The sequence below is a fragment of the Ambystoma mexicanum genome, chromosome 4p, assembly GCF_040938575.1.
Source record: "Ambystoma mexicanum isolate Mex_15411 chromosome 4p, UKY_AmexF1_1, whole genome shotgun sequence".
NCBI classification, from domain to species: domain Eukaryota; kingdom Metazoa; phylum Chordata; class Amphibia; order Caudata; family Ambystomatidae; genus Ambystoma; species Ambystoma mexicanum.
The window spans coordinates 347,927,374-348,504,089 of record NC_090927.1 but is presented as its reverse complement, the minus strand read 5'-3'; the positions used below and the strand labels follow the sequence as shown (position 1 = coordinate 348,504,089).

Below are 576,716 nucleotides of genomic sequence, written 5' to 3'. Positions count from 1 at the left end.
TTGTACCAAAGGTGAAATTGTATTACCACTTGTAGTCTTAATTGTGTGCAGTGGTCCCTAAGGGCACTGCATATGATTCTTCCTAACACACTGGTGACGAAGGTAGAGGGCTAGATAGGGGGTTAAGCCTTCCACCGTGTTAGTGGTTGTGAATTGTGTTGTTTCACAACCAGGGCAGATAGGGGGGTTAAGCCCTGCTCACTGGGAGACTGGGATATATAAGGGGGTTAAGCCTTCCACTGTGTTAGTGGTTGTGAATTGTGTTGGTTGAAAACCAATGTAGATAGGGGGTTAACTCTTCAGCACTGTGTGAGTGGGGTAGACAGGGGGATTAAGCCTTCCGCTGTGTGAGTGGTTGTGAATTGTGTTGTTTCACAACCAAGGTAGATAGGGGTGCGTAACTACACCCCTCCAAATGTGCATGGCTGTGGTGTGGTGTGTCCCTTCCAGAGTAGAAAGGGGGATCACCCTCCGCCATGTATGTGTGGCTGTTGTTTGACTTCAGCTTGAGCTGGAAGGGGGGGTGCCTTCCCATCGACGTGACTGAGAGGTGTAGAGTATGGGTAGAAAGGGGGGACACCCTCCGTAAGAATGAGTGGCTGTGTTGGTGGCAGCCAGTATGTTGTGGGAGACAGCCTCTGCCTTTTTCTTCTGAGTTGCATCTCTCACAAAAAAGATGCCCAGTATAGGTGGTTCCTCTATGTTTCCTTTTGTGGATCTTTGTGTGTGAAGAAGGGAGATGTGTTGTATCGTGCTCGGTGTGAATGCAGGTGATTGGGAATGCATGAGAGAATGTTGGTGTGCCTGGGAGAATGTTTGATTGTGTATGTAGGGATGCCTGTTCTGAATGTTCCAGAGTTGTCAGTTGGAGGGGCCCAGCCTGGGTGATGGGACTCAGTGGTTCATGCTTACCATCATAATGGGACTATGTCTAATATGCAATAAAGCCTACACAATGTGTCTAAAGATCTTTTGTTTATTACACAGTAGATAGGGATTATCCCTTTGAATGATGAATGTATGAGAACACGGCACAAGGTTTTGTTATGACACAAAGCTAAGCAAAGATTTAAGAGCACTACTGCCCTCCCAAGAGTGGTCATCACATATGAATTCCACCAAGGTATACAACCAAAGCAAATAAAACCCTGAAAATTAGATTCAAAAGTGATCCTCCAGTCACATCATTACTGGGCACCTGGCATTTGAAAGAGATAAGGGAGAAACTGTGTCTGAAATGTCTTGTGATTTGGGGTAGGAGGAGCAGCGATGAGTGCCACTGAGTATGGTATTATGAGAAGGCCTATTGTCTTATCAAAGCAGAGTTGGCCTTGCCAGCTTACTTTGGGCATATCTGGAAAGGAGGAGTGCACATCACATGGCAGTTTCAACTTATCAATATGCCATTATATTTGAGTAACCAATCCCATACCTGGATCCGACAGTGATGATGTGGAGGGACCACGTGTTAAGGGAGTGGGTTTAGATAGTGTGTGGTCAATCAGTAAAGGGACTTTAGGTAGGCATTAGCATGTTCTATAGGTTGTAGCTAATGTGGGAGGTAGGATAACATTGTAACCTATATAAACAAATTTGGTATTTTTCCACTATATAACCTGTCACTCCATGGGATGTGACGAGCTCCATGTCAGTTTGGTTCTACAGGACCATCCAAGACCTTTTTGCATGCAATAAATCTTGTTTTCACTTGTGAAGAGGTACAGTGCTTATTTGGCCTTTCTGTATTATTTTTACGGGCTGATGTTGGGTTGCTTTACTTTCAATTGCAACAAAACATCCCACCCATCATCCAAGTAGAGCTCAGCTTGTTGTACCACATTCTAGCATCTGTCTCTTTTCCAATGCAAGGTGATGTTGTAGCAACTCAGAAATCTTGGATTTCTAATGACCTTCTAGTCAAATTTCAGAGGTGTAATTTCTATTATGGAGGTGCTACCAGGGAAATTGAATGGGAACAATTTTCATTGTACCATTAATGACCATTTCCTTCTTATCCTGCAAAGATTTGGTGATGTACATCGCTGTGATGATCGTAACGGGCGAGGACGAGAGTAGGTAGTGAGATGAGCCGAAGGTGTCACCAGTCCATGGATAGTTTTGAAGATGATGAGAAGAATTTTATATTCAGGCCTTTGTTTCATAGATAGCTATCCAATCTGGCGATGGGTAGGGGAGGTAGAGGCAAAGCGAGAAAGGTTGAAAAGTGTGCTGACTTCGAAGTTGATGACTTTGTCCAGAGGTGAGAACACATAGGGGGTCATTACGACCCAGGCGGTAAGTACGCCAACTTTACCACCATGGTGTAAACTACGTTTACACCATGGTGGATGGCAGATTTACCGCCCCATTCCAAGGTGAGTGGGGCGGTAAATCCCCATTTCCCATTTTACCCTTCCCCATTCCCATTTTTGCCCCATAGGGCAAAATGGGAGTGGGGAAGGCGCTAATTACGCCACCGTAAATTACGGTGGCGTAATTAGCACCAAGGCGGTTTAGCGCCATGGATTTTAACGGCTGCTAAAAGCAGCCATTAAAATCGGAATCAGGCGTTAAGGGTTAACGACGGCGTTAACCCTTAATGCCTGAGTTGTAATGAGGCCCATAGTTGGGAAGGTCATAGGGGAAACTGGCACAGTAGTCAGATCTAGAAAGAACTAAGGAGGAAATTAGCTGTTTAGCAGTACTGAAAGGAACAAGATGGCAGATTTTTCTGATATTGAGGAGGTTGAGTACGGCTGCAGTGGCAGAGTGAGGTAATCAAGAGCAAACATTATTTCTTGCTTTCCCCTTCTTGATTAACCCTCTTATCACATGTTCATTTCTTTCGCATGTCCCTGTGTTCATGCCTTCTCAGCAAATAACTTCTATCGGCCATGAACTGTGAGAACGGCTGCATGCCTGCTGATGCAGGGGCCTGAATCACTGTCCTGGTCACCAAACTCCTCCTCCGCTTAGCAACCTGTTCTTTTGCAGGATTTCATGTAGGAGAATTACATGACTCAGAAAGAAGAGCAAAACAAAAGCCATGATGGCTGGAAAATTTAGACTTAATCTTAACCTCTGGCATGGCTCTGGGCAACCCTGCAGACCATAGTTCTTCACCTGCCAAGCAATTAAAAAAGAGGAAATACCATATGCAAATCAGGATTTGTCCCATCCCAAAAGGGGTACTCCAGTCCGAACTGCTAGGTCACATCCCTTCTGCACGAGACCACAAGCATTCCCAGACATTTTTCAGCCTTGTTGGGCGTCATCAGTGAAGAGTAGCTTGGGTCTCTAGGCACAGCAGGCACGGGACCCACGTCTGGGCATACCCATCCCACTCGGGGTGACAATAGCAAAACAAAAGAGGTGATGGCTGGAAGGTTTACAATAAATCTTAACCTGTGTCGTTGCTCTTCGTCTTCCAAGCCATTACAAAAGGGGAAAGACCATATGCAAATCAGGATTGGTTCCACCCCCAAATGTTTTGGATATTTCTCCTCTGTGAAAGATAGTGAGCTAAAGAATCTGGGTAAGGCTCTCGCAACCAGGACTAATTTCTGGCAGAGAGACTCCCAGGACCCCCACTTGTTAATTTGGAAAAAAAAGATATAGATTAATGCACTTGCTTGCAGGGAAATAGAGGCATGACCCAAACATGTTAACTGACATATCATGCCATGGAGAGAAACTTTCATTCACATTTGCAAATGATGACTCGACAGATTTGAATGGTTAGAATTGTCATTTACAGGAGTGTCCTTTGAAGTAGAAGAGGAGACTGCACACAACATGTTCACCAATACACCGTCACCAAGCGCTAGTAAGATGCAATGCACACAATAAAGCGCTCCTCAATCTAAAAGTCATTATTCCAAGCTAAGAAATGTCAACTGCACTGGGGGAGTGACAATGATCAGAGAAGGAGGCCAATCATTCTCGAAAGTGAATTTCTAAGTAAAAAATGTGTATGGGGAAGTTTAGAGCGTTGAAAGGAATGCAGTGAAACTTGAGAAAGAGGTATTAATATTGTGTGCATGCTGGAAGATGAACTTCGGAGGGTTAGAAGATCGAGAGCAGGCATCATCCTGCCCATCCCCACTGATCCACAAATTGGCTAGGAAGGTCTCAGTGAGTGCTGTGCCCAAGGCTGAAACAGCCCCTCATTATGAATCGCTAAACTAGGATCCATCCTAGGCCCAAAAAGGGTATTCAGAGGAGGCCGCAAGAATGGAAACAACATGGGGGGAATGGAAACAAAATGGGTGACTGCAGGATCCTGAAAATGAGCTGTGAAGAGCAATGATTGTATTGAAGACTAAAGACATTGGCCTTCATTACGAGTTTGGCGGTAACCATAACGCTATTGGCGGCATGGCTGCCGCTGAAATCGCGTCAGGGTCCGGGTCCTCGGAATGAGGAATTACCGGGCCATTCCGAGTTCGGAAGGCCCGGTAATTCCTCCCTCCGAGGACCCGGACACGGTCTTTCCCCATTCCCATTTCAGCCCCCATAGGGCTGAATGGGAGAGGGACCCGGTAAGCACGCCTGGTTTTCCCAGGCGTGCTTACCGTGTCCCGCGAGAGGAACTCGTAATGCAGCGGTACGGAGTGAATGGCGCCGGCACCTTTTACAGTGCCGTTCACTCCGTACCGCCAGGGTCGTAATGAGGCCCACATAGTTACTGTCTATGTGCCGCAATCCCTAGATATACGTTTTTCTTTGTTTTATGCTTATGCTTGTGCTAGAGATGAGAATGCCTAAGGATCTGAAATTCCTGAAAAGAATTTCAATGCAGGAGTGGTCAGCAAAAATGTATTGTATTCTACAGTGGGAGGTGGTGAGTGGCCACTTTCAGCCGGTGCAGTTGAATAAAGAGCTGCAAAGGAACACTCCAGTTTTAAAAATAGCTGTGAACAAAAATAACAGCAAATTCTACGGGCTTGCACAAAGCTCCAACTTTCTTGTAGCTGATTGGTCTACCCAAGCTACAGTAAATGCAGCAACTAGAGGCCCAGTGGGTGGAGCTGTAAATGAAAGTACCTAGTGATTACTTTGCTGAATTTTCACTGCACATATTTTTCAGTACAGAATATTCACTCTAATAATGCAATTCACTGGCCGACATTAATTTAAAAAAAGATATGAAATAAATGGAAGTCTGAAACTAACAAAAACAGGAGGGATGAGTCTGGAGGAAGACCTTAATCCACCTGACCAGACTTGCCTCTTTTACAGAGAAACTCTGAATCTTCCTCGCTCACCTGGGAGATACTATGAAAATAAGGAAGGCTACATTCCATGAAGTGTACTGCAATTCCATCGTGTACCTAGTACATGGTGGATAAATAAATATAAATATTTGCTGCTGAGGAGGGGCGGACAGAACACTGCCCTCCAGGACTTACATCCATCCAGGAACGTGCCAGTCTTACTCAGGACCAGGAGGTATTGTTCCTGGGTTATCGAGCAGGCCGGGCGGTGCAGGAGCATCAGTGCGGGTTGATAGTTGTAGGAGGTTGGGGCCCAAGTGGTGGTCTGGGCCCAGAAGGTGCATTGTCTGGGCAGACAGTGTTGGTGTAGCTGTTGCAGCTGTTTGGGCCTGCATGCCAAGTGGTGAAGCAGAAAAAGAAGTTGCCGTAGTCCTTACAGTCCTTACAGCCCATTGCTGTTTGTCATGGCAACAGTTTGTTGGAGGACCCTGGGTGCCCTGCGTTCTGAGCGGTGCAGGTGAGGTCCTGTCAGCAGGAGTGGAGGAGGGCCAGGGCAGACGTGGTGTCTGCATCATGGCGAGAAGGCAGATGAGCTGTCTGCGTGCGTTGGCCGGAGACACCCGAAAGTAGTGTTGGCTGCTGCTGACGGGTTGCAGAGGACTTTTTATTGGTCTGTGAAGCATGGAGGAGTCCGGGCTGTCATCCGCTAATATGGCAGAAGTGTCAGTACCAGCTTTGGCAGTGACAAGTGGTGTGGAGCAACAGAGAAGGACTAGAGGTCCGAACATATCAGAGGTATGAGGGCGACTGGTGATGTCACGTGAGGTCGTTGCCCGCACGTCATCACATGACCAGGAACAGTGCAGGGTATTGTATCTTGCAAAAGGGCAATTTTTGGACATGTGGCTGCAGGGAGTTGGTGGCGATTGCTCAATATTCTTTTCCCCCAGAATGTTCTCATTCTGTTTGGTATTTTTCGCATTATTGTGTTGTCTTTTGTGTTTTCAGTGGGTTGTGTGAGTTGGCTGTAGGTTACAGTCATTTGGATTGATTTCACTGTTGGTTACAGTGCTTTGTATGGCCTGACTGTAGGTTCACGTTTGTGACTGGGATTACAGAATGGTCAGGTGTATTCTGTATATTTGGGTTGTGTGATGTTAGCGTGTGTACAGAATGCTGGGTGGGTACTGTAATTTGGTGTCGGCTGTTGGTTACAGTCACTTGGGTTGGGTTTCACTGTTGGTTACAGTGTCACGGTTGGTTACAGTGTTTTTGGTTGGCCTACCTGTAGGTTCACGGTTGTGGCTGGGGTTACAGAATGGTCGGGTGGGTTCTGTATATGTGGGATTGGCTGTTGGTTAGAGTTTTTAGTTGGTTTCACTGTTGGTTACAGGTTTTTTTTGACCTACCTGTATGGTTATGGTCGGTGCTTTGGGTCCATGTGAGGTGCGGGGTACCTGAAATATTTTGGTTGTGTTCGTTTTGTTATGAGGCGTGAGTGGAGTCCATGTTTCATTTTCACTGTAGCATGTAGCATGTTCAGGTGCAGCATGTCTACTGTAGCTAAGCATGAGTGCGTCTGAAGCATCTAGTGTTGGGGTGAAGCATGCCCTTTTTTGCATGCATGTCATTTCCACATGTCATGTATGGATGTTTTGATTGCATCTTTAATACTTACGAAAGTGTATCCGACTTATATCTCCGGCTGGGTATTTTTCAGTATCTAATTCATTACCATTTGTGGTACCGTTCCATGGTCTCTTTTCCAAGTTGTGGTTTGGTATGAGGTTCTTGTATAGTGATGTCTGGGTGTTTGTTGGTGCTTTTGGAAGAGTTTGTAGCTTAGATGGCTCGAGTACCCATTAGAAGGAAAGTTGTGTGGGACGTTTCTTATTTGGTCTTTGTGGTGGTAACAAGTGGATTGTGTGAGAAGTTTCATTGTTGCCCTGGAGTTTTTACCTTTTGGTTGGTAACGGGGTGGGGGTGTGGTTGTAGCTTAGGTTCTGGGTGTATTTAGTCATGCATGAGAAGGTGAACAGAATGTTGTGATGTGGTATTGAAGTGTTGGTGTGTGACTAGGGCAGTGTGTTCCAAGTATGGCAGTTGGGACTGAAGGCTGGTTGGATTGGATGTGCCAGTGTCCTGTACAATACAACATAGGTGGAATACACTTACTTACCATCTTACCTGTGATATCTGGCGTGGTATATTACTGGAAGAACCCCATTACTTCACATCCCTTTGTAAACAATATTTACTTGCTAAAATACCATAATACATATCAGAAACAGCAATTACTTCACCCAAGAGGCTGGTGTGTATGACTCGGATTAGCCTTCCAGGCAGAAGTCTACCTGCTCTTCTGTTAGCAAGAGGCTTTAATGTTTTATACTCATCTGTTATTACTTTCGACAGTAGCCAAACTTCCTGGATCAATATTTACAGAGTGTTGTATTAGACTATGGCCTAGATCTAGATGACTACAAAGGTGGACATGGCCCCTCACATTACATGATATAACTGCGAAATCCCTACTTTTTGTCCACAAACCCACAATCCACCCTGAATCTTACAATTCGGTGGTTCTCGGATGAGCGAATATTATGGAACCTGCTGCAGTCTTCTTTCCCCCCATCCCCATCCTCTCTGTTTCATAGGCCTATGGCTGATCGTGTTATTTGAAGAGTGTATTCTCAGTTAGGGATATTTGCCACTCTCATTCTCTACAGCTGGGAATCGCTGATGCATAGACCTGCAACAGCCGGGACAATCTTTTGGTAACTGTAATGTGTCAAACCATAGCCCATCTGTTTTAGCACTAACCGTTCGGCAACTAACAGATCATATACTATTTGCGAGAGCATTGCAACAACCACAATGTCTGTCCGATGATCATCCAAAAAGTCCACCAGGGCTATATCTCTTGAAGACAAAAGTCACAACTTTTGAATCTCATGCACAAGGGTTAATATGTACGAACAATTTAACACAATGTCATTTTCCCGGGCCCAAGACAAATTCCAATAATAACTGTTTTGTATCAGATTGGGATACTGGTGGAACTATCGAGATCTCTGCCAAGTTAAATGATCTGCAGAATTTTTTCTTACCGCGCAAGTGCCAGATTCAGAGTCTACAAGCATTTGACCCATTTCTTAAAAGGGGCTTAAAATCCCAATGGCTGATTCTTCTTGGTTTGCGAGGGTTTGCCATTGCCACTCGCACTGGATACTAAAGTTGATGCCCAGTTACTGCCATTGGCAACTACTGGAGATTCCATATAGTTTGAGGCCCCTTTCTGGGTTGTTCCAAGCATAACCCTGACCACTGAAAGCTAATTTACACAGTTTGCTCAGGATCACACTGAGTGCTTATATGGTGTGTTGGATGATCTATGGATTTAAAACGTCCTATGTGTGATTCCTTCACAATTCCCTTGGAGAATGTTGGAGGCAGAGTCAGGTGGCAACTTCTCGTTATTGTGGGAGGCTGTGTGCTCTGGCCTCATACCATCTGACTTTGCTCCAGCTGCCATACCCTTTGTTATATTCAACACCCTAATAAACCTTCTCGAGTTTCTACGATGTGTTGCTTGTCTCTGCTGATTTTTGGTTTTCTTATGTAGAGGCGATTTTGGCGATTTGTCTTGTTGTCTCCAGGTTTACTGTTTAGTATCTATGGCTGTCCCGCTTCCTCAAGGGGGTGCAGGTACTGAGATATCACTCCTCGTTTTTGCTCCATTCACCTTCAAAAAAGCGTATGCCAAACGGGGGATTGGGGAGAGGGTTTGTACCCCTTCATCTATTTGCAAACAGCGCACCCTCAGTACAACACCTACCTGACCAGCATTGTTGTTTTTTTTGGTCACTCCCCCTCCGTGACTAATTCCTCCAGGCCCCTGCTGCTGTTCGTGAGTTGAGGCTGGGCTAATGTCACCAGAGTAGACTGGGAGACGTTTGCGTTATCCGGAGTCAGACACTGATGCACTCCGCAAATTATATGCTCAGGTCTCCATAGTTACCACGTTAGGTTATTGATGGAAGGAAACTTATCTTAGATTTATTCAACAAAGTACACAATGCACCACCCTATGGCAAACACAATCCTAACCTCGGCTTTATACTGTCTCCAGGCTGCTGCCAAGCTACCGCCGAACTGTACTCAGCTTGGTACACGGCCCTATATTATAACTCAGATCTGCAGTGAGGACCAGTGTATTACATTCACATGCCTGCAGGCTGTTACGGCCTTGGCCTACGGAAATACAGACGCACACCAAGGGGAGGATATACGTCCTTCTTTATTCATACACAAAACGATACTAAACTCCACTCCTCCCTTGAGCCTCCTCCCTCATCTCACATCATGACCGACGTGACCCTGTCCACGTGAGCCTGTCCCTGTCTTAAAGAGACATAGGCATTCTAACACAGTCTATAACCTACCACCAACCCTTGTTAGTAGGCAACGTGGGACTTCCTCAAACCCCTTTCAGTGGGTGCTTGGAGGGTCACAGGACAGCCAGCAGCCAATGCGAGCACACAGGACACCCAAGGCACGAGTAAAACAAACAAACAACACCTGTCTTTTCTGTGACCCCCATTACTACAGCGCTGCCTGGGCCGACTCCACTTGCAGACCTAAGGGGAAAAAGCAAAGAACCTCACAACATTCCAACGTTCCGGATGTGAAAGCACCAAGCCCCTTGTTGCTTCCGACAAGTTGTGCATTAAAAACTTGTTTTTTTTCGACTGCATGAATATAGCTGCCGCTATTAAGATTCATACATTGACGATTCCCCTTTAATGAGGATAAAAAACAAGGGGAAATTTACGAGAGCATGCAGCATGCCATAAAGAAACGATTCTTCATAGATTCAATGAAGAAAATGAGAAAAGCAACTGTGTGTGAGCGATTAGCAAAGAAATCTGAACAATAAAAGGAAACTCTAATGAGGATAGTGGAGGGGCAGGCCATTTAATTGGTGCAGGCACTGATGATGTCATTGTCCCAGAGCTTGATTGTGCTTTTGTTAATCCTGCCTGGCAAGGTAAATGTGGGTCCTTGTTTCACGTAGTTCACTGTAATCCATGTTCCTGGCAGCTGTCCTAGTCCTCAGAAGGTAAGGTAACAGTTTGTTTTTCTACACTAATACAATACATGCTTAACGTCAGCACTCCGCGCTGCCGGCTTCTGATGCTTTGCAGGTCACATTCATGGCACTCGTTTCTGTTGCCCTTTAATATCAACAAACCAAACGCCTTTCACTGAAACACAATTAGTTTATGGTTTGCATAAAAGGCAACCATTTCATAGATGCTGTGGGGGCTGATTGGAAAAGATTTGCACTGGAGCAAATGAGGAGAGGCCTATGAGCCTCTTTTATTTGCACCTGTTACCTTGTACCCAATTCACAGATCCTATCACTGGTGCTCATCTTGTGATGCCTAGAGCATCACTAAGATGCAGGTGTGCAAATGGGATTCACAAAGACTTGCTCAAGTGCATCTCAAATGCTTGGTCAAGTGATTAGGTAACTCTTGGTAGTGAGTGGTTCCTTTTGTATGCTGGATTATTTTACAACTGATTTTATTTTATGTACTGATCTGGCGTCCCCTGTTAGGCGGAAACCTGTGCAGTTCCCTCTGGGACCACTGCAAAAGATTTAGGACTACAGGTGTTTGGCAGTAAACCCACTTGGTAGCAGTCTGTACAACACAGATTCACTTGGTAGCTGTGGCTGAGCAGTCAGACTTCCCTCAAGAAGAGTTAGGCAGTATGTGGAGTATACACGATAGGGCAATCTACACAGTAGAACAAGCAAACACGGAACAAGGCTTCGGTGTGAAGATATAAAGGTATTTATTTAAAACAACACATCTATCGAAAACACTCTGGCACTAATACGGAAAACGATTTCAATCACAATTACTATACGAAGAAAATATCAATCCCCCTAACAATAGTTCGACAAGTCTAGGTTCAACGGCATCACTTATTTGCAGACAGAGGTGTATGCTTTAACCTAGATGGCACTCTAGTATTCATTAGGACGGGAGAGAAAAATAAGGCAGGATATGAAGTCAACTCGGTACCAATACTTTACGGACAAATGCAAGGCAAGTAAGGCAGGATCTACTGCAGATCACAAAATTCAGAGGCCAGGCCCACTCGGAGAGAGGCAAGGCGATATGTCCCAAAAAGTGTCTCAGTGGAAATGCGCTTCGAGTCTTTATCGCAAAATTGTTATGGAAAGATTGGACCAGTTCAGAACAAGAAGTTAAAGAAAGCTTGGAGGCGACCAATGGAGAGGCGAGGATTAAGACACCTCACTCTATCCGGCAGAAAGGGAAGCCAGGCGGACATGGTACCTTGTTTGTGGAGAGACAGCTCCGGCGGGGGCAGTTGTTCCTGGTGGTGGATGCACGTCGGGTCTTTGCCAAGAGTAGAGATGATCTCGTCGTCGAAGAAAAGTGAAGTCAGGTGCACCACCAGGGAAGAGACCAGTCGCAGAGTGCTCCGTCACAAGGCACCACCTTTTGGTCGCGGTACAGGGGTAGTGGCTATCCAGTTGCCGAGGTGCTCTGCACGGGCAATTCGACCACTGCGTCCTGGAGCAAAGAAAAAGCAAAGGGGACTGGTTGTTCCCACCAGTCAGGGGAAGAGACTCTCCGGCAGAGAGATCTCCTCTGTCGTCGGGAAGTGGTGAGTCACTTCCGCAAGGCTCCACCGGAGGTGTCATCGTTGCAGGTCGGCTCAGCTTTACCCTCGTCGGATTCTTAGGTCCTGTGGCGACTTCTGAAGATCCAGTCCCAAAAGCCCTGCTTTTATGCAGAAAACCCCCATTCATTCAGCCTAGCTGTCAATCAAAACCACTTGGGCCAATCACACTAGAGTGCGACCGGAGTTGGCAAGGCAACTCGGTCCAGGGTGCCTAAACCCCCTCCCACACCCCTGTGGTAACCCAGACAGAATGGCACCACTTTGGAGGGTCTCTGTACAGAAGCCCGCCAAAAGTGGAACAAAGGGCTCAACCTTTGGTTTAGGAGTCACAGAGACGAACACAGACACCATTTTAAAAACCGAGTTCTGGCAGAAAATACCATCCGATAGACTTATTTAAGATAAGTAAACCGGTGGTATGTTAGAGATTAACGAGGAAAAGTATCAATCTCCAACCATGGGAAGAATCCCATAAAGTTATATTCGGGGTTGAATATAACAAGTAGTTTCCACTGCCACCAGCCAAAACTCACCGAGGGGGGACGGGACAGAGCCCCTTCGAATAACAGACCCAGGAGTAATCGAATTACCCCTACCAGTACGTCCACAATAGGATGGTTTGTACTAGTTCTGTTAGTAAATTTAGGTCTAGTAAAGCCAATGGTGACTTTACATGCCCGGGGAGACAGTAGTCAGTCCCCGGGTATGGAGCCTATGATGGAGGTCCGCTAGGACGCCCCAGTGCTACGGCACGGAGGGTGCGTTGTAACACACATAGAAAAACATAGGAGACCCTATGGAGTAAAAGACCCCATAGCCCATAGAACACATTGACATTCAAAGGAATTACACACATTCATGACCAAGAGTGGGAGAAAAAGAGTCTCACTCTTGGCAGGATGGAAAAAAAAACTCCAGAAATCCAGCAAAGCTGCTGGGGGACTCACTAGGTTAGGAGATTCAGCCTAAACAGAGAATTCTCCCTAACACTCGCCCCCCCAGACTAAGGGACAGGAGGATTTAATCCACTCCTGGATGAATCTCATACCTCTAGTCGATGACATACATCCTAGAGAGACCATCAGCATTTTGGTGGTGACACCCTGACCTGTGCTTAATGGTGAAATCAAACCCTTGCAGGCAGATCGACCATCTCAATAGTTTCAGGTTTTCCCCTTTCATTTGCATTAACCATCTCAAGGGTTGGTGGTCAGTCTGAATGACAAAAGTAGACCCATGCAAGTACGGCCTAAACTTCTTCAGAGCCCACACGATAGCAAAGCACTCTCTTTCGATTGTTGCCCACCTTGTTTCAGGATCCCTCAGCTTGCGGCTGATGAAGCAAACGGGGTGCTCCCTACCTTTCCCATCCAGTTGACTGAGTACGGCACCTATTCCTACATTTGAAGCATCTGTCTGCACAATGATGTGTTGGCGGTAATCAGGAGCTCTGAGTATTGGGGCTTGGCAAAGAGCCTTTTTCAGGTTTTCAAAAGCCTGATTGCACTCCTCCTTCCATCTAACCTTTTTAGGAAATTTGGGCGAGGAGATGACATTCAGTGGAGAAGCTATGGTCCCATAGTTCTCGATGAAATTCCTGTAATACACAGTGAGGCCTAGGAAGGCTCTCACTTGGGTTTGAGTAGTAGGTGTTTTCCAATTTTGCACAGCTTCAATCTTACTGAGCAAAGGCCTTATTTCTCCACCTCCTACCTCATGTCCAAGATAGTATACCTTACTCTGTCCAATTTGGCATTTACCCGCCTTTATGGTCAGATTGGCTCGTCCAAGAGCCTGCAAAACATCTCTCAGGTGGGTTACGTGTTCTTCCCAGGAATTGCTGAACACTGCTATGTCATCTAAGTATGCCATGCAGAAGTCCTCTATCCCGTTCAGAACCTGATTTACCATCCGTTGAAACGTAGCAGGTGCATTCTTCAATCCGAAAGGCATCACCTTAAACTGGTATAAGGCAACGGGGGTAGAAAATGCAGTTTTCTCCTTGGCATGGTCTGTCAGGGCTATTTGCCAATAGCCTGACGTCAAGTCAAACGTGCTGAGGAACTTGGCGGCGCCAAGTTTATCCACCAACTCTTCTGTTCTTGGCAAAGGGTGGGCATCAGTCTTGGTGACTGCATTAAGAGCTCTATAACCCAAGCAGAATCTAAGCTCTTTAGATCCGGCCTTTGGTACAAACACAACTGGGCTAGACCATGGACTAGTAGAGGGCTCTATTACCCCGAGATCAAGCATCTTGCTGACCTCACCTTTGATGTGTGTTTGTACGTTTTCTGACATTCGGTATCCTCTGCTTTTGACTGGCAGACAGTCAACAGTGAGTATGTCATGCTGGCCCCAAGGGGTCAAGCCTGTTGAAAGCGAGAACAGAGAGGCAAACTGATTCAACATGGATTTGCACTCTTCTTGTTGCTCGGGTGTCAGATTGGAAGAGAGATTTACTCCTTCAATTTTTTCGTCCAAAGGTAAGCCTCAGAGGAGATCCGGAAGAGCTTCACTCTCTTCTTCTTCCTCGGATGATGCTAGAAGCAACTCTCCTACATCAGGTCGGGAGACATACGCTTTGAGTCGGTTGGTGTGGAAGACTGTCAGAGCCTCCTTGGGATTGCCCAAGTCCACCAGATAGTTGACCTCTCCGAGTTTACCCACAACTCTGAAGGGTCCCATCCATTTGTCTTGCAAGGCCCTCTGCCTTGTTGGGATCATAACGAGAACGAGCTGGTCTTGAGCGAACTCAACCATGTTAGCCTTTTGATCGTGCCAGTGCTTGACCAATGCTTATCCAGCTTTCAAGTTATCGCTTGCTTCTGTCTTCATGTGCGACATTCTCCTCCAGAGACCTATCACTTAGTCAGTCACTCTGACTGGCTTGGGGGAAGGAGCACTCTCCAAACCCCTCCTTAATCAGGGCCAATGGACCTCTGACGGGATGACCTTAGAGAAGTTCGAAGGGAGAATAACCTACTCCCTCCTGAGGGACTTCTCTATAAGCAAAGAGAAGGCATGGCAGTAGAAGGTCCCACTTACGCTTAAGGGGTTCCTCTAAAGCACCTATCATGCTCTTCATGGTTCGGTTGAACCGTTCTACCAACCCATTGGTTTGTGGGTGGTAAGATGTTGCGAACTTGTAAGTAACTCCACAGGTTTTCCACATGGCCTTCATGTAGTGGGACATAAAGTTTGACCCCCTGTCAGAGATTACTTCCTTAGGAAACCTGACCCTGGTAAAAATACCAAGGAGGGCCTTAGCCACAGCCGGAGCTGTAACAGTCCTCATAGGAATTGCCTCAGGATACCTAGTAGCATGGTCTACTACAACAAGTATAAATCTGCTGCCTGAGGAGTTTGGAGGATCAAGGGGACCAACAATGTCAATCCCTACTCTCTCAAACGGGACTCCCACAACTGGGAGAGGCACTAAAGGTGCCACATTCTTGGAGCCAACCTTACCAGAGGTCTGGCAGGTGTGGCAGCTCCTGCAGTGTTTTTCTACTTCGGCCCCCATTTTTGGCCAATAGAAGTAGAGAGATAGCCTTTCCTTAGTCTTCTTGAAACTCAAGTGACCAGCCAAAGGAATCTTGTGGGCTAACTGCAAGAACTGTGGTCTGTTCTCTTGTAGTACTACAAGCCGCTTGTAGTCTCCAGGTGCAGACTCGGTCGGTTCACTGTAGAAGAGGCCATCTTCCCAGTGCAACCTATATTTCCCAGGCTCTTGCCCTTCAGCCTGAGCTTCGGCCTGGTGGCGAAGACCTTCCAGAGTTGGACATTCTCTCTGTACCTTACTGAAGTCTGCCCTGCTGGGTCCACCTTCTGCCAGTAAAGACTGCAGCTCAGGATGGTCAACAGGATCCAGATCTCCAATGAGTTCCTGGCCTTCCATTAGCTCTTCGTCAGAGTCTAATTCTACCACACAGGGTTGTACCTCCCTCTCAGCCTCAGCTGGAGGTGGAGTTACAGGTGTATTTTTGGACAACCGTGGGGAAGTCCTGGTTGGCTGCACGGAAATGCTGGCTGCTGGTTTCGGGGTAGAAGCCTTAGGTTTCCCTTTCGCTTCTGATTTCTTTGAGACAGCGGCCGACAATTCCAGTGGAGCAGGAGTGATTTCTTTCTTCATCATCTCCTGGAGAGTACCGCGCATGGTCCTCTCTCTTGCAGGTCTGGTTAGCTCCTGTAACCGTTTACTAGGAGGTCTGGGAGTATGCGATACAACTCCGAGAGTTTTCAAATCGTTACCCAACAGTACGCGTCCTGGTACCTCACTCTGTATGCTGACAGGTATCTTCACAGTCATGTCGTTACACTGGATGAGAACTGGTAATTGGGGAAGCATCTGCACAGGCCCTCCAGCTAACTTGGTGAGGCGTTTGGGTGACTTAGCAACATCCTCAGCCTGAAAAAAACGATTTATCCACCACAGTTATGCTGGCCCCAGTGTCCCTAATGGCAGGAGTCTCCTGACTATTCACCTGGACACTGTCCTTATAATACTCTTTAGCATTATCGGGGATAGAATTATAGACGTCTAAATTCTGTTGTTCCCACAACCCCAGAGATACTAAAGAAACGCTGGCTGAGACTCCAATGGGTTCATCAGCTAGCAGTAGAAAGTTTCCACTTGCCATTTGGACTTCCTCCTCTGGAGGGAAGGCTAAGGAGACAAGCTGGCCTCCTTCCGGTTTGGCACCAGAAGACACACTATTCTGCTGCGGTTTTCCTTGTGGCTTACCCTTCTGGTTTTGTTTGGGGCCATCTTTGGAATTTGAGTTATTTGAATTCTCTTTTGAGTCTTTTTTAGGCTGCTTTCCCTCATCCTTTTTCTGAGTTGCCCCAGAATCCTTATTAGTAGCCCTGTTGGCAACCCATAAGTCAGCAGCCTTAGCTAGGCTCTGGGAATCCAATTCCTTCGAATCAGCCAAGTGCTGTCTGAGCTCGGGAGAACAGGCATCAAAAATCGACTGCAACATAAAAAGATTCTTCATACCCTCATAAGTGTTCACTTTGTAACCCTTAATCCATCCCTCTATGTTTTTCAACCCTTCACTCACCCAGGTAGCCCAAGGGGTACCGTCATGCTTTTTGAGGGTTCTAAACCTCTTAAGATACTGGGAAGGGGTCTTCCCGAATCTAGCTATCAAAGCTAGTTTCACACTTTCGTAATCCATCTTATCCGCCTCCCCCAACTCCATTACCACATCAGTCGCAACAGGGGGAGCCTAGAGAACAACCAGGGAAGTAAATCATTCCCGGTGATGTCCTGGAGCCCATGATTGTAATCAAACAGTTTTAACCAATCCAATACATCCAATCTCGGTTCATACATACCCACTAATTCCTTCGGCATCCAGGGTCTTTTGGGACTGGAGCTTCTAGAGGAACCAGAGACAGAAGCAGTTTCGACAGACAACTTTTTCATTTCTAACTCATGCTTGAGCTCCATTTCTCGGAGCCTAAGAATTTGTTGCATTTCTTGGTGCTTCTGTTCAGTTTGAGCAGTAATTCTTCTGAATTTCAAGTCTATTTTCATTTTTTCTAGTTCAAGGACTTGAGGACGTAATGTGGGACCTGTTATAGGCCCAGTAGGTACAGCTGGTAAGGCAGGTAGAGGAGCAGGGGAGACAGTTTCGTTAGCCTCTCCTTCCTCTTCAGCCTCCTCATCACTATCGTCAGAATCACGATTTAGATCAACACCATCACCGTTATCTACATCTGCTGGAGAAGTTGGTTCCTTTGAACCAGTACCCAGACTTTGGTTTTCCAGCAATCTCGCTATCAGTTCTAACTTCTTGCCTTACAGAAAGATTTTCTTGCCTACAGAGAGCTCGTAAACTCTCAGAATTTTCACTTGACAAGGATTCTTGATTGTAAGCTTCCATCGTAGACATGTTTTTGAAAGTTGCTTTTTAGTGCTAAGCTTTGTGGTTAGTTATCCTAAAGTGTCGAAAAGCACTCTAAACTGTATACTCGATACAAATCCCACCGCTGCCACCAGTGTTAGGCGGAAACCTGTGCAGTTACCTCTGGGACCACTGCAAAAGATTTAGGACTACAGGTGTTTGGCAGTAAACCCACTTTGTAGCAGTCTGTACAACACAGATTCACTTGGTAGCTGTGGCTGAGCAGTCAGACTTCCCTCAAGAAGAATTAGGCAGTATGTGGAGTATACACGATAGGGCAATCTACACAGTAGAACAAGCAAACACGGAACAAGGCTTCGGTGTAAAGATATAAAGGTATTTATTTCTAACAACACATCTATCGAAAACACTCTGGCACTAATACGGCAAATGATTTTAATCACAATTACTATACGAAGAAAATATCAATCCCCCTAACAATAGGTCGACAAGTCTAGGTTCAACGGCATGACTTATTTGCAGACAGAGGTGTATGCTTTAACCTAGAAGGCACTCTAGTATTCGTTAGGACGGGAGAGAAAAATAAGGCAGGTTATGAAGTCAACTCGGTACCAATACTTTACGGACAAATGCAAGGCAAGTAAGGCAGGATCTACTGCAGATCACAAAGTTCAGAGGCCAGGCCCACTCGGAGAGAGGCAAGGCGATATGTTCCAAAAAGTGTCTCAATGGAAATGCACTTCGAGTCTTTATCGCAAAATTGTTATAGAAAGATTGGACCAGTTCAGAACAACAAGTTAAAGAAAGCTTGTAGGCAACCCAATGGAAAGGCGAGGATTAAGACACCTCACTCTATCCGGCAGAAAGGGAAGCCAGGCGGACACGGTACCTTGTTTGTGGAGAGACAGCTCTGGCGGGGGCAGTTGTTCCTGGTGGTGGATGCACGTCGGGTCTTTGCCAAGAGTAGAGATGATCTCGTCGTCGAAGAAAAGTGAAGTCCGGTGCACCACCAGGGAAGAGACCAGCCGCGGAGTGCTCCGTCACAAGGCACCACCTTTTGGACGCGGTACAGGGGTAGTGGCTATCCGGTTGCCAAGGTGCTCTGCACGGGCAATTCGACCACTGCGTCCTGGAGCGAAGAAAAAGCAAAGGGGACTGGTTGTTCCCACCAGTCAGGGGAAGAGACTCTCCGGCAGGGAGATCTCCTCTGTCGTCGGGAAGTGGTGAGTCGGTTCCGCAGGGCTCCACCGGAGGTGTCGTCGTTGCAGGTCGGCTCAGCTTTACCCTCGTCGGATTCTTAGGTCCTGTGGCAACTTCTGAAGATCCAGTCCCAAAAGCCCTGCTTTTATGCAGAAAACACCCATTCATTCAGCCTAGCTGTCAATCAAAACACGCTAAGTGGTGAGCGGGGTGGCTCACCACTTGGACCAATCACACTAGAGTGCGACCGGAGTTGGCAAGGCAACTCGGTCCAGGGTGCCTAAACCCCCTCCCACACCCCTGTGGTAACCCAGACAGAATGGCACCACTTTGGAGGGTCTCTGTACAGAAGCCCGCCAAAAGTGGAACAAAGGGCTCAACCTTTGGTTTAGGAGTCACAGAGACGAACACAGACGCCATTTTAAAAACCGAGTTCTGGCAGAAAATACCATCCGATAGACTTATTTAAGATAAGTAAACCGGTGGTATGTTAGAGATTAACGAGGAAAAGTATCAATCTCCAACAATGGGAAGAATCCCATAGAGTTATATTCAGGGTCGAATATAACAAGTAGTTTCCACTGCCACCAGCCAAAACTCGCCAAGGGGGGACGGGACAGAGCCCCTTCGAATAACAGACCCAGGAGTAATCGAATTACCCCTACTAGTACATCCACAATAGGATGGTTTGTACTAGTTCTGTTAGTAAATTTAGGTCTAGTAAAGCCAATGGTGACTTTACATGCCCGGGAGACAGTAGTCAGTCCCCGGGTATGGAGTCTATGATGGATGTCCGCTAGGACGCCCCAGTGCTACGGCACGGAGGGTGCATTGTAACACACATAGAAAAACATAGGAGACCCTATGGAGTAAAAGACCCCATAGCCCATAGAACACATTGACATTCAAAGGAATTACACACATTCATGTCCAAGAGTGGGAGAAAAAGAGTCTCACTCTTGGCAGGATGGAAAAAAAAACAAACTCCAGAAATCCAGCAAAGCTGCTGGGGGACTCACTAGGTTAGGAAATTCAGCCTAAACAGAGAATTCTCCCTAACATCCCCTGCTTTTGAATTTAGCCACACTAGAATTCTACTGGGTTAGCTAACTCTGCTTTTGAATTATGCCATGCTAGAACTGTACTGATCTGGCGTCCCCTGCTTTTGAATTTAGCCACATTACAATTGTACTGATTTAGTTGTTTAGATTTAGTTTAGACGCAGCCTTCTACAAACCATACACCTGGACCAAAGCAAACACGGGACAATTAGAATGAAGAACCGACAATAGAACAACTCAACACCCAGAGATCACCTGAAACCAACTAATCACCCCCCCTTCTCTTTTGCATGCCCTCACACTTCCCACATACCCCAAATGCCCAAAGGGCCAGTGAAGCAACCCATCAAGAGCAGACAAACCGCACGCCCCTCTCTAATCATACTGCAACCCCAATACCGGACAGCAAACAACTCAGACACTGAACATCCTTGCGGACACAACAAACCCATTGCGCATAACAAAGCACACATAGAAAACCCACATGCACAGAAACCAGTTTCTACTGGTTCTGCATGCATCGACAGATGAGCACAACCTCTGTCCTATCCTTCTCTCTCTCACTAAACAACTCTACCTATTTTTCTTACAGAGCCACATGAGTGCCTGGAGACCATGCAATTGGCAGCGGTGCACAATAGAAATCAACATAACATAATATAGCATAACATAACCAAGAAAATATGTTCAATTGCAAAAAAAGACAACATACAATTGCCAAGAAATTATTGAAGATGATGTTGGAAATGTAAAAAATTGCTGGAGTGATGAAGAATTTCGAGGATGATTGGTCAATTTGAGGATAAAATGCAGGAATGTATAAACTCAGTGACGTCTCCAAAAGCACTCTCCTAAACCAACATTTGTCAAGTTCACACTCAGGGCACGCCTAAAAAACATACCTTGTTCTGTACTACACACAACCTCGAAATTTCTGAAATATAGGAACATCTGCAGATTCCATTTTACAGAAAAATCAACTTCCTGCATCAACCACAAATATAGTTGAACACATGAAAATCGAGGATTTTTCAGAGGATTCTGTCTGGACCCACTCAAGTTCTAATCTAAATGTTAAGTACCCCTATATCATCACCGGAGGGAACATGGATTATGCACTCAGGGAATGGACAGACATAGACAAGTGTACACTCTATGCTAGTCTATACGAAGGTAGTTGGATGATGCAGTGCAATGATTTTTGTTTATTTAATAATCACTTTTTAATGAGTTACCTTCCAGATACTTAGAAGCACCCTGAAAATATATTGTTGTCTCTTGATTGAGATGAAAAGCTGCTATCTGTGGGTGCATGTCTCAGAGTCATGTGCACACTGGATGGCCCTTCCTAGTACTGTCCGTAATTACTCAGGGTTCACGGCTGAAGAGTTGTTCAGTAAAGATAATTTGCTAAACACAGGGAATACGATTGTAATTTAAACGTGTTGGGATTGTTTGCATCAATTCCCAGAAAGGCCTGGTCTCTTGTTGATGGCTGGCTATAGGGGGGATGAAGGGTATCCCAGTGGCAACGTGTTTGTCTTGGAAACAAGACAGCGCAGCACAATACAGGTGTGCATCCGGATCACTTAGAAACCACACGTTAGTGTTAATTTATAAAGGAACAATTAAAATTATAACTGTGCCATGCCGAGTCTGCCCTTATCACATCCTCTTGTGTCTGTGCAGGGAGTCAACTGACAATGCATTGAAATGATTTCTATCAGAGTGTTGGGAAGGGGGCAACCCCGTCCCACCCCCATACGCTCTTTAGAGTGAGGCAAGATGCATTTGAAGCACTATGATGGGCAGGGATGAGGGGGGACAGTGAGGGAACTACCTCCCAGTTTAATAGGACCCTACTCCAATATAATCAAACAATAGTCTATCCATATAGTACAGTATAAAGCCCGAGAAGCATTGCTATTTTTGCATAGATATTAGTAATCATAGGTAGATGTGAAGGCCTGCACTGTAAATGCAGTATTGTATGCACTAGGCCCAAATTCCCGATACCAGAGAAATCCCCAGCCTTACCCGAGCTCCCATGAGGATATGCCACACCCCCCAACCGCCACAACGCCCATTAATTGTTCAAACAGTGTTGTAAAAATGTTTGAGAGAAATGTGCCCCAAAAAGCTGCGATCACAGACCAGCGCCTGTGTATATGTTTCACACTGGTCAAAGCATGACAAGGCCCATCCCCAGGCGACCACAAGTTACTGCCCACATAACTGACTTGAAATTAAGACCTCTGAATTCCATGGCACCAGGTGCCCTTTGACCACCAACACCAAAGTAACAAGTCCTGAGATATTCAAAGAGGACGGACAGGGCACATCATTGAAGCAACAATCATGTGATTTGTATTGCAAGGTGCTGGGAGGGATATACTATAGTTCAAAACGAGTGTGGAGACCTTGGAGCCGGATGGTGCGGAGGGGAGTGAGTGAAATGTGTTTGTGAAGGTTAGAGTGCCACAGAACCTCTTTTGTGTCTGTCTTAAGGCCTTCCAAGTGCACAGTATGAGTGATAAAACATGCTGTATAGGAGGAGTATAATTAATTTGTTTTCTGACCTTCGACGTGAGAAGAAGATGAGCCCCACAACACCCACCTGATGGAAGACGGACGAAATGGGCTGGGATCAATAGAGTGGCATCCCTTATGGATAAAGGTGGAACATGTATTGGGTCCATTCAATCAGCCACGCAGGTTTTTACTATATGCTGTTGCGTCATTATGACATTGTGTACCTTTAAAAGTTTCTGCTTGTACCTCTCTTTGGCAGAACATTCTTGCAGCAGAGTTCTTTGCTGTTGCTCTCATCTGCATGTGAGAATAAATCGTGTTATCCTTACAAGGTCGACTTGGGCATTTCTTCCCTAACGGGTTTCATTCTCTCTGGTGGGAGCATTTAGGTGCGTGCCTACAATTGGTGACCCTGATGTGATCCCAGCACCCTACAATACCTGCAGATGCTTCCAGGATGCTTCTCCAGAAGGAGCCTTGCCGACCTACAGTGACGGGCCCTGAAAAAAACACGTCTTCCGAGTGGTTTAGCAGGAGCCATATTAAGAGAAGTCCTCTCTGCTGATTGAAGCTGGGCGCGGCTCCGAGGAGAGTGCAGGCCAGTGTTGGCACCCTGTGATGGAGGAGTTCGGGTGAGCATGCAGATGTGAGTAGACTCTTGTTAGAGATAGCAAATTGGGGGCAGATGCATGGGGAAGTGTGAAAGGTGTGAGTATGTGGAGAGCGAGGTCATTGATGTGACGTGGATGAGGTCAGGGTTATTTGTTGTTAATGTGTACTATGAATAGAGTGTTTCAGTAAGGCATTTTGAGGTAAGGTAAGGCAGGGAGCCCCTCCTCGGAAGGGGAGGGAAGGTGGTACCACAAGATAGTATATTATTTAAAGGAGGAATATAAAAACGAAAGTAGTGGTCTCATAATAGGCCTGGAATAAGTAGTGGTTTTTATGTTAGCTTGTTATCCACTTGCACTATATTTGTGTTTTATCGAATAAAGAGTAGGCCCTAGAAGGGGCGGCAAGTGTGTGCATCGCAACATAGTGTGTTATTGGATGGTTTTGTGGACTGGTGTATGTGTGCAAGTAAGGGGATAGAAAAGGATGGGGGTTTATTTTCTTGCTTTTATTGTCATAAGCAAGTGGCAGCATGCGCAGCACGTAAGCAGGACTTTGTGGGGTTACTAAGAGATAGGCACCACTAGCATGGGGATGGAACACCAACAGAACATATGTATAAGGCCCTGCCACTGTATGATGACAGGGTGGAGAAATATCATAAGCAGTGGATCGTAGGACCAGGAAGAGGGGGGAAGCCCTGCCCATGGCCAGGACAGGGCTCACACAACAAGAGCGTCTTGGAACACATGTCCACATTTTTAGTAGCAAAATATAAAGGGAAGCAGCTACAGAAGAGAAAAGAAATTCTAGATCTTTGGCATATGTTCAAAGATGCAGGAGATCCAGGGAATGAAGTGGAGGTGCAGAGACAGAAAGATGGAAAGTGCAGAAAGAGAGGAGAAGGTGGGGTGCCAGTGGAGGGTTGGGTCTCCCGCAGCACCAGTAACACCACAGGCTCCTATTCCCCCACCTCTGTATACTCACCCACCTGAAGTACAGGCATTGGCGGGTTATAGCTCAAGGGAGTTTGAGGATAGGTTGACAGGATTGCTAATGGGACTGAGAAAGATAAAGACGTCCCCAAGATCTGTAAGGGATATAGGGGCATCAAGAGAAGGGTCAGGAGAGTGGAAATCAGGGGAAGTGCTGCTTAAGATGCATACTGAAGGAATAAGACATGTAGGTGCTGAGAAAGAAAGAGGCACGCATAGGTGGATCATCCTGGGAGAGGAGAATACAGTGTTGGGAGAGAATGTGAAGGAAGAGGATGATGATATGTTTGCTGAGGGTCAGAGTGAAGGAGAAGGAAGGGGTGAAGAGTTGGCTGCTAATACCTCCCGAAGCAGAAGGTCTATGGGCAGGGGGCAGGTTGAAGAATAGGGCCTGCCAGATGGTGTTGGTAAATAAAAGAGGATTCATGAAGAAGGGTGTGGAAAGTACGGCAAAGATGCAGATGCCCCTCACACATAAGGGCAGGGAGGACACAGTATGTGCCCTGGCCCCAAATGGATAAGAATACATTATTTAAGGTACACCCATGGGTCACAGCAGGGGCAAGAAAGGAATAAGGAATCGAAAAGCAAATCGCAGAGGTGCCATTGTCGATAGGGGATCTTAAGAGCTTGAGGTTTCTGTAATTGGGGATCAGACTGGGGGCATGTGGGTTAAGGCCGGATAACTGGGAGTAACCCTGGGGGGGCGGCTTTCATGATGGAGCATCATTTAATGGAGTTAGAGCATTGGTATGGAACGCACTACGGAGGGCCTTCCCAGATACCCCTAATTTACATTCCTTGATACAGTATGCTATGAGCGATGATGAGGACCCAGGTAGATGTATTCTTAAAATGCAAGAGAAGTAGAGAGCTGAGACGGGAGGGCCGTGGGATTAATAGATACCATTCTTCTATTTTATTGTGAAGAGGGGCTTGCTGATGGAAGTGCAGATGACGTTGTATAAGATTGTGGGTATTGAGGTGAAGGAGTGGCCGGAAATACAGTGTGTAATAGTGCATAATTGTAAAAGGATTAAGGAGCGGGAGAGGGCAACAGTCCAAAGGCATCAGGGAGATGTATCAAAATCGGTGGAGAAGAAATTGGCAAAGGTAGCAGTCCAGGTGCCTGTATAGAAGCCAGTACAGGTGGAAGGAAGAGAGAGTACCAAGCAAGTCATGAGTGCCACTATTCTGGCACTCTGGGCTGAAGGCGGAAAAGGACAGTGGGGTGGGACAACAGTACCCCAGCCCACAGTGACAGCAGGGAGGGCTGCAGTGAGGAAAAAGGGAATTCCGAGGAGCAAGAGGAGGAGGGTTTGGACCGGGGGTTTCAGACCATCTCAATGTTGGAATTGTTTAAGGTAGGGGCATTTTGCGAGGGAATGCAGGAGTAGGTCTGCAGTGGAGTATACTTATGGGCCGCAACAACAGGGCCAAAGGCCCCAAGGACTTTAAGGACTAGGGTATTCACAATGGGGTCACGGATATCAGAACCAGGGGTATCCGCAGGAGCAAAACACAAAACATATAATCAGCAGCCTCAAGCACTGGACATGTAAGTGCGGCATGTGCCGCAGCAGCAGCAGGGTTGTTCTGCCCCATTGAACAGGGTACCAAGTGGGGCTACTGTTCCCTTTGGAGGAGCAGCAGTGGTAGGAGGTAACCCCTTTTCATTTCCTGGAACAAACACATACCCTGATTAAGACAGCCCACAGAGAGCACTCCCATGTCCGGTCTTGTCGATGACGAGCCACCCTGAAGAGGAACCTTTGGTGGGGCAGAGATAGGAAACAAGCAGTTCATATTCATGGTGGACTCTGGTGCAACTAAATCATGTATCATGGAAGGAAACCTTACTTTATCAGGAAAATATCTTGACGTGAAGGGATTCTCTGGGGCTATTTCCAAGGTTCCATACACTGAGGAGTTAGATGTAACGGTGGGATGGAAGGTAGTACGGGCACACTTACTATATTCTGAATGTTCCCCAGTTAATTTGCTCGGTAGGGACCTGTTCAGCAAGTTAAACATGACTAAATCCTTTACAGATCATGGTGTAATCCATCCACGGCTGGGATGTGCACTGTAAGGGCGACGTTGATTGTACAGACAATGACAGGGAGCTGGTGGTCCATGGGATCCCGTAGACCAGGACATGTTTATTTATGGTATTACAGTGCTTGTGGAGGTTGTGCCCCAGATTGCCAAACAGTGTTGGCAAGTGCCCACTGATTTTATCTTTCTTTTGGCAGTGTTACCTGAGGTAGTGGCGGGAACAATATTCTTGCAGGATTTAGAGGGGTTGTTGGTTTCAGACAAGAGGGTTGTCCTGGTGGGAATGGACAGGGACAGATGTGAAAGGCACACAGTGCTCTGTGTAGATCCAACGGTACAGCTAAAGGAAATGACGGATGATGAATTGTTTGAAGATAACGACAAAGAGGCTAAATAATCCTAGAGATCTGTATCCCCTGTGACATAATGATACAGCACTGAAGAGTGCAGTGTCCCTTGATGGCAGTATTAACTCCACCTCCAGTTTCTGATGAGGACTTACAACACGTGCCTTCACAGTTGTGGACTACAAATCCACAAGATTTAGGATTACTGAAAGATGCAACCCCTGTGCGTATAACACTGAAGCCAGGTGCAGTGCTGCCCATGGTAAGACAATATCCATTATCGAGGGAGGCGGAGGAAGATATTAGTAAGACAATGCAGGCCCTACTGGACCAGGGGATCTTTGTGGCATCTTCATCCCTGTGTAAAACAGCAACATACCCTGTCAAAAAATCAACAGGGGCAATTGGAGAATGATTCAGGACTTGCCCCCCTAAATAATGTGGTGCAGAAAGAATTTCCAGTTGTTCCAAATCCTGAGACAATTTTATGTAGCATCCCCAAATAAGCCACATATTTTACTGTAGTGTAATTAAAACATTATTTTTCCTCAATTCCACTCCATCCTGAGTCGAGGTACTTCACGGCATTTACACTGGTCCAGATGCAGTTCAAAAACACTTGGTTACCTCAGGGGTACTGCGAAAGCCCAAGTATATTTAACAGAATACTGAATGTCAATCTGGGGAATATTCAGGTGCCTCGTATGATTATCTAGTACATGGACAATCTGCTAGTATGTAGTGACAGTGAACAGCACTGCCGAAAGGACTCCATTGCACTCCTACAATTGTTGGCCTGTAAGAGGTACAAAGTTGACAAGGCCAAATTGCAATATTGCCAGCAGGAAGTGCTCTATTTGGGGCAGTTCATATCAGTGAATGGTAAAAGAATACTACATGACAGGGGAGTGTGAGTATGAGCCACAGCCAGACCTGATTCAGTTAAAGAGATGCAGATGTTTCTGGGCCTGGGTAACTACTGCAGGGCCTGGATCTTAGATTACGTGGTGTACACAAGACCACTTCTACGGGCCCTTAGTGAAGCACACAAGACAAAGTACCATAAGTTACAGTGGATGGCTGAAATGATCAGACAGTTTGATGACTTAAAAGAAGTCATTAGTTCCGCACCCATACTGGCAACCCCCGAATGTACGCAGGAATATTATTTGTTTTCACATTCAGATGGCCTGCTTATGACAGCGGTGTGGACTCAGAAAAGTACAATGGGCCATAAGCCATTGGCCCATTATAACAACACTTGGGATGCAGTGATACAAGGGGAGTTTGTGTGCAATCAATCTTTAGAAGCGGTTGCTATTGCAATACAGAAACGTTCTACAATCGTAATGGGGTGTTCAGTCACGTTTTGTGTGGAACATTCTTTGTTTGCCATTCAAGAAAGATCATAATCTACACTGACCATGTACATGTCATTGGCATATGATCATCATTTCTAAACCCCATATTCATGTGGTTAGGTGTGTAGAGGAGCAGCCAACTGCCCCTACAGGAAGTCCCGCCCCCCTACTACCTGTATGCTGGAAGCCTGAAATTGTGCCATGTTTGACACCAGCAGTTGTGACTATTCCTCATCGAGTCTTTCGAGAAAAGGTATCCACTAAGAAAACCCTATCTGATGTATTGCCAAAGAGATGACAATCTCATAAAGGAGATCCCTGAAGGAATATGAAAAAGAGAGAAATTGGTGATGTCACAAGAAGTGAGCGTGATACGCTGAGAAGACTGTCTGAAAAAGAGAATGTATGGACTTTATAGAAACTGATGACGAAGTAAAGGGTTGAGTAAACTTTCATATGCGAAATGAAGATTTCATGCGTGAAGAGCACCGCAGAAAATGAAAGCACTTTGATAACTACACAGATGCAGCAACGCAAGTAGACAAAGTGATTATAGAAGCTGGCTATACGTAGTCAATAGACTGCAAGCAAAGCCGCCATATATATATATAGGATCTGGACAGCAATATCATAATTCTAGTAAGCTTAAACCAATGAAGAAGAAGGCTGAAGGCTGTGTCGCTGCAGAAAAGCAGCTGAAAGCATGGAAGACTGGAGAAGGGCTGTCTGGCCTGGTGTCAAAACTGGAAGCTGCCAACGAATGGTTATCTATCCTTGAAGAACAGTGAACGTGAGAAGCTGAATTAAGGTACAAGGAAAGAACACAATGAGTGCCAAGTTTATTAATTCAAGACAATTAAATGCTGCAAAAGAGGCCGAATTGCAGTCTCTTGTCATGTGAGCCAAGGATGGAAATTGAAGTTGGGCATGCAGTCCTGAACTATGATAAGCGTGTGCCCATACTCACTTATTTTCCCAGAGATGAGAATATATTGCAAGGCCAAGTTCAAAGACAATCTTCATGTCAGAAGGCCTGGATGATGAGAGATGTTGAGCTAATTGGGTGGGGAGACACAGTCAAGTCCACCTCCTGACATCTGGAGTATGAGCTTCTGTGCTGCTAGTGAATCAAAAGTTCCAGAATGGCACGAGCGTGCCAATCAATTGTGAAAGGCCATATAATGAAGAGCCTTATAGTTTGAGAGCCAATAGTGTACCATGCTTCTAATAACGGTTGAAGATGACTTGCTCCAGGGGTGGGAATGAGTTGTCCACCTGACTGTAGAGACCCAATCACAATCCGATCCCTTATAGAAAGTATACTTAGATGTTCCCCTTGAGCCAACTACAATCCCCCGTAGGTTTTTATTATTTGCCACATAGTATGACATCACAGATGACGAGTTTTTATGAAATGCTTCGAGAGAGCTTGTGCGACGTCCGTTGATGTCCGTTGTAACTCCCTGTTTTAGACAATTGATAATAAAACAGTAAACAGTAAACAAACTTTGCCATCTTCCTGAGTTGGTATGATTATTTGGTGTAACAAAGAGTTACTCTGCATCTCATTTACTGCATGACATGCTACATAAAAAAGGGCTATAAGCTCACGTGGTAGCAGAGGATGGTTTAAGACCCATCGACCTGTTAATGCTAGATTTTCAGACGATCAGACATCCTCCACCATCTAGCCGTAAGATCGCAGGGTTTCCTGTGAAGAGCAGCTGTATATAAATCTTGCAGGAAAACCCGAGACAGTGGGCAGGGTCCCTCTTTTAGGAAATCCCTACTTGGTTTCTACAGGTGCCCTGCAGAACAGAAGGCGAAAGGGGTTGGCTGGAAGAGGAGACGATACCGAGGGCCTTGAATCAAATGACTGAATGGTGAGTAGACTGAGGGGAATGGCAAATTAGGGGACAGGGCTGTGGTGATTTAAAAGTGACAGGAAATATTGTGTGGAGATAGAGATAGAGAGAGAATTGCCCAGAAACCTGACGGAAGGGAGTCAGACTCCCTAGGCTACGTGTGAACAGGTTCACATAAGGAGACGATTTAAATCCTGTGACCGGATATTTGAATATGGGTGAGGAGAAAAAGGTGATCATAGAGTATTTTTAGTAAATTTGTAAAATCGACTAGTCTGTCTGTATATTTGTGTTGAGTTAAGGTGTTGAAGAGTGATAGATGTTGTAAAGAAATTGAAACAAAGTTAAGGAGCTAAAGGGACTATTTAGGGAAGTGACTGGTGCCATCATAGATAGACAGAGATAATTAAAAAGATAGAGGCTTAGTGGCAATTGTTGAAACGTGCTCATATTTGTTGTTTTAAAAATATTGAAAAAGTGGCGAAAATAAAAATCTGGGAAGTATTAATAGTCAATCAAGACTCGTCACAATGGGAGACACTCCCCTGATGCATTTATCTAAGACATTGCCAAAGCACATGCCCGAGCTCAAACACTATAAAGCGGAATGGGTAAAAGGCATGGCAGATAAGGTGTTCATGCCGTGGCCACAAGGGGGATCACTGTCAAAAGCGGTATTGCAACACATGACCACATACTTTCACGCTGCATACACGCGGATCAAATTCGAAAACAGGTTAGCTATTCTAGAGCTTTGGAAATGTACCAAGAAGAGAGGGAAGATGATCCTCCACCTGAGGAGTGGATGCTTAATCAGTGTAAGGAGGAAGATGTAGAGCCTTTTGCTCCCCTTAAAGTCATTAGACTTCTCGGATGTGAAGGATGTGTTCGTCTAAAGAGGAGGCAAAGATCAGAATGTCGTCCAAGTAGACCACCACATAATTGTCCAGTATGTCCCCAAAAACATCACTCATAAATCGCTGGAAGGTGGCAGGGGCGTTGCACAACCCGAAGGGCATCACCAGGTATTCAAATAAACCCTGTCGGGTGCAAAATGCCGTCTTCCACTCATCCCCTTTGCGGACACGTATCATGTTATATGCCCCCCGGAGATCTAATTTGGTGTAGATGGAGGCGTGTGTTAATCTGTCCAGGAGTGGAGAGATGAGAAGTATGGGGTATCTATCCTTGATAGTGATGGCGTTCAAATGCCGGTAGTCAACACAGGGGCGAAGATCCCCCTCTTTCTTTGGAACGAAGAATATAGTGCATGCAGCAGGCGAGGAGGAGGGCCAAATGTGGCCCAATCGTAACACCTCCTGCAAGTATTCTTTCAAGGCTTTGTCCTCTACTGGTGATAGAGAATAGATTCGGCCCCTGGGGATCTGAGCATTAGGGACCAGATCTATGGGGCAATCGTAGGGTCTGTGTGGAGGTAAACTCTCTGCGGTGCCCTTGTCAAAGACTGACAGAAACTCATGATAAACTGGGGGTATGTTGGCAAAGACAGTACCAACCATGTTACCGAAAAGGAGCTCCTGGCGATCAAAGACGCATTTCAGGTATGGAGGCACCATTTTATGGGGGCCAAACATCAAGTCACGGTTTACACTGATCACAGGAATTTCAAGACCTTGCATCCCTCAAATGCGTCAACAGTCGGCAGGTGCGCTGGCACTTATTCTTTGCAGCCTATGACTTTGTTGTGAAACACTGCCCTCGTCTATCTCATGGTAAAGCAGATGCTCTATCCAGCTCTCCTGGAGGGGTGTCGCTTCCAGTCTTCCCAGAAACGGTGCTTGACCACGGGCATGTAGTATGCTTATGCACTCCTTTGCCTCCCCTGTTGTCAGCCATACGCACATGGGTTTCCCAACATCCACAACAGTTAGCAGAATGGGATCCCGTTTATCACGATGGCCTGCTGTTTGTTCACAACAGATTGTTCTTACCCACAAGTGACACTCGAAATCTAGCTATGGAATGGTCTCATGATGCTGCCATCCATGGCCACCCTGGGCAGCAGCGTACTCTGGAACTCCTTAAACGCTGGTGCTGGTGGGCTTCAACGCGGCACGACATTGAGAACTATGTCAACACATGCTCAGTGTGTGCCCAGTGTAAGTCTCGTAGGGGCTGCCCTTTGGGTCTTCCACAGCCCATGCCGATTCCCCCCAGACCCTGGCATACCCTTACAATGGATGTTGTGACTGACCTCCCTCATTCACCAGGTTATGATATGGTGTGGGTTGTAGTGGACGCATACACGAAGATGGCTCGCTTTATTCCTTGTTCTGGTATACCCTCTGCACCTACATTGGCAAGCCTGTTATTCAAGTCCATTTTTTGTTTATTCGGGCTCCCTACAGTCTTGGTTTCTGACAGTGGTTCACAATTCACGTCTCGTTTTTGGCGTGCGCTCACTAAATTACTGGGTATTGATGCACGATTCTCCTCTGCTTACCATCCGGAAACCGACAGCCAGACAGAAAGGGTAAATCAGACCATGGAACAATACTTACGCTGTCTTTCTCTACAACACCAGAAATCATGGGTACACCTGCTACACCTCGCTGAATTTGCCCATAACAACTCCGTGCACTCCTCCACTGGCTTCTCCCCGTTCTACTCCCTCTATGGCGGGCACCCCCATACATTGCCCATCCCCGATTATGCATCCTCTTGTGCTCCTGTTGCCTCGTCTTGTGTTCGCGACTTGGCCACGGTTCATGCCCAGACTCTTGTCCATTTGCGGGAAGCCCATTTGGCCATGAAAGCTTCAGCCGATAGGAAGCGGGTTGCTGCTCCTGTTTACCGTGTGGGGGACAGAGTTTGGCTGTCATCCCGCTATCTACACTTGCCTGGCTGTTGCAAGTTACTTCCCAGGTTCGTTGGTCCTTTCCGGGTGTCTGGTGTCCTGAGTCTGGTGGCCTACCGCCTATCTCTTCCTTCAGCCTGGAGGATCCACCCGGTCTTTCATACTTCCCTCCTGAAACCATGCCCTGGTCCTACGCGTCTGGTCTCTCACCATGCCCCTGTGTCACTGGATGACCCTGATGTTTATGAGGTTGCGGGTATTTTGGGCTCTCGTCTCTTCAGGGGTCCGCTCCAGTACCTCATGGATTGGTTGGGTTACGGTCCTGAGGAGCGCTCTTGGGTTCCTGCCCGGGATGTGCATGCCCCTCGTTTGGTGGCCCAGTTTCATCGGGATTTTCCTGCTTTCCCACAGGGTTGTGGGCCTTTGAGGGGGGGCTCTGTTACACCATCCACTGGTTGCCTTACGCGGACGAATGTCCGTGCAGCCACTAAACCCTCCCTCTCAGGTCCTGATCTGCCTTCCCCTTCCAACCTCATGTCCTCACTCCCTCAAGCAGCATGGCAGCAGCGGACCATGCTATACAACAAGAACACACGAGGGCATCCAACGGGCTATGGTCATACTCACCCGTTCCTTTCATTGCAACGTTGGCAGCTGCCCTGGCGTCTTGGAGACAGTCGACGGAGACGCCGGCTTTTTTCTTTGCTTCATCACGCCCCCAGGAAGACCCGGCAGCATTTTGACAACTTGGGTCATTTGACAAGGAAACGTGCTACATCATCGGTCACATGATGGGGTCATGTGACACTCCTCGGCCCCTTCAAAACCGGAGCTGGAACGCTCATTCAGTGCTTCACAGCTGACCCAATCAGGCACTGTTCGGCGTCTTCCTGTCTCCACATCTCGATTCTGGACTACGTACTGCTCTTCTTGGACTTCCCTGTCAAGCCCTCGGATACTGTTTTGCTCCACTGTTTCAGGACCTTTTGGACTGTGTTTTGGATTCCTTTGGATTACCCCTGGTTTCAACAAACCTGGATGGCTTTTGACCTTGGAACTCTTAACGGACTGTTTTCGGATTTCCTCTTCTGTTACCTTTCGAAGTGCCCTCTCTACACAGGTTTTGCAGTGCCAAATTCTGCAGCAATCTTCCAGCACTGCGCCTACCCGCTGCCGCTTGCTCCACACTGCAGCCACATGGAACACCTCCATTTCATCTGTGCTCTTTCTGTCTCCAGACCCCTCTGTACCTTGGTAAGCCCTTTGCTATGTGTTACCTTGCTATTCAGTGAATCGTTTGCCATTATACTGACCCATTGCTTGCTTTGCAGTGGTCGGGGGGGTCACCGGTGTTCCTGGTTCCTGGCATTCTTCGGCACTCAAATACCTGTGGCCTCAAGGATCGCTCAGGAAGTTATTCTGAGTGGAACTTGTGGACAGAGGCCCCATAATCTTCATGACCATCAAGTCATAACAAAGCCGTGGGCTGAAATTCAGTTGACGATAGTGCATCACTGTCGGCTGAAGCTGAATTAAGGTGCAAGGAAAGAACACCATGAGTACCAAGTTTATTAATTCAAGACAATTAAATGCTGCAAAAGAGGCTGAATTGTGGTCTCCTGTCACGTGAGCCAAGGATGGAAATAGAAGTTGAGCATGCAGTCCTGAACTATGATAAGCATGTGTCCATACTCCCTTATATTCCCAGAGATGAGAAAATATTGCAAGGCCAAGTTCAAAGACAATCTTCATGGCAGAAGGCCTGGGTGGTGAGAGATGTTGGGCTAATTGGGTGGGGAGACATGGTCAAGTCCAACTCCTGATATCTGGAGTATGAGCTTACATGCTGCTAGTGAATCGAAAGTTCCAGAATGGCATGAGCATGCCAACCAATTGTGGAAGGCCATATAATGATGAGCCATATAGTTTGAGAGCCAACCGTGTACCGCGTTTTTAATAACTGTTGAAGATGACTTACACTAGCGGTGGGTATGAGTTATCCACCTCCACCTGACTGTAGTGACCCAATCACAACACAATTCCTTATTGAAAGTATACTTAGATGTGCCCCTTGAGCCAACAACAACCCCTGCAGGTTTTTCATTTTGCAACATAGTATGACATCACTTATGACGAGTTCTTACTATAAAAGTGTTGTTTTTTATGAAATGCTTCAGGAGAGCTTGTGCGACGTCCGTTGATGTCCGCTGTAAATCCCTGTTTTAGACAATTGATATTAAAACAGTAAACAAGCTGTTGGCCACCAGGGGGCGCACGGATGGCATCCTCCTCCGTGTGAGCTCCGTCCCCGTAGGTCTGCGGGGTGACCTGAGCCCCCACCCCACGACCCCCCCACGGTGAAAACAGCAGAGAATCGTGCATCGGAATACACCTGCACCATCCTGGAGAAAAACCGATCGAATTCGGACCCGTGAAGCCCAAGTAAACTTCGAGTGAAGTTCTTTGCTGGTGACGGCAAGATATCGAAAGCAAACTGGCCGGACCAACGAGCGGGTCCCAGCGGGAGAGCAACGCTCACCCCGTGAGGCGCTGACCAGCGTGCCTCCCCTCGGCCCTCAGAGCTACCCCCCCTGAGGTGCCCCCGAACGATCCATGGCGTGGACCCCCCAGTCACGCCCCCCGGCCTGTGGATCATCGGAAAGTAAGGAAGGCCCTGCCAACAGGTAAACTGCACCTTCCACTATATGCAGCCCACACTGTCTGCCGCGGCCGCACTACATCCGAACACGGCGGCCTACGTGCAGGGCCCCGGCCCTCAAAGGGACTAACTGGGAGGCGCGCTCTAGGGCTACCATAACTTCCTTGAACACCTGCAACACACAATACCACATGCAAAATGGAGAAGCACGGGGTGAGGTGAATCCCAACAACGTATGATCTTCTACCGGCAAGGATCCTTCAGACTGAAGGTAGGGCCCCCGAAACAGGGACGTGTGCCTCCTTGGATCCCTGGTATTGATTGGAATTGAGACCAAGAAGACATCTTCCAGCCTTATGCCAGAGACCCTGTATATCACGAAGGTTATCTGCTCTGAGCGTGTCGCCAACTTGTCCCTCCTGCAGGGCGAGCACATCACTGTGTGGGGCCGCAGCGCAGTCTGAGGGGTAAGCCCTCACGTCCTACCCTCGCCTGTCTGAACCCGAGACTTTGAGGTGAGGCACCCAAGTATATGCAGGCCAAAATAAAACTGGCTAGTTACGCTTACGCTCCCTCCACCCACACACTCATCACCCCCAAGATGGCAACGGAACCCGTGGCACACGGAGAGGCAGCAGCCACGAAAGGTGACATAGCAGCCCTCCTGACGGAGATAAAGAATATGGGGGCCAACATAGGCGGCAAGATTGATAAAATCACCCAACGCATAGATAAGATTGAGGACAGGTTGGAGGGGGTAGAAAACAATCAAGCCTCCATAGATACTTTGGAAAAACAACTCGAACACAGGATCACGCATCTCGAACAGCGGGAAGAGGAATACAGACTTAAGATGGATGATCTGGAGAATCGGGAGAGGCGGAACAATTTACACTTTTTTGGGATCCCGGAACAGGATGGGGAGTCGGAGGAAAGCCCGAAAGCAAAACTTCACGATATCATCAAAATCTTGGCGGCTGATGGTGAGATTGATGAACCAAGAACCGAACGGATCCACAGAGCAGGGGGCCCACCTGGAGGCCCGAGATCGGTCCTCGCCCGCTTCCACAGATACCAGGACAAAGCAAAGATTCTAGAGAAGGCAAGGCGTGGAGGCGTGATCACTCTCAACGGTGCCCAGGTCACCATATATCAAGACCTATCTGCTATGACATTGGTGCTGAGAAGGATGTGTGCCCCCTGACAAATGGTTGAAAGAGGGGGATACTCGATATCAGTGGGGATACCCCTTCTCGCTATCTTTCGAAGATGATGGCACGAGAATCAGACTACAGTCAGAGAGGGAAATAAAGGCCTGCATCTCCGATCTTGTCGATCCCCATGAACGAAGGGAGGATGAAAACACTCCAGGAAACGAAGGGCGAGATTGGAAACTCTGGGGACCTAAGAGGCAGAGAGTCAAAGGGTCAAGAAAGTTTCAGAGAGGTAACAACACCCCGGAGGGGGACAAGTGAGCTAGATCAGCGGCAGCTACCTTGACACTTTGAGTATGTTTGAGACAAGGGCTGCTTTCGGCCCAACACTAAAGTTATTTTCGATGGTTGTAATTTGGGTTGAAATGGAGGTTGGGAGGGGGGCTTAGATTATTGTGGTGTTTATTGTTAATTAAAGGACCGCGTGACGATGGTCCCTACTGGTGGTTCGCTGCTAGTTCAGTGAATCCAACTGGACCTGCTCGGACGCCGACATATAGGGGGAGGTGTGTGGGAGGGAGAGGGAGGGATCTGCAAGACAAGGGGGAGGGTACAACTATTACAGAACTTTTACTCGCTGCTGGGATGGGAAAGACAGAAAGATTGGTTGAGGGTACGGAACAGAAGATATGGCGAGCCATTGTTGATAATATTGCATTGTCATATACTGATGGCCACTTCTGATGCAAGCATACGAGGCCCCTTGAAAGTCGGGACGCTTAATGTCAAAGGCCTTAACTCACCTACTAAGAGGTCGTTAGTCCTGCGGGAATTCCGAAGGGCTAACATTGATATCCTACTCTTACAAGAAACAAAGTATATGAAGGGGGAGGAGAGGTCTATTCTGGGGAAACGTTTCGGCATGGAGTTTTGGGGCTCGGGAGCATTGCGAAGAGGGGGAGTGGGAATCCTTATCAGAAAGGGACTTGATTTCCATGTCTCCAAAACCTGGTCAGATGCGGAAGGGCGAGCTTTGCTAGCTGTGGGGACTATTGGGATGGTGGATGTAACGATTGCCACAATCTGCTCTCCTAATGTAGGACAGCTCCGATTCCTCTCTAAAACTGTCCCCAAAATAATGTTGGAAGCCACCGGACATATTATACTAGGCGGAGACTTCAACCTATGGGCAGATCACGACTTAGACCGGAAAGCGGGATGCCCAGGCGTCGATGTTTCTGTGAGAGGAGAATGCAGTGATTTTGCAAACATGATGCAGGTATATGCGCTAGTAGACGCATTGAAGATGATGCATCCTGATGAAAGAGGGTATACATTTTATTCACCTCCACACAGTACTTTCACCCAAATAGACTACATCTACCTTTCACGAGAACTGGACAACACCACCTCACACTCAGGGATTACCTCGAAAACGTGGTCCGACAATGACATGGTCACAGTCGATATACAGTGGGAACATCTACCAGTTAAGGGCGGGAAATGGAGGTGTAATGAGGCCCTATGGAGAGACCCCGCCTTCAAAGAAGAACTCGAAACAGAGATCACAGAATACTTTAAAGCCAACGATACCGGGGAGGTCTCTAAAAAGAATGTGTGGGAGGCGGCCAAGGCAACCTGGAGAGGGATCCTCATACGGGAGGGGGCTCGGAAGAAAAGGGAAAGAACCCTTATTGAGAATAAGCTCCGGAGTGAAATATGTCATCTTGATAGAGAAGCTAGGGTGGGGGATACCACGGACCCTGATAAGATACAAGAGGCCACGAAAAAAAGGGAAGAACTTTGCCACCTAGAACATGGTCAGATAGCACGTAGGCTACACCTACTGAAGCAGAAATTTTATGAAAAGGGAGATAAGGCTGATGCGCTGCTAGCAGCTAGACTCAGGATTCAGCAGGCAGAACGTAGGGTGAAAGAGATTACAGACCCAACCCCTGACCAGGCACAACCTATGCCCCCCATCCCAGAATTGTTGGCAAATTTCTACGAGTTCCTATACACTTCAGAAGTAGACCCACACCCACAAGAGATAGACAACTACTTCGCTAGCATTGCTCTTCCGAAAGTTGCAAGTGCTGACTCGGCCCCTCTCGAATCCCCCATAACTGAAGACGAATTAGAATTACACGAGGCGATCGAACGACTTACACTGGTCAAATCCCCTGGCGAAGACGGATTCACTGCCGGCTTCTATAAAACCTTTTGTACCCTCCTGGCTCCATTCCTGACCACCCTATTCAATGAAATCCTTGATACAGGGATTGTCCCTGACTCATTCGCCCGAGCACTCATATCAGTCATTCCCAAAGAAGGCAGAGACCCCAAATGTTGCGGATCATATCGCCCCATATCCTTGCTCAACCTTGATGCCAAACTCTACACAAGAGTCCTGGCAGCCAGGCTAGAGGTCCACATGCCCCATCTCGTCCATCCCGACCAGGTAAGGTTCATAATTGGACGACAGGGTGCAGACACCATGAGAAAGACTCTCCATCTGGTTGAAGCCTCCCAAACTATGTGCAACGACCCTGCCTTACTCTCCATTGATGCTGAAAAAGCCTTTGATCGAGTGGAATGGGGCTTCCTTGCCGCAGTCCTCTGTGCTGTGGGAATAGGGCCGAAATTTAGAAGGCAGATAAAAGCAGTCTACTCCGCTCCTAAAGCCTCAGTGTCTGTCAATGGGGAATACTCGAGATGGCTCGAGCTGAAACGTGGTACCCGGCAGTGATGCCCCCTATCAGCCATCCTCTTTGCCACAGGATACTCAAGTAACAGGCATGCGTCTAGGGGACGAGGAATACAAAGTAGTGCTATATGCCGATGACCTACTTCTTCATGTGACGAACCCCACTACATCCATTCCCAGGGCTTTGTACCTCTTAGACAAATACGGCCAAGTATCCGGGTTAAATGTTAACAAATGTAAATCCATCCTTTTCCCCTTACAGGGATCAATGGATACAAACACAGAAAGATACCAGTCCCAGGGCCTTATGATTGAACACAAAAAAATGAAGTACTTAGGCATACATGTCACAAGATCACTAAAAGATTTATATGAAGCCAATTTCCCAGCGCTCCTCCAAAAATTTCATGCAGAACTTGCCCGATGGGATAACCTAACCATATCCTGGTTTGGGTGTTTAAATGCGATAAAAATGACCTGCCTCCTGAGATTTTTAAACCCCTTTCAAATGCTCCCCATTCAGATGCTACATCAATTCTTTGCAGAAGTCAAGAAGGTGATATTAAAATTCCTATGGCAAGGGAAAAAGCGCAGAATTGCGTATTCCAATTTGACTTTACCAAAAGACAAGGGTGGAGTGAGTCTCCCAGACATCCAAAAATATTACCAGGCAGCCCAATTACGTATTCTTATTCCCCATCTCTGTAACCAAAAAACACCCCAGTGGATTGCTATGGACAATCACTACCTGTCCCTGGCAACAATCTCTGAATGGCTATGGTCCCCTAGGAAGAAGGTACTGAAAAGATCTAAGACACATCCAATGTTTGTAACCATATCGGATATATGGCGAGAGAGTAGGGATATGGAAAAGATTACCACATGGCCATCACCATTAAGTAACCTCTGGTCACCGGGCATGAATGACCAGATCCCCAATGTGGAAAGGTTTCAAGCTTGGTATGAGGCAGGCCTGGAGAGGGTGGGACAACTCCGAAAGAAGGACTCCTTCATTGCACTCCCTGAACTAGAGGAGGCACTTGGGATAGGCACACTGTCTGCATTCCACTTTCTACAGATCAAGGGTGTATTGTTAAAACCAGAATGGAGGGAAAAACTGAGCAGGGAACTTACCCCGTTTGAAACCATACTCGACTCTAGGACGGAAACGAAAGGGTTAATATCTGCCTTGTATAAAACACTAATGGAAGCGGGAAAGGGCTCAACAGAACCGCTTAGGTTAAAATGTGAAAGGGACATGGGCGAAGACATCGACCCAGAGATATGGGATAAGATATGTAGGACAGCACCCAAGACCTCGATATCATGCCAATATAAATTGCACTTGATTAAATTATTGAATAGGTGGCAATATGACCAGCACAGGCTCTCCAATATGTATCAGTCATCTAGTCCAATGTGTTGGCGGGTATGTGGGTCTGCGGCAGACTACTGGCACATGTGGTGGGGTCATCCTCAGGTCAAAATATACTGGAATGAAGTCCTAGGTTGGATTAAGGACCTAGATGGGATCCAACAAACAGTGGACCCCTACTTGATCTTATTTGGTCTTGAGAGGATCGAGAATGAATTGAGAAGGGTCACAGACATAGACATAGCTGCACCACTGTTACTAGCCGCGAGAGCTCTATTGACCTCGAAATGGAAATCCCCTGTAACCCCCACAGAAAAAGAATGGGTTAATGTGACCTCCAATATGTGTATCATGGAAAAAATCACACGGGAAAGCCACGCAATGCGACATCTTATGGTTAGAGTTTGTTAGAGTTTGTCAACAAATATATGCCCGGAACAGCCCATTAACACCTAGCGAATGACCAATGCCATGAGTAGTGAAACAGCATGATAACCTCCTGAACAAGGTAGGCCTCAAGCTCTGACAAACCTATCAACCCCAATCCGCCAAACGCTAGAGAGCACATTCCATGGCAGCAGCTTATAAAGTCTTGTGGGGTGGAGGGAGGGAGGGAGGGGATTTGAATGGGAGACGAGCGACCAATGCTTATTGACATTGTAAAGAGGAGTTAACTGTTGATGGAACGAAATGCAAGAATTTCGCTGATATATGAAACTAAATCTCAACCGCGCTTTATATTTGACTGAATTACCTGCTTTCTTGTTGTGATTGTTAATCTTGGTTGTATAAGCTGTAATCTGTTTGATATAAACTCCAATAAAATTAAGTTTTAAAAAAAAAACAGTAAACAAACTTTGCCATCTTCCTGAGTTGGTCTGATTATTTGATGAAAAGAGTTACTCTTCATCCCATCTACTTCATGATACGCTACCTAAAAAAGGGCCACAAGCGCAGGTGTAAAACCGTGAATCCTGCCACCTTTTTAACAGGCATGCCTACTACATAGGACCTGATGGCGCATGACTGTGCCAGATACGAGGGGGAGTAGGACGACATTCCCAAAGTAAGGGACTGTGTATTGATAGAGGGTGAGATACCTTTTGTTGACGGTTCTTCCACAATTGATCAGGAGGTTGGGCAAAGACGAACAGGGGCAGCGGTGATATGACTTGAGGGAGGGGTGTACAAGACGGTGGTTATGAAAACATTGCCCATGCATTATTCTGCACAGGTGGCGGAACTTGTAGCGCTCATTGAAGCCTTAAGAGCGTCTAGGGTGCCATGTTACAATATACGTTACAACAATGGTACACACTGGTCTATCCCGCTGGATGAGGAGGTGGTTTCGTATGGCGGATAGGTCCCCAGTGCAGCATGCTGCTCTGCTAGAAATACTGATAGAAGCGTTATCACAGCCATCTGTTGTGGCAGTCATCAAATGCGCCGCCAACACTAATGGGACAGACAAAATCGATGGGGGAGGGTCAGCCGCTGACGCGGCAGCTAAAATGGGGGCGTCTCTGCCAAATGAAATACTGGCTGAGTACGTAGTGACTGCCCCACCCATGAGTGAGCATTCAGCACCTTATATAGCATTTCCAGTCTCCCAAATTATAAGGAAGGGCACCTGAAAGGGAGAAATAGTTGTGGTCACAGAGAGATTGTAAGCAATCTCAGACGAATCTGGCAGGAGTGCTCTCGGAAGACAGTAATGCCCCAGGAGCTGTCAGCCATAGCATTTGAACAGTTACATTATCCATCTCACAATTTGGAAGCTGCACATAGCAGCAGATAAAAGGTCATACATTGTACTACATGTAAATGTTTTAGTACGGTGATGACAGTACGGATCCTATGGGGCACCTTGCCCCGCCCTACTGAGCTGTTCCGTGAATTACTCATAGATTACGCTGATATGGGTAAGCATTTGAATGGATCTTGATACCTCATTGTAGTGGTCTGCTCTTTCTCATGGTGGGTGGAAGCTGGGCCATGTGCACATCTGGATACCAAGTGTGCTGTGAGAATCTTAGTGCAGGAAGTTTTCCCACAATGGGGTGTGTGCAAGCTGTTATGGTTAGATAATGGCACACATTTTTTCAATTCATTTTTTCAATGCATTATTGCAGCACGTTACAGCACTACTTGACATCAAGCACTGGATGTGCTCGATTTACCACCCACAGGCCAATAGGATTGTGGAGAGAATGAATGGGCTCCCTAAAAGTAAGTTATCTAAACAGTGTACCCGTTGAAGAAAAACTGGGTGCACTGTTTACCCCTGGCCCTTTTCAGTTTTCACACGCAGCCAAACAAAGACCATCATTTGTCACTGCATGAAGTGGTCACTGGCCGGCATATGCATACTACCATATCCCCTGTAAGAAGGGCTTCATATGCACATAGGACAGCAGTGGTGCTAGGCAATGAGTTAAAGAAGTATTTGACTGCACTCAATAGGGCCATTAAATATGTCTCCCGACAGATTGCACTGCCCGGATTTGTGATGACACAGACACTGGATGTCGAGACTACTACGGCGACAGACCCTGAGCACATGACCACACAACCCCTCCTGCCTGGGGACTTTATATGCGTCTGCAATTTTGTGCGCAGATGGAATAGTCCTTGGTTCTGAGGACCCACACTGGTGCATCAGCTATCTTGAAATGAAGGCTAGCAGTACTTGTACCCCGACTACCTCACCGGCCAGTCCAGAGGTGATACATGTGCAGTGGCATGCTCAAATGGCAGTCCGAAGCTCAGTTGCTAGCTCTGTGTCCATCTTTTTTCTGTGATTGCTTCCTTCCTTCATTCCCTCTTTCTCTCTCTCCCTTTGTCTCTTTCTCTCTCCGTCTTTCTTTCTTCCCCTATTTTCTCTCTTTCTCTCCTCCTCTTTACCTTTTTCTTTCTTTGTGTACAAAGTGCATCTTGTACGTTTGTCCTTTTTTGTTGTCTTGTGTGTTTGTTTTTTTTAATTACAGGAAAGAAGACGATGGATGTGAATAATGTAAATCATTTGTTTAGGTACCCGAGGTGTAGATATACGAATGAGAGCATATGGACCTGTGTTTATTATTGTGGATGGGCTATTACTGTAGATCTGTGTTTGGTATTGATAGTACTGTTATGAGGGTACTGGGGGGAGGGTGTTATATGGGGAGGACCTATAAAGTGGGCAATGGGGGAAGTATGATTGCATATTATCCAAATGGAACAATATATATAAATGTTAATAATATGAGTGCATTTACATATATTATCACTAATGTGAACACTACTGACTTTAATAAGAACAATACATCAGTGGGATAAACAGTGAATAGGTTGTCTTCAGAAAGTAGGGGATTGTTTACCACTGTGAAATTATATAGTTTTATTTCTGATAACACTATTAAAGCAGCCATCCCTGAAAGTGTGTATACAAGAATGAAGAAAGAAGTACGACAAAAGTATGACACGTATCAAGGGTTGGGTTTTGATGTGATTGAGGATATTCATCATCCCGAGTTCACCAACTCATGGAATCGGATATGAGTGGTGTGGGGAGAAACGCTGTGAATGGGAGCTATTATGGGTGCTCACTCATTCCACATGCGTCAGGGGCTCCCAATGTGTTAGTACCACAAGCAATCCCAATTATAGAGGCCCAAAGCCTAGTTCATCTTGCACTATGCAGAATAAAGGGAACGTTCCAGGCACATAGTGTGCAAATGCAAAGGGGGGTAACGATTTTGTAAAGTGCAACGACGATCCAAAAAACAACAAAGTTTGTGGACCTACCCTATCTAATGGTGACAGGGCAAAAATATTTCAATAATAACTGGCAGGACATCACACTACGTTGATTGGCAGAAGGACGAGCAACATATAGCAATGAAAGGATAGCACAGGTGGACACTTTCGGTGCACAAATATGGACAGAGCATATCACAAAGCTGATGTAGCTTGCAACAATGGAAAAGCCGGTGCAAGTGCACAAGGAAGAATATAGAATTTGTTTCCGCAGCAAAGGTACAGTCTTTGTCGGATCAAATGAGCATTGCAATAAGAATCTCTTGCTCACAGACATGAAGAAAGGAACAGCAGCGCTGATGGATTACTACTCGGCTTGTGGCCGAAAAGCTTACTTGCACCTCCCACCATTATGGAGGGGCTGTTGTTTGCTGGCCACATTGCACTCAGTGCTATTAGTAATCCCAGGAGAATACTTGAAGGGGGAGCAGTGCCTGCAGAGGGACCAACTAGTCTCCCCAAACCCGAAAGTGAAGATAAAGGCCTGGTGCCCAAACAAGAGCCCCATATTCGTCCAGGAATAGAACAGTTCCAACATACGCAGAAGATAAAAAGATTGAATTACATATCTAAAGACTCTTCCACATTGCTTGCTGAAATACTAGAAGAATACAGGTTCTTCAGCTTAGCAGAATCCTTTTTTGCATCATTACTTTTGCTGGGCGTGCAGGCCGCAACAAATGCCAAATGGTTGCAGATCGTCAGGTGGGAACTGGTCTAGTTCATGAACGACACAGAGAACAGGTTCAACCTAATCAAGGTTGAGTTGTGTGCATCAAGACTCATGACGATGCAAAACCACTACGTGCTGGAAATGTTAACAGCAATGGAAGGCAGGGTTTGCAAAAAGTTTGGAATTCCTGCTGCACATTCATGCCTCCAGAGGATATAGAGAACGCATAATTATCTCACATTATCGTAGCTGGCCATGGCCCGGGTTGTTCGCATGAAGAAGAAGGGAGGAATACAGGACAGTGATTGGTTTACTACGATATTCAGTTGGACTCTGTCATGGCTCACGACCATCGTGAAGATGCTAATGCCTATCAACATGTTCATCCTTATTATCTTCTGTACCTGTCAACTGGCCCTCCAATGTTGTGCCAATGTGGCACCTAATAGCCCAAGAATGATGGTATCAATTGGGGTTCCTAAAGCACCTTGCGAAACAAAAAAAAATGGAAGTACAAACTGATGTCCCACAGGGTGACCCTAAGTATGAAATGTCCCCTACCCCGTATGGAGATGAAGTTGATTCTCTATACCAAACTATAATTTCTCCACCCCCTGATCTAGAAAATTACACAGACGTTTGGATGGACCTGCAGGGGCTGGGGGATGCATCTATATGACTTGCTCACCTGAAGAGTACACACATAGAGGGGAGAGTTTGTGGTGAGTGTGTCGGGCCTGGGTACCAATAAAGGGAACTTAGCCATATGTGGAAGCAGAGACGTGGGAGCTGGAGCGCAGAGGTATCCCAGAGTTAGTTACTGTCGAAGTGATGAAACAGGGGAATGTTGGGAAGGGGGCAGCCCCCTCCCACTCCCTTAGGTGCTTTAGAGTGAGGTGAGATGTATTTGAAGCACTATGATGGGCAGGGGGGAAGAGCGGACCGTGAGGGAACTACCTTCCAGTTCAACAGGCCCCAACTCCAATATAATCAAATGTAGGCTATCTATATAGTACAGCATAAGGCAGGAAAAACATAGCTATTTTTGCATAGATATAAGTAACCATAGGTAGAAGGGAAGGCCTGTGTGGTAAATGCAGCATTGTATACGCTAGGCCCATATTCGCGAGACCAGAGAAAATCCTAGCCAGGCCCGAATTCCCATGAGGATAGCCCACACCCCCGAACCGCCACAATGCCTATTCATTGTTCTAACAGTGTTGCAAAGATGTTTGAGAGGAAGGTGCCCTACAAGGCCGCGATCACTGACCAGTGCCTGGTGTGTATTTTATCTCACAATGGCCAAAGCATGATCTGGCCCATACCCGGGTGACCACGAGTTATAGCTCATATAACTGATTAAAACTTAAGACCTCTGAATTACATGGCACCAGGTGTCCTTTGACCACCAGCCCCAAAGTAACAAGTCGTGAGATGTTCAAAGAGGACAGACAGGATGCATCATTTAAGTGACAATTGTGTGATTTCTATTGCAAGGTGCTGGGAGAGATAAATTATAGTTCAAAACGAGGGTGGAGACTTTGGGGCAGGATGGCACAGAGGGAGTGGGTGAAATGTGTGTGTAGGTTAGAGTGCCCCAGAATCACCTTTGTGTCAATCTTAAGGCCTGCCAAGTACACAGTATGAGTGATAAAATAAGCTGTATAGTAGGACCTTCGACGTGAGAAGAAGATGAGCCCTGCAGCACCCATGTGATGGAAGATGAACGGACTGGGCTGCGATCAATAGACTGGCATCCCTTATGGATAAAGGTGGAACAGGTATAGGGTCCATTCGATCAGCCACACAGGGTTTTGCTGTATGTTGTTGCGTCATTATGATGTTGAGTACCTTTAAAGGTTTCTGCTTGTACCTCTCTTTGGCAGAACATTCTTGCAGCAGAGTTCTGCATGTGAGATTAAAACTTGTTATCCTTACAAGATCGACTTGGGCCTTTCTTCCCCAGTGTGTTGTAGTCTCTCTGGTGTGAGTGTTTAGGGGCGTGCCTTCAAGAGCCAGAATTCCTGTGAGGAATGGTGGTGTAGGAAAACAATTAAGCAATACATCCCAGTGCTTTATGGGCCATTAGAAGCCTGAGTGAAGGAAGGGCTTTAACATTAGCCCCAGTAAAGCCCCCTCCCCGTAGGGGTTTACTGCTATTGGCATACCAGCATGTTACACTGGGATGCTAATAGTTTGTTTTTCCAAGTTAAGAAATGGTATGTTTCTAGAAAAGGTCTATGGCTTTTAGTAGTGCACAGAGCAGTTTACACAGCTTGCACTTGGCATGATTTACATGTTTTAATTGTTTTCAATGATTATATGTAGATATCTTTTATATGTTTATATATGTGTTATGAAAGGCTCATGGAGCTAGAAGTATAACTTAAATGTCAGTTTTCATTTTTTTGTCATTGGCAGGGGGCGAGAGAGAGAGAGAGAGAGAGAGAGAGAGAGAGAGAGCAAGTTCCACCTCCGTTTTCCAGATCAAAGCCTTCTACGGGGAGTGCAGTTGTTATAGCTGCCTAAAATCTCTGATTGTTTCATCACAGGGAGATGCAGGTTTTTCTGAAGTTGGGTTGAGACCTCAGGGTTTTTCCATTGTGCTTTAACCATTTCTCCTTCTACCCATGGAACAGTGTGGATTTGATGGATCTTAGGTTCCTGCCTTGGACACAATAGGGTGCCAATTTCAAGACATAGTGCCACATTACAAGTATGCCAGTCCGGAAATAGCATTGCCGGTAGATCCGTACTGGCACCTTTTTCTAGACTGGCATACTCTGAGTAGCGATGCCGGTAAAAACGGGACCGCAAGTGAGTCACCGACATTTTGTGTAGAGATGCAGCAGCTGTGCCTGAGATACTGGCATAGCTTCAGAAAGTCCACATTCCGAGCTGCACAGACAAGCAATTACCGGCATGGTCATGCCAGTAGCAAAGTGAAAACAGTGACGGAAACACCTGCATTGTGGACCAGGCATTTAGTAGATTCAGGTGTGTAGAAACATGCCACAGGTGCCCAAAATCCACAGAGGTGGACCCAACGAGCAGTGCTACAGCACAAAAGGATCACTCCCACACCCCACACCCTTTACAACACCACCATGCTAGCAGTAACAGTAGCAGTAGCAGTACTGGAGTTGGTGGCCATGCCTGCAGGTTTACTACTTGAAGAGTTCAGGAGGCAGAGGATGCACCGGAGGCACTTGAGGAGAAGGAGGGCCATCATGGCCCAGAAAACACCCAATGTCCAGCAGGTTACAGCCCACAGGCAGCCACCTACTCCACGCTTAAGGGCCACGCCTTTCAACCTGAGCCAAAGCCAGATCCACACTCTCTACCGGCTAGACAGGGACACCATAACTTCAATTGTGGACCTGATCCATGATGACCTGGTCAGTCCCATAAATATCTGCACAGCCATCCCCCAGTTACTCAATGTAGTGTCTGTGCTACACTTCCTAGCCACAGGCACATACTAGCACACTGTGGGTGAGCTGCATAGGATATTGCAACCCTGTCTTTCACATGTCTTGTTCCAGGTCATTGATGCACTCCTGAGTCACGTTAGATACCACATCAGCCTACCCAGGACTGCTGACCAAGTTAATGGCACAAACATGGCCTTCCATGCCCTTGCAGGCATGCCAAACTTCTTCTGTCCTTTGGACTGCACACATGGGGAGCTGGTGGCCAGACATGCTGTGGAGACAGTGTACTGCAACAGAAAACTTTATCATTCACTGAACATGCAGATGGTGTGTGATGCCCACCACCTCATCACCCATTACTGCGCCAGATTTCTCAGTTCAACCCACGACTCCATGGTGCTGCACAACTTCACTCTGCCTCGGTACATGGCACGTCACAGTGGACAGCGTGCCTGGCTGCTGGGAGAGTTTAACTACAAGGGCATGTGCACTGTTGAATTGGAGGAGGGGGGCTGAAAACACCATAGTTTACCTGGCTGCTGGGTGAGTCTAACTACAGGGGCATGTGCACTGTTGAATTAGGGGGTGGGGGGCAGAAAACACCGTAGCTCGCCTGACTGCCGGGTGAGTCTAACTACAAGGGCATGTGCACTTTTGAATTGCCTGGGGGAGGGCAGAAAACACCATAGCTCATCTGGCTGCTGGGTGAGTCTAACTACAAGGGCATGTGCAATGTTGGATTATGGGCATGTATAACAACCATCACCAGTAGGTGTGCACAGTGTATGGATCAATCCATTATTTCCCCTACTTCTATGCGCTCATACAATTACAAAAACACCATGAAAGCGCACAGAAGCTGGATAGGGTGGTTAAAGGGGAAGGTAGACTGTGAATAAGAGCAAGGATCATTAATTGCGACAATAGTACAACAAGTAAAGATAACAAGTAAAGGGGAGACAAACCTACTTTGTGTTATAAGTGCGTTAAACATGCAAGTGTAGAGGTGTTACTCAAGCTGCAACAAAGTAATAGCATGCCTGAGTGCAAGGCCTTGACAGGCGTGTCTCAATTTTGGAAAATGATCCAGTGCATGCATGACACCATCAATTCCATACAGCAATAAAAAAATAACTACATGTACCAGAATGCCCCACACCAAAGTTACAAAAAGAAGCACAAACACAGTCAAGCAAACCCAAAACACTTGATTCTCAGGCAGATAATAATAATGCTCCCAACCACATAACGCCATTTGGCAGCACACCAATTGACCAGGTCCCCTGCCTGTTAGAAACGCGTGCACCGAGCAAGTCCCATCAAGTCCCTCTTTGCCTCTCAGGACTCTTAGGACTCTCTGCAACGGTGTATTGTGGATGTTTTGGACAACGTTGTTGGACCTTTAATTGTTTGGCCACGCCCCTCCTAGCATGTCATAATCTAACGAGCCAGCCGCTCCCACCAGCGCGTGCGCATCGAGCAAGTCCCGTCAAGTCCCTCTTTGCCTCTCAGGACTCTTAGGACTCTCTGCAACGGTGTATTGTGGATGTTTTGGACAATGTTGTTGGACCTTTAATTGGCACATACTGGATGCTGAGGCTGCTCTATTGGGTTTATAAGCTTTGTGGTGTATTATATTGCAGCCAAATATTAATCCAGAGCCTTATTTTTCTTCTTTTTCCTTTTTTAAAGTGTGGCCACGCCCCTCCTGGCACATCGTAATATAACGAGTCAGCTGCGCGCACCAACACGCGCGCACCAAGCAAGTCCCGTCAAGTCCCTCTTTGCCTTTTTGCCTCAGAGCCGCGGAGAGGCGGGAGGGTTTTTTTTTTACTTGCTCGGGTGAGGTGTCTTGTGTGACATGGCCATGTCCTTGAAAACAGGGATGCCAAAGGGCTTATGTCCGGGCAGCTCGCCCCGAGTGGCGAGTTGGACGGCCAATAATGTTATGAACTGTCATTTGAGCAATACATCTACGCCGAAGGTGTTGCGAAAGGCGAGTACGGTGAAAACTGTTTTAGGCAACAGCACAGATATTAGAACATTTTATATAGATCCATTACCGGCAAGGATTAAACTGCCGTTGGCCAGTGTGGGAAGTGCAGGTACTCAGTCAATTACTATTAATGACTCTAATGTAAATGTGATTGATGCCCCGCCTAAGAAAACTTGTGATCTTGATAAACTGCCACAACCAGAAGGAAATGTAGTCCAAAAAAATATAACGTTGGGCATAGTCCCGCGTACTATAACGGCAAAATTGAATATTTCAATAACGGACACTAGTTTGCTGAAGTCCGTGCAATGTGCAGCCATTGATAATGCCACTAAAGTGTCAGTGGAAGATTTTGAAAAAGATGATGCCATAATTGATTTGAAATTGTCTAACTCTGGGTCTTCTGCACAATTGCTCCCAGATAACTTATCTAAAACACCTGATATGTTTTCTACTATAGATACTGACTATTCGAGTGTAAATGTGTCATATTGTGTCCCAGCGCTGAGGAAATGTGTTACTCCATCGGTGTATATAGATGATGATGTACCGAGAGGTGGGGAAGAAGTGCAGGTACCGATATTACCCACTTATGTGGAACCATTACAGAAAATAGAGACCGGTAACCAGGTTCCAAATAGTGTTGTACTTTTGGAAATTACGTTAAAAGCTACTCAATTTTCATTGGCTGCGCTGTTCAAATGATATGATACCTTGACTGAACAGGTTCATAAGCAAGCCTCACAAATTCAGCATTTGCTTTTATGGCAAAAGAAAGCCATCCACAAACTGAAAGTGAAAGGTGGTAATCCAAGTAAAATGGGCCCTGACCCAATTACATGTCCGACAGTAGTGAACATGGGGGCAGTGGTGGTATTGAAACCGATCCCGCAAAGGGATTGTATCATAGGTGAGGTCATTGAGTGTAATGTTCCTGATAAAATTGTTATGCAGGAGGTGAAGCGTACAGAGAAGGAAGATGTGTTGAGGTGTTCCTCTAGGGACACCGTGATGAAGGAAGATAAAGCTGCTTATACAGTGTTCACCAAACAGGAAAAAAGTGGTACAAAACAGAGTAATCTTATGAGTAAAAAGCTACCAAAGAATCAACCAATGCCCTCAAATAAGAAGTTGGCTAAAATACGAACATTTATCAAAAAGTTGAGCATTCCAACTAATAATACAATTACAACTGCTCAAGCTATTGCAAACAAATATCATATGCTTAATTACTCTAAGGCTGATAGAACGGGAAGTGGCTTATTGCAACCAATACTGGCATATGCCCCTTTTGATGCACTCGTTGATGAGGCAACAGGTCAGAATTTGCGAACGGGTGCCAAGAGAGACAAATCTCCAGTTGAGATACCATCTAAGTCTGGGGAAGTGAGGGCCACTGGGCCGGGTTTAAATACAAGAGATTTTCATTGCCAAGAGATAAGGAAGGCAATAGATGCTTACATGAGTAGCCAATTGGTGGTTAACTTGGATAAGCCGGATCCCACGGCCTTCAGCAAAAAGATTAAAAGTGTTAGCTACAAAGACCAAAGGATGGAGACAAATCATGTGCCGTCCATTAAAATACCTAAAACAATAGAGTCAGGTAATGGACACATGGAACCTATGCAAAACAGTGGCATTTCGCCACCGGGGCAGGTAGAAAAACACGTGGTGAATCCAGAAATCTGTCAAAATGCCAAAGAGTACATAAGTCCTGTAACATCTCAAAATTCTGTGATCTCACAGATTACTCCGGAATTTCTACACATAATACAAACTGCATTAAGCACCAGGTGCAGACAAGGAAGCTCTACTCCAGCTGTGGCAGCAGTCGCCAAAGCTGGTTTGGTGGTGCAACCTGTGACTCCTAATAGGAAATCTCCGGCTAATTACTCATTGAGGCTGTCTTGTAATGCCTCTCCGGCTGTGCAGTATGACTTAAACAGAAGAGCTATTTTAGCCATTTTTTCCGACATACCAAGCCTTGAGGACATTTGTTCCACGGACTTGGGGTTGGTGGAATTCCCGGAAAAAGGGAATCGTCAATGTGTAAGAATATGGATGAATTCGATTTTGGTGCAAAACACAATTTGGCTTGCTAAAACGGAATTAATATCGTTGGGCTTCACAATAATTACTGAAACAACGGTAAATGTTGAAATGAAAAATGAGGCACCACACAATTACAATCACAATGGTTCTAACCTTGCCTTACGTAAAAGGAATACTAAACAGGGTGAAGTGTGTAATTGTAATTGTAATCAAAGAAAAAATCGAGCCTAACTAGTACGATCAGCCTTATCCAAAAATCTTGCACTTGTTAGTTGGAACACAGGGGGATTTTCCCATCTGTTAAATAATGATAACAATGACCTAGTGCAATTTGACATAATTATGTTATAGGAAACATGGTTATTGTCTGTACCGGTGTGGGATGGTTATGATCTTTTTTTGAATCCTGCCTCATGGTCCTTGCATGGAAGACCGACTTCAGGCCTACTTATAGCCATTAAATCTGAAGAGGGTATTAGTGCTCAGGCATGGGAAATGCCGAATGAATTTCTCCAACTGGTTAAAGTAAAAGTTAACAATGAATTGTATGGGCTGATAAATGTCTACTGGAATCCAGTGGGAATATCGGATGGGTGTTTTATCAAATCACTTGGAGACCTATGTAGCCTCATTGCAATGGATTAATCAATTTCACGAATCATAATTGCAGGAGATTTTAATTTAGATTGCACAAGTGACCAGCCCCTAACGTATAATCCAAGATTGAATAATTGGGCAGAATTTGTCTCATCAAACAATTTTATAAGGTTGAATGGTGCATTGCCTACCGATATTCCCCCTCACCCAACTTGGCATCGTGGTGGTAGTGTTTCTACAATTGACTTTATTTATGTGAATATGAATATGTTTCATGGAATAACAAAGTTTTGTATTGTGGAAAATACACATAGTGATCACAACCAACTTGTGACGCACTGGACAGTCAATTATGAACCAACCATGGGACAAAAAAACCTAATGAGAGAAAATCTTGTTGTAAATAATAACGGCAATAGGCTATGATGGTCGGAGAGATCACTAATACGGCTCAAAGATCAACTAGACAGCCGAAGGTGTACTGGGGAGACCGATTTGCAGCCCTGTTATGCTGATATGCTACAACACTTTCAAGATGATGGGTTGGGCAAAGGAGTGCGTAGGGATCTCCTGGACCACCCTAAATTACATGTGTATGACGCAGCTACTAGAGCAAAGAAATCAGAATATCAGCGTCAAATAAGGGCAGTTAACTGTTTGTCTTTGAATGAAAGAGGACCGGCGTTGGCCCATATTAAAACAACATATAAAAATTGGCTCAGAGCTACTAGAGGACATAGATTGCAGCAGGATGGTGAAAATATGCTGTCGAGAGTACAGTTGAAAAAATTGGCACAAATCTGGCCATTATTGAGTAAGTCAACACATTACACATCATGCAAGCAAATAATGTTACGAACACGTTTGGTGTGCTCATATTTTGGAGCATTATGCAGCCCCACTCAATTCGGTAGCCATTATTCTGCATGATCTGGGTCCCTTTTATCAAAATTTTGACCGTGAAGATATTAAATATTTCATAAATAAGATCAGTAATTCAGGTGCCTGCGGCCCTGATGGGTTATCAAATAGGACCTTCAAAAAGCATCCAGAGTTATGGTCCAGGATAATTAATATGAATCAGTCCTTGCCAGCATCTTGGACGCATTCTTTGTTGGTCCCTATATATAAAAAAGGTGACCGTTCGTGCCCAGCTAGCTATAGACCCATTGCGTTGCTTGATGCTCTGGGCAAGATTTTCACCAGATTAGTATTGAGAGATTTTAGAGAATGGGCATTGAAGAACGAGCCCTTACAAACCGGCTTTGTAGCTTGGTTGAGTACTAGCCAAAACCTTATGGCACTGAATATGTTAAAAAATCAATATGCTAAAAAGAATCAAGTGCTGTATATAGCGTATATATATTTTCAATCTGCTTTTGATTCTATTGATCGGAACATCATGTATCAAAAACTAGTACAGCACAAATGTCCTCAGTCCTTACTTTCGCTGATCATGCGCTTTCACAATAACACCACAGTTCAAGTAAGATTAACCGTGGCTGGCAAACACTCTGCTAAACTGCACACATTCCGAGGGGTTAAACAAGGATGCATACTGGCTTCATCAATTTTTTTCTTTTTTTTTGATTGAGTCAGGTCCTGAGTTAAGAACTCTGAAATGTGATCCACCAAAACTGGGGGAGGAAAGAATCTCACACTTATTGTATGCAGACGATCTTATTCTTCTATCCCAAAATCCATCAGGGCCACAGCGGTTGCTTGATAAGCTGAACGAATTTGTGGTGAAAAACAATCTAATCATCAATTTACCTAAAACACAGATTATTGTTTGTCATCCTCATCCAAAGACTAAAGTTAAAAACTACAAGTGGCAGCTACAAAACAGAAGTCTTTCTAAGGTAGCTCAGTATAGATATTTGGGGCTAATTTTTGCGGTTTCATTGTCAAATAAAATTAACAAACTCGAGAGACATAATAAACTGCAGACGCTAATACGGCAAGCGAAAATGCTAAAAGGGAAATTTGGGAAGTTTACCTTAAACCGTATAATGACCTTTTATCAACAAAAGGTCATCCCTACGATACTGTATGGAACCGATTGTCTCCTTGTGGCAAATATAAGCAGGCAAAAATTAGAATCCCGGTTTTGGAAAGAGCTACTGATGTTACCAAAATGTGTCCCTTTGCCTTTGATTAGGCATGAATTGGGTCTGTTATCCCTTGAAGTACAAGTGAAGTGGAAAATGGCTGCTATACTGAGAAAAAGCATGTTAGGCGTAAAAGCCATGAATCTTTTGGGAATTATGGCAAAACATCTCCTTGCTCGTGATCAAGCATTTACGAAAGAATGGTGTGAATACATATTGCATGCTTTAGCTGATGCATCTATAACATTGGAGTTATTGCTGGAGAATCCTGATCGAGCAAAAGCAAAATTATACCAATATGATTGGATTGTAAATCGGAATTTATGTTATGGGTATACTGACTTTAAGTCTAATCCATTTGTACATAAACAATTTCGAAGTATGGCAGACTATCTTTCCAAATTTCCTAATCCTCAAATGCGTAACCTTTATCTTAGGTTTAGGATGAACTTGTGGCCAACACGTGAAATCTTGGTGAGAAGAAGAGTTATTTCAAAAGAGCTGGCTTACTGTCGTTTTTGTGGTAACAAATATATAAAGGAAAACTTAGAGCATATTTTAACTGAGTGCCCTAATCTAATAGACCTGAGGAGTATACGCTTCAGTAAAGAACTTGTAATTTCATGTAGTAACATGGAACCAGAGGTAGTGCGGCACTTTGTATTTAATAATGGTAAGCTAACAGTTCGTATAGCAATCATTCATTTTTTATTGACCATTTTTCCAGACATGATATTATTTTGATTGATTTCTGGTTTTAGATGTTGATTGTTTCGTTCTGTTGAAATCTTAAACTTTGTTTTCTTTGTATGATCTTATGAATTGCATGATGTGATTAATTTGTTTTGAAGTGGAATTATGATGATATGAAAAATTTGAAAGGATGATTTTATTATCCAATACAAATTAAAGAAAAGAAAAAAAAGAAATGCACACTCACACATGCATCTCATTTGAAATCTTAATTTTCTCTAGTTCATATGTCAGGTTTTGTGTCATGTACATATTGATATTATTGCATTGTAACACAACAATGACACATACACCTGTTCCATTTGTGTCAGTTGTACTAAAAGGGTCAGAGGTCATGTTGTCTATGAATGGACCATCTGAATGCAACTGCACACTACTCACCCAACACACATTTACACAATGTACATTTCTGGTACCCGAAATAAGACATATGCTGGCTAAACTGCATTTTGCATGTGCATGTTTGTCTTCTTGAATGAACACTATACAGCCTGTGCCAACATGATATGGGCTTAAGTATGACATTGTACACTTGTGTTGTTCCTGTGCAGGTGATGCATATCCCATGATGCCATGGTTAATGACCCCCATGAGGCAACCCCACAACATCCACGAGCAAGCATACAACCGTGCCCATATACGTTCTCGGTTCAATATTGAACAGACATTTGGCATGTTAAAGGTGAGGTTCCGGTGCCTGAGCAGACTGCGGGGAGCACTAATGTACAGCCCTGAATAGGATGGAAAGATAGTGCTTGCCTGTGCTATGTTGCAAAACATGTGTATCAGGCGCAACGTCCCACTGCCCCCGACATGGGCATGCACCCACCAGAGGCGGAGGACGACAGTGATGAAGAGCTTGCAATTGCACAGCGCCGTGATGGCAAGGATGGACGTGTTGCACATGATTAACTTATACACCACTACTTCTAATCACTTGTCACACACGTGGCACAGGCCAGCTAGCACACTGGGCACTGGGCACTGGGCACAGCACATAAATAAAATTACACTAAAAAATCAATGTCCAGTCATGATTTGTTTGCAACACCAACTATAATTTGTGATAAGAAAATACATACAAATGTGAAATGTCTTAACTCCCTATACTATCCACCTCAATTATCCCTCCGCACTCCCCCTCCCCAACTATCCCTCCCTACTGCCCCTCCCCAACTATCCCTCTCCAGCGCACCCTCCCCAACTATCCCTCCCCAACGCCGCCTCCCCAACTTTCTCTAGGCAACTCCTGTCATCTTTTGCAATGTACATTAGGTTCAGTCACAGATAGGGCACGTATGCGTCCATGGCCTATTTTCGGCCCCTTTTTGGCTCCAGTGTGCGGCTGTGTGCCGAGTGGGACAGCCGCATGGACCGCAGCCTTGGGCTGCTCGGCACAGAACTATCAGGTGTTGTGCTTGTTGATGGTGCAGGGGGTAGTGCCATAGGCCGTCGGTCCAGGAAAGCCTGGAGCAACATGGCCATTGTTTTCGGCGATGGACGACATCATGCTGTTCCCCTCCCTTACCCGCTGTCACATCTGGACAATGGCATGTGTGCAGCGTCCAAGTGCATGTGCATAAGTCTTCCACTGGCCTGCACGCTCTCGCGCATGAGCTGGGTCTCTTAAAGGTACTGCTGCACCAGGGATGTCAGTGCATCCTTCCGTTGCTCAATCCGGGTGAGACGTCCTTCAATATCCCTTACACTGGGATGTTGGGGGCTAATTGGGCTCATGGGGGTGAAGAGCAGGGGATCCTCAATGCTCCAGTCTGTCGTGTATCTAGTTTTCACACCACCATCAGCCTCTGTGTAGTCTCCAAAGCACGCACATGAACGGCCTTGTGGCAGTGGTCGTGGTGGCAGCACTGCTGCTTCTGGGGCTGCCGGGGTGGGTGCAGCTTGGGGGGCCTGTGGTGGCAGTGCTGGAGGAACCACAGGGGCTTGCGGTGGCAGTGCTGGAGGAATTATGGGGGCCTGCAGTGGCAGTGCTGTAGGAACCATGGGGCATGCAGTGGCAGTGCTGGAGGAACCACAGGGGCCTGCGGTGGCAGTGCTGGAGGAAACATGGGGGCCTGAGGGTGTTGGATGTATGCAGCTGTGGTTGCAGATGCAGGTCTGCCTGTTGAGACTGTGGAGTCCTGGGTTGAGGTGATGGTGGTCCTTTGTGTCCCTCTGGATCGATGCCTGGTGTCCCTTGATGTGCTGGGATGGGCATCCTCATTGCCAGATGATGTGCCTGAGGGAATCCGAAAGGCAGGTCATCAGTGATGAGTGTGGAGTGATGAGGCAGACATTAATGCTTTTGCTTATTGATGACAGTGCTGTGTCAGGGACATGGCGGGGGACATGGCATGGTGCACACATGCTTGTTCCATGGATACTGTGCGGGTGGATGTGTGATGTTCGTACATGGTGTGTGGTGTGCCATAGATACTGTCGTGGTGTACTGGGTGTTAGGGGTGTGGCACACATACTGCGTGATGTCTTGTTGGGGCGGGTTGTGCCATGGATGGGGTGCCCACGTGCCTGCTGCCTTTAGCACTTACAGGGATCGTGGAAATTTGTACTCATGGGTCGGGCTGGCTGGGATGAGGGAGTCACATGTTTCCTTGGTGTGTGACGCTGGTCATTTGTGGGTGGTGTAGGTGCTTGATACTGACATGACTTTGTGCCTGGGCTAGCATGGCAGAAACACACCAATTTTGCTGTGGCAGGGGGATATGTGTCTGAGTGGCAGCTGGAGCATGTTATGTTGGCGATACATGGTGCATGTGCTATGTTTGATGTCTGATTGGGGTATGAGTGAGGTTTGGGGTGAAGGTGTATGCCGTTGTGTGCATCCAGGTTGGAGGTCGGGAGGGTTTGGGGGGGCCGGCAGGGCAGCATTGGTGTTGTGCACAATGCACTTGACATATTTTGCAGCTGTAATGTGTGCAAGGTGGACAGGGAGGTTGATGTGACATTAGGCTTACGTGTATTCACCAGTCTCCTCGGATGTCATGGCTCTGGCCTCCGCAGCATCAACACCTTCTATGGACTCGAGGTGGAGCACACTGCTGCACGTCTCCTTCCAGGGCTGCAGGTGGATGGGGGTTGTGCTGCCACCACATGTGGCCATACCCTGTCTGCGCTGGGCCGACAAGAGTTTGCAAACCCTCAAGCACAGGTCAACTCACCTTTGTGGCAGTCCCGCACAGTGCAGGGAGGTGTGCCAACTGCTGTCACTTTCTGGGCAACCTCTTCCCAGGTGGTCTTCTTTCGGAACTGTGCCTGCCTGTGTTGGTCGGTGGAGAACAGTTGTTCTGCATGTTAGACAATGGTGTCCGCCAACATGTTTAGCTCCACCTTGCTGAAGCTTCTCTTTCACCTCCGAGTTGTACAGACTCTTCATGTCATCTTGCTTTTTCAAAATCTGTGCTCGTGATTTAGGTGTGTGTCCTGTGCTCTCACAATTGCAATGGATTGTGTTTAAGTAATGGCCGCCGGTCGATTTCCTGTTCCGGTGATCACTGTATTTCTGGTCACAGTATTTGTGGCACCGTTGTTACCAATGGTGGTGGACCCAGGAGCGTGATACCTTATTCGGAATCATTGGCACTAAGGGTGCCAGTGGTGGCATTTTGAGGGGGGTTGTTGGAATTACCGGCATACTGGTGCCACTGTATCTGACATGCCGTAATGCGCATGCACGCCGACACAGATTGAACCGGTGAATCCGGCAGTTGGAGTTCACGGACACGGTGGCACAGGCATGCCAGTAATTATGATTACTTACCAGCAAACTCATAATGAGACCCAAAGTTGTGGCATTTTCCAATGCAAAGCCGTGTTCATTGTGCACAGGGTTTTGAACTTCACCAGGGGCCTCCAGATGTTTGCACTATGTCTTCCATGATCCATCACCACCTACTATGGTGGCTAGGGATGATGGCAGTCTAAAACATCTGGAGAGCCAAAGGCTGAAGACCAAAGCCTATCCTCTATATAGGTCATTCCGGCCAGGCTATGTTTGGTCTCCTGTTTTAAGAGCAATGGACAGTTTGGCTCTGTTTTCTATGTTTTGACTTGTTCAAATTTGCTTCTTGTGAGGCCTGGCATGCATAGTGTGTCAAACTACATGGTGCCTTGACTAAAGCAGCAGAGGTCTTTCCATGGTAGCTGTAGCTGGTAGTTCATGCTTTTCACCAGAGCGTTCACTTAAGACAAGAAGAAAAGCTCTCTCAAAACCCAGATTCCAAGTCTGGTATACAGTTGTTTCATTGCCAGTACATTTTTCCATGTGTTTTTTGCTGATAAATGTCCAATGAAAAACTCTTAGAAAAATATAGCGGGAGGGGAGGGGGGGACAAACCCTCTCAAATGTATATATAATAAATAAATGTCGATTAGTTTATTCAGTAAAAATGTTTCAGCCAAAAACGAAACGGAAATAAAACTGGGGATGAAACAACATACAACCCTCATCACTATATGCAATGGTGTAGAGCAGTATCCAAGAGGGCGGCCAAGTGGGGATTTTGCGTGGCTTCGACCGGAGCACCTCCATCTTGGACATCTTGGGCAATCCTAGTTGGCATTGTTTCAATCAGGAGGAAGTGTGATTTCGGCAGCATGTGTCACACCCTCAGGGGTCGCAGGTGAGTCTGCGTAAAGCCCTTGTACGTTTGTAAAGTTGGCGCTGGCGTCAGGGGTGGAATAACTGACTGGAGACTGACCCTCTCGGCCGCACCCCACAAGTTAACTTTTGAACGCTGCTGTCTGCCTTCCCTGATCGGGCCTGTTGGCTCTGATCCGCAAGCAATGCTTGGACCCATTACAAAGATTTTTAGACTGATAAGGCTGAAAATAATAATGCCATGGTTAGTTTAAAAGTTTCATAATGTTTATTAACTTTTTGCATAGCAAATAAGAACAGCATATCCTTGGATCAGACGTTGCTATAAAACATTTTTTTCTTGATTAGGAAATCAAAGAATAACGGTCCCTCTACATTTTTCATGAGAAAAGGCAAAGCATGTGCACCATTCAGCGGTGTTTATTCCATCTATTTTCCTCCGAAGAACGATGAAGGCAAAAATGTTTAAAAGGGGTTCGGTAAAGGTACATTTCTGCTGTTAATGTTTTCAAACTTCGACATCAAAGAAATTATTCTATACAGAACTACAAGGGGCTAAGGTTCGCATATGAGGTGTGCCACTCGTCATTCTCAGCCACCCAAGGCCCACTACTACAGTGAAGCATGTGTGCTGCAGAGGACCGCTCCTTTGAAGCCACTCCTGTTGGTACAGGGAAATGGAAAAACCCAACAAGCCTTCATTTTTCCATCGCCAGGGTTCCCAGGAGCCTTTTCACGTCACAAGGCCCCACTCAGCATCTTGGAAACAAAGACCTTCTATCCAGAGCGGGGCCTGTTCCACTCACTAGGCACCACCAAGCAATGCTCATTTCAGGATGGCACCCTCTGACCCCACGATCTAAGAAAAGGTAGTGAAGGCCTGGCAGATGAACCACACCCTTCCACTAACCACTTGCTTGATTGACGTATCCCTTACAAGACTTCAGACCAAGTGTTTGTTTAAAATATTTTTTTCCCTAAAGGCTAGGAGGGTTTTTGCTTCAGTTCCCATCATTGGCTGTTTCCTTTCAGGACCCTATCTGTGTGCAAGGATCTTCCACTTATTCCTTCTTGACAATGTTTGTTCATGCCATTTCCATACAGTCCCACTTACTCTACATGGTAGTGCCATGGGAATACTCCACGCATGCGCATAACACTTGGTTGTAAATAAACGAGGGCGCCCCCCATCCTCCAAGCACTTGGAAGTGATCCGCGTGCTTGTGGACATGGCCAGGTTTGGGAAGCTCTGGCAATCACTGCAATGGCACTGGACAAACACACACTCCAGTCCAGCCACTCCCCACAATAAAGCCATTTGTTGTCAACCCCACCATGTGGTTATTCCCTCCACTAGATGTGCAAGGACACCACAGGTCATGCACCGCAGCTCTCACCTCATGTGTTCCGTAACCCAGGCACTGCTGCTTTTTCCCCACCCCATTAAATAACACAGTGGCTGTCCCCACTTTACACCCTGCTGCACTCAGGAGAAAGGTAACGCTGGCACCACACCCCACCACCAAGACTACATGCATCTCATGTACACTTCCTTGCCAAATCACTGCCAAAAGCCTGTGATTCACCACCAGATTCTGTCATACACGTGCAAATCACAACACTGGCTTGCACTGAATTGAAAGCAATCAGCAGTGTTCCTCAAACTTTTCTAAAATGGTTTACACCCCTCACTAAAAATAATTATTCTGCTTCCCGCCTTATACTAAACCCAATAATGTGCTCCTTCCACCGAGCAGGTGAATGCCAGCCAGTACCCCAGCCCCTGCACACACTAAAGCCATCCGTACTCGAACTCCATCCATCTTTTCACACACAGCCCTGTAGAAAACCCTTGACCCATCCTCGCTACCAGCCAAAATGTCAGTATTAGCACATTGAAACGGATCCCTACACGAGAAGTACACACACATACCCACCCGTCTCCCTACAACTCCCCTAGAAACGAACTTGCAGACCAAACACTGGGCTGTACTGATCAACACTTCAAGTTGTTCATCTTGCCTCTCGCTTTCCTCCAAACAACTTCCCACTCCAACCCTTTTTTACGGGGTCTAGTGCCAAGATGCCGGCAAAATTGCAGAAATCGCTCTGTGCAACACCACTTTACATTACACTGTTTGAGGTCCATTGGTGAGTGTTCCTAGCATTCCCCGTGGCATGCCACTCTCTTCTTTGCAAACAAGGACCCCAGGGCCCGAATGCAAGTGCTGTCTGACACCACATTGTTGACAAAAGAGGAAACAAATCGACATGTGATTGCCACCTGCCTGCCCCTTACACAAAAACCAAGTGGCAGAAATACCCATTAACTCTCCTCATTGTGCCTGCACAATAGCAATGCAAGACAGCATGCTGGCTGTGATGATCAACACCACACTATTGTAACATGACCAGACATGACAGCAGCAGCTCCCCTGCGCAAGGCAGGAATACATGAAGCTCAAAGCGGCTACCATTATTCCTGCCAATTCCCAGCTATGGCAGCTACCACTGATGCGACCTCCTCCATCTAGCCAAATCTACTCCCCAGAAGCACACTGCTGCATAGCCAGCTCACCTGCTAGCCTGCATACCAGTACAGACTCAAATATGATCAAACATATGGCAGCATCTGCTACACTTTGTTTCACATAAGAGAATGGAACAGACACTTCCTGTTATAACTGACGATCACAATTTAATTTCTTTAGAAACAGGAATACATCTCTACTTTAATCAAGCATATGCCAGTTCCTCTGATTATATACTGTTTAACGAAATAATACAAAATGTAATTGCAAGATTTCAATTTCAAGTACAGATCCCATATGGTTACTTTTGGATGATACACATTGGGCCTCATTATGACCCTGCCAGTCCGGAAACAACAGTGGCAGTAAATCCGCCGCCACAGTTGTTTTCGGACCGGCTCATTCCAAGTTCCGCAGGTGGGAGGTGTCACTCCCGCCAGGTCTGACCTGGCGGGAGTAAAGCCACCCGCCTGCAGGCAGAAATGGAAACACCGGCTCCGTCATAGACAGAACCAGTGTTTCCATTGTCTCCATCTCCATGGAGTCCTATGGTACTCCATGGGAATGGGGATTTACGGAATTCCGCCTCCGGCATTACCGGGTCTCTGGGGTTGTAATGCCCCGGTGATTCCGGCAATCACTGAGACGGAATGGTATTTCGGTTCTGACGGCAGCCTGCCGGTTTTTCCGGCACGACTACTGCCAGACGCGTAATGAGGCCCATTGTCTTTTAACAAAAAGTGTGACATTTGGTACATTGTTTGTTATATATGTCAGTATTGTACACAGTTGGTTGTTCCATTTGTATTTTAATTCAAGAAATAAGAAGTGATTGATAAATTGCAGCTTTTGACACTATGGGCAATGCATTATATGGGATCTGTATTTGAAATGTATTTCTTGCAATTCCATTTTCTATTTGTATATTAAAAAGTATATAATCAGAAGAACCAATATATGCTTGTTTAAAGGGATGCTTTCTTCCTGTTTCTGAAGAAATTCAACATCTGCTAAACAACCCGGTCTCTCTACATCAAGTTTATTGGGAGCCAAAGAGAGGGGGCCGTAAGAAAGGGTAGGGGTTGAATTCGGGAATGCTCAACATTAAAAACAAAAATAACCACCTTGCATATTCGCATCTCTTATTGCAAATCAGAACATAGTTAGCTTGTGAAGGTGTCAAACATATGTAGCGCTTTTCTAAATTGTATGAAAACCTTTCAGTATCCGTGTAGACATAAGAGACTGTCAAGTCGGATCTGAATGTCCTATGACTCAATTTACACATGCAGTTTAATAACAGAATTTTCCCGCGTCAACCTAAATACAAATTATATTATTACAAATTCAAATTATTACAATACGTAAATGAAACAACAGAAATCAACATATAATTTTGTCTATTAAAAGGCTGTCCTTCTGGGTATCTCTGTGCAAGTTCAAAACCCCGAATTATTTTGGTTCCCAGTCGTTGTGCTTGTGCATCTTCTTCAGTGGGATGTATTGAAATACATCAAAAAAAGTAATGATTCTTTTGGACATGCAAGGAATTAAACAACAAAACTCTATATGACCTTCATGTTATGGTTCAAGTAAATTATCTGTTCTATTGTACTTTGTTCGTGTGATTTTTATTAAATAACATGGGTCATTTCTTAATCTTAGACTCCTAAATTGGTCTGTACAACAGAGATATAGAACATTATTCTATCTTCATATATTCAATCTCAATGTCCCCCTTACACAAATGGTGGGAGATATACACATACCTATTTATATATAGTTGTGGTAGTCAGCAATTTCACCTGCATCTCTTATTTTCAAGTATTTGTAATGAACTGTTAATATTGTGATTCACGCGAGTCGGGGCTCTGATCTTTCTTTTCCATTTCTACATATATGAACGAACATGAGCGTGTTACCTATAGCTGTTGTTGGAGCGGGCTCAACCATAGATCCTGTTGGCTTTGTAACATCAGTCAGACAAAGAACCCGGACAGTGTTTGGGGCATTGTATTTATGTGCCAGCTTCATCAAAAGAAACAAGGTCTTAATTGCAACCTAGTCCTTCTTATGTGTTCCACCTAGACTGTATCATGGTGTCGGCCATGTTGGAACTGCACAATTCTTACTTGGGTTGACATCCTATTAAGCAACCACCATTATCTACACATATTTAACTATCGATTACAAACTGCAGATCTCAGAAACCTGTATTGGTAAACATTTCGACAGATCCCAATATACAAAAGTGATATATGGAGAGTGAGCTGTCCTTCATAACAGTTTTTTTCCTATAATAACACTATTAATCCGTGGGTTCTACTGTAGCTTCAACTGAAAAACATGTACTACATACAGCTATCTTCATTCATTAAGTTCCATCTCATGTGTGTTCCATCATGGGGTAATGAAGAAGAATAAGAACATTTATTAATATCAATGTACTGCATACTTAACTGATTCCTTGATGCTATTCTCATAAAGCAAAACACTGCATTATATGTATAAATATACCATTCAATCTTTTATTACACATTTATATTTCACACTTGAGTAATTAATAAATCCTGTTAATATCATTTTCAGGAAGGGAATTTACCTACGCTATCAGAAAATACACCCACTCAGGGCCAGAACCATATGAGTTAGTCATAAGAGCCATTCTATTTCCTCATTGTGGCAAAGGATGTGGCTTTTGGTTTTGAAGATTAACTGTTGTTCCCATCTATGTAGAGTACTCAAGGCATTTGGGCCTTGTAGTACTTTCCGAATTCAAACTTATTTTGTCATTATTATTTTCCCAAAAATGTGCAATTAAAGGAGCTGGTGTATTAGATGTTCTATTACAAATTCTATTCTCTATGCTTCTGGTTCTGATCTAGTAAGAAGTCATTCTACATGGGCAGGTGGATCATATAGAATACAACAGATGTATTACAATTACTACATTGTTTTTGTTGCCACAGTGTGTCTAGATCACTATCAACCTCTGTTGATTTTTTAGTAAATTGATATACAGTGCAGCCTTCACTTGGGTAACGTCAACACATTTCAGTGAGTAACCCAAATCTCTGAGATTGTAGGCTGTCTAGGTTCATGTTACATTCCAGTATCTGCTCTTACTAGCAAATATCGATTGCTCTTACTTTTCCAGTATGCAAACAGAGACTGTTGGTGTTTATTGGATCGTTTTCCAGGAAATGACAATTTTCTTTATTATTTTCGTTAGTTTAAAAGAAATGTCTAAAAAAGTGTTAACCACACTAATTTGTTTTCTTGTTGTTTCCGGGGTATTGTTGTCCAATATTGCCTCACTTGCAGTCTTGGCATATGTGTTTTCTCGAATAACCATTGTAAATCAACTTCTTTGTGAGGTCTTTAGCTGCAGACTCAAAATGCGAAGGCATTAAATCTGAAGATGGTGCTTGACAGTGGACCCAACGTGGCAAACAGGTAAGACAGCATTTTCTTGTTTATGTGTAATGTGTGTCTGCATATGTATGAAATGTTTGTATGCATGTGTATGAAGCATGCATGCATGTGTGATGCATATGTATGTATATATGCATGCATGCATATCAATGATGTGCATGTATGTATGGGTGTTAGTGCCTACGTCATAGTGTGAATGAGAATGCACTGTGAATGTGAGAGAAAGTGTATATGTGAGTGACTGGTGGGTGAATGAGTATGAATGTGATTGTGTGTGAATGTTCTGGGTTGGTGTTAGGACTGATTTTCTATACTCTGGCCGGGTGGACAGATGTATAGAAGGCCAACCTATATAGTGACAGGGACAACTCTGGGGAGCTGTAGCTGAACCAGTTTGGGTAGCAATGACAGGGGGTCTAGGCTAAGTTCTTCAGAGGTGGTGAGCCTGTAAGGGGTTCTCAATGAAGTCACACAATGGGAATCACAGATTACACTTAGACAGGATGCATACAAATACAGTTATTATTAATTGCCTGAAACACACTATGAAAAATTGACTACTGAAGGGTTATTTTGGTTAAAGAACGAGGTAAACTAGCTAACAGAAGTAGCCCCAACTTTCAGAAGTCTTGCATAAGCAAGTAATGGCAAAGCAAAACATGTTTTATTATAAGCACATTAACTTGTAATGGCAGTATAGGGGTAGATATTCAAATCAAATAGTAGTGTGGTTACTATTTCCCCATGCACACTCCTCAATCCCCCCAATATGCATTATGAAGAAATAGAAAGAGAGAGAGCAGGTTTCAGGAATGCAGAATTCAAACAAATGTATCAATCCCAATTTCCCCCCAGCAAACACAAGAGAGAAACAGAACTGATGGGCAAACTGTCAAAATGGTTTTAAAGTTGTATTTGAATGGATTGGGTAAAACATTAAATCTGGTTTAATTCACTGAAATTGTTTAAATTCTAATGGGAGCCACTTTGTATGGTTGCAGACAAACACTATCAATGATTTGAGAGTAATAAGCAATGTGGAAACTTAACTTGAGGTCGGGTGCTGTTTTACATGTGATAGATTTTACCAAAACGAAAATTCACGGCAAACTTTTCCGCATGAGGAATTCGCGATTGCGGAAAACTATATGGATTAGAGATGCGGTTTTGGGTTCTATGGAAAGCGATGTGGTAGAAATCTGAGAATGCTAGCTACAAGCAGGCATTTAAATTTTGTTTCAGCGCGAAATTTGAACAAGTTATGGACGTTTTCGTGAAGGAATAGGAAAGAATAGGAAACAGAGAAGCGCTTTTTTAAAGACAAACAGGATTTCTTTACACTATGGAATGACTATGAAGAAGCAAATACCACACGGAAACACAGCCACTAGACCAGGGCGCCTCTGGATCATGTTTTTGCCTGCCGAGTAGCTTGCGTTCTTCAGATGAAATATATCAGCGCAAGAATATTTGACAATACTTTTACAGAATGAAGATAATAGGGATAAGATAGAGAGTTCAGGCAATTCAAACATATTTATAACAATGCAGTTCTGACTATAAGATCGATGGATTTGGATAGGGATTACTATGGACAGTACAGTGCTAGTGAGAATCATATACTATGGATACTCACTACAAATGTTTTGAATGGAACCATCAAGAATCTGGTTCTGGGACAGATTGCTGGGCACACCGGACTGGACGGGGTCAGCGATCAACAAGGCGCTCTGGACACCGCACAGCAGGACTGGACAGCAAGGCGCTCTGGTCTGCATGCACAGCGCGACTGGACTGGATCTGCAATGGGTCTCTGGTCACAGCACAGCACAGCGCAACATTGGGTTTAATCTGCCCTTGTTGGTTATGAAGATAATTCTTTGGCAGGCAAGCAGTTACAGCACAGCCTGGCTGTTTCTTTTGTTTCCCCTTTAAGTTTGTGGGATGGGTTCTGGAAGTTATGGCCCAGCTGAAAGTGGTTCAGCTATACAATGAGCCTTTCTGCTTGCAAAGTTTCTGGATTCTGGAGCAAGGAATATGGATGCACTTCCTTCCGGGTGCTTTGCCAAGATCGGGATGGTGGGTGGATCTGTCTGTCTTTCTAAGTCCTCAGGTGTCTATATTTATGCATTTGATAAAGGGGTGTGTATGCTGAATTATCCTAAGAGCACTCCCTCGGCAGGCTATAGGTTAGAGTCTCCTCTCTCCCTTGATTGGAGGAGAAAACAGGGTGTCACCATGATGATGTGGTTTTATGATTCAGAACATCCTCCCCTTGTCTTTTGAACATAAAATCTACTTTTTGTATAATACATATTTACATGTGTGCAATCTTTAGAACAATAACATAGATAGATCACATATTTTGTGGAGCAAATACTCTTCCAAGCCCCATCGCTGTAGGATCTTGGGTCTGGATTTGACAGAATGTAGCACATTTTGTCCGTAACACAATATCTAATTTATCCAAAAATGTGTACAATTGTGCGCATTGTGCATGGCATAAGCGTGTGAAGTTTCATGCTTCTGACATAAATTTGTTTGCTGCAAAACCAGAATTTTCAGTGGGCATTCCTAGAACATCTCACAGAGTTCTGGCATCTCTTAAAATGTGCACCCAAAAATCATATTAACAATGCTGTTAATTCTATAATGTTTACAAATTTGCACAGTCATTTATCAGTCTTTTTAAAAATATGCTTTCTGTGCTTGTGAATCCACAAATGGTTGTCTGTCTCCGCCTCCTTTTCCTCCTGGCAGCTATGAAGCAATCCACCCCCTTCCTTCTGGGAGAGGCCATTTTTGACATTTCACAATCTGCATATCCTTTCAGCCAGAGAAAGTCCATTGTCCCCTTCTGCTGCAGCCCAAGATCTCCTCCCCTGATCTAATTCTCCCAAAGATGTGATTTCCTGACCTTGGTGGGAAGCAGAAGGGAGATGCCTTTTGTTGGGGGAAGCTGTGGAACTGGTTGGGTGGCTTTGAGTTCAGCTTAAATGCAATGTCATTTTATTACATTTTTCTTGGTTTAAAACAAACTTGCAATTTTCAAACAAGCAACTAGAACTCTTATTCCAGCTTCTAAACCATGGAAATTAAATACTTACAACCTAGGTTCCTCTTACTAACAGGTCACTTAGTTTCCAGACATTTGATTTCAATTGCACAAGTTTAAACTTCTGATGCAAACTACTGACAGATGTCATACAGGCGGCCGCTGGTACTGCGCCCATATTTTGACTGATTTCACCGGCAGGCACATTTTTGCTGTGAATATTTTAATGACAGATTCCCCTTTTCATGACATTGTATGTTCATAATGATTTCTTAAATGAAGTGACGGGTAACACCCAGCAATGATATTGGATGTTTTATGGTGTTTTGGACCGGCATTCTGTAGTTTCAGCAACCAAGAAAAAGGGATTTAAGAACAATTTCTGGGTTTCTTTCAGAAAAGCACTGCCTTTCATGCAGTTTCCATTTTTACTTGGTGGCAGCCCAGTGACATGTTTCAGCAGTGAGGTATCCGTTCCACCACTGACAACAGGCAAGGTAGATTTGGCAGCCATCTTTTCATGTTTCAATGCGCAATTTCCATAGGTTTTGGCGCGCCCAGAGATCTGCAGCCATTTGATAATTCTGGTACCACCAGGACACTGGGATGTCGCAGGGCAGAGCAGAAGTGGGTCAATACATCCCACAAGCCCCCCTCTCAACTTGAATTTGACTGCCCGTCAAGGGGAAGTCAGGAGATTACGATGTCATTCTTTTTGTTTGGTCCAAATGGAAAATTCGTCTGCTTCTCCCTTCAGTGCTGGACCGACAGGTTCTCCTCGCCGGTTCCAGGTTGGAGAATGGAGCGATACCGGGCCCCTTGGGTCTTTCCTCCTGGTCCCCAAGTGGTCCACCTTGGTACTTGGAATCCTTGGTTTCAGTGCTACAAGACAAAACAGAGCATGTTTGTGGACATTTCCCCACCACTATTCATGTAGTGGGGCAGATTTATACATTTGACATATAATTTACACTCTTTCCTGTTTGCAATTATTACTGATTTTCAACAGGTGGAATAGTTTTATAGTTGGAATTTCTCGGGATCTGGCATGTCCCCATCTGGGTTTCTAAACCATGGAAATTAAATAGTTACAACCTAGGTTCCTCTTACTAACAGGTCACTTAGTTTCCAGACATTTGACTCCAATTGCACAAGTTTAAACTTCTGATGCAAACTACTGACAGATGTCATACAGGCGGGCGCTGGTACTGCGCCCATATTTTGACAGATTTCACAGGCAGGCACATTTTTGCTGTGGATATTTTAATGACAGATTCCTCTTTTCATGACATTGTATGTTCATAATGATTTCTTAAATGAAGTGACGGGTAACACCCAGCAAGGATATTGGATGTTTTATGGTGTTTTGGACCGGCATTCTGTAGTTTCAGCAACCAAGAAAAAAGGATTTAAGAACAATTTCTGGGTTTCTTTCAGAAAAGCACGGCCTTTCATGCAGTTGCCATTTTTACTTGGTGGCAGCCCAGTGACATGTTTCAGCAGTGAGGTATCCGTTCCACCACTGACAACAGGCAAGGTAGATTTGGCAGCCATCTTTTCATGTTTAAATGCGCAATTTCCATAGGTTTTGGCGCGCCCAGAGATCTGCAGCCATTTGATAATTCTGGTACCACCAGGACACAGGGATGTTGCAGGGCAGAGCAGAAGTGGGTCAATACATCCCACAAGCCCCCCTCACAACTTGAATTTGACTGCCCGTCAAGGGGAAGTCAGGAGATTAGGATGTCATTCTTTTTGTTTGGTCCAAATGGAAAATTAGTCTGCTTCTCCCTTCAGTGCTGGACCGACAGGTTCTCCTCGCCGTTTCCAGGTTGGAGAATGGAGCGATACCAGGCCCCTTGGGTCTTTCCTCCTGGTCCCCAAGTGGTCCACCTTGGTACTTGGAATCCTTGGTTTCAGTGCTACAAGACAAAACGCAGCATGTTTGTGGACATTTCCCCACCACTATTCATGTAGTGGGGCAGATGCATACATTTGACATATAATTTACACTCTTTCCTGTGTGCAATTATTACTGATTTTCAACAGGTGGAATAGTTTTATAGTTGGAATTTCTCGGGATCTGGCATGTCCCCCTCTGGGTTTCCAGATAAATCCTCTAGTTGCTGCAGGGTATGCCTAGGATGGCAACACTTCAGCTGGTTGATGTGGACCCACTTATCTTCCCCCTTTGCCAAACTGCCTTTAGGGATACGGATTTTGTAGGTGACTGGTGAGTTTCGGTCTACAATTTCAAAAGGACCCCGCCAGCTAGGAAGACATTTGCAATGTTTATCCTGGTTCCTTTGGAAATTGTATAAGTAGACCTGGTCTCCTACGTGGTATTCTTTTTTAGTTGTCTTGAGGTCATAGTGGGTCTTCATACTGTCTGCAGATCTTTCTAGATTCTGCTGAGCATAGGCAAAAGCATGTTGAAGGTGTTTTCTCAGATTCTCAACATACTCATGGGTTGTGGAGGCATTTATCAAGGTCTGCTCTTGGGTTCTTTAGAGTAGATGCTGGGGAAGCACCATCCTTCGTCCAGTCATCAGCTCAAACGGTGACATTTTTGTTGCAGAAGAAGGGGTAGATCTGATGGCCACCAGGACAAGAGGTAGTCGGATGTCCCAATTTGGACCCAGAATCTGCCACAAACTTTTTTAATATGCTCACAATTGTCTTGTTGTATCTCTCAACTCCAACATTAGAGGCTAACCGGCCAGTAGGTGTAGTTTACTTTTGACCCCAAGTATCTCCCACATCTTTGTCATCACTTCGCTAGTGAAGTGACTATCTCAGTCAGACTCAATCCTTTGGGGTAGTCCAAAACACGAGAATATGTGGTTGATCATCAGGGCAGCTTCTGTTTCTGCCTTGCAATTTGGGACCGGGACACATTCCACCCATTTAGTGAACAAGCATGTCACGGTCAACATGTTCTTGTACCCCCTAGAGGAGCGAATCACAGGCCCGATAAAATCGACTTGTAAATCTGACCAAGGCAGTGTCATCCCCCTCTTATGGAGAGGTGCACGGTGTATGAGGGATGTTGGCTGAAATTGTGCACACACAAGACACCCCTTCAAGTATTGGTCGAGGTCCTGCCCCATGTGTGGCCAGTATGCAACCTCTCTTAAGATTTCTAATATTGTATGAAATCCCCTATGACCGGCTGTGGCCGCATCATGGGCGTGACTTAGAATCAGGCTTCGGAATGAGGTAGGGACCACCCACTGATCATGGCCAGCTAGGGATCTCCTCACCAACAAACCGTCTTGGATTCGGAACATTTTCGGACATTTCATCAACACTCTGAGGTCCTCTTTCCCTATGTAATCGGTATCCGTCAGAGGAAAGTTCTCAGGGTCCTCAATGTGTTGATAAAACTTACCAATTATTGGATCCCCTTTTTGGGCCGTAATCAAATCAGCATCTGGGGTCTCCTTACTCCATTGTGCAGTTGAAAGTTCATTGTGAGCATTTGTCTGGGACCTAGTGATAGCAGTGACCTGGATTTCCCCCAAGAGGGGCTCGATCTCAAGCATATCCCCTTGGATGGCTCCGGTTTTGGCCAGCTGATCAGCTAGGTCATTTCCAGTTTCATCTGGTCCTTCTACTTTAGAATGAGCCTTGATCTTTTTCCAGTAGATGGTCATCCCATTCGAGGTGACCAGATCATCAATATTTTGAATTAATTTTCCATGTCTCAATGGTTTATTATTAGCACATAATATGCCTCTGATTTTCCAGTTAACCAGGTGCTCCACGAACCTGTTCCATACATAATCTGAATCTATGACAAGTTCATGGAGTTGGACAGCAGTGAGGATGGCTTGATGCACAGCCATCAACTCTACCACTTGACTACTTCAGGGACCAATTTTGTACCCAGTGGAGGTTTCTGGGGCATCATTCACCCATGCATTCCCTCAGCAGGCCACAAGTTCTTTTTCCCCATTGTTGTCAACATGGTAGGAGCACCCATCCACATAGACAGTGGGCATTCCCTCACACTGGTCATCTTCATAGACTTTGTGTGGGGAATTAAGGTATGCCTCCATGTTGTCTTTGATTTTAAGACTTTCGTCCTCAAGACAGTTTTCTCTGGCACAATCATGCAAGTCGGCCAGACCTTGCGTGAGGGGACTCTTCTTGTTTTGGCCATATCTGATCTCCACACGAAAGCCTTGCATTGACAGAATCCAGGAAGTAATTTGGGAATTACTCATATTTCCGGCCCAGATTCGGTCACTTTGGAGATATTGCAGAGGCTGGTGTAGAGTCTCAACTATTATGTGTTCCCACTGGATAAATGGGCGGTAATTCTTCAATGCCCACACCGTTGCCAGGAGTGCCTTCTCACAATCGTTCAATTTTTCCTTCACAGAGGATAACATTTTACTCACATATGAGATTACTTTATTGACCTTGTCATGCTTTTGATATAATACTGCAGTCAAGCATGTATTTGAGAACCCTATCTCCAAGAAGAACTCCTTGTTTTTGACAGGGTAAGCTAGGCAATGCGCTTGTGAGAGGCTTCTTTTGAGTTGTCTTACTGCCTCAGCTTGTTATGGACCCCATTCCCACTTGCCCCCCCTTCAAAAGATGTATCAGGGGTCTTGTGATCTCTGCGTAATCCTCAGTGAACTTTCTGCTTTAATTAGTCGATCCAAGGAGGCTCCTTAGTTCCTGCAGAGTTGTGCAGTCTTTTAATTTCTGGAGTGCTTCCACTTTCTTTTCCTGGGGACAGAGACCCTGAGGAGTAATCTTATGCCCCAAGAAATTGACACGGGGTCTGCACCACTGTGCCCTTTGAAAGGAGAGTTTTGCTCCGGCAGCCCTCAACTGTGTCAGAACACAACAGATCTCTGCTACGTGTTCCTCCATAGTTGAGCTTTTGACTAAAACATCATATACACAGGCCAGTTTACCCCTTTCACCCAGGTCAGGCATGGCCTTGTGTAGAACATTTTTAAATTCATTGCCGGAGTTGATGTATCCAAAGGGAGTCCGGGTCCATGTGTACTGCTGCCCCCCAAAGGTAAAGGCCAGCTTGTATTGGTTCTCCCTACTGACAGGTACAGTCCAGTACCCATTGGTCGGGTCAATGGCAGTGAATACCATTGACCCCTGGATCTGGGCCAGCCCTTGGTCAATGTAGGGAAGAGGCCATTGGGAAGTATGGACCTGTTTGTTGAGCTCCCTAAGGTCAGCACACAGTCTCCACTGGCCGTATGGTTTCAAAATCCCCAGCACCGGATTATTGAAGGTGCTGTGGACTGGACGAATTATCCCACGGGACTCAAGGTTCTTAATTATTTCAGTAAGGGACTCCATTGTTGCGAGAGTCAAGCGATATTGCTTCACAACACTGGAGTCATGCCAGGGTCCATGGGAATTGTTGTTGCGTGGATGTCAGTGCGACCACAGTCATATGAGTCCACCGCAAAGAGATCTTGAAAATCTAAGAAAACTTGTTTCAATTTTTGCTTCTGCTCTAGAGTCTCACAGGCATCGGCTAGGTTGACTCTCTCTTCAACCATCTGCCTGAAGCCTGGAAAGACTTCCGGTTTTGCTATCTCAGCAGCCTCCTCCAGCTGGGTGGAGAAGTCCCTGTTCAAAGTGTTGATTTGGACTGATGGCTTTAGTTGGGGAAGGCAGTCCTCGTGGACTTGGAAGATCACCTCATCCCTCCTGAAGTCACATTTCACATCTTCCTTACCATAAGGGCAGGAAGTATTCACCAGGAAATTACCCCCATGCCGGGTGAAGATCCTGTCTGGTGTTGCGTCATCATCGCTATCACTGTCAAGACAGTTCTTGGGGATTGGTCCTAACAGTTCATTACCTAAATCTATGGAAAAATGTTGGTCATCAACCGCCATTCCAATAATGGTGCCTGCGGCTAGAGTGATACTCTTTAAGTTGCTGTTATCCACCTCTATTGGAATGGTGTTGTGTTCTAGGTTGACTATTGGTGTTGGGTTTACCCCAAACCCTTGCTGTTGGAAATAAGCATTAACATGAATATAGGTGTCATGGTTTTTCAATTTCTGTCCTCTTTTAATTTTCATTTCCAGTGAGAATTGTCGGGTCCTTTCTGGGATGGTGACTTCCTCTCCAATCTGAATTTCAACTGCATAAGGCAGCAGTTGAGATGACCTAAATGCTTTCTCTGGGTCATCAAAGTTCATGGGATTACCAGCTAATCCGGACCAGTCTTTGAAGTTTATTAGGTCCAAACTAATGGCAAAGCGATTGAGAATGTCACTGCCTAAGTAAAATGTAGCAGGGACATCTCGCACAACCCAACAATTATGGGCTAGGCTCTTGTTGCCTATGGAAATTTTGAGCATACACCTGCCAGGCAGGAGATGTTAGGAATTGGCTGCTTCCAGGTCCATTTCCCATTTGTCCAACAGTTTAAATGTGGGAATGACTGGATCTTTTGGGAGTTTGCGGAACATGGCTTCGCTGATGAAGCTCTTACCGTTGTTCACACATACTCAGGCAAGAACAGGGTCCTTCCCTTCATTTAACTGAATAGGGATGAACAACTGCTCTCCTATTTTCTGAATATCAGCCAAGCTTTGAGCTGATTTCTCATCTTCTGGACTATAGGAGTGGGATTTTCTGATTGTGAGTTTGTAAAGAATTTCAGAGTGTTTCCTTCCAGTGTGGAATGCCACCTTAGACTGGAAGGAAGGTTGATTTTCAGAAATAGAGAGGACCCCCCATCACCAATTTGTTGTCCTACTGCAATTACTGTCAAGTCTGGAATTTGATTATTCTTGAAGTGAAATTCTATTTGGTCAGGTTTTTGTTCAACCATGTGGCATGTGCCGTTTAAACTAACATGGTTGACACTGTGTTTGAATTTTATTGGTCGGTTAGTCTGGGTCCAGAGGACCTTGTTTACACAATCTTTGAGGGGAGAGAACCTACCCAGGATGTCATTCCCTAGTAAACAAGGGGTGCCCTCTGGAGTCACAACTATGACCGGGTGCTTCAACTTGTGTCGCCCAATTTTAATGTTCAAATCCACAGTCCCCTTGACGGGAATTTCCTTCCTATCGAAATTCTGAAGTTGTCCATGGGGTGAGAGGAATTTGGTATTTCTCGCTCTTTCCCGCATTCAGTTGATCAAAGGCCCTTTTTGACAGAAGGGTAGCTTGGGATCCAGTGTCCACCAGTGCCAAAATTATATACACTGCCCCTGTTTTTGGACCGGGGCATAGAATCTTCCCTCCTTTTCCTCAAGGGGGCAAAGATAATGTACATTTTTGGACAACTGGTGGGTTAGTTTCTTGGTTTTGGATACCAACGAAGAGGTGATTTGGGCAGAATTCTGTTTGGAGTCCGGGAATCTGAAAGAAAAAGCTGACAGCTAGATATAGGGGAAGTTTTAGGTTTCCCTGGTTCTGATTCTGGGCCGCCCCCCCTTTTTGGAGGCAGTCACCAGGATGGGTTTGAACCAGGGGATTTTCGTAGAGGTTATTCTGAGTAGTGATGATGGGCGGGTTCAGCTCGGTCCCCACATCTACCCAGTCTAGATTTGGATCCTTTGGGACCTATTTTTCTTTCGTCGGAGTTCCCCCATCCCTGAAGGAGAAGATCCTTCTCCCAGGTTCCTCTGAGGATCCCTCTCCTTCAAACTGGAAGATTTGTACCTCCTGCTCAAAAAGGGTCTTTTAGGGCACTTTATTTCTCCTACCCCCCCTCTGCTCCTTGGGTGGCAGACTTTCGGGGGCAGGAGATTTTGGTACCGGTTCTGGGGTTTTCAGGGGCTTTTCACAAGTGGGGAAGGAAGCTTCCTCCAAGGCTTGACACCATCCTTCCCCCTGTGCCTCCTCCCTGGGAACTGGTGGGTTGTCGGGGTTCTTCCTCCTTCATTGCTCTGGAGCACAAGGGCCTGGATTTGAGACATTCTGTGCCGCCATGCTCATCTGAGGGTTCTGTTGAGCCCTCAGCATACGACCCAGATCCTGTGCCATGTTCTGGACCTGGCGCTCTAGTTGGGACACCCGCTCTGGCTGGTACGGGGTCCTCATTTCTCCCCTGGGTTGAACCCGGGAAAGGTAGCTGTCCCTTCTCACAAAATACCCCGGGTTAGGGAAGTTTAGGTACCCCTCCACCCTTGGCCTCCCTTCTCCCGGTTTGGGCTGTCTGGGCTCAGGAAAGTGGGCTAAGAAGGATGGAGTGTTTTGGGGTTTGAAATGTTGCAGGTACCTACGAAGGAAAATTTGTCCGGTATTTGGGGGATTACTGCCCTCCTGGGGAAAGTTAGGAGGGAAGTTCCCTGGGTTAGCTGCTATCTGGTTGGATCCCCCCCCTTGGGCTGGAGCAGTCCACACATAACCCAGGATTGGTCTATTGCCCTTGTAGCGTGGGCTGATAAAGTCAGGGGAGTTAGGGGTCCCATTTGTGGGGTTGCCTCCCTGGCTCCCTGTTTGTGATTGGCCCGAGGGCCTTCTGGGTTTGGGGTCATTTTGATTCTGTGCGGGAAGGTTTTTAGGCCCCCCCATCTCTAAATCTAAAAGGGGGGCAACCATCACCTCCGCCACTTTAGCAGCAGCAGGGGTGTTGGTTGTTTGGGGCTTTTTCCCCTATTTCTATTTTCCACTGGCTTTTGCACCTCATAAATGCATGTGGCTTGTTCAATGACCAAGTCTAGTGATCTTTTCTCGTGAAAGTCCCTCACTAGCTGGGTCATGTTATAATTAGGGAGAGCATGAAAGAAAGTATTTACAAATTCTTTGCTGTCAGTGCGCACCCTTCTACTGGTCTGCGTAAAAAAGGCACGTTTTACTCTTGAACAAATTCTTGTGGGGCCTGATCTTCCCCACATTGTAAGTTATAGGCTGCCTTGCGAGCCTCCTGCGGATTCCTATGGATGGAAAAGTGTTTCAGGATGGCCACCCTATAGGTGGACCACCTAGAATGATTCTGATCCTCTAGCCCCGCAAAGAAGCTAGAGTACTCGGGAGAAAATGCCCACTTGACATACTGAATACAGCTTTGGCTGTCCTTCAGATGGAAAGTGTCCATCATCTGTTCAAATAGCTCCAGGCATTCCCAAACCGAATACTTTGCATTCATGTGGTAGGGCGTGATGACGCTCCTAAAGGCTTTTATTTGTTTCAGGGGATCCTTAAGCAAGGCCCTCTTGACCTTGTTGGCTTTCTTGGTTCGGGTCACCCTGGTCCACTCATCCTCTGACTCAGAGGCACTGCTGCCAAAGGTGGCTGTCTGGTCTTTCAGGCTTTCCCGGATTCTGCAAGCTTGGGAATGGCTGGCAGAATGTGGGGGCCTAGTTTCTTGAGTCTTGTGGCGCTAAGAGGAGTCTTCTGATTCTTCCTTGCTCCAAGGATTGGCTGGATACCCCCCCACTGTCCTAGCTGGGAAGAGGTCTTCAGGAGGCCCTTAGTGAGCCTACTCTCATGGAGTTCCCCACCAAATTTTACCATCGGATCTCTGGGTAAGTTATATTTCTGAGAGTCCATTTCTCTGATTCTCCCCTCATTGGAGTCTCCCTGATCAGAGAAGATGGCCCTAGTACTTGGAAACCTATACATAGATGCCTGCCCATCCATTCCTGGGAGGTGCTGATCTAGGAGCCCCATATTTCTCATTGGGTTGAAGTCTACCATCCCCGTGGCCCCTGGCTCATGTGAGCCAGTGAACATGGGGGTGGCAGAGTCCATGGAGTTTCAGAGGTGAAAGTCTCTGGTGCCCGGGTTCCTGAGGTTATGCTCAGGCGTTTCCTTCTCCCAGCGGACCTCATCTCTCTCAGGCCCTTCTCCCTGTTGCCATGCAAGAATCTGACCCTTTTGTTCTTCTATCTAGGCCTTACCGGTCTCTATTAATTGTTCCTGCATGGCCACCTGTTTATGTAGCCCGTCATTTTTCTCACAGAGAGCCTCATTTTCTCTCTGCATTTCCTGTCTATTTGTGGAGTATTGGGCCAATTTTTGCTGCAGGAGGGTCACCTCCTGAGTCTGATCCTTACTGGCCTGGTCATTGCATGCTAGAGCATCTTCCACCCTCCTGGTGTGCTCTAAAAGTTTTTCGTAGTCTTTTTGGAGCTCACCCAGTCCCTGAAGGGCCATGTGATTTTCCTCCACCTCGTTTTTTTAAATAGTTGGCTTCCTGGCATATGGCATCCCTTTCCTGAATGATGGTACCCCTCTGTGCAGCCAGGTCATCCCTTTGTTTTTTGAATGCACAAGCTTTCTGGCGCTCTTCATCAAATTCTGTCTGGGTGTCAAGGTCTTTGCAAATTAATTTATTATTTTCTTCTTTTACTTGGTCTAGGCGGTTTTGCAGGGTGACTATTTCTCTGTGCATTCTCTGTTAAAGGTCAACTGTTGTTCTAACTTTTGTTGGCTCTGTAGTAGAGAGTCCAAACTTTCTTGGCCCTCTTTTTGCAGTGCCAGTACTTTGGTATCCTGCTCTACCTTCTCCTGCTGCAGGATATCCAGATCTCCTTTTACTTTTATTAGGTACTGTCTGATTTCATTCTCTGTTTCTTGGCTCTTTTGTACCCTTTGCTCTGCAGAGTCCAGATCAGTTTGGGCTTTTTCTAATGATTGTAGTTGCCTGTTTGCTAGATCTAGGTTTACGGCATATTTTTCCTGTATTGCTCCAATGTGGAGGTACAGATATGCCGCTATTTTGGCAATTTTACTTTGCTCTTCTTTTACCTTAGGGGCCATATACAATTCACTAAGTGCCATGTGTAATGGGCCCTTATCCTGCCACGTTTCTAATCCTGTGGCAGTGGCTTGTTCTTTGATTTCCTGCAACCAAACATTCTGATCCTGCTCTGTCCATTCACCCCTGACAAATAATGTGTGCAGTAGGTGTTCCTTTGCCATATTAACTTCTACTGGGGTCGCCATTCCGGAAATATTAATTTGCTTTCTGACTTACAGGAGTTATTCTTTTTTTGCTAAACAGACCAATTCCTTAGATCGTTCCTATTGAAGGGTGCTTTTCACAGTGTAACACAGTGTGGTAGCCCATCAGGGCTTATGTACCCCGTCAGTTAGCACTCTGTATTAAGCTGTCACAAGTGGTATGTCTAATTCAGAAATCTCGTGACAACCCCCCATCTGTAAGTGATTTCAATCAGGCACTTCACCTAAATCAATGCCTAGCGTGTAATGCACAACTGAAATCCTTATTTATTTATTTGTGTCTAAAAGTTCTTTTATGCTGAAGGATGTACCACTTATATCACGCCCCTCTCTTGGGACCCCCCCGGTCACAATGAACCAGGAATCAGGCTGGTTTGCAAAGTTAAACTATATATTCACAATATAATCACACTATTTGAATGGGGATACAATAACCACCAATGAGGTGATCTCACACTAAGCAATCTCTTTAATCACAAGGAGAAATGATGAGCAAAAACAATGCAGCACAGAAATAAAACTTTTGGGTGTATATTCAAATCAAATAGCAGTGTGGTTACTATTTCCCCCTGCACACCCCTCAATCCCCCCAATATGCAATATGAAGAAATAGAAAGAGAGAGAGCAGGTTTCAGGAATGCAGAATTCAAAGACAAGTATCAATCCCAAATTCCCCCCAGCAAACACAAGAGAGAAACAGAACTAATGGGCAAACTTCAAAATGGTTTTAAAGTTGTCTTTGAATGGATTGGGTAAAACACGAAATCTGGTTTAATTCACTGAAATTGTTTAAATTCTAATGGGAGCTGTTTTGTTTGGTTGCAGACAAACAGTAGCAATGATTTGAGAGTAATAAGCAATGTGAAAACTTAATTTGAGGTCGGGTGCAATTGAAAGCTGTTTTACACGTGATAGATTTTACCAAAACGAAAAGTTGTGGCAAATTTTTCCGTGTGCGGTAATCGTGATTGCGGAAAAACAATATGGATTAGAGATGTGGTAGAAATCTGAGAATGTTAGCTACAAGCAAACATTAAAATTTTGTTTCTAGCATGAAATTTGAAGAAGTTATGGACGTTTTCGTGGAGGTAATTTTTCTGTGATAGGCGAAAAAATGGGAAACAGAGAAGCGCTTTTAAAAGACAAACAGGATTTCCTTACACTATGGAATAACTATGAAGAAGCAAATACCACACGGAAGCACAGCCGCTAGAACAGGGTGCCTTTGGATCAAGTTTTTGCCTGCCGAGGAGCTTGCCTTCTGCAGATGAAATATATCAGCGCAAGAATATTTATTTAACAATACTTTTACAGAATGAAGATAATAGGGATAAGATAGAAAGTTCAGGCAATTCAAAAATATTTCTAACGATGCAGTTCTGACTATAAGATAGGATGGATTTGGATAGGGATTGCTATGGAGAGTACATAGGCTAGTGACAATCCTATACTATGGATACTCACTACAAATGTTTTAAATAGAACGATCAGGGATCTGGTTCTGGGACAGACTGCTGTGCACACCGGACTGGACGGGGTCAGTGATCAGCAAGGCGCTCTGGACACCGCACAGCAGGACTGGACAGCAAGGCGCTCTGGTCTACATGGCACAGCATGACTGGACTGGATCTGCAATGGCTTTCTGGTCACAGCACAGCACAGCACAGCACAAATTGGGTTTAATCTACCCTTGTTGGTTATGAAGATAATTATCTGGCAGCCAAGCAGCTACAGCACAGCCTGGCTGTTTCTTTTGTTTCCCCTTTAAGTTTGTGGAATGGGTTCTGGAAGTTATGGCCCAGCTGAAAGTGGTTCAGCTATGCAATGAGCCTTTCTGCTTGCAAAGTTTCTGGATTCTGGAGCAAGGAATATGGATCGACTGCCTTCAGGGTGCTTCGCCAAGATCGGGATGGTGGGTGGATCTGTCTGTCTTTCTAAGTCCTCAGCTGTCTCTATTTATGCATTAGATAAAGGGATGTGTTTGCTGAATTATCCTAAGTACACCCCCTTGGCAGGCTATAGGTTAGAGTCTCCTCTCTCCCTTGATTGGAGGAGAAAACAGGGTGTCACCATGATGATGTGGTTTTATGATTCAGAACATCCTCCCCTTGCCTTTTGAACATAACATCTACTTTTTGTATAATACATATTTACATGTGTGCAATGTTTAGAACAATAACATAGATAGATCACATATTTTGTGGAGCAAATACTCTTCCAAGCCCCATCGCTGTAGGATCTTGGGTCTGGATTTTACAGAATTTCACACTTTTTGTCCGGAACACAATATCTAATTTATCCAAAAATGTGTACAATTGTGCGCATTGTATATGGGCATAAGCATGTGAAGTTTCATGCTTCTGACATAAATATGTTTGCTGCAAAACCAGAATTTTCAGTGGGCCTTCCTAGAACATCTCACAGAGTTCTGGCATCTCTTAAAATGTGCACCTAAAAATCACATTAACTATGCTGTTAATTCTATAATGTTTACAAATTTGCACAGTCATTTATCAGTCTTTTTAAAAATATGCTTTCTGTGCTTGTGAATCCACAAATGCTTGTCTGTCTCCGCCTCCTTTTCCTCCTGGCAGCTATGAAGCAATCCACCCCCTTCCTTCTGGGAGAGGCCATTTTTGACACTTCACAATCTGCATATCCTTTCAGCCAGAGAAAGTCCATTGTCCCCTTCTGCTGCAGCCCAAGATCTCCTCCCCTGATCTAATTCTCACAAAGGTGTGATTTCCTGGCCTTGGTGGGAAGCAGAAGGGAGATGTCTTTTGTTGTGGGAAGCTGTGGAACTTGTTTGGTGGCTTTGAGTTCAGCTTAAATGCAATGTCATTTTATTACATTTTTCTTGGTTTAAAACAAACTTGCAATTTTCAAACAAGCAACTAGAACTTTTATTCCAGCTTCTAAACCATGGAAATTAAATAGTTACAACCTAGGTTCCTCTTACTAACAGGTCACTTAGTTTCCAGACATTTGATTTCAATTGCACAAGTTTAAACTTCTGATGCAAACTACTGACAGATGTCATACAGGCGGCCGCTGGTACTGCGCCCATATTTTGACAGATTTCACAGGCAGGCACATTTTTGCTGTGAATATTTTAATGACAGATTCCCCTTTTCATGACATTGTATGTTCATAATGATTTCTTAAATGAAGTGACGGGTAACACCCAGCAAGGATATTGGATGTTTTATGGTGTTTTGGACGGGCATTCTGTAGTTTCAGCAACCGAGAAAAAGGGATTTAAGAACAATTTCTCGGTTTCTTTCAGTAAAGCACTGCCTTTCATGCAGTTTCCATTTTTAATTGGTGGGCAGCCCAGTGACACATTTCAGCAGTGCGGTCTCCGTTCCACCACTGACAACAGGCAAGGTAGATTTGGCAGCCATCTTTTCGTGTTTCAAAGTGTAATTTGCATAGGTTTTGGCACACCCAGATTTACTGCAGCCATTTTGATAATTCCGGCACTGGTTTCTTCGCAGGACTTGCAGCTGGATAGTATTCTTGGCTCCCTCAGGATCTCTGAGGAATGGGTGCAGGGGTCCTCTTCTTATCCTAAAAGCCAGGTAAGAGCTGCTGCCCTCACTAGCCAATGAAAGGACTACCCCCCCTCCCCCCCACACACACACACCAGCTATGGTCCAATCAGGAACACTAGCGGGAAAACTCATGAATATGACTCAGACACACTGTAACCAGTTTGGGGATTGGGACCAGGAAGTTCCAGCCCACATCCTGCCAGCAAACACACACAGCCCTTCAGTGGCTCGCCAAAAGCTTCTGCTTTCCTGGGCAATGGAAGTCCCAGGAAGGGCCAGGAAGAAGCCTAAAAGACAAGATGGCTAAAAGGACAAGTGAAAAATCTTGCAGCACAGCAATGTTTGACTAGTAGCCACAGTTAGTAGCCAAATGCGGTAAACTTGGTAAAGCTAAAATGAAAAGTCCCCAAAAATGGGGAAAAGTCACTGCTGCTACCCGCTTATCCTTTCAGCACACCTAGAGTAAGCAAAAAAATCCTCTGAGTGTTAGTCTAGGGCAAAACAAAACGTGTGCCCTGCATTGCACAATGATACAAGTTACCACAAGTGATACAAAGTAACCAAAAGTAGCAACACTGTAACATAACTATGGGAAACAAGGTCTCCCAGTACTGACAGCCTGAATGACATATCAGTTTCTCCATAACATATGAGCAAAAGCCAGTGTAGTGAAGCTTAATGCTTCAATGCACTGCAAAAAGTACAGGTCAGATTAAAAAAATAAAAACAAAAAGTTTGGGTTTTTCATAAAGATGGAAGGAAAGGTGCAGAAAAGAGAAATCTTTCCTAACACATGCCCCACCACACCCCAGACCAAGGGACAGGGGGAACTAACCCACCATGGAAGGGTCCTCTGTTCCAGTCGGTTGTCCCTGTTGGACAGTGCATCAAAATTGCTACCTTTGGGATCTGGACTATACCCAATAGTGAAGTTCAAGGCCTGAAGACTCATGAACCACCTGAATTCACGACAAAACAAGGGTACTGGTACATCAAGGGTTGGCCCATGTGAAGTATAAATGAATTAGAACCATTCACCTCGTCCAAGCCCATATAACCACACAGGTTATGAATGTTACATGCAGTTGTGTGTATTAAGACACTCCTTCAAAGAAAACATGAAAGATGATTGAAATTGAAATGAAACTTTATATCAAAAAGGTGGTGCATGTAGTAAAATCAAACATGTAGAAACATATATAATCAATAACATAATTTACACATTCAAAAATTGAATAAGGAGTACTTCAAAAAATAAATAAAGAACAATACATGAAGGAAAAAAAAAGATATAACAAATCTGAGCATTAACAGAAAGTAGTTGTTTGTCACTTTGGTGCTCTATTTAAACCAAAACGAAGAAAAAGGGTTAAATTGGAAATCAATTGCACTAGTGGTAACAGTGTTCTTGCTAAGAATTCAACAGTTAAGCAAGTAACAAGTATTGTTTTAGAATTACAGTAAGATCCCAAAATTGAAATTATTGTGTATTGGGATTGGGTCTGCGAACGCATCAGGGGGAACAGACAAACGGGTTGAAGGAGCTTCAGGAAGAAGTGTCCTTGTCCATCAGTGGATGGTGCCACACAGAGAGAGAGGTCCTAACTGGCAAAATATTCTGTGGAGGACCTCATTCCTCTCTGAAATAACAATACGTTTCGGCGGAACAAAGTCAGTAGAGAGATACTCTTCACAGCTGAGGAAAGTACTCCGCCTTCATGAGGGCAGTAGATAGCAGTACCCTGTGTTTATGAAAGGGGAGAAAAGATTAGATAGAGAGAAAAAGAGAGTAAATAATCAAAGAGATAAAAAGGTGGATTCAACAAGGAGTGAGGAATAATCTATACACTAGAATATGCATGCAAGCAAAATGCAATAGTCTTGGTGCAGAACACTGAACATGGTCATGTCTGCAATATGTCTCCTGGCCAAGTCAAAATTCCTTAAAGGTACGGAGTCCTCTGGTGCAATGCCGATTGGTCCCCCCCTGGAAAGTGAAAGATAATGGCATGGGTCCCCTTTGGGAGAGCAGCGCATGGGTCCATGTACAGACCCACGGGTCCGAAAACCACAATCAAGGTGAGAGAGGCAGGACAGGCATGGTAGGCAAGAAATCACTTACCTCTAACAAGTGATATAAAATTGGAGCCGTAAAGGGGTAGGCAGTTTGAGAATGTATCTGGAGTGTTCACTCGTTCCCATGTGTAGGAGTGAGGGAGAGCTTGGAAAACTCATGTGGTACAGTTGTCATCATCATCAGACATGCAGGCTGCGTGGAACCTGAAAGAGAGATGTGACCGTGTATATGTATGAAATCATGGAAAAGCCACATGAGGTGGTAGGCTACCATAGGTGAGGGAACAGAATAGCAGGGAGATTACCTGAGGGGTGTCCTCTCGTGGGTGGACTTGTAGAGGAAGAGCAGGTATCCGTCTGAACAGATAAAATGACTTCTGAAACCCAGTATTGTAATATATGGGCTGTGGGAACATCAAGTTGTACGTCCCCACACAGGCGTCCCAGTGAGTGATACTGAAAGGGAAGCCGGCAGATAAACCAAGGAAAAAGTGAATGACGAGCAGAAATACGTGCCCGTATGTAAAACAAACGGTGGATGTGTACGGCTGTACACAGTGTCAGTAGCGTTGGTAACAAGAGCTGTGTAATGTTACCTGTGAGTCCGGAGAATGAAGCTACGCTGCCAGTGGCTCTGAGTCTGAGCGAGGGGAAGAGGTGTGTCCGCTGTGATCGTCCCTCGTTGAAAGCTACGTTGCGAATGCAGGCTGAAGCCGCAGTGAAAGAAAAGCAAGAGGACCGGTTGTTATGGCAACCGTGTTGCGCGTTCGGCTGCAGCACGTAGGGTGGTGCCTGCAGTGTACGAGGTACCCGATGGGATACCTCCAAGTAAAGGAGTGACAGGTGGGTGTGTGTCCCAACCAGCCAATAGTAAGAAAGTGAGAAGGGAAGCGAAGGACACGTAGAAATGTCGGTCCTAGATAGTTGCTGACAACCCGTGGAAAGGGTAATCGATCGCCTGCCCGAGCCGCCTGCTGCTCGCAGTGCAGTTGAGGAAAGCTCTCAACCCGCAGGGAGAGGTCCGGAATGCCGGAGGAACCAACAGAAACGTCCCATGTAAGAGGGTCATTGGTTCCTAAAAGGTCGAGGTGAAAAAACCACTGTGCCCCAATAGTCGGTGTATGTGGGTGGCTTCCCTCTAGTAAGTACTTGTCACCTGGTGTTTAGCTAGTGGTGGTGAGTGTCGTGGTGTGTAGTAATGTCGTCCATAGTTAAAAGTGTGTGTGGCTGGACGAGTCCAAATGTAATTCAATGGTAAGTGGATATAATAGAGTGTATGAACCCAGAGCCACGGATAATGTCTGGACAAATCCATTGGGCTGCAAGTGTAAAGTGTTGTGCAAGCCTGGGAGGCAGAGGAATGGCAGGCTCCTTGATGACCCTAAGTGAGTCATAGAATAATGTGTGTTGCAGGCACCTGTGGCCAAAAGTAGGAAGGGGGGTGGGACATGAGTCTGAGTCAGGAAACACAAGGGACCCTAGTGTGTGAACAAAGAAAGTCCCTGGTCTGGGAGATGCATTGTGGTGCAGAGCTCGGGTGGTTCAAAAGGTGTACAGATGCATCATTGGAAATTATTTTAAGATGGAGATTATTCATTAAGTCCGTGTTCCAAGGAATCAAGTCTGTAGACCCATCTTTTTTCCAACTCCAGGAGTCTATTTTGTATATTCTGACCAGTCTGGATCCTATCAAGGACCCACCAAAAACTATCATCCGGAGTATGATGATTGGCCAGAAAATGTGAAACCAATGGGGAGGTAATGTTCTTGCACCGGATCCTGGAGCGGTGCTCTGAGATATGGGTACCTACGCTACGCATGGTTTGTCCCACATACCGAAGGCCACAGGGGCATTCGATATAGTATATGTCTTGGCTGCTCTTACAGTTAGATAAGTTATTTAAGACCCACCGTCTGGTGCCGATGTTAAATGTTTGTATTTTCTTGGTGAATTTACACACCGAGCAAGACCCACCTGAGCCACTTTGGATTCTCTCCCTTAATATCCATCAACCACTTCAAAGACTTAGGGTGAGCACACACAGTGAAGTGAGTGCCATGGAGGCAGGATCTCAACTTCCTAAGGCACCATACAATGGAAAAACAACTCTTCTCCACCTCGGTCCAACTGAGGTTTCCACTCCTAAACTGGTAGCTGACTCGACATATAGGTGGTTCCTTACCTTTTTCATTAAGCTGTGACCATTTTCCAACTATCCCGGTCCCATAGACATCTGCCTGCACTATGAAAGGTCTCTCTCATTCAGGTGCCCTTAAACAAGGGACCTGACCTAAGGATTCTTTGAGGCCAGTGAAGGCCTTTTCACACTCAGTGGTCCATAAGAACTCTTTCGATCCCATATGAGTAATGAGGGCAGTCAGAGGGAGGGCAATATTACTATAGGCTGCCACTTTGCTCCTGTGTTTCCCAGTGAGGCCCAGGAAGGTCCTCATTTGTGCTTGGGCAGCGGGGGTTGCCCAGTTGTTCTGTACATGAAGTATTTCACTGACAGGAGGTTGCATCTTGTTCCCACGTACACCAACTTCATGCTTGAGGAAAGCCAATGGCTCCTGTTGAGTTTGCCACTTGGTTGTCTCCCTGAACAAGATGGCCTGATGAAAGTCCTGACACCCAATCTCTTGAGTCGGACCTAGTTCCTTCCAAGTGGGGGTTGAATCTGCCATGTCAATGTCATCCAGACATGTATTGCTGAGATCCACTTTCCCATTCAGGACAGGGGCTAAGCTCATTTGACAGGTGTCAGTTGCAGCCACCAATCCAGAAGTCCATGCACTAAAGTAAGGCTCTGAAAAGGCCACATATGCTGTCTCCTCCTCAGCATAGACTGACAGGGATATATATCCATATCATGCAGAGCAATCGGAACTGCTACTGTATTTCTCAGTACAGAGCTGAGCCACCAGGTTTTCACATCCTGGTGGACAGTGTGCATCTGTCTTGGGGACAGAACACAGAGCTCTAGTGTCCATACAGAATCCAAAACTGGGTTTACCTGTATTTCCTTCCAGATCCTCAGAACTGGACTCTTGACATCTGGAGAGCTCAAACACTCTTTGTTCCAACACAGGGTGGATCTCACACCAACTGTCAGAACCTCTTCTTTGTTCTGATTGCACCAATCTGTTATAAGTGGTGTCAGTGAGAACAACAAGGGAGATTGCTTCAGCAAACTCTACAGCTCACCGTGCTGCTTGTCAAGGGTGAAGTCCCGCTGAAGTTTCATGCATGATTTGGTGTGGTGATCCATTGCAGCGTATCCAGATGTGTTGCTGTGGTGATGCAGGAAATCGGCTTGACCAAAACCCCAGGGATCTGGTACCTAGGTTTGTCAACCCAACTCCCCACACCACGTAAAACCTCCCCTTTATTTTCGTGGTGAGAGGACAGTGCAAACACTGACAGAGGGGTATGAAGACAGGTAAACCAAGCAGAGGACACAGGCTGGCAGAAGGGAGGCAAGGAGACAGCAAGAGAAGAGGCAATAGACAAAGAGGCAGCAAGGCAAGGAGGCAATAAGGCAGACAGGAACAGCTGGCAGAGAGGGAGGGCAGGGAACCAGAACAAGGAACCACAGGAACCTAGGTACTTGCAGGTGTGCAATAAGATGTGCTGTACAGCTGTACCCACAGGCATAAATAAGCCCGCAGGTTATCTGATCATTGCATCTAATTCCATTCCATCTAAATGTTTCCATCTAAAAAATGTGTATCGAATGCGTGTTTTTGGGGGGTAAAGTGTTAATTTTTGTTCCAGAGGATTTTAAAGGGTAAAATACAGGGTTTTCCCATGTATTCCATGCAAATTGTTTAGATGAAAAACTTTAGATGCAAGGAATTCGATGGAATGACCATAAACCAGCCCGCAGTATGAAAGCAAGGCTTTCCTGAGACTGATTGGCAGATTCTGCCAGCCAGTGCCATTGCCGCCATACCGCCCATTTGCGAAATACGGGAGCTGGGCCCCGACGCATGCGCGATAGGATGAAAATGGTGGCGCCCATGGTGATGCAGCACCCGGTGCCAGAATGAGGCATCCAATGCCGGAAGGACCAACGCCAGCCCGGGTACAGGTGCCAGGACACTGGATGTTGACATGTAAGTGGGAGCCAAGCGAGGGGCGAGGGTGCGCAAGTCGTGGGTGTGTGACATTGATGTGGGGTCAGGTGAGGGGACACTAGGTCACCCTCACGGAAGCCATTAGAAGGGCTGCTTTATTTTTATATTTTTTTTTTGTTTTTTATTTCATTTGTTATATGCCCAGACCCTGAGGTATCATGGCGTAGTTGCAGATATCTTAAAGATAGATTTTTCAAACATTATTCATAAAAGCAATAGAATAATATATTACAGTTTAACAGGAACAATTACAGCAGGGATACATTGGTGCATATCAGACTGTGGCATTCAATGATGACTGAGGGTAAGAGGAGTGTTCCTCCATGGATGATTGGCCATCATTGAGTTAGTATTTATTGAAAAGCTATGTTTTTAGTAGCTTTTTAAAGCATTGGAAGGAGTCTTCATTTTTCATATTTAGTGGGAGGGTGTTCCAGTGTGTGGGTACCAGGACTGGGAAGCTGCTGCCTCCCTAGAACTTTTATAACTGCGGGATAGTCAGAAGAAAGTTAGATTTGGATCTGAGCGTTCTGTTCATTTCTTTTTTAGTGATTGAATTATTGATGTTACTAGGTGCTTTCTTGCCAAGACATTTGTGAGTAAGGCATAGTGTTTTGTAAAGGATTCTGGCCTTGATGGGTAATCAGTGGACCTCCCTGAGAGATGTCGTCTGAGTTGTTCAATCCTGGGGCTGGGCGTAGGGCTTTTTTTTTGGATGAGTTGAAGTTTAGCTTAATTGGCGCTGAAGGTGCCTAAAAAGAGTACATTACAATAATCCAGTGTCGAAAGTATTAAAGCCCTTGTTAGCGTGATGCAATTATTGGTATGAGGAATTGACGGCTTTGGGCTATAAGTTTGGCGGTGTAGGAGGTGGATGAAGCTAATGCATTGGTGTGATTAATCATAGTTAGGTTAGTGTCTAAGTATACCCCTAAGGTTTTAACCTGTTTCAGAACAGGTATGGGGGTACGGTCAATGTTAATAGAGCTGTAGTCGGCATGGAGAGAATTGATTTTGGTTGAGGAACCCACGATGAGAATCTCCATTTTCTCATCGTTGAGACAGAGGCTGTTTAAGGCCATCCAATTTTGTATAATTGGCACAGGCAGGGAGACACACAGATTTCTCTGGCACCAACTCTATAGCCATAAGCAGGGCACCAATTGTATCCCTCATGGTAAAATCCTCCACACTGTTCCTAGGAAACAGCATGGCAACCTGTCCAGGTACACCAAAGCCTTGAGAATAGTTTACCTTGCCAAGCTGTGAAACATGGCAAGGTCCAGACCACTGACAAGCGTTATGGGATTTACAGAGTAAGTTTGACAGGAGAAGGTCCCACCTCCTTCTCTGGTGCTCTTTTAAGGCTTTTTTTTGCTTCGGAAGCGGCCTCTCGGTGGAGACGTGCAGATCGTCAGTACGTCTTGCGTATCACGTGAGGTGCGGCTTGAGGCTTGAGGCTGGAGACTGGGTCCTTTATTCTGACAACTCTCGGACGTGGATGTTGGCGAGCCGAGCCGTGCTGAGTGACTCCGTGGCGAGATAGCCAGAGTGTGCTGTGGAAAACATAGGGGTGCTTGTGTGCAGGGATTCTGTGCCATCCCTTTTTTTTTTTTTTTTTTCTTTTTGTTGTTTTTGGCCCCCTTTTCCACCTAGTGCTGTGGCTCGGCGAGAAGTGAGTGAGGCTGGCCGCCTTGCCGCCGATACCGGTTTTGCTGCTTGGAGTGCTCACGAGCGTCCTAGTACCTGAGGGAGGCATCCAGGTTGGTCGTCGATTCTGTAAGTAAAAGCCTCCAGCGCCAAAGCCTCGGAGCCGCGTAACGCAACATTGCTGTTGCTATTGGTGAATTGACCGCTGTGATGCCGGAAATGCATCTGAGGGACAGGGCCTCTGAATCCTTGTCCTTTTTCTGTTTTTACCGTGTGTTCTGTCATGTTTTCTGCCCAGGAGTCCATGAGGGACTCCTGGCAGTGCAGCTCTCTTTTGGTTTGGTGAACAGACCCATGGGATACCCTTATGGCACCCATGGGTAGGGGTACAACCCTGTGCCCCTCGTGTATGTTTTTGGGCACCTGTGGGTGGCCCACAGAGCAGGGTATGGGCTGGTGGCAGCTCCATGCTGAATTTGACAGGTGCTCTGGGTGTCCTCCATTTTGGGATACCCAGGCCCTGCCATTGGAATCAGTTGATTCCTGATAGGAAACAAGATGGCCCCTGTGGCCTCTTGCTTTCTATTGCCTGTTATCTTGTTTTTCCCAAAGTCCTGGGAAGCCCTGACTCTGTCCCTTCCCCCTGACTGGCTGTTGGGTGGAAGTTCCATATATGGTGTTGTTGTGAAGGCCCAGCTAGACTGACTGGAGCCTTCCCAGTGACTGTATGTTGTGGGTACCTCCTGTGGGTGGGACCTGGGTGAATGGAGTGTGTGACCAATATACACTCCTTGTTGTGGTTGTCTGGTTTCTGGCATGAGAGACAAAGACTGAGACAGCCCTGCCCGAAACTGGCCTGAATGCAGTGTGTAGTGTTGAATGGCTGGGTACTTGTCCCAATCCACATTCCTTGTTGTGAGTGTCTGAAAGGGAGGAGTGTGGCCTGAATGCACTGTGTGCCTGATTGGCTGACTGACTGCATGAATGCCCTTCTGTGTGATTGGCTGCTGTGTGTGTGCCAGCAGTGTGGATGAGAGACAGAATAGTATATCTGGGGACCTCTCACCACTGGAAATTGTTCAGAAGCATTCAGAAGCTGAGTCTCCACTCAAGAGTAACTGGATTTGCTGATCCTCGACGTCCAGCTGGAAGAAGAAGACTTGCTGTGGCATTTGCTTCGACGGAACTGAAGGTTGTCGAAATCGTCGAGGACTGACCCGAGAGAGGACCTGGTAAGGCGCCCTCTTCCCGTGCTCCGAGGGACCATCGAGCACCGCTGAATCTTCGCCGAAGCTCCCTGGACGCCAGACCATCGAAAGGCTGCCGACCGGAGAAGGGGACTGCCGAGGAGACCGAAGTAAAGCACCCGGACATCGACGCTGTCGAAGTCCATTGCCGTCGACCAGGGTTCGCAGGTCTGTGCAACCGCTGGAGGCCCGTCGAAGTTGTGTTGCCCAGCCGTGGGAACCACTTGACGCCGTGCCGCCGACGACCGGAGCCGTCCGCTCCTTGCCTAAGAACATTTGACTCGAAGGACTCCCTCGTCCGCGCCGTCGACCGCTTTTGCCCTGCCGGAGAAAGTCGAGGACGACCAACGCGCCGAGGAGAATCCGCCGGTGGGTTTCCCGCCACCTCACGACCCCAAAGACTCGAGCGACTCGACGCCCTTGCTGGGCTCCCGTCTCTACAATCTTTGCGGTCCAGAACTATTGTCATCGAGGTGCCCCGCACACCTCCGCCTTGCAGGACGCCGACGCCCCGACGCCGACGAGCACCGCTCGGACGAAGCTGCCGCCTCTTCGACATCGTTCTACCTCGTTTGTCGACGGACGTTCGACGCCCCGTGCCTCCCGCTTGAACGGGAAGGCATTCAAGAAGGGCCGTCGATTCCCCGTCGCCGAACCCCGAGGTCTTCGACGTTTCTCGACGCCTCTCGACGATCCGTGACTCCTGCTTTAAAGGGGGTCATTCAAGAAGGATCTGTCGACGCCTCTTCGAAGAACTCGACTCCACCAGGTACATTGGGGGGGTAAAAACATTGTAGGAGAGAATAAGACTATTGAACAATATATGGACTGGGCTTGTGTTATATCTCTTTATTTTACAGGTTGCCCAGGTGGGGGGATCTCCACACAGAACTGTGTCCAGTGGTAGGGGCCAGTATTCTGCCTATTGTTTCAACCATCTTTTATCTCTCCTCTCTCTATTGCTGGTTTCCTTCTTATTGATCTGTGTGCCATTTTTACAGTATTGTGAATGCACTTTAATGAGGTCTAATATTAGTGGTACCACTTTAGAATTGTAGATATTTATCATTATTGGTTTTCCTGAGCACAAAGTGCGTTGTTGTGATAAGTGTACATAACCCTTGAATATTAATTATATAAAGACTGTGTTTTCAGTAATACAGTGTGTGGACATTCCTTTGTGGGGGGCTTGGGGATACACTGTACTTAAGAACCAGCCTGCATCACCTCCTGAGAAGCTAGGCCTTGATTGCTCGTCCATCGCTACCGTATTAGAGAATCTTGGCTGGGGTCCTCTGTGCCTCTCCTCTACCATATAGAGAGCGGAAGTACAGACCCCCCCACCGGTCTTGACAAGCTGGTGGCAGCGGTGGGATGCTTATGGTTTTAAGACTCAGTGTATAACCGTGCCACTTACAAAATATCCGCACTTTATTAGATTAAGGTTTGGGTGTGTACCAAATAACTGCATTACAGGCAATGGAGCCCATTGCAAATGGTAAATTGACTCGGATGAGCTTAGAGGCTCTCCAGAGTGCTTGTGAAGCCAGGGAGTTGGACTTTGTGGATAAGTCTAGGGCTGAGCTGATAGCTGCCCTGGTGGACTACCAGACTGATGGTGAAACCCTTGATGAAGGGGGGGATGCAACCAGTGAGGACTCTGCCCCCGGGGTTGTCGCTGAATCTGTTTCTGGGAATGCCACCATTCCTGCTGCCTCTGTTCCAAACCCCAGCAATTCCATGGAACTTGAGTTATTAAGGATGAAATTGGCCTTTGAATATCGCAAGTTGGAAATAGAAGCTGAGCTTAAGAAAGAGGAGCTGGCACAGCAAGTGGAACTCAAGAATAGGGATCTTGCGCTCAAAGACAAGGACACTGAATGTCAGAGAATCCAGCTAGAGAGAGCTAGAGTGGAGACTTCAGCTAGACCAATTGAGAGTGGCAGGTCCCCAGCCACCAAGTTTATGAAAGATTTGGTTGGTGTGTTTGTGGAGGGTTCAGATATCCTCCAATGGATTGAAGCGTTTGAAATGGCTTGTGCAATTCATGATGTAGATAAAAGAGATTGGGCTAAGTGTTTGTTAAGCAGAGTGCCTCAAACTGGATATGACTGTATTCTGAAGCTGAGTGTGGAGGAAAGGGGTCAGTATGAGTGTATGAAGTCTGCTTTGATTGCCAAGTTTGGCAAGACACCTACACAATACCTTAAAAGGTTCAGGGATTTTAAGAAAAGAGAGAATGTGTCTTGGGTTGACTGGGTGAGTACTGCGCACATGAACATGATGGGGTGGATTGACGGTTACAAGGTGAAAACTTTTTTTGAGTTGTCCCACCTCTTGTTTTTTGAGCATTTTTCTGAAGCCTGTTCACCAGAGCTGCGTCAGTATGTGGCTGACCAGAACATTTTGGACCCCTTTAAGCTGGCTAGGTTGGCTGACAAGTGGGTCTCCCACCAGGTGTCCCCTAAGGACTCCAGTGGGAAGGACAAGGACAAAGAAAAGGGGACCTCTCAGAAAGCTGAGGAGTCCCAAAAGCAATCACAGTCGGGTAAACCAAAACCTTCCTCTCCTAAGACCCAAAAATCTGGTGGGGATAAGTCCTCTGTGGGTGGGAATAAGAGTAGTGGTCCACCTGCTGCAAAGCAGGTTCCCAGTGGTTCCAGTACCGTACCCCGCACTCCTGGCACTTGTTGGGATTGTGGGGCTCTGGATCACAAAAGGGGTGACCCCAAGTGTAAAGGTAAGGCACTTGGAGTACAGGCTGTCAGCCTGACCTACCCTTACCCCGTGGCTGAGGTGGAGGCCACTGTCCTCCCCTCCTCTACAGGAATCACATTTGGTGCTCCGGTAGAGATTTCCTTAGTGTCCCTTGGGGCCTGGGACCAGTACGCAGAAGTACTGGCAACTATCCCGCAGAACACCCGTAGGTTTTTGAGAAGTGTCCTCTTGAATGGCCAGCCTTCTACTGGTTTGAGAGACACTGGGGCAAGCATGACAGTGGTGGACAGGACCCTGCTCAAGCCAGAGGACTATGTAGGTGCTCCTCTGAGAACCACCAGGTTAGCTGGTGGGCCTCCCAAATTATCGCCTGTAGCCCTAGTCACACTCATGATTGGAGACAAGACAGCAAAGCTTCCTGTCCTGGTTCAGGACAATGTCCCTGCTAACATTCTGTTAGGAAATGATCTAGTAGAGTTGGGGTTGATCTCGGATGGTCTTCCCATGACTGCTGCTGCAGTCACTAGGTCACAGGTGACACCGGGTCTGGCTGTGAGTCAGGTACCCGAGCCAAAGGCGAGGCCTAAGGCAAGAAGAAGGAAGACCAAGAAGGCCACCTCTGTGGAGAGAACACCTTCTCTTCCTGCTGTTCCGACAGCACCCATTGGGATCCATGCTCCGGACGGGCTGGGTCCAGCGGAAAACCCAAACTCAACTCCTGTGGGAGAAGAGACAGAAGACTCTCCTGTGGGAGAGGTTCTCAACCCGGAGGATCATCCCGACCTTCAATGCTTGTTAGCTGAAGGGGGACCCTCCCGGGCAGACTTCTGTAAGGGACAGAGAGAGTGCCACTCTCTCGAGGGCCTGAGGAAACAGGCCCTGTCCCAGGCACAAGGTGAAGTGCCTAGGACATTCAAGATTTATTGGGAGGGTGAGCTCCTTTTTAGTGAGCCCACTAAGCCCGAACCTGGTGCCCGCAAGAGGTTGGTGGTACCCCAGGTTTACAGGCCCTTCCTACTGCAGTTGGCGCATGAGGTGCCCTTGGCTGGTCATCTTGGGACCAAGAAGACTAAGCAGAGGCTCTCTGCCCATTTCTACTGGCCACGGATGGGAGTAGAGGTGGAGTCCCACTGCAGGACCTGCCCAACTTGTCAGTTGTCTGGCAAGACTGGAGGCAGGGTCATTGCCCCACTGCAGCCATTACCAGTGGTTGGCACACCATTTGAGAGGGTGGGCATCGACATCGTCGGTCCCCTTGACCCTCCCACTTCAGGTGGACATCGGTTCATCCTGGTCTTGGTAGATCATGCCACCAGGTACCCTGAGGCAATACCCCTTCGGACTGTTACTGCCAAGGTGGTTGCCAGGGCTCTCCTGGGCATTTTCACCCGTGTTGGATTCCCCAAGGAGGTTGTCTCTGACCGAGGATCCAACTTCATGTCTAGTTACATGAAAACCATGTGGAAAGAGTGCGGGGTAACCTACAAGTTCTCCACCTCTTACCACCCCCAGACCAATGGTCTGGTTGAGAGATTTAACAAAACTCTCAAGGGCATGCTAGGTGCTTTGGAAGAGCCCCTAAGGAGGAAATGGGATCTCCTCCTGCCATGCCTGCTGTTTGCTTACAGAGAGGTACCTCAAGAGGGTGTTGGTTTCAGCCCCTTTGAGTTACTCTTTGGACATCCCGTGAGGGGGCCCCTCGCCTTGATCCGAGAAGGCTTGGAAGCCACCCCTCCAGGTCCCGCCAAGCAAGTGGGGGACTATGTGTTAGGCCTCAGGCGGAGGATGACACAAATGATGGGTCAGGCAACAGCAAATCTCAAGGCCAGCCAGGAATTGAATAAGTACTGGCATGACCTGAAAGCTTCGCAAGTGGATTGGACTCCGGGACAGGAAATCCTTGTGATGGAGCCTACCAAGCCTAGAGCTTTGGCAGACAAGTGGACTGGACCCTTCAGGATCATCTCCAAGATGGGCGAAGTCAATTATCTGGTGGACATGGGAGCCTCTGGGGTAGCCCCCCAGGTATTCCATGTCAACAGGCTCAAGCCTTTCCACAGGCGAGCAGAGGTCTCATGTCTCTTGCTAGCTTCAGGGCAAGAAGAGGATGAGAGTGAGCCCCTTCCTGATTTGCTGCATAGCAACCCTCAGGATGGCTCAGTGGAGGGAGTACAACTCTCTCCCGATTTGACAACAGAGCAGCAGAGGGCCTGCCGGGCTTTGCTCCAGCAGTATGCCCCTCTGTTTTCACTGACACCGGGCCTTACACCGTGGTGTAAGCACGAAATTGACACTGGTGACAGTGTGCCTGTCAAAAGCAGGAGCTATCGTATGTCAGATACCGTCAAAAACCACATCCAGGCTGAGGTCGCCAAGATGTTGGATCTGGGTGTTATTGAACCCTCCACCAGTCCCTGGTCCAGTCCAGTGGTCCTTGTCCCCAAGGCAAGTTCCCCGGCGGGTACCAAGGATTGGAGGTTCTGTGTGGACTACCGAGGAGTCAATGCCGTCACCAAAACTGACGCGCACCCATTGCCCAGGGCTGATGAGCTCGTGGACACTATAGGTGCTGCCAAATTTGTGAGCACCTTTGACCTTACCTCAGGCTATTGGCAAATAGCTCTGACGGACCATGCCAAGGAAAAGACGGCATTCTCCACACCTGAGGGACTCTACCAGTTTAGGGTCATGCCCTTTGGGTTGAAGAATGCCCCTGCCACCTTCCAGAGATTGGTCAACCATGCGCTCAGTGGGCTGGAAGCCTTTTGTGTGGCTTACTTAGACGACATTGCCGTCTACAGTTCCACCTGGGAAGAGCATTTGACACATCTGGATAAGGTGTTGCAGGCCTTGAAAAGGGCTAACCTCACTATCAAGGCCACCAAGTGCCAGATAGCTCAGGGGAAAGTTACCTATCTTGGTCATGAGGTAGGAGGGGGTCAAATCCAACCTCTCTCCAGTAAAGTACAGGACGTACAGAACTGGGAGACTCCCACTACTCAAACCCAGGTAAGAGCCTTTTTGGGCCTCACTGGGTACTATCGCAATTTCATGGCAGACTATGGAACCATAGCTGCACCCCTGACAGCTCTAACTTCACCCAAACAGCCTAGGAAGGTTAATTGGACTGAAGACTGTCAGAGGGCCTTTGATGGCTTGAAAGAAAGTCTGTGTAGGGCACCTGTGTTGAGTGCGCCTGACTACAGCCGACCCTTTATCGTCCAGACGGATGCCTGCGACACCGGAATTGGAGCTGTCTTGTCCCAGTTAGATGACAAAGGGAGAGAACATCCTATCATATTCATCAGTAGACAACTCAAGGGTAGAGAACTTAGGTGGGCTACTGTTGAAAAGGAATGTTTTAGTATAGTTTGGAGCCTTAGGCGTTTTAGGCCCTACCTTACGGGGTCCACCTTCAAGGTCCAAACAGATCATAAGCCCCTGAAGTGGCTTATGCAGATGAAGGGTGAGAATCCGAAATTGCTCAGGTGGTCGATTAGCCTACAAGGGCTAGACTTCACCATAGAGCACAGACCAGGGAAGAGTCACGATAATGCAGATGGCCTTTCCAGAAGGTATGTTGACCGTCTGGATGAGGGTGTCTATCCCGTGGGAGATTAGGCACCCTCCACCTCAGTCTGGGGGGGGCGACTGTGATGCCGGAAATGCATCTGAGGGACAGGGCCTCTGAATCCTTGTCCTTTTTCTGTTTTTACCGTGTGTTCTGTCATGTTTTCTGCCCAGGAGTCCATGAGGGACTCCTGGCAGTGCAGCTCTCTTTTGGTTTGGTGAACAGACCCATGGGATACCCTTATGGCACCCATGGGTAGGGGTACAACCCTGTGCCCCTCGTGTATGTTTTTGGGCACCTGTGGGTGGCCCACAGAGCAGGGTATGGGCTGGTGGCAGCTCCATGCTGAATTTGACAGGTGCTCTGGGTGTCCTCCATTTTGGGATACCCAGGCCCTGCCATTGGAATCAGTTGATTCCTGATAGGAAACAAGATGGCCCCTGTGGCCTCTTGCTTTCTATTGCCTGTTATCTTGTTTTTCCCAAAGTCCTGGGAAGCCCTGACTCTGTCCCTTCCCCCTGACTGGCTGTTGGGTGGAAGTTCCATATATGGTGTTGTTGTGAAGGCCCAGCTAGACTGACTGGAGCCTTCCCAGTGACTGTATGTTGTGGGTACCTCCTGTGGGTGGGACCTGGGTGAATGGAGTGTGTGACCAATATACACTCCTTGTTGTGGTTGTCTGGTTTCTGGCATGAGAGACAAAGACTGAGACAGCCCTGCCCGAAACTGGCCTGAATGCAGTGTGTAGTGTTGAATGGCTGGGTACTTGTCCCAATCCACATTCCTTGTTGTGAGTGTCTGAAAGGGAGGAGTGTGGCCTGAATGCACTGTGTGCCTGATTGGCTGACTGACTGCATGAATGCCCTTCTGTGTGATTGGCTGCTGTGTGTGTGCCAGCAGTGTGGATGAGAGACAGAATAGTATATCTGGGGACCTCTCACCACTGGAAATTGTTCAGAAGCATTCAGAAGCTGAGTCTCCACTCAAGAGTAACTGGATTTGCTGATCCTCGACGTCCAGCTGGAAGAAGAAGACTTGCTGTGGCATTTGCTTCGACGGAACTGAAGGTTGTCGAAATCGTCGAGGACTGACCCGAGAGAGGACCTGGTAAGGCGCCCTCTTCCCGTGCTCCGAGGGACCATCGAGCACCGCTGAATCTTCGCCGAAGCTCCCTGGACGCCAGACCATCGAAAGGCTGCCGACCGGAGAAGGGGACTGCCGAGGAGACCGAAGTAAAGCACCCGGACATCGACGCTGTCGAAGTCCATTGCCGTCGACCAGGGTTCGCAGGTCTGTGCAACCGCTGGAGGCCCGTCGAAGTTGTGTTGCCCAGCCGTGGGAACCACTTGACGCCGTGCCGCCGACGACCGGAGCCGTCCGCTCCTTGCCTAAGAACATTTGACTCGAAGGACTCCCTCGTCCGCGCCGTCGACCGCTTTTGCCCTGCCGGAGAAAGTCGAGGACGACCAACGCGCCGAGGAGAATCCGCCGGTGGGTTTCCCGCCCCCTCACGACCCCAAAGACTCGAGCGACTCGACGCCCTTGCTGGGCTCCCGTCTCTACAATCTTTGCGGTCCAAAACTATTGTCATCGAGGTGCCCCGCACACCTCCGCCTTGCAGGACGCCGACGCCCCGACGCCGACGAGCACCGCTCGGACGAAGCTGCCGCCTCTTCGACATCGTTCTACCTCGTTTGTCGACGGACGTTCGACGCCCCGTGCCTCCCGCTTGAACGGGAAGGCATTCAAGAAGGGCCGTCGATTCCCCGTCGCCGAACCCCGAGGTCTTCGACGTTTCTCGACGCCTCTCGACGATCCGTGACTCCTGCTTTAAAGGGGGTCATTCAAGAAGGATCTGTCGACGCCTCTTCGAAGAACTCGACTCCACCAGGTACATTGGGGGGGTAAAAACATTGTAGGAGAGAATAAGACTATTGAACAATATATGGACTGGGCTTGTGTTATATCTCTTTATTTTACAGGTTGCCCAGGTGGGGGGATCTCCACACAGAACTGTGTCCAGTGGTAGGGGCCAGTATTCTGCCTATTGTTTCAACCATCTTTTATCTCTCCTCTCTCTATTGCTGGTTTCCTTCTTATTGATCTGTGTGCCATTTTTACAGTATTGTGAATGCACTTTAATGAGGTCTAATATTAGTGGTACCACTTTAGAATTGTAGATATTTATCATTATTGGTTTTCCTGAGCACAAAGTGCGTTGTTGTGATAAGTGTACATAACCCTTGAATATTAATTATATAAAGACTGTGTTTTCAGTAATACAGTGTGTGGACATTCCTTTGTGGGGGGCTTGGGGATACACTGTACTTAAGAACCAGCCTGCATCACCTCCTGAGAAGCTAGGCCTTGATTGCTCGTCCATCGCTACCGTATTAGAGAATCTTGGCTGGGGTCCTCTGTGCCTCTCCTCTACCATATAGAGAGCGGAAGTACAGACCCCCCCACCGGTCTTGACAACCGCTTAATAGCGACTGTGCATCGCGAGCGGCGAAGGTGCGCTGTGATTGCTGGTGAATCTGGCTATCAATTAGTGGAGGCGCTTTGAATCGACTGCTGGTGCATTTCCATCAAGCTCTTGGGAGAATGTTTGGGTGAACCCAAGTGTTGGTGGTGTTAATGTGAGAATTGGATACTTCTCTAACTGTGGCTTGCTGCCTCCATTGATCTCAATGACTAGCCTGATTGTAATAAATTCGAGCACATTGGGCGCACCAGTGACTATTGTCATCTTAATCTTTTGTGACCGTTTCCCTATATATTTTAAATTTAGTTTGACATTGGATTCGGGAGTTTTTTATTTTATTTATTTATTTATTTTTTATTTATTTATTTATTTTATTATTTTTTTTTTCCTAACCCAAGCAATTGATAGGGGGGATTTTTCCATTAACCCCGTAATTATTAATTTAGACTGTTGGCTCTTGAACAGAGCGGATGGCTCCCCCTAAAAAATCTGCTACATCCAAATATAATCTAAGGAAGAAACAACAGGAACCAGCTATGATGCCCATAATGGAAGAATCCAAAAGTAAGAGGAATAAAGGCAAGAAGGCTATCCCCATAGATCAAGGAAAGATTACAGGCTTTTTTCCTTTAAACATACCAGCTGAAATTAATTCAACTGCCCTTGAGACACCTATGGAACCAGCGATCAATACTTCTCATTTGGGCAGTTCGATTAATTATGAAGACATTGACAATAATTCCCTATTGGATTTATGTTTAAACATACAGAGGGGTATGACTCCTCAGACAGTAGGCCCCACGGAGAATACTGACCTTTCTGTGACAGAGAGCCAGGCCAAAGACAGTGATAAAATATTACACCAAGCTGGGTCACTGGAGAGACTATCTACATCACCCAATCTAGTCATCGATACATCTTCGGATAGGGAAGCAGAGAAAGCTAGTAGGAATTACCCGGACTCGCCAGAAATTGCCGAATTACAAGCCTCTGTGGCATCCCTGCAGTTTGCACTAAAAATACTATTGCAGATGTCGGGCCGCATATTGTCAAATACAAATACACTGATGAGTGCCAATGAGCAGAGACAGAATCTGACTGAAGAGGCGGATGGTAACTTATCTGAAGCCATCTTAATAGCAAATGAATTGCATGAACACCAACTCCCTGATTCCAATATCGTCATAACAGCAAACATACCATCCACTTGCAAGCAGCATAAGGTGGCTAAGCAAGTAACTGGTGGGGTTAGATCAAGTAGCGATGGGTCTCCCACATCAGTGACGGATAAGCCTACCCATCGCTCCAAAAAAGCAAAAAAAAGAGCCGCTCGGGCGAAGAAACGAAGGGCTGCAGGAAATGGTTGTTTAACGAGTTGGCTGATTGCAGAGAACGTAGAAGCCCCTGTTGGGGCAATGGAACTTGAAAATTCTATTACTGAGACCATACCTGATGATGATGTTATCACAGAGAAGGCGCCTAAATTAGCGAGTGACCATGGTAGTCCCCATAATTCAGTTTTTTTTGATACAGATATTATAAAAGAGAACGATGTAGCATGGGGAAACCGTACTTGCATTATCAAAAATCTATATCAAACTGACGAAGGTGCCTGGCTCTCACGTTCTGAATTTTTGAAGAGATTGTTCGCTGTTCCTCAATTGAGAGTTTTGCAATCAGAAGACTTTCAATTTCTTGAGCCCTTGTCAGGATCATATCCTAAGGTTTCAGCTCTGCACTGTAAATTCTTATCTACTGCTCAATTATTAAGGACATACAAAAAAGAACTAAAAACAGTAGATATTGAGGTTGATGCTGAACTGAAATATAATGAATCCCGTTGCCCAAAGACTGCAAATGTAACAGACAGTCTAGCAAATGCCTGTCCCAATCTGCAAATTGGAAAAAAGATGGACAAGATCGAGATCCAATCTGTTTTGAAATGGTTGACAGAGGCCTTGTCGAAGGTTGAACACGACCATTGAAAATTATCGTTGGCATCATGGAATTGCAGGGGTTTTTCCCATCTCTTAAATGAAGCGGGTTCAATTGCCCAACTATCTCGTTACAACTGTATTTGTCTACAAGAAACATTTGCAATGAATCCCTTATTTTTGGATGGTTACAAGGGATACCAGGTTTTTGCTAAACGAGGTGATAGGGGACGGCCCTTTGGGGGGCTATGGATCGTTGTAGCTAATTGGCTTGGGTCGACGAGGATTGATGTGAGGCAAGATGATCAAATGGTGGCCGCTGAGATAGTATATAAAGACAGGACGCCTTTTGAAAAGTATCTGGTTGTGTGCTTATATAATCCACCGGGGGCAGCGTGTCGAGAGTCCCTACAGGAAGCGTTACATGAGCTATTGGCCAGTTGGTCAACTATTGAAGGGAATGTAGATATTTGTGTAGTTGGAGATTTCAACACCCATATGGTAGGGGGAGAATGGAAAACGGCCAACCCAAAGCTGTTTGAAAAATTTGTTATGGAACATAACAAAATAGAGGGGGAAGGTCTAGATTGGGAGCACTTTTTTTATAACTGGGATTTTGTGATGGTAAACGGCCGCACTAAAAGTGATCATCCTGGCAGACATACATGGAGTAATGGTTCCGTGAGCAGTGCCCTAGATTATATTCTTGTTTCACCTAGTATGATCCTACTAGTGGATGATATGATAGTAATACCAAACAGTTGGAGTGACCACGCCATTATGGCATGTTCATTTGACATCCCTGAAGCTCATACTCAATTGAGTACTATAGGCGACCTAAAAGTTAATCACGCCGGGACATGCATTCGATGGTCAGATAAGAATGTGCTACGTGCTGTTGAAGCCATACATAAAAACAGCTACCCCAATCTGGAATAATTTAAGATGATGTCCATTGATGGAGTCGAGAATTGGATTTACCGATTCTCTGACAAGTATGCTATTACTCCGGCTAGAACTATGATTAGCGAACAAGAAAAATTGCCCATTTACGATAGATTCATCCGCGATGCTAAAAGAACATTGAGGGCTGAATTAAGAAGAGCTAAGATCTCTAGCTCAACTTGGGACAATTATAAAACTATTTCTAAGAAATTAAAGAATAGATACAGGGCTATTATCAAGGCAAAAAGAAGCTCCGATAGAAATAAATCCTGGCAAAGATTAGTGCAGACTATCTGCTCTCGCAAAACTCGAAGCATTTGGGCACTTCTTAACGAAGCCAGAGGGAATAAAATTCGGCAAACAGTTAACCCTATTTCCAGTGATGAATGGACCAGGTTCTTGAAAATTCGTAATCTAGTGCTTAGTAATGAGGAGACAATTCCACTGGGCAATATTCCAACTGAGCCCACGATAGATATCTCCTACGATTCCATCTTTTCTACAATTAAATCGCTGAAATCTTCCAGGGCACCCGGACCAAACGGGCTGGCCAATGTCGTAATTAAGAGCAATCCGGACTTCTGGGCCACCCTTTTGAACATATTGTTTTCGAAGATCTTGAGGGAAGGGAAAGTCCCGTGCTCTTGGCAATCAGCCATTTTAATACCTATATATAAAAAAGGTAATCGAATGGACCCTAACAATTATAGATTACTTTCTATGCTGGATAGTACAAGTAAAATTTTCGCCTCTCTCTTATTGAAAAAACTTCAGCTTTGGGTTGATCGGGAAAATATCCTATGTAAATTCCAATGTGGCTTTAGGCAAGATTATTCTACTTCCCATAATCTTTTGGTTATGGATTATATGCGTACTAGAGCCTTACAAAGTGGACAACCACCCCTATATGCACTATATATAGACTTTAAAGCAGCTTTTGATTCTATTCCCCGAGAAAAACTTTGGCTGAAGCTACAAAAACTCGGTTGCCCAGATGACCTATTGTACTACCTTCGATTGTTACACCAGAATACCAAGGTGAAATTAAAATTAGATCACGGAGGCCATATGTCGAATGAAGTTGAACAGAATAGAGGGGTTAAACAGGGATGTGTGACTGCCCCCCTAGTATTTAACTTATACGTACATGACATCCCTGCTATTATAGCCCTGGTAAAGAATTGCCCTCCCAGTATTGGCAAAACCCCCTGCTCTGTGCTGGCATATGCTGACGATTTGGTGATCTTTGACCACACAATTAGTGGCTTACGTCGATCAGCCACAGCCCTCTGGGATTACTCTGAACAAAATGGGCTTACTATCAATGTCGAGAAAACACATGTGATGAGATACACAAGTAAGAGATCTGCTCGTGTCTCGCTCCGCATCGATAGTGTTGTTATCACCTATGTCCCGGAATATAAATATCTAGGGATAGAATTCGAACCCAGAGGTGACTATTATATATGCAAACGCAATCGAAAAATAAGAGCAGCACAAATTACGGCTCTATTTAAAAGTTTTACAACTAAACAGGGCGGTTTTACCTTATGGGGTACACGGCATCTCTATATACAAGTATTAGTGCCCATGATGATATACGGCCTGGAATCCCTGACTAAGATGGACTTAAATTGGTTACAAATCATTGAGGGAACATTTTGGAGAAAGATATTGGGACTTCCGGCATGTATCCCTATGTCTCTGTTAAGACTAGAGCTTGGGCTAATATCATTAAAAGCACAGATACTAAGGAAGAGAGCCGGGATTTACCTAAAAATGATGAACGATACGGGCAATGCTCTATTAACGACATTTGCCCTGCGTAATAATGAAGATCGTACCATTAGTGAATTCAAAAAACAAATGGAACAATTGCTTAGTGAAATCTGTTGGAAACAACGTGAAGGGATTTATACGGAGGCTATGCAGTCTTGTATGGGGAGACGGGTAGAGCGCTGGGACTGGCTTGAGAACTATGAACATCTTCGCAAATTAAAAAGGTATACATTTGTGCAAAACAGATTATTTACGTTTAAGAAACCACAGAAATATTTGATGATCTGTCCGTCCCAAAGGCTCAGGAGGTTTATATTATTATTGAGAATAGAATACCTCCCTACAATGATGACTACGGGTGTAATAGATAAGACACCCAGAGAACAACGCTACTGCCGTCTTTGTAAGAACCAGGAATTTCCCGAGACAGCCAAGCACGTCCTCACTGAATGCCAGGTTATGAATGATGATATAAAATTTCACTTGGGAAAGTTTGTGCATAATCAGGTAACCATAGGGAAGATGCTGTTTTGGAACTACTGTGTTAACACCAATAGTATGCGTTTGTTAACTGCATTATATTCTATCTGGCTAAGAGTGGAAGACAAATTGGGCATATCTATATGAGGAAAGCTAGTCTTCGGCTAGACCCGGGTTCCATAGGAAATTGAGTCAGTGTCAAGGAGGCCAGACCGCGCAATTTAAAGTGTTATGTTTATTGGATTAGAAAGAATAGTATGTGTATCTTACATTGTTAATAACATAAGAGATAATGAATGATATATTTGAATATAACTATACTGTATTGACTTATATGTAGGGTTTTTTAATTCTTTTTATACTGTTTTGGACAATGTTTTTCTTTTTAATTGCATTGTACTGTATATTTCAGATTGTACGCTATCAAAATGCATATGTGTAAAGTTTATTATTTAAACTAAAACACATTAAAGATATTATTATTATTAAGGCTCCAATCAAACCTAGGAAAGAAATGGCAGCTCTCTCTTTCAGACCTTCCTCCTGTGGATGACAGCTCAGTGACATTTGACAGGTCACTTCACCATCCCCCCACTGTGTCTGACCACTACTCAGCACAGTAGAGGAGCTACCTCTGGAACTGGCATGTAGTAGGGTATCAATGACTGATTTTGCAGTGATTCCCTGTGGGTTGGCACAAGGGCATATGGGATTGGGATCAGCAATCACCAATTGCAACCTATTGCATGAGTCTCCAGAATCAAAGGGCTAATCAAACTAGGCCTTGCCTCTAGTAGCAGTGAGTTCACTCCTAAAAGTGAACTCCGGAGTAATTGGATTCCTCCAACCTCTCACTGTTTTCTCTGGTGGGCTCTGTGGGCTTACTTTCCAGTAACCCACCTTCCTTGTGAATCCTTTGCTTCATTGGAGGAGAAACCTCTCGTTGGAAGCAGGCCTTTCTCCATAGGCCTATTCTGTTGGCCCATAATTCTCTCTCTCCTGGGACTCCCCTCTACCTGTATACTAGGCAGCTGAGAAGACCCATAGGATTCAAGGTTTGCTGGGGGTCCTTCTTCCAAACTTGGAACATGGACTCTTCCAACTACCTCAACAGAAGGTGTATGTAAGGCGGGGGGAATATCTCCTTTCCTCTGCCTCTGTTTCTGACTCCTCTGGCCATGGGTTTCCCCTTAGGCCTAGGCTTCCTCTTAGGCTTGGCTAATATAGGCTGCCTCTGAGACCTAGTGCTTCAAGGGTCTAGTGAGTGTCTATCAGGACCTAAGTCCTAGAGGCTAAGCTGACCCAGCACTCTTCTAGGAACCGCTCCCCTCATATTGACAGATACCCTGACCATTTCTCTATTCACAGCCTGCCTGAATGACAGGTGCTACTGGAATATTAAGAGAGGGCCTACCAGCCAACTGACTATCCCCCACAGGAACTCTGGCAAGAACCTGTGGGTTTACCATGAAGGACGCTACATCAGTAGGACTGGGCCCAGTGTTCCTAACAGTAGAGGTATTTACACCTGCTACCTGAACACTATCCTCAACATTATTATCACTATGCAATAGGACTGGGGTGGGAGCCAATGCTCCAGCACTACATGTGTCCAAGGAATCTATTCTATCTTCAGACTCTTCCTTTGAGGGGATGCAGTCTAAAGGGAGGGACACCCCTGCCACCTCTTCCTCCACATACTGAGAGAAGGCCAGACTGGCAGAGTGGACCCCCAAAGGTCTTACCCTTACATTTGTGGTCCCCTTTCCTGTGGTCACTTGGTCCCCAAGTGTAACAAGTCCACTGCAACTTGACACATAGGGAGGCTTTAGAGAAACAACTAGCATGCTCGGGAGGTTTAGTCCCACTACCCTGACCTGACTCTTATGAATTCCTTTTCATAAACATTGTGTGGGCCTTCTTGGACATAGTTTTATCAGTACCCCCAACCTCTTTTATCTTTCCTCTTCTTTCCCTCCTACTGCTTACCCGAAGCAGGCTTGTCCTAATGGGACACTCTATGTGACACCCACATGTCGGCAGCCATGGCCAGCCTCTTTGGATTGAACTCCTTTGTGTCAGCCAAATGTTGCTTAAGCTCCGGGGAACAAGAGGCAAACATATGTTCAAGCATGACCGCATTGATCATACCCTCAAAGTTGGTTACTTGATAGCCCTCTATTCAGCCACACAAGGCATTTGCAACAAAAATTACATATGTAATACATTGTTTTCTTTGTACTCTCTAAACCTCCTCAAGTATTGGGCAAGTGTCTTCCCAAACGTGAGGATAAGAGATTGCTTCAGTTTGACCAAGTCTAATCTATCAGCCATCGAAATTTCCATAATGGCACTGCAGCCAGAATGGGGCAGTCTGCTGATCAACCATGCAATTCTGTCAGCATCACTCACTCTTTGTACCTCAGATGCATATTCCAAAAGTTACAGGCCAGTCAATGATATCATTCTTCTCTTCATACTGACTTGAGATCTTTTGGAAACCTACAATGTGAAGAGAACCCAGAACCATCTCCAGACCCTCTGGAAGAACCTTGTGAAGCTTGAATCTTGACAAGGTCTAGCTGGTGATCCCCTTCCTTCTGTCTTTCAACCCCATCATATTCAAATTTGGCCACATTAAACTCAAGCTCATTTTCTTTAAGCCCGAGTTTCTCCTTCTTCAAACCAAAAAATGCCTCAGCATCTGAAGTGGTCATAGACAGACCTCCAGAGGTAGCACTTTCTTCCTCCTCATCCTCAACATCAGCCACTGCAGTGGCAGCAATTACATTACTGGTGCTGGGTCCAGCCCCAGCTCCACTATCAGGACCATTTGCTAGGATAGGCACAACCTTACTCTTTTCGAAATCCAGATTTTTTTACAACTAACTCTGTTTTATTGCCAATGACTGTAAAGCCCCTATGTCTACACATAGCATTTTTAACTGATCCACTTTCGAGGAACTTAAAGTGGTGAACATGATTGCTTCCATGATATCTAAGTGACTGTTCCTAAAAAGCAATCAACAATTATAGAGTTCTGTTTAAGTATTATCCGGACACACCACCAGTGCTCTACACTGTGGTACCCAATACAGATCCTTTTCACAAAACATCCAGATGTTATGTGAAGAGGGTCATCCCACCGCTGTCACCAATTTGTTAGGACTGATTTTCTATACTCTAGCCCAGTGGCCAGATGTGTAGAAGGCCAACCTATATTGTGACAGGGACATCTCTGGGGGGCTGTAGCCAAACCAGTTTGGGTAGCAGTGACAGGTGGTCTAGGCTAAGTTCTTCAGAGGCGGTGAGCTTGTAAGGGGTCCAGAATGAGATCACACAATGGGAATCACAGATTACACTTAGACAGGATGTATGCAAATACAGTTATTAATTATTAGCCAAAACACACTATGAAAAGATGATTACTGGCAAGTAGAGTTATCACACAGCACTGATAAACATAGATATATATATACATTCACTTGCTATAGGGCATAATACATATCACAAACTCCTGCAAATGTAAGGTTAGATTAGTATTATGCACTCAAGGTTCACAGATAATGATCCGTAACTAAAAGTGTCCATCCCTAAATTGCCTGGGGCCTTTTGCCTAATGGTTCAGGTAAAGGTTCCACTGACGTTTTGAAGCAGTAAGAAATAAAGGTAGGCTCTCTGGGGTCCAGTGATAGGTTCTTATGGTTAGAGTATGAATTAAACTAGCTAACAGAAGTGTCCCCAACTTTCAGAAGTCTTGCGCAAGCAAGTATGGCAAAGCCAAAAGTGTTAGAATAAAGGTTTATTATAAGTCCATTGACTTATAATGGGAGTATAGGGGTAGGTAAGAAGCTCTGTAACTTAACCCCATACTCCGATTCTTCCCCAGACTTGGCAGGACAAAGGAATAGGGTCTGAGGTTGCTTTTCCCACAAAAGGGCGCAATCCTTGATTTTCAGGGGTTGCAGGTTCTAGCTGATCTCCGGTCGGTGTCTTTCACTGTTGCAAGGACTCTCAATGGAGGAATGCAGCAAAGCTCGATGCAGGACCACTTTCAGGACTGAACTCGGGCCAGGTAAGTGATTTCAGACGGTGGTCACTGCAGCACGGCAACGCAAAGGGACTCAGCAGCTGCGGTCAGACTTTCCCTCCTATCTTGTATCCCCTTGAAGCAAGGACGTCGAAATTAAGCAGAAGTCAGTCTCGTAGCTGAGAATCCCCAAGTTCCAGGTTGAAACTCGGAATGGTGACACCGCCAGCACGATACCCCAAAATCGTAGTTGGTCAGCCACAGGACGGTTATGGGGCACTTCTGAAGGCTTTCCTTTGCAGGGCACTGAGCAGATATCAGGAATGGATGTTCCCTCCACTCCAATGGTTGCAGATCCTTCGAAGGACTGCTAAAGATCTTTAGCAAGACAGGGATCCTCCAGGACAGCAGCAGAAGTTGGTCACCAGGTCTCTTTCAGTCAGGTTCCCGGTTTCTTCACCAGTCTCGCAGCTGGATAGGATTCTTGGCTTTAGGTTTTTCCAGGATCTCTGAGGAATGGGTGCAGGGATCCTATTCTTATCCTAAAAGCCAGGTAATAGCTGCTGCCCTCACTAGCCATTGACAAGACTAGCCCACTCTCCATGGCGAGGGGGTGAGCCATTTTGTTTAGCACTTTTTTCTTTAGCACGTCTTGTAAGCATTTTGTGCAGCTTGTCCTCCGCCATCTAGTGTTTAACATCCACTATACTAAGCTGTCAAGTTGTTATTAATCTTGTATTGTACTTTTGAGCATCGCCGCACAGCATACTTTGTGTCCAGTTCAAAACTAAGAACTGGCCATAATGCAGCAGCACGGCTGTTTGTCGGCATTTCATTTAACCAGGGTCTATTCTTAGATTTTGACATTTTGTTAGCAATGCCTTCGCGACATGCTAACTTTAAGAAAGCACAGATTTTCTCAAGTTATTTTGTAGTTACTTTATTGCCCACTCGAGAGATTCATCAAGTATTTTCTTGTACCTCCCAGGTCTTTTGGAACGCCCCACTAACAGCGTCCAACCTTAAAATACAACAAATTTAGGTGAAGTTGCCCCATTCTCCTTAACCGATTGTACGCGGGAAGGACTATTGCTATGGTAAGTTACCCATGACCCTCCTGTGTCTCTCTTATTCATTGCAACCTCACACAAGACACTACTTTCACTCTCATGTCTCCTATGTGTCTTTGCGCTCTACCTCCCCTCCCCCTCCATTTACAGGTGGGGCTCTTCAACCATTCCAAGCAGCTTACATTCAATCCACACCGGAGCAGCCTTTAAAGATTTGTCTGCTTCCTACTTTTCTGGCCCTGAAGAAAGTGGTTCACTTTGTTTTTACCACTGAAACCGGTAGGCCCACCCTCGGCCAAAGACAAAGGAGTTGACAAGAAAACTGGATAAGAGGCCGAAGGAGCTACGTTTTGATGAAAATTCCAAAAGGGACACTGTAATCTTTTGTATTGACACACACTCCACATTTTACTGCACGCAGAGAACAAATAGAGCTCTGTACTCTGTGGTAGTACAAGAAGGGGTTTCTTAAATCCGAGACAGCTCGGTCATTTGCCAGTGGCAGTCCTGACTAGGTACAGGAAGACTCACCAGCACTTTTTTATTGATTGATACTATATGACATAGGAAAAAATTAAGTTGACACTTTCCACTTGCCATAATAGTACATACATGCTGTATGTTAAAGTTTACTTTTTTTGCACCTATCTAAATACTTTAGTGCAAGGGCCACCTCCTCTCTACAGCATACCGCCCCTGTGTGCATGATACATCAACACACCACTGGGTACAGGTAGCCACGAGGACCCAAAAGAACCCTACTAAGGGCAAAATAATTAAAACCATTATTTGTATTATCTTCTGTTTGATTGCATTATCTGAGACTTGATATGTGTGAAAACACAGGACTAGCCCACACACACACCCCAGCAGTGGTTCAATAAGGACCACTGTTGGGTATACTCGTGAATATGACTCAGACACACTGAAACCAGTTTTTCAAATTGGAACCAGACAATTCCAGCCCTCATCCTGTCAGCATCCACACACAGCCCTCCAGTAGCCCATCAAAAGCTTTTCCTTTCCTGGGCAATGGCAGTCCTTATAAGGATTTTCCTGGCCTCTCAGGCAAGGAAGGAGGCTAAACGACATGATGGCCAAAAGGACACGTGAAAACTCTTGTGACACTGCCATTTTTGACCAGTAGCCACAGTTAGTAGCCAAAAACGGTAAACGCAGTAAAGCTAAACCTCCACAAAATTGGGAAAAAGTCACGTATCCTTTTACCACACCTAGAGTAACCAGAAATCCTCTGAGTGTTAGCTTAGTGCAAAACAAAAAGTGTACCCCATTGTCCTGCAGTGAAAACTGTATTGCACAATGATACAAGTTACCACAAGTGATGCAAAGTAAACTTAAGTGGTAACACAGTAACACGGCTAAGGGAAACAAGGTCTCCCAGTACTTATAGCCTGAAGGACATGTCAGTTTCCCCATAACATGTGAGCAAAAGCCAGTGTAGTAAAGCGTAAGGCTTCACTGCACTGCAATAAGTACAGGTCAGATTCAAAAATAAAAGCAAAACGTTTGGGGTTCCATAAAGTTGGAAGGAAAGGTACAGTAAAGAGAAATATTTCCTAACAGTTGGTGCGTGGGTGGAGAATGCAGTGTGAATGTTCTGGGTGCATGTGTGAGTGACTGGTGGCTGAATGGGTATGAATATGATACTGTGTGAATGATCTGGTTGGATGTGCATGTGCATAATTCACTGTGAGCGAATGTGAGAGATGGTGTATGGTTGAGTGACTGGTGTGTGAATTTGTATGAATAGGATTATGTATGTGTGTGTGAATGTTCTGGGTACATGTGTGAGTGCATGTGATAGAATGTGTAAAGGTGAGTGACTGGTGGGTGAATGGGTCTGAATGTGATTGTGTGTGTGTGTGTGTGTGTGTGTGTGTGTGTGTGTGTGTGTGTGAGTGAGTGTGTGTGTGTGTGTATTTTTTGTGTGTATGTGAATGTTCTGGCTGGATGCCCATGTAAGGAATGCAGTGTGAATGTTGAAGCGCACGTAGGTGGGAATGTGAGAAAAGGTGTATGGGTGAGAAAATGGAGGGTGAATGGGTATGAATGTGATCATGCGTGGATGTTCTGGATGGGCGCACATGTGGAGAATGCAGTGTGAATATTCTGGGTAAACATATGAGTGAATGTGAAAGAAGGTGTGTGAGTGAGTGACCGTTGGGTGAATGTGTATCAATGTGGTTGTGTGTTAATGCTTTGGGTGGGTGCGCATTTGGGTTATGCAGTCTGAGGGAATGTGAGAAAAGGTGTATGGGTGAGAGACAGGTTGGCAAATGGGTTTGAATGTGATTATGTGTCCATGTGAGCCACTGGGAGCCACAGTGAGCATTTGAGCATTGCTGACATTTCCTAAAAAGTGACATGAAATGTATTACTGAAATATATGGGCAAATGCAACTAGTTGAGAGTTGTTACATGGCTTGACCTGCATTGTTGTCCAGTTAGCCTAGCCATTGCTTACTGTGGCACAGGACTTTTTACCTCATATTTAAAATAAAGCAAGCATGATAAGTGTTATTGCGTTGCAAGACTGGCATTTTGGTGTAGCAAGTAAATCCATTTCTTTGTAATGACATTGTGTACTGGGCATCTATGATAAGGAAGCAGGCATGATACACGTTTGTATGTGACTAGACTGGCATTCTGGTGCAGTCAGTCTAGACATTTTTTATTGTTGCATGACATTTGTTTCTGGGCATTTATGATAAAGTAAATATGATAAGTGTAATTATCTGATGACTGGCATTTTAGTGCAGCCAATTTAGCCATGTCTTATTGTGGCATGGATATTTTACTGGGTATTTATGATAACGCACACATGATAAGTATTACTATGTGGCTAGACTGGCATTTTGGTCTAGCCAGCCTAGACATTTCTTACTGTTCCATGGAATTTCTTATTGGGCATTTATGATAAAGCAAGCATGGTGAGTCTCATTACGTGACTAGACTGGCATTTTGGTGCAGCCAGTCTAGCCATTTATTATGGTGGCAAGACATTTTTACTGTGCATGTATGATAAAGCAAGCATGGTGAGTCTCATTACGTGACTAGACTGGCATTTTGGTGCAGCCAGTCTAGCCATTTATTATGGTGGCAAGACATTTTTACTGTGCATTTATGATAAAGCAAGCATGATAAGTGTTATTTTGTGGCTAGACAAAGTCTAGCCAGTTTTTGCTGTGGCATGACACTTTTTACTGGGCATTTATGATATGGAAATCATGATAAGTGTTGTCAAGTGACTTGACTGGCATTTTGGTGCAGTGAGTCTAGCCATTTCTTACTTTGGCATAACTTATTGTAATGGGCTTCTATGATAAAGCAAGGATGATAAGTGTTATTATGTTGCTAGACTGGCATTTTGGTGAAGCCTGTCTAGCTATTTCTTATTGTGGCATGACATTTTTTACTGGGCATCTCTGACAAAGCAAGTATGATAAGTGTTCTTACATGTCTAAACTGACCTACATTGGTGCCAGTATGGACATGTTTTCCTTACTGTGGCATGGCATTTTTAATGGCAAAGCTAAGAGCACTATGCTCTTATGTGGTGGAACTGGCATATATTGGCAGAGCCAACGTTGACATGTTTTCTTATAGTATCAATTCTGGATTATGCACAAAGCAAACATGAGTATGTTGGTATATGGGAATACTGGCATATATTGGTGCAGACAGAATGGAAATGTATGGGCACAACCAGCGTGAACATTATTTTTCAAAATGTAAATGTATTTATTAAAAAAAAAATAACATTATTTTATACTGTCATACAATGTGGACAAATTCAACATAAAAATTAATTGGGAAATGGTACAGTGCATTGTTAGTGACTTGAATCTATTGGATTTTTCAGGAATTACCCTACAAAACGTAATGTAAACTTTCTTGCTTTTTACCCAATTTTCAGAGAAACTGTACTGTATAATGCTCCATAGTAACCCATCATTCAAAACACATTCTCGAGGACTGGGGGCGTTAGAACCCCCAATCATTCTTCCGTTGGTTGGGCTCACTTGCTACGCTTAGTCGCTCTTGTAAACGTGTGGCAAGTATAAAAATTTAAAATATGAAAATTCACCATTCACCACTGGTGGCTGGTGCATTTGGGTGCTAGGGGTCAAGTATCGCCTCTTGTTTCTATACTAGGTGAAAGATTTAAGCTTAAATTAAAAACATACTTACTACTTTCACCTAGATCGTTGTGTGCGTTCCCCTGCAGTGGCATGATCATTGGTATTGCGCATGTGTGGTGGTCAAGGCCAGCCCGGAGTGTGGTACATCCCATGCATGGTTGAGGAGCTTGCGGGGAGCTCCCTCACCATGGCACACAGGGGGTTCCCATATTGTGTGTTATGCCACTGCGTTTCTTCTCTACATCAAGCCCACTGGAGGCCCACTATATTGCAAACAACTGGTCCCTGTCCAAGACCACATGTGGCACCCCATTTGATCCAAAGGGGGCAATCCTTGCTAAACAACATCCCCTAATATTGTGCAGAATCAGATACCAACATCGCCGGCAAGTGAAATCCAATACATGCTCCAACTGGCCCAGTATTGACACGGCAAACCGATCAAATGAGATTTTCCAGAGAATTCATACACAACTGAGACCTCAGCAGACAAAAAAGACCCTCATGCGTGCAGGACATGATGGAAAAAGACATGTATCCAAATTCACACAAATAAAGAAAACAGAAATACACACCATGCACAACTGTGGGGAAGAACACCCTGCAACCGGCATCTCAACGGTATAACAAGAACACTTCAACAAACATCCTATGCAGCAGTACAGAACATGGATAACTGTACACAAAACCTCCCTCTTCCAAAACACAGAAAAACGAAGTTCTATCCTGCATGCTGTCCATTAAAAAATGGAAGGATATTAAACATGGCAACTGCACACAGTGACCCTCCCAACCCACCCGGTAGCCACTACATGTCCATTTGCATGATTCATATGAGGTCTATAGCCATGTGTTAATCAGTCAACACACCAAATCTCTACTAGGACCCATGTAAAAGATTCCTTAACTGTAAACTTCTAATAGTGTCTGTCACAAAATCAAAGTGTAAACTGCCTGCAGCTCCAGGGTGCCCTGGATCCCTCAGCCACCAGTATGGCTTGCAGTGGTAGAGCTGTGTTACTAAGGAAAGCACCACTGGATGACAATAACTATAAAAATTACCAAAACAAAACACATGCCCACAAACCTGAGGAATATATATATATATATGTATGTGTTATAAATCTTATGTAGCGCTTAACTACAAAGCGCTGAACACAATGCACAATGATAATCAGTACAAAAAATGCAAAATGTAAAAGCAAAAACCTGCACGCCTCACATGGCAAGACATCAATGTCAAAGATAATTCAGAGGACATAGACTCTATTAAGTGGGATTTAAAACATTTCTTAAATTGACTGAGACTAGGACAGGAATCTCTAGGGATAAGGCATTCCAAAGACGGGAGGCAAGATTTGGAAAGAACGAAAACAAGAAGAATCACATGGAGGGTGAAGAACAGAAAGATGAAACTGAGAAGATGATTGGAGCTCACGAGCGAGATGGTACAGAGCAATCAAGGAACAATGATAAAATGGGGTCAACGCATTAATACTCATCAAAAACGAAACAAAGAAAATGAAAGTCAAACCATTGTAAATTGGAAGCCTTCCCTTAGTACATGACAAGACTTCAGTATATCCTTTCCTCTTCTTTTGGATGCTTCTAGTAGGGCTCTTGATAAACAGTTTGTGAACGATAGAAAACATCTTCTTGGTTTCTGTGAGATTGCTCATCTGTCCCACCAACTTCTTATGTTGCCAAAAGGCTATCCGCCCTGTTCCAGTTGTGTACAGCTACTCTTGATTGTTCTTCTGGTCATCTCCTGCATTAATAGAGAGACATACTGTTAGGGAGGGGAATACGCTACCAATAATTCAATAATATGCTGTACAATGAGAAACATTGCATATTCGGAGGGTACGATAATGCTTGCCTCTGTGTCTTTAATAGAATCAAGACTTCCTACGGTGTAAGTTTGGGCAATCTTCATTCTATGTCAAGACCGGATAGAAGCATTATGCTCGCTCAAAACTCTCTATCACAGGCGTGGCAATAGCTGAAATCGGCTTAAAGTAGAAAGTTCTGAACACAGAGTCACTTGACCAATCTGCTGCTTTCATGATCTCCTGCAGTAGTACTCGTGCTGCAAAAGCCTTGGAAGCCATAGCTCCTCTAGCGGAATAAGCTCTGAAGAATGAAATATAAATTCCTGCTAAGGTCATCATTTCTCTCACCCATCTTCCTATAGTAGCTGTTGCTGCTGCATGATATGGCTTCCTGCGCTCTATCAATAGCTGAGCTACACCCTGCGGCCTCACTCCTGCAGTTGCTACTTTGTAACATTGAATGCTCTGGGCTGCGCATAAACTGCTTCTGTTTGGAAAATAGGGATACCAGATGCCTTCACGTCTGAAAGTCACCTACAGGATACTAAACAAAGTAGGGTCGCCAGCTTCATGGATAGCTGCTTTGTCGACAGAAGGTCGTTACTTGGCCAATGTTCAAAAAGGTTTAGCACCCTGTTAAAGTCCCAGAAGGAAGAATATTTTGGCTGAGTTGGTTTGCTCACTTTCACTCCTTTTAAACTAGCTACTGCTGGATGTTCTCCCACTTGCGCACCGTCTACTAACTTGTGTCTGGCTGGGATGGTTGATCCATATACTCCTACTGTTCTGAAAGCCCTTCCTTGACTGGGCAGGCTCGCTAGAAAGTTTATTACTTGCACTATAGGGGATGAAAACCCCTACGCCTGCACCATAACTCCCAGTCTTGCCAAGCGGTTATATAGCTCCTAATGATGGACGGAGCCAAGGATACCCTGATGAGCTCTGTACCTTCCTCTGAAAGTCCTGGCAAATGCCATCTGCACCTGAAATTCTGCATGTGATCAAGGCTAGGGTTTGTTCCTGCACTAGTGGATGTGCTGACCCCGACAAATCCGTCAGGAGATCTGCCCTCTGTGGAACCCTCTGGGGGAAATTCAAAGAAAGTTCCATCAGAACTGGAAACCAAGCTTGTGATCTACATTCTGCTGTCACTATCACTATATCTGCTCTGTCTCTGTGTACTTTCCTTGTACCCACGCCAGCATCGCAAATGGGGGAAAAGCATAGTGGACTTGGCCTGTCCAGCTGTGTAGGAAGGCATCCGTCCCCACTGCTTCCGGATCGAACCTCCAACTGAAGTACTTCGGCAGCTTGGTGTTTTGAGCCCCAATGCTGAACGGTCCCCACAGTTGTTGCAAACTGTTGAATACGGGCTTGTGTAGTTTCCAGTCACCTGAGTCCTGCAGATAGCAGAGCACCAGGGGACCAATCCGGTGGTGATAGTCTACGGTACAAATATCCTTAACATTAACATAGCGGGAGTTCCAATCCGCTGCTGTGTTCTGAACTCCCGGCAGATATTCTGCTGTGACTGCAGTCTTTTTCTCCAGGTAGAAATGCCAAAAGTCCTCGGCTAGCTCTGCTAGCATCTTACATTTCTCGATCCCAGTTTGTTTATATATCTCACTGCTGAGATGTTGTCCATCCCAAGAAGGACGCAACAATGCACTTTCTCTTTGACAAACGCTTTCACTGCAAATGAGCCTGCTAGTAGTTCTAGGCAGTTGATATGTAGATTGAGTTCTGCCTCCTATTTTTGTTTGACCACATCTTGCGCCCCAGCCTGATCTGCTGCCGTCGGACTCTATGATGAGCTCTGGAACGTCCCCGAAAAAGACTCTGCCGTTCCATGCTTCCATGCTGTGAAGCCACCATAGAAGTTCTGACTTTGTCTTTCGGCACTAATTGATGGTATCGCACACCCTGCTGAGATATTTCATTTTGAGCCTCTGTAGGGATCGATAGTGTAGGGGATCAAGAATAATTGCTTGAATAGATGTCACAAATAGGCCCACTACTCTGTCTAGATTCTGAAGCGATATAACCGGATTCTTGAGAGCCACTCTCAGATCCTTCTTTATTGTTCTCATCTTGGGTACAGGCTGTTCTAAGGTTGCCTTCCGGGTATCTATCACAAAGCCTAAGAATTCTGTCCTCATGCTCGGAGTTAGTGTTGATTTTTCTTCATTTACTAGGAAACCGAACCCTGTTAAAGTGGAGATCATCCATTGTACTTGTTTGGTGAGCCTTTCTATGTCATTTTCCATAAGCAGTATGTTGTCAAGTATATGATCATCTGAATTCCTTGTTCTCTGAGCGCCGTTGCTACTAGCTTCATCAGTTTGGTAAAAGCCAATGGGGCTGAGGCGAGGCCGAAGGGGAGACTCCTGAACTGCCAGGTCTGTCTCCTCCAAATGAACCTCAAAAAGGGCTGGTGCTCGGCTGCAATGGGTACCGTAAGGTATGCGTCTTTTAGGTCTAGTTGCGCTAACGAGCCATCTTTCCTGAGCATGTCTCCTAGTAGGTGGATCCCCTCCATCTTGAAATGCCTGTATACTAGCCAACGGTTTAGTTCTTTTAGAATTATTACTGGGCGTACCTTGTCTTTGCAGTGAACTAAGTACATGGAAGCTTGGTGTTTGTATGTCTGACCTTTCTATCATTTTTTTCTGTGCTAGGAATTTCAGCTCTGTATCTAAAGGGATGCTTTCTGAACACGATATGTGAATGTGCAGGGGTGGACGAGATTGTTTAGGTGTCTCCATAAATTCTAGCTTGAAACCTACTATGGTTTGCAAAAACCATGAGTTGGAAGACAGCTAGCACCAGCTAATTATAAAAAATGATGTCCTCCCTCCTACCGGAGGGTAGTTTGTGCTGCGCGCTCTCACCTGTGTAATTCCTTGCTGCCTGTAATATCCTCCACCTCTGTGCCCTCTATACCCCCATCCTCTGTTGGGGAAAAATGCATCATGCTGTCTTGATTCCCAATATTGTGCTCTCGGGCCTTTGGGCCTTCTTTGCAAATTGAAACAGCCAGTCACTGGGCTCTAAGTCGGCCGGCCCCTGCAAAAATTCTCCCAGGAAATACTTTGCTTATGGAGGCGTGTGCTCTTTCTAGCGGTGTGTAAATTCCTCCAAATGTGTTCATCTCTTTCACAAAGGCTTCGCTGAAACGCAACCCTTGCGCTCTTTCTCCTGCTTCGTAGTCCCCTAGCTTGTTGTCTATTTTTGGGTGCATGCTCCTGCACGTTTTGAATTAAATCATGCAATTTGCGTTGCCTAACTGGAATACCGAGTGCTGAGCCAAGTTTGCTAGAACTTGAGGGGATACAGGCTCTCCTGTATCACTTGCTCTTTCTGCGAGGTCCATAATCTTAGCTCGGTCGGATTTTGTCCTGCTAGGACTTCTATGCTTGATCCATGCCCTTTCTGGCATCTTTTCCTGGCTTTGTCACAAAGGTGACCATCTTCAGATCGAGCTCAGGTGTATCTGCTAATTTCCCTGCTTGCTCAGGTCTAGGGCATTCTGGTTTTAGACGGAACCTGGTCTCTTTCTCCATAGGTTTGTGCATCTTTTGTTGCATGTAGAGAGCTACTCTTGGCGATGGGGGCAAGTCTGCTGACCTGGGGTATCTAAGCGTGTCTGGCTCGAACATGTCAGACATATCATCTTCATCTTGCGATACTTCCACATTGTTGGCTTTAGGCTTGCAGGTAGTCACTCCCTGCGTGTGGACATTTGCATTGTCATCTGTATCGTATTGATCGTCCTAATCTGAATACTTTTGCACTTCCCCATTATTTTTTTCACCCCTGTGGTAGGGGGTACGAGGCTGGTCATGGCTGATTTTAACAGAAAGTGCTCTAAAGCTATTAAAGGCATAAGCTGCCACCTGGGGCTTCCTTTTTATCCCCATCATCGTGTCCGGGGGAGTAGAAGAGGTCTTTCTCTTCTGGGCTGTTTTGCTCCTCTTATTCCCCTCTTTTACGGGTTCTAATGTGAAGGTCCCTCAACTGGGTTGTCTCTTTTGCCAGCTTTGCTGCCCAACATGTCTTCCAGGACTTATCTCCTGTCTTGAAGGGGTTTAACTCCTTGCACGACTGCTTATACTAAGGAGTCCCCTAGAACTGTTTTGAAACTTTGGGAGAGGTCTGCTTCCTCTTCTCCCAGGTCTTACTCGCTGTCTTTGCTCCATGTGTAGTCTCCCCTGTCACAGGCCATGGTCTCTTTATGGCTAGGCTACAGTGAAGTGAATAAAGCTCTCACTTCTTTCTGAGAGGAGCTGAGTGCTTTGGAGCTTTCTTTCTTAATGTTGGTCTATGTAAAGTATTTTCATTTGTTTTTTTTTAATGTTCTTTTATAGCGAGATATAGCGTTAGAGCTACTGCAGCTGATAGAATGCCGAAATGCTGCTCAGAATGTTGAAGGAAAGACATTGTTTGTTTCGTGACTGCTTGCCAGCTCTTTCGCAGTTAGAATGGATGTCACTCATGCGTATTGCATGGTATTGCATGGTATCTACTTTGCATCCCAGAGGGTCATGCGCGCTTGTAAATACCGGCATTGAGGTAAGAGGGAGATAAAATCTACGCATTGTGTGTTTGGGCAGACCGGAGCCCTGAGGCAAGCAAGTTCGCTTGCGGGCTCGGTCTGCCTCACTATCAATATTACTACAATCCGAGCTCCTTAAACATGCGGCCACGTGTCGCAAAATGATGAACAATTTATTAGAGCTGCTTATTACAGTGCTAGATATTTGTTACTGCACACTGTAATATATATATTACCATAATAAATAATAAAAGTCAATAAACACTTTAAGAATGTACGTTCCTGGTAAGAAAATTCAAGGAGCACTTAACTGTTGGAGAGCAGCAAAAAAGAAGAGGAAAGGACCTAGTTTGTTATGTACTCTGGGAAGGGTTGTGATTGGAGGAGAGCAATAAAGGGTCTCAGGACTTCCATAAAGGAGAGGATCATGGGGATTTGTAGTTTTTCCTCTCTCTTTTTTATTTAATGACACATTTTTTGTTGTACAGCCAGTGGCTGATGTTAAGAAAAAAACAATACATTTTAAGATTTTTAAAAAGCTGTTTCAAGCGGAGTTGAGTAGCTGCAGTCTGTGGCAGTCTACTCTGTCCTTCTCTACAGAGACAAAGTCTCTCTTCAGTTGGAGTATCCAGTCTAAGTGGGCGGACCATAAAACCCCACTACAACCGCGGAGCAGCCGCGGAGTTGTCAGCAGAGTTGAGTAGCTGCAGTCTGTGGCAGTCCGTGGGCAGGACGAGCAGCCTGGCTACTATGATTCGGAAACCTCCACTGGACCAGGACCGAGAGGAAGACCGGCGCTGGATGCGGAGCGCTAGTGTATCTAACAACAGACCTGACTCAACCAGGCCCTTCTCACCCCGATTGACTCCGGGGTCTCGGGGCTGCCCCCCCTGATTCTATCTCTCACCAAAGAGCCCAAAGCACCTAAAGATGTACGCATCCCAGGGAATATCAACTCCAGGCTCTTATCTATCTGCTGATACTTCTGTGGCCCGGGGGAGGTCCCCTACCCCTCCCTCCCAGACCTCACCTGATCCAGTAACCTCGGGCATGGCTGATTCTATCACCCCGAATAGCCCTACAAACCTCGAGCATGAAGCTACACCGAGAGACATTAAGAATCCAGCAAAGGTCACGCCTCCAAAACCGGCACAACCCTTGGTGGCACAAACTCCCGGCTCGCACCCAGTGCAGCCCGCCGAAGGGCGGACTGCGAGGGTTATGCCTGCCGGTTCGAGTTGTCCCGCTGGGTTGATGACCAAATTGCCTCAAGACAAAGGGCTGGAGCCCTCAAATCATCCGACACTTACCGCGTCCTCTTCGCCATCCATAGGTGCTCGAGACCCAACATCTGATGACGCAGAGCTCCCGGTCGATCTCCCGATCTTGGCCCTCGCCGCCACACAAGCGGCGCAGGAGGGAGTGGGGCGACTGGGAACGTCATCGGAACAGAGGCGGACGGCGGCTATGTTCCACGCCTCTGAGGACGCGGCTCTGCCCCCAGGCAAAGGCGGAGCTAAGAGGGGCTCGAAAAAAACCAAACTGGTAACATCAGAAAGGACAAAGCTACGAGCCTCATTTTCGGAAACAAGCGTCCAAATAGACGACGCTATCGAAGAACTGGAGACCACAGACTCTTCTACCTCGCTTTCTGCGACCCCGCCACCAAAGAAAAAGAAAATTGCAAATTAAGACCTGGATTTAAGGCGACACACTCAGCAGTGCTAAAAAAATCAAAACCCAGCAAAACACCCAGAACAATAAAAAAAAAAGAACATCTGCCTTGAAGTCCTTGTCCAAAACAGTGCTATGTAACTCCCTGAAGGACTATTTTGTCAGCCAAGGGAAAAGAAAATATGATGTCCTACAAGAACTCACAGACGCTGAGATACTTGAAGTTACCTTTGAGCACTCTCCAGCTCAAACTCAAAATACGTCAGTCCTAATAGGCTTCAACCAGCCTAATAAAACAAATAGTTTGCCTACTTTTACGTGCGAAGGAGAGGCTAATAAGTCATTCTCGTCACAAACAACCCCACCAGCCCCGGAAATGTCAACAACTCCGATGAAGTCCACGGACCATATTAATTGTAAAGCTGGGGGGGTTGATACTCAGAATTTACCAAGATTGTCCCCTTTGTCATTGCCTTTTCCGACTTCATCGTTGCTGCTGCAATCCCTTTCGCCTAACATGGGCCAAGCAGAGAGAGCAAGCGCCCCTCTAGTTGAAAATGATCCTTCTTCCGCGTCCTCTAACCAGGGCAAAGCAATGGGAAACCAGTCAAGCTCTCCCATAAGCTTCCCTCCACAATCAGTGAACTTATCTCCAATTGACAAGGATTTAAGTTGGAGAGAAAGGGAGAAGAGACGGGAGCAAAATCCGAGCCCCACCCGGACACCGCCCCGAGCAAAACACCAAGAGGAAACAGCAATTCAGGAGACCGGAATCAAGATGAAACTTAGAAAGAATCACCTCCCAAGCGGTTAGACATCGCAACTCTCATGTCCGCCATCACCATCGCTTTAGCCCCGTTTGGCAAGCTATACGAGGCAATAAGTGACTCTCTAAAAGACCAAACAACCCTGCTCGCAATGACCCACATGAAACTGATTTATCTGGAAGGGTATCTCGCAGCAAAAGAAAAGTTAGACTCCGAACTTTTCAACAAGATTCTGCTCATGTCTTCTAGACCGCCCCTACACCGAAGCAGTCAAATCAGAGACCCATTGAGATCAGAGACTCAACCGATCAAGGCTCCCAAACAGAAACTGCCTTCCTATTTGGGCAACAGCTGACATCCAATTAACGAGTGCTGGAAAACAAGTCGTCTTCAACCAACTCATCTGTTCCCCAAAACAAACAAAAAAAGAGCCAGCCCTTGCAAGTGCTCCCAGCCACATCCGCTGTACCTTTGATGGAAAAAGGGGCTTGGGGACCCAGTACCCAGCACCAACAACCAAAAGGACAACCAGCAAAATTGCAGGAATCCAGGAACCACTTGAAAACCTGGGACAACGTATCAACGCCCTCAAACAGGGTAGATCCAGCAAAGGCGTCGCTGCAGAATGACAAAGACACAGAATACCGGACACAAAGGGACTCACAGCCCAAGTTGATCCAAATGGGCCCTTCAGTCAGACCAAAAATAAAAGCCCACAAGGAAAACGAATCGCAGAGACCTATACCATCAGATGCTCTACAGACGGTAACCGCTATTCCGGTAAACCCATGTAAGTCCCCAATTACAACGGAAGACTTTTTGAGAGACGATAACTTTATGAATTTAACTAACCACTCATCACCGTCAAACGCTGCAGATCCACAGAACTGGCTCTTTGAAAAACAAAAAAAGCCTACCAAAGGCAATACGCCCGACTCTCCACTCTCAAAAAAACGCAGGCGACAGAGTGGACTTCGGGAGGAAGAGTCCCAAGCTAACTCCCTTAGAATTCCGAGAGGCCCACAAGAAATGAGAAACCGTCCACCTTCAACAAAAGACCACCACAAAGAGGCGGAATTAAGGGACAATGACTACCGGAAACCAAGAAGCAGAAGAAGTCCGGACAGCTCAAGAAGATTCTGAAACACTCCAAAAACCTAAAATATTTGACAATGTCAGATCTAACGCTAGTGGAATCTTACCACAAAGACCGCAGAGCCAAGGCATTCCTCCATGTCAAAGTTCATGCGGTGAAGAGGGGTTCAAGAGACGACTTTAGCGACCTCCGCAAATGCGGGTACACCATCATAGAATGGTCCAGCTCAGCGGAAAAGGATTATAACCATGCGACGAAGACGGAGAATACCAAAAATCAGTCTGCAAAAAAACCAAACTGGAATTCCCGCGACCCTGTCAAATCTACAAGCCAACAGACTGCTCCTTCACATGACTCAGCCAAAGAGGGCGTAGGCTCAAAACGAAAAGAAAGCCATACCTCATCGGCGATAGAAAGAGAAGAATGCACCACAAGCCATGTTTCAAAAGTCCTACCTAAAGCCCCAAGAAACTTCATGAGCGCCACTACAAACGAAGAGACGAGCCCACAGTCACCTTCACAATCATCAAATATTTTGTCATCATTTGCTCCCATAAAACAATTATTAGCGTGGCTGCCCAAAGCACCAAAGTCCTCATCGGAAAAATAGCAACCAACCCCGGTGAGCCTGCTAACCAGAGACACAACGCAACTCTCAACTTTAGCAGCTTCACACCACATAAAGACTCAAGTCCGTTCTGATATTACAATGATGTCCTGGAACACAAGAGGATTCAATCACCTTACTAGACCAGGCGAAGTGAACCTTGCTGAATACGACATCATAACACTTCAAGAAACATGGCTCCTTGACAAACCTGGAATCAATGGTTTTTCCGTCATAGTCGCGGCGGCTAGTAAGGGTCGGCTGGGTCGCCCGTCCTCTGGTCTTCTGGTAGCAGTTCGGAATGGAACCAGTCTCACAATCAAGATACGTCTGGCCGCAAGGCAAAACCACCTAGCGGTGCTGGTGGAATGGGCTCCCCCTTCTGAAGCCAGGTCAGAGAAACATAAAATTGGAAAAGATAACCAAAAGGAGACCAAACTGCTGGCCATAATCACTACGTACTGAAACCCACAGTCCATCACCGATGAGAAATTTCTCAATATCATCGAAACAGAGATCGATGGAATCCTATCATCATACGAAGAAGCACAAATCATAATAATCGGCGACCTGAATGCGATCTGTCCAAAAAAGGGACAAAAAACCATCCGCCTGAGAGTAAAAATCAAGGCCGAGTCCCGTGGGGAAAAATGGCAGACACTTATGAACACCAGAAACCTCCATAACATTGAGGAAGCTCTCCTACCAGAAAATCCAATCCCGTCCTGGGAAAGAGGTGCGCAAAAGGGGACTATAGATTATATCTTTACATCTGAGGCCATGCTAGCGCGGTTGGGTTCATTTGAAACACTGCGAACAACTGAGAGCGATCACAACATCCTGAAAATCAGCTGGCCGTCGGAGAATAGCATAAGAATACTCCTGTCTGAAGCCCCAGAACCCACAGCTCAAGGAAACCGACTCAGACTTACGAGTGAAAGGACTAGAGAATTGACAAGAAATTACGAACGGCAGGAATACAGAGAATCTGGACCTCCAATTTATGTAGCAGACTACCAACCACTGCTGATTCCATATTACTCAAAAGTACAAAAAAAAGGAAGGCTGCAACAAACCGGCTGCACGAGAACAACTTAGAGCTAGTACTCAAAAGACGAGAGCTCAGGAAACTGAAGAGACAAGCGGCAAATTTAAAAATGAGCGATGCAGCTAAAATCTACTCGCTAGAGCAAAAAAACTACAAATCCTGGCTAAGATTCCACCGATCAGCTCTATACCAGAAAGACGCCGAAGAAATGCTAAAGAAACTGGCAGATAAAAATTCCAGAGCTTTTTGGCAACTGATGAAAAAGAACGACAACAAGACGTCATCCTCGACATCAAACTGTGTCGCAGAGGCTACCTGGACAGCTAATTTCTCGTCCACTTTCAAACTCCCCGAGAGAAATGCTCCCAAAACAGTAGCACCATTAGACCTTACTCCTTGGGCAGACTTTTCTGATATTGAAGACATTACGGCAGCAATAAAAAGGCTAAAATCATCAAGAGCTCCGGGACCCGACGGAATCACAAACATCGCCTTGAAAAACCATCCGTCTGAATGGGCCACCTTTATTAGTCAAGTCTTCCAAAACTGTACCTTGTCCAGATCAATCCCAGTCTCTTTGTCTACCTCAGTTGTTGCCCCCATTTTCAAGAAAGGTGACAGGTCAGCTCTGGCGAACTACCGCCCAATCGCTTTGTTGGATACCATTGGAAAGATCTATGGCTCGCTCATACAAAGGAACTTTCAAACCTGGGCTAAATCGGCCGAATGCAACAACCCTTTTCAAGCGGGCTTCATGAAAAACTGCCGAACCCAAGTCAACATTCTGATCCTCAGCATCTTGAAGAGCAAACTTATGGAAGGCCCTGGGAGAGTCTTCTTAGCCTTCATAGACCTGACCCAGGCCTTTGACTAAGTCGACAGAGAGTTACTATGGTCTAAACTGTCCGCCTGGAACTGCCCGGGGTCCCTACTGGAGCCCATCAAAGCTCTCCATACAAAAACCTCCATGAGAGTTAAACTGAACCATCAAGGGCTACTCTCCGAAGTCATTCCAACATTCAGAGGGGTCAAGCAGGGATGCCCCCTGGCGCCTGCCTTGTTCATCTCTTTTTTGGGGGACTATAAAGAAAGCGCAAACCGAACAAGATCGTTCCCTCCAAAAATCGACCAAACGCCTCTAGCTCGACTTCTTCATGCCGATGATATAATCCTTCTCGACCAGACAGAAATTGGTCTACAAAGACAACTAGACAATCTGGCTTCCTACATATCCACAAACAACCTGGAGATTAATAAGGAAAAGATGAAAATTCTAATACTGGCAAAACCACCCGTGAAGAGGCAAAAAAAGAAGCCGATCTGGCACATTGAAAAAGCCGCTTTAGAGGTCGTAAAACACTTTAAATATCTTGGTGTGATGATGGATAGCTCCAAATCAGAAGTCGCAGCGCAAAAACATCTGTGGGAAAAAACTCGTAAACTGACAACTCAGGCACAGATCATCGACAGAAAGTATGGACGGTTTTCTCTGTTACCGGTCCTGAAATTTTACAAAGGAAAGGTGGTCCCCTGCCTGGTCTATGGAGGAGAAGCACAACCCACTCTCCCCACTGCGATGTGGGCCAAACTGGAGGGATACTTCTGGCGGAGGGTCCTCCAATTACCGGATTCAACACCAATCGCAGGCATTAGACGCAAACTAAGCCTCCGATCTCTGAAAGCAGCAAAAGAGGCAGGAGAAATGTTACTCTTCAGGAAAATACTCATGCAGGAATCCCCCCACTTTACAACTTGATAAATACTGAAATGCTGAATGATACGTGCAAGATGCTGACCACATGGGCATCCAAACAAAGAGCTACCCTGGACAACATCGCCTGCTCAGAAGAGACACTGATCGGCAATCCTACCAAAGTGAAAAAGAAAATGGACCAAGAAGACTGGATTGAAACCCACACTACTGGTGAAAAAAACAAACTTCTAAACCACCTGTCTCCTCAACCTAAAAAACTGGATGCTACGCTCGAAATATTCAAAAGATTTCCGGACAAAGCTCTACGTTCAACCCTACTTAGGGCAAAGTTGAACTTACTCCCAACCAACGAAATCCGGGCGATAAGGGGCCTTTCTGCTACAAATCAATGTCGCTTGTGCAAATGTCAATCTGAAAAGGAGTCAGTGAAACATCTTCTCTTAAAATGCCCAAAGACCACCAAATGGAGAAAAGCTTTTCTTGGCCCCCTACTTGAACCTTTCTCCCAATACGACGAAGAAGTGTGGTGGGCCCGCTTAATGAGTGGGTCAAGAACTTCGTGGTCCATAGCAACAACAAAAATTTTAAAAGCTGCACTGGATGAATGCACAAAAACGACACAAAACGTCTAAACTGAAACTGAAACTAAAGTACACAGAAGTGAAGAGAAAATGAAAATGAAGTAAACCTCTTTGCAAAATCATAAAATTGATAAGTGCAAAAAAAAAAAAAAAGTAGTAATTAAAGAAGCTAAGCATAATGCTCGCCTCCGGTCTTGACATAGAGTGAGAGAGAGAGAGAGAGAGAGAGAAAGAGAGGGAGAGAGAGAGAGAGAGAGAGAGAGAGAGAGAGAGAGAGTCTGTTTGTGTGTGTGTGTGTGTGTTTGTCCCTTTGTTCCTCTTTGAGCCGCTCTGTGAAACACCACACTACTCATGAGACCTGCTTTGGAAGATTTTAAATGGTTTATTCATGACTGATGCACTTGGCAGGCCATTCCACTAATTAGAGTTTAAAATGATAAACACCCGGCCTATGTTATAGTGTGTATGTATTATTGATGGTCAGAAAGTGTTGGTTAGATGGACATGGTAGTACTCTTGGGCAATGACTGACCATTCCTACCAATTGCTTGATATTGTTTTCTAGACAACTATGCAACTAATTATTTTCCTTAGAGGTCGTCCATTTTTTTGTCTCCACCTTGCCCCACATAACCTTCCTGGTCTGATACCTGCCTGATTCTTAAATGCATTACTTCCCTTTTAGATTTGGAAGGTTGTTTGATTTGGACCTGTCGCTTGCGTTAGATGAAGCCGTGCTCCTCGCATTGGGCTGGCTAGTTTTGTAGATCTTTTTCTAAACACTGCATCATTTGAGTTTTTTTTAATTCATGCCAATACGTGTGTTCTTCTAGGATGAAATGGAGCCGTGCAGTGCCCTGAATACCAGTTCAATGAAATATGCTATTTTCCCAAACAAATTCTCCAGGAGATAAATATTTATGCAACATCCCCTTCCCTTGCTGCATACATCTGTCTGAGATCAGAATGAAACATGCTCCAGGTTTTATGAGTATTTTACTGTGTGCCATCTGATCCATTTGGATAAAAAAAACTGGCTGTGCGTGCGTAGAGCTTGGACCAGCATTCTGCTCCATCATCATGACTGCATTGCAGTGCTATGGTTACAGAGATTGCAAAGTGTGCTCTAAACACATTATGATTTACAGGATATCATCACGCTGGGCCATGGCAAGTTAGCCAGGCACTTCTGCAGTATTTACCTCTCAAAAGGAAGCTTTGAAGATCCGCGCTAATTGATTGGACCATTAAGTCCAATGGCTGTTTTATGGAAGACTTGCCAACAGCGCAACTCTTGCATGCATTTGCGTTGTGCCGGCCACACACGATTTTTTTTTCTTCCTTCATAGCTGTCTCACACGTGCACAGGGGTCTATCTGGGACACCTGTGTGTAGAAATCGCAAATTGCACAAGGCACACATTTTTCATAATATGTCCCCTGAGAATATTGGGTGTTCTCACATCCTGTTGTCTTCCTTCTACATTCATCAACATATATAATTCCATTTAATGTTTATTTTTGTGGTCTGCTTTAACTCAGTAACATGAAATGAGAGATCGCTGGCGAAGATGAACATTGTTGATACAGTTTCAGGTGCCAGAGGTGGGGACTGCACAATGATGCGAATTTGGCCAAAGAGGACGAGGCAATTACGGAAGATGTGTTGCACAAATTGGACAGGCAGGTACCGTGGGCCTGGTTCTCAATGACCTGCGCTTGAGCAAATCAGCAAATGCACAGGAGCATCTCAAATGTTCTCCTACTCCATTGCAGCTGATTCACAAACCCTAGAACTGGAGCAGAGCTGGAAAGGCCTGCAGCATCCCATAGATGACCTTGAGCAAATCATTGTAAATCGCCTTTGCATATGACCATCTCAATGATGCATCAGGAATCTCTGGGATTTGCTGCAGATTTATGCTTTGTAAATCAGGAATTAATAAGCAGGATCCAATTCAAGGTTGTCATCACTGGAACATCCAGGCCGAATCCCATGCAGAGCGCAGCATCTATGCCCGCAGGAAAAATGAACACAGAAAGTAATGCATGTGTATTTCATGCACAGAGTGGCGGAAGGTGGTGGATGCAGACTTTACGCTTTGCCCTCAGCCCCATGCAAGAAAAGATCAATAATAGCACGCTATGAAATGTATTGGTGGAGACCATGACTAGCACCTCGAAAGACAAGTAAGCCCATGCAGAATTCATGCCAGAAGGACGAAATCTAATTGTAAATGATATCGAAAAATGACTGCAATTCTCTTCATGTTTAATCCTGGATGTCAATATTCATGAATGAAAATATGAACAGCATGAGAGATGAGATTAAATCATGCTTCGGCCAGAACACATTCTGAATCAAACCGAAATCTAAAATGGAGACAACAATAGCTTCTCTTTATCGAGCCCGTAGCAGGGAGTAACTGATAATATTTTGGTTTTCTATGTATATTATAGTATTCATTTGAAGAACGGGGATGTTCATTTCAATCAGCAATTACTTACTATAACACATTTACAGATGGTGGAGCCGTTAACAGGAAGGGTGCCTATACAATAGCAGAAAGATGAGAATACGTGGTGAGCCAGTATGTGAAAGTGTGAACAAAGTGGGACATAGACTAGAGACAAATTAAAAAAACAAAAAATGGTAATATATACAGATACATTAAAGGGCCTCTGGTAGTGGCCCTGTAGTTATGGTTAAGCAGCTTAACTCATAGGAAGAGCAATATTTGGGCGGCTTATAACTTTGCTCCCCTTGGACGAATCCTTAACAAACTTTGAAAAAAAAGTATATGGCCACCTCTGAATTTATTTGACAAATCTGGTGAGGTTTCATCAACGGGGGGCAAAGTTGTAGGGGTGTACCACATTTTGTTTTTCATAAATGCAATGGAAAATAAATTCTTCTCACATCTACAGCCCGAAGCGCTGGATGGATTTTCACCAAATTTGCGGCAGGAGCGGCGGCTTGGTCTCAAAAGCATGCTTTTGTGAATTTGGTGTAAATCCGTCCAGTAGCGTTTTTTGAAATGGCCCAAAAGTAGGTAAAAAACAATTTGCGATATCTGTGTCGGTACACAGGCTCACTTACCTGTTCAGTCCACAGACAGGCCTCTGATTGGTTCTGACGACGACGTAAGGTCTGCAGACATCGGGCGCAACCGCAGATTGGATGGTGAAAAGCATGAAATACGTCAGATGTTTGGAAACGCCCACCATGTTGTATTCCCGGGTAAAAACCTATTCAAAAACACAACATTACACTTGTCAAACTCATCAATCTCTGGTGATGTGGGGGTGATGAGGATGGATGGGATATGGCCGTAAGATGCCAAAAAACAGGTGTTTTTCATCACTGAAGTCCACAAAAAGTCCAGATGTTCGGGTACGGACCTCTGATGTTCGCAAACAGTTCAGATGTTCGGGGACATCTATGCTTATTTTTGCATTACTGGGGTGGTGAAAAGCAGTTTTTGGATAGCTTATAACTTTTGCACCACTCTATGAAACTGCATGACATTTTTGAATTTTATTCTAGACCTGATCCTGAATGGTTTTGGAAAGTGTGGAGCTGTTTTGTCAAGAGGGAACTAAATATTGTAAAGGTTTATAAATGTTGTGCCATTTGACCAATCTGCACCCAACCTCGGATAACGATTTTAACGCTAGATATAAATGTTTTTGCAAAGTTTGATGGGATTCTGTCATGAGGGGGCAAAATTAATGGGGGTCCCACAATATTGTAAAGGCTTATAAATGTAGTTCCATTTGACAAATCCACACACAAGTTTGCAAAAAGATTCTAGATCTAGATATGCATGTATTTGTAAAGTGTGGTGGGATTTTGTCAAGAGGGGGCTAAATTACAGGGGGGTCCCAACCTTTTTAGATGGCTTATCACTTGGTTGCCGTTTGATGAATGTGGACAAAAGTTTTCAGAAAGATTATAGACGCAACCTTGAATGTTTGTGCACAGTCTGAATGGATGTCATGCAGTTTCATAGAGTGGTGCGAAAGTTATAAGCTATCCAAAAACTGCTTTTCATCACCCCAGTAATGCAGAAATAGGCGTAGATGTCCCCGAACATCTGAACTGTGGCGGCTAAGTTATATGACTATTGTATGTACATACATTTTGAGAAAAAAAAATGGGCGGATTTCCAGCAAACTTATGTAAGGAGCATTGGCAAGGACCCTAAAGCATGGTTTTGCAATTGTGCCCGTGTTTTATTTTTTGACAAGTGTCATAATGTAGGTACAAAAAATAGTGATATACCTTTGGTGACTGAGGTATAGCTTGTAGTCATGGGTAGTGACCAGATTGTCTGGGTCATGGCATAAGGTCATAACCCGGACAATCTGGTTACTCGCCAAATGGGGTTAAAGTGGCCATGTCCACCTGGAACCGGCTATGTGGTAACGTTATTCGAAAGTGGGATAGGTTTGAAAGGGAAACAAAAAAATTCTTGTGGTAATATGGTCATAGGGTTCTCTCTTTATCTTCTGCAGGCTGTCAATGAAAGGGAAAAGTGGCTCTGTACCAAGCCCCACCTTCCCTTTCCATGGTGGCCATCTTGGAAAAGGATTTTCCTTCCTACAGCGGAACGCTGCAGGCATCCCGGGGTAGGAAGAAAAATCCTTTTTTTTAGCACCCCGGGCTCCCGCCCAAGGAACACAGGGTGCTAATGGCTTTCATCCCCCATTCCAGGGCTGGAATGGGGGATAATGGTCCGTAGCCCTCGTTATCCACACTCGCCTCGCTTGGCCTGATAATTTAGGCTATCAGGCCATAATCCCCCGTTCCAGTCCCTGGAATGGGGGATGAACGCCACATTATTTCCATTAGCATAAGACAAAATGCTAATGGAAATGTTGGAAAATCTTATTGAGTGTATGTACTTAGTAGATGGAGTCTATAAGATTTATTATGTTTAGTTCTATTTTTTAACTGTGAAAGGTGGTTCCTAAAGGAACCTTTATTTTGTTGTGAGGAACAGATGGACAGGGGAAGATGTTGCGCATGTGTTACTTCTAGATAGGGGGCAGTGTTTCTCATGCTCCTTGATTACAGCTTAAAAAAACACTTCAAAATTGCTTCCCCCTGCAGAGTGGTGTGTTGCAGTATATGCAGAGGACTGTTGTCTTCGAAAGATATGGACCAACAGCCTCTTTTATTGCTTACAAGTTAGCTGGTGGGATTCTGTCCCACAGAAGTAGGCTGTGTGGTTATAGTATCGGTTGAGGAAGATGAGGTGGAGGAAGACAGCCTACTACTTCCTAAGAAAGTAACAACCTTTCTGAGAGCAATTTCGTTGGTTGGATTTGGTGTGGCAGCGCATGGAGGTGGTTCCGTAGGAGTATTGTCCAGGTAGACCGCGACTGATTACAAAGTTGCACTCAGTGCATTTCACTTTGGTAGCTTTAGCCTTTGGTACATTCTCAACAGTGGTAAAGTACTGCCCCACCCATGATTCTCTCTGGTTGCTGGAGGTAGGAACTTCATCTAACTTAATTTTCTTGGTCCTCTTCATTGTCTTTAAAAGTACTGCACTTTTTTTGATGTGTAGGTCCTCCAGCTGGTGGTGCTGGCATCTTTTGGGCAGTAAGGATGGCAATAGCTGATGCCATTTTTAAGATAAATAGAAGTTTTGATTATATTCATCCAGGTATGTGCTTTGTACTAGATTGTTAATGGATAATGAGTAATAAGTGTAGGAGCTGTGCAAGGGTATATTGTGAGCTTGAAAGTTCCTAGATCAGTAGAAAATGCAGTTCTGAACTGTCCTCGAAGCATGTACCCAATCGTGAAGTGTAGGCGCATTTGTGGACACAACATCATGACGCACGTGAGCGCATGGTCACGTTGCACTGTCCGGAAGGTCCTCAATGACATCAGACGTTCGCAGACATCGACGGATGCAAAGACAGTGGAAAAACTCACAAAAATTGTACAGAAGCGTTACAAATTATGCAAGATGGTGGGAAATGGCAGAGTTTTAAGGTGAAACTTTGTACATTGGACAACAATGGTGCTATATTGGGGTAAGTATGATATTAGTTAGCTGTAGGAAAATAGCATGCACTGGTAAAAATCCATGAAATTCACTGAAAAAATATTGTTAAAGGGACGTTATGGTTAAGTTGCATTAATAAGAACCCATGAAATTCAATGAAAGAACTTTGTTAAAGGAATGTTATGGGTAAAACCAAAAAACCTCAGAAATTCACCAGTTATGGTAAGCTAAGCAACCATAACTCGCGCCACCACTGTGCACTGCTAATACTAACACCCAGGACATCAAAGATGACACCACAAATGTAATTGATGACATCACTGATGCCATCGCATGTGAAATCAATTTTGATGAAAAGTCCCTATAACGGGTTGTGTTTATAATGTTGGTAACAAGATGTCAGGGGTGATCAGGAGACCTATCATGAACTACTTAATCTATTAAAGAATGTACTCATCTAAACAACATTGTATTGGAGTGTTGTTGTTAATACAGGAACCTAATCATAGATAAACATAGGCAATGGCTGCAGCATGCACCATATGAGTACAATATTTCAAATCTTGTAATTTTGGATAGTACAATAATGAATGCTACCATATCAGAGTTTTGAGTAATGTTAAACATGTAATAACTAGCTAATAATTCAAGACTTACTACACACTTAAGCTAGTACAAACAGTACATATGAAGACCCACAATGCATACAAATCAGAGGCGCATACGGGGAAACTAAAGTAAAGAAGAAAGAAACAGCATCATCAGAAAATATTAATAACATTAAAGTTTATCTTCATGTATACAAATGAATTGTCTGTTTGAGGCCTGCTTATTTCCGCATGTATGTGCACCATGAGCTGAAACCAAACCCTAAGGAAAGTACTTTAAGAACATATGACAAGGTTAACATCTAGATATATAGCACCTTTTGAATTTTAATATTCTGACTGTCAGTGAACAAAACCACCTGCCCTACATATGTCAGTGAACAAATAGAAGTGGCCCAGATATGTGTGGCTAGAACAAAAGGATTCAAAAATGCATATGTAGATATGTGTGTGGTTGGTAGTCCTGTACAGTTTTATTTTAAGATATATTGAGTGTAGTCTTTGTACACAGTTACTATACCACTTTAATAACTTTCTATTCATCAATAAAACATATAGGTGTACATATTTTAAAAAGTTAAATAAGTGTGCAAAGATATTTTTTTAAACACATTTATTTGGGGGGAATGTTGTTGTGGGATTTCTTTTTCTTTTAGTACGTACACATGATACATCTTCTTCATCAGCCTAATTATCTGCATTATTGCTATACATTAATGGTCTCAAGTGTTTTATGTCCTTACTCATTGATTGCATATCATTTTGAAGATTCATTAATAGTTCTTTCATTTCTTTTAAGGCATCCATGATTGTATTAGTGGGTAATTCTTGAGGTGCCTGTTGCTTGATCCTTCTGGATACTTAAATCGCTTCTTCATCTGTTTGAAAATAGTTAAAAAAACAATTGAAGATATAACAGACTTTAAAATACTTTTGTTGGTTGCACAGACTTTTAAAAGTAATAAGGTAAAGTATATCTATATGCTGAATGATGTTTGTGAATTATAAATATTATTGTTTGACACATTTTACATAAATATCAAGAATAAACTTACAAAATCCTGAATACTCTGTAGTTTGTTCTGACTCCTTCTTTTCAGCATCTTCTTTTAGTATGTTCTTCTCTGTGGGATAATTTTCCACTAGCCAGTCTATGTAGCTGTCCAGACAGACTGTGATATACAGTCTGTCTCCTTGGTTGTTAAAAAACAATGGAAGAAGATTACCTGAGGAGAGAAGGTGGAATTTATTTATTTATTGTTCATTTGTAATGCGCCTATACAAAAGTATTTTACAGCGCAACCATGCAAGGAGGGGAGAAAAGAGAAAAACAGATAGACCATTTTCAAGGCATGATACATTCAGATCATGCAAGTGTGCAGACAGGTGCAGGAGAGGGGACGTGGGAGACAAGTGCATCCAGTCAGTCAGAATCTGGGTTAAGTTCTGAGAGATGCTACTCTCATGGGTCATTGACCAAGTGCAGTAACGATGATGCAAGTGCAAGGCCCGGAGGCAAGTGCGTGAGGATTGGCGAGGGTACCAGGGACCTGTGGGACTTTGATGTACTCCAGGCGGCCAGTCCGCAGGCTGTGTGGAAAAGGAGGGAGAGAGAGACATAGCAGAGAGAGAGGTTAGCATGGTAGAGGGAGAGAGAAGGAAGAGGAGAAGAGGAATGTCTTGAGGAGTTTCTGGCACTTAAGGAGATCCAGCTCAAGACAGAGGGCAGCAGGGAGGCTATTCCAGAGGGAGGCCCCTGCAGAGGATAAACATCTCCCTCCAAATCTCTGCTTGGAGAACCAGCTCACACGCAGAAGGTTGGAGGTAGATGAGTGGAGGGCCCGGGAAAGACAGTATTTAGGTAGGCAATCGTGGCAGATGAGTAGGTCCCAGGGCCCAGAAAGCCTTGTGGACAATGCAGATGGTTGTGAACTTGATCCTTGCAGCCATGGGGAGCCAATGGAGGGATTTCATTGCCGTAGAGATGTGGTCCCTGGGCTTGAGGCCAAGATTATGTCTTGTGGTTGTTTTCTGGATGAGTTGCAGAGAGCGCAGATCAGAGGTGGATCTGGTAGTTGGACCTTTTAGAGATGTCTGAAATATTAGTGGAGAAGGAGAGAGTGGAGTCGAAGATGACCCCAAAGTGTTTTGCCTCGCAAGTGGGTGCAGGGCCAAGGGAGGCCGGCCAGAGTGAGAGTGGGAAATGATCTCTGTCATACTGGCATTGAGGTAGAGGTCGTTTGCAGCACACTGTGACTGAATTGCGGACAGTCAGATATGAGCGAGGTAGAGGATGTGGCTGAGGGTAGCCTGAAGGAGAGTTGCGTATCATCTGCATAACACTGGAAGATAACCCGACCTGTGATTCCCAAGGTGTCACAGAGACGTGCAATCTGGATGTTGTGGTTTACCATGTCAAAGGCAGAGGATAGGTCAAGAAGAATGAGGACAGAGGGAGTGTTGGTGTCAAGATTTGAGAGCAGGTCTTCACGGGCATTCAGAAGAGCAGTTTCCATGCCTTTGGATGCTCTTAAGCCAGACTGATGGTCGTGGAAGCAACCAGCAGATTCAGTGTGGAGGGTAAGCTGAGAGATAGCCAACTTCTCCAGGAGTTTGACCAGGAATGGAGTGATAGAGATAGGGCAGTAGTTTGCTGGAATGGAGGGATCAGCAGAGGGTTTCTTAAGAAGAGGGTGTGATGCCGGAAATGCATCAGAGGGACAGGGCCTCTGAATCCTTGTCCTTTACTGCTTTTTATCGTGTGTTCTGTCGTGTTTTCTGCCCAGGAGTCCATGTGGGACTCCTGGCAGTGCAGCTCTCTCTTTTGGTTTGGTGAACAGACCCATGGGATACCCTTATGGCACCCATGGGTAGGGGTACAACCCTGTGCCCCTAGTGTATGTTTTTGGGCACCTGTGGGTGGCCCACAGAACAGGGTATGGGCTGGTGGCAGCTCCATGCTGAATTTGACAGATGCTCTGGGTGTCCTCCATTTTGGGATACCCAGGCCCTGCCATTGGGATCAGTTGATTCCTGATAGGAAACAAGATGGCCCCTGTGGCCTCTTGCTTTCTATTGCCTGTTACCTTGTTTTCCCAAAGTCCTGGGAAGCCCTGACTCTGTCCCTTCCCCCTGACTGGCTGTTGGGTGGAAGTTCCATATATGGTGTTGTTGTGAAGGCCCAGCTAGACTGACTGGAGCCTTCCCAGTGACTGTATGTTGTGGGTACCTCCTGTGGGTGGGACCTGGGTGAATGGAGTGTGTGACCAATATACACTCCTTGTTGTGGTTGTCTGGTTTCTGGCATGAGAGACAAAGACTGAGACAGCCCTGCCCGAAACTGGCCTGAATGCAGTGTGTAGTGTTGAATGGCTGGGTACTTGTCCCAATCCACATTCCTTGTTGTGAGTGTCTGAAAGGGAGGAGTGTGGCCTGAATGCACTGTGTGCCTGATTGGCTGACTGACTGCATGAATGCCCTTCTGTATGATTGGCTGCTGAGTGTGTGCCAGCAGTGTGGATGAGAGACAGAATAGTATATCTGGGGACCTCTCACCACTGGTAATTGTTCAGAAGAGTTCAGAAGCTGAGTCTCCACTCTAAGAGTAACTGGAACTGCTGATCCTCGACGCCCAGCTGGAAGAAGAAGACTTGCTGTTGCACTTGCTTCGACCGATCTGAAAGCTGCCGAATTCGTCGAGGACTGACCCGAGAGAGGACCTGGTAAGGCGCCCTCTTCCCGTGCTCCGAGGGATCATCGAGCACTGCTACATCTTCGCCAAAGCGCCCTGGAAGTCAGACCCTCGAAAGGCTGCCGACCCGAGACGGGACCGCCGAGGAGATCGAAGTGAAGCACCCGGACATCGCCGCCGTCGAAGTCCATTGCCGTCGACCAGGGTTCGCAGGTCTGTGTAACCGCTGGAGGCCCGTCAAAGTTGTGTTGCCCAGCCGTGGGAACCACTTGACGCCCCGCCGCTGACGACCGGAGCCGTCCGCTCCTTGCCTAAGAACATTTGAATCGAAGGACTCCCTCGTCCGCACCGTCGACCGCTTTATCCTGCCGGAGAAAGTCGAGGACGACCAACGCGCCGACGAGAAACCTGCCGGTGGGTTTCCCGCCACCCGAAGACCACAAAGACTGGAACGACTCGACGCCCTTGCTGGGCCCCCGTCTTCACAATCTTTGCAGTCCAGAACAATTGTCATCGAGGTGCCCCGCACGCCTCTGCCTTGCAGGACGCCAACGCTCCGTCGTCGACGAGCACCGCTTGGATCGAAGCTGTCGCCTCATCGACGCCTTTCTACCCTGTTTGTTGTCGGACGTTCGACGCCCCGTGTCTCCCGCTTGAAAGGGAAGGCATTCAAGAAGGGCCGTCGATTCCCTGACGCCGAACGCCGAGTTCCTCGACGCCTCTCGATGATCCGTGACTCCCGCTTGAAAGGGGGTCGCTCAAGAAGGATCTGTCGATGCCTCTTCGAAGAACTCGACTCCACCAGGTACATTGGGGGGGTAAAAACATTATAGGAGGGAATAAGACTTGCAGAACAATATATGGACTGGGCTTGTGCTATATCTTTATTTTACAGGTTGCCCAGGTGGGGGGATCTCCACACAGAACTGTGTCTAGTGGTAGGGGCCAGTATTCTGCCTATTGCTCAACCATCTTATTTTCTCTCCTCTCTTTATTGCTGGTTTCACTCTATTGATCTGTGTGACATTGTTACAGTATTGTTGATGCACTTTAATGAGATCTAATACAAAGGGTGGTACCACTTTAGAATTGTATATATTTGCCATTGTTGATTTTCCTAAGTACAAAGTGAGTTATTATGATAAGTGTACATAACCTTGAATATTGATTATATAAAGACTGTGTTCTAACCAATACAGTGTGTGGACATTCCTTTGTGGGGGCTTGAGGACTACACTGTACTTAAGAACCAGCCTGCATCACCTCCTGAGAAGCTAGGCCTTGATTGCTCGACCATAGCTACCGAATAGAGAATCTAGGCTGGGGTCCTCTGTGCCTCCCCTCTGCCATATAGAGAGCAGAAGTACAGACCACCCCCTACCAGTCTTTACACTGGTGGCAGCGGTGGGATGCTTATGGTTTTAAGAATCAGTGTATAACCGTGCCACTTACAAAATATCTGCACTTTATTAAATTAAGGTTTAGTTGTGTACAAGATAACTGCATTACAAACAATGGAGTCTATTGCAAATGGCAAATTGACTCGGATGAGCTTGGAGGCTCTCCAGAGTGCTTGTGAAGCCAGGGAGTTAGACTTTGTGGATAAGTCTAGGGCTGAGCTGATAGCTGCCCTGGTGGACTACCAGACTGATGGTGAAACTCTTGATGAGGGGGGGAATGCAACCAATGAGGACTCTGCCCCTGGGGTTTCTGCTGAATCTGTTTCTGGGAAAGCCGCCATTCCTGCTGCCTCTGTTCCAAACCCCAGCAATTCCTTGGAGCTTGAGTTATTAAGGATGAAATTGGCCTTTGAATACCGCAAGTTGGAAATAGATGCTGAACTTAAGAAAGAGGAGTTGGCTCAACAAGTGGAGCTCAAGAATAGGGATCTTGAACTCAGAAATAAGGACCTTGAACTCAAGAGCCAGGACACTGAATGTCAGAGAATCCAGCTAGAGAAAGCTAGAGTGGAGACTTCAGCTAAAACCAGTGAGAGTGTCAGGTCCCCAGCCACCAAGTTTATGAAAGATTTGGTTGGTGTATTTGTGGAGGGTTCAGATATCCTCCAATGGATTGAAGCGTTTGAAATGGCTTGTGCGATTCATGATGTTGATAAAAGAGATTGGGCTAAGTATTTGTTAAGCAGAGTGCCTCAAACTGGATATGACTGTATTCTGAAGCTGAGTGTGGAAGACAGGGGTCAGTATGAGTGTATGAAGTCTGCTTTGATTGCCAAGTTTGGCAAGACACCTACCCAATACCTTAAAAGGTTCAGGGATTTTAAGAAAAGAGAGAATGTGTCTTGGGTTGACTGGGTGAGTGCTGCGCACATGAACATGATGGGGTGGATTGATGGATACAAGGTTAAGACTTTTGTTGAATTGTCCCACCTCTTGTTTTTTGAGCATTTTTCTGAAGCATGTTCACCAGAGCTGCGTCAGTATGTGGCTGACCAGAACATTTTGGACCCCTTTAAGCTGGCTAGTTTGGCTGACAAGTGGGTCTCCCACCGGGTGTCCCCTAAGGACTTCCAGTGGGAAGGACAAGGACAAAGAAAAGGGGGCCTCTCAGAAAGCTGAGGAGTCCCACAAGCAGTCACAGTCGGGTAAACCTAAACCTTCCTCTCCCAAGACCCAAAAATCTAGTGGGGATAAGTCATCTGTGGGTGGGAATAAAAGTAGTGGTCCACCTGCTGCAAAGCAGGCTCCCAGTGGTTCCAGTACCGTACCCCGCACTCCTGGCACTTGTTGGGACTGTGGGGCTCTGGATCACAGAAGGGGTGACTCCAAGTGTAAAGGTAAGGCACTTGGAGTACAGGCTGTCAGCCTGACCTACCCTTACCCTGTGTCTGAGGTGGAGGCCACTGTCCTCCCCTCCTCTACCGGGATCACATTTGGTGCTCCGGTAGAGATTTCCTTAGTGTCCCTTGGGGCCTGGGACCAGTATGCAGAAGTACTGGCGACTATCCCACAGAACACCCGTAGGTTTTTGAGAAGTGTCCTCTTGAATGGCCAGCCTTCTACTGGTTTGAGAGACACTGGGGCAAGCATGACAGTGGTGGACAGGACCCTGCTCAAGCCAGAGGACTATGTAGGTGCTCCTCTGAGAACCACCAGGTTAGCTGGTGGGCCTCCCAAATTATCGCCTGTAGCCTTAGTCACACTCATGATTGGAGACAAGACAGCAAAGCTTCCTGTCCTGGTTCAGGACAATGTCCCTGCTAACATTCTGTTAGGAAATGATCTAGTAGAGTTGGGGTTGATCTCGGATGGTCTTCCCATGACTGCTGCTGCAGTCACTAGGTCACAGGTGACACCGGGTCTGGCTGTGAGTCAGGTACCCGAGCCAAAGGCGAGGCCTAAGGCAAGAAGAAGGAAGACCAAGAAGGCCACCTCTGTGGAGGGAACACCTTCTCTTCCTGCTGTTCCGACAGCACCCATTGGGATCCATGCTCCGGACGGGCTGGGTCCAGTGGAAAACCAAAACTCAACTCCTGTGGGAGAAGAGACAGAAGACTCTCCTGTGGGAGAGGTTCTCAACCCGGAGGATCATCCCGACATTCAATGCTTGTTAGCTGAAGGGGGACCCTCCCGGGCAGACTTCTGTAAGGGACAGAGAGAGTGCCACTCTCTCGAGGGACTGAGGAAACAGGCCCTGTCCCAGGCACAAGGAGAAGTGCCTAGGACATTCCGGATTTATTGGGAGGGTGAGCTCCTTGTTAGTGAGCCCAATAAGCCTGAACCTGGTGCCCTCAAGAGGTTGGTGGTACCCCAGGTTTACAGGCCCTTCCTACTGCAGTTGGCGCATGAGGTGCCCTTGGCTGGTCATCTTGGGACCAAGAAGACTAAGCAGAGGCTCTCTGCCCATTTCTACTGGCCACGGATGGGAGTAGAGGTGGAGTCCCACTGCAGGACCTGCCCAACTTGTCAGTTGTCTGGCAAGACTGGAGGCAGTGTCATTGCCCCACTGCAGCCATTGCCAGTGGTTGGCACACCATTTAAGAGGGTGGGCATCGACATCGTCGGTCCCCTTGACCCTCCCACTTCAGGTGGACATCGGTTCATCCTGGTCTTGGTAGATCATGCCACCAGGTACCCTGAGGCAATACCCCTTCGGACTGTTACTGCCAAGGTGGTTGCCAGGGCTCTCCTGGGCATTTTCACCCGTGTTGGATTCCCCAAGGAGGTTGTCTCTCACAGAGGATCCAACTTCATGTCTAGTTACATGAAAACCATGTGGAAAGAGTGCGGGGTAACCTACAAGTTCTCCACCTCTTACAACCCCCAGACCAATGGTCTGGTTGAGAGATTTAATAAAACTCTCAAGGGCATGCTAGGGGCTTTGGAAGAACCCCTAAGGAGGAAATGGGATCTCCTCCTGCCATGCCTGCTGTTTGCTTACAGAGAGGTACCTCAAGAGGGTGTCGGTTTCAGCCCCTTTGAGTTACTCTTTGGACATCCCGTGAGGGGGCCCCTCGCCTTGATCAGAGAAGGCTTGGAAGCCACCCCTCCAGGTCCCGCCAAGGAAGTGGGGGACTATGTGTTAGGCCTCAGACGGAGGATGACACAGATGATGGGTCATGCAACAGCAAATCTCAAGGCCAGCCAGGAATTGAATAAGTACTGGCATGACCTTAAAGCCTCGCAAGTGGATTGGACTCCGGAACAGAAAATCCTTGTGATGGAGCCTACCAAGCCTAGAGCTTTGGCAAACAAGTGGACTGGACCCTTCAGGATCATCTCCAAGATGGGCGAAGTCAATTATCTGGTTGACATGGGAGCCTCTGGGGTAGCCCCTCAGGTATTCCATGTCAACAGGCTCAAGCCTTTCCACCGGCGAGCAGAAGTCTCATGTCTCTTGCTAGCTTCAGGGCAAGAAGAGGATGAGAGTGAGCCCCTTCCTGATTTGCTGCATAGCAACCCTCAGGATGGCTCAGTGGAGGGAGTACATCTCTCTCCAGATTTGACAACAGAGCAACAGAGGGCCTGCAGGGCTTTGCTCCAACAGTATGCCTCTCTGTTTTCACTGACGCCAGGCCTTGCACCGTGGTGTAGGCATGAAATTGACACTGGTGACAGTGTGCCTGTCAAAAGCAGGTGCTACCGTATGTCAGATACCGTCAAGAACCACATCCAGGCTGAGGTCGCCAAGATGTTGGATCTGGGTGTTATTGAACCCTCAACCAGTCCCTGGTCCAGTTCAGTGGTCCGTGTCCCCAAGGCAAGTTCCCAGGCTGGTACCAAGGATTGGAGGTTCTGTGTGGACTACCGAGGAGTCAATGCCGTCACCAAAACTGACGCGCACCCATTGCCCAGGGCTGATGAGCTCGTGGACACCATAGGTGCTGCCAAATTTGTGAGCACCTTTGACCTTATCTCAGGCTATTGGCAAATAGCTCTGACGGACCATGCCAAGGAAAAGACGGCCTTCTCAACACCTGAGGGACTCTACCAGTTTAGGGTCATGCCTTTTGGGTTGAAGAATGCCACTGCCACCTTCCAGAGATTGGTCAACCATGCGCTCAGTGGGCTGGAAGCCTTTTGTGTGGCTTACTTAGACGACATTGCCGTCTACAGTTCCACCTGGGAAGAGCATTTGACACATCTGGATAAGGTGTTGCAGGCCTTGAAAAGGGCTAACCTCACTATCAAGGCCACCAAGTGCCAGATAGCTCAGGGGAAAGTTACCTATCTTGGTCATGAGGTAGGAGGGGGTCAAATCCAACCTCTCTCCAGTAAAGTACAGGATGTACAGAACTGGGAGACTCCCACTACTCAAACCCAGGTGAGAGCCTTTTTGGGCCTCACTGGGTACTATCGCAATTTCATGGCAGACTATGGAACCATAGCTGCACCCCTGACAGCTCTAACTTCACCCAAACAGCCTAGGAAGGTTAATTGGACCGAAGACTGTCCGAGGGCCTTTGATGGCTTGAAAGAAAGTCTGTGTAGGGCACCTGTGTTGTGTGCGCCTGACTACAGCTGACCCTTTATCGTCTAGACGGATGCCTGCAACACCGGAATTGGAGCTGTCTTGTCCCAGTTAGATGACAAAGGGAGAGAACATCCTATCATATTCATCAGTAGACAACTCAAGGGTAGAGAACTTAGGTGGGCTACTGTTGAAAAGGAGTGTTTTAGCATAGTTTGGAGCCTTAGGCGTTTTAGGCCCTACCTTACGGGGTCTACCTTCAAGGTCCAAACAGATCATAAGCCCCTGAAGTGGCTTATGCAGATGAAGGGTGAGAATCCGAAATTGCTCAGGTGGTCCATTAGCCTGCAAGGGCTAGACTTCACCATAGAGCACAGACCAGGGAAGAGTCACGATAATGCAGATGGCCTTTCCAGAAGGTATGTTGACCGTCTGGATGAGGGTGTCTATCCCGTGGGAGATTAGACACCCTCCACCTCAGTCTGGGGGGGGGCGACTGTGATGCTGGAAATGCATCAGAGGGACAGGGCCTCTGAATCCTTGTCCTTTACTGCTTTTTATCGTGTGTTCTGTCGTGTTTTCTGCCCAGGAGTCCATGTGGGACTCCTGGCAGTGCAGCTCTCTCTTTTGGTTTGGTGAACAGACCCATGGGATACCCTTATGGCACCCATGGGTAGGGGTACAACACTGTGCCCCTAGTGCATGTTTTTGGGCACCTGTGGATGGCCCACAGAGCAGGGTATGGGCTGGTGGCAGCTCCATGCTGAATTTGACAGGTGCTCTGGGTGTCCTCCATTTTGGGATACCCAGGCCCTGCCATTGGGATCAGTTGATTCCTGATAGGAAACAAGATGGCCCCTGTGGCCTCTTGCTTTCTATTGCCTGTTACCTTGTTTTCCCAAAGTCCTGGGAAGCCCTGACTCTGTCCCTTCCCCCTGACTGGCTGTTGGGTGGAAGTTCCATATATGGTGTTGTTGTGAAGGCCCAGCTAGACTAACTGGAGCCTTCCCAGTGACTGTATGTTGTGGGTACCTCCTGTGGGTGGGACCTGGGTGAATGGAGTGTGTGACCAATATACACTCCTTGTTGTGGTTGTCTGGTTTCTGGCATGAGAGACAAAGACTGAGACAGCCCTGCCCGAAACTGGCCTGAATGCAGTGTGTAGTGTTGAATGGCTGGGTACTTGTCCCAATCCACATTCCTTGTTGTGAGTGTCTGAAAGGGAGGAGTGTGGCATGAATACACTGTGTGCCTGATTGGCTGACTGACTGCATGAATGCCCTTCTGTATGATTGGCTGCTGAGTGTGTGCCAGCAGTGTGGATGAGAGACAGAATAGTATATCTGGGGACCTCTCACCACTGGTAATTGTTCAGAAGAGTTCAGAAGCTGAGTCTCCACTCTAAGAGTAACTGGAACTGCTGATCCTCGACGCCCAGCTGGAAGAAGAAGACTTGCTGTTGCACTTGCTTCGACCGATCTGAAAGCTGCCGAATTCGTCGAGGACTGACCCGAGAGAGGACCTGGTAAGGCGCCCTCTTCCCGTGCTCCGAGGGATCATCGAGCACTGCTACATCTTCGCCAAAGCGCCCTGGAAGTCAGACCCTCGAAAGGCTGCCGACCCGAGACGGGACCGCCGAGGAGATCGAAGTGAAGCACCCGGACATCGCCGCCGTCGAAGTCCATTGCCGTCGACCAGGGTTCGCAGGTCTGTGTAACCGCTGGAGGCCCGTCGAAGTTGTGTTGCCCAGCCGTGGGAACCACTTGACGCCCCGCCGCCGACGACCGGAGCCGTCCGCTCCTTGCCTAAGAACATTTGAATCGAAGGACTCCCTCGTCTGCACCGTCGACCGCTTTATCCTGCCGGAGAAAGTCGAGGACGACCAACGCGCCGACGAGAAACCTGCCGGTGGGTTTCCCGCCACCCGAAGACCACAAAGACTCGAACGACTCGTCGCCCTTACTGGGCCCCCGTCTTCACAATCTTTGCAGTCCAGAACAATTGTCATCGAGGTGCCCCGCACGCCTCTGCCTTGCAGGACGCCAACGCTCCGTCGTCGATGATCACCGCTTGGATCGAAGCTGCCGCCTCATCGACGCCTTTCTACCCTGTTTGTTGTCGGACGTTCGACGCCCCGTGTCTCCCGCTTGAAAGGGAAGGCATTCAAGAAGGGCAGTCGATTCCCCGACGCCGAACGCCGAGTTCCTCGACGCCTCTCGACGATCCGTGACTCCCGCTTGAAAGGGGGTCGCTCAAGAAGGATCTGTCGATGCCTCTTCGAAGAACTCGACTCCACCAGGTACATTGGGGGGGTAAAAACATTATAGGAGGGAATAAGACTTGCAGAACAATATATGGACTGGGCTTGTGCTATATCTTTATTTTACAGGTTGCCCAGGTGGGGGGATCTCCACACAGAACTGTGTCTAGTGGTAGGGGCCAGTATTCTGCCTATTGCTCAACCATCTTATTTTCTCTCCTCTCTCTATTGCTGGTTTCACTCTATTGATCTGTGTGACATTGTTACAGTATTGTTGATGCACTTTAATGAGATCTAATACAAAGGGTGGTACCACTTTAGAATTGTATATATTTGCCATTGTTGATTTTCCTAAGTACAAAGTGAGTTATTATGATAAGTGTACATAACCTTGAATATTGATTATATAAAGACTGTGTTCTAACCAATACAGTGTGTGGACATTCCTTTGTGGGGGCTTGGGGACTACACTGTACTTAAGAACCAGCCTGCATCACCTCCTGAGAAGCTAGGCCTTGATTGCTCGACCATAGCTACCGAATAGAGAATCTAGGCTGGGGTCCTCTGTGCCTCCCCTCTGCCATATAGAGAGCAGAAGTACAGACCACCCCCTACCAGTCTTTACAGAGGGTGCACAAGGGAGTGCTTAAGATAAGTTTGGAAAACTCCAGTGGCAAAGGGGAGATTTCAGAGATCAGCCAAGGCTGGAGCGAAAGAGTCAATGTTGTCCTTAATGGTTTTGGGGGACAGGGGACCACCTGTTTGAAAGAAGCCTTCATAGACCGGACTTGTCTGGTGACCTCATCAGGTGTGATGCGAGTGGGAGAAGTGTTTGAGGGGCCAAGGAAGGCTCCAGAGGTGTTGGTGTATGATGTGGTGTGGAGGAGAGAGAGGAAATGATGTCTTGGGTTTTTGCAATCAAGTGTGCAGCCAGGGTCGAGTAAATGTCCTGGGTGGGCGTGACAGAAGAGGAGGCTGCTGCAGAATTGGTTGGTTCCTTACAGGCTTTGAAAAATGTGGCTGTGTTGTTTGATGCTGCAGACATGCAGGCTTGAATAAAGACTCTTTTCTTGGTGTGGATGCACAGTCGATATTGCCTTTGAAGGAGGGTCCGCCCGACGAATTCCATTTCTGCTCAGCTGCCCTGCACTTTCCTTTAAGGGCAGCCAGATCAGAGTCGTATCAAGAGTTGCACTTTTTGGAAGGTTTCAGTTGTACCCTCATGACCGGGGCAAGAGTATCAAAAGTGTTGGAGATACACAGATTGAAGTTAGCGAGGGCTGTGTCAGTGTGGGATTCAGGCGCAGGCATAAGAGGTGGAGAGTAGGTGGAGGCCAAGGCAGCCGCTGTCACTCTTTTCATGGGTCTGATGACTTTGAAACTGAGTGGCTGCGCGGGGTGTGCTGATGCAAGAGGAGAGGGGAGCTTCAAGTGTGAAGAGAGAAGAGAGTGGTCCGTCCAAGAGAGAGGGGTTGAGAGGGATAAAGAGAGAGATGTCAGTAGAGATAAAAGCATCCAATGTGTGGTCCTCTGTGTGTGTGGCACCAGAGGGTAAGATAGAGGGGGACAGAGAGGTGCATAGGTTGCGGAAAGGTCCTGTGGAGTCAGGAGTGTCCAGATGGATGTTGAGATCACCGAGCAGGAGGAGGTGGGAGAAGGAGGAAAGTAGAGAGGAGGCCAGGTCACCCCATTCCGAGAAGAAAAGAGTGGACTACTGTCCTGGTGGCCGATAGAAGGTGGCCAGAAAGAGAGAAGATTTAGGAGAGAGTGAGAGTATGCAGACTACGCATTCGAAGGAGGAGTAGGCCTGAGTAGGGATGATGGACACAGGTATCCATTCTGGGAAGATTAGCACCACTCCCCCCTCCTGTCTTCTTGGGCCTTGGTGCAGAGGGGATCTTGTATCCTTCAGGAAGGAGTGTGTCAAAGCTTGTGACAGAGCTGTTCTTGAAACAGCTCTCTTTGATGGCAAGCACATCAAGGTCCATGAGTTCGAGGAGGTTGCAGATGTCAGGTGAGTTTTTGACAGTAGAGTGAGAGTTAAGTGTGGCAATATGGAGCAGGTTGCCATCTTTGAAGGTCTGCTGCGGGGGAGGCGCAGGGAATGGTGGTCCCACCCATGGGTGGCAAGAGAGCCAGCGGGATAGTGGTGGGTGGCGGAGGATCCAAGGCCAACAAGGGAGTCAGGACAGTTTGGAAAGGCAAGGGAGCCAGTGCAGAGGAGGAGGAAGGCACAGCAGGCATGGGTGGGAGCCTGTGCAGAGGATGAGGTAGGCACAGAAGGCAAGAGAGCCTGACCTGAGGGAGAGGTAAGGTTTGAGAGGCGAGCTAGGCACCTGTCAAAGAGAAGAAGGTTGGGTGGAGGACCCTGAACCATGATGCTTCCATTCCGGAAGATATTTATGATGTCCCTGGAAATAGCAAAAAGATCAAGGAGAACCTCCCAGCGGGTGCCACCATTAATGACAGAAGAGGTGATAGGAGAGAGAAAGGCAACCATGTAATGGATCCATAGGTCGGGTGAGGTAACAACAAAGAGGATGTCTGTGATATTCTCTCTGGCGGAAGCCGTGACACAGGTGTCTGCAATAGGAAGGCCAGGGTTGGAGACCAGTATGTCCTTCTTAAGTTTCTTCTGGACAGATTTAGTGATAGGAGAGTGATAGGAAACAGAGAAGCAGTTGGAAAAGATAGAAGAGATAGATAGTGGCATAGCTAGCTGCAATGGTGAAAATGACACTGACCAGGCTGATGTACTGAGGCACAGGTGGGGGGGAGAGAAAACAAACATGGTTGTGGGGGAAGGAGGGTAGGAGGCTTGTATTTACTTTCTGATCAGGTCTTTTTTGTTTCTATGGTGGGCAGCAGCCGATAGGACATCAAGTACCTTAGGTGTTCTTCAGCCATTGAACAATGTTTTCTTTTGTCATGTTAATATATACCAAACTGCAGATTATATTGCCTTATAATATTGAAACATAAGCACTGGCATAGAACATTTTTATGGTTCTATAATATTATTTTAGATGGAGTATTTGAATTGAGAGGTAAGTGTGGGCAATTATTTTTGACTTGGAATACAAAATAGTTTCTCTTTGGGAAAATAAAATTAGTCATCTAAGAAAAGAGCATAGAGAAATGTTGCAAGATTTTTGGAATTATAATAGAGGAGAGGGGTATTTGAATGAAAATATATTTTTGGGCTATATATTGGCACAAAAACACAAAGGCTCTTTTAAGAGCCACCCAGAGAAGTTTTTGCGTTTCATGGAAAATGAAAATGTTTTTGATGTCTTTTTTTGTATAGCTGTGGCTACGTAACAGTCAATGAAATGGTGTGCCCTGTCAGGAGTTCTATAGCCATGAGTAGAAACAAGCCAATGGGACGTCATGTAGTTTGGTGGGTTGTGCAGCTGCGGTTATAACTGCTGCCATAGCCGCGGGTGTAGTAATACAAATTTCTGTGCAGTAATCATATTATTTTATGAATTTTACAGTACACAATTTTACATGTGTTTCTGATTCGATGCCCTCATCTATACCTTTGTGTTGTTTGAACTTTTAAACCTTGCTAATATGTTTTTTAGAGAATGTAAATATGTAAAATAAAAATCGGGTAACCGCGGCTACAAGTGCCCGATCCTACCCGCGGCTATATTTCTGTGCAGTGATCATATTATTTTATGGATGTTACAGTGCAGGTGTTTACATCTCTCTCTGATTGGAAGGCCTTACGTCAAGGCATGTGTGATTTAAGTTTGAAACCTACGCAATATGTGTTCTTCAATGTATGAAAAAAATGATGCGTACTCAGAGCTATATTGTATTCTGTTCATATCTGCGGCTATGAAAAATGATTTATAACAAAATAATTTGCAGATGTTATTTCATTATCTTTCTATGTAGCTGCAGGGACTTTAAGGTGAGCAATACATTGTGACAAAGCCTTTGAAATTCAAGGAAAAAACTTTAGTTGCAGGGACGTTAAGGTGAGAACTTGATTTAACTCAACAAAACCCCTGAAATTCAGCTCCTTATGAGAAGTATGTTTCCACTCTCCACCAAACACATCACAAATGTTCTCATGTGTAAGTACATAAAATGTTTCTATATTTTTATAGAATGGTGTAGCCACCTTAAGTAATTTCTTAAGTTTATTCAATATGAAAATGAACTATTTTCTTTTCATATCAAAAGCTTTTGTAATTATTATTTTTACTTTTTCTTTTGCAAAAAACGCTTTTGCACATATATAGATTTTAGTTTCACACTTCTCTAAAGATTTGTAAAAACTCGAGAGTGATACATTTTCCTATATATATCTTTATTCCTCTGTTTCAAAATGATACTACATTGACTACCTTTCCTTCTAATAATCTTTCATTTTTTACTGGCTACTAACACGTTTGATACATTTTTTCTTTTCTTACTTTCGGGAAAACCATTCTGGGTTCCATAACTTTTTTCAGTTGGCACATCTCCTATTTGAAATTGCATATTTTCAAAAGTATTATCAATAACAGGTTTTGTTTTATTATCTACAGGATTTGTATCTACATATTTAACAAGAATACTTTTTGAAATCTTAAACTCTAGAAATGTACTTGCAGGCAGACAACCCTTTCTTATGACTCGTTGTTGTTGCTGTAGCTGTAGCTTTTTTGATGGCATCTTACTAAAAAGCTGTATAAAAAAGGGCAATTGGGATAGTGATGGTCAGGCATTGTGTTTCTTTATATTTCTAATATATAATATAACTTCCATGCCCAGGCTGATGAACATAGACAGAGTTTAACAGCCCGCCAGCCCGGGCTTTGTCGGGCCAAGCGAAACAAGGGGCTCAGTCAAGGCTGCGGGATGTAAAACACTGTGGCCACGCGTCTGCCCAGGTATAATAGTTATTCGCAACTTGGAATTTGCCTGAGATGCAAATAATGTTCTTTTTTAAAATTCCTGACAGGATATGTGCTCAAGGGAAGCACATCTCTCATCAAAAAAAAAGAAAAGATTGCCACCTTTCCGTATGACAGCGACCATGAAACACCTGTTCCAAATTGGCTGCTGTGTTTCGAAAAGGGGCCTTCAAACTCATCATTACTACTGCTACTCAACAAAACATATCAGCATGTATTTCCTCCCTCCACTACCCATCCCCACTATCACTACAGTTTGAATGGCCAAGTCTCCTGGATAGACCCATAAACCTTACAAAAAAAGGTGATAAGCAGTGCACACCTAATATCTCAGACAAAAACTAGTATCAAATATGTTTACAAACCCAGCTGTGACTGGTTATAAATATTTTGTGGGGTGGAGGAAAAAGGCCTTGGCACAAAGCCCTACTTAATAAAGAAAGAGAAGAGATCGCAAATTTGGGAACCTACCTACTAAACCTTATCAATAATACTGTAATCCCATATCACTATACATTTCTTAAGTAATACCTCACATACTATACACATAACTTCATAGTACAATTTCCAACCAACTTCTAAATAGAGGAAATGTTCACTGGAAACAACATGACAAAAATGTCTGTATTTCATCATTCACATTCATAACAGTATTCCAAAATAATATGTGACACATCTTTGCTTTATATACCAATCACCTATTCATTCATGTCTGGTGTGTCCGCAATTCATGAGAAAGGTAGCACACCTTACAAACCTTTCCTAAAGAACTGTAGGCCAACTCCACACAAATTACTGCTAGTCACATAACTGTGCCCTGTCACAACCTTACTCCTCAAACCACCATGCAATCAGTCCTTCTTAATGATCCTCATCAAATAACATGTAAGGTCAAGCGCCTCACCTGTTTCTACCTATTCAACCATCATAGGGCCAATTACCTGGCCCACTATCCTACATTTCACCTACCAACTAATCGCTACTACTACTACTCAACAAAAGATATCAGCATGTAGGTCCTCCTTTCACTGCCCACCCCCAGTACACTAGTGTTTCAATGGTCAAGTCCCTGGGCAGCCCCAGAAAACTATCTCAGCAAACCTCATCAATAATGCTGTTTCCCCCAACCCAGTGCATTGCGTAAAATAATATTGCATTACGTAGCATGAAACCCAAACCGATTCCTACCCTCCCAAACCAGACCATTTCCAATCATTAAGTTTGCAAATTTGTAATATATCTGTGCTGGGAACAGTACATTTTTGAATGATAGGCCTAAATAAAAAGTGGCCTAATCTTATAAACTACGGTACCCATTTCTTACATAACATAGCAATTCATAATAAAGCATACACATATTAAAAGAAATATATACATAAACCATGTCATTTGCAACTTCATACCTACAGTACAATTTCCAAACAACTGCTAAATAGAACAAATGTTTGCAGGAAACAACATGGCATGACAAAAATTATCAGCAGTTCTTCATTCACATTCAAAATATGTAACACATCTTTACTTTCATATACCAACCAACTATTCATTAATCCCTGCTGTGTCCTCAGTTCATAAGCAACTTGATAACAGAACATAGCTCCAAGATAATACACTGCCACTTAGTTAGCTCCTGTTTTCACACCATAGAAGCCTCTACTTGACAACTGCAGGCCAACTCCAGAAACACACCATTCAGTATACTGCTAGTCACATAACTGAGCCCTGTCACACCCTTGATTCAGTCCTCCTTAACCATCATCATCAAAAAACATGCAAAATGAACCACCTCACCTGTTTCCACATATTTCAGAATAATAAACCAATGCAATGACCCACTATCGCGACTTTCACCTACAAATTATTCACTACTACTGCTACTCAACACAACATATCACCATGTTGTAGAGGAGAAAATGGGAAATCCCCACTACCTCCTATATGTTGGAAGCCGGAGATTATGCCATGCTTAAAACCAGCAGTTGTGACCATATCACAGCGAGTATTCGAAAGAAGGTATCCTCTGAGAGAACCCTATCAAATGTATCCCTGAAAAGATGATAATCTGAGGGAGGAACTCCCTGATGGAAGATGAAAAGGAGCAAAAAGAGGAGCTAGAGACGTCACGAAAGACGAGCGTGATGCAGTGATGATACTGGCTGGAGAGAATGCATAGATCTTACAGAAACTGATGATGAAGGTAAGAATAGAGTAAACTTTCATATGCAAAAAGAAGTTTGCACGTGTGAGAAGCACTACAGGAAATGCAAGCCGTTCAATAACTGTACAGATGCTGCAACCCAAGTAGATTAAGTAATCTCAGAAGCTGGCTATATGCAGTAAATAGACTGTAGGCGAAGCTGCCATTGTATAGAAACTGGACATCAGTGTCATGAATTTAGTAAGCCAGGACCCAAGAAGAGAAAAGGCAAGAACTGTGTCGCAGCAAGAATAAGCTGAGATCATGGAAATGAATGGAAAGGCTGTCTGGCCTGGTGCCAAAGTTGAAGCATCCAAGATCAGTTATCTATTCTTGAAGGCAGGGATCATGCAAAGGTGAATCACCGCCTTCTTAAGGGGCAACAAAAGAACACCAAGCGTGCCACATTTTATTCATTTAAGACATTTAAATGCTGCAAAATGCACATAATTGTGGTCTCCTGTCATGTGAGCCAAAGATGGAATTAGAGTTGAGCGTGGAGTCCTAGAACAATGATAGTGAAAGTCTGTACTCCCATATATTCCCAGAGACAAGAATATGTTGCAAGGCCAAGTTCAAAGACAATCTTCATGGCAGAAGGCATGGGTGATGAGAGATGTTGGGATAATTGGGTGAGGAGGTAAAGTCAAGTCCACCTCCTGGCACCTGGGTCTGGGTTTACGTGCTGCTAAGTGAACCGAATGTTCCAGACATGGCACAGGCATACCAACCAATTATAGAGGGCTGTATCATGAAGGGCCTTATAGTTTGAAGACCAGTGATATACTGTGTACTTAACAGTGTTAACGATGACATGTTTTAGAGGTAGGCATAAGTTGTCCACCTGTCATGACCGCAGCCTCCAAGAAGTCAGGTTTAGCCCAACTGCCTCGGAAGCTGGGTCACAACTTCATTTCCAGGCACCCATCGGCTCCCATAGGGGCCTTATGGACCTTGTCCTGGCGCCAGTGGCGCCAGGCTCATAAGGAGACCCAGTCCCGGCACAGGACGTGCCGGGCTCATGATGTAAGGAATGGTGCTTGGGTGGACCTACCGGCTGCAGACCATGCTGCTCACTCACCTGCAGGATGAAATCCTCATCCATCCATGGCTGGAACTACTTTACCTTCTGGGTGTGGCCAGCACCACTCCCTGGGACTGGATACTGGAACTATTCTGGAAGCTGGGACTTCTTACCTGGGCGAGGCTGCTGTGGAAGGAGACACCTAAGCACTCCAGTAGGACTATTTAAACCACGCCCGATCAGAGCAACGTGTTTCGCGTTATTCTGCAATAGCAGCAGGACGCTCACCGTGTCAGCTCCAGAGAATCTTCAACTTCTGCATCTAGGGAAGAGAAATCCGTAATCTTACCTTCTGAAATACCATCTTCGTCTTCTGCAGCATCTGAGAAGGGAAAAGAACACCAGGTTAGCACGAGATAAAAACCAGCGCAGCACTTACCCAGTCCATCAGTGCATCTCAAGCCACGGGCTGCAGCTTTCCATTTTTCGGCACCCTGTGGAAGCAAGGACATTGGTTAGTAACCACCGTGAAACTTTCCTTACCTGCGCTGTATTCTTCTCGCCTCCGCCGACGCTGCTACTCGCATCTGCAAAACAAAAGGACATCATTAAGAAATACAAAACACCATCTATACGCACGTGTTTTGGGCAGCTCTCATCTTTCTCACTCCTCGGCGCATTCCTCGACATCTATTTTTCTACCCAGCTGCTTCTGCAACCTGAAAAAGGAAAAGAGACATTAAGAAGTGCTTTTAACTTCGAAATGACATTTTCTACTTACTTGCCTGCAATACCTTCGCCATTCCATCGCTCTCCGGACCTCCATATTCAAGCAACCGCCGTTCGTGCTGCTAACGACGGCCTAGCTCCAAATCTTCATCCTCTGCAACCAAGAGGCTGGACAATTAACCAGTGAAGTAACTGGCTTCGGCGCCCCTGCACAGACGCAGGATGGAGAGCTCCGCTTTCACCTATATAAGACACCTCACCCTTCAGATCAAGATCTCAGTGAGGAAAGGGCCTTTCCAGGGTGGCATTCGAGGCCTGCGCGTGACCCTAGAAGACTCCGAGAACCCCCAGCCCAGACCTGCGCCTCCGAGGGATTCAGGTGAGCGTTACACCACCTGACAGTAGACATCCAATCACAATCCCTGCCTGTATAGAAAGTATACTTAGATCCCCTCGAACGTATCACAATCCATTGTACGTTTTTCTTATTTGTCACGTAGTATGACATCACGTCTGATGTATTTTTTGCATAAAAGGCTGATTTTATGAGAAATTCATTGAGAGATCAAGTGAACGTCCCTTTGTGTCCGTTGTAACTCCCTGTTTTAGATAATTGTTAATAAAACAGCAACTTTGCCATCTTCCTGAGTTGCTTCGATTATTTGGTGTCAGAGTTATTCTGCATCCCCACCCATTGCATGCATGATACCAAAGGGCCACATGCTCAAAGTATATTCACCCTCCACTACACATTCCCACTCTCACTAGGGTTTGAATGGCCAAATCCGGTAGGCAGTCCTAAAAAGGAACCTTACCAAACCTAATCAATAATAATGTTACTCCCATTCCATTATATATTTGTTAAATAATATCTCACGTACCCTACACATAACTTCAGAGTACAATTCCCAAACAACTTCTAAACAGAAGAACTCTTCACTGTAAACAACATGACAAAAATAACCAACATTTCTTCATTCACATTCATAAAGATGTTGCAAAATAATATGTAACACATATTTCCTTTCATATACCAACAAGCTATTCATTTATCTATGGTGTGTCCTTAATTCAAAAGTAACATGATGAGACAACATAGCTCCAACATAACGCACTGCCACTTAGTACCTCTACCCAGCTCCAGTTTTCACACCTTAAAAGCCTCTACTTAACAACTGTAGGCCAACTCCACGCACACATCATTATGATATGACATGATATTTTATTTATATCGCGCTCATACACAAGTGTTTCAGAGCACGACCAGGCAAAGGGAAAGGACCAGGGGAGTAAAAAAAAAAAAAAGAATAAAAACAAGGATCTTACTAAGCCCAGTGACATTAAGAGTGCGCAAGTGCATGGGAAAGGGAAAAGGGGGAAAGTGCATAGAAGGGGGGAGAAGTAGAAAGTGCGGAACAGAGGAGAGAGCAGAATAAATAATAATAAATACAATAAATATATAAATAGATGCAATAAACAGTGGTAGTGCATCCAGCAAGTGGCAAAGTGCTAGGTTAGTCAGAAAGGGGGTATCTGATAAGTGCAGAAGAAAAGGGGGGGTGGACTGTATGGGTACAGATACTGACCCCAGTGCAAGGGGTGGCCAGGAGGCAGTACAGGATGGTGGCAGGGTGAGCAGGTACCTGGGCCCAATGGACAGAGGTTGGCCAGGTGCATGGTGCCAAGAAAGAGTGGATCAGCAGGAGAGAAAAGGGGCAAATGCAGAAGCGAGGAGGAAGGTATTGATCTGCTTCCGGAACCGGAGATGGGTCTCCTCAAGTTTCAACGTGGCAGAGAGGCTGTTCCAAAGGGAGGCCCCAGCCGAAGACAGAGATCTACCCCCAGCTTCTTTCTTTGAAAAACGACTGACCCTGCATTAAGTATACTGGTCACATAGCTGGGCCTTGCCACACCCTTGCTTCTTCCAACACCCACCTAGTTAGTCCTCCTTAGCCATCCTCATCAAAAAACATGCACAATGAACCACCTGTCCTGTTTCCACCTATTCAAGCATCATAAGCCAATGGTCTGACCCACTAACCGCCTTTCACCTACAAACGAATTACTACTACTGCTACCCAACAGAACATATCAGCATGCATATCCTCCCTCCACTGCTCATCCCAACTCTGGCTAGGGTTTTCATGGCCAAGTGACCTGGGCAGTCCCAAAAATCTACCCTAGCAAATTTCATCAATAATACTGTTTCCCCCATACCACAATACATTTCTACAGTAACACCTCACATACTCTGACCATAACTTCAGACTACAATTCCCAAACAACTTCTAAAGAGAAGAAATGTTCACTTAAAACAATATGATGTACATTTGCATAATTTCTTAACTCACATTCATAAAGGTGTTGCAAGATCATTTGCAACAGATCCTTGCTTTGATATAACAACCATTACTGCATCTCTAGTATGTCCTCAATTCATGAAAAGGGTAATAACAGAAAAGAGCTGCAAGATAATACACTGCCACTTACTTGCGCCACCCAACTTCAGTATTTACACCTTACTAGTCTCTCCTTAAGAACTGATCACCAACTCCAGTCATACATCATTAACTCTGCAGCTAGTCACATAACTGTTTCCTGTCACAACCATCCTCCTCCTACCACCCATTTGATCAGTGTGTCTTAGTCATCCTCATCAAATAACATGTAAAGTCAAGCACCTCACCTGTTTTCACCTATTCACCAATCATAGGTCCAACAGCCTGACCCACTATCCTACATTCCGCCTACAAACTAATCACGACTACTCAACAAAAGGTATCAGCAGTATGTCCTCCCTTCTCTGCCCATCCACACCCCATTAGGTTTTGAATATCCAAGTGCACTGGCCAGCCTCAGAAAGCTTTCTTACCAAACCTCATCAATAGACTGTTTCCCCATCCCACTATGCACCCCATTCATTTGACATCTCCCTATGTCAATGCATTGCGTAACAACATATTGCATTATAAAGCGTGACACCCAAATAGAATTCTGCCCTTCCAAAGCACACCATTTCCAAGCAAATTGGGAAACTGCCAAATGTAGTTGTTGATTATTATTTCTAAAAGACTAGTAAGTTCGCATTCACCAGGCACACTGCCTCATAAAAGTTCTCAATGTTAATATTTTCACAGAAAAACAGCTGAAACTCCAACTACAAAGCACACACAGCCACGATAATGGTCAAGGGTAGAGTTATAGTCCTTGGTTCACACTAGGGCTTCTTATACACCCACATTCATATCACATCTCCCACTGTCAAAGGGAAACAACCTTTATTAGGAAATATATTTTTTGTGACACATAAGCATAGCATAACATGTCATATGGCTTCATCACTCTCCTAAAAGCACTGAAGTAAAATGTGAAAAACCCTACTTTACAAACAATACATATAAACTTGACTAAATTAGACACCTAAACATACTGAACTGATCTTAGAAATACAGCAATTCAAAATGTATATAAAATATATAAAAACACACTATAACTAACCTTCACTGCTCCAATTAATGAATAGACCTTCACAATAGCCAAACACAGAACATGTGCACACTCCGAGTTCTGGAACCAGAATGTGAAAACTTCATCAAAAGATCACTTTCATAGCTTTTTTCTACCTACTATTAAATGTGAACACAGCTGCCACAAATATTTCTAAAGTGTATTATATCTTCAAGTGTTTACAAATATTTCAAATATTTTCAAACAGATGAAGAAGTCTTTGAAGTATCAAGAAGGATCAAGCAGAAATCACCACAAACAATATCCACAAACTAATCATGGATTCATTAACAGAATTAAAACAACTATAAATTAATATTGAAAAAGAAGTACAATGAATGAAAAAGGACCTTTGAAAATGTATGACAAATCATGGACAGTATAAATCCAGATAATTGGGCTAAAGAAGAAGATATATCATGCGTTCCACCTAAAAAAAAAGAAAACCCACAACCACATCCCCCCAAATAAGCCTGTTTTCAACAAACTTTGTTTGCATATTCATTTACCTTTTTCAAATAAGTACACTTACATGTATTATTAATGTATAAAAAGCTTTTAAGATGTTATAATAACTGTTTACAAACACCAAACTAAATACACCTTAAAAAAAGTTCCACATGTCATTTGTTTTTTGAAAAATGTTGTATAGCAGTTACAGTAAAATCCAATGACGCCCCAAGTCTTGTAGCCACGGCTATAAGAATTTGTGTGTTTCTTTTCATAAATCTAGTGCAAAATATTATTTATAAAACAAACAGTAAAAAAGGAGTATATAAAGAGACAATCCTTTGTGCATTACAGGTATAGCCGTGGATATAGTTAATTGAAACCATGTCTAGGAAACCCCCCAGTCATTTCTGCGGGTACCCGCGCCTCCAACATCCAACAGCCCATTGGACTACATTGTAGCCACGGTTATTAATCTATTAAAAAAAATTATAATAATATCCTTCTATTTGAAAAAAAAGAAAACATAATCAGTTCAAGGACTCACACTTTAATAAACACAATTTAATACACACATTTGATAACCTTCATATTTTGTATGCAGTGCATCAGATGCACTATATAAGATAAAACATTCATGCATAAAACACTTTTGTTCTCTTTGCACATAGTAATCATTGGGTCATTGAGAAAAACATACAACAATATAAAAAAGTAAGTATAGGAACATTCCACTACAAGAAACAAAACAGGGATGTATAAACTGGGTGAAAATAAACAAAAAACATTATACTGGGAGGTTGCAGGACAAATAATGGGAAGGTTAAGTAAACTTGGAGAACAAGAGAGAATAGGGTAGGATAATTAAAATTGGAGAAGAAGGGATAGAAAACAATCGCACAGATAGAAACACTAGTTCTATAACCAGTACAGTAACAGCAGTGATGACATTATCCTTTCAGTTCCGAATCCATCACCACCAAGGAAAAAGACACCTAGGATGAAAACCACTGGTGATAGTTGGTATTTCTTTAAAGTCAAAGAACACTGTTCCAGAAATCTGCAGATGAGGTACTTTGCACATTCTGCAACAAAACTCTTTGCCATGCGCCTTCCAATATTCTGTCTGCAGCACCTCCATCCACCACTACAACAACATCACCATCATTAACTTACATGTCATCTTCCCTCATCACTGGAGCTGTGAGTGGTGGTTCTACAAAATCCACTACCACACATTGAGGCTGCTGCCACCAACAGCCAGAGCGTTTAAACACCTGCAGCACTGCATTTAAGGAATCATATGCCAGCTTAATCTTCACACTGAATCTTTTGGTTGACTCCATGACCATCAGTCTGGCTTCAGAGCTGCCAGAAGCACAGAAACTGCTCTCCTGAACACCCATGAAGACCTGCTCTCCAACCTTGATTCCAACACCCCCTGTGTTCTCATCTTACTTTAATCTCTGTTCTGCCTTTGACACTGTCAACCATGCCATTCCGCTCAACCATCTCTGTGATAACCTGGGCATCACGGGTTAGGCCCTGGTTTGTATGACCTCCTTCCTCTCTGATTGACCCTTGCAGGTCCAACTTGGGTCCATCCTCTCCTCTATCTCTATCTGTGGTGTTCCTGAGGGGTCTAACCTCTCTCCCTGGCTGTTCAACCAATATCTGGCACTTCTTGCCCATTGCATTGGCGCTCTCTACCCCAACTTTCAGTGCCATGCGGATGATACTCTACTCATTTTCAGGCTCCTTTCTGCCACCTCTTCTCCTTCTCTCATCTCTGACTGTCTGTCCACCATCCAGGGGTGGTGTGCCACCAATGATCTCTGCCTTAATGCCAGTAAGACTGAGATTCTCCTCACCTGCACACCTAATCCCGCCTTTTCTGCCACTCTCTGGCCGGTCGCTCTTGGCCGTCTTCCTGCTCCCACCTGGGAGGCTAAAAACCTCAGGGTCATCTTCAACTCCACACTTTCCTTCTCCCCTCACATCTCTGATGCCTCATAAAAGTCACACTACCAGCTGCACCTCCTTACAGGTATTCTTTTCTTCCTTTCCTCTCCTTCCCCAGAAGCTCACTGTTTCCAGAGCTCTGGTTGTCTCTAGGCTGGACTATTGCAACAGCCTCTTTCTAAATCTGCCTCCCTCTACTCTCCGCCCTCTCCAACTCATCCAAAACAGGACTGTAAGACTTGTCCTTGGCCTCAAGCCCAGGGTTTGTATCTCTCCAGGACTGACATTTTTGCACTGGCTCCCAGTTGCAGCGAGGATTAAGTTCAAAACCCTCTGCATTGTCCACAAGGCCTTTTGGGGCATAAGACTTCAAAAGTTGTGTGTTGTCTAAAGGAGAGGTGTCTGCCGATGCCGATGTGGAATCCAAATACTTGGCAAAGGTGGCCATACAGGGTGTGCAGCCCTCAAGGTTCATAGCAGAGATCCAGGTCTGGGTGTTGCTGGTGAGCAGTGGGAATTCAATCTTGGAGGGTTTAAGCCTCAGGTAAGCAATAGACATCAATGGCTGGATTAATGTGAGGCAGGCAGTGAGTCTGTGGATGTCTTCGAAGGATGGTATCTTGAGGTGGAGCTGTGTGTAACCTGAATATTGGTGGATGTTGTGTGGAGCAGGAGAGCACCAAGCAGTTCCATGCAAGGATTGAAGATCACAGGGGAAAGGACGGAATCTTGCAGTACTCAATAGGTGATGGGTAAAGTTGGTGATTTGGAGGAATCTATTTGCGCAAGGTGGCAGAGATATGCAAGGTAGAATTTGAACTAGCTCGTCATGATCTTGTGGATCCCCATGCAGTGTTGGAGATTGTTGGTGAGTGTCTGTGTCTGTGAGTGTCTGTGGTCTACTGTGTTAAATACTGCTGCTAAATACAAGGAGAACCAGGAGGCAAGGATGACCATCATCAAGGATTTTAAGAGCATCGTGCATCATTCCTGTGCAACATCTCTCTATGAAGCCAGATAGGTAGGACTGAAACAGGTTTTTGGGTTTGATGTGTTGGAGGAGTTGCATAACTACTGCTTTCTCATGGATCTTACCTTGCCCGACAGTAAGGGAAGATGACTGATAGGGCTGTAATTGCTCAGGTTGTCTGGCTCCAGTGATGATCGAGGGGAAGCTGCCTTGAGTTATGGAGCTGTTGATCATTATCAGGTATCGGAGCAGTGCTTCAGTCCTAAGGATCTTGAATACGGAGGCAGGGAGGATGTCATCCGTGTATAATGTGGCCTTGAGGGATGATAGGGTGGCAGTGATGTCTTCCATAGGGAGTGTCTTGAAAATAGTCCAGGTAGTTGTGGTTTTGCAAGATGGGATGTGCAGAGTGCTGTCAGTTGTAGCCTTGGTATCTATGTCTTTGCCAGTCATGCTGATCTTGTTTATGAAGAAAGAGTTGATGCCAATGGAGTGAGGCTTGGTCGGGCAGATGGTTGATGCAGTGCTTGATGGCTTTGAACAGGGCTCTGCTTTAATTATTGGCCTTGATTATGGAATTTTTATAGTAGCTGGCAGTGGTGATCAGTCGTATGTGTGTAGCATGGGTTTCCTTGAGCAAGGCGAGGTCAGATGCACTGCATGATTTTTGCCAAGTCTTTTCTGATAGTTCATTTTTTGAAGTTGAGTTCTTGAGTGTACCAGGTTGTAGAATGTTTGGGCCTGAGGGTTCATTGTTTCACTGGGGCATGGCAGTTGATGTTGTTTGTGAGGGTTATGTTGCGTTCTTAGAGAAGCGAGTCGCAGTTCTGCTTTGTCAGAGGTAGATCAACCCATGTGAAGAGGAGTTTGGCGAGGTCTTCCATGAGAGGCTCCACTGGGAATTTCTTGAATGCTATGAGGGCTTTTCTGCTGAGTTTCCAATATGTTTTCTTGGCTGGTGTGGAGTGATTAATGTCAAAGGGGATTTTGCCAGATGCTCTGACCAGTCACGCAGGATTGGAGAGCTGTGATGAAGGGTGGGCAGGACGTTGAAGATGAGGTCAAGGATATTACCTTTTCAGTGAGTTGGGTCTTTTGTGTGCTGTGAGGTTCAGAGTGTTGCAGTGGAGATTTTCTTTCATTGATTTGATTGCTGGGTTTCCAGGGTTGTTGAAGTCACCTAGGAAGATGCTGTTGGCATGCATGGAAGACATGGTGTTGAGCCTGGTTGGTCTATAGATGAGGTGAAAAGTGACTATGTCTGTGGGGGAGAGTGGGAAGTCCAGTTGGTTGCATGGCCATGAGGTCTTGTGAATGATGGTGAGGCCTCCTCTGATCTTGTTGTGGTGATCTTGTTGTAGAATTCTGTAGCCACTGGGGAAGTGGAGATCTAGCATGTGGGTGGAGGTTGAAGTCATCAAGTGCCCAGTAATGTAGAGGGTGCCCATGTCATGTGTGGTGATGAGGTTGGTGATGTCTGCTGCATGGTGCTTGGTTGATTGCTGAGCGGACTTTGCTGATCATCACTTTTCATGTAGTGGGTAATACGGTGTAGTGCTGATGGGGTCTATGTTGACACAGGTGTGGTTGCTGAGATGGAGTGTCCATGATGTTGCTGGTGCACGACATGGTTGGCGATGAGTGGTGATGGGCAGTTAGTAGAGAGGGGTGAAACACATATTCTATTGAGCTTACCTATTGTTAGAGGAAGAGGGGTTCTGGTCCTGGGTACCTTAGATAATTTACAAAATATCCATCATATGAGAGTTAATCAAGGAACACTCTTGGACACACATGAAAGCATAGGAATTCCATCAATTTTGGTCAGGTAACCCTGATGCTAGTCGATGGTTTGCAGAATGTATAAAAGTACAAAGAGGTTTCCACCTCTTCTGCCTGGAGTTGTCAATTGTAGATTAACCCGCCCTGAGCCCTGTACATTGTGGAATGGGGTTCCAACATGCAGCACATTAAACTGATGTTTTACAAGCTTGTGCACCATGTCACAAAACAACGGTTAGTCAAATGGGTTAGCCAGATTGCAGCACTAATATACTTTGCTCAATTGGTCAATTATCTTCAATATGTTACTATTGTGACAGAATGCCTTCTTGTGGGGGTGGGATAGCCTAAACCCTTTTTGATTTTTTGCCATACAATGTTGCAGGTAATTGTGTTTCTGGAAGGGAGACCTGTTACTCAAACCCCATTCCATAATGTTCCAGGCCAAAACACAGTGCCCAAATGTACTTAGTTGTGACAGTCTCTTGACATCCCCAGTGCCTGCCATGCAGTGTCATCAGGAAAGGTTCAAAAGTCGCATGTGCATTCCAAAACAGCTGTTGCAACACAATGTTCCAATAGTCTGAGGTGTTTTTTTAATCAACTGCACCTATGGTTCAAAACATCATAATTGTTCACCTCATCCACTAGGTGTAATATCAGTGTCAGCTTGGTGAAGAGTTGCAGTTTATTAGCCATCTGGCATGGGTGTACCCACAACAACCATGTGGAACCCTGCCCAGGGAGTTTCTCCATTGATCCCTCTGAGAAAGATCAAACCTTTCCTCCAGGACAAAGGCACCCTCCCCTGTAGGTCCACTCAGAACTGGTGCTCCAAAGGCAATCCTGACAGTTGACTTTACACTGTAGGTGTCGATCACTGGAGTCTTTTCCAGTAGGCAGACAGAGGAAGTGGTGGAGATAGGGTTGCCCAGGTAGAGGTTTAGCCAAGAGAGGGGTTCCACCATCTTGGATTCTGCTAGGGCTTTCTAAACCTTCTGCTCTCTCCCCACTTCCTGCTGACAAAGCAGTCTGGCCATGACATCAGAAGGCAAAGGCAAGCTCTTGCCCCTAACCATCCCCACAGCATGTGTGGGATGACCAGGGGGCTGGACAAGGCCTACTGCAACTGAGAAACGGGTTCCCAGGAACATGCTCACTGAGGGTGACAGAACCCTGCAAGTGCTCTGCAAAAATGCTCCCCATTGGGAAGGGTGAAATAAAGGACTGCTTTGCCCCTGAAACCCTGGACTGTTCCTCTGAGCAACCACAGAACCGAGGAAGTGATTATTGGCACTCAACTCATCTCCAAATCACCTTAACGCCAGCTTGGGCCCTTTCATTGCCGTCCAAGCTGCTCCAAAGGAACCACTGGAATCATTTCTGACCCTGACACTCGACTACCTCTGCATCTCCAACTTTCACTGGATACTGACGCAGAAGTTCCACCATCTCTGTGTAACCCTTGTTTCCCGACCCTAGTCCAAGCAAGAGTATGCACCTTCCTCACCCCAAACACGGCACAGTCCTCATGGGAACCAGCACCCATACCCCCAAGGCCTGCTGGGTTAGGAGGGGCACTGCACCTCAAATTAAAATTGCTGATAACGAGAGATGGACTGCACCGCAAGTTCTTAGATCACTAATGGACACAGACGTCAGAGTGAATTTCAAAGAGATTCCCCCTGGATTAGTCTCTAGAGGGGCTCCCCACATGCCGACTAGGGCCATTTCTGGATTATGTCCTGGGCGATGCTCATGCTCGAGGCAGCAGCCCCCAGGTAAGTATTTTTGTTTTTTCTCTTGCCTCTTTTTCTTCCTTTCCTCTTCTCCTTTCTCCAACTGTCTTTTTTTTCCAACTATCTTTTCTTTTAACAACCACCTGGATTCTTTTCTCCCGTGTCCAGCCCATTCTTCAAACTGTAAGCCGTTGCTACTGCAGCACTTAAAATCTGTGATGAGCCAGCCGAGCCACTGGCTGCTGACGGCCAGTCTGCTCTTTTCTGTATGCATGGACCCCATGTCTTCCAGCACTGTTGATGCAACATTGCCGACTGTTCACAGTGGCCCTCATTACGACCCTGGCGGAAATCGAAAAACGATGGCGGAAATGCAATACCGCCATCGAATAGCGCTCGGTGCGACTATGACCCGTCACCGCAAAGTACGATGCCATTAGCGACACCGTAGTGAACGCCAACGCTAACTGCACCAAGCACGCGCGCGCGCGCCATGCCAAACCGCAAACACCACCATGGTGCAACGGTACGCCAATTCCGACCCTAGCGGACATGTACCTAACGCCATCAGGCATGGCGGAATGGACCATTCCGCCATGGCGAGAAGTACGGCATCGCGAATCAACCGTAAACGGCCCCACTGAGTGCCTGTACACCGCTCCCTGCCGACAAAGTACAACTCCCCGTAGGTGCAATGAAGCCACAATGCAACCATTGAAATGTACAAGTCACCCATGCATGCCAACGAACAAAAGAAACACAACAGGGGCCAATGGGAGCTGCAGGGCACAGATGGCACGAATACACAAGCCATCCCAATGGACATGACCACAGTCCCCCACCAAGAAACGCACGCAAACACAGGCACCTGTGACCAGCAATATACCGAAAACCACATCATTCAACCAGTCCACCTGGCTGACCGGCATCTGTTACACAAAACCCAATCCCCCGCCCCTGAGCATGACAACATTCAAACTGGCATATTGGCAGCCCCCATCCCTGACCTCACTGGGCTTCGTAGGCAAACGCGCACAGCACAGTACCACGCAACTAAACCCCGAAGCTGGAACCCAATGCAGATCTCCTCACAATACATCGCCCCCCAAATAGGCATATGCCACATCACTTGCAAAGAAAAACGCTACACGGGCCAAATCAGAATAGACATTTATGCACATCAAAATCACCAAGCACATACAGCCATCAGGCCATGAAATCCAAAACACCAACCACCATTGTGGGCTGCTTCCGCAAGAAACGACCAGCCACTACCTGTGTGTCGCCCTGTTCCCCCATGGTACACAGAGCCACATTCACGTACGAAAAGGCAACATGGAAGCGCACAGAACCGCAGGGCCGTCCCAATGGGGAGGCACTAGTCCAGCTGAAAGGCCGAAATGTTGCTCCGAGCCACCAGTACTGCGTAAGGGCATGTGGGCCATTGGCGATCGTCCCATAAGATCGTAATGCTGCTCCACTGATTAACACGAAGCAGCAGGTGTCGGGAGTAAAATCCATCTGCAGGAGTGGCATACAGATGGCAGTGGCAAAAGGGGAGGAGATACCTGTCAACCAAAAGAAAAGAAAAAGAACAGAATGGCCATCAGAACTACATTCGAACAACTCACTTCAATGATCACACGAAATCCACAGCCATATGCATGCTAGCCCACTCCAAAGGAACATCACCACCCCAAAACCACTTGCGACTCACAACCATCTATATCGAGGTGCAAACACCATCACAAACGAGTGTCTGAGGGCGCCTCGAGACAGGGAGGGCTCAACAAGGCCAGATGGACGATGGTCCCACTATGGCAGCCCTGCATCACATAGCGTAGGGGAGGCGGATAGATCCCAAGAAGCCCTGTACATGGCAAACTCTGTACCAAATCACCAGCCCATGCATCCATCCATCATTCCCTCATCCCGGGATCAAAATGCCTGAATAATTACTCACATGACATTAGAAACATCCATTGAGTCTGTGCGTTATGCAGCCTGCTAAATCCACAGTGCCCCAGCCCGTAATTCCAGTGTTGTGAAGTAACATGTATTTGGGAACGGACGGCCTCATCGCCCACGTAGCTATTGCGCATCCCAAACTATTCATATCAATCATTGCTCCCTCGCCATGGGCCCTGTCTCAAGGACATAGAACAATAGAACGTTACATTTGCAGTCAGACCTGTGGGCATCTCCTCGCCGCTAGCTGGAAACCGAAAGCGCCGCCCTTCGAATTCCTCATTTGCAACATCACGTCGAAAAGGCATCTGTGGCCGTTTGAAATCACTAATCATCCCATCGAGTGCGGCTGTGTGTGAAAATGGCAACTGCCTTCACCCACGAATGGGACGCCCCGCCCGTCGTTGCAACTCGGTACAGTGATGCATGAGAGCCCACCGTTAACCGAGTACTACGTCCCACTGACCCCTCACAAGTCTGTTCGCGACTGCACAGATAGTACGTGAAACAATGGGACCACAGCAGAATGAACATATCAACCAATCTTACACGGCCATCGGGTACAAATACATGATTGCAATAGCAAGATGCCATTCCCCGAATTGCAGCGTTGTGCGCGGGACGTGCTCGGCCAAAGGGGAGAGCAGTTTGCACAGGTGGAATTAATCACCACAGGTGGAGGCCATACAGCCTGAAAACACATAAATTGCACACCCAGTCCCCTCCCACAACCACACCGAAATGCTACCGGCAGGACTCGCGATGTTGGCCCTGGGGGACCTGATAGCACTGCAAGTGCTCCGACTCCAAGAAGTAGACGAACACCAACTACAACCAGCCGCACGGAGGAGGAGGAGGCCAAGGCAGGGCCAGCAAGGCCCACCAGCACAGCCACTACCACCACGCAGGCAGCCCGCAATTCAACGCCTCCGAGCACATCCGTTCAACCTCACTGATGAGCAGATCCACACCCTCTACCGTCTGGACCGGGACACCATAGCCGCCATTGTGGACATGACACAGGCTGACCTTGTCAGCATGATAGACAGCCCAACCGCCATCCCACCCCTACTGAAGGTGGTGTCTGTACTACACTTCCTGGCCACAGGCACCTACCAGCACACAGTCGGACAGTTGCATGGCATTTCTCAGCCACTGTTCTCACGGACACTATTGCTAGTGCTCGATGCCCTCCTGAAGCACGCAGACGACTACATCTCTCTACCACGCTCGGAGCTGGAAATAACCAACACAAAAGTGGGATTCCATGCACTTGCCGGCATACCGGGTTGCATTGGTGCCATCGACTGCACCCATGTTGAATTGGTCGTCCCACATGCCATGGAGGCCCAGTACCGCAACCGAAAACAATTTCATTCCCTGAATGTACAGATGGTGTGTGACTCCAACAGGATCATTACACATTGTTGTGCCCGATTCCCTGGATCAACCCATGATTCTATGGTCTTGAGGAACTCTACAATACCACGCTACATGGAACGACACGCAGGGAACAGATCCTGGCTACTCGGTGAGTCTCATTACATGCATGATGATGTGGGGTATGTGATGCGGCAATGACCTGCCAGGAAGGGGGGGGGGGGTGTGCGTACGTATCAATGGCATTCCACATCATACGTTTCTCGTCCACATACAGGTGATGCTGGATATCCACTGAAGAGATGGCTCCTCACACCAGTCCGGAACCCACGGGACCAGCATGAGGAGGACTACAACCATGCCCACTCACGTACCCGTGTAGTCATTGAACAGGCATTCGGCCTACTGAAGGGTCGTTTCCGCTGCCTCAGCAGGTCTGGCGGGGCACTCCTGTACCGCCATGAGAAGGTTGCAAAGATGGTGATGGCATGTGTCATGCTCCACAACATGTGCGTACGTAGAAATGTGCCCATGCCCCCTGACGCAGAACTGCAAGCACCTGAAGATGGTCATGATGAGGGTGGGGATGTGGCAGCACCTCATGGAGTCTGCGAGGCACCGGAGGGCCGTGACATTCGTCAGCATCTCATTGATGTATGCTTCTAGCACTCACGCCTGGTGGCTGATGCATGGACACGGGACTCGTGGCACTGCGTGTGTCTGGGACATGCACAATATGGACTGTACGCCTATGATGGCCTAGTACACAAAGATCAATGTCCACACTTCTCATCGGTTGATCGTGCACTTTTTATGGCATATGTGACATCATGTTGAACACCCTATCGACCCGCCACCCAAGTGAGCCCAACACACCCCCTCCACCCTCCTACCTCCCCCCCCGAACACCAGTGTCCAAAGATGCTCATTGTCAGTGGGCTGTCGCTATTGCATGCCCCCTCTGCGGGTATCAGGGGCACCCCTGCCTGTGGAGCGCAGGTTCCTTCCAGATCTACGTTGGGGGCTGCCCTGGACGGAACTTGCAACGGATGATGTGTCTGCCTGCTCACGTCCATGCATGTCCCTAAGGGTTTGCGAGAGCTCAGTGAGCACACGGCGCACTGCGGCAAGTTCGGCACATACGTCTTTGGACGTCGCATGCAGTTCCCCCCTCAGGCTCTCGGTGCTACTCTCCATTTGGACTCTCAGGCTATCGGTGCTACTCTCCATTTGGACTCTCAGGCTCTCGGTGCTACTCTCAATTTGTGCCCTTAGCGTCTCTGTACCTCTCTCCATTTCTGCCCTAAGTGTCTCTGTTGATGTTTCTATGTCTGCCTTGGTGCCCCCACATTCATCGGCATGGCCCTTGAGGAGTGTGGCCATTTGCTGCTGTTGGACGATTAACTTGTCGAGGGACTGTTGCCTCTGCTGGGCCATGGCCATTTGCGGTGGTGTCACAGAGGGGCTGTTGTCCTCATGTTGCCTTGCCACAGGGCTTGTGGGGGATGGCCAGTCGTCGTCTTGTGGGTGCCCCTGCGTGGTATCCTCATGTTGTACGGGAGGGGACAGACAGGGGGATTGGGACAGGTCATGGATGGATCTGACCTCGACATCCCCGTCTTCTGTGTCGGAGCATGCTGCCATCAATGGGGTGTCACCTATGGTGCTGCTGCCACCAGAGGCAGTGCCTTCTGTGGCATCCATTGGGGGGACCGGTGGTGCTGGTGTTGTGGGCATGCTGGCTGCTGGGGTGCCTGTTGATGTTCCCTCCTCTGTGCTGCCACCTGATTTGTGCTGCTGCCGTGTCTTGATGCGTGCAGCTGAGGTGGAGGGTCTCTGGCCGTTGGTCTTGGCCCTCTTTGCAGGTGTGCTGGTAGGGGTGTCCTGTAGCTCGTCGTTCGGATCGGACCCTGTGGTGGAGTAAAGGAGGGCGAGGGTTATTGATGGGTCAGTGGGAATTGGAATGGCATTGTATCACATGCATTGGGGTGGTGCCTGAGGGTGATTTGGGTCGGGGTCTTGGGGGTGGTTTCATTTGTGTGTGGAGTGAGGGTGCAGTTTTTTGGCAGCCTGCAGTTAGGGTGTGCCTGCCGCACGTGTGGTGCGTGTTTTAGGGGTTTTTGATTAATTATGTATTTATTGTGGGTTTTAACGTGCGCTATCAGGCCGATGTGTGTGGACGTTCTCCTGGACATGTGTTTCTGTTGCACTATGGGGACACATGGTACTTCACATGAATGGACTTTGTGGATTTGGCATTGTTTTATCTGGGCCACCTACCTGAATCTTCGGATGTCTGCACTCCTTTCTCCATCCCTCCGACTCCCTCTATGCTCTCCATTCCGATGGTGGAGGCACAGATTTCTTCCCAGGGGGTCAACTTGATGGGTGATTCAGGACCTCCCCCGGTGGCTGTGGCAATGTTGCGGTTGGCAGAGAGTATGCTGCGGACGCGTATCCGCAGGTCGTCCCCTCGCTTGCGGCATTGCTGTGGGGTGCGGTCCCCACCGCACTTACCCGCTGTGCCACCAGAGCCCATATGGCCTTCTTGTTTGCAAGTGCCGTCCTGGTCATTTGCGTGGAGAAGACGACGGCAGCATTCTCCTGGAGGGTCTCTGTTAGCACGGTGAGTTCCTCACGGGAGAAGTGGACCTGCCGCTTGCGGTCGCACGCTTTCTTCGCTGCTTTTCCCATTATTCTTGGTTTCGCTAGGGTGGTTGGCGGGTTGGGGTGTGTTTCGGGGTAGTGATTTTAGTGGTTGTGTGGTTTTAGTGTATTTATAGGTGTACGCCGGGATGTTTCCCGTTCCGGGCCCATGTTTTAGCTTCCGTTTCCGTATATTTCCGGCCACCGTACTTTCCGGTAGGCGCACACTGCGGTGACCGCTAAGAGGGGTGGCGGTATTGCACCTAGGGCGCCGTACGGCGGCGGTGTGGGCCGTTTTGGGGTCATTTCCGCCATCGCGGACTTTGCACTTCCGCCATGCCGTGGTGCTCGTGCCCGATGGGTCGGAATGGGCCGCACTTTGCTCCTTCGTGCAATGGCGGAAACGCTATTTACGCTGTGGCGCTCCGGTCAGTCGCTTTCCGCCAGGGTCGTAATGAGGGCCAGTGTCTTTGAGCTGGAAACCGGTGCATCTGCTGAACAGTACTGCATCCTTTGGAACCCATTGCCGCTGCTCCCCAACTTGAAGTCGGCTTATCGCTGCAAGTGCCCAGACTACCATTTTGATGCTGAAAAGCCTGCCTAGACACCGTTGATCCCCACAGTGGATGACAATGTCCAGTGGTGTACAGTGCAGAGGAGATTTGGGGAAATGTCAGCTCAGTGGAAATCTAGAAGCAACAATATTCAGAATGTTCCCCTTCCTAGGCACCCCTTTTCAGGCAGCAGCAATCTGACGATAAGCATCCGACCATGTGTCCGGACCACCCTGCACCATAGGACTATCATCAGCCCTTCTTTCATTCCATTCTCTCCCTCCTCGGACAGCCGAAACCTTGCTGGCAAACCATCAAGATATGGTTTGGGGAGGCGATAAGTCTTGGGGAGGGGTTTAAGAGAAAAGGGGATAGGAATGGAGGGAGCATCACAAAGCGGAAGGCACGTGTGAGATTGCGGTATTGTGAATGATGGTATGTTCTTCCTGTCACTTACTTTATTTACGTAAGCCTTATTCCAAGCTATATCCATTAGCCCTTGCCCTTGAAAGAGAACACTGTGCTCCTTTAAAGCAAAACATTAAAACGGAAATAAACAGCAAAAGTAAGAACATTTGCAAAAAACAAATGTAACATTTAGAACTAGGAACATCGAACGGTATGGCAAACGCAGACTATTTTGTAGATTAAAGAGGTAAAACTACTTAACTGATTGTTCAAGAAACACGTTTATTGTATGCATTTTAGTTCATTTCCTACTTTTTACCAACCATAAAAGACATTCAGTGCAGTGTAAGCAATCGCTGCCAAAGACTAAAGCGCTTCATCCATGAGCTCAGAAAGTCCAACAGCAAATGATTTCATTGTATATGCAGGCGATGAGTTGCCAGAGCAGAACGAGTGCAAGATGACCTTATGGAAAGAATGACTTGAAGCACCTTCAGAAATAGACTAATCCGAGGGGAGCGGGGGTGGGGGGAGGGAGGTTCAAATGTAGGCAAAATAATTCAGCACTTTATAAACATTGGATGTTTTGAGCTTACAGATGTAGTAAATCATTTCCTATCTACACTGGGAAACGTACCCCTTAACTGCAGCATCATAACTCACTCAGACCTTCTGGCCCTTGCAATGCACGGGGCTGCACGCCGCACGATTTTGATGCACATCTAACAAGGTCTCATAAGTTTCATGTGGAGTCTTGATTTCGTGGAACACCTGACTGAGGATCGGAATTCACCTTTTGAAGTCATCAATTAGTTTCCTAAAGTTTGGAGTGGCAGTTTTTGGAAGGTTGCCTTTTGTTTTTGGGTAGTGCAGTTGGAAGGGCGACAGTCCTGAAGAGCTGAGTCAATGTAGATATTTCCATCTTGTCTTGTGTGGTTTAGAACCTTTTCCTGGTAAAAGATGATCGATCCCGAGGCTCGACGAGGACATAAATCCAGATTGGTAAAGGCGTGCCCTAGGTGGCCAAGGACAGGGTCACATCAGGCACCCCGAAGTAACCCAAGTGAATGCTTACCTATAGCGGTCTGTGCAGAAACCCAATTGGTGGCAGCCACCTTTTGAATCGATGTCATGGAGTACTGCACATCTTTACCACATGCGAGCAATGATATGCTGCCATCCTTTCTTCAATCCAGATCAAGGTCCGGCAGTCAGATATTGCTCCTATACGATGTGTGGCACGACTCACCTGCCCAGGCTTTTCAAAAGGCACAGCCACAAAGCAAGTTCAGGACATTGAGACTGGGGTGCCTGGTGTGAATCCACATCCTGCACTTATACACGGGAAGAAGCCTGTCAAAGTTATTAACTGAGCGGCTGTCTATAGGTTTGAATGAAAACATTCCACTATTTGGAGGACCCAATCCCTGACATACCATGAGCACCTGCTCAATTGCAATTGCTTTGTTACTGTTTTGAAGACAATGCCCACCCAAAGATAGACTGTAGAGGTCCTAGTGAAAAAAGCTGTTACATTTGCAGAGAGCAGTCTGATGGAAAATTCCTGTCTGGTACCTTGGGCAAGTGGATGTCCCAATTTCTAGGGTGACACTAGAAGCAATGTTTATCTTCCTTGTATTGGCACAACCAGCCAGGATGAAGTCCTAACAGGCATCATAGCCCCTTGCTCGCCAGCACTAGTCAACAATGTGACATGACTTGATGTGGCAGCAGAACTCTGAGTTCCAAGGTACCTGACAGCTGAAAGAATCAGAGATCTTTGGGATTATAGTCCATCCATGAGAGAGCATGTGAGAACACGTGTGCTTGGCATCACGCTTTACCTGCAACAACGCACACCACTTACCGCGTCTTTGTAACTGGATGTTGTCCATACTTTTGCTGATATGAAAACCCAGCAACATCGAATGCAACCAGTGACCTCTAACCAGTTATGACCTCCTTGTCTTTCCTTGCTAGTGTGGGCTCCAGAGACAACCTCAAGCATTGAAATCTGAAGCCACAAGATTCTCTAGTGACTGGTAACCGATTACCACAGGATATTATAACCCAAAAAGCTGGGCATTTGACTGTTTGGGGCTGGAACCTGCTGAAACATATGACAGTGCGGAACAAATGCCGAATGATTGGAAACCGGGGTTCTAAGAATAGCTGAAGTGACTCTAAGCAGGAGGTACCACATGCTTCATTGTGTCCCCTCCTCAATTCGGCTCATTTTGGCCATTTGTTTTTTTTGAGGACCTAGTGATAACCATGAGAGAAAAGGTATCCCAGAGGTATGAAGAAGACAAAAGGACATCTTTTGCCTTACCTTGATTAGCATCAAAACGTCTCCCACTGGACAAATCAGTCATTGGTTAGCCTATTGCCACAGTGTACACTAAGTCCTCCATTGGATGTGTGAGAAACACCTGTGGATCTGTATTGACAGTAAATACTTCCATTGAGACCCATGGCTGATGTTGATCTGACCCCTAATTTTAATATCTTTTGCATGCACACACCGGAGTACTTGTGTTTTCCAATGTTTGACTTACCAATCAAATTCCAATTGAAATACCTATCACTGCAGATTCTAAATGTCTTTAAATTATATCACATATTTAAAATCTCCTTCATTCTTTCATACTGATAAAGTGTTTGTCTAAATTGAGAATAGGGTCAAGCCTCTTCCATAGAGGCTGGGTATAAATAATGACAGCAGCTATCTGCAAGTGCATGAACCCCAAATGCTTTTCTTCAGAGTGGAGCTCATCAAAGGCTGCAGCCTTCTTCCATGACACTTGTTTCCTGTCAATATATTTGTTCTAGAAACTTTGTTCAGATGTAATCAGTAAGAAAAGCATGACAATGTAATGATAAATTTACCTGTCTTTCTTCCTCCCCTCCCACTTTCAATCTTATCTAAACTCTCTGGTCAATGGAATCCATGTACAGAAAAACTACATATTCAGATCAATACTCAGAGAACAGATCTCCAAGACCTTGATCTTTGAGTTTGAGACCTTGAGAATCATTTGAAAAAAGCCTGCTTTGTTAAGAGCAGATGTTTTCATTCCATTTACATGCCATACTCAGTCTGTTTCCAGGGCCCCGGGACAATCCTTCTGGCATTCATCAATGTGTGCTCCCTCTGTTGAGCTTCGCTGCCTAGCAGAAGGTCTTGGGAACTCCCTGTCCATAGCAAAGGAAAACCTGGTTTGAGCTCTGATTCATGCGGCAGAATTGTATAAATCACATTTAACATGAAGATGTTGGACAAGAATCGTACAAACGTAGGGCAGTCCCATAGCTGCAGGTATCCCCAGAATGGTACATGAAATGATTGTTTGAAGAGATAAAACTTAATACATGCCCCTTATTTTATACATTGGCCTGGAAGTAAGAGTCTCTGCTCAGCCGTGGTTTTCCAGAAGCTATCTTGTCCCTTTATCCCATAATTATCATGAATCCATAATTGTGCATTTTACCATAACCTTGTTGTGAGGCCCATTCTTTCATATATCATTTCCAGACCTCGTTCGAGAGTTATAGTACTGGATTTCAAATATCTATGTAGAATTCTTTAAACATTGTAATGTGTTAAAAAGGTCTAAAAGGGTTGTGTCTCAATTCACACCGACATGAAAGTTAACTTCCCTGTAAACTGCACTCTGGCCAATTTAGCTTATTGTGGGCTCCAAATGTGTAGTTTCTGACCTATTAACCAAACACCTTCCTTGAAGTACTCCTTGGGTGTGGATTCTTCAGTTAAATGCTCCTGCTAATAGAAACTCAGTATCTCCCTTCCTAGGCATCTAAAATAGCAAGACTGTGGTCCTTGCAAAACGCAAGTGACTGGTTAAATTTACCTGCTGGGATGTGGCCATCTTAGAAACGAGACTCATCCCTTGAAGGATAATGAGCTGTTTCTCTACCACCCAAAGTTTGTTTCTATCTGTGCCACAATCTTCCCAATGTTGTCATCAAATATGTTTGCAAACAGTTCAATGTTTTTCAAAAGCATAACCTCAAGGCTCTCTCCAGGATCCCTTTTGGCTTCCTATCTTCTTATCCGTCAATTCACGTAATACACAGTAACCGCCTAGATACCTCAGGGTTTTGCGCGCTATATAAATAAAAAAACAAACAAACAAAACAAACACAGAGGTATACCGATATATGATATGATATGATATGATATGGTATTTGTAACGCGCCTATACACAGGTGTTTCAAGGCGCGACGAGGCAGGGAGGGGAGGAACAAGGGGAGACATACAACGATCCTACTAGGCCAGGTGTCATTCAGATCGCGCAAGTGCAGGGGTGGGGGAGGGGGAAAAAGTGCAAGGGGAAGGGGAGGGGGGGAAGTGCAGTAAAGGTAAGTGGCGTAAAGTAATAAATAAAAAGGGCCAGCTGGTGGCAAGTGCAAGGTAAGTGCAGAACAAGTGCTGGGGAAGGGGGGGGCGGTAGGGATACAGAGACAGTCCCGCAGTGCAGAGGGGTTCCAGGGGATCAGTGGCTGGGCCCAGGACCGAGGCCGTTTAGAGTGGTCCAGTTGCAGGATCAGTGCAGTTTAGTGAAGAATTAATTAGCTGTTCAGCAGGGGAGAGGGAGAGAGAAAGCAGAAGCAAAGAGGAAGGTTTTGAGGTGCTTCCGGAACCGGAGGTGGTTCTCCTCAAGTTTCAGGGAGGCAGGAAGGCTGTTCCAGAGGGAGGCCCCTGCCGCGGAGAGAGATCTACCCCCAGCTCGTTGCTTCGGAAAGCGGCTGACCATGAGGGAGTTGGAGGCGGATGAGCGAAGGGCTCGGGAAGGAAGATATTTGGGAAGAGAGAGTTGAAGGTATTTAGGACCCAGGCCCCAGAAGGCCTTGTGGACAATGCAAAGGGTTTTGAACTTTATCCTCGCAGCCACTGGGAGCCAGTGTAGGGATTTCAGTCCTGGAGAGATACGGTCCCTGGGCTTGAGGCCAAGGACAAGTCTCGCAGTTCTGTTCTGGATGAGTTGCAGAGGGCGGAGAGTGGAGGCAGGCAGATTAAGATATAGGCTGTTACAGTAATCCAGCTTCGAGAGAACCAGGGCTCGGGAGACAGTGAGCTTCTGGGGGAAGGAGAGGAAGGGAAGAATACCTCTGAGGAGGTGCAGCTGGTAGTGTGACCTCTTGGCGACGTCAGAAATATGAGGAGAGAAGGAGAGTGTGGAGTCGAAGATGACCCCAAGGTTTTTTGCCTTGCAGGTAGGAGCAGGGAGGGGGCCAAGGGAGGCAGGCCAGAGAGCTGCAGGGAAGGAGGGAGTGGGAGTACCGATGAGTAGAATCTCAGTCTTACTGGCATTAAGGCAGAGGTCATTGGCGGCACACCATTCTTGGATAGCAGACAGACAATCAGAGATGAGGGAAGGAGAGGGGGAGGCTGAGGGTAGCCTGAAAATGAGCTGGGTATCGTCCGCATAACACTGGAAATTAGGGCAGAGAGCGGCGATGCGGTGGGCAAGGAGAAAGTGATCACTCCAGGAGAGAGGAGTGGAGAGAGGGACGGAGAGGGGAAGGTCAGAAGAGATCAGAGCATCAAGAGTGTGCCCAGCAGAGTGAGTAGGCCCAGACGGGAGAATAGAGAGTGAGAGAGAGTCGCAGAGGTCACGAAAGAGACCAGTGGGGGACTGGAGGCATCAAGGTGGATGTTGAAGTCGCCAAGAAAGAGGAGTTGAGTGGTTGAGGACAGGAGTGAGGAGGAGAGGTCAGCCCACTCAGAGAGGAAGGAGGAAATTTGACCAGGTGGCCAATAGATAGTAGCCACGGTAAGGGAATGGCTAGGAGAGAGAGAGAGTCGGCAGACAAGACATTCAAAAGAGGAGTAGCAAGGGGAAGGGGAAGGGGAGGGGATGGCTCTGCATATTCAGAATCATTGTGTGGCCTGTCCATGGGTCTTTTAGGGTAAACATAATATGGCCAACAGAGACCATCAATTTACTTTACTCCACCCGAAGGCTATCCCCTTAGGTACATCCCTAATTCTGGGCGTTCAGGGTCATGCCACATAAAATGGGTGCATCGAGGCACCCTTTTCCTGAACCTCTTGTGAATTGGGTTGGTTCTAACCTCAAGACCTGGTGATGCCTGTTCTTGAGGAAGGATTAAATTGTCGTTTCCCACTTGAGAAATATTTTGTTGAACACAAAATTCCAAAGGGCGTGCCTTACAAAAGAAAGGGCATTCTATGTGATTGACATTTTATTCATGTTCAATCTAAATCAAGGCCGATGAACACTCTTTCAGCTGGCAATGATGTGCATGACCCTTCTCATGAGCTCTCACCAGATCTTTATGTATTATCTGATATTATGTGTGCATTTCTGAATCATATCAGCCATAGCTTTAGTAATCATATTCAGGTCAGCGTCTGGGAGGGATAACGGGTGACAGTTCCAACAATGTGAGCGGTCTTTCCAGGTTTAGGTACGTACTAGAGATATATGTGCCTGTCCCAGGGCCTCACTGATGCTCTCACAGTCCAGAATACAATTAGAGAAAATGGAGTTAAGTGATTTTGGAGGATTTCTTTACAGTGTTCTGGCAGCAATACATCTGTGTAGGGGATGTGATATTGTTAATGCTTTTAATTACTTCCTTCACTTCTAGCTCTGTCATTGGTTATCTCATGTCCTGTGAACTTTATCCTGATAATCTCCGTAGGTCCAGGTGCTGGAAATATGCTTTAAAAGGGACATATTGTGCGTGAAATTCTGAGGTGTATAATACATGGAAGAAATGTGTTAACATTTAATTTATGTCCTTGGGGGATCTGGTAATTTGGCCTAGGTCGGTGCGTCTAATTAGGATGTGTGTGGACAGTTTGTGATGTCTTATGATGTGTCTTAGGAGCCTGCATGTTTTGTTGCTTTGTTCGTAATTAAAAAGCACACACATTTCTTTATCGGAAAACAGTGCCTTCGCTGCCTAGATTTTATTAATCTCATATTTTGCATTGTCCAATTTCCAAAACTTTTACAGTGATGCAGTGATGCAGATAAAAACTTTTACAGTGATGAAAGATGATTTCTGTAAAGCCTTTGAAGGTTCCCTTCAAATCCCTCTCCTTTTCCCACCAACACCTCTTAAAGAATTTGTTTTTCGGCATCCATAGCCCTATCAATCAACACTTCTTTCTTACACCTTAGATTAAAGTATTCCCTTAAACTGTCAAAAAGTTCTTTTGCATGCTTTTGTAAATTTGGTGGAAATCCGTCCAGTAGTTTTTTTTAAAACAACCAAAAACGAGGTCTGAAAAAATGTGTGATATCTATGTCTTCTCCGTAGACACACTTCCCTGTTCAGTCCGTGGACAGGACTCCCATTGGCTTATAGGGCAACGCGGTGTCCACGGATATCGGACGAGCGCCCACTGATTGGACGGTGAAAAGCGTGGAGTGCGTCAGATTTGGACGCACTCGTAATGTGGCGGCATGGTAACAACGGTGCCGTTAGCACTACCGGCATCGTTGTTGGCTTATCACCACTATTGTAATGAGGCCCAATGTACCTAAATCTTTCCTTAAAATTTCAATTTTTGATCAGATCTCTATTCTTTTTAAATATTCAACGTTTCATTTTATTGCTCTGTTTGCTACTGTGTACTTGTTTCAGATGTAAACAGTTATCACAATCTACACTCCCTACTAATCAAAAGAATGTACATGGAGCCACTTATATAACCCCGTATCTATAGGGACCACTTGGACATATTAAAATGCACAGTGTTTTAAATAATAAAATAGAAGTAGAAGATTGCAGAATGCTTGTTTTGTTGTGATTTATAGAATGTTGACTACTATAAAAATGTGTTTTGCAGTGATTTTGTATGAAAACGAGTAAATGTCTATCTTTTAGTTGACAGAAAGGACTCATAACCTATTTTCTCTTTTTAAATATCTATATTGCATGTTTATATTCACAAAGGATATACAAAATATTTTAAAATATAGGTTGTAGTAACATTAAGTAAGCCTTCTTTATACCCTTTGGCAATCTAGCTTGGTGTGTGACTACACAGTCATTGCAGACAAGCCAATCTACTTCTGTGTGCACCCATGTTGTGAAATGTCCGCATTAAATTGATGCGCCTGCATGAAAAATTATTGCGTATGTTTTAAAAGGTGTCCTTCAATTAAAAACTTGAGTGTTTACAAAACTCAAAACTGAAGTGCTCATTTTCCTACCATCTATGCTATATCTCTGTAACATTATTAATAGGAACTTATTAACAAACTAGATTTTACAGTGTTGACTGTAAATTACAACCACAGTCGCTGCATCGCATATCACGGTAAGCTTTTGTTATGGTATCAGAAAAATGTACACTTTTCTGATCAGGGACAGGAAGATATAAAAATCTTCTGGAAGACTTTCTGTTTATAACATTGCAAACACTCGTGATTCCACTCATAAGAAATTCCTACATATCCACCTACACTGTTTCATGCACTAGCACTTCAAAATAGTCATTAAAAACTCTTGACTATCTTCCTGCATATCATGAGAGAATTGTTCCCTTCCACTCGCAAAATCGATTACATTTTGGATTGACATTGCCTAATTTGTGTTGTGTGGTCTTTCATCTACAGATACTTTAAGAATTGAAAGTTCCACACACAGCTGTTTCTCTACTGTTGACGCCATTTCTTGCATCAATGGTGTTGTTTGAAACAACATACAAAAAGCTGCATTTGGTTAGCATTAAACTCCAGTTTGGCTACTACATCTACAGTAGGATTATATCATATTTGCTTGACTTTCCAACACTGCCAGATTCTCTACTTTTGGAGAGTTAAGAGGAACCATTTCATTTGAATCCATCTTTACCTGTTGCTTATTATTTCGCGTTATAAGCATAGCACAAAGAGGTATACGTTCGAGGTGAGGAGCATACAGTACACACAATCTTTTATAATCTTCAAGGCATGAAATTTCAGCTGTCACTCTTGATTCTTCAAAATGTATTCAAAATAAACCTTCAATATTTTTCACACGGGATAGGGCTACATATGACATTCCATCTGAACAGTGTATGACCAATGTCAATCAGTGCTGCTTCTAAAGTCAACCCTTTTAATGTATGCATACTAATTGCATATGCAAAGCACAATAGAAATGATGCTCTTTTCACAAAGGTATCCTTAAAAAGCATGAAGCGTACAGAGGTCTGAGAAATCAAATGAGGTTCCTCTATACAATCAAACTTTACACAAATATGTTTCATATTTGTACTGAGAGGAAAAGTACAAAATGCAACCACTCTTCCAATTGCTCCATTGAGTAGACCAATATCTACATTCAAGTTCCTCTTTATCATTACTTGTGCATTGAAGCACAGTTTTAAAGCTGACTCTAGACCTGTTGTTTTAGAAATTGAATTGTCTAATTGAATTAAACATGTGTTTGCTCTTTTATCTAACTCTAGTGACATAATATGGCCATCTAAAACATCACACAATTTTATCTCTGCAATGTCTTGTTTCTCAAAGAGCAGCAATTCAGCTGCCAAAATCTCTTCTTGCCGTAGTTCTTTTTCCAGTTACTCTGAATAAGGTTTGTACTTTTGGATATGTAATTAATTCTTTTTGGACAAGACATGGTTGTTCAAAGGTTTGAAAACTTCCAAGCAAATCACTCTCTGCCCGCCATGGGAAGAACAATTGTTTAAGGCAAAAATAAAATAATTCCTGCAAGGTCTCTCCAAACATCTTCTACGGTGTCGGTTACTTTCTCCTCATTGTACACTAGTTGTACTTGTTGTTAATAGAAAGTGTATTGACAGGACAAACAAACAATGTCAGGTCTTTCACTTGAAGAGAACTCAAACATTGTGATACCTGTTTTGTACTCTTGAAAAATGAGATTGTTTGAAAGCATAGGATCATCATTTCCACTTGCTGAAGGGTTTAATCTGCATATACATAACCTTTTAAATGACTCATGTTTATCATTTGAAGTGTAGAAAATAAAGTTTATACAGTTCCAGTCATCAGTGATGTATTTAAAAGTGCAAGGGATTTACATGGTGTTTTGCACTAATACGATTCAACAAGAATATACCTCATATTGCTATGATGAGCATCGAGCATCTCTATATGATGAAACTGCCTCTTACATCTCCTTTTATCAAGATAAGCTAGAGAGTGACCCAGTCTACTTCACAGTCATCTATTCTCTGCAACATCTCTATTTGTCTTTGAATATTATCATGCTTGTGCAACACTTGCAAAAATCTCTTTAAGACTTTACAGGAAAACTTTTCAATCTTGCACAAAGAATTACACGTACATACCCCAGTTTCTTTTGTTGCTTTTATTCCACACTGTCCTAAAGTTTCTACTTCACTTTGTTGTATTTAACACTCTTCATTAAAAACTCTTTCTTTATGAGAAGTGTGTTTCCACTCTCCGCCAATGACTTCACAAAAGTTCTCGTGTAAATGCACAAACTGTTTATACCTTTGTGTAGAATGGGGCTCTGACCCTAGTTCACTTTTTAAGTTTATTCAACACTTGGATGAACAATTTTCTTTTTATATTTAAAGCTTTTCTGGTTATTCCTTCTATATTTTTCTTTGACAGAAAACGCTTCACCACATGCCTTTTTTCTATTTCCACTCTTCTCAAAAGATTTGTGAAGACTTGAGGATGGAACATTTTTTAATGAATAGTTATATTCTTCTGTCTAACACCTAAAGAAGTTCATGTTTTTGTTTTCTTAAAAGCAGTTTATTTTTTACTATGTACCAACGATTTTGATACACTGTTTGTATTACCAGCATGACTAGAAATGTGCTTGGCTCCAATCACTTCATTAGTTTACATGTCTTCTGTTTGAATGTGGATGTTTTCAAAACTGTCATTACTAACAGGAATTTGTATGCTGCCATCAGAGCATGTTTGTGCAAAACATGAAACATCAGTATCCACATTTCCAGGGATAAATGCTTTACTTCCCTGCAAACAATCATTCCTACTGGCCTGTTCCTGTTAATTCTTTGATGGCATTCCTCACCAATGCTGTAAAGAAAGAAACATAATTAGTACATAGACGTCACCAGTAGATCAGTAATAATAAAAAATACCATAAAAGCAAGGGACACACAACATGTATAAATACCCACATAGCAGTATTGAGTGGAGATGTATAGGTGTAGGTAGGGTGGGGGTAGAGTGGATGGAGAGGAGTAGAGAGGGTGAGGGATGGGTGGGTGGGTGTAGAGAGGATGGGGTAACAATAGGGAGGATGGGGGTAGGATGGCCAGTAGGGGTAGAGATGCTGTCAGTAGGATGTGTGGTTGAGGGTAGAGAGGATGGGGGTAGGATGGATGGGTTTCGGGTGGGTGCGGGCAGAGATGGTGGGGTTAGGCTGGGTCGGAGTAGGCTGTGTGATGTTATAGAGGGTGAGGTACAGTAGGTGGGCAGGGGTAGAGATAGAAAGGATGGGGTTAAGTGGATTGGTGGGGGAAAAGAGGGTGAGATATGGTATGTGGATAGTGTAAAGAGGGTGGGAATAGGGAAGATGGGTAGGGGTTTAGGGAATCAGGGTAGGATGGGTGGGTGGGGGTATAGAAGATGGAGGTAGGGTGACTTGGGGTAAAGAAGTGAAGGTAGGGGTGGGTATAGAAAGGGTGGGGGTCGAGTTGTGAAAACAGAAATAAAATATCGAGGCTAAGTACCCCAAAAGGAAATACACCGAACATGGGTTACAAAGGAACATACAAAGTACTTTATTTTATACTGAATCCAGTTACAAAAACAGATCAAAATCAGATAGCAATCGGCCCTCAGTACAACACAACGAACTCCAGCGTGGTTCAGTGTGTTCAGTGAGAGACCCTGTACATTAGAATGCATTCGCTTTTTATATATTTGGTGGGTGCGATGTCCAGCCCCACTTCGGGTTACTATTCCTTTTAATACATCACCGATCTAGGGTTTGTGCCAATACTCAAATAACCGCATATAACTGGTTTGCCTTTAGTACATGTATCAACAAGCATATGCATTAACTGTATATTCTAAAGGTTTGCATGCAGGCCTTCTTAAACCTTAATACAATGTAGTTAAACAGATGTTCTTCGTTCAGTATTTGAATACATTGTCTCAACATATGCTCGTGGGTTAGTTTCATTGCACGAGTAATCCTTCTACACATAGGTCAACGAAGGACAAGGTCTCAGTTCACGACCTCAACAAATGGCATGCAGGCAAATTACACATTAGCTATGTACAGAGGTCAAGACGGCCATGTTGTATTCTGCAATGACATCGTCCACCATTTTAGCTCACAGGGTGACTTTTACACAACGAATCCTAAAATGGCGGTTTGACCTAAAATGGCGGCTCACATGGATTTAAGGTCAGGAACTTGCAACACAGATTTCTTTTGCAAGCGACTTTCGAGCAGCTTGGCGTAGGCCAATATTAATATATTTATTACAATAGGAGGCACGATATACTTTCTATTTCGACAAACCCTCCTTTTGGCCTATGCCAAGTGATAAAAACTACTTTGGATCTTCTTGCAAATAACTCCATGCATCATTGTCCATGCACCCTGAATCACTATCGGAAATATCAATTGCCATTAGGTCTTTTGCTAAAATATCCTTCAATACATATTCTTTGGAAGTCTTATTTGGGGCATACACTTTATGTGCTATCGAACCTATCGCTTGTGCGCAACATCCCCCTAGCATCGAACACATACCAGGCAGACACTGAATACAGCAACAAAGAAACAACAGGATTCCCAAAATAATTAATAAGACCGAAAGTACCTTCCAACTCCAAGATCGCAAGAAGTCCCAGAACCAACCGCTCAGATCCCAGTTTCCCTCGGGAACATACTCCACCACGCTCAGCTAGAATGACATCTAATGCCATTCGATTTTGAAGTGCTACTAATGTTATCGCCTTTTGTTCTAACGTCATATTATAGCGTATGTCCGTGGTCCGGTTGATGGTTCTCTCCAGTACTCTCGCTAGTTTTCTGATATCTTCGGAATTCGCTATCTGCCCCCAAAATGGCACAACTGATTTAGCTATATCTCCCAAAACTTGTGCTGGGGTGTCGCCATTCCCATCCTGCCATGGACGGGCCTTCAAAACTTCTTTTGTACTAGCTATAAACACCCCAGGTAACAGGATCCCTAAATAACAGGTTCCCTGCCAATCCCTGGGCAACCATGGGAATGCTACATTACCGCAGACAAAGTAGACAGGTTCGCCTACATACAAAGGTCTGTTCTCCCCAGTCAAATTTGCAACGTTGGCACAACCTAGAAAATTTCCCATTGACTGAGTTCCATTCCTCTGTATGCAAAATGAAACTGAATCGGGGCTATGGTTAACAGCGTAAGAAGGAGGCATGGCATCCTTATTGCCTATCGGAGCCATTTTAAAGGAAATCAAAAATTGGAAAGGACGAGACAGTTTATCAGAAGGCCTAATAGAAGCAACATTCGGTTTACTCCTATTTGCAAAAAGCAAGCATCCCAGGGGAGTCAAAACACGTTTCTCAAAACTATTCAAATTGGTGCCATCAAAATTCCCTGAGATGCTATGATTCCATCGGCCAAAGAACACTGCTTTAAGAGAAGCATAGCAAGCAGATGAATATACCAACCCAGCCCCTTATCCCCGTGTTGCGGTAAATGTGAGCAGACCCAGCAGTTGGATTTATTGAAAATGGCATGTGTAGCATTCATGATAAATAGTAGAGTGTTATTGTGGTACCTTTGTCTGTGCTGGGAATCCCAAGGGGATAAAGTATGCAAATGTTCAAAGGGAGTAGGAACAATGGGTGCACTTTCAGTAGGCAACAAAAGTTCTAAAGAGTGAGTTTCCTTGAGGTACCACAATCCTAAGGCAGTGACTAATTAAAAACCAAACATCATTATAAGAATACAGCAATACGTTTTCGGGGCCCAGGCATTTTGTCCATTGTCCCGGTTGGTCACCCCCTTATTTACAAGTCCCATACGAGCAGTAGAGGAGGCGGGCATCGTAGTCTTCAAACAAACACTCCGTTTGTTGCTGGCGACCTCCCGGTCCAGCGACTTCTTAGTCCTTCCACCACACCAGCCAACAGAATCCCCTTTCTCAAATTTGGGCAAAAAGCAAGCCCTTGATGACTCTTTTCCTTCTGCGAATGCACAGCCAACCGTGCCGTAACTCTATCAGATGCACAGTAAAACCGTGCCATAAGTCTATCTTCGTGGTCGTAGGTTATATCATACTTTTCCTGGTACTGCTTGATCCGGAAACAATATGTCGTTACTTCCTGCTGGATGCAACTTGTCGGAGGCAAGTGAATGGGCTGAATTTGAAACAGCCGTTTCTGGGTGCAAAATGTGTGGAGAGTGTGGAGACAAAATGGCAGCTTCCCCAAGCCTCCCGGGCTCAGAGATATTCTCCGACACACTCTCAGTGCTGCTTACTGCTTTGGGATCATTGGTTGCAGTATCAGCGAGGGGTTCTGTTTCTTCTGTAGCATGTGGCACAGGGTGAGGAAGTTTCTTGATGTGCGACGCGTGGATCCAGTTCTTTCATCCAGCGACCCGCACCACTGTCTGGGTGACCAACAGGACTTGGAATGGCCCAAGCCAGCGAGGCGCGAGGCAGGAGGTGCGCTCAAATGATTTGACGAGCACCCAACTCCCAGGCCGTATGTCGTGGCTCGGGCCCTCGTATCGCACAGGTAAAGCTTCTCGTACCTGGTGATGAATCAAATACAGGTTTTTAGTCAATTGGCTACAATAATCTGAAAGTACAACATTTTCAACATTCTTTAAAGTTTGACATTTTGGAAGGTTCCAGATATTGGTAGGTCTCCCCATTACCACCTCAAATGGAGAGAGCCCAGTCTTAGTTTGAGGGGTTGTACGCATGACTAGTAACACGATCGGTAAGGCGTCCGGCCATTTTAGTTTGGTGCCGGCACACGTCTTAGCGAGCTTGTTCTTGATGATTCCGTTGTGTCTTTCTACTAGTCCGACGCTCTGAGCATGTCTGGCCGAATGGAACCGTTTGTCAATTCGTAATGGTGTACATATCTATAGAATTACAGCGGCGACAAAATGTGGACCATTGTCCGACCAGATAACTCTGGGCAAACCGAACTGGGGGGAAGTATTCTTTTAACATGGTTTTCGCAGTGGTCATGGCTGTAGCATCTTTAACAGGGAAAGCCCCAACCCATTTACTGAAGACACAAATGACCACAAGGACATACTTTAGATTGTTGCATCGTTCCATTTCAATGTAATCAAAGTGAATAACTTCGAAGGGGACAGAAGGTGGCCCAAAACTTCCCCTTGGAGTTGATGTCCCCTTTCCCACATTGTGTTGTAGGCAAATCATACAGTTCTGGACATAGTGCTGGGCAATTTTTGAAATCTTGTCATTTGCCCAAACTTTTTCTAACATTTTCGTAACCTGCTGGGCACAAACATGTGTAGGGCCGTGTGCCATGACAACCATCATCATGACATAGGCGTCAGGTAACAGCCATTTCCCTTCGACCATGTCCACCCAACACCCATCATCATCAAGTTTCCCCAAGCCTTCAGCCCACCTCTTAGACTCTTCCATTGTGGCATCAGCTTGGATATCCCGTACAGACCCAACACCCTCATCCATTACTTAGGCATCTACAGTCTCCCTTGAAACATACATCTTCGTGAAGAGATCTGTGGCAGTTTGTCTAGCTATCTCATCAGCGAAAGCATTCCCTTTTCCAACATCATCTACAATCTTTCGATGTGCTGCAAATTTCATAACTGCTAACTGAGTGTGGAGCGCAAGCGCTGAGAGTATTTATACTATTAGGGAGCCATGTTGAATTTTGGTGCCATGCGAAGTTAGGAACCCTCTCTCTGACCAAAGTCTCCCAGAGTTGTGAACCACCCCAAAGGCATACTGACTATCATATTTACTGCAAGCCCTTTGGAAAGTTCACAAGCTCGGGTCAATGCTATAATCTCTGCGGCATGCGCAGAATTATGGGTGATTCTCTTAGTTTCCAAAACCGTGGTCAATGTAGTGATTGCATAAGCGGCTGTGGATGTACCATCCGGAAGTTTAAAGCAGGAGCCGTCACAAAACAGCTCTCCTTGCGGATTATCTAAAGGCGTATCTTTCAAATCAATTCTACCCTTTGTTTCTTGTTCGGTCGTATACAAACAATCATGTGGTACTTCATCGCCGCAAGTAGTATCTTGCGGAAAAAGTAGGAGTTCAGCCAGATTAAGGACACAACACCTCTTAATTTGAATGTGAGGAGCAAACAAGATCAATTCATATCTTGTCAACCGTGCAGAAGTGAGGTGTTGCATTTGAGTTCGGTTCAATAGAACATCTACAGAATGAGGCACCATCAGGGTTAGATCATGGCCTAGGACCATTCCCTTACTCTGTTTTACAGACGCGGCAGCAGCAGCGACAGCGCGCAAACATCTTGGCAAAGCGCATGCTACAGGATCAAGGGCGGAAGAATAGTAACCGCACGGCCTATTCTTCCCTCCATGTTCCTGCGTTAATAGAGCCAAAGCACATCCATCACATTCATGCACAAACAACACAAAGGCCTTTTCATAGTTTGGTGTGCCCAAAACTGGTGCAGAGCATAATGCAGTCTTAAGCAAGTCAAACGACTGCTGGTGTACCGCGTTCCATGGCAATGGCGAAGAAATTCTTCGTCAAAGCCAACATCGGTTTGATTACTAGTGAAAAATTTGGGATCCACAACCTACAGTAAGAAGCCATACCTATCAAGGCCCTAACTTTCTTCTGTGTATTTGGGACAGACATGCCAGAAATGTGTTTTATTCTTTCAGGTGTCAATCTTCTTCCCTCCTGTGACCTCCTGACAACAATATTGAAGTTTTTTAAGCAAAGCCTTATGACCATGCTTAGCTAGATGAATAAGTAATGACACAGTGCCCTCTTTACAGGCACTCTCAGAGTCAGCAGCTAGAAGCAAATCGTCAAAGTACTGAAGCAAAGTACAGGTAGAGGGCAATTCAAGAGTATCAAGTTGTTCTTTCAAAGTCCTACTATAAATACTAGGACTCTCTGTGTACCCTTGAGGTGCACAAGTAAATGTAAACGAGCATCCCCCTAAGGTGAACACGAACAAATATCTACTATCTTTGTGTATAGGAATACTAAAGAACGCATTCTTTAAGTCCACAACACTAAAGTAAGTAGCTGAAGCTGTAATCATGGTTAGGATTGTCGTTACATCAGGCACAATTGGAAATTGTGGTGCTACAACTTTATTAATGGCACGTAAATCAATTATAAAACGGAATGGAATTACATTATCGCCTTTCTTGTACACGGGTAAAATCGGGCTATTACACAAACTTCCTGAAATTTCTTCAATCACCCAGCGATGCACAAAATCGGAAACAATACATTTCAAAGCTCGCTCGCCCTCCACCGAAATCTTATACTGGGGAATGCGTGGCAGCTGAATTCCATGTTTCAAAACTATTTTGACAGGCTCAAGTTGTAAAACACTGACATCATTTTCGTCGACAGCCCACAAGCTCTCTGGTGCATTCATGAATTCTGGAGGCAAAGGTCTAGTCAAGAATTGCAAGGCAGAAAATTGCTGTGGTGAAATTGTCAAGCGCACTCCATCAGAAGAACAATAAATCACTGCATTCAATTCTTTTAACAAATTCAACCCCAGCAAGTTCTCTCCGCAATCCGAAGTCAACAAAAATGGACACTCGTCCGTAAAGGGACCCAAAAAAGAGGTACCGGCATAGAAACCGGACAAACAACTGGTGTACCAGAAAACCCATCAGAAACATTGGTTTGCCCTGACAGTGGAATGTTTGGAACCCGCGAATGATCAATGGAACACTTTTGTGCTCCAGTGTCTATCAAAAACTGATCTTTCCTATTTCCCACCACCATTTCAACGTAGGGACCTTTCTGATTGACAGGAATAGGTGTAGGCTCCAAACCCTGCTTCGGGCAATCCTAACGAAACAGAACATCATCAAAAGGAAGCTCTTCAGATAAATATGCAGCGGAAGGATGATCAAATATGTTCCTGGTGTCCACACTCGGAGTCTGATTGTCCTGCGAAAAAGGTTGCTGTGGGTCCTGTGTAAACTGACCTCTACTAGGGCCCCCTACGCCCGGGCTAAATCTGGATCGCCTACCCATATTACCAAATGTATTATTCGACCTTTGTTGAAGGATGGGGCATTGTGCTCGCCAATGACCCTCTCGACGACAATAAGCGCACTGGTTAATGTTCACAGGACCCAAGGGCACATTCCCCTGCGTGACATACAGACCTCTAACCTGAGAACTACCCCCTCTGGGGCCCATAACAATTTTCTGCAATAGCACTTTAGTTTTTCTCAATAACTCTGTGGGACAACTAACCTTCCTTTTTATACATTCATCCGGCAGGTATTCTACCATTACCTGTATCACTTTCCTCTGCATTTCTAATGTATATTGACTATATGTGTCATATACCTCAACTGGAGTTATCGATATGTCTGAAATCCATCTAATCGCGTCTTTCTTACAAATTCGCATGTCCTCCGATATCGGTTTATGACACGGAAGGAACCGTTTCTGTACATACATATTTTCCTCTTCATCATCCTCATTCTGTAACTTTTCTAACTCCTTTCTATACCCAAATAACCTCTCGACATGCTCATTTACCTTCTCCACAGTGTCTCTAGAAAGCGCTAGCGTGTTTAGATCCCTTAACCCTTGCGGAACATCCGCATTATTTAATCTTCCCCACATTATACATAACTCAATTCCTTAACCTTCAATAAAAACATTATTCTCAGGACAATTATCCGTATTACAAAGTGTGGCAAAAACGCTAGCTTGATCATCCTTCTCCATACAATGCTTAGCCCATGCAATTAACTCACCTTTCTTCTGCGACAGTACAGTATTTCGGGTAACAACTTTTGTTCCTGTACCTCGATCGATTACAAGCGGCTCAGGACCACTTGGAAGAGAGGGAGCAGGCAAATTCGATGAAGGTACTATAACTGGTGTGATAAAAAGAGGCAGAGGAGCAGGTGGAGGGACAAAAACCGGAGGAATAGGAACAGCAGGTTGAGCAGGAAGAGCAGGAATAACAGCAGGAAGAGGTACAGCAGTGGGAAGAGGAACATACAGAGGTGGCGCAGAGGCACCAGGCCTTCGTTCATTTAATATTTTGTCAATAAACTCATCAGAAATATGAAGATCTTTAGAAAGATAGATTTTCTGAATTCCAAGTGAGAAAGCCCTATCCATATTTTTAGTCGCCTCAGACTGTTTGTCTTGGTCATATAACAACGCTTTTTCAGCGTTCGTTTTATGACGAGGTGCATGTTTCTCTCTACCTTTAAGTTGTTGCAACGCTTCTTTTTTCCAATTCTGCAAAACATCAAATGCTGCAGGTCTAGCCTTTTTCTTTAAGAAGACTGACTCCAAATATTCAATACGAGGGATCTCAAAACTACCATTGATTGGCCACTGAAGTTCAGAGGCATGTCTGGTTTGTCTGTGCCAAATATCATTAAATACTATACTTCCAATGTCATGCTTACAGTACATAGTACGTGCCGGCGACCCCTCCTGTCGTGCGGGACGGCTAAATTTCAAAGATTGTCTATCACTGCGGAATAATGCCCTAAAGCAGGTAGACAATTTCCCAGGCATATCTCAAATTCTTGGTTTTACCTGGTCAATAATTGTGTCTGCAGATACAATACACCAAAATTCAAATTTTCAAGGTTAAATTAAGAATCGGGTCACGACTCACCTGACCAAACCTAAGGAGGACCGATCGGTACTTCTAAGAATCTTACCTATCTAATCTTACCTCGTGTATGGTGATTAGGGCAAATCTGCCCGCCTCGATAAGTGGACCGTCGTCAAGATGCCGTCTCGGACCACACGCTTATTGTCCAAGGATCGGGTTGTGCAGCGCTGCTGAGGTGTCGCGTCTTATTAGGGGGCCCCTTTTGTCACACCGTCCGATCCCGGTCCGATAGCGTGCGTCAACCTTAAACAATCCGGCATCAATCTTGAGGGTCCCTATTCGGGCGCCAACTGTGAAAACAGAAATAAAACATCGAGGCTAAGTACCCTAAAAGGAAATACACCGAACACGGGTTACAAAGGAACATACAAAGTACTTTATTTCATACTGAATCCAGTTACAAAAACAGAGCAAAATCAGATAGCTATCGGCCCTAAGTACAACACAACGAACTCCAGCGTGGTTCAGTGTGTTCAGTGAGAGACCCTGTACATTAGAATGCATTCGCTTTTTATACATTTGGTGGGTGCGATGTCCAGCCCCACTTCGGGTTAATATTCCTTTTAATACATCACCGATCTAGGGTTCGTGCCAAGTCTCAAATAACCGCATATAACTGGTTTGCCTTTAATACATGTATCAACAAGCGTATGCATTAACTGTATAGTCTAAAGTTTTCCATGCAGGCCTTCTTAAACCGTAATACAATGTAGTTAAACAGATGTTCTTCGTTCAGTATTTGAATACATTGTCTCAACATATGCTCGTGGGTTAGTTTCATTGCACGAGTAATCCTTCTACACATAGGTCAACGAAGGACAAGGTCTCAGTTCACAACCTCAACAAGTGGCCTGCAGGCAAATTACACATTAGCTATGAACAGAGGTCAAGACGGCCATGTTGTATTCTGCAATGACATCGTCCACCATTTTAGCTCACAGGGTGACTTTTACACAACGAATCCTAAAATGGCGGTTTGACCTAAAATGGCGGCTTACATGGATTTAAGGTCAGGACCTTGCAACACAGATTTCTTTTGCAAGCGCCTTTCGAGCAGCTTGGCGTAGGCCAATATTAATATATTTATTACAATAGGAGGCACAATATACTTTCTATTTCGACAGAGTAAGTGGATGGGGTAGAGAGGGTTTGAGTAGGATAGGTAGGGTAGAGTAGAGGAGATGGGGCAGGAGGTCATCTTTTACTAGAAAACATGTATCCTACATTTGTAAATGTACACAGGGCTCCATTGATTAGGCATTTACAACTATAAATAATTTAGAATTGGAAACATGACTTTATCATGAGGCTCAACTGGTTAGAGAACTAGGCTAGACATATTTGCCAGGGCAGAAATATTTGGTAAGAGATACAGCTTTCAAGGAGAACTTTGTTCAGAAGGAGCCCTCACAGGACAAGGCCATGGTGTTGTGTGATGCAGGTACGCAGGAGACGCTGCCCGGCAACATGTAGCACACAACGCAACTGTCCACACTCCCAAGCCTTCAATAACTGAGGAACGAACCCTCTACAGCAATGCCCTCGCAGGACAAGGCTGTGGTGTTGTCTGATGCAGGTACGCATGAGACGTTGCCCAGTGACACGTAGCACGCAATGCAACTTTCCATGCTCCCAAGTCTTTAAGAACGGAGGATAGGACCGTCTGCAGAAAAGCCCTTGTAGTACAAGGCCGCAGTGTTGTGCGACAAAGGTGTTTGGTGGCAATGGGGTCCAACTGTGTCAGTAAGATAAGAAGGTGCGGGGAGGGAGAGTAGTACTGCTCCATTCCACATAACTCCCCAACCTCACGCGTTCTGTTGCATTATCCATCTTGTCATGCACGTGTCCCCCTTGCAACTGTTTCCCTACTTCTCCCGCCTGCGCCTCTTCCCTCCTCCCTTCCCCACTTGCATTCATTCGCAACTTAGGTCCAGCTCCCCCATCTTCGCACCACGTGCATCCCCACGCAACCTGTCCCCACTCCCCAAGACCTAGCGCAACCCTCTCTGCATTGCTCCCCACGTAACCTGTCCCTGCTCTCCTGGCCTTGAGCATCCTTCTCTGCCTTGCTCCCCATGTAACTTTTCCTGGCTCCCCCAGCCTTGCGTATCCTCTTGCGTTACTCCCCACACAACTGCCCCCACTGCCCTGGCCTAATGCATATCTCTGTGTTGCTCCCCATGCAACACATGCCCGCTTCCCTCATCTCCTTCCTCTTCAGGCTCGCCTGAGCCGTGACCAGTGTTCTGTTCTCTGCTGTGTTCAGCAGTTCACACCCTTTGTACTGTGACTATTGTATTGTCATTCCACTGCATCAATTGCATTTCCCACTTATTTCCAGGTCTCCTTGGATTACCAGTGTTTGCGTATTTAGATTTGTAATGTTACCATTGTATTATTTTCATGCTGCATCATGTGCATTTCTCTTTTTCCCTTCTAGATCCCCTATGACTACCAGCTATGTATTCTATATTGTACTTGCATTCTCAAACCCTTGAGTACTATTGTAGTGTTCACTTGTTGCTTGCACTTTTCTCCACTCTCGCCAGGGTCCTCCAAGGCTCCAGTGTTCTGGTTCTGTGGTGTACTTACTTGTTGCACCCTCTACTTTTGTGTCCCTCCCCATGTTCCTCCCTCCTGCCCCCTCCTGTCTGGGATGCCCCCCTCCACTTACTCTCCACTGGCACCCTCAATGGTGGTCTCTGTCACCCCTATCTTCTGTAACTGTTTTTCTATCAACTATCCTATCCCTCTCACTAAGTCTGGTGGGAAGAAGCTCAAAAGGGACATTCTGGTCTCCAACCCAGGCCTCCCTGGCGTGGATACCTACACCAGTGCTTTCTACAGACCCTCACCGACATCCACTTTTTTGTTCCGTCTCCAGGCCAATGGACGCCCCATATGGTCTCTGTTCTCTCTCCTTTTTCCTCCTCTCCCATTATTGATGGCACCCGGTGGTAGGCCCTCCTTGCCCCCTTCCACTCCTCCAAGAGTATCATTATTGTCTACTTAAATGGCACCTTCTTGGTCCAGGGCCCTCAGGCCAATCTCCTCCTTTTCGATAGACGCTTCCCATGTTTTATCAACTTTGCTCCTTCTCCTGCTACTACTACCTACCCCTGTCCAGCTCCTCTGCCGTCTCCTTCCTTCACCACCTCTCTAGCACCCTCCGCTGCTTCTCTGGTCATCCTGCTGCCTCCTTCCTCCGCGATCTCTATGGCACTCTCTGCTGCTTCTCTGTCCTCTGCCACCTCTCCGGCACCCTACTCTTCCTCTCTGATTACCCTGCCATCTCCTCCTTCTTCCTCTGCCTACTCTTGGGCACCTCTAAAGCATCTGCAGGGCATACCTCATGCATGTACCCACCACAGAAGTCTTGCAAAGGTGGCAATCTGCTCCACCTTGCAACTCTTAACTCTTGCTCCGCTGTCAAACACTCCTCGTTCATCTGTCATTCTCCTCGAAGAGCTTTATTGGGATGTTCTCGGTCGCACCAAGACTTGGTTCATGACCAACTCTGTCATGAGTATTGACACACTCCTCTCTGATGGGTGCAAGATCCTCTCCGAGCCTACAACCAACCGTCCTGGAGGGGGAGTAGCCCTGATCTTCCCGCAGTGGATTCCTGCATCTGTCATTCCTACGCAGGCCTATTTCTCCTTCAAATGCCTGGTCTGTAGGCTTTCTCTCTCTCCTAGCCTCTCTCTCACTGTGGCCACATCTACAGGTTGGCTGGCCAGGATGCCCTCTTCCTCTCTGAGTGGGCTGACCTCTCCTCCTCCCTCTTTGCCTCTACCTTTCAACTTCTCCTCTGAGACCTCAACATCCACTTGGATGCTTCTAGCCCCACCTTGGGGCTCTTTTGCAAAGTCTGTGACTCTCTCTATATATATTCTTCCCACTGGCCTGCCTCACTCCACACAGCACACCCTGGATATTCTGATCTCATCAGACCTACCCCTCACCAACCCTCTCACCACTCCTCTCTCTTGGACTGACCCCTTTCTCCTCTCTTCTAATCTGGCACTCTCTTCCCCCAGCACTGCCACCCACCTTCTCGGTCATCCAGCCCATGAAGCTACTTTCTCTCCTCCTCCTAGCCCTTTGGCTGACTCACACTCTGACACAGCCCTTTCCAACCTTCATCTCTCAATCTCTAATACTATGGATGTCCTCGCTCCTGTCACGAGGATCTGTTTGAAGCCAGCATGCAAGTGCAACTCTTGGTACGACTTCAACCTCGCCACCCTTAAGCGCAAGTGGAGGGTGGCTGAGAGGAAGTGGAGGGCATCAGGCTCATCCTCTGACAAACTGGCCTGCCACCTGCTCCAAAGGCATTACAGTCTCCCTGCCCTTTCTAAATCGAGGGCCTACATCCAAGCCTGCGCTTCAACGGCCTCTAACAACTTGGCTGAACTTTTCCAAATCTGCAAGGAGCTGGCCAATCCTGCTTCAGTCTCCACCTCCTCTGTTACCGCCCAGGCCCATTGCACAGATCTGGCATCTCATTTCACCACTAAAGCTCAGGACATCCTGTCCACTCTCTCCTCTTCCTCTACCTCCTCTGCCTCTCCTCTACCATTCCAGTTCCTTCTCCGGCCGTATCTCCTCTGCCTTTCATCTCCTTCTCACTGTTTACTCCAGATGATATTTCAAGACAAGTCTGATCTATGAAAGTCTCATCAAAGCAGGTTCTCCCCTGCTCCTCAAGAACCATTAAGGACCACATCGACACCCTTGCTCCAGCCTTGACCTATTTCTGCAATCACTTTTTGCCACTGGAACCTTCCCCTCCCCCTTATGCTCTCCCTTGAGCACCTTCTCCTTAAGAAGACCTCTGCCGATCCCTCCTCTCCAGCTAACTATGCTCCAATCCCCATCACTCCTTTCCTGGTCAGACTTGAGGAAAGGCAGGCCATCTCCCAACTTAATCTTCATACTGAATCTGTTGGTTGTCTCCTTGACCACCAGTCTGGCTTCAGAGCAGCCAGAAGCACAGAAACTGCTCTCCTGAACACCTGTGAAGACTTGCTCTCTAATCGAGACTCTAACCTTCCTTGAGTCATTATGCTCCTTGATCTCTCCTCTGCTTTCGACATGATCATGCACGCCATCTTGCTCAATCATCTCTGTGACAACCAGGGTATCTCTGGTCAGGCCCTAGCCTGGTTGACCTCCTTTCTCTCAGAGCAAACCTGCCAGGTCCAACGTGGATCTTTCCTCTCTTCTATCTCTCTCTCTCTACATGTGGTATTCGCCAGGGGTCTGACCTCTCTCCCTGGCTTTTTAACCACTACCTGTGGCCCACCACATCTCTACCTTCTGTTCTAACATTGAGTGTTATGCGGATGACACCCAGCTCACCTTCAGGCTCCCCTCAGCCTCTTCTGCTCCTTCTCTCATACCTGACTGTCTGTCTGCAATTCAGGAATTGTGTGCCTCCAACGATCTCTGCCTTAATGCCAGTAAGATTGAGACCCTCCTCATTGGGACACCTACTGTTGCCTTCACTCTCTCACTCTGGCCGCCCACCCTGGGCCCTCTACCTGCATCTTCCTGTGAGGCTAAGAACCTTGGTGTCATCTTCTACTCTACCCTCCCCTTCTCCTTCTCTCCTCACATCTCTGACGTCTCTGTGAAGTCACACTATCAGATGCACCTCATCAGAGGCATTCTTCCTTTTCTCACTTTCCCCCAGAAGTTCACTGTCTCCGGAGCCCTGCTCCTCTCTAGACTGGACTATTGTAACAGCCTCTTTCTTTATCTGCCGGCCTCTACTCTTCAACCTTTAAAACTAATCCAGAACAGGACTGAAAGACTTGTCCTTGGCCTCAAGCCCAGGCATCATATCTCTCCAATCAAGTTAAACATATATAATCAAGTTAAAGACCCTCTGCATCATCCTCAAGGCTTTCTGGGGCCAGGGACCACACTGCATCCAACTTTTTCCTAAGCATCTGCCTTCTCGAGCCCTTCGCTCATCCACTTCCAACTCTCTGAGGATCAGACACTTCTCCAGACAGAGAGTAGGGGGTAGATCTCTGTCCTTGAATGGGGCCTCCCTCTGTAATAGCCTCCAAGCCTCTCTAGAACTTGGGCAGGAACACCTAAGGTTCCAGAAGCAACTTAAGACCTTGCTTTTCGCTTCCGCTTTCTCTCTTCCTCTCCCGTGCTGATGTCCCTGTCTGCTGCACATATTGGTCACCTGGCCACCCACTGAATTTACGGGACCTGGCTTCTGCATGCCCAGTATCCCTTGCACTGCCTCCGGGCCTCCCAACCAAATAGGGACTGTATCTGCAACCCTACAGACACCTGACTCTCTGCACTTATGAGCCACCTCCCTGCCAGCACTTACAAGTTCCTTTGCACTCTCCTCTATCCCCAGCCCCCCTGGCACTTCTCCCCCCCTCCCTCCCACACGCACTTGCATGATTTGAATGACACAAGGCCTAGTAAGATCATTATTTTGTCCTCTTGTTGTCTTCCCTTCCTTGTCTTGTCGTGCCTAGAATCACCTGTGTACAGGCATGTTATAAATAACTCATCATATCTAATCAAAGCAACCTCTTGTTATGAGGCTAACTTATCAGAGCCTGCATTGAGATGTATCCTACAGAAAGCTAGATTCTCCAAGAGCCACTCAAAATCTGTAAATAGGCACACAGCACTTCTGCATGCTCATTTCTAGGTGTTCATTTCATTGGAGAGAGAAAAGTACAATTTCACGAAACCACAGCTTTCCGAGATTTCATTTGCAGCTCAGCCCCAGTATATAGCGTGAAAAGAAGATTATGCTTCACTGCACAAGACACACTCATGTTCCAGCATTTTGGCACCTCTGCCAAGGTGCACCCATGAAACCCTTACATATACCCTTACATATTCTTCAAATCTAAACAATTTTGCTTAATCACTTTGTCTTTCTTTCTAACACAGACCCTCTTATATGAGGCCCAGTCACAGAATGTGACTCACATGTACTAATGGCTGTTATGATTCCAGAACCTGATCAGCATTCCCCATACATGATCATGATTTGATACTCCAGCAATCTGCCTTTGCCATAAAGCACTTTGAGTGGGAAGGGAATAAACTGCACCAAAAAAGTTGAGTTTGCCTGTGGTGTAAAATTACATTCCCTAAATGTAAATGTAATGCTTTACTGCACAACATGCACCTTAAATGTATAAATATACACAGAGTAGTGCTGTTTGCACATTTACACAGCTTTATAATTCTCACCGGGAAGCATGACTATAGAATGAAACTAAACTGGTAGCAGAAAAGTAAGTTTTGAACAGATGGGAATATTTAGAAGAGACTGAAAAGATTTCCTAGGAAACATAGGAATCAAATACAATTTGGTTGACTAAAAAGAAAGAAAACAGTTTCTTGGTATATAACTGGTAGATCACATTTAGGATTCGAAAAGCAGGACCTAAATAGACATGAATGGTGCAGAAAGCCTGACATGGCAGGACCACTATAAATCTATAATTCCCCACAGAGCAGTACTATACAGGCATATATATGTATTCATTTCATTGGGGAGGGAAAACTACACTTAATGGACACCATACTATTGAATTTAAGATTGCAGCTATGACCTACTGTACAGTGTGAAAACCAAAGAGGTGAACCACAAATGTAGACTTTGCGTAAGAGGCAAAATTAAATTTGCAAAATGTAAAGAATGTAATCCTTTACTGGAAAACACGTATCCCCCATTTGTAAATGTACACAGGGCTGTTTTAATTACGCATTTACACATTTCAATTATTAAGAATTAGAAACATGACTTTATCATGAGGCTGAACTGGTACAAGTTCATGATCTGTTACTCCAGCAATCTGTCTTTGCCATAAAGCACTTTCATTGGGAAGGGAAAAGAGCTGTACCAAAAAGGTTAGTTTGCATGTGGTGCAAAATGACATTTCCTAAATACATTTCTGCTGTTCTGTGATCATGTACAGATTTTACGTGGACCTAGAACACTGAGTCTTTTTGCAGTTTAAATCTCAATATACATTCTGCCTGTACAAACCTAAAAAATGTTTTCAAAATCAAAGACCACCACCACTTATTTTAAACTCCTTTTGCAAATGGTGCCACACATTTTAAGATATCCAGATGTACCACTGTATATTAAGAAATTATAGTAAAGGAGAAACAACAACTCACCAAAGCCAGATTAAGACCATATGAACTATAAATACACCAACATGGAAATTGCAATCAGTTCTCTTTCTTTAATAACCAAACCAGAATATGGATTATTCACAGTGGAAAAAAGTTAGCCCTTCAAAATAAAATGGCCATATAGCACGGCTATAATCTTCATTAATAATCAAATTTGTAATCTTCAGAGACTAAAAAAACAATTACTTAATATAGCTTACAAACACACCACACTGCAATTAAACCTTTAAATGTGTAAATAGTTACTGACACTTGCTTTCAACTTATCCAAAAGATCACACGATGTCCACATCAGCCACAGAGCCAGTATGGGCACAGTGTGAGCTCTGACATCAGAATGGCAAACATTTACAAAATGATGCCTATGATACTTTTCAAAAATCAATTGCCCAATAACAGGACTATAGTAAGCAAAGTACTTAAATGGCTGACACATTGTCACTGAAACCTATCACAAGTAAGTACACATTTGCAGCAGTAACACCAACCAATTGCAAACACCAAAACACAAACAACATGCAAGCCCCACTCCTACAGTTAGTAATTTTCATAGAAACTGAGAAGACCAGATATCATGGCTGGGTGTAAAACTGTGTGGCTGAATGGAGACAGTTGACTCTTTTGGTTACTGATGTCATGCAAGAAAGTGCACATTAGCCTGGACATGCACACCATCACACAAGACAGCCCTTCTACTCTTTTTACTGTTATGTTTTTAACACTCCCATGCCTGCTTTAAACCATTCACATATATATCCACCAATCACTTAAAAACTCTACATATAGCCTATCAACATATTGATAGCCCACCAGCTGCCACTTAACAATGTTCTACAAATCATTTGCTTCTGCATTTCCCATACTTATACCCACAAATTATACATTGTGCTCCTTTAAATCCACAAATGCCTTGTGCAGTGAGAGAACGCTATAAATAAAAGGGGCAGTATGGATGGACAAGTGCTCATGGGAGCCCAGGAGCAAGGTGCCAAGGGATGCCAAGGTGGGAGGCCACTAGCTAACTGCTGGGGCACAGGTGTCCCAAGGCTGGGTTACATCTTAACTGTAACATCCCTATAACAACGATTTTTCTGTCAATTGAATAGGTTTTAATAAGTGAAAATGTTTCATAATGTTATGTCACTAGATATAAGTTATTAATAATTTCTCTTTTAAACATATATTAAAGAACTATAAAGAAACATGTGTATCGTGATCAGCAGCACATGCTGCGGATGCAAGTAATTGTTCAATTGCCTAGGGCATGAGGCTTGACCATGACCCCAGCCCCACCAAACCACCCCTGATATCCACTGCACCTACCCAGTATCCAAGTTCAGTGTGCACTATACCCTCATAATGTAACCAATGGCCAGTGCTCATGGCTTGCATTGCCAGTCTCCACAATCCTTGGGGCATGGGCTTTGGCCATGCCGCATACCCCAATAGACAGATCAGAGTAGATATTTTTCCATGCTGAGGGCCATTACCACTGCCCACAGCAGAAAAGTTACATCACTATTTTTTGTACTTACATTTCGACACTTTCAAAAAAATAAAACACAGGACAGATTTGCAAAAGCATCCTTTCAGGTCCTTGCTGATGCTCCTCGTGCAAGTTTGCTGCAATCCCGCCTGGCAGTCCGGGTTACAGTAGCAAGCAGAATTTCTTTCCCCCATTTAAAACTAGACCTTCGGCCATACCGCATGCCACAATAACTAAATCACAGTAGGCATTCATCCTTGCCAAGGGCTAGGCCTATTTTACATGCACCAAACTTACATCACTATTTTCTGTGCTTACTGTTGGACACTTTGCACAAATAAAGTACAAAACAGATTTGCAAAAGCATGTGTTCCGGTCCTTACTGATGCTCCTTGCGCAGGTTTGTTGTAATTCAGTGCAGCACTTCAGGCTGTAGCCGCAGGCAAAATATATTTTCCCATTGCAACCTAGGACTTCGGTCATGCTGCATGTCCCAATAATCAAATCACAGTACACGATTATCAAGTAATTGCACGGTGGTAGAATGCGCAGATCACTACGCTTCATCTAGTACTTTAAAGAGATTGCCCTGCTGCTGGTGATGGGGTTCTTTTTCAAGGTGCCCTTCCTTCTTCAAGTGTTAGGTTTCGAATAGGAGAGTGAGCCCTGTTCACCTTAGTGCTGGGTTATTCAGTAAATAACTATTGTCGTAATAAAGCAGTCTTGAAAATCATTGTTCCTCAATGTGTGTGAATTCTGGGCCAGTCATTGCTGCGAGGTTGTGGAAAAGAGTCTGGCATGCAATCCCAATATCTTGTCCCGGTATGGTTGCAAATAAATGTGGTTAATGATTTGAAGGGGTGGCATGGTGACTAGCATTGTCTCGGAGTGTATGCAGCGGTAAACACAGCGATCTGTTTGTTTCAATCCTGTGCAGCACTTCGAGCTGTAGCCACAGCAGAATTTTAGCCACAGGCAAAAAAAATTCCTATGGCCTATCTGGCCACTGCCTGTGACCCCAGTCCATGACTCGTACAATCTGCCCACTGCCCATGGCCACACGCTATACCTCAGTCACCAAAAGTATATCACTATTTTTTGTACCTACATTATGACACTTTTCAAAAAATAAAACACGGTCACATTTGCAAAACCATGGTTTCAGGTCCTTGACAATATTCCTTGCATGGCTTTGCTGCAAATCCATCCATATTTTATTTTTTAGGAAAAGTGTCAAATGAATGTACATAAATTAGTCATATAACTTAGCTCACACTTCACAAAATCCATTCTGACTTTGCACAAACATTAAAGGTTGTTTGTTTGTTTGTTTGTTTGTTTATTTGGTATAGCGCAAAACCAAACCCGCGGGTAGCTGGGCGCAGACATTACAAGGATACTTGAGAACTTAGTTACAGTGACATACAATTAAACAGTAGGAAAGTAAGGCATCGTTACAGGCTGAATATACTTATACAGTTAATGCCAATTGTCGGAAGCATAGTGAACCAGGTTGCAATCATCAAGGGTCTTGTAGGCCAGGTGGACCCGGTGAGATTCCTAGAAGCTAGTAGTGGTGGTCGGAGGTCCATACGATGGGATCAGGTTAAAAACGGGCAGGGTCGAGAGGTGTCAGGGCCATAGGTTCTAGTAAAGAGGGGTGATCAAGTTAGATGTCATTAGATCGTATCCATGTATGGACCTTACGCCTGAAACTCGGGTAGAGTTGGTCCATTCTGAGATCTAAAGGGAGTCTGTTCCAGGTTTGGGCAGCTATGACCGGAAAGTTAGCACCGCCAGCTGTGCTCTTTTTGTATCTAGGCACTATAAGAGTGTAAGCATTAGTCGTTCTTGTGGGGTGGTTTGAAATTCTCTTGTTAACTCTATTTGCCAAGTAGGGAGGAGCTATATTGTTGAGACATTTGGACGTGAGAGAGAGGGTTTTGAGGGTGATCCTATCCTTAATTTTTAGCCAGTGGATATTCCTTCTGAAGGTAGAGACATGAGCTCTATTTGAAATGTTTAAAGCTTCTCTAAGAGCGTTATTTTGGAGTGTTGGAGTTTTTTAAGGATATAGATCCCGCATATAGGGCATTACAATAATTCAATCTGGATATGATAAGTGCATTGGCTAAGGTAATGCAGCTAGCCTCAGTTAGGAATGATCTACATGCTCAGATCAGTTTACAAGTATATGCTGTGGAAGATGCTAGGGAGTTAATTTGTTTCTTAAAAGTGAGTGCTGAGTCAAGATAGACCCCAAGGGTTTCGACTGCAGGCATCTCTTTGATGACGTTGTTGTCGATGTTAAACGAGGCATAGTTCGGGTCAAGTTTTTTGATCGCTGTCTCTGTGCCAAGGATCAGAAGCTCAGTTTTGTCGTCATTCAGACAGAGGCCATGGGATGCCATCCATGCCTGAATGAGGAGATATATCGTGTTTACTAAAGCTGAGTCTTCCAAGAAGTTGCCCGAAAGGGGGATGAGGATCTGAGTGTCATCTGCGTAGTTAGTGTAGATGACACCCAGTTTGTCCAACTTGTCAAACAAAGGTTTAATAAAGATGTTGTACATTGTAGGAGATACACATGATCCCTGGGGGACACCGCAGGAGACTTGTATGGGATTGGCTGCTGCTAGGGGGGAGAAGACTCTCATAGTCCGGTTAGCAAAGAAGGATTGTACCCAGGTTATGGCATCACTTGAAATATGGGCAGCCGAGCCAAGGTGATTGCATAAGACTGCATGATCTACCAGGTCGAAGGCTGCTGATAGGTCAAGGAGGAGTAGCATAGCTGATTTTCCATTGTCCTTCAACTCGTGAATTTGGGTCTTTAGGTCAATCAAGGCTGTTTCAGTACCGTGAAGGGGGCTGAAGCCGGATTGTCGTGAGCCTAGTAGGTTATTAGTTTCTAGTTAGTCCTGAATTTGCAGGTAAGATACTCTGTCGATGATTTTAAGTAAGAATGGGACAGTGGTAATAGGTCTATAGTTAGTTGCTATGGAAGGGTCAAGTGTTTGTTTTTTTAGCAAAGGTAGGACCCAAGACTGTTTGAAGTTATTAGGCACTAGGTTAGACTTAAAGGAAGCATTGATCAGTTTAGAGATAAAGGGAGCTAGGTCTCTAGCGGCATCTTTTATGATTTGAGCAGGGCAATTGTCTCCTTTACAATTAGAAGGCTTTAGAGAGAGTATCATTTTCAATATGGTTATTTGTTTGAAGCTAAAGGGGTGAAGAGTGTTATTAGGCTGGTTTAGGGAAGGCTGTGCCTGAGGTAGAGGCTCCACTGGCAAAAGCAGGGCAGCTTTTTTGTTTGCAATTTTAGTTTGAAGAGAGCAAATTTTTCCCGCAAGGGCATTTTGTATATTAGTGCACCAGAGCTTATTTTTGGGAGTATTATCAATCTGTGGTATGGGTGATTCCATTTCACGGAGGATGGAGAATAATTCCTTAGTGTCTGATTTGGCTTTAGATGTTCTGTTGTTGTAAGTGTTCTTTTTTGTGCTAATCATTTCCTTTTTGTACCGTTTGGCATGGGTGGCTAACTTAATTTTGTTCTGCTCAGTAGGCGAGTGTCGCCAGATTGATTGCAGTTTTCTTTTTTGAGTTCTAAGGTCTTTCAGCTGTGGTGTGAACCAGTTATTCAGGTGAGAGAGTTGTTTGCCTTTGCGGATTTTGGTTGGGGCGATCAGATCAAGTGGTACTATTGTATGCTTCCACAAGTAGGGTTGGGTCTGTGATATTGTCTACATTGTTAAGGGTGGGGAGGAGGTGTGGTAGGAGCTGTTCTACTGTGATGTCCTTTTTACTTCTAGTGGGGAGTGGCAGGGCCATAATTATTGGTTTGGGTGGATAAGATCAGGTGAGGCAGAGAATGAGATTAAATGGTGGTCTGTCCATGATTGAGGTGTTATATTGGTAATGCTGATGTTGCAGTTCAAGTCAGCAACCCAATCTAGAGTCCTACATTTAGAGTGAGTAGGGGTAGTGACTTTTTGTGTCAATCCATAATCATGCAGTAGTGCGGCAACAGATAGGGCAGGTTTATCATTACAGTCATTAAAACCGAGGTTAAGGTCTCCCAATAGTGGGATTTGCGCATGGTCTTTTGTGTTATTAGTCAGGATACTAGTTAGGTCGTCCTCGAAGGTTCGTAGTGGTGCAGGTAGTCTGTAGATCACATAGATGGTGAGGGTACAGTTACATTAGAGGTGGAGTTTGGCAGTAAGGAGTTCACAGGACTGAAATGGCATGGTAGTAGCTAATCTGATAGGTAGGTTGGCTTTGTGGATGATGGCTAGACCGCCTCCTCTAGTGTTGGGTCGGTCAACTCTTAGAAGTTGGTAGCCATCTGGTATTGCTAGCATGATAGCGGGGCCAGCAGCCTCATGGAGCCAGGTTTCGGTTATGACCAACAGGTACAAATTCTCGTTAATTAGGGTGTCTGAGATCTCTATGGCGTGGGCTACCATGGATCTAGCATTGATGAGTGACCAAGTTAGTTATAGGGTACTAGTTGGTGTGGTAGTAGGAGGTTGTATCTTTTTAGTTAAGGTAGCTACTTGTGATGGTGGCTGAATAGTTGCTGGGATGGCTGGAAGTAGAGGGGTAAACTTGGGGTGTTGTGAGCGTTTGTTCGTTAAGTCAGTATAGCCCCTATATGTGTGGTAGGATGATGGTTCATGAAGATAGGACAGTCTTGCCCTTAGTCTCATGTTTCTATCCTTGGGTGGGCAAGAGGCAACGGATGCAAGTGCCATGGTAGTAAGGAGGATCAATGCAAAGTGTAATGTATGGTTTTGGGTAGTTTTCATTGTAGTCGTGGCCAAAGAGGAGCTACGTTTGCCAGTACAATTAGGCTAGGACCTGGACTTGCATGGACATATACAAGTTAGGCAATATGCTGGTAGTTAGGCAGGCTAGGCAAATACAATTAGGCTAGGACCTGGACTTGCATAGACATATACAGGTTAGGCAATATGCTGGTAGTTAGGCAGGCTGGGCAAATACAATTAGGCTAGGACCAGCATAGACATGTACAGGTTAGACAATATGCTGGTAGTTAGGCAGGCTAGGCAAATACAATTAGGCTAGGACCTGGACTTGCATAGACATATACAGGTTAGGCAATATGCTGGTAGTTAGGCAGGCTGGGCAAATACAATTAGGCTAGGACCAGCATAGACATGCACAGGTTAGACAATATGCTGGTAGTTAGGCAGGCTAGGCAAATACAATTAGTCTAGGACCTGGACTTGCATAGACATATACAGATTAGGCAATATGCTGGTAGTTAGGCAGGCTAGGCAAATACAATTAGGCTAGGACCAGCATAGACGTGTACAGGTTAGACAATATGCTGGTAGTTAGGCAGGCTAGGCAGATATCGTTAGATTAGGACCTGGGTAGGCATAGACACATGCAAATAGTAGTACTGTGCTAGTGGTTAGGCAGACTAGGCAGGTATAATTATGCTATAAACTACATAGCCATGGACAAATACAGACTACGCAGAGTACTAGGATTGGCAAAGCTGGGGTTCACTAGTATTTGGTATAGGCCAGTGAGTCAAGGCAGAGACAATTACAAAGTGCAGATAAAAGGAAGGATAAACACTGCGCTCTACATGCCGCATTCTCTCAAGGAGAGATACTTTAACAGGCATTGGGCGAAAGGCAGTGTAGCGGACATTGGGCTATATACGTAAGGTGCCGTGTACATTGGGGGAGCTGAGTCATAGAATGTATTAAGAGTATATATATATATATATATATATATATATATATATATATATATATATATATATATATATATATATATGGATAAATAGCTTAACATGTCTACAGTGCCCAAAGTATTCGAGCCCGCATTACAGTCATCATGGCAATTGAACGTGGTAGCTGCTGTAAGTTACGATTGTCATAATCAGAGTTTCCAGGGATATTTCAAAGTGTCTTAAGGCTGGCACGAGTAATGACGTGTTGGAATAGCCATGTAGCAGTTCTGGCCGTGTTACGGCTGAGCAGGAAACAAGGTTGAGCGGTATCAGGAGTTACAGTACCTTATAGACGTTTTCCGAGTGGGTCACGAGCAGCGTTTCGGGCAGGGGGCAGGTGTTCTGGCATTGACAGGCAAGGACAGGAAGTTTGCCTTTGAGCATGCCGCCTTTTTGCTGATGCCAGTTTACGCCTACCGGCTGATGATTGGCTACGTTCTAGTCTAGTGCGGCGAATGGTGTAGCCACTAGCAGCCTGGGGTTTACGCCTACCGGCTGATGATTGGCTTCCTTCTAGTCTAGTGCGGCGAATGGTGTAGCCACTAGCAGCCTGGGTGGACACAAGCCGATGAGGGCAGTACCTGGACACGGCGGGTGGCCATCTTGGAAAGGCGGCCCCACTATACAAACGAAGGGGTAAAGATAGCTTCAGGAGGAACGCAGCAGTATATGGGCAATTTCTGGCAGCAGTAGTTGTCATCAGGAATCTGGGTAAAATGCGCTTTTGACCACATTGTTTTGAGCGGAGGTACGCCTGCTTAAGAAAAGGTGTAGCAAGCCCAGGGGCCTACCTTGGAGTGAGAGGGAAGCTCCAGCTTCACTCCGCAACGACGCACTGAGCCTGCAGTGAGAGCGGGGCTCCTTGTCCTTCGGTGTCCGTGGGTCTATATTCTTTCTAAAATCTTTTGTGCACATTTCTCAAATTTCAACAAAGTTATAAGCCATCTAAAAATGTTGAATCCCCCCTAATTTTGCCCCCTATTCACAAAATCCCACCATTCTTTGCAAAAACATTAAAATCTGTGTCTTAAATCTTTTTGAAAACGTGTGTGCAGATTTGTGAAACGGCACCAAATGTATAAGTCTTTCAAATATTGTGGGACCCCCTTCTAATTTTGTTCCCTCTTGGAAAAACAGCACAGAACCATTCAAGAACAGACCTAGAATAATATCACAAAGTTTCATGCAGTTCCATTCAGTGGCACCAAAGTTATAAGCCATCCCAAAACTACTTTTCACCAACCCCGTAATGCAAAAATATGGATAAATGCCTCCGAACATCTGAGATCCTCGCGAATATTACAGGACTGTTCGTGAACTTCGAAGGTGGAAAACCACCCGTTTTTGGGCTGTTTATGGACATATGCCATCCGATCCTCATCATCCTTCACCTCCCCAGAGATTGTTTCCTTAGTTTGACAAGTGCAATGTTGTGTTTTTTAATATGTTTTTACTGTGACGTGGGCAGTCTGCAAAACCAACACTGCAACTGTTTAACAAAAATCTGACGCACCTCACGTTTTTAATTGACCAATCAGCAGGCACGTCCGATGTCTGTGGACATACCGGCAGCCCCTGATTGGTCCATGAGGGTGTCTGCAGACTGAATAGGGAAGTGAGTCCATGGACCAAACCCAGATATCACTGATTTTTTTTTACCTACACTTTGGCCATTTTTTTACTGAACGGATTTACACCAAATTAACAAAAGCACACTTTCGGCATCAAGTCATCACTCCTGCTGCAGATTTGGTGAAAATCCGTCCAGCGGTTTGGGCTGTAGGTGTGAGCAAATATTTTCTCCCATTGCATCTTTGAGGAAAACCACACATTTTGGGACCCCCCTATAACTTTACCCCCACGGACAAAACCTCACCAAACATCACAGAATCAATCCGAGGGGGCGATATACACTATTTTGCTAAGTTTGGTGAGGATTCATCCATGGGGGGCAAAGTTATAAGCCACCCAAAAAATGCTCTTCCTTTGGGTTGAGGAACTTAACCATAACTACATGGCCGCTACCGGAAACCATGTAATAAATATTTTTTAAACACCATCTCATATGCGTGGTAACATTAGCCGCGATTATAGAAAAATATTGCATATATGGCACTTTTCTCACATAAACTTTATTAAATGGATCATATAACAATTAGTCATCCGTTTGTTTTGTCTTAAATAACCAAGCACAGTGTGTAATATTCACTAGAAATCAAATTTGTAATCTTCAGCAGCTAAAAAACAATTCCTTAATATAGCTTACACACACCACACTGCAAATAAACCTTCACATTTGTAAATATTTACTGACACTTACTTTCAACTTATCCAGAAGATGAAAAGGTGTTCATATTAGTCACAGAGCCAGCGTGTGCACAGTGTGAGTTCTGCAATCAGAATGGCAAAGGTCTACAAAATGGTGCCTATGATACTATTAAAAAATCAATGACACAAAAACAGGATTGTAGTAAGCAAAGTACTAAAATGGCTGACACATTTTCACTGCAACCTATCACAGACAAGTACACAATTGCAACAGTAACACCAACCAATTGCAAACAATAAAACACAGACATCATGCATGCCTCACTCATACTATTAATACAAATTCAAATTAAGAATGCTTCTTCTAGAAATAGAGAAGAAGAGCTGATATCATGGTTGCTTGTAAAACTGGGTAGTTGATTAGAGACACTCAAAATGTACTGAAATACTACACTCAGTGTACCCTAAAACAGTCCTTTTAAGGACTAAGTATTACATACATATGCAGACATATAAAAACATATAACTCTGTTTTTTTAAACCATCATTTCATAACTGTGGTTACAGGACTTTATGGAATAGGCTCACAGGCCACAGACATCCTTTGTAGCCGCAGCTATAAACAAAAACTTCCCTGTAGCCGCAGGTACACGTACATTATTTACATTACCAAAAAGACACATTTCCAAGATTTCAAAGTTCAAATGACATAAGGGTAGAGATGTGGGCATGGAATCAGAAAGACATGTAAAATTGTGTGGTCTAACATCCACACAATAATATGATTATTTCATAGAAATGTGTGGCTTAATACACGCTGCTATCACAGCAGTCATACCCGCCGCTACATAATCCCACTCAAATGTAGCCACGGATACAACGATAGAGAATAGGCAAAATATAGGTGCATCACAGAAAAATAGACTGTGCTTGGGCAGGGATGGTAGCGGACATCATAGGGGAGGGGGCAGCTTTTTATGGGGTTTAGGATGCTAGAGGGGGGATCAATAGGATATCGGATGTTCATAGAGAGAGAAATGACCATTTTTTTAAACTTTTCCTTTATAGCTGCGCCTACACGGCAGGGTGCCTATTATATTCCTATTATAGCCACAGCTTTAAAAATGTAAAAAGCACCTTTATTGACACATACTGTATAAAATGGATCATGTAAGGATTATTGATCCATTTATACAGTCTGTGTTCTTTATTGTTTATTTTTATAACTAGAAGCTGGCCCTGAAATCCCACCTTAGTATAGGGCAAGTAAGCCTTACTCCATCCTGATGTTTAAATAAAATAAAACTTTTGATTAGACATTTGAATCTGTTGTGTGTGTCTTACTTCATGCTGCCTTCACACCGTGCATACCTTATCAATCACTCAGATTGCACACTGTGCTTATGTGCCTACACGTGACACATAGCCTCGGGTACAAGATCAGCCAATCAGGTGGCACGATACATTAACGTGGCTATGCCCAGGTGTGCTGACTGATACCTGCAGGTATATTATCGACCAAACTGATTGTGCACTGCATTTACCCACCTACACCTGACACATAGCGGCGCGTACAAGATCAGCCAATCAGACAGCGTTAACGTGGCTACACCCAGGCAATGATGGATACCCGCATGTACACTCTTGACCAATCAGATTGCACATTATGTATGCATGCAGATATAAACGGCTCTGTCTGATTTGTTCATGTGTGGCCGCGGCTATCGACCAAACCGAAAGACAACTCCTTTACTTTCCTTGATTGCTTTTTATTCTTGTTACTGAACAGGTTGTGTGTGTAGAACAAACAACATTTCAAAGTAACCTCCTCATTTTGTCTATCTTGTTTTTGCCCTCCTTTGTCCCTAGACCTCTTTCCTTTGTCCGGTCATTTGTTGTGTTTGTGTAATCTTTATTGTAGTTAGAATGTCCATTAAAAAAAAAATCATTTTAGTGGCATTGTCCTTTTAGTATTGTGTTTTTAATATTATTACACTTACCTCCCTCATCAGACATTGTTCACCATGTCTGGCCACAGCAGCAGCATCAACAATGATGTCATCTGGGTCCCAGCACCATCCCCCTGCAAACAATTGCGCGGGCTAAAAACAAATCTGACAGTTGGAAGTATTTCATTGTTAAGGAGCACCACTTGTGCAAGAAAACCAAACAAGTGCAGTGCAAGTTCTGTAGAAGTTGCTTCATTGTGGACCTTCTAACTTGCCATCACAGAACTTGGGGGCGCTGCTCATAATCCAGCACCTGGTCTGCATCCATAGGGACAAGGTGGATGAGGATTACGGGAAAGGCTCATGAACACCACAAGATCCAGGTGCATGGACCTAACTCTAAACAACATCCAACACCTGCAGTGGCGTTGACTTATTAGACGGCAGCCACTGCTACAACCTCCACCCCAGCCACCTCTGCAGCTATAACGTTTGCTACATTCACCAGCACCCAATGCCAACCACGGCTGCCTACACCCGATCTGCAGCAGTGCAAAGCCATATCCTGCAAATTCCACAATTGGTTCGCGGTGGGAGATGCCAACCTAGATGGCTGGGCACGGCCCAATGCTGAACACCAGATTCATTGCAGCCACTAGGCATTCATTTATTTTTGAAGGGACAATTTTTGTCCTCCCCTTTTTTGATAAAATCCCAGAATACACACAAAATAAAAAATACAAATGTGTCTTTTTTTTTATCCCCTTCTTACCTGTGTCCCCCCTAATGTTCTTCCATCCCAGGTTCCACCCTCTTCCTTTGAACTCCCCCAAATGGGCCCCTTTCAGGGCCAACCTTTTTTTTATTTTATTTTTATTTGTTTATTGAAAATTTCAAAGTCATATAAAGGGGCATTACAAAACAGTGCTCAAAGAAAGAACAAATCCAGTGGCATGCATCTGTGTAAAACATTTCTGTCCCCTAAAAAGGAAAGCCCACACCCCTCCCACCCCAAACATTTCCTCCCGCCTTCCAAAAAACATTAAGGTACATGTTCAAGAAATAGAAAGTGGAGATTTGTTTAGTGCACATTATAACATATTTGATATTTACACTGACATGGGTTGTTTAATCATAAGGGGAGGGGAGGTGCGACCTTTCAATTACAGTTCACAATTTACTGATTAGTTCCCGACATGTATTTACAAACAAAGTCTTCCCACGTTGTGTCACATTGGGTCGATTTTCTGTGTAGGGTTGCAGTGATCTTTTCCATGACACATATGTTTGATGCAACATTAATCCATTCGCTCTTGCTTGGGGTTTGTTCGGACTTCCATTTGGTGACTAAAGTGGCGGTGGCCGCTAATAATAAGTGGGCTGCTAGGCCCTTGATTTTCTCTCTTTCATCTTCGCATTGCTCGAAGAGAACTGAAAAGGGATCTGCAGACCTCGGGACTCCATTGAGGTCCTTGATCCACCCCAAAACCTCACTCCAATAGATCTTAATTCTGGGGCAGTCCCACCACATGTGCCAGTAGTCGGCAATTTCTCCACACTTACGCCAGCATGGTGGGCTTAGTGACTGAAACATTGTGGAAAGCCTGAGGGGGTCATATTGCCACATATGTAGTAATTCTATAGCATGAAGTTTGTATTGGCAAGCTATAGAGACTTGGGGGGCAGCCCTGCACATCCTAGCCCACATAGTCGGGTTAACCTCTTCTCCAGGATCCCTCTCCCATCTATTCTTCAAATGTGATGTGGAACCCATTCCCGCCTCAACCAGTTCCCTGTACATGGCAGATGTTAAGGCCTTAATTTCAGCTCTGGAGTTCAGGAGCTTCTCGAAGGGGGTGAGTTCTCTATCCACTTTGTCTTTCCATTCGACCCTTGTCAGAACTCCCTTGATCTGCAAAAAGTGGAAGACAGGGAGGGGGCCCAGTCCAAGGTTCTCACCCAGTTGAGAAATCTTAATAAAGGACCCCCGCTTCCAGAGCTGACCCACCCTCTCCAGGCCTGCTTCAAACCAGGGTAGAAATCTGTCCAAATTAGGAAAGGGCCAACCTTTTAATTATAAAAATAGACAATAAAAAATACAGACTGCAATTTTTGTGTGTTTTTATAACCGTGGGTATGATAAGAACCATGCCACGTATTTGCGTCTATTATAAAAAAAGGGGATTTTTCCTATTCACATATATACATACAAGATGCTATTTGTCCCCCCTACCTCATCCAAGACCCCCCAAAAGTGCTGTCATCATCCCCATGATGCCAACTACCCTCCCTGTATGATTACAGTATATATTTATGTGAGGCACGTACAATATTCCCATTCTCTGTGTTTATAGCCTGTGAGTATAAAGTTTTGACAGAAGACGCTCTATACATGTGTAAGCTGGGGATAGGTGGACTTTAAAAACCTGGGATCACTACAGAGGTGGAAAAGATAGAATGACACCAGGCTAGGAGTGAGGAGGGGGAAAACTACAGTATGTGAAATTGTAGCAACTAAAATACAGTAAATAGTATTTCTAATATGACAAAGTTCGCTGATTAATGTGGCTACTCATTGCCATCATTATAGCTGCATCTATAGCATCCCTTTTATACACACGGCTATTGAACACCAATGCAAATCCATGCGTATACAAATCACCAATCACATTGCACACTGTGGTTATGTGCCTACATATGACTCATAGCCATGTGACCAGGAAGAACCAATAAGGTGATGGGGTACGTTCATGTGGCTATGTCTAGGTGCAATTCTGATTACCTGTACATATGCCATTAACCAATGAAACCAGTTGTTTTTATTCTATCATAACCGAGGGTATCGTTAAAAACAGCACAAACAAATGCTTTCCTGCCCTCCCAGAATCTCCCCAAGTGTCCCCCACATCTGTGCCAACTCCCCCCACTCCCCTCATGGCCTCCTCACCTCCCCTGCCCTCTACCATTCCCACCTTAACCCTTGTCGTTTATATGATGCTGTTTTAGTTGAGATGTCGGGTAGCTTGGTTGTACCAAGGGTATGCGACAAAGGTTTGAGCCTCTTATTGCAAACTGAGGTCCCTAGCCCCCCTCCAAATCCCAAAATTCCCATGGTGTCCTCTTGTCTCCCCCAACCCCCAACTCTTGCCTGATGGCCGTTTCATGGTTTGTGACATGCAAATGCCTTGTTTCTGTGTTTCATTTTCCCATACCCTCGGCTATAACCTGGGGTATAACGGCAGCTATCTCTCACATTGGAAAAAAGAAGACAGCTTTATCATTTATAAACACCCAGATGCTTTCCAATTTACCCAAGATATAGCTATCGATTTTGGAAAAGGGGACACCCTTTCTCCTTCAAATTTTTTTAAAAGTACCGGACGGAATAACCCCAAACCATAAAAGGATTGCGATTCAACCCTTTGTGCACATGTTGTTTCGGTCCTGGTCCCAATTAGTCCATCTGTTTGGGTTGTGCAGTTTGGCATAAATTGAGTTTTTGTCTATGGAAAAATGAATGGGGACTAGGCTGAAATTGTTTTTGTTTTTGTTTTCCTAATAACTTTTATATTTTTTAACAAATCGTTCCCAAAATGTGCAGTTTGAGGTGCTCACACGTACAAAATTGACTCAAACATTTCAACAAAATTAATTGCACTGATCAAATGCTATTAGCAATTCATTTTTTCGGGTCTCCATTGAAAGTCTGACTCACCTTAACTATAGGGTGGCGACTGCCATCCTATAATATCTATATATAATTGCAGACATTATGTCTTTTACACTTATAAAAAAGTGAAAATGATACTAAATGATGCCTATATGTTACCGGCTGGAATACTACTCAGATGTTTAAATATGGCTAAATGTAAAAAGACTGGCATTCTATATGGACCACGATACAGGTACGCAAGATTAGTGATCATATGCTGTGTGTTACACCCTAATTTTTAATTTTGCTGATGGGGTCAAGGTAGAAATATCTCCCGGAACCCACTATGATTATGCCAGAAATTAAACAATGTGAATCGATAGACAGCATGGATGCACTAAGCATTTTATGTATAAAAACAGTAGCATGATGCACTTTAATAATACCAATTTGCACTTTAATATTGCAGTATTTGCACATGGGCAGAGCCCTCTCAATTATATGAGGTTGGGAAGCTCCAAAGGCACTAGGCACTTTAATGAACTGTTTGCACATTGCACTTTATTCTGTTTTCATGATGATTGATGTGTAATGGCATGAACACGCAAACAGTGGGTTTTCGAATGTGAATTTTTAATGTAAATGTGACATCAACTGCCAGCGAATTAATGAACACGTTCCAAGATGGCTGATTGTTAAAACATTTAGCCACTCAGTCTTTTTTCCATGTTAAACTTCCTGTCACATTGGGTGTTTTTAAACAGCATTGATTGTATGGATCACTTGTTGTAAACAAGCGGTGAGGTAACCGTAACCGCAAAACGCGTCAATTGCAGCCATACATTTTTGGAGCACCACACTTTAGGTGGTTTTTACTAATAGTCATGTGTTGTGCATGGTCTATAAATAAAGAGGACAATTTTTTTGAGTTCCTGGTGTTTCTTCACATAAATATATATATATTCAAATTTTACCGGTGTAAGCACACTGGTTAACAGCGAGTCAGACTCTCAGTCAAAAGGCAATTTTCCACAACAGTTCACGGTTCCAGAGGAATTACCAGTATCCACAAATTGGAGTTTAAAAATTACCTCTTTATTCTGTAGTTTACAAGTTAAAAGTCATTCTGTTCAGCTCCTAACAGTCAAGGGAGGCAGAGGCAAAACAATTACACGTTTCGCAAAACACCTAGTTGCTTGGTCACATGATTTCACCCTCAAGTGTCCACCCATTTTATACGTACACATGATTTCAGAGTAATAGGGATGGAGAAAGGTCTGCCTTTCAATCTCGGAACACTTAGTCTTCTCTTTTTGTTTGTTTTGTGCAAGCCTTCACCCAATGTATTTTGTTGCTTTGTGTGGACCTTTCTGTTCCATGCAGCATGCCGAAATGTTCCTCCATTATGAACTTTCTAAATTCAGACCAAGTGGTCTTGAATATATACGTTTCAGCAAGTAGCACTGTAGGCACTTTCGAATCTATAGAATTGCCTACAAATGCCCTGAATTGTATCATATGTTTGTGCCAATCTGCATTTTAAAAATAAATATCAGTTTATACATGTTTAGCTTTTGAAGGTGTAATTATGCCGGGTAACGCATCTGTAATGTGTTGTGTGCATTGACTTGATACTACATGGTTATATATATATTCACTGAAGTAACTTTACTAAAGGGACAGTTAAAGTGATCAGATTTATTGCAACAAAACCCTTCCATTCAGCGGATGTGATGATCATCTTAAGTCTACGTCCCCTTGTTGACGACCCCTACGATCTAATGATGTGTAATTTATATAGCGCTTATTCCTAAGCCTGTTACATAGAACACTTACACATACAATATAACCCAACTGTAGTTGGTAATCATTTTTCAGCCTTGGAAGGATGCAAGGCTGAGTTTGCCTGGTGTCCAGTCATTTGGTCGACTACAAACTGGTCGACTGCAATTTGGTCGACGTCATTTGGTCGAAAACCACATGGTCGAATTTTTTTTTTTAATTTATATATGTGTTTTGTGGGTTTTCGTGTAGAAAAAAAAAAAGAAAGAAAAAAAAGAGGGTTGGGGGGGACCCCCCCCCCCAAAAAAAAAAAGGGGTAAAAATAAAAAAAATAAAAAATTCAACCATTTGGTTTTCGACCAAATTGATTCGACCAGTTGTCCAGTCGACCAATTGTTTTCGACCAAATGACTGGCAACCGTTTGCCTTGCCAGGATTCAAACCTGCAACCTGTCGATCACACACAGTTCGCAGCACTGAGCACTCAACCCACTAAACTATCTTGCCAGCCATTAATTTTGCTTGTCATTGTGACTCCCATCTGTTACGCATGTGCTCATGGGCTTTGCAACAGGGGGATGCCGAATTAAGATGATCATAACTTCCCACATCCGTTGAATTTCAAGGGTTTTGTTGCATTAAATCTGATCACCTTAACTGTCCCTTTACTAAATTCTTTTCAGTGAATTTGAAGGGTTTTGTTATAGCATTGTTTATTCAAGGGCAACTAGCCAAAGTCTTTGGCTGTAGCCACAGTACTTATTGCTCCAATAGATTTCTTTAGGGCCCACTAGCCATGGCCTGCGGCCGTAGCCACAGAACATTTTACACCTATTGGTTGCCTGGGGGCACCACTAGCCATGGTCTTCCACCCTGGTCAGTGAGCACGGCCAAAGGCCATGCCCACTGTATATTTGAAAACACTTGTTTTTCTTCAAGCCCACTAGTCATGGACTTCCGCCATGTACACTGTACATATTGCACTTATCGGTTTCTTTGGGACCCAGTAGCCCCGGCCTGTGGTCGCGGCCACTGTACATGTTGCACCAACATGTTGCTGCTGGGTTCATCTGTTTTGCTTGGAATGCACTCCACAAAACGAGGACATACAGATACTATTCTACAATGACTCGGGAGGATAGCTCAGGGCAATGTGCTCGCCTTGTAAACAAGATGACACGGAGTAACACAGGTTCGATTCCCGGGTATGCGCTTAGAAACCTCTGGGTATTAAGCGCGTTATAAATAACCCATCATATCATATCTATGCAAGGAGGGGGACAAGCATGCCAGCAGCCCCAATGTCACCAGGGTCACTCAGCTACTCATGGCCCCCATTTTGGCCAGGGTATGTGTTGGGCAAATTGGATTGCAGGGGCTCATCACAGCATTGTGCAGTTTGATCCGTTACTTTTGTGTTACCTGACTGGTGTTCCTTGTCCAGACAATGCTGTTTCAATATAAACCTGCTCCCCATTCGTCTATATTTCCTTTTCTGGAATTTTAAATTAAAAGCCAACCACCACAACCCAGAAAGGATCAAGGACCACTGCACCGACATAGCCAGCAATTGCAGACACGAAGATCAAGGCTTTTTTTTTACTAGGTATCTCTTCTTTTGATCTCTGAAACGAGAAGGCTCCTTAAGTAAAATCTAAATCCCGTGGCAGTAGAAAGAGGACTGATGCCGACGGTGGACGGAGATGAAAGGGAGCCCTGAATATAAATAAACACGTCTGACCTCACTGAAGGTGTTAACCAAAACGTTTGAAATGAAAGGTCGTTTATTTTGTTAGCCTGAACGAGGACTCTCGGCTTCTCTCGGATGCGGCGAGAGGGCAGACACTGTACTTGCTTACGCTATAAATAGCAATTTCCAGATGAATCTGGATTTTGCTTACATTCCACGGCAAACTTGCAGCAGAGGAAACGATTAGAGGGGCAATGCCATTATGCAATATATGGCCGTCTCGTGTGTGGAGAGGGGATACTGGCAGCGAAGCAAGCAAAATCTCTCTCATACTTGAATACTCGCCTGACAAGTCGTGTCCAGATATCCTTAAAAATGGCATTCTTTGAATTTCGTAGGGAAATCATTGGTGAACAACAAATGAGTCGAACCATTGGCCCCTTCCTGCTCTTTGACCACTGTCTGTGATGGAAGTGATCACGTGTTTGCACTAAAGAGCTGTTCTTTTTCGGTACCGACCGAATTATTTAAAACTGCAATTCACATATTTTTTAATTATCACTGCCTCGTTCTACGCAGGACATTTTATAATATGCAGGCGAATATAAAAACAAACATATCAAACAACAGTACCAGCACTCAGTTTATGAATAGGGATCCATTGATAGCAGTCTCGTAACACAAGATGTTGAGGGCCCCCTGCGAGCCATGCTGAGGGGGCCCCACAACTCAGCAACAAATCAAGGGTCGCGCCACACTCTGGGCCAGCCTAGATTATCACACTTGCGCAATACGCACAAATGTGCTTCTGAACGGATATGCCAAACACTGCACTAGGAGAAAGATATACATATGTGTTTTAATATAACATACAGCACACTGTCTGAGAAAAATTGGCTAAAAAGCCAGAGTGTTTGCAATTGTTTTGTAGGGTAACACCAATCCAATAGATGCAAGTCACCAACAGTGCACAGGAACATTGAAGCTTTGCTATTAAAAATGCCATGCCACAATGAAAACATGTCCAACTGGCTGCACAAGGTAGACCAGTGTCGACATGTAATAACAATATAGTAAAGCTTGCCAGGCCACATTTAGACATATCTAGACTGGTTGCACCAAAATGGCAGTCGAAGCAATAACACTCATCAAGTATAGAACACACATTCAAGCCTGTGTCTCTGTGGCCTCTAACAACACGGCCAAACTCTTTAAAATCTGAAAAGAACTGGTCAATCCTGCTGAGGTCTTTACATCTCCTGTTCCCTCCCAGGCCCTTCGTATGGCTCTGTCAACTCAAGTCTATGCTAAAACTCAGGACATCCTGTCCTCCATCTCCTCTTCCTCTCCCTCTTTCTCTCTCGACCCCCATTTGGCCATCTCTACCTCTCTTCCTCCTTTCTCCTCTTTCTCTCTGACAACACCTGACAAGGTTTTTAGACAAGTCCGATCTATGAAAGTGTCATCCAAACAGGTGTTCTCCTGCTCCACCAGAACCATCAAGAACCATATTGACACCCTCGCTCCAGCCTTGACCGATTTCTGTAATCATTCTTTCCCCTCTCCCGTTAAGCACTCCCTTATGCACCCACTCCTCAAGAAGCATTCTGCCGATCCTGCCTGACTGGCAAACAATCACCCAATCTCCATCACTCCTTTCCTGGGCATATCTTCCTTCTCAAGCCCTTTGCTCAGCTACCTACAACTCTCTAAGGTTTAGACGCTTCTCCAGGAAGAGAGTGGGGGTAGATCTCTCTCCTCTAAAGATGCCTCCCTCTGTAATAGCCTCCCTGCCCCTCTCAAGCTTTAGCAGACCACCTGAAGTTCTGGAAGCAGCTCAAAACTTTCCTCTTCTCCTCTGCTTTGTCTCGCTCCCTCCCCTGCTGGCCTACCTGACCTACCTGTCTGCTGTACCGACTGGTTACTTGGCTACCCTCAGAGTCTCACTGAGTCGAGACTCTTTCTTGATCAGTCACCCTTGCACTGCCTCTGGTCCTACCATGCACTTAGGGGCTGTAACTATAACCCTACAGTCCCTTGTTCTCCTTGCACTACCCAGAGCTGTGCTGCCCTGACAGCACTTACTCAGAGCATTGCTGCCCTGTTTTTCCTCTCCCCTCTCCCTTGCACTTCCCCCATCTCTTTCCCCTTGCACTTCTCGTTATCGCACTTGCACGATCTGAATGACACAAGGCCTAGTAAGATCGTTTGTCTTGTCCTCCCTCTATCTTCCATCCCTTGTCTTGTCGCACCTAGAAACACTTGTGTGCAGGTGCGTTATAAATGACATACCATATCATTTGATCACAGATGCCCAGAAAAATATACAATGCTGCAGTAAGAAATGGCTGACTGGTAGCACCCACATGGCAGTCTAGCCAGGTAATTCACTTAGCAGGACTGCTTTATCATAAATGCCCCATTAAAAAAAAGTCATACCAAACTGAGGAATGACTAGACTGGCTGCACCAAAATGCCTTCCCTAGCCACTAATACCACATATCATGCCTGCTTAGCCTGGACATGGACAGCCATTACAATTTGTCGTATAATCCTGACCCCCCCACACATCCCCTCTCCCTCCCACCCCAACCTCCAAAATCAGCTCCTTGGCCCAGAATTACCTCCACGTCCCTCTTCCTTGCCCCAGAGCTTACGGTTGAGGCTCCTTGCCTCATAAGTAAGTACTGGAATGAGGAAGAGTGGGACTAGGAGTAATTAAGATTACAGGTAGCTAAATCAAGCATTACCTCCATGTACCTCCACCTCATCGCAGTACTTGTGTATGAGGCAGAGTGCTTTATACACAAGTACTGTCTCATATACACTGGGACGAGGAAGAATAGGGCTAGGAGTAATGAAGATTACCAATAAGTAATCCAGGCATTAAACACAAGTATTGGTGCAACACCATGAGTTGACTGGGATTCAGCACCCCCCCTGAAATGTTGGGCCAGTGGAGAAACTTTGCTGAAAATGTTGGGGGGCACATGACCTCTGAAGAAAATGTTCCCCATTCAAATGAATGGGGACAAAATAGTGTGCCATGAAAGTTCGGGGGGACAAACACCCCCGTCCCCCCCTAAAATTACGCCCATGTGTTGGGCTATGTTGACCAGACCTGGCTGACCTTCAGAGCAGTTGCCAGACAAAAAAGGACACAGATGTTAAACGGCACCTGGGTTTCTCTGTTAACAAGAACCCACCAATTACTAACATAAAGCAATTCACTGTTAGTACCTGCATTCAAATGGCAAATTTTTTAGGCAATTGAAATTGTGATGTGGGTTTAATACTTGCATGCCAGGGGAGTGATTGGAAGGGTAGAGAGGGAACAGGAGACCACTCATTCTCACAGCAGTCCCTAAGTGGGTGCTTTAAACCTTAAAGGAGAGAGTTAACTGCTTGTAACATTGAAGCTGCACTAGAATAGTCTCATAAAAATGCATAAAGAAATTAGATGACCCAAACAAATAAGTTTGCCCCTCCCCCACCGCCCATGAAGTTGGCAACCCTCCCAAAATTTGAAGGGTTAGCCCCCGAAATGTAGGTTTTGCACCCCTGAACGCAAGCACACACACCATTCACCATATACACACATGCACACCCAGCCATCCATACATTTAAGTGTGCATTCTTTCACCATACTGGCACACCCAGGCAGCCATCCATACATTTAAGTGTGCACCCTTTCACCATACAGGCACAAACACCCAGGCACCCACCCATACATTTAAGTGTGCACCCTTTCACCATACACTCACACAGGCAGCCACCTATACATTTAAGTGTGCACCCTTTCACCATACAGGCATACCCAGGCAGACACCCGTATATTAAAGTGTGCACCCTTTCACCATACACTCGCAGAGGCTGCCACCTATACATTTAAGTGTGAACCCTTTCAACATACACTCACACACGCACACATCATGAGGGGAGCCCTAACACTTAAAAAAGAAATTGGGCCTCATTACAACTATGCCGGACTGTAAACAACGGTGCTGGTAAGCTCACCGGCACTGTTGTTTCTGGGCTGGCATATTACAGCTCTGCAGGCGGTTACCATCCTGCCGGCAGGTCAGACCTGCATGGCAGAACAGCACCCACCCGCATAGTTTTCACGGAAGCACCGGCACCGTTAAAAACGGTGCCGGTGCTTCTTTGGTCCCCATTCCCATAGAGTCCAATAGGACTTTATGGAAATGGGGATTTACCATTTGCCGGCGCCTGACTTCCCAGACCACCAGGGTTGTAATCCCCCGGTGTTATGGGGAAGTCGGGCACCGGTAAATCATTACGGGTCTGGTGGCAACCTGCTGGTAGCAATGGCACGGTTGCTGCCAAACTCGTAATGAGGCCCATCATTTCTTTTTGAGCCACTCTGACTTCATAAAGAAATTATTTCTGTTACAGAAATAATTGCTTTATAAATGCAGAGGGAATTCAAAAAGAAAAAAAATATATTTTTTTCTGCAAGTGGGAGCCCCTCCCAGGACATGTGCTGGCGGGGCCCCCTGCACCGCAGGGCTGCGGGGGCCCCTGTTACGCCAGTGATTGGTAGAGCAATTAGGGTAAAATTACAGGGTGGCGGCGGTACCCCTTCAAATGCTGGGAGAGGGACTAACTTCAGAGCCTGTGGGGGTGGGGCAAACTTGTGTGGGGACATCTAACTTCTTTACACATTCTAGTGTTACTATTGTATTGAAGCTTCGATGTTACAAGCAGTTAACTCTCACCTCCACGGCTGAAGCCACACACCTAGGAACTGCTGTGGGAATGAGATGTGTCCGGCCCCAGCTCTCCCTGCAATCCCTCCTCTGGCATGCAAGTACTAACCAGGGGTGGACTGGGAACCAAAAGAGTCCCTGGAAATAATGTTCAAAGTGGGCCCATATTACACATTTTCCGCAAGCCCAAACCTATTCCTTTTGAGAAAATGTGGAAATAAAGTAGATTACCACACAATTTCGGCCCAGTGTGCAGAGGCCTACTGAGAAATCTCCAGAGTTCCATGAGAGCCAGTCCACCCCTGGTACTAACACCCCATCGTGATTTGAAATGCCTAAAAAAGTATGCATATGAACGTAGGTGGTAACAAAGAAATGATTTACCTTAGCAATTGCCAGGCCTTTGTTAACTGTGCAACCCCAGGCTCTGCTTATTCTATGTCTCCTGTTTTGTCCAGCTCTGTAGCTCAGCCAGGTCGAGTCAACATAACCCACAATTTATTTTGGGGGGCGGGGGGACTAAAGCCCGGACTGCCCATTGACTGTTGTGCTACTTGGCGCCATTAATGCCCAAAGTAGACCTTGACATGTAATCTGGTGAGCAGCCTCTACACCCTCGTTTTTACCTAAAATGCTCATTCAGCCATCTGTTAACAGGACAAGGTAACTGCAGCCCAGCATGAGGTGGCTTTACAAAGGCAGGATTAGGCTTATTAACTGCTTGAAGAGCCCTGCCTCAGCCTAGGAGGAGTCCTATAACCATTTCCATATTGTTCCTGGGAGGTCCCAATTAACTCCACGAAGCCGGAAGCCTGGGGCCTCGCTCCCAAGGGAGCCATGCTTCAAAACCAACCTTCATTTAAGTGTCCCTAGTTCCTTCCAGCTTTCCTATCTGCAAACCTGGCAGTGCACGCTCCTTTGGGGCACAAGGGAGTCAGTAGAAGCACTTTTCCCACCTGGTTTAGTGGCTTGGTTTCAGCATGCTTCACAATGCAATGGCACCCTGGCATTGTAGGTCACTGCTGAGCCAAAGGGAGTGCTCAGTGCCCTTAACATTTCCACACTTGTCCCCTTAGGTCAATGGTCTTCAAACTGGGGGGGGCTGCCCCTGGTAGGCACAAAGGATGTCCAGAGGAGAGGGGCCTGGCTGACTCTTTAAAAAGGGATTAAGATGACTTTTTTTAATATAAAAATCGAATAAGGTGACTGCTTTTAAAAGAAAATATAAGGAGTTTACAATCTGCTTATATTTTGAAGAGCCTGGGGCCATTCAGACATCCTTTGGGCCCCCTAGGGAACCAACCCCTATGTGGGGGGCCCAGAAACCATATTTCTACTCACGGGGGCACTCAGTATGAAAAACGTTTTAATACCATTGTCCAGTGTATACAGAAAAACAGACATCTGGCCCTTCTCACCCTGTCTCCCATGTTAGTCCTCTACCCCCGTCTTTCACACAGTCCAATGAACTCAGCCTGCATTGATAGCCGAGGCTGTATTTTCTATCTATGGATGGCTACGTATTATTACTAATACTGACGATGCTTTTCCGACCATGTTTAACAGTACACTACTATATTTGTATCCAATATAAAACATTTCTACCACATCAACTTGCTCAACAGTGCTAGACTATATACAGTATCAAACATGTCTACTGTATTAACTTGATGTTACTGACAAGTGTACATGTTGAATGTTTCTTTGACCTATCTTAGAAATATGCACGTAATTTGCATGTGATGGCATGGTATTTAATGTACGTGTCCAGTATGTTTAGTGTAGCAAAGCCCCCACCTGTAGAAAGTTGGGTTGATAGAATAATGTATAATTTAAAATAGCCCCTTACCCCTTTTGTGCTCCATCCCACAAGAGTCCCATGAAAATGTGGTCCAGCTGTCACGTAGTAACTGACATATAATCCTCTCTGTGACTGAACACTCTGCACTGCATGGCCAGTCTAATGTCTCCAAGGTAGTCTTCTCTGGTAGTAATGGACCAGTCTCCTAAATTCTAAATACTATTCACATGCAATGTAATGCTCTTTTATTTGCATGTGCGCTCTAACTGCGGTCCGCCAAAGGGTCATGCGACCTACACAGTTTCTAGGCTACAACAATGGCAGTAGGTGCTATACAAATATCAAGTAATATAACACTTATATGGTATATACAGTGAATTCTATAGCGTGGTGGTCGCCATCCTATAGTTAGGGTGAGTTGGACTCCCATAGGAACCTCAAAATATTCTGTTGCTAATAGCATTTGATTTGTGCAACAAATTGGCACGGAATGTTGAAGTAAATTAGGAACGTGCCAGCACCCCATACTGCAAAGCTTGGGAAGGATTTGTTAAAAACCCAAAAGGTTATTAAGAAAACAACACAAGAAAAATCCAAGTTGCAGCCTACTTCCCATTAATTTTCCAATAGATAAACAAGGTCAACGTTTTCCACACTGCACAACCCAAACCCTTGAAGAAACCTTCTCTTTCAAGGCCACCACCACTCTCGAACTAATGGACGCCCTTTCAAACATGAACCCCACTTTCTGTCCTGGAGACATCCTACCTTCTAAGCTCATTCTGGACAATATAACACTATTTGCTCCTTTCCTCACCCATTTTGTAAACTTCTCTTTCAAACACAGTATTGTTCCTGACTGTATCAAAAGGTAACCGTCACCCCTCTTATCAAAAAAGCTAGGCTCAACCCAAAAGACACCACCAACCTCAGACCCATCACCAACTCCCTTTGTCTTCTGAGGATTGCGGACAAAATTGCCAGTAGGCATTTTCAAAGGTTTCTGGACCAACACTCCATTCTACATCCTTGGCAGTCCGGTTTCAGTACGCATCCCAGCACTGAGAGTGCCCTAATAGACCTCCAAACCAACATGCTAGATATGGTTGACAATAACAGGTGCAGTCTTTTGGTGCTGCTGGATTTGTCAGTGGCGTTTGGCATACTGGACCATAACATGCTTCTCCAAACACTTGAAGGGTTTGGCACATGCTCTTGCCAAGCCATTTCATGGATCCACTCATTCTTATCTCGTAGAGCCTCAAGAGTGAACTGGGGCAGCTTCCTGTCAGACCCTATCACCATTTGTTGCGGGGTTCCCCAGGGGGCCTGCCTGTCGCCGGCACCTTTCAATGTATATAGCAAGCCACTGTGTGACCTACTGGCTGAGAGTACCGGTCAATGCTCAAATTACGCAGACGATACCCAACTCTTACTCCCCATGGATGGCGACTACTGTCACGACTATCAAACTTAATACCATCTATCAGTAGGTCAAGCAGTGAAAGACCACACACCAGATGTGCTTAAATAACTCAAAGCCAGAGCTCCTACTCTTTGGGCAAAAACACACTAGCTCTAAACTGTATGCTCGTTAAGCTAACTTCCAGATTGACAACTGCTCCATCCCTACTCTGAGCAAGGTTAAGACACTGGGCACATATTTAGACTCCTCAATGAGTTCTGACTCCAGGGTTAACCACCTGGTGAAGACCTTGAGATACTATCTGAATCTGCTAAAACAAGTCAATCCTTTCATTTCAGAGAAGCAGAGAAACCCTGGCTGGAGCCACCATTCTTTCCCATCTCGACTATTGCAATGCACTCATGGGGGGGTGCAACTAAAGGCAATATCACATAACTCCAGTGCAGAAAAGCGCTAGCCATACCATCAAAAATGTGAGCTATGGCGAACATATCACCGAACATAGGAAAAACCTCCATTTGCTCCAAGCAAATTCTGGAATACGCTTCAAAACTCTCACCCTGGTACATAAGAGCATTTATGCCAAAGCCCTGTCCTATCTGAAAGAGAAACTAATTGAGTACAGTCCTCAGTGACAGTAGTTCATAAATCCAGCAACAGTTGCCTCCTGGTTTTCCCCAAATTCAACCGAGCCAGAGGAAACTGAAGATCTTTTCCCCTCCTCGTAGCCACAGCCTGGAACGCCCTCCCTCACTACGACAAGAAGAAACCTTGCAGTCTTTTCACAAACAACTAAAAACCTACCCATTTGAGTCATCTCCTTTTTGTCTAACCTTGACTGTCCCATGCATTTGTTGTCGCCCTTGTGTATTTGTTTTAATGCACTGTTGCCTACAGGGTTTTTGGGGTGTAATAAATAAATAAATACCTCACAGCATTATGTTCAATAGCACTGGTGGAAATTAGGTCAGAGTGGTTGCCTGGTAAACCGCTCGGTTCAACTTTATTTTTATTCATTTAAATGTATAAAGTGCAGAGGCAGACAAATGCATTGCAGCGCTGTTACAGGAATCAGCTTAGTTACAAGAAGAGAACTTGATTACAGGTATATGAACGTATTTGGGGCATAATGCATTACATGGGTGGAGTTGAGGTTGAGGTTACAAATTATAAAAAACATAAAAACAGTGTGGCCTCTTACATTGTGCTGTTACATGGTGTCAAGAAGCATACATAAATACATGATGGGTTTGAAGAATAGAAATATGGCTACACAGGGTTACATAGTGTGTAGCATATCACAGCATGGCAAATTACTAACAACTGATGTACCTCTACAAATGTACGGAGGGATAATGGAAAGTGGCAGTATTAATTTAGGGCTTTTTATGGGAAAAGCAATGTTTTGATGGCTTTGCGGAAGGCAGTGTGTGAGGGTTCAGCTCTGAGTGGGAGTGGGAGGGCGTTCCATTGTCTGGCCATGATAAAAGGAAAGCTGGCTCCCCCTCCTCTGGTGCACTTGACTAATGGAACAGGAAGCAGATTGGTGTAGGGTGTTCTAGTAGGTCTGTTGGGCTTTGGTATGTTAAGTCTCTGGGAGAGGTAAGGTGGACCTGTGTGGTGAATGCATTTGTGGGTAAGTGCGAGTGTCTTCAAGAGGATGTGTTCGCGGACGGGCAGCCAATGCTCTTGTTGTCTAGCTGTAGAGATGTGTTCCCTTTTCGGAATGCTGATGGCAGCACAGAGGGCATTATTTTTAATGGTTTGTCGTTTCTCAAGGTTCCTTTTTGAGGTGCCTGTGGTGCCTGTGAAGTGGACATTGCTGTAGTCCAATCTTGAACCAATAATGGTTCTGGCAATGGTGAGGCCGTTTGTGGTGGAGAGGAAGGGCCTGGTGGCATTTTGCAGTTTAGAATGGTAGGCTGCAGAGGAGGTAATGGCGCTGACTTGCCTAGACATGGATAGGTTAGCATCTAGGTAGACTACAAGCATTTTTACAGCCTGGGATATTAAGATCGTGGAGTTGTCAACATTGAAGTATGGGTGTCCAGTTTCGATAGAGTGTCATTGGTTCTTAGAAGTAGTAGCTCTGTCTTATCATCGAGGCACAACCAGTTTTCAGCCATCCCGGTCTGGATAGTGGCGTAGGTGCTGTTGAGGGACTTGGCATCTGCCTCATATTCACCGGTCAGGGGGAGGAGGATTTGTGTATCGTCGGCATAATTGGTGTACATAATGCTGAGTCAGTCAAGTTAAACAGGGGTCTGGTGAATATGTTGTGAAGCGTGGGTGATATGCAAGAGACCTGTGGAACTCCACATTGGATGATGGCTGGTTTAGCAGACGCTTTGTCTGAGAATAGTCGCATGGCTCTACCTTGAAGGTATGAGGATATCCAAATGATAGCATTTGCAGAGAAGTGCGCTGATGATGAGAGGTGTTGACAGAGAATCTTGTGATCAACCCGGTCAAATGCAGCCGACAGGTCTAGGAGGAGTAGTAGTGCGGGTTTCCTTGTGTCCCTGATGTCATCCATTTGGTTTTTTAGGTCGAGTAAGGAGGATTCGGTTCCGTGGCTGGAGAAACCGGAAACCGGCCCGCGCACCAAGCAAGTACCACACGTACCTCTTTGCCTCGGGACGCTGTTTGTGGATCCTGGATCAGCTGCTGCATTTTTTTGTTGCAGCTTTCTACGTGCGACTGCTATTGGATTGACGTGTGTGAAGCCACGCCCCCTTAAACGCCGCCCTCAAATACAGACGTGCGCGCGCACCAGCGCGTGCGCACCAAGCAAGTACCACAAGTACCTCTTTGCCTCGGGATGCTGCTTGTGGATCCTGGATCAGCTGCTGCATTTTTTTGTTGCAGCTTTCTACGTGCGACTGCTATTGGATTGACGGTAAAGCACCGCTCTTGGGAAGAACTATAGACGTGAAAAACGTTTAACTTGGACAATCCTTACTAATATAATACTCATTTATCTTTGTGCAGTGTGTGAAGCCATGCCCCCTTAAACGCCGCCCTCAAATACAGACGTGCGCGCGCGCACCAAGCAAGTACCACAAGTACCTCTTTGCCTCGGGACGCTGCTTGTGGATCCTGGATCAGCTGCTGCATTTTTCTTGTTGCAGCTTTCTACGTGCGGCTGCTATTGGATTGACGGTAAAGCACCGCTCTTGGGAAGAACTATAGACGTGAAAAACGTTTAACTTGGACAATCCTTACTAATATAATACTCATTTATCTTTGTGCAGTGTGTGAAGACACGCCCCCTTAAACGCCACCCTCAAACACAGACGTGCGCGCGCACCAGCGCGCGCGCACCCAGCAAGTGCCACAAGTACCTCTTTGCCTCTTCGCCTCGTCGTTGAGGCGGGAGGTTTATCTTGTGGTTCTCAAATCCTCAGTGTTATTTGGGGATAAATAAGCGTGAGGGGCGTGGTCTAGTTCCCTATTAACACGTTTGTCATAATGCGAGCATTCAGTTTAAAAACTGGAATGCCGCCGTCTATTAGGTTGGCAACGGCAACGGAAAATCATAGAGATCTGCAGCAAACCTCCTCGAATATGAATTCAACACCTATCAGACCCAAAGGTATTAAAGGGGGGCAGCCCAATATGGACATACGGTCATTTTGTAGTGGTTCTCTATCAGCGCATAGAATAAAGTCTAGATCGGAGAAAGAACAGCTTATAGAGGAAAAGAAGGTTCCTAGTGCTGCCTCTCCCGGTCTTGTGCTTAAAAAAATGGTCATGTTACCAGATGCCTTGGAATGCACACCAAGAGTGCAACTTTTGAAAACTTTGTCGTGTCAATCTATATAAAACACTGCTTTACTCGAGAATATACCTGCGACTGTCCAACCTATTGCTCCCATTTATCTGACCCCAAGCGCTAATGATGTAGCGGTAATTGACCTGGATCTTAATGACTCGGTATTTTCAAACAAAATGATGTCTGAAAATCTATCTAAATCCCCTATAATGTTCCCTGAGGTGACTCACACCTCCATAGAAACTGTTTCCTCTATCTCTATATCAGAGACAAGTGTTGTACAGACCAACTCACAGGGAATGAATACATCATTTTGTTCGGAAAAAAGCGATTAATCTATAAATATCACATTACAGGCTATGAATTTAGCTATCCAGGCACTAGGGAAAATATATCAAACCATAGACAATCGAATGATAATGCAAGAAACACTTATGCAGAAAATGTTAGCACTATATGGATCATCTAATAGTGAATCTCAATTACAGATGGTTTCTTACTATAAGAATTTGTCACTAAAGACAGTCACCAATTCTATAGCATGCCATACTGATAAGGTCTCTGAGCAAGACAATTTTAATGTGACCGCTGTGGAGCTTGGTGAAAGCGGAAGAACAACCAGTGCGTTACCATACATTGCCTCAATCATATATGACCCATTAGCATGTATTTCGAAATTTGTCTAATGACATTTACACAGATCCACCGATTAAATCAGCTGTGGTTTCAAAAGGTGCACTATACCCAATGTTTATGCCGGGAATCCCAGATGTATACAAACAAAAAAATAAGGAAAACTTGAAAGCAATGACTTCCAGTGAGGAGTCAATACCTCAAGTAGTGAATAAGGGAATCAAGAAGTGGATTTAAAGTTATCAAAAAATGAATGCTCTTTTAAACATACAGGAGTCTCTGCCACCAAACAATTTTTAAAAGCTATTACGCTCCCTAAAAAGAATCAAATACTCACCTCCCAGGCCATTAAGAAAAGGTATGCTCAGCAAATGCTCATCAAAAAGAAAATGGAGAAATTAAACTTTCAGCCTGTTCAAGCAATGAAATATCCTCCTTTGGATGAGCTCTTACAGGCGTTAGGATCTCAAAACACTGCTAGCCCCCCACAACCTTGTGAACTAGAAAATTCTAATATTCATAAACCAAATGTGAGTAAGAACTCTAATAGTAAGATTATGTCAAGTGTTCATCATGACAGGTCTGAAATTAGGAAAGCGGTTCATGCTTACATGTCTAGTCATGTTCAACCTCAGATTGAAATACCTAAGAGTGCCTATGAATGCATTGAGAGAATGGATAATCAGAGTCAGAGTGGTTTGAATTCAGTACTAGAACAGGCAGCACAATCAAGGTTAGAAAAAATGAACTTACCCTCAGATCCCAAGAAAACAGTTCTTGAGTCCTCTAAAAAAGGAAATGTCTATTCAGATGAATGTCTCATGGTCGATGCGTGAGAGAATGACACACTTCCCTTGAATGATTTGTCGTCTGCTATCATACGACTAATTGAGGGTGCATTAGGGAACTTACAATCTACTCCCATAATAGGCAAGGAAAGAATTGAAACTAAAAAACCAATAAAAGAACTCTGGCTGATAGAAGCACTCCCCTAAAGGTGAAACCAGCCCCTCATTCATTAATCTTGGCATGTAAACCACCCCAAATCACTCAATACGATTTAAATCGGAGAGCGGTGATGGCGATATTTTCAGACATCCCGCAGTTGGAAGACATTGTATCTGCCGATTTAGCATTGGTGGAGCTTGTGGAGAATAAGAACTTGAATACAGTGAGGCTCTGGATACAATCCAGGGTAGTGCAAAATCTTATTTGGCAGTCGAAAGATTCCCTGGCTGCACTGGGCTTTGATCTCACTATCGATCATTCTATCTTGCAAGGAGATTTAATGAAAAGCGTCCAATTGTCCCATGTGTCCGTCCCCCAGAGACAGCAATCTAATTTAAATCATACAGAACATCCAATGCCCAAGAAAACAAAAGGTAATGTCACTTTCAATATACCTTGCTCTTGCTCGCACAGTACGGAGCGAAGATAGCTAAGCCCAAAAAGTTCGCAAAAGCTTACCCTGGTCAGTTGGAATACTAGGGGCTACAAGCATCTTGCCAATAATGATCAACATCAGTTAAACAGCTATGATTTGGTGCTTTTGCAAGAAACTTGGCTATCTGCACCTCCAATCTGGAACCGTTATGAGGTGTTTTTAAATCCAGCCATTAGAACGACAATGGGTAGGCCAATGTCTGGACTCCTTTCAGCTGTTAGGAAAAAAAAGGCCTATCCTCACAACTGTGGGCTATACCCAATGAATTTATGATATTGATCAAAGTCTGCACTCCTGCTGATAACTTTGCCGTGTTAAATTTGTACTGGAACTCGGCGGCAATAAGTGATGACTGTTTCTTCAGAGACCTGAATGGTCTATTAGACATTGTGACTGGTGATCGGCAAACTAGATTTCCTATTCTCGCTGGCGATCTAAACTTAAGAGGCTTGGAAAGCGTGAACGAGCAAGCTAATCAAAGAAATGTACGCTGGAGAGCACTAGTACAATATAGAGGTCTGCATGTTCTGAATGGAGCTTTTACATCTGACATACCAGCTGTTCCGACTTGGCACAGAGGATCTGTGTCGTCAACGATAGATTACACCTATGTAAATGCAACTCTGTGGCCAAATGTTCAAGATTTCACTGTTATAACCTCAGAAGCCAGTGACCATAATATGTTGACCACCAAATTGAATGTTCAAATGCAAGATGATCATGGTGAAAAGAAAACAACTAAGGGATGTTTAGTTACAAACTCAGGCAAGTGTCGTCTCTGATGGTCGGAGGATGCCTTAATGTACTTCTGCAAGCTCCTTAAAGAGACAAATATGAGCAAGGGTGATAACTCGGATAACTCTGGCATTGTATACAGCAATATGCTTCAAATATTTCAGCAGACTTACAGGGTAATTCATAGAATTTCGCAGAAAAGTGTCGCAGGCGGCTGGCGCAGAGTGTCCGCGTGCGATTGTCTGCGCCAGGCACGTGCGCTAAAACCGATTTCCGCGCACAGCGTATTCATGGATTTTAGGCTCCCAAACCAGCCGTGGCGCAGAGTATCGCAGCGACCCTGCAGCAGCGCCAGTAACGCCCCCAAGAACGCCCTCGCGCAAGGAAAAGCCATCAAAATCGCAAAATCATCGCAAAGGGCTGCGCTAACCCTGGACCAGTTTACAGGGCTGCCAAACAAGGAACGCAAAGCGGGTAACGTGCATATCAGGGGTACGCGTGAAGTTATACACGCGATTAGCCAGGGTACGTGTATTACAGGGGTACGCGGAAGTTTAACACGCGATTGGCCAGGGTACGTGTATTACAGGGGTACGCGTGAAGTTTTACACGCGATTAGCCAGGGCACGTGTATCACAGGGGTACGTCGGAATTATCACACGCGATTCGGCTGGGTACGTGTATTACAGGGGTGCGCGGGAATTCTCACATGCGATTTGGCCAGGTACGTGTATTACAGGGGTGCGCGGGAATTATCACACCCGATTTGGCTTGGTACGTGTATTACAGGGGTGCGTGGGAAGTTACACACGCGATTAGGCTGGGTGGGTCCTCACAGGTGTTCCCTGTACACCCTCCACGGCCCCTGCAGGCATCCCACAAAACAGGGACTACCCTGCACACCTGCTCATGTCCCCCTGCACCCCCACCCCCCAGCAGTGCCGGGGCAGCCTCCACCAGGCCCCCACCCATGTCTCCCACCACCCCCACCCCCCAGCCACCAGGGGCACCCTCCACCAGGCCCCCACTCATGTCTCCCACCACCCCCACCCCCCAGCAGTGCAGGGGCAGCCTCCACCAGGCCCCCACTCATGTCTACCACCACCCCCACCCCCCAGCCACCAGGGGCACCCTCCACCAGGCCCCCACTCATGTCTCCCACCACCCCCACCCCCCAGCCACCAGGGGCACCCTCCACCAGGCCCCCACTCATGTCTCCCACCACCCCCACCCCCCAGCAGTGCAGGGGCAGCCTCCACCAGGCCCCCACTCATGTCTACCACCACCCCCACCCCCCAGCCACCAGGGGCACCCTCCACCAGGCCCCCACTCATGTCTCCCACCACCCCCACCCCCCAGCAGTGCAGGGGCATCCTCCACCAGGCCCCCACTCATGTCTCCCACCACCCCCACACCCCAGCCACCAGGGGCACCCTCCACCAGGCACCCACCCATGTCTCCCACCACCCCCACCCCCCAGCAGTGCAGGGGCAGCCTCCACCAGGCCCCCACTCATGTCCCCTATCACCCCCACCCCCCTGCCACCAGGGGCAGCCTCCACCAGGCCCCCACCCATGTCTCCCACCACCCCCACCCCCCAGCCACCAGGGGCACCCTCCACCAGGCCCCCACCCATGTCTCCCACCACCCCCACCCCCCGGCAGTGCAGGGGCACCCTCCACCAGGCCCCCACTCATGTCTACCACCACCCCCACCCCCCAGCCACCAGGGGCAGCCTCCACCAGGCCCCCACTCATGTCTCCCACTACCCCCACCCCCCAGCCACCAGGGGCACCCTCCACCAGGCCCCCACCCATGTCTCCCACCACCCCCCCCCCCCAGCAGTGCAGGGGCACCCTCCACCAGGCCCCCACTCATGTCTACCATCACCCCCACCCCCCAGCCACCAGGGGCAGCCTCCACCAGGCCCCCACTCATGTCTCCCACCACCCCCACCCCCCAGCCACCAGGGGCACCCTCCACCAGGCCCCCACTCATGTCTCCCACCACCCCCACCCCCAGCCACCAGGGGCACCCTCCACCAGGCCCCCACCCATGTCTCCCACCACCCCACCCCCCAGCCACCAGGGGCAGCCTACACCAGGACCCCACTCATGTCTCCCACCACCCCCACCCCCCAGCAGTGCAGGGGCAGCCTCCACCAGGCCCCCACCCATGTCTCCCACCACCCCCACCCCCCAGCATCCAGGGGCACCCTCCACCAGGCCCCCACCCATGTCTCCCACCACCCCCAGCCCCCAGCCACCAGGCGCAGCCTACACCAGGCCCCCACCCATGTCTCCCACCACCCCCACCCCCCAGCAGTGCAGGGGCAGCCTCCACCAGGCCCCCACTCATGTCCCCTATCACCCCCACCCCCCCGCCACCAGGGGCAGCCTCCACCAGGCCCCCACCCATGTCTCCCACCACCCCACCCCCAGCCACCAGAGGCACCCTCCACCAGGCCCCCACCCATGTCTCCCACCACCCCCACCCCCCAGCCACCAGGGGCACCCTCCACCAGGCCCCCACCCATGTCTCCCACCACCCCCACCCCCCAGCAGTGCAGGGGCACCCTCCACCAGGCCCCCACTCATGTCTACCACCACCCCCACCCCCCAGCCACCAGGGGCAGCCTCCACCAGGCCCCCACTCATGCCTCCCACCACCCCCACCCCCCAGCCACCAGGGGCACCCTCCACCAGGCCCCCACCCATGTCTCCCACCACCCCCACCCCCCAGCAGTGCAGGGGCACCCTCCACCAGGCCCCCACTCATGTCTACCACCACCCCCACCCCCCAGCCACCAGGGGCACCCTCCACCAGGCCCCCACCCATGTCTCCCACCACCCCCACCCCCCAGCAGTGCAGGGGCACCCTCCACCAGGCCCCCACTCATGTCTACCACCTCCCCCACCCCCCAGCCACCAGGGGCACCCTCCACCAGGCCCCCACCCATGTCTCCCACCACCCCCACCCCCCAGCCACCAGGGGCACCCTCGACCAGGCCCACACCCATGTCTCCCACCACCCCCACCCCCCAGCAGTGCAGGGGCACCCTCCACCAGGCCCCCACTCATGTCTCCCACCACCCCCACCCCCCAGCCACCAGGGGCAGCCTCCACCAGGCCCCCACTCATGTCTCCCACCACCCTCACCCCCCAGTCACCAGGGGCACCCTCCACCAGGCCCCCACTCATGTCTACCACCACCCCCACCCCCCTGCCACCAGGGGCAGCCTCCACCAGGCCCCCACTCATGTGCCCCTGCCCACAGGCCCTGACAATCCTCAAGCATGTGCCTCATGGCCAGCCACCACAGCCCAAAGACACAACCAAGTATTACATGTGCCCATGATACTACTCCAATGGAAACAATGTAAATCAACACATGTGTCTCACACACACACACAATGGTTGCAAGGGAACCTGAAAACCCATATCATGACATGCATGAAAACACTGAGATGAAACCACACATTGAAGAATGAAAAAATCAAAATAATGTATTAAAAACAACAGCAATGGCTATCAAAATCAACCAAAATAAACAAGTAAAATAATTAAAAAATTAAGCAGGCTGTCTCTTTTCAAAATGAAATCAATAAATGACAATACGAAAAAATATCTTCCAAAGTTCAAGTCCATGAAAAGTAAATGAAGGTAAAAAAGAAATAGAAAACCATTGCTCCATGGCAAAAAATATTCATAGTTAAAAAAATATCCAAATCCAAAGTCCAACTATGTACAAAGTATTCAGGGTCCATCATCCCAAGAGAAGAAATGAAACCTACCAAAAAACCTATCTAAAATGGAACTATATACAAAAGGTGGAGCAGTGTCCGTCGACTCCAAAGAGAAATAAACTGCAAAGGAAACCTATCACTAAATAACTATATACAATGGCGGCGGGCCAGTCCAGCGGCTCACTTAGTGGTGTTCCGGGCCAGGGCATCATCGAACTCCTCGTCTATGTCCCAGAGGCGGTCCTGTTCCATGGCACCGAGGGTCCACAGGGACACCGACATGTTCACCTCCAACTCCCTGCGGATTGTCTCGAGGCACTCGGCCCGCCTCAGGACTCTCCGCATGGAGTTCTCCGCCCTGACCATCGTGAGCCGCGCCTCTTCTGCTTGCCGCCGCTCCGCATCTATGGCGTGGCCCAACCGCTGCCACACGGAAGACACTTCCCGTCCAGGGTCCTCCTGCCCTCCGGCCGATGCCTGCCCCTCCGATGTTGAAGGCCCCAAGCTATCGTGGCTCCCACCTACAGCCTCCTGCTGCTGCAGCTGCTGCTGTCCATGTGCCCTGTCCGATGGTGCCTGCACATCCTCCTCCAGCTGGGGTGCAGTCGTTGACGTGGCCACCCCTGCTGGACGTCCGACTCCCGACTGTGGCAGGGATCTGTTGTCCACCAGCCTGGCCGCACGGTCGGAGGCAGCTCCACAGGGCACCCAGGTGACACATGGGTGGGAAGATGGCATGGAGGACGACTGGGGCATAGGGGGTTCTGTGGAGAAGGGGGTCGGAACAAGGTCCAGGAAACGGAGGAATCCAGCCCTGGTGAGCTGTCCCAGTGGGTCAACGCGGTCAACGAGCCATGCAAGAAGACGTGCAGACTCATCATGAAAACACTGCAGGTCAGCTTGCATGGCCCGTTGACGCAACGCCACCCCACCCTGGACAGGCACAACCTGGTGCAGGATAGCCACATCCGCAGGGAGTGGAAGGCCAGGTGTCGTAAGCCAATCCTCTCCCTGGGAACGGGTCTGGAGGTAGGCATCCCCGCTGGTGCAAGATGATGCAGTGACAGGAGCAGGGACAGGATTACACACAGGCACCTCCGCGGCGGCCTGTGCTGCCTCCTGTCCCTGATCCTGCACTGCACCACTAGCACCAGTGGAATCCCCACCTCCAGACCCCGCCACTGTCGCTTGCACGGCCTCCTCCTCCACCAAACCCCCACCAACCTGGATGACTCCGTGCCATCTTCCCCCATTGGGCCCTGTGGGGTCCCAGCTGCCCCTTCTGCTGCCGAGGAGTCCAACTCCAACCTCCGCCTCTTGGACCTCCCCTCGGCAGCTGCGGCCTGGGATGCGGCACCGGACTCCTCACTCCCCGACGAGATCACAACCTGGGAGGGGATCCGGGCCTTGCGTCTCCGGCTGGTGGTGCGACCCCTGCCGCTGTGCTCCACAGCACCTTCTCCGCCCTCTTCATCAGTTGACGCTGCAGACAGGGAGAAAGAAAACACAGGCATCAGGGCACTGTAAAATGGACTCATACACACATGACAGTTATACATGAGTGGCATTGGTAAACCTCAGACATGGCATCACAATCCCCAACACACATGTCATTTCAACTTGCACACATGAGCCATACCACAGCCATAATGCAACAGCCAGCACCATCCGTTCACATACAACAGCATGAGCAGCCAAAGGTCATCCACACATCACATGCAACATAGGGAGTACACTACACATGCACAGACAAAACACCAAACTTGCATGCATGTGTACACCTCCGCCAACTGTCGCAGTGTTTTGATCGACATCCATGTCACACCTGACAATCATTCCTCCACATCCTGTGCCATGCAAGCCCACACACACAAGCACCATCCATGTGTCACACATGAGACCCCTCGCATGTGTCACCCTCACGGCCCTGTACACCCCCCCTACTTGGCCACATAAAAATACATGTTCAACCTGCACACTCCTGGCACACCACCACACGCACAGCTTACAATCAGTATGCATGTACACTTACCGCTCGACTCCAGGCGGGTCTGCTTCTCAAGGACCTGGATGTGGAGCGCTGGGGATATGCGTTCCAGGACCCTCATCTGATCTTCCGACAAGTGGCCCCGGTGCCCCTTAGCATCCGCTGCCTTCAGGAGGCGCTGGGCCTTGTTGAGGGTCCTGGACCTTAAGTCCTCCCAGCGCTTCCTGACACGTTCGTAGTCGCGGACTGCCACCTCCTCCGCGTTGATGGCAGTCACGATGTCCATCCAGATCCGAGTCCGTCCTTCCTTGTCGGCGCGCAACCTTCCGAAGAGGGCATCATACTGCCCCAGGACATGCTCCACCAGGCACCAACTTCGGTGGCAGTGAAGCTGGTGCCCCTCTGCCTCCTTGGCCGGGGGTTGCCACTGGTGCCAGATGTTGCAGTGCCCGACATGGCAACCCCAGAGGCAGGAGTGGGTGGGCAACTGGGTCCTGGGGCTGGGCTGTGGGGTGATGGAAAATCAGTCGGGAGTCTTCGTTTCCAGCAGGGGTGGTCACAGCAACAGCACCCCTGGCTGATGTGCAGGCAGCAAATGGCAGGGCACGTGGACAGCAGGCAGTCAGGCAGTAGCAGATGGCAGGTGGGAGCGTGCTCAGGGCTCTGGGGGGCAGTAATTTGGCCTTCTGGGCAGGAGCATGGTCTTCCGTGTGTGAACGCGTGGCCAGCTTGATACGGAGTGATTTGGCACGTGAAAATCCAACACGTCTGCGTGTAATTCGAGGAAAGGCCCTTAGCGCGTAAACGCTTTGCCAGCGTATGCGCGTCTATGAAGTCACGTGCACGTTGAATTGGGCACACGTTGGAAAATGTTGCGTGTGAAAAAAATGAAAGACACGTCCGAGTGTCAAAGCGTGTAATTGGTGGGAATGGGCCTAGCGCTTACACGCGGCAGTGACAAAGCGCGTAATTGGTGAAAATGGACCTACACGCAGATGTGACAAAGCGTTTAATTGATGAAAATGGCCCTACACGCAGAAGTGACAAAGCGTGTAATTGGTGGAAATGGCCCTACACTCAGAAGTGACAAAGCGTGTAATTGGTGGAAATGGCCCTAGCGCGTACACGCCGCGTAAGTGACGCTGGACGTGAGGGCCGGCATAAAAGGTACGTGTAGAACACCATTTCCTTGTACGTGCTTTTCGTGGAGAGCGAGTGGGTGAATTCTGTACTTCTTGTCGTTTCACACGCGATTTACTTCACGGCGTTTCAAGTTCGTACTCCCTGTTACCTCTGACAGCTTTTTCTCTTTTTTCTCTTTTACTGGTTTACCTGGGCCTGTTCCCTCAAACAGTGTTCCCTTCTACTGTTGTCCTGTCTCCTCAGACAGCGTACAAATCTTCTTTTGGCGGGGGTGTTGCCAACCAAACGCACTCCTTTTTCACGCTCTTTTACCTGGCAGACGGTGAGTCACACACGTATCTAACATCTGTGCTTGTCCCGTGTGTAGCCTACCCCTTCATAGGTCATTCTAGGCTGCGTGTGACACGCATACGTTCATTCTTGTGTTACTGGGTGCCACAGCGTAGTGCAGGTTTTTCTTTCTGCACACGTGGTCTAGGAGGGGTTGCGTGCACGTCATCTCCCTTTTTTGGGCCTCCTGTGCCTAGCGTGACCCGTCATCTTTCCCCAGGGGTTACATTCAGCATTGCTAGAGCACTAGGGTACAATTACCATCTGGTACCCAACCCCTTTGACCCCCAATTGACCAGGACAATAGTTTACAGCCACTCCCATACGCACATTAACATCAGTGCCATGGCTGGGAGGCGAGGATTCCGTAAGGGTGGCAAAGGTGGAAGAGCCACAAGTGGTGGCCGTGGTGGATCTGGTAGGGGACGTGGTCGTTACTTGCAGGGTGAGCCTGTCCCCCCATGTGTGGAGGACCAGTCAAGGGCACCCATAATCCCCCCCTCTCCCGTTGAGGCTGATGTGGCTGACACCATCCATGCTCAGCCCTTGTTGGACCAGCCCATTGTGGCACCAGACCTGGCTGACTCCATGGCTGACTTCCAGGTCAGCAGGCTTATGACACATGTGCTGGTGCACGTTGATGTCATCATGCCACGTGGATCTGGGGCAGCAAGGTCATCTGCTGCCCCAAGTAGGCAGGACGGAGAGGCTGCAGGGGCAGCTGCGGCTCCATCCACCCCAGCTCTCACACACCCAGCAGTGCAGGGGCACCCTCCACCAGGCCCCCACTCATGTCTCCCACCACCCCCACCCCCCAGCCACCAGGGGCAGCCTCCACCAGGCCCCCACTCATGTCTCCCACCACCCTCACCCCCCAGTCACCAGGGGCACCCTCCACCAGGCCCCCACTCATGTCTACCACCACCCCCACCCCCCTGCCACCAGGGGCAGCCTCCACCAGGCCCCCACTCATGTGCCCCTGCCCACAGGCCCTGACAATCCTCAAGCATGTGCCTCATGGCCAGCCACCACAGCCCAAAGACACAACCAAGTATTACATGTGCCCATGATACTACTCCAATGGAAACAATGTAAATCAACACATGTGTCTCACACACACACACAATGGTTGCAAGGGAACCTGAAAACCCATATCATGACATGCATGAAAACACTGAGATGAAACCACACATTGAAGAATGAAAAAATCAAAATAATGTATTAAAAACAACAGCAATGGCTATCAAAATCAACCAAAATAAACAAGTAAAATAATTAAAAAATTAAGCAGGCTGTCTCTTTTCAAAATGAAATCAATAAATGACAATACGAAAAAATATCTTCCAAAGTTCAAGTCCATGAAAAGTAAATGAAGGTAAAAAAGAAATAGAAAACCATTGCTCCATGGCAAAAAATATTCATAGTTAAAAAAATATCCAAATCCAAAGTCCAACTATGTACAAAGTATTCAGGGTCCATCATCCCAAGAGAAGAAATGAAACCTACCAAAAAACCTATCTAAAATGGAACTATATACAAAAGGTGGAGCAGTGTCCGTCGACTCCAAAGAGAAATAAACTGCAAAGGAAACCTATCACTAAATAACTATATACAATGGCGGCGGGCCAGTCCAGCGGCTCACTTAGTGGTGTTCCGGGCCAGGGCATCATCGAACTCCTCGTCTATGTCCCAGAGGCGGTCCTGTTCCATGGCACCGAGGGTCCACAGGGACACCGACATGTTCACCTCCAACTCCCTGCGGATTGTCTCGAGGCACTCGGCCCGCCTCAGGACTCTCCGCATGGAGTTCTCCGCCCTGACCATCGTGAGCCGCGCCTCTTCTGCTTGCCGCCGCTCCGCATCTATGGCGTGGCCCAACCGCTGCCACACGGAAGACACTTCCCGTCCAGGGTCCTCCTGCCCTCCGGCCGATGCCTGCCCCTCCGATGTTGAAGGCCCCAAGCTATCGTGGCTCCCACCTACAGCCTCCTGCTGCTGCAGCTGCTGCTGTCCATGTGCCCTGTCCGATGGTGCCTGCACATCCTCCTCCAGCTGGGGTGCAGTCGTTGACGTGGCCACCCCTGCTGGACGTCCGACTCCCGACTGTGGCAGGGATCTGTTGTCCACCAGCCTGGCCGCACGGTCGGAGGCAGCTCCACAGGGCACCCAGGTGACACATGGGTGGGAAGATGGCATGGAGGACGACTGGGGCATAGGGGGTTCTGTGGAGAAGGGGGTCGGAACAAGGTCCAGGAAACGGAGGAATCCAGCCCTGGTGAGCTGTCCCAGTGGGTCAACGCGGTCAACGAGCCATGCAAGAAGACGTGCAGACTCATCATGAAAACACTGCAGGTCAGCTTGCATGGCCCGTTGACGCAACGCCACCCCACCCTGGACAGGCACAACCTGGTGCAGGATAGCCACATCCGCAGGGAGTGGAAGGCCAGGTGTCGTAAGCCAATCCTCTCCCTGGGAACGGGTCTGGAGGTAGGCATCCCCGCTGGTGCAAGATGATGCAGTGACAGGAGCAGGGACAGGATTACACACAGGCACCTCCGCGGCGGCCTGTGCTGCCTCCTGTCCCTGATCCTGCACTGCACCACTAGCACCAGTGGAATCCCCACCTCCAGACCCCGCCACTGTCGCTTGCACGGCCTCCTCCTCCACCAAACCCCCACCAACCTGGATGACTCCGTGCCATCTTCCCCCATTGGGCCCTGTGGGGTCCCAGCTGCCCCTTCTGCTGCCGAGGAGTCCAACTCCAAGCTCCGCCTCTTGGACCTCCCCTCGGCAGCTGCGGCCTGGGATGCGGCACCGGACTCCTCACTCCCCGACGAGATCACAACCTGGGAGGGGATCCGGGCCTTGCGTCTCCGGCTGGTGGTGCGACCCCTGCCGCTGTGCTCCACAGCACCTTCTCCGCCCTCTTCATCAGTTGACGCTGCAGACAGGGAGAAAGAAAACACAGGCATCAGGGCACTGTAAAATGGACTCATACACACATGACAGTTATACATGAGTGGCATTGGTAAACCTCAGACATGGCATCACAATCCCCAACACACATGTCATTTCAACTTGCACACATGAGCCATACCACAGCCATAATGCAACAGCCAGCACCATCCGTTCACATACAACAGCATGAGCAGCCAAAGGTCATCCACACATCACATGCAACATAGGGAGTACACTACACATGCACAGACAAAACACCAAACTTGCATGCATGTGTACACCTCCGCCAACTGTCGCAGTGTTTTGATCGACATCCATGTCACACCTGACAATCATTCCTCCACATCCTGTGCCATGCAAGCCCACACACACAAGCACCATCCATGTGTCACACATGAGACCCCTCGCATGTGTCACCCTCACGGCCCTGTACACCCCCCCTACTTGGCCACATAAAAATACATGTTCAACCTGCACACTCCTGGCACACCACCACACGCACAGCTTACAATCAGTATGCATGTACACTTACCGCTCGACTCCAGGCGGGTCTGCTTCTCAAGGACCTGGATGTGGAGCGCTGGGGATATGCGTTCCAGGACCCTCATCTGATCTTCCGACAAGTGGCCCCGGTGCCCCTTAGCATCCGCTGCCTTCAGGAGGCGCTGGGCCTTGTTGAGGGTCCTGGACCTTAAGTCCTCCCAGCGCTTCCTGACACGTTCGTAGTCGCGGACTGCCACCTCCTCCGCGTTGATGGCAGTCACGATGTCCATCCAGATCCGAGTCCGTCCTTCCTTGTCGGCGCGCAACCTTCCGAAGAGGGCATCATACTGCCCCAGGACATGCTCCACCAGGCACCAACTTCGGTGGCAGTGAAGCTGGTGCCCCTCTGCCTCCTTGGCCGGGGGTTGCCACTGGTGCCAGATGTTGCAGTGCCCGACATGGCAACCCCAGAGGCAGGAGTGGGTGGGCAACTGGGTCCTGGGGCTGGGCTGTGGGGTGATGGAAAATCAGTCGGGAGTCTTCGTTTCCAGCAGGGGTGGTCACAGCAACAGCACCCCTGGCTGATGTGCAGGCAGCAAATGGCAGGGCACGTGGACAGCAGGCAGTCAGGCAGTAGCAGATGGCAGGTGGGAGCGTGCTCAGGGCTCTGGGGGGCAGTAATTTGGCCTTCTGGGCAGGAGCATGGTCTTCCGTGTGTGAACGCGTGGCCAGCTTGATACGGAGTGATTTGGCACGTGAAAATCCAACACGTCTGCGTGTAATTCGAGGAAAGGCCCTTAGCGCGTAAACGCTTTGCCAGCGTATGCGCATCTATGAAGTCACGTGCACGTTGAATTGGGCACACGTTGGAAAATGTTGCGTGTGAAAAAAATGAAAGACACGTCCGAGTGTCAAAGCGTGTAATTGGTGGGAATGGGCCTAGCGCTTACACGCGGCAGTGACAAAGCGCGTAATTGGTGAAAATGGACCTACACGCAGATGTGACAAAGCGTTTAATTGATGAAAATGGCCCTACACGCAGAAGTGACAAAGCGTGTAATTGGTGGAAATGGCCCTACACGCAGAAGTGACAAAGCGTGTAATTGGTGGAAATGGCCCTAGCGCGTACACGCCGCGTAAGTGACGCTGGACGTGAGGGCCGGCATAAAAGGTACGTGTAGAACACCATTTCCTTGTACGTGCTTTTCGTGGAGAGCGAGTGGGTGAATTCTGTACTTCTTGTCGTTTCACACGCGATTTACTTCACGGCGTTTCAAGTTCGTACTCCCTGTTACCTCTGACAGCTTTTTCTCTTTTTTCTCTTTTACTGGTTTACCTGGGCCTGTTCCCTCAAACAGTGTTCCCTTCTACTGTTGTCCTGTCTCCTCAGACAGCGTACAAATCTTCTTTTGGCGGGGGTGTTGCCAACCAAACGCACTCCTTTTTCACGCTCTTTTACCTGGCAGACGGTGAGTCACACACGTATCTAACATCTGTGCTTGCCCCGTGTGTAGCCTACCCCTTCATAGGTCATTCTAGGCTGCGTGTGACACGCATACGTTCATTCTTGTGTTACTGGGTGCCACAGCGTAGTGCAGGTTTTTCTTTCTGCACACGTGGTCTAGGAGGGGTTGCGTGCACGTCATCTCCCTTTTTTGGGCCTCCTGTGCCTAGCGTGACCCGTCATCTTTCCCCAGGGGTTACATTCAGCATTGCTAGAGCACTAGGGTACAATTACCATCTGGTACCCAACCCCTTTGACCCCCAATTGACCAGGACAATAGTTTACAGCCACTCCCATACGCACATTAACATCAGTGCCATGGCTGGGAGGCGAGGATTCCGTAAGGGTGGCAAAGGTGGAAGAGCCACAAGTGGTGGCCGTGGTGGATCTGGTAGGGGACGTGGTCGTTACTTGCAGGGTGAGCCTGTCCCCCCATGTGTGGAGGACCAGTCAAGGGCACCCATAATCCCCCCCTCTCCCGTTGAGGCTGATGTGGCTGACACCATCCATGCTCAGCCCTTGTTGGACCAGCCCATTGTGGCACCAGACCTGGCTGACTCCATGGCTGACTTCCAGGTCAGCAGGCTTATGACACATGTGCTGGTGCACGTTGATGTCATCATGCCACGTGGATCTGGGGCAGCAAGGTCATCTGCTGCCCCAAGTAGGCAGGGCGGAGAGGCTGCAGGGGCAGCTGCGGCTCCATCCACCCCAGCTCTCACACACCCAGCAGTGCAGGGGCACCCTCCACCAGGCCCCCACTCATGTCTCCCACCACCCCCACCCCCCAGCCACCAGGGGCAGCCTCCACCAGGCCCCCACTCATGTCTCCCACCACCCTCACCCCCCAGTCACCAGGGGCACCCTCCACCAGGCCCCCACTCATGTCTACCACCACCCCCACCCCCCTGCCACCAGGGGCAGCCTCCACCAGGCCCCCACTCATGTGCCCCTGCCCACAGGCCCTGACAATCCTCAAGCATGTGCCTCATGGCCAGCCACCACAGCCCAAAGACACAACCAAGTATTACATGTGCCCATGATACTACTCCAATGGAAACAATGTAAATCAACACATGTGTCTCACACACACACACAATGGTTGCAAGGGAACCTGAAAACCCATATCATGACATGCATGAAAACACTGAGATGAAACCACACATTGAAGAATGAAAAAATCAAAATAATGTATTAAAAACAACAGCAATGGCTATCAAAATCAACCAAAATAAACAAGTAAAATAATTAAAAAATTAAGCAGGCTGTCTCTTTTCAAAATGAAATCAATAAATGACAATACGAAAAAATATCTTCCAAAGTTCAAGTCCATGAAAAGTAAATGAAGGTAAAAAAGAAATAGAAAACCATTGCTCCATGGCAAAAAATATTCATAGTTAAAAAAATATCCAAATCCAAAGTCCAACTATGTACAAAGTATTCAGGGTCCATCATCCCAAGAGAAGAAATGAAACCTACCAAAAAACCTATCTAAAATGGAACTATATACAAAAGGTGGAGCAGTGTCCGTCGACTCCAAAGAGAAATAAACTGCAAAGGAAACCTATCACTAAATAACTATATACAATGGCGGCGGGCCAGTCCAGCGGCTCACTTAGTGGTGTTCCGGGCCAGGGCATCATCGAACTCCTCGTCTATGTCCCAGAGGCGGTCCTGTTCCATGGCACAGAGGGTCCACAGGGACACCGACATGTTCACCTCCAACTCCCTGCGGATTGTCTCGAGGCACTCGGCCCGCCTCAGGACTCTCCGCATGGAGTTCTCCGCCCTGACCATCGTGAGCCGCGCCTCTTCTGCTTGCCGCCGCTCCGCATCTATGGCGTGGCCCAACCGCTGCCACACGGAAGACACTTCCCGTCCAGGGTCCTCCTGCCCTCCGGCCGATGCCTGCCCCTCCGATGTTGAAGGCCCCAAGCTATCGTGGCTCCCACCTACAGCCTCCTGCTGCTGCAGCTGCTGCTGTCCATGTGCCCTGTCCGATGGTGCCTGCACATCCTCCTCCAGCTGGGGTGCAGTCGTTGACGTGGCCACCCCTGCTGGACGTCCGACTCCCGACTGTGGCAGGGATCTGTTGTCCACCAGCCTGGCCGCACGGTCGGAGGCAGCTCCACAGGGCACCCAGGTGACACATGGGTGGGAAGATGGCATGGAGGACGACTGGGGCATAGGGGGTTCTGTGGAGAAGGGGGTCGGAACAAGGTCCAGGAAACGGAGGAATCCAGCCCTGGTGAGCTGTCCCAGTGGGTCAACGCGGTCAACGAGCCATGCAAGAAGACGTGCAGACTCATCATGAAAACACTGCAGGTCAGCTTGCATGGCCCGTTGACGCAACGCCACCCCACCCTGGACAGGCACAACCTGGTGCAGGATAGCCACATCCGCAGGGAGTGGAAGGCCAGGTGTCGTAAGCCAATCCTCTCCCTGGGAACGGGTCTGGAGGTAGGCATCCCCGCTGGTGCAAGATGATGCAGTGACAGGAGCAGGGACAGGATTACACACAGGCACCTCCGCGGCGGCCTGTGCTGCCTCCTGTCCCTGATCCTGCACTGCACCACTAGCACCAGTGGAATCCCCACCTCCAGACCCCGCCACTGTCGCTTGCACGGCCTCCTCCTCCACCAAACCCCCACCAACCTGGATGACTCCGTGCCATCTTCCCCCATTGGGCCCTGTGGGGTCCCAGCTGCCCCTTCTGCTGCTGAGGAGTCCAACTCCAACCTCCGCCTCTTGGACCTCCCCTCGGCAGCTGCGGCCTGGGATGCGGCACCGGACTCCTCACTCCCCGACGAGATCACAACCTGGGAGGGGATCCGGGCCTTGCGTCTCCGGCTGGTGGTGCGACCCCTGCCGCTGTGCTCCACAGCACCTTCTCCGCCCTCTTCATCAGTTGACGCTGCAGACAGGGAGAAAGAAAACACAGGCATCAGGGCACTGTAAAATGGACTCATACACACATGACAGTTATACATGAGTGGCATTGGTAAACCTCAGACATGGCATCACAATCCCCAACACACATGTCATTTCAACTTGCACACATGAGCCATACCACAGCCATAATGCAACAGCCAGCACCATCCGTTCACATACAACAGCATGAGCAGCCAAAGGTCATCCACACATCACATGCAACATAGGGAGTACACTACACATGCACAGACAAAACACCAAACTTGCATGCATGTGTACACCTCCGCCAACTGTCGCAGTGTTTTGATCGACATCCATGTCACACCTGACAATCATTCCTCCACATCCTGTGCCATGCAAGCCCACACACACAAGCACCATCCATGTGTCACACATGAGACCCCTCGCATGTGTCACCCTCACGGCCCTGTACAACCCCCCTACTTGGCCACATAAAAATACATGTTCAACCTGCACACTCCTGGCACACCACCACACGCACAGCTTACAATCAGTATGCATGTACACTTACCGCTCGACTCCAGGCGGGTCTGCTTCTCAAGGACCTGGATGTGGAGCGCTGGGGATATGCGTTCCAGGACCCTCATCTGATCTTCCGACAAGTGGCCCCGGTGCCCCTTAGCATCCGCTGCCTTCAGGAGGCGCTGGGCCTTGTTGAGGGTCCTGGACCTTAAGTCCTCCCAGCGCTTCCTGACACGTTCGTAGTCGCGGACTGCCACCTCCTCCGCGTTGATGGCAGTCACGATGTCCATCCAGATCCGAGTCCGTCCTTCCTTGTCGGCGCGCAACCTTCCGAAGAGGGCATCATACTGCCCCAGGACATGCTCCACCAGGCACCAACTTCGGTGGCAGTGAAGCTGGTGCCCCTCTGCCTCCTTGGCCGGGGGTTGCCACTGGTGCCAGATGTTGCAGTGCCCGACATGGCAACCCCAGAGGCAGGAGTGGGTGGGCAACTGGGTCCTGGGGCTGGGCTGTGGGGTGATGGAAAATCAGTCGGGAGTCTTCGTTTCCAGCAGGGGTGGTCACAGCAACAGCACCCCTGGCTGATGTGCAGGCAGCAAATGGCAGGGCACGTGGACAGCAGGCAGCCAGGCAGTAGCAGATGGCAGGTGGGAGCGTGCTCAGGGCTCTGGGGGGCAGTAATTTGGCCTTCTGGGCAGGAGCATGGTCTTCCGTGTGTGAACGCGTGGCCAGCTTGATACGGAGTGATTTGGCACGTGAAAATCCAACACGTCTGCGTGTAATTCGAGGAAAGGCCCTTAGCGCGTAAACGCTTTGCCAGCGTATGCGCGTCTATGAAGTCACGTGCACGTTGAATTGGGCACACGTTGGAAAATGTTGCGTGTGAAAAAAATGAAAGACACGTCCGAGTGTCAAAGCGTGTAATTGGTGGGAATGGGCCTAGCGCTTACACGCGGCAGTGACAAAGCGCGTAATTGGTGAAAATGGACCTACACGCAGATGTGACAAAGCGTTTAATTGATGAAAATGGCCCTACACGCAGAAGTGACAAAGCGTGTAATTGGTGGAAATGGCCCTACACACAGAAGTGACAAAGCGTGTAATTGGTGGAAATGGCCCTAGCGCGTACACGCCGCGTAAGTGACGCTGGACGTGAGGGCCGGCATAAAAGGTACGTGTAGAACACCATTTCCTTGTACGTGCTTTTCGTGGAGAGCGAGTGGGTGAATTCTGTACTTCTTGTCGTTTCACACGCGATTTACTTCACGGCGTTTCAAGTTCGTACTCCCTGTTACCTCTGACAGCTTTTTCTCTTTTTTCTCTTTTACTGGTTTACCTGGGCCTGTTCCCTCAAACAGTGTTCCCTTCTACTGTTGTCCTGTCTCCTCAGACAGCGTACAAATCTTCTTTTGGCGGGGGTGTTGCCAACCAAACGCACTCCTTTTTCACGCTCTTTTACCTGGCAGACGGTGAGTCACACACGTATCTAACATCTGTGCTTGCCCCGTGTGTAGCCTACCCCTTCATAGGTCATTCTAGGCTGCGTGTGACACGCATACGTTCATTCTTGTGTTACTGGGTGCCACAGCGTAGTGCAGGTTTTTCTTTCTGCACACGTGGTCTAGGAGGGGTTGCGTGCACGTCATCTCCCTTTTTTGGGCCTCCTGTGCCTAGCGTGACCCGTCATCTTTCCCCAGGGGTTACATTCAGCATTGCTAGAGCACTAGGGTACAATTACCATCTGGTACCCAACCCCTTTGACCCCCAATTGACCAGGACAATAGTTTACAGCCACTCCCATACGCACATTAACATCAGTGCCATGGCTGGGAGGCGAGGATTCCGTAAGGGTGGCAAAGGTGGAAGAGCCACAAGTGGTGGCCGTGGTGGATCTGGTAGGGGACGTGGTCGTTACTTGCAGGGTGAGCCTGTCCCCCCATGTGTGGAGGACCAGTCAAGGGCACCCATAATCCCCCCCTCTCCCGTTGAGGCTGATGTGGCTGACACCATCCATGCTCAGCCCTTGTTGGACCAGCCCATTGTGGCACCAGACCTGGCTGACTCCATGGCTGACTTCCAGGTCAGCAGGCTTATGACACATGTGCTGGTGCACGTTGATGTCATCATGCCACGTGGATCTGGGGCAGCAAGGTCATCTGCTGCCCCAAGTAGGCAGGGCGGAGAGGCTGCAGGGGCAGCTGCGGCTCCATCCACCCCAGCTCTCACACACCCAGCAGTGCAGGGGCACCCTCCACCAGGCCCCCACTCATGTCTCCCACCACCCCCACCCCCCAGCCACCAGGGGCAGCCTCCACCAGGCCCCCACTCATGTCTCCCACCACCCTCACCCCCCAGTCACCAGGGGCACCCTCCACCAGGCCCCCACTCATGTCTACCACCACCCCCACCCCCCTGCCACCAGGGGCAGCCTCCACCAGGCCCCCACTCATGTGCCCCTGCCCACAGGCCCTGACAATCCTCAAGCATGTGCCTCATGGCCAGCCACCACAGCCCAAAGACATGATACTACTCCAATGGAAACAATGTAAATCAACACATGTGTCTCACACACACACACAATGGTTGCAAGGGAACCTGAAAACCCATATCATGACATGCATGAAAACACTGAGATGAAACCACACATTGAAGAATGAAAAAATCAAAATAATGTATTAAAAACAACAGCAATGGCTATCAAAATCAACCAAAATAAACAAGTAAAATAATTAAAAAATTAAGCAGGCTGTCTCTTTTCAAAATGAAATCAATAAATGACAATACGAAAAAATATCTTCCAAAGTTCAAGTCCATGAAAAGTAAATGAAGGTAAAAAAGAAATAGAAAACCATTGCTCCATGGCAAAAAATATTCATAGTTAAAAAAATATCCAAATCCAAAGTCCAACTATGTACAAAGTATTCAGGGTCCATCATCCCAAGAGAAGAAATGAAACCTACCAAAAAACCTATCTAAAATGGAACTATATACAAAAGGTGGAGCAGTGTCCGTCGACTCCAAAGAGAAATAAACTGCAAAGGAAACCTATCACTAAATAACTATATACAATGGCGGCGGGCCAGTCCAGCGGCTCACTTAGTGGTGTTCCGGGCCAGGGCATCATCGAACTCCTCGTCTATGTCCCAGAGGCGGTCCTGTTCCATGGCACAGAGGGTCCACAGGGACACCGACATGTTCACCTCCAACTCCCTGCGGATTGTCTCGAGGCACTCGGCCCGCCTCAGGACTCTCCGCATGGAGTTCTCCGCCCTGACCATCGTGAGCCGCGCCTCTTCTGCTTGCCGCCGCTCCGCATCTATGGCGTGGCCCAACCGCTGCCACACGGAAGACACTTCCCGTCCAGGGTCCTCCTGCCCTCCGGCCGATGCCTGCCCCTCCGATGTTGAAGGCCCCAAGCTATCGTGGCTCCCACCTACAGCCTCCTGCTGCTGCAGCTGCTGCTGTCCATGTGCCCTGTCCGATGGTGCCTGCACATCCTCCTCCAGCTGGGGTGCAGTCGTTGACGTGGCCACCCCTGCTGGACGTCCGACTCCCGACTGTGGCAGGGATCTGTTGTCCACCAGCCTGGCCGCACGGTCGGAGGCAGCTCCACAGGGCACCCAGGTGACACATGGGTGGGAAGATGGCATGGAGGACGACTGGGGCATAGGGGGTTCTGTGGAGAAGGGGGTCGGAACAAGGTCCAGGAAACGGAGGAATCCAGCCCTGGTGAGCTGTCCCAGTGGGTCAACGCGGTCAACGAGCCATGCAAGAAGACGTGCAGACTCATCATGAAAACACTGCAGGTCAGCTTGCATGGCCCGTTGACGCAACGCCACCCCACCCTGGACAGGCACAACCTGGTGCAGGATAGCCACATCCGCAGGGAGTGGAAGGCCAGGTGTCGTAAGCCAATCCTCTCCCTGGGAACGGGTCTGGAGGTAGGCATCCCCGCTGGTGCAAGATGATGCAGTGACAGGAGCAGGGACAGGATTACACACAGGCACCTCCGCGGCGGCCTGTGCTGCCTCCTGTCCCTGATCCTGCACTGCACCACTAGCACCAGTGGAATCCCCACCTCCAGACCCCGCCACTGTCGCTTGCACGGCCTCCTCCTCCACCAAACCCCCACCAACCTGGATGACTCCGTGCCATCTTCCCCCATTGGGCCCTGTGGGGTCCCAGCTGCCCCTTCTGCTGCTGAGGAGTCCAACTCCAACCTCCGCCTCTTGGACCTCCCCTCGGCAGCTGCGGCCTGGGATGCGGCACCGGACTCCTCACTCCCCGACGAGATCACAACCTGGGAGGGGATCCGGGCCTTGCGTCTCCGGCTGGTGGTGCGACCCCTGCCGCTGTGCTCCACAGCACCTTCTCCGCCCTCTTCATCAGTTGACGCTGCAGACAGGGAGAAAGAAAACACAGGCATCAGGGCACTGTAAAATGGACTCATACACACATGACAGTTATACATGAGTGGCATTGGTAAACCTCAGACATGGCATCACAATCCCCAACACACATGTCATTTCAACTTGCACACATGAGCCATACCACAGCCATAATGCAACAGCCAGCACCATCCGTTCACATACAACAGCATGAGCAGCCAAAGGTCATCCACACATCACATGCAACATAGGGAGTACACTACACATGCACAGACAAAACACCAAACTTGCATGCATGTGTACACCTCCGCCAACTGTCGCAGTGTTTTGATCGACATCCATGTCACACCTGACAATCATTCCTCCACATCCTGTGCCATGCAAGCCCACACACACAAGCACCATCCATGTGTCACACATGAGACCCCTCGCATGTGTCACCCTCACGGCCCTGTACAACCCCCCTACTTGGCCACATAAAAATACATGTTCAACCTGCACACTCCTGGCACACCACCACACGCACAGCTTACAATCAGTATGCATGTACACTTACCGCTCGACTCCAGGCGGGCCTGCTTCTCAAGGACCTGGATGTGGAGCGCTGGGGATATGCGTTCCAGGACCCTCATCTGATCTTCCGACAAGTGGCCCCGGTGCCCCTTAGCATCCGCTGCCTTCAGGAGGCGCTGGGCCTTGTTGAGGGTCCTGGACCTTAAGACCTCCCAGCGCTTCCTGACACGTTCGTAGTCGCGGACTGCCACCTCCTCCGCGTTGATGGCAGTCACGATGTCCATCCAGATCCGAGTCCGTCCTTCCTTGTCGGCGCGCAACCTTCCGAAGAGGGCATCATACTGCCCCAGGACATGCTCCACCAGGCACCAACTTCGGTGGCAGTGAAGCTGGTGCCCCTCTGCCTCCTTGGCCGGGGGTTGCCACTGGTGCCAGATGTTGCAGTGCCCGACATGGCAACCCCAGAGGCAGGAGTGGGTGGGCAACTGGGTCCTGGGGCTGGGCTGTGGGGTGATGGAAAATCAGTCGGGAGTCTTCGTTTCCAGCAGGGGTGGTCACAGCAACAGCACCCCTGGCTGATGTGCAGGCAGCAAATGGCAGGGCACGTGGACAGCAGGCAGTCAGGCAGTAGCAGATGGCAGGTGGGAGCGTGCTCAGGGCTCTGGGGGGCAGTAATTTGGCCTTCTGGGCAGGAGCATGGTCTTCCGTGTGTGAACGCGTGGCCAGCTTGATACGGAGTGATTTGGCACGTGAAAATCCAACACGTCTGCGTGTAATTCGAGGAAAGGCCCTTAGCGCGTAAACGCTTTGCCAGCGTATGCGCGTCTATGAAGTCACGTGCACGTTGAATTGGGCACACGTTGGAAAATGTTGCGTGTGAAAAAAATGAAAGACACGTCCGAGTGTCAAAGCGTGTAATTGGTGGGAATGGGCCTAGCGCTTACACGCGGCAGTGACAAAGCGCGTAATTGGTGAAAATGGACCTACACGCAGATGTGACAAAGCGTTTAATTGATGAAAATGGCCCTACACGCAGAAGTGACAAAGCGTGTAATTGGTGGAAATGGCCCTACACGCAGAAGTGACAAAGCGTGTAATTGGTGGAAATGGCCCTAGCGCGTACACGCCGCGTAAGTGACGCTGGACGTGAGGGCCGGCATAAAAGGTACGTGTAGAACACCATTTCCTTGTACGTGCTTTTCGTGGAGAGCGAGTGGGTGAATTCTGTACTTCTTGTCGTTTCACACGCGATTTACTTCACGGCGTTTCAAGTTCGTACTCCCTGTTACCTCTGACAGCTTTTTCTCTTTTTTCTCTTTTACTGGTTTACCTGGGCCTGTTCCCTCAAACAGTGTTCCCTTCTACTGTTTTCCTGTCTCCTCAGACAGCGTACAAATCTTCTTTTGGCGGGGGTGTTGCCAACCAAACGCACTCCTTTTTCACGCTCTTTTACCTGGCAGACGGTGAGTCACACACGTATCTAACATCTGTGCTTGCCCCGTGTGTAGCCTACCCCTTCATAGGTCATTCTAGGCTGCGTGTGACACGCATACCTTCATTCTTGTGTTACTGGGTGCCACAGCGTAGTGCAGGTTTTTCTTTCTGCACACGTGGTCTAGGAGGGGTTGCGTGCACGTCATCTCCCTTTTTTGGGCCTCCTGTGCCTAGCGTGACCCGTCATCTTTCCCCAGGGGTTACATTCAGCATTGCTAGAGCACTAGGGTACAATTACCATCTGGTACCCAACCCCTTTGACCCCCAATTGACCAGGACAATAGTTTACAGCCACTCCCATACGCACATTAACATCAGTGCCATGGCTGGGAGGCGAGGATTCCGTAAGGGTGGCAAAGGTGGAAGAGCCACAAGTGGTGGCCGTGGTGGATCTGGTAGGGGACGTGGTCGTTACTTGCAGGGTGAGCCTGTCCCCCCATGTGTGGAGGACCAGTCAAGGGCACCCATAATCCCCCCCTCTCCCGTTGAGGCTGATGTGGCTGACACCATCCATGCTCAGCCCTTGTTGGACCAGCCCATTGTGGCACCAGACCTGGCTGACTCCATGGCTGACTTCCAGGTCAGCAGGCTTATGACACATGTGCTGGTGCACGTTGATGTCATCATGCCACGTGGATCTGGGGCAGCAAGGTCATCTGCTGCCCCAAGTAGGCAGGGCGGAGAGGCTGCAGGGGCAGCTGCGGCTCCATCCACCCCAGCTCTCACACACCCAGCCAGGACAGTGTTGGTCCTAGTCCATCCTGCTGACATTCCCCCTGACACCATTACACTTGAGCCAATGCCTGCACCAACTCCCATGCTGAGTGTGCAATCCCACACTCCTGATACAGAGTCCACCAGGGCTCCTGCCCCTAGTGTCCAGAGCGGCGCAGGACACTCAGGATCACCACCACCTTCCAAGCGGAAGAGGAAGAGTGCTCGTCCGGCACAGGCTGATGCCCCAAACACGGCTACACAGTCCGGCCCGTCGAGGAAGCCCAGCTTCACGGATGACGAACTGAATACACTTGTCGAGTATGTGTCCGGACATGATAACGAGATGGTCATTGTTGCAGGATCCAAGACCACACCTGCACAATGCCAGGCACACTGGCAGACCGTTGCGGAAATCGTAAGTGCCCTTAGAATCGTGAGGCGCACAGCCAATGATTGCTATAAGCGCTGGAATGACCTAAAGCGCAGGGCAAAGAATAAGCTGACCTCAAGTCATGCCGCAACTCTAGTGACTGGAGGTGGGTCTCCAGTTGTGGACATGGAACTCACTCCACATGAGTCAGTCGCTGGGACCTACGTCACGGAGGAACAGATCCAAGGCGTGGGAGATCTGCCTGATTACGAGGCATTGTCCGGTGAGTGCACATGCATGTGTGTGTCATCCATGTGCATGGTGTGTGTGTGAGGGCTTCTGTTTGTGTGCCAGGTGAGAGTGTGTGCGCCTGAGTCGTATGGGTCAGCCATGTGCTTCATGCAATACATCCTGCGCAGCTGCATTTGGCCATAGCAGTATCCCTTCTGCCAACAGTAGACATCTAGCCCAACAGCACGCCAGTTGCCCTTGAAGTGTCACCTTGCCACAACATTGTTGCTTATTTTTCTCTGTTCATTCAGGCAGATTGTTTGCATTCCACCACTTTTACTAGGCATTTCCCAGTCCTCTAGTCACATGTCTGACATGGCTATGGTAAAGTGGAGTGACTTTGTTACCTGGATATCATTTGTTCACACATGTCCCTGTGCAATTGGACCATTTTGGACTGGCAGCTCCAGGTGAAAAATCTGACCTGTTTGAATTAGAAAAGCTATTACATGCGGGAACTGGACTGAATGAATAGGTGCTGCCCTCCTCTCCATCTTCACTCAATAGCAATGGTACATGCCATCTGTGTGATGGCATGTGTGTTTCACCTGGAAATCACAGGCCAATGTGTGATGCCACTGCCAGGCAGCATGCAGAAAATGTGTTCATCTTCCATCTTGGTGTCATCAGTGTGTGCCATTTGCCTGCCCTTCATATGCAGTGAGGGTGCATGCATGGGAGGGTTTTAGTCATGTGGGACATGTGTCAATCAAGTACTGGTTCTCTTGCTTCTCAGCCCTCATTGTGTGCCATGGTGCTAATGCCTGTTTCCATTTCTTTGTTTTTATGTCTTTGCAGGGGAAGACGCACCTGATACTGCTGGGGTTGTGGAGATGGTGCAGACCCAGGAGGGGTCCGAGGGCCGACCAACCACCAGTGAGGGATGTGGTGTGGTGGTGGGTGAGAACCCACAAGTGCTGCAGGTCGTGCTCTCAAGGGGTGTCTCTGGCTGCACCTGCCCCGAGCTGTACTCAGGTGTTGATTCGGATGATGAGACCTACGTGCCGTCACAGGTGAGTGTTCCAGGGAGGGATTCTGTTCTGTCCCACCCACCTGCACCACGGTCAGAACTCTCAATGGGGATGTCAGTGTTGGCAGCTACGCCTTTGGTGGTTACGGATGCAGGGTCACACTCCGCGGCATCTGATCCTGTTCCTGGGCCAGCAGATCAGAGGGGGAATGCAGTCCTGCAGCCTCAGGCAGTGCCGGCACAGCAAGGCGCAGTTCGCCTTGCCCCAGACAGGTGTGGTGCCCGCCGACGCGGTGGCCGTACGCCACCTGGAAATACCGCATGGGAGCAATCCATTTACGGTATGGCAACCCAACAGGCAGCATCATCCGAGATGATGGCTCAGGCCATGGATAGGGTGGCCACTTCCATTGTCCCCCCTGAAAGGCTGATGGAGCGACTACAGCAGGCAACCGACTCCATCTGCCAGTCACACAGGGAGGACATGTTGGCGTCCAACATGGACAGGCGGGCGGCACTGGCGACTCTGCAGGAGGCCATCTCCATAGAGTCCCAGGGCCACAGGGAAGCCCTGAGGCAGGAGCTCCTTCACCTCAGGACGACTCTTGTTGAGCTTGAGGCTTCAACACACCAAAGGACAGAACAGCAGCTGGAGCGTCTCACCCGTACGCTCTCAGCTGAGATGCAGGCAACGAGGGCGGAGGTCCGGGCATCCCGTGAGTTGTTGCATGGGGACCTCCGCACACTCATCCTCCAGAACGAGACCTACCACACCCGCATGCTTGCAGCCATGGAGGAGCAGACTAGGGCCTTGCGTGGGCTGCCTCCCATAGTGCAACCACCTCCGGATGCAGCTGCACAGGGTGATAATAGCAACAGCAGTGATACTCCCACAATAGGGTAGCCGTGTGGGCCATGAGCCCATGGAGGTGTTTTTTTTTCCCAGGATCCACACAGGTGGGTTTTGGTGTGCACCCTGTCCTCGGACCTCCTTGGTGGCCTCCCAAACCCCCCCGGGCCCATCAATGGCCATTTTTGATTTTTTTTTAATTTTTATTTTTATTTTTATTTTTATTTTTCCCAATTTTTTTGGGACAATTTGTTGCCTTCCGTGGTTCCTGTGGGCATATGCTGCATTGTGGCTGGGCACATGCAGGCTTGTCATGTATTTGGTTCAGATGCTTGGGTTTGAGTCACACACACCCCTCCTGCTTCCCGTTTCCATGGGCTTGCAAAGGGTGTGCCCAAGTGACATTGACGTACATGGTGACATTGGACTCCCACTACATGTGTGGGTAGTCTAGTCAATACTGTGTATACATTCCTAGTGCATATTGCTGTTGTGTTGTACACTGCATGTTGCATTGATGTGTAACTCATCATCTGTGTCTACCTCCCAATTTGCATGTCCCTTCCTCATGTCTACACAAGGCCCTCTAGTTTGGAGATGGGGTCCATGTTGGCAGCAGTGCACCTACAACTCTACATGGCGCCAACACTGTACAGTTGGAAGTGGTGGGAGTGCAGGCATTTCCAGGTGGTGAGACTACTAATTTATTACATTTGTGATGTCATGTTAATGGTAGTACCTGCTCAAGTTTGTTGTTGGTCCTGCATTACTGTGAGAATTTCAGGTGTTGCAAGTTTCAATTAGGGACACTGTACATTGTGACACTTGTGTCATGTTGTGGGGATTACTTTGTTTACCTGCAAATAGCATGACATGGCACGGTGTGTCGTGTGGCGGTGCTGGGGATGGGTTGGCTGACATGGCACTGTCCTCTTGTTGCATTTTGCAAGTGGGTATTCATTTTAGCTGCTTGAATGTGTTTCTTCACAAAACTGCATTGGTGGTGTCTGTGTGGGTAGGGATGCACACATTGTAACACTTCCAGGTGAACAATCTCAGGCTGATATGGTTTTCACGGTTGATTCTCCAGACATTCAGGATCAGTGTCAGGTTGAGTCATCATTGATTGTCAGATGGAATGTGCCAGGGCAGTGTGCACTCCACAGGGGTGTGATTTCTATGTGAAGTAATTAGCCACTAGCTGTGTACGGGCTGCCTCCCCCCGTGCCCTTTCCCCTCCCATGTGTGCAGCGTTGTGCAGGACACATGCTGCCACTATGATCCTGCACACTACTGGGGGAGCGTATAACAGCTGCCCGCCAGAACGGTCAAGGGAGTGAAAGCGTGACTTTAGCACTCCGAATGTGCACTCCACTATGCCCCGGGTTGTAATGTGGGCTGTGTTATATCTTACCTCGGGTGGCATGGTGGGGTTCCGAATTGGCGTCAGGGCAGGAACTCCATGCGGAGGGCCCTGAGGCGGGCCGAGTGCCTCGAGGCAATCCGCAGGGGGTTGGAGGAGCAGATGGCGTCGTCCCTGCGGACCCTCGGGGCCATGGAACAGGACCGCCTCCGGGACATAGACGAGGAGTTTGATGATGCCCTGGCCCGGAACACTACGGAGTGAGCCGCTGGACTTGCCCGCCGCCTTTGTATATAGTTCTTTAGTTTTAGGTTTCATTTGTTTATTCTTATGATTTGGAGTCGATGGACACAGCTCCACTTTTTGTATATAGTTGCATTTTTGTTAGGGTTTTTTGTAGGTTTCCTTTGTTCAGTTGGGCTCATGGACCCTTGGATATTTTGTACATAGTTCTTCATTGGATTGTTTTATTTTTTAATTTTTTATTTCTTCTCCATGGAGCAATGGTGTTTGGATTTTTTTTTTTCTGTCGGATTGATTTCATTTTTAATGTGACTTTGAAGTACATTTTTTTTGGATTTGGTGTTTTTAATTTTTTTGGACGGACATGCACCTTTTCTTTCTTTCATTGGCATTGTAGTTTGTTTCATTTCATTTGCATTCATATTTTTTAATACAATTTTGTTTTCATACTTCACTGTGTGGTATCATCTCATTGGTTTCATGCATGTCATGTTGGGTGTTTTCCAATTCATTTGCAACCATTGTGTGTGACAGACATGGGTTCATTTGCTTTATGTACGTTGGGGGTGTAACATGTAATTTCCATTTCCATGTGGGTGAATGGGTTACTTGGTAGGGCCTTTTGGCTGTGGAGGCTGACCATTACGCACATGGTTGGTAATTGTGAGGACCTGGGTGCAGGGGGACATGGGTGGGGGCCTGGTGGAGGGTGCCCCTGCACTGCAGGGGGTGGGGGTGATAGGGGACATGGGTGGGGGCCTGGTGGAGGCTGCCCCTGCACTGCTGGGGGGCGGGGTGGTGGGAGACATGAGTGGGGGCCTGGTGGAGGCTGCCCCTGGTGGCTGGGGGGTGGGGGTGGTGGTCGACATGGGTGGGGGCCTGGTGGAGGGTGCCCCTGGTGGCTGGGGGGTGGGGTGGTGGGAGACATGAGTGGGGGCCTGGTGGAGGCTGCCCCTGGTGGCTGGGGGGTGGGGGTGGTGGGACACATGGGTGGGGGCCTGGTGGAGGGTGCCCCTGGTGGCTGGGGGGTGGGGGTGGTGGGAGACATGGGTGGGGGCCTGGTGGAGGGTGCCCCTGGTGGCTGGGGGTGGGGGTGGTGGGAGACATGAGTGGGGGCCTGGTGGAGGCTGCCCCTGGTGGCTGGGGGGTGGGGGTGGTGGGAGACATGAGTGGGGGCCTGGTGGAGGGTGCCCCTGGATGCTGGGGGGTGGGGGTGGTGGGAGACATGAGTGGGGGCCTGGTGGAGGGTGCCCCTGCACTGCTGGGGGGTGGGGGTGATAGGGGACATGGGTGGGGGCCTGGTGGAGGGTGCCCCTGCACTGCTGGGGGGTGGGGGTGGTGGGAGACATGAGTGGGGGCCTGGTGGAGGCTGCCCCTGGTGGCTGGGGGGTGGGGGTGGTGGGAGACATGGGTGGGGGCCTGGTGGAGGGTGCCCCTGGATGCTGGGGGGTGGGGGTGGTGGGAGACATGGGTGGGGGCCTGGTGGAGGCTGCCCCTGCAGTGCTGGGGGGTGGGGGTGGTGGGAGACATGAGTGGGGGCTGGTGTAGGCTGCCCCTGGTGGCTGGGGGTGGGGGTGGTGGGAGACATGGGTGGGGGCCTGGTGGAGGGTGCCCCTGCACTGCTGGGGGGTGGGGGTGATAGGGGACATGAGTGGGGGCCTGGTGGAGGCTGCCCCTGCACTGCTGGGGGGTGGGGGTGGTGGGAGACATGAGTGGGGGCCTGGTGGAGGGTGCCCCTGGATGCTGGGGGGTGGGGGTGGTGGGAGACATGGGTTGGGGCCTGGTGGAGGCTGCCCCTGCACTGCTGGGGGGTGGGGGTGGTGGGAGACATGAGTGGGGGCCTGGTGTAGGCTGCCCCTGGTGGCTGGGGGGTGGGGGTGGTGGGAGATATGAGTGGGGGCCTGGTGGAGGGTGCCCCTGCACTGCTGGGGGGTGGGGGTGATAGGGGACATGGGTGGGGGCCTGGTGGAGGGTGCCCCTGCACTGCTGGGGGGTGGGGGTGGTGGGAGACATGAGCGGGGGCCTGGTAGAGGCTGCCCCTGGTGGCTGGGGGGTGGGGGTGGTGGGAGACATGGGTGGGGGCCTGGTGGAGGGTGCCCCTGGATGCTGGGGGGTGCGGGTGGTGGGAGACATGGGTGGGGGCCTGGTGGAGGCTGCCCCTGCACTGCTGGGGGGTGGGGGTGGTGGGAGACATGAGTGGGGGCCTGTTGTAGGCTGCCCCTGGTGGCTGGGGGGTGGGGGTGGTGGGAGACATGGGTGGGGGCCTGGTGGAGGGTGCCCCTGCACTGCTGGGGGGTAGGGGTGATAGGGGACATGAGTGGGGGCCTGGTGGAGGCTGCCCCTTCACTGCTGGGGGGTGGGGGTGGTGGGAGACATGAGTGGGGGCCTGGTGGAGGGTGCCCCTGCACTGCTGGGGGGTGGGGGTGGTGGGAGACATGGGTGGGGGCCTGGTGGAGGCTGCCCCTGGTGGCTGGGGGGTGGGGAAGGTGGGAGACATGGGTGGGGGCCTGGTGGAGGGTGCCCCTGGATGCTGGGGGGTGGGGGTGGTGGGAGACATGGGTGGGGGCCTGGTGGAGGGTGCCCCTGCACTGCTGGGGGGTGGGGGTGATAGGGGACATGAGTGGGGGCCTGGTGGAGGCTGCCCCTGCACTGCTGGGGGGTGGGGGTGGTGGGAGACATGAGTGGGGGCCTGGTGGAGGGTGCCCCTGCACTGCTGGGGGGTGGGGGTGGTGGGAGACATGGGTGGGGGCCTGGTGGAGGCTGCCCCTGGTGGCTGGGGGGTAGGGGTGGTGGGAGACATGGGTGGGGGCCTGGTGGAGGGTGCCTCTGGATGCTGGGGGGTGGGTGTGGTGGGAGACATGGGTGGGGGCCTGGTGGAGGCTACCCCTGCACTGCTGGGGGGTGGGGGTGGTGGGAGACATGAGTGGGGGCCTGGTGGAGGGTGCCCCTGGATGCTGGGGGGTGGGGGTGGTGGGAGACATGAGTGGGAGCCTGGTGGAGGGTGCCCCTGGATGCTGGGGGTGGGGGTGCTGGGTGACATGAGCAGGTGTGCAGGGTAGTCCCCTGTGGTGTGTGCTGTCTGCGGGGGCCGTGGAGGGTGTACAGGGAATACCTGGGAGCACACAGCCAAATCGCGTGTAGAATTTCCCGCGTACCCCTGTCATACACGTGCCCAGCCAAATCGCGTGTGGAACTTCCCGCGCACCCCTGAAATCCACGTACCCGGCCAAATCACGTGTGGAACTTCCCGCGCACCCCTGAAATCCACGTACACGGCCAAATCGCATGTGGAACTTCCCGCGCACCCCTGAAATCCACGAACCCTGACAAATCGCGTATGGAACTTCCCGCGCACCCCTGAAATCCACGTACCCGGCCAAATCGCGTGTGGAACTTCCCGCGCACCCCTGAAATCCACGTACATGGCCAAATCGCGTGTGGAACTTCCCGCGCACCCCTGAAATCCACGTACCCTGACAAATCGCGTGTGGAACTTCCCGCGCACCCCTGAAATCCACGTACCCGGCCAAATCGCGTGTGGAACTTCCCGCGCACCCCTGAAATCCATGTACACGGCCAAATCGCGTGTGGAACTTCCCGCGCACCCCTGAAATCCACGTACCCTGACAAATCGCGTATGGAACTTCCCGCGCACCCCTGCAATCCACGTACACTGACAAATCGCGTGTGGTACTTCACGCGCACCCCTGAAATCCACGTACCCGGCCAAATCGCGTGTGGAACTTCCCGCGCACCCCTGAAATCCACGTACCCTGACAAATCAAGTGTGGAACTTCCCGCGCACCCCTGCAATCCACGTACCCGGCCAAATCGCGTGTGGAACTTCCCGCGCACCCCTGAAATCCACGTACACGGCCAAATCGCGTGTGGAACTTCCCGTGCACCCCTGAAATCCACATACCCTGACAAATCGCGTGTGGAACTTCCCGCGCACCCCTGAAATCCACGTACCCGGCCAAATCGCGTGTGGAACTTCCCGCGCACCCCTGAAATCCACGTACACGGCCAAATCGCGTGTGGAACTTCCCGCGCACCCCTGAAATCCACGTACCCTGACAAATCGCATGTGGAACTTCCCGCGCACCCCTGAAATACACGTACCTGGCCAAATCGCGTGTGGAACTTCCCGCGCACCCCTGAAATCCACATACACGGCCAAATCGCGTGTGGAACTTCCCGCGCACCCCTGAAATCCACGTACCCTGACAAATCGCGTGTGGAACTTCCCGCGCACCCCTGCAATCCACGTACCCTGACAAATCGCGTGTGGTACTTCACGCGCACCCCTGAAATCCACGTACCTGGCCAAATCGCGTGTGGAACTTCCCGCGCACCCCCGAAATCCACATACCCTGACAAATCAAGTGTGGAACTTCCCGCGCATCCCTGCAATCCACGTACCCTGACAAATCGCGTGTGGAACTTCCTGCGCACCCCTGAAATCCACGTACCCTGACAAATCGAGTGTGGAACTTCCCACGCACCCCTGAAATCCACGTACCCGGCCAAATCGCGTGTGGAACTTCCCGCGCACCCCTGAAATCCACGTACACGGCCAAATCGCGTGTGGAACTTCCCGCGCACCCCTGAAATCCACGTACCCTGACAAATCGCGTGTGGAACTTCCCGCGCACCCCTGAAATCCACGTACCCGGCCAAATCGCGTGTGGAACTTCCCGCGCACCCCTGCAATCCACGTACCCTGACAAATCGCGTGTGGAACTTCCCGCGCACCCCTGAAATCCACGTACCCTGACAAATCGCATGTGGAACTTCCCGCGCACCCCTGAAATCCACATACCCTGACAAATCGCGTGTGGAACTTCCTGCGCACCCCTGAAATCCAAGTACCCTGACAAATCGCGTGTGAGACTTCCCGCGCACCCCTGTATACACGCACACGTATTTTTTGTCAGCGGGTGTCCGTGTTTGTGGGTACCCCTTTGCACGTCATTTGTCCTGGAGGGCCACAGTATAGGACATTCATCATGGCTGTATATAGGTGCTATTTGTTGGCGCACCTTTTGGCGCACATTTCTTACAGGCGCAGAGACGCTACCGCCTGCTTTCTTGTGGCGGTCGTGTTTGTGCCTGTGCGCTGGTTTGAGCGTGTGCTTTTTTGCCCTATTCTATTCCATGAATACGTGTTGTAGGCGAGCGTGTGGGCGTTCCGCGCACTTGTACCCTGTACTTCCCCCGTGACGCCCACATTTTGGCAAGTTGTTCCCCATTCCGACTGTTACGCCCCGTGTTCCGCCTACTTTTGTTGCGTGCGCCGCGCTATGTGCGATTTTCGCTGTGGCCTGTGCGATTTTCGCTGTGACCTGGCGCACGCAGTTAGATGGCCTGTGCGCCAACGTGCGTCGCGCACTTTTTTATCGCACATCTGATGGTTTTCTCGCGCACGGCCTTCCATGAATCGATGTGCGCTGCTTTTCGTGCGATTTTCACACTTGCAATGCGATTTTCGCTACTCCACTGCGATTCACATGTTTTTGGCCACTTGCGCCGCACTAATTATTCCATGAATCGGCCTGAAAAAGTCTTACTAATTCACAACAGAGTCACTTACACACATTTGACAACTTCGCACGTATGAGAAAAACTGCCTATCGGGCAGAGGTAAGGAAGCTCGCCAGGCATCCCCCTGCAATCAGAACGAAAATGGTAAAGAAGCTGCGTAACAGCTTTAAGAATTGGGTTAAGTGTCATCGAGGATTGCTTTATCAGAAAGACGGAGCTGAAATGTTAAAAACGCTTGCTAGTAAAAACATTTCTAAGATGTGGGCGGCTTTGAATCAATCCCTTGGACAGCATCAGGTCTGTATTCAGTCCTCTGCAGTTGATACACACACATGGGTTAAGCATTTTAGTGAACTCTATGCAGCACCAATTAATAGTTCCCCCTCGCACACATCTGGCATCTTAGCACCCTTCAACCTTTCGTTCGATGAGTCGGAGATACTGCAACTCAAAACTACGGCCAGTAAGTCCAAGGCAGTTGGCCCGGATGGTTTGTCCAATTTTGCCATGCAAAGGCACCCTAAATTATGGGCTTCCATTTCTCTTCCACATCTTCACAGCTGTCAATTATCATCAAAAATTACCACCTACATGGCAATAACGGTACCAGTTTATAAAAAGGGCAACCGACTGTCTCCGGATAGTTATCGCCCGATCTCATTATTGGACGCCCCAGGAAAAATCTTCTGCAGAATCTTACTGAGGGAACTGAATGAGTGGGTTGAAAGGAAATCATTGCGAGATCCGTTCCAGTCAGGTTTTGTGAGAGGTTTGGGGACCATTCCAAATATTTTCGCTCTTACTATGGTGCAAGCCCAACAACTAGTGCAAAGACAACCGTTATATCTGGGATTTATTGATTTTAGAGCCGCTTTTGACTCAATTGATCGTGAGTGACTCTTTCTTAAACTCAGAGAGCACGATTATCCTCACACCCTGTTATCCTTAATTATACTGCTCCACTCAAACACATCCATGCAAGTGCGTGTAACCCTTGATGGGATACTATCACCAAGGATAGTTACTCAAAGGGGTTTAAAGCAGGGATGTGCCATGGCTTCCTTCCTGTTCAATTTCTATATATTAGAAATCGGTGAATTTTTGACCAATTGTGTGGGAGATCCACCTAAGATAGGTACGCAAAAAGTCCCGTATTTGTTATATGCGGACGACTTAGTTCTACTATCACAGACCCCACGGGGATTGCAAAACATGCTACAACAACTTGGCAGTTATGCTCAGGCCAACAACCTTAACATCAATACACAAAAAAGTCAAATAGTTATCTGTAACCCGAAGAGAAATTTTAAGGCAAGCGATCACAAATGGCAATTGCAGCAGTGCAAAATTCATATTGTTGACCAGTATCGATATCCAGGTGTAATTATACAACATAAAAAGACACTATCGCAATACAAGTGCGAAGTAAGAAATAAGCTACAGTCATTGGTATCTCAATCGTGAATACTTCTTCGCAAGTTTGGGAAGTTTTCAATGAAACACATCATTATGTTCTATAAGATGAAGGTATCACCCATTTTATTATATGGTGTTGAAGCTTGCCTCCCTAAAGATCGTATATTCTGGGATGGCATAGAGTCCTCCTATTGGAAGCAAGTAATACAACTCCCGACATGTACACCCATAGCGCTGATTCGCTTTGAGCTGGGTCTCACATCTCTTTATTCACAGGTGTTGTGGAAACAATGCGCTTCCCTTCGAAAAGCGCTTACTGGTCTAGAGATTCCAACTATTCTGAAGGTTGTTGCTCACAATTTACTTACGTCAAACAACCTCTTTCCATGGAAATGGCGTAATCATGTTTTAAATGCTCCTAGTGATGCAGCCATATCCATTGATTTACTCATATCGAATCCCAATCGAGCAAAAGTTAAAATATTTCAGTATGACTGGGCAGAAAACATAACAAAATGTACAACATATAAAGACTTCAAAGTTCTCCTGTTTGGAGTGAAGAAGCATGGGATAATGGCAACTTATCTTGGAAAATTTCCGTGCCCTCAACTCAGGAGGAAGTACATGAAATTTAGGTTGAATTTACACATCACTCGTGACATATTATGTAGGAGAAAAATTATTACAAATGAGCAAAACTATTGCCGGTATTGTGAGAACACAAATCAGATGGAAACTGTGCAACATTTGCTGACAGATTACGAAGCAGTAAGTGAGGCAAGAAGCAGATGCTTCAAGGATAAATTGATGTTTCAGAATCATCTAACCCAATTTCAAAAATGGCAAACACTTTTCTCCAACCCTAGAACTTCAATACAAATAGCAATTGTCCAATTTTTAGACCTGGTATTGCCGGATACCCTCCTAAGTGAGGATGAACATCCTGTTTTGTAAATCATAAAACAATGACAAATGTAATTCAATTTTATTCCAGGGATAATGGAGTAAACTGTAATGCTGGTGATGTAGTATTTCATTCCTTTTGCTTTTTTTATTCTATGACCTTCTTTTTAATTTGGTTGATTTATCAGGAAGTGTCATTATTATCAGTAACTGTTTTTTTATTGTTCTAATTGGTGATTATGTGATATTTCATTTTATGTTCGTTTTCTATCATAGAGAGTGTTGATAGAAAATTATTTGTATTATGAACTGAAGAGAAATGTTGGTATACATTGTGTAAATAATTTGAAAAGTTGTTATACGACTAAACAAATAAAAAAAAAAAAAAAAAAAAGAAACCGGATTGTTGGATGACTAGGATGTTGTTGGCTTCCAGGAACTGTTAGACTTGTAAGTAGGCAGCTTTGTTCTGGATTTGTAGGAGGAAGGGAACTGTGGTAATGGGTCTGTAGTTATTAAGGATGTGGGGGGTCTAGTGAGGAATTTTTCAGGAGAGGGCGTACCCAGGTTGCCTTAAGATTAGATGGGAGGGAACCTGATGCAAAGGATGCGTAAATGAACGCAGTGAGAAAGGGTGCAAGAGTGTCTGCACGATCTTTGATGAGAGTAGCGGGACAGATATCCCCTTTGCACTTGGAGAGTTTGATGTTCTTCAAGAGGATGATAATGGATGTTTCATTGACATCCCTGAATGCAAAAAGGGGGGTGTCCAGGACCTTGGTGTTGAGGTCTGGCCTGTGAGATGGATTTTGAAGGTTGGCGAAGTGTTGGTTGGCTATTATTTTGTTGTGGAGGGAACCTAACCTGTTAAGCATGGCGGATTTGATGTTAGCACACCAAACTTTATCTTTGGTTATGCCCTGGGGTGAGGAGGTGGGAGTTTCCAATTCTCTGAATAGGGCGAAGATTTCTTCGGAATCAGAGTTGGCATTGGCAATTCTGGAGTTGAAAGAGGAGGCTTTGGCATGGATAATGGCTTTTTTTGTATTCCTTTGATATTCTCTAGAATTACCAGTTGGAGAGGACTGTGTGTTTCTTGGAACAACGCTCTAGTAGATCAGGGGAGAAACATCCATTGGATGTTTTTTTTTCCCAGCAGACACTACAGACTTTATTTTGTTTTTTATTTATGCTCTCTTTTATTTCAATGTCAGGTAAATAAATGGGTCTGGCTGCCTAAAGTCATGTCAGAGCGTATTTCACTGGATTCTTTTTTTTTTTTTATTAACGTTGTTTGGCTGGCATTAGTGTCAACCTTTCAACGTGTAAAATTTAAATAAAAACACAAAAGATAATCTATACAAGAAACAAATGTAAAGATAAAAATAATCAAGCAATATTCTTTACATAAAAAGAATAAATTCAGAGTTCTCATATCACATTTTTCATAAAATTCATGAACATTAAGATTAAAGGGCTGATTCATGGAATTTGTGCGCCGAAAAACGGGGATTTGTGCGCCATTCTGCCCGCAAATCCCCATTTGTTAAATAGGGATTTGCGGGCAGAATGGCGCACAAATCCCTGTTTTTTCAGTGCACAAATTCCATGAATCAGCCCCTTAATGTCTTGCTACATCAAAAGTGGCTTGACGATAAAGTCCTCTTTGCATGTTAGACGCCCTTACCCTAACATCTTATCAGACTTTACATTAATAGCTGTTATACATTTCCCTTTAAGTTCAACTTCTTTAAATAGTTTATAATGGCATATCTGACCAATCTCCTGTCAGCATGAAACAGTGCTTCCCACAGCTGTAGGTGGGTTAGGTTCACATACTCTTCAAAAGGGCACTTGAAATAAACACAATTTTGAGCTAATAGCTCATGACAATCTGTCACCAGATGCCTCAGAGTTTCTGGTGCTTGATGACAAAAACGACACATTATGTTTATCTGATGTTCAATTTTTCGTTTACATGGGACTTCTTTAGTTGGCCACAGATTTAGCCTGAAGCGCAAAAAGTCTGCACGATGCTGAGGATTTGGCGACTTTAGCAAGTATGCTGCTGTTGTTGAATATCTTTTATAGGCAAAAGGGTTCTGACTGAAATATTTATATCTCATACATTGCTCTCTGGTTTTAGCCCAGTCATATTCCCAGAGCTTATGTTTTGCTTTGTTTGGATTCTCAATTAAAAGACTGATTGAGATATCCGCATCTTGCAAATCTTTTTGCGCCTTAGTTCGCCATAACTTTTGCAAAAATATTATTAGAGGTTTTCAGATAGTCTGCTATTAGAACTAGGAGTACATTCTTACTTTCAATCATAATACATTTCCTATACAATGAACATAATTTACATTTATAGAATGCATGTAAGGAAATCAAGCCTAATTCGTATCTGATTATCGCAATGGACTCAGACAGAGGTAGGCATATAACTTTTTTTCAGTACGAGCCTTCAATTTTGGACCAGTATCAATATGGCTCCCATCTTCTTGTTTCTGTACCATACAGTCGGATGGGTGTCACTTTCTTTTTATAATCTGTAATTATTGGTCCAATTGTAAATTTACAATATTTGGCTCTAATGATTCTGGTTTGAGATGTTGCTGTAAATATTTGTTTTTTGGGTTTCTTCATATGGAATGTCCATTGGATGATTATTAACGATTACTCCTAGATATGTGTAAATTGAGACTACTTATAATTTGATATTTTGCAATTGTCACGGAAGCTGCATAGTTCTTTGCTTTAGATTTCCAAATTAGATTATTTGGGTTTTGGTTGTGTTTATTGTAATGCAGTTATTCCGGGCATAGTTGTCTAGGGCTTTTAACAGCAGTTAAAGGCCTTTTGGTGTTTTAGAGATCAAGATCATATCGACTGCATACAAGAGCCAATTTAGTGGCGTTCCCTTCAATCTACGTGCATCGTTTATCAACCATTTGATACAGGCGCTTATATCGACGATAAAGAAATTAAAAACTGCCGAAGCCAATAAGCAGCCTTGCTTCAGCCTACGAGCTGTTTCAATTGCATTAGATAGAAGGCCATTGCCACTTAGGCGAATCTGGAAGCTGGTGCCTGAATGCAATTCAAGTAGCCATTTAATATGAACCATGGACACCCTAGACTTAGTAATTTTATTAATAGTAGCTCTCTGGGGACTGAATCAAAGCCAGAGTGAAAATCTATGAAGGTGACATAGATTGGCTGTTTCCATTGTTTTTCACACTGTATAATAGAGTTTAGAGAAATCAAGTAGATGGCTGTTACCAAACCTGGTAAGAAACCTGTGTGGAAAGGATCCCTTAAATTTGCCTTTGTTCGCCATTTGTTGGATTCTGTAAGCAATAACCGAGCGAAAATCTTGCCTGGGCAGTCTAAGAGGGTGATAGGACGATATACGATTTGCGATCTTGACTTCTTTCCTTAAGCAGACTTATTTTATGGCGCACTCAACTTCAGCAACCTAACACAGGCATTGCAAATTCTTAAAAATCCCAATAGAACTGCAGGGCGAGTGCCTTAGTTTACATAATCGACCTAAGAAAAATGCACTTGCCCCAAGGTAACTGGTGATACAATATTTACCACTGCTTTTTGTAAAATGGTGCATGTCGTCATAAGCACACTTCCTATTAGGTGCAATGCTTTCAAGCATGCAGAGTGAAACTTGTATTTGCCATTTACTGCAAAGTGTGTTTGCAGTAAATGATGAATATGTTTCTAACATCACCATACTCGCCAGCAAGGTCGAGTGTCGTACAAATGGTACTTGCCTCTCATAAAAAATACTCACCAATGCTACTGGGCTTGTAGATTTAGTGAGTAGATGTAACAGAATGTACATATCAGGATGTAAACTTGGGGGCCCCATTCTAGTGTATGCTACACACAGTACCAAGTTAGACGGCCCTGCTTTAAATATTGTATTGCACAACATGATATTACTATAACATGTATTACTCCCACTTTGTGTGGACACGGATGTGATGAAAAAGTCCTTTCAAACACATGGAATTTAGGTGGCCGCAATTCCTGTTGCCTGGGAAACCCTCTATCAACTGGGTGCAGGCAATATCAATGTGATTCCCGCCTGCAAGGGTGGAGACTATTTTATGTGTCTCATATAAAGTTTGAAAAATCTTTTTCCATACAGATGTACACACCTCGGCTCCATTTCAGTTGATGCGTATACATTATTAAAACCCTGATCCACTGCGTAGAGCAGGATGTCAGTCGTCAATATGAATTAGTTGAGGTCTAGGTACTGTACCACCTGTATACAAGAGGGTGCAGAAAGGTAAAGAGTAAAATCTATCTGCTACTAATATTAACTAGATTGTGTATTTATTGTGGTCAGTGCCTTAACAGCCCTAGTTTTACTACCATTTGTAGTCCTGTTGTCCCCCTATAAGTGAGTTTTGGGCAAAGTAACAATAGGGACCACTGGACACAGGCATTTGGAGGAAAGCCATGCTGCACTGGTATACAATTAGACAGAATAAAGATATATATTCTTTTCATTTGGTTATAAACACAGACTCCAAACCAGTTAATGCTTATAGAGTAGAGGGTATTAAAAAAAAAGCTGAGCCACTAAGTATCTCAGGGCTTTGGTAGTTGAAGTGAACTGGCTGAGGTAATGCCAGTACATATTTTGGTAGTCTTCGTTTGACAATCATTCAGCATAAAGTGTAGTATGATATATTCCAAAACAGTGTTGCCTGCACAATCCCAATTAATTTATTTCGTTCAATATCTGGATACTCATTGAGTGGTCCTATGCCATTATTCCTCTCTCCATGTGCCCCTTTAAAGCCAATCACAGGACACCACCTAGCTACTGACAGAAACTGCATGCCGGCGTTTTGGTAGTGCAAAATCAAGCGTCTAGTGATTTGTCACTTGCAAGGTTCTCGCTTACCTATAATTAAATATACTGAAAACCCAGATATTTTGAAGAAAAGGAAAGAACACTAATGAGTGAAACAATGGAAATTAATATTTTTAATGTAAGCTTGTATAGAGAAGCAAAGAAAGCAAATGTAAATATTACTAATACATTCATTGTTAAAAGAAGTGTTATGTTCAGTTGTGAATACTTGCCAGCTTTCAGGAGGCATGAGAGTTTTCTGCACTGAAATGCACTGGCAGAGTAGCATTCATTTTTGAAATTTCCACCATAGACTGAGCCCTTACCTAGAACATGTGTATGCAGCCAAAAATTCTAATATCAGCCGAGCCAAACTCCAGATGTACATTTTTTTAAATAATACAAATTTCTATAATTCGGACCTGTGCATTAGATCTAGAATGGCAGGAAGTCCGTGTGTGCCCTATAACTGTGGTAGTTGTATTCATCATTTTTGAAAACATTTTTTTTACTATTTAATTTCAATTTATTTCCTGCTCGATTTTTGGCTAGAAAGAAAATGTAGATGGCACGCTAGGATTAGGCAATATTTGAGTGAGTGGGCAGGGTGATCGGGTAGGGGAAGCATGGTTTAAAGCTGGTCTCTGTGCTTTCTATAAAACAAATTGAGCATAAAAACTTCGAACGGATAACGTTTGACTAAAAAAACAGCATTAGGCATACATCCTCTGAAACAAATTGCTTGAAATGAAGATATTCGCAAAGTATACCTACCCAATAGCAAAGGACATCCCCACCATCCTTAAAAAAAATGGCAACAAAAACACATTTAACCAGGACAGACACCAGGACAGGCCAAAAAAGAAACTTCAGGAAGGAGATGTTTGTTCGACAACAATCCCCCCAACACAACTGTGATGAGCTGTGTGACAGATAGATCATTATCTGTCTCTGTGCACACAGTGCATGGGGGTCATTAATTCATGTCAGAGGTGAACTGGGATGGGAAAGAGCAGAGTAAGCTTGCGTGAGAGGGTGCCACGGAGCTAGAGGGTGGGAGCAGGGAGGAATACACATGCTAATGATGGGGGGCTTCTATTGTCAGTGATAAGGATGGGTGAGCTAGGGTGGGTGGGTGTCAGTAGCCATTGGCGAGCTAGTGTAGGCATGACGAGCTATGGTTGGGTGGGGGTAGTGTTGGTGAGCTAGGTTTGGTAGTCTGAGGTGAGGAAAGAGGGTGGGCAGGGATGTGGTGGGGAAGGGCAAGGTATTGTAAGGGAGCTGGGGCCTGAGGTCGAGGTAGGGTGTGTAATGGAGTGGGGATGAGGATTGAGGGTGCATGGGTGCAGAGAGAGAGAGGCAGGGTGGGTGGGTTCGGAGCGGGTGACGCAGAAGGTGAATATGGGTAGAGATAGGGAGGCAGAGTGTGTGGGTGGGGAAGAAAGTCATGAGGCAGGGTGGGGATAGAAAAGGTTGAGTCTAGGTGGGTAGGTGGGGGTGCAAGGAGTACCACAGGGTGGATGGGTGTGGGTTGAGAGTTTTGGGTCAGAGTTTCTAAGTATGCATAAAAAGGCTCGAAGCAGGGTTGGTGATTATAAAAAGAAGTAAGGCATTTATAAAGAGGGGTGAAACAGGGTAGGTTTAGGAACCAGTGACATAGGGTGACTGTAGATGGGGTGGGGCAGGGTGGGTCGATGGGGCTTGAGAGGGGTAAGGCAGGGGGGATGGATGGTTGTTGAAAGGGGTTAGGCAGGCTGGGGCTATTTAAGGAGGGTTGGGACAGGGTGGGTGCAATGATGGGTGAGGCAAGGTTGGTGGGTGTAACGAGGAGTGAGTCAGGGTGGCACGGTAAGGGTAGACCTGGGTGAAGCATGCTGTTTGTGGGTTTCGAGAGGGGTAGTGCATGGTGGGTGGGTGGATGTAGAGAGTTCTGAGGCAGGATGATGGGTGGAGGTAGAGGGATGAGGCAGTGTGGGTGGGTTTTGGCATGGAGAGGTAAGGGTACAGTAGTGTGCAAGGGCAGATGGAAGTGCATAGGGGAGAGAATGCAGAGGGGACAGGAAGGATTGCTATATAGAGGGGTGAGGCAGGTTGATTGAGAGTAAAGAGAGTTGAGGCGGCTTGGGTGGATGAAAGTAGAGAGAAGAGAGAGTGAGGCAGGGTGGGTGGGAGTAGAGTGGGTGAGGCAGGGTGGGTGGTTGAGAGTAGAGAGCCGTGAGGCAGGGTAGGTTGTAATGAATAGAGAAGGGTGAGGGATGATCAGTGGTGGTTATATGGAGGGGGGAAGCAGTGGCGATAGATGAGGGTGGTGATGCAGGGAGGGTGGAGGTAGAGGGGGCTGACATGGTGGGTGGTGGTAGAGGGGCTTATTGGGTTGGTGGAAGTAGGTAATGTAGGGTGGGTGGGTTAGGGGGGGGCTGAGCCAGGGAAGTTGTTAGAGGGTGGAGGTAAGACAGGATGGTGAGGTAGAGTTCAGTGAGGGAAGGTTTGATGGGGTTAGAGAGCGGTAAGAAGAGAAGGGTCAGGCCAGTTGGGTGAGTTGGGTTAGAGAGAGGTTAGGTATGTTGAGAGAGGTGAGGGTACACAGAGATTACTGATGAATGAGTAAGCACTGGTGAGGGTACAGAGGGGTGCGGAGTCAGATGTGTGAGGCACAGTGGACGTAGTGTAGTGTGAGGCACGATTGGTGAGAGTAGACAGAGGTGAGACCGATTGGGTGGGTTAGAGTACAGAGTGTTAAGGCAGGGTGGGTGGATGGATGGGATTATAATTCTGTGAGGGAAGAAGGGTGGGTATAGAAAGCGTCTGTGGGTGTGTGTGCTGATACAGAGTTGTCGGGGAAGAGAAGGGCAATGCATGGTGGGTGGGGGTAGGCAGAGGTAGAGAGGAGGGAGGCAGGTTGGGTGAATCTAGATAAGGTAGGGTGGGTGGGGTGCTGAGGGGTGAAGCAGTGCAGTTGTGGGTACAGGGCAGAGATGATACAGAGCAGTGAAGCGGAGTGGGGGGTGAGAATGATAGAGATGGGTGAAGCAAGGTGCTAAGGTAGGGATAGAGAGGAGTTAGGCAGATGGGTGTGTGTAGAAAGGGGTGATGCAGTGTCGGTGGTGGTAAAGATGGGTGAGGTAAGATTGCTCGGGTGGTTAGGCAGGGTGGTTCAGAGTAGACGTGGGTGAGACAGGACGGTTGAAAGGAGTGCTGTGCCGATCTACTGGATAGAAGTGAGCAGAACATGGCATGCATAGTGCAGAGCATGACTAAAGTGTGTAAAACACAGCTGTGGATTGCTGAGGAGTGAGCACATTCAGGATGTGGTATTTAGAGCTTGGATGCAGGTTCATAGACTGTAGCCGGGGGTGAGCAAAACCTTTATTGGGTTGTGGATGGACTGACTATGGGGAAACCCACATTTCCCTTCTTTCATTTTTATAAGCACTTTTCTTATTTCCATGAGCTCGATGAAGTTAAAATGTTTAGCTTGCTAAACTTGATCTAAAATGCGAAAGGTATTCATGTGCTTGGCAGTGCCCACATTATTAATCAGCTCAACTTTTCCAAGTATGACGTGAGCATCGGTCTTCATCACAGAGTTCATCCCTCTGTAGCCCACAGAAAAACGGGCTTCTGTTGTCCCATTGCTGGACCTTTTGGGAACAGCACAACAAGGCTTGGTTATGGTCTACATATGATTCAATTACTCCTACCGACAACATCTTGGAGACTTACTCCTTGACTTAACCTTGTCAAACCTGTTGAATTCTGCTTTTCATCAGCGCATTGTCTCCTGTGCCAATGTCATGGCCACACCAGTGTGTGCCTCCTGGAGACAGTGAAACTACCCAGGAGCTGCCCTAGCAGATGATGACAATCTTGTAGTTGTTTTTCAGTCAGGTCAGAGGTGGCTTTCTCGCCCTCTAGGGACCTGTATGTGGCTTATGTATGTAGTAAATGGGGGAGGAGACGTGTTTCCTCCATAGACCCGCCATATGTCACCAATCCTAGCACCAAGTCATCCCTGCTGTAATGGGATGTCAGCGAATTGACATAAAAAAGCTGTAGTCCTAGGAGACTTTGTGCCAATGAGGTAATGAAACTTACTGAGATTTTGAAGTAGTGCGTAGGGTCCACTACCCCTATCCTGAAGTATGTTGGGCTTGACAGGTTCTGCTACCCAGATCAAGTGTCTGGAGTGTACCAGGTTACAACTGCGTTCTGGATATGTCACTGCTTCATGAATTCATGACTGGCCTCCTCATTTCTCTCATACTGTTACTTGTAATCGGCCATTTTGGACATTAAACTAAGCACATAATCCACTATGTTGTGAGCAGTGGTTCTCTCCCTAGACTTAGGAGACCCTTAAACGGGTGAGCAGACAGAGGTTCAAAGGGACAGAATCCTACTCTGTTCTGTGGTACCTCCCTGTAAGTGAACAGTAGGCATGATAGGAGAACATCCCATTTTCTCAGCAGGTGCTTTCCAACGCACCGATCATGCCTTTCAGGGTCTTGTTGAATCCCTCCACAAGCCCATTGGTTTGGGGATATAATGCTCTAAGGAACCTATAAGTTACTCCCCCCGCCTTCCACATTGCCTTCATATATGCATATATGAAGTTTCATATCCTGAAAGAAATTACTTTCTTGGGAACAACACATGAGAAAATATACCAAACAAGGCCTTTCTGCCACAAGGCCTTTGATGATCCTCAAGGGGACTGTTTCGGGGGACTGAGCAGCATTGGCTACCACCACTAAAATGTACCAGTTCCCTGAGGTGGTCTGCGGATCCAAAAGACACATAATACCCATCCCTATCCTCTTGAAATGCTGTCCAGACCCTGGTAATATAATTGAGAGGGCCTTGGTTGTGCTCCCTGATTTACCGGAAGTTGGCAAGGTGGGCAGGTGTCCACAAACTCCTTTAGTTTTACACCCATCTGAGGCCCATACAATGGGCTGACAAGATGTCAGATGTATTTGTCACTCCTAAGTAAGCTGCCAAAGGCATGCCATGAGCCAAGTCCAGTAGAAACTTCCTATGGCACTGGGGAACACAAAATCTCTGGTAGCACCCTGCCTCAGAATGATTGCTCTCTCTGTACAGAAGACCATTCTTCCAGTTCACTTTGAAAAACCCAGGGGCCTCTCCCTGAGCTTGCTCATCTGCCTGCTTCCGGTGATCCGCTAGAGTAGGCTTGTCCCTCTTTACCCAGCCTCCATCTCAGGTTCCTTTTCTATACCATAGGCAACTTGAGGATCACTTAGTCCTTTTCTTGCACAGCAGGTATGCGAGTAGCCAATGGTCAATCTTCGGTAAGAGCAGATGACCAAGTGGACTTTGGATCAGGACGTTGTACTAACTGCGAAATCTGTCTCTCATACTATCCAGCAGGTAGAGCATCAGGGCCTAAGTCCTCTAAAATGCTGGCCCCACCCCTTTGATCTAGTGAGTGCTACACTATATCTGGATCAGGGTGGTCATCACCCAACAGACACCCTATTGAAATTTTTACGGCAACTCAATGCGTGGAGGTTTTGCGACTCCAACTAAACTCTACAATTACCTATGAGCACTGGCTGATGGCATAAAACCATCTGACATTGACATCAGGGTCGGGATATACTGCCCACCTTGCACCCTTTTCACCTGGCAAAAGTGCGACTAGAAACTGTGTCACACAGTGCAGACGTTTTGTTCCCATTTACAAAGGCGTGCCCCAAAAAGGTCTGAATATTGAAAGGAACAGGCGCCTCCTCTAAGGACCCATTATTATTCTGACTCAGAGTGAGTAGAGAACATTCAGCCATTCCTTCATTCATCATCTAAGATGCCCACACTGATTATGGCCTCTTCCATGAGCCGAGCCCTGGTTATGGCCTGTTGGTGCTTGCCAATGTAGGCTGGATCTCCCCTTCTATGTGTCAAGCCCCAACACAGAAAACATCCATTGGGTACAGAGGGTCTTGATGCCCCATTGTTAGAGATGCAGCCACTCTTCTTTTCTGTGACTGGGATTTCCCTTCAGATTTTTGGGGGACTTTCTTGAAAGATGGGTGGAAGCCTTTGTCCCTCTCTGTATGCTTTATTTTTCCCTGAATCCTTCTCTTCTGATTTGGATGAGCCCATCTAAGCCATTGTTTGGACACAAGTACTCATATAATAGTCAGCAGCATTTGCAAGTTCACCAGGGTCTGTGATATCCTTGTACAGTAGATGCTAATATAACAATACTTCACAATTTTTAAGAATATGCTTTTGCAGCCCAATTAAACATTTCCCCATATTGGCCAACTTTGTTTCCAGTCACCCACCCAGACAGATATTTCAGAGACAAGTGTGTAAATGCCTTGAAAGTTTGATTGACTATTTTTGCAACTGTGTTTGATTGTGTTCCAGTTCATATCGAACTATTCACATAAAACAACAGTAAAGATGATAGAAACATCATAATAAAAAAGTAAAACACATCACAACAGTGAATGAAAATAACATAAAATATTCTCCAACAGAATTATATACTAAAAGAATTCATCAAAGTCAGCCGTATTAACGTTTAATTTAACGTGTAGAAACAAACTTATGGCCGATGATTCCACTTTTGCAAGTTCGCGCTCAAAGGCTTGCCAAACTTTAACTAATGCGATTGCTCTCGCCAAGCTGCAGCACGAGATACCATTCAACCACAAGAGTTCCTTCTGAATCTCCCGAAATCCTTCTGCTAGATGCATATAATATCTAGAAAAATATGTAAGCATCTCTCCACATGCAGTGAGAACATGTCTAAGAGTCTTGGTAGCAGTGCTATCTCTGTATAGGAGGCAGCAGCGCTCAACCATTGGAAACCCCAGCCAGGAACCCTTCACAGCCATAACTGGTCATTTGTTTAATCTTTTCTGCATAAAGGTTCGTCTCATTGCAGGATCGGGGAATTGGAAAACGTATTTCTGTGGCCTCCTATATGGGAAATATAATTTAACATAATCACACAAAGAAGACAACTTGCCCACGTGATCGTGATTTTGGGCCCAGTGCCAATCCAATGATCTCTTTTTAAAGGCACCCAAAAGCACTCCCAAACTCTCATCTCAATTTGGAGTCCATCCTATTTTCTCCAAAAAATTCTCGTTAATCATTTTGAACTCTAACAAGGTCGGACTGAGGCCTTTAGTTGTTTCTTCTTTGAGAGTGGCGAGTACAGTATTTTCCTCTGCACACATGATTTTCATATAGCGGTTGCCCCTATTAATTTTCATCACCGTACTCAAAGAAGTCAGTCCAAATCTATTTGAATCGACTAGATGGCAGTAGCTCCTGATAAACCCAGGATATGTTGCCAGATGTAGCCCTAGAGACTGGCGGCCCAAAACTCAGGGTCCCTATATGAGCTTCTAATGCATTAGCAATGCTTGACACAAGCTTTTTGTGACATAGGGTGGACATACCTATCGTAATACAATCGGCGTCACTGGTAACAAAACGGTTTAAACAGAACATAGTGGAAACGGTATTGAAATTCTGAGGAACCTGTTTCGAGATACTTGTAAGTTAGAACTCTGCGCCCACCATATCAGTTCACGCACTGTGATTTATAGGTCGCATTAACCTGGGTAACAATGGAGTCCTTGGTTCCTCTACTACATTAGGAAAGTGCAAGTTTAAAAAAGTTACCCTTAAATTATGTTGATGCGCCCATTTGTTTGAATTCCATCAAAGAAATAAAGAAAGAAATCACACGCCTTATGTGTTTGGTTCACACAGTGTTAATTTCTTATAGATATTCAATGCCCTTTAGCGATGACACGTGCGATGTATGAAACATCTATTTCAAATCAGGGCCAGTAGCTTTTGTTGCATCTAATATCCTTTACAGCATTCTCATCCAGTCATGGGTTAATCCCTATTTTACTCCGTCCTCCTCAAACGATGCCTTTCTGTCCTCGTGCGAGGACAGAAAGGCATCGTTTGAGGAGGACGGGCTGACAAATTAAATAATGCAGGCACCCATTGAAATTATCCAATTTGTTTTTTTTTCACTATTCGGAGCTGAATTGCTGGAATAACGAGCAAAGAGTGTTTCTGGTAGTGTTCCTCGTTTGTCACAGAAAGGCTTGTAAATTAATTTCTAGGAACTGTGTGGATAAACACCCCTCGGGCAAGGTCAGAGGTCAGCCGTCTGCCTTGGCAGCGGGGCCACAGGTCGCAATGTGCCTGATTTGCGGTTATCAAAGCTCTATGGCGAGGAATGCGCGGAAGGGGCATGTGTCTCGTGGCAGGCGCATATCTTTTAAATCATCTGCTTAATATGCTGAGCCCGATAAGGACGCGTTTGAGGATTCCATTCTAACATGGCGCTGCTACTGCGACCTCTGACAGTTAGAGGCCCCCGGGCCACTTGTCTAAGTAACCTTTGAGTTAGGGAGAAGTGAAGCCGGATCATATTGCTACCCTTTCTGTGCGAACTCCAACCCTGGTGGGCCTATCGTGAAAGGTAATCAAATCCCTTTATCCCGTTGCTTTACGTTCACGGTAACATATACAGATCCGATTGTTTAGCTCGAGCTGAAGGATTTAGCCAGGTCACAGCAGGGTGAATTCCACAAGCACATTAAGCAGCAACTTTAGCAAAACAGGGATCTCCCTACTGTAGTATATTGCCTCCCTCAAGTGAAGACAGGAGCCGTACTTGAATTGCACCAGTGGTTTATTTATGCTGGAGTGCAATAACGAATTTAAGCTGCAACAACAATGGCCAACGGGCCTAACCTTCCTGAGGTTAAGGATTCCTCAGGATGCATGAGTAAGAGGCTTTAAGGTCCCGTGCTCGGAGGAGCCGGGGAGACGCCTCTGCTCGCATCTTGAGCTCGTCCCGTAATGCGCGCGTAGCGCGCGGGGGCGGAACCGTGTTTGCTCGCGAGGTCTCGCGAGAGCCCCGCTCTACACACCTCCCTTCTTCAATGCAGAACGAGTTCAGGGTAATACATAGTCATTGTATCTCACCGGTCTTCTGTGTTCCCTTCGGGGTCTCTCACCAGTTCCAGGGCAAAGTCCCTGCTGCTCAGGTTCTGGGTTTAGATATGGTTCTTCTGGTTCTTTCTCGGTTTCTTCTCTTTCTCCGTCGTTTCCTTCGGGTTCTCGTTCGTCGTTTCCCCCATAGTCCTTTTCGGCTTCTACATGTGGTGTCTCTGGGGTTCTCACCTTTTCTTGCCTCCGCTGGTATAATGCTACTCTTTCAAAGTTCCATGCGCGCCCGTCTTCTGTACGGACATGATTGGTCCCTTTGAGAGTTACTTTTATGGGCTGACTATACCGGGATCCTGTGGTTTGATCTTTTCTTGGTAGTTTTATTTTCACCCAGTCCCCTTTTCCTATGTCGGGCGCTTGCTTCGTCCGCCTTCTTTCATCGCTCCACGATTTCATGCGTGACTTGTTTTTCTCAATGCGCCATACTACTTCCGCCATGTTCACTGCTTCATCTTCCCTTACTTTCGACAGCCATGGTGGGATGAGCGTTGATGCAGCACTCCTCCCTCTCAACATTTTGAACGGGGACACTTGTGTAATTCCGTTTGGCGTGAGCCTGTGGGCCGCTATGGCTTCTTTGGTGGTTTTGAGTGGGTCCATGCCGGAAGCCGTGGCCAGTTGGATGGCGCCCTTTATGAATCTATTTGCCCTCTCGACGAGTCCATTGGCTTGAGGGTGATAAAGGGCCGCTTTCTTTTGTTTAATGTGATTCCTTTTTAAAAATTCTTCCATGTCTTTGGAAACTAGTTGTACCCCATTGTCTGTGACGACCTCTTTGGGGAGGCCTTCCCTTTGAAAAATTTCTGTGAGTACTTCTATGACCGTCTCAGTAGTTATGTTTGGTACAAACTCTGCTTCCACCCACTTGGATAGATAGTCGACAAGTACTATGCCGTATCTGTGTTCTGTCGCCATCGCCTCCAGGGGCCCTATGAAGTCGATGCCCACTTTGGACCATACTGCTTCTGGTATCTCGGTGGGTATGAGGGGTGCCTGGCGAACCTTAAGTCTTTTGTCGCTATTCAGGCATTCGTGGCAGCGTTCTATCATAGCACGAATTTCTTGATCCATGGACGGCCACCAGTAGGCTTCTCTCACCCTGCGACGTGTCATTGTGTTCCCCAAATGTCCCGCATGGGCCCTACAGAGTATAGTGCGTCTCATTCCTGTTGGGGGGATGATTTGGTCTGTCTTTAAGATTATCCCCTCTGTTTCCGACAACTCATCTTGCACTTTCCAATATGGTCTCATTCCTTCGGGCAGCGTTTTTTCATCGGGCCACCCTTCCCTGATACATCCGCGAATCTTTGCCATGGTGGGGTCTTTCCCATCTTCTTCTTCCCAATGTCTTTCGCTGAGTTCCAGGTACTCTGGTGCCGTTAGGTCTGTGATAGATGCAACTATGCATTCCCCATGTAGGAACGTGGTAGCCTCCTCTTTGCCCTCCGGCAGCCTCGACATGCAGTCGGCTTGGGAGTTTTTCCAGCCTGAGATGTGCTGGATTTCAAATGTGTACTCCTGTAGTTTAGCTGTGATGCGGGCTAGTCTGGGCGTGGATGCCTTGGTGCCTCCTGGACTGAGCATGTGGATGAGCGGCTTGTGATCTGTCACCAGCTTAAACTTTGTGCCCCACACGTATGTTCGGAAATGTTCAACCGCCCATGCGCATGCGAGCATTTCTTTTTCAATGGTGGAATAGTTCTGTTCTGCCTCTGACTTTGCCTTTGAGGCAAAGGCCACTACATGTTCGGTGTCACCTCTCTTCTGCGTTAGCACTGCCCCTAGTCCGTACGCACTGGCGTCTGTTGTGATTACTGTTTCCCACTCTGGGTTAAAAGGTTGAAGACATGGGGCTTTCACTATGTGCTGTTTTATGGTTTCCGTCGCCCTCTTCTGGGGCTCTCGCCACGTGAATTCCGACCCTTTCTTAAGCAGATCTCGGAGAGGTGTGGTGATTTCTGAAAACCTGGGTATGAATTTTGCATAGTATTCGGCCAATCCTAAAAATGACCTCACCTCTTCTTTAGTGGTGGGTTCCGGAGCTTTGGTGATGGCCTGCAGGAGGTTCTGTTTGGGACTGATCCCTTTCTCCGATATCTTGTACCCTAAGTATTCGACTTCTTTCACCCCGAATGAACATTTTTCGTGGCGTAGGCGCACTCCTGCTTCTTGTAACTTGTTGAGAACTAATTTGAGCGTGGCATTGTGCGTCTGTTCATCTCTAGCATATACCAGGATGTCATCCTGGAAATATACCACGTTTTTAACTTTCCGTAGCAGGACATCCATTATGCGTTGGAAGGCAGATGCAGCTGACGACAACCCGAAAGGCATTTTGGTGAATTGGTATGTACCAAACGGAGTGATGGATGCCGTAAGGGGTTTTGATTCTTCGTGCTGCTGTATTTGGTGGTATGCATTTCTCATGTCCAGTTTTGAGAATATTTTGGCTTCTTTCATTAGTAAAATGAGTTCATTAATGCTCGGGAGCGGGTAGTTGTCCGTAATGACTTCTAGGTTTAAACTGCCCAGGTCTATGCATACCCTTAATTCTTGTGATTGGGGTTTCTTTATGAGGACGACTGGGCTCAGCCATTCGGATGCTTCAATTTCTTCTATTACCCCCTCCGTTTTCATTTTGTCCAGCTGTTGCTTTAGGGTGTCTCTTGCTGTGGCTGGTACTGGTCTCACCCGGTGTTTGACTGGGACCGCATTTCTTTTGAGCACAATTTTGTGAAGAAAATTTTTGATGTGCCCCGGCTCCTCCGAGAAAAGTGTTGGATAATCGCTCTTGACAATTGACCCGTTCCTTGTACTGACAGACAGGACCTGATCTTCTGTACTGGGGTCTAGTTTGATTTTTAACTTGTCTTGGTCGTCCCAACCCAAAACCGCTGGACCTTCGTGACTGAAATAGACTCGGGTGGTGGTTTCTCTCCCTTTGAATTCGACTTTTCCATTGATGTAACCTAACAGTTCAACTGACGCCCCTCCAAACACAGTGGGCTTGTGTCGCGTGGTGAGAACTTGCACTTTCTCCTTTCCCACCATTTCTTTGTATGTGCGCAGGGGTAAAATCGTGAGATCTGACCCGGAGTCTGCCATGACTCTTGTCTCTTTTCCATCGATTTTGATTAGGCAATGGGGCTTCTCCCTCCTGGCCCGTGTGCTGTTCACCATAATGACTGTGGGTCTTCCTTCATCCTCTGAGGAGGATTCTCTTACCACCGTTCGATCTGTGGTGAGGCTGGTGACTTTCTTGTTTCTCCATCGACACACTATGGAGAAGTGCCCGATGCGTTTGCAGATGGAGCACTCCTTGTCTCTGGCTGGGCACTCCCGGTCAAACGCCAAGTGCTTCGTGCTGGTGCACCTGTGGCACTTGAGTGGTTCTTTCTTGTTTCCTCTCACCTCTCTCGTGTCCGCTGTCGACTTTTCTTTTCTTATGTGGAAGCCCACCGCTTGAATTTCCACGGGACCCTGGGCACCTGCGTATTCCTTTCTTCTTCCCGCCGTTTCTTCTACCGCTCTGGCGATCTCGACGGCTTTCTCTAACTGTAGCCCCTTTTCGAGGATAAATTTATCTTGGACCTTGTGACTGTTGGTGTGTACGACCAACATATCACATATGCAGTTCTCTGCGTTGGTGCCGAAGTTACACAAGGCTGCTAATCCCCTCAATTTGGTGACATAGTCATCGACGGGTTCAGACTGTTCCTGTTTCCGAGTGTAAAACCGTATTCTGTGGAGCACTGTGTTCTCCTTACTGGCGAATCTCTTGATAATTCTCCTGACCGCTTCTTTGAACACATCATCATTGTCATCGTTTACAGGAATCGGGGTGAGGCCCTCGAATATTCTTTGCCCTTCCACTCCTAGGGCATTGAGTAACATGGCCCTGCGTCTTGCCGCCGAAAACCCTGCTCCGCCCATAGCCTCCACGTATGTCATAAACAGGGGCTGCCATTGTGGCCATGGAATAGCAGGCCTACCTGGCGTTTGCAGAAAGGGTGGCGGTGGCGTGGCTCCTTGCATGCTTCCGTGCGGGTTCTGGTGGTGATCCGCGTCGCCAATTTATGTAGTACATTGCCCCCCCTGAAGTGAAGACAGGAGCCGTACTTGAATTGCACCAGTGGTTTATTTATGCTGGAGTGCAATAACGAATTTAAGCTGCAACAACAATGGCCAACGGGCCTAACCTTGCTGAGGTTAAGGATTCCTCAGGATGCATGAATAAGAGGCTTTAAGGTCCCGTGCTCGGAGGAGCCGGGGAGACGCCTCTGCTCGCGTCTTGAGCTCGTCCCGTAATGCGCACGTAGTGCGCGGGGGCGGAGCCGTGTTTGCTTGCGAGGTCTCGCGAGAGTGGGGCTCTCGCAATCGCTCTACACCTACGTCTGGGCAAACAGAAGTCCTGTACATATCCCAAGCCGGGCCTTTGCAGGGATGACCCAACACGGGCGGTGCTCTGTAATATTTGGTATCCCATACTGATCCGGTATCCCCTGGTCTTCAAAGAGTTAAACTGGGCAGGCAGAGCTTTAGGGGCTTCAATTGTGTAATACCATTTCTTTGGAAATCAGACTGGAGCTCATTTGAAGCAACTATTATTCCAACGAGGACACGATGTAGGAAAAATGTGGCACATATTAATTTGTATATTTGCGTATGAGATTGTCAGTAGTGCAGAATGTATAGCTGGCTGGGTGTTTGGAGCTCATGCTCTGATTACTTACCAGTAATGTTCATTAATACGAGTCGTGCTCTTCCTCGTCACAGTACTGACTTGTGATGCAGTGGCCTCCATGACAGGAACCCCTTTTCTATTTTTACTCCTTCCCCTGCCCCTCCCCTATACCAGGGAGTATAACACACCCCATGTCCCAGCAAGCCCCAGTTTATTCAGTTCCTGCCTTTATTGTTATTATTATTATTATTATTATTATTATTATTATTATTATTATTATTATTTAATTCTTGTATAGCGCCACATGCCCATAGGCCGCAGGGCGCACATAGAACAAGACTAACATGAACAAGTTTAACACTCCCCGTGTCCCGGCAAGCCCCAATTTCTCCCAAGGTACTCCACACTTCCGAGACCCTTCCAGCAGAGGAAGATCAGGACTAGGAGTAATGAAGATTACTGGTAAGTAATCAGAGCATTACCTCCACGTCCCTCTTCCTTGTCCAGTACACTTATGAGGCATACAAAAGCCCTGAGGAATGGGACGAGAAAGCAGACACCAGACAGAAGTAATGCAGAGCGCACGTGCCACCGCGACTTTATTGCAAAACCACACAATGAAAAATCTACAGAATCATAAGGTTCCTGCACGCAGAACCCCCTGCCAAAAGAGGAGGCCCCTTCTGAGTGATAGTTGAAGCGGTTGTGCTTTGTGAATGTGTTGGGATCAGCTCACATACCCCTAGTAGACCGACCCAGCACCCCTGAGGGAAGAGGTTGGTCTGACCCCTCCTAGCACAACTTAATCACCTCTCTGATTCAATAACTGAGCGTAGGGACCGCAGCCTTCCTCCCCAGTTATGGAACCCACAAACGTGACAAACAAACTGTCGGACTACCAAGTGGCCGCAGTCCTGTCCAAATACACTAGAAAAGCCCTAGGGACATCCAGAGTGTGGCAAGCAAACCTCCTCCGGAGAACTGGGATCAGGAAAGGAAGAAGGCATAACCACTTCCTGCTCTAAATGAAACTTCAAGGACACCTTAGGCCGAAAAGTGGATCACAATGTAAATACAAGGAATCAGATTGAACCTCTAATTAGGGAGCCCTGCACACACATGCCCCAATCTTCAAGCCGAGATGATAGCCACCATGAACACAACCTTGGAAGTGACAAACTTTAGGTCGTCCTCCAACAACAGCTCAAAAGGGATGCCCTGCCAGGCCCTAAACACTAAGGGGAAGTCCCACTGTGGAGGCTAGCCACAAAACAAGTCTGGGAATGAGAGAACCGATTCAACAACCGGTTCACCAGATGCTCATGCTCAGCCACCCCCTGCCAAGGTTCCTGCACTGCCCTATTTGCCACGCACTAGGACCGCAGAGTGGAGATGGCGATGCACAAATCAAACCCTTCAGCCAAGAACTGCAAGATTGCCAGAGTAGGAAGTTGCAGAGCAGGGAATCCCAACCGCTCACACCAAGACAAAAAATTACCCTAGTGTTGATCATACACCTTCAAAGTTGCCGGCTTCAGAGTACACTGCACCCTCTCCGCCAAAGAAGCCAACAGACCTAGATGCTGCAAGCCAGACCTTTGAGTTTCCAGGCTCTAAAGCGAGGCACCCATAATGCAGAGGCCCTGTAATGCAGAGGACACAGAGAGGCCGGCCAGTAGAAACACAAGTGCCTCAGCCAGCTCCAACACCAGCAGAAACTACAATCTCCTTGGCCAAAAGGGCACCAGGAGAATCACCTTCACCTTGGAGTCCCTGATCTTCACCACAACCTTCAGAATCAATGGTAGAGGAAGGAATTCATACATCAGCGCCTGAGGAAAGGGGATATTCAATGCGCCGACACCTCCTCACAGGGAAAATGGGAGCAAAATGAGCCCACCTTCACATTGAGGGAAGAAGCAAACACAGATCCAGAATCGGAGTCCTAAACTGCCCGAAAATCAACCGGAACACCTCCACCTTCAGTTCCCACTCTGCAGATGATAAAACCCTGCTCAGGCGATACGCGACCACATTGTCCACCCCTCTGATATGTACTGCATTCTAAGACAACAGGCACTGTCCGCTCCAGTCCCCCAAGGAACAGGTCAATGTCTCCAGCCTCCGAGACCTGGTACCCCACTGACGGTCGATGTAAGCCATGGCGGACGTGTTGTCTGTCGTGAGAACTACAACCTTCCCCTGTAGAATGGACCCAAACAGCTGGAGAGCCATTACTGCCACAGGCAGTTCTCTCCTATTGGAGGAGAGGGATGCCTGCATAGACCCCCACCTCTCCTGATGCGAGAGGTCCCCCATCGTGGCACCCCACCCCAGGCATTGGTAATAAGCATGATTGGACAAGGCTGATGCAGCGGAAACCCAACTGGAGATGCTGGGGCCACACCCACCACTGGAACTGCACCTTTAATGATTCTGGGACAAAAAGAACAGCTTCAAAGTTCTGTGAGTCCACCACCAAGTGTTTGTGAAGAGGAGACAGCAGAGGCCACACACAGATACAGTCCTAGAACAAAAACTACACACCGACCCAGCCAGCAGCAGCCCCATGCGAAACTGGCATGATACCAAAAAAAAACAACAGACGGGACAGAGCCCAGCCTCCTTGTGACAACCGCTGAGGCCGTCGGAGAGACTGGAGCTGCCAGGCAACCGCTGAGAACCCGGCTGCGGCCAACATCAAGGCCCGTCGATCCCACCTCCTCCTTCTCACCAGAAAGGCCCAGGCACAGTGATTCCCTGCTCTGGAATGTTGTCTGGGTAACCAAACAGATGCCCCTCATCGGAGGGCAGCGGGAGGAGATGTGACTGCTTAGCGGAAAGCAGACTGTGGTGTCAGGAGCCGCTCCATCAGTGCTGCTCGCACCTCAGGAATGCCAAGAGCTCCTTGACCCATTCAGTGACCGACAGCCCAGATGCTGACCCCTCCAGGGGAGTCAGGAGTGGTTTCGCCCAGAGCCCCGCCGAGGGAGGATTTGACAGGTGAGTAGGCCAGCAGCCCACCAGGGTCCCTGCCACAAGGCTTTAGAAGCAGTTGGATATACTCAACATGTAAAGACTCCCACACATAGAGATGCAACATCTTGGACTGGATCCTAACATATAACACATTGTTTGCTCCCCCTGTCCATGGTCAGACCATTGGCTGATTTCCTTTGATTTGTCACTCTCAGCAAAGCTGCAGCGGCTTGACGCCCACCCTAGGATGACAAAAAGGACTCAGAATTTAAAACAAATCACTCCTGAGACCCTTGTTATCCCTGATTGCTCGTAGCGCCTCTAAGTTGGCAGCTATCACTGAGATTTGCAAATTAGTTGACCAGTTTCAGCATGTTATGTCGGGAGCCATTGCCTTGCTCGTGCTGGAGCGAGTGAAGCTAATAGAAATAGAGGCTAAGAAGAACACGTGGTTTACTGACAAGGTCATCAGCTGTGGAAACTCAAGAGAGCCTGAGACACATTTGGCAGAAAAGTCCCTGGACTGCCACTTTTACCACGTATACGAAGGCTGTGATGGGCTATATAAATGCTATTACTTCGGCCAAACAGGCCGATTATAATACCAGAGTATTTGACGCTAAGTCAAGCTCGAAGGAACTCTTTCTGATTTTGAGCGAAATGGAAGGCAAAAAAAGATCAGACCTTGGAGGTGGAAAATAGTGACCTCTGGTGTCAAAATATTCAGCATGAATTTTACAGAAAAGTATCTTTGCATCAAAGCATCTAATAGATCTCGACTACTATCCCTTGAGGTTACAACCACCTTGTGATAGCTCGTGCCTCACTTCCAATTTCGATCAGCCTAAGTTCTCTTTTAGACAGATCACAGCAAATGAAGTCTTTAAAATTGTAAAATGCCTAAAGCCAACACCCTATATAAGGGATACTTGCCCGGCAAAGGTTATTAAGGACTCCCTTGCTTACTAAAATCTTCATTTAGGGACTCCAATGTGCCGTATTGTTTAAATGAGGTTTGGGTTACCCCTCTCCTAAAAAACAAAACTTGGACTCACCAGTAGCCAGTAATTAAAGGCCTATTACCAACATTCCTTTCCTACTGAAGATCCTGGATTGGATTGCCGATCTCCCTTTTCAAGAGTTCATTGAGACTAACAACCGGCTTGCACCATAGTTCTCATCTACGAAAAAGGCAACAGACAGGATCCATGTAATTACAGGTTGTTGGCAATGCTTGATGCCCCTGCAAAAATATTTTCCAAGGTACTGCTTGGGGAACTAAATAACTGGATCTGAGAAAATAACATCATTCCTCCAAATCAAACAGGCCTACCTTCATTGATTATAGTACGGCTTTCGATACTGTAGACAGGAGTAGGCTGTGGATAAAGCTGACCAAATGGAACATACCAAGAGGGTTACTCAATATGATCATTGCCATGCACATAGATACCAAAGTAAGAATGAGAATGAACCATCCTGGGGAAATGAGTAAATGGATTGACACCTGCTGTGGTCTTAAACAAGGCTGCATTTTAGCCCCAACACTGCCTTATCTTTAGCTGCCCGACTTGGGTGATGGCATCATAAACTCCATCTCGATACCACCAAAGTTGGGAAGGACAGGCATAGCGTGGCTTGCATATGCCGATGACCTGGCATTCCTGGACTTAACATCGAAGGGGTTCCAGGCTTGTTGGATCACTTACATGAATATGCAGTGCTCAACCCATTAATGATCAACACCAGTGAAACTAAAATCATGCTATTTACTTACAAAAATCCCTCTTTGAAAGGGCGCAAACATTGGAAAAGGACATTAAGCATAGACATAATAGAGATGGTCAGCTCCTATAAATATCTGGGAGTGATAGTTGATCCAAGGTTGGACGGAAAACTCAACTGCAAAAACAGCTCAGGAATGCACAGGTTACATGAACCATTAAAGCTCTGACCTAGAAAGCAGGAGAGTATTATGTGGGAACCATCATAAAGTTGTATTACAGTAAGATCCGACCCATTATACTAAATGGGAATGAATTCTGGGGCCTAAAGATGGTGGCTTAATTGGCTTTATTTGAAAGATGCATCCTGCGGAGGTTATTGCACCTAAACAAGAACACACTGATTGAGTTTATTCTATTGGATTATGATATCATCAGCATTACTGCGAGAATTCACCTGTGTGGTTTACTGGACAATCACAAATGCCACAATTGGCACACTGCAATGGTTTCTTAGCGATGCATACATCAGTAAAAATGCTTATATGAAAACTAGCAATATCTCTAAACTTGCTGAATGTTCTAGTGTGTGGCTAAATAGAACAACTGGTAATGTCTTGACCCTACCATACAAAGGGCAAAAGAATAAGAAGAACATAGCAGAGAGCAAAATCTAGTGGATGTAGTGGGTAAATTTACTGCTGAGTTGTTACTTACTGCCAGGGTGTGACATTGTACCTTCTTATGTTAAATGCTTTTTGGGGAACTACCTAATATGAACAGACATAATAATTATATGTAATGGTCTACTGACCCATGAATCATTGGGGGTATGCTTGGAGGTATTGAGGAAGGCAGGATTATGTCAATTGTGTGGTGACATTCTTATTGAGTCTGTAAAACATTTTATGTCGGACTGCGAAAGCACTACAAGAAGTCAGGTGCAGGTATATGCAGGCCTGGGGCACACAAGAAGATCATATTGGAAATGACTTCTGGGAAACATGTATGTGAGCAAACAATGATGTGTTTATATTTGATTTAACGAAATTATGGATTTCTATTGAAAATGTACTCAGGATTATTAACTTTTGAAACTGTTACCATTGTGAATGAACTTTCTCTTTTTTATATTAATGAGATTACGAATTGTATTTAACGTTGACTTTATGTTATAACAACCAGCTTGTCGATCGCCATTCAGGCTTTTGGGCTAAGCATGGAACGGAGACGGCCATACTGGACTTAAAATCTAAAATTGTGGGCATCGTTGCTAATGGTCACACTGTGCTCCTCATGCTACCTGACCTCTCAGCAGCTTTTCATCTGGTGCACCACTCACTTCTTGCTAGTAAATTGAGCAAAATTGAAAGATGTTCAAGATGTGTTGTCACTTGGAAGGAATCCTTCTTTGGGCCAAGCTCTCCTAGGGTTTCAGCTGGCGATTATCAAGTTCACTCCCATCTCTATGACATGCCGCGTATCACAGGGTTCTTGCCTGTTGCCAACCCCCTTTTATATCTATACCAAGCCCCTTTTTGATCTTTTGGACAGTCTTGGTGTCAGTTATACTAATTATGTAGATGACACCACATCCTTTAAGAGCTATCATGTGATTACAACCAAGACTCAGATTCCTTGAATCAAATTTACTCCTCAATTCAATTATGGATGGCTATTGATTCCCTAGGTCTGAATGATAATAAAACAAAACTTCTGATAGTAGGTTCAGGTCCTGGGCTGAAAATGCTGGATCGTCAGGATAGTTATTTCTTGATTGAAGGCTGCTCAATTGCAGTGGCCCCTTGTGTTAAAACTCTGATTGTGTACCTTGATTCACAACTCTCAATGAAGAAGCATATCTCTCACTTACGGTCTTCCTGTGCATACGTCACCAGTCTTCTGAGACAGATTAAACTATTTCTCTCAGAAAAAAAACAGATCTCACTTCTTTTCAAGCCTCAATAATTCCAAACTAGATTATTGCAACATCTTGTTGGTTGACACCACGATGGCTAATCTGCACAAAGTCCAAATTATCCAGAATGGAGCAGTGAGGGCAATCTGGGGTCTTGGTAAACAAGGCCATGTCACTGCAGCCACACAATCTCTTCACTGGTTGCCAGTGAAACATCAATTTGTGCACAAGATTCTCACCTTGACACATACATGTCAGTCTAGGAGCGCCCCCTTGTTATACCGAAAATGTAATCACATAGCCCGAATGATATGAATAGTATGTTGGCCATAAGCGAATCGCATCATGTGATGATCTTCGCAAACCAGAAACCTAAATGTGACCATAGGGAGTCCATTTTTTAAATGCCGGCCATTTTGTTTTCCTTTTAGTAAACTCTTTGCAAAACATATCATATGCTTTAGACTCACACACGGTGTGAGGCCACAGCTTGAACTCTGAAAAACTAACATAGGCAAGAATGTAGAGCCATGCAGAAATACATTGTTTTCCCTCTCATTGAGGTCTTGAAGCTGTGCAGAAGTCGCTCCTAATCAGTAGTTGAGGTGCCGGTTAGTCTTGCAAGTGCTGTTGTAAAAGGCAGTTAAACATGAATTATGTGCAACTAGCGTTGCTCCTTCACGAAGGATGGTATTTCTGCCTCAGAACTGTCTGAGCCTTAGCTCATGAGCCGCGGCAAACAAATAACGGTTTATGGAATATTTCTCAGCTAAGAACATGATATCCTTCCTGTGCCAGCGTTCCATGTTCCTCATAACAGAAAAGTGTCTCTGCAGCCTTTGCTAGAATAACTAATGTTTAGACTAAATGAAGACGTGTCATAACTGCCAATTACCAAACCCTAGCCTGTATGACATGTATAAGGGCGGACGAACCGCATTAACAAATGATGATGTATTATGTATATATATATGACTGCTTGAGCACTGCTCGCTCTCTCTCTCGCATCTCACAGTGTCTGGGAACACACGTCATGAGGCGTTGAGACCCAGTCGGCCAAGTGAGATACTTTGAATAAAACCAGACTTGTTTGGAAATCGAACCTCACGACTGACGTGTCATTGGGTATATGGTTTTTGTGCCTTATTTCCATGTATGGCTTAACAAAGATGGCACCAGAATAGGGACCCTCTCTGTGATGCTCCATTGCATACGTTGAAGGCAGTGACGAGTTTGAGGACGAAGCTGTCGGGCGGGGATCGGAAGGTGTTTGGGGCACACCTGCAGAAGTGATTAGAGACTCCTCCACAGATCTGTACACAGCCAATCCCTGATCGACAAGCGGCGGCCAGAGAGCATTGAGGCGAGGGTCCTAGAAGCAAGGCAAATTGTGCCTGAGAGACGAATTGGTTGATCGGGTGAGTCGTGCCCCAATTCTTAAACGTCCTGATATTGGTCGAGAGTTGCGCTTGCAAGTACAAACGCCCAGGGTAAGAAAAGGGTAAACATTAACCATGCCTGGGAAATTGTCTTCCTGTCTAGTGAGATTGTTTCACTGCAGTAGACAATCTTTGGAAACTGGCCAGGTCATGCCACCCGAGTGGTCGCCGGCACATGATATGTACATAAAATACGGAATAGGGGCAATAGTGTTTAATGCGGTTTGGCATAGGCAGACCAGACGTGTATCAGACCTTCATTGGCCAAATAATGGGAGTTTTGAATTAGCGCGTATAGAACATTTCGAATCAGTTTTGCTATAAAAAAAAAGGCCAGACCTGCAGCGTTCGACGTTGTAAGAGACTGGAGAAAGGAAGCGAATCTGCTTGAAAAGTAGAGAAAAATATGCACGTAGACATAAATCAAATACAGAAAAAGCACTAGAGCATGATCAGCAGAAGCATACAGAAGCTATTAGGAACATGGATAGGGCCTTCCAATTAGACGTACAGAAAATATATCCTTCACAAGATTTGCATACATTAGACAAACTGATAAATAATATATTAAATTAGCGAAGGAATGAACATTCAAGCACTGACCCAGTTGCACTGACTCCTTATGTATCCCCTCCTGGTGCTATTCCCACGATCCCATCTGCACCTGCAGTAGCCTTTCCATCTGCACCCGTGCTATAATTTCCTCCACCTCCTTCAGAGCATGAGTTATACGCTTTAGCTGGTAGTTGTGCATCAATGGGGTCGGAAAAAGGAAGCGTTAGACTGACTAGAAATACGATTAGCAAGGGACGGAAAGACGAACTGAAACAGTGGGCTGAGACCTATATTGATGATGGCGAAGAAGTGGCTGTGCAAAGTTCCATATTTGATCATAGAGTCCCTGGTGAACAACAGGTGTTGTTCGAATGTATGGGAGATTATCTTGTTAAAATAAGGAGTGATTTGACTAATATATTGGTACCGCAAGAGTTGCGTGATTTGATTGTCCTTTCCAATTTGCGAGATAATGCGGTGAAAATACGAGAACATGTAGGGCGAATATTTGTGTTTAAGCGAGAACTTGATCATTTGCATAAAGAGATAATGAGTAAAGGTTAACCGCATGTGTCATATGTTCAGCAACGGTTTCTCCCGCCGTTGAAACCCATCAGTGAAGAGATGCAAATTTGTACGCGAGACCCGCTTAGATGGATTACGGATGCCGCCATTTCCCCAATTGAAGTGCATGATACGTTTAGTCAGTATACACCTGAGATGCAGAGAAAGGTGTTACAAGTTATGGTGGGGTATTTGCAGGATGAATGTATGAAGAAAAAGGTGTGTTGCCCTGCTGATTTAATGACGATTTATAAAAGAGCATTTTCGCCTGACACCGGAACAACCGCTTTTTCTCTTGATTCGGCTTTGCTGCTTAATAGTCGAACAGAGGTAGAATCCCCTACTCTGCAATTACCCATGAGGGAGTTGCCTCCCACGTTTGTCCCGAAAGTAGAGGTTGCCGCTGATGGAGCGAATCCAGCGCGAACGATAGAAGCCCATTATATTGCACAGTTTCTACATGTTCCCTTTTCTAGGCAAGAAGTGAATACGATAAAGCAGACTGTCTCTGACATTAGGAAAAATCAAGCAGGATTCTATAAATAAATTGAATCTGTTTTAAATTCGGCTGTTTTTACGCTAAGTGACATTGATTTATTGTTCCCTGTGATTCTTCCTGTGGACATATGGAAGCAGATTAGAAGTATAAATGATGGGCCGATGTTAGGCGATACATGGGAGAACCTGATTAGAATTGATAGCGAAAGAAAGGCTGGGGAGAAACCTCTGCAAGTAATTTTGACTTTGCCTTTACGGATAGTAGAGAAATTGAAAACTTTAGTGCCTGAGAAGAGAATAGTTTGGGATAAATTGACTGCTTGCTTACAAGGCAAATCGGAAGGAGCGACAGATTATTTTAACCGATTTGAAGTTGTACTTGCAGATTTTAGTAGTCAAGATCTAAGTACTGAAACTGGGAAGAGATTGTTTGTTGATAAGTTTGTGTAAGGATTGTTACAGAAAATTCCAACATTAATAATGACATCTGAAAGTGCATGGTAAGCAAAATCACAAAGCAAAGTATTACATATGGACCAATATTATGAGAATCGAGTAAATTCAGAGAAGGATAAGGAAATAAGGGGAAAAGGTGATTTGAAAACCAGAGTGTTACTGCAACAGGTTGCAAACAATAATAGAGGTGGCGGGAACGCACCGTCTAGAGTTAAATTTTCTTTAACAACCAACATGCAAGGGGGTCCAATAGGTATAAATCAATGTCCCGATTGTAGACAAGAAGGCGATGGGCAAGCACAATGCCGGCACTTGCAGAATAGAAATGGGACTATTTCGAGAAGACCATTTAGAAGTTGGCAGGAATAGCAGGTCTGAATAGAAATCAGATAAAGCCACAATTTCAGGATAATCAGGTTAATCAAAATAAACAACGGAACACCATGAATGGTGGAAATGTTTTTGATAATCCCTCCAATGCATATTACTCCGGAGACTTTACATCTGATGATGTACTGTTCCATTAGGACAGCCTGAAACAGGGGTTTTAACCAGTGCCTATTCCCGTTGACCAGAAAGGGCCCCACATAGAAATGAAGGTTGAGAATAGGGAGAAAATGTTTCTAGTGGACACAGCTGCACAAAAATGTTCGATTGATCATCAGCGGGTTCCAAACATACCACTGTCAGGGCATAAGAATGTCTCAGTAGGGTTCTCAGGTACACCAGTGATTAGTCCAGTTTCACAACCAGTGCCAATTACACTAGGTCCATTTACTGAATCTTGCCCATTTCTTTTGACGGCAAATTGCAGCAAAAATTTGTTGGGATTGAATCTATTGAAAAAGTTGAATTCAGTACTTTATTGTTCTCCTGATGGAGTGTACTTGACGATTTTGCCACAAAAATCTCCTGTATCGCAATTTGTATCCATGCCATTGTCGACTGAATTATGTGAAGTACCAGCTTGTATATGGGCAGTGAACGATAATGATGTTGGATGTTTGAAAGTAGAACCAGTAAAAATTGTTCTGAAGGAAGGAATTACATTACTGCGTATTCCGCAATTCAAAATTTCGAGTGAAGGTGAAAAGGCATTGAAATATATTGTGTCAGACTTAATTTCTAGAAATGTAATTGAAGACATTTCTGGTAGTGTTTGTAATAGCCCGATTCTTCCAGTTTACAAGAAAGGAGGTAATGATATAACTTACCGTTTTATAATTGATTTACATGCAGTTAACAAAGTAGCTGATCACCAATTCCCGTTAGTCCCCAATGTAACTACGATTTTGACTATCATTCCAATTTATGCATCGCACTTCAGTGTGATTAACTTGAAGAACGTGTTTTTCAGCATTGCGGTACATCCCGAGAGCAGATATTGGTTTGCTTTTACATTAGGAGGGCGCACATTTACAATTACACGTATTCCACAAGGCTACACTGAAAGACCAAGTGCTTATAATAGAGCAATAAAAGAACAACTGGACATGCCTTAATTACCATCAGGATGTATATTGTTACAATATATTGATGACCTGCTTATAGCAGCAGACTCAGAGGAAATTTGTAAAAAGGGTACTGTTGCATTATTGACACATTTAGCGGAACACGGTCACAAGGCATCTTTGAAGAAATTCCAGTATTGTCAAGAGGAGGTGGCCTATCGAAGGAGGGAAGAAGATTGACACCAGAATGTATAGCGAGCATCTCTGATATGCTTATTCCAAACACGCCGAAAGAATGTTAGGCCCCAGTTTTGGGCACACAAAATTATGAGAAGGGTTTTATGTTATTTGTGCATGAGAAGGATGGATGTGCTTTGGCTGTTTTGACTCCGGAACACGGGGACAGAAATAGACCATGTGGTTCTTTCTCTTGCACGCTGGATCCTGTTGCATATGCTTTGCCACGTTGCTTATGAGCTGTTGCTACAGCGTCAGTAAAACAAACCAAGGGGATGGTTTTAGGTCACTCTTTAACTGTGATGGTACCCCATTCAGTAGATGTTCTTCTAAATAGAACGCAAATGCAACATTTCACATCTGCCCGACTAACGAGATATGAAAGTGGCCTATTTGCACCGCATATTCAAATTAAGAGATGAACTGCGGACGAACCGCATTAACAAATGATGATGTATTATATATATATATGACTGCTTGAGCGCTGTTCGCTCTCTCTCGCATCTCGCGGTGTCTGGGAACACACGTCATGAGGCGTTGAGACCCAGTCGGCCGACTGAGATACTTTGAATAAAACCAGACTTGTTTGGAAATCGAACCTCACGACTGACGTGTCATTGGGTATATGGTTATTGTGCCTTATTTCCATGTATGGCCTAACACCCTGATATTTTGCTGACCAACTCAAGGTTGCTCCATTTAGGAGATCTCTCTAGTCGAATAAAGGTAAAACGATTTTTCGGCAGTGTTTCAAACTCCAGAAGTTTGGGGGTGCAACCTTTTAGGTGTGGGCTGCCAAGGCCTGGAATTCCCCTCCATCTACTTTACGGGCTATCCCCTGTCTGACCCCTTTAAAAGAGCAGTCAAGACACAAATGTTCAACACAGGGATCGGGTAGTCAGCAAATCATTGTTTTAGCTCCTCATTGTCTGTTTTATTTATTCTTATTAGTCTTGTTCTATGTGTGTCCTGAGGCCTATGGGTGTGTGGTGCCATTCAAAAATTAAATAGTAATAATAATCAAGGAAGGAACTGAAAAAACTGGGGCTCGCTGGGACCTGGGGCAAGTTATACTCCCTGGTAAAGGGGAAGGGAAGGGGTAAAGATAGAATAGGGGTTCCTTTCATGAAGGCTGCTGCCTCAAAAGTAAGTACTAAATGAGGAGGAGGGACGTGCATGTAATGCATGGTGTTCTATTGATGAGAAAGGTGCACCAAGCATTTCAAATCCTTAAATACTGGTGAACAAAACACAGGCCGTATCACAAGTGGTTGACATGAGGCTATGGGACTAGGTTCTCATTAGTCACTGTCAGGTATACATTTAGTAAGCAATAATGACAGATTAATATGATTGTTCTTAAACTTATATTAAGTGAAAATTCTGTAATAAAGTGCAGCATTTCACACATGATTTGTAAAATAGATGTTTGGGCAGATTCAATCGTGCAAACACAGACCAGCTGAGGCTTAATCTACTTTTGTTTTGCACATGGTTATCATTCCAAACCCTCATTGGCTGAACCGATTTACAATAGTCAAAGTCAAGGGCATAAAAGTGCTTGCTCGATGGGGGAAAGTGCATCAAATTATCATGTGGTCAAGATGTACTACAGAGGCAAAATCGGTGACAGCTTAGATCCAGAAAACTTTCGTTTTAATTCTCACCCTGACATATTACCATAAGTAGGGTGATTCTGGGAAAACCAAGTTAGACCTGATTATGAATTTGGCAGAATGTCCTCTGGAAATACTGCTAAGGTTAATTATTATTGATGCATGTGGTAGGCATGTGGTAACTTGAATGGATTGTGATTCTGAGTCATGCAGACCATTTAGTTATACCCCATGTTGGAGCCCCATAGGATTCAATTGTGATTACCTCCATACAAAAGCAGGTGGAATGGAAGAGTTTGAGGTCTGAAACTTGGTATTTGGCAGAGCAGTAGAACATTCAGTATTTCAAAAAACATCATGTTTCACCATTGCCACAAAACTTGCAACTTCGCTGTTTATCTTTTCCTACGTCAAACTGTAATCATGTAATGAAAATGTGAAAAACACATGACATCATTGGGCCTTATTACTGAAATATTACACCGGTAAAAGTGTAGCTTTACATGGCATTAGTAAATATTGCACAAGTGCAAAATATATAATATTTCAATGCAATTTTGCATCACAGCAAAGTTTATCCCAGTACTCATACTATTGTGCATTACCACGAGGCCAAACACTGGAAAGGTTGAGCGTTGCATCATGATATTGTAGCACTGTGCATGTATGCGTTGCTGTGCACATTTCTCTGCATTTAATGTTGCAGATGAATGCAACCATTGCTGCAAGTGGTAGGTAGTGATAAACATCTGCACATGCTGGGGGAGACTGTGTCACAAAATAAGAATTCCCTATGATTGAAGTTTGCCAGCCTCAAAAACATATGTGATACAGCCGATTATGTTTGGGATTCTCCTGCTACATTGAAAGCACATGGAAGTAATGTTTATTACCATTGAAATTAAAAAATAAGTTTTTATTTATTATGTGTTTAGTTTACATGAAACTATACCAATCATTATAGCGAAACAGAAAAACAAGAGATCCACAAAAGATATCATAATACACATCAGCAATCTCATAAAACACAGGTATTTGTCATATATTCAATGATGCAAAACCTAAATATGTATATATGTATGTGCTGTGAGTTCCATGCTGAAAGAGCAGGCACAGTGTTCACAATTTATGTTGTTAATTACATTCAACCCACTGTATTTATGAATATTGGTACCTTTGTATACTTGATATGTTGGATTGAAGTTTCTTAAATTGTAGAGCCTGGTATGACAAAGTGTTGGCGTGTTCGAATTCCCAGCGTTAGCACCATGTGGCAAGATTATTAATTGCAATGGTGACTTCCAAGTTACCGATGGTGGTAGTCCACCCTAGTATATCTGATAGGAGCCTTTTCCGCTGCGACCTCTCGGTACATCCTATTTTACTGGACCCTTGAGTATCGGATGATGAGCCTTGTTTTACAGGCACCTAATGTTACTGCATGTGTGGTATTTGTGAAGGCATCATGAAGTAAGACACAGACAACAGATTCAAAGTTCAAACCAAATTGCTTTATTAACACAAAGGGCAGGATGGATGAAGGCCTTGCTTGCCCCAAACTAAGGTGGGATTTCCCTACCTGAATGAAACTTAGTAAATTTGAGTCAGAAAGATTAACTTTAAAATCTGTCTGTCCAAAACCTATCCTTTCCGTCACAACTAAAGCTAAACAATATGTAGGGATGTCAGCAATGAAAGAAATGGTGAATGAAATAAAGTTCTGTGTTTCTTCCAGCTCCCAGCTTGCTTTTCAGCTACCCTTCCCTAAATTCAAAAAGGTTCCACAAAAGTCTTGGGATTACCTTTGCCACGTTCAAGACAGTTCCACAAATCCACAGGGTTCCCTTTCGCAAGTTCAAGATAGCACAGCTACAACAAAAAGGGCCTTGATGTTCCCGTCCTCAAGACAGCACCAAAATTCAGTCAGTATCAGGTTTCCCTTCCCCAAAACTTCAATTTGCCAATTTATACTTAGTCCCAGTTTCTTAATGTTCAAAACACCTCTATGCTCTTTAGGCTCTTTCACACTTGCTAACTTATTTCATACGTTGCTTCCAAATGGGCAATTTCACATTCATCTGTCATCAGGTCGTAGCTCTGCTCATAATGTGTTCATTCAGTTTGGCATTCAATATTAGTAATGATTCACTTTTGCCGTTTCACTTTTCTCCCAACCCATGGCTTTGGGTTTGTTTCATTGCGCACATTTAATTCTGTGCATTCGGCATTCGCCTCTATTCCACAGAGCCCCCCAGGAGAGATTCCTGGTTTTGAGTGACCCGCCACTTCACTCACTGGTCCCTGACATTCCTTCCGGGCAGCTGTGCGGTTCTGTTTCTGCTCCGCCTGCTGGCTTTCCATCCACCGCGAGCCCCGCTTGCACTTTTGATGCTTCTCTGTTCCAGCCGGCAGCTCCACTTCTCTTCCACAGATGCGGATGACTGATTTGTTTCCTTTTCTTTGCCCACAGCCCCGGCTGCATATCACTGACCACAGAGACTCCCACACCTGTGGATTTCCTATGGCCCATCTGGTACTTGGCACCACAGTTCCTTAGGGTCATCTGTCGGCATCTAGGCTCTCTTTCAGGACCCACCACGGCTGCCTCCTCGCAAACAGGATCCCCTGTTGGTCTCATTGCTGCTGGTCTCCTACCTTCTAATACACCTGCAACCACTTGACAGGTTGCAGTTGTGAGTTCCCAATCGAAATTGTCTGACTGCGATTAGAGTAAAACGTGTGAACTGAATAACCTTAGCCCTTTAAGATGAGGAGCAGTTAGTTACCCTGGAGATGGATGGGGATGCAGATTTATTCATACATCAATAATCAAAAAAAGCAGGTCGTTGGCAAAAAGGATAACTGTTTTATTGTCAATTATCTAAAACAGGGAGTACAACGAACACCAACAAATTTGCTCGATCCCCTTACTCAACTAGTTTCATAAAAAACAGAGCTTTTATATCCAAAACTTGTCATCATTGACGTTGACCTACGTCACTACCAACGTCATCCTTCGTGGTAAACTACAACAACCTAGTGGCAACTGTGATAGGCTCTTAGTGAACATCTAAGTATATGTTCTATACTAGTATGGGATAATGAGTGAAAGTGATAGGCTTCTTAACATCAGGTGAGGCAACTAAGCCCTCCCCTCAAAATGGCCACTATGAACGTCACTCAATACACAACGTCCCATTGGCTACACAAACTATAGGGCTCTTAATTATGCTGTCCCCTACAATTGGTTGGCACTCTAACCTTTGTCAGTACTTTTCCACCTATGTCTAGCAGCATGCAGGCTGGCCTTTCAGGTGCTGGTGTGCTTGTCTTAACCATAGCTTCCCACCAATTAGCATATATATCCATCATCACCTCAGTGGTCTGCTTAGTCAATTAGGCTTTGAAGCTCGGCCTTGAGTTTGTTCTGTACTGTGGAGGATTCAGGGAAGTGAAGGCACGCTCTGCCCTCATGCATAGGTGTGAGCATCTTGCTCCTCCAACTTCATCCTTCCACATGACTGAAGACGATTTTGAGCTTTCATTGTGTTTAAAATACTATTTTGTAATATGCCTCTGACGTCATCCTTGTTTGTTCATGTCTTTTGAACAGGAGTTTTGTTCTCTCCCACAATTTTTATCCAATGTTAGTTAACTTCAGCCTGATAATACCTTGGCTTCTTGGCTTGGCTTCATGGCTCATCCAACTTTGCCTTTTGGAGATTCACTTGGTAATTCATTTGTTTTCTTACTGCGACACACTAGAAATGAGGCCTTCTTTCTAAAGTCCAGTACTGCTATAACACGTAGTGGAAACATCCATCCTTTACTCTTTATGTATATATGTATATATATTGGTGCATGCCGCAATTTATTCACTATAAAGCTAGCCTCAGGATTACATTGTCTGCTTGTGTTTTTTTGCATCTGTACAAGTGTAAACTGACTTGATATCTCTACCAGTTCTGTGGCATAAACTTCTTCACCTTGATCCCGATGTCACTTATCATTGATACTTTCTTGATGCCTAATAGAATATCTGCATTCGTTATTCTCTGCATCTTTTCTAGGCTCGTCAGCTCAGCTCTGTGTGATGTCACCATTCATCTTGATCATTAATTTGCTCTGCTTCTTCTGGGATGTCATTCAAATGGCCATCATATTTTCTTGTATGCTGGTACGGTTTTCACAATGGGAACCTTACCTCCAGGATTCTCCTAGGTATCTGTATTTTCACTGGTACAGCACGGTTTTCGCATCCGGCCTCCCAACATATAGGCAATATGGGTGCAGTGGTTGAGGTGGGTGTACTTGGCTCCTCCTCTACACGTGGGACATGTCTGACCTTTACAATACTCTGCAGGCCTCTTCCTTATCTCAGTACTAGAGTGGTGAAATGACGTACTAGTGTTCACTACTTCTAGTCTCCTCTTCCTCATCCCAGTACTCTAGTAGGTTGAATGAGGGAAAATGAGGGTAGATATTTTACAATAGCCCATAAAGGCCGGAGGAGGGTGAGGTTCGTTCTCATAAGGGAAAGGGGGATACCATGTCTCACCCTTAAACCTTCTCTTCTTCACCCTCTTGCGGTGCTTCTATACCGATAATATCTCCTGGTGTTTTCTTGGTCAGTGGGACAGGTGTAGGAATACCCCATAACTGCGCCTGGGATTGAGAGTTCTTGCTGAAATGGGAATGAGGGATACAGTGTCTTACCCAAGGACATCTCATTTCCAATCCCCAATGACCATCCACCCAGGTGATCCTCCCTCACTTCTGCACCCCCAGGGTCAGGATCCAGAAGCGATGGCCCCTCCCTGGTCACCTGAGAAGAGGATCCAGGGGCAGTAGGAGTGAGAATACCCTCAGGTTTCTCACATATTGCATGTTTATATATTATGTAAGCCATGTTCTACAGGGACATCCAGTAATAAAAGATGCAAATCCTACTGGCTGAAAAGTGTGAGATCCAGAACATGAATTCCACATGAGTATATTATTTGTTTCTAATATTTGTTTTTATTTATGTACTATGCAGTGCTTAATAGCAAGGTTAAAGAGTAAGCCTAGTATTCATTAGGTGTAATAATATTGATATTGTCATGATGTTAGTGGTGAAGTCATGTGTCATGTCAATGACAATTGTGAAGTCATACGCAGTGCAGAATGGGACCGAAATGAGATTGGCATTGCTAACAATAATTGTTGAACTTCACTGTTTTATATGTCTTCTTTTGGCACATATCACCTCTCCAACCTAAGATATTTTATCAAATTGAAAATGGGTCCATGACAGAAAGTTAGCCAAAATTATATTTAGCAAAGTTTCTTTACTCAAGGTGTGTGCTTTATAATGAACTCTGGACCTAAAGGATAAGTGCCTAAAGTGAACTGACAATAGAAAATGTTTCTATGAAGCAAGTGAGGCAACGCTCTCAAAACTATGTGCCCTCTTGGATTATGCATCTTGCTCGCTTCCATGATGAAAAGGGCACCCCTGTACAATGTGAGGTGCAAATGCCTGTTTGCACACTCAAGAGATATAATGCAGCCATGTCTGTGCTCTTTTAATTGAATCTAGAGACTGGCTGGTTGATGCTAAGAACATGCACAGAAATGCATATGAATGTTGGAACCTTTCCACATGCAGGAACATACTAAGGTCCAAGCTTCTGGAGTATAGATTTCAGCCAATACACTCATTGTGGATCACACAACACTTATTTTTGCATCTCTGAAGCTTAAAAAGAACTTGATTTTTCATCATACTCCTATTATTCAGGAGCCATGTGTAGATAAAATATATCAGAAATGATAAAATGCATTCCTTTCCTTTCAAATGCTCTCTCATGTAAAAATGCAATTCTAAACAAACAGGTGCACTTGTGAATTCTAACCAAAATAAAGAGAAGTGTAGAGTAGAAATGATACAGTATTCAAAGTTCCATCGTATTTTGCCATGCACGTCACTCGATTTTAAATATGACTCTATTCTGTTTTACTAGAAATGGAACATGTCTGAATAAGTAACTGGTTTCAGCCTGCAGGTATGCAACCCCAGTCACAGGTACACAGTTATAAGACCCTGATCATGTGCTAAGAATTTGTTACTGTGTTCATGTAAGATTCCTCTGCCTAAATCCTGCTTAAAGTACCTTGAAAGGTAATGAAATTCACAAAACAAACCATTACATTGAAAATCGCAGGTTTAGAGCTTCCTATTGCAGTATTATGGAAAAAGCCCATTTTCCATGCACCATCAGTGACTTATAATTATTGTCAAACTGAAGAAAGGTTTTAAAAACAATATCTTCAGCAAGGAAGGTCCTACCAACTTAAAACACATTTAAGTTTGTCCATAAAAGTTAATGAAATGTATATCATTCACTCAAGCTAAAATTTGTTTAAAGCGTAATGGAAATAAATCAATATAAATAATAACAATAATTATCTCTGGAAGTACTCAACACACATTCTGCCTTTTAAATTATTTCTCCTGATATGTAGATTATTGTGATCCATATTTTATTGAACTCACACATTCAAATCAAAGTTGTTGCAATTAAACAAAATCTCTCTCAATGGCATGATGAGTGAAATTCCTTCCCAGCTTTGCAGTTATGGCACTCAAAGAGGGAGAGCCCCTGATTAAAAGTCACAATATATGGGGAGAAGCTGAGAATTCTACAATAGCTTGCACACAGAATGGAGATTATTATTATTATTATTATTATTATTATTATTATTATTATTATTATTATTATTATTATTATCATTACTATATTTATCATAATTATTATTATTATAACTGTGAATATTGGAACATTAATATTGAAGAATATTTCTGTGTACAAATGAAAGGAGCTGGCTGGAATCATTTGGATGACTAACCTAGGCAGACTGGAGAAAGAAGCTCTTCCAGAGAGAGGTGATCTGCCCATTTTGGAAACTAGCTAACAAACAGCCAGCTGGAAAGTGACCTTGCTGAGCCAGCAGATCCAGCTTGAGTGTCGAACCTGCGCCCCTAAAATGAAAAGCCATATTTAAAGTATATCTATAAAGCCAAATTTCCCATAGTATTAATCTTGGGGAAAACTAATTTGACAACGATACAGGTGCGGTATTAAATAAAATTTACTGTGTCTCACATTTAAATTGAGCGCCGAGTGAAATGTAATTTCCTTAAAACCCATGCATTTTTGTATTGAGAGACACAGCTCAAAACGGACAGGACTTTGTCAACTTGAATGCATATTGCTTTTGTAGAATTATACCAAGTTAAAATTGTGTCCTTGACCCATGCCTCTGTAGAATTATCCATACCATAGTGTATTCATGACACATTATTGTCTAACATGATATCAGGTATATTTACAGCTGATGTGAGTCTGGTCTCAAATTCTATGTTCATGCAACCAAAATGAGCACAGAAAATTCATTCTATTCACAGAAAATTGTGTGAAGTTTTAAACCCCTGAATTCCGTTATACTGAAATGCACATGTAGATGTATGTGCAATATGAAAGGAAAAGGGTGCTTTAACATGGTGCAGAGGATTACATCTCCAGCCCCAATTTGTAGAGTTGAAGCCAAATAAATAGGAATAGCTTGACAACTATACACATGTACAGTGTAATCAGCACATGTATGTAGATTGAAAGTTGCAAAAATATATAGATTGAAAGTTACATATACATATTCAGAGGAAGCTGCACATACGTATTCTGAAAAGACTGCCTATGCATGTGTTCAAAGAAGAGTGCTCAATCCTTGAGATTATTATTTTCCAAATCCAAACCTCAAGGAGTTAATTTTAATTTGTTCTTGCATGCATTTAAATGGCCAACATATAGCAAATGCATTCAAAGCCCCACACTTATGCAAGGGAGGTAAGTTGAATGGATGTATATATCTTTATAAATGTCAATAGCTCAAATAACGTTTCTCCGACATCATAACTGTCTTGATGACAGAGAAAATTAAGTGTTTTTGGTGAATTTTGAAATTGTTCTATTTTAACATCTAAATACACTGGCCGATAAGAGGCAGTGCTGTCATTGAAGTATACTGTGTTGCTTAGATAGAAGCAATAATACAAATAGTGTATTTAAAATGCCTTGTATATTTTGAAGTATAATAAATACCTAGGGTTGAGTATTAAAAATGAATGTTTGTGTGAAATGAAGTAGTACACTCCATACAAGCAGGCAAAACTTGTTTATTGACTTATTGTTTATGAGTCTACAACACTGTAGTGATCCACTGTTATAAAGTTGAAGACCACATGGTTCTTTAAATACATTTCAAGATTTAGAATACATTGTATGTTTTTATACCTAGAATTGTGGGGCTGGGATTGTACATCAGGAATAGTACACTGGTTGTGCCACCCTAGCGGAAACAGTAAACTTATATTTCTATAACAGGCCATGTCCAGAGTTCACTGTGCCCATGTCATGGTTTGTGGCCATACCCAGACACAGTGACCCTACCTGCTCTGTCTTCTGGGCATGATCTGCAGCAATGATCAGCAGTCACTGTGCCACCTTTATTATCAACCTCTTATTAATTATCTTTTCTCTCTCCCATCATCATCACCGTCTATTTACATTTGTTAACCATATTTTGGGTTCCAGGGCTGCTATTTCAACTCTGAATTCCTCACTCTTGACTTTAGACTGCCTCACACATTACCTCTAAAACTGATAACTTTCTTGCATTTCTACTGTTTTTCCTTCTTCCTCTGCTTCGTACACCCTCTGTTCCTTCGCTTGTTTTACTTCACTTTTGTGGCTTCTATTAGCCTTTTGCTTCAACATGCTATCTCTACTGCTGCCCCATAACCATTTCCCACTGCCCTTATCCATTCATTGTATCCTCATATTCTTCCTTTCTTGGCTTCTCTTTTCAATGCCTCTCTTGTCGTGGTCTTTGTCATCTTTCATTCCAGCATGCTCTTGCATTGTCTATTCCTCAAAAGCCTTACCTTGATGTATCCCTTCTGTGAAATGATCACCTTTTTATTTCTTCCTCAGTTTCAACAATCCATCTGAATTCTAACTCACTCCTTCCTCCTCTTAAATCTGAATTGTGCCCTGCCCTCTCTACTGAAACAGTGCTATTTAATGCTACTATGTCTCTTATTTGTATTTGGATTCTAAGTAATCTTCTCTTCTTATCCTGTTGGAATTATTCACAACTTTTGATATAGGGACTAACTCTATTTTTTGTTCTTCTCCTAGTATTTCTGGATCTGTTAAGTTAATTCGTAGCTGTCTTCCTATCTTTACAATCTCTCCTGTGTCCATGGTTGGTGATTCTTCAAGTACTTTATCTTTATGCTTTGGTGTCCCACTGTCATGGTTGAGCGTATTAATCCTCTTTTGCAGCAGCATTCCCTGGGCAGCTTCTGTAAGCTATTAAACATTTGTATGTTTGTCCTTTACTCAAGTGGCTCAGCACACCTCAAAGTTACCCTGATTTAGTTCTCCCTTTGGCATTCTTTCTGAACCACTGATTCCATACTGTCCTTCCCCATAATGAGATACCAGATGCCTGTCATCGGATACTGTCATTTGTGTATCTGCCTGGAGTTCATCCACCTGCTTTATCATTGGCCTGTCAGTCACCCCTTATTCTCAATTGAATGAGCCATACACTGCTCCAAGATCACTGGACCAATTACTCCTGGATTCAGGTTGAGAGATATGTTTATGTACCACACCCAGTTCCTTTTGGGCCTTGTCAAGCAATAGGCAGGCTCTTGTGCTGCCAATCTACTGCATCCCACATAGCCTGGTCTGGTGGATTGCCATAATGACAAGATCTCCTTTACATGATAAAATATCATGGCAGCAGGCCCTTCAGTGGTGCCATGGTTTTAAAGCAGTAGATCAACCTGGCACACATGAGACCTTACAATGGTCGCAGCATTTCTGGTTCCAAATGAACAGGGATGCAGAGACATATGTCCATACTGGTTATGTGCATTCCAGGGTAAAACCCCAAAATCAAAACCCCTTGGACTTCTACACCCACTGCCCGTTCCATCGACACCATGACAATGATCCTGGGCATTGTCAGCAGACCGTGTTTGTACTGACATGCTGGTATTAGTGTATTTGATCATTTTGTACCATCTCAAAGAGCCCCTCAACTCATCATCCTGCCTTGCATAATATGTCTTTGCTCTCATTCCTTGATGTATTTTGGGCTTGGGAAATGTGTTGGACTTAGATGTATTTGGGGGCAGGACATGAGTCACACTTAGATGTATTTTGCAGGCAGGAAAAGTGTTGGACTTATCCATATTTGGGGGTGGGAAATGGGTTGCACTTAGATGTATTTTGGGTTTGAAATGTGTTGCACTTAGATGTTTTGGGGGGCAGAAAGGTGTTCCATTTAGATGTATTTTGGGGACATGAAATGAATTGGACCTAGATGTATTTGGGGGCAGGAAATGTGTTGCACTTAGTTGTATTTTGGGGGCTTTAAAGGTGCTGCACTTAGATGCATTTTGGTAGCAGGAAATATGTTGGACTTGGATGCATTTAGGGGCAAGAAATATGTTGCGCTTAGATGTATTTTGGGAGCAGGAAATGTGTTGGACTTAGATGTGTGCCTGGAAAACTCTCACACGGATAACCTGATCAAACAGTGGAATTAATAAGAAAGCTCCATCTGATCATCAACGTACATATAAACGCACCACTTCGATGGGCATCTGCTGAAGGCATTGCTACCCACACACATGCACCAGAATGCAGCGACGACCTATGAACAATTCGGTCTATCTGGGTACATAACCTTTCCACCCCCTTACTCGAGATTAGGCCTCAATATCTCTGCCATCAGAATACAGCGATGACCTATGACAGAAAATCCGTCCAGCAGGACACCTCAATAGTCTCTTGCATGCTCCTGACTCTCTCAGCACCCATCCACATGCCTGATCTCTTGGGTTGTTTAGTGGAGCCCGTCCAGCCCACCCAATTCCTTATTTTGGCCGAATGCACACATGCATTCTAAGCCTTTTCTAAGAATTTCCCATAATCTGGACTGCGGTCCCCAAGGCCGTTCCCACCACAAGAGCGTTAAGAGCATAGTAATGGGAAAAGGCGGTATATAAATGACTACTACAATACAATGCAATACAATGTCAACTAATAATTGGAGCAGTAGCTCCATTGTTCCTGTCTACAGCATCCTTCCTCCTGGTACACCATCCTCCGTGCTGCGCAGTTTGCATACAAAGTGACACACTGCCATCGGAACGACACCAATTTCTTCAAGCCACGGTATTCATCTGCGCCTGCTGCTAGACAATTTGCCTATTTCAGTGTCCCTTACCACTGGAGGCATACAGCTCAAAATATCTAGGACACACGTGAAAAGGTTCAGACAGTTACAACAATTGTACTAGAAATACGCTGATAAACACCAGGTGCATCGACCAGCATTCTCTCCCGGGGACATTTTCTGGCTGCCTACCCAGTGCTTGCACAAGTTGCTGACCCAGTCCATCAGACCTTTCCTGATAGACAAAGTGATCAATCCTGCACCTTATGTTCCACAGCTACAACCTTTTTGGCATGTACATTCAGTGCTTTAGGCATTCACATTGAACCCCTATATGCCCGGCACCTATATGCAGGTCAGAGCAGTACTAGTTACCATATCCAGCCACAGGGTAAATATAAAAGCCACTGTGCTCAGTTTCCTTAGGTTGAGGCAACACTTGAAATACTTGGTCAACTGGAAAGGTTAAGGTCTTGAAGACCGGGCCTGGAAGCCCGCTCATACATTCATCCCCCCAAGTTTTCAGGACCTTCACTGGAGGGTGCTGTCATCATTTGGCCTTTTTTACCGCCCTATTGCAGCAGTGTACCCTGTCAATGTTATGCTGCACAATGAATGGGTGGAGTCAGTGGCGGCTGTCTAAGCAATAACAGCACTACAGGTTCTGACATGCTTGATGTTCATGTCATTGTAAAGGGTTATATACATCCTTTACTACAGTGTCTCGGCATTCCTCAACATTTCAGCTGTGCCTGCTTCATTCCCATGGAACCCTGCAACTGTGTCTGAATCCTCAGAATCATTGACTTAGCTGTTCTTTTGACCTGCTGGGGGATTGCCTTTCTTTGGATATTAGAATACATCGACCAACCCCCTATTCCCCCCGACCTCCTGCATGTTACACCTCTCAGACCATGATGCAGATCTCTTGCCTCTAGCCTTCCTTCGAAATTGCTCTTCCTGTGTGCTCCTGCTCAACACTGAGTTCCTGGCTGCTGCCAACAGGCACCGCCGGTTGTGTATCGCCCTGCAGTTCATCCTCCTGCTTTTTCATTTGCCTGTTCAGTCTCACCTTGCTCCTTTCCTTCCCGCCCTTTGACCTTCCTATGCTTGCTGCTTAGTTGTTATCTTCTTCCTCCTGGCCCCTAATTGTTCTCTTGGACTTTGGGGTCACTTGGAAATGCACAACTTCGTTTTCCAATTAGATTTCCTTTTAACTTTCCTTTCTTCCTCAACATGATTGGCTCTTATTTTTGACCTGTTCCAGACTCGAAGTAATCTGCGTGCCGGTGAATCGACCTTCCCCTAGCTCATGTACCCTTTCCCTTCTTTGCTTCCACGTTCCATCGGTAGGCTACAAGCACTTCCTTGATCCCCTAGGGGACACTCACCCATGGACCAGTGAAGCCGGTATTCTAGCCCTGGTAGGGTTAAGGAGAGGGGAAGTGAACGTGGGATTAGTGGGTGTTGTTTTTCCACTAACCTTGTATCTTGTTTTGCCGCCTTCAAGCTTAGGAAAGGAGTACCTGCTCTTCTGTAAGGAGCCATTTTACCTCCCCACCGTCCCACTCTTTTGCATACTCCCCAGCTGCTTGTAGCTTTTGCTGACCAGTTGCGTCATTGCAGAGGGGTCTGGGCCTCTAGTCACCCCTGTATCCTGACTTCCATGAGTCTCCTCTGCCCTTTCTCCATTATTATGCATTCTCTTTACAATCCTTCTGTTATCTCTCTTTTGGTCTAAACTATCTTTGTAATGCTGCACAGTCTCAAATCTTTCTGTCCTTTCCTTCCATGACTGAATAACTTCACTCTTCTATGCCTGGCTGTCGCTGTGCCATCAAGCCCTGGATGGTTGTGCTCTCTCTTCACCTTAACTCATCTAAAATGCAAATTCTCTTTATTCCCCCGCACTTTCACCTCACGATTGGCGTACCTCTTTTTATTTGTTTTCCTACTGATTGCCCACCTCTCCCCTCTTCGTTTCATAATCTAGACATTATTATCTATTTTTCACTTTCTTTCTCATCCCACATTTTCTATCTTGCTAATTTCTGCTGCTTTCAACATAATGACCTCTCTAAAATATTTTCTTTTCTCACTTTCTTGCCACTAAGACTCTAGTTCGTACTTTTATCTTTTCTCGCCTTGACTTCTTCTTTGACATCCGGTCCATACTCTCATGCCACATACATTTTCACTCTGATATTCACTTTCTATATTTGATCCCTTTTCCAGATTTCTCCTTCTTTAGCTGCTCTCAGTTGGCTTCCCTTACTGTCCATCTTCAGTTTTGCTACCTTTAATTGTCTTTGAATGGTGTAAATGGTCTTGATCACTCCTATCTTTCCGCTCTTGTTTCTGTGTGCCGGCCCCTCATCATTCTTCAATTCTCTACTCTGTTTTTCATCACTGCCCCATCTTCCCTGAGCTCAATCCCATGTTTGCTCATTGTCATTTTACACCACAAATGCTTGCAATGCTTTTCCACAGTTTGTATTGGTTCTTTCTGATCCTTTCTTAAAACTCATCTTTTGCCACCCCCACTGCTGAAAGAATGTAACATCACGTGTTCACTCTTTTTTTATGCTCATGTACTATTTGTTACTGCTCTTTTTTTATGTCTGGCCGGAGCACGCTTTGCACGATGCCAAGTAAGTGTTGCTCGCTGCCAGAGCTAATGAAGATACATACAAGGGAGAGGTCCTGCTGTCAATCAGCTGCTCTGATTTGCTAAACGAGCTCATCCTTATAAAGTGTCTGTTGCAGCAGCAGCGATTTAGTAAGGTTCAGTTGTTAATGGATTTTTTGTATGCTGCTTTAATGCCTGATGAATTGACAGAGCTGAGGCAATTTAGTAGCTCACATTAGCATACCTAAAGGCCTTGTGAAACCTCCCTCCCAGGATCCTCGGGGTAAACACTAGTCACCTGCCTCTCCATGACTGGTCGTCCCATGCAAGACTGGCAGCTTGCTGCATGAGGTGCATGCTGATCAGATCCGTGCTTGATCTGCAGCACAAGTGTTCGAGTCCAGGCGGAACAGAATCATTTTTTCTTCTGTTGTTGAGAAAATACGGGCCCATTAAAACGGGACGCCTATACATCTACTGCTGACACTATGCCAGCAATGAACAAAGAAGAAAAGAAGATTCAAATATAGAATGCTCCCGTCCGCTGCACACTTTCCAATACTGTACAACACTGCCAAGATTCTAATAACAGATTATCCACAGTTTGTCGCAAAAGTTGATCAATCAGAGAAACATCACTTCTGTTTTTATATCAAAAAATAAGATTTTAATAACACACAATGGGCCTCATTACGACCCAGACGCTAAGTGGTTAACAGCGCCGTAAAAGGCTGCGGCGCCGCTAACCTCTTAGCGCCTTACTACGAGGTCACTTTGCGGGACCCGACCTGAACGGCTGGTCTGGGACCCGCAAAGGGACCTCGCAGGCAATTACGGTACCGCAATTTGCGGTACCGTAATTGCCGCCTTCCCCATTCCCATTGAGCCCTATGGGGCAAAAATGGGAATGGGGAAGGGCCATGGTGAAATGGGGAAGTACAGCCCCGCCAACTTTTGAATGGGGTGGTATTTCCCCATTTCACCATGGCGGACTCGTTAAAACACCGGCACCAACCATGGTGCTAATAGCGCCATGGTTTAGCGCCGGTGTTGTAATGAGGGCCAATGTCAAACAAGGCACTGTACAAGTCTGATTTTTGGCTGACGCGTTTCGAGGTGTCTAATGAGGGACAGTAGGTTTTCTAGAGTCTATACAGACTGTTCCCATTTTGCTGCATTTAATTTCGGAGTGTGCCTGTGCAGCCGCGCAGTCCAGAAAATATTTACATTCTTCTGAGTTGATATAAGTTTACAAGCTAATTAAAGGACATGATCCTGTTGCTGGATAACACAGTGTTGGACTGGGGCATACAATTGTTTCAGGAACCAATGAAAAAGTGGCCAACACTGGCAATTAATTCCTTTTGTGACAGGCTGTTAGAGTAATACTTAAGGGGGAGGTTTTTGATAAAATGTCATGCAAATTGTGCTTTTTAAAGAATATGTATTCAGTAACTCTGGTCAAAACTACTAGCTGCATGGTGAGGTAACTTATCAAACGGGCCCACAAGTGGGGCATTGTACCGCAAAAACATGTCCACACAAGCATTTTGCGTTTTTGTTTCGGGCATTGCCCTATAGGCCAGTCTGAGCCTAACCAGACTGTAGATGTGCAAGTGGACAGCTTCTCCCTGGTCTCCGCCCCCTTAGCACCATCCCTTTGGAATGGTAGACGAAGACCCACAATTGGGAACCCGTACATGAATCCTTGCAACATTCCTGAACCATGTTGAGTATATGAGAGACGATATGCACTCAGGCAACCATTTAAAGTGCACCCACAAGCTGACATAGTGGACTAATGCTACCAAGAAGGATGCCCCTTCCGAGCTGTCGAACTGCAGCCATGAACTGAATGGATGTACGTTAAAACAAAGTCTGATGACAACAAAAGATAAAAGAACCTATGCTTAAACTACATGAAAATACTTAAGAATGACGATGTAACTGGAGCACTAAGAGAAACATGTACTCAATAATACAGTAATCATGAACACAAAGAAGAATGAAGTGACTCACTGGTCAATAACTGTAAATACACTATAGCGCAAAGTAGAAAGAACATATAGAAACTTGCTTATAGAGGTATATATTCAACGTTTAGGACGACCATTAGAAGAAGATGGACAACAGCTTCTGTCAATCAACCCAGTGACCTCAAAATATGAGTCCAACTGAAAAGACTTGCAAAATAAAGGAGTAGATTCGCCTGGGACCAAGGATGCTATATCGAGAGTTGAAGGCAAAGTATGAAGGGAGTCCAACAAGCAGATCATATGCATAGGACATACTTCTCAAGATTAGGAGGAACAAGAACATTTACAGATGCCATGTATTGGACAATTAAACATGTATAAAGTTTATATAGGATAGAATGAGCATGTCTCTAAAGACCAAGAGGAGCAACTGCACCCAGTATAATTGAATCAAATAGTGTTAAATACACTGTTGAAATGGACAAATTCATGGTCTCCCAACACGTGACTAAGAGCTCACAAACAAGGGCCATTCATCAGGCTCGAAACTAAGATAATGGTGTACCTACACTCCCTTGAATGTTCCAGGACAGAGCAGACTGGCAAGGTCAGTCTTCAAACAGAGGACACTGGCATAAGGCCTACTGATGACAGAGGGTAGACTAATTGGGAAAACAAGGCGAGAGGTGATGTATCTCAAAGCACCTGGATTTCGTTTCTATGTATGTGCTGCTAGTGAGCCAAATGTCCAAGGTTGGATTTGGGTTCCCAACCAATCAGAAAAGCCTGCTTTGCACTTTTAATGACAATGGGCCTCATTCCAAGTAGCGCGGTAAGGGTTAACGGTCACCGGTAATGAGACCGGTGCTGTTAAACCCTTACCGCCCTACTACGAGTTCCCTTTGCGGGTCCTTCCCTAACACCTGCTTTTAGCAGGCGTTAAGGACGGGACCCGCAAAGGGACTTTAGTGCTAATAACGGTACCGTAATTTACGGTACCGTTATTAGCGCCTTCCCCATTCCCATTGAGCCCTATGGGGGCTCAAATGGGAATGGGGAAGGGCCCTGGTGAATGGGGAATTACCGGTCCCTCCAACCTTGGAATGGACCGGTAATTACTCCATTCACCAGGGTGGAGTCGGAACGATTTTGGAGGCAGCCATGCCGCAAATAGCGGCGTGGTTATCTCCAAAGTCGGAATGAGGCCCAATGTTGCAAATGATTATTCTGCTACCATTTTCTCTGCTGTAATAATTATGCTACGTATGTAGAAGTAGCTCAGGGCGTGTCCTACAGACAAGGGGCCACCAATGAGAGACTAACACTCAAGCATTCTATATGTAGACATGTTCCCCTAATCCAATCCCACCCCTCGATAGGTTTTTGTAATACACCACATAGGATGACGTCATAGATGACGCATCTAGCATTATAAAAACAAAGTATAAGCAAGAAAATGTTGTAATCCTGCATGCATCGATGTGATGAATGACGATTAAACCTGCTTTCCTTCATTGACATAAAAGCAGTATTTTACCATCTTCTTTGAGTCTGTCTGGTAATCTGATCTGAGACATTTCATTGGTAATTCCATCTAGCACAAAGATGCTTCAAGCTGCTAGAGCACATTTTGGTAGCAGTGAAATGGTTCAGGTCAAATCGATCTAGAGCCCAGACCTGGACTCCCAGACTTTTGATGGCTCCCGCCATGAGCCAGACGATCGCAGAGTTTCTGGCGGAGAGCGGTGCATAAAGGATAATGTGATCAACATACGGTCGGCAGGTTCCCCTTTGACGAAATTTCTGTCCGGTCCCCACTTGTGCCTCGCGGACGAAGGGTGGAGTGGTCGATTGTGGGAGAGTCGAAGCCGAGGGGCTCGAGCTGAATGACGGATGTAAGTAGACCACTGCAGCTGGTAAAAAATATAGAGGGGAGGGACTGTGACTGTGTTATTTTATGCATATAAGAGACATAAAGAGTAACTGGATTTTGGGGATTTTAAAAGGAAGATAGATATGAATACCTCAAATTCACGGGCCCGAGAGGGATGGAAAGGTCACACGCTATAACTCCATATAGAGTATTGAGGATTCCGTAAAACAGAGCCAATTAGAAGAGCGTGTATGAAAACTCCCAGAGGGAGTAACAAAAAAGAAGAGTTACATTTATTACAATAAAGGAAGACGTACGTAAGGGCAATATATATATATATATATATATATATATATATATATATATATATATATATATATATATATATATATGTATATATATATAAAACACACAAACATCCATAGGGTTGTAACACTTCAAAAAACCCTGCTGGACATGTGTGAGGACACCCAAGCACTCACGACTCTGCTAACGTCCAGAAAAATATACCTTTATTCACTTAAAAATATACAGTACATTGAAATATAGACTAATATTTCATCACAGGCATGGGCAACATGCCTGTACAAATGGCAACCTAATGCTCTAAGAGCACACACACTCACCCATCTGGGTGGAGAGAGCCACGCGTTCCGCCTGTTCTCGCAGGCTTCGTCAGGCTAGAAATCCGATAACGCCAAATGCATCATAGAGTTTAAAAATAGGCATGTAGAGCAGCCCGCTGCCTCCCAGACATCACGTGTTCTAGTGGTCATGTGACTGGAGCTCTTAACGCTTCTAAACCGGCTGAATCTCCAAATAGAAAAAAGCTGCCATGTTGGAACAGCTAAAGTAAGTCGAAATATGGGCAGTAACCCCAGTAACTGCCAATGCAATTAAATGATTATGGTATAAACACATCTGTCATCTGTAAAGCAGCGAACCGCTACATGTTGCCTCCTTGCTAACATAAAAATGTTCGAATTTGTGACTTTTTCAAAAAATGACACCAGGAATCTTACACTCATTCTCTACCCATTTTCTAACACGATCCAATGGGCTTGCGTTATATATATATTACATGGACGCGGTAGCGTCCATGTAGTTATGGTTACGTTGGTGTTTCCATAGGAAGAGCATTTCTTGGGCGGCTTATAACTTCGCTCCCTCTGGACGAATCCTCACCAAACTTTACAAAAAAAAAGTATATGGCCCACTCTGAATTTTTTTGCAAAGTTTGGAGAGGTTTGGTCCAGGGGGGGGGCAAAGTTATAGGGGGGGTCCCAAAACTTTTGTTTTTTCCCATAGACATAATGGTAAAAAAACTTTGCGCACGCCTACAGCCCAAACCGCTGGACGGATTTACACCAAATTTGCGGCAGGAGCAGGGGCTTGGTCCTGAAAGCGTGCTTTTGCAAATTTGGTGTAAATCCGTCCAGTAGTTTTTTTTTAAAATGACCAAAATGTAAGGCAAACAAATCAGTGATATCTCCGTTTGCTCTGCAGACGGACTTCCCGGTTTGCTCTGCGGACAGTGCCCTGATTGGCCGAGCGGCTTGTGTGATGTCCGCGGACATGCAACGTGTTCGCTGATTGGACGGCGTGGTGCGTGAAGCACGTCAGATTTTCTGTGGCGCCCGCCATCTTGCATTCGCAGACGACCGCGGACAGCGCAGTGAAACTTGGATTAAAAATTGTATTTAGTGGAGTGTGTTGGTGTGTAAGAGTGTTTGGGGAGGGTGGGGGAGTATGAGATAGGTTCAATGTTCTGTTTTTTTATGTGCTAGACACTTTTGTTGTGTTTGATTTTTCTGCGGACAACACGGCTGTTCTGAAATGTTCGTAAATAAACAGAATGGATTCGGTGTCAAGTTGAAAGTGTTCTAAGAAGACTCGTGGGGTCCTGGAATGTTCGCAGGGGGTGTCCTGAAGATGTTGTCTGTATTGTTCGTTGTCAAGCTGAAAGTGTTTTAAGAATACTCGCGGTGTCCTGAAATGTTCGTACATAAAGAAAATGGGGATGTTCTGAGGACGTTGTCCGTATTGTTCGCTGGCAAGTTGAATGTGTTCTAAGAACACTCGCGGTGTCCTGAAAGGTTCGAAAATAAACAAAATGGGGGTGTTCTGAGGACGTTCTCCGTATTGTGTGCCTGCTTAGCTGTATCCAATAAGGGAATGTCACAGAGAATGAAGTGGAAACGGTAGAAGGGCTGTCTAAGAGTTATGCGGTCTGCGGACAGGGCGTGCTACATCCAGGGTTTTCCAGCAAATCCAGCATGGAAAGAAGACTGTAGGGATCAGCCAATCAGATGTTGAGGTTGTGGATTTTTCTTCAAAGAGAGTGTGTGTAGTGAAGATGGCAGAAGTGGAGAAAGTCAGTGTGTTGGTTCTCGGAGATATGTTTGTGCATGGTTTACAACAGTATGCTCAATGAAGGCATGTTGCAAAGAATTTTGATGTTAAAAGAGTGGAGATGGTGAGGAGCACTGTGCCTGATTGCAATGTACAGGGAATTGTACAAGTTTGTGAAGATATGGGCAGGATCAACAGTCCCCATGTGGTAGTTTTGCACTATGGTACTTTCCATTTGGGCTATGTCAGTGCCCCTACTTTGTTGGCAGATTTGGAACACTTGGTTCAAGCAGTAATGAACATCCTTCCAAATGCCAAAGTAATTTTTTCTGGATTAGTACCTAGGGCAATATGGGACAATAGTTCAGTTTTTTGTCCTCAGCAAAACAATGCTAGGTGTGTAATCAACCGAGGCATGTGTGCCTTCATGCTTAGAGCTGGTATGTTCTTCTGTAATAATGAGAATATTGATTCCAGTAATGCTGTTTATTTTAAAGACGATGGCATTTCCTTATCTTTTGGAATGTAAGGGTTGCTTTGGAGAAGGTTATGTGAAGATTTTAGGAGTAAAGTAAGAACAAAAAAAATACAAAATAACAGGTGTCTGCCAAGCATCTGCAAAAAACCCCCCAAAAAAGTCTCTTTTCAGAGCCAACCTCAAAGGGGAAATGGGGCACACTATTAAAATTTACATTCACCACGCTCAGATTTTCGATATGTCCGCGGACATGGCAGTAGTCCGCGGACATCAAAATCACTAGCTAGGGGTTCAGTATGTTCTATGTTACATGTATATAAAGTCAGGGATATTATGGTTAAGTTGTGCTACTAAAAACATATGAAATTCAGTGAAAAAACCTTGTTAAAAGGGACGTTATGGTTAAGTTGCGCTACTAAAAACCTATCAAATTCAGTAAAAAAAACTTTGTTAAAGGGACCTTATGGTTCAAAGTAAAACTGAAAAACCCTGGAAATTCGGCAGTTATGGTAAGATAAGCAACCATAACTCGCACCACCGTGCACTGCTAACACTAACACCCAGGACATCAAAGATGACATCACAAATGTCATTGATGACATCACTGATGACATCACATGTGCATTTACTTTTCATGAAAACTCTGTAGGAGGGATTCTTATAATGTTGACCAAAAAGTGTGAAGGATCATTTGAATAAATATCATGAGCTAATGAGTGCATTAAGCAATGCATTGATATAAATAGCATTCTATTATGAAGTTCTATCCAGTATACTAAGCAACTCATGTAGAAACTTAGGCAGTGTGTGCAGTATACATGATGAAGGTGCAATACTCATAATCTTGCCATGTAGAATAATGAAATGATAACTGCTTTCTTATTAGAGTTTTGCTTACTGTGAAACATGTAATAAGTAGCTAATAAAACCCACTTAATACATAATTACACTTAATACAGACAAAACACAAAGAGACAACAACACATAAAAATATGAGTATATACAGAGAAAGAGAATTAAGCAAAAAAGCAGAAGTAGTAGCAGAAAGAGTTCATAACCTAACTGATTATCTTTATGCAGAGAAATGATTGCTCTGTTTCAAAGCTGCTACTTACTGTATGCATGTGTATCAAATGATGTCAGTGAACCCTAAGGAAAGGAGTGTGAGTACAATGTATACAAATATGAGCATATACAGGGAAGGTATAGTAATAAAAATAAAACTATGAGAAAGTGCTGATAACTCTAATGATTATCTTCATGCACAGAAAGGATTGCTCTCTTTCAAGCCTGTGTCTTCCACTATATATATGTTTCATATGATATGACTTGACCCTAAGTCTACAAATATAGTACCTTTTCAATTTTTACTTCCTGACTGTTACTGAAGAAAACTATGTGGCTTAGATATGTCAGTAAAGGAAAAAAAGGGAGAGCCAGCCATGTGATGTCATCAGTGATGTCATCAATGACATTTGTGATGTCATGTTTGATGTCCTGGGTGTTAGTGTTTGCAGTGCATGGTGGCGCAAGTTATGGTTGCTTATCTTACCATAACTGCCGAATTTCAGGGGTTTTTCGGTTTTACTTTGAACCATAACGTCCCTTTAACAAAGTTTTTTTACTGAATTTGATAGGTTTTTAGTAGCACAACTTAACCATAACGTCCCTTTTAACAAAGTTTTTTCACTGAATATATATATATGTATTACATGGCCACGGTAGTGGCCATGTAGTTATGGTTAAGTTGCTGTTTCCATAGGAAGAGCACTTTTTGGGTGGCTTATAACTTCGCTCTCCCTGGACGGAGACTCACCAAACTTTGCAAAAAAAGTAGTTGGGTCACTCTGAATTTTTTTGCAAAGTTTGGTGAGGATTCGTCCAGGGGGGACAAAGTTATAGGTGGGGTCCCAAAACTTTTTTTTTTCCCATAGACATAATGGGAATAAACTTTGCTCACGCCTACAGCCCAAACCGCTGGACGGATTTACACCAAATTAGCGGCAGGAGCGGCGGCTTGGTCCCGAAAGCGTGCTTTGCTTTATTTGGTGTAAATCCGTCCAGTAGTTTTTAAAAAAATGACAAAAATGTAAGTGAAAAAAAATAGTGATATCTGTGTTCGCTTCGCGGACACACTTCCCTGTTCGCTCCGCGGACAGGACGGTGATTGGGCCAGCAGCTTGCGTGATGTCCTCGGACATCTGACGTGCTCTCTCATTGGATGCGTGGAAGCGTGCAGTGCGTCTGGCTTCAGAGACGCCCGCCATCTTTGTTCCTCGCATGAGAGGCTTTGTATCAAGCCTGCACAGTAAGTCCCCCACCCCCGCTCATGCCCGTGTCTGTCTCCTGTTCCTCCCACCTCTTGCCCCGTGTGTCTTTCTCCCTTACGCCCACCCACCGGTCATGCCCCGCTCGTCTCTCCCAACCGCCCACCCCCCCGCTCTTGCCCCGTGTGTCTCTCCCCACCCGCCACCCGCTCATGTCCGTGTTGTCTCTCCCCACCCGCCGCCCGCTCATGTCCGTGTTGTCTCTCCCCACCCGCTCATGCCCCGTGTTGTCTCTCCCCCTCCCGCCCACCCCCCGCTCATGCCCCATGTGTCTCTCACCCGACCACCCACCCCCCGCTCATGCCCCGTGTGTCTCTTCCCCTCCCGCCCACCCCCCGCTCATGCCCCGTGTGTCTCTCCCCCTCCCGCCCACCCCCCGCTCATGCCTCGTGTGTCTCTCCCCCTCCCGCCCACCCCCCGCTCATGCCTCGTGTGTCTGTCACACTCCCAACCACCCCCGCTCTTGCCCCGTGTGTCTGTCTCCCTCCCCCCCACCCCCGCTCTTGCTCCGTGTGTCTTTCCCCCTCCCGCCCACCCCCGCTCTTGCCCCGTGTGTCTTTCCCCCTCCCGCCCACCCCCGCTCTTGCCCCGTGTGTCTTTCCCCCTCCCGCCCACCCCCGCTCTTGCCCCGTGTGTCTTTCCCGCTCTTGCCCCGTGTGTCTTTCCCGCTCTTGCCCCGTGTGTCTTTCCCGCTCTTGCCCCGTGTGTCTTTCCCCCTCCCGCCCACCCCCGCTCTTGCCCCGTGTGTCTTTCCCCCTCCCGCCCACCCCCGCTCTTGCCCCGTGTGTCTTTCCCCCTCCCGCCCACCCCCGCTCTTGCCCCGTGTGTCTTTCACCCTCCCGCCCGACCCCGCTCTTGCCCCGTGTGTCTTACCCCCTCCCGCCCACGCCCGCTCTTGCCCCGTGTGTCTTTCCCCCTCCCGCCCACCCCCGCTCTTGCCCCGTGTGTCTTTCCCCCTCCCGCCCACCCCCCGCTCTTGCCCCGTGTGTCTTTCCCCCTCCCGCCCACCCCCGCTCATGCCCCGTGTCTGTCTCCTGTTGCCCCCCACCCCCCGCTCCTGCCCCGTGTCTCTCTGTTGTTCCCCCACCCCCTGCTCATGCCCCGTGTCTCTCTCCTGTTGCCCCCCACTGCCCGCTCATGCCCCGTGTCTGTCTCCTGTTGCCCCTCACCCCCCGCTCATGCCCCGTGTCTGTCTCCTGTTGCCCTCCACCCCCCGCTCTTGCCCCGTGTCTCTCTGTTGTTCCCCCCACCCCCTGCTCCTGCCCCGTGTCTGTCTCCTGTTGCCCCCCGCTCCTGCCCCGTGTCTCTCTGTTGTTCCCCCAACCCCCCGCTCATGCCCCGTGTCTGTCTCCTATTCCCCACACCCCCTGCTCATGCCCCGTGTCTGTCTCCTGTACCCCCCACCGCCCGCTCATGCCCCGTGTCTGTCTCCTGTTGCCCTCCACCCCCCGCTCCTGCCCCGTGTCTCTCTGTTGTTGCCCCCCGCTCATGCCCCGTGTCTGTCTCCTGTTCTCTCCACCCCCCGCTCATGCTCCGTGTCTGTCTCCTGTTCCCCCCCATCCCCCGCTCATGCCCCGTGTCTGTCTCCTGTTGCCCCCCACCCCCCGCTCATGCCCCGTGTCTGTCTCCTGTTGCCCCCCACCCCCCGCTCATGCCCCGTGTCTGTCTCCTGTTGCCCCCCACCCCCGCTCATGCCCTGTGTCTGTCTCCTGTTGCCCCCCACCCCCTGCTCATGCCCCGTGTCTGTCTCTGTTGTTCCCCCCACCCCCGCTCATGCCCCGTGTCTGTCTCCTGTTGCCCCCACCCCCCGCTCATGCCCCGTGTCTTTCTCCTGTTGCCCCCCACCCCCTGCTCATGCCCCGTGTCTGTCTCCTGTACCCCTCGACCCCCGCTCTTGCCCCGTGTGTCTGTCTCCCTCCCGCCCACCCCCGCTCTTGCCCCGTGTGTCTGTCTCCCTCCCGCCCATCCTCGCTCTTGGCCCCGTGTCTCTTGCCCCCTCCCACCCACCCCCGCTCTTGGCCCTGTGTCTCTTGCCCCCTCCCGCCCACCCCCGCTCTTGGCCCCGTGTCTCTTGCCCCCTCCCGCCCACCACCGCTCTTGGCCCCGTGTCTCTTGCCCCCTCCCGCCCACCCCCACTCTTGGCCCCGTGTCTCTTGACCCTCCCGCCCACCCCCGCTCTTGGCCCCGTGTCTCTTGCCCCCTCCCGCCCACCCCCGCTCTTGGCCCCGTGTCTCTTGCCCCCTCCTGCCCACCCCCGCTCTTGGCCCCGTGTCTCTTGCCCCCTCCCGCCCACCCCCGCTCTTGGCCCCGTGTCTCTTGCCCCCTCCCGCCCACCCCCGCTCTTGGCCCCGTGTCTCTTGCCCCCTCCCGCCCACCCCCGCTCTTGGCCCCGTGTCTCTTGCCCACCCCCGCTCTTGGCCCTGTGTCTCTTGCCCCCTCCCGCCCACCCCCGCTCTTGCCCGGTGTGTCTCTCTCCCTCCCGCCCACCGCTCATGCCCCGTGTGTCTCTCTCCCTCCCCCCACCCCCCTCATGCCCCGTGTGTCTCTCCCCTTCCCCCACCCCCCGCTCATGCCCCGTGTCTGTCTCCTGTACCCCCCACGCCCCCGCTCATGCCCCATGTCTGTCTCCTGTTGCCCCCCCTGCTCATGCCCCGTGTCTGTCTCCTGTTCCCCCCACCCGCTCATGTCCTGTGTCTCTCTCCTGTTGCCCCCCACCCCCCGCTCATGCCCCGTGTCTGTCTCCTGTACCCCCCCACCCCCCCGCTCACGTCCCGTGTCTCTCTCCTGTTGCCCCCCACCCCCTGCTCATGCCCCGTGTCTGTCTCCTGTACCCCCCCACCCACCGCTCATGCCCCATATCTCTCTCCTGTTGCCCCCCACTACCCCGCTCATGCCCCGTGTCTGTCTTCTGTACCCCCCACCCCCCGCTCATGCCCCGTGTCTGTCTCCTGTTCCCCCCACCCCCCGCTCATGCCCCGTGTCTGTCTCCTCTTGCTCCCACCCATGCCCCGTGTCTGTCTCCTGTTGCCCCCCACCCCCTGCTCATGCCCCGTGTCTGTCTCCTGTTGCCCCCCACCCCCCGCTCATGCCCCGTGTCTCCCTCGTGCTCCCCCCACCCCCGCTCATGCCCCGTGTTTCCCTCGTGTTACCCCCCGCCCCCCGCTCATGCTTCGTGTCTCCCTTGTGTTCCCCCACCCCCTGCTCATGCCCCTTGTCTGTCTCCTTTCCTCCCCACCCCCGCTCATGCCCCGTGTCTGTCTCCTGTTGCCCCCCACCCCCGCTCATGCCCCGTGTCTGTCTCCTGTTGCCCCCCACCCCCCGCTCATGCCCCGTGTCTGTCTCCTGTTGCCCCCCACCCCCGCTCATGCCCTGTGTCTGTCTCCTGTTGCCCCCCACCCCCTGCTCATGCCCCGTGTCTGTCTCTGTTGTTCCCCCCACCCCCGCTCATGCCCCGTGTCTGTCTCCTGTTGCCCCCCACCCCCCGCTCATGCCCCGTGTCTCTCTCCTGTTGCCCCCCACCCCCTGCTCATGCCCCGTGTCTGTCTCCTGTACCCCTCGACCCCCGCTCTTGCCCCGTGTGTCTGTCTCCCTCCCGCCCACCCCCGCTCTTGCCCCGTGTGTCTGTCTCCCTCCCGCCCATCCTCGCTCTTGGCCCCGTGTCTCTTGCCCCCTCCCACCCACCCCCGCTCTTGGCCCCGTGTCTCTTGCCCCCTCCCGCCCACCCCCGCTCTTGGCCCCGTGTCTCTTGCCCCCTCCCGCCCACCGCCGCTCTTGGCCCCGTGTCTCTTGCCCCCTCCCGCCCACCCCCGCTCTTGGCCCCGTGTCTCTTGACACTCCCGCCCACCCCCGCTCTTGGCCCCGTGTCTCTTGCCCCCTCCCGCCCACCCCCGCTCTTGGCCCCGTGTCTCTTGCCCCCTCCTGCCCACCCCCGCTCTTGGCCCCGTGTCTCTTGCCCCCTCCCGCCCACCCCCGCTCTTGGCCCCGTGTCTCTTGCCCCCTCCCGCCCACCCCCGCTCTTGGCCCCGTGTCTCTTGCCCCCTCCCGCCCACCCCCGCTCTTGGCCCCGTGTCTCTTGCCCACCCCCGCTCTTGGCCCCGTGTCTCTTGCCCCCTCTCGCCCACCCCCGCTCTTGGCCCCGTGTCTCTTGCCCCCTCCCGCCCACCCCCGCTCTTGCCCGGTGTGTCTCTCTCCCTCCCGCCCACCGCTCATGCCCCGTGTGTCTCTCTCCCTCCCCCCACCCCCCTCATGCCCCGTGTGTCTCTCCCCTTCCCCCACCCCCCGCTCATGCCCCATGTCTGTCTCCTGTACCCCCCACGCCCCCGCTCATGCCCCATATCTGTCTCCTGTTGCCCCCCCTGCTCATGCCCCGTGTCTGTCTCCTGTTCCCCCCACCCGCTCATGTCCCGTGTCTCTCTCCTGTTGCCCCCCACCCCCCGCTCATGCCCCGTGTCTGTCTCCTGTACCCCCCCACCCCCCCGCTCACATCCCGTGTCTCTCTCCTGTTGCCCCCCACCCCCCGCTCATGCCCCGTGTCTGTCTCCTGTACCCCCCCACCCACCGCTCATGCCCCATATCTCTCTCCTGTTGCCCCCCACTACCCCGCTCATGCCCCGTGTCTGTCTTCTGTACCCCCCACCCCCTGCTCATGCCCCGTGTCTGTCTCCTGTTCCCCCCACCCCCCGCTTATGCCCCGTGTCTGTCTCCTCTTGCTCCCACCCATGCCCCGTGTCTGTCTCCTGTTGCCCCCCACCCCCTGCTCATGCCCCGTGTCTGTCTTCTGTTGCCCCCCACCCCCCGCTCATGCCCCGTGTCTCCCTCGTGTTCCCCCCACCCCCGCTCATGCCCCGTGTTTCCCTCGTGTTACCCCCCGCCCCCCGCTCATGCTTCGTGTCTCCCTTGTGTTCCCCCCACCCCCTGCTCATGCCCCTTGTCTCTCTCCTTTCCTCCCCACCCCCGCTCATGTCCCGTATGTGCCCTGTACCCCCCCGCTCATGCCCTGTGTCTCCCTCTTGTTCCTCCCCACCCCCTGCTCATACCCCGTGTCTCCCTCATGTTCCTCCCCACCCGCTGCTCATGCCCCGTGTTTCTCTCGTGTTCCCCCCACCACCGCTCATGCCCTGTGTTTCCTTCCTTTTCCCCCCACCCCCTGCTCATGCCCCATTTGTACCCTGTTCCCTCTCACCCCCCGCTCATGCCCATGTGTCTCCCCTGTGCCCCCCCAACCCCGCTCATGCGCCGTTGTGTTCTTTACACACCCCGCCTTCCCTTTCCATGGTGGCCATCTTGGTAAAAGATTTTCCTTCCTACACCGAGACGCTGCAGGCGTCCCGGCGTAGGAAGGAAAATCTTTTTGTTTTTTTTACCACCCGGCATTCCCACTTTGAGGACATAAGATGTTAGTGGTCTTCATCTATTGAAAAGGATGTTATGGTCACGTTGTACTAATAAAAACCTTTAAAATTTAGTAAAAAAAATGTTACAGGGACGTTATGGTTAAGTTGCACTAATAAAAACCTATGAAATTCAATGAAAAAACTTTGTTAAAGGGACGTTATGGTTAAGTTGCGCTACTAAAAACCTATGAAATTCAGGGAAAAAACTTTGTCAAAGGAACGTTATGGTTCCAAGTAAAACCGAAAAACCCTTGAAATTCGCCAGTTATGGTAAGCTAAGCAACCATAACTCGCGCCACCACCGTGCACTGCTAAGACTAACACCCAGGACATCAAAGATGACATCACAAATGTCATTGATGACATCACTGATGACATCACATGTCTGGCTCACTCTTTTTTCTTTTGCTGACATATCTAGGCCACATGGTTTTCTTCAGTAACAGTCAGAAACTAAACATTTTATTTTATTTGTAGATGTATCCTTCAAGTAGGTTCTTACAGTAATTTTGTTAGAGTCCAGTCACATCATATGAAACATATACATACGGGAAGACACAAGCTTGAAAGACAGCAATCCTTTTTGTGCATAAAGATAATCAATAGACTTATGAGCACTTTCTGATAGTTCTGTTGTTTTTTTTTATGGCTGACTTTCCCTGTGGGTCCCTGTGGGTCCAATCACATCAAGTGATACATATACATAGGATGAATAGCAGCTTTGAAACAGAGCAATCATTTATTTGCATGAAAATAATCAGTTAAGTTATGAATTGTTTCTGCTACTACTTGTGCTTTTTTGCTAACTTCACTTTCCCTGTATATACCCATATTGGTATGTGTTCTTGAGGGAAATAAATAGAAGAGGGGAATAAATGAGCAGAAGTCGGGGATTTAAAGATGATGAGATTGAATATATATTCCGTAGAAGTATGATACCCATAGAAGTGCAAGAGCGAACCGCAGAGGAGAGAGGGTCACAACTATCTTGTGGAGGGTTGCAAGGATTATTAGAAATATCAAAATGGAAAGAAGAAGACACAGAGACCATAGGGACATGGATTGGGAAATTATAAGACAAATGAGGGATAAGGAAGGAAATAGAACTCAAGAGGGTGAACAAGGAGCTTATTTTCAAGAAACAGGAGGAAGCTTAGATGATGTCAGTACAGACGATCATAGAAAATTATCTTTAAGTAGGTTCGATCTTGATGACGCAGAAGAGGACAATAGTCACATAAGTTGGGGTGTAATAATGTCAGATAAATGGGAGGATGTGAAAAGAGGGTGCATATGTATTTTCAAGAGAATCAAGGGTAGACAAAGGGGTAAAATGGTCAGATTTAGATGACCCTATAGGAAGAAAACCTGAACCATTACAATATACCGAACCGCAAGCACGATCACACAGTACAGGGGATGTATCCCTGACCTATTTGAGCAGACTAAGGGCATTGCCAGGAAGAAAACAAGCAGGCGATGAGGATGCTGCCTGGAGTACAAGGAGTGTGGGTAGGTATGACCAAGGACCAGGGTTTTCAAAGTTCCCACAATTAAAGAAAGGAGGGGGTAGACCACAATATATACCATGGCCCCAGATGGATAAGGAAAATGTAAAGTGCACACTGCCGATTTTCACTTTCGGTGCGTGAAAATGGATTACAAAATTAGAGAAAAGGACGTCAGAAATGACGTTTGCCTTAGGCGATATAAAAGGCCTATAATCAGCTCTCCTGGGGAGAGAACTGATGACGTTTGGAAAAGAGCAGGGTATCCAAAAGTAACTGCAAAACACAATGCACAATGGGGTGCCATTCAATAATTGTAGAGCAGATATATGGCGAGCGCTTAGAGTACAATATCCACATTCATCGGCTATTGGGACGATAATGACTAGGAAGATGAGAGAGGATGAAGACCTCACTGCTTTTATTCAGGATATTCAGAACAGATGGAGTTCGGACACACATGAACCGTGGGATAAAATGGTATCGTTTTTTATCACATATTATTTCAAAGGCTGCCAGAGCCAGTACAAAGGCAGTTAAAGAAACAGGTGCCAATGGAAGGAAAGCCAAGGCCAGAGAAACAATTGGCAATTGTGCATTATTGCAGACTGCTAAAAGAAAAAGACAAGATGAAATTTGAGGGTAGAAAGTAAGAAGAGGCGAAGTTGGTCCAGAAGAAATTATCAAAGTTTGCCATAGAGGGTGTGGTTTTGACAAGTAATGAGGGAAGCACGGCACAAGTAGTGCAATTCCCACCGCAAAATAATATAGTCAATGCCCCTGTCCAGAATGGGTATAATTATATGCTAAGAGGCAGAGGGAATGGGCCTCGCATAGGAGGACAAAGTGGATTTCAAAACCATCAAGGAAGGGGAGGTTCTAATGACAGACAGCCACTAATATGTTGGAATTGTGGAAAAATAGGACACATTACTAGAGCATGTAGAAGCAGAGGAGGCATGCAACAACAGAGTTGGCAATCCCCAAGAGGGGGAATGAGATATGCTCCACAATAAAATACAGATTCACAACAATATTATGCCCAAGATCACACACCCAATCCGGCATATGCATCACAACTACAGCAGTTTCAGAAAGTGCTAGTACAGGCACAATTGCCACAACCCCAGCAATTCCAACAAGCACCAATGTAGACACAGTCATTACAGGGGAAGCAACAGCAAGCACCTAAGCAAATGCAACAGGGACCCACTCAATGAGTACAATACATCCCAATGCAACAGACAGGTGCATCACAATGCCAAATGGACACAGGAGCTACACAAGTAGTAAGACCCAAATTAGCCAGTGTGACTGTGATGGGAGGGAATCCTTTCACAGGCACAGGTATGACTTTATACCCTCAATAGGAAAGCCCACAGGATGACCTGATGTGTTCAGTACTATCTGTAACACCAGACCCCCAAGAGCAACCAAGGGTCAAGGTGACGATAGGTGGCAAGACGTTTTCATTTCTTGTAGACACTGGAGCGACTTGTTCCTTTGTCTGTGAGGGAAAATATCCAATGTCAGGCATTGCCATGAATGATCAGGGTTTTTCTGTGGTGACAAATGTAGTTTCATTTACAGATAAATTACACATTTTTCTGGGGAAACATGACATGTCTATGCCATTGCTATACTCCAAACAGCTATGGTAAACATACTAGGATGTGATTTAATGACAAAGCTTAACATGATGATATCTTTTACTGACAAAGGCAAAGTGTGTTCAACCCCGGGGATACATTATACTAATGTGAGGGAATTTATATTAGCCCTTACTGGAAAGAAAGACTTAAGGGGAGTCCCTCTAAATGAGGAGGTATTTTTATATGGAGTGACTGTTTTATTATCATGGTTACCTAAATTGGCAGGAAAAATATTAAGGATACTGATACATTTTTGTTTCCGGACAGAAATTCCTATGGATGATGAGGAAGGACAAGTTATTCCTTTGGAATTAGACGCAGCAGTGGCAAGAGAAGAGAGGGTGATGCTTCATGGGGCAGGCGATGAGGGAAGGGGATGGAGAACAGTGATAGCCCTCAATGAAGGATATAGACTGATGGACTTAACAGATGAAGAGCTGTTTAGGGATGACTATTCAGATGTTGAGTTAGTATTCTTTATAAGTCTCACTTATTGGATTAAAGTTGAGATACCACAGAGAATGGCGTTGGTGAAAAGAAACCACAATTATTTCAGGAATACTCCTATTTTGCCACCTGCAAAACAGTACCTGATGTCCAGAGAAGCGAATGAGGGGATATTCAAAACTATCTCTGCCCTAATGAAACAAGGCCTTCTAGTACCATCAGATTATTTATGTAAAACGGCTGTGTACCCTGACAAAAAAACAACGGGTCTGGTTGTGGAGATTTATACAGTATCTTTGCCCCTAAAGAATATAGTGAAAGCAGTGTTTCCTTTAGCTCCAAACCCTGCAACAATATTGTGCGATATCCCATCAAAAGCCAGGTATTTTACTGTTACCGATTTGAAAAATGCATTTTTCTCAATTGCCCTACATGACGACGCACAGGATTTTACTTTTTTTCTCATATAGAACGATTCGCCTGAAACATACTTGTTTGCCCTAGGGGTACTGTGAGTCCCCTTCAATTTTTAATTTAGCCCTTAAGATGGACTTGAGAATGTTCAGCTTGAAAGTGCCATAATTCAATATGTGGATTACATTTTAATGTGCAGTGAGACATAAGAAGAGAAGACTCTGTCAAACGTATGACGATACTTGCAGAGAAAGGGTATAAAGAAAAATTACAATATTGTCAAGAAGAAGTATCATACATAGGAGAGTTAATCTTGCATGAAGGAAGAAACGTGACACCTGAAAGAGCAGAAGCCATTATGAGAACTGTACAGCCAAAAACGGTGAGACAAATGCAACAATGTTTATGTCTATGCAGTGCCTTAAGTGGCACTACAAATCGAGCCGGGGCTTATCGAGGGGGCGTGGCCTAACAGCGGGGGGTCTTGATGGCCCATTAGGCCACGCCCCCTTGACAAGCCCCAGCTCAATGGGCTACTGGCACCCATGCCAGGCAGCCTTTTGCAGAGATTAGCACCCTCTCCCCGATCGGGGAGAGGGTGCTAATCTCTGCATTTATTTTCTATAGGCTTGCCTGGCAGGGGACAGCGCCTCACCTATTCAGCCTTAATGGTGGTGCTGCCCCTCGCCAGCTGGGGTGGGACAGCATCACCATTGAGGCTGAAAGGGTGAGGCCACTGGAAGCAGAGGCCTTTTTCCTAAAGACTGAAACTCCCGCTAATCCGTGAGAGCTTCAGTATTTAGAAAGCAAGGCCTCTGCTTCCAGCGGACACCCGTTTTCTCCATAATGGTGGCGCCGGCCCACGTGCATCCCTTGATTAAAAGGATGCCTCGCAGGTGCGGCACCACCATTACGGCTGAAAGGCATTTTTTTCTGAAGCCTGAAGCTCTCGCACACGAGTGAGAGCTTCAGGCTGTAGAAAAAAATGCCTTTTTGTGTAGTGGCTGGGGCTGCCAGGGGAGATTAGTGGGCCCCGGCAGGGCCCCGCCTCAAAACGAAATTTCGGAGCCTGCCGGGGCCCAGCCCCGGCAGGCCCCGGCCCACTTAAAGCCCTGGGTCTATGCAATTATTGCAGAACCCTGGTCTTTTACTAAAGTACATATATTCAACCACTTTTAAACATCCCTAAAGAAGCACAGTTGGCTAAAACTAAATTAGTGTGGACAGAAGCTATGACTGAAAGATTGAATTAATTCAAAACATGATTAGAACAGCTCCTTTATTAGGGATTCCAAATTATAGTGAAGAATTTCAATTATTTTCGCATTCGAATGGAGAAGTCATGACAGCAGTTCTTACACAGAAAACGACATTAGGAAATGGTCATAAACCATTAGCTTATCACAGTGGGTTTTAAGTTCCAGTTATGAAAGGACACTATCCCTGAGAACAGTCTTTGGCAGCTGCTGCATTTGCCACAGAAAAGGTTTCAAGTATAACTATGGGGTGTTCCGTAACTCTATTTGTAAAGTATGCATTATTTGCAATTGTAGTGAAACCCAAAAGTACATTGACTACTCAAAGAACATCGGGTATGAGGTAATTGTCTCCAACCCTGCAATCAAAATTGTTTGGTGCAGTATAGTGAATTCAGCAACGTTTATAGCTGAACCGGTTTGAGAAGATGATGATGTGCATGACTGTGTTACATATACTGCATGCTATAACGATATTCCCCATGTTAGAGAGAATACTCTAGGAAGAGGGGAAGTGGTTTTCATTGATGAGTCATCTAGAATTGACAAAAAAACAGGGGTGATACATAAGTGATCAGCAGTAGTAAAGATGACCCGAGGATGTACATTTGAAGTATTGATAAGTAGAAGATTACTGTCAACCTATTCAGCGCAGGCTGCAGAATTAGCCGCACTTATTGATGCACTAGGAAGTTTTGAGGATGAGGAAGTGACAGTGTACTCTGACTCAGCCTATGTAACGTCAACCGTACATGCAGGCCTGTCACGCTGGAAAAGGAGGGACTTCCTCCACACAGATGGCAGGCACTCCAGTGCAATATGCGGGGCTATTAGACAAGCTCATTGAAGCTCATTGAAGCCTTAAGCTTTCCCAAAACCACAGCCATTATGAATGTGCAGTTCATTCCAAAAGAACAGATTTCATTTCTCACGGAAATGAAGCCGCAGACTTAGAGACCAAATGTGCCGCATATTATACAACCACATTTGAAAATGAGATGAAAGAAACAAAGAAAGCGGCAGAGCGATGCATGCTGGTTAAGGAAGGATTTAATATGATGTCTGTTGTACACTTTTTGAAGGTACAAGGACGAGCATCGCAAGTAGAAAAGTAGCTATGGAAAAAGCAGAGGTGTTCTTTATCCCCAACGAGGCAATTTGGAGGTAGGACAGCACAGGAAAGCTAGTTATGCCTCTAGCGTTGTTGATAGTAGCATTGGAGCAGCTCCATTATCCAGCTATTGTGACTCAAGAGAGTCTAGCTGCTACAATAGCAGAAGACTGTACTGTACCAATCCTCAGTGAACATGTGGCACAGGTCATTGGAAGTTGTATTGTGTGCCAGAAATTGACTGCAGGACACACCTTTCGAACAGTGAGATGAGCAATCCCTAGACCTAATGGCCCCTTCCAACATCTGCATATAGATTATGTGGATATGTTGCAAACATGTCATGGTTATCGATACATGTTAGTTATAGGATGTCCCTAGATGGATCGAAGCAGGTCTGTGCATACCTCCTAATGCTGCAAGCGCTACAAGGTTTCTACTCTGCGAAGTATTTCCAAGATGGGGGGGTGAAAAGTTTTGTGATCCGACAATTCGCCACACTTTGTGAATGAACTCTTTGAAAATATAGGGCCTCATTACACGGATGGCGGTAAGGATTTACCGGTACCGGTAAAATACTGGTACCGGTAAATCCTTACCGCCTTACTACGAGGTCCCTTTGTGGGTTGGGGGATTTAACGCCTGCTTTTTGCAGGCGTTAAAAACCAACCCGCAAAGAGACCCAGGGAGCTAATTACGGTACCGCAATTTGCGGTACCGTAATTAGCGCCTTCCCCATTCCCATTGAGCCCTATGGGCCAAAAATGGGAATGGGGAAGGGCAATGGTGGAAGGGGGAATTACTGCCCCGCCAACCTTGGAATGGGGCGGTAATTCCCCTTTCCGCCAAGGCGTTGCCGGTATTTTACCGGCATGAACCTTGGCGCTAATAGCGCCATGGTTCTCCGCCATCCGTGTAATGAGGCCCATAGTCTCACTCTTAGCATCAAGCATGAGTTTGCTTTGGCCTATCACCTGCAAGCCAATGGAATATGTGAGAAATGACATGGCCTTTTGAAGGAGAGAATAGCAAAGCTTAAAATGGCTGCATTGCCTACCCTTTGCATTATATGTATTACGCAATCAAACTGGTTCAGTTCACCATTTAACGCCCCATGAGTTGGTGAATGGACACTGTATGAGAACTCCTCTCACCCCGCCAACAAGGGCAAATACAGATGCCCACAGTGTAGCGAAGGCATTACGTGACAAAATGCATGATTATTTGAAAATGACGACTCAATGTATTTATTTTATTCCTCAACAGATTAAGAATCAAAAGGATGGGTCAAAAGTGAACAAAACAGACAATTTGCCTATTAGTTTGGAAAACTCATTAAAAACTCCAGTACTCTACCCAGGGGACCAGATGCTAATGAGGAAGTTTGTACATACTAGGAGTACCCCTCGATTCAATGGATCTTATGAGGTGGATGAAGTAAGCCCTACTGCTGTGAAACTCAAAAGGCGACAGGCTTGGATCCATCTTCATGATATCAAACCCTGTAACAGTGAAGCATTGACCTCTCCCGCATCTAACCCCAGTGAAGCAAAAGAAGAGTGGCAACAGATGACAACGCGATCTATGACCAAGAACACAGATAAAGAAAGCAAAACATTTCTAAATCAGGTTTGTCTTATGAACTGGTTAATTTATAGTGATCTTGGAACACTTTCCCTAGATAAGCCTAAAGAAACAATGAGAGAAGAGTTCAAGCTCTGAAAAAAAAGAAGAAAACATTTATGATCTTCGTTCATGATACCAATAATTACATTGGTATATACATAGTTAGTTATTCTTTTTTCTACCTTTCTCAAACATATCCAGCTTTGATTTGAAGAGGGATAAACATTGTTGCATTGTTGGAGAACCCTAAGAACAATAGGATTGTTTGGAGAGTGATAGTTGAAACAATACTCCAATTTCTGATATAGGATTGATTATAAAAGAGGTAGTACATTTGCATATTCATACAATGGAGAGATTCCAATGTTTTAGAGAAGCATTGACATCCAGAAGATCAATTGGTTTCCATGGCATATTGATGTTAGTGTCAATTGGTATTATGATTTGTACTTTTCTCATTATTATGGCATTGTGAACTGTTATAAAAAATTATACAAGTATGGAGGGGGAACATTTATTTATTATTGTGTCCACTATACGCATGAATAGCCTGTTATATTATATAACTAGAAGGTTATTTCGCTTTAAAAGAAATGCTGAAGAAAACCATGATGGTATAGATACGTACCTTGAAAATTTGGTTCATTTAAAAAAATGACCTATGGTATCAGCATATGAAAGACGTGGGAAGGAGTTTGTCAGATGAAAATTGCTATGTCTTTTCCCCAATACCTCATGCTTTATGATATGATAAGATATGTCATTTATAACGCACCTATACACAAGTGTTTCAAGGCGCTACAATGCAAGGGAGGGGGACAAAGGGAAGACTGAGACAGCGATCTTACTAGGCCAAGTGACTTTGACATCGATGGAACATCTAAAATATTCATAGCTAAAGAAGTATCAGTAAAAAAGCACACTCTTTGACACACCTTGCACTTTGCCTAACCAGAGGACAATTTCAGAGCCTAACAGCATCCCTAGTATGGATACCAAGAAAACATCCCAGAGAGATGACGAGAATGTGCAAGCAACAAAGTCAAGAGAAAATAAATATATGATGCAACTGATACTAAGATTGAAGAAAATAAGATGCAAAACTGGCAAGGCAAGAATGAAGATGAGATACAGATATGTTGGGGAAGAGGACAAATACAAATGAAAGGATCCGTGCTCACTCCTGATGGATGGGGTGAAGGAGTGGTTGTGTGCAAAGCAAGAGCTATGACACGACAATGGGACATGGGAATGGAAAGACCAAGGGCCTCAAATTGTGAAGCTGTTGACTTGGGTCATTGATGAGGTGGGACCATTGCAGATACTCCCCCTGAAGAATGCATCTTTATGTTTTAGAAACAATGGCACAGAGAAAGTTGGAGAAAATCACAACTGTGCTCGAATCTTTGTTGTACCAGGCATGGATTAAGGAACTGCAGTCCTGATGGATCATTATTGGGCATGTGGATAGAATGCATATATAAAGCTACCACCAAAATGGGGAGGTATGTTTTCATTGGTACTGGTCAGCATACACGCCTTGGTAGTTCCACAGAGTGACCTAGAGATTACAAAATTCACGAAGATGGATGCACACCTGAGGAAGAGAAGATCTCTACATTGAAGATGACAAAAATGAGAGAATTACTTATCAGCAAAATCGGTATAAGCCTGTTATAAGCCTGTTATGACATTCGAGATGAGCCCAAATTATTTAGCAGACTGGCAGTGATCTTTACATTTATAGTCATGCCAGGAATACAAACTGTGGTAAACGCCAAGAGGCTCCAGATTACCATATGGGAGCTACTGCAGATGATTAATTGTAGATGGACAAAGTTAGAGGGTACAAGAACACGATCAACGCTCTAACCACATATATCACCAAAACAAGAGGACTCACCTTTCAACAGCCACAAAATTTAGAAGAAGAACCGGAAGAAAACAAAAACCTAAGACTTAACCTAGAAGAGCTGTTTGATGACACAAACACAACTGTACCACCACCACAACCGGAGATCTACATGGAAGGAAACCAAAACACCAGTCGGAAGACAACACCAATAATAAAGCACAAACCAAATCATACCATAAAAATCCACTGCAACAAAATCAACGCAAGGTCAATGTCAAAACACTCAACAGAGATCTTCGACCAGCTGTGCGACAACGGTATCAACATTCTATTCATCATTGAAACATGGCTGGACAACAACTACAAAATCACACTTCACATCTGCCTCTGTATCAACTTCAAATGCCTACAGTTAAACAGGAAACTTCGCAATTGCATTCAAAGAACACCTGAAAATAAAAACAGACAAACCTCTTAACAACTACGAATCAATCGTCATACACTTATCAGCGAATCCAAAAATTAACATTACTTTCATACTGGTTTACAGACCACCGACATACGATGCAACCTTTGTCGACAACTTCATAGAAGTCATCACCAACATTGCCTTTCAACATGAGCATCTGATAATCTTGGGGGACTTCAACATATGATTCGAAGAAAAGCATGGTAACTCACAAATCTCACTAATCGGGCAACTAGCAACCATGAAAATACTGCAACTGGTCAAAGGAGCAACACACTCGGCAGGGCACACACTTGATGCAATTTTCGCCAACAGAAAACATATCACCAACGCACCACCAATACAGATACTTTTGAGTGACCATCTCATCCCATTTGTGATCACGCTACCAACCAAAGCTACCAATCAGCCCTCAAACTCCCAACCACCACAAAAAGAAACTGGAAAAGACATCAAAGCAAGCAACCTAATAGAACAACTGGAGCTGACAAAACCATCCACGACCGAACTGGAGAAGGCAGACATAGACAGGAAAACAGACCTACTACACAAATGAATTGGTGATACAATTGAAAACATTGCCCCGGAAAAAACGTTTACCCCCTCAAGAAAAAGAGCACTGGAAAAATGGTTCACCCCACTACTAAGCACCATGAAAAAGAACAGCAAGAAGATGGAACTAGAATGAAGGGAAGAGTATGACCAAGGTAAGAACACTCCAGAGACAAATCAGATTGTACAAGAAGGAAGTTCTAAAAGCAAAGAAAAAGCACATTGATGACACAATCACCAAAGCCACCAGCGCACAAAAAGAAATGTTCAACATTATAAACGAAATGAGAAGCCCACCAAGTTGCAACAACACTCCAATACCTTCACAGAAACTATGCAACAACCTAGCATAGCATTTCAAAAGTAAAATAAACATCCAACAAATCATACAAAACAGACCGACCAATCCTAACACAACCAAGCGGATCCAACGAGGAGCCAGAGCACAAACTCCAATACTTCCCGCAAATATCAGAGGAGACATTCGTCAAGCTAGTTAAACATAGCAAGAAAGCAGGCTCGCCCATGGATTCCTGCCCCCAGGCATCGAAAAATCAATCCTCGCACAAGGAACCCCATCAGAATATTGCAGAACTCTCTTGAATCTCTCACTTGTCACAGGGGCTGTGCCATGATCCTTCAAATCACTGTTTATTGAACCTCTACTCTACTTAAGAACACAAATGGCGATGTGGAAGACCTCTCCAACTACAGACCTATCTCAAACATCCCTTATCCAGCATAACTCCTAGAAACCTGCGCATATAAACTAACCCAAGAGCACATAGAAAAACACACGTTGCTGGACCAAGCACAAGTCAGCTTCAGACCCATAAGAGGAACAGAATCGGCACTCCTATCCATTTGGGATAACATAAAGACTAACGCTGACTCCAAAACAACCTCTTCCCTCGACCTCTCGGCAGCATTCGACACAGTAAGCCATTATACCCTGATCAAGAGATTAGAAGATATAGGCATTACTGATTTAACACTACTCTGGATAAAATCATTCCAAGCAAACACAACAGAAACTGTCTGGATACAGCCCTTCACATCTGCTCCACGAGTTAGCGACTGCGGATTACCAGAAGGGTCGTCACTATCACCACTGTACTTCAACATCTACCAGACTCTGCTAATCAAGATCTTAAAAAATACAATCCTACGTGCTACAACTGCGCAGACGACACTCAAATCATCTACAAATTCAAAGAACACTCAAATCTAGGAGAATGTCTCAAAGAAATCTATGACTGGATGAGCACCAACAACCTAAAAATCAACCCAGGAAAAATGGAAATCATGATTATATCCAAAAACCAAGAGAACAACACCTACATATCGTGGCCAATAGAATTGGGAACCGCGCGCACGCCATCAAGCGTAGTCAAAAACCTGCGAGTCTCAATGGACAACACGCTAACACTAGAACCACAAGTAAATGCAATAATTAAGAAATGCTTCTGCCTCCTACACTCAACAAAAAGAATCCTATCATTCCTGTCCTTCATCCACAAAACACTGACAATTGTCACCCTCATCATGTCAAGAATCGACTTCTCCAACAGCCTGTACCTCGGAATGCTGGAACACCTGCAGAAGAAACTACAATGCATCCAAAACACTGCGGTTAGACTCCTCCTCAAACTGTCTAGAAGAGATCACATCACACCAGCGCTAAAGATGCTACATTGGCTTCCAATCAAACAACGTATCATGTTCAAAACAACGTGAATAACACACAGGGCAATCAGCGACCAGGGAGCAGAATTCCTACAAAAGAAAATAACCATCTACAAGCTGACGAGACTCCTGAGATCAAGCAATGAAACCAGCCTGGAACCTAAGCCATACGCCAGGAAATAACTTGGGGGCTCCTCTGTCTCCCAACTGGTGGCAAAAACCTGGAACAACCTCCCAAAAGAAATATAAAACACCAAAGAACACGTAAAATTCAGAAAACTACTAAAAACCCAGCTCGTCAAGAACTCGCAACCAGATGGAAACAACTGAAATATTAAAACCGAAAATGCAAAGAGAATCAGTTAACAGACCCCCTGATGACACAATTAACACCTAGAACCAACAGAGAGAGGGACCACTCTCAAGAATAAAAGAGACAATGCTAGACGGAACCGACCACAAGCAACTTCCCAATCATGACAGAACAATAGCCAACAAGGCTGACACAACAACAGGCACAACCGTCAACCTCACCTACTACCAAGCACCCCCCCTGACAAGACATTACTATATGAACCGTTTGTAAATCCTGACCAAACCCAATTGTGCATCCACATGATCAATCTACTACCTCACGCTCACATGACAACCTTTCCTCAAACCAACCTCCATTTAAGCCAAACCCGCCAGCCATATGAGACCACTATCACCATGCTAAGAAACCCACACCCAAGCTAGCAAGTAGAAGATGGAATGCACTAGACCAACATACACAATACCCTAGCAGTACTTCTAACAATTAACCCAACACACACAACTTAATAATCTGAGACATAGGCATGGTGATTCACTTGCGTCAATCCAGATATCCGGGTAAGGACTTAATTATACCCTGTTGCACTCAAACAGAACTAGCGATATGGGCATAAGTCACAACTAGATAGATCCGCGGGGACCAATTTACGTCAGGCACAGATTGGGATGCAGGGGCTGGCCTGAGTAAGAACAAAGATAGAATTGTAGAGACTAACTAACGCAACATATAGACAGAGAGATGAGAGACAGCCTGGTCATGCTGAAACTAGATCACTGCAAGGAAGAAATTGCTACTAAATCTCAAAAGACACAATATGAGTGTGTGTTTCTCCAGACAACAAAGCTAATAACCAACCCTACTAAAACCTATCCTCTTCAGACACCTCTCAAACCCTAACTGAACGCAACCATACCTCTTAAACCACAACAACCTGAACGCACTTCACCACACTGCAACAACAAATACACCACATAGAGCCTTACACAACAGCACACAACGGACTCTGACTGGATACCACACCAAAAGCTCAGCGAACAATGTCAACTGAACTGAAGCTGCCAATAGCACATCAAAGCTCTCTTGCTCTTTCTCCAAACTTTGTCCTACTAACACGCCCTAAACTACCCACCTTTCTTTCAGATCCACCAAAGTGCCAGGGGACCACTACGGTGGTGATAGTGTGTGGTATAAATATCCTTTAAAATTAACATTAACTATATAAAGCACTTAAGCGTAAGTGCTTTATGATAACCCATCATTATCATTTGACCTTGACCGTCTGTTGCATTCACATTAATTTGGTAATATGGGCATATACAAACTGATATTACTGATACATATGGGGATCCATTCTTGTATGAAATGTATTTCACATTATTGTGATATTGTAACCATACTTTTAGTAGTGTACTTGGGAACAATGCTATGTGAGGCCCCTTCCTGTTTTGTCAAGGTGTGAAAGGTTGTGTTCCATTGCTTCCTGTGATGTCACTTCGGGGTGGGGGGCAAATGGCATCACTTCCTGTGATGTCATCAGAGGTCAAGGGTCATGTGTCACTTCCGCTACCTTTGGAATTTTGGTGAAATGATGTCCCTGGTTAGTTGACTGTTGTCTGCCAGTTGTCTGTCAGTTGTCTGCCAGTTGTCTGTTATCCATTGAATTGGAGTCGTAGGTGGAGAGGTAGTATGAGATGTATTCTGTGTTTGCCCTTTTCTTGGTCCGTATCCTTAGGCCTTTCGTGGTGTCCTCACTGTTTCTTGGTGGTGCGATTTCTGGTGCGTAGGTTCCATTCTGTTGGGTAGTGGTTTCCCTCATGTTTGTTTTCTTTTCTTGCTTCTTTGACTTTCATGTTTCGAGGCAGGTTGGGGTAAGTGTTTGTTTGGGTTGAGTTTATGATGCAGGTTTCCCAGGGATGGTTGTCCTCTTGGGTCATCGGTTTCCTGCTCTCTAGTCGTAATTTCACACTTTCATGGTTTCCTTTTAAGTTTGGGATGTAGGTTTGTTGTTTACAAGGGGCATATACCCTCTTGTGTCAGTTATTTCCTGGTGTACAGTTATGTTTGAATGCTTTCCCAGTTTCCTCTTGGGTTGGTGTGGTCCGAGTGTGCAGTACTGTGTAGAACTCTGCTTCCTGCTTCACCATGGTGCAGGCTTCTCTATATTTGTTGTATCTTGTGCTCCAGTCTGATACACAGTGGCAAAGGCCACCCTGTGGTGTCCCTGTATAGCTTCACAGTGGTGAAGGCCTCTGTGGTAGTTGATTTATGTGTTGGTGTCTGGTTCACAGAGGCAGGTTTCTTGTAGTCGCCCTGGACTGCTTCGTGGTGGCGAAGGTCTCTTTGAGGTCTTTGGGTTTTGTGCTAGAGTTGGGTGCCCAGAGTTGAGGAGCACTCAATGGTGATCCGGTGCTTGGCCTTGCGTGTACTTTTGTCAGGTATTCCCTATGGTGAGATGTACACTGCAGTGGTGTAATTGGGCATAGTAATGACCTGTAGGGTTCGGGTCTGTAGTCATGGTGGGAAATGAGCTGTGGGGGAATGCAGTACTATCAAGATTCTGAAAGCCTTTTTAGATGGTCTCTGGGTGTAACCTTACCTTTGTGGCAGGGAGGCCTTAGCCTAAGTTTTACAGCAGTCGATTACTTCTGTGTTCTGATGGGATGGGAGTGGGAGTAAGAAGATTCAGGGCACAGCTTCTGAGTGTGGTGAGATTCAAACAGTTGGACGAATCAACCCCACCTTAAACCTTTGAGTGCAGCAGAATTATTAGCAGTAACAGTGTCGTTGAATGTAGCAAGATTCAAACAGTGGTTGGGATCAACAGGAACTTAAACCTTTGTGCGCAGCAAGAATTAGACAGCCCTGATGTGTACTGCTGAATGCAGCATCATTCAAAAGCGAGAGGAATCAACAACATGTTAGACCGTTGGGGCGCAGATGGGATTAAAGCAGTTTTGGTGAATAGTTGGAGTGTAGTAAGGTTCAGACAGTGGTTGGGGCCAATGGCAACTTATACCTTTAGTGCGCTCGGTTCAAAATGTATGCAGTAACTACAATGCTGCCAGTTTCAAAATATGCAGAGCCGCAATGCAGCCAGTTTCACGATATGCAGAGCCTACAATGCAACTAGTTTCAAGATATGCAGTGCCTACAATGCATCCAGTGTCAAGATATGCAGAGCCTACAATGTAGCTAGTTTCAAGATATTTGCAGAGCCTAGAATGCAGCTAGTTTGAAGATATGTGAAGTATGTAAAATGCAGCTCGTTTCAAGATATGCAGTACCTACAATGCAACTAGTTTCAAGATATGCAGTGCCTACAATGCAGCCAGTTTAAGATATGCAGAGCCTACAATGTAGCTAGTTTCAAGATATTTGCAGAGCCTAGAATGCAGCTAGTTTGAAGATATGTGAAGTATGTAAAATGCAGCTCGTTTCAAGATATGCAGTACCTACAATGCAGCTAGTTTCAAGAGGCATGTAGTGCCCACAATGCAGCTAGTTTCAAGGGCGGCTCCTACATTGGCAGCTCCAAACTATGTCTGCAGGTGTCAGCAGGGGAGGCCAGCAGCCAGCCATCAACCAGCAGCAACCATCAAGGTAGGTGTGGCCCAGATGGGGAGTAGAGTAATCACTCTACTGCGGAAGCCCTGCCACTCAACCTACCCTCAGAACATAGCATACCAGGATATTAATACTAACCCCACAACTAGATATAATTGTTGAATGCTAGCCTGTGTCGCTTCCAGACAGGTTTGTGAATGTTAGACAGTGCCACATTTAGATATAAATGTGAATATTAGCTTGTGTCACATCTGCCACATTTAGATAGAATTGTGATTAGCTCACGTCACATCTAGACAGGATTGTGAATGTTAGCCAGTGCCACATCTTGATAGACTTGGGAATATCAGCCATTGCCACATTTAATTAGAGTTGTGAATATTACCTTGTGTCACACAGAGGACATGATTCTAAATGTTGGCTTGCGTCACATCTAGACAAAATCGTACAATTTTAGCCAGTGCCACATTTAGATAGAATTGTAAATACTGTGAATATTAGCTTTGTTTATTTATATTTTTTACAAATAGTTTCTACATTATGACCTTATACCTTGATTTAAATAACAGTAGTGGACTTGTCCAAACAGGAAAGTGTGCAGGGGACGGGAGGATTCCCAGGCTGAATCCTCTTCCTTCTCATTCTTCAGTGTAGGGGTTTTGTGCCATGACCCCAGTTCCTCCCCCGCACCTAAAATTGACTAAAATTAATCCTTGAATTGTCCAACAATTTTCTATGAACTAGAGGTGTGCACCTATATTCAACCTTTTGCTGTTTTTTTCACTAGTCGTCTAGTGTGGCACACTCCATAGGTTGCACCCAAAACTAACTTAAGTAATTAATCCTATTTAGAATGTCCTTCTCTAGGCTGAACAAACTCATGTATAAACATGCCACTACACTAGCTTTTAGTGCAGAAGAAGCAACCCGTATCTTAGGTCTCATCAAAGATACAGAAAAAACATTACAAAGTGAGGACAACCCTGAAAAATCGATTAAAAAATTAGAAAAGCTTATCAGACGGGATATCTCCCAAACATTACATGCTAGTACACTATTTGAATGTTATAAAGCTAAAAAAATTCCTAGAGGATTGAGAGTCTATTTAAGACCAACTCTGTGTAGTGAAAACAAGGGTTTTGTACAGAAATGGGATCAAATTTTGAATAAGTGCTCTTTGGACCTAATCCTTTTAACTATCGAGGAACTGTAAAATTTCTTGAAACTATTGACTCTGACCCTTCAAGATCAAATATCCAAATTAAAATCTGAAAAGGATCTCTCAGAAATATTAGAGGATATCAATTTGAAATTGGCTAACTATAAAACTGAAATAGAGCAAAGGAAATTGCGGAAGTTTAAGAGAGATACCTTTGACTATCAGAATAATATAGTATACAATTGGCAGGAATATTACCGACAATGGAACTTTAATCTTAGCAGACAACAAAACACTGGTTCAACAAACTCAGGCAATAGCAGCGACAGTAGTGTTGGGGAACCAATACAGAGGCCTTCCTCAGAACCGACGAGTGAACGTGAGTCACCTGAGGACACAAGCAGACCACGAGTACCAACATCCCCAGCAAATAAAGAAACTGAACCTAATACCTCTACTGGGTTTTTTTAGGTACAAGAGAAAGACCAGGAGAGGAAAGAAAGCCACAAACAAAAATGAAAAACAAATAGAGGAGAACAACTTGGTGGTAAACATCTCTAGTAAGATTCTCTCAGCAGAACAACATAATATACTAATCAAAGGACTATCTTTTGTTCCAACGTGCAATACCTCGCAATTTCAAGAAAACGTCTGTTTACACAGATTGTTGAGGAAATTAAGGTTGAAGATCTTTTTTGATTCACAACCTGAAATGGAACCGAAATTAACCCAAGAGGACATGTTGGAAATACGTCCTAAGAGCACATTTGACCCCCATATACAAAACTCAATTCTGAATTTGTTTGAGAAGAGTGTCTTTCAAGATTTAAGTAGAATTGATTACAAGAGGAAAACACCTGTCAACATGGAGAACCGTCAATTAGACCTAATGGATGACCTAGCCAAAAGCGAAGACATCACTATCAAAACGGCTGACAAGGGCGGTGCAATAGTTATCATGGACACGTCCCTCTATATGAAGAGAATCAATGAACTTCTCAGTGACGCTGACACCTATGTAACATTAGACAGGGACTCGTTACCATAAATTAGACAAATGATTAATAAGACATTATTGAAAGCAAAGGAGAACAAATGGATAAATGATGAAACATATCAGTATCTAACTAATTCCCATCCAATTACACCGGTTTTCTATGGGCTCCCTAAAATTCATAAGGACAAACACAATCCACCCATTAGACCCATCGTAGCCGGAACAAAGAGTGTCTTTGATCCTCTGGCAGTTTACATTGACAAACTATTACAACCACTTATACAGGCATCATCTACCTATTTGAAGGATACAACAGATTTCTTGAATGGTCTAAAAGATTTTTCAGACATCAGTGCAGACTGCATACTATTTAGTCTTGACATCTGCAGCTTATACACCTCAATCCCTCATAGTGAGGGTATAGATTCTGTCGAATGGTTACTCCTTAACAGCCCAGGTGTTAAAGGTAACTCACAATTCATCTTGCAACTACTAAATTTGATTCTGTACAACAGCTACTTCAGATATCAGGGCAAATACTTTCTACAAACCTCTGGCACATCGATGGGGTCATCGATGCCACCGGTCTATGCCAATACCTTTATGTTTCAGTTCGAAAGTCAACATGTACTGGAACACCCCACATGGTCACCATATATCCTCACATGGAAGAGGTTTATTGATGACATTTTCTGTATCTGGTGTGGTACACGAGAAGCCTTAAATCTGTTTTTTGAATACCTCAACCTTGTGCATCCTAGAATTAAGTTTACTATTGAGATTGGTAACCCTTACCTACACTTTTTGGATGTCAATTTGAGTATTGTTAACAACAAAATCGCAATGTCTGTGTATCACAAACCAACCGATGCTAACAACCTGCTACATTATTCAAGTTTCCACCGAAGGGCATTCCTCCAAAGCTTACCTTACAGTCAAATCTTGCGACTTAAAAGAATCATCTCTGACCCAGAAGATCTAGATAAGGAATGTACACACCTTGTCGGTAAATTCCAGAACAGAGGTTACCCCCCAGAGATTCTAGAAGTTGCAAAAAACAGAGCCTCAGAAATCACACGCACAGATTTACTAAGAACTAAATCAAATGTGAAAGATACCCCACTGTTATTCATATCGAAATTTTCAAGACAGAGTTTTCAGATTTCAAGAAGTATAAAAAAACACTGGAATATCCTTCACAATGATCAAACTCTTCTAAAACTGTTTCCCACCCCACCAATTATGTGTTTTAAAAGGGGTAAACACAGCAGAGACAAGTTAGTGAAGGCCGAAAAAGTACCAAAGGAGAAACAAATTTTTCTAACCACCAAAAAGTTGGGAACCTTTCCCTGTCCGGGGTGCACACACTGTAACAATGTGATCAAAGGCAATGTGTTGACTCACCCGAGAAATGGTCAAAAGATTAAACTTAGAGATTACTCCACTTGTCTATCATCGGGAGTCATTTATCTGTTGAAGTGCCCCTGTGGAAAAGTATATGTAGGTCAGACGAAATGACCGATAAAATTGAGATTGACTGAACACAAGTCAAACATAAGATGCCACAACCAATATTCACCAGTGGCTCGCCACTTTAACTCTCAGAGCATTCAATTGCACAATTAAAATTCATGGAACTTGAAGTTGTCAAACGACCCACAAGAGGAGGTGATTACCAATCCCTCATACTATAAAGAGAGGCGTACTGGATTGACAAAATGGGCTCTCTACAGCCTTGGGGCCTAAATGAGGACTTTACCTTAAATTGCTTCTTGTGATTGTGAAATGTTCAACAGGGATCATCTGATGTCAAAAGAATAGAATGCAAAACACTTACCACAATGCTAGTATCAGACTTGTAATGTTAGGGAGAGCTAAATGTGTTCTTGTAGGATTAAGCTCACTTCAAAATTTGTACATCTGTATGTCGCCTAATGAATTGAATGTAACAACAGTACTTCCCCTGATATCTATTCACTATATGTTTAATTATATGTATATATTTAAAAAGAACCATTGCACTATGTTACATATAAGATGTGTATGACCCAGAGTCATTGTTACGGTATGTTTTATAACGAGACTTACTGAATCTTGTTTAATAAGAATTTTAAAGCCTAACGCTGCCATAATCGTGGCTAACTAGTAGCCTCAGTGTTCTCCACTCTGACGGTTTGACAACACAGACATGTAGATGTTCTTGCCTACTCTTTGACTCAATGTTCTATAGCCTATTAGTTACCATTAATGATCATTTTTGACACCAATAGGAATATTATGCGTCATAACCATATTCTTTCATTTCGCTTTACTCTGATTACGAATGGGATAGCATTAGTACTATTTTACATACGTTCCACGTGCCTGTTTTAGGCACCTACACGGTGGGCCCTGCTGGATCTATCTAGACTGCCCCTAATATATATATTTAATTCATTTTGATCCTCCTTTAATTTTAATACTTGATTCTTAAACTACCTCTTCTTATGGCTCCAATTATATATCATGGCTATGTTTACATAAACCACTGAAAAATGGCTGATTTTCGGCCCTTGTTCCTAAGTCCTTTTTCTATTTCATTTCCTGGACTCTATTCTAATTAGACTCAACAGGGCGCGTGGCGTTTCCATGGTTTCAGTGGAAGTGGAAGACGCAGAGCCGTGTAACAGACCCTGTGAAGAGCTGTCCCCTCGCGCTGCAGGTAAGCGCTTGCAAGTTCGTTGGTTGGAACTTGGTAGAAAGTATCTTATTCTAAACCGTTCTCTCTCTTCTTTTCACTTCACAGTTGTAATGACACGCAGACCGGCGTTCTTGTGTTCGCGTGTCTGTATTTGCAACACAACCACTGACTTTGACTGGCCTTTGCCATCTTGCTGTGCGTGTAACATTGTTAAGGTAACTTTCACGGCTTTTTTATATTTAACCATTTCATAATATTTAGATTCAGATCATTGCTTACAATCCAATCTGACTTTTGTTTCTATACCAGTCTATGTCCGCATGCTGGATTAACGAGTGCCGTTGCCTATTGCAGGCTTGTGACGGGAACTAAAAGTCTCCATCCATCACTTTGATATAATCACCCCACCATCTACAATTATATAGACGCATGTTAGGTATGTTACTCTGATTTTATTTATGTATTTCACTACCTGCAATTATTATTATTTATTAAGTTGAGTGCCTCCATCTTTCTTAGGACATGTTTCCTTTGATTGTATAGAAGGTATATACGTATGCTCCCAGCATTGAGGAATGCACCTCTGTGTGTTAATTGAAACGCTTACTACTTTTTCTCACCTCTTCTGCACTTTGTGACTTGGATTATATATCCTTAATGGTAACTATATTTATTCATATTGTCCCCTACTTGCGCACTAGACTAGTAGAGTCTGTGTACTAATAGGAATCCTTAAGATCTAATGTTTGCAACTAGCATTTGCAATTTACTTGTCTATTAGATAAATTGAGCCTGTGAACTAAAGAGCAGCATTTGGGACCTTACGTTGTCAAGCCTACAGAGTGTGGACTACCTGGTAACTTTGCATATCTTTGAACATAGATGCTTTGGTTGTCCAAAGGGCATACAACCATACATTGATGACAATATACATAAAAATATGTTGAACCTGTGTCCTTATATCAGAGGGTAGGAGGAACTGTTTAAACACAAATGGGAAACAGATATTTAAGTTTAACATGTAGAATATGTTATATATAGATTACAGTTTGTGTCAACAAAAAAAGTTTCTGAATCTATGTCTTTTCTTTGCATTAAAAGTCCAACTCTGGCCATATGAAGAAGAGGAAAACATCCTCGAAACGTGTCGCCAATTGAATTGGACTTCACTATTTCTTCAAATTTGGTGTCATCTATTGATAATATCTTGCTTCTTTGCTTTGTAAATAATGTTTTGTAAAGAATTGAACTACATTGCTTTGAAATAAATATCTTTGGTCTTATAGAACTGTGTTTGTTTATATTTGTTACAAATAGTTTCTACATTATCTCCTTATACCTTGATTTAAATAGCAGTAGTGGACTTGTCCAAACATTTGAAAGTGTGCAGGGGACGGGAGGATTCCCAGGCTGAATCCTCTTCCTTCTCATTCTTCAGTGTAGGGGTTTTGTGCCATGACCCCAGTTCCTCCCCCGCACCTAAAATTGACTAAAATGAATCCTTGAATTGTCCAACAATTTTCTATGAACTGGAGGTGTGCATCTATCTTCAACCTTTTTCTCGTGTCACATCTGCCACATTTAGATAGAATTGTAAATATTGGTCTTTGCCACATTTAGATAGAGCTGTGAATATTAATCATTGCCACTAGCCATTGCCACATTTAGATAGAATTGTAAATACTAGCCATTGCCACATTTAAATGGAATTTTGATTATTAGCTTGCATCACATCTAGACAGGATTGTAAATGTTTTCCAGTGCCACATTTAGATATAATTGTGATTATTAGCTCACGTCATTTCTAGACAGTGTTGTGAATGTTAGCCATTGCCACATTTAGATATAATTTTGAATATAAGCTTGCATCACATCTAGACAGGATTATAAATGTTGGCTTGCTTCATATCCAGACAGGATTGTGAATGTTCGCCAGTGCCATATTTAGATATAATTGTGATTATTGGCTCGCGTCACATCTAGACAGGATTGTGAATGTTAGCCAGTGCCACATTTAGATATAATTGTGAATATTTGCTCGTGTCACATTGTAAGAGGATTCAATTCAGCACTACAGCCAAGTCAACGCCTAGTCTAGAATACTGAATGAAAACCCTTATTGATATGTCTTTATGTCCAGTTCATGCGTTCTGGATGACTACCCCTATATAACACCCCTCTCTTGGAATCCTCCTGACCCCACTGAGCCAAGAAGTAGTTCTGTTTTGCAAGTTAAAAGGTTTAATTGATAGTTTCAACAATAGGTATATATATCACACTTTAGAATAAATTAATAATTGAATAGCACACTTAATCTGATATGATAAAGATTAACAACGGAGAATCTGGCACGAGCACACTTCTTGATAATCACTAAGGAGTTGACATGAAATGGATAAGATAGCAACAATACTTTTATGGTTTCAAATGGATGCAATGTGGAATGAAATGCAGTACAGAAAATAACTTGATAGGATTTCAGCAAAAGACAATGTAATCACTTTCTTGGACAATTCACCCCCCCCCCTTTTATGCAATGCAAGGAAATGGAAGGAAGGCACACAATTCTCAGAAATGCAATTCAAATGTAATTCAGTTCACCCAGCAACTTAGACTACGGAAGTTGAAAACACAGGCAAAATGCTTTGATATGTGCTGGCAATGTAGAAAAAAAATATGCTAAAATGCTTTTAATTCCCTCTAGGAGGTTCAGGGTGAGTGAAATCAAGTTATTATTAGTCCAGGCTCACTTTAGCAAGTATCTAGGAGTAACTAGCAGGTTAAGCGAATTTCTGGCAAATGGAAGGCAAGCAGCTTCTGTTTTCACACGTGGAGAAATTTGCAAATCGCGGCAAAATTCGCGAATGCGTGTTCCGCGATTGCGGTAAAACTATAAGGGGTAGGAATGTGGTTCGTGGTGCGATTAAAAGCTAAGATTCTCAGCTTTCAGATGAAAGTTACTGCAAGTCTCTAGCACAAACGGTCGCGGAGATATGAGCGATTTAGTGAAGGTCGTTTTTGGTTTTGCAAATTTTAAACGCAACAATTTTTCAGCTTTAAAAATGATGGCAGAATAATACAATTGCTAAACTGCAGTTCTACTTAGATTAAAAATGGATTGAATTATATGATTTTAACTAAGAGATGTGTTCTGAGTTTTGCTGAGTACTCACAAGAGATTTTGAACCGGAAAGCGACTTGGTCACGGACTTCAGTCTGGTCAGGTCTTCCCGAGTTCCGCTCACAGCGCCTGGCCTCTGGAACTGCTCACAGCATCGGGGTCAGCACTCTGGATACAATGGCCTGGTCTCTGCTAGGCACCGGTTCTCTGGGTCGGGTCCTGCCTTCTCTTTGGATATTTCTGTCACCGGGTTCTTGCAAAAGTTCTTGGCAAAATTCAGACGGCGTCAGCCGGCTGTCTGAAGAGTTCAGTTGCAAAAAGATTTTCAGGCCTGTTGACAAATACTCTTGCTGGCAGTGGCCTTTTTGGTTAAGGTTCTGTAGTCTCTGTTTATCTTGGAGTCTAAGTGTTGGCTCCTTGAGGGTTGATGGAGGTAAGTATGGATTTTTCCGGCAGAGCGTCCCGCTGCAGATGGAAATGAATGTCCCTACCTAAGTTTCAGTGGTCCATTTATATGTTCTGCAAGTGGGTGTGTGTGTTGGTCATAACTAAACTTGCCCCTCTCACTTGTCATTGGTCCAGCTTTCATTTCTCCCCTGATTGGGGGAGCTAAGTTGTGTCAGAGTGATGTCAGCCATTTATGATCTCTTGAAAAAACTCCCCTGTCATCTGTGCACCCAAATCTATATATGATCAAAATACATATTTCACAGTTACACAGTTGTTTGAAATTACATACCCATGTCACATATCACATGAGGTATACTCTGTCCCAAATCTGCTGTTTCTAAGAGCTTGCATTCAAAAATGGCAACTTTTAGCACTTTTTAATGTGCTAAACAACATTGGATCTTCATTAAATTTTATACAACTGTTCCTCACATATCTACCCACATACCAATGCATTTTCGTTTGTCTAGCTGAAACAGGGAGTCTGTAATATTAATAAACAGCAGGGTTTTGTCCCAGAATATCCCACAATTTGGAGTTTGGGCTTGAATTAAAGGTACATTTTTTAAATTAAGTCTCTCAAAGTTATACATTTCTGTCATTTGATTACAAAGAGTTATCAGTGTTTTTGTAAAATATATATTTTACTTTCAATTCAGTCCTCAGAGTGTTGGAGTCCGCCTCCAAGACTTGGGTGGTTCAGTCACATGTGTCCTCCGGGCAGGCAGGCCTTTGTTGACAGGAAACAGTAAAAATCAACATATTCCTTTCAGAGGAGAGGGGCCATTGTGTGGTCTCTGGGAAGCTGACATCAGGAGGCCAGGGAGCCACTTTGCATTTAATTAACAGAACCCTGTGATTTCCTGGCTTCTTGTGTTGAGTTCTGAAGTGTCAAGAGTTCTCAGGACAGGCAACCCCTTTGAACTTTTGATGAAATGAGACCCCTTTCTTTGCACTAGACAGTTTTGCAAGACAGCTCTCCTGTCAGAGTTTAGACCGCCAGCGCCACCCTCAGGATTTTGTGGTTACTGCATCCATCCTTGGGATTTTTTTTAGATTGATTCATTTCAGCAAGTGATATTGCATGGAGTATATTGTCCATGTTCAGGACATGGCATTGGTGTGTTTCTGCAGTAAAGTAATTCTGTGCCCATGATTTTGCCATGTTTGACATTCAAGAAAAATGAATTCCCAACAGTTATGGGTTTGCTTTTGGCAACCAGCATTGCCCCTCTGAACAATATAGGCAAAATGGGATTTTCCTGTGCATTTTCTGGGGAGCTCTGGCCATTATGATGTTTTCAATGCCAGTACTGCACAGTTTTGAGGTAGGGCTCGGATGCATGGGTAAATACATCCCACAAGCCCCCCTTCTTGCGGTGGCCATCTGATCCTTCACTGGTGGGACCCGCAAGATCTGGGATGTAGTTCTCATCTTCTTCCGGTAGATGGCACAGTTCAGCATCTTTTCCTCCATCCGGTACTGATCGATCGGTTCTCCTCGTCGGTCCTGATGGGAATATTGGGCGGTACCCCGGGCCCATTGCGTCTCTGCTCCCGGTCTCCGGATCGTCCTCCTTGTCCCGTCTCCAGGTTTTCTTTCTCCTAGGACGACAAAGGAAGAGCGGCAATACCTATTCATAGACATTTTCCACCACTGTTGAGATAGTGGGGCAGCATATGCATTTCATCATAACGAAACATTACATTCTTATTTTGAAAAAAAAACAGTATAACTAAGAGACAGTTTCATGCAAATCACAATATTTTAGAGACTAGATGTGGTATGTTTTATGGTTGGAACTGAATTAGTCTGAGACAGTACCCGCTAGGATTCCAGAGGATTCCTCCAGTTGTTGCAGAGTGTGCCTGGGATGGCAACATTTCAACTGGTTTATGTGGACCCACTTGTCTTCCCCCTCTACCAAAGGACCTTTGGGGATGTGGATTTTGTAGGCCACAGGGGAGATCTTGTCGATGATCTCAAAGGGTCCCTTCCATGTAGGCAAGAATTTCTGCTGTTTTGCCTGGTTTCTTTGGAAGTTGTATAGATAGACCCGGTCCCCCACCTGATATTCCTTCCTGGAAGTCTTCAGGTCATAGTGGGTCTTCATGCTATCAGCCGATCTTTCTAGATTCCGCTGAGCGTAAGCAAAAGCATGTTGGAGGTGTTGCCTTAAATTCTCCACATACTCATGAGTAGTGGAGGCATTTATCAGTGTCTGCTCTTGGGTCCTATAGAGCAAATGCTGCGGAAGCACCATCTTGCGTCCAGTCATCAACTCAAAGGGTGACATTTTGGTTGCAGATGAAGGGGTAGATCTGATGGCCATTAGGACCAGAGGTAATCGGATATCCCAACTTGGCCCAGAATCTGCCACAAACTTTTTTAGTATGCTCACAATGGTTCGGTTATATCTCTCTACTGCCCCAGAAGAAGCTGGCCTGTAAGCAATGTGCAACTTCCTTTTGACCCCCAGTATCTCCCACATCTTTGTCATTACTTCACTGGTGAAGTGGCTACCCCTGTCTGACTCAATCCTTTGAGGTAGACCAAAGCGGGAAAAGATGTGGTTAATCATCAAGGCAGCTGCCTTTCTGCCTTGCAGTTTGGGGCTGGGAGACATTCCACCCACTTGGTAAACAAGCATGTCACAGTCAACATGTACTTATTCCCCCTAGCAGAGCGAATCACGGGGCCTACAAAGTCGATTTGTAAATCTGACCATGGCAGTGTCATCCCCCGCTTTTGGAGAGGCGCACGGTGTGAGAGGGATGATGGCTGAAATTGTGCACACACAAGACACCCCTTCAAGTATTGGTCGAGGTCCTGCCCCATGTGTGGCTTGTATGCAACCTCTCTTAAGATTTCCAATGTTGTGTGGAACCCCCTATGACCGGCGGTGGCCGCATCATGGGCGTGACTTAACATCAGGCTTCGGAATGAGGTAGGAACCACCCACTGATCGTGGCCAGCTTTGGATTTCCTTACCAACAAACCGTCTTGGATCCGGAACATTTTTGGACATTTCATCAACACTCTTAGGTCCTCTTTCCCAATGTAATCGGTACCCGTCAGGGGAAAGTTCTCAGGGTCCTCAAGGTGTTGGTAAAACTTACCAATAATTGGATCCCCCTTCTGAGCTGTAATCAAATCAGCATCAGGGGTCTCCTTACTCCATTGTGCAATTGAAAGGTCGTTGTGAGCATTTGTCTGGGACCTAGTGATAGCAGTGACCTGGATTTCCCCCAACAGGGACTCAATCTCAATTAGACCCCCTTGGATGGCCCCGGTTTTGGCCAGCTGATCAGCTAAGTCGTTTCCAGTTTTGTCTGGTCCCTCTACTTTGGAATGACCCTTGATCTTTTTCCAATAGATGGTCATCTCATTCGAGGTGACCAGATCATCAATGTTTTGGATCAACTTCCCATGTTTCAAGGGTTTATTGTTAGCACATAACATGCCTCTGGTTTTCCAATTAACCAGGTGCTCCACGAACCCGTTCCGTACATAATCCGAATCTGTGATTATGACCAGTTCGCGGAGTTGATGCTGGACAGCAGTGAGGATGGCCTGATGCACAGCCATCAATTCTGCCACCTGACTACTTCGGGGACCAATTTTGTATCCAGCGGAGGGTTCTGGGGACTCATTCACCCATGCATTCCCTACGCCAGCCACCAGTTCTTTCTCCCCGTTGTTGTCAACATGGTAAGAGCATCCATCCACATAGACAGTGGGCATTCCCTCACACTTGTCTTCTTCAAAGACTTTGTGTGGGGAATTAAGGTATGCCTCCATGTTGTCCTTGATTTTTAGACTTTCGTCCTCGAGACAGTTTTCTCTGGCACAATCATGCAAGTCAGCCAGACCTTGCGCGAGGGGACTCTTCTTGTTTTGGCCATATCTGACCTCCACAGGAAAGCCTTGCATTGACAGAATCCAGGAAGTAATTCGGGAATTACTCACATTTCCGGCCCGGATTCTGTCACTTTGGAGATATTGCAGAGGCTGGTGTGGAGTCTCCACTATGATGTGTTCCCCCTGGATAAACGGGCGGTAATTCTTCAATGCCCACACCGTTGCCAGGAGTGCCTTCTCACAATCGTTGAATTTTTCCTCCACAGAGGATAAAGTTTTGCTCGCATAGGAGATTACTTTATTGACCTTGTCATGCTTTTGGTATAATACTGCCGTCAAGCACGTATTAGAGAACCCTGTCTCCAGGAAGAACTCCTTGTTTCTGACAGGGTAAGCTAGGCAAGGCGCTTGTGAGAGGCTTCTCTTGAGTTGTCTTACTGCCTCGGCTTGTTCTGGACCCCATTCCCACTTGACCCCCCCTTTCAGGAGATGAATCAGGGGTCTGGTGATCTCTGCGTAGCCCTCAATGAACTTTCTGCTGTAATTAGTCAGTCCAAGGAGGCTCCTTAGTTCCCGCAGAGTTGTGGGGTCTTTCAGTTTCTGAAGCGCTTCCGCTTTCTTTTCCTGGGGACAGAGGCCCTGAGGAGTAATCTCATGCCCCAAGAAATTAACACGGGTTCTACACCACTGTGCTTTCTGAAAGGAAAGTTTTGCTCCGGCGGCCCTCAACTGCGTCAGAACATAACGGATCTCCGCTATGTGTTCCTCCACAGATGAACTTTTGATGAGGACATCATCTACATAAGCCAGGTTACCCCTCGCACCCAGGTCGGGCATGGCCTTATGTAGGAAAATGTTGAATTCATTGCCGGAGTTGAGGTATCCGAAGGGAGTCCGGGTCCATGTGTACTGCTGGCCCCCAAAGGTAAAAGCCAGTTTGTATTGGTCCTCCCTGCTGACAGGCACGGTCCAGTATCCATTGGTCAGGTCTATTGCAGTGAATACCTGTGACCCCTGAATCTGGGCCAGCCCTTGGTCAATGTAGGGAAGAGGCCATCGGGAAGTATGGACCCGTTTGTTGAGCTCCCTGAGGTCGGCGCAGAGTCTCCACTGGCCGTTTGGCTTCAATATTCCCAGCACCGGATTATTGAAGGTGCTGTGGACTGGACGGATTATTCCCCTGGACTCAAGGTTCTTAATTATTTCAGTAAGTGACTCCATGGATGCGAGAGGCAAACGATATTGCTTCACAAACACTGGAGTCATGCCAGGGTCCGTAGGGATTGTTGTTGTGTGTATGCCGGTGCGACCGCAGTCATATGAGTCTACTGCAAAGAGATCTTGGAAATCCAAGAAAACTTGTTTCAACTTTTGCTTTTGTTCCAGAGTCACACAGGCATCAGCTAGGTTGACTCTCTCTTCCACCATCTGCCTGAAGCCTGGAAAGACTTCTGGTTTGGCTATCTCAGCGGCCTCCTCCAGCTGGGTGGAGAAGTCCCTGGTCAGAGTGCTGATTTGGACTGGAGGCTTCCGGTGGAAAAGGCAGCCCTCATGGACTTGGAAAATCACCTCCTCCCTCCTGAAGTCACAAGTCACATCTTCCTTACCATAGGGGCAGGAAGTGTACACCAGGAAGTTCCCCCCATGCCGGGTAAAAATCCTGTCTGGTGTTGTATTGTCATCACTGTCACTGTCAAAGCAGTCCTTGGGGATTGGCCCTAACAGTTCATTTCCTAAATCTATGGAAAAATGTCGGTCATCAACCGCCATTCCAATAATGGTGCCTGCGGCTAGAGTAATACACCTCTATTGGAATGGTGTCATGTTCTATGTTGACTAATGGAGTTGGGTTTACCCCCAACCCTTGCTGTTGGAGAGAAGCGTTTAGATGTATGTAAGCATCAGGGTTTTTCAAATGTTGTCCTCTTTTAACTTTCACTTCCAGGGAGGATTGTCGGGTCCTTTCTGGGATGGTGACTTCCTCTTTGATCTGAATTTCAACTGCATAAGGTAGCAATTGAGCTGACCTAAATGCTTTTTCTGGATCATCAAAGCCCATGGGATTATCCGCTAATCGGGACCAAGCTTTGAAGTTTATTAGGTCCAAACTAATGGCAAAGCGATTGAGAATGTCACTGCCTAAGTAAAAGGCGGCAGTGACGTCTCGCACGACCCAACAATTATGGACTATGCTCTTGTTGCCAATGGAGATTTTGAGCATACACCTGCTTGGCAGGAGATGTTTGGAATTAGGCGCTTCCAGGTCCATTTCCCATTTGTCTATCAGTTTGAATGTGGGAATGGCTGGATCTTTTGGGAGTTGGCGGAACATGGCTTCGCTGATGAAGCTCTTACCGTTGTTCACACACACTCGAGCGAGAACAGAGTCCTTCCCATCATTTAACTGAACAGGGATGAACAACTGCTCTCCAATTTGCTGACTATCAGCCAGGCTCTGAGCTGATTTCACATCTTTCTGGACTATAGGAGTGGGAGTTTCTGATTGTGGATTAGTATAGAATTTCAGAGTGTTTCCTTCCAGCGTGGAGTACCACTTTAGACTGGAAGGAAGGTTGATTTTCAGAAATAGAGAGGACCCTCCATCACCAGTCTCTTGTCCTACTGCTATTACTGTCACGTCTGGAATCTGGTTATTCTGGAAGTGGAATTCTACTTGGTCAGATTTTTGTTCAACCATGTGGCAGGTGCCGTTTAAACTAACATGGTTGACACTCTGTTTTAATTTTATTGGTCGGCTAGTCTGGGTCCAGAGGACCTTGTTTACGCAATCTATTAGGGGTGACAACCTTCTCAGGAGGTCATTCCCTAGTAAACAAGGAGTGCCCTCTGGGGTCACAACTATGACCGGGTGTTTCAACTTGTGTCGCCCAATTTTAATGTCCAAGTCTGCAGTCCCCTCGACGGGAATTTCCTTCCCGTCAAAGTTCTGGAGTTGTCCAGGAAGAGAGGTGAGAGGAATTTGATAATTCTCTCCCCTTCCTGCATTCAGTTCGTCAAAGGCCCTTCTGGACAGAAGGGTAGCTTGAGATCCAGTGTCCACCAGTGCCAAAATTGTACCCTGCCCCTGTACTTGTACCGGGGCATAGTATCTTCCCTCCTTCTCCTCAAGGGGGCACAGATAATGCACATTTTTGGACAACTGGTGGGCTAACTTTCTGGTTTTGGACATCGCTAGCGAAGAGATTTGGGCAGAATTCTGTGGAGAGCCTTGGGAATCTGAAAGAAAGAGTTGGCAACTGGAGATCAGAGCCATTGTGGGTTCCCCTGGCTCCGGTTCCGGGCCGCCCCCCCCCTTTTTGGAGGCAGTCACCAGGATGGGTTTGAACCAGGGGATTTTCTTGCGGTTGGTTCTGGGATGAGATGGTGGGCGGCGGTAGCTCAGTCTCCACATCTCCCCAGTCTGGATTTGCATCCCTAGGGACCCATTTTTCTTTGGGAGGAGTTCCCCCCTCTCTGAAGGAGAAGATCCTTTTCCCAGGATCCTCTGAGGATCCCTCTCCCTCAAATTGGAAGACCTGTACCTCCTCCTCAAACTGAGTCTGTTTGGGTCTTTTGTTTCTCCTACCCCCCCTCTGCTCCTTAGGAGGCAGACTTTCAGGGGCAAGAGATTTTGTTTCCGGTTCCTGGGTTTCCAGGGGCTGTTTACAAGTGAGGAAGGAAGCTTCCTCCAAGGCTTTACACCCCCCTTCCCTTTGTGCCTCCTCCCTGGGAACCGGTGAGTTATCGGGGTGCTGCCCCCGTCATTGTTCTGGGGCACCAGGTCCAGAGTTGGGTGCGTTCTGCGCCGGCATGCCGATCTGAGGGTTCTGCTGAGCCCTCAGTATGTGACCCAGATCCCGCGCCATGTTTTGAACCTGGCGCTCTAACTGGGAAACCCGCTCAGGCTGATACGGGGCCCTGTTTTCTCCCCTGGGCTGATCCCGGGAAGGGTAGCTGTCCCTCCTCTGGTAATACCCCGGGTTGGGAAGATTTGGGTACCCCTCCACCCTTGGCCTCCCCTCTCCCGGATTAGGTTGTCTGGGCTCAGGGAATTGGGGAAAGAAGGATGGATGATTTTGGGGTTGGAAATTGGGTGGATACCTGGGGAAAAAGTTCTGCCCAGGATTTGGAGAATTTCTGCCCTCCTGTGGGAAGTTGGGAGGGAAGTTCCCTGGGTTAGGTGCTTGGCTGGATCCCCCCCCTTGGGCTGGAGGAGTCCACACATAACCCAGGATGGGTCGATTTCCCTTGTAACGGGGACTTACATAATCAGGAGAGCGAGGGACCCCATTTGTGGGGCTGCCTCCCTGGCTCCCTGTCTGTGACTGGCCCGAGGACCTTCTGGGCCTAGCATTATTAGGTGCAGGTAGGTTTTTAGGCCCCCCCATCTCCAACTCTAAAACGGGGGTGACCTTTACCTCTGCCACCTTGGCAGCAGCAGGGGTGCTGTTGGCTTTGGGGTTTTTCTGAGCATTATTTTTGCTATCTACCGGTTTCTGCACCTGATAGATCCGGGTAGCCTGTTCAAGGACCCAGTCTAAAGATCTTTTCTCGTGAAAATCCCTCACGAGCTGGGTCATTATGTATTTGGGCAAGGCATGAAAAAATGTATTCATGAATTCTCTACTGTCTGTGCGCACCCTTCTGGTGGTCTGCGCAAAAGCACGTTTCAGTTCTTGCACAAATTCTTGTGGGGCCTGATCCTCCCCACATTGCAAATTGTAGGCTGCCTTGCGAGCCTCTTGAGGATTTCTATGAATGGAAAAATGTTTCAAGATGGCCGCCTTATAGGTGGACCATCTTAAATGATTTTGGTCCTCCAGCCCCGCAAAGAAACTGGAGTATTCCGGGGAGAAGGTCCACTTTACATATTGAATACAGCTTTGGCTGTCCTTCAAATGGAAAGTCTCCATCATTTGCTCAAACAACTCTAAGTGCTCCCAAACAGAATACTTAGCGTTCTTATGGTAAGGCGTGATGACGCTCCTGATCGCCTTAATCTGCTTTAAGGGGTCCTTAAGCAAGGCCCTTTTTGCCTTATTGGCCTTTTTGGTTCGGGTAACCCTTGTCCATTCATCCTCTGACTCAGAGGCACTGCTCCCAGAGGTTCCTGTCTGGTCTTCCAGGTTTTCCCGGATTCTGCGAGCCTGGGAATGGCTGGCAGAATGTGGGGACCTGGTCTCCTGTGTCCTGCGCAGTTCAGAGGAGTCTTCAGATTCCTCCTTGCTGCCAGGATTTGATGGGTACCCCCTCCACTGACCTAACTGGGCAGAGGTTTTCAGGATGCCCTTAATGGGCCTACTCTCCTGGGGTTCCCCACTGAACTGTACTGTACTTGGGTGCCCATACCCGGATGCCCACCCCTCCATTCCTGAGTGGTACTGGCCTATGAGCCCCATGCTTTTAGCTGGATAGTAATCTGCCATCCCTGTGGCCCTGTGCTCATGTGCGCCAGGGGACATGGGGGTGGTAGAGTCCAGGGACTGGGAGAGATGAAGGCCCCTGGTGTTAGGGCTCCTGAGGTTATGGTCAGGAGTCTCTCTTTCCCAGCGGACCTCATCTCTATCCGCCCCTGCTCCCTGTTGCAATGCAAGAGCCTGCATTTGTGCTTTCAGTTCCTCAGTCAAGGCCTTACTAGACTCTATCAGTCTCTCCTGCATCGCTACCTGTTGTTGGAGCCTATCATTGTGTTGACAGAGGGCCTCATTTTCCCTCTGTGCTTCCTGGTTGGTCCTGGAGAACTGGGCCAGTCTTTGCTGCAGGAGGTTTACCTCCTGAGTCCCATCCCTACTGGCCTGCTCCTTTCTTGCCAGAGCCTCTTCCACCCTTCTGGTGTGCTCTACCAAGTTCTGGTTTTCTTTTTGGAGGTCACCCAGCCCCTGGAGGGCCAGGTGATTTTCTTCAATTTCCTTTTTTAAGTGGCAGACTTCCTGGCCTAAAGTGTCTCTTTCCAGCCTGTATCTGTGCCGCCAGGTCGTCCCTTTGCCTTTGGAGGGCACCAGCTTTCCGGCGCTCTTCATCAAACTCTGCCTGGGTATCCAGGTCTTTCAGAATCAGTTTATTGCTTTCTGCCTTTTCCCTATCTAGGTGGCCTTGCAGGGTGACTACCTGCTCAGCACATACCCTGTTGAAGTCCAGTTGTTGCTCCAGCTTTTTCTGGCTTTGCAGTAGGGAGTCCAAACCTTCTTGGTGTTCCTTCTGCAAGGCCCGAAATCTGGTATCCTGTTCTGACTTTTCCTTTTACAGCACATCCATATCCTCCTTTATTTTAGTGATGTACTGTCTGGTCTCATTTTCTGACTCCTGGCTTCTGTGCAGCCTTTGCTCAGAAGAGTCCAGATCAGATTGGGCCTTCTCTAACGCCATCTGTTGCCTTTTTGCCAGATCATGGCCTTCAGCACATTTATTCTGTATGGCTCCCATATATAAATATAAATATGCCGCTATCCTAACAATCTTGTCGTGTTCATCTTTGGCCTTAGGAGCCATATATAGTTCACTCAGGGCCACATGTAATGGACCCTGATCTCTCCATAAGTCTGACCCTGTTTCAGTGGCCTGTCGCGTGATGGCCTGCAACCAGGCCTCCTGGCCCTGCTCAGCCCATTCACCTCTCACAAATAGTTTATGTAAGAAGTGCTCTCTGGCTATTTTCATATCTACCAAGGTCGTCATTCTAGAGATTGGTCTCTGTCCTGACTTACAGAAGTTAGTATTTTATTTTTGCAGAACAGAACTTTTCTTGGAGTGTCCCTTTTGAGGAATGCTTCACAGCGTAATGCAGCGTGGTGATTCGACTGGATGTATGTATCCCGTCAGTTAGCACACTGTATTAAGCTGCACAAGTGGTATTCTAACCCAGAATCCCGGCTACGAGCCCCCAATTTGTAAGAGGATTCAATTCAGCACTACAGCCAAGTCAACGCCTAGTCTAGAATACTGAATGAAAACCCTTATTGATATATCTTTATGTCCAGTTCATGCGTTCTGGATGACTACCCCTATATAACACCCCTCTCTTGGAATCCTCCTGACCCCACTGAGCCAAGAAGTAGTTCTGTTTTGCAAGTTAAAAGGTTTAATTGATAGTTTCAACAATAGGTATATATATCACACTTTAGAATAAATTAATAATTGAATAGCACACTTAATCTGATATGATAAAGATTAACAACGGAGAATCTGGCACGAGCACACTTCTTGATAATCACTAAGGAGTTGACATGAAATGGATAAGATAGCAACAATACTTTTATGGTTTAAAATGGATGCAATGTGGAATGAAATGCAGTACAGAAAATAACTTGATAGGATTTCAGCAAAAGACAATGTAATCACTTTCTTGGACAATTCACCCCCCCCCCCTTTTATGCAATGCAAGGAAATGGAAGGAAGGCACACAATTCTCAGAAATGCAATTCAAATGTAATTCAGTTCACCCAGCAACTTAGACTACGGAAGTTGAAAACACAGGCAAAATGCTTTGATATGTGCTGGCAATGTAGAAAAAAAATATGCTAAAATGCTTTTAATTCCCTCTAGGAGGTTCAGGGTGAGTGAAATCAAGTTATTATTAGTCCAGGCTCACTTTAGCAAGTATCTAGGAGTAACTAGCAGGTTAAGCAAATTTCTGGCAAATGGAAGGCAAGCAGCTTCTGTTTTCACACGTGGAGAAATTTGCAAATCGCGGCAAAATTCGCGAATGCGTGTTCCGCGATTGCGGTAAAACTATAAGGGGTAGGAATGTGGTTCGTGGTGCGATTAAAAGCTAAGATTCTCAGCTTTCAGATGAAAGTTACTGCAAGTCTCTAGCACAAACGGTCGCGGAGATATGAGCGATTTAGTGAAGGTCGTTTTTGGTTTTGCAAATTTTAAACGCAACAATTTTTCACCTTTAAAAATGATGGCAGAATAATACAATTGCTAAACTGCAGTTCTACTTAGATTAAAAATGGATTGAATTATATGATTTTAACTAAGAGATGTGTTCTGAGTTTTGCTGAGTACTCACAAGAGATTTTGAACCGGAAAGCGACTTGGTCACGGACTTCAGTCTGGTCAGGTCTTCCCGAGTTCCGCTCACAGCGCCTGGCCTCTGGAACTGCTCACAGCATCGGGGTCAGCACTCTGGATACAATGGCCTGGTCTCTGCTAGGCACCGGTTCTCTGGGTCGGGTCCTGCCTTCTCTTTGGATATTTCTGTCACCGGGTTCTTGCAAAAGTTCTTGGCAAAATTCAGACGGCGTCAGCCGGCTGTCTGAAGAGTTCAGTTGCAAAAAGATTTTCAGGCCTGTTGACAAATACTCTTGCTGGCAGTGGCCTTTTTGGTTAAGGTTCTGTAGTCTCTGTTTATCTTGGAGTCTAAGTGTTGGCTCCTTGAGGGTTGATGGAGGTAAGTATGGATTTTTCCGGCAGAGCGTCCCGCTGCAGATGGAAATGAATGTCCCTACCTAAGTTTCAGTGGTCCATTTATATGTTCTGCAAGTGGGTGTGTGTGTTGGTCATAACTAAACTTGCCCCTCTCACTTGTCATTGGTCCAGCTTTCATTTCTCCCCTGATTGGGGGAGCTAAGTTGTGTCAGAGTGATGTCAGCCATTTATGATCTCTTGGAAAAACTCCCCTGTCATCTGTGCACCCAAATCTATATATGATCAAAATACATATTTCACAGTTACACAGTTGTTTGAAATTACATACCCATGTCACATATCACATGAGGTATACTCTGTCCCAAATCTGCTGTTTCTAAGAGCTTGCATTCAAAAATGGCAACTTTTAGCACTTTTTAATGTGCTAAACAACATTGGATCTTCATTAAATTTTATACAACTGTTCCTCACATATCTACCCACATACCAATGCATTTTCGTTTGTCTAGCTGAAACAGGGAGTCTGTAATATTAATAAACAGCAGGGTTTTGTCCCAGAATATCCCACAATTTGGAGTTTGGGCTTGAAGTAAAGGTACATTTTTTAAATTAAGTCTCTCAAAGTTATACATTTCTGTCATTTGATTACAAAGAGTTATCAGTGTTTTTGTAAAATATATATTTTACTTTCAATTCAGTCCTCAGAGTGTTGGAGTCCGCCTCCAAGACTTGGGTGGTTCAGTCACATGTGTCCTCCGGGCAGGCAGGCCTTTGTTGACAGGAAACAGTAAAAATCAACATATTCCTTTCAGAGGAGAGGGGCCATTGTGTGGTCTCTGGGAAGCTGACATCAGGAGGCCAGGGAGCCACTTTGCATTTAATTAACAGAACCCTGTGATTTCCTGGCTTCTTGTGTTGAGTTCTGAAGTGTCAAGAGTTCTCAGGACAGGCAACCCCTTTGAACTTTTGATGAAATGAGACCCCTTTCTTTGCACTAGACAGTTTTGCAAGACAGCTCTCCTGTCAGAGTTTAGACCGCCAGCGCCACCCTCAGGATTTTGTGGTTACTGCATCCATCCTTGGGATTTTTTTTAGATTGATTCATTTCAGCAAGTGATATTGCATGGAGTATATTGTCCATGTTCAGGACATGGCATTGGTGTGTTTCTGCAGTAAAGTAATTCTGTGCCCATGATTTTGCCATATTTGACATTCAAGAAAAATGAATTCCCAACAGTTATGGGTTTGCTTTTGGCAACCAGCATTGCCCCTCTGAACAATATAGGCAAAATGGGATTTTCCTGTGCATTTTCTGGGGAGCTCTGGCCATTATGATGTTTTCAATGCCAGTACTGCACAGTTTTGAGGTAGGGCTCGGATGCATGGGTAAATACATCCCACAACATCTAGACAGGATTGTGAATGTTACCCAGTGACACATTTAGATATAATTGTGATTATTAGCTTGCATCACTTCTAGGCAGGATTGTGAATGTTAGCCAGTGCCACATTTAGATATAATTGTGATTATTAGCTTGCGTCACTTCTAGACAGGATTGTGAATGTTAGCCAGTGCCACATTTAGATATAATTGTGAATATTAGCTTGCATCACATCTAGACAGGATCGTAAATGTTAGCCAGTGCCACATTTAGATAGAATTGTGAATACTAGCCATTGCCACATTTAGATAGAATTTTGATTATTAGCTTGCGTCACATCTAGACAGGATCGTAAATGTTAGCAAGTGCCACATTTAGATATAATTGTGAATATTAGCTTGCATCACATCTAGACAGGATTGTGAATGTTAGCCAGTGCCACATCTATATATACTTGCGAATATCAGCCATTGCCACATTTAATTTGAAGTGTGAACATTAACTCGCATCACACCTAGACAGGATTATAAATGTTGGCTTGCTTCATATCTAGGCAGGATTCTGAATGTGAGCAAGAGCCACGTTTAGATATAATTGTGAATTTTAGCCTGCTTCACATCTTGACATGACTGTGAATGTTAACCATTGCCGCATTTCGATAGAATTGTGGATGTTAACCATTGCCACATTTAGATAGAAATGCGTCACATCCAGACAGGATTGTCAATGTTAGCCATTGCCACATTTAAATAGAATTGTGAATACATCAACCTCAAAACGTGTAAATGAAATCCGGAACTGTGGGCTCGTAAGAATAAAACCTCCACTCCAGACACTCAGCTCTCCTATCACTATGCTCACTCTCTACTCCACACCAACACACAACAGAACGCAGCTACACCCCACGATCAATTTTGGCCTAGCTGCTCACATACGAACAATACTCCATGAACACCTCAACATCCTGCTAGAACACAACTATACCCATGAAAAATCAGCCTAGCTGCACACATAAGCATCCTACAAATGCCTAACACAGCCACAATCCAGTCTCAGAGCCCAACCTCCAGACTGCACACATTTGACTGATCTCAATACCACCACACCTAATGTTAGGATGCAGCTACCATCCGCCAATCGCATCGACTGCACACATATTGAGTGTACCCAAGCACCCTATGAAAACCTACTCTTTCGACAGACACGGACTGTGGTCCCCGTGGACGTTCAACCGACAAGTGCTTTGAGGTCATACCAATGATGTATACAGTGCGATATAAATGGCAAATAATATAACATAACACGGCAGTGATCTTTACATTTATATTCATGTCAGGAATACAAACTGTGGTAAAGGCCAAGAGGCTCCAGATTACCAGATGGGAGCTACTGCAGATGATTAATGCAACAATAATGCTATCAGAGAAGAAATAAGGGCAATACTGCTCATGGCTCATGTCTTGGACGTAATTACAGCAAAGGAGAAGGCATGTGCACCGAGGTCGGGAACTCTTACTGTACCTTTTACACCTTCTCATGATGAACAAAATGGAACCCTGACAGAAGCAATAACTACGCTAACAGACTTGCACATAAAGATTGTGAAGGAAGTCGATCCAATTGAAAATGATGATTGGTTTACATCTTTGTTCTCATGGATTCCAACTTGGCTGGCAAATGCTTTCAAAATGCTTGAAGCAATACCAGTGTTGGTATTGCTAGGATTCTGTCTCATAAGGATCATCGTGGGACAAGGTAAAAAGACAGCCAAGAAAGCTATTGGAATGAAGATAATGATTGACATTGATACTGTAACTGGTGACCAAGTGCAAAGTGAAGCCAATATTCGTGAGAACATAAAGAAGAGTACCCTTGCACCTCCAAGAATTAAGTTCTATTATCCTTAGGATCGGAATAAATATGTGGGACGATGGATAGTCTGTGCACCAGCAGGAGATTGTCATTTGATTGATGAACTGGAGTGTGGAGGAACATATAAAAAAAAGTTGGTCACCTGAGGGGGGTGACAAAGATATGGGTCGCAAAGAAAAGAAAATCTGATGAAATGATAGAAGAAGATGAAGCAGGAATTGCAGAAGAGGAGGCTAAGAGTTTGGTCAACCAGAAGGGGGAATGTAGAGGAGCAGGTGGACACCTTCTCCCTGGTCTCCACCCCATTTGTACCATCCCATTGGAATGACAGACAAAGAGCCACAATTGGGAACCTGTGCATGAATCCTTGCAATATTTCTGTACCACGTCGAGTATATGAGAGACAATATACACTAAGGTAACCATTTAGAGTGTACCCACAAGCTGACATAGTGGAGGAATGCTACTGAGCATATGGCCCTTTGGACATCGTGCATGCAATGGATGGGGATGCAGAATAACTCTGACACCAAATAATCGAACAAACTCAGGAAGATGGCAAAGGTGCTGTTTTATTAACAATTACCTAAAACAGGAAGTTACAACAGACATCAACGGACGTTTGTTCAATCTCTCATTTCTGCATTTCTCATAAAACTATCCTTATATGCAAAACATACATCAGACGTGACATCATACTACGTGGCAAATGAGAAATACCTATGAGGGATTGTGATAGTTTCACGGGGAACATCTAAGTATACTTTCTATAAGGGCTGGGATTGTGATTGGTTATCTACTGTCAGGTGGAAAACATATGCCTACCCATAAAACATGTCATCTTTAACACTATTAAGTACACAGTTTATCATTGGTCTCGAAACTTGAAACTATAAGGCCCTTCCTTATACGGCCCTCTACAATTGGTTGGCATGCTCGTGCCATGTCTGGAACATTCGGTTCACTTAGCAGCACGTAAACTCAGACCCAGGTGCTAGGAGGTGGACTTGACTGTACCTCCCCACCCAATCACACATGCCTTCTGCCATGCAGATTGTCTTTGAACTTGGCCTTGCAAAGTATCCTTGCCTGTGGGAATATATGGAAGTACATGCTTTCACTATCGTTGTTCTAGGACTCCATGCTCAACTCTATTTCCATCCATGGCTCACATGACAGGAGACCATGATTTGGTCCTGTTAATGACTCCAATCAAGCATTCCCACTAAGTCAGTGCCTCGTCTGGGACGCCCAAGGGAAGCCCTTATTTATATATTTTTATGACAAGTTATACTCTGGATGATAAACACTTATATAACGCCCCTCTCTTAGAATCCCCCTGACCCCACTGAGCCAAGAAGTAGGTTTGTTTTGCAAATTAAAAAGGTTTATTTGAAAAATTAAACAATAGATATATATCACACTTTTATAATAAATTAATATTTGATATCACACTTAGACATATGACAGTGAGTGATCAACAATGCATGATGTTATACTAGCACACTGGTTTAATTACTTAGGAGTAGTATAGAGGATAAGGTAGCTGAGAATGCTTTATATGGTACAAGGAAATGCAAGGTGGAAAAGAAGCAACACAGGAATAAACTTGATATGATTTCAGAAAAACATAATATAATCACTTTTCCCCTTTTGCTAATTCACCCCCCCCCCCTCTATGCAATGTAATGAGGTGGAAGTAACACAAGCAGTCTTCAGGAATACAATCACAGTACAATACGAATTCAGTTCCCCCCTAGCTAGTTTAGAGAAACAGGGATGATTTTAAACACAGGTAAAGTACTTTAAATGTGGTATGCAAAGAAGGGAAAAATAGGCTAAAAATGATTTTAATTCCCTATAAGAGATTCAGGGTGGGTGATAGCTACTTTAAATCAGTTCAGCCCAGCCCTATCAATGATTCAGGGATGGTTATCAGGTTGAAAACGGAATTCCGTAATGGAAGCAAAAGACAAATATTTTTACACGTGGCTGAAATGAAGCAAATGTCAAATCGCGGCAATTTAGTCGCGTGCGTCGAGCGCAATTATGAAGGAACTATAAGTAGCAAGTCGGTTTAGAGCTTCTATCACAAACGGTTCAGGCGATACGGACGATTTTGTGAAGGTAGATTCTCAAAATAAAAGTAAAGCTCAGAATGACAGATGACAGTTTTGCAGCTTTGAATCAACAGGAGGGACACGATTTCTATGATGCAGTACTCAATAGGTTAAAATAGTTTGATTTAGATTATTTGAAACTAAGAGATTGGTTTTGCACAGTTCTGGCTGAGTACTCACACTATATTTTGGACAGAAATGCGACTTCGTCACGGATCGGGTCAATAGGTTTAGCTGCGGTTCTCTCTGCTCGGCGGGTCAATCAGGCACCGATTCTGCTCACAGCGCTCTGGGTCTGGTCTGCGGTTCTGCTATCGGCACTTCTTTTCTGGGTCTGCTACCGGTTCTGGCAAAAGTTCTTGTCATCCGGTGTCATGTTTATGGCTTACAGAAAGGACACTCCCCTTGTCAATTTGCCCACAAATCTATTTCTGATCCAAATACATATTTCCCAGATACACAAGTGGTTGACATTACATGTACATATTACAGATTACTTATGGTACATTCTGTTCCAAAGCTGATGTTTCTAAGAACTTGGATTAAGAAATGACAACTTATTTTCGTTTTTAGTTGGTTTACCAATATTGGATCTTTACCCACATTTACACAAATGTACCCGGCCTCTCTACACATATTCCGGTAAATTTCCATGTCTCTAGCATAAACACAGTGTCTGTAATATTGATAAATAGCGGGGTTCGGTCCCAGAACGCCGTACAAAGTGGAATTTGGGCTCAAATTGTAGGTACATTTTCCATTTTAAGGATCTCCAAATTGTACATTCCTGTCATCTGGTTACAATTAGTTATCAGTGTTTTTATAAAACATATATTTGCCTTCAATTCAATTCACAAAAAGTGTCTGGCCCGCCCCTAGGAACTGGGTGAGCCAGGGATCACATGTCTCTTCTTCCAGGCAGAGCTCTGTTTACAGTCCACACCCAAATCAGCATACTCCATTCAATTGAAAGAGTCTATTGTGTTGACTGAGGTCAGCAGACCAGGGGGCCACTCTGCATTTGGTTAGCATGACCATGTGATCTCCTGGGCTGTTGCTGGTAGGGGCTGGTGTGAATGCTTCCCATAGACAGAGGCCCTTTGAACTGTTTTAATTGAATCAGACTGCCTCCTGGGAACAAACCTTTGAAGTCCCAGCTAGCTCAGGATGCTGTTTAGCTTCTGCAACACAGGTCCCCAGTCAGAGTTTAGACCGCTAGTGCCGGTTTGTGGAAAATGCCGGTACTGCACCTATTTTTGGGATCTGCCTTGAATTAATACATTTCCAAAAGAAAGGATTTTACTTGATAGTATATGATCCTTGCTTGACATGGCATTGATGTGGATCTGTAGTAGAGTAAAGGAAAACACTCAACCATAGTTGGATTTTTGTTTGGTGGTTCCGGGCCCATGATCTTAGCAATTTTTGACATTAATAAAAACGGGTTTTGAACAGAACCATCTTTCTTTGCACTTTTGGGTGGCAGGTCAGGGGACCATTTTGCTGTGCGCAAAACTGCACGGTTCTCCAGGATTAATAAATAATAATAATAATTTGGCATTTATATAGCGCTATGAACCCTGGGGTATCTGAGCGCTGCTTATTATTACCCACAGTGTGTGGTGCTCATTTATCGACCTCGGAAGGATGAATGGCTGAGTTTGGCCCTGCCGGGATTCGAACCTGCGTTAGCAGGGTCTGCACGGATGTCCAAGCGAGCGCTCTACTCGCTGTGCCACTTGACCGGATTCTGGCGCAAATGTGGGCTTTTCCGCCCTCTTGGATTTCCTAAGCCCACAGCACCAAATGGGTCATGACACCCAACAGTCCATTTAGCAGCATTTAAATGTCTTAAATGAATACAACTTGGCATGCTTGGTGTTCTTTCTTTGCACCTTAACAAGGGATGATTCAACTTCTCACTTTCACCGCATTCAAGAATAGATAACCGTCCTTCGCTGCTTCAGCTTTGATACCAGGCCAGACAGCCTCGCCATGCGCATTCACGATCCCAACTTATTCTTGCTGCGACACAATTCTCAGCCTTTCTCTACATGGGTCCTGGCTCACTAAATTAATGACACTGATGTCCAGTTCCTATACAATGGCGGCTTTACCTGCAAGTCTATTCACTACATTTAGCCAGCTTCTATGATCACTTAGTCTACTTGCGCTGCAGCATCTGTACAGTTATTAAACAGCCTGTATTTTTTGCAGTATTTCACACACGTGTAATCTTCTTTTCGCTCATGAAGGTTTACCCGATTCTTAACTTTGTCATCAGTCTCTTTAAGATCCATTCATTCTCTTCAACCAGTATTCTCAGTGCGTCACACTTATCTCTTGTGATGTCACCAACTTCTCTTTCACTCTTTTTCATATTCCTTCAGGGGGTTCCTCCCTCAGATTGTCGTCTCTTTGGGGATACAGTTGATAGGACTTCCTCAGAAGATATTTTCTTTTGAATACTCGCTGTGCTATGGTCGCAACAGCTGATGTTAAACATGATACAATCTCAGTCTTCCAACATATAGAAGTTAGAGGGGCGAGATTTCCTGCAGAGGCATATAACTGCTCCTCTACACTACCAAGAAGGATACCCCTTGCCGAGCTGTTGAAATGCAGCCATGAACAGAATGGATGTACATTAAAACAAAGTCTGGTGACAAAAAAAGAATGTCATGAAGAAGATATACGAACCTATGCTGAAACGATATGAAAATATGTAAGAATGACGATGCAACTGGAGCACTAAGAGAAACATGTACCCAATGATGCAGTAATCGTGAACACAAATAAGAATGAAGTGACTCACTGGTCAATAACTGTAAATACGCCGTAACTCAAAATAGAAAGAACATATAGAAGCTTGCTTATTCAACGTTTAGTATGACCATTAGAAGAAGATGGACGAGGGCTTATGTCAATCAACCCAGCGACCTCAAAATACGAGCCCAGGATCATGAAGTGAAAAGACCATGAAGAGGCTGTTTTTCCGTTGCAAAATAAAGGAGTACTTTGGCCTGGGACCAAGGACGCTATTTCGAGAGATGAAGACAAAGTACAACGAACAGATCATGTGCATATTACACATTTCTCAAGATTAGGAGGAACAAGAACGTTTACAGATGCCAAATATTGGACAATTAAAAGAGTATCAAGTTTATATAGAATAGAGTGAGCAAGTCTCTGAAGGCCAAGAGGAGCAACTGAATCCAGTATAATTGATTCAAATAGTGTTAAATGCACTGTTGAAATGGACAGATTTGTGGTTTCTTAACACGCAACGAAGAGCTCGCAAACAAGGACTATTCATTAGGTTTGAAACTAATATAATGGTCTGCCTACACTCCCTTGAATGTTCCAGGACAGTGAAAACTGGCAAGGACAGTTTTCAAACAGAGGACACTGGCATGATGTCTACTGATGAGAGAGGGTAGACTAATTGGGAAAACAAGGGGAGAGCTGACGTATCCCAAAGCACCTGGGTTTCATTTCTATGAACGTGCTGCTAGTGAGCCGAATATCCATGGTTGGGTTTGCGTTGCCAACCCATCAGGAAACCCTGTCATGCACTTTTACATACAATGTTGTACATTATCATTCTGCTGTCATATTCTCTGTTGTAATCAGTATACTATGTATGTAGAAGTAGCACAGTACGTTTCTACACACAAGGGGCCGTCAATGAGAGACTAACACTCACGCATTTTATATGTAGACATGTTCCCCTAGTCCAACCGCACCCCTCAATAGGTTTTTATTTTGTGATACACCACGTATGATGACATCATAGATGACACATCTAGCATTATATAAACTAAGTACAATCAAGAAAACATTGTAATCCTGCATGCATCAATTTGATGAATGTCGATTAACCCTGCTTTCCTCCATTGAGATAAAACTGTTTTTTACCATAGAGTCTGTCAGGTTATTTGTTCTGAGACATTTTATTGGTAATTCCATCTAGCACAAAGATGCTTCAAGGTGGTAGAGCACAGGACAGTAGGCTTTCCTTTGTGTAAGTGCTCTAATTTAGTGTATCACCTATATCAATGTGTTTACACACATCCACCCACTCACCCATTCAACCATATTCACACACTCATCCAACCAGCTATACAAACACACAACCATATTCACTGACTCATTCTTCAACCCATACTACCATAGTCACCAACTCATCTTCTCATCCACTCACATTCCACCATGCATCAATCCATCTATATAACTATATTCAAGCACCCATAAAGGTATATAGCTACGTTTACCCACTTGTGTGTTCACTCACATTAACCAAAATAATCCAGACATAATAGTTTTGCCGTTGATTGTTGGAGTTCTGCACACATCTTTGCATGAAGTGCTTTTTAAATTTCGTTAAGCAAATACATGCATCTTAAACACACAAAGAATAGTTACCCCACTGGCTCTGCCCACTGTGTGTGGATTGCTGCCATGTCCAGTGGATTTAGTGCCCATGCCCCCGGCACAGTGAGAAACCCTGAGCATTGGTGATGGCCGGTGACCATGCCCCATGGACACTGCTCTTTACTCATGCACAGTGCAAGGTCAACCTCTCTGGACTGCCAACTGGGCATGGCCTGTGACCATGCCCAGTGCACAGCCTCGTAGCATAGCCTTTAACCATCCATCGTTGCCTGCATTTCTTTAACTTCTAGGTTTCCTTGAACTACCAGTAGTTGTGTATTGTGCTTTGTTGTTTTACTATACGTGCTGTATCGCCTGCACTCTCTTCTTCGCATTTAGGGCCCTTGGATCACCAGCTGGTTTTCTGTACTGTACTTAACATTGTTGCTTGCATTGTCTCTCCACCCTCGTTGGGACCTCGCTAGGTCCCAGTGTTTCTTGTTGTGTTGTGTACTAACTGCTTCCCATCTCTGTTTTGTGTTCCCCCCATTTGCCTCCCTCCTGTCTTCCCCTAGCATGTGACGCCAACTCCTACTTGGGCTCCCCGATACCCCGCTACATTCTGCGCTGCACCCTCTATGACGCTCTGATATTTACACCAGTGCTTCCTAATGGCATCCTCTTTGTCATTCCCTCTCCAGGCCTATGGACCCCCCATATGGTCTCTGGTCTCTTGTCTTTTTCCTCTTCTCCCATTAATGGTGGCACCAGGTGGGAGGCCCTCCTGGCTCCCTTCCACTCCTCTAAGACCACCATTAATGTCTACTTAAATGGTACCATCTTGGTCCAGGGCCCTCAGGCCAATCTCCTCCTTTTAGACAGATGCTTCTTGCATCCCATAAACTTCCTTTCTTCTCCTGCTACTCCTATCTACCACTCTCTGGCTCCTGTGCCATCTCCTTCCTCTGCCACCCTGCACTGCATCTTTGGCCGCTCTGCTGCCTCCTTCCTCTGCCACCTCTATGGCACCCTCCTCTGCTACTCTGGCTGCTCTGCCTTATCCTCCTTCCGCCTCCTCTCAGGCACTCTCTTCTTCCTCTCTTACTAGCCTGCCATCTCTTGCTTCCTCCTCTGCCTCGGCACCTCTAACACTACTGCACAGTGTACCTCATGCTTGTACCCCTCCACGGAAGTCCTGTAAAGGTGGCAATCTGTTCTGCATCACTATTGTTAACTCCTGCTCTGCTGTCAAACATTCCTCTAACATCTGCCGTCTCCTGGTAGAGCTTGATTCGGATGTACTCAGTCTCACCAAGACTTGGTTAACGGCCAGCTCTGTCACGAGTTTTGACACTCTCCTTCCTGATGGCTACAAGATCCTCTCTGAACCCAGAACCAACCATTCCAGTGGGGGTGTAGCCCTGATTTTCCCGGAGAGGATCCCTGCTTCTGTCATTCCAATTCAGGACTACTCCTCCTTTCTTTGAATGCCTAGTCTACAGGCTCTCTATCTCTCATGGCCTCTCTTTCACTGTGGCAAACTCCTGTAAAAGCTGACAATCTCCCAGCTTTACATACTAAATCTGTTATTTGTCTCCACGACCTCCAGTCTGTCTTCAGAGCAGCCAGAAGCATGGAAACTGCTCTCCTGAACAGCTGTGAATACCTTCTCTCTAATCTTGACTCTAGCCTTCCTTCTGTCCTCAGTCTCCTTGATCTATCCTCTGCTTTCAACACGGTCAGCCACGCCATATTGCTCAATGCCACTGTGACAACCTGGGTATCTGTGGTCAGACCCTGGCCTGGTTAACCTCCTTTCTCACTGATCAACTCTCCCAGGTCCAACTCACGTCTTTCCTCTCTTCTATCTCTCTTTATACTTGTGGTGTTCCCCAGGGGTCTAACCTTTCTCCCTGGCTCTTCAACCACTACCTGGCACCTCTTGCCCACCACATCTCTACATTCTGCTCTAACTTTCAGTGTTATGCGGATGACACCCAGCTCTACTTCAGAATCCCCTCAGCCACTTCTGCTCCTTCTCTTATACTAGACTGCCTGTCCGCAATTCAGGAATGGTGTGCCTCCAATGATCTCTGCATTAATGCCAGTAAGACCGAGAGCCTCCTCATTGGGACACCTTCTCCCTCCTTTCCTCTCTCACTCTGGCTGCCCACCGTTGGCCCTCTACCTGCTCCTTCCTGTGAGGCTAAGAAGCTTGGTGTCATCTTGGACTCCACCCTTTCCTTCTCTCCTCACATTTCTGAAGTGTCTAAGAAGTCACACTATCAGCTGCACCTCCTCAGAGGTATTCATCCTTTTCTCACTTTCCCCCAGAAGCTCATTGTCTCCAGAGCCCTGGTTCTCTCTGGGCATGACTACTGCAACAGCTTCTTTCTAAATCTGCCTGCCTCTACTCTTCGCTCTTTACAACTTATCCAGAACATGACTGTGAGACTTGTCCTTGGCCTCATTCCCAGGGATCGTATCTCTCCAATTCTGAAATCCCTCCAATGGCTCCCTGTGGCTGCGAGTATCAGATACCATACCCTTTGCATTGTCCATAAGGCTTTCAGGGGCCAGGAACTGCACTACCTCCAACTTTCTCTCTCTAAGCATCTTCCTTCTCGACCCCTCTGTTCAGCCACCTCCAACTCACTGAGGGTCAGACGCATCTCCAGGCAGAGTGTGGAGGTATATTTCTTTCCTCTGCTGGGGCATCCCTCTGGATCTGCCTCCCTGCCTCTCTCAGACTTGAGCAGGACCACCTCCGGTTCCGGAAGCAACTCAAGACCTTCCTTTTCGCTTCTGTTTTCTCTCTCCCTCTCCCTTGCAGATGTCCCTGACTTCTCTGCACACTCGACACCTGGCCACCCACTGAACTTCGGCTCCAGGCTCCTGCATGTCCAGTTGTCCTACCAAGCCCTTAAGGTTCTGTATCTGCAACTCTACAGTCCCCTGACTCTCTGCACTTATGAGCCACTTGCCGGCAGCACTTATGAGTTACCTGCACTTTCCCTGCCCCCTTGCCTCCCCCTTGCCAATTCTCCCCCTCCCCCGCACTTGCACAATCTGATTGACATAAGGGCTAGTAAGATCGTTGTTTTATCCTCCCTCTGTCCTCCCTTCCTTGTCTTGTGGCTCCTAGAAACACTTGTGTACAGGCACGTTATAAATGACTTATATCATAACATCATACACAGAGCCTCTCCCTCCACTGCTCAGCCGTCACTGTGCCCCAGGCATGGCTTCATTCAAAGGAGTTGAGTTTTTAAGGAGTGCCCAATAGTACGATTAGCGTGGTCACATGATTTGTGTAGAAAGAGCTTTGTGAACTGCTATGCGGACACACTTATCCCTGCTCCGAGTTGCATAGCATTTCCAACAACCTACGCCTCCAGGCTACTTAATGTCTACGAAGGCTGTCACAGTACTCAGCAGTGCAATTAACACACAAGCACCACCATTAATGAAAAATCACATCAGAATGCCTGAGGACCCCATGTCCCTGTAATAAACAAGAAGTGTTGCTGAGCTATGGAATTGTGGCTTCATTACACATGTATAATAAGTTTGTGTCGTTTCAACAGCTGGCAGTACATATGTATCTCTTATAATGTACTAGACCTATTACCTCTGAATGCCGTACATGCATACAGCTGGACATGGTATATGGTACGAACGGCTTAATGCCTGGTTATAACTATAAACAATAAGCATGACATCACATAAACAGGGTCCACTGGCTTAACAAAAGTGGCGAATAATGAAATAAAACAATGCAAAAAAATACATTAAAGAAAATAACGTCTCCCGTCAGCGCTTTTTTAGATTATGTTAAACATCTAGTAGTTATACTGTCAACTCATTATGGTGAAAAACAGGCATTCGTTTTTTTTTTTTGTTGAAGTTACGAGTCCCCGTGTAGCCAAGTTCAGGCTGGACTCCAGAGTTAAACAACTGCTAGGTGTTTATCCTTTTTCTGACAGCAGTGCTCTGGCGTGACGTGTGCACAGTGAGAAATAGGAATATGTTGTTCCATTATTCAGCAGTGTATTCACTAAAGTTTCAGAGCGCATGAACGCTTTTGAGATTTATTGTGTGTTAGCGAGAAAAATGAGATCAGTGGACGTGTTAAGCTGCCTTTAAAGATTTTCGCTGGAAAGAGAGTCAAATATTAACAAACATAAACAACATGTTGTCACGCGGTTCAATAAAATATGGAACATGGACAGAACTACGAGAAAAGGCTTAGGGGATAGGTGTGTTTTTAAAAGCGTTCCAAACTGTGCAAGGCAAGTATATCTGCTACTTTACTTAAAAAAAAAGACCGAAACAATTCATAACTTGGTTGCGGTATAAAATGTTGATTATTCCTAGTAAATTTTGTTGGAGACTCAGGGTTCTCTTATGGCTATTATGATGAGGAATCCGAGCCGTAGCCGGTTCCTATTTATTATGGCCATTAGCACCCATATAGTTTCCTACACAGCTGCGTCATAGTTTCCAAGTCTGTTTTCTATGTTGATGACCGCCACGTCATCAATAAAGAAAACAGAGCTGGGTGACTACAGTGCCTCACTGCACAGAACCACAAGGTAAGTTTCTTTTTTTTTTTTATTAAACATTCTTGACACCCTGTAGGAAACCACAAGGGTGCTGAGATGTGAAAGAAGTGTGGCGAAGTGAACAGGGGAAAGGAAGGGAAGGGGGCACTGCCCGCAGCATTTAGGCTGCTCGGAACACAGGCTTTTACTGGAGAATCCAGCCCACATCCAGAGCATCATGTTTCACCAGTGACCCCTAACAGGGTGCTAATAATGGCATTTAAGCGAATGTTATTCACTTCTGTTCTCTATTGATTTGTAAAGCAGTAAGAACATAGGTAAGATTTAACTAAAATACAGCTCCTCCAATCTCATCCTTGTGTCCATGGTGCAATCATTCGACAGTAAGTACTTTTTCAGTGTCCATCCTCAACCTTAAATCTTATTTCCGAAGCAACCACTAAAGAACATCGCAAGACCACTCTTTGAGGAATTTGACGAACCGCCCGGTGGGTGTGTGCACGCCTGGGCTTTTTTTGAAATTTCGAATTAAATGGAATGAGGGTAGACCAACCACAGGAAAATGAGTGGGGCTAATCCACATTCGTTTCCCCATGCGCACACCATGACAAATGCATACACCCAGGTACTTTGGGTGGACACAGCCCACATGCACAGTCCGCCCTGTCATATTTGGTTGGGATATGACAGCCAGGACTAGACCATGTCATCTTCAGAAAGGGGGAGGGCCAACCTTCCCCCTGCCATGGCCAGCATGATTAACTAGCAAAGGCTCCATGGATCCGCCCTGCTCTTTTGTTAGGCTCTGCAGCTGGTGGCAGCAATTAACCTACTAATGAAGTGTACTTGAAACAGGCCCACATGGGACCTAGCTGCAGAGGACAACAAAAGAGACAGGAAACCCCAACAGCCTTTCATATGCAACTGTGTCCCCCTGAAGCCAGCTCTCACCCTCAGTATCATTGACATGTCTGGGACTGCGTCTTTACCAAAGGCCTCCCCAGTAGAGGACCCCATTCATCTGGTATGAGAATGTGGTTTGCAGTTGCCAGAGAGTCTGGTCTCGATGCAGCTTTAAGGGAGACTTGCCGCTTTAATCATGAACCACAGAGAGATCCATCAACCAGAGAGGCTATTTGATCAACAACAGACAGGAAGATGGGTGGGACTTAGTATAATATGTTTTCACCCCTTTATCTTTCCTGTAATAAAGCACTCTGGTTATGACCTCATGCATACAGGAGATTGTTGGTGGGGACCCCAGGATTGGTTCCTTAAGGTGGGCTTATCCTACACCAATCACTTCAGCCCACTTAGCTTTAAAAGAGGGCTGAGCCTCTCGTTTGGCAGATCATCTGTAGACTTCACTTGCAGTAACAAAGAAGTACTCAACCTTGGACCCTGGCTGTAGGTACAGTCGGCCTTGCATCCTCGGCCAGTGAAGGAAGGCCGGGATTTATGAAGAGTGAAGCAAGATCCCTTCCCTAAACATCTCCCAGGGAACAAAGGGAGATAAAGAACTCAGAGGACCCTCCGGCCGCTCCAAAACCGGTACCCAGCCAGCATACAGCATACCCTGGTAGGCTCTGCAGCAAGCTTCCTAGTTAGGAAGCGCCAGAAGGTCTCTGAACCTACAACAAAGGACAAGGTAGCTGCCTGCAACAGACTCATCAGCTTTGGGCTCGTCGCCTTAAAGGACGACACAAGCCCACTGAAGAAGCTGGGAGAAGTGCCTCGACGAGCATCTACCGACATCCGCCATTAAGGCCATTTTTGAGCCAGTTGAGGTCCTCGAGCTTCAACCGACAACAACGCTGAATGTTATCAAGCTGCAGTTGCTTAAAGATAGCCGAGACGTCTCGACCATTGCTTCAGAACAACCGAACAGCACTGAGACGATTCCTGACCCGAGCCACCGTCTAGGCCAGCCTGCAGCCATTCGTCCAGCTTCACTCACTGAACCGTCTTGCCACCTAATACCTGCAGCTGACACTAATCTTGAACTCTGTTACAGTGCCATGAAGCCGATTCAACCTTGTCAAGCATCAAGAACACCTACAGCACAAGGTACATTTTGGTTCCGTCCCCTGGACCTTCCCAGAATGCCCCTAGAGACATTTTAAGACCCATTTCTCCTTTAGTGCTGAAGCCAGGTACCCTTAAACTGTTGTGGTTATTAACCATACTTACTACCCTCCTGTTAGTATCCAGAGTGCATCAATTTTCCTTCCTTGAAACTGTCTGTCCTATGCATTCTTTTGCGAGGTGGACTGTATTTCGTAGTGTTTCTAGAACTGTCTGTTGTGATAAATAAAGTAGATATTTTAGATACAACCTTGACTGGACAGTGCTTTTTTATCATTGGGTACTAATTGTATTTTCGCTGTTTTGCAACTAACCAATGATCCAAGACCTTTCAGAGATAAGCCTGCCGTTCCAACCATGTTATCCAAATTGGACAAGAAGGTTTATAATTTGCTTGTTATTCCAATCTGTTCGGTCCCTTCTGCTGTATTAGAGGTGTGGGGCTGATTAATGGTTTAGAAACCGATATTCACCCCAGGACCACTGGTACCCCAGAAGTTGATTCATCACACACTCTGGCTAGAAACAAAATTAAACCAATGACCATAAGATTACATCACTTGGGAAAGGAAGGTTCACACCTGTACCGCAACACTTCAGAAGAATGTGTGCACCCATTTCTGACATTAAATCAATTGAGGGAGTGCAATAGAGGATGGAAGAATAATCGACTTCCTGCTATTAATAATTTTCTGACACTCAGTAGCGATTTACTAGGAATAAGCAACTGTTAGTCAGAAAAACCAAATCCCTACCATCGCCTTGCCCCCCCCCGGGGAACCATGCACCGGTCTTAGACAATCTTAGACAATCTCCTAGGGGGTGTGGATCACTATACCCCCCTCCCCCGCTTTCGTATCTCAGGCCCTATGTGCACTGTGTTACTCCTATCTTACGCCTAATAACATGCAAATATCTTACTTCTATGGACACAAAAACATAAGACACAAAGAAAACACATGAATTGATTCAATAATGACAATGGAATACATTTATTTATGCACAGCAAAGCATAATGCAGACAATGCTAAAACTCTAGCCAATATCGAATTTGCACCTTTTATGCTTTTGATGCAAATCTACTATGCAATAACTATAAGCCTTTCATGTCTCTAATACAAGCCTGTAATGCAAGAAAGTGATTCTAATGCAGTCTAATGCAAGCGTCTCTCCTTCATGCAGGATCAATCCACATCATTCCACACCAATCCTTCACACTCTCTCTCTAAACAATCCCTATCTGATTTCCCCTTCACCCTCTTTGTGTGAGTGTCTGTTCTAATCAATCAGTTTAAACCATACTTCCCATTTGACATCTCTCTCTCTCTTCTCCAGCTCTGTCTTTGTCATTCAGCCAGTCATTCAGAGCCGGGCCTCGGTCTCTCTCTCTGCCAGATCGATCTCATCAAGGCCTCATCAGGTTCTGCTGCACCAAGACACCTCTCACTCATTGAACTCCATCAATCACCAACTCCCACAACAACTAACTCCCGCTAGTCCCCTCTCCCCCTTGGTTATACTTTTCCAATGACGCACTCATTTCTATGGTTACTTACATTCTCTAAGCTAAGAATGTCTCTTTCTGTGTCTCAGCATTCTATATTCAGGCAGTGCCTGCCAGTCTATGTTTGCGTGTTCTAGTCACTGCGTGTTCAGTCAGCGTGACATTGGACATCATATCTCTGCCTTGGCCTTCTGTGTCTGCGGTGCAAAACACCATCTAATTCCCTCCATTTCTCCATTCACTGTCATTCACCCCACTGTAGGCTCTGTTGGCATCATGAAATCCCTCTCTCTGTCAGAGAATAGGCCATCTTTCCTCATGCAAAAAGCACTTCTCCCATCTCCCTATGTCGCTCCCTCCATGGCCCCAACCTTTGCTGTCTCCATGGCACACCAGCAATGCTGATTAGCCTCCTTCGCTTTCCCCACTCGGACAAGGGTTCGTGTTATCTGTCTCTCTCTGCCAATGTTTACGAATACTTGTACACTGTTAACTCAAAACAATCTTCGCACACCGCGGCGCAAACAACCTCTCTGTCTCCATCAGAAATGGCTTTAGGGTCCTTAGGCCTCATTCTATCTAGTGCTTACTCTCGCAAATCCAAGCGCTACATAATGCAAACTCATTCTAAGTGCACACTCTACATGCATACATGTCTTCATCCTATATCTCTAAATGTGTAACTACAGAACATAACAATATGTCATTCTAAATGGCTCTACATGGCATTTCCATAACATAACAGTGTGTCTCTAAAGCACTATAAGCAAATTGAAAATGCATACAAAGTGGCAGTCTAATATATGGATAGTGTAATGATGCTACTTCTTCATGTACTACTAAACAGGATGCAATTATGGATAGCTAAACATGATGCAATCATGCCTAAAGGGATAATACTGCGTAACAATGAGTAATGATTCTCTAATGATAACAAACCAGGAATCCCCATTTTATCAGATTCCACACAACACTCTATGGCATGGGATGGAGACTTCCTGTTATCCAAGTTCAAAGCCATTCCAAAATTGCCCTAGAAGCATGCAACAGAGGTGCTGAGGTGGCTGACCCCATGCCAGTCCTTCTAGGGGTCCCACAACGATCATGCCTCTCTTCCACCCTTTATAATGCATATACACTATATTACTTTTTGCAGCCCTGGATGCTATGGGTGTCATCTACACTAACTTCGCAGATGACACCCAGATCCTCATCCCCATCACGTGAGACTACGAACAAGACTCTACCACCATTAAGAAGTTGTATGCCATTATTCAAAATTGGATGGCTACCAGCAGTTTGTGTCTCATCCTCATTGTAGGTCCCCCTTCCTGACTAAAAAACCTCCATGCCAACTACTCATCCATCACCATCGACGGCACATCCATCTCAGTAATGAACCAGGTCAAAACACTAGGGGGGTAATTCATAGAGCGCAGTCTGCGCAAGCCGCGTGCGCCAAAATGCATTTCTGCGCGCAGCGTATTCATGGATTTTAACATCCATAACTAGCCGTGGCGCAGTGTGGCACAGCGACCCTGCAGCTGCACCAGTTACTCCCCCTAGCCCTCCCTGTGCGCCATGAACAGCGCACAAATCCCGTACCTTGCGCACAGGCCAGTGGACCAGCATACAACCCCCCAACCACGAAAACGTCCGTAAAAATCCTCGCGCAACCCTCCGAATACACGTACCCCGCTGCGTGGGAAGTGTTACACGTGATTGGCCCTGTGCGTTCGGGGTACCTGTATTTCGGGGGTGCGCGGGAAGTTCTACACGTGATTGGCCTTGGGCAAGCAGGGTACGTGTATTTTTGGGGTGCGCGGGAAGTTTGCGAGCGGGGTACGTGTATTTCGGGGGTGCGCAGGAAGTTTTACACACGATTGGCCCTATGCGAGCGGGGTACGTGTATTTCGGGGGTGCGCAGGAAGTTTGCGAGCGAGGTACGTGTATTTCTGGGGTGCGTGGGAAGTTTTACACACGATTGGCCCTGTGCGAGCGGGGTTCGTGTATTTCGGGGGTGTGCGGGAAGTTTTACACGCGATTGGCCTTGGGCGAGTGGGGTATGTGTATTCTGAGGGGTGCGCGGGGAGTTTCACACGCGATAGGCCTTGGGAAAGCGGGGTACAGTTATTACTGGGGTGCGCAGGAAGTTCTACACATGATTGACCCTGTGCGAGCGGGGTACGTGTATTTCGGGGGTGCGTGGGAAGTTCTACACGCGATTGGCCTTGGGCGAGTTGGGTACGTGTATTCTGAGGAATGCGCGGGAAGTTTCACACGCGATAGGCCTTGGGCGAGCGGGTACGTGTATTACTGGGGTGCGCGGGTAGTTCTACACGCGATTGGCCCTGTGCGAGTGGGGTATGTGTATTTCGGGGGTGCGCGGGAAGTTCTACACGCGATTGGCCTTGGGCGAGTGGGGCACGTGTATTCTGAGGGGTGCGCGGGGAGTTTCACACGCGATAGGCCTTGGGCGAACGGGGTACATTTATTCCTGGGGTGCGCTGGAACTTTCACACGTGATTTCTCTGTCTGAGCAGGGTATGTGTATTCTGAGGGGTGCGCGGGAACTTTCACAAGTGAATTCGCTTGCAGAGTGCGGTACGTGTATCCAGTGGGGTGCGCGGGGTGGTATACACGTGAAGTGCCAGTGTGTGTCCTCCCAGGTGTGCCCTCGACCCCCTCCCAGCCCATGCAGGCAGCCCACACCACAGGGGACTACCCTGCATCCCTGGTCATGTCCCGCAGGCAGCCCATCCACCATGGGCATGCCCCCCAGCCAGCCCACATGTCACCTTGCACTAGTGAACAACGACTCATGTCCCTCAGCACCTCCACCCACCCAGCATTGAGGGGCACCTGCCAGCAGGCCCCGACTCATGTCCCTCAGCACCCCCACCCACCCAGCATTGAGGGGCACCTGCCAGCAGGCTCCGACTCATGTCCCTTGGCACCCCCACCCACCCAGCATTGAGGGGCACCTGCCAGCAGGCCCCGACTCATGTCCCTCAGCACCCCCACCCAGCACCCCCACCCACCCAGCTTTGAGGGGCACCTGCCAGCAGGCCCGACTCATGTCCCCCCCAACACGTCATAAAGATGCACATCATGGGCCTCATGTGCACCAAAATCCCACAGCACCCCACCCCAGTCTTGAGAGGCAATCAAGTCCCCAATCCACCCCACACTGAAATGGCTATTCCATGACACAAACAGAAAGTCAACTATGTACATCAAAACATGTCCCTCACACACACACACTGGGTGCAAGTGATTGTCTGAATCTACTTTTTCACATGCAGTAACCCAATGAGCGAATACCACACATGGAAGAAAGAAACAAAAATGTATTATGAACAAAATAAATGAAATGAAATGAAAGCATAAAACACATTTCAAATGATGAAATGAAATGTATGTCCGAAACAGAATTAAAAAAACATATGAAGAACCAATCCAAAGTGATGAAAAAAAAATATGTGTCCAATCTCACGGTCCACCAAATGAAATCCAAAGGAAACGTCAATTGAAAAATCCATTGATCCATGGTGATAAAATAAAATAAAATCCTCACATGATCCACTGTTCAACTATGTACACAGAGTTCATCCAGGGTCCATGAGCCCAACGAAAGAAATGAAACCCATCCAAAAAACTACCTAAGAAAAGAACTATATACAAATGTGTGGGGCATAGTCCACACACCCCAAATCAAAGGAAAACGAAAATGAAACCTAACACTAAAAACTATATACAATGGCGGCAGGCTAGTCCGACGGCTCACTTTCCAATTTCCCGGGCCAGGGCATCATCGAACTCCTGCTCAATGTCCTGGAGGCGGTCCTCTTCCATGGCCCCGCGGGTTCGCAGGGACGATGCCATGTTGACCTCCAACTCCCTATGAATTGCCTCGAGGCACTCGGCCCGCCTCAGTGCCCTCCGCATGGAGTTCTCCGCCCTGACAATTGTGAGCCGTGCCTCTTCCGCCCCCCGCCGCTCCGCATCTATGGCCTGGCTCAACCGCTGCCACACGGAAGACACTTCCAATCCTGGGTCCTCCTGCCCTCTGGCCGATGCCTGCCCCTCAGATGTTGAAGGCCCCGAGCCATCATGGCTCCCACCTTGTTGCTGCTGCTGCTGTGCCTGTGCCCTGGCTCTTGCTGCCTGCACGTCCTCCTCTGGCTGGTGTGCAGTTGTTGTGGTGGCCACCCCTGCTGGACATCCGACTCCCGACTGTGGCAGGGATGTGTCCTCCACCAGCGTGGCCGCAGGGTCAGAGGCAGCTCCACAGGGTACCCAGGTGATAAATGGGTGGGAAGATGGCATGGAGGCCGACTGGCGCATAGGGGGTTCAGGAGAGGAGGGGGTCGAAAGAAGGTCCAGCATACAGAGGAATCCAGCCCTGGTGACCCGTCCCAGTAGGTCAACGCGGTCAACGATGCATCCGAGATGACCTGCAGTGTCTTCATGAAAACACTGCAGGTCACCTCGCATGCCCCGTTGATGCAACGCTATCCCAGCCAGGACAGGCTCAACCCGGTCTCGGATTGCCAGGTCCGCAGGGAGAGGAAGACCAGTTGTTGTGCGCTCATCCCCTCCCTGAAAACGGGTCTGGACGTAGGCATCCCTGCTGGTGCGGGATGATGCAGTCACAGGATCGGGGACAGGATTACACACAGGCACCTCCGCGGCAGCCTGTGCTGCCTCCTGTGCCTGCCCCTGCAGTGCACCACTAGCACCAGTGGAATCCCCACCTCCAGAACCCGTGTGTGTCCCTTCCACGGCCTCCTCCTCCACCAAACCCCCCACCAACCTGGATGACTCTGTGCCATCTTCCTCCGTCGGACCCTGTCGGATCTCAGCTGCCCCTTCTGCTGCCGAGGAGTCCACCTCCGACCTCCGCTCCTTGGACCTACCCTCGACAGCTGCGGCCTCGGTCGCGGCACCAGACTCCTCACTCCCCGACGAGATGACAACCTGGGAGGGGAGCCGGGCCTTGCATCTCCGGCTGGCGGTGCGATCCCTGTCGCCTTGCTCCACAGCACCCTCTCCGCCCTCTTTATCAGTTGACGCTGCAGACAGGGAGAGATAGGACACAGGCATCAGGGCACTGTACAATTAACTGATACACACATGACAGTTGTACATGAGCGGCAGTGTCAAACTTCAGACAAGGCTTCACACTCCCCAACACACATGTCATTTCAACTCACACACATGAGCAAATCAACAGGAATATCGCACCAGGCAGCACCATCCATACACATACAACAGCACGAGCAGCCGAAGGTGAGCCTGATGTCACCAGCAACACGGGGAGTGCATAACACATGCACACACGCCATCAGACTGACATGCATCTGTACATCTCCACCACTGAAGTGACAATGTCACCATCCATGTCACATCTGGCAATCAGCCTTCTTAATGTCAGTGGCACATTCATCCATGTTGCATCACAGTTGCACACTTGTCAAATACATCCACATGCACATGTGCATAGTGCAGATACATGCAGCATGAACCAGCATCCATGTGTGACACCACAACCATGCCACAGTACATACTCATAACTCATTACATGTGTGCACCCACACATACATTTGCACAGCATGCTTACCAACACATACACCATCGATGTGTCTCACACTTGATAGGAATCACATGTGGCAGGTTCACGTCCCTGTACATACGCAGCCATACATGTCCCTACAAAGACATATGTGCAACCTGCACACTCCTGGCACACCACAACACGCACAGCGTCCTATCAGTATGCATGTACACTTACCGCTCGACTCCAGACGGGTCTGCTCCTCAAGGACCTGGACGTGGAGCACTGGGCGTATGCGTTACAGGATCCTCATCTGGTTGTCGGTCAGGTGGACCCGGCACTCCTTGGCATCCGCTGCCTTCAAGAGGCGCCGGGCCTTGTTGAGGGTCCTGGACCTGAAGTCCTCCCAGCGCTTCCGGACATGTTTGATCTTGCGGACTGCCACCCCCTCCTCGTTGATCGCAGTCACGATGTCCATCCAGATCCTCTTCCGTCCCTCATTGTCGGCGCGCAAACTTCCAAAGAGGACATCATACTGCCCCAGTACTTGCTTCACCAGGACACCAACTTCACTGGCACTGAAGCTGGTGGCCCTCTGCCTCTCTGTCTGGGGGTTGCCAGTGGTGCCAGATGGTGTAGTGTCCGACATGGCAACCCCAGAGGCAGGTGTGAGTGGGCAACTGGGTCCTGGGGCTGGGCTGGGGAGCGATGGTATCCCAGTCGGGAGTCTTCAGTTCCAGCAGGGGTGGTCACAGCAACTGCACCCCTGGCTGACATGCAAGCACCAAATAGCAGGCAGCATATGGCAGGTGGGAGTGTGCTCAGGGCTCAGGAATATGGCCTTCTGGGCAGGAGCGTGGTCTTCTGTGTGTTTTCGCGTGGCCAGCTTGATACGGAGTGATTTGCACGTGAAAAAAGTGCATGTCAGCGTGAAGTCTGAGGAAAGGCCCTTAGCGCGTCTGTGACGTTATGCGCGCTGGCGTTTCCCTCGTGACGTGTGCATAGTGGTTCAGTGCGTGAAAAAACTGCACCTCCGCATGTGAATGCGTGTAATCTGAGGAAAGGGCCTACGCGTGTAAGTGACGCGATGCGCGTGGGCGTTTCCCTCAGCACGGGTTAAAGGTGAGAGGGGCCAGCAGTTCATTGTACGTGCCTTTCATTGAGACCGACGTGTGTGTTGCTACTTCGTGTTGTTTCGCGCGCCATCACAACTTCACAGCAGATCAAGGACGTATCTCTTCTTTTGGCGGGGGTATTGGCTATGCGTGTTTTTCATCATCACGCTAGTCTGATGGTGAGAGGCGCATGCTTTTTTTCCCACTGCGGGTGCACCTGTGTATCGCTTACCTGTTTTCGAGGTCATAGTAGCCTGCGTGTCCCACGCGTATGCGTTTTTCGTGTTACTGGGTGCCACCACGTATTGCGGGAGGTTAATTCCACGCATGTAGGCTGCAGGGGTTGCGTGCATGGTTTTACTGCAGTTTTGGTGTGCCTGAGCGTTGCGTGACCCGTCACTACATCACAGGTGTCACATACAGCCTTGCAGGTGCAGGGGTGCTGTTAACATCTTGCATCCCACCCCCTTCACCCCAAATGCCCAGGACAATTGTGGTGTACACCTCCCATTGGCACTCCTCCATCTGTGCCGGCACTACTCCATCTGTGCCATGGTTGGGAGGCCACCAAAGGTGAGTGGCGCCGCAGCTGGGCGTCCTCCTCATGGTGGGCATGGTCAGGGATGTGGCCGGGGTGACCAGGGAGTAGGGGGACTCCAGGGTGTCCAGGGTGGCCACAGAGGAGGAAGAGGCAGGGGTACGCCACTTGTGCACGATGTTGTGCCATGTGTCGGTGCAGTCATGCCACCACCCCCTGTGGTTCCGGGAAATGCAGCTTCTGCATCTGGCACTGGCGCCCGTGTGACCCGGCAGTCTGTTTCATCGACTGCCACGATCCCAAGGGTAGTGGTAGCTGCAGGTGCAGCTGTGGACACCACCACCCAGGCTCAGGGTCTGCCAGCGCAGGCTGCGTTGGTACTTGAGCAGTCGTTGGAAGATTTCCAACAGGGCAGGAGGGAAACCGTAGGTGCACGCAGGGCTGCCCTGACCGAGACACGTGTCCCTGGGGCAGTAATGTCATCTGCTGCCCCGACCAGCCGGGTGTTGGCAAGTGCAGGGGCAGATGCAGCCAACAACACCTCGGTTGTGAGTCTGCCAACCAGGACAGTCGTGGTCACTGACCCTGCCACAGCAGATGTTGCTGCGCAGGGTCCATTAGAGGGCACCCATCTGCCACTGACGCAAGTTAGGCCTTTGGTCGTCCCTCAACCTGCCACTTCCTTGGCTCAATCCACCGGTGCCACTGGGCATACTGATCAGGGCGGCATTTGCCAGCCAGGGTCTGTGCCACAATCCAAGAGGAGGAAGGTTGCACCTGCAGCACAGGCTGGGACCCCACACACAGCCACAATCTCCTACCTGCGGGACCACAGCCGTGACATGCTAGTGGGGCCTAATTGTCAGACTACGGCTGCTCACCGTGATACCCACTGGAAGCAAGTTGTGGAACATGTGAGTGCATTCGGCCATGAGGAGCGCAAGGCGCAAGAGTGCAAAAAGCATTGCAATGACCTCAAACGCAGCGCTAAGGCTAAGCGTCCCTCAAATTACAACTTGACTCTGGTGACTGGCAGTGGGCCTGCACCTGAGCAGGAAGACATCACTCTGCACGAGTCACTCGTTGCAGAGTTCATACCACCAGAATCGGTCGAAGGAGTGGGAGAGATGCCGGGCTTTAATGCCCAGTCCTGTGAGTGTTGCTGCGTGTTTGTTGAGGACATGTGTGTTTTGCTTGTGTGATGTGTTGTGCATGACTGCCACTACATGTCATGTGTACATGATTCTGATGTGCAAGTAATGCAATGCTTCACTAATGCATGGCTGCTCTGCAGGATGGTGGACATGTGGAGCGGACGGGGACTGTTCGCATCACCAACCATTGCACCCTACTCACATGCTGGTCACCAGGATGCCCCTCTGGTCCATGTTCCAGCTCACTGGCCCTTCTGTATGTAGCTTGGGGTGACCTTCCTCTCAGCCCTGGGACGATGTCATAGCATGACTGACGTGCATGTGTCCTCTGCCTGCATGCGGGTACTCCACGTAGGCATGCTCCCTTGCCTCTCCACCCCCCCTCTGCACCCCAATTTCAACTTTGCACTGGTCTGCTTCAATTTTGCCGTTGAGTACTTGCCTGTTCATGCATCCTGTGTACATGCTAACTTCCACCAGCCAATCTGCCAGACATATGCTGTGGGGTACAGCCTTTGTACTTGATGCAGGGTGTCTCACTTGGACTGTGCAGAGGTCAGATGCCCCGCAGGGACATGAGTGCCCATTCATGCTCCATATGTATTCCATGCATGCCCCTATGTGTCCTTGACTGGATGATCATTGTAGTACGTGTCCAGGTTGACCTACATTGCATGGCATTTCATCAGCCTTCCCATGGCCACTGTGGCTCAGTCCTGCGTTGCACCCATGTTTAGGGTGTGACAGTCTGTATGGGTCACAGGCCTCAGCCTGTTTCATGGCCAATGACTCTGTCCAACTGGTGTAGTGTCTTCTTCACACGCTGGTGTAGTGTCTTCTTCACACGCGGGTGTACTCCTGAGGTTTCATCATGTGTCCTGCTTACTGTCCCATCATCATCTGCTGTGTTGTCACTTGACTCACATGATGCAATTGATGCTAGTCAACACTGTCTGCCAATACATAGGTCTATGGTCATCCTTTTGATGCCATGCAAGGCATCCCTGCATTTGCACTTGGGGGGAGAGGTGGTTTGCTTGTAGCCATGCTACCCATTGCATGCACATTGCACGTGATGGCTGAAGTTGACCTTGCACTGCCTTCACATTTTCTGATACACATCATGAAGTACTTGTACATGTGGATAGTGAGTAATGTACAAATGTGCTGCACTGCATCGACCCACTTCAGAGCGATATAACACCCTTCTACATGCCTAATCACAGAAGCAATGTCAAGTTGACCCATTATGCATGGCAGGTTCTCTTTTGTGTGTGACATGTCTGATTCATTAGTTTGGTGTCTGTGTAATGTCTATGTGTGTGTGTGTTGTGTGCTTCTAACATGTGTAGTGACCTTTTTTCTCTCTACTTTTCAGATGATGACGCAATGGAGCCAGAGAATGGTGTTGTCATGCCAGGCACAGGGTTGTTATCACTACAGCAACCCGGCACAAGTGGGGGTAGTGGGTTGGTAGGCCATGAAAACCCACATGTGCTACAGTCCATCTTGTCTTTGGCTGGCAATGAGTCCAGCCCTGATGACCACACTGACGTCCATGTCGAGTTGGATGTGCATCAGGTCCATATGTCAAGGGGTGAGTGATTCTGATGTGGGCACTCCTCTGTCCGTGACACCTGCACTGAGGGGTCAGACAGTCTTGGAACCTCCACCGGTGGTGGATCGGGATGCAGGGTCACCCTCCACACCAGTCACTGATGTGCCTGGGCCATCACGTCGACGGGGGCATGTAGTCGTGCAGCCGTGGGCGGTGCCAACACAGCGAGGACACCCGGTCCTTGGGTCCCGCAGGTTTCAAGCCCAGCAACGCGGTGGCCGCGCGCAACCGCTGTATACTGAGTGGGAGCAAGACATGACTGCCAATTCTGAACGCCAGGGGGCAGCAATGGAGAACATCGCTGTGAGCATGGAGCGTGTGGCCCAATCCATGCTCCCCCCTGCTAGGCAGGTGCTTCTCCAGCAGCAGGCGGCACGGTCCACGGCCCGCTTGCTCAGGCTGGGCATGGCGGCCTCAGACAGGGCACGCCAGGCTGAAATGTTGTCTCTGCGTGAAGCAATTGCTGCTCACGCAGAGGCATACATGGAGGCCCTGAGGGAGGAGTATGCTTCCCTCAGATCCACTCTGGGTTTCCTTCTGATGTCCCAGAGGGAGCGGTCAGAGGAGAGGTTTGCGCAGCTTGAGCGTACCATCTCGGCTGAGCTACATGCTTGCCGGGAGTTGCATCAGTTGTCCAGCCAGGCCTTGCAGGAGGAACTCCGTGTTACACGTGTTACCTTGCAAGAGGAAGCACGCATATCACTTGAGGTTCTGCATGCAGACCTACGTGTCATCGCCGCACAGAACCAGGCTCACCCGTCTGGCAGACTTGCCGCAGACGAGAGGCAAGCTGTGGCTAGGCGTGGTCAGGCTCCTGTGACATGTCCTCCTTTCCAGGAAGAGCCAGACTCGGATGACGAGGTAGCTCCCACATAGGTCGGGCTGTGCAGACGTTGAGCCCATGGAGTTATTTCTTCTCAACATCATCGCATGTGGGTGTTGAGCAGCACCCTGTTCCTCCCCCCTCCTAGTTGCCTCCCCCCCTGGGTCGTATGTGGCCATTTTTGATTTTTCTTTTAGTTTAGTTAGTTAAGTTTCTATTTGATAGTTAGTTTAATTAGGTCATGTAGGTTTTTGATAGTTAGTGTAATTAGTTAATATAGTTTAAAATTGCTTGTCTGTTGTGCTTTCATGTGACGGTGTGGTGCTTTTTGGCTTTTGAAAGCATCCACTGTCTGCTCCAGCTGGTCCCTTCAAGCTTGTCTGTGGCATGTCTGCTGCTGTACTACTTGTGTTGACACCCCTAGTGGGGATGATAGGGGTGATTTTGATTGCAGTTATTCCTATGCTAGATGGGTGGTTTCATGATTCATGTGTGCATTAATTGCTATACATTGTGTAGTGTGTTTCTTATCCTTGCTGTACATGTGCTTCATGCAATTCATGCTGTAGACAGTGGCTGACACACTTTGGCTGGGAAAGTTGCACTGATGGAGTGATTTCAGATGTACGTCTCTGACATGGTCCACTCATGACATGCCTGAAGAGACACACACAGGGAAATTTCATACATTAATCATGTGTTTTCTGCCCTTTCTGCAGGGGATGAGCCTCCAGACCACCCTTCCCAGCAGACATGGCCCATTGGATGTCTGAAAGCTGGCCACATTTGGTGGTGCAGACATGCACATGTGTGCGCAGGCAGAGCCACAGGGATTGCGCTCATACATCATACAGAAGCTGGCGTGTTTCAAGGAACTCCAGGAAAGGTGAGCAGCACAAGGGGGCCACACCGCAGCCAACCGTCCACCAGGACAGTTGCACATGCATGCTAAGTAGCACCACTGACGGTGAGCTTGGACAGATATTGGTGTTGAAGCGCACAGTACAGCTAAGATGCGTTGGTGGAGTAATGGGTAGTTGATGGGAAAGTTGTCAGGGGCACATGCAGGGGCAGTGGCAGATATCCTCTGGTCCAACATGGTCCATTGAGGCAGTTGTATTAACCATGTAGCGTTCCAAGACAGGGAAAGAAGCAGCTCACAGGGACAGACAGCGAGGGACAGACTTGTGTGCAGTGCATTTCATTTACAGGTTTGAATTGCCAAATGCATTACCTACTTTATTTAGGTTATGCTGGACCACGACTTCTACTGAAGTCGTACCTTGCTAAATGCATCAGGATGCTTACCCAGGGTACATTGGATGTTGTGTGGATCTTGACACATTGGTCTTATATTTGCCACGCGGCCACCGGCACTTTACTTACTGCATTGACTGTGTATGTACCATCACGGGGGGAATCTTACGTATGGGTACGAAGCACCACACCAGATAGTTTGTAGAGTATCTTGTTACTTTGGGGCATGCATGGTGGTGTGTGTGTGTGTGTTATGGGCACACACAGATTAGTGATTCTGGCTCTCTTTGCAACATTGAACTGCTCATGTTAATGGACCTGAGAGTGCGCAGGCAGGAGGCCAGCATTCACCCCAGAGATAAGTTTCTCTTTGACTTCAATTTGAGTAATTTGGTACTATGTGCATGATGTACACATTTGGTCTGATTGTGTATGTGTTAATGTGATTATTATGTTTTTGTACATTCCCTACTTTCCCTTGTCAATCCTACTCCCCTCTCCTACCCCGCATTCCGGTTATCCAGTATACCAATGCCTGTCCCGACTGCATATCCCTGACCCTCCTTCCTCACCAGGGTCTCAGAGGCCTGTGTGAGTTTGACCTTGCAGGCACCCAGGCCACGGTGGGGGTGGTTGGTTCATGCCACTCCTGCGCCTGTACACGGGAGCTGTGAGAGTACACATCAGTTTGTGGTGCATCATTCGATATTATGTACCACACATGGTACACATCTTGTTGTGACATTGTTTTACTGTGCTACCTTGGTTGTTCCATCATTGTGCTAGTACTTGGGCTTTGTGACGTACTGCTACTTCAAGTCATCTACTGGAGGCTCTTCTGGTTTGTTTTGCTGCCTGCAGGCTTTTTGCTTGGCTTATGTGTTGGCCTGCTTTGAGTTCTCTTTGATTTGTTGTTTTTGCAAGTGAAGGTGGCCTCTGAGGGTGCTGGACACTTTTTACACACGAGGTGGAAGATGGAGACAAAGGTGAAGGGTGATCCTGTGGCCAGGTGAACTTCAAGGATGAAGGCTACATACCCCATGCACAGTTTTTCAGTGGGTCATGGTGATATGTGAGGGATGGGGGTATTTTGTTGTTGGACAGTTGCCTTGCCCCACAGTGTGATGGGCACCCTGACATTGTAATTGTGGTATCCTATGTACATGATGTATTCTGCTGATCAATCGCTGTTCATGTGTTGTGTTTACCTTTCAGGTGTGAGGGTATAGTTGTGGTTTGACATGCTGGGGTGTACACATGGACAAAGTTCACATGTGATGAGGACACTGATGGTCACTTGATTGCACATGCATGTATTGAGTGCATGTCCCTACTGACACACACACTTGCACTATGATCCACAACATGTACAACCACCCTTCCATGTCCACATGTGCACACAGTTAGCCTTCTGGGGAACACTGTGTCCCTGCAGCACATGATCTATGACCATTTGTGGATCCTGTACATGCGTGATTTGTTTTTTTATTTAGTTAGTCATTTTCATGTGATGCTCAGGGTGTGCATCACACAGAATGACTGCTCACTATGCTGTGTGCTGAGCAGTTGTTGCAGGTGATGGACACAGCACACGTATTATGCAGTGTTTATTTTGCCGTGCACAAAGTGCATGTGAACAGGCATTCATTGTTATGTTCAAGCTACAACTGTTGGTATGCATTTGGGTATGACTTGCTTTGTGTGGGAGGTTGTTGGTCAGCCAATTCATCTGATTCCATGTCAGGCATCATTGTCTGACGCCACTTTGCATTTTTCACATGTCAATGTGTACATTATTGTTATTGTGTTGGTGTTTTGCTATTGCTTGCCATGACATGTTGTGGTTTTGGTGGCTTTGTGTGACATACCAGTGATTGTCATGGCCTGTTTTGCAAGTCTGTGTGATACACACCTTGCATGTGTACCTTTTGGTCATGCAGGATTGGTTAGGTTTAAGTAACTAGGGATGCACACAATGTGGCACTTCCATGGCAACATTCTCAGGGTGGTAAGGTTGTGACAGTTGACTGTCTCTTTATCATCATTGATTGTCACCTGGTATGTGCCAGGCCTGTGTGCACTCCGCAGGGGTGGGAGTTTAGGTGAAAAATGTGGCCACAAGCTGGGTACGGGCTGCCTCGCCACTTGCCCTATCCCCTCCCATAGGCAGCACCTGTGCCTGTGGTTGGGGATGTGGGGGCACCACCATGTCCACTGGTACGCCCTGCCGTGTTGCAACATTGTGTAGGACACATGCTGCCACAATGATCCTGCACACTACTGGGGGTGCATAGAGTAGCTGCCCGCCAGAGCGGTCAAGGGAGCGGAAGCGTGACTTGAGCACTCCGAATGTGCGCTCCACTATGGCCCTGGTTGCAATATGGGCAGCGTTGTATCTTACCTGGGGTGGTGTGGTGGGGTTCCGGATTGGCGTCATCATGTGGTTGCTCAGAGGGTAGGCACTGTCCCCTGGAGAGGTGATAATGGTTGTGATTATTGGGGTTTGTGTATTTGTCTGTCTGTGACATGCATGCATGTGCACGGGCATTTGTACTCACCTAGGAGCCATGTGTCGCCATGCTGCCCAGCTTCCAGGGCCCGGCTCTGGACAGACATTCTGTATATGAAACTGTTATGGGTGGAGCCAGGGTAGTTTGCATAGACAGAGGTGATGATTCCCTTGGCATCGCATACCACCTGCACGTTGACGGAATGCCAGTGCTTGCAGTTTCGGTAGATGTGCTCAGTGGCCGTAGGTGGACGTAGGGCTACATGGGTGCAATCTATGGCACTGAGCACTTTGGGGAAGTGTGCCACCCTGTAAAAGTCCTGGACAACGGCCTGCCTTTCTGCGGGTGTTCTGGGCATGTATATGTGCCTGCGGACTGAGGGGCGAAAAGTCATGATTGCCAACACCTGGTGTAGGCAGCGTGACTGCGTGGCCTGTGAGACCCCTCCCCCACTATGACAGTAGTCCACTGAAATGACCCAGTGGCCAAAAAATGCAGGACATTGAGCACCTTCTCCAAGCGGCTCAATGCTTGGGAGCAGAGGGTGGGTGATGTAAGGTCATCTTCCCACTCCCTGACTAGGTCTAGGATGATACGAGGTGGAAACCTATACCTGCCGTAGACCTGGTCGTCAGGCATCCCAAAAAGGCTTGTCCGGGGGGGAAAAATGTGGGCCCTGGCTATTCTCCTCCTCCTGCGGTGTCCCACGATCAGTGCTGAGACAAATGGGGCATTCATCGTAGCGGTATGTACGTGTTTGTTGTTTGTGTGCGCTTTTATACTGTGCGCGGGGACGCTTCCGCCTGCCTTCCTGTGGCGGACATGTTGACGCCTGTGCGCGTCTTTTAGGGTGCGCTTGTTTCCCGTATTGAAATCCATGAATACGAGTTGTTCGTGTGCGTGTGGGCGTTCCGTGTATTTTCCTGCAGTACTTCCCCAGTTACTCCTTCTTTTTCACGCGTTGTTCCCCATTGCATGCGTTACGCCCCATGTCCCGCTCCCTTTTTTATATGTGCGCGGACGTTGTGCGCTTTCCCTGTGTGCGTCGACCCCGGCGTTCGGGATGTTGCAATGACGTGTGCGCCCGTGCGCGTCACGCACAGGTTTGGTGCACATCCTGAGAAAAACACGCGCAGAGACTTCCATGAATCACACGCGTGTGCGTGCGCTTCTTTTTTCATGCTTGCACCTGCTTGCGCCAGCTTGCGCCACTTTTTACGGCGCACATTTGTTCCATGAATCGGCCCCTAGGTGTCTACATAGACTCCAACTTAACAATGAGCAAACATATCTGTGGGCTGACTTTGGCAACCACCTACACGGCCAAACGTATTGCACTCAGCCGCCAATTTCTTACCCCACAAAACTGCCTCAACCTAGCTCGAGCCCTTATCCTATCGAAACTGAACTATTGTAGTATCCTCCTACTAGGAACTTCAAACACTAACCTTGACAAAATGCAACTGTTACAAAACTAAGCCCTATGGGCAGCTTTCGGGCTCAAAAGAAAGGATCATATATCCCACATCAGGAGAGAAGTGCATTGGCTACCCATTAGAGCTAGAATCCTATTTAAGACTCTCATTATCACTCACAAATGTATCACCAACGAGGCCCCCATTATATCTGAATAGCGTTGTCACTCAAAAAAAGACCACTAGATCCCTCAGATCAGGTTCCAGTACACACCTCTTCATCCCTAGGTTCAAGAGCACTAGGCAAGGAGGGGTAGCTTTCCTTTTGCTGCACCAGAAATCTGGAACTCTCGCCCCATGCATATCAGAAACAAGCCTTCCCACCAGCGCTTCAAGAGCCTCATCAAAACTTGGCTCTTCAACAAGTTCTAACAATCCATGACAATGAGAGCCTCATTCTCTCACTTCACCAGGCTATCTTCCTCTGTCTATATTGTATTATATCTATGTTATGCACCAAACTGCACTGTCTGAATTGTATTATAATCATGCTATGCCTTGAACTGTACCGCCGGTGGCTTAATCAACCACCTAACCCCCACTGCACTGTACTCTTCCCTGTAACTAGTTAAGCCTGTTCGTGTAACCTACGCTGTGATACCTCCGGGTTTGGGCGTATAACAAATGTAAAAATAAATAAATAGGTTGTTCCGATTGTATATTAATGAACTGATTATTCTATTGGTCGTATTTAAAGGTTGTGTTGCAATGTGATTTTCATTATTTTGATTTAGTGAATTTAGTGTAAAAACAACTGTGTATACGTTTTAAAATGGTATGGGTAAAAAAAATACACTATAATAAATAAAGAAATATGCATAGGACCCTGCATGCATCTCCAAAAATTGTATGTTTATCTCTCCAGAGACTAAAAATAAAAAAATAAACGCTTGGCTGAAGATTGAAACCATGTTAAGCATATTGATATGAGAAATTAGCACTCAGATTAATAGCAAGTTGTAGAGTTAAGTTGGGTAGGAGTCCCGTATAGTTTTTTGGCTGTTTAACATACTCAATATTTTTTAGATTCAATTAAGAGTACTCAGTTTTATTTGAATATTGATGATAAATGATTTGTAGTGTTGGAATGATTTGAAGGGAAGCATTAGGTGATAATATGTTGTTCATGTTTGAAAAGTCTTCTCTTGGTTGTATATCTTCCTACTTTTATTAATATTGGTTATCATTATTGTATTTTTATTGTTTGAATGTAATGAAATATGTCTGATTCTATGTTTTGATTTGATGTATTATGTGTAAAGTTTATAGTCTAAACTAAATCACATTAATAATAAATAAATAAATAAACTTTGTTAAGGTTCAGGGCAATCCAGTTGGGTCCCTCTTTCCTTGGATGCAAAGGAAGAGTTGGAGGGTGGAACACATGGAATGGTAGAGCCATTTTCACTTTAGACCTTACTTACTTCAATTGGAATCAGATGCAACGCTGAGTAAATGGGGCACCAGATATAAAACAACCTTGACTGGTGGGCTATGGTCACCTAGGAATCACTTTGGTGTATACATGTTCTCACAGAGCTCACCGGCTTTGCGTTCCGCCATCAAGTCCTGCACATCTTCCAGCTCATCTCCCCATTAGACAATAAGGGGTATAACTATCCTCTGAGCCCCGGGGCTTCCAGAAGTTGTTTTCCCCTCTTCGTAAATATATCTGTTCATAATCGTCATTTCCTGAATAGCCCCTGGGAATCTTCCCAAGCCTAGCACAACGGAAATATTTCTGGGTTGTAAGCCCCTCCCCAGCCCATTATAACCTTAGGCCTGACCCAAAGATATTTATAGCATAATCCTTTTATATCAAATCTATAGCCATCTCTAGCCCGTGTTATTCCAATTACAAAATCATGACGTTATCTATAAAATGTATATCTGTTTTCTATCACATGGGGGCAGAACCCCTCTGCGTAGCATCTCTATGTCACTCTCCAGAACCCAAGATTCACAGTCCCTGTCTTTGGAGCTCACTTCGCCCTAAAACCTCGTCTAAACAACACTGCTGGCTCTCAGCTTTACAGAATTTTGATATAAAAGGTATATTCACATATATCAAATGATATAAAATGTATACCAACTTTATTTAAAATATACATTTTATATCCATTGATATAAAATTATACCCACTTCCTATAAAAATATACATTCTATTTAAAATTGGTATCATCTTTGATATCTTTTTATATGAAAAGTATATTATGTTTATATCAAAAGGTGGCAGGAATAAGAGCGGAAACAGGGGGCATAGCCACCTGTAAACATTTTGAAGGAGACAAAAGGGGGATCTTCTACTTTCATCTTCAGAAATCCACCTGCTGAGTGAATCAAAATCCTGCAGATCTCAAAAAGTGGCAGTAAATGTTTAGCACCACTTTTGCTACCATATTTCTCGATCCACAGGATCAAGAAAATGACCTTGGTAGGTAAATGTCATGGCATTACATTTTATAGCAGGCTGCCAAACAGACTTATGCCAACCAAAATGCTAACAAAATAGATCTAACACATTCTTACTGGGCCCCCCTGATCAAAGCATCAAGATTCTAAAGATTCCTGCAAAGCTTAGCATTGCCTGATCTTTGTGTTCAATTGAAGTGATGCGCAATGGGAAACATATTTAGAGAACTAACAACATCCAGTAACAAGCATTGACAATGCCAATAGATTGGGCTTTTGTGTAGGCATGGGAAAGGCACTTGCCTAGCACTGCCGTAGTGATATTAAATGGCCATTGGTGGTAACAGGTGTGAAGATGGTGAGTGCAATTACCTGGGCACTTAATAGCAGTGGCTGGCAAATGCCTAATACTTATACACAAGCCAAAACTGTTGGCTTTGCCGCTGCTTGTTTTTAACAGGACTTCATAGAAGGATATGCATAATGTCTATAAATGGAGTTGCTGAAGGCAGACCTGGTTAAGACATTTTTCTTAGACCAGTCGCAGGTTTAGATCTCCAATTAAGTCACTAACTTTCAGAAGACTGCTTATAGAAAACACTGGCAGGCACTTTAAGCACCACATTTGATGGTTAGGCTTCATTATAGCGAGCTCAAAGAGCTTCCATGTGGCAGTGCTTTGGGCTGGGAGGGTGTTAAGGATTTCAGTCAGGCAATATACCCGGGTCTCACCCTATCATGCAATGCACAAAGGAAATAATTATTTATTGTGTCTATAGGTTCAATATTCTGAGTGATATACCACTCATATCACTCCCCTTCTCAAGATACCCCTAGGTCACAATGGACCAGGAATCAGGCTGGTTGGTAACGGTAATATTAATTATGTATTTAAAATTCAAATCAAACATAATTTTTAATATATGGGGCAGCAATCACCAATGGGGTGATAATACAAATAAGAAAGTAGGTAAGGCAATTGAATTCCCTTTTTAGCAACACAGAATATAAAATATAGAGACAAGAACAGTTTTGGCTTGTTGAAAAGATATTGCTGAAGTTAAGATTTCCCCCTGCAAATGTCTCAACTCACAAAGAAGCAGTTCTACACAGATGTAAGTATGCAGCAGGTATTCAGGAATATAGAACAGTGTATAGGGTTTGAATACAATCTTCCCTTCCCAAACAAGAAAGAAAAACGTTTTTGGAAATGTTACGCTTTTTAAAATAACATTTGAAAATGGCTTAGAAAAACTATGAAAAGTGTGCACAAAGTCCCTAAATTGATATAAATTCCTAAGAGAGCAACACTGAAAAGATCCTAACAAACAAAAACTATAATATGAGCAACAGTAGACACTTTGAATCAGAATGGAAGTTTGGAAATACTTTGAATGGGAAAACACACGTGTAAAACTTTTACAAAATCCCGCCTAAATTTCACTATGCGATTTTTAATAAAAACAGGACGCGGTTCTTAGGTGTGGGTGTATCTTAAGGTCTTAGGTTTAAGTCAGAGTTTAAATCAAGTCTCTAGCTATAGAATTGAGGAAGTTATGCACATTTGAATGAGAGGCATTTTTAGAAAAATTGATCAGAGAAAAGCAGAAAATCAGTTTTAAAATGACAGGTTGTTTAACTTAAACTATATTAATGGCTAAGAAAAAGAGAATGCCACCCGTGAATCTCCACTGTTACGCACGGCCGCTTGTAACCCTTCACTAGGCGGATACTCCATTTTTCTTTATGGGAATTACTTTACTTAATCCAAATCACTAATGACTTATGTTTAAGAAAAAGAAAAATGAGAAAATCAGTGCTAACACTAAGAATCACAGAGTTGCTAAAATGGTTCTGACAATATTATCAGTTCTTAAGTTAAAGATGGGATGGTTATAGATTGGGATAGGACAAGGCAAGGCAAATATATTATGGTTCACTATGATTCCTATTGATACTTACAGTCCACTGTAATTTAAGATTGGACCATCAGGTTCTGGTCATCACAAATCGGGTCTACAGGCAGCAGGGCACTTCTGGCAGGATAGGTCAGCTGGGCAGTTCTGGTCAATTGGACTGGCACCTCACACTTTGACTTGATTGGATTGGATTGGCCCTTCTGGTTGCTGGACACTGTAGATCAGTGGGATGGCAAGTTTCAGCAGGCAAGCCTTAATGGTAGCAAGCCAAGCTGGATCAAAATTGTTTCCCTTTGGTTTTGGGATTGTTTCAGGATTTGGGCCTAGCTGAAAAAGAGATCAGCACTGCTGAGGCCCGGCTTTTCAAACAAATCTGGATCAGGAACAAGATGGAGGATTCAGGAACAGGGCGCCACGCAGAAATCAGGATGGAGTCAGGAATCAGTGTGTGTTGTGTGTTGTGAGGGTCCCTTATTTATCCTGCCAAATGACATCACTATGTTTATGGTAGGGGCAGACTTACAACCCACACCCACAATGCTATGATTGGTCCAAAGCACAGTTGCCGCCTTGCTTTTTGCTGGTAGGATGACAGAAAGGGTTGTCATGTTTTATGATGTGACTGGGAAACCTCCCATACTTATTGGAACCAATATTTAACTTTCCCACAAATACACATTTAAATACTTATGCCCTGTAATAAAATCGGACACATAGGGGGTTATTATGACCTAAGATCAAAGGGATAAAGGGTACCGGTAATGACATCGCTGCTGGTAATCCCTTTGCGCCCTATTCCGAGATCCCTTTGCGGGTCCCTCCCTTAATACCTGGTTTTACCAGACATTATGGACGGGACCCGCAAAGGGATACCGGGGTCAATAACGGTACCGCAATTTGCGGTACCGTTATTGACGCCTTCCCATTGAGCCCTATGGGGGCTCAAGTGGGAATGGGGAATGGCTTTTTAAATAGGGTCCCGCTAAGGTCGGGATAGACCGGTAAGTCACCATACCACCTAGTCGGTGGCGGTACCGGTATTGGTTCTAGTCATGGCGCTAATAGCGCCATGACTAGCACCAACCTCGGAATGAGGGCCATAAATTACATATTTTATGGGTTATATTTACATCCAACTCCCAAGTCTGTGAGATCTGGTGTTGACTTTCTGTGGAATTTTGTCAATTTTAATCATAAAGGTTTGGGCTAACAATCACTCCTAGAAAATGGGTACACAATATTAGATTTGTAGCATTAATAGTCTCTGCACAATTAGTCTTTTTGCATAACTTCAGTTCCTTACGCAGTAAGAAATCCTACCACGTCATCACATGCCTATCATAAATTCAGATTTCAATTTATGTACTTTTCATTCCTTTACTTATTTTTGCTGCCAGGTTAAATGTCGTGAAGCTCAGTGGCAAATAAGCAATTTAAATCCAAAATCACAAGTCAGTTTTTTGTTCTTTCCTTCCCAAGGGGGAGCAACTGGACAGTCCTTTGAAGTTCACTGAGAAGCCTCTCCTAGCATCCTGCACCCTGCCCTGGAAGGATGAGTGTCAAGCCTTCTATTGTCTTCACCTGGGGCAAAGATGAATGTGCATTGAGGTCTTTTGTTCTGAGTATGCAAGGCCTCCCCACAGCAATTAGGCCTTCCTGCCAGCAGTGAATTGTCAACCTTTCCCAGGCTGGGGACGGTCAAGGCCAAATTGTTTTTTATTGTAGTTAATTCACTCAAAACTGGGTTACTTTAAGTTTCACCTAAATCTTTCATTAAAACATATAAAATGAACACAGTTTATAGGTGGATTCTTACATTAGCAATCCTTTGATATTCCTTAAAGAATTAAGCCTATCAACAACAACATGCTTTCAAAACAGGCGATTTTGCAGTTTCTTTATGGAAAAACACATTAAACTAAGTTCTTTTAAATCCGATTTTCCTATGCAGCACATGCACATTTGATTCAGCGTTGGGTCTTCCCTTGATTGCTGGGATGTTTGCAATCTGGATACATGTATCCAGCCTTTGTTTGGAGTTTCTGTCTGCACAGCTGATTCTGTTAGATGTTGCAATTTTAGCCGCGTTTTTCCCATGGAACTGTAAACAATTGCTGCTTTTTCCTTAGATACATATTATAGATCTGTCAGTCAATGAGGCCCGGTTCCTCTGAGCCACACTGGATGATCCTGTTTTTGTAGTGCCCTTTTAATCTCAGTGATTCAATGGAAATAAATGGATCTAGCGCCAAAAACAGCACTTTTGAAGGTTGCCAAGCCAACATTTTAAAAGGCATTTTCGGTTTTCAGCACAATTCTGCTGCTTTGCACAATGTTGAATGTGGCAGAGCCCAATGGCATGCTCCTGCAGTGATAACTCTGTTTTCACCCGCCCTGACTGTGTGTGGTGAGGTGTGCAAGCAATTCTGGCTGTGACCAATGCAGTTTTGAAGATTTTGGTGCGCACAGGAGTCAGCGCATCCATTTTGGGCTGTTTCCTTCCCCCTTTGAAAAGTGATGCAGTGGGGCACATTGGAATGGGTCAAAATATCCCACAGAAGGCCCCCCCCTGACTTTGGCTTGACTTCTAGTCATGGGGAAGTTGGGCACATGGGATTTTTCTGTATTTTTGTGAAGAACACAGGTTTCTTCAGCTGTAGGTGCTTCTTCCCTCACAGAATGATGCGACACGCTCTCATCGCCGGCTCTGGTTGGAATAGGAACGATCTCCCCATCTTCTGTCAGGCTTCTTTTCATGGGTGGAGCGACACTCAGGATTTCTTTGATTTTTTTCCTCCTCGGTCCCCGAGGAGGTCCTCCATGGTTGTTAGGTGCACTCAGTGTCAATACTAGAAAACAGAACACAACCCAGTTATGAAAATGTTCCCACTACTGCCCTCCAATAGGGATGACAGCCGTGGTATATACATATGCATTCAGTGACAATTTACAATATTCCCCACATGTATTTAATGACAATTTAAAAAATGTCTATGTTTCAGAATTCTCTCCCGCTGGGTTTTCTGTCGGTTCTTCTAATTGCCGCAAAGTTTTCCTGGAGTGGCAACTCTTTAGCTGATTGATGTGGACTCACTTTTCTTCTTCTTTCAAATTGCCTTTGGGGATGCGGATTCTGTAGGCGACTGGTGACATTTCGTCTACAATTTCAAAAGGTCCCTGCCAGCTGGGCAAAAATGTGCTCTCCTTGGCAGGGTTCCTTTGGAAATTGTACAAGTAGACCCTGTCTCCTACTTGATATTCCTTTTTGGTTGTCTTAAGGTCATAGTGGGTCTTCATACTGTCTGCAGATCTTTCTAGATTCTGCAGAGCATACGCAAAAGCATGTTGAAGGTGTTTTCTCAGGTTCTCAACATACTCATGAGTTGTGGAGGCATTTATCAATGTATGCTCTTGGGCTCTGTAGAGCAGATGCTGGGGTAGCACCATCCTTTGTTCAGTCATCAGCTCAAATGGAGACATTTTAGTTGCAGAAGAAGGGGTACATCTAATTGCCATCAGGACAAGGGGTAATCCAATATCCCAACTTGGCCCAGAGCCTGCCACAAAGTTTTTTAATATGCTCACAATGGTTTTATTGTACCTCTCAACTCCATCACTAGAGGACAGTGGTATACAATGTGTAGTTTTCTTTTTACCCCAAGTATCTCCCACATCTTTGTCATCACTTCGCCGGTGAAGTGACTACCTCGGTCTGACTCAATCCTTTGGGGTAGTCCAAAACGCGAGAAGGTGTGATTGATCATCAGGGCAGCTGTTTCTGCCTTGCAATTGAGGCCGGGAGACATTCCACCCATTTAGTAAACAAGCATGTTACGGTTAACATGTACTTGTTCCACCTAGAGGAGTGAATCATGGGCCCAATGAAATCTACTTGGAAATCTGACCAAGGCAGTGTCATCCCCTCTTTTGGAGGGGAGCGTGGTGTGTGAGTGATGTTGGCTGAAATTGTGCACACACAAGACACCCCTCGAAGTATTGGTTGAGGTCCTGCCCCATGTGTGGCCAGTATCCAACCTCCCGCAAGATTTCTAATGTAGTATGAAACCCCCGATGACCGGCTGTGGCCGCATCATGGGTGTGACTTAGCATCAGGCTTTGGAATGAGGTAGGGACCACCCACTGGTCACAGCCAGATATGGATCTCCTCACCAACAAACCGTCTTGGATTAGGAACATTTTTGGACATTTCATCCACAGTCTGAGGTCCTCTTTCCCAATGCAATCGGTATCTGTCAGGGGAAAGTTCTCAGGGTCCTCAATGTGTTGATAAAACTTATCAATGATTGGATCCCCGTTTTGAGCCATGTTTAAATCAGCATTTGAGGTCTCCTTACTCCACTGGGCAGTTGAGAGTTCATTGTGAGCATTTGTCTGGGACCTAGTGATAGCAGTGACCTGGATGTCCCCCAACAGTGACTCAATCTCAAGGAGTTCCCCTTGTATGGCTCCGATTTTGGCCACCTGATCAGCTAAGTCATTTCCAGTTTTGTCTGGCCTCTCTACTTTGGAATGACCCTTGATCTTTTTCCAGTAGATGGTCATCCCACTAGAGGTGAACAGATCATCAATATTTTGAATTAGTTTTCCATGTTTTAGTGGTTTGTTGTTAGCACATATCATGCCTCTGGTTTTCCAATTAGCAGGTGCTCCACGAACCCGTTCAGTACAAAATCTGAATCAGTGATTATGACCAGTTCGTGGAGTTGGGGTTGGACAGCAGTGAGGATGGCTTAATGAACTGCCATCAGCTCTGCCACCTGACTACTACGGGGACCGATTTTGTACCCAGCTGAGGGTTCTGGGGTATCATTCACCCAGGCATTCCCAACGCTGGCCACCAGATCCTTTCCACCATTGTTGTCAACATGGTAGGAGCACTCATGCACATAGACAGTGGACATTCCCTCACACTTGTCTTCTTCATAGACTTTGTGCGGGGAATCTAGGTACACCTACATGTTGTCCTGGATTTTAAGATTTTCATCCTCAAGACAGTTTTCTCTGACACAATCATGTAAGTTAGCCAAACCTTGCGCAAGGGGACTCTTCTTGTTTTAGCCATATCTGACCTCCACAGGAAAACCTTGCTTTGACAGAATTCAGGAAGTAATTCTGGAATTACTCACATTTTTGGACCAAATTCTGTCACTTTGAAGATATTGCAGAGGCTGGTGTGGAGTCTCCACTATGATGTGTTCCCCCTCGATGAACGGGCAGTAATTCTTCAATGCCCACACCGTTGCCAGGAGTGCCTTCTCACAATTGTTGAATTTTTCCTCCACAGAGGATAAAGTCTTGGTTGCATAGGAGATGACTTTATTGACCTTGTCATGCTTTTGGTATAATACTGCGGTCAAGCATGTATTTGAGAACCCTGTCTCCAAGAAGGACTCCTTTTTTTTGACAGGGTAAGCTAGACAAGGCGCTTGTGAGAGGCTTCTTTTGAGTTGCTTTACTGCCACGGCTTGTTCTGGACCCCACTCCCACTTGACCCCCCCTTCAACAGATGGATCAGGGGTCTTGTGATCTCTGCGTAATCCTCAATGAACTTTCTAGTGTAATTAGTCAGTCCAAGGAGGCTCCTTAGCTCACGCAGAGTTGTGGGATCTTTAAGTTTCAGGAGTGCTTCCACTTTCTTTTCCTGGGGGCAGAGACCCTCAGGAGTTATCTCATGCACCAAGAAATTTACACGGCTCCTGCACCACTGGAAAGATAGTTTTGCACTGGAAGCCCTTAAATGTGTCAGAACATAACGGATTTCCGCTATGTGTTCCTCCCCAGTTGAGCTTTTGATCAGAACATCCTCTACATAGGCCAGGTCACCTCTTTCACCCAAGTCGGGCATGACCTTGTGTGAGAAGATATTAAGTTAATTGCCGGAGTTGATGTATCCGAAGGGAGTCCGAGTCCATGTGTACTGCTGTCCCCTGAAGGTAAAGGACAGCTTGTATTGGTCCTCCCTACTGACAAGTACGGTCCAGTACCCATTGGTCAGGTCAATGACAGTGTATACCTTTGACCCCTGGATCTGGGCCAGCCCTTGGTCAATGTAGGAAGAGGCCATCGGGACGTGTGGACCTGTTTGTTTAGCTCCCTTGGGTCAGCACAGAGTCGCCACTGGCAGTTTGGTTTTAAAATCCCCAGCACCGGAATATTAAAGGTGCTGTGGATTGGACGCATTATCCCACGGGACTCAAGGTTTTTAATTATTTCTGTGAGGGACTCCATGGATGCGAGAGGCAAGCGATATTGCTTCACAAACACTGGAGTCATACCAGGGTCCGTGGGAATTATTTTTGTATGGATTTCGGTGCGACCACAGTCATATGAGTCCACCGCAAAGAGATCCTGAAAATCTAAGAAAACTTGTTTCAACTTTTGCTTTTGCTCCAGAGTCTCACAGGCATCAGCTAGGTTGACTCTCTCTTCAACCATCTGCCTGAAGCCCGGAAAGACTTCTGGTTTGGTTATCTCAGCGGCCTCCTCCAGCTGGGTGGAGGAGTCCCTGGTTAAAACATTGACCTCGATAGAGGGTTTCAGGCAGGGAAGTCTGTCCTTGTGGACTTGGAAGATCACCTCATCCCTCCTGAAGTCACAGGTCACCTCTTCCTTACCATAAGGGCAGGAAGAGTACACCAGGAAATTCCCCCCTGCCGGGTGAAGATCCTTTCTGTTGTTGTGTCATTGTCGCTATCACTGTCAAAACAGTCATTGGGGATCGATTCTATCAGTTCATTTGCTAAATCTATGGAAAAAGGTTGGTCATCAACCGCCATTCCAATAATGGTGCCTGCGCCCAGAGTGATACTCCTAAGGTCGCTGTTATCCACCAATATAGGAATGGTGTTGTGTTCTGTACTGACTAATGGTGTTGGGTTTAACCCCAACTCTTGCTGTTGGAGATGGGCTTTGAGGTGAACATATGCTTCAGGATTTTGCACTTTCTTTCCTCTTTAAATTTTTACTTTAAGTGAGAATAGTCGTGTCCATTCTGGGATGGTGACTTCCTCTCCAATTTGTACTTCAACTGCATACGGCATCAATTGAGCTGACCGAAATGCTTTTTCTGAATCATCAAAGTCCATGGGATTACCCTCTAATCAGGACCAGGCTTTGAAGTTTATCAGGTCCAAATTAATGGCAAAGCGATTGAGAATGTCACTGCCTAAATAAAATGCAGCAAGGACATTGCGCACGACCCAAAATGTATGTATTATACTTTTCTTACTTATAGAAATGTTGAGCATACACCTGCTATTCAGGAGATGTTTGGAATTGGGAGTTTCCAGATCCATTTCCCATTTGTCTATCAATTTAAATGTGGGAATGGCTGGATCTTTTGGGAGTTTTCGGAACATAGCTACGCTGATGAACCTCTTACCGTTGTTCACGCACACTCGGTCGAGAACAGATTCCTTACCCTCATTTAACTGAATAGGGATGTATAACTGTCCTCTAATTTTCTGAATGTCAGCTAAGCTTTGAGCTGGTTTCTCAACATTTTGGACTATGGAATTGGGATTTTCTGATTGTGAATTGGTATAGAAGTATTTCCTTCCAGTGTGGAATGCCACTTGAAACTGGAAGGAAGGCTGATTTTCAGAAATAGAGAGGAATTCCCAACACCAGTTTTTGTCCTACTGCAATTACTGTCATGTCAGGGATTTGGTTGATTTGAAAATGTAACTCAATGTGATCCTGTTTCTGTTCAACTGTGCGGCCTGTGCCATTTAAACTAACATGGTTGACACTATGTTTTAATTTTATTGGTTGTTTATTCTGGGTCCAGAAGACTTTGTTTACACAGTCTATTAGGGGAGACAATCTGCGCAGGATGTCATTCCCCAGTAAACATGTTGTGCCCTCTGGAGTCACGACTATGACAGGGTGTTTCACCTTATGTCGCCCAATTTTAATTTCCAAATCCGCAGTCCCCTCGACAGGAATTTCATTCCCGTCCAAGTTCTGAAGTTGTCCAGGAAGAGGGGTGAGAGGGATCTGGTATCTCTCCCCCTTCCTGAATTAAGCTGATCAAAGGTTCTTTTTGACAGAAGAGTGGCTTGCGATCCAGTGTCCACCAGTGCCAAAAACTTACATTGCCCTTGTACTTGGACCAGGGCATACAATCTTCCCTCCTTCTCCTCAAGGGGGCAAAGATAATGTGCATTTTGGGCCAGTTGGTGGGTTAGTTTCTTGATTCCTTATTCCGATGCAGGATTAGTTTGGGCAGAATTCTGTGTGGGAGCGTGGGGATCTGCAAAACAAATGTGGCAGTTGGATATTGGGGGTGTTTTGGTCTCCCCTGGTTCTGATTCTTTGCCACCCCGCCCCCTTTTTGGAGGCAGTCACCAGAATAGGTTGGGCACAGTGGTTTTCTGGATTATTATTCTGGGGTTCAATGGTGGGCGATCCTAACTGAGTCGCCACATTCACCCAGTCTTCATTAGGATCTCTTGGGACCCATTTTTCTTTGGGAGGAGTTCCTCCATCCCTGAAGGAGAAGATCTTTTTCCCAGAGTCCTCTGAGGACCCCTCTCCTTCAAATTGGAAGACACTAACCTCCTCCACAAAATGGGTCTTTTTAGGTCTGATATTTCTCCTACCCGCCCTCTGTTCCTTGGGTTGCAGACTCACCGTGTAGGAGATTTTGGTTCTGGTTCCTGGGTTTCCAGGGGTTTTTCACAAGTTGAGAAGAAAGCTTCCTTTAAGGCTTTACACCCCCCTTCCCCCTGTACCTCCTCCTTTGGAACCAGAGAGTTTTCGGGGTTATCTCCCCATCATTGTTCTGGAGTACCAGACCCTTGGTTTGTGGACTTCTGAGCCGCCATGTTCATCTGAGGGTTCTGCTGAGCCCTCAACATGCAACCCAGATCCTGGGACAAGTTCTGGACGTGACGCTTCATTTGGGACACCTGCTCTGGCTGGAAGGGGGTCTCTGGTCCATCCTAGGTGAACCACAGAAAGGGTAACTGTCCCTTCTCCCATAATACCCTGGGTCTGGATAGTTTGGGTAACCCTCCACCCTTGGCCTCCCCTCTCCCGGTTTGGGCTGTCTGGGCTCAGGAAAGTGGGGAAAGAAAGGGGGGTTGTTTTGTGAGTGGAAGTTTTGAGGGTACCGGGGAAAGAAACTCAACCCGGCATTTGGGGGATTACTGCCCTCCTGGGGAAAGTTAGGAGGGAAATTTCCTTGGTTGGTCCCTACCTACTTGGATTCCCCCCCTTGGGCTGGGGAGTCCACACATACCCCAGGATGGGTTTGTTGCTGCCCTTGTATCAGGGGCTAATGTTAGGGAGTTAGGGGTCCCATCTGTGGGATTACCTCCCTGACAACCTGTCTGGGATTGGCCCGAGGGCCTTCCGGTTTCATGATTTGATGGGTTCTGTGCAGGTATATTTTTAGGCCCCCCATCTCCAGATCTAAAATGGGGGCAACCCTTACCTCAGCCACCTTAGCAGCAGCAGGGGTGTTGGCTTGTTTGGGGTTTTTACTGGTGTTCTTACTATCTACAGGTTTCTGCACCTCATAAATACGGGTCGCCTGTTCTATGACCCAGTCCAGTGATCTCTTCTCATGAAAGTCCCTCACCAACTGAGTCATGATGTATTTGTGGAGTGCATGGAAAAAGGTGTTAATTAACTCCCTACTATCTGTGCGCACCCTCCTGGTGGTCGGCGCAAAGGCACGTTTGAGTTCCTGCAAAAATTCTTGTAAGGCCTGATCTTCCCCACATTGCAGAATGTAGGCCACCTTACGGGCCTCTTGGGGGCTTCTATGGACAGAGAAGTGTTTTAAGATGGCCGCCCTGTAGGTGGACCATCTTGAGTGGTTCTGATCCTCCAGCCCCGCAAAGAAGCTGGCATACTCCGGGGAAAATGTCCATTTCACATATTGGATGCAATTCTGACTATCTTTCAGATGAAAAGTATCCATCATCTGTTCGTATAATTCAAGGTGTTCCCAAACTGAATACTTGGCATTTTTATGATAGACGTTATAACACTCCTAATGGCCTTGATCTGCTTCAGGGGATCTTTTTGCATAACCCTATGGATTTTGTTTGCCTTTTTGGTCTTAGTCACCCACGTCCACTCATCCTCTGACTCAGAGGCACTACTACAGGAGGTGGCTATTTGATCCTCTAGGCACTCCCTGATTCTGCGAGCTTGAGAAGGCCTTGCAGAATGTGGGGGCCCAGTTTCTCTATGCCTGTGGTGCTCAGAAGAGTCTTCTGACTCTCCCCTGTTCCCAGGACTGGCGGAGTACCCCCCCCCCCCCCACTGTCCTACCTGGGAAGAGGTCTTTAGGATACTCTTTTTGGGCTTTATTTCCTGGAGTTCCCCACCAAATTTAACCAACTGATCTCTTGGAAGGCGATAGTTTTGTGGGACCAATTTCCTGACTCTCCCTGCATAGGGGTCTTCCTGATCAGAGATATTAGCCCTAACCTTTGGGGATCTGTACAGAGACGCCCGTCCATCAATTTCTGGGAGGCGCTGATCTGTCAGTCCCATCTTACCCATTTTGTTGAAGTCTACCATCCCCATGGCCCCTGGTTCATATGAGTTAGTGGACATGAAGGTGGCAGAGTTCATTGCATTGAAGGGGTTAGCGTCCCTGAGTACAGGGGTCCTGATGTTGGGATCAGGGGTTTCTCTATCCCTCTCTACCTTTTCTCTTTCAGTCCCTATTCCCTGGTGATGTGCCAAAATCTGAATCTTTTGTTCCTCTATCAAGGCCTTACTAGTCTCAATAATTCACTCTTTTATTGCTATCTGTTTGTGGAGCACATCATTCTTTTCAGAGAGAGCCTCATTGTCTCTCTGTGCTTCCTGTCTGGTTTGGAAATACTGGGCCAATTTCTGCTGCAGCAGACTCACCTCCTTAGTTTTATCATCATTGGTCTGGGTGTTCTTTTCCAGAACATCCTCCACCCACCTGGTGTGCTCTAGAAGCTTCTCATATTCTGTTTTTACTTCATTGAGCTCCTGGAGGGCCAGCATTCTTTCCTCTAGCTTGGTTTTAATCTAGCTGTAGACAAGGTGGACACAGTAAATCAGGCTGCACAGTGCAGCCACAAAACCCCGGCAGTGGCATATGTCACTGAAGCGGAATATCCCCATGGCATCCGGGGTCATCACTGTAGACACTGGTTGTGGCATGGAGATAATGATAGGAGTTGGCTGCATGAGGATGGCAGTCACTGGCACTGGCACTGTTTGGTATGTATATCTTGTCAAAAGGAACAACGAGCAAGAAACCTATCCTTACAAAGGCAATTCCTACCCTAACTGGATAAGGCTACAGGGTTACATGAGGAATGGTGCCATTCAAGGGATGGTAGATGAGGAAGACCTAAATAGTAGCACCAGTCGTAAGGCACACTACCCAGTGCACAGTACACAGTGCTGTGGCCTGCCTGATGGAGGGGGTCCAGATCCTGGCAGTAGAGGATAATGGGAAACACAGATGGCAAAGAAGGGGCAGAACCAGGGGTTAAAGTCCAGCCAGCAAGCTGACAAAATGTTTCTGGCATCCATTGGTGTAGGGGCAGTCAAATAGAAGAGAGGGACAATTAGTAGGAGCAGTGAACCGAGAGGATGAAAACGTGTACAACAAATGTGGGGGAAGTAACATGGTCTGACTGTTGCAAAGGCGGAGTTGCATTTATTCTGCCTTTATTCTCCCTGTAGATGCTGCTGGCTCCAGGGCATCCACAGGCATCCTCTCTGGTGGACTCCAGGTAATGGTAGGTGGTAGAAAAAGGGGGTACCAGGTGTGCAGAGTAATGGTAGCGGGTTTAGCACTGGGTGGGCTCATGATACACAGGAGGTTGGAGAGAGCTGGGCAAGCAGGGCATGAACTACCTGTGGGTGGATGGAGAGAGCCATGCACAAGCTGGACCTTGTAAGTGCTGTGGGCAAAGGGAGAACTTTGTACGCATTGTCTGGCTTGTGCAGGAGTCAAAGCGACTATGTGAAGTAGCCCCTGACACATGTTATCCTAATTACAGTACAATTGAGGAGTTTTGCTTGCCTACCAATGAAGAAATACCCAAGAATGGCTTCTTCAGGGATGTCATTTGGGGGGTGCTAGAGGTCGCAGCTATGACCCCTGCAACCTCCGTGAGACTCCTGGCACTGCCTCTGCAACTCCTGGGGGAGGGCTCGGATTTCCATTTGGTTTTTGTAATGGAAGACAGTAACCAGAACTGGTATCTTGTCTGCGTGCCAGAGTATGGGAGCCAGAGCTGTGCCTGTAGAGCAGGAGCAACAGATTCAGGAAGTTGAAGACATGTCTCAGGAGGATAGCTATGGGACAATGTGCTCACCTTGCAAGCGAGATGACACAGAGCAACACAGGTTTGATTCCCGTGTCCACGCTTAGACACCTCTGGTTATTAAGCGCGTTATAAATAACCTATCATCTGATATCATGTATTTATTTAAATGTAAAAGTGTGTATGTGTGTGTATATATTATGTAATGTGCACGCGTGTATATGGGTGAGGAAAGATAGCTCAGGGGAAACATGTTTGTCTTGGAAGCAAGACAATGCAGCACAACACAGGTTTGAATCCTTATCCCACGATTAGAAACAACTTGTGGGTATTAAGCGTGTTATAAAAGAACAATTATAATTATGTCAGTGTGTGCTTGTGTGAGTGAATGGTGAATGAGTGTATGTGTAAATGAGCAAGTGGTGTGGGCTTGTGTTAAATACCTGGATTACTTACCAGTAATCTTTATTACTCCTAGTCTCACTCTTCCTCATTCCAGTACTTGTTTATGAAGCACCTTGTTTCATGCACTGGGATGAGGAAGAGGGACGTTGAGGTAATACTCAGCCAAGTAGTTGGTTTTGGGATTTGGAGGAGGAGAGTGGGACGGAGAGGGGACATGTGGGAAGGGTGGGGGAGGTGAGGGGTATGCTAGTATATAAAGGTCATCAATGATAAAGCAGGTATGATTTGTGTTAGTGGCTAGACTGGCATTTTGGTACAGCCAGTTTAGTCTTTTCCTATTGTGGTATGACATTTTTACTGGGTCACTTTAATAAAGGAGGCATGATAAGTGTTATTACCTGTCTAGCCTGGCATTTGAGTGCAGCCAATATAGCCTTTTCTTACTGTGTCATGGCATATTTTCTGGGCATATTCTCTCTGACCTGAACTCTCTCAAGTCCACTCTTGATAGAGCGATAAGGGAATTCTACCTAACCCACATTGGCTCGCACTCCAACTATCCTCCCTGGCTACAGGGCATCCTAAACTCACTCCTCCCTCCTCCTACATCTATGACAATCAACTCCACTCTCACAGCCAATGACCTAGCTCAATACTTCCCTGCAAACATTTCCAAAATTAGAGATTCTCTCCTGACCTACCCCACATTCCCTCGTCCAACATTTTACACTCTGCCTACTCTGCCATCATCCTCTGCCTCTATCCCCCACTTTAGTCACAATAATACTGATGAAGTCCTATCTCTACTGATGAAAGCTAACTCCTCTTTTGCCCTATCAGACCATCTTGCTCCTCAGCTAGTCAAGCCTATTGCCCCATTAGTGGCTTCTCATCTAGGTGAACTATTCAACCTGTCCTTTGACTCTGCTTGCTTTCCCTCTGTTTTTAAAACAGCCACAGTCATCCCTCACTTAAAAAAAGCAATGGACTGACCCGAATCTACCGGCTAAACTTTGCCCTGTTTCTCTCCTTCCACACTACTCTAAAGTGCTTGAAAGGGTTGTGTTCAATCATCTTATCAATTTCTTAGGTATCCACAACCATTGAGACCCCCTACAAGTAGTTTTCGGCTCCTGTCACTAAACGGAAACTGCTCTCATGAAAGTGTCCAACTTCATCGCCTCTGCTAAGCACTCCAACGTATACTATATCCTAATTTTCCTTGACCTGTCCACTGCCTTTGACACTGTTGATCACTGGGATCTCCTTAATATTCTCTTTCTTCTAGGGATTCGAGATTGAGTCCTTGCCTGGATTGAATCCTGACGTGCACCTCACCAATTCTGTCTCTTGGTGCAACAACACCTCTCTGCTCACCCCTCTAACTGTTGGCGTTCCAAAAAGCTCTGTTTTGGGTCTGCTCCTCTTTGCAGTCTACACCTTTGCTTTTGGGGCACTAATCTCCTCCTTTGGGTTCTCGTACCAACTCTGTGCACCCAAATCTTCTTTTCCTGAACTCTCCTCTGATCTCTTTATCAACATTTCCAACTATCCAGCATGGTGATGGTACAAGGAAGTAAATGTGAAGTGAGGGAGTTCAAAAAGAGTCCTGATGCAGAAGTTAATGATCTTGTCAAGTGGATGGTGCGCGGGAAGTTCCACACGCGAATAGCCTGGGCGCGTGTATTTCAGGGGTGCGCGGGAAGTTCCACACGCGAATAACCTGGGCGCGTGTATTTCAGGGGTGCGCGGGAAGTTCCACACGCGAATAGCCTGGGCGCGTGTATTTCAGGGGTGCGCGGGAAGTTCCACACGCGAATAGCCTGGGCGCGTGTATTTCAGGGGTGCGCGGGAAGTTCCACACGTGAATAGCCTGGGCGCGTGTATTTCAGGGGTGCGCGGGAAGTTCCACACGCGAATAGCCTGCGCGCGTGTATTGCAGGGGTGCGCGGCAAGTTCCACACGCGAATAGCCCGGGCGCGTGTATTTCAGGGGTTCGCGGGAAGTTTCACACGCGATTTCAGCAGGGTACGTGTATTTCAGGGGTGCGCGGGAAGTTCCACACGCGAATAGCCTGGGCGCGTGTATTTCAGGGGTGCGCGGGAAGTTCCACACGCGAATAGCCTGGGCGCGTGTATTTCAGGGGTGCGCGGGTAGTTCCACACGCGATTGGCCTGGGTACGTGTGTTTCGGGGTGCGCGGGTAGTTCCACACGCGATTGGCCGGGGTACGTGTGTTCCGGGGTCCCGTGAACTTTCACACGCGATTGGTTGGGATCCACGTGTGTACTGTCATCACGTGCAATGAGGGATACTCCCTCGCACGTCACGTCACAGACGCGCTCACGCGCTGAGGGCCTTTGGTCCAATGAAAATGCGTATGCGTGCAGACGCGCTTACGCGCTAAGGGCCTTTCCTCGAATTACACGCTGACGTGCAGAATTTTCACGTGCCAAATCACTCCGTATCAAGCTGGCCACGCGTAAGCACACGGAAGACCACGCTCCTGCCCAGAAGGCCGAACTACTGCCCCCCAGAGCCCCGAGCACGCTCCCACCTGCCATCTGCTGCTGCCTGACTGCCTGCTGCCCACGTGCCCTGCCATTTGCTGCCTGCACATCAGCCAGGGGTGCTGTTGGTGTGACCACCCCTGCTGGAACCAAAGACTCCCGACTGGGATTCCATCGCTCCACAGCCCAGCCCCAGGACCCAGTTGCCCACCCACTCCTGCCTCTGGGGTTGTCATGTCGGGGCAAACTCCATCTGTGACCACTGACAACCCCCGGCCAGAGAGGCAGAGGGGCACCAGCTTCAGTGCCACCGAAGTTGGTGTCCTGGTGGAGCAAGTCCTGGGGCAGTATGATGCCCTCTTCGGAAGTTGCCGCGCCGACAAGGAAGGACGGACTCGGATCTGGACTGACATCGTGACTGCCATCAACGCGGAGGGGGTGGCAGTCCGCGACTTCCAACATGTCAAGAAGCGCTGGGAGGACTTCAGGTCCAGGACCCTGACCAAGGCCCGGCGCCTCTTGAAGGCAGCGGATGCCAAGGGGCGCCGGGGCCACTTGTCGGAAGAACAGATGAGGGTCCTGGAACACATATCCCCAGCGCTCCACGTCCAGGTCCTTGAGAGGCAGACCCGTCTGGAGTCGAGCGGTGAGTGTACATGCATCCTGATTGTGAGCAGTGCGTGTGGTGATTGTTCAGTAGTGTGCAGGTTGCACATCTGTTTGTATGGGGTCGAGTATGGGTGCGGGTGTACAGGGCCGTGGGGCTGACACATGCGAGGGCTGTAATGTGTGAGACATGGATGGTGCCTGTGTGTGTGGGCTTGCATGCCAAATGCAGTTGTGTGGGCACACAAGTTTGTATGAATGTGTATGTGAGTAGACATGTCCGTGATGTCACGCATGTATGTTGTTTTCAGCTGATTGTATCAGCGCTGTGTACATGTGCATGTGTGTGTATTTGACAAGGGTGCAACAGTGATGCAACATGGATGCATGTGACAGCGGTATGTGGAAGCCTGATGGGCAGATGTGACATGGATGCCCGTCTGAACACTGCGACACTTAGCAGAGGTGTACACATGCATGCAAGTGTGGTGGTGTGTGTACATGTGTGGTGCACTTCCTGTGTTGCATGTGATGTCTGCCTCACCTTTGGCTGCTGATGCTGTTGTATGTGTATGGATGGTGTTGGCAGTTGCAACATGGCTGTGGTATGGCTCATGTGTGCAAGTTGTAATGACATGTGTGTTGGGGATTGTGATGACATGTCAGAGGTTTGCCAATGCCACTCATGTACAACTGTCATGTGTGTATGTGTACATTGTACAGTGCCCTGATGCCTGTGTTTTGTTTCTCCCTGTCTGCAGCGTCAACTGATGAAGAGGGCTGAGAAGGTGCTGTGGAGCACAGCGGCGGGGATCCCACCGCCAGCCGGAGACGCAAGGCCCGGCTCCCCTCCCAGGTTGTCATCTCGTCGGGGAGTGAGGAGTCCGGTGCCGCGTCCCAGGCCGCAGCTGCCGGGGGGAGGTCCAAGAGGCGGAGGTTGCAGTTGGACTCCTCGGCAGCAGAAGGGGCAGCTGGGACCCCACAGGGCCCAACGGGGGAAGATGGCACAGAGTCATCCAGGTTGGTGGGGGGTTTGGTGGAGGAGGAGGCCGTGCAAGCACCGGAGACGGGGTCTGGGGGTGGGGATCCCACTGGTGCTAGTGGTGCAGTGCAGGACCAGGGACAGGAGGCAGCACAGGCCGCCGCGGAGGTGCCTGTGTGCAATCCTGTCCCTGATCCTGTCCCTGCATCATCTTGCACCAGCAGGGATGCCCATGTCCAGACCAGTTTTCAGGCAGGGGATGAGCTGACGTCAACTGGCCTTCCTCTGCCTGCGGACGTGGCTATCCAGGCCCGGGTTGAGCCTGTCCTGGCTGGAGTGGCGTTGCGTCAACGGGCCATGCGAGGTGACCTGCAGTCTTTTCATGAAGAGACTGCAGGTCATCTCGAATGGCTCGTTGACCACGTCAGCCTGCTGGGACAGGTCACCCAGGCCGGATTCCTCCGTCTGATGGGGCTTGCCACGGCCCCTCCTCAGCTGGACCCCCTACGCGCCAGTCGTCCTCTGTGCCATCTTCCCACCCATCAGTCACCTGGGTGCCCTGTGGAGCTGCCTCTGACGGTGCGGCCAGGCTGGTGGAGGAGGCATCCCTGCCACAGTCGGGAGTCGGACGTCCAGCAGGGGTGGCCACGTCAACGACTGCACCCCAGCCGGCGGAGGATGTGCAGGCAGCAGGAGGCAGTGCAGGGGCAGAGGCACAGCAGCAGCAGCACCATGGTGGGAGCCATGAAGGCTCGGGGCCTTCGACATCGGAGGGGCAGGCATCGGCCGGAGGGCAGGAGGACCCAGGACAAAAAGTGTCTTCCGTGTGGCAGCGGTTGGGCCACGCCATAGATGCGGAGCGGGCGGAAGAGGCATGGCTCTCAATGGTCAGGGCGGAGAACTCCATGCAGAGGGCCCTGAGGCGGGTCGAGTGCCTCGAGGCAATCCGCAGGGCTTTGGAGGTGGACACGTCGACGGCCCTGCGGACCCTCGGGGCCATGGAGGAGGACCGCCTCCGGGACATTGAGGAGGAGTTCGATGATGCCCTGGCCCGGCACATCCAGAAGTGAGCCGTGGAACTAGCCCGCTGCCCTTGTACATAGTTATGTAGGTAGTGTTAAGTTTCATTTTTGTTTTTATTTCATTTGGACCTTTTGGACATTGGCCACATTTCTGTATATAGTTTTTTTTATTAGTTAGTGTAGTTAGTTAGGTTTCCTTTATTTTGTTGGGATGATGGACCCTGGCTTCTTGCATTGTACATAGTTGTGGACTTGTACATACTTTCTTTTTTGACATTATCCATGGATCAATGGCTTATAATTTTTTTTTCACATTGGATTTTGTTTGGTGGACATTGACTTTGTACTACATTACTTTGGATTTCTATATTCTTTAATTTTTTTCTTTTTTTGAACGGACATGCTTCTTTTCATTTTTTTCCATTCACATTTCTGTTTCTTCATTTTTGTTTCTATTCATCTTTCCTTTAATACATTATTTATTTGTTGCACTTCAATGTGTGGTGTCTCATTGTTTTCATGCATTTCATGTTATGTGTTTAGAGAATCACTGACACCCATTGGGTGTATGTGAGGGACATGCGTTTGTTTTGGAACTTGCAATTGGTGTTCTATGATGTAATTGCAGAATATGAGTGGGTGGATGCAATACTCGGGTGGGTGTTTTGCATTTGGGGGCTGACCATAGAGACCAGGGATCTGGACTGTGATGACATGTTGGGTGGGGAACATGAGTTGGACATGGGTGGGGGCCTGCTGGAGGCTGCCCCTGGTGGCTGGGGGTTGGGGGTGGTGGGAGACATGTGTGGGGGCCTGGTGGAGGGTGCCCTGCACTGCTGGTGGGTGGGGGTGATGGGTGACATGAGTGGGGGTCTGGTGGAGGGTGCCCCTGGATGCTGGGGGGTGAGGGTGCAGGGGGACATGTGTGGGGGCCTGGTGGAGGGTGCCCCTGCACTGCTGGGGGGTGGGGGTGGTGGGAGACATGTGTGGGGGCCTGGTGGAGGGTGCCCTGCACTGCTGGTGGGTGGGGGTGATGGGTGACATGAGTGGGGGTCTGGTGGAGGGTGCCCCTGGATGCTGGGGGGTGAGGGTGCAGGGGGACATGTGTGGGGGCCTGGTGGAGGGTGCCCCTGCACTGCTGGGGGGTGGGGGTGGTGGGAGACATGTGTGGGGGCCTGGTGGAGGGTGCCCTGCACTGCTGGTGGGTGGGGGTGATGGGTGACATGAGTGGGGGTCTGGTGGAGGGTGCCCCTGGATGCTGGGGGGTGAGGGTGCAGGGGGACATGTGTGGGGGCCTGTTTGAGGCTGCCCCTGCACTGGTGGGGGGTGGGGGTGGGGGGAGACATGGGTGGGGGCCTGCTGGAGGCTGCCCCTGGTGGCTGGGGGTGCAGGGGGACATGCGTTGGTGGGCAGTAGTGCTAGTTGATATGTGGGTTGGCTGGTGGGCATGGCCATGGTGGATGGGGTGCCTGCAGGACATGTGCTGGGTAGGCCCCTGTGGTGTGAGCCACCTGCAGGGGCCGTGGAGGGTGTAGAGGGTACACCTGGGAGGACCCACACGTGCAATTCACGTGTGCTACTCCCCGCGCACCCCCGGAATCCACGTACCCCGCTCAATCGCGTGTGGAACTTCCCGCGCACCCCCGGAATACACGTACCCCGCTCAATCGCGTGTGTCACTTCCCGCACACACCCGGAATACACGTACCCCGCTCAATCGCGTATTTTACTTCCCGCGGCGCCACTTTTTTGATGCGCTGGGACTCTACCGCCTGCCTTCGTGTGGCGGACGTGTTTCAGCTTGTGCGCGGCTTTGGCTGTGCGTGGGTTTGCCCTATTCCATTCCATGAATACGTGTGGTTCGTGTGCGTGTGGGCGTTACCTCTGCTTCCGTGCAGTGCATCCCCAGTTACGCCCTTATTTTCGCGTGTTGTTCCCCATTCCGCGCGTTACGCCCCATGTCCCGCCCACTTTCTGCTGTGTGCGCTGAGGTTGTGCGCTTTCACTGTGCGCGTCGCGCACCGTCGCGCACGCCTTTCGCGATGTTTCAATGACTTGTGCGCCATGCACGGGTTTGGCGCACATCCCGCGGTGGACACGCGCAGGGACTTCCATGAATCGCACGCGTGCGCGTGCGCCTGTTTTTTTCCGCTTGCGCACGCTTGCGCATGCTTGCGCCTAGATTTTCGGCGCACGTTGGTTCCATGAATCGGCCCCTATGTCTTACTGTGGCATGGAATTTGTAGTGTGCATCATCAAGGCTATATCAAACATGATAAGCAGTATTACATGTCTAGTCTACATTGAGCAGGCACTTTTGACATGTTTTCTTATTGTGGAATTGCATTTTTAATAGCAAAGCAGTAAGATAGGTCAGCAGGTTGAGTAGACACTGCTGCAATCTGTGTGTGATCTACAGGTTCGACTCCAGGCCAACTCAGCCTTTCTTTCTCCTGAGGTTGCTAAATGAGGTCTCGGGAGGATAGCTCAGGGGCAACGTGCTTGTCTTAGAAGCAAGACAACACAGAGTAACACAGGTTCAATCCCTGGGTATGCGCTTAGAAACCTCTGGGTATTAAGCGTGTTATAAATAACATATCATGAGTACGAACTTTGTTTAGAATGATCATTGTATTTAACTATGTGCTATGTATGGTGCGTTGGTGAAAGGGCTATATAAATAACAAATAATTATCACGAATCAAAGCATTAATGCTCCTGTGCTTTGTTGGCGACTTGCATCAATTGGATATTTGGATACTGTAATATTGCAGCAACTGGCAATGTTGGGACTCTACCTATCATATAATGACAAAACATAACATGCAGCTGTAACTGGCATGATATGGAAGTAACTGGCCATACAATGCTGAAGTGGCATATCTATGGCAGTGCCTTGTCCTATGTTGATTCTATTGGGTCTAACCATATCATATCATGACCCCATACATGACATTTGAAGGCAGCGCACTCGTTCAACTGTGGTTGGTGTCTAAAATATTCCTGTCTGCTTAAGTGCCCAATTGGTATTTTAAGAATTGCACATTTATGTACTTTTTTATGTCCGTACACCACTTCTGGTGATGTCACTAGGGTTAAAGAGGAACTGATGCCATCCAGGTCCAAGGTCATATGACATCACTTTCTGTGATGTCATCATGTATGTGATCTCACTTCCACTGCCCCTGGCATTTGGGTGAATCGACGTCCCTGAGCTTCTTTTATAGCCAGATATAGGTAGACGATAAGAATTGTCATCATTAAAAAGTAAGTACCCACACTGTGTGCCCCCCATTGGGTCAGGTGTATCAATCTTGCTGTGTGGCCATGCATACCCCAAGTAAACCCATTGGCTGGGAACACCATCAATCTCCAGAAACAGCTGACGGAAAACTCCACTTTTAATAAAGTGGATTCAGCAAAGGCTTTCATCAGCAGGATTTCTCTAGAATCCAGAAAGATTCCAGCCATCACAAAGCACCCCGGGCTGTTTAGATACCAAGGCATTAGCGCTGGAATCTGCTCCAAGGGCGAAATGTTTCAGTGCACCATTAGCAACGCTCAAGAATGCCTACCATATGCTTCCCATTACAGCGGCGGCGGCGGCCATCTTATTTGGAAAGTCAAAAGCAGAGCATAACACGGCACTTCATAAATCTGCTCGGTGCCGGTGGGGGCCGGTAGGGGCCGGTCTTGCCTTATAGCCAGACCAGCGCGATTTGGAAATAACACTGTCGGTTTCTTCGGACACATTTCATCTCAGTGACAGGGGTGCCACATTTCCTGGGGCATATGAACACACGACTGCAGTCTTTGCTTAACAAATGAGCTAAGAAAAGAGCATCAGACAGCTGATAAGAAGCCACACCCCGCATTTCCAGCACGACAAGGCAACCATTACTGTCATGGTGCAATACAACCTGTAACACGGTAGGGCATGACACGCTGAAAGGATAATCAAGGCTGAAAAAGGCTGCCAGGTGGGGAGTTGTGAATGATGTGCGTAACACACTCAAACACAAATGTACATGAATGAGAGAGATCACCAGTATGCACATGGACCAGTCACATGCCCAAATGGTGTCATTCTCAACATTCTCAACTAACCTAAAGCACAAAGCAACTGCCATTTTGTCAGAGAAACAGTGGGAGGGGGGAGAGAGAGTTATTGAGAATCCTTGCATCCTGCATGTGGATAGGCTAATGCTCACGCAGCCCTAACAGGGAAGTCATTGAAAAATGCCCTGTACACCTGCCAGAAGTACTGTAGTGCATGCATTATATATATTCATGTTTTCGTCATATCTTACATGCAACAAGATTGTGCTGCTGAGCCTTATCGATATTGCTGAGCCCAACCTTTTCAGTTTTGCCCATTAGGTGACCGTGTAAGCGCTGCCTGTAAGTTATAGCTATTGGCATGAGAAGTGAAGATAGGAGAGAGATGGGATAGGAGGAGGGGAGTATAGCCTGTGGGTCCTGTTTGGTGTGTACCCACCCACTGTCCATACATGGCCATGCTAGTCACTATCTGCCTCTCCCTGCCCAAAATAACCTGTCCCAGGATTTCTTTGAGCTAGCTATGTGCTTTTAAGGGGACACTAAGGTTATTTCTAAGCAGTCTTCTGAAAGGTAATTGCTGTACTGTAGCTTCAAACCAGTCCCTGGTGTAATAAAAATGTCTCAACCAAGCGTTTTCCACTTGATTGATAGACAATATATATGTCCTTGCATCTGCCCTTTGCACTAAATTTCGGTTCAAAACAAGCATTGGCAAAGACAACAATTTTGGTTCTTGAATAGGAATTGGCCATTTGGCAAGCACATCTATAATATGCTCAGGCACAAACACCATTTGGAAGCTGTTGCCATTTTATTACCAGGGTTTATTAGTATAATAGTGTCTGAGATATGTCTATCTTATCCAGACCTACAAAAAAGCGACATTATTGGCTTTGCCAATTTTTGTTCAGCTCTTTACTCAAGATACCCCGGCCCCCTCCCGACAAAATAAAATGACATGATAAATGAATTACCTCACAACATACAGCGACAACAGAATAGAAGGTTGTAATGGGGAACATGCAAAATCATGAGGCTATCTGGGAACGTTATTAAAACATGTGCATCTTCTTTTTGCAGTAGTTTCCTTCCCATTTATGTTGGTCTTGGACCAACCAATAACTAGCCTTTAGGAGGATGCACACTCATGAGGACATCTGTGAACTTTATTAAACAAATGCGCTTCTTGTTGCAATAGTTTTGTTCCCATGTATGTTGGTCGTGGAGCCTCCAGTTTGGTCTTACAAATATATTTGGAACCTTCCTTGGCTTCTCAATTTCCTTCTGAATAAAGACACTACAGGCCTTATTATGAGCCTGGCGATAATTATAAAAACTCTTTGATGATGACACAGAATATTGTTCTCCTTCTCCACCTTTAACCTGGAGCTTTCTTCACACATCATAAACTGTCTGGCTGAAAAGCACACTGGATGGCGATTTGCTGACCGCTGCGTTACGCCTCGAAAATTGTGGTGATCTGATGTCTGGCTTATAACACTCAACAGCCCCCACCCCTTTCTCTATTCCTCTCCACCCACACCCACACCTAATACAGCATGACTCACAACCTGGAGAAACTCTAGGACAACGATCTGAAACTTCAACTAAACTAATACCCCTAATTCTATTGCTTTCAGGTTTAACTTCCTCAACATCTGCAAAACCCGACCTTTCTGCACTTTTCACTCGACTAAAACGCTTATCTCCATCCTGGTTCTCAACAGGCTTCACCATTTCTCAGGCTCCTCATAGCACCACCTCTGTGGTCCTTTGCTCTACTAAATAAGGTGCGTTATTTTGCTACCCGCACCATCCTCAACATCCCCATATCCTCCCCCGCCATTGATGACTACTTCGACTCTCCATGTGCTAGCGCTCTCACCTCAAATTGCTTCCTCTTGCCAACAAATGGATTCATGGGCGTGGCCATCATACTTAGTTAATTCGGTTTCCCATTACTCAGCCCCTTCCACTGCAAAATCTAAGAACCTCCCTAAAATCCTTGGCCTATTGTCCTCCCTGCATTACCTCTCACATTCGGTCCATCACCCTACACTTTAGAGCTCCATCCTACTGGCACACCCTAACCCGTGACCTCAACACCCTCCCCAAGCTACCAGGCTTCAGAATGACCCTAAAAGGAAACGACCACCAACCTGTCTGGTAGTATCACTCCCACCCCTAACCAATCCTGCGCTCGAACCTATACATATTTATATATACTGCACATGATCATTTTGCAAACATAGGGCCTCATCACAAGTACGGCAGTCCGGAAATAAGGGTGCCAGTAGCAACGTACCAGCACTATTTCTGAACCGCCAGACTACTAGAATGCCTGCTAGGGACGGTGCTCATCAGGTCTGACCTGCAGAGAGGACCAGCCCCTGCAGGCATGGTCTTTTCAGAAGCACTGGCACCGTTAGCAATGGTGCCGGTGCTTCCGTGTCCCCATTCCCGTGGGGACTTACAGTTCCCGCCGCATGACATCCAGGGCTGCCGGGAATTTTAACATCCCGGCAGGGGAAAAGGTGTTACCAGGTCGACGGTACCCCACTGGTAGCACCGGGGGGTTAATGCCAACCTCACAATGAGGATGTGTCTAGTAAATTGAGCTTGGAGAGAGGCAGCCAGCGGTAGCTACGGAGATCCAGCATCACTGTGCTCATTCTAAAGGGTGGTAAGGCTTGCCATTCTTCACACTCTCACTTTTCACTCTATTTTACCTGCTCTGGCATCTCGGGGATCCCTACACACCCATGCCTACACTCATTTTATATGGCCTCTCCTAAAGCAGTTTCTCCCACACCTTCGACAGCAGCTCGTCCTGCAGTTTTGTCCACTCCTGCTTGAAAAGGATGACAAAAACTCTGGTAATCCGAGTTTTTTCGCAGACTAGTTCAGATAATCACTAGATGTTGTTCCTCAGGTTGTGATGTATGCCACCTTCTGTATGGAGATTTCCCCTCCAAGCTACAGAGCACGCCAACTGATCTGGAATGATGAGTGTAATCTCAGGATCATCCACCCATGTTACTTCAACCCAAGTACCGGAAAGGCCACAGAGGAGCCCAGAACAATATTCCAGACATGTTCAGGGCACCCCACTGCGTAGTCCTGTTCTGAAATTTAAATCCACAGGATGTGAAATAAACCCTAAATTGGGGGGCAGACAGGGAAGGGATCAACGTTTCTGGATGAGACCCAGGATATGAGAAGTGATCCAGCGCACCCAAGCCTTCCTCAGCACAACCAAACCTCCCTCGCACAACCAAGCCTCCCTCAGCACAACCAAGACTCCCTGAAGCTGATGCGAAAGCTTAACCAGTACAAATGTGCTACCAAAGGTTCAGCTGCTCAAGATGCTCACATCTGCAGCATCACATACACTATCACAAGTGTCGTGTCCCATTTTTCACCTGCATTCAAACACACATTTGAGTAAAATCATCAACATGAAAAGCTCCATGGAATTGGTCAAGAATGACAAAATCAGGGCCCAAATAAGAGACAGGAAAATAATTATAATCCACAATGTGCCTAAAGCATTAAGAAGAGCTGTAGCCACTTGTGTAACCACTTGCCATCTGCTGCACACTTCTCGGTCCAAGCCAACTCTTGGATGAAATCATTCCTCAGCAACAGATCTATGAGGGTCTTCGCACCCTCAGCATCTGCTCTACCATCGCCAGTTACATGTGGAGTTCCACAGGGTTCATGTGTGTCCAACTCTCTACAACATATTCACCAAACAATTATATGATATACTCGACTATCTGGGTGTCACGTATACTAACTACATGGACGACACCCAGATACTCATCCCTATCACTGGTGACTACGTTGCAGATAGTAAAAACTTGAACAATGTCTACAGTACTATACAAATATGGATGGCTAACCATGGTTTATGTCTAAACGATGACAAAACCAAACTACTCCTCCTTGGCTCACCTACTAAACTGAATAAACTAGGAACTGTGTTCAAATCCTTTAACATTGACGAAAATATCATTCAAGTAGCCACCAACGTGAAAACTCTAGGAATCTATATTGACTCAGCACTCTCACTTACAAGACAAACTAATTCCTTAGCATCATCAACTGCTTACACGTGCAAGCTTATTACAACCTGCCGACCTTATCTGACTACAACCAATTGCATTTCAGTAGCAAGAGCTCTAGTCTTATCTAGGCTTGACTACTGCAACACGCTCTACTTGGGTACATCTCAACAAAATATCAACAAAATGCAAGTCCTGCAAAATAATGCAATTAGAGCGGCCTGCAACATTACAAGGAAACAGCATATCAGCTCAAATAGACTAAACATAAATTGGCTAAATATTGAGCAAAGAATAGACCTCTAATCACTCTCCTTACCCATAAGTGCCTCAATAACCAGGCCCCCATATATCTTTGTGACACCCTCTCTCATCATAATTCAATGCAACCAACTAGAATAGTGCAATCGTATTGTGTTGTTGTCCCAAGATTTAGCCAACAGCGTGCTGGTGGGGTCAGCTTCCCAGTCCTGGCTGCAAAAAAATTTAATGCCATTCCTATCGCCATAAGAGAAGAACCATCCTTCTCGCAATTCCAAAGCTTGGTTCTCCGAGCAGGTCTAGAACCTACTATCACTTGTACATATATGTGAATTTGTTTTTTACTATATTTTGTATATAGGTCCTTTAAAGTGTTTAGTTACTCACCTGCATTCTTGTACCATATTCACCCATATCCTATATCGATCTTATATCTCTGCTCGTTTTACCTGTTGCCTGATACCATTTCTATCATGCTATCTTAATTGCTTCCATTTCAATGCCTGTGACCTGTAATATTGTCTGTTTACACAGGCTTGAGTGGGTGCAGAGTGACAGTCTTTGGCAGTCCTTCTCAGAGCCAGAGTCTGTCTCCAGTTGCTGCTAATACCAGAAGGCGGAGTTCCCTACTAATAACCACAACACCCGCGGAGTGGGACACGTAGTGGGTGCAGAGTGACAGTCTTTGGCAGTCATTCTCAGAGCCAGAGTCTATCTCCAGTTGCTGCTACTACCAGAAGGCGGAGTTGCCTACTAATACCCACAACAACCGCAGAGCGTGACGCGAAGTGGGTGCAGAATGACAGTCTTTGGCAGACTATGGTGGAGAGGGCGGCTGGCGGCGAACCCCCGGATACCTCGACCCAGGACTAGGATATCATGTCAAGTCAGGCCGACGACTGGAGAAGACTTCGAAGTTCCCGTCCTGAGTCAGTCACTGCAGGTACGACGGTGTTGAATTCACTTTAGACATTACCGTTTCCATCAACTAAGGGGCATGTGAGTTCTCTACTAAACTCGCCGCAGCCTAATTCTTGGGAACATGTGCCGCCAACTGTTCCTGAGAACCAAAGACCCAAACCCAAAGCCAAACAACCGCTAAGCAACTTGCTGCACAATGGACGCCTTCACGGCCAGCAGTGCACTGCAGTTCGTGAAGCAGAAGGGGGTCCTCCCCTCCCGCCTTCCCCTTCGAGTTCCTTGCCTCATCGGAACCTTCTGGACCCAGAATTTGAGACAGTTGTGAGCGTGGCTCCGGCCACCGCGGCCTTCACACCACTCCTTAGCGGCGCTGAGCAACCATCCCTCGAAGGAGGGCTGGCTGCCCGCGCCGACTAGCGGTCAGGGCTGCGGTCGGAGGCTAGCGGAGCACTTGGCGAAACCTCTTGTGAAACATCTGAGGCTTCACCTGTAAACTATGGTGGAGTGGACTGCCTCCCCGCCGAGACCCATAGCTTGGACTCGGAATGCATGGAAGACACGGCCCGGCTTCGGAGAACGAGCCAGGGAGACGGAGAGGGAGGTTTGTGCCAGAGTTATTCCACAGCTACCCATTGTGGTCTATGAGGAAAGCACAAGTGCTGGCCAGATGGTGCAAGCTATGATCCATGAGCACGCCAGCAATTCATGCAATGAGATGCTTGCTCCAGCATCGATCCCGGATAAACCTCACCTGGTGCAAGGATCTAAAGACTCAAGTTTGGGCATTCCTGTCTCGCTGCTACGAGCGGCACTTACGGAGGTAATCCCCAGACCTCTGACAAATTTACATGTGGGACCAAAGCTTTGCAACTCATCTCGGACCCCGCAAGACCCGCTCAGGGGTCCTTCTAACACAAGGAAAGAAATCCTCACCCAAAGTAAAAGGTCCTTCACAAAAAAGCCAAACAAGAAAGGTCTACTGTCCAAATCTGCTACCTCTGCCCTCTTACAGAACTCCCTGAAAAACATTTTCGTAACACAGACTAAACGGATACAGAACGGACTGGTTGTGATTTCTGATGCAGACCTACTGGAGGCACTCCTTGAGCCTCTCGTTGCCACGACATCCCTTCCAAATGCAAACGGACCACCCAGTCCCAACCAAGTGATATCAAGGAGACCCATATGGTACCTTGGACATGCCCCAGCTCTTCAAGCTCTGTCCCCATTTCCTCAGTCCTTGGAATCATTGGCCTCAGACCTGACACTGGCACAAAATCACACGCCCGAATCCGTAAAGCTTGTGTCATCTACGAACTTGCCCACATGTGACAATCAGTTAAACACATCAACAACCAACTCAAAGTCTCCTTCCCGAACGCCTGGAGAAAAAATCAAGCTTGAATCCTCAAAGGAACCCGCCTCTCCAGGCAAGGTGCAGTCAACGGCATTTCATAGCCCCTCCCCGGACCTATCATGCTAATCAATCTCAAATCCAGAGCGTCGGGTGGGTTTCAAAGCTCACGATGATGGTCACACTTCTCCGGACTCTGCTCCACGTCCTTCTAAAAATAAATCTAGCCCCGGCCCTCAAAGAGTCCTTGGACTCGGTGCCCACATTAGGACAACTACGGAAAAACTTACCACATACTGCAAGGCCCGCACCACTACTTTTGTCTCCTCCCATCTCCAATCCTAGAAGGATGAGTGCCCTCTCTTCCACTACCTCTAAAGACACCCCAACAAAAAAGCCTGATATCTTTGCAATCATGTCATCAGTTACTCTAGCCTTGGCACCGTTTTGCAAGCTCTACGAATCTTTCAATGACACTCTTAAGGACCAGACCTCACTTCTTGCAATGATGCACTCCAAGCTCATTTACTTGGAAGGCTATATAAACGCCTTGGAACGTTTTTGGAAATAAAACAAAGGAAATCCTAACTACATGATTGGATAATGAGGTGACGTGCTTGGACGACATTCCTCTTTTATTACCACAAAAGTCAAAAAAACAGGTTACCTTGGAAAAACCTAGGACAGTCAGGCTGCCTACAAATGGCAGTATAAGTATAACACCATCAATCATAACTCAAGTCAATGCCCCTCGAGTCTGTCTAAAAACTGCCAATACACTGAAACCAGTGGTACTGGGGCAAAAGAAGCCCCCGTTGATTCCACCAGCGACAAGCCAAAAAGAATGTCGAGCAAGTGGTTCTGAAGTTGCGCATCTCAATGAAGTTTCATCCTCTCAGGACGAAGCTCCCTGCAAACAACTCTCCCCTCAAACTGTGGAAGATTTCCTCGCCCACAAGGAATCGATGGAACTCAGCCAGCACCTCGAAAGTCCTAAACGTTAGTCAAACAGGGGCTGAAGTACAATGTATTAGTCTCATTCAAACGACGCTAAAAACTGTTAAAGTTGACCCTCGTAGCTTCTTATCACTGGGCGACCGATTCAAAAACCTGCCGGATCGTGATACGACAGGTTCTGTGCAACACCGACTCGAAGCTAACCAAAGGTCTCCGGGATCCAAATCAACAACCCATCAAACAACTTCACATCACACGATGAGGGAACGTACACCCAGAAGCAGGGTGGGTCACGCCTATGGCTCCCAAAGCCCTTGTAACTTCCAAGGGCGATACCACCGCTCAAGATTAGAGCAAGGGAGCCCTACACAAAAGAAAAAGAGCCACCCTCAGCAAAACGAGCCCTCTAAAATCAATGAAGCTCCCAGCTTCAACCTGTGTCAACGAACCGGTAACCAAAAAATACATGGTCCTGAACAGACGTACAGTGCTGAATCTGCTCCATAGCATCACATCCCTCAGAACCATTAAGTCATAAGACTTCAAGACAGTCGAACCATCCCATGAAGGGAAAAAAGCCACCTGCTTTCTTTTTACAACATCAAAAGGGGTGGACAACTCTTTAAGAAAGGCCGCTAACATGCTCTACAAACAAGGTTTTGAGTTGACGCATCTAAAAAAGAACGATAACTCATCGTCACTACACAATCAAAATCCCGGTTTACTGAAAGATCGAAGAGAGTGACATCACCCCGGTGATGCACCTCAAGCCTCTTACCAAGAAAGAGCGATGGTCCTCCAACAACTTGACCTACAAGCAAAAGACACAAGCTCAGCTCTAGTGGGAACCTGTGCAAGCCAGTCTCCGCGCCACATACCGAATAAAACACTATTCTTGCCAACAAGGGGAGGCTCAACACGGCGGCCACAAGGACCTCACAAAACCCTCAAAGACTCTGTGGGGCCAGTGCAGGACGCAGCGGCTCTGGTGAAAGCAGACCCTCCAAGACCAGAGCAGCTGCAGCAGTCTTGGTCATGGATTCCGAAAGCGTTATTAACAAAACTTCACAAATAGCCACCAATTTTTTAACTCTCTACCCCACCTACCTCCACAGTCTCTTTAGCCAGCTGGAACACCAGGGGATTTCTCTACTTAACGGCCCCTGGCGTGATCCTATGGGAGCCTATGAAATCCTGTGCCTTCAAGAGCTGTGGCTTAAAGAAAAACAAACCTTAGATGGTTTTGAAATAGCCTTCTCACCAGCGATTTCAGGAGATAAAGGCCGTCCAACTTCCGACTTGATGATTGCAGTCCGTCTGGGACGTGGATTACAGATAGAAAAAATAATTCTGGAAACACCATTTGTACTTGCGGTCCTATTTTCATTGACACGTATAGACCCATGCACTGGAACTCATAACATCACAGATCTCCTGATTACCAATATATATTGGAATCCTAAGGGAATCCGTACAGAAGTTTTAATCGACTTGTGACATCTATAATGGACTTCGCATACTCTGACTTGCAGGTTGCAGACCTGTTGATCTGTGGGGACCATAATATAAACTGCACTCCGAGTACAATTGAGACAAAAGAATGTACAGCCGCCCAGGCCGATTGACGTGGGAAGGAGTGGTCAAAGCTAATGTCGGATAGAAACCTGTTTAATACGGCTACTCTTCTGGCCGAAATACATTCCATTCCAACATGGAAGAGAGGCTTGTCAAAATCTACCATTGACTACATCTATGCCTCTCAATCATTTCTTCCAAACTTGATTGAAACAAGCGTCATACAAACAGACCAAAGTGACCATAACCTGCTGTATATAATATGGTCATCCACAAATTCTCACAAACATCACTACTTTGCGGCCGTAGAACCACCAGGCAACGGAAATCGCCTACGGTTGTCTCAGAATAACATCAAAGCCATAACAAATTCTTACAAAACCTTGAACGACTCCACCCAAGTAGACTACAGACCTCTTTTGGAATCTTTTAGATGCATCAAACAAACTTCCAAGAGCAAGGGCAAAGAGAGGATTCTCCACACTCACACTTTCGATGCTCTCCTAGTGTCTAAACGAAATACAATCCGCAAAGCTAAAAGGAAAGTCTTACGCCACAACACCAAACTAAATAGGGCTCGTGCAAAGTAGTCTTTAAAGAGTCTTGGTTAAGATCTTACCACCTGGACCTCTAACAACATGACTCGGAAGTAATGTTAAAACAAGTCAACAACACAAATTCCCGAGATTTCTGGAAGTTGATAAAACCATTAGGAAAAGCCACCGACACAATCCTAACTAATGACATTTCAGAAGTAACTTGGGTAAAATTTTACTCAGCCTTGTTTAAATCTCTTGAACCAAATTTAACAGCCTCACCAGCACAGGTAAACGCCCCATGGGCCGTACGGCTTAAACAACGAGAATTTAAAATCTTCTCCAGCAGAGTGGGCTAAATTACTAAGCCTAATATTCGAAAGATGCAGCAACTTCAGAAAAATTCCGACATCATGGACAATGTCGGTGATCGTTCCTATCTTCAAAAAAGGTTGTAAAGAGGATCCCAAGAACGTCCGACCAGTGGCTTTGCTGGATGTTATAGGCAAAGTATAAGGAAGTTTACTCTTGAAAAATGTCCAAACCTGGGCAAAAAATGCCCCCTGCGATGACCCTCTACAATCAGGGTTTAAGAAGGGAACAGGTACAAGCATCAACATCATGCTTCTGAGCATTCTCAAATCGAAGGTTTTAGAAGGCAGTCCGAAAATCTACTTAGCCTTTATAGATCTCACTCAGGCCTTCGACCTCGTCAACAGATCAAAACTCTGGCAGAAATTAGCAGGCTGAAAGTGGCCGTTGGAGATCTTAGGCCCCTTACAAGCACTACACTCAGACACCAGTGTACAAGTCTGGTTGAGCACCAGAGGTCTGCTCTCTTCCGCAATTCTCACAGCCAGAGGGGTCAAACAGGGCTGCCCTCTCGCCCCCACCCTTTTCTTGGCATATTTCAGTGACTATGAGGAAGTAAACGTCTCGATCAGAACCTTTCCACCAGCAATTGGCCAGGAAAAAGTTCCCCAAATTTTATACGCAGATGATCTGATCCAACTGGATCAAACGCTGATAGGCTTGCAACGCCAGCTTGACTTACTCACCAAATAAACTGCAGTCAATGACATTGGAATAAACAAACTTAAAACAAAGATATTGGTATTGGAAATGAAGAAGCAGAAACGAGAAAAATAAAACTGGTACTTAGAAGGAGTCAAAGTGGAACAGGTTTCGAACTGTAAATATCTAGGGGTCTTTCTGGACTCCACTAAAAAAGAAAACGCTTTGCAATTACACCTGCACGCCAAGATGCAAAACCTCATCTCCCATGCAAAAATTCTGGATAAAAAGTACGGCTGGTTTTCCCTGCTTCCTACAATAAAGTTTTACCGGGCCAAGGTGATTCCTGCAATCACATATGGCGCAGACGCCATGCCGTTTCTTCCAAAAACACTTTGGTCCACCTTGGAAAGTTTGTTTTTGCGTTCAATCCTTAACTTACCCAAATCTACACCAATGGTACTGATCCGACGCAAACTGTCTTTAACTTCACTTGAAGCAATCATGGCTAGAACCAGCACAATGCTATACAGAAAAATCATTGATTCATCTAGCCCCCCAATTGTTTCGTTGGCAAAAAAAGAGATGACCTCTGGCCACTGTAGAATGCTGTTGCAATGGGAAAATTATTGTAAAACAAACTTGGTGGCATTTGGCAGCTCCATCAAAGAACTTCTCCAGAGCCCAATAAAAATGAAAAAAGGACTAGATGAGACTGATTGGATTACAACCCTAGAAAAATCCTTGAATTACAAATTGACATCACACTTTCCCCCAATGGTCAGAACGTTAAATGAACTCCAACCATTCTTAAAAATGCATCCCAACAGAAAATTGAGATCAACTCTCATTCGGGCTCGGCTCAACCACCTTATTTGATTCATCACCTGGCCAAGGCTCATACTGCAAAAAAAGAACTTTGGTGGGCCCGCTTGATAGGAGGCGATAGGTCGTCATGTGCTATAGCCGCGGCAAAAATCTTGGATCAGATCTTCACTGGCCACTATTGAAGCCTTTATCGGAGGCTAAGAACTTCGGGAGTACTACGGGACCATGGACTTATTTGTGCATTTCCAAAAACAAGTCTTCTTTTTTTTTCAAAAAAAGTATAATTTTTCCTGCACCTTTTCTTTTAGATTCTACCATTAGACACTTGTAAAAATCACCTTGATGTAATCTCGTAAATAAAAATGAAAAAAATAAATAAAAAAATGTACACATGCTTGTGTAACTTGTAAATTCCAGCGCCCAGATGTCCCAGGGCTTGCCTGCGCTTTACAAATAAATAAAATACAAATACAGATACAAGCTGACACTAGAGAGCCTGGGTAAATACCCTGACACTGGCCTCATCAGGCAATGTAATCGGTAGGTCAATAGTTGACTGCAACATTATTGGCCGTGGACAGAGAAATCGCCCAAAGACACTAAAAACAAGGATATCTGAGAAGACAAGATTAAAAACGAAAAGTCTTCTGAAACCGTGTCTAGCTAGTAGGAGTATCTGTCAATCTGAAACCCCTGTATGTTTCTCCCCTCCCTGAACTAGCTTCTCTGAGAAGCCACAGGTCTGCGGGCCAGCCCTTTGAAATAATGATTATGTGTTGAATAAAGCACTCCCCAGCGTAAAATATAAGGATGTTACACATTACTGAGACGTTTTGTGACCATAGAGAGACATCAGGCTGCAGGCCGAGTGCATTCATGACGTCACAGTACATCCTAACAATATCCTGTACATATAATTCTCCAAGAAGTATAAATAGCTCATGGACGTAAATGCTTTATTCTTAAGAAAAGTGTTGTGATCTATCAAACGAAATCTCTTGCCTACTGATCCGTAGGTTGTTACTGTCTACTTTCACGAATTTGCTGTTCGGCCCAAGAGAAAAATTGGCTATAGCGAGCCAGACAGCCTTCTATATGGCAGGGCCTACATTTTGGAACACTCTTCCGCCCGATATAAGGGGCTGTCGCTCCCTTACTGTGTTCAAAAGGACTCTGAAAACCTACTTATTTGGGTAAGTCACCCTCTATCCTGCACAATCCCCTCCTGGGACTATGTTATCATGGTTAGGGCTATTTGACTGAGCATGTGTTTTTTGTTGTTGTGAGCGCTCTGATGCCTCTGGGCTTGCCTGTCTTGTCTCTATATATATAAATAAATACTCATTTAAATGAGAACAACGCACAGTAATTCGAGCATGGAATTCAACCCTTTTATCACCAGCATATTTGCAAAATATAAATGTTTGTGGTTAATTTCATGTTCCCATAATGCTCTTTGATTTTTACGCAAAGCATTCCGAAACACTGAGTTGTGCAATTTGCCTGCTTCGCCCTTCTCATAAGGGTATTTCGAACGAGTCCAATAGAAGTGCACCAGACTTTCCTTCTTTCCAAGGCAAGGAGTTCATGACAATTAATATTCCTCAGGAATTAATGAACCAATTAATCTAGGGAGAAAAGATGTAGTAGCATGTCAGTAACAAACGCAACAATTAATTTAGCGATTGATAAAAAGTAACAAAATCGTCGAGCACAACAATGAATGCAATAACAAATCGTTGAAAGTGACAGAAGTGCAAAAAATAATGTAGTGTAAACGATGATGCACCAATTACAAATAAGGCAAGCAATGCAAGGACCAAGTCAACAGAAGTAAAGGGGGGGAGTTAAAATAGAGCAGCAATGAAGGCACCAATTGATCTAGGGCAACACATAATGCAATTTTTAATGTAGGGAAAGAAATATGGCCACAATGAATGTAGGGAACGTAGTGAAACAATTAATCTAGGGCATTAGGGAGTTAATATGCCGAGGGGTGGCAATTCATCTAGTGCAGACGGTAGTGCAACCATATATACATAGAGCAACAGTTACTGCAATGATTAATCCAGCATTCAGAAGTACTCTTGGGTCAATAGAATAGGGCTTCAATTGATGCAGCAATTAATCCAGTGATGAGAAGTACCATAGAGTCAATAAAATAGGGCTACAAGTAATGTACCAATTAATCTAGGGTACCGAGGTACACAGGGAATCAATAAAATGGCATATATGAATGCAACATTTAATTTAGGGTGCTATGGGGCACATTCTAGTGGCTGATAATCCATAGATAATAATAATGTGGCAGACTATCCAGCTCAACAAGGGAGAGGATTACAGTATGGCTGCAATTCATCTGGTATACATGAAAATGCAACAGTCAATTCAGGGAAAACAATGAATGCAACATTGAACGAAGTGAGCACAAATACACTGGGGGGGTCAGTAAAATATGTAAGCAATTAATGAAACAGTTGCTTTAGAGCAAAAACAAATCCTCAATTAATTAACGGCGATAGATAATGCAACGATTAATCTTGGTCAAGAAATACTGCAACAATCAATCTTGGGCAGCAGTGTTGGGCAATTTGAAAAGTTCGAACTTCACACACCATACCACTGACTGGGGGTGGACACGTCATCATCGTAATTTTTTACACTTTTGCAAATTGCTGCAAATATTACAATGTTTATGGTAAATGGGATAAGGGTTAAATTTAGGTTACTTTGTGTTATTTTGTGTAGAGGCGATACATTTGTAGATCTGCATGCATGCAGAAATATAACAATGAAACATTGTCACACGGAGGGCCCCTCCAAACTCAGGTGAAGCAGGCAATCAATATGTGCACGTGGAGTTTAGCTGTATGAATGGCGGTCATGAGAGGATACCATAATAAGTATAAAATGCATACATAATGGTATACATGTATGGGAAGTATTTTATTATTTAGTAAACGATATTAAATATATGAGGTGTGGTTCCTCAATGTATCAAGGGGTGTTTTCACGCAAAGAACCATCAGCAGTCAGGGAGCATGTTCCGTAACCTGGTCAACGGGGTGGTTTTGGTCAGTTTGCAGACGGCTCAAGTGCTGTTGGGGGAAGGGAAGATTTGATCTCTGGTAAACCAGAGAGTTCATTGTTGTAAGGGATAGGTATTTATGAAGCGAGCGGGGTTTTAAAAAAAAATGGCTTCACCCAGGACACTTACAGAGATCAGCAGTAACACATTTCAGTAGAATGATTGTGTTGTCAGAGAGTGGGCGGAACTCATGTGAAAAGGAAGGTTCAATAGTCATAGAAATTTGTAACGCTCACCTGGTATCCACGGGGATGTCACTCAGCCTGTTCTGACCTCTTATGACCTCAAACCCTTCCCTGGAGTCTACTCGACAGGAGACTGGGCCTTGTTTTCTTGGAAAGTGTGCTCTCCGTCCTGCTTTCAGCGCAGGGGCGCGTTGATTGATGTGGGCTCATTGCTGCCTAGTTACTTCACTGGCATTTTCAGCGTGGATGCCGGTTATGAAGAAGAAATGCGGTGAGTAAGCACAGTATGCGGCGCCTCTAGATGTTTCCACGCTAACCTGGAGTGTCTTTTCCCTCTTGCAGATGGATGAGAAGTTCCGGAGACAGAGTTCCCCCAGAGCGGCTGGGATTCAGGAAAGCGTTTGAAGCTCGTACAGTCTTTTCCCTTTTCCTTAGGAAGCGGCGTGCCGGGATGGGAATGACACCGCCGAAGATGATAGTGCTGGATTGTTTCTCACATTACAATGATAAGCGTCAATTACACTTAAGGCAGTTGTGCGCCTTGTTTGTCAGCCGACACGTGTTTCGACCAGAAAGGGTCTTTATCAAGGCTATTGTCAAAGTTCTTAAGCCCCCTGTGGGGTCCTGGTACTAATGTTGGTGCTGTCCTGTTGGCAGACTTGGCTCCTGTTGGGCCCTGTTTGAAACAGCTATTCTGGTCCGTTAGCTGCATCAAACAGGGCCCAACAGGAGCCAAGCCTGCCAACAGGACAGCACCAACATTAGTACCAGGACCCGACCCTTCGGGTCGAAACACGTGTCGGCTGACAAACAAGGCACACAACTGCCTTAAGTGTAATTGACGCTTATCATTGTAATGTGAGAAACAATCCAGCACTATCACTAATAAAAGCGAAACTTGTATCGCACTAACACAGTGTTAACAAGATTATTTAAACTATTGAAGCAAGATAGCTACTTATGTTAATAGGTCTTGATTCCCTTGGCGTAGGGACAGAAGTTCATTGTCTAATGCCTGTCCATGAGTACGACGGGCAAACAGCTTTTCCATCTCCTGCTGAAAGCCCCTGAAGTCATGCAGCAAAGGATCGTCTTGGGCCACAAAAGGTACAGACCAGTCCGCGGCGCTACCACTCAGGTAGGATAGCACAAAAGCTACCCGTGATTGGTAATTCAGAAAGGCCCCTGGTCTACAAAGGAAGTGCAGGCGGCACTGGTTCATGAACGTTGCAAACCTCTTGGGATCCCCCATAAATCGTTCAGGCGGGGCCAAGGGAACTGCCCCAGGAAGGGTTATCTGAACAGGATTGGCTGATGGTGCTGGCATTGAGGACATGCTTCCCGGCAATGGTGCATGCCCTGCTTGTGACTGGAGAAGTTGCCGGCTTAAATCATCAGTGCGTTCTTTGGCTACTATCAGCTCTCTCCTCAGGGTGTTGGTCTCCTGCCTGACTGCATGTACTTCAGAACGTAGCTGCCCCAACATGTGGGCTAACTGGTCGGTTTCTGACATTTCCATGACGCCCAGGGGGATTTTGATGTGAGGCTTTCTGTTCTGTAACGCTCACCTTGTATCCACGGGGACATCACTCAGCCTGTTCTGACATCTTACGACCTCAAACCCTTCCCTGGAGTCTACTCGACTGGAGACTGGGCCTTGTTTCCTTGGAAAGTGTGCTCTCCATCCTGCTTTCAGCACAGGGGCACGTTGATTGATGCGGGTCGTTGCTGCCTAGTTACTTCACTGGCAAGAGTCCAACACTTAAGTATAATGAGTCTTTTGAACAGTTCTCTAACTTTGTTCCTTTCCTTCCTTAGATGATGGCCGGCGTCCGGGGATGGCGACTTGCTGCTGAGATGAGTAGCGCTGAAGGTGAGTGAGAGCGCGATGTGCGATGTGACCTTTTCGTATTTGTATTGAACTGAGTTCTTTTTCTGTGTCTTTTAGGTGCCGCGACGTTTTCAGCGTGGATGCCGGTTATGAAGAAGAAATGCGGTGAGTAAGTACGGTATGCAGCTCCTCCAGATGTTTCCACGCTAACCTGCAGTGTCTTTTCCCTCTTGCAGATGGATGAGAAGTTCCGGAGATAGAGTTCCCCCAGAGCGGCTGGGATTCAGGTAAGCGTTTGAAGCCTGTACAGTCTTTAGAAATAAGCGAAGATTTGCTGAATGCTTACTAATGCCTTTTTTCTGTTCTTTTCCCTTTTCCTAAGGAAGCGGCATGCCGGGATTGGAATGACACAGCCGAAGATGCCCGCAGAACAGAAGAAGTGATGAATGATGGGCAGAAGCGCCGCAAGGTAAGGCTGTTCCTAACGGTGTTCTTGTTTTTGCAGGAGCTGAGCGCAGAAGAAAGATGCAGGCCTACTGGAGACCGATCCGAACACGGTGAGTGTCACGCTGCAGGTGCAGAAAACACAAAGCATGTTTCTCAGCTTGGGCGTGGCTTAAATAGTCTCTGGGTATCCCAGGTGTCTCTGGGCTGAACTACACCCAAAAGACTAGACTCCACATGCAGTTCTGGGAACCAGAATATGTGGGGGCATCCATCTTGTCCCCATCAATGCACTACAACTCCAATCCCTAATGTTATCCTATGGGAGTGAGTGAGTCTGGTGCCACAAGTGCCAAGTCTGACTCCAAGTGGGTCTTTGGAAGGATGGAGAGGCCCTTGAGGGCCATGTAGGTGATCGTGGCCTGGCTCCAGCCTGACATCTTGGAGGGCTGGGGACATGAGGGGCAGGAATCATGACAAAAATAGACACCAGACGGGTTTGGGCAATGCGGTTAGCAAACACGAATAGGTCAAAGGGAATCTACGTGTCTTTCTCTCATATTCATGTGCTTAGGTATTTTTAGAGCAGGTCCATATGCGTCACTAATAGGAATACTGTTATTTTGTAACTAAGAGGCAAGGCTGCCACCAAATATGCAGAGGTTTTTGGAAAGTGGTGTGTTAAAAACGTAAACCTTGTAATTAGACGTTTTAGGTGGTTGTGTTATAATGGCCCTCATTACGACCCTTGCGGAAAGCGACTGACCGGAGCGCCACAGCGTAAATAGCGTTTCCGCCATTGCACGAAGGAGCAAAGTGCGGCCCATTCCGACCCATCGGGCACGAGCACCACGCCACGGCGGAAGTGCAAAGTCCGCGATGGCGGAAATGACCCCAAAACGGCCCACACCGCCGCCGTACGGCGCCCTAGGTGCAATACCGCCACCCCTCTTAGCGGTCACCGCAGTGTGCGCCTACCGGAAAGTACGGTGACCGGAAATATACGGAAACGGAAGTTAAAACATGGGCCCAGAACGGGAAACATCCCGGCGTACACCTATAAAACCACTAAAACCACACAACCACCAAAATCACTACCCTGAAACACACCCCAACCCGTCACCCACCCTAGCGAAACCAAGACAAATGGGAAAAGTAGCGAAGAAAGCGTGCGACCGCAAGCGGCAGGTCCACTTCTCCCGCGAGGAACTCACCGTGCTAACAGAGACCCTCCAGGAGAATGCTGCCGTCGTCTTCTCCACGCAAATGACCAGAACGGCACTTGCAAACAAGAAGACCATATGGGCTCTGGTGGCACAGCGGGTAAGTGCGGTGGGGACCGCACCCCGCACCCCACAACAATGCCGCAAGCGATGGGACGACCTGCGGATACGCGTCCGCAGCATACTCTCTGCCAACCGCAACATTGCCACAGCCACCGGGGGAGGTCCTGAATCACCCATCAAGTTGACCCCCTGGGAAGAAATCTGTGCCTCCACCATCGGAATGGAGAGCATAGAGGGAGTCGGAGGGATGGAGAAAGGAGTGCAGACATCCGAAGATTCAGGTAGGTGTACCAGATAAAACAATGCCAAATCCACACAGTCCATCCATGTGAAGTACCATGCGTCCACATAGTGCAACAGAAACACATGTCCAGGAGAACGGCCACACACATCGGCCTGATAGCGCACGTTAAAACCCACAATAAATACATAAATAATTAAAAACCCCTAATACACGCACTACACGTGCAGCAGGCACACCCTAACTGCAGGCTGCCAAACAACTGCACCCTCACTCCACACACAAATCAAAGCACCTCCAAGGACCCGACCCAAATCACCCTCAGGTACCACCCCAGAGCATGTGATACAATGCCATTCCAATTCCCACAGACCCATCATTAACCCTCGCCCTCCTTTACTCCACCACAGGGTCCGATCCAAACGACGAGCTACAGGACACCCCTACCAGCACACCTGCAAAGAGGGCCAAGACCAACGGCCAGAGACCCTCCACCTCAGCTGCACGCATCAAGACACGGCAGCAGCACAAATCAGGTGGCAGCACAGAGGAGGGAACATCAACAGGCACCCCAGCAGCCAGCATGCCCACAACACCACCACCACAGGTCCCCCCAATGGATGCCACAGAAGGCACTGCCTCTGGTGGCAGCAGCACCATAGGTGACACCCCATTGATGGCAGCATGCTCCGACACAGAAAACGGGGATGTCGAAGTCAGATCCATCCATGACCTGTCCCAATCCCCCTGTCTGTCCCATCCCGTACAACATGAGGATACCACGCAGGGGCACCCACAAGACAACGACTGGCCATCCCCCCCAAGCCCTGTGGCAAGGCAACATGAGGACAACAGCCCCTCTGTGACACCCCCGCAAATGGGCATGGCCCAGCAGAGGCAACAGTCCCTCGACAAGTTAATCGTGCAACAGCAGCAAATGGCCACGCTCCTCAAGGACCATGCCGATGAATGTGGGGGCACTAAGGCAGACATAGAAACATCAACTGAGACACTTAGGGCAGAAATGGAGAGAGGCACAGAGACGCTAAGGGCACAAATGGAGAGAAGCACCGAGAGCCTGAGGGGGGAACTGCATGCGACGTCCAAAGACGTATGTGCCGAACTTGCCGCAGTGCGCCGTGTGCTCACTGAGCTCTCGCAAACCCTTAGGGACATGCATGGACGTGAGCAGGCAGACACATCATCCGTTGCAAGTTCCGTCCAGGGCAGCCCCCAACGTAGATCTGGAAGGAACCTGCGCTCCACAGGCAGGGGTGCCCCTGATACCCGCAGAGGGGGCTTGCAATAGCGACAGCCCACTGACAATGAGCATCTTTGGACACTGGGGTTCGGGGGGGAGGTAGGAGGGTGGAGGGGGTGTGTTGGGCTCACTTGGGTGGCGGGTCGATAGGGTGTTCAACATGACATCACATATGCCATATAAAGTGCACGATCAACCAATGAGATGTGTGGACATTGATTTTTGTGTACTAGGCCATCATAGGCGTACAGTCCATATTGTGCATGTCCCAGACACGCACAGTGCCACGAGTCCCGTGTCCATGTATCAGCCACCAGGCGTGATTGCTAGAAGCATACATCAATGAGATGCTGACGAATGTCACGGGCCTCCGGTGCCTCGCAGACTCCATGAGGTGCTGCCACATCCCCACCCTCATCATGACCATCATCAGGTGCTTGCAGTTCTGCGTCAGGGGGCATGGGCACATTTCTAAGTACGCACATGTTGTGGAGCATGACACATGCCATCACCATCTTTGCAACCTTCTCATGGCGGTACAGGAGTGCCCCGCCAGACCTGCTGAGGCAGCGGAAACGAGTCTTCAGTAGGCCGAATGCCTGTTCAATGACTACACGGGTACGTGAGTGGGCATGGTTGTAGTCCTCCTCATGCTGGTCCCGTGGGTTCCGGACTGGTGTGAGGAGCCATCTCTTCAGTGGATATCCAGCATCACCTGTATGTGGACGAGAAACCTATGATGTGGAATGCCATTGATACGTACGCACACCCCCCCCCCCTTCCTGCCAGGTCATTGCCAAATCACATTCCCCACATAATCATGCATGTAATGAGACTCACCGAGTAGCCAGGATCTGTTCCCTGCGTGTCGCTCCATGTAGCGTGGTATTGTAGAGTTCCTCAAGACCATAGAATCATGGGTAGATCCAGGGAATCGGGCACAACAATGTGTAATGATCCTGTTGGAGTCACACACCATTTGTACATTCAGGGAATGAAATTGTTTTCTGTTGCGGTACTGGGCCTCCATTGCATGTGGGACGACCAATTCCACATGGGTGCAGTCGATGGCACCAATGCAACCCGGTATGCCGGCAAGTGCATGGAATCCCACTTTTGTGTTGGTAATTTCCTGCTCCGAGCGTGGTAGAGAGATGTAGTTGTCTGCGTGCTGCAGGAGGGCATCGAGCACTTGCAATAGTGTCCGTGAGAACAGTGGCTGAGAAATGCCATGCAACTGTCCGACTGTGTGCTGGTAGGTGCCTGTGGCCAGGAAGTGGAGTACAGACACCACCTTCAGTAGGGGTGGGATGGCGGTTGGGCTATCTATCATGCTGACAAGGTCAGCCTGTGTCATGTCCACAATGGCGGCTATGGTGTCCCGGTCCAGACGGTAGAGGGTGTGGATCTGCTCATCAGTGAGGTCGAACGGATGTGCTCGGAGGCGTGGGATTGCGGGCTGCCTGCGTGGTGGTAGTGGCTGTGCTGGCGGCCCTTGCTGGCCCTGCCTTGCCCTCCTCCTCCTCCTGCGTCTCCTTCGTGCGGCCGGTTGCAGTTGGTGTTCGTCTTCTTCTTGGAGTTGGAGTAGTTGCAGTGCTATCATGTCCCCCAGGGCCAACATCGCGAGTCCTGCCGGTAGCATTTCGGTGTGGTTGTGGGAGGAGACTGGCTGTGCAATTTATGTGTTTTCAGGCTGTATGGCCTCCACCTGTGGTGATTAATTCCACCTGTGCAAGCTGCTCTCCCCTTTGGCCGAGCACGTCCCGCGCACAACGCTGCAAATCTGGGAATGGCATCTTGCTATTGCAATCATGTATTTGTACCCGATGGCCGTGTAACATTGGTTGACATGTTCATTCTGCTGTGGTCCCATTGTTGCACATACTATCTGTGCAGTCGCGAACAGACTTGTGAAGGGTCAGTGGAACGTAGTACTCGAGTAACGGTGGGCCCTCATGCATCACTTTACCGAGTTGCAATGACGGGCGGGGCGTCCCATTTGTGGGTGAAGGCAGTTGACATTTTCACACACAGCCGCACTCGATGGAATAATTAGTGATTTCAAACGGCCACAGATGCCTTTTCGGCGTGATGTTGCAAATGTGGAATTCCAAGGGCGGCGCTTTCGGTTTCCAGCTAGCGGCGAGGAGATGCCCACAGGTCTGACTGCAAATATAACGTTCTGTTGTTCAATGTCCTTGAGACAGGGCCCATGGCGAGGGAGCAATGATTGATATGAATAGTTTGGGATGCGCAATTGCTACGTGGGCGATGAGGCCGGCCGTTCCCAGATACATGTTACTTCACAACACCGGAATTACGGGCTGGGGCACTGTGGATTTTGCAGGCTGCATAACGCACAGACTCAATGGATGTTTCTAATGTTATGTGAGTAATTATTCAGGCGTTTTGATTCCGGGATGAGGGAATGATGAATGGATGCATGGGCAGGTGATTTGATACAGAGTTTGCCATGTACAGGGCTTCTTGGGATCTATCCGCCTCCCCTACGCTATGTGATGCAGGGCTGCCATGGTGGGACCATCGTCTATCTGGCCTTGTTGAGCCCTCCCTGTCTCGACACGCCCTCAGACACTTGTGTCCATGCACATTAACATTCCCATCTGATGGATTCTGTTTTGACAGACGCATGCACAGGTACACTCGTTTGTGATGGTGTTTGCACCTCGATATAGATGGTTATGAGTCGCAAGTGGTTTTGGGGTGGTGATGATCCTTTGGAGTGGGCTAGCATGCATATGGCTGTGGATTTCGTGTGATCATTGAAGTGAGTTGTTGGAATGTAGTTCTGATGGCCATTCTGTTCTTTTTCTTTTCTTTTGGTTGACAGGTATCTCCTCCCCTTTTGCCACTGCCATCTGTATGCCACTCCTGCAGATGGGTTTTACTCCCGACACCTGCTGCTTCGTGTTAATCAGTGGAGCAGCATTACGATCTTATGGGACGATCGCCAATGGCCCACATGCCCTTACGCTGTACTGGTGGCTCGGAGCAACATTTCGGCCTTTCGGCTGGACTAGTGCCTCCCCATTGGGACGGCCCTGCGGTTCTGTGCGCTTCCATGTTGCCTTTTCGTACGTGAATGTGGCTCTGTGTACCATGAGGGAACAGGACGACACACAAGTAGTGGCTGGTCATTTCTTGCGGATGCAGCCCACAATGGTGATTGGTGTTTAGGAGTTCATGGCCTGATGGCTGTATGGGCTTGGTGACTTTGATGTGCATTAAATTTCTATTCTGATTTGGCCCGTGTAGCGTTTTTCTTTGCAAGTGATGTGGCATATGCCTATTTGGGGGGCGATGTATTGTGAGGAGATCTGCATTGGGTTCCAGCTTCGGAGTTTAGTTGCGTGGTACTGTACTGGGCGCGTTTGCCTACTAAGCCCGTGAGGTCAGGGATGGGGGCTGCCAATATGACAGTTTGGATGTTGTCATGCTCAGGGGCGGGGGATTGGGTTTTGTGTAACAGATGCCGGTCAGCCAGGTGGACTGGTGGAATGATGTGATTCTCGGAATATGACTGGTCACAGGTGCCTGTGTTTGCGTGCGTTTCTTGGTGGGGGACTGTGGTCATGTCCATTGGGATGGCTTCTGTGTTCGTGCCATCTGTGCCCTGCAGCTCCCATTGGCCCCTCTTGTGTTTCTTTTGTTCGTTGCCATGCATGGGTGACTTGTACATTTCAATGGTTGCATTGTGGCTTCATTGCACCTACGGGGAGTTGTACTTTGTGGGCAGGGAGCGGTGTACAGGCACTCAGTGGGGCCGTTTACGGTTGATTCGCGATGCCGTACTTCTCACCATGGCGGAATGGTACATTACGCCATGCCTGATGGCGTTAGGTACATGTCCGCTAGGGTCGGAATTGGCGTACCGTTGCGCCATGGTGGTGTTTGCGGTTTGGCATGGCGCGCGCGCGCGTGCTTGGTGCAGTTAGCGTTGGCGTTCACTACGGTGTCGCTAATGGCTTCGTACTTTGCGGTGACGGGTCATAGTCGCACCGAGCGCTATTCGATGGCGGTATTGCATTTCCGCCATCGTTTTCCGATTTCCGCAAGGGTCGTAATGAGGGCCAATGTCTGTGTCCAATGAACTGTGTGGGTTTTAGATTTCTCTGTACAGGGCAACCAATCATGTTTGGGGGATGCCTTTGTAACAGTATCTGAGGGAGTGTATTAACCCTTGAAACACTTGTGTATAGGCGTGTTATAAATGCCATATCATATATATCATATCATAAAAAGTATATAATATGTGAGTGGTTCAGGGAGACCAGGGTTAGATTGATTGTTAGATGTCATCTAAGCCCCCTCCCAGCCGTTGTACAATGAACTTGCTTTTTGGACCAAAAGCGCACTTACTAATTTTAGAGGTGAGCTTAATTTGGGTAGAGAGGGGAGCTAACGGTCCATACCTACAATTTGGCAAGCCAGGTAGGAGCCTTGGGTTCGCTGAAAATGTTGGGGATCTCCTGTTCGTGCAGCTCAACTGTCTTCCTTCACTGCAGGGACCAGCTGGTGCACGAAAAAGAAGCAGTTTTCAGGCACCAAGAGGCCTGTCTGGTCCCAGAGGAGGAAGTTCTGCAACCCAGAACCGATTGGGGGAGCGCCAGTTCAGAGCACTTAGAGGTTTTGACATCCAGGTAAGTGCATCGTTGTCTGGTAATCCAAGTGGGGTGTTATAGGAGAAAAAGGAAATAGGGTTTTTAGGTAGTGCAAGAAATGTGTTTGTGGGATAAGAAGAGACTTAGCAGGTTGAAGAGTGAATGTGTTTAGGAAGTGTATGAATCGTTTTATGTTGGTAAAACATTTTTTATTATCTAGTTTGTTACTTTAGAGGTGTATTCTTTCACCGTAGTGTGTTACTCGTAGGAATAGGTTCGATACCCTTCAGGTTGCTTGTCTGGTTGTCTAGAGCTCTCCCTTTAGAGTGAGGTGGCAATTTATGGTAAGACCACCCTTAGATACCTTTGTGAGGTATATCTTGGTAAGGCTTACTTGTACTAATTGCGCGTGCAAACCTAGCAACTCGAATTTCTTGGTTAGTCTACCGTAGTGTGGGTCTTCTCTGGTAGTTTCGGGGAAGATGGCTCTTTAGTAGAAAGGGCCATACTAGTGAAAAGAGGACGTGATACAGTGGTGTTGTAGTGGAAAACATTGCGCCCCTCCTTTGCTTGAGTGAAGGTGAAATCTCAAAGGAATGGAAAGAATTTGGGACAGCGTGTTCAATGAGATTTTGTCTTTTGTGCGCGGTTGAGGAATACATAGTTATTCAGGCGGTAAGGAGATAGCAGTGAGTGCGGAGAGTGAGTGTGGGGAAAGTCTTTAAAGGGACAGAAAAGGAATTTGTGGGTCGTAATTTCTGTATTGACTGGTTGGGGTTTTCTTTAATAATATCGGGATTTTTTGGGGATTTTTGTTGAAACATGGAAACTCCATTGAATCATTTATGTCAAGTGCTCCCGGGAAATAAAATAAGATTTTTGAAATATCATTGGGAACGGTTGAGGGAAACAAAGGGCAAGATGTTTAATCCATGGCCTGGTGAGGGTCCTATGATAAGGATATGTTGAAAATCTGCTTACTTTCTTAGGGACCAAACATAAGGGGTCAAAATTGGACAATAGATTGAATATCTTGGAGCTATTGGGGTGATATGAGAAGAGCGGGAAGTCCCAGGAGGTTGTGACTATGGAAGACGGGACGAGAAAGGAAGGAGTAGGATTTATATCTGCACCACCCCATATTGATGCTATCCTTTGTCACCCGGAGAAGGGTATACAGATCCAGAGTTTGAACCTCCATATTCTCCAGTTGCTACTCTGGTGGTTACGAGATGGTCGGGGGTAACATCTCTGTCTGCACCAATTTTCGAGAGACAGTAATATGAGGGAAGCAGAAGGGTCATGCCTTGTTTAGTAAAGGCTGCTGCTGGGCCCCAAAAGGAAGAGGAAAGAAGAAACGTGTATCTTAAGGATAAATCTGTGTTAATATCGAACCAGAAGAGCCAGAGCGAGAGAGGATTGTAAGGAGCAGGCATGGGGAGAATTGTCCCCAGGTTCTAGGATAAAGGATAGATCATGGAGAGTATTGGAAAGGCAAGAACAGCAGAATCTGGAAGAAGGAACAAGATTAGTAGAGAGCGAAGTGGCATGGGTACAACAGGATAAGGGTAAAAAGCAGGAAGCAGACGAAGGAAGATGGAGACATGGTCAGATTCTCATACAGCTTGATCAATCTGTCATAAAGAGAGTAAGTGTGGACATGGAAAAGGAAAGCACCGCTATAGATGCAGAGTTAGAATGAAGGGGATGAGAGACAGTCTTTTAGGGCAGTCCCGAGTGTGTGTTTGTCATAACAAAAGGATCAGTGGATGTGATAGAAGGGACAGAGGAGGAAGAGGAGGATGACTAGGAGACAGACAACAAGCAAGGGGGACAGGAATCAGAGGCTACGCCTCCCGCTCTAAGAAGGACTATGCAAAGTAGGCAATGGGGTCGTTGGATGCACCGTGGAGCCTGCATGGCAATAGGGAGAAGGTGAGGACAGATGGGGGAAGCCCTAGTAAAAGCAAAAGTGATCAATACCCACTATTCCAGAAGGGTCAGGGGAGGGCATAGTATGTCCCGTAGTCACACATGAACATGAATAACTTAATGAAGATGCTTCCTTCGCTCACTGTACAGGCAGGGAAGTGGATTTATGCTTTAGAAAAACAAACTACCTGTGTCATGTTGGCAATTGTGGACATGAAAAACCTTTTCACAGCCTTGATTGGGGAACAGGAAGATGAGTTGTGGAAGAAATCAGGGTATCCGGGAATTCAATTAGACACAAATACCCATGATGGAGCGGCTTTCAATAATTATAGGGCACAAGTTTGGGGAGCATTGAGGAGAATGTATACTGATATGCCAAATAAAAATTAAATTATGACAAAAACAATGAAGTTAGATGAGGATCCCACTACTCACATTCAGTTGATTCAGGAGATGTGGAGAGCAGAGACAGGAGAAGCATGGGACAGAAATGTGGTTATTTTTGATCACATGTTGAAAAAGGGACTTCCTAAAGAAGTACAAAATGACCTAGACAAGGTTGTAGGGATGGAGGCAAAGAGTTGGCAGGAGATATAGGTGCACATTGTGCATTTTTGTAAGAGGAGACAGGACAAGGAAAAGGAGGGTAGAGACCAGGAAGAAACGACTGAGGCCAAACTGGTCCAGAAAAAACTAGCAAAGATTTGTTCAGAGGGCGCACTGATAACCAAACCCAAAGATGGACAGCAGGGACAGTTGAGACAACAAGGACAAATAGACTCTGGAATGGGACAAGCATGGGCGGACGGGTATGTACTGGGACCAAGACTGATGAGAGGATTTCCACGTGGTAGGGGTGGATTTTCACAAGGTGTCGAGTCATACGGCGGGTTTGGAGGAATGGGTCCCCGGTTTAATGGGCCTATGGGAGGGGGGTATGGAGGAATGTATGGAGTGCAGTGTTGGGTGTGTGGAAGAATAGGGCATTTGTCAAAGATTTGTCGAAGTCGACCACAGTATTTTAACAGAGGTTCCCTCGAGACAAATGCCCACATTTCACCCTATGCTCCAAACGCTGTGCCATTGCAGCAAGTCCAGGTTGATCAGAACCTGTGAACTGGAATGACACAGACCTACACCCGAATATGTCAGCCCAGGTGCCAGTACAGGCTTGGGAGAAGAAACCTCTACCAAATGGGACAGTTACCCATTACACTGGAGCAAGTGTACTTGGAGGAAACCATTTTTGCATCCTGGTTCTCACATGTATCAGACATTGGCCGGCCCACGGGTATCTCTGACATGTCCAATTCCATTGGTTACTACAGATCTGGAAGAGGAACACCAGATAGGTGTTAAGGTAGGTAAACAAGCATTATCTTTCATGGTCGATACATTGGCCACAAAATCCAGTAGTAAAGAAGGTGGATTTCCCCTTTCAGGCAAAGCAATGGACACGCAGGGATTTTTTGGGGCTGTCCTATCGGTTCCATACACTGAAGATTTGCAGATCAAGGTAGGTAATCAAACTTTATCTGCTCCCTTTTTATACTACAAAGATACTCCGCCAAACCTTTTGGGAAGGGACCTTCTTATCAAGCTTCATATGTCAATCACATTTTAAAGGAAACATAGTGTGCTCAGCTCCAGGATTGTACCCATTAAGAGAAGCAGCGTTTTTCCCTGTTCATTGCAGCCACAGCATGATTAGGTGGGTGCCAGTACATTCTACATTATTCTTGTATGGGGTAATGGAAGTGTTAAATTGGGTACTTGGAATAAGAGATCGGACATGGGGGATACCCCTAGAATGTTTGTTCTGGTCTGCCGTGTCACAGAAGATAAACCAGGGATTATTGTTACCATTCTTCTAGAAGCCGTGGTTGTGAAGATGGACAGGGTGGTTCTTTCAGGCACCGATGAAGAAGGAGGCGAATGACGCACAGTATTGTGTATTGATCCGAGGATACGAAAGAGGCAGGTGAAATGCTTTTTGAGATTGGGGTGCCTTGTCAGGTAATGGTGGAGCAAAGGGAGGTACCACAGACTAAAGTCATTGTGAGAAAAACATTGCCATACATGAAGGACGATTTGGAGAACTTATGGACCAGCAATCCCCATGATGTGGGGTATTGAAAGGTGTAAGGGCAGTGCAAATAAGATTAAAACAAGGAGCAATTTTACCAAGGGATAGAAAATACCCTGTGTCCAAGGAGACAGAAGAAGGGATTTTTTAGACCATTATGGCATTGTTGAAGCAAGGCATTATACAACTGTTTTTGTCCCCATGTGACACAGCCATTTACCCTGTGAAGAAGGCAAAGGGGTTTAGTTGGAGGATGGTCAGGATTTGAGGCCTCTGAACAACATTGTTGAAGCAGAATGTCTGGTGGTACCAAATCCTGCTACCATTCTCCGTAACATCCCGACTGGGTCGACCCACTTCACAGTTATTGATTTGAAAAATGCATTTTTCTGTGTTCCTTTGCACCCTGATTCCCAGTATCTCACAGCATTTATGTATCGTGGACAGCGATTTGAACACACGAGGTTACCCCAGGAGTGCTGTGAATCTCCACGTTTTTTTCAGATGGATTTGGGGAACTTACAAATGTCCAGCACTGTAATTCAGTACATGGATGATTTACTTGTTTGTAGTGCTTCAGAGGAACAGTGTAGAAGAGACTCAGCCAGGCTCCTCGCCCTGCTCGCGAAGAAGGGGTACAAAGGTGACAAAGAAGAACTGCAATAATGTCAAACAAAAGTAGTTTATTTGGGACAGGTACTATTATCCACAGGGAGAAGGGTAATGTCTAATAGAGCCACCACAGTTCAGAACACGCTTCAACTAACTACGGTAAAACAAATTCAACTGTTTTTGGAGCTCTGTAACTATTGTAGGTCTTGGATTTCTGACTACTCTAGTTACACAAAGTCTCTCCAACAAGCTCTCAAGGAAGCACAGAAAGAGAAGAGTCCAATCGTGTGGTCAAATTAAATGAGAACTTGTTTTCAGGAGCTCAAGACTGTGATCAGTATTGCTCTAGTTTTGGTGACCCAGATTACCACAAGCCATTTTATCTTTTTTTGCACAGATATGGGATGGTAATGACAGTGGTCCTAACAAAAAAACATCTTTAGGTCACAAACTCTTGGCCTATTATAGTGGGTTGTTAGACTCAGTTATACAGGGTCAGTTTCCTTATGAGCAATCTCTTGCGGTAGTGGCCTTTGCATTACAAATGTCCTCAGCCATTACCATGGACTTCCAGGTGACACTGTACGTGGAGCATGCAGTTTTTGCAATTTTGGAGAAGTCCAAATCAACTTTGACTACTGTACGAGGTTATTTTGTCAAATGCTTCCGTATGACCAGTGAGGTGTCATGTAGTAAACCCAGGTACTTTTATGTTGTGTTATGTTACTTGGCATTTATATAATGCCTTATGTATCATTGGTATGACCTCAATGCGCTGGTAGGTTGAACTCCCTCGGGAACCGTAGTTCAGGTCAGTAGAGAGAGTGTTGCATGGTGCGTGGGTGCACCGGATGTGTGTGCAGCTGGTGTGGTTGTTGCATGATAGCTGCTTCTTAGCAGTAGGTGTGGTGCTGAGGAAATCAGTTGGACACCCAGACTGAGTTCTGGCTGCGTTAGGCCTGAGGAGACGCTTAAGCTTTCCGGTATGTGCTCTGCTAGCAGTGTTTTATTAGGATGATGAGGTGTTCGTGGGGTCATGTTAGTATGAGAATAGCTAGGCCACATGTGTCATAGTATAGCTGTGTTCTATTTGAATGATGGTGTATAGGCGAGAGTAAGTGTTGTACTGTGATATGGTGGTTATCAGTAAAGCGCTTGCGACCAAGCACGAAAGCAGGACAGGGGGCGTACATAGAGGCATATGTATATAAAGCGGCAGGATGGGTAGGGTAAACATGTGATACAGATAACATGGGGCTACATGTACATAGAATATACATAGCATAATAGGAGATACAGAGATAGAGATATATCCACTCCATCCGCTCCAACTGCTCTGTCCTTTCCATCCACTCCATTTACTCTATCCTTTCCTTCCACTCCATCCACTTTTTACATCTGTTCTATACATTCCATCCTTTCCATCCACTCGATCCTTTCCATCCACTCCTTCCGTTCCATACATTCCATCCGTTCCATCCACACCATCCACTCCATCCACTCCATCCGTTCCAACCGCTCCATCCGTTCCATATGCTCCATCCGCTCCATCCACTCCATCCTTTCCATCCACTCCATCCTATCTATCCACTCCATCCTTTCCATCCACTGCATCCTTTCCATCCACTCCATCCGTTCCATCCACTTCATCAGTTTCATCCACTTCATCCATTTCATCCACTTCATCCGTTTCATCCTCTTCATCCATTCCATCCCCTTCATCCTTTCCATTGACTTCATCCGTTTCATCCATTTCATCCGTTCCATACACTATTTCCTTTCCATCCACTACATCCGTTCCATCCATTCCATCCATTCTATCAACTCCATCCCTTCCATCCACTCCGTCCACTCATTCTACTCAATCCATTCCATCCGTTCTGTCTGTTCTATCCACTCTGTCCATTCTATCCACTCTGTCCATTCTATCCACTCCATCATTTCCATCCTATCCATCCATTTTATCCACTCATCCATTCCATCCACTTCAACTGTTCCATCTACTTCATCCGTTCCATCCACTTAATCTGTTCCATCGACTTAATCCGTTCCATCCACTTCAACCGTTCCATCCACTTCTTCCGTTCCATCCATTTTATCTGTTCCATCCATTTTATCCGTTCCATCTTCTTCATCTGTTCCATTCTCTTCATCTGTTTCATTCTCTTCATCTATTCCATCCATTCTAACTGTTCCATCCACTTTATCTGTTCCAGCCACTCTATCCGTTTCATCCACTCTATCCGTTGTATCCGCTCTGTCCACTCCATCCTCTCTATGAGTTCCATCTACTCTATCAGTTCCATCCGTTCTGTCTACTCCATCACTCCATCCATCCCCTCCATCCCTTCCATCCGTTCCATCCACTTCATCCGTTCCATCCACTTCATCCGTTCCATTCACTTCATCCGTTCCATCCACTAATTGGTTCAATTCTCTACATCTGTTCCATTCTCTTTATCTGTTCCATTCTCTTCATCTGTTTAATTCTCTTCATCTATTCCATTCACTCTGTCTGTTCCATCCACTCTCTCCATTCGAACCACTCAATCCGTTCCATTCGCTCGGTCCATTCTATTCCTTCCATCTACTCTTTCCGTTCTATCCCTTCTGTCGGTTGCATCCATTCTATCGGTTCTATCCACTTCATCTGTTCCATCCATTTCATCCTTTCCATCCACTCCATCCTTTTCAGTGCCACTCCATCCTTTCCATCCACTCCATCCTTTCCATTCATCCCATCCTTTCTATCCACTCCATCCGTTCCATCCACTCCGTCTGTTCCATACACTTAATCCGTTCCATCCACTTCATCCGTTCCAACCACTTCATCCATTCCATCCACCTCGTCCGTTCCATCCACTTCACCCGTTCTATCCTCTATATCTGCTCCATTCTCTTCATCCGTTCCATTCTCTTCATCCATTCCATTCTCTTCATCTATTCCATCCACTCCATCCACTCCCTTCACTCTGTCCATTCCATCCACTCTGTCTGTTCCATCCATTCTATCCGTTCCATCCACTATCCGTTCCATCGACTCTATTCGTTCCATCCACTCTATCCATTCCATTCCTTCTGTCGGTTCCATCCACTCTATCAGTTCTATCCACCTCATCTGTTCCATTCATTTCAGCCTTTCCATTCACATCATCCGTTCCATCCACATCATCCATTCCATCCACTCTGTCCATTTCATTCACTCCGTCCGTTCCATCCACTCCATCCATTCCATCCACTCCATCCGTTCCATCCACTCCCATCTATTCCATCCGTTCCATCTGATGGAATGGATTTTGCTCTAAGCGTCGATTCTTTAAGGGAAGAGCCATGTTTTCAGTAATTTGCAGAAAGACAGGTGGTCTTTGGTGTGTCGAATGTGGGGTGGAAGCGAGTTACATAGAGTGGGGGCCACAGCTGAAAATGATGATCCTCCTAACCTGACTGAGTTGGTGTTTGGTATCACTAGAAGGAGGGCAGAGATTGATCTTAGAGTGCGCAGTGGGTGGTAAGGTTTCAGCTTGTCCTGTAGGAATAGAGGGCCGGTTTTATGCATTGCTTGGTGGGAGATGCATAAGGATTTGAAAGTCACCCTTCGTCCAAACGGGAGCCAGTGGAGAGTTCTGAGAGCTGGAGAGGTGTGATCTCTTGGGCCAAGTGCTAGATGCAATTTGGCTGCAGCGTTTTGTACTCTTTGTAGTTTAATGAGGTGGTATGATTGGACCCTGAGGTAGAGGGAGTTGGCATAGTCCAGTCTCGACATTACAATAGATTGGACAGCGGCAAGCCTGTTCGGGAAGGAGAGGTACGGAAAAATGTGTCTAAGAATTTTGAGATGGTAGTGGCAGGACTTAGAGACAGTGTTCATTTGGGGAGAGAGGGTTAGGTCAGAGTCGAGAGTGCATCCAAGGGTTTTTACTGTGGTCGAGGTAGTCAGCAGATTGCCCATGGATGATGGCCATGGTAGAGGGTGGGGAAGAAGCTTGGTGTTGCCACACACCATGATTTTGGTTTTAGTGGGGTTTAAGAGGAGGTGGTCATCCAGCGATCAAGAGGCAGGCTGCTAGGTCAGGCTGACCATTGGGGTTTGAGTTGAGGAGTTTTAGGATTAATTGGGTGTCATCGGCATAGTTATAGCACAGGATATTGTGCGGGTGGATTATTCCTGGGAAGGTGGACATATAGAGGTTGAACAGGAGGGCTGATAGGCATGCTCCTTGCGGAACTCTGGTATTGACTGGTTGGGCGGCGGAAGCAAAGGAGAAGAGGAGGGTTATTTGTTTCCTATTGTTGAGGAAGGATGCTATCCACTTGAGAGCGTTTCCACAGATTCCTAGTGAGTGGAGGCAGTCGAGGAGGATTGAGTGGTTGATTGTGTCAAAGGCGGCCGATAGGTCTAGAAGGATTAGTGCAGCGCATCCCGCAGAGTCACCCGTGATCTTAAGGTTGTCCCAGATTGAGGTCAGAGTAGCTTCAGTTCTGTGTCAAGGTCTGAAGCCTGATTGTGCAGGGTCTAGGAGATTGTTGGATTCGACAAAGGCATTTAGTTGAGAGTATGCAGTTTGATCGATGAGTTTAGCAAGGAACCTGTTGTTTGAGATCGGGCGGTAGTTTTTTGGGTCGAGAGGGTCGAGGGAAGGTTTTTTTCAGAAGAGGATAGACATGAGCAGTTTTGAAGGTGTCGAGGAAGATTCCCGAGGAGAGGGAGTCGTTTATGATGGTTCTTGCGTACTTTCTTGCGCAGGTAGATGAGAATATTTCTTTGAAGATTGAGGCGGGGCAAGGGTCTAGGGGTGAGTCAGATGGTTTCTGCGCAGAGAGAAGTTTGAGAAATTGGTCTCTTGATATTGGTGTGAAGGAGTTGAAGGTGAGTTGGGTTGTTGTTGCTGTGGCAGGCAGGGGGGTGATTGGTAAGGTGGGTGGATTGCTTGCCGGGGACATGAGGGCCAGTTTGTTGTTGAGAGAATTTGTTCTTTCGAGAGCAGGGGTGTAGAAGTGGAGAGAGAGTGAGTCACAAAGTGACTGAGATGGGGTCGATTGGCTGGAGGTAAAGGTTGGTTTGGTGAATTCATAAATGATTTTGTGGCGTTCCTTGCTGGGGTTTTCACAGTTGAGAATTCGAGAGCTGTAGTGGACTTTTTTTGCTTTCCGGATTTCGGCTTTGTAGTGGCGGTGGTGCCGGGCCAGGGTGGATCTACTCAGGTTGGTTTTATCTTTATGCCATTTGCGTTCAAGGGATTCATACAGTGCAGCCTGGTGATGATGCTCATGATTGTGTGACCTATGAGGGAGATGAGGGAACAAGTACAAGTGTTAATAAAGATGCTTTGAAGACAGGAGGAACACTTTTTGTTGATGGATCATCAATGATTGATCAAAATACTGGTGAGAGACAAACAGGAGCAGCAGTTGTAAGTCTTGTGGGTGGTGAGTACCGGGTGGAGGTGGAGAAGTGATTGCCATCACATTACTCTGTGCAAGCAGCCGTTTTGGTGGTGCTTATTGAGGCGCTGGAAATAAGTAAGGGGAAGGAAGTCACTATCTACTCCGACTCTGTATATGTTACCAGAACAATACATTCTGGGTTATTTAGATGGCAGAAAAGAGGGTTTTAGAATATCTGATGGGTCCCTGTACAGCATACTGCACTGCTTTCATGATTAATTGATGCGTTAACATTGCCTGTGGAGGTAGGGAATGTTAAATGCGCTGCACATACTAGCAAAACTGATTTTGTAACATTTGGTAACGATGCCGTGGACCGATCATCCAAGGCTGAAGCTTATTTGGCACTCCCAGATATCCCAAAAATTGAAATGATGTCCCAACAGGCACAGTTGCTGGTCCCGTATAATGCAGTACACTTATTCCAAATTGTTGAACTGCAGGGAAAAGCACCACAAGAGGAAAAGGCGCTTTGGCCGAAGAGGGGGTGTACGCTCTCGCCCACAGATTTCTTGTGGAGTCAGGACCTGATGGGGAAGGTAGAGTTGCTTCTTGTGGCTTTGGAACAACTGCATTTCCAGGCACATACTCCTCAGCGACAAATTGCAGCAGAACTTTACAAGGATTGGTTTGTGCCCAACCTCTCTGAGCAGGTGAGTAGGTCTATTGGTAATTGCACACTCTGTAAGGATTTCAATCCAGGAAATACTATAAGGGTGATAAGAGGGGTTATAAACCAACATTCAGGTACTTATAAGGAATTACATGTTGATTTCATTGATATGCCACAAAGGTGTGGCACCTATCATTATTTAATTGTGGTTATGACCACCCACACTCCTCAAAAACAGCCTAGCCTCAACCTGTGCAGGTAGTATCACATGGTCAATCCTCAACCACTCACACACATCAGGATCCCTCCCGTAGCCCTAGAAACCTTCCACATCAAACCCACCATCAGAAACCGACACTCGACCCACTCCTCCCCCAGAACTACTGGCCAATCTCCAACACATGCTTCATGGCCAAAACTCATGAAATATGCAGTATACAAGCTGCTTGGCCTATTCACTGAAGCCAACGACCTCCTATACCTCCTAGAACCTGTGCAATCGGGCTTCAGGCAGCTCAGGGGAACCAAATCCTCCCTAGTCTCCATCTGGGATGACCTACTCATCCTCCTTGACCTCTCTGCATCTTTCAATACCATTGATCACACTGTCCTACTAGACAGGCTACAAACATTAGGAATCAAAAACACAGACCTCTCACGAATCTCCTCTTTCGTCTCAAATCGCTCACACATCATGCACCTCCACGCATTCACATCCACCTCACCACCAGTAAGAAAAGGTGTTCCACATGGAGAATCCCTATCTCCCCTAATCTTCAACCTCTACCTAAAACCCCTGCATGCAATCATCTGCTCCCACAATCTTACTCACTGCAACTACGCAGACGACACCCAGATCATCCTTAAAATCCCAAAATGTCCAGGCTCCGGCAGTCCGGAACTGTCATCTTGCCTCTCGGATATTGACCACTGGATGTCGACCAACCACCTCATCCTCAACCCTGGGAAAACTGAAATCTTAGTCTGTGGGAAAACAACCCTCCTTCCCCAACCGATTCTGTGGCTTCAATCCTTAGGACCCACACCAGCAAATTCAAACATGGTAAAAAACCTTGGATGCACATTGGACACAGACTTATCTCTCTCCCAAAACACCACCTCCATATCTAAAACATGTTTCTCCCATATACTGATTCTCAGGTGTATTTTCCCTTACCTCACCTATCCTCAACACTTCTCGGCCATCAACGCCATCATCCTGTCCCGCTTAGACTACGCAAACAGCCTCTACCTTGGTACTCTAGCGTTTCAACTAAGGAAACTCCAATGAATCCAAAACGCTGCTGCACGCCTACTCATTAACCTACCTCCCAGAGTATACATCAGCCCTACACTAAAAGTCCTCCAATGGCTCCCGATTGGTCGAAGCGCTACCTTTAAAGCCATGTGCCGCACCCACCGCACCATCCACAACACTGGTCCGGAATGCCTTCAAGACAACATTCTTCCCTACCATCCCTCAAGCAGTCTCAGATCTCGCACAGCATATCGCCTAGTCGTCCCACTTCACAACTTCTCCAGGCTGTACGGATCCTTGTTCTCAGTCCAGACACTGATTATCTGAAACCCCCTACCCCTACATGAACAATGAGACCATGCTGTCCTCATTGGACCAAGAAAACGAACTGACCTACATTAAAGCATATGGTATGTATACCTATATAAACAAATGATCAGAGTGAATGAGACCCACACACACTCTTCCATTTCCCCAGAGTAACTTAAAGAATTGCTCTTGTTAAAATGGTCAGCAAACACCTATGTTTTGCCTCAATTAATTTAATGCATACAAATAAAATTTTACAGTTCAAGATGATAAGGTAGGACACACAATTAATGACATAAACTTTGCACATAATACATATACTTTTCGTTCCAGGTCAAATTGATGGATTCAAATACAAAAACATGTATTGTCCCTTAGGTGAAGCAGGGGTGTGGTAAACAAATAACATGTATAAACAATACAGAACAATGGTACTCAAATAACAGTGTAGAGAATATACACTCTAAAAACAAATAGGTAGTCGACACTACTGTGTTTCGGCCAAATATAGGTTTTTTGGTGAAGCTGGCATATGGTAGGCCTTCATCAGGGCGGTAAAAGGTGAGATTCTGGGTGTCCTATGATTCTATGCCTAGAAAAAGACATGAGATGTGTGGTGTTTAGAATGTGTGTAGTCTCAGACAATTTAACATACTTTGAAAAAGCAAATAAATGCTGCCTTATTATGGCAAAAAATACCTGTTCCTTAAGTATAGGTCATTGATCTTACCGTGTGCAGGAGTTTGCCACAGAGTTGATCATTGTGTTGTCTCCTGTGCAAAGTCTAGGAGAGCTTTGAAGTGGATATTTGTCTTGTGTATACCCCCGAGAACCTATGGGTAACAGGTAAATCCAAAGGCAGAGAAAAGCACACATCAGGCTCCATAACGTATGCTGGGTGTGTGCTTGTTATAGACTCTTCTAAAGTACTTATGGATAAAGGAGAGAGTACCTTAATGGATCGAATATTTTCTTAGTCCAGAAACTGGAAACGGAGTGTCTGGACTTCTCCGTGGGGTAATCCGTCGTAATGCCTTCGAATGGCTATAGAGAAAAGAATGCAAAAAAGGTAACGTGCCTGAAATCAGCACAATGTATGCAATACATATGTTAGATGTGTGCTTTTGTAGACTCTACTAATGTGCCTGTGGATGAAAGTACCTTAATGATCTGACTTAAAAGCCTGATTGAATATTCTCGTGGTCCTTGTAACAACGGGGGTATGGTCCTCTGTGGGATAATCAGTCGGAGCACCTTCAATGGCTAGAGAAAGAATAATATGCCCAAACAACCTATCTAGGCTAGTTTCAGTACCTAAATAATGCGCTGATAATTTTGGTATCTTTCGCTGAAGTACACCTCCCCTCATGTGTTAGTGGGTGTTAATGTGGGTACTGAGAAGAGCATAATGAAGTGCTGCCGTCGTTAGTAGAGGACCATATCGTGTACCAAAATTTGTATACAAAGATGTAAAAAGTAATGATTACTACGGAAGTGGCAAGACGACCGTAATTAACGTGGCATTTTGTTCAAAAAGTATGTCTAGCCTTATAAACACAGTATAAATCGTATTTAAGGGAAACAACTGGCGGCCGCGCAGCGTTCATTTAGCTGTGCTCGAATAACTGAATCTTGACGCCGAGCCCAGTTGCCTAGCAACCTGTTTGATTTATAATAGCGGCCGCCATTTTGGTAACCCTGGAAGATCGTGAAGACAAGTCGAACTATTGATAGTGTCTTGGTGAGGTGCGTACTCTAATTGTGAAGCATGAGAAACTCGTAACACGGTGTGTTGCAAGAGAAAGGAAGACACCGTGTTTGTTGTTTGGTAGTGTTTGGTAGTCATGGCGACATGAATGCTGGAGGTCCTGATAATGGGCATATTATTCAAAATATAAATGTGCAGTATACAACCAAATGCGTTGCATGAGATGAACCACCTTCTGTCAACATGGCGGCCCCAGATCTGGTTGCAGAAAACTCATTATTGGAGAGCCCTGCTATGGTGCATGGGTGACTAACCTCCTGCAGAACGTGCAACGCTCGTAAAAAGCAAGGCCAACTGGCTTGAATTTTTAAACAAATCTGTTGATGTGTATCCCTGCTGAATATGAGGCCTTGCAGTATCTATTGAACATTGGATACATACAGATGGATTAGTGCAATGTTCATTATACAAAATTAGGCGACTGATATGACATCATGCCAATATCAAGCATTTTGGTTGCATAAACAGTTGTCACATCTCAGCTCTTAACATGGTTTATAAAACAGGTTCAGTGACCAGAAAAATCCAAGGTCTTCCACACATGAGGCTCATCACCATTCACTTACAAACAGTCCTGGTGGCCAGTAAAATCCAGAGTCTTGGACAAATACATACACATATATATTCCATATCAAACATGACAGCCAAAAATGTTAAACTATACAGGCTACTTGATCTTTAATTCCATGTTCAGTATACAAAATTAGGCGATTGATATGATATCATACCAATATCTAGCCTTTTGGTTGCATCTCAGCTCTTAACATGGTTTATACAACAGGTTGCGCAACTCGAAAGATGCAAAATCTTGCACACATGAGGCTCATAACCATTAGCTTACAATCAGGTCTAGTGGCCAGCAAAATCCAGAGTCTCGGACATATACATATACATACCATATCAAATATGACAGCACAAAATGTAAACCTATACAGGCTACTTGATCTTCAATTCCTCAATTCTATGTGGTGCATAATCCTGAACAAAATCGTTACTCTCACCAGTTTGCTTACATTTAGTGATGCCAGAAATGTTTCTATTCCACAGTGATATTTAGACCGTCCTTCACCGTTTTGAGTCTATGGTCCCATCTTTGTTCCAGATGGGTTAAGACTTGATTCATGTCCCCTCCTCGTCTCTGTGGGATGACGTGTTGGAGCATGAACCATTTCATGTCCTTTTGGAATGTTCAATTTTTACATAGTGCTCCACTAGAGGTTTGTCAGGTACGCTGTTCTTAAAGCACGACCTGTGCTCAGAGATTATCTGCTTAACAGCTGTTATGGGCTTGCCCACATATAGAAGGCTACACAGGCATTCTATGATATAAATCACATTTTTGCTGTTGAAATTTGTGTGAGTCATCAATACCCAATGTATGGTTTTATAGTCAAATGTTTTCTTGGTGTCTGTGAAGTCACATGCAATGCAATGGCCGCATTTGTAATGTCCTTTCACCTGGGTCAGGTCCCATGGCGTGTTGGATTCTTTTGCTGGGTCTATGTACGTATGTACCAGAGTATCCCTTAAGTTCCGATTTCTTTTAAAGGCAAAATCCGGTTTCTTGTCTAGACTCCCTCTGTGTTTTATGAGGTGCCAATGTCGATTTATCACACTTTTTATCAGATTGCTGAGTGGACTATATGTTGTGATGCACACCAATCTGTCTAAAGGGTTTTTTACCTTATACCACATATACCTTACACCATGTCTGTGGACACAGGCTGCAGGCACGGCATACATCCATGCACCATAAAATGCAGCTATTGCTATGCCATGCCGGTCTAGCAGCAAAAAATAGCTGTCCACACTGAAACCCCTGACGTACCTCAACACCTCTGCCACTAGCAAAAAGCGACTAACAACGAAAAGAAAATTCAGTAAGAGTGCAGCAAGGCTGAAGGGATGGTTGGACTCTCAGAAGAAGTGGTGTCACAAACTAATTTGCCATTTGCCATGTGGAAAGGTTTGGAGAAAATATATGAACTTCTTGACATGGCTCAAGGAGCATGAGAAACCTGCTAAGATCTGGTTTCATACATGTATTTTTGTGTGTTTTAAGGGCGATGGCACAGTGCCTGTGGGCATAAATTAAAACTGCGGCACCACTCTGCATATTCCTGATTTGGCTGGAGATACAGCGGCAATGCTCGATTGATTCTGGTCATGTGGGCCCTTTTCGTACAAACAATTACCTCTGGCCTAGAGAGGTGTATGCAGCATCATCACTTTGTACGTGTCTTCCCTTTTGGTACTGCAGAGCCATCTGACACTGTCTGAGTCCACCTTTGTGCCCCATTTGTCCCCCGTAACCCCTGCATCCCTTGTGCCATTGGACATGGACATTCTATGAACATTGAAGGACTCTGGAGAAACTGAATTTTTGAGGAGATCAAAAAAATCTAACTATGTGTCAGCAGCATCTTCTGAGGCTCTAAGGAACATTCTTGATACTTTTCGACTGTTAAGCTGTACAGAAACATTTTTCTCCTCTCTATTGACCCCAGGTGTGCAATCCTCTGTCAATGCAAAATGGCTCCAGATAACCATTACGAGTTGCTATTATTTGTCAATTCCTCAGTGTTAGCGTTCAGTGCCATCAAAGAGGTACTTCGGGCTTTGAGTCTTGTGGCCCTGCAGAACAGATATATCTCGGACCTCCTAACAGTTATGGAGGGTGGGGTTCGCCATACATTGGGCACAACTTGCTGCACATAAGGGCCTCCTAATTACTTGGATAACGGAACTTTGGCTCCAACAATTACTGAAGTGTAAAATCTGAAGGGGGCCATGGAGAAGGAGGCAGGAATTACTGACAATGCTTTTTTGGACTCTCTTTTCTCTTGGATGCTGTTGTGGATGACCATAATCTTAAAAGTACTTTTATATGTTTTGATTTTTTCTCTAATACGTTTTTGTTCTTGTCAGTTATGTCTTTGATTCTGCTCAACTCAGATGCCTAGGAGTACTGCCATGTTTCTTGTAACCCTGTCTAAGTCTAGGTACAGGACCAATTCTCTTCACATTGACACTCAAACTGATTTTGGAATGTTTGAAGGGGGTTTTCCTTCCCCAGGTTGGAGTGACTGTGTAGAACAATGGGTAGGTTGTAGAACTAATGATGAGTCAAATTGGGGTTGTCTAGCGGAGGATTATGGGAAAAAGGGCTGTGAAGATTTGTTACATAAAAATAAGGAGATTCATGATTTGGAAATTGGGAGGGGAGGCCCTACTATGACAACATGCCATTAAATACTCAGGAATTAGGAGACCCTCATCCTCAGAAGAGGACAAATACTACATCCCTCCTGACGGAGTCACCACCTTCTCTTGACTACCTTCTCCTCCCTTGTGATCCTTCCCTAAGGCACCACCCCCAGGGTTAGGATCTGGTAGTGTCTGCCTTTCCCTGGCCATATGGGACAATACCTTAGGCTGGGACTCTGTGATGACTTTGCACGATTCATCACAATACCCAAACATATAGTGCCACGTGTGTTTGTTTTATCTATCTTATCTATCTTTACATTGACTTTACAACTTGATATATGACAAGAGAGTCTTTTTGGTTCGCCAAGCAGAAGGTTGTGAAAACTGAAGAAAATTGTCTTACTAGTGAGAAAACTGTTTTTGTTTTAAACTGAACTAGTCACTTTGCCAAGAGAAGGACATACTGGATGAAAAGAACTGAGTATTCTAGTTGGAATGGAACTTGGCTAGTGGAAAGAACTTTCCTACAATTGGTCTTGGGTTGTTGAAACAACCCAAATTGATCCAGTGGAAGGGGATCCAGCCCTGGTCACAAGGATTCTTGTTTTTTTGTTATGTTTGAAGTTATATGTTATTTTGCGAAGTTGAAACTGCCATATAATTACTGTATGATTTGGTTATATGTATTACTGTGTGGGACAGCTAGTTTTGGACATAAGGTCATTTTCCTTTAGCCTACGTTTGATAGGTAAAGAACTTGTTAGGTTAGCAAAAGATAGGCATTTGTCTCACTTTTTATCATGTGACTTGTGATAAAACTCCACTTATGTGTCCGTCTCCCATGTCTTGACTCCTCACAGTATGCTGCTATGGCACAGACCTTGCTTGTTGTACAGAGCAGAAAAGCTTGTGTGAGGCTTGGGAACTCTGTGCTCCTCTTCCCTGTCTCAGTACTCAGAGCATCATGGGACTTGAAGCCCCTAATGTTGTTATTTATTTTAGGATAATTTAATCCAATCTGTTTAAATGGTTTATAGGATATATTTTTTCCCACATAATATAGTTTGGAGATATGCTTTATCCACTCTTCCAATGTGATGACATTTACATCTGTATTCTCATCTTCTAGCAGATGCTGTCTTTACAAATACCAGACATTTTGGGAATTGTGTGTTTTTCATAGGATGAACATCATCCTCCAATTTGCATTGTGGACATCCTGCTTATGTGCTCTTAATCGGTTTCTGAACTTCATTTGTATAGTGGCCACTCTCTGCCTCTTTTCACTCTCATTTATCCCCTTATACTTCTTTAGAATGTTTATTTCTGAATTAGCCCTCTTTTTCCTATCATTGATCTGGCAATCATATACATTATTGTGCTTTTTCCCCATTCGTAGTGAAATGGTAGCTCTACTACTAGTCTTCGGCATCAGACCCCGAAGACCACCAATTACATGCAATCCATTAATGGCAATCTCTTGTCCACCAATAGAGAGTAAGCTGAACATATTATCAAATGTATCCAAATGTTTTTCTGTCCAGAATATCCTGTTACGCCCTGCATTGCTCTGTAGGTTCATATTTTTACCTGTATACATTTATAACCTCTCTTTTTGTGAGGTATAGAAAGTTTAAACGTTATCACTTTATGATCACTAAGGGGAGTCCATATGTGCTCAAGATTTATCATTTTTTTGCATCCCCTTACTTGTGGAAATATAGTCTAATCGATAGCTCACCTTTCCTTTAGACCAAGTGGGATGTGTTTCTCCCGGAACGTCTGGATCTAATTATGTTAGACCCTCAACTCTATAACATATTTACCTAGGTAATCCCATTTGCTATTTGCAGTGAATGGCTTGTCTTACTTCCAAATTTACCCAGTTTGGAAGGGGGCACTATCTCGAAATCCCAATACAAATCCTGTCATTTTCCCATCTGCTCCAGAGCCACACCACAATAGGCATCAAAATCCCCCACTAAAATTATATCTGATTTGGGGGATTCCATCAACCAACCTTTCCCACTGCTTCTATGTTTTTATCCCCTCAACCCCCTGGGCTGGGAATAAACATTAATGAATAGTATTTCACCAAAATTGCCAAATTTTCCTATAATTGCACTCGAAACAAAAGGGGAGCAACCCAATTGTTCATACTCTCTTATGGTTAGTGGGCATTTTGTGCCTATACAAAGCCCTACCACTGGTCGTCCCTTCCCCCCGGTAACAGTGGGTTTCATCAAAATATTATAACCATCCTAAAGTATCGAGCCATTGACCCACGTCTCCTGTAAGGCGAACACATCACTGTTTTCCACAAAGTTAAATCCATCTTTATGTAGAAAGGAGCAACACCCTCTACTATTCCAGGAAATAACAGTTATTTCCTGGACCACCTCCTTATCTCAACAGTCTTCTAAATAATACATATGCAGAATCCAACTCTCCATTCTATTTCTGCTAGATGATTCTAAATCTTTCTTCTCATATTGTTTTGGTATGTTATTTCTATTCACAGCTGTGTTCTCTATATTAGTACATATTATGATTTCAAAGTCTTTCTCGCACACAGCACTAGACTATTTCCTTATTAAGTCCACAATAACTGCATTCCCAAACTGCACGATTGTCCAGTTCTCCCAACTCCCATATTCTGCTAATATTACTCTCTCTATGTCTGTGGATATTATACATTGGAGTTGAGGGATCTTATACAATCGTCCTATCTTAATATTCTTTCCCAAATATATCACCAACTCCTCTTTGTCCCTAGCTCTATCTGCCATTTTTTTCATTACAATCCTCCTGTGCCCCAATGCCTTCATTTTTACTTGAAGGAGGTGCTCCTTCAGAGCACACTGACACATATTTCCCTTTTAACCATTTTTCAGTCCCCATTTCTTGTTTATTTAATTTCTTACTTCCAACCACTTTTTCTTTGGGATTCAAATTTAACTCAAATATATTTCCTACTTCCACACACTGCACATCCTTCAAGGATTTCTCAGCCAAGGCTACACTTTTCTTTTTGACTGTGCTAGTCTTTCTTATTCCCTCCCTCTTACCCCTACTTGTGAGCCCTCTTTTATTATTTCGTTTTTGATACATCCTACTTTTTAATCCTTGTGATTGAGAATTGTATTTATTGGTATTCGTCTCTACATTTACTATGTCTTCCCCCTCTACTCAGTTTCTGCTCGTCTCTAGTGACTCTTTATCCATATCGTTAGTCAACTCAAATTCCTCATTCACCATCATACATAGCTCACTCAGATCCCCTACCCCCTCGTCCATTTTCCCTTCTTTTGCCATTGCATTATTATTATTTTTTGCCTTCAATACTTGTAAAAAACGAATTATATTCATATTCTCAGTGAAAGGTTTTGCTAAATTCTTTACAGTTTGTTGCTCAATTATGAGCTCTGGTCATATGCCCAAGAGTAAATCCACTGTAGTTGTTAATGAATCTATTTTTCCCCCCATATTTAGAGAGATGTCAGCCACACTCTCTGGATTATTCCAAGAGCAATCCCCATCGTTCATTGAAATATTATCCTGGGCCATTTTGTCTAAATCCGGTGTCATAGACAGATTTGTTCCATGACATTGTCCATGTTCTCTAAATTCTCCATGCTTTTCTCCAATTGAAGTGGGGCTACACCAACTGAGAGCCCCATAGAGTGTCATCTAAAATCATGACATAAATTAAGGAGTGAATTATTATCAATCATTGAACTATTTTCGGGTAATGAGCTTATTTCTTCAACCAACAAATTTTTTGCTACATCCTTTTTGTTTAAAGGTTTAGTATTTTCGGTTGTTCCATCCTTACCTTATCTGTGGGGCCTTTTTTTCCCCCGTGGACAACTACTGGGGGTGTTCATGGGTGATACACTCATATTACCCTTTTTCTTTTTCAAGTTCTGTGATCTCAATCTGGGTACCATTCTCACACTTCTATATGCACCTAATTCCAGAAGTTGTTAGCTTTGCTAGAAACACTTGACTCTGCTAAGGAAGTTATTTACTGTGTGTCCTTTCCTCCACTTTCAAGTAGACAATCTTGTGACGCCCTGGCTACTTTGCGGGCAAGATTTCTGCAGTGTGTTTACTAGTTTTACTGCAGTATATTAGCTAGTTTCACTAGCAGGCATCCTCCTACAAGTGCTGCTACTTTTGTTACTAGCTACAGAGACAAAACATCAATTCACAGTTTGTTTCCCCAATGCTCAATAACGTATCATGGTCCAGACAACTTTGACTTGAGCCTTTACAACAGAAAACTCTGTGGTCCATCAATTCTCTCAGTGGCCTCCACGCCCAGCGGCCTCTGCCAAGCCTTTAGACCCAATGAGTCGATAAGCAGTGCAAGTGATCAGAATTTCACCATGCGCGTTAACATCATTTAAATCTGACTTTCTTACCTAAGGAAATCGGGGGAATTTAAAACTATTACCACAATGCGAGGAAGGGAAGCTTAGCTTTTTCCCATCCACAACACCCGAACTGCCAAACTGCTACTTCCAAGATAATCGCAAAAACGTGCACACAAAAGTACGTGTCTGCAGGTCAAGTAGCCTTCTGGGAAGGGGCCGGGCCTCAACAATACGCGTTCCTAAAAATATAAAAGAATGCAAATTAGTAAATAAAAAAATGGTTCCTAGTACTTTCAATCAAAGGTATATTACTTTGTCCATCCCATTGCTGGAGTCCGTACTGCGTTGGTATTGTAATTATTTTCTTCAAGGTTCCAAGCAATCCAACGTTCCGGTATAGCGTCTCCTGCCAAACTACTACTTCCAAGCTACTTGCAAAAGCGCGCACCTGCAGATTGAGTAGCCTTTTGGGAAGAAGGCGGGGCATCAACAATGCACGTTTTGCATTGGTATTGTAATTATTTTCCTCAAAGTTCCAAACGATCTAAACGTCTCCTGTCAAACTTTTACTTCCAAGCTACTTGCAAAGGCGTGCTGCTTATTTCCATACCTTAGCTTCCAGCACAGAGTCTCTTCAATAAGAGCTATCATCTCTTCACGCTCGGATGCATCCTGGGAGCCACTGCATCATAACTAAGAAAACACTAACAGGTACAAAACACTGCTGCTAGGTTCCTACTAGCTCTAGGCCCAATAGAACACATCTCACCCGCCCACTGTGTCCTTCACTGGCTTCCAATTGGGCGACGATCCAGCTTAAAGGCAATGCGTATCACCCACCGGGCATTCCATAACACATGACCAGAATACCTGCAGCACAAACTCACAAAATACAGGCCTAACAGAAACCTCAGATCAGGCACAGACGAGGGGCTCATCTTCTCAGTTGAAGCCAGTGGTCGAAGTGGGTGGGAGCGGTTGGGAGCAGTGCTTCTCTGCTTTTTTAAATTAAGTTTTACCGTTCCTATATTTTTATTTTTAAAATAAACTGTTCTGGAATGGTTTCGTTTTAAAAAACAGGTGTAGGAAGCAGTTAAAACTTGCACTTCAGTGCCCTGCACTGATCGTTACCTTCCTCAGCAGGCGGCACATTTGTTTGGGGTTTGTACGGCACATGGGAGGGGGCCGGCAATGGGGTTTGTGGGGAGCAGGGAAGGCCAGCAGGGAACATAGTTACACCACTTCTTGTCATAAACTTCAACCTCTTTCAAGTACCCACCATCTGGAACTCGATCCCTTTAACCATTCGTAGCATAGAAGATCACCTCATCTTCAGAAAGGCTCTCAAAACCTGACTCTTCCCTTCAACAACCCCAGCCGATCTGCAGGAAGAATTATCTCTCACCCCTGGAAGGGAATGCCAGGGACACATCTCCTCGCCCTCTGAATGGACCCCAATCAAGACGTTAGAACACACTTGGTAAGATTTTCTACAAACAGGTAGTAATCTCTCTCCTGTCGAACTGCAAATACGTCTCCACAACAAAATACATACATATTGCAACGGCCTCGACCCACTCATCTGCCTACCTATCAACAAACTATACTTGATTACACACACCCAAAACACGCACCTTCTCATCCTATAGAATGCACCTGAGACAAATGCAAAAGATTGGACCAGCCATTCACATAAACCTTCTGACTATCCCACTATGCCAATTCCCTTATGATTTCTCACAGCACCCATTCCCTCACCGGATAACTAGGAGTAGCCGCCAGGGACCTAGCCACCCCGACCCACCTTTTTGCAGGCTAAGAAAGCACACACGCATTTTACGAATTCCTTCCTTCACCTCTTGCATCGCTGACTATAGTTTTCCAAAGGGTGTTCAACCCCACAGTGCTTTGAGGCCATACCAATGGCAGTAGGCACTATGCAAGTGACATATAACATAACATAACTACACCTGCAAATAGTATGCTCTTACTAAATACAAGTTATGAATACAGTATATATCAAACCATGAGCATCATTCGCCCTCCTGTCTCACTGCTTGCATTCCCTAAACTGTGGCTAGGAGTAGTTGGGACATTTTTACGGGACATTTTTACCCCATTAATCTGGCCCCTAACAATGTGAAACAAAAATGCTTAATATTTTGGCCAGTTCTTAGAGCTGTAAGCCCTAAGGCTTGATTAGTTCATAGAATGGATAAAATGTTCAGATGTGACTAGCAACGGCATTGACAAAAATGTGATGTTTATACATAAGCAAATGCATAATGCATGCACAAACGCTTTTCGAGCATGTGCGTGAGCTTATGCCATTGTTTGATTATATGGATCTAGGCAAGACTTTAGAAACAGAATGAGTGTTGAATAAAAATAAGTGAAAAATATCACAAAATTCAAACTGCAATGTCGGCGCCAGATATCTTGGCCTACTATGCTAGAACACTGTATGTCTGAACCGGAGCTCAGAGACACCAAGTGCCTGATTTACATGGACACCTGGACACCTTGCACTCTGTCATGTTTTTATGTGTACTTTTGGTGAGCCAGATTCAACCCTTCCTTGCATGTGTCAAATACATTGTGGGTCAAAACTTAGCCCATTGAGCTATCTAGCAGAAAAAAATTATATTTAACATAGGCGCTAAACAGTCTACCAGTGACTTCTGGTGTATTATCTCCTTTGTGTTGAATACATGTTTTTATCATATTCATGATAGCGCAATGTGCTAAACCGTGGTCGTTTAAAAGCCTGGCTACTGGGTTCAATACAGGCTGAAAACATTTTTCCTGAAAATAATAATTTGTTTAAACTTGTTTTTGATTTATGTGAAACTCATTCCAGGTGCACAGAGCTCTGCTGCACACTCCCCAGAATGATGGCTTTGCTCTCAGATATGACTTTAGCATGGGACTGCTAAGCTAAGGAACATAATGGCTAAAGAATGCTGGAGCACACTGTTAATCCGCATTCGCACCCGGGGAAGAGCCATCAGCCACTAAGGTGGCTAGAGCAGCGGGCGGGTATACACAGCATACCACCCGCTGTTTCCAGCCACCCAAGGTCCTTCATTTGGGTGGTGCAATGTTGATTGTGGGGAGGCAACAAGGAGCTTCTCCATGTACGCACCTTCCTCCTACCCCAAAACATAAAATAGCCGTTCGCTAACCCCCTTTCCACCCGCTCTCCACCCCTCACTTAGCTGCTGCACCGTAGTTTTCTGCTGCAGTGCAGCTCTCCTCCTGCCTGCGACTGCCATGGAAATAGAAAAGGGACTACGTTCCTTTTCCCATGGCGGCGGCCATCTTTAATTATTTATTTTTTCAGGATAATAGCGCGGCAATATTTGCAATATTAGCAATATTTGCAGAACCTTCCGAAAAAAATAAAGCAGCTATTTGCAAGGGTATGAATTGCTATCACCGACTTGACGGGCTTCGCTCATCCTACATAGGATTGGGCTGCCGACACGTTACCAGAAATGCCGGCCCCTCGATGCAGGGGTGATTTCCATATTCTCACATCTGCATTGCAGGATGGAAATGTCTTCCTTCTAAAACCCAGGAGAGCAAACTGTGTGTAGATAAGGACCACTGCTCCCCAACCACAGCGCAAGGCCCCCATCAAAATTGGTCTCTTGGCTATTGAAATAAAAGGCCAGTGTTCCCCTTTTGGAGATAGAAAATCGAATTTCTGAAATCTTGTATTGATCAGATTGGAAATACAACCAAAGGAAATTACTGTTATCACATGTGGTAAGTTTGCAGTAATTTGAAGGGCCCAAATTGTTCTGAGTCTTCAGTTATTCCCCATTTTGAAGTCTGACAGAACTCCATGGAGAAATGACATGTTAATGCACAAGGGGTTACCAAATGCCAAACATATACTTTGGCAGAGCTGTACAAAATTACGAAATTAAAAATTCAGAAGTAAATTAATCTTTTAGAGAGGGGTGTCATTTCACCAAAATGCCTGGGGTAGCGGAGGTGACATCACATGGCCCTTGACCTCTGATGACATCACAGGAAGTGATGTCATTTGAACCCACCCCGAAGTAATATCACGGGAAGCGATGGAACATGACCCCCCCCTTCACAAAACAGGAAGTGGCATCACATAGCATTGTTGATAAGCACACTATGAAAAATATGGTTACAATATCACTATAATGTGATGTACATTTCATACAAGAATGGATCGCCATATGCATCATTAAGATCAGTGTGTACAGGCTCATATTGCCAAATCACTGTGAATGCAAGCAGACGTCCATGGCCAAATGATAATGATGTGATATTATATAGCACTTACGCTTGAGCGCTTTCTATAGAACAAATATTCATACAATATCACCCAACCACTGAAGTCTGCCTGAAATAAACCTTTAATGCGTCTAGCAATTATTCTATAGAATTCTAGAAAGACAAATTATTTGGTATTCCCGTTCTTTCTTATTTAGGGTCACTGCTGAAAGTGTTAGACTTGTGGAACCCCTGGTCCTTTTTTTAAGTGACATGAACAAGAATGCCAGCCACCCCAGAAGCAAAGAACCACATGCTGCTGGCAACACCTTGCATAAAAAAAAAAAAAATAGAAAAAAACGTTTTATTTTTTGTAGGGTTAGCAAGGGAGACCACAGGGATAGCAAGGGAGACATCAGGGGTCTGGTGACCCCTAAATGACGTCCCTGCTTTTATAACGTGTTTGTAACCGAGGACCAGTCTGTAAGTGCACGACAGCGATTCAAACCTGTTGACTTGCTTCCAAGACAACCGTGTTGCCCCTGAGCTATGCGCCTGAACCACCCATCCTTCTGCATCTTTTACCATCTCAGCAGAACATCCGTAATCAGGCCCAATTACTTTTCTGCACGTATAAAACATACTTCTGTTGAGAGCATTTTAAGGTGACTGTGGCGTTGCCCCGTGAGGGGATACGCACGCGGCGGCGTGACGTTGCACGTCGCCGCGTGCGCCTTAAATAAACGGGGCGTTCCCGGCCGCGTCAGAGCGACCGGGGAGCCCGAAGCGTGCAGACGTGTCTGAGTCGAGTCTGTGTGTGGATGGGCTCGCGAGCACGCAGTGGGGGCACCCAGAGACCCCCAACAGTGGCGACGAGTGTCGGATGCCCGGGCCCGGCGGTGAGCGCGATCCCGGACAATTTTTCTTATTACGAGTGAAACATCCGCGGATGTTTCACATCACGCCGAGGCCGCGGACCACACGCGGCTGGCGGCCATCTTGCCCACGAGGTGGAGGATCTTCCAACAGCTCCGGTTTGGAGCAGGAAGGCCATCCAAGCCTAATTTTTGGACTTACTGACTGCGGGCAGTACAACCCGCAGGCCCATGCCAGAATTTTGACATTTTGGCAAATTTTCAGGCGATGACGTCGTGTTGTAGCTGGAAGATGGACTGAGGTGGCTGGGCCTTCTCAGCCCATTCCTGTAAAAGCTCAATTTTTGGAAACATTCATCCACGGATCCTCTTCAGGACCCTCTTCAACCCCTTCATCATCATTACGTGGGGGATGACGCTCCAGTTTCTGCGGCCCACGTGGACACAAGGCACCTCGAGGTACTACCCTTCAACCCTTTCATCATCACGTGGGTGGTGGCAGTGTGGGGAAAGGTGCAAGTTGCGGCCCTTAGGAGTGGAACAAGGGTGCCTGTGCGCTTGCGCCTATGAGTGATCCTGGTGCCCTGGAGGGTGCGACTGCCACGGCCTCGGAGGATTCGCAGGATGAAGGCCTAGTAGACCTGTTCCAGCAGAACCCCCCACAGCAAATCCCGCGTCCAACGACGTCTGGACTGCCTGCGCAACCGGTGGGTGCCGCTCCCCCTCCGATCCAACCACCACCCCTGGCCATGGCCCAAGCCAGGGCGCAAGCGGCCCTACAGCCGATTCCCGAGTTTGATGCTACGGGCCCCCCCTCCAGCCTGGGGCCCCGATGGAGGAGATGGATTGGACGGCTGGACATGTACTTTCGGGCCGCCCAGGTCACGGACAATGACAGCATGGTGGCCACGATGCTGTACTCCGCAGGAGCGACCGTGCAGGAGATCTTTGAATCATTAACTCCAACGGACAACTCCTATGATCAAGCCAAAGCCGCCCTCCTCGCGCACTTCGTCCCCCTTGCCAACGTGGATTTTGAAAGGTTCGTCATGCTGTCGGCCAAACAGAAGGAAGAGGAGACGCTTGACACCTTCTATGGCCGCCTGCGCCGCCTGTCACAAGGGTGTGCGTGGGGGGATGCGGAGGACATGATAAGGACCATGTTGATCCAGGCATGCTCATCAGGCAAGCTGAGGCGACAAGTCCTAAGAGAGCCCGGACTCACTCTGCCCAGGATCCTGGAGCTCGGGAGATGCCATGAGGTGGCGGAGGCTCGAGCCAATAAAATGGAGGCCGGATCCCGCGCTGCGAGACCGGAGGAGGTGTGCGCCGTCTGGCGGGGCGGCAGAGGAGTGCGTAAACCCGGCATACCTCCCAGAGACAGAGCGGGGAAGCCGGTAGAGTCGTGCCAGAAGTGCGGATATGACCTCCCCCACTCATCGGAGTGCATGGCAAAAGGAAAGATTTGCGGACGCTGTGGTGTGCCTGACCACTTCTCGAGGGTGTGCAGGGCGACTCTGCCTGTACTTATTCCGAGAGGACAACCCCGTCTGTGGGCCCCGCGGCAATACCGCCCGCCGAATGTAGCTCAGGTGGAACAAGTGGAACCAGAGGAGGCGCTGGCGGAAGAAGTGGAGGAGGAGGATGAGGAGAACATCTTCTTCGTCTCCAGCATGGAGGTCCTCAAGGGAAGGAGCAGAAGACAGCCGAGATGTATCGTGGAGGTAAACTGCTCGCCGGTCCCAGTGCTGGTCGACACGGGAGCCTCTGTCAATGTCATGGCGAGAGGACATTACGCTGCGCTTAACCCAACCCCGAGGCTGGCGACGCCAAGAGCCCGCATCTTCGCATTTGGTGGGCGGGAGCCCCTGCCACTCGACGGGGCGTTCGTCGCCAAGGTGGAACACGAAGGGTCGAAGATCAGGGCCCGCTTCTATGTGACCCCGGTGAGCAGCAACACCCTGCTCAGCTGTGCGGCAGCGGAGGCCCTTGGCATAGTCAGCTTCGCCTATTCAGTTTACTTGGAGGACATCAACGACCTGCTGGACAAGTATGCTGACATCTTCAAAGGGATCGGGAGGATGAACGGCGACCCCGTGAGGCTCCACATTGACGAGTCGGTACAGCCCATAGCCCTGAAGCACAGGCGAATTCCATTTCATCTAAGGGACCAGGTGGACAGGGAACTTGATAACCTGGTGAACCTGGACGTAATTGAAAAGGTGGAGGGCCCCACACCATGGGTATCCCCCATTGTCGTAGCGAGGAAACCCAAACAACCGGACTCCGTCCGAATCTGTGTGGACATGCGATTGCCCAACAAGGCCATCAGGAGAGAACGACACCTGACCCCGACGATCGATGACATCATTGCTGAAGTGCAAGGGGCCCGGTTCTTCTCGAAGTTGGACTTACGAGCTGGGTATCACCAAGTTGTCCTCCACCCAGAGTCCCGTTATATAACGACTTTCACCACCCACAGGGGACTCTATAGATACAAGCGTCTGAGCTTCGGAGTGTCGTCTGCAGCCGAGGTATTTCAGAACTTAATCCGAGGCGCCCTCGCGGACCTGGAGGGCGTCCTGAACATTAGCGACGACATTCTGGTCTTTGCGAGGACTGAACCAGACCACTTGAAACGCCTAGCCAAGACCCTCGAGAGGCTGCAGTCGCTGGGGCTCACCCTCCACAAGGACAAGTGTGAGTTCCTCCGCCCGACCATTGAGTTTTTTGGCTTCATCTTCAAGGAGGGCGGGGTATCTCCTGACCCCAAGAAGGTCCAAGACATCAAGACGGCACGCCCCCCTGAGTCCGCATCTGAGGTGCGGAGCTTCCTGGGAATGGTGACGTACTGTGGGCGCTTCATCAAGAATCTCGCCTCGAGGTCGGAACCTCTGAGGGCCCTAACGAAAAAGGACACCATCTGGCAGTGGGGCCCGTTAGAACAGTCGGCATTCGAGGACATCAAGGGTGCCCTGACAGCAGATGACACCGTGGCTTTCTTTGACCCCGCCCTGGAGTCGGAGATTGTTGTGGACGCCAGCCCGTTTGGCCTCGGGGCGGTCCTCACCCAGGTGGGCAGAGATGGGGGAATAAGGCCCGTGGCATATGCGAGCAAAGCCCTCTCCGAGACCGAGCAGAGGTACTCACAGATTGAACGGGAGGCCCTGGCGGTTCTGTGGGGCTGCCGGCATTTTCGGCTCTATGTACTGGGGAGACCCGTGACAGTGGTAACAGACCACAAACCACTGATTCCGATCATGGCCGGATCCTCCTCCAAACCACCAGCCAGGATCGAGCGATGGATGCTGGCCCTCCTGGAATATGGCGTCACCTTAATCTACAGGCCGGGGGCCAATAATGCGGCTGACTACCTGTCCAGGCATCCGGTGGGCAGGGGCGGACCCGCACAAGAGTCGTGTGCAGAGGAAGCCGATGATCATGTCAGCATGGTGGTCGAGAGCGCCACCCCCAATGCAATGCCGCTACCCGAGCTGGAGAGCGCGGCAGCCAATGATGAATGCTTCCGCATCCTGAGGAGCTCGATGCAGTCGGGGTCCTGGAAGGCCGTGCTGGAGTTGGTGGCAGGGCGCACTCAAGAAGCCAAGGTGACCCTCGAGCAACTTTGGAAGGTGAAGGATGAACTGTCCTTCACGGAGTCGGGCCTGCTGCTGAGGGGTGATCGCCTGGTGGTGCCGGGCTCCAAGGTCCACGAAGTTATCAACCTGGCACACCAGGGACACCAAGGGGCCGCCAAAACGAAGGCGAGGCTGAGGCTGAAGGTGTGGTTCCCCGAGCTGGAGAGAAAAGTGGACGACTTTGTAGCGGCCTGCGTATGGTGCCAGGCGGCTTCCCCAGTACAGCGGGAGCCCGAAATTGAAGTAATGCCACGGGGGACCCGCCCGTGGGAGGTCGTACATGCGGACTTCGGATCCACGGCCGTGGGTACTCACTTCCTAGCCATCGTCGATGAGTACTCGCGATACCCGGAGGTGGAATTCGTCGAGTCGGTGGCGTTTGAGCACGTGGTGGGCGCGGTGGAGAAAATCTTTGCCACCCATGGGTTCCCCGTGACCCTGTGCTCGGACAATGGATCCCCATTCCAAAGCGCGAGGTTCTCGGAGTTCCTCGAGAGCTGTGGAGTGGCCCACCGGAAGGTGTCCCCGTTGTGGCCCCGCGCGAACGGGGATGCAGAGAGGCTGATGAGGACATTAAACAAGACGTTCCGGATAGCCCAGGGGCAAGACCAGCCTCTCCAGCGGGCGCTATACCAGTTCCTAAGAGTGTACCGCACCACCCCACACGCCTCGACCGGGGTGGCCCCGGCTGAGGCTCTATTCCGTAGGTGCCCCCGAGGTCTCCTCCCGGAGGTGCAGGAAAAGGTACCCGGCGTAATAGACGACCAACGGGTGGAAGCGGAGCGACAGGCAAGGACACATCAGGAAAACCTACGGCGGGGTCTTCGTCCGCAGCGGCTGGAACCGGGCGACGAAGTGCTGATTAGGAATCGGCATCCCCATGGGAAACTCTCGCTTCCATATGAACCCGAGCCGCTGGACGTAGTGGCAGTGAAGGGATCGATGGTAACGGCCTCGGACGGGAAGTCGGCCGTCACCCGAAATGTGAGTTTCTTCAAGAAACTGGGGGACTCTAGGACTGATCTCCCGCCTGACCCGGATGAGACTGTCCTCCCGGATGAAGATACCCCCCGGGGGGAATTCTTGGGGTCACCAGAACGAGACACTGGAGCGGCGGGGAGTCCGGCGGCTGAGGTAGGTGGGAGGTACCCCCAGAGGGCTGGGCGAGGGAGACCTGCCTACCTCGGAGACTACGTGCTGGGGCCGATTGACTGTGTTCCGGAGTGAAGGGGATCTGGGAGGCTGATAATAAAAGGGGGCATGGGTTTTGTAAGTTCACAAATGACATTGTGTGCAGTGATATGGTTGACGTGTCTGTTTGTTATTGTTCCTCCCGGAAAAAGGAGGAGTGTGGCGTTGCCCCGTGAGGGGATACGCACGCGGCGGCGTGACGTTGCACGTCGCCGCGTGCGCCTTAAATAAACGGGGCGTTCCCGGCCGCGTCAGAGCGACCGGGGAGCCCGAAGCGTGCAGACGTGTCTGAGTCGAGTCTGTGTGTGGATGGGCACGCGAGCACGCAGTGGGGGCACCCAGAGACCCCCAACAGTGACCACGGCAAAATCAAATTTACAAACTTTTTCCATGGAAATCAAAAGGTGGAAATCCTCTTGTAATCGCACTTGTCACATAATATTAAACAGCCACACAACGGACACGCACAGCTACTGGATTGTTTCTTTAACTTGATCTTCTGGTTAGGTGTTCGGGTGCCTCAGTGAGTTAAATGCTCACTGCGAAGATTTATTTTCCTCTTGCAAGCCACATGTTTTAATATCGGCATTCCCGTGCTCCGGATGTCAATAATTCAAGAATCATTAAATTAGGTCATATCATTAATTTAAGTAATAGCAAGGCCTGTCATTTAATGCGCAGGAAAGGTGGGAGCGCTAGATTAAAAAAAACAAGATGCTTTTAATCAGATTATGCAGAATTCTGACACTGATTTCTGAAACGCGTTATGATTCTAATTCATTAGTGCTCAGGCTCCAGCCAGTGCAGCCACCAGCAAGGAAGGGGTGAGAAAAGTCGAGGTTTTCAAATACAACACTGCGCATGCGCAATACTGCAAGAGAGGACGTTTGCAAACATCACGTATCTGGACTGTCCCAGTGGTCAGACGCGTAATAAATACTTCATCAAATTACTTTGGTGACCGAGAGACTGTGTGAAGGAAAGGTCCACGTCTTCAATCTGCAGAATTCAGACTGCTTTTGGTTAAGATCGATAACGCTAAGGAACCATATCTTTAGATAAGCCACCTAAATTCAATTTTATGGAATGTCTAATTAGGTTTTGCATGTAAAAGAAATACCTGGGAGATGTTCTTTTCTTTTAAAATAACATTAGAGATTTATCAGATGGCCTTCCGATAAGATTAGGGTTAACAAGATTTAAACAGGAACCCAACTATGTTAAAATTCCCTCAGCTTTAGTGCCAATAAACCCCTGTTCAGGCTGCGACGGCATCACGAATCCATCAGGGGCTGACAGAAGTAAGCAGACTTTAACTCCCGGCTCCATGCTGTCTGCCTGCACGTGCCTTTCAGCGCAGCCTTGCTGGCTCTGCTCCTCTCGCAGTCAGTTGTCTTTATACGCCACAAAGTAAGTAGATATACGACTGAGCGGTGGTGGGGTGTAATGGGGGCTTCCACTGAAAGGTCTCGGGGGTGAGCATGGACCCGTTTCCAATTAGGCCAAAAGTATTCAAGGTGTATTTGGTGACAATTACAGATGATGTGGCAAAATAATAAACACGGTTTAAAAGGTCATAAACATAAAAGACGGGCTGAATGGGTTCTCCTATGATATAATATATTCTCCAGGTCTCTGGGGGACACACTGGGGTGCTCTCCTCTGAATGTCTGCTTCCTAATAAGCATTGTTCAAACCAAAGTTCTTGGTCTCATGCTTGGGACTGCAATTTAAAAATATTTTGGCCACTGTCTTGGCTCTATGGGCCTCGTTGGGAGTATGGTGGTGCGTTTAAAAAATGGTGCTAACGGTTTGGTGGTGAGGTGAAGGATTTTCCACCAGCAAAAAGCTGGATGGAAATCTGCCGCCTTACCGCCAAAAACCAAATTGGCAGAACTAGAGCCGGTGGTAATTCCGCCGATGTCCCCATGGAGTCCTATGGAGATGAGACTAACACCACCTAACACGACTTTTAGTCCTGCAGTAATATCCGCGAGACCAAGTGGCAGTAACAGTAAATGCATTTGGGAGTATTCAGCGAATTTACCACTAAAATACCGCCAACCTCGTAATAAGGGCCTATGAAAGTTACTTGCATTCTCTGCATAGGGATCCTTTCAGTGATCCCCTCCATCTTGATTTTCCTCGGATATCACAAGTAGAAGTGAACAGCATATTACAGCTGGGCCAGATTCACAAAGGCCGGAAGTCACAGCCAAGCAGGGAGGCTGCTTCACAGGTCTCATTGAACGGATTTTGACAGCTTTGCCCACTGCCCTCTTCTTCGATGCTTTGCCATTTGCTCAATGATAAGGGGACATTCACCACCCCCGATCTCCTCTCCACACTACTCTCATGCTGCTGCTCCCCGCTGCTCCACAACATGCTTGTTCTTCCACTTCCCCCAGGATCATCGTTTACAGTCTCAGGGGTCGCCACTCTCTCTGGAACATTCCTTGTCTGCTCAATCATCTAAGGGCCCCTCACTTTCATTACCTCAATTTCATCCTCAGGCTTCCATTCCTCTTCCCCCTTGGCTTTTCCTACAACCACCTCTGACTGATCTTCCTGCTTTCCCCAGTGTAACTCCTCCTCTCTTTCCATTTACTCTTTTTGGTTTTCTCTTTCCTTTTCTCATGTTTCTCTGTTCGATCTCTTTGTTTCTTTCACCTTCCACCTTTCTCATACTGGTGCTCCCTCCCTTCTATTCAATGATCCTCCTTCTCTCCCCTTGTAATGCTTCCCTTCCACATCCTCCTCTCTACTTGTCAACCTCCTTCCCTCTACTTTCTGATTTCATCTTATACTCCTCTCCACTCCTACTGATATTTCTCTTCACTGCCTTCTCTCTAAACATCTCCTGAATATTCAACCTCTACTCATTAATTACCTCATTCTTGTTCACCACCTCCTCCTTAATCCCCTCTGTAATGTTCACAAGCTCCAGTCTCCTTTCCTGCTCCATAGTCCTCACCACATCTAATGTCCTTTCCTGCCCTCTAGCCATCTCTCTCCAGCCTCCTTCCTGCTTCTCCCTTTATCATGCACCAACTCCTTCTGTTTGTTCCTCTAGAATTCTCCAAATATGATCCTTCTCTAAATGATCCAGACCCCTTCTTCCAGCCTCCCTCTGTCCTAACAGGACTCAGGTGTGTTTTTCTATGGAAATGGTATGGCAATTGCTTAAATATGGCACATGCCTTTGGATTCTTGGGCTCCACCCCTGGGAGTGTCTTTTGCGTTAAGTAGTTCAGGTATCAGCAGTTTTCATGTGGGACTTGGGGTTGGTTAATCCCTCCCTTTGATTGGTCCTCTTCATGCTTCTGGTGCCCTCCCTCCTCCCCCTTTTCCTTATGGACCTAGCAATCTCAAGCCTGGTCTGCCATCTTGGGTCTGCAATGTTTTCACCAGTGACAGAGGATCACAACACAAGGGTTGAGATAGACAGTTGAATATATTTAGCATCTAGTTATGTGTATGCCCAGCTATATTTATTTTGAAGTGTAAGGTCATGTATGCCTGCAAGTAATTTCACTCTCTAGTGCTCACTAAGTGGGTGACTAGTGTGACAGAGTCCAACTAGAAGTCCTTGGTCTGGTCTCTGCATTCTGACTGTTTACTCCTGGAACTGCCCCACTTTAGGGAAAGTGACATGAACTGACACTAGTTGGAGGGTATCGTCCTTTAGTGCATCACTGTGGTGATCTCCTTCCCTCTTCTGTTGGCATCCTCCACATACCTACCCCAAGAGCAGCATCATGTGGCTGTAGCAGCACCCATGCCCCTTGGTTACTCCACCATCTACCAGTAAGGGTTCATCATCACAAACCCGAAACTCATTATGTATGCTATTGTAATGCAGAGATAAACACGCAGCTCTAAAATTGCAACACTGGCCCCACTCTACAGATAAGGGATGTGGAGCTAAGCACTGGCGTGCCTACAGAACTCTGTAATCAGCCAGTGCCCACACAATGAACCAATGAGCATGCAAATTAATCAAACATTGAGGTAGAACTTTGTGTGTGCAAGGCCTGAACTCACACTTGTTGGCAGAATCCAGCCACCTTTGCTTCGTGAAGCTAATGAAAACAGGGCTTGTCAACTGAGGACCTATGATGTAAAAGGTAGTACCTGAAAAGTAGCAGGTTGAGGGGGCATCACATCTCACATGTGGTGGGAATCTACCAGTCCCCAAATGCTGCCTTATCTTTGGGATATGATGGTAAAGTGACTTCACTCTATGAAGTTGAAGTATGCTAATAGAATCTGAACATGCCTCCTGTGCTTGCTTCTTCTCTTTCTCAACACAAAGCCATGGATAAAACACACCTATAAAGCTGTTTTTTACCTTGAGAATATCCCATGAATTCTGACTCATGGTTCCCCTATGTCAGGGGTCTGCAACATCTGGGGAGGCATAGGTCACAGTTCCCTTCCCTGAGTGTACCGGCTGAGCTTATTATACAGTCAAATTTCCACAACGCTCACTTCTGACCCTTCTAGCCAATGCATGAAGGTTCGTTTCTGAACTCTCTTCATTCACTTCAGAAACTTTGTTACAACTGAGGTGAGTATGAGCACTTCAGTTCTTATTCTCACTTTCTTCATTCACTTCACGTATTTTGTTACACCTGAAACAAGTATGAGCACTCCAGTGCTTACTCTCACTTTCTTCATTCACTTCAGATATTTTGTTACACCTGAAACAAGTATGAGCACTCCAGTGCTTACTCTCACTTTCTTCATTCACTTCAGATGTTTTGTTACAACTGACATGAGTATGAGCACTCCAATGATTATCTTCGGTCCCTCTTCCGCGTCTCCCGCTTTCCCCGGTCACTGATTTGTTTTGTATAAAGTCACTGGGGTTCCTGGCAGCTTGGGACCCTCTTTTTCCATTGTCAGGCTGGCTTCCTTATTCCTTATGAACCTCCTTGTTTCTCCTCCGATCAGTTTGCAATTCAGAACCGCAATGTTGATGGTATCAGAGTATTAAATGGACCTCCGGGTCCACCACAATTAATTAGTGGTCATGCCACCACTTTCCTTTGTTTCAGGACGCTGCTTGTCCCCTTCAGCTTCTTGCTTCTCCTTCTCTCTTCAAAGTGACGTATCAGAGTCTGCCACAATGCTCAATGGCAATGTTTGACTTCTACACCGCACGTCCATGTGTTCCTCTTCGTATTGTGACATGCTGGTTTGAAGCTCACAGGTTCTCTCTCTCTGAAGGTCTTCGTCTTCCGTTCTTATTACGTGGCAGAGTGATTTTCCCAGAGCTGCGTCAAAGTCCTTTCTCTTTGTTTGATTATGGCTCAGTATTCTTCCAATCGGATTCCTCGTCTCAGTGCTCCATGGTATTTTCTCCATAGTCATAGTTAAAATATTCGAAGAACAATATCAGATTCTGATAGATTTTTCAAACAGCTCCTGATGATTTTGGTTGTAGGTGGATTGGTCAGACTTTGGTTGGGGAGTTCTCCATAAGAACGGGAGTCCTTGTCCCCAAGTGGGGAGTCTCTCCTGGTGAGGTCCTGCTTGCCTCTACCCCTAGGGTGGGTATTGCGTAGCTGGCTCATCTCCCAAGCCTCATAGGGAAAGGTTCCTCAAGGGGGAGAAGGGACAGAATCCCGCCATTCGTCACAAACCCTTTCCCTTAGGTGACTGGATTTCCCTTTTTAATTGTTTGGAAATTGACAGAGGAAGATTACATTTCCCTGTTCTTTGCCTTTCCAATGTTCCACCACAAAGCAGAATGGCTGAAGGTCTAAGAACCATCTCATAATTCGAGCGTTAGTATCCTTTCTTAGGCTCATCTATGTTAAGGGGGAATGATCAGTTACTAGTCTGAATTTTCTGCTGGTTAAGTAATATTTGAGGTGCGTTAAAGCCCACTTGATTGCCAATACTTCCAATTTAATACTAGCAAATGATGCACATATCATCAGACTAACACAGTCTTGATCGAAGAATCAGTGGCTGCGCCGTCAACTCCTGTGACTTGTCTAAAACAACTGTGAAGCACTAGCCACATAGGACAGATCAGACTGCTTAACTGTGGTATATCACACAAACAGAGCCGTTTTTTCGAAGGCAACGCCACTTTGGACTTGAGTCTTCCCACTTTTGTCTCCCATTCGTTTAACACATGAACCCTCCCCACCAATCTCTCAACAACGTTAGGGGTCTTCCCCTGACTGGATTTGTGTAAGAGATGACCAAGCTTTAAGCCCTATAGCCTCAAACCTCAAGGGTCAAACAGCAAAGGGCAAAGGGTGGCACCTCTTTGCCTGTTCACCATATCACCCATGGCTTGTCCCAAAATACCACTGAATCCCCTCACCACAGACCAGTCTGAATTCAGGAAAGGAACTTCCAGCGTATTTCTGTAATTTTCCTCTTTGCTTGTACACACTGTATCTCTGATCCCCATTGTGATAAAAAACATACTTTATTCATCATTTTAACAATATAAGAAGGCAAAAATAATTAGAATAGACCCAAACCAAGGTCAAAATAATCAACAAGATCAATCTGGCGCAGGCAGCGCCCATGGGACTCCCCATTTCAGTGCAAATATACCACATGGAATCAAAGTAGTGAAAAAACAAAGTAACATTTGAGGTCTAATAGACCGGAGGGGATATTTCTCTCCAAACTTGTGTAGAGGCAGCCAGGTCAGAATATATTTCGATAGGCAAGCCCAGGCAATGGTGCAGACCTTTTCCAACAATGTCATCTCTCACACCTTATACCAGCATACATTGATTAGTGGGCCCGCTGCTGATTTCCAACTTCTAGCCAAAGCAATCTGCAACTCATAGCAAGTGAGTCATCAGCTCGCCCCTGGCACCCCTGGATGGATATACAGAGTCCACAGGAGTTCCCAGCAAAATCACCAGGGCATCCATTGGCAGTACTGACCCAGTAATATCCCTAATCAGGGACAGTACCTCCTTCCAAAACCTTGGGGAACCTCTCACAATACCACCACAGGTGGAGACAATCCCCAAGCCAGCCACATTTCCTGCTCATACAATATGGAGAAATAGAGCTATCCATTTTATTAAATCGGGTAGGGTAAAGGTACCACCAATGCAGTCCTTTATAGGCGTTTTCTTTGTTAGTCACATGACGAGATGCAGTGGCAGTACTCACCCAGATCCTACCTCACCAGTCCTCCAAGTTAGGAACACCTAAATTTGTCTCCCATTGCTCCATGTAAGCAATTCTGTTAGAGGGATCAGATCTGACTAACAGCTTATATAATCTTGAGATCTTCCATTTAGGAGAGCCCTCCTGCTCAGTGAACTCAAAAGCTGTAAGAGGATGCACTCCAGCTGCGACCGTATCAGGGTTAGGGATCCAGTGCACTCAGGGACTACCTTGCATCCTTCAAAGGTAAGTGAGGTGTTTCCACCATAAAGTCGACTCAGATGTAGTAGGCCACAGATTTGCCAAGCCAGGAAGTCAGCACACCTTAAGCCAAGTGAGAGATATGGGTTGCCAACGACCAGGGTACGAGGTCTGCAGCCCCTTGGAACCTTCCACAATCTGATATCTTTCTCCCAGTAAGTCAGGGAGATGATAGTGGATGGCAGCAGCGGCCCCCTTGCAATTCTGTGAATTCTATTGAGAAAAGGCAGAGCCAATAAACGGTGCTTATTTACAGATTGTTCAGTGTCCAATTAGAGGGCCCTCTCAGCGCAAGTTCACCCCAAGTCATTAGGTTCAAGGTGTTAGCCACTCTGATGTAACTCTGCAGAATACAAAGTCTCAAAACTCTGCAGTGTTTGTGGGCATGTAAGTCTTGGTTGGCAAGCACAGGGCCTGCTCTTCGCCCATATAAACTTTAGAATTTACCAAAACCGGAAGGGCAAGTGCATGATAAAGAGGCCTGAGGAGGATGTTCATTTTCACAGCCATAAAACCGCTGAGGAAGGAGATCGCCCGATCTGTCCATCTTAACCGGTCCACAATCAGGGTTTGACAAGGGATAAAAATGTAGCCTGATTTAGCTTCATTCCGTAATAGTCAAGGGTAGTATTGTTCGAGCAAAAGGGAGCCGCTGTTGGATCTTGGACATAGCATCCAAAGACAAATTTAAACCAACATTCAACTCTACCATGCCCCTATTTTATTATGAAGTGGCTGGTTAGGCCATGAATGAAGAGACAGATGTATTGTGCTTTCCTATTCGCCTTTGTGTTGGTGTGTATCTCTCATTACCATAAGGAAAGGAGGTGTGTTGTATCCTGCTTCCCTCCCCTGTTGTCATTATGTGTGAGTGGAGCTGTGACATAATGGAATGTCCTCAAGGTGCTGAATCAGGAGTTGAGAATGTTGTGGTTTGTCTGGAGTTCCGCCAGGTCAGTTGGACAGACATGTAGCCTGGGTGATGGGAGCCAGTGGGCTCTCCAGGAGAAATCTTAGCTCCTGATTCCTATCTCTAATACCTAACAACTTATTTGCTACCTGTAAGCATGCATCATGATAAGGAGCCTGAGGATTTACCATGCTGCCTCTCGAAGCAGTTCCTTACAGCAGATAATAAGGTAATTCCATCCGTGGAACTGAACCAAAAATAAACATTTGAACAAGGAATTGAGAACAGTGCGCGCACACACAAGCACAAAGATATAACACACTTCCTTACCTTACCTAACACCCAGAAAAAGGAAAGAAGGGAAAAGAAAGAAAAGAAAAAGAAAACACATACAGAAGGGAAAAGCGTGCCAAGGCAGAAGAGAGAAAGAAAATGAGAAAGACAGTAACCAGGAAAGAACCCCAAAACAACAACAGGGAAACACAATGACTGGCACACATAATCCTCCAATCTTCTGGGTAGTCTGCGAGCCCTAGTGGAAACACACAACCCCCACTCCTCTGGAATGCCAGCAACAGTTGTGCCCCTCAACAAAAGTTAACATATGCTTCATGACAGAGGGTGGCACCTCTCCCACAGTAGGATTCTGCTGGTGCATCTCACCTCCTTCCGCGGCCGCAGTCACCTCCACTCCCCCATCACCCATACACCACACCTCAGACACATCCTGCACAGAAATACTCCCTTTACTGCACACAGTGACATCACTCATCTTCACGTAGCCACCACCCATTCTAACCACCTGCCTGGGAGGAAGAAACACGATCAACCCTTTCCTCATAAAATGTGGACTCTTAACCCTCAATATGTCTCCCACTTGGACCACTAATTCCTTGTGTCATGCACACTCTCCCTCTGTTGAAAGCCTCTGCTTCTCTCTTTCTGCAGCAATCACATCTTCAAAATCCAGAACAGACTGTGCACCCCTACCTAACCATCTGGATCTGACTCTCTCTTTTAGCCTCCTACCCCTCATGATCTCGAAAGCACACACTGTTGGGAGTCTCTGTATGCGCAACAACACCATGCGACAACACAACCTGCTAATTCAGACCTTTTGCCAATGCTGAGTCACTCTCTTCACAATTCTGTTGCCACGCTCCACCAACTCATTGGCCCTTGGGTTGTACAAAGCTGTTCTGTGATGCTCTACTCTCCTCTCCCTCAGTAAATCTCTCAACTCCTGTGAAATGAACTGCACCTCATTGTCAGTGACAATGCTATCTGGAGAATCCTCCATAAACAAAAACTTTCTTAAGAAACCTGAGCACCGACCCAGTCATAACAGAATGTACAGGAGCAAACTCAATCTACATGGACGTGTAATCGATCAGAACAAAAATTAACTTGTCCCCCTCAGTCAACACATCAAAAGGTATTATTATGTCCAATGCAACTTGGCTCCACACCCTGTCCGGCATCACAACCGGATGCACCGGCTGCGTCCTGACCACCTGGGACTTGTCACTCACAGCGCATGGGACACAATCTCTGACCCTCCTCCCCACATCACTATCCATCGCATGCCACCCGTAACACTCTCTAAACCTCCTCTTGGTCAGAGGTCAGCCCCATATGCCCCTCATGGATCGAGACTACCAATTTACCATGTAAACTGGCCAGAGACACCAACCTGTTCCCTCTCATCATACCCCAGGCACTCTCCACAAGCTCATTGGCAACTAGCGCATGCTTCAAACTGATCTCTGAATCTTTAATGGGAGTCCACCCTTCTCTCAGGCCCCTCCTTATCTCTACCAATTCAGGATCACAAGTGCTATCCCTTATCCACTCCCCCTTGTCTGTACCTGGTATGACACATTCAACCGGCCCACACTCCACGTTCTCCAAACTCTCTGCCTCACTGCCAGGCCCGGTAACCAAGACAGGCCCTCTGGCACAACATTCCTCTGACCCAGAACATACTCCATCACAAAGTTATACTCCTGCAACCCAACCATCCACTGTGCAATTCTAGGGGAAACTGACCCCAAACCCTTGGTGGTAAGTACATGCACCAACGTCTTATGATTGGTCCGCCCCAAATAGGGCAAGCCCCACAGAAGTGTCTTGAAATGCTTGGATGCCCAGAACACAGCAAACACCTTCTTTTCAATGACAGAGCACCTAGTCTCCGGGTCACACAAAACCTTGGATGCAAACACCACAGATTATTACTACCCTTCCCTCCACTGTGACAAAACTTCCCCTGGACCCACTTCTGTGGCATTGACAGTCAAAACAGTCCTGCACTTCACATCAAATGTTAATAACAACAGAGCCTCATCCACGCACTTCCTCACACATTCGAACTCCCTTTGACTTCACACTCCTCTGACCACTCAAACTTCACATGCCTCTTGAGCAACTCCATCAGGAAAACGGTAATTTCTGTGTACCCTGGAATGAACTTTACATCAAACTCAGCCAGTCCAAGAAAAGAACTCAGCTGTTCCTTTGACCCCTTAACAGATGCACACCCTTCAACACATCAAACTATTGTTAAGCTTTATTCCATCCCCATCAATGGTGTGGCCCAATTATGTAACGCACCAGACTTTCAACTGGCACTTTGACATTTTCACAGTCAACCCTTTCTTCTGCAACACTCTGAAAACCTGGTGCACCCTCCCATCGTGTTTATCCTCTGTCCTCCCCCACACTAGAATATCATCTTGAAAATTATTCACACCAGCTAAGCCACAAACACCTCTTGCATTAAATGCGGAAACACCACTGCTGCGGATGCCAACTCAAATGGCATCCTGTAGAACATGAAAGCTCCAAAAGGTGTCACAAAAGAAGTCAAATGGCATGAAGTCTCATGCAAATCGACCTGATTATAGGGCGAAGATAAATCCAATGTGGAAAACCATGACAGTCAGGCCATTGTGGTCATTAGCTTGTTGATGTTGGGAAGCGGGTGTCTGTCCACCCAAATATCACTGTTCAGATCCCACAAGTCTACACACATCCTTAGGCCCCCATCCTGCTTCCTTGTCAACACCACTGGCAATAGCCACTCCAACAACTCAATTGCTTCAATAACGCGCCTGCAACAGCTTGTCTAACTCTGCCTTGAGTTAGACAAGCTGGCTGTTAGAGTCAGGATTGGCTGGCAAGAAAATAAGGATGGTTAAAATGGTCCTAATGTGTGGGACTAAACCCTTTATAACTAGCTGCATTGGACATCAGAAATACACAGACCACTGAAGAACACAGAGGTAGCCAAAGGCTACATTCCTGAAGGGCAGAGCTGAAGGCCTAGCTGATTGATAAGCTAGACTGCCTGGGTAAAATAAAGCAACATCTAATTTAATTTTAAGCCATGAGATAGCAAGCCTGCTTATAGTGCTATAATTGACACTTTACCAATTTTTCCAAATTCTAATTTGTATGCTTGCTTCAATAATTTGAAGGCATAACTAAACAAGAAAGCTGAGCTGCTTTCGTGAGAAGAAGCAAACAACTTTCAAATGACTTCACCATTATAGAGTAAACCTGCCCATGGACCTAAACCATGGCAATTTTGCCAATGTTTCCAAAATGTAATTGTTTTGACTGTTTCAATAGTTTGGGGGTTGAAATAAGCCATTGATATCAATTTGTGCAACATATTTATGCCATTGTTACACCATTTAGAGACCCCATGATGTTGTAGGTAGCCTTTCAACTAGCCCTATGCTGGTGATGCACTGGGTTAATCATGACACTGTGTTTCGGCATTGTGCATAACACCAGATGTGCTGCCACTCACATTTCCTTGGCCAGGATAAGTGGATCCATCACTGAACAGAGGAGGAAAGAGATAATTCCTCGGGGGGGATTTAAAATGCTTTAACTGTAGTTTTTTTATGCATGGCTTTACATTGCTTTTAGGTTGTTTTAGGTAACTGCCCTTAGAAACCAAGGACTTTTGACAGAATTTTTGTAACCCTTTTTACAGGGATTGGTATATATAACCATACCTGTGAACCAGCTCGAAAATTCTAATAACACTACAGTGAGTATAATGTTATGTTTTACTAGGCCACAATCACCACAAATACAATGCTTATTGGTTGTTGGTTACTTTCTCATTATAGAAGTGAATAAGAAATGTGTATTATGCTAGGAATCTATTTAAGTACATTCTTGCTAATATTAGGAACTGCATCTATGACTAAACTATTTTTAATGCTCATATATTATCTCTGCTAATGAATACATATACATACATGCTAAACAAAAGAGTGACAGCATTCTTAATGTGTTTCTATTTATGAATATAAAGGATAATAGGCCTCATTATAAGTATGCCGGTCCGGTAACAACGGTGCCGGTAAGCTACCGGCACCGTTGTTACCAGACCGGCATACTGCAAGTTCTGCGGGTGGGTGCCATCCCTCTGGCCAGGCCTGACCTGGCGGGCGGTACGGCACCCGTTCGTAGACTTTGACAGAAGGTGCTTCCGTCCTCCCCATTGTTCTATGGGACTCGAATGGGAATGGGGAGTAATTTTCACCAGCGCCTGGCTTTGGGGAATTACCGGGACTGCCGGGGCTGTAATGCCCTGGTTATTCCCCATAGCCAGGTGCCGGTAAAAAACACGACTCCAGCGGCAGCCGTGCCATTCATACCGGCACAGCTACCGCCGGGGTCATAATGAGGCCCAAATATATTGCAAATGTCACTAATTGCTGGAGTAGACATAAAACTATGAAGGGAAGATATTGATAACATCTAATATTTATCATACACGCAATGTTAATAAGAATGGGTTCTGTTATTAATCCAATGCAGTCATTACGGATTCCCCGGTGGGAACCTCCTCCGATGTGGCCAGCAGCCTCTACCTGATCCTGACCCAGGGGGCTGGTTACATGAGGGAGGATCACATGGCAGTTTGTGTAAAGGGACAGGAGCTCAAAGTACAACATACAGATTAGTTGTTTTTCCAAACCTGCGAAGAGCGGGACATTTAAAAATGGCAACCGCAATGTGGAGGTGAGAGGTGTAGTGAGCAGTGCAGAATGAGCCGTTGCCACCATGCTGGGGCTACTAAAGCGCGAGGCACAACAAGAGAGCTGGCGAAGAAGAGAAGGCCACCGGGACAGGGAGATAGATGCTGTGTGCCAGCAAGAAGGGCCATGGAGATGCCGGGAGCAGTGAAGGAGCTCCTCAAGTTTTGACCGCTTGACCAGGCAGCAGAATTCATCCCAGGCAGAGAAGGAGAGCTGGTGTTTAACCGTGGAGCCTTGCCTGATGCTGGGGGAGCATCCCAGCACTCCAACCAGGAAGGCAGAAGGAGCAACCATAACGCAGAGGCACAAGCAATGTCGGAGATGCTGGAAAAGACCGGTGAGTCTGCCCAATGCAACGTCATCTGTGCCAACAAGTGATTGACTGATACAAGATTGCTGATGCGAAAATATACAAGGGAAACGTTTGTTCGCATGCAGTCAAGGCAAAGTACAAATTTAACACCCAATAAGAAGAATGTTAGATACAGAAAATATACAAAGACCAAGATTATTTGAATACAGTCAAGGCAAAGTACAAAGGCTAAATGTTTTGAATGCAGCCAAGGCAATCTACAAAGGCAGGATTCACTAAGAAGAATGTTTGAATGCAGACATGGTAAAATAAGGGAAACCCTAATCAAATACAGATGCATCAGATGCTAAAGTAGGGAAGAGGTTTGAGCAAGTACATTTGAGTAAAATATTACCACAGATAGATGTAAGATGTACCAAGCATCACATGATATATGCTGTTGTGGTATATCAAGGAACTGTGAAGCACATAAGAAGTCCTGGCAGGCGGGTTTACCAGGCAGTTGCAATTGTACAAAGATCCCTGGCAGGAGCGTATGCCAGGTGATCGGAAAATCCTAAAGAGAAGTCCGGCAGGCGAATACACCAGGCAGTGGGCAGTATACCAGGTAATCTGCAAAGATACAAGAACTTTCACAGAAAGACTGTTACAGAACTTTTTGATTCAACAGAACCTTTTGCTTGAACTTGAACTTTGTGAGTCCAGTGAAGACACTGTGGAACTGTTTGCTAAAGAGACATTTTGCTATCCTGTTTATGAATCCAGGGGAAGAGGGTCACCTTCTGGATCCAAGGTTCTTTACCTTGGAGGATATTTTCATTGGAGTCATTCTCACACTTCTAGTTTTGAACATGTTTTCTAAAATCAAGTTAAAGACATTTCCTTGCACCTTTTGTTGTTTGTTTATAAGTGTGACGGTCAGGATCGGTTGTTTTGGACACAAGGATGACTTTCGGTTACTGACACCCTGACACAAACAGAATCCTTAGTTTTAGTTTGTAGGTAGAGAAGTTCCTCTGTAGAATAGGAGTAGAGAGGCGTTTTTTCAACCCATTTTTATGTAATAAAAATGTCTTTACTTAAGAATACAACAATCATGTGTCCATCTATCATTTCTGACCCCTTACAGTTCCTAGATACTCAAGACGTATACCTAAAACATATTTGAAGTCCAATAGTAAGTCTGTTAGATGCTCAGGAGTAGTTTTTTTCTCTTGCTCTAAGATCAGAGATCCGATTCTCTTTGTGGCCTTGAATCGGGTACAACACTATTCTCTGCCTCAACACTTTCCACGGCTGCAGATGAAGGTTATGCTCTGGCACATGTAGTTTGATGAAAACCAATACACAGAATTATTTTACTTTTCATCCAGATCTGTTTAGCTCAGTATAACAAATGATATTGTAGTGGACAGCATGAAAGAAATAGTTTTATTTAACAAATAAATGGATCTGAAATAGTGACACCAAACAAGATGAGAGCCTTTATCTCTTTAAAATCTGGTTAAGGAGGGGATTTGAGTGGGTCAAATGTTCTAGCGAAGGCAAAAGATAAATCAGTCCATAGTATCTGCACCATTGAATATTATACCATTCCCTGCTTAATACCCAATCAATAAAGTCAAAGTAAACCTCTGTTCTGAAGCGATAAATGACATTATGTAAGGGAAGTGATGCCTTACTCTTTCCTTTTGAATAATCCTTAATAGCAGGTCAAGGGTCATACTGAAATGCATAAAAGTATGTTGTGATAAAAAGGGGGCAGGAGCGGCACCCATGACAATGGTCTCCTTATTAAAAATCAGCAGAGATTAATCAGATAGTATGACAAGGATACTGGTGAAGGTCATACTGTTGAGTTAAGGGGCAATGCTAGAATATGTAGATGGAGAGATATCAACCTATATAGAATGGGGAGCAACCCCAGAAGTCAAAGACTGTTTACCAACAAATCACACCTGCGAGTCCATGGTAACACAGGCAGAAGGAACACCTGATCATTGTGTCTCATGGTAGACCCGCAAGAAGTCAGAAATGTCAGGGTATCTGTGAGAATGTAAAAAGTGGAAGCAAAAAAGCGGTCAATGAAGGAGAGATCATGAATTGTGTTTACCCCAATAGCAAACAATGAGCTGTCAGGGGCAAGGAGAACCCCTTCAAAGCAATATGACTGTATGACTGGGACGTCTGGTTTGGGTTAATCCAAGATGGCAGCAACATCTTCATCATCCTCAGGCCTAACTTGAGCTTTACAGATCTAAATGAAATAATGTAATGTTATTGTGCCCAGCTCCCCTGCTGATAGACTGAAGACTGCTGAAACATCAAATGGTTTCTCTTTACCACGAGGTTTCATTTGCGCAGAATGGTATAAAAAAGCTGGTGACACCAAACATCCCCCAACAATTGTGCAGGACGTTATTACAATGCACTTTACCACTATACTCAATGTTTGACATACAAGTGTGACATTGCACTTTTTTGGTGGAATTACACTGGAGGACTGCACGGCTCGATATTCACTACAGAGCTAAGACCCCAGCAATCCTTCATCATGGCTGGGTAATCTGTGGGCTAGCGAGACCGTAGAAACCCTGAGTGGCTGTAAATTCATCGGTGAGACCTGCATGCAGTATGGCCATTTGGCATTGTGAGATGGGTTCCACCATCATAATGATCTAAAACGTCATCTCTCCCAGAAAATGTGTTATCATAATAGCCTTAACAATCTCTAAGAACCTGCATCCCGGATCACATGTAACTTTGCATGACACTCTCGACACTGAGCAAAGGACATTTTATTCATAGGTCATAAATTAACAACTTTAATATAGATGGTGAGATAGATGCTTAGAGGAGGCTAGGTTATGCAGGTGTTGTGTGAGTGAAGCCACGTATATAAGTACAATAAGGGCCTCATTACGCCATGGCTGCCTCCAAAATCCTTCCGACTCTGGTCTGGTGGATGGAGCAATTACCGGTCCATTCCGAGGTCGGCGGGACCGGTAATTCCCCATTCACCAGAGCCATTCCCCATTCCCATTTGAGCTCCCATAGGGCTCAATAGGAAGGGGGAAGGCGACAATAACGGTACCATTATTGACCCCGGTATCCCTTTGCGCCTCCCGTCCTTAACATCTGGAAAAACCAGGCGTTAAGGGAGGACCCGCAAAGGGAACTCGTAGTAGGGCGGTAAGGGATTACCGGCACCGGTGCCCTTACCAGTGCCGGCAATCAATTACCGCCCCCCTCATAATGAGGCCCTAAGTGTCTAATTAAGTATCGACATAGATGTTCCCAGCAAATTTATGAGACATTGCGAGGCAACAAGCAGAGAGCAGATAAACAAGCATAGAATCCCGAAATAGTGTGAGAAACCTTGTGTCACAGTCTACCAAATGCAGTGTAGCTGTGTAACCCAATATCCATCAATACTGAATTCATGTTCCACTAGAATCTGCACTAGAACAATCCATCTGTGAACAGTTAAAACCACTGACGTCTAGGAACCTGGTTGAGCCCTAATTGCGTGCAAGGATATTTGTACACCAGGTTCTGTGAAGTAAGTGTAGGCTCCAAAGCCTTTTCAGTATTGCTATGCTGATGGCCAAATCAGCTCAGAAAGGCATCTCATCAATGTTTGTGGCAGGAGCAAAGAGGAAAGCAGACGGCCCATTGCCCACTAAGGCAGCATCTGAACCCACACTGGCAGAGATCATGTCTGGCTGCTCATCATAGAAAACATTTATGGCACTAGCAAACCCTGACAGTTCTATGTCATAATTTCGCTTTTTGTAGTTTGCTTAACAAAAAGACTGTTTTTTTCCAGCCGATTTTAGGCGGCCTACAAAAAGTAAGAGAAATAAATTCCCTCGCCCCACCACCCCACCCACATGACCCTGACGCCTACAACCCACCCCCCTTCTGCAGTGATTTATTCAAAATCGATGGGTTTCATCCCCCAAACTCACCACCGTTAGCCCCCCGCCTCCTGCCCCTCCCAAAACCTCCAACCCAAAGTTACACACACATACAACACACACACAAACACACACACAGACACACACTTACCTGGTCACCCTCGACCGTGCTTCCGGGTCCTGTTGTGGCTATCAGCCCCTGCGCGCATTTGTGTGCGGCAGGGGTGTGACAGTTCGATTTAGAAAGACCACTCAGTGGAGCGGACTTTCTAATCATTTTTTTTTTCAAAATCGTTATTTCTAAAAACGTCTCGACCTAACACCACCCTGACATAGAAATTATACAAAGGGACCTGGCACATATACAATCTGCCCTAGGCAATATCCATGCCAGGCAGGATGGGTTAGAAACATATGGGCCAGGGGCGTGGCTAACCGCCATGTGAAGAGGACGTTCGCTCCTTGCGCTCCGCTTGATGCGACCATCATAAGCTGCTTTTAACTACTTTTTTCGGGGGCTCCGAACCCCACGAACCGCCTCATCGAGGGCCGACATCCTGCTGCACCTGCGGGTCGATTCCTGTGGCCCTGGAGGACCGGTCTCGCCCTATAGACCGTGCGACACGATCCCGCGGACCAGGGCCAAGATGGCGGCTCCCGAGCCCTGCAAGATGCGGCGGCCCGCACTCTAAAGCCGCTCGCGCCGTAACACTCAGCTGAGGGCCGAGGACACACGAACGCCCAGCTGGACTGACGAGGGGGGCCTGTGGGGCACCCGTGAAGCTTGGAGCGCGAACGACGGTGCCAACGGGACGACCAGCCTGGAACGTCCCGGACGAGGGCGCTGCCAGCCACAGAACCGGGAGCCAGGGTCTCGGAGGCCCTTCGAGGTGAGCGGGGGGGACTAACGCAACCGACACATACAGGCGTGCCCGGCCTGGTAACCCGAAGAAGCGGCCCCGGCGCACACTATCCGTCCCCCCTGTGCCTACGGAGCCGCCCACAGCATACAGCGATCCGCCATCGCGGCCCACCCGATACGGCTTCCTCGGCCACTCCATCGCGGCTCACCCCGGCCACCTCGGTAACAGCGAAGCCCGGAGGCTCAGTCGACATGTCTACCAAAGGAGCAAGGGCTAAGCAACGTCAGACCACCATCGACACGTTCACGGCGGCGGGGCCCACAGCGCCAGATAACATGAGCGAGACTCTTGCTGCAGACCTACCCGACCCCTTGGGGCCTTCAGCGGAACCTAGTAACACACAGATCCTTGAAGCTATCAAACTTTCCCAGGCAGCCGTGGAGCATAAAATAGACGCTGTCGCCATAGACTTGAACCTCCTGCGCCAAGACGTCCGATCCCTGGCCGGCAGAACAGAGGTGCTGGAGGCCCAGGTCCGCGAGAACACGGAAGCTAAGACAGTGCTCCTCAAAGATGTCGATGCACTTCAACAAAAAGTTAAAAACCTAGAAGACAGGGTCGAGGAGGCAGAGGGGCGCGCACGCCGCAACAACATTCGCCTCCTGGGGCTCCCGGAGGGCATCGAGGGATCGGACCCCACGAACTTCGTAGAGAATCTCCTGATACAGGAGATTGGAGCAGAAAAACTCTCTCAGGGCTTTGTAATCGAAAGGGCTCACCGATCCCTCACATCGAAACCCCCTCCTGGCAGCCCACCCAGACCCGTGATCGCAAAAGTACTTAACTACAGAGACCGGGAAACCATCCTCACCTTCTCGCGGTCAGGCGGCCAGATCTGCAGGGGTTCAGCCAAGATATCCATCTACCCTGACTATACATTTCAGGTTCAAATGAAGAGGGCACAGTTCATACACACCAAAGCAAGACTGAAGGCTGCAGGCCTACGCTACATGCTCCTCTACCCCTCCAGATTGAAGGTGATACGAAACAACAGAACTCACCTCTTCGATACCCCGGCAGAGGCCCGAGACTGGATGGACAGGGAGCAGATCCCAGATGTCGAAGTCAGGAAACGACAACCCCGCTGAGCCCCGTCTCTCAGGGCCCCGGTGCCTTTCGGAGGCCCCACCATGGAACGGCCACTTACGCCGCAGCTGACCGGATTTCATAACACGAGGCGCCCGGACGAACACTCTCCTACCCCTGGAAGTTCTTTCTTGTTAAGGGTACTCATTACCCGCCCGTAGGGCACCATGCGACCGTCCTTCGGTCTAAAGGAGCGGAAACGGGTCTGTCATAGTGAGGAGCTCCTCACTCGACCTGGTTTATGTTGGGGAAGTTCACAGTTACGGGGGGGAGGGATAGGGGAAGTTGGCACAGTTGTTAAGTGCCCGAATCAGGGACAACCAAGACCACCAACATCCATTTCAGTCAGCACGGACGAGGCACCTACCCTCCGCTGGATAGGCTGGCAGTCACTGAAGCAGAAGTTCAGGGGTGCAAGTAACCCGGCTGAGACCCGCATGCACGAATCTCCAGGAAACCACAAGACCCCCACGATCCTCCGGCCACTGGTGGTGCTCCCGGGGGCGTTGGACATAGCCACCAGAATCCCAAATCTCACATGGCCGATTCGTTGAAAATCCTGACGTGGAACGTCAGAGGCATGAACAGCTTCGTGAAACAACGGCGCATACTCTCCTATATTAAAAGAAGCAAAACCAAAATAGCCCTGCTACAAGAAACACACCTTACATCGGACAAACTGAAAGCATTGGCAAAGGCCTGGCGTGGTACCCTGGTAGGTTCCTCCTACTCCTCCTACGCCAGGGGTGTCCTGATCTGGGTGGACCCCTCTGTCCCCTTCCGGTTGGTCGGCTCCAAAGCAGACAATGAGGGCAGGATGGCAATTGCATGTGGCACCATTGAAGGGAGAGAGGTTTGTCTAGTCAGCACTTATGCACCCAACCATGATGCAACCACCTTCTTCCACTCCCTGTATCCACGCCTCGGCCCTTACAGGGACCAAACCATGATATGGGGGGGCGACCATAACTGCACCTTAGACCCCCTGAGAGACAGGTCGGACGATAAACATACACGCCCTTCCCCGCCTGCCAAAATTCTGTCAAGGTTGATACAGCAGTTACAACTCCGAGACTTGTGGAGAGAACAGCACCCAGATGCACGTGTGTTCTCCTTTTACTCCCCTCCTCACGCAGTCCACACTAGGATAGACTACCTTTTCGTGAGCCTAGAACAACAGGCAACGTTCGGCGGTGCTCAGTACCAGCCCAGAGTACTGTCCGATCATTCCCCACTAGTAGCCACCTGGGAGATCTACCCGCCTAGACCCCCGGTCCCCACCTGGAAACTTAGGGCTGAAGCTCTCCTAGACATAGCCCTCCGCGAACACATTGCTGATAGGACTGAAGACTACTGGGAAAGGAACCTCAACAGTGTTAAACACATAGGCACCGCCTGGGAGGCATACAAGGTGGTCCTGAGAGGGGAGATGATTGCAACCATGGGCGGAGCACTGAGGTCGATTACTTCCTCCTTAGAACATGCAGAGAGTGAGTTGGGGGAGCTCGAAGGCAGACTAGACCCATCCCCAGAACATTTACAGAAGGTGATTGACCTCAAACAAACCTGTCTCACGCACTGGGAGTCCCTGGGTAGGCTGAGCTATGCCAAACACACTGAACGTACCCACGCTCTAGGTGATAAACCTGGTAAACTCCTAGCTTGGCTGTACAAGAGAGAAGCCCCCAGAACACCCATTTGCCAAGTACTCAAACCAGATGGCTCCCTAGTGCACACCCAGACTGAAATTAATTCGGTGTTCTCTGACTTTTACAGCAATTTATACGCCGAACCCCCACCCGTGGACGTCTCCGACATAGAGGACATCCTGGACGACATAGATCTCCCCAGGCTAGAGCCCCATATGACGGACGCCTTGGACGAACCCATCACCCCAGATGAGGTCAAGGCAATCATTAGGTCACTCCCAACCGGTAAGTCCCCAGGCACTGATGGCCTCCCTGGGGAATTTTATAAATTGTACGAGGAGACCTTGGCCCCACTGTTGGCACAGGTGTTCAACGAAGCCTACGAGCGGGGTGCCCTCCCCGACTCCATGAGGGAGGCGGTGATTGTCCCTCTCCTGAAACCCGGGAAAGACGGATCGCACTGCGGCTCATATAGACCCCTCTCCATGTTAAATGTCGATTGCAAGATCCTAACCTCCCTGCTAGCTAGTAGACTGCGAAGGGTAATTCCCCACCTGATCCACCAGGACCAAACGGGTTACGTGCCCGGTCGCTCCATAACAGAGAACCTGCGTAGGTTGCACCATATTATGTACAGCACGGAGCAGAGGCCTCAGAAATACGCGGTGGCGTCACTAGACGCCACCAAGGCCTTTGATTCAGTGCGTTGGGAATGGCTTTATGCCACTATGGCTAAAATGGGGATAGGACCTGCCTTCCTGAAATGGACCCGGCTAGTCTACACCAACCCCACCGCTAGGGTGCGCACGAACAGGACCTTCTCAAACAAATGGGCGTTACATAGAGGCACTCGCCAGGGCTGCCCACTCTCCCCGATGCTATACATCATCGCCACCGAACCCGTAGCCACGTACCTTAGGCAGGAATACGGAGATGGGGGTATTGTAATCGACGGAGTGACCCACCTCGTCTCTATGTATGCGGATGATACGCTATTGTTCTTACATAACCCCGAACACCTCCTGCCCTACATCCTAGAAACACTGGACGGATTCAGTAGATACACGGGTATCCGTATTAACAAAGATAAGTCCTGCCTCTACCCGCTTGCCGCCCTACATAAAGATGGCCCTGGATCCCTCCCCTCCCTAGATCTAGAATGGCAAGCGACCTCCTTTAGATACCTGGGAATCACCATACACCGGGACCCATTCACGGAACATACACTTAATACGGTGAGAGCCAAAGACGCTCTAGAAAAATCTATGGAATTCTGGGGTAAGCTTCCGCTCTCGATGGCCGGTAGGGCCGGTCTACTCAAAATGGTTGCTCTCCCCCGCCTACTATATAACTTTACAAACGTTCCCTACAATATCCCCCCCTCCTTCTTTAAAAACATAAACAAACTATGCAGACGGTTCCTTTGGCAGGAGGGCAGACACAGGGTGGCGCTGGACACACTCCAAAGACCTTACGAGAGGGGAGGAGTTAAGGTCCCTAATTTCGAATTGTACTACCTGGCGAGCCAGCTAAGGCAAGTGATGCGATGGATGGCCGATGAGACCTCCTCGGACACTCGGCTCCTCCAACCTGCATTACCCTACCTCCTCCTGAGGGACCTACTGTGGGCACAGGGCAGATTCACACAGCCCCTTCCATACTTAATTAGACTTGGAATAAAGCTCTGGAACAGAGCGTGCAAAACTGTGGGGCCAGCTGATCCTTTCTCACCTCAAATCCCTATAGCAGCAATTATGGCTCATCAGCCATGGGGCTTTCACGAATCACGCACCCAATGGGAACCTTACGGAGTGGCCACCCTGGGAGACTTAATGCGGGATGAAGAGATCATGCCCTTTCCTGATCTCGCTGAAACTACGGGATTACCCGCTGGCCAATTTTTGCTCCATGGGGCAGTGATACACGCCATTAGGGTCAGATGGCCGGAGGCTACCACCCCCATGACGGAAAATACGGTCATAGAAACACTATTGAACACAGCCGAGGGCGGCCATGAAACCTCGCGATTGTACGAAACCCTGCTCCAGGGCACGACTAACACCGAGCTTAAATGTAGAGCAAAATGGGAAATCGAATTTGGCTTAGACTTCACGGATGCCGAATGGGAGAAAATAACCCACTACCATAAAAAAGTCTCCAGGAATGCCCGATTGCAACTCATTCAACTGTACATCACTAACAGAGCCTACCTAACACCAGAGGCTATATCTAATTTCAGGGGAGCCGAGGTCCAGCTATGCCCCAAATGTAGGGAGCCGAAGGCGGGTATGACGCATATGTTCTGGGGCTGCCCGGAGATACGCCACTTCTGGACACAGGTTCAGGGGAGGGTGGCGGACGCAGACATCGAGCTAGAGGTGAACTGCCCCGCAGTATGCATCCTGGGCAGATGCAAACGCAACCACAAAAACAAACCTCTGAACAAGCTCAAAGACTTGATCTACATAACTGCGAAGAGGCGCATAGCCATGGGATGGAAGAGCCCTAGGGCCCCGCATGAGGCATTGTGGTGGGGGGACCTGACTAAATGGATAACGGCGGAGACTGGCGCGTGGGAAACGGCAATCCTTGAACAAAGGCTAGACTCCAGCGGAGAACTACAACGCTGGGTGGCCTTGACTGAGCCACTTCTGCATCCTAATAACTCTGACGATGCCTCGGATGGATCGGACTTCCCTAGCCATCAATCTGGCCTATCGTAATGGGACAATAATGTTTACTTGGTCTTGAGTTGGGGGGGTGGGGGTGGGAGGGTTACGTTACTTTCTGATTATTCGTCTGATACTCAAGCGATGTATACTTGTTTTTGTTAATCTGTTAAAACCAATAAATACATTTAAAAAAAAAAAAAAAAAAAAAAAGAAACATATGGGCCTCTTACAAGACCCTGGGTAAATCGATCGTAACCGGGCCTAATGTCCGGCAGAGTGAATCCCAGGACCCCTCTTGTTTTTTGCACATTTAAGTAACTTTGGGTCTCACCCTAAGTTACTAGGGGAATCTAGACGTGGAACCCTTGCTCACTATTCTTAGAGCGGCACAGCTCCACTCTACTGATGAGGTCCAACCAGACCGAAACACGTGTCTGTGGTTGCTGTTGGTAATTGCAGTCTTGGACAAAGTCTGATAGATATTGTCTGATAAAGATAGTGAGCTAAAGACTCTGGGTAAGTCTCTCGTAACCGGGACTAATGTACGTCAGAGGGACTCCCAAGATCCCCCTTGTTTTTTGTCTCTTACAAGATGTTACATCTCAAATTACTGAACTTGAAAAAAAGGTTTGAACATTGAAGAAACAAACTGGTTATTTGGAAAATACAAATCAGCACAATAATGTATATCTGTATGCTGTGCCTGAAGGGAGTGATGGCGATGACACTCTCAGATGTTTGATTATAGCACTCCCTAGATGCTGAAGTTGCAAACCTTTCAAGCCCTGGATATACAGTGGGCCTCATTATGAGTTTGGAGGTACCCATGCCATTCTTAGCAGCATGGCTACCCACAAACCGGGTACCGGGTCCGGGTCCCAGAAATAGTGAATTACCGGGCAATGCCGACTTTAGCGGGCCCGGTAATTCCCATTCTCGGGACCCGGACCCGGTACATCCCCATTCCCATTTGAGCCCCCATAGGGCTCAATGGGAATGGGGAGGATACTACAACGGACCCGTTAATGACGGGTCTGTTGTTAGCATCCTGGTGTGCTCATGGGTGCGGTAAGCACGTCTGGTCTGGACCAGATGTCCTTATCACCACCTGCGAACAGACCCGTAATGTGGCGGCCCGTAATGAACGGTGCCGGTCCCGTACCGGCACCGTTCATTCCGCGGCCGCCTACGTTGTAATGAGGCCCAATGAGTTAATCAAAAAAAGGGCCAAGCAGACAAATGGAGCAATATGAAATCACGAGCCATAACCTGCCACTTCTTAAGATTTTACTCAGATTCTAGAGATCCTAAATGCTGCCAACAAAATCGAGCCCATCCCATGATCTGGACTTACGCTGTACATTAATGAAGAGTTTCTTACACTGACAATACATGTAAGCCTTTTCTATCGGGTGCCCTGCCCTCAGAGATCTAAATATTGTCTTTTCATTCCAGTAAGAACGAGAATGACATTAAATGACAAGTCTCTATTCTTCGCCAACCAGAATGCCTTACTTGATCACATAAACTCTCCCACATCTCCCAACGGAAACAACTGGCTAATAAGGACCAATAACTGCTTCAAGCCACAATGGCAACACTGTGAAGACCATGCCTCTGAATCGGTAAATATTGCCCATTTAATGTCTCCTGCATCTGACTGTTTAGATATGTGGCATGGTCATACGACATTGAAAGCTACTCTATTGCCTGGATTTATGTCATGGCAACCAACTAACAAATATTTGTTATATACAAATATTTGGAATACACTTTGAAGATAACGATTTGACCCCTCCTGTAACCCACTTCCAATGGTCCTTTTTCACATGTCTGTTGATCAAATAGCAGCAAGTACATGTTTGTCCTAAATGGAATTATTGATGCAGTCTACTTTAGCTTATCTCCTAGTTTAACTAATTGTGTCAAATCCAGACGGTTTGTGGTCACCATTGAGTGATTACTCAAAGGTATGATGTTTGTGTGTTTTAGTATGAATTGCTGGGTTCACGGTTTACCGTAACAGTGCTTTATCCCCTAGGTGTTGAAGCTTGAATCCTATTACATGTCTAAGGGATTATCTCTGGGTTTGTGCTAACGGTGTGTGTTGACAAGCTAAAACTATTATTGTCCTTTTCATATCCTCCGTCATATCCTTCAACTTGCCCCTAGAGGAGTTTTATCAGCACAGATCATATCACCACTTATTAACAGTGCAGGCAAGTGGCAGTGAATCCCACCATGGACTATTTCCTTACCAAAGAAAGCCATGGTATTTAAAGAGCTTATCAGATCTTTACACATGATCATGATGATTCTGGTTCGTTCTACTGAAGATCGTATCGTAGAGCGTTGAGGACCTCATCATTGAGGTCTAAAACACATCAAGCTATTGAGTAAAACACACTTTGTTACCGCTTTTATTCAGGAGACAAATTTAGATACATTTGGAATGGCAAAGTTGAAAAAAGATAGAGAATTCATAGCAAGTGGCAGCCACACGGCTGTTCTCAATGCAGAGTCGCTAGACTAATTCATAAGAGGCTGCAGACAATGGGCCTCATTACACGGTAGGCGGTGGACCAAGGTGCTATTAGCACCTTGGTCCATGCTGGTAAATTACCGGCACCGCCTTGGCGGAAAGGGGAATTACCGCCCTACTCCAAGGTTGGTGGGGCGGTAATTCCCCCTTCCACCATTGCCCTTCCCCATTCCCATTTTTGCCCCATAGGGCATAATGGGAATGGGGAAGGTGCTAATTACGGTACCGCAAATTTGCGGTGCCGCAATTAGCACCAAGGTCCCTTTGCGGGTTGGGTTTTAACGCCTGCAAAAAGCAGGCGTTAAATTCCCCAACCAGCAAAGGGACCTCGTAGTACGGCGGTAAGGGTTAACGGTCACCGTTACCATTAACGGTGACCGTTAACCCTTACCACCGTCCATGTAATGAGGCCCTATGTTTTAGAGACATCAGGTGTGACTGATTTCCATCTGCTTGGAGGAATTGTCCAGACTTTGGGAAATTTTAGGGGGTGTAGTAATTGGGTTCTGCCAATCAGATCTGCTACACTCTTTCACTTCCAGACAGTGCCCTGTGTTTAAAAGCTGTTGTGAGTGGGTTTGTATCCAGATGGGAAAACCGACCATCTTCCTGAAGACAAAGCACTGCAGGGTTGACATAATCAGGCAAAGACTTTGAACACTTCCAGCAGGATCAGACCCTTACCAATGGCTAGAAAGGCACCAATGAACTGTGACAGATTCACTATTTAAGGGGGTGAGCCCACTCCTTTAATTGAGTAATATTTTCACTACAGAATAAGAAGCATTTCCCCCGAGGCTTTATTGGGGGTACAGTCAGATCCCAAAAGGCTCTAGTCTAGATTATGATAATTTAATGCCCTAATCAGTCTGTTTGGAAGGTAATTTCTAAATATGAGCCATGTTTTGTTGTGGTATGGTGACTGATAAGAGCATGCAAATATGTAAGCCACAAACAATTTGATATTATGCAAGTGTCAAATCTGTAAACCAAGGCCCCGCTAGGTCAGGGCAATGTGTATTCATGGATAGTCTGGTTGTCTCCACTGCAGACAAGTGAGGAAATAGCCAGTCGGCTGCCTCCTTTGAATTCTCCCGCAGAAAGGGCACCCTTTCCCCCAGGGCATAGGCACCTCCCCAGGTGGTCTCCTGGGAATAAAGATTCAAAGGCAGCAGTGATGTAACAATGATATGATATTTTATTTATATCGCGCCCATACACAAGTGTTTCAGAGCGCGAGAGGATTGTCTTGGGAGGATAGCTCAGGGGCGATGCACTCGGCTTGGAAGCAAGACGACGAGGAGCAGCACAAGTTCGATCCCCAGGTCCGTGCTTAGAAACCTCTGTGTATTACGTGTGTTATAAATAACCCATTAGAATTACAATTACAATGCAGCTTCACCCCAGTCTACTGCATACCAGAGTTCCTTTTGAAGTCAGCAGGCATGGGAAAGGGGCATTGTTAAAGTAGCCAGAGAGCGAATGTAGACCTGAAGAGATGACCCACCATCTTAGTTTTCTGTCAAGGCTCTTCTCTTTTCTGTACCTTCGATTTCCTGCAGGGAAAGTCACTAAGGGTATGATGACAGAAGGTAAGGTTCACTTGTTGCGACAACAGGGTTTGGACTCCTTGCAGCAGAATAACTCCCAGTGACATTTTGTTTCTATTAAAAAGGGTTCTCCTATTCTTTCCTTGATTCATCATTGGGCACAAGAATGAAGGAGAATACACTTTTAGATTTCTGTATGGAATGAAGTCCATTCCAGGGTCCAATGCCATAGAAGTGAAGACAGACGGCATCCAAGGTAGAGGAAAGTTCTGCTCCTTAACCATCCCTAGGGAACAGTGTGGGTAAACCTCTGTGGATCAAGGCCTGCCACTCTGCCAGCTGCACTGGAACCAGGCTCCTCCCTGGAGGTACAGGATTCCCTGCAAGTACTGTGGAAACAGGAAAATTGATATGAGGCCGGGAAGCCCAAAAGCAAACGCACCAACACAGGTTACAAAGAACACACAAAGCGCTTTATTCAAAGATACAACAATTACCAAAAGTCAATTGACATACGGATAGCTATTCGGCCCTCAGAGTAACAGAACGAACTATCAACGGTAGTTCGCCGTGTTAGTGTGAGAGACCGTACATTAGGATACTCGGGTTTTTATACTTTTTATCCAGCTCTGGCCAACCCCCTCGCGGGTTAACCATTCTTGGAACCAGGCCTAGGGTTCGTTGCCAGGTCAATCCCATAATGTATGCATTTTGATCAGTTCCGCTGATACAGTTGTTCATTTACACATAGGTCAGGGATAGGACAAGGTCTCAGTTCGCGACCCCAACAAGTGGCCTGCGGGCATATTACTTATTCATGTGTGCGGAGGTCACAACGGCCAGAATCCCACACGAAATGTCATTCGGCTTCCATTTTGATGTTCAGGGTGACTTCCACACTACAAGAGAACCTAAAATGGCGGCTAAATCCAAGATGGCGATTTGCACAATACATTAAGGTCAAGACCTTGCCGCGGAATCTATTTACACAATGTTTTTAGACAACTTGGCGTAGGCCAACATACATTCAAACAATGCGATAGGAGGTATAATATTATTTCGATTTCCACAGACCCTCCTTTTGACCTATGCCAAGTGCTAAACATCATTCCTAATACTTTTGAAAATAACTCCATGTGTTATCATCCATAGATTCCGCATCATTGTCTGTAATGTCTATAGCCATGAGGTCGTTAAAGGTAGAGGATGTATATACCATCCCAGTCCCTTGTTCCCATGTTGCAGTAAATGAGTACAAATCCAACAATTACTTTTATTAAAAATGGCATGAGTAGCGTTCATTACTATCATCAGAGTGTTATTATGATACTTCTGTCTATGTTGGGAGTCTCTAGGGGACAGAGTGTGAAGGTGTACAGAGGGAGTCAAAACAGTTGGTACGATCTTGGTCGGTAATAAAGGTTTCAAAGGATAGACTTCTTCGAAATACCAAAGTCCTACAGCAGCAGTTGCAAAAATAACAATAATCAAAATCAAAACACAACAGTACGTTTTCAGGGCCCAGGCACATTGTTCATTGTTCGATTTGGTCACCCCCTTATTTACAAGTTCAGTACGGGGAGCAGCGGTGAAGGTGGCAGGCATCGTAGTTTCTCAATCGACGGCCCCAATGTTCGTTGCTGGCGACACTACGGTCGCGTGATTTCTTAGTCCTTCCCAACCCCAGCCAGCAGAATCCCTTTTTGTTCAACAAAACTTTCTCTTAACAAGACAATATTCCAAACACTTCCTTTTTTTCCAGATGCACGAAACTCGTGCCGTAGTTCTATTTCCTTGGTCGAAGGTTGTACCTGATGGTACCCGAAATTGTCTGGTCCGGAAGTAAAGTATCGTCACTTCCTGAGGGAAGCAACGTGTCGGTGGCGACGGAAGTCACGGAGCTCGAAACAGTGTTTTCCGGATGTGATTTTTCAAGAGAGTGCGGAGACGAAATGGACTGTTCCCCAAGCTCCTCAGGCTCAGAGAACTTCTCCGACGCACTCACAGCGCTGTTTGCTACTCCAAGATCAGAGACTGTAGCATCAGTGAGGGGTTCTGCTTATTCTGTAACGTGTGGCGTCGGGTGAGGAAGTTTCTTGACGTGCGTCGCGTGAATCCAGTTCTTCTTTCCAGCCACCCGCACTGCTGTCCTGGTGACCAATAACACCTGATGGGGTCCCCGCCAGCGAGGCGCGAGACAGGAAGACCTCTCGTAGGCCTTCACGAGGACCCAACTTCCAGGCTGTATATCGTGTCCTGGGCCCGTGAACCGTACAGGTAAAGCAGAATTCACCTGGTGGTAAATGAAATACAGATTTTTAGTTAACTGGTTACAGTAGTCTACAAGCAATACATTCTCCACCTCCCTCAGGGCTTTAGGTTTCGGGAGACCCCAAATGTTAGCAGGTCTCCCCATTACTACTTCAAATGGAGAAAGCCCAGTTCTAGTCTGAGGTGTGGTACGCATAGCTAATAACACAATAGGCAAAGCATCTGGCCATTTTAGTTTGGTATCAGCACATGTTTTTGCAAGTTTATTCTTTAAAATACCGTTGTGTCTTTCTACCAACCCAGCACTTTGAGGATGTCTAGCTGAATGAAATAGTTTCTCAATACATAGGGCTGTACATATTTGCAAAATTACTGCTGCGATAAAGTGAGGACCATTATCCGACCAGATTATCCTCGGGAGCCCAAATCGAGGAAAGAATTCTTTTACCATAATCTTTGCAGTGGTCATGGCGGTAGCATCTTTGACGGGGAAAGCTTCGACCCATTTACTGAAGGCACAAATAATGACAAGAACATATTTTAGATTATTACATCGTTCCATCTCAATAAAATCAAAGTGGATGACCTCAAAGGGGAAAAGGGGGGCCCGAAACTTCCCCTTGGAGTCACTGTCCCTTTACCCACATTGTGCTGTAGGCAGATCATACAGTTCTGGACGTGCCTCTTTGCAGTTTCCAGAATTTTGTCATTTACCCAAACCTGTTCTAACATTTTCGTGATCTGCTGGGCACACACATGCGTAGGACCGTGTGCCATTGTAACCATTGCCAATACATAAGAATCAGGAAGCAACCATTTCCCTTCGGATGATTCCACCCAACACCCTTCGTCATCCAGTTTCCCCATTCCTTCAGCCCACTTTTTAGATTCTTCCATTGTGGCATCAGTTTGAATATCTCGCACAGACCCAATACCTTCATCCATTATGCAAGCATCTCTCATTTCCCTCGAGGTCCGTGCTAAGGTCTGTGGCCGTTTGTATGGCTATCAAATCCGCAAAAGCGTTCCCTTTGCCCACATCATCTATGACCTTGCGGTGTGCTGCACATTTCATGATCGCTAACTGTTTAGGGAGTGAGAGTGCCGAAAGTAATTGCACTATCAAGGGGCCATGCTGAATCTTGGTCCCATGTGAGGTCAGGAACCCTCTTTCCGACCAAAGCTTTCCGAAGTTGTGAGCCACCCCAAATGCGTACTGGCTATCAGCATATATATTGACTCTTCGCCCTTGGGAAAGTTCACAAGCTCGGGTCAACGCTATAATCTCTGCGGCCTGCGCGGAGTTATGCGAAATTCTCTTAGATTCGACAACTTTGCTCAATGTAGTAACTACATAAGCAGCTGTAGATGTACCATTCGAAAGTTTGAAGCAGGAGCCATCACAAAACAGCACCCCTTCTGCATTGTCCAAAGGAGTATCTATGAGATCTATCCTGCCCTTCGTTTCTTTTTCAGTGGTATACAGGCAGTCATGTAATTCTTCGTCACCGCAAACAGTGTTTTGCGGGAAAGGTAAGAGTTCAGCCGGATTAAGAACACAACACCTCTTAATTTGAATATGAGGGGCAAACAAAATTAGTTCATACCTTGTTAACCGTGCAGAGGTGAGGTGTTGCGTTTGGGTTTTGTTCAATAGAATATCAACAGAGTGAGGTACCATCAAATCATGGCCTAGGACCATTCCCTCACTCTGTTTTACAGACGCGGCAGCAGCAGCGACAGCGCGCAAACATCTTGGCAAAGCGCATGCGACAGGATCAAGGGCAGAGGAGTAGTAGCCGCACGGCCTATTCTTCCCTCCGTGTTCCTGTGTTAACACAGCCAAAGCACATCCATCACATTCATGCACAAACAACACAAAGGCCTTGTCATAATTTGGAGTACCCAGAACCGGTGCCGAACATAGCGCGGTTTTGAGAAGCTCAAATGATCGTTGATGTTCCGATTCCCATGGCAGTGGCAGAGAAATGCCCTTCTTTGTCAAAGCCAACATCGGTTTTATCACTAGTGCGAAATTCGGGATCCACAACCTACAGTAAGAAGCCATACCTATCAGGGCTCTGACTTCCTTCTGTGTATTTGGAACAGACATGCCAGAAATGTGTTTTATTCTTTCAGGTGTCAATCTTCTCCCCTCCTTTGACAGGAGGTAGCCTAGATAGGCAACCTCCTGACAACAATATTGAAATTTTTTAAGCGACGCGTTGTGACCATTTTTAGCTAGATGAACAAGCAACAGTATAGTGCCTTCTTTACAGGCATTCTCAGAATCTGCAGCCAAAAGTAAATCGTCAACATATTGAAGCAGCGTGCAAGTAGGTGGCAATTCAAGGGTGTCGAGCTGCTCTTTTAAAGCTCTACTATAAATACTGGGACTTTCAGTATACCCTTGAGGTGCCCTTGTAAATGTAAATGAGCGTCCCCCCAAGGTGAACGCAAACAGATATCTGCTTTCTTTATGTATAGGGATACTAAAGAAAGCGTTTTTTAGATCCACAACGCTGAAGTGCGTAGCCGTAGCAGGGATCATTGTTAATATTGTCGTCACATCAGGCACAATTGGAAATTGTGGGGCGACCACTCGGTTAATAGCACGAAGATCAATTATAAACCGGTATGGAATTGCATTGTCGCCTTTCTTATATACGGGTAAGATCGGACTGTTACACAAACTACCTGTAATCTCCTCGATCACCACACGATGTACAAAATCGGAGACAATGCATTTCAAGGCATGTTCACCTTCGACTGATATTTTATACTGCGGGATGCGTCGCAGTTTCACCCCATGTTTCAGGACTATTTTAACGGGCTCAATCTGTAACACTCCAACATCATTGTCGTCCACCGCCCATGAACATTCCGGGACAATGCTGAACTCGGGAGGTAAAGGTCGAATCAAGAACTGAGAATTAGGAAGTTGCTGTGGTGAAACCGTTAGCCGTACTCCATCCGAAGAACAATGAATTACTGCGTTCAATTTCTTTAACAAATTCAACCCCAGCAAATTCTCGCCACAGTTCGAAGTGAGAAGAAAAGGGCAATGGTCCGTGAAGGGACCCAAAGAAACGGATACCGGCGCAGAAACCGGACAGACAGTTGGTATACCAGAAAACCCTACGGAAACATTTGTTTGCCCTGACAGTGGGATGTTTGGAACCCTAGAATGATCAATGGAGCACTTCTGTGCTCCAGTGTCAATCAAAAACTGGTGTTTCCTATTCCCTACTAATAATTCAACGTAGGGGCCTTTCTGATTAACGGGAATAGGCGAAGGTTCCAAACCCTGCTTCGGGCAATCCTAATAAACTAGAGCCTCATCAGAAGGAAGCTCTTCAGAAAGGTAGGCAGAAGGGTGATCAAATATGTTTCTCGAGTCCATACTCGAGATCTGATTTTCCCGTGAAAAAGGTTGCTGAGAATCTTGTAAAAGCTGACCTCTGTCAGGACCCCCTGCTCCAGGGCGGCCCCTAGGTCGTCTACCCATACCCCCAAACGCACTGCTTGACCTCTGGTGAAGGACAGGGCACTGTGCTCGCCAATGACCTTCCTGGCGGCAATAAGCACATTAATTAATATTTACAGGACTCAGAGGAGCATTTCCTTTTGGAACGTACTGACCTCTAGTTTGTATCATACCTCCTCTGGGGTTTCTAATAATTTGCTGTAATAATACTTTGGTTTTCAAATCTCCCTTTCTCTTCTCAATTTTTTCCTTCTCATTATTAACACGGTTCTCATAATACTGAGCCATGTGCAAAACCTCAGATTGAGATTTTGCCTGCCAAGCGCTCTCAGAGGACATAATTTGTGACTGGATGTCAGGTAACAATCCACGTACAAATTTGTCCACGAACAACCTCTTCCCCGACTCTGTACCTAAATCCTGCCCACTGAAGTCAGAAAATACCTGCTCGAATCTATTAAAAAATTCGGTGGCGCCTTCAGTTTTCCCTTGGACACAGGCCGTAAGCTTGTCCCAAATAATCCTTTTTTCTGGAATTATAGTTTTTAGTTTAGCGACAATCCTATCAGGTAAAGTAAGTATTACCTGTGGTGGTTTCTCACCAGCTGGTCTTTCTCCATCAATTCTAATCATATTTGCCCACGTATCTCCCAGCCCCGGCACATTGTCTATTGTCCGAACCTGTTTCCATACATCTACGGGTAGGAGTACAGGGAATAACAAGTCAATGTCACTCAAGGTGAACACAGAGGACTGTAAAACGGACTCTATTTCTTTGTAAAACCCTGTCGGGTTTTTCCTAATATCGGGAACTGATTGTCTAATTGTGTTCACTTCCTGTCGTGAAAACGGGACGTGAACGAATTGTGATACATAATGTGCAGGGATATCCACAGCGGGGGCACCAGTCGCCGCGTTGGCGGGGATCTCAACTTTTGGGACAAAGGTCGGAGGAACCTCTCTCATAGGCAACTGAGATATAGGTACCTCCGGCCGCTTACTAAGCAATAGTGCCAGGTCGAGCGCTAAGGCAGCTGTAGAAGTGTCGGGCGAAAAAGCCCTTTTACAAATCCCCAATAATTCTATGGAGCAACTAACCCCCTTCCTTACACATTCCTCTTGCAGGTGCTGTGCCATCACCTGAATTACCTTTCTTTGCATTTCTACTGTATACTGACTATACGTGTCATACACTTCATCTGGTGGTATCGATGGATCCGAGATCCATCGAACCGCATCTTTGGTACAAATTCGTACTTCCTCAGGTGCCCCTCTACGGCATGGAAGGAACAGTTTCTGTACATATATTCTATCGTCTTCATCATCCTCATCTCGTGATTTTTCAAAGTCTTTCCTAAACTCAAACAATCTTTCAACATGTCCATATACTTTCTGCTCTGTGTCCCTCGAAAGTGCCAAAGCATTCAGATCTCTCACCCCTTGTGGAAGATCCGAATTTTGTAATCTACCCCACATTACACACAAATGAGTCCCCAAACCTTAGATAAAAACTTTTTTCTCGGGAAAACTATTCAAATTAGATAATGTAGAAAAAACATTAGCTTGATCACCATGCAATGCTTAGCCCATGCAAACAATTCCTGTTTCCTATCTGCAGAAACAGTACTACAAGTCACAATCTTTGACCCTGCACCTGGATCGACTTCAATCAATACAGGGCCACTCGGGAGCAGAGGTATAGGTAAATTCAACAAAGGTGCAACTATCGGTGCAGGGGGAAGGGGCGGCGCGATAGGCGGAGGAACAATAACCAAAGGACTAGGAACAATAGGCTGTACAGGGGGAACAGGAATAGAAACAGGAACAACAGCAGGAATGGGCAGAGCGCCCAAAACAGGAGCATACAGAGGTGGCGCTGAGGCATCGGGCCTGCGTTCATTTAATATTTTCTCAATAAATTCCTCAGAAACTTGGAAATCTTTAGAGGGATACATTTTCTGGATCCCGAGTGAAAAGGCTCTACCCATATTTTTAACTGATTCTGACCACTTTTCTTTATCGTATAATAATGCTTTTTCAGCGTTTGTTTTATGACGACGTGCATGTTTATCCCTACTTTTAAGCTGCTGTAATGCTTCTTTCTTCCAATTCTGTAACACATCAAAGGCTGCTGGTCTAGCCTTTTTCTTTAACAAGATCGATTCTAAGTATTCGATACGGGGGATCTCAAAACTACCGTTGATTGGCCACTGAAATTCGGAGGCATGTCTGGTCTGTCTGTGCCAAATATCATGAAATACTATACTTCCAATGCCATACTTACAGTACATAGTACACGCCGGCGACCCCTCCTGTGGTGCCGGGCGGCTAAATTCCAAGGATTGTCGATCGCTGCGGAATAGAGCCCTAAAGCAGCTAGACAATTTCCCAGGCATTTTACAAAAAATTGGTGTTACCTGGTTCAATAATTGTGTCTGCAGATACAATACGCCAAATTCAAATTGTCAGGGTTAAATTAAGAGCCGGGTCACGACTGCACCTGACCAAACCTAAGGAGGACCGTACGGTTTACCAAAGAACTTACCTAACGAATTTTACCTTGTGTTTGGTGGTTTCGGCAAATCTGCCCGCCTCAAAATTGGACCCTCGTCAAGATGCCGTGTCAGACCACACGACTATCGTCCAAGGATCGGATCGTGCAGCGCTGCCGAGGTATCGCGTCTCGATCGGTCGGGCCCGCAGAATCACACCGTCCGATCCCGGTTCGATAGTCTGCGTCAACCTTCAATGATCCGGCATCAATCTTGAGGGTCCCTGTTCGGGCGCCAACTGTGGAAACAGGAAAATTGATAATGGGCCGGGAAGCCCAAAAGGAAACGCACCAACACAGGTTACAAAGAACATACAAAGCGCTTTATTCAAAGATACAACAATTACCAAAAGTCAATTGACATACGGATAGCTATTCGGCCCTCAGAGTAACAGAACGAACTATCAACGGTAGTTTGCCGTGTTAGTGTGAGAGACCGTACATTAGGATACTCGGGTTTTTATACTTTTTATCCAGCTCTGGCCAACCCCCTCGCGGGTTAACCATTCTTGGAACCAGGCCTAGGGTTCGTTGCCAGGTCAATCCCATAATGTATGCATTTTGATCAGTTCCGCTGATACAGTTGTTCATTTACACATAGGTCAGGGATAGGACAAGGTCTCAGTTCGCGACCCCAACAAGTGGCCTGCGGGCATATTACTTATTCATGTGTGCGGAGGTCACAACGGCCAGAATCCCACTCGAAATGTCATTCGGCTTCCATTTTGATGTTCAGGGTGACTTCCACACTACATGAGAACCTAAAATGGCGGCTAAATCCAAGATGGCGATTTGCACAATACATTAAGGTCAAGACCTTGCCGCGGAATCTATTTACACAATGTTTTTAGACAACTTGGCGTAGGCCAACATACATTCAAACAATGCGATAGGAGGCATAATATTATTTCGATTTCCACAGTACTAGCCAAAACACCTGGACTGGGAGTAGAGCAAGAAGAACTCAGCTTGTCCTGGAAACTAAGGAGTGGGAATCACAGCAAACGAGAAGTCGAAGGGCGTCTGGAATACTCTTCCAATACTTTGAACTGTCTTTGAGCCATTTTAACTGTGTTTATCGCCCTCAAGCAGACACAGGAATCGCTTTGCTGCTTTTGGCAGAACATACAAACTTCAAACCACTCAATGTATTCAAGCTATACAGGCACCCACTGCTCCCATTTCCGCGGACCATTGCAAGCAACCCGGCGGCAGACGCAGCCTTCGTGGAAGCAACCAACTTAAATGCCGACTTGACCTGTTGGAAGCCATCAAACTCGCTGTTGTGAATGCCGACGCAACCCAGCAGAAGCCACCGTCTCACTGCTCATTCAAACACTGCTAGAACCGGGGAAATCATCTCAATGGGCCTCAATACAAGTGTGGCGGCCACGGAATGAATGGTGCCGGTATGGGACCGGCACCGTTCATTCCAGGCTGCCATATTACGAGTACCAGACGTGCAGAGCGGGACCCGCTAGCAGTAGAGGATGCTAACAACAGGCCCGTCATTAACGGGCCCATTGTTTGCACCCTCCCCATTCCCATTGAGCCCTCTGGGGGCTCAAATGGGAATGGGGACGTACCGGGTCCGGGTCCCTTGAAAGGGAATTACCAGGCCCTCCAAGGTCGGAATGGCCCGGTAAGTCCCCTTTTGCGGGACTCGGACCCAGACCCGGACCCGAGTTTGGGGGTAGCCATGCCGCTAATTTCTCGAATGACGACTAGATCCTTTGAGGGTCTGTAACATCAAACCAAGTCAGCACTGACCTTCAGTCAGATTGCATTGAGTCAAACCACAGATAAAGCGTCAAGATGCTTAGCCCGCCACTATTGATTCTCCTAAGAAAGGAATGTCAGGGGCCTGCACCATTGGGCCACTTTTGGGGAGAATAGTAACTTTTAAGCCCCATGCTCTTTAAGACATTTCCTTTATGAACAGTGACATTTTGCAATTTCTTGCCTGAACACTCCTGTCCTATTACCCAGAGTGCCATACTGCACAATTTTCTGTGCTCTTTTTACGGTGTTTGGTCTAAGTAGGGTTTAGTAGGGTTTTTAGTTTGTGTTTACATTTTTATAGTTTAAGTATATATATGTATAGAACCTTGATTGGACATTCTTTTATTCTGGAGTCTTGGTATGAACCACCGATGTTCCATTTAAAAGAAAATGCATGACAGAGTCGATGACTGTGTTATGCATTGCACATTCCAAATAGGCGCAGGCGAATGTGACAATTTCCGTAGTATTTCAAAGAGCATTCCATTTGTGGATGTGATTTGAAATGTTCTGTAACACCCCCTTATTAGCTTGAATGTGCAAATCAGGTACAAAAGAGGTTCTGAATGTGCACATCTTGGGAGTAGGGCACATGGTTTTTTGACACAAGTGATGAGTTTGCGAATCTACAAATTGTTGAGCCTATGAGCGAGTTACTGATGGATTGATTGACTTAAATCTGTGCAAGTGTAAAACAGATTTACAGTATACCTTTCAATATAGGGAGGCACGTAAAGAGGGAAGCAGAAGTGTCCACCAACTTTATGCCATGCATGACAGACAGTTCCGTGTATGGGGTCCATTACAAGTCCTGCGGTAACTCGGCGGGTTGCCGCCAGACTCTAACACCGTTTCCGCTGCCTGAGACCCCATGCCACCGGGACATAACAAGTGCCGGCAGCCCAGGATATCAGTTGGCAGAAAATATTAGTCCCCATTCCCATGGAGTCCTATAGGGCACGTGCATGGATTCACCTCATATAAGCTGGCAGTACCTAGCTTGGCCCTATCTTTCCATCGGCACACAGTTCGCTTGCGATGTGTGATGGAGGCAACATGCAACTCTTGCTTTTCCTGCCTGAAGACATTCCATAGAGTGCATTTGCACTGCGGGATGAGTTATGGCCTAGGCTCATCTGGTTGCTTACGTGCCCATGATGTAGTGGGCGAAGGTTCTGGACGTAGTGGTGATCTGGATGCCCCAGACTGACAGCTCACACTACCACAGTCAGGTCTTTGCATATTATTTTGATTCAGGCTGCACACAGGAGGTCAGCATCTGGCAGTGCCACTTGATGCCTGAGCCTTGCTCTTCAAACAGTGTCTGTCATTGCTTCTTACATCTGCCTCTGCCCACGCCATTGTCTTCAGCATCTGTGGTCTCTGGAGAGATGTGCAGCTGCCAACATAATCGCTGCAGCTGACTGGAATCAGGTGAACTGCACTGCATGCGGCGTCCCGGGAGGATAGCTTAACAGCAACATGCGCACCTTGGAAGCAAGACGACACAAAGCAACACAGGTTCGATCCTCGGGTCCGCGCTTAGAAACCTCTGGGTGTTAAAGCGCGTTATAAATACGCAACTACGACAACAACAAAAAACTATTACGCAAAAAAAAAAAAAAAAAAAAAAAAACAATTCCTGTAACAGCGCCTCGATGCCTACGGGCTGTGTGAGCGCTTTAAAAATGCAAAATAAATGATAGACAGGCCCAGAGGCAAGAACTTGAAAGCAGCAGCCCAGTTTGCAAACACGTTGGTGTAATGTGTGCAATCATATTGCAAAGCTAGCTGCTATATATTTGCTGCTATATATTTCACCTCCATGAGGATCAGATAGGGATGTGATGAATGTGTCCATTAAGCACACGTAGAAGGATGAGACTGGGGTTCCATAGCAAGGGAAAGGTCTCAGGAAAAATTGCGCTCTTATCTTCAAAGTGCAGTGGTGTGCTGCGAATGCAGTTTCTTTTTACCTCCTCTCGCTGACAAATGACGATAACCTTCCCCAGAAGCAGCAGGCTCTGTTCATTTTTTCTATTGCCCGGGTTCGCGCGCTGCCCTTGCACAGTGAGCGATCATGCGCATAGTGTGTGATTAATGCCGTGGCTTCTGTGAGAGTGTGTGCATTTTGTGTGTAGTGGGCGCCTGCCTGCACAACGCGAATGCCGCACTGCAGCAAACTGCACACTTCCATGTCCTGCAAGTGCAGTACAGCAGCCGTATGGAACACACCAGTGCATATATCACTAGGTGGACGTGTAAACTTTACACAGGATCATCTGATTCTGGTGCTACTGTGTCGGCCGAAAAGTATCTAAGAAAATGAACGTATCACGTGCCCCAAAACCGATTACTGTGTGTTTATCCGACCCACGAAAGCAATCGAAGTCTGCAAAGGTTCCTCTCTCCCCCACGGTACAGAAGACAAACATGTTTTCGCCATACACCCATCTTCAAGTTCATTAAACGACTTGAGTCGCGGCTCTTTAGAAACTGGACTTCGCCTGCCACCTGGGGGCTGGCTTAAATAAATCACAACGTTGTTTTTCAACTTTGGGCGCCCATTTGCAGAGATCAAATTGGTTGGTTGACGCCTGTAATTGTTGCACAGGCCATTCGGTGATGTCAGAGCAACATGGCTAGCACAAGTGCATAGTTAACCTGCACTTGAGCAGAATTCCACAACAGTTCACAATTCCTCCACCCATTGGGAAGAATCACATGACCTGCTAAAAAGGCAATTTACCACGTGCTTTTTCCGACGGTTCGCACCATTCTGGGGTAATATAGTGCGTACCCGTTCCGACTTTTTAACCTGACCAATTTCTCTCTAGGGCCCAATAAGAGTTTCGCAAATGTTTGTTGAAAACATCCACATGTTTTCAGCATCATTGCCAAATTCTGAGTTATGATTCTTCCAGAATAAATGGCATGGGGTAACAGTCGTTTCCCATGTGTAAAAAGCAAATAATCCCCATGCGGTAATGGAAAAGACTGGTAGCACGTGCACACATATCACGTGCGCACAGGAGATGAAGAGGCATGGCGGCCATTTTGAAAAAAAAAGACAATGTACTCTGAATCAATACTTCTAGTATCTAAACACCAAACATGAGTGGCCCTGGGAACTCTGGAGCTGACAGGCCTAATGCTGATGATGGCCACCAGCTGCAATCAATTGTTTCTGATGCAGAGCTGGTGATCATGGCAGAGGAATTTGCCAGGGAGGAACTCCATCTTGTTGATTATCTTCTGTCCTAACCCCGTGTATGGAAGTGCACCATGATGGTGGAAACCTGCGGGTATAAGATTGTGGCCAACTCCAACCACCCATATGCCAACAAAGAAGTGGCGGAGTGATTGAAGAGCTATGTGCAGTCCCTCACTGCAGAGCATTGCAGAGTCTGCCTTCAGAGGTCCTATGTCTGTGAAAGGACAGAGCCCTGTCTGTCCTGAATATGCCAAGCACAGAGCCCAGTGCACGAAGGAGGTGGGAGACAGAACAGCTTCACCCAGTGGTGAGTAGAATAAACTAAAGCGTGCTCCCGACCAAATGCCATCTTGATAGCCATATAGCGGGCGGTTCCAATATCAAAGGCATGTAACTGTTTAGATATCGGATGTGCAGGGAGAAAATCTGAAGTTGCATAACACATTGCATATGGTGGGCAGATCCAGCAACTTAGCATACTGTTGAACCCTTCTGGTCTGCATTTTGTCAAGTTGTACGGTGTGAGGTCGATCGCCTTTACTATATGCACAGTCTCACTTACATGTTGTGTTCTTTTTTTAAATATGTTTATTCACATTTATATTAAAAAAACAATAATAAACATCCCAACCCAGCCCATCCTCATGTAAATTCTGGACTGACATACATGTAGTTCTATGAACAAACAGCTATGTTATGCAGAGTATAATGTGGTGGCACCAAGATCTAATGTGTGAACTGTCTTGACTGAGGGGCCTGGAAATGCTTTGAGTGTCTGGCACACCCAGCTATGTATTGCCACTAACCTTATGCTGTCTGCATACTGCCATTATTATTTACTTCCCTTGTTCCATCCCCACTTTGTCTTCTGGAGGCTCAAAACACCATCTTGTTGTATAGACGCCTAACAAATGCTCAATAAATAAAATAATACATAAATAAACAGGTGCCGCGATATCCGGTGACCTGCACAAGTGACCAAAGCTGTCACCATGACACTGTGCACCATCTGTACTGACTTGTGCATCATGGCCACCTTCAGGGCTGTCTCCACAACCGGTAGTTCCACCAGCACCAGGTGTGGCCATTTCTGACTGTGCCACCATCACCATTGTCTCTGCCTCAGCATGCATTCCCATACATGACATTGTTCATGATTTCTATTATACCGTGCTTGCCAGAGCCTACCCTCCACCCCAGTGGTTGCCAAAATGTCCAGCTGTGACTGTGGAATATTCTGTCCAGATAACAGTGGTGTAACCAATGCAAGACTTATGAGGCAGATGTACCTCTGCTTAGCAAAAGAGAAACCTTTACCCTTGAGAACCTACAAGGTTCATTATTGGATAGCAAAATTGTCATGGGCACACCTCCAGACGTTTTCGTAACCAATTCTTATTATCCTTGTGTACACAGTTTTGTCAGTCAAAGAACACGTATCTACATTTGCATTGTAGTGCCCCCTTTTACTCATAAATGGAAACACATAAAAAATGCTATCCTCTTTTCTTCAGCATTTATGTGTACATATTCTCTTGTTGACCTAATGTATGAGTGTTAACTAAAAGTCTAGTCAAACAATAAGCAGTCCCCAATATTCACAATAATCTAGTTACATATAGGTCTTGCAGCCTTCCCGCTCTTCTTCTATTCACACCTAGGAATCTAAAGCCTACACCCGTCCACATCCAACAGTGTGTACAGCCGCCTGCATTATGGCCCAGTTACACTTATATTCACAGTCGTGCTGTTGGGATTGGTGAGCAAGTAGCCAGGTGATATTATTCTATCCACAGTCAACTCTGTACATGGAAAGTGTCACACAATGACCTAAAAGCCATAGAGTAAAAATCCAGGTACAGCCGTTGAAATCCACCTGCTGTTCTCCTCCCATGCACCATATGCATGTGTGGGTCCACGTATACTGGCTAGTGAAAAAGCAAGACGGAACAGAGGTTTTAAAAAATGAATTGCCCATACTTGCACAGCAACATGGCAACGAGTTTTTCCACATACCAGAGGACGGTTAGACGCTAACCTACATAAAATACATCATAGACACTCTTGGAAAAGAAAACAATTACCAATAGTCAGTAGTCCTGTGCTGCTTTACGTCCCATCTGGAATTTCATCATCAGGAGTTTCAGTAAGGTCTATGTAAAAACGCCCCCTTTGCTTGCTCTATTGATTGACTCAGACATAACTTAATTCACATGTCTTATACTAGCCAATCCTGATCTTGTAGTGTCTTTCTGTACTTTCAATTTTGATCTGCATTTCTCCTATTTCCTATACTCTGGAATTGGTTAGTACAACTAAAATTCAAGTTATGTTTTTCCTTGCCATTACCATAACATGTCCAAGGTATACATTAGTGAAAACCCCAAATAAATATATTCAGATATGAACTTCCCTTCTCCCTTTTCGTTTTGAGACAGCATTAGCAAACACAAACAACCTCTCTCTCCCTCACACCCATATGCAACCAATCAAATATCCAAAACACATCCTTGCTTTACCACCTTCATGCTCGAACAGGTATACACCCAATTCCGTTTCTTCCTATCTTCCCTTAGAAATCATAACATGTACGCTGTATATCTTTTTACTCTAGGGGCCTGTTCATAAACTAAGTTGGGGCCCAAGCGGCTGGTATGCATGCAAGAAGGGACACTATTCCATCACAATATTTGTTATACATTTATGTAGTAGGACATTAGTTTGTCCCTCCTTTATATTTCCCAGGCTTTCACCAACCATTCTTTCTTAGTAGGTAAATGCGGTCTCATCCAGACAGCTATACGCATGCTCTGGCTGCCAGAAGCAGACTATGTACCATATCTGGCAAGGAACACCTCCCCTTATTCCTCAATTGCAACCCAAATAGAATACATATAGGATCCAAATTCCCCTGTATCCCATCAAAGCCCCCATTCCAAGAGAGCACATCCTCCAAATGTAATTGGCCCCTTATATATCTGCATCAGGCATGCCAGTAGGACCCCTACACCACATCCTCTCAAGGACGTGGCGATAGCATTGTAATTCATTAGTGGGGTAGCACCACCTACGCAGTAATTTAATTCCATGTAGTTTGGCAATACATTGATGTTTTACATACTCTGTTGCACAGAAGTCACCAGAGTCCATCTGAAATGTCCCACCCTAAGACTCACTCACATTAAGTTCTGCTCACAAGTTGACATGTACCGCCCACAAATATCAGGGCTTTATACAATTTAGGGATTCTCTGCTGATCCAAGATCCTCTGGAAATGTGTTAAAGTGCTTCCAAATCTGTCTTTGGTTTTAGAAAGGTACCAGTGGGTAGGGTGCAGGGGAGTAAAGGGAGTAGGGGGGGTTGCTGGGGGCAGGAAAATAATTCAAGTAATTTGAAAGATAGATAGGCGCGCCAGGTACCGTTCTTAAACACTAGCTTTGAGACTGCGGCTGAAAAGGGCTGTTCTACTTGAACTGTGTTCTCATGAACTTGCTGTTAGTCCCTTTTTAATTAATTTTAACTTTTAGTCGTGCTGATCATGTTAGGAATCAATTTTTGTACCTAGATTCAAATTGTAGCCATCTCAAGTTTTTTCAGCTTTTAAAAAAATATTTTGAATACAGACTTCATTAATTAGTGTATATTTTTTTCCGCTGTCTCCTTACCTTAAGTTTCCTTAGTGTTCCGACGCTGCTTTCCTATGCCTGCTGTAAGACCACGTTGTTGTGTTCTTTAGACTGCGTACTACAAATCCCATCAGGATTGTAGTTCGTTAGCGTACTTAGGATACAATCAGGCACCTCAGCGCCGGTGCGTCAGGGTCTAGCTAGTCTGTGCAAGTCCGCGGGAGGACTCACAGACTTGCCGTTATCTTTTTCCCATAACCAACTGGCATTCCCGCATCCAAACAGTTACTACTGTAAGGGGTGGAATATGGATATCATTTGAAATATTGAGGTTTTGTTGGCCAATCAACAGGCCAATAGGGAAACTGCAGAACATCTTCATGTACGTTGGCAAGCAGGAGGCCATTGTGCAGCACTACATGAATGATTATGTGGTAAACCCTGTGCCAAAGGCTACGTTTAATACTCATGGCCTATGGGGTCGGGAAGATGGCGCACCCTCTGTCCAAACTAATGCCCCCCCTCTCTCCCAACTTGAAACTCCTTATGTCGCAAACCCCAACACTACTTTCCTTAGGGGAACAGAAAATTGTGCAATTTCCCAAGATTCGATAGCTCTGCAAAAAGTCCTACTGAAGATCTCCCCCTTAGTGATCAATTTGGACACAGGAGTAGATGACGCAGAGCCACTCACATTAAAAATGCCCTTTTAAATACCAGGTCTCTACCTAAACATGTCGCTGATATCCATGACTATATTGTCAACAACCAAATTGATATCATGTCCCTATCAGAGACATGGCTGCTGGAGTCACACAGTCCTATGATTGAGCAAGCAACCCCCCAAGAGTATTTGTTTTTTGGAAAAAATTGTCTGAGGGTGTGGGGCGTGGTGTTGCTATTATTTGTAAAAAGAAAATCGGAATGTACGAGAGTAAAATAGACTGCGATGGGTGCGAAATCTTACACACTAAGGTCATACCAAATCATAATCACCGCATAAACTTAATCCTGATCTACAGGCCTCCCATTGCGATGCCTTTGTTTAATTAACATATTGTCCTATCACCTTTACAAAAGTCAAACTGCTCCACCATCTTCCTGGGCGACTTAAATCGCTGGAAAGGAGGCTCTGTAGATAAACCAGCTCTGGACTTGGAGTGTTCATTAAACAATATGGATATCCAGGTACACAATACAGCTCCCTCACATACAAAAGGCCATACGTTAGATTGGTTATCTGGCAGAAACATAAGCATAGTCGATGTGACAGCATTACCTTTTATATGGTCAGACCAGTCTTTTGTCATAGCTAATGTGGAGATACCATTACCCTACCAGCGTAAACATGAGATCCATAGTAAGCGCCTCGGTAAGAACTTGCTAAAAATCCCAAAATGTACTTAGCTAATTGTCTGGAGGAACTCATGTCTGAAACAACTGATCAAGACTGCCTGGACCTTCTAGTGAAGAGTTACAATGCTCACTTGGAATCATTTTTGAATGCATCAGCACCTCCCAAAATTATAACAGTTAGAGAGTGCCCAAATCATCAAAATGGGTTCAACCAGATCTAACTCTTACTAAACAGAAAAAAAGATAAGCCGAGAGTAACTGGACCAAGGCGAAAACCCAGGAAAATAAAAATGCCTGGAAACTCATTGAGAAGGAATTTAAATGTAAAATTACAAAGGCCAAAACATACTTCTACAATGAACAAATAACAAAAGCAGGAAATGAAACAAAGGAGTTATTTAAACTATTCAAATCTTGGGAAAAACCGAATCTCTTAAATCGCCCTTTCAATCCTGATGTAGAGGCTCGTATTGACGTTCAGAAAGCCTTTGCAGAGAAAATCATCGTGCTAGAATTTGCTCTCCTTTAGAAACACAACCTCAGTCAGAACTCCCCAGAAATATAGACCAGGAACTGGGCCACAAATCACAGGGGCTTTTTAGCTTTCTCCCCGTGACAAACGGTGAAGTAAATGATTTGTTGAAAGGTATGCATTGAACCAGTTGTCCCGGGGATCTCCTTCCATCAAAGATTATTTTGGAAAATAGGGATATGTTTGTACCTTTTTTTCAGAGGATTTATCAATGCCTCATTCACACAGTGTGCTGTTCCGGTGGCTATTAAAGATGTAGCTGTAACACCATTATTGAAGAAACCGGGTTTAAATCCTAAGGATTACTCCAACCTTAGGCCTATAACAAATACGCCATTTCTATTGACAATTATCGACAAAATAGCCACCCTTCAGATGCAGCATCATCTGGAGACTATGGGGCTCTTTCATAGGAAGCATTCAGGTTTCCGTACTTCTTACGGAACTGAGAGTACCCTTCTTGATCTACGTACTCATATGTTAGCTGCCTAGGAAAGGAGTTGGTTGGGCCTGTTGATATTATTGGACTTATCGGCAGCTTTCGACCTGCTAGACTATAAACAGCTGTAAAAGACATAGGGCCTCATTATAATAGTGGCGGGGAACGGTATGAACGGTGCCGGTAAGGCACCAGCACTGTTCATACCGTCCCGCCGCATTACGAGTTCTGTTCGTCGGTTCCTGACAGCCCGTCAGGTATTACCTGGCGGGCTGTGCGGCATCCGTGGGCAGAACTCGTGATTGCACCAACACGGTTATCAACAGTGCCGGTGCAACCATGCTCCCCACCCCCATTTTGCCCTATCGGGCAGAATGATGATCGTCAGCCCGGCAATCCCACCACCCGCGAATGGGCACTTACCGGCCCATTCATCTCATAATGGGCCGGTTATTGCCCAACCATGGGTGGTGGGGCCGGTAGCGAACATGACAGTAGCTGTGCCTGCTATACAGGCACAGCTACCGCCATGCCCATAAGGAGGCCCATTGACTCACACAGGTCGCTTCTCTGATAAAGCCACAGTATGGATGGAGTCTTTCCTTTGTGGTCGCAGTTCTAGGGTATGTTAGGGAGATGCAACACCTGACTCTGCACCAATCTGTTGTGGGGTGCCAGAGGGGGCTTGTTTATCCCTGTCATTGTTTTGTGTTGAAATAGAAAAACTGTGGGGACTTTTTCACAAATTACGCTGACGATTTCCGGCTGGCTATGGAGCTCAGTGCTAATCACGAAGTAGATCAGGAGAATCTGGACACAATCTTATCAAAGAGTGGATGACTGCCAATTGGCTATGCTTGAACATGGCCAAGACTGAACCTATGGTCTATAGATATAAACAGGCCAGAGATAAATTGGGCTCAGTTTCTAAGAGTTTTAATATAGATGGGGGTTGCATCTCTGTCATTGACAAAGTCAAAACATTGGGCACATACGTGGAGGCTCTGCTCAATGCGGATGTCCATGTTGATTATGTAGCTAAAAATTCAAACTACTATTTGAGGGTCCTGAGACAGGTCTGTCCCTTGGTAACCCAAAATAACTGTGAGAAACTAGTCCGCCCAATTGTTTTACCCAGATTAGATTACTGTAACTCCTTATTGGGTGGGGCAAGTAAGGACTGTGTAGGCAAGCTTCAAACAATTCAAAATGACGAGGTTTGAGGAGTCTCAAATATTGCCCGGAGGGATCTGGTATCGGGGGCACGTATAGAACTCCACTGGCTCCCTGTCACTGCCAGTATCCAGTTTAAAATAGTGTCACTGGGCCACAAACGTCTGTTCAGAAATGCGCCTTTCTACCTGAAGGAGAAATTGGAAGTCTACAATGCCATGCGCAATCTCCGATCCTGGGCCACTCATTGCCTCACCATCCCACGCATCAAGAGAAGTAGGGGAAAGGCCGATATTTCCCCGTCCAAATGGCTCAAGCCTGGAGTGAACTGCCTGAATGTCCGTGGAAAGAAAAAAAACATCTTGCTTGCAGGAAAAAACTGAAGACTAGATTATTTGTTTAGGTAGGCACTCTCTCCCATCTCTCTCTCTTTCTCTGTGTTAGTTTGTCTGGTTTTGTTTTCCATGTAGCGCCCTGATGCCCATGGGCTTTGGCGCTCAATAAATACATAGACATATACATATTTGCCATAACACATACATATATATGCCATTCACTATACTGTCACTACTGTGGCATGATGTCACAGATTAGGCACAATGTGCCATGAGCTTTTTTAGTTTGGTGAATCAAGGCACGGCAATGCAAAGAGAGATTGCATAATGTACAGTGCTCTGGACCCAGACATGCTGGTCCCCTTCTAAAACCAAACCACAGACACTCTTTGCTATCACTTTACTTCATTTTTCTCTGGTCCTCTGTGAGAATGGTAAGATTTTCCATGCTGTTCTCTGCACTTTGTAATGTGATTTTAAGTTGGTGCCAAGGAATGAATGGACTGTGGTGATAGGCATACCTATAAATGGTGCCACAGATATGATATATGATCTGATAGGTTATTTATAACACACTTAATACACAGAGGTTTCTTAGCACGGACTCGGGGATAGAACCCGTGTTGCTCCGTGTCGTCTTGTTTCCAAGACAAGCACGTTGTCACTGAGCTATTTCTGCCCGAGACAGAGATCAACATATTAATATGCTGTACAAAGTTGCCTAATTTTTGTTAAAGGAACATTATGGTTACAAGTAAAACCGAAAACCTCAAAAAATTTGCCAGTTATGGTAAGCTAAGCAACCATAACTCGTGCCTCCACTGTGCACTGCTAAAACTAACACCCAGGACATTCAAGATGACATCACAAATGCCATTGATGACATCACTGATGACATCACACATCTTGGCCACTTGTTTTTGTTTACTGACATCATTAGGCTAGTTGTTGTACTTACTGACAATGAGAATTTCCAAAATGTAAAAGGTGCTATATAGCTACACATGAAACTTTATATGTTATTAAAGTACTTTCCATAGAGTTTAATCTGAGCTCATAGTGCACATACATGGGGCAATGAGCATGCCTCAAACACACAATTAATTTGTGTATATGATGATTATCTCTAATGTTATTGTCATTTTTTGGTGCTGTTGTTTCTTTCTTCCTTACTTTAGTGCCTCTAATTTGTATGCATTGTGTGTTTGTATATGTATTTCTTTCACTAACACAAGTGTGTGGTAAGTTTTCAATTGTTACATATTTATTCCATGTTTGACATTACTCAAAACTCTCATAAGGCAACTTTCATTATTTTACTATCGGAAAGTACCATATTAAAAATATTTTACTTCTATGGTGCATGCTGCATTAATACATTAAGTAGTTCATGATCGTTCTCCCAAATCACCCCTAACATATTGCTTCTGACATTATAAACTCAACCCCTTGTGGGGACTGTTTATTCAAATTAATTTCACATGTGATGTCATCAGTGATGTCATCAATGACATTTGTGATGTCATCTTTCATGTCCTGGGTGTTAGTCCTAGCAGTGCATGGTGGTGACAAGAGCTTAGCTTACCATAACCGGCGAATTTCTATTTATTTTTTGTTTTAATTGTAACCATAACGTCCCTTTAACAAAGTTGTTTCAGTGAATTTCATGGGTTTTTACCAGTGAACGCTAATATCCTACAACTTACTGATAATATACTTACCCCAACATAGCAATTTACACCATCATTGTTAACACTTAAATACACTTTCTGCAACTTTTTCCAGCGATTTTGCTGTAAGAAACCCTCACAGACACACATAAACTCTCAGATTCACGCATACATGCATTAATGTACACACCATTTATTCCACTTGCCTTCTTCTTCACGTTCCAACCTCAGCTCTGAAATTCTGCCTGCACGTGCTGCTACACCCTATGCGCCCTACATGCAGGAACTAGGAACCAGCTTTCAAACACTTCTCTCTGTGTCCTGGGTCTTGATATAAGAAGAGAAGCTCCAGATCCTCATTGCCCCAGAAGAACCTATACCATGTGGATGCAAAGGGGCACCTCTGTAGGATTTTTAGCCTTGCATGGCCCATTGAACATGGGCAGTTGGTGTACTCCACATGAGGGGACAGCTTGTTTCCCACACAACACTGTCAGCGTGGGAGCATTTCATAAGCTGATGATTGGGGCAACTTTGGCTACTCCTTTAAAGGTGGTGGGTCTCAGACAATTGTCACCCATTATAGACGAGCCTCTACTGCTTCATGGTGTGGTGCTAGATGGAAACTGTGCTGCCTTTGCACATGATTCCGGATTTGCAGAGCACAGGATTATGTATGAGGGTTTGTTAATGCTTATCTACTCTTATACAGTTGTGGCAGCTGGTTTTCAATCCTACCTCCTTGAATGCCTTTTGAATTGGCCTTACGAATAGAACAATGCGTGTCTTTTCACCGACTGCCACAGCTGACCCAATTCCCATCACTTGCGGAGTCCCTCAAGGCTCCTGCTTATCGCCCATTTTGTACAATATTTTTACAAAGCCACTATTCGACAAATTGGACAGTCTGGGTGTCACCTACACTAATTATGCAGATGACACCCAGATATCTAATCACTATAAGGAACATACGACACAGACATCAACTGGATTAACGAAGTCTACACCATCATTCAGGCATGGATGGCCACACATGGCCTCTGCCTGAATGATGATACGACTGAGCTACTCCTAGTCGGCTCACCCAACAACCTAAAATGGAGCCCCAACTACACTAGCATCCCCATTGATGGGAACAATATACGGATCGTCAAAAATGTAAAAACGTTAGGTTTTTACCTTGATGCCCACTCTAATCTAACTAAACAAGTAAACATGACAGCCTCTACCACCACCTATACCGGCAAGCTGATCAGGGCATGTAGACGACCTCTATTCTCTTCCAACAGCTGCCTTACACTGGCTAGAGCTCTCATACAATCCAAATTGGACTTTTGTAATAGCCTATACTTAGGCGCCAATAAATCCATAACAAACAAATTGCAGATCCTGCAAAACATGGCGCTTAGAGCAGCATTAAACATCCCCAGAAGAGAGCATATCTCATCTACTAGAAAGCACCACAAATGGCTTTCCATACAAGAGAAAATTGACCTAAAAACCATTTGCCTCACTCATAAAGCTCTCAACCACCAAGCCCCACCATATCTCACTGACAAATTCACCTGGAAACCGTTTCCCAGAATCACAAGATCATCCAATACCTCCTGCCTGGTGGTGCCTAGGTACAACCTTAAAAGAGCTGGCGGTGCCAGCTTCCCGGTTCTAGCGGCACAATTATGGAAATCACTCCCACAGGACATCAAAACTATTCAAGCATTTGATAAATTACAAAGTCACGTTATCACATGGCTGCTCAACAAAAACGAACGCCACTACCCTACACTACATCTTACTGTTCTAAACGCTTTGACCTACCAACTATCCCTGCATATTGTCTTTTACAATGTGTACCTCAATTATATTGTGACTGTATAAAACTGTATTTCTCTTGTATTTCACCTTCTATTTAAAATGTGTACTTCAATTATATCGTGACTGTATACAATTGTATTTCACCTGTATAAAATGTACCCTGTAACCGTTACTATTATCCTAGCGCCTTGCTTTATAAATAAAATAAACAAACAAACAAACAAATGGTGAATAATTAAATGCAGCTGATTCTGTACTGGATCACTGGCCCAAGGTGCATGATGTAGCTCGCCTGGCTGTCAAGGCCCACTAGCAGCAGGACTGTCACTCCCAACAACTTTAATTGTGTCACACTATTCTGGAGGCTAGAAAAATAATACACAAACTAATAACAACATACACTGTAAAACAACATTCTTTGTGTTGCCCGAACAACCTTACGGTAATTGCTTTACACTATGCTGTAGGCATGGAAAATAAACTCACCAACACTACTGCTCATAACCCGCAAGGATGCGCTCCCAGTGAAGCCACTCCTTCTCACTCAGACAGTGCAATGATATTGCGGATACGTAAACTGTCCATAGTTCTAACATGAACAGAAACCAAAGCATCTCACAATTGTTGCTCAAAAGATTCCTCCAGATGGGATAAAGGTCGTGTTTCTTTTAGCATATTCTTAGCAAAACAGCGCATTGCTGAAAAACAACTTTCGCAAACAAAGAGAAAATGGCTTTGTACGGAAAAGCAGTTTAACATGCCAAACAAACCTGTGGCGGCGCGCTAGAATCCTCAGACTGCGCGCGGTTAGTTGTGCTCTCTGGCAAGTGCACATTTGTCAAATAAAGCATTTTGTGAGGTTTTGAATATGTTGAATGTGCATGCATCAAGACCCTTGTAAAAGCTAGGCTTACTGTGGTCTACGTACCAAAATTAGATTGGACATTGGACTTGAACCAGTTTGTAGAGCACACTGTTCTTGGAAATCCTCATGCTTTGGTGTCTGGTTGCTGTCCTATTCCAACACTCCTGGAACTGGATGTTCCTCCGCTCCATCCTCCACTAACACAGCGCTGAGTGATTGGGCTGCCATATGAACTAGGAATAGAGGCACCATACCTATTTGAATGTAGGTGCTACAACTTGAATAATATATAGTTGTTTGCCCTACAGATGTGTTACATGTTATTTTTAAGTCTGCCTAGAAAACACTTCAGCATTCATGCAATTGTTTTTGTAGTTGCGAAGAAAGCTGAAGGGGCGTCTATAAAAAACATCTTGAGCACAGTTTTCTAATGGCATTGCCTGCTGGCGGTGGCTCATTCTGGGAGTGTATTCACCCAAGAGTAGTGTCTCATCGAGCTGCCAGCTGCAAGCGTCACAGAGCCTGCATCCACGCACCCAGAGGTCTTCCCCCCAAGCTGTCGCATCTGGTGTGTGCAATGTAACACGACAACACATTAACCGGATGCCATGTAGCTGTACCTGGAATGTGAAGTCATGGGAAAGTGCCAGAGAAGGAGCATTTAAACCAAGGAACATCAGGAGAAGGTGGTGCCATTGGATCTCTGAGAGTACATTTGGCAATGTTATTGTATGCAATTGAGTTATTCACATACTCAAGCCCTTCTTGCCTAACCCACAAGCCCTCCCTCACCCCACCAACAATGCTCAACTCCAGCCAGGACCTCTGTCCATCTGTCATTCAGGCCTCTCGGTCCCCAAGTGCAGATCCTCCCTCGCCGACAGCAGAAGGGATGCGCAGATGATGGCACTCATTCTATCTCTTTGTCGAGCCCCTGAAAATGGCTTTTGGTTCTGAAAATGAGTCTGTGGAACCAGCACATCTTGTTTGGTTTAGATTGTATTACTATGGGTGTGAATAGTTGCTACTATCCTTTCTTGACCGTCTGACTGTTATGGGTGTTAGCGCGGCGCATTCCCTGCTGTATTCTGATGAGCTTTGTATATTGCCATTGGGTGTGTCTATTCTCCTCCTAAGGTCTCAGGGGAGGCGGATGGGTGGTCCCTATTCCCTTGCTATCTAATTGAAATAGGTCTGTTGGAGCTTGGGTGTGGTACAGGGCCAGGATGCTATTGCTGAAACTTCCTAGTGCTTCCATCTTGATTTACCTCTGTATTCAGTCTTTAGTGTCCTCCTCTCGTGTCTATCTCTCATTATGTGTCATGGTATGTCATGGAGTATCTTCCTTAGATTCTGCGTGTAGCCCATTGCTTGGTGGGAACTGGGATCTGTTTCTTTATTCATCATTGTTTTAGCTGTGTGTGTGTCCCTGTGGGTGGTCAAGTGAGGCATTGATTACTTTACGGGCACATGTCACATGTATTTGAAGTTTTCTTTTTTACTGTTGGAGTTCTATATCTGGGGTTCAGACTCTTGCAAGAAACAGTTTGGTCGCCTCAATGGGTTATTTTAACATTTCCCTGTAAAACCCAATTTGTTCGAGTTGGAAATCCGGTCACACATTCCATCCTCTCACCTCTTTAAAATTCACACACTCTCAGCTTCCCCTTGAAAAATCTTCTGCTGTCCACTGCCTCTTCCGTTCAACCCCCTTCATCTTTTACACGGCCCACCCGCGCCTCTAACCTTCTAACCACTGCTCTCTTCAACTTCCATCAGCCCCTCACACCTCCTACCTTCCATCTGCTGTCTTCAGCTTCCAAAAGCCTCCCTACCTCTCTCAACTTCCATTTTCCATCCACTACTCCTTTTACCTTCCATTCGCTCTCCCCTTCCCTGTAGGGCCAATGTACTTTGCCACAGCTTTAAAAAAAGGAAAGGTGCACACTCCTTGTTGTAAACGACAACCCCCTGCACCCCAGAGCATCGTAGAATAAACTGGAACATTTTAAAGCATAATAAAAAAGACATCTTGCTGCAGAAAATTGGTTTGCCTGTACCATTTATGTAGCACGTTTTTAATTTAATTAAGGGCACAAGGGAGTACTAGGATGCAGGTGACAGGGTAGGGTGCAAGAGCAACAGCAACTGAAAATGTAACCAGGCTCCACATTTGCAAACAACTTCTTCTTTGTATGGTGAATATGAATGGTAACTATGATTATGTACAAGGAGCAACACTAGACTTGTAAACCGTGACTGAGGCTTTTCTTGAATAGCATAAAGTGCTTAAGAATCACCTCTATAGACTCCCACTTTGGACAGATAAGACGCAGTGAGATTAAATAACCTTCCCTTTATCACACACTTTGGGTAACTGCAATTATTACAGTAGGGGTCGGAAATGTATGCATTTGACCACATACCTTACCAATTCAATTGGTACAAAAATGTGTTAATCTACGGATTTCAGGACCTTCAATAATATTTTGTTTTTTAAGCACATAAGTCATATAATAAACCACCATCACAGTATATAAATAATTGTAGAAAAATGTTGATCAAAAAGAGAATGCTTGCAATTTTAGTTTTCCCATCCTAAATGAAAGCGTACACGTTTTGCTGGGCAAAGCAAATCTTAAATGTTAAATGTTAAATGTTAAAGGTATTTGTACCGCGCACCGTCACCAACGAATTGGTCCCCAGCCGCTCCGGCGGATCTGTAAACGATAAGGTGGGATGGGTTAGTAAGGTGAAGAGGGAGTAGGATAGTGAGAGGAATGGTGTTCTGTTGGCAGCTTCAACTCGGTATAAACCGGGTGCTGAGCTTTGGTGCGGGTATTGGATCGGTGTCAGTCCGCGTGTGCTGTTGCTCCGGTTTATGTGTTGTTGCAGTGTTGTGAAGTGCGTGCGGCTTGTGGTGCGAGAGATGGTTGTGTGAGTTTTTGAGTGAGATAAGTATGCAGAATTTGAGCTTATATTGGTTAGTGGGTTACCTGACCTTTAGCATGCTGATATTTACAGTTTTGTCTAAGTGCGGCACTTGTTGGCCTTCACAATCTTATCTAGATGCGGCGCAGGCTAGTGATTAGAAATCTGTCTAGTTGTGGGTATGCTAACATTCACAATCTTATCTATATGCGGCGCAGGCTAGTGTTTAGAAATCTGTCTAGGTGTGGGTATGCTAACATTCACAATTTTATCTGGATGCTACGCAGGCTGGTGTTGACAATTCTAAGTGTGGCACATGCTAACATTCAAGTCTCAATCAAAGACCTTCAATCAAAGTCCTATCTAGATGCAACGCAGGCTAATATTCACAGTTCCATCTAAGCGTGGACATGTTAACATTCAGGTTTCACCTAAGTGCGGGTGTGCTAATATTCAAAGTCCTATCTAGATGCAGCGCAGGCCAGTATTCACAATTCCATCTAAGTGTGGACATGCTGACATTCACAATTCTATCTAAGTGTGGACATGCTAATATTCATGTTTCTATCTAAGTGTGGACATGCTAATATTATGGCAGTCTATGTTATTGGGAGGTAAGATAGAGTGGCAGGAACTTTGGAGTAGAGTAATTGCTCTACTCCCCACCCATGCCACACTCACGGTTTTTGTCGGTGTCTGTTAGCTGCTGGCTTCATTGGCGTCCCCTGTGGACACCTGCAGACACTATTGGAGCCGCATCTGTTGGAGCCGCCCTTTGCCTTGGGGCCCTTAGCCGCAAGGGGCTGCCGGGCAGAGGGCTGCCCTGGAAGGGACTGATTAAGAGTGTGTAAGGTGCCAATCGGGATCGGGGGCAGAGGGAGCGCCTCGCTAGGGCCAGCTGTTTGGCTCTGTGCACCAATCTACAAGAAATCTCCTACTAAAGAAATTGACATACAGTGCATGACAAGGTCATTGTTTCACACTGCTTGCAGCTTGTTGGATGCCAGCATCATTTCTAATCACCTAACAATCACCCTTTAAATACCATGGAAAAGGGTTGCATCCAAATAATGTTCCCACCAAAATTATTGGTGAAAGAAATTCTAGAAACCAGATTCCAGAAAGCTGTGTGCTCACACTCCTAGCTCAGATGAGCGTCGAAAACGTAACTATGCAAGTCATGGTACACTCATTTGAAAGACATTTTTTGTAAACATCACTCCAAACTGTCTACAGTAGCATGTCAAGGGGGTGACATGCCACTTGTTTGGAGGTAGAGGCTTCTTCTCCTCTTGAATGAGAAGGGTTTGTCAGTGGTGTAGATACTAGAAACATCCATTCAGAAGCAGATGGCTCTGATGACGGACTAGTGTCTGAAATGCATTGACAGATCTATGAACCTCCAAGTTTGTTCTCCTTGAGTGAGGTCTACATGTTAAATATCTGACCACCAAACATTTTGGAGTGATCTTTACAACAAATGTCTTACAAATGAGTGTACCATGACCTACCTAGTTATGTTTGCAAAGCTCATCTGAGCTAGTAGTGTGAGCACACAGCTTTCAGGGTTCTTGTTTCCAGAATTTTTTACATTCATATAATCAGATCCAACACTACGGTTGTGATGCAATTTGTCATCAAGGTCTGTCTGAAGGGTTTTTCCATGCTGATTTCTATTTACGTTGTGGGTGTGGTGAAGTTGTAGACCACACAATTGTCTCCTGGACAGTGCCCTATAACTCTGGGAGATCCCCACATTTCAGTCCGGCTGGGTTGCGTGTTTTCACTCCTTTTTGGATCTGTAAGGAGCAGAATATTTTCAAGGCTCTATCTCTTTTAAAAACAAAAGAGGATCGCTTCAATTTGCATGGGTCCTTTTCCTGCAGGTTGTAATGTTTTGTGATATTTTCTGTGTGGGGTTTGCAATGAAAGGTTGGAATATGTGCTGAGAGCGACTAGCTTCTCACTCTGATCTTTGTTTTCTCTGCATAAGGGATTGCTGATTATTGTAATTGCTCATTTCTAGCTTCCTTCACCAGTTTGGTTCAGTAGTCCTTCTCTTATAGTTTTATGTGTCAGAGTAGTTGATTTTTTCTCTTAATGGCCCTTCTCGGTACTGCTGCTGTTTAATCTGAGGAACTGGGAAAAGAATTCGATTTCGACTTTGGTTTGAAAATTGCATAATTAAAGAGGGAATGCACTATGGGCCTCATTACACGGAAGGCGGTAAGGGTTAACGGTCACCGGTAATGGTACCGGTGACCGTTAACCCTTACCACCTTATTACGAGGTCCCTTGCGGGTAGGTACTTTAACACCTGCTTTTTGCAGGCGTTAAAAACCAACCCGCAAAGGGACCTCGGTGCTAATTACGGCACCGCAAATTTGCGGTACCGTAATTAGCACCTTCCCCATTCCCATTATGCCCTATGGGGCAAACATGGGAATGGGGAAGGGCAATGGTGGAAGGGGGAATTACCGCCCCGCCAACCTTGGAATAGGGCAGTAATTCCCCTTTCCACCAAGGCGGTGCCGGTATTTTACGGGCATGAACCATGGCGCTAATAGCGCCATGGTTCACCGCCTATCGTGTAATGAGGCCCTATGTGAGGGTTTCATGAGAGAGTATAATTTCAAGACACCTGTAATTGCGTAGATGATGATTCCCAACATGTTGGTATGGGAGAACTTCAGAGTCCTTAAACATCATATTCATCACATCTATTGTTGAGCCAAATCAGACCATTTCTCTCAAAGAAGAGTTATGCCCCCATAGCAAGGGCAATCATTGGAGCCAAGATTGATACAGTGATACAGAATAGTGCAGTGCGAGTACTTGGAGGATTAAGAAGAAGAGACCATGGAGGATTAAGAAGAAGAGACCATGGCCCTCATTATAAGGGCGGCTCTCCCGTAATGAGGGGGCCGGTAAGGGAAGAAGGTCCTCGTAAGGGTCATTTGTGACTACCAAACTATAGTTGCTCAGTTCTTTACTCCATTGGGGCCTCAAGCCTATCTCAATGACTAACAGTTTGGGTAGCCTCTTTTAGACATTTTCAATGTTGAGTCCAATTATGAGGAGTTGCCCTGAGTTGATATACTAGTATATGTCCTCCACAACATTTATCACATTGCTGGTTTCTTTGATGCAAAATCCCATTGATGGCATCCATTTCTTCATGAAAAAGTCAGCATATCTGGGCTATGGTTTGAGAATGGTTTCCCTTGCTGATACTAGAGTCCTGCACAAGAGTCTGTACATTTTTATGAATCTTAGTTACAGGAAGAAAACAACTGACCAGGCCAGTAAGTTAATGCCCCCCCACCAATAATAACTAGATCTCATACTGTCCTCTACTGATTTTAGAAGCCTCCACTTTTAGCGCTCATTTGAGGCCTGCCCTACATTTCACAGATGCTGCAGTTATCAAAGGACTAAATCACAGACTCCCTGCAGCAGAAATGAGATGCCATTGACTCCCTTCAAAGCCCTATATTTTCTTCTTCTCTTGCCCACCCACCCGTGCCACATTTATCACCATTAATGTGACACCACTGCGACTCAGGAGGGCCAATATTTCTGCTGAGCACCATCTTTCCTGAATTAATTTTGTGAATGAGCACATATGGACTCTTAATCAATCTCTAGTCAATCTGTAGTTGATTATTTGTAGTATAGTTAGTAAAATGAGTACCCTTAATAATTATTCTTACACCAATCTTGTACCTTTCGCCATAGGTTTACACCTGGCAATGCAAAATATTCCCCTGGGGAAGGTTCAGACCATGACACAGGAATGTAGCATGTGCAGGGTGGCGCCTCAGGAGCAATACAACAATGGCTAAGTATTGGGGATAATACTCCAATGATGAAAACACACAAAACATCGCCTTTTGTTGTCTTCTACCTGTGTTTGAGATTGTAGGTATATTCAATTACATTATATACTGAACTGACAATTATTTCAGGAAATGATTTTTAGTTAATATGGAGGGCAAACAAGCAGTAGGTCAATTGACACATTCATTAACTGAAATGATTGAAAAGTACAAAATAGTGCTGCACCTATTTTATTATATTGTATTATTATTTATATTGTTGGCAGTACTCCGAGGTCAAAATTATTTTGTGTCTATACAGTAGATCCATGTACACTCTACTGTGATCATTCCAAAGACACAACATAAGCTGCAATTGAAATTGCAACCTTCAAGAAACAATATTGCACTCTGTAAGGAATCTGCTAACCAGAAACTGTGTGGCAACTTGCCATGGTCCCTTCCTTTAAAAGCCCATTGGTATTCAGAAGATGATTTAATATTGTATGGATGCCTATTGGCCCCATGACCTCATCAGAACCAATTATTACTGGACAGAAAACAGATGGTATTGATCAGGAAAGCTGCAAAGCGCCAAACCATAGCTAGCTGCAGTGACATCATATTAAATATTAGTACCCCGGTGAGAGACAATCAGAATGAAACAAGCATTCTGTTTGGCTCTCGCCAGGTCCATACCTGGCCGGGAATCCCTCCGTCGGGATTCCACGGCCTTTTTCCCAGGCGAGGGGCGTGGCAACCCCCATAGCCTATGGGGAGGCTCGAAGCGGGGCCTCCCCGCGGCTGAGAGGCTGCCTTCGCCCCCCGCCGGGGACTCAGGTAAGTATTTTTTTTTTCTCCCTTCCCTCTCCTCCCTCCCACCCACCCCCCCAACTTACCTTCTTGTTTCTGCGTCCCCGGCGGGGGACGAGGGAAGCCTCCAGCCGTGTGGAGACTCGGAGCGGGGTGCCTCCACACGGCTGGGGGCTTTCCTCGTCCCCCGCTGGGGACGCAGGTACGTTTTTTTTTTTTTCTCTCCACCCTCCCCCACCCCCACCCTCCCAACCCCGCTTACCTTTTTCTTGATCCTTTTTTGCGTCCCCGGCGGGGGACGAGGGAAGTCTCCAGCCGTGTGGAGACTCAGAGCGGGGCCATCCCTGCTCCGCGCCTCCACACGGCTTGGGCTTTCCTCGTCCCCCACCGGGGACGCAGGTACGTTTTTTAATTTATTTATTTATTTATTTTTCCCTCCCAACCCCACTTACCTTTTTCTTGATCCTTTTTTGGGAGTGGACGCGCTGGGAACACATGTGTTCCCAGCGCGTCCGCTCCCGATGACCGCCATGGAAAGGGGAAACGGACTCCGTTTTCCCTTTCCATGGCGGCGGCCATTTTCTTGGCCGTTTCTTTTTTTCTATCCCGAAACGCCGCAGCGTTTCGGGACAGAAAAAAATTGCTTTTAGTACCCCGGTCACGCAAATATTGCGGGCCGGGATACTAATAGCAATATGACCCGAGCAGCGGGGGCATTACCAACTCTATAACTATGGGCCCCGGGGCATTACCTGAGTCGGTAATGCCCCCGCCGCTCGGGTCCTATTGCTTAAATAAAGCCACATGTTAAAAAACTAAATTGGTATTTCCAATGTCTGGTCGTATTTAGTGTCAATGCACTACCAACGTACACATTGGATGATAGGTGCTAATAAAAGTAGCACAGTATAGTCCAAAAGGAATCTGGTATGAATCGAAATAAGATTATCTAGTAGTTTTAACATTCAATGATAAGCCCTGATATAGAGTGCAAAGGCTGACAAATAAGTCACTCCCTCAGAACTAGGTTGGGCCTGGGCCCAACTCATGGACGCCCTTTGTCCTTCCAAGTGACTAATTCACACCTCATTTAGGTGTGATGGAATTCAAAGGGATTAGCTGAGCCTGTATCAGACTATTGAAGCCTTTATAGTAAATGGTGATTTGGGAGAAGGAAATTGGCAGTGATAAGGCAAAATGGGGACTTGGGTTGTGAGCATCCCTTTCACATGTGTAGGTCTCTCAGAAATCCCAGCACCCTCGATGAGGGCATGGGAACCACCAATCCCTGGGAGGCAGTTGCATGATTCCCCCCTCTCACTGCCAATTTATTTGAGCCCATTATTGCATCATCTGAAAAGATTTAAAAAGCAGCAATTTACACATTCTGATGACAAGCCCAGACTTGCTGATTTGAAAATGCAGATCAGATTGGAAGTCGATATGGGGACACGATTCCCAATCAATAAGTGGAATATGATTTTTTCTTAAATGCCACAGAATGATATCAATATGAATTTGAGTTCAGGCCAACAGAAGCACATCCCAAATGAAGCTGCTATCAGTCATAAAAAAGACAATGGGCCTCATTAGGACTCCGGCGCTAACCCATGGTGCTATTAGCACCATGGTCCATGCCGGAGTCCGCCATGGCGGAATGGGGAATTACCACCCCATTCCAAGGTTGGCGGGGCGGTAATTCCCCATACCGCCATGACCCATTCCCATTCTTGCCACATAGGGCTCAATGGGAACGGGGAAGGCGCTAATTATGGTACCGCAAATTGCGGTACCGTACTTAGCACCAAGGTCCCTTTGCGGGTCCCTACTTTAACGGCTGGTAAAACCAGCCGTTAAGGTTGGGTCCCACAAAGGGACCTCGTAATTAGGCGCTAAGTGTTTAACGGCACCGCAGCCTTTTACGGCGCCGTTAAACACTTAGCGCCTGGGTCATAATGAGGCCCAATGCCTAGTGGAAATGTGGCAAAGGAAAGGGAACCCTATTCCACGTGATAGTATGCTGTGAGAACATAATGCAACTTTGGGAGGGAGTTGTGGAAAGGAGCAATTTTTGCTGCAATGTTAAGCCATGTCCCAACCCGGAACCTGTACTCCTCAAACACCTACTAAATAGATTGTCTCACATGACAGATACTGGAGAAATAATCTTTAAAGGTTGGAAAATCTTTAATCCTTAGACACTCACAAAATGGCAACCTGTTGAAGACTGGATAGAGGACATTCGCAAAATTGCATTTATGGAAATAGTTGCAGGAGACACACCATCACAAAAGAATTGGAGAGAAATATGGGCTTAAAATCATCACTTTGATGCTTTGCTCTGGTTAGTGCTGGTTGGGATGTTGCCATCTTGGCCATCGTCATGGGGATTATTGCAGATTTAGTTACTTTACACATGTTGGAACAGACTGACAAACATACCACCTTTCAATTAAATATTGTATTGTATATTTGGTAACCCAATAACATACTAATGAATAGGTTTCAGAACTATGTAAGATGTTAACTTATCAATACAATCTTTAAAAAAGAAATAGGAAGCCACCGATCTACTGCTAGGTTTTGTACATAAATAGGATGGAAAGACCTACTATGTTGCCTACGTTTGGAAAAGTTTAGCACCCAGGGCTTCATTTCAAAGCAGTGAAGAGAGGAGAATCTAGAACAACAAAAGTCCCTTCCTTAATGTTTCTAAGCTAAGAACCAGAAGGAATACTTGTTGAAAAGCTCATGAACTTTGCATGCTGTTGTGGACTAAAGAACCATGGCACCCAGGTACCTCTAAGGAGATAGTTTGCAAGGAGGCTCATCAGAAGACATCAACCTGAGTCCGAAGAGCATAAAAGAGCTCCAGTTTCCGAGGTTCTGGTAAGGAAAAGCTGCAGCACCCAAAATCCAAGACATTTTTACATGTGGCTACTGGTGTTGCCCGGTAAAGATTAAAGCCATTTATTACTGTTTTATCACTTTCATCACTGATTGAACACATTTGGCCACCATCTCAAAGACTCCACTGATGTGCCTGACTACATCAAGCTCATTGACCTGCCCAACTAGAAAACACTGCTGCAGTAACTGACTACTGCTGAGCAGACTCACATAAATTGAGCCACTGCTCAATCCCTTGTAAAGCACAGAAAGACCGTGCATGCTCAATCTATTCTTATTATTAGTCTGCCTATTGCAGTGTTTATTCTGTTTATACTGTGCCTTTCCCTTGTAGGGTTGGGTTTCAAATATGTTTAGTGTATCATTTGTTTTATTAAAGAGTGATTTATTGTGTACAGATTTGCTTGGAGATTACATCCATTTAATATGTACTGCACTGTGTGATTACTGGGACCCATACAATTCTGACCTACTTCTCTGAAGAGTACAGCTTACACCCAACCTATTCTACCTAAGGTGAAGAATGTATATATGATATGATAGGTTATTTATAACGTACTTAATACCCAAAGGTTTCTAAGAGCAGACCTGGGGATCGAACCTGTGGTGCTCTGTGTTGTCTTTCTTCCAGGGCGCGCACGTTGCCCCAGAGCTATCCTCCCGAGATATTAGCACCTGGGTGGAGGAAGCCAGCTAATAAGATGGCTAGGAACGTGCGATTGAACCGCCAATACAAGCCTGTGTTCCATTCCGCCTGATGGCTGGCTCCCCCGCTGCCATTTTCCCCCACCCTCTGTCACTTTCTTTTTTCCTCCACACCCCTACTTACCTTAAACTCGCTGCATCCACTCCTTCCATTCGCCTCCCGCTGGCAGCCATGGAAAGGGAAGAGCGTCTCCGTACGGAGCCCCACCTTCCCTTTTGATGGTGGCAATCTTTGAAAAGGATTTTCCTTCCTACAACTGGACAAGTGCAGGTTTACCGCTTTGGCATCCCGGGTTGCTATTAGGCTTAATCCTTGTTCCACTGGCTGGAACGGGGGATGAAGGCTATTAGAAAGAAAAGGTAAAACAATATGTGGTTGTCCATGAAAAGGAAGGAAATAGAAATAGAAAATCCACCCACCCCCAAAATAATTTGTGATCATTCTCACAATCTGATCCCAGCCCCATATCTACATTGTGCAGATCAAATGCCTCAATGTAGATTTACCTCCAGTTCATGAACCTGCTAAGCATTATCCAAAATGTTCCAGAATTCCCAAATGCTGAGAGCAGGTAATTAGAATATGTATGGAGAGATATATCGAATTATTGGGCCTTAACATCCCAAAAACAAGACACTACAGAAGGTCAAGGAGAAAATAACTGACTCCATTGCCATCAATTCCCAGATTTGTTTGGTCCAGGAAAGGTGGTTGTTGTTTTTCCACCAAGACGCAATGACCCGCTGAGCAACCATAGTGAGTATCACCACGATTATCCAGTCATTAGAGGTTATGTATTGTAAACAATCTTCCCTAGGAACCTACATCAGAATTGCTTGATCATTTAGGATTGGACATCTCAGGATCCACCTAAATGTATGCAGAACTTGCATCCAATACCCTAGCAATGTTGGGCATGACTTCCAAATGTGCAAGGAATTACACACAAACTACAGTCCTGACAGCATCTATCAGAAACAGCAGGGCACAGCTTATGTAATTTGTCAGGTGTCAAGTGCCATCCATAGATGGTATTTAAACCAAGCCTCCCTGTGAGAATCCGGGTGACAAAAACGTTGTGAATCTTTCTCCAGAGTTACAACAATCTTTCATGAGATATTTCTTTATTCAGATCTACCTCAGATTTCTCCATGAAAGATCATCTTGAATTGGTTTCAGTGTCTTTTAACAACCTGTAAAGAGAGGTAATCAGATGTGGCGTCTCTGTGTGAAGGCTGAGAGATTTTAATATAGGGGTATGGTCTCTGCATGCTGAAGCTCTTATTTGAGGTTTTAGTACCCAATGACTAATTTGGTAATATTGAAAGCTGCTTGATTTCCGGATAGAGCACTCCATACATATTTCAAATGACTTCACCTGACCTCTCAGTAACATATTACCAATCGTGCAGCATTCCACCTTCCCTTCACCTGTCCATTCCTGATCCCCCAAAGGTTGGGGTGAAAATATGATTATTGGGGATTGAATTGAAGTGGGAAGGAAAGGAAGTCAGAACAAATGAGGCTTCCAGGAAAACAGCAGCCCTAGATCTGGAACCTGTCACTTCATGGGGTACATGTATTTTTGTCTATTTTTCTTTACCAGCCAGAGGACACAGGAGAGGGAGGTTCCTGCCACAGCTTGGTAAATCCACACCCAAATCTTAGCAAAGGCTCTACTGGCTCAATCATTTATCGGACTAATCCAGTGCCACCTTTATATCAAAGACTTCAATAGTTTACCAGAGACCCACAGTTTCTTTCCCCCTTAATCACAATCTAAAGTTATCCTACTAACTTGGAGAAAGAAGCATGGCAGAGGTTCTAAGGGAATGGAATAGATAGATAAAGGTAAATAATTAATTCAAGACACCCAAAGTGCCCAATCAAAGTAGATATCTCCTTAATTGTTTCAATAGTGGGAGAGGTTAGCCTGATAGAGGGAATGCACCTTGCAGGTAATATTCACTCTCACATTTCTAAAACTATTGTGTGATCCCTGAACTGAAGTTAATGGTTTTGCAGCCTCTAATCCGAGGTTTAAAATGTCATATTTATGGCAATTCATTTTGAATCCTGCAACTTCTTGGGTAGATTTACATTTTGTTTAGATTAAGGATTGAGAGAGATGGCTTCGTCAAAGATATAAACATGTTGACTACGAAGATGGTGAAATTATGGGTCATGTACTGAAATGGAACTTCCTGAATGCCATCATGTTTAATTATTCTAATTGTCAAGGGCACTATGCTTAGGGAAAACAGGGAATGGGACAGTAGGCACCCCTGTCTAGTGCTTCTGGATGAGATGAACTTCATCTCTTATGATCCCTTTCTATTCACCATCAGTCTAGCCACAGGCTTTACATAGTCCTGAAGCCTTCCCCACATCCCATTGAGTGCACAGTCACAAATAAATAAAAACATTCAACATGACCGTAAGCCATCTCAGCATCCAGAGAAACCAAGAAGGCAGGGACATATTTGATTTGCCATTTTTCAACCAATTGAACATCCTTCTGGCAATGAAGACTTGTATTGCCTTTCCACAAGGCGTGTTGGTAATATCTTACAGCATATTTTAGCATCTACATAGGTAAGGGTGATCTGCACATGTCAAATACAATCTACTATATCCTTTACCAGTTTGCCAGTTAGTTGTTGGATTCTGACATGGAGGCGGTAATGGAACCTTGGTTGTGAAAGGAATTATACCAGGAGATCAACATGGGGGCCAATACTGGAGCATTTATAAAAATGTATGGAGCCTGCCTGCTCCGGGAGCCTCATTTGGTTTAAGTAACTTAATCAAAGTTAGGATTTGTTCAGTGGAAATTGGGAAATCTATGCTCCCATTTTGTGAATGTGATAGTTGTGGGAGATCCACCTCCTTTAAGCTCTTAAATTTAATTTCATTTACCTCTGACTCTGATAAAAGAAAGTTCTCTGTAAAAGATGACGATATCCTTGGAGATTGATGGTCTATCAGTTACTTGGACATTTCTTGAGTCCCTAATCCCTTTTATGCATTAGGACACCCTTCATCCTCTTAATGTATGGGCTAACATTTTGTATGCTCAATTAAACATGATATAATTTGTTCGTTACATATAGCAGTGGTCTTTCAGTTTTCTTCTCCTGGTAGAGTGCATTCAGCTACCCATTTAAAGCTATTATTTTCCACAACGTTTGCATAGAAGCCTTACATTTATTTTCTGATTTATGATCTTCTCATTCTTATAATAGTTTTTTTTTATAGAAAGGATAGCAAGGCTGACAGCTAGGTTGGAGCATGGTCAGAAATAGTTATTTGACCTATTTAAGAACCAATCAACTGAGCTAAAATCAAAGTGCTACTGAGAAAATAATCTATGCAGGAGTAGATAAGGTGTATGCTAGAGAATGAAGAGTAAACACTACTATGTATATGCCATTGCCTCTCTATATCAGGTACATCGAGATCAAAAATATTTCTACTAGGTCTTTTGTGACCTATCCAGGGGAAATTCCTAACTAAATTGAAGTCACAAAACAGGGCAATTCCTCCCTCAGCAAATCCTGCATGCACTCCTCTGACGGCAATCTTACTGGTGGCACTGGGGGCAGCACAGAGAAAAGATTCCCTTGAGTCTGCAAGTCCACCGCTTGACCTGCATACTCCGGAATCGTCCCCTCAAATGGTGGATGCTGTGGGCTACGTTTGGGCCATTATTTCCAGCTGAGCAGGACTGGGTAGTGGGAACCTCAGAGTCTGACTTCCTCACTATCAGTGACAGGTCATGCCCACTCTTTAGTTTATTTTTAGAGTCTTACGATGAAAGAGAACATAGATCTGGGCCTGATTCATGGAAGTGTTTTATAATGGGGCAATCCCATAGGAAAACGTTCCATGAATCAGGCCCAGAATCTTTAGCTCAAGCCAGTATTAGCTCACAAGTACTATATTGGGAGAAGATTTCTCTTTCTCTGTTAGGCAGGGGCGTTGCTAGTGGGTGGCTAAGGGGGCTATAGCCCCTGATCTTTTGGTTGTAGCCCCTGATAGAATATCATGAGCTAGAGCCAAAAGACTAGCTAGCCCCCAGTCCCAACAGTTCCAACATCAGCTTAGCCCCGTGTCTTTTCCAGACCTAGCAACTCCCCTGCTGTTAGGTCAGTCCTTTTGATAGAAACTGAAAACAAGTAGTGGAGGAGGAGCTAGTTGATTGAACATATCAGAGGAAAGTAAGCAACATTCATTTTATTGGTTGTTTAAAAGATATGCATGATAATAATAGGGACGTGTTCCGCTCCAGTTAAGAGAGCAAAAAAATTGTTTGTCAAGAAATGCAACCTCTTAATAGAAAGAAAAAATATGATGTGTTATATAGATTGTTTACACATTTCTTCCTGGATTTTGAAGAAGAACGAATGGAAAATTAGTCAGCAGACATCCAGGAAGAAACAAAGGGGCCAAGCGAGGGGAAGAGAAAAGAAAGTGCAGCTAGGGTACATATTTTTTTCAAAGCAAAGGGAAAATAATATTGTCCCTCGGTGGATGTTGTTGGCGACGCCCTCAGCAACAAGGAATATCTATGAAAGCCCTAATAAACAGTTTGTTATGATTACATATTTATTGTGTAATATTAACAGGATTATGAGCAGGCCAGATTAATGTGAGCAGATTGGTGGAGGATTACACACTTCAATACCCATATTGAGATCCTGTATTTTATGGGTTGGTTTACTGCCATTGCTCATCGATTCTTTTGCGAAACACATAACATTTTTCTGTCCTCATATATGATTCAGGGTAGGCACACCAATGTCCCAAACAACCTTGTATTGTTAACACTACCTGTATTGGAAACAACAATCCCCTCCATTGCCAGTAATCATACAGGTTTCTTATTTTTGCATGGTTAGCAAATCTCTTTTTAATATTAACCTGTACCAAAGACCTACTTTATCATTTTGGTTATAATGGGCCTCATTACGAGTTGGAGGCAGCCATGGTGCTATTAGCGTCATGGCTGCCTCCAAAATCGTGTCCGGGTCTGGTCTGGTGGAGAGGGGACTTACCGGCACATTCCACCCTAGGCAGACCCGGTAAGTCCCCATTCCAAATGCCATTCCCAATTCCCATTTGAGCCCCCATAGGGCTCAATGGGAAGGCGTTAATAACAGGCCCACTAATTGCGGGCCCGTTATTAGCTCCAAGGTCCCTTAACGGGACCTGTAAAGAACATGTCCTTTACGGTTCCCGCTAAAGGACCTTGGAATTGGCCATAAGGGATTACCAGCACCGGTCTCCTTAACAGTGCTCGGTATCCCTTACCACCCACCTCGTAATGAGGCCCAATGTATTCATATTTTCCTAATCATTAAATTCAACCTCATTACTTGAAATAATTTTTATTCCAGTATATAATGGAAGGCATTACTATTCTGCTAAATTATTAGAAGGTCTGAATAAATCGTAATAAATGTAATTATTAAGCAGGAAAATACCAATCTGTTTTCTTCTTCACTGATAATTGATTATCCAGTCAAAGAATAATACGCAATAGGTATGCTGTTACTATCTTCTCTATTAGACAAGACCTTGTTGGTCTGTTCCCAGAACTCTTGTGCTCTTGGGTAATTCACCAACAAGAAGATCACGAAGCCTGTTACTAATCTGTATTTTAATCACAGAGATCACCACCATTAAACCTCTGCCTCTCACCCTACTTGCCACCTATGCCACCTACGATTCTGTTGACCATGAATCCATTCCTTAAGAACTTCACCATGTGCAAGTGCTTCCATGGGTCAGTCCATAGTGGTTCCCCTGCTTCCTCTCCAAATTAGGCCGACTTTTTCAGATGGACCCCAAGCAATCCCAGCTCTGCTTCAAAACCTGCGTAAATCTACGAAGATCCATCCTGTCCTCTGTCATCTTCTCTCTCGTTATGGATTCCCTGAGAGAACTCCCCGCCTACACCACATCAAGATACACCAATCAATTGTGTTAATGACATCAACTTAAGCAAGCACTGTCTGTCACTCATCCAAGCATGGATGTTAAGTGCATTCTCGAGGGCCAACCCAAATGAGGACCAAATTAATTCTCCTAGCAAACAGTGGCAGGCTTGCAGATTTTATAATAGGAAGGTCGTAAACATTTCCCAAGAATATGCTAGAGCAACTGAGTTTAGCGAGGAAGCCAGACTAACCTATTCAGTTGCTGAGGGAGGGGGCTCTTTCACTAAGAATGTTTGAAATAATATTTTAACATGATGCATTTTACAACACATTATCTGTGAAAATTGGGTAGAAAGCCCCAGAAGTTTAAAACCAGTTGTATAAGCTAACACATGAAAGAATCCAGTTGATGCCATCACCAACAGTGAACAGGAGCATTTTTAAAATCATTTGCATTAAGCCTTTGCCCGCTATCTGCTAGTAGTCTGCCAGTGAACAAACATTTTCATGCCCATAAATATCCAGGCTGGCTGCACTAATATATTCCAGTATTCCTGTATAATAATATGCTAATGTTTGCTTCACCCAAAATACCATTAATGATTCTAATAGAAAACATGATCATGCTGGTTCTGTCATTATATGCCAGCATCCCAACAAACGTGCATACTTGTTTCTTTGCCCATAATACCAGCAAAAAATACCATACCACTAATAGATAACATGTCCGTTCTTTTTGCTGCTGCCCACTCATCAGAGGCTCCATCCTGGGCCAACATGCATGCATGCACACGCAAACATTAATACATGCACCCAACACGCACATCTCAGTCATGTGTGCACCTATACAACATACACTCTTTCATTCACATGCACTCTCAAACACACATTTTTTCCTCATTCACATGCTCAATGTATCCTCCCCATTCACATGCTCAGTTCATCTATATACTGCAACATACACACAAGATGCACTTTTACATTTCATGCACATTCACATTCCACCATGTGCACATAGATAGAGTGGCAACAATATGGACATCCACACATGCATACACACATACAGTCATACATGCATGTATAACATTTATTTTATTTTCAGCAGCACCAAACTCCAGATGCCACCACCTAGCATGCCAACATAATCATCTGGCTCCCGCACACAAGGGAGAGCTCCCTAGTTCCTGACACGTGCAGTGGGCTGGAGCACCACCATCTATCTACCCAAGGCACAGTGACTAGGTGTGCAGGGAAGAAAAGGAGTGTCCCCTACCAGAGTACCAGAATTTGCATCCTGATTGGACCATGAAAGGCTGGTGAAGCAACATACCCCAGCATTGCATGTTCCATTGGGCATGCTCGCTGGGGTATTACTGTCAAAGGGAAAGCAAGTTTCCTCAGCTGCAGCGAGCAGGTGATGATGCACTCAGTGTTATCACTGGGCTTGTTTAGCTCTTCCATAATGGGTGGCTGGTCGCCATCCCATAGCTCATTGTGGATGGGCCGCCCCTTGCTAGAAAACCCTGCCATGCATGCCCAAGTCGAACATTGGCTGATGGACATGATTCTCAATGGATCCATGCCTCATTGCAAAAACTCTCAGCTTTGCCATTGACTCTGACCTCTCCTTCAAAACACACATCACCAGGACGATCCAAACAGCATGGCCACCGCTCATGCTACATTGCAAAGTCAATCCATTCATCTCTGCACCAAGTTCCAGACAGAACTGGGAAATTCCTGGTCATCTCCGACCTGGATAGTGGCAATGACCTATTTACTGGAGTCTCAATGCAATCTTGTACCCTCCAATAGCAATCCAGCACACTGCAGAGCAATTACAGGACTAATACAATTCAACCTCATCACCATTATCCTCTAGGAGCTATACTGGCTACCCCTTTGGGAATGCATCATGAAACAGCCTGCATCATCTGCAAAGCAGTCACAACCAAAACACCACTCATTTTGCTGAGAAATTAACAATCTCCAGAGGCCACCATTAGCAAAGACATTGCCAGGGTGGAAACAGAGAACTGAAAGTGGAAAAAGTTCTCTGTCTCTGGAAAAAGTTACTAAACCAGATATGACTGGCCTGTTCCATCCCGTTCTATCCTACACTTCAGGAAGACCCTGTGCTCCAATGAACATCACACACCTTACAGATCTCTTCACTGAACCCTACTTCTCCCATTTCCCTGCTCCCCTTCTTACCTCAGATCCTTTGCTATCCCTGTACCTACTTCTACCTCCCTGGGTTGTCTCTTTTGTGCAGTGCTCTGCTGCATCCTTGCTAGAGTTGTACTTTATAAAACTCCTTCATACATACATACATACATACATACATACATACATACATACATACATACATGCATACATATATGCATGCATATGTGGATTTCATTTTTTGCCTGACCCTGATCATTTTCTTTAGATCACGGAATGGCAGCCCAGAGAAGGTGGCAGAGACTGCCTTTCATTGAGAAGTTGTGTTTGGCATGAAAAGGTGGAGTCCCAGATACACTGACATTCCAGTGAAAGGAATGTGGTGTATCTGAGGAAGGTGGCCAAGATAGATTCGGATTACTGAATTTTGGTCGTGGAACCACGGAGTAGGGTGTGTTAAGACAGTCCACGAAAGTCCCATATTACCCAGAGGATATGGAGTCAGTCAAAGCCAGTCTAAATAATGGAAGTAGACACAGTGCAAGACAAAACCAAGCTTTATTGATATCCAAAATAAAGCAGGGACAGCAAAAAAGCATCAAAATCGTGGAGCTCTCGATTAAATAAATACAATGGATTAACCACTTAACTGCCATGGGTTCCCCCCTCCCGTCCCCAGTGCCAAGGCCTGTTTTGGTGATTTCGGTATTTCGCCATTCAATGCCTTCTAACATTTTCTCTTTCATTAACCCCTTAAGTGCCAAGGATGAGGTATCTCGTCCTTGGCAACAGGGAGGTAATCCCAAGGATGAGATACCTCGCCCTTGGCACTTAAGGGGTTAAATACTCAGACTCATCATTGCTGACATCACAACATAATCTCTCGGTACAATACCTATGGAGACAAGGTATTGGTAAAGGGAATTGGCCACATATAGACTCTATAAGTGTAATGCCACCTCTAAATTGATACAAAATAAAATACATCATCTCTACACCTCATTATTGATTGGCATATAGTTTGCTCGGTGGCCTAACACAGGTGATTCAAATTAGTTGGCGTTCTGCTAACCAAACTTGAATGATTGATAGGTTGTTAAGACATAAGCCAGACAGCAGTAGTGGGAGAAAGGTCCATAGGCTGCTTTTTATTCAATTAAAAAAGATACCATCCCATATTCCTAGGCCATGAGCCAGGGTGATTTCTTTGTACTTGTCCTTGTACAATGTCTTGTGTCTGGGTTTATGCTTTGGGAGTACAACAGGTGTCCTATATGTGATAGTTTCTAATGAATAGACAGTGTTCACCAATTATGGATCACATGTTATGGAACCATGTTGGAATTATTTTACCCTGCATTTATTAGTATTTCAGCTAAAATTAATGTGAGTATTATGGTTTCTTTTACCACTGGGGACACTTCTGGGTTATTCTGTGTGGACTGTTCTTGGCTTATAGTTTGTGTGCACCAAGCTAACAATGGGCGGTTGTGCTCGTCTCAACTTGAATTAATCTGGGAGTATAATTCAGTGTCCTGGGAATTGCCATCTCATGCCTTCTCAGCAACGTTATGACCCTCCCTTGTTTCATGGTAACCTTGGCTCTAGTTGGCGGTTACTGCCTGAGCTCTGCACAGATCTGTATTTCTGTGATTTCAGCATATTGAGTTCTTGTGAAGCCTTGAGGCCTTTCATTTAATTAGAAGCATGTGGCGGCTTCCATTTTGAAAAAGATGTCTGCCCATTACTGTTGCGTTTTTATGCTAGTGAGCTGTATTCATGTGTTGTTCAAGCTGAATTCAGATTATACATTGCTTATGTTAGTATTCTTCATGTTTTATTCTTTCTATGTTACATGTATTTTCACAACGTTAGTTTGGTTACTCTTGCCATCTTCAGCTCAGATCATGTCCACCTTCTGCTGTACCTGCCTGGGATAAAGGCGGTATGGTTATCATAGTGAGTAATGTTTCTCACCTGTGTGGTATTGGGCTGGGGGAGGGGCAGAAGCTATGGATGACGTATTCATCTGCCTCTCAACAGGCAAGGGCAACAAAATAACCCCTTGCAGAGTCAAAGGAAGCCGTACAATGCTGGGAAGTGGTGAGAAGGAAGCACATGTGAGAGTAATCATCCTATGGGCCAACCAATGCCTACTTGGGGAGTCCTGACTCATAGACAGCCAGAAGAGCAGAGCTGATACAAGGAGAAAGCAACAGTCTAAACTTGCATGGGAGAGAAACCCCACAGGTTCATGCCCAATAGTGGGGTTAGAGGGCTGAACAGAGAATAGGAGACAGAGAGACAGCAAGCAAGATTCCAAAAATGAGTAAAAGACAGGACAGGACAGAGTGATCATACGTTGAGAAGACAAAAGCGGGAAGAAATGCATCATGCTGGGAGTTCTAAAGTATACTATGTATGCCATATTGAAGTGGCAGTCTTCACACACAAACTCAGAGTGTGAGTTTCTAGAATGAATAAGGAAAGCCAAATTGATATAACAGATGGCATACTAACAAGAAGTTCTTAGAGTATGTGTTCTCACAGCACCCTGAGAACTCCATATCAACAAGAAATGTGCATCCTGAGATGCAGTGTGCCATACTTAAAAGTGACAGTGCATGCTGGCACTTAGTGTGAACGTTCTTACCAAAAGGAAGCAGCCTGACAAGAAACGTTGCTTCCTGGGATTTGGAGCGCATGAATGTAAAGACCGGAGGGGGGTGTCTGTAATCCTGCTCTCTGTATACTAGAGGAGAGGCACAGAGGACCCCAGCCAAGATTCTCTATTACGGTAGCTATGGTTGAGGAATCAAGGCCTAGCTTCTCAGGAGGTGATGCAGGCTGGTTCTTAAGTACAGTGTCGTCCCCAAGCACCCACAATGGAATGTCCACACACTATGTTAATTGAAACACAGCTCTTTATATAAATAAGGTTCACGTTATATACACAATCACAATAACACACTTTGTGCTCCGGCAATTCTAAAATAGTAAATATATATAGTTCTAGGTGGCACCACAATTACTCTGATTCCAATAAAATGCATCAACTGTACTCAGTTCAAATAGCATACGAATCAACACAGCAAAACAATATCAACCATAGACTTAGGAGGAAGACAAGTTGCTTAGACAATTGGCAGAATACTGGCCCAACAGCTAGACACAGTTCTGTATGAGGAGCCCTCTACCTGGGCAACCTGTAAATGAAGATGCACTACAAGCCCAGTCCACATATTGTCTATTAGAGTCTTATCTCCTTCTATAAAAGTTCTACTGCCCCAAAGTACCTGGTTTCGTAGAGTTCTTCAGTGAGTCGTCGCCAGACCCTTCTTGAATGCACTCCCTTTAAGGCAGGAGCAGTGGGTCGTCGAGATTCGGTGAAGAAAGAGGCGAACGTTGTTGTAGAGGGAACAACTTCGATGTCCGTGGTGCTCGTTGACGGAAGCTTGTGAACGTCCTGTGAAGACGAGGCGTGCGGTGCACCTCGACAACAAGTGTTTGTTGCCGCAAAGACTCAATGAAGAACTTTGGACCAGCAAGGGCGTTGAATCATCGGCCTCTGGCGTCGGCGAACGGGACGTGACCACGGCTGGCTTCAGTAGCTTTGTCGGAGTCTCTGAGGTCTTCGGGTGACGGGAAACCCACCGGCGGATTCTCCTCAGTCGTCAGCGGCCTTGACTTTCTCCTGCAGGACGAAAGCGGTCAACGAGGATGAACAAGGGAGTCCTTGTGTCAAATGTCTTAGGCAAAGGTGCACTGCTGCTCCGGTCGGTGACGGCGGTCATCAACGGTGGACAGATGTCCGGTGCTTCTCTTCATTCTCCTCGGCGGTCTCCTTTTCCGGTCAGCAGCCTTTCGTAGGTCTGTCTGCCAGGGAGCTTTGGCAAAGATCAGCTGGTCCACAATGGTCCTTTGTAGCTCGGGAAGATGTCTCCTAGCCAGGTCACCTCTTGGATCAGTTCCTTGAAGGCACATCAGCTTTCTGATTAGCCAAGGACAGCAGCAGCAGTTTTCCTTCTTCCAATGGGTTTCAAAGTTAAGCATCAGTTTCAACTTCAGCTTCTGAATGATTTCTAACAGTGAAAGGCCCCCAGATATACTGTTGGTCTACCATTCACTCTGCTTGGCCAAACTCGGCAACCAATCATTCAGAAGAGCATTCAGGCAGTCATGCAGGCAATCAGGTGCACAGTACAGTCAGCCTTTCTTCTCCATCCAGACACTCACAACACAGAATGTGGTTTTGGACAAGCACTCTACCGTTCAGCACTACACACTGCATTCATACCAGTTTCGGGCAGGGATGGCTCAGTCATTGTGCCAAACACCAGATACTAGACACCCATAACACAGAATGTGTATTCGTCACACACTCCATTCACCCATATCCACAACATACAGTCATTGGGAAGGCTACAGCCAGTTTGATTTGGACTTCCACACAATACCATATATGGAACTTCCATCCAACAGCCAGTCAGGGGGAAGGGACAGAGTTAGGGCTTCCCGGTACTTCCGGAAAAGTAAGGTAACAGGGGATAGAAAGCAAGAGACCACTGGGGCCATCTTGTTTCCCATCAGGAATCCACTGATTGCATTGATACGGCCTGGGCATCCCAAAATGGAGGATGCACAGGGCACCTGTCAATTCAGCACAGAGCTGCAACCACCCCGTCCCTTCTCTGTGGGCCACAAACAGGTGCCCAAAACATACAGTAGGAGTACAAGGTTGTACTCCCACCCATGGGTGCCATAAGGGTATCCAAAGGGTCTGTTCACCAAACCAAATACAGGAAGAGCCGCACCGCAAGGAGTCCCACATGAATTCCTGCACAGAAAACAAGTCAGAACACATGATAAAAAGCAATAAAGGACAAGGATTCAGAGGCCCTGTCCATCCGATGCATTTCCAACATCACAATGAAGCTACATTGCATTGGTACCATACTTACACAAACCGCTGGAAGCTTTGATTTCCTGAATTGATTTGTTGTGATTTGAGTGCAAATTTCAATAATGCTCTGAGCAGGGGCGTCATTTAGGGGTCGCCTGTGGTCTCCCTTCCTAGCCCTGGCATTCTTGTTCAGACCTCTTAAAGTAAAAAAACAGGCGGTTCCACAAGTGTATCACTTTGAGCCATGACCCTAAATAATAAAGAATAGGAATAACTAATAATTTGTCTTTCTGGAATTCTATACAATAATTGCTAGACTCAATAATGGTTTATTTCAGGGGATGAGACACTGATTTAGACTGTTCTTAAATACCTCAAATTCACAAGGCAGACAAAAACTTCAAAGAAGCATTTTGAGCAGAATAAGCATCAATTTCAGACTCTGTATTTTGCCTTTTGCAAGTTGCGGTTATAGTACTTTTTTTTCTGTGTTTTCTGCTCTTATTTATGATCATCAGAAGACATTCTATCTCGGTGTCCTAAAAGCTTGTGTGCAGTGTACACATGTTTGACCATAGCACATAAAGTGGCCCTTGATTTCATTGTGCCTTGTTGTAATGTGAGGATGTTTGTTTGCATGTATGAAGGTAACGAGTGCCCAGAGGATGGGATGCCATGTGAGGCCAACCTCTGATGCCTGAAAAATAGATCCACGCAGGCTTGACATGTGCCCAACTTTGCACCAGACCTGCAGATGAACTGGCCTGTTAAATATGTTACCAGTTTAATGGTATCCACTACAGAGTATAATTTGCTTTCTGACTTTGAGAACATTCAGACACGTAATTGCATATTTTACTATAGCCAATAAGATAGCTATAGGTGGTAAGATAGCTCAGTGGGTTTTTGCTCGCTGCAGTGATGTGTGTGTGACCAGCAGGTTGCAGGTTTGAATCCCGGCAAGACCAACTCAGCCTTTCATCCTTCTGAGGTTGATAAATTAGTACCTACACAGGTTGGGTTGGGTGATAAATTATGTATATTTGTTGAATATAAAGCGTATGTAAGCTTAAATAAGCGCAAATGCTATATAATAACACATCATTATGATTTGGCCTTTGACGTCTGCTTGAACTCGCAGTAATTTGGTAACTTGGGCCTATACACACTGATATTAACGATACACATGGTGATCCATTCTTGTATGAAATGTATATCACAGTAAAGCAGTGGAGTTGCTAGGTTTGGAAAAGACCCGGGGCTACGCTGATGTCGGAACTGTTGGGACTGGGGGCTAGCTAGTCTTTTGGCTGTAGCTCCTGAGATTCTATCCGGGGCTACAACCAAAAGATCAGGGCCTATAGCTCCCTTAGCCCCCCCCTAGCAACGCCCCTGCAGTAAAGTGATATTGCGATCATATTTTTCGTAGTGTACTTAGGAGCAATGCTATGTGATGCCACCTATTGTTTTTATCAAAGGGTGAACGGTCGTGTTCCATCACTTCACGTGATGTGACTTCGGGGGTGGGGTCAAATGCCATCACTTGCTGTAATGTCATCAGAGGTCAAGGGTCATGTGATGTTAGTTCCGCTACCCCTGCCATTTCTGTGAAATGACGTCCCTGGCACTGAGAATATCATACCAGCACAGCAAGACACGTTTCATGATGGGACTTTGAATAATGTTTTAATTAGATTTTAATTGACTAATTCTATTGCCTTTCATAACGTGTTTCCAGACAGAATAAATTGAAAAATCTATTGAGGTCTCATTTGACAAATGTTAACTGCCAGGGCTGGCTCGTGCAGAAAGATCCCATCTGTGCAATGTGTTACTGCCTAGTGGAAACGTTAAGGCAACATCTTCTCCATTCTTCACTTATACATGTGTGGCAACGTGAGAATCCCTCCTACAACTAGTGATTGTAGCAGGCATTTGCAATGATTTCCTATGGCATCTGACTGCTGCACTCAGGTCATTTCAGACAGGTTCCATAGGAATCCATTGGTTGTCTGACCGGCATGAAAATACATGCTGGAGAAAAAACAAGCAGATTTGACATGCGGTTAAGGAGGAGCAGGCAGAAGTCTTGAATCTGCTTTGCTCTCCCGCTCTGCCTGCCAAAGCAAATAAAATCCTGTGGATTGGTAAAAAGGGTGGTACAAGTGCATGGTAACTTTCAACGCCACTTTTACCAAAAAGTAGGGCTTCGAAAGTGAGCCCCGAACACATTTGAGACCACCCTCGTTCATTAACTGTGTTGGTTCAGGCTCACTCACTGTGCTTTCTCGCTCCGGCCAATTCCGGGAAAACATTTATGTCTCGCCACTCAAAAGTTGCAAGTCTGGACTGTGCTACGTCTATTTGATGAGGCCAGCAGTCATGTTAGCCTGAAGGCTGTGTGGCTGACTGAGGTGCTGCCACTGCTGGCGCTAAACCTGTCCAGGATTCCTAGGAATGTGATGTGTCTGGTGCAACAGACACAGCATAGATAGTGAAAGAACTGCTGTCCGTATTGCATAGGGATGCAGTCCCAGCCACAAGGAAATGGGGCATACAGAACTTGTTTTGGGAGGATAGCTCAGGGGCAACATGCTCGCCTTGGAAACAAAATGACATGGAGCACCACAGGTTCGATCCCCGGGTCCGCGCTTAGAAACCTCTGGCTATTAAGCGCATTATAAACAACCTATCATGTCATATCAAGTCAACGTGCGACGTAATCACAGTGTGCAAGTATGCGCACAGCCAAAACGCTTGGAAGACTCATTTCATGCAGCTCGGGCATGCACCATCTTCTGAGCTGCACTCTCCACCACACTTCCTTAATAGTATTACATCTATATCATGATTAATGTGGAACCGGGGATTGAACCAGTATTGCACGGCCTCCTCGTACTCCCAAGGCAAGCACGCTGCCCCTGTGAGTAAATGTTCAGAAACAGCACTGTTGTCTCCACTGTAGGTAGGCAGATAAGCCTGTGGGGCATAAAAGAGGCCCAGGAAATAATGTTCAAGGTTGCCCCATGTTACACATTTTTTGCATGCCCAAAATCTTTGCTATGAGAACATTTGGAAATAAATTAGGTTACCACATAAAAGTGGCCCAGGGTGCAGGGGTCTACCGGGAAATCACTAGAGTTCCCCCTAGGACAGTCCACCTCTGCAAAAACCCCTCTGCGGTAGAGTTGTTTAATGTTTCTAACTCTACAAAAAAGAACAAATAAGGTGACTACACCTTATTAAAACTGGCGCGGCGCAGTTGGCCCCCGATCCGTGGCGCTGAAAATTTCAAACGAGGATTTCAAAACAGATTTTCTTCAGTATTAAAACTCTTTAAGCAGATAATGAGTCCATGTAAGTATAACAGGAAATGTTTATTCACATTCCTGTTGTGTTTTCTCGAAGTAGCGCTTATTTTCAATGTACAAAGTTGAGCGATCATCTTAGGCTGCCATAAATATACATTTGCCAATGCATTTCGGAAAAAACCTTCATCAGGGCTGTATATGGGCAATATCTAGCTCAATAAGGCTCTCACTGTTGAAATGGGATGCATAATTTATACAAAATAAACAAATAGCATCAACATGATAAACCGGTAATGTGTAATGCAGCACATACCATTCGTTGTTGATACCATCAATTTGACCCATGGTAGAAAAAGACAAACCAAAAGGTGCGCTTTAGTTAACTTGCATTTGGATATGTACTTTCTAAATATCTAAATAGGGTGCAAAAGCTCGTCCTACCTGATTTAGTGTCATTTACTTATTTGAAGTACGTGTAAGAACGTATAGAATTATGTGCCCCTGTTGGGAGACAAACAAACTTTCAGCGTATGTCACTCCCTGAAACTAATGTATAAGAGGAGTTCTCTCGATAGTGACAGCTCTCACTTCTCGTCTGAACAAGGATCCAGCAGATGCCGTGTGAGCCGCAGGGACACGTGCTCACACAAGCTGAGAACTTCTTTTATTCGTCGCCATGGAGACGGGGCGGGGATGCCTCCATGGCGACTCATCGCTGTTGGAGAAGCTATGTTTTCAATGGAGCTGTCAAAGCTCGTTCAACTCATTATGTGAGTGCAATGCTGGTTATGCAACATCAGTTGTGTTTTCATTCTGCCAAGAGTAATATGTAGGACCAGAGCGGTCTAACCTATGTTTACGAATAAACGGTCCAAATCGGGCTAATCATGTTGTGGTAAGCCAAAACATACGATGAGCAGGTTATGCATGTAATGAAAAATAAAAATAAAAATAAAATATAAAATTAAAAAATGTGGCTGTGAAATGTGGTAAGGAAGAATTTGGTAACGACCCCCTCTAGGTCAACAGGGGTTACTACGTTCTGGTGCACTAACATACAAAATGCCCTCGCGGGCAAAATTAGTCTGCTCCAAACCAAAATCGCTAATAAAAAAGCCGCCCTGCTCCTGCAAACCGAACCCATACCTCACTCAGAGCCGCCCTTAAACCAGCCTAACACCCCTCACCCATTCAGCTTCAGACAAGTAACCACACTAGAGACAGAAAAAATCATACTATCTTTAAAACCATCCAATTGCAAAGGAGACAACTGCCCTCCCCAAATCATAAAAGATGCAGCTAGAGACCTAGCCCCCTTCATCTCTAAACTCATCAATGCATCCTTGAAGTCAAACCTAGTGCCCAATAACCTAAAACACTCCTGGGTGCTCCCCCTCCTAAAAAAACAAACACTTGACCCTGCTATACCGACAAACTACAGACCCATCACCACCGTCCCATTTTTGCTTAAAATCATTGACAGAGCAGCGTATCTGCAAATACAGGATTACTTAGAAGCCAACAATTTACTAGGCTCTCGGCAATCAGGCTTCCGTCCCCTTCATGGAACTGAGACAGCCCTGATTGACCTCAAGACCCAAATTGACGAGCTGAAGGACAATGGCAAATCAGCTATGCTACTCCTCCTTGACCTCTCTGCGGCCTTCGACTTGGTAGATCATGCAGTTTTATGCAATCACCTCAGTTCTGCCGCTCATTTTTCAAGTGATGCCATAGCCTGGGTACATTCCTTCCTAGCAAACCGGACAATGAGAGTATTTTCCCCCCTAGCAGCTGCTGATCCCACACATGTTTCATGCGGTGTCCCCCAAGGATCATGTGTATCTCCAACGTTGTATAACATCTTCACTAAGCCTCTGTTCGACAAGTTGGATAGACTGGGTGTCATCTACACTAATTACGCTGATGACACGCAGATCCTTATTCCTCTCTCAGGCAACTTCTTGGCGGACACAGCCTTAGTGAACAAGATATATCTCCTCATTCAGGCATGGATGGCAACTCACGGCCTCTGCCTGAACGACGACAAAACTGAGCTATTGATCCTCGGCTCAGAGCTGGCCATCAAAAAATTGGACCCTAATTATGCCTCATTTAACATAGACAATAATATCATTAAAGTGATGCCTGCAGTTAAGACTCTCGGGGTCTATCTTGACTCAGCGCTCAACTTCAAGAAACAAACTAACTCACTAGCATCCTCCACTGCATACACCTGTAAACTGATCCGAGCATGCAGACCATTCCTAACGGAAGCTAGTTGCATTACCCTAGCGAACGCACTCATCATATCCAAGCTGGATTACTGCAATGCCCTATACACTGGCTCTAACAAATACATCCATGACAAGCTCCAAACGCTCCAAAACAACGCTATCAGAGCAGCCTTAAACATTCCTAACAGAGTTCATATCTCCACCGCTAGGAAAAATATTCACTGGCTAAAAATCAAAGACAGGATTGCGCTCAAGACCTTATCCCTTACCTCCAAATGCCTCAACAACATAGCGCCCCCCTACCTGGTAAACAGAATCAACAAGAGAATCTCAAACCGACCCACCAGAATGACGAATGCCTACACATTAGTGGTGCCCAGATATAAAAAGAGCACAGCGGGCGGCTCCAGCTTCCCGGTCATAGCTGCTCAAACCTGGAACAAACTCCCCTTTGACCTCAGAATAGACCAACCCTACACTAGCTTCAGGCGTAAAGCCCTCACCTGGATTCGATCCCTCGACACTTAGCCCGTCCACCTTACCGCCACTTTTCCCAGAGACTGCGGATGTGCATAACCAGATTACAGGTCGCTAGACTACCTGCTCTATTTACATTTCTGTATTTTGTACTGCCTGTATATGCTTTCCTCTCATCTGTACAACCTTTTCTTGTATTGTAACTAAGTTCTCAAGTATCCTTGTACTGCCTGCGCCCAGTTACCCTCGCGGGTTTGGTTTCTCTGCGCTATACCAAATAAACAAACAAACAAAGGCCTAGCTAAAAAAAGGCAAGCTGAAAAAAGCAATTGGAATTAGAAAAAAGAAAAAACACAATGTTCGAAGAAAAGCAAATATGTAAGGTTCGGTGCATATTTGCACTAACATTTTTATAAAAAGCACACATAGTTGATCTCCTCATTAAGCCCCTTTGGTGTCAAGGAGCTAAGCCGGTCGATCCAAAAGGTTTCCCGTTGGTCCATTTTTTTCTGGATGCTTTCATGAGGATCTCTTCTTTCTACTACCTCCAAAATTGCAAATTGAATTTGGGCCAAATTGTGTTTTCTGTCATGCCAGTGCCTGGCCACCGCCGAGTTCAAATTGTTATTCCTTCTACAGGACCTGTGTTTGTTCCATCTGGTTTTGGCCACCCTAAGTGTTTGTCCAACATAGTATAAGCCGCACAGGCATTTTATAGCATATATCACGTTCTGGGAGTCAAACATAGCAAAACTTCTGAGTCTGATTATCTCTCCTGTGTATGGATGTTTGAGTGATTCACCTTTCATTATGTAGCCACAATTACTACAACTTAAGCAGGGAAAAGTACCAATGCAATGCGTAATTTTCTTCTTAGGTGCTGGTTTGGTTTTTACTAGTTTATCTTTGAGATTTTGGCTCCGTTGGTAAGCAAATGTGGGGACAGCTTTGAATAAATGTTCAACCCGTTGATCACATGTTACTGTGTTCCAGTGTTTTTTGATGATGGTTTTAATACGATTAGTCTGTCTAGAGTACTTAGACATGAATACCAGTGGAGGTGCGTTATCTTGCTTGGTTTTTACTTTCAGCAAATCTGCCCTACTTTGAGTTGCTTCACGTGATTTAGCTGCAGTAACCTCTTCCTTAGTGTATCCTCGGTCCAAAAACGTCTTGCCCATCTCCTTGACAGCATCGTCATAGTCCACTGGATCACTCACCAGTCTTTTCACCAGAGCATTTGGCTGTAGGGCAGATTTTTAATGAGACTCGGTTGGTGAAAACTTAGTCGTTGAAGCAGGTTATTGCGGTCTGTGAGTTTGCGGAAAATGGTTGTCTGATATTCTGTGTTGGTTATGTTAATCTTCATGTCTAAAAAGTGGATGCTTTCTCTGGAATATTCATGCGTGAACTGGATCCTGGTATCTTTGCTGTTCAGGTATTCAAAGAATTCTAATAATTCCGATTCCGTGCTTTTCCATACTCCGAAAATATCGTCGATGTATCTGATCCACATACTTAGCTTTTGTTGCCAACAACTGGTGATTGAGGAGTATGAGTTCCGTCTCAAATTTATGCATAAATGCATTGGCATAAGGTGGAGCCATGGTAGCTCCCATTGCCTGACTTGAAGATAATATCTGTCTTTGTACCGAAAGTATGAATTATTGCTTATAAATTCAAATAGGGCCATTATGAATTCCTTTTGTGCTGGTATTTCCTCTGCTTTAAGTAGTATCCATTCAACGGCCTCACTTCCTAGATCATGTGGGATAGAAGTGTATAAACATTTGACATCTATTGTAAACCAAATGTTGTTTGGGTCAAATGGTGCAGAGTTCAAAAGTTGTAGAAAATGTGTCGAATCCTTAATGTATTTGTTGGTTTTTTGAATGAGAGGTTGTAAGAAGTAGTCTACGTATTTACCAAGGGGTTCCGAAATGCTGTTCATCCCTGCTACGATCGGTCTCCCTGGTGGTTTTACTGGGTCTTTGTGCACCTTGGGAAGTGGATAGAAATGTGGTATCCGAGGGTATGGATTAGTCAGAAATTTCTTTGTGTGGTGGTTGATCCATTTGAGTTCTTCAGCTTTAGCGAGAAGTATTTCCAAGTTACATCTGATCTCTGGTGTTGGATCGTTGGCCAGCCGTGCATAGGTGTTTGTGTCACTGAATTGCTTTTCACACTCTTCTTCATAGTCTGTTGTGTTCAACAATACTAAACCACCTCTTTTATCTGCAGATTTTATGGTTATTGATGCATCTCCATACAAATCTCGTATCAATTTTAATTCGTGTTGTTTCATATTGCGTGTTGCGTTGGATTTGAAATGCATTTTCTCCAAGTCTCTCGTTACCTGCTTTTGAAAAATGTCAACTGAGGGTATGGTGATCGGAGGAATAAAGGTACTCTTGCTCCTAAATTCTTTAAGTTCCTCTTTTTCCATAACTTGTGCTTCTTCCTGTTCAAGTTCACTAAAGAACACTTTGAGCTTCATTTTTCTAATCAACTTGTACAGTTCTATCTTGGATTCGAATAGTGTGCTATCATATGTCGGCACGAAACGGAGACCTTTTTGCAATGTTTGTGTTTGTTGAGTAGTCAGTATTCTTGTAGATAAATTCATTACGATGTTTTCTTTTGTTGTAATCTCATGTTTGGTGTCCCTCTTTGTCTTTCTCTTCCCCCTTCTTGTTCTCTTTTTCCTTTGTCTAAAAAAGCTGCTCTTCCTCTTGTTGGTGTTTCTGACGATCTTGGTGATCCCGAAGTACTTGGAAGGCTCTCTCTCTGTGTCTGTTCCTGAACCTGATGTCTCGCTAGTGTTGGTGGTTTTAGGGTTTCTTACTGGAGGACCACATTTATCCATCCAGGTATAAACCTCATCCTTCAAATAATCGTATGTGTCTCTTTTGAATTTGCAGATTTTTTTGGTTTCATGTTCCGCCTTGTATCCTGCCAATTTATTATTGATCTCTTCTAAAATAACGTCCACCTCTTCCCTGTTCAATGTTGCCACAAGATCTGTTTCTATCTCCTGAATTTCGTTACTTAGATCTGCCAAGTTGTTTGCTAATTCCCGGATTGTAAGCAGTATGAGATCCAGAGAACATTTTTTTAAGTATGGCCTCCCATTTCTTCACAAAGCTTTTATCTGTTTTGAAATCCTCTTTTGAAATTTTCAGCCCCTCGGATCGGGGGCCAACTGCGCAGCGCCAGTTTTAATAAGGTGTAGTCACCTTATTTGTTCTTTTTGTATTTATGTGGTCCTTGTACAACGGGACCAGTTTGGACCGGCAGCTCCAGGTTAAAACATCAAAATAATTGTTGCAGCAACTACTATCATTGACTACAAATGGATTAACAGTGTGGGGCCCACCACTCCCCCCCTTATTTTTGACTCTACAAAACCCATTGAACAGAAAACCGTTTTTTAAATGAACAAGCACCACATCTCGACAGACTATGAAGAAGTCAGCGTGCCAGTCTCAGCAACAGGTGTGCGGACACAATGCCATCTCAGTGGATAATGGCCAGTAGAAGTAGAGTGCAGATAAGCAAAGTTTGCATGTTGTGATGTGAAAATGACACGGCTAGCTAAGGTTGAGAACTGAAAGCATAGCAGATGCCTTTGCCTGTCGGTTTTATTGACGCTGGCATGTAGAAACCCAAGCACAAACAACTGAGAATTCCTAGCAATGTGTATGGCTGTACCACAGAGCAGAGTTTCTCTCCAAAATCTTCATGCACCTCTCACAGAGGAGAGTCACTCTCAAAAACCTTTTCAGCTCTCGCACCGAAGAGAGTCACTGTAAAACATCTTTACAGTGCTACCATAGATGAGTGTAGCTTTCTCAGAAAGGAGGGTTAATCCCTCCGGGGTTTTTACCTCTTCCACAGAAGATAATCTCTCCCTCGATTGTCCCTCTCTTTCCCCCTCCCCAGCTTATAGGAGAGAGAGTTAGTGAAGTTCCAGGTGCATCACATATCACTCTTTTCTCCAGCTCCCATAGGTAAACGCTGATCCACGAGGTTGGCAAAATGTGCCTGTGTGCAAGAATGGTGATCAGGCATGTGTAGCCAAAGGTGAGGAGCCAACACAACACTGCTTGGTGTCTGGCTGCTATCAGCGCTTAGGTGTTTTGTTATGTTAAAGGTACTTATATAGTGCACCGTCACCAATGGAATTGGTCCCCAGGCGCTCTGGCGGATCTGTAAACAGGAAGGGCGGGTAGGGTTAGTCGGGAGGAGGGGAGCAGGAGAGTGGGAGACGTGATGTGCTGTTGGCAGCTTCAGCTCAGTATACACCGAGTGCTGGGCTTTGGTGCTAGTATCGGATCAGGCGAGGCCTCGAGTGCTGTAGGTGATGTTTATGTGTTGTTGATGCGGTGTGGTAAATTACGTGCGGATTGCTGTGAGAGAAATGGTTGTGTGGCTTTGTGTGGTTTAAGTATTTCAGACAGACAAATGTGACACAAAAGAGGATTTTTGTTCGGTTTTAACCTCGCACAAATCGTGCATAAATAACCTTGAAAGTGACAAATTCCCATCTATAAAATCCATGTGCCCATCACTGACACCCCTCTAAACAGCCTCTGGTAGTGAAGCTTCCAGTAATGCAGGGGAGATGTCTGATAGCAACTTTTGTGACAATGAATGACCACCACCACATCATCGGGCAAGGCACACGTAAAGGTCTCAACACATTTTTCTCACAAGACTTATAACCTATGACCTGCCTTTCCGTGGCACAATGAATGACCAGTGGTCCTAAATTCTTAACTGTTATGTCATAACTATTGTTATATGTTTTCACAAAACTGCACTTTCTATAACCAGCGCCTTGATGCCTCCAGGTTTGGTGCGCTCTACAAATGACAAAAATAATTAAATAAATCAACACTTGCAAACATTGATGTTCTAAACGAGCGACCCGCTCCAAACTTTGCCACATTTGTTATGCAACATGTTAATGGTGCCCCTGATGCTGCCGCTACCATAAGGCTTGTCTATTCTGCCCCGACCCACCTTCGCTTTACGCTAACTCACCTTTGTGCACCAGCCGCACTTTATAACTCTACTGTTGCCTCTAATCCCTCTATGTCAATTCTACTATGTTATCCTCTGCTTTGCCTGCGCCCATGTGCGCATCAGCTGCTCTATGTAAAGTTATTTTCACCACTGCTACTGCCTTAGTGGAAATACTTGTCAACTCTGATGTTTTGCCTACCTATGTAATACCGGTGTCCTTATGCACACTGACTGCTATGTCTGTACCTATTTCCAGCACCTTTGCACAGCGCACAGATGCTCTGTCCACCATAACCCCTACCTGTTGGCTCTCCCCCTGCTCCAACCCTCGGTACAGAACCCTACCCAGTGCCCTACCCTTTGGCACACCTTCTGCCACAAGACCCCCAGAAATTAACAATGGAAACCATGTTACACCTCCTGTGACCACTCGCCCTGCACCCAGTAAGTGTACCCCCACCGAGTGCCCTGCCCTCTGGCACTTACTCTACCACCATTCCCTCAGAAATAAGGAATGATAATTCTAGCACACCTGCCTATTGCATCATCGCACCACTTGCCCTGCTCTCAGCAGGCACACCCCTCGCTGAGTGTCCCACCCTGCAGCTCCCTCCACACACCTCAACCCACTACTAAACCACCGACCCGTGATCTTGCCACTACAGATTCCACCGACACAACCCGCCTCCTTAGCTACCATCCAGAAACAATCCACAGCACATCACCAACTCCTCACCACCTTCCAGTGAGCCTGGTTATACCTATCCCCCTAGCATGCACAGGAGCTGTTAGACTTCAACGTCTCCTTTCCCACACCTTTGCCCTAAAACATCACCAGGCACAAATAGCCTGTGAAGAAAGGGCCCACTCCCCTGTACCTCCCGTATGAGCACACAACCTGCACACCTTCATGATAAGACACTACCAACGATGGTCCTTCCACCTACATCCCTTACTCCTCCTTCCACTACCTCTAAACCTGATAACCTCACTGGTGCTCTTATAAATGCACAATCCCTTTGTGCCCATGTCTCAGACATACACAACTTGATCCTTGACAATGATTTGGACCTTCTCGCCATTACTGAAACTTAGCTACATGTCACCTCAGGTCCCACACTCTCTCTCGCCATACCAAGTGGCTATTCCATTCTTAGAACAGATATACCTGCCAAACCAAGCAGTGGGGCCACCATCATTTCCAAATCCTCTCTTCCCATCAGACCCCCTCCCATCCTTCCCATGCCGGGCTACGAAATACTACTTGCCAAAATCGAGCCCAGCCCACAAACCACCATCAACATGGTACTCCTGTACTGCCAACTTAACCATCTCAGCTCCCCTGATATTGACACCCCTCTACTCCTCGCACCCCCCCTCAAACCAAAAACTAAACTCATTCTTCTCAGGGATTATAACATTGGCTTCAATGACCGCTCTGACTCTAAAGCTTCAGCTATCTATGCTTCATTGCAAGATATGAACCTTACACAAGTCATCACCACCCCCACTCACTCGAACGGATAGATCCTCGACTGGATCTTGAACCTCAACACGCCTTTCAAGGTCACTACTATTGACCCCTGCCCTGTATCAACCACTCTATGATACGTTACACTATGTCCCAGCTACCTAATACTGCCCATAACGTCTCCAACCGCCTCCTGATCACAGCGAGAGATTCCTGTAAACTCAACAAGGAGATGCTTGAGCCAACTATCCGTGCCTCCCTTCCACTCTTGCTGACCTTGAAACCATCCTCTCCACCTACTATGCCACACTTCTGCACACTCTCGACCTTCATGCTCCCCTAAAAACTACAATAAAATAAATAATTAACACCTATAACTGGTTACCAGAGGAACTAACTACCCTCCACAAATAGAAAAGGGCACTCAAACACCTTTGGAAAAAGAACCTCTCCTAAACACACAAATAAGCCTTTCTCTCCTTTGCCAAGACCTACAAAATGACTATTATTACTACCAAAGCCAACATCTTTAACACAAGGATCAATGAAGCCAGCTCTAATACCAGAGAGCTCTTCAAAATCTTGAAGGCACTGAATCACTAGTGCCTCCCATCATTAGCTTCCAAAAAGACAAGACGTGGTATTCCCTCATCCAGTCCACGATTGCCAACAAGACCCTCAAGCTCAGGAAAAAAACCATCCTAAAAAAAATCATCCCTGCCTGCTAAGAATGAGTCCATCCCCAGTTAGGAGTTCACCCTGTGACTGCCACACCCACCCCCGCCCCTTCCACTTTTCCCCTGTATCTCCCTTTGACATCCTCTCCACCATCCTCACCTAAAAACATCCAACTGCAAATTAGTAATTTGTCCCTCTCACATCATCAAGATGTGTGCAGCCCCCTTGCACGCATCATTGCCGAATTCATGAATGCCTCCTCTTCAACAACTGTTCAGTACCTAAAAACATTAAAGAGGCATGGGACACCCCCTTCCTCAAAAAAACTTCACTCGACCCAACCCTCCAAACCAACTATCACCCTATCACAACTGTACCTTTCCTCCTGAGAATTCTTGATCGTACCGCCTATACCCAATTTGAAACCTACCTAGAAACCCACAACATTCTTAGCATACAAACATCTGGTTTTAGACAAAGACACAGTAAGGAGACAGTCCTCCTTGACCTTAAGATCCAGCTCAATATCATCCGTGATACAGGAGATCTAGCTACCCCACTCCTGCTTGACCTATCTGTGGCATGTGAATTCGTTGACCAGGACAGCCTGTGTAACCACCGTACCTCCAGATTTAACCTCTCTAATGACACAGCCAATTGGATTAAGTCCTTTCTGAGGAAACGCTCCTCTAGGATCTTTGCTGGGTCTGATGCAGCTGACCTTATACCCGTTGCATATGGTGTCCCACAAGGATCTGGCCTCTCACCCACTCTATACAACATGTATACCAAACCCTTTTCTGACCATCTTGATAGCCTTGGTATCCACTACACAAACGTTGCTGATGATACACATGTTCTACTAAAACTTACTGGCAATCACAGCCTAGACTCCGCCAACATCAATAAAGTCTACAGCATCAGCCAGGCCTGGATGGCCAAGCGCCACCTGTGCTTAAATGATGACAAGACCAAGCTCCTCATTGTAGGCTCCCCTGACCGTCTCAAACACCTAGACCCAGCCTTCTCCTCCTTTTCCTTTGACAGCAATATCACCCCTGTTTAAAGCCATGTGAAAACCCGGGGAGTCTTTCTTGACTCAGAATTAACCATGCAAAAACAGGTTAAAGCCAGTGCATCCTCTGCAGCCTCGTCAACCAAACTCATCAAACGCAGCAGAAAAGTCCTGTCCCCCGACAATTGCCTCACGCTAGCTAGGGCCATCATTGGTAGTAAACTGGATTACTGCAATGCCATCCTTGCAGGAACGTCCACAGAAAATATCAACAACTTATAACTCATGTAAAACAATGCCCTGTGGGCGGTGTGGGGGATGAAATGGTCTGACCTCATCTTGCTTGTGAACCGCGAAGCCCACCTGCTCCCAATGGGAGCTTGCATTTAGTTTAAAATACTGTCACTCACTCACTGATACATTCAAAACACTGCTCCCATTGCCCACAATGCAGTCACTGTTGCATCCACTACCCTCTACGACAAATGATGCTCTTAAAACAACTCCGACATGGCCTTCTCAAACATCTCTTTGTCTGACTGCCTTAACGACTGTTACTGCTACGCCCCCAAGCAGCGCCGTCATCTGAACCATCAAGAAGCACATGGATCCACTATTTCACCAGCAGCATCACACCATCACACCATCATTACCATCCAGAAATTCCACAAATCCCACCTGAAATGAG

The 576,716-nt window shown here is 46.2% G+C and overlaps 1 long non-coding RNA gene across 2 annotated transcripts; it reads right to left on the bottom strand.

The window, feature by feature from the left end:
* Nucleotides 1-136,779: 136,779 nt before the first annotated feature.
* On the bottom strand, nt 136,780-466,195 carry LOC138452582 (uncharacterized). Of its 2 annotated transcripts, XR_011260234.1 has the most exons (4): nt 466,097-466,195; nt 465,875-465,977; nt 137,930-138,100; nt 136,780-137,752 (listed from the first exon to the last, which is right to left on the bottom strand). It is a non-coding gene; the product is annotated as an uncharacterized lncRNA (long non-coding RNA). The 2 variants fall into 2 exon arrangements; XR_011260233.1 differs by lacking the exons at nt 136,780-137,752; nt 137,930-138,100 and adding an exon at nt 465,436-465,736.
* Nucleotides 466,196-576,716: the final 110,521 nt, after the last annotated feature.